Source organism: Vidua macroura, chromosome 1, assembly GCF_024509145.1.
Source record: "Vidua macroura isolate BioBank_ID:100142 chromosome 1, ASM2450914v1, whole genome shotgun sequence".
Lineage (NCBI taxonomy): Eukaryota > Metazoa > Chordata > Aves > Passeriformes > Viduidae > Vidua > Vidua macroura.
The window spans coordinates 34,304,796-34,881,511 of NC_071571.1; the positions used below are offsets into that span (position 1 = coordinate 34,304,796).

The 576,716-nt window shown below is 39.7% G+C and overlaps 3 protein-coding genes across 4 annotated transcripts; 2 read left to right on the forward strand and 1 right to left on the reverse strand.

Annotated features, from left to right (window-relative positions):
• The first annotated feature begins 4,582 nt into the window (after positions 1–4,582).
• On the forward strand, positions 4,583–255,662 carry CREB5 (cAMP responsive element binding protein 5). 2 transcript variants are annotated; one of them, XM_053989512.1, is made up of 11 exons: positions 4,583–4,642; positions 46,367–46,438; positions 49,619–49,712; positions 58,359–58,480; positions 87,230–87,402; positions 187,240–187,366; positions 189,467–189,577; positions 247,438–247,761; positions 252,894–253,121; positions 254,065–254,173; positions 255,314–255,662. In XM_053989512.1, the coding sequence occupies exons 1-11, from the start codon at positions 4,640–4,642 to the stop codon at positions 255,475–255,477; spliced, it is 1,527 nt and encodes a 508-aa protein (XP_053845487.1). In that variant the 5' UTR covers positions 4,583–4,639; the 3' UTR covers positions 255,478–255,662. The 2 variants fall into 2 exon arrangements, with proteins under 2 accessions (XP_053845487.1, XP_053845497.1); XM_053989522.1 differs by lacking the exons at positions 4,583–4,642; positions 46,367–46,438; positions 49,619–49,712; positions 58,359–58,480; positions 87,230–87,402 and adding an exon at positions 158,690–158,736.
• A 56,259-nt stretch (positions 255,663–311,921) lies between these two features.
• Positions 311,922–315,356, reverse strand: TRIL (TLR4 interactor with leucine rich repeats). The gene has a single exon (XM_053990658.1). It carries the CDS (start codon positions 315,159–315,161, stop codon positions 312,966–312,968), a length of 2,196 nt encoding a protein of 731 aa, XP_053846633.1. The 5' UTR covers positions 315,162–315,356; the 3' UTR covers positions 311,922–312,965.
• Positions 315,357–410,399: 95,043 nt separating this feature from the next.
• On the forward strand, positions 410,400–569,988 carry CHN2 (chimerin 2). The gene is made up of 13 exons (XM_053979493.1): positions 410,400–410,585; positions 477,241–477,279; positions 484,605–484,660; positions 499,952–499,983; positions 503,029–503,142; positions 504,802–505,087; positions 546,339–546,416; positions 552,553–552,637; positions 554,962–555,135; positions 556,927–557,004; positions 563,416–563,553; positions 564,421–564,526; positions 568,128–569,988. Exons 1-13 carry the CDS (start codon positions 410,537–410,539, stop codon positions 568,297–568,299), a joined length of 1,407 nt encoding a protein of 468 aa, XP_053835468.1. The 5' UTR covers positions 410,400–410,536; the 3' UTR covers positions 568,300–569,988.
• Positions 569,989–576,716: the final 6,728 nt, after the last annotated feature.

The window sequence follows — 576,716 nt, forward strand, 5'->3', positions numbered from 1 at the left end:
GGTATGTAAAATATTCAACTCTACCAGCAGTAAATACTCATTTTATGTGACAGCAATAGGGACTTGCTGAGACTGATATTTGACATACAAAACTCCTATAATTATTTTAATATCTTTACTTCCCAACAATTTTAATGATATGACAAAGATTTTAGGTGTTTGCTGAAACAGCACTACTGTCATTTACTATCAGTCAAACAAAATGTCATTCTAACTCATTTCACTTCAAATGTCTAAGTAGTTTTAATACCCATTAAACTACATAAATTGTTGTAAAGAGTGTGTTATTTTCAGGTTTTATACTTACAGACTAAAACTGACAAATATGTTAAACATTTGTTAGAACATACAATACAGAAAAGTATATAAGCTGGGATTTTGCCATAAGAAGAAAGCAGTTTTATAAAAGCCTGAGTATAAAAACAGAAAAGCGGCGTATGACTTTGTACCTTTAAATTAGTTTATGAAAAAACAGGTAGTGCCTCATGGAGTTCATTGCTCAGTACTTTTCATTACAAGTTTCTTCAATCTCTTAAAAACATTGCCAAGTTTTGAACTATTCAGTATGGAGTTTTCCGGCCCCAGGCAGGAGTATTTTGGAAAGCTGCTTCCAAAATTCAATCACTCCTGAACAATATTCCATCAAAAGGAAGTTTCCTTGCTTAATATTAACCCATATTTCACAAGCTGGTGTTTCTTGTTTGGTGTGTTTTGTTTTGGTTTTTTTTTTTTTTTTTTAAACATATAGTGCTTTTTGAGCAGGAACCTGAAGTTCTGCAGAATAATAATTTTGCTCTTCTAGGAGGTACCTTTGATTAGCCTCTAAGATTTGTTCAAATTTGTCCCCTGTATTGAGCATGTTCTCAAGTTACGGCTTGTCAGCTGAGCTGTGGTAACTGACTCTGTGTACATTCCTCATTTGCCGAGTGGAATATGCTAATTCAAACCACCTTTAGAGGAGTTCATATTAAATAGCTGTTCTTCACAGTGACAGCACACAAGCAGACATCAGCTCAACTTGAAAGCAGCAACTTTGCAGGTAGAGGAGTGTCTCTTTTACTATCAACATCCCACAGTTTAAATCGAGAAAGAACTTGGCAATTACATTTCTCAATGTCCCTTCTCTGCTCAGTGTTCTCAGGCTGAAGGCATCAACACATTTTCTTCTCTGTGAACCGATCAACCACCAGGGATTAAAGTGAACATAGAACAAAACAAAGCTGCATCTCAGTGCTCCTTTTCATATCCCCTTCAGAGATCAGAGTGGTTGCCACAGAATAGAGAGAAGGTTGGTAACAGGCAAAAGAAATACGGAAATAGAGAAGTAAAGAGCTGGAAAAGGGAGGAGAGCAAAAGAATCTGAGGGTGGCAACTGAAATAGAAATTGGGCATGGGGGAAAGCAATCATATGTGACACATATTGCAGCAGATTTCAGCCTCAGAGGAACCGTTGACATTATCCTATACTCATTCTCCCCCCCAGGACTCCAACTCATTTCAAGAGTCTTTCCTCGGGCCCTGAGACTCATATCAGGAACCCAAAGCCTCTCTGGCTCTGCTGTCAGTGAAAACCAAGGTAACCACCTGTCAAAGCATTTGTCACCACCCTCTGTGGGGCAGACACACAAAAACTGCTGCCACAAGCTGCCTGTCTCTTTAAGTGGTAGAGATCTGTCCAAATATGTATGTGGCAAGTAAAGCTATTGATCTGAAAAAAGTGGTGGTCCTGTTCATCTTGCTTTTAGGATCTTTTTTTTTTCCCATAACTGAGTCTTACTACAGAGGTTGCTAGCGGATTTGGGCCCTGTTATCCTTGACTGGCACCCGAATTCTCCATTGCCATTTACAGTTTGGTCTCATTGAGAAAACTGGTGGAAAACCTCACTGCAATCCCAGGAAAACCCATCGATCAGCCACAGCGCCAGCTGCATGCCTATGAGAAGTGTGAGTACATAAATTGTACGATGGAACCTCAATGAGAGATGCAGAGCTGTTTCCTGCACTTAAATCTTTTTGTCATGGCCTTAAAAATGGCTGTGTTTGTGTATGCTAAAACCCTTCCTATGAGACTGAAATAACTGCAATTATTAATTTAGTCATCTGTGTAGTTTATAATTCCAGGACATTTAGAGGTAAGGCACTTTGCACTCGATATGCAGTTTCCAAAGATAACACCTGACAAAACGAAGGCTTACAGTGACAGCATCATTGAGCTTTATCCTAAGGAGTTAAATGAGTTCAAAACCTATCATCAGTCACTGATAGGATTTGCTTCTATCTGCTTAAATCCTGCATAAAGTGCCAGTGAATTGTTAAAAGCTGAAGATGATAATTAGACAGCCTAATATAAACCTGTGAAATAATGGTATTATTAGGAGTAAAGTGCTGTATTATTGCCATTTGTAAAGTAGTTCCCAATTTTGGCAGCACGTGTTGTATTACTCTCTCCTCTCTTAATGGAATATCGGAGAAAAACCAAACTGAGCAAGCCATTGCAGATTCTGAGACCCTCAAAACACTGAGCTTTCCTCATGAGACTTTCCAGGCTTAGGTGCTAAAACACTGCATCGGAATTAAGTCATACCTCCTGGCATGAATCAGCTGCCAAATCCAGTTCAATCGTGTATCTTTGATACAAATCCCTCCTGGATAACTGCAGTGTGGAGTAAGGTGCCAAAGGAACCTCCAGACCCAGGTGCTAGAGGCACTGCTGAGGAGCATTAGGCTGAGAGTAAAAAAAAAACAGAAAAGGAGGCACTGAAGTAGTTACAGGGTTGAACAGTAACTTTGTCACCCGCAAGCGTCCCAGACGACGACTCAGAGACACTGCCAACTAGATGCAGAATGTTTAAATGTTCAAAAAGCAATGAGACACTCGATTCTCTCAGTTAAGATTCTTTGTGACTGAACTGTTCCAGCGCCACCGGGTTCCGCCGCGGCATCAAACCCTGCCAGGCGGACACCGGGCACACCTGAGCAGGTGGACAGCGGCGCACCCTCGCAGGGCTGCAGCTCGAGACGGAGCTTTCCCTCCCTTCTTGGGCACCGCGCTACTCCTTAAACACTTTCTAGATAAAGAAACTCAAGCAAACAAAAATACTCGAAAGAGTTCGGGGCAGCAGGACCCGAGTCCCAGCTGAGCGCGGACCTCCCCTGCGGCTGTCACTCAGCAGAGGCTCCGCGCCTGCCGGAGTTCGGCTCGCATAGGCGACCGGTTTCCCCTGGCAGCCCCCGGCCGGCCCGGCTGCGCCCCTTCCCGCCCGGGCACCGGTGCCGGAGCCCGCGGCTGCCCGGGACGCGGGGGGCGGGCCGCCGCTTCCAGGCTGACTCACCCCCGCTCCGCCCCGATCCCGCGGGGGCGGGACCGCCCAAGGCCGCGCCCCCGCCCCGCGCTCCCGGCCGCCCCCCCCGCCCGGCACGGACCGCAATGATTTAGAAGTTCAGGAATCCCACGTGACGTCACGGAGGGTGATGTAATGCTTCTCTAAATAGAACGTATTGTAACCGTCCCTCAGTCCAACGTGGTTCCTCCGGCCGCGCTGCCGGTCCCGTCCCCGCCGCGCCGGGCGGTAAGTTCCTAAAAATACGGGGCTGCCCCGGGAAGGCGCCCGGCGCGGCGCGCGGCGCACCCCGCAGCGCACCCCGCACGGAGCCGAGCGCAGCGGCGCAGCAGCGCCGGGTGCGCGGCTGGGGAAGGGGCAGCCTGCGGCTGCAGGGGCTCTTCCCTCCGCCACCGCATCTGCTCCGGAGGCGGCGGCGCCGGTCTCCGTCGCAGGCGCGGGGTCCCGCCGCTCCCGCGTCTCCGCCGTGCTCGGGGAGAGGGGCGTGAGCGACCCCGAGTCCCGCGGAGGGCAGGGCAGGGCAGAGCGGCGGGAGCGGCAGCGCACGGTCGCCGAGACGCGGGGAAGCCGGGCTCCCTGTCCACACTTCAGGGAGTTTGGGAAGTCTGCGCGCTGCTTCCCGGGACGGGATGGGATGGGATGAGATGGGATGGGATGAGATGGGGCGGCTGCCACGGAGCGCAAACAGCACCCCGCTGGTGTTGCCCCGAGCGGAGCGAGCGGGTGGGCAGCTCCCGGCGGAGCGACCGCGGAGTCCCCGCGCCCACGGCGGGCTGGACGGCTCCAGCCTCAGCGTAACCCGGCGGCACCCGGCGGTGACAGCTCGGCGGCGCGCTGCCCCGCCATCCTCTCTCCCCGCCGCCCCCAAAACTTCTGGATAAGTTTCGCGGCGGCGGCCGTGCTTCCCAATGAGCCGGGAGCAGCCGGCGGTGGCCGCGGAGCGGTGCGCGGGGTGGTGCGCGGCCGCTTTCCCCGTGAGACACCCCGGGTGCCGGGCTGCTGCCGGCCCTTACGTCATGCTGCGGGCCGGTGCGGGGCTGATGCTCCACTTCTGATGCCCTCGGGTGCGGGGAGGGGGCGAGTGTTGACAAGGTCCCTTCTCTGCAACCCTCCTCTCCCTTTACAGCCCCTCTACTCCGCTCATCATTCCCCCTGCTGCCAGCTCCACGTCCCCCTGCTACTGTCCTCTCTTACAGGGGTCTCTCTCTCCCCAGCGAAGTTTTCAGGACGATAAGAGCTGCAGGAGTGTAAGGGGAATACTTGCTAAACTCTGCCTCCTCTATTATTTATGTCCGAGCATGGTGAGTGATCCTTCATCTCCAGGGCTCAATATAAGCTTTATAATTGGAAAGAGAGAGGTAGTTTCAGAGATGGGGGTAGGAATAAAGGAAAATGAAATGTCCGTATGTTGTTTAGTTTTTCTTTTTTTCTTTTTCTAAGTCTAGACTGATATAAGAAGTGACTTAAGCAGCAAGATTAGAAGATTTCCATATATTATCAGTAAGAAACAGTGCTTAGCTAGATAAAATTGAAGCTTGAACGAAGAATAATAATTACTGTGAAGCATCTTACTTGGGCTTTTCTCGAGACTGCAGTTTTTTGGAGAAAGATTCACCCACTGGTGTGCACCAGACTTTCCTTGTCTGGCCATTTGGACAAGCAGCAATGTGTCAAAGGAGCAGTGGTGTAGGAAAACTTTCTTCTAAGATATATGCAGGGATAATCCAGAAACTTGTCTGAAAGAAAATTGAGAGGTAGAAAGTGAGAGCTGAATGCAAAACCGTAGGGTAATTTGTGGGAATTTTGCTGAAGGAGGTATGCTTCCATAAAGGTACCATTTATTTTCAGTATAAAAGTGTACAGTGGTCAAAGTCCCCGCTCAGTGTTTTGTAACTTTCATGTGGCGAATGAGGTTGTCGGTATCAAAAGCTGGAAATTCTTAATAAAAAATGGCTAAACTCCTTATTTGTGACTCCTTAATCCTAAAGGGAGCTGTACAGGTCGCAAAGCACTAGGGAAAAGTGTGATTAATGATCAGTGATTAGTGATAAGTGATTAGTGGTTTTATTCAAACTGTTACCTCTGACCAGAAGCACACATCAGAGGATTAACAGGCTCTTTAGATAAATGCTCATTAGTGGAAGGGGGAAAGCAAAGATAATAGGCGTGCACACAGGGACAACTTTCTAGGAAAATCATTCCTGTCTCTGGCATAATAAGCTCCGTTAGCAGAAAGGCTCTTTAATTTAAAAGTTGCTTTTATCTTGTAAATCAAAGATAGATGTAGAAGTTTGCTGCGCTATTATAGCCTAAATTTTCCCATATCCACTAGATGTGGATTATCTCAGTAGTGATATTTTATTAAAAAAACCCCACACCACAATTGAATCTGTAAGAAACAGAACATTCCCAAGGGCTAAAGCCCTGCATCCCGAGACATCTGCTCCCAAAGCCTGCTGCTGGCAGCTAACTAGATGGCGCAGTCCTGTTGTGTGCGAATGTACACTTCTGGGTTATGAACTTAGCAAGTAGCAGCTTGCTAGGTGTCCTTCAGCACTTACAACGAAGTTGATTCTGTGCTGGGTTAGAGGCTAGACAGTACTATGAGTTTGTAGTCACATTTTCCACTTCAGTTAATCTGGGGAGTTAAAGGCTGCTGGAAAAATGAGTCTCATTTACTGAGAGGGATGGTGAGAGAAAGAAGAAGAGAATGAGAGAGGGGCAGATAGCTACGGCCCGGGACATAACTCTTGATTGCACTGTTTTGTACTGCTTAAATGAAGTACAGTTCTGATGGCCCTAATTAACGAAGCCTGAAAGCTCTTGGGAGTTTTTCCCCCAGCTATAACTGGTAAAGTGAGTCTTTTTCTTTTTTTTTTAAATAAGTCACTAAAAAGAAGGAACAGTTAGTGTGGTGGTTAACAAAACAACTTGGACCTGACTGTGCTTTACAGATTATGGTAAGGAGCCTGTTTTTATGATAATTAACCAGTGATTATTCATTACTCTTAATTATATATGGCTTGGGAAGAAGTGGTATCTACTGCTGTTGATAGACTTGGGAGTTTCCTTTGTCCTATTAGCTTGCGTAGGATTTATGTTTGGTTTCAACTGTGGAGATCATCAAAGTTTCAAAACTTTAAAAGAAACACTTGAGTTAAACAGGAAATAGAAATAATGAACTTATGGCATGAAAAAAAATGGCTGTAGTCTCCTATTGTTACGTCTTTAATAGGAGACTCTTAGGAATAGTCAGGCTAATGTTTAAAATCAAAAAGTTTTGTACTAGCATATAAAAAAGGCAATAAGCGCTGTCTGCCAGTCGTGAATATTGGATGGCACTTTTCCAGGATTTAAAATTGCAATATTTTTAAAAGTTTACACATTTAGAACAAGCGGAAACCTTTCCCCCCTTCCAAAACACCAATTTATAGTTCAGCTTCAATTTATCACACTCCTCTTCTGCTAATTTAACCCAGGGAATGTAAGGGGAAAGAAACCATGTATATACATTTAAAGAGAAGATAGAAGCAAGATTGTACATGTAATTTTATTTATATCACCACTTAGCAGAATGACTTACACAGATAAAGAGTAATAGGTGCTTTTTAAATTTGATATTCACTTCCTCGTGCTGAGAATCTAAAATGTGCAGCAATCACATTTATCCTGTTCACTGCTGAGGAATCTTCTTTAAAAGATCGTTGCTGTGAGAGCTAGAGTTCACTCTGGAGTTGATAAGAGAGAGGTAATCTCCCAGTGCCGTCAGAAGGCAGCTCTTACGTACTAAACCTTTCAACTCTGTGTGGGCAGAATCTCTCTGAGCTCAGTAAGTCTTGCAGGATGATTTGAAACTGGGTTATTAACTTGTCTCCTTGTGGCCCCCTCTGAAAACCTGTCTCTGTGCCCCTAATCAGGGTATGAGGATCTTAAATATTAGAAGAATTCGTACAAGGTTGTTGTTGCTCTTAAAATAATTTCTTTAGTCAAGGACTTTTCCTCTACTCTTCGTCATCCCATATCTATAATTTCTGCCATTAGTTGACTTTCTTTCTGGATTTCCTATAAACCTGTCACTTTGAGGGTTTATACCTATGTTTATGTATTATTAACTTTAATTTTAATTCCAATGACCATCTTTCTTATAAACTCTTTATTATGAGAAAACTATTTCAGGACAAGATTTTGCAATATAAGAAGAACAAGATTGTTTTTACTTCAAACATTTAAAAATTATTATTAAAGACCATGTGATTTACTATTGGAACAAACTGGTTTTTTTTCTCAAGGCCCGCGAACACTGATTTTTCTTGTAACTTATTGCAGAAATACTCTACTCAGTAGACACAGTTGCTGGAAAAGCAGATGTATAAAGCAACAAGTCTTTCAGTTCTGCTTCACAGGTCTAGATGATTCTTTTGCTTTGATTCTGTTTTGGTAATCTCATGCTAATCAAATCAATAGGCAGACATATATAACTAAGCCAGCCTTTTTGGCTTAATTTTTCATGTGTAAACTTTCATTGATACAAATACATAGGAGTCTAAGTGGAAATATTTAAATTACTTTGAGAGTCTGTCAGTCCTAAGTAGTAACTTCAGGGCTGATCAGAGAGCTTGGTAGGTCACTCTGCAATACCTCAAACAATTTCTGTTGATTTGTCCTCTCTTCATGCTGCAAGCTTTTTAACCCCTGTTTCCCTCTTCTCCATCCCCACCTACCCTTATTTCTTGGTAAATTATCTCAGCAAATGATAATGCTCCAGAGCGTTTAGGGCTCTAGCCTTAAAAAAGAACTTTTAGGGCTTTTGCATTTCTCTGCCTTGAGAAATGATCAAAGTTGACCACAAATTTAAAGCAACAGTTTGGAATAAGAACTATGAAAACATGTTTTTTCCTCTTACCAAAAGTCATATTACTATGCTAATTTACAATTCTGAAGGTGTAGTATTCTCTGACACAGACAAAACAGTGATCTCAGACAATATGTTATCATGCTGTATTTTAACTTCAGCTACGTTATAGCATAAAGTACAGAAATTAACTTCTGTAGACTTGACATGTAGAAACAAAACAAAATCCTGTTATGGAAATGCTTTTTTGTTTTGGTTACATATACAATCAAATAAATTATTTAAATAGTCTCAGGTATACATAACAAGCACAACATAACATACATAAAATAATTGTTTCGGGTATGTGATGAAAGGATTTATTGAAGCACATAAGCTCTTGTGTATTTTTACATCTGTGGAGCTCTTGTGTTAGTTTTTGCACTTTTTGTTTCGCTCTTATTATGGCTCAGGTTGATGGGGCAACATTGAAACTCTAAAATAATACTTCATCTACTATTTTTCACTAAGGTGTTACTTTAGTCTGTAATTAAAATTACTGAGAGTCAGCATTTCTTTACTAGCCATTGCATGGGAAAAGCAGGTGTTATTTGCCCTTTGAGAGTTAAGAAAGGGTTGGTTGCATTGGTTTATAGATTTTTAGGTTGTGATATCAAATGCTATTTCATAAACACAAGGAGATTTTCCAAGGATTTTGCTGAAGGCTGTTGGATTTTCAAAGTAAAACATTGAAAGCTTACAACAATTTCCTTAGCTTAAAAGATGTTTTGCTTTTGGTTCTTGTTTCCGCCTTATACTTTTTTGAGAATTTGTTCAAGAAGTCGGTCCCACGCGCTACTCCAGAATAAATGCCTTGAAACACTGTCACCAGCAGTGTTTGTGTAGGTGTGTGGTTTTAATAATCTCTTCCTTTGAGACAGCTCATGTCACTGTTGTGCCGCCTTGCCATGTAAAGTGATTTTAAGGTGTGGGGTGAAGCCCTGCTTGGTCAGAAGACTCCACTTTGAGGGTGATAAAAATGGTAACGTCTTTAGAAGAAGCCAGAAGGAATGAGATTCAAATTTAATTGGGAAAAAATACTACAAATCCCCTCTTACTTTTGCCAGCGGATTCTGCTTTTCTTTAGCTCTGAATGGTTTTATTGCTCTTACTGAGGTATTGATACCTCTGCTAGCTCAGGAATTGGGCATGGTTTGATCTCACCTGGAGCTTTCTACCCCACATAAACTCAACAAATAGTTTCGACTGCCTTTTTAACCTTTGCAGGGTTTTTTCAAGCAGCTTGCTCTTCTCACAGCTTCTTTCCTTCCTAAGGGCCTTGTCTTTGTGTGCCACCACTCACGACACCATTTCAATGCAGTTGAAACGTCTCATCCCAATCTCAGTATGTTTGTGTATTTTAAGGTTTTCTGTCCAGGGATGTACTGAGCTCAAACTAGTCATCCTTAAATACACTGCCTAAAGTTAATACAGAGATATGTAATTCATTTGGCCGATGTTTTCTCATTTAGAGGAAGATGCCTTTTTTCCTGTTTACTTTGGGGGCTTGTGCCTTTAGTTACTCTCTCATTGCATGTAAGGCAGCATTGTTCATCACCACCTTTTTCTGAGCTGTTTGCAAGTACCCAGAAACTAATTTGTCTTTTCTGGGAAATCAACCTCGACCAGTGGCTCCTAGATCTAACATTTGATTTTTTTTTTCTCCTGCTGGTCTAATGTAAGGAATGCTAGCTAATATGCTCAACACAGGGGGCTCTGTAGCACAATAAACAGAATCTGAGATTGGATTTGGGATGTGTTGTATAAAGCAGCTATAACAGTAAGCAATAAATTGAGATATTAGTGTATTGTACTCCCTCTCTCTTTTTTTCCTTTTCTGTCTTTTAAATCTTTCAGTTCTGGAATGCTGAAAATACTATCTGTAGAGTAATATTCTGCCTAAGTAAATGTTCCAAGATATGGGTGATGATGTTAGTAGGTCACTTGGTCATGCACTGATGCTGCAAACCAGCTGCCAGTAATTCAGTCATGGCTAAACTAGTTTGCAATCATTCCCAGTCCAAATATGCCTCTCACTTAACTTTTCACAAAACTTTTATTCAACAGCAATGCTCTGTTACTATGGGCAGAGCTTTAAATTATGAATGGCATCAAGTTGCACCAGAAGAGGTTAAGCTTGCATATTAGGAAAAGTTCTTCACCGAAAGGGTTATCAAGCATTGGAATAGGTTACCCAGCGAAATGGTTGAGTCACCATCCCTGGAGGTAATTGTAATTACAAGATGTGTAGATGTGGCAGTTGGGGACATGGTTATGTAGCGGATTTGTCAGTGTTGGGTTAATGGCTCAACTCGGTGATCTTAAGGGACTTTTCTAACTGAAACAGTTCCATGATTCTGTAATAGTAAGTCATACCTCCATAGATACTACTGTGAATTAAAATTAGGCAATTGGTTCGGTTACATCTGCTTTTGGTTCTGGTCAAGTCAGTGAATGAGTTTATCACAATTCTTTTTTAAGTGCCCAGCAGGAAATCCAAAGGTGACCTGAGTGTGTGACGGCAAAGAGCCTGGAATTGTACTTGTCCAGAAATGGCACTGTCTGTGTTAGAAATTCGGGATTGCCAGTATCCTTATAGGAAACTTCTTTTCTCAGGATGGTTGTAAAAACTAAAAGTGGAGCAATGAAGTAAAAACAGATCATCAATTACTTTGTTCAGGACTATCTTTTACTACTTATTTTTTTACTTCATTACTGAATGAATGCTTTAGGAAGAAGAAATTTTGGTTAAGGGTTTGTGATAATTTAAATCACAACATCAACTTCATTTTTTATGACTTAAAAAAAGAGCTAATTTTGCTGGTGGTGACTTGGGCAGAGGGGGAATGGCGTTTGCATATTTCTCTTAAAGGCTGAAGAGATCAGGATCAACATCTGTAGAGACTTCCATAATTTTCTAGAATGCGCAAAATGAGGGAAAAGAAGAGATTCTGTAGTTAAAAACAAGTTAAGGAATTTTCCTTCTTTTCTTACTTCCATATCCTTAAGTGTATCAGTGTAGCAACTTTAAAGTTGTTTTATATCTGTTGTTAAATAAGGCCAGTGTAAATTTATTTTACTGGATGTGTGACAGAAATGTATTTTTAAAAGGCACTGGGAGAACAAAATGAATGAAGTAAATCTTAAACCACTTTCTATAATTCCTGTACTGCCCTTCCATTCCTCAGTGCTAGTAAAGCAGTACATGGACTCAGGAATGAAAATGCATTAAATTCGAGTAATTGATGGTTTATCACAAAAAGTAAGAGAAAGCAGTAATTTAACTATTTTGATGAGAATCTTTAAAAGACAAGCTTCTGTAAATAATTTGCTATGAAAGTAGAAAGGATCAAAGGAGCCATGGGTTTTATGACTGGGTAAGTAGAATTACATTCTTGTGGATTTAAAAAATATCATAGTAGAGCCTAATTCTCCACTCACCCTGATACAAATCTGGAGCGACCCTATAGAAATCTGTGGAGTTACCAACTGCAATAATACTCATTGAGAAGAAAATTAGATTCATGGGGTCTATTCTGAACATAGCCTATCAGTTGTGAGCTGTGCAAATCCCATTATTAAAGTAATAGCCTTACATGTCACGTTAAGGACGGCTGTTTCCCGAGATGAACATGTTTGCAGCTCTTCTCATCTTGTGGCTACTTTTTAAGGGGGCAGGGGGATATTGAGAATACTTATTTTCTGCTCAATTAATATTCTTTCCGTGCACTCTCCTTCCTCTCACGCGCTTTATATGTGGGTGCGCAGTCTGCACTCTCCATCATCTATCTGTCTGTGTCTCTTTGGCTGTGACAGTCACCACTCTGGCCTCAGGCTTGCACAACATAGATGAAAAGCCCACCAAGCTTTTCAGTTAAACATGACAGGATATAATTCTGCTCCTAAATATGATGTGCGTTTTCACGATTAATGATGCACCTGTGAATTGGAAGTAACACCTTAGACTTCAGTTACATTTTATATGTGGAGGTTTTAGGTTTTCTTTTAGTATTTGAAAAAAAAAGGCAGTAGAGGGTGAAAGAAGTGAGGAGGCAGTGTGGCTCAGCAGTTTTAATAAATTGGAGTATTTGTCTGCAGCACTGCAGAAAGCAATACCCAGGCCACTCAGCATCTTGCATAGTTCTCAAGCTGGCCTGAGAGTGAGAACGAAGTCTTTGAGAAATGGGGGAAAAATGTCATCACTGCCTGAGCTGCTCTGATTTTGTTTTTAAACAGCAATAAACAGAGAATTTTGAGTAAAGAAAAACATTGTAAAGAGTAATAAATAGACAGTGTCCAGTGTACAACCCACACTTTGCCCAGCCCTAATCATGTACATTTACTTGCTTCCAACTTTCTTCATTTGGCCCAGCATATGTGGGGTCAGCTCTGTTTCTTTTGAAATTAGTATAAATTGCTTGACTTCTCTGAAACTGTGTGGACTGAGGGTATGGCCCATGGTTGATTATTAATGGCACACAAAGGGCATCTTCTGTGTATATTCTTTTGTGAGAGGCTATAAAAAATATTTTTAGGCCCTATAACTGCTCTGATGTGCCAAGTCTCTGGATCCTTAACAATCCAGAGGTTAATTTATCAAAAAAAAAAAAAAAAAAGAAAAAAAAAAAAAAAGAAACAAATGCACAACTATTATTTCATTGCCAAACATTTTTAAAAAGCACTATTTATGTAGGCCCTATATAAGCACACATTGTTTTATGTTCCTTCTGCTGCTTTGCATTTGACTAAACCATTATTCTCGAAGTGCTGTGCTGTGCTGAGATCATCAGTGATGATGGTGTGAAAACAAACAAGTTTTAGCATGAGAAGTCACTATATAATTTGACAGGGAGGTTGTCAGCACCAAAACATCTACATTCATTTCATCTCTGGTCAAAGCAAAATAAAAATCAGATGGCTAATGGGGAAAAATCCATTCTTAGGAGGAAGGGAAGGGGATTGGATCTAATTCTGCAAAGTGCCATGGCAATCAAAAGTAGGACCAATCTCAATTTCTACTGAGGTAAATGGTTGCTTAGGGCACTCAGGGACTAGTGTTATTGGGCACCTTTTCTCCAAAGTTTAGTAAAACTGCTGAGATGAAACTTAATTCTTCATTAAATCAAACTGCCAACAAGTTCTTGGGAGTAAAGCTCTCTTTGTTAAAAATCAAGATATGCTTCAGCTCTTCAAAAGAGAGCTAAAAAAGTATGTGCTCTAATTCTGTAGCCTTCAAGGAGTCCTTCAATGTGAAGAGTTCTGCATATACCTTAATGGTACAAAAATTCTGCTTTGGAGAAAAACATTTCTGGCCTCTGTTACATTACACAAAATAGGGAATTTTATTCTTTTGAAAGTGACCTTTAATATTATCAATAATGATTTTGTATTCCCTAGTGTTAAGTTAAAAATCTTTGGGACTAATGAACACAGCTATGTATAGTCAAATGGGTGCTGTGAAAAAGAAGCTATCAGCTATGTACATGCCCCCCAACATTTTTTCTTTGTGCAAAAATTATAGTGGTCTGTTTTTAACAGGAACAGTTAAAGTCAATGGATCCCAGATGAATCAACCAACTTAATAATACCCTGAAATTTAGGAGTTCCAGATAGTTTAATTTACTGCTATGCAGTGGTTTTACACTTGAACTTCTTACTGGATTATCTAAATTGAGTGGAGCTTGTAGGATACACAAGGAAACACTAGGAAACATTGCTCCCTCTATAGCAGTCAGGAGGCTACATGTTGTATTTTCTCTCTCGTGTTGTCTGATTCTATATGAATTTTCTTGCCAAAAAGTTGCTATTCCAAAATATTGAGACAGCCTATTTCTAGGCTGTCAGTCTTCCAGTTTTCATTTCAGAGTTTTGAGTCAGTGCACCGTCAGCCAAAAGCTTTTCAGCAGGCTGAAAGCTTTTAGGCACAGAAGGAACTTAGCAGAAATATTTTCAGCATTGTAATTAATTCTAAATTAATTTATGATGAGGACAATAAAAGGCATAATGATGACGGTTTTATCAAGCTAGTCATGAAAATAGATTTGATTTTCTTTTTAAATTTGAATTTGCTATGTTGGTGTCAGATAGCTTAAATGTACTGAGGATGCCTTGCAAGTGAAGTGCCAGTTTGACATACTGGATACGCAGAGCTCCTTGTTGTGTCTCTTCTTTTGAAGAAATAGCCTTCCTTGAACAGGGAAAAATGTGGCATTGGGAGTGCTGCTGAGCCATATGGCTGTGTGACTGTGGCAGTGAGATCTACCTTATGCCTCTCCCAACTGATTAAATTGTGGCCACCAGAATTCAGGTGCTTTCAGAAAGCCCAAGCAAGATTTCAAACAAATTTCTCACTTGGCTCCAGTGCTTAGAAAATACTGGAAAGGGGAATGCCCACGTCTATATTTATAGAGAGGTATGTGCTCATTAGCATCTGGAATGCGTAGGTATTGCATGGAGAATAGATTTTGTAAAATATCAAATTTTTTTGTAGCCTGACATCACAGAATTTTAAGACAAAAACCAAGTCTGCAGTTTGGCAGCTGGTTTTTACAGACACACCCTTGTTTACACAGTAAAGGATACAAAGCAGTAAATTGTGTAGCTTATTGTTAGGTGAGAAATAGGTAAAAGCACGTTGTCCATGCCATGGAAATAACATTTTTGATAAAGGTTGGTTGTGAAAGAGGTAAATGAAAATCCAAACAGGAATATTTTTTTCAGCCTTTTGTAATTCCGTGAATATCACTTTCCTCACATACCTAGTGCTTTCCTACTAACCATCTTCAAAATATATGCTAAAAAAGCATCACCCTTTTGGTGCGTACATTAGAATACCAGTTATTTCTCCACCTAATGACTGACTCTATCTGTGCTCTCAAGTATGGTGCCTGTGAGATGGTTGGAGAAGCAGCAAGGTCCTGACAGAGCCTCTTGTCTCTTGCTAAGCCCCATATTTAGCGCAGAGGGGATTTCCTTGCCGTTGTGTAGAGAAGACAGTTGGGCCACAGGGTTTTTTTCTGCACCCCATCCAATCCTGAGTTAAATCAAGTAGCAGTTGTCAGGGGTTAAAGCTGGTGGCTTCTGAGCAGCTTCTTTGGAGGGGAGTACATCTGGCCTTTGCAGTCAGGCTTAGTGACATTTTTCGAGGGGAAAAAATACTCATCAAAGACTTTCACACAAAGAATTTTACTGAAAAGAATGGAGGCCTGAATGTATTCACAGTTAAAGATCAAATTTTCTGAGTAGCTTCAGCCAAAATAAAAGGGGAGAAAATTATGTGAAAAAGTCAAAATACTCTATTTCAACATTTTCTCAAAGTGAGGTTCATCCTCTTTGAAAATTTATTTATATTAAGGAAGACATAAGGCACTACATATTTCAGATTTTTTTTTTTGTGTGTGTGATGAATAAAGTCTTTCAGGTTGATGCAAACACTTTCATGTTTATCTGCCTTCATTTCTTTGGCTTGGGAGGCTGGGGTCTCTTTATCTTTCTTATCTGAACAATATAGTTCTGTGCATATAAGACAGGTACAAGCTCCTGGAAAGCTGTGTTGTTTGAGAACTTCAAATGGCTGGGTAGAGGCCTTTTGTTGGCCGCATCTCCCAAGTATTTCCTAAGACTTGGTCTGGTCTGATCTGACTGGAACCGGGAAGATTGCCTTCCCTGGAGGGTATTGCAAAATCAATGTAATCAACTGATGGGATCAGAAAAAGATTGGCTGAAAGAAACCAAGTCTTTGTACAGTACCTTTGCTGAGAGTAAATTTAGGAGAGGCTGTCCTCTACTAAGAATACTGTCAGAAATATCTTTTTGATTTTGATGACTTTTTTTGAATTAAATCATTGCATAGTTGTTAAAATTCAGAAATTGGAGTAAATGGAGAAATTCAGAAATTGGAGTAAATGGAGAAAGAGTCTTTTTTAGTTATGCTACTGGCTTAGGTTTTTAGGGTCTTTTAAGATGTATTGCTTCTTTATGGGAAATGTAGATTACTTAAATGGATTTCTCTTACTGGGAATTATCTGGTGGAAGTTCTGATTAATTTGAATATTCAAGGATGGATTAAAAGAGAGCTGAAGGAGCAATTAATGTTTCCTAGGTATGGCTTTTTTTTTTTTTTTTTTTTTCTTTTGAGCAGATTAGTTTCTCATTTTTTATCAGGAGACATACTAGGATTTGATGAGTTCTATGGAATTGCTTATTCTAGTTGTGTGGAATTGCTTTTCTTATATCATGTGTAGTATTTAATCTCCATATGATGGCTCTTTAACTTGTCTTTTCAAGTGTGTGTTTTGGTGGTTTGATGGTATGTAGAACATTTCCTTCCTGTACTTCAGCATTTCTAACCAAAATCTGAGTATGTTTGAAACCTTAGCTTATTCACACTTCCTAATCATAATCCCTTTGGTTTCCTTGTCAGCACCTTTGTGGTATTTCTCTGGACACCTCTATCTAATATCTCCAGAGGTTATTCTACAGAGTAACCTTTGACAAGATCTATTACTTGCTACTTACTGCTTTTAGCAAGGTGAAAAGAGGTCAGTCTCTGTAAAAGGCAGGCATTATTAGAAGACTGCTGTAGAGCCTCTTGGTGGCTTGCCCATCTCTTCTAGCAACACTGCAAATCAGTTCAGGCACCTCCTCTACAGCACAAAGAAAATTACATTTATGACTGGATACGATCATGTGTAGGTAATGCATGTCCTTGGGAAAGTGGCTCCTTTGTGCGTTACAAAGCCCCAGGCAGTTTCTTTGTCAAGGTTGTAGCACACTGATGCACCCACCGGAATCTGTGGGATTTTTGCTGTCAGCTTCAAGGGTAACAGGATTTCAGCCTGTTAGTTTTTGTATGATCAGTTTAATTGAACTTCATGGCCAATGCTAATGATGTTTGCTGCTGCAAGAGTTGAATTGATAATTTGGTTACCCCTCCTGTCAGAATTCAGGATCTTCTAAATGAAGATTGTCTATTGTTGTCTGTTTCTTTAACCAAATTAAGATGTAAAAACTACCCTTTTCTGATTTGAAAAATACAGATTTCAAAATCTTATTTTGCCAAAAGAGTAACTACAAGATCATTTTGGCTGACAATACAAAATCCTAGAAATTAGAAAAAACATATTTTATTCCAGATTAATTAAAAAGATGACAAATTGCTCAGGAGACTTTAGACAGATTTCAGAGGTGTTGAAAATACAATTTAAAATTAATGTCTAGTCAGTTTATCTGCATGCATCCTCTAAAAATGAATGAAAAATCTTCCCAGCGAACTTTGAAATATCTCAGTCTCAGGTTTTGCCATTGAAGGAGGCTGATGTTTTTAGCCTGGTTGTATCAGTTACTGATCACATGAAAAACATGTTTTTTCATGGTTTTTGTACATGTAAATTCTACAAAAGCTACTGGTATACCTTTCACATGCAAATAGTTTTAATACAGGGAAAAATGCCCTCTGTCTGAGCTTTAAATCATAAGGATTTTTCCTCTCATCTCCAAACACTGAAACCCAGGCTAACTTGTTGCTAACATGGCTTTCACCTTCTGTCCATAGTCTACCAATTAAGCACATGCAGACAGTGACTGAAACACTCTGTCTTGGAGTAGAATTTAAATTTGATTTACCTAATGGGAGCTCATTGCCACATGACTACTGTATGTGTATGGCCTGGACAGCTGGGCCTGAGCTCTTTGCAAAAATTAGGCATGATAATGGTCTGAGAATATTTAAAAGTATATAGGAAGAGCAGGGTATAAATGTGAAATGTGTATTACTTCTTTTGCTTCAAATAAGAAGATGAATAATGAAGAGAATTAATGGGTTTTTTTCAGTGTAATCATATAGAGGTTAAAATACAAACTGCCAAGACAAAACAACTTTCTGCAAGCTGAAAAAGAGGTTTCTGTGAAGTGTGGTGGTTCCTGATGTTCTGCTTCTTTTCTGCATCAGCAACCTCCCAGAAATTCATTCACTATGAATTTACCTGAAGGAGTCCTTGGCATATTCCTTTTTTTTCCAAGCCCACTCTTTATTTTTAAGCATGCAGAGAAGTGCTCGTATGCATACTTGTGTGTAATTTTAATTTTATTTTTTAATTGCATCTCCTCCTTTGGTTCAAACTCTCTAGCTGGAGATTAAATAATTAACCAAGTGAATTGGCCTTGCACTCCAGATTTACAACCAAAAGCTGTATCCTGTGGTTACAATTAAGGGCTCAGTCCTTGCAGAGACGAGCAAGTGTTTGCAGAAGGTTCCTTTGAGACTGAACCCAAGAGAATGAGACCAAGAAGTTGTAAGGCAACCGGATGCATCAACATCCAGAGCAGGAGAAGTATATACAAATCCTTACTATCAGAGAGATGGAAGAGCTTGCAGATAATTTTCTGCTCTGTTTTTGGAGTGAGAAATGTAAAGACTCTCTAGTGGGGATGTTGGAGGCAGGAGGTGGTGTAGAACTAGGGTAGGACTAGCCAACAGTGGGTGAAATCAGCTTCTTTCTCAAGGCCTTTGGATTTTGTGGAGGCTCTGAAAAAAGCCATGAAGTCATCCTCCACAGGTGGAACCCTTCCCTGCTAGAAACTGTTGACCTTTTACTGTAAATTGTCTCAACACAAATTTAGTACTTTGTGCATTTTAAGTTCCAGCCACCAAAGTAAGGTGCTGGCAGAACAGAGAGTAATTGCTGCTCTGTTTTCACTAAGATATGGTAACTCACAGTTGATGAATAACATCTGACTTATATTCTGTCTGAAAAGATTGTATATGTGCTTCTTTGTTTGTTTATTTTATTTCTCCCCCCAGACCAGCCACAAAAACCCTACTGCTCATCAGTGCAAAACCTTGCACTGACTGAAGGGGGAATTCCATGTACAATTGCCAAAAAAAAAAAAAAAAAGAAAAAGCAGATCCTGTAGTGAGGGAGAAAAAAATGGTTTCTGTTTCTTCTCATCTGCTTCCTTGCTTTCTTTTACTCAAGATTTTCAAATATTATCAATGTTAGAAACTCTGTATTCATTTTGGTTGCATTAATGCTGTAAGGCAGATTTGCATGGATTTTACAGTTTGCATCAAAGAAGAAAAAAAGTTTTGCATGATGGGCAAACTGTTGCTTAAAATCAAACTACTGCTGGTCAGTTCCCTGAACTAAGTGGTAGGTGGCACCCAGATTTGCTACAGCCCCAGAATTTGATGGCTGGGCAGTCTCTCTACTGAAGTACCAAACCTCTTATTAACTGTAAAAGACTGTAAAGCTGTAATTACAGAGAGTGTAAGTAGCTGCAGTGGAAGGTAAAGGCCAAAGAAATTAAGAGTTCAAAGAAAAGAAGGAAAAGACTCAGTGAGTCCTTGTGTGTGTGCTGACTGAGAAGATTGATTCCCTCAATGGTCAGCTTTTGTTTGTGCAGAACTTGGGAAAATTTTGAGCAATCTAAGTGCATTTTAGATTCTGATTAAGGTACCCGTGTGATGGTCAACTTTATGGCAAATCAAATTACAGCTACAGATCTGTTAACTGCGGAGAAACTCACAGCCCTCTGCCTCTCCACCTCATGCATGTACCTATGATGAGTTCAAAAAAAGGGGATTTTCTTTACAAAATATTTGCTTTCACTTGAAGTGGAAGTTGGAAATGGGAGGTCTGTTTGGCCTAGCTGGGTGCCTGCTTGTCCCCATGGGTATGGTTTTTCCAAGCGATGGCTGACAATACGCTTGGTTTGAATTAGCTGGAGCAGAAATCTGCAGGGACCTGAGGCTCTCCATCAAGCATTTGGGCTGTTAGCTCTTGCCATTCAGCTGCTTCCTGATTAGGAGAATGCATCTGTCCTCCCTTCACTGGTACCTGTTGGACAGGGGGAAGGCACATCCCTTGCCCTGCTTGTCCCTGTAACTTTCCCAGCAGGTGAGCTCCCTGCACCAGCACAAGTTGTGCCACGTATATCAGGGAATTTCCCCAACTCTAGGGTCATCAAACTTACATCTAAACATGGTGTCCTGCAATGTTCCTAACAGAAAACACCAGCTCACCTGAGCAGAAAGTCTGTTTGCAAATTTCTGGAGGTATTCAGAGGTGGCAGGATTTGTGGTAGGTGGGTGAATATTCTTTCTCTGTAAGCTGGGCCCAGTTTGGAAGATGGGATGTTGCTTTCTAGTTGACCATGCTCAAGAGCAGTGTCTTGTGGCAGCCTCCTGTGCTGTGTCTCTTAAGGCTGTTGAAAAAATCTTGGAGGAAACAGCCCCAGGTGAATTGGAAGAAGGGTGAAAGTGAGGAAATGTGATATTTTGCAATCATGATGTTCTCAGCCCCTCCCATGTCTCCAGGGTAAAGTTCATTTGCCGTAAGATAAGATAGGTTTTTTATAATGAAATAATATTTCAGAAAAACTTTGGCTTTAATTTCAAAGCAAAGGGAAAATGTAAATTCAGATCAATCAGAATGTCAGTGAAGGTGTTTTGTGTCAAAAGACATGTTCTTTCTTTGGCTGTAAACATTGTTACACTATTTACAATATAATAGTGTTGTTTATACTTCTTTTGTCCATTAGAACAAATTTACTTTCAAGATGATTAAAAGCTTTCAATTTTAAAACATTCTATTTACCTGTTTGTCTAGTGATTGTGATTTTTTTGGGAATAAATTTTTGAGGTTAGGTGATTCTGCTGTGCCAGCTGGATGAAAGACCTTGCAGTAAATCGGTGCGGTATTAAATCAGATTGCTGCTTATTTCTGCCACGGAGCTGGGATTCTGCTCTAAGATGCTTGTAATTTCTGCATTTCCAAAGGCTTGGAAAAATACTCTCATGAAAACTAAACGTAGTGGGTAATGAAGGCTAAAATTGTTTATACTAATCACATCAATTGGAAAATTATCTTCACTCAGCAACTCTTCTACCAGCAAATTAAGACAGCAAATGGTTGGTGTTGGGGATCGGCTTTACTTTCCAGCGACTTCTAGTGGCATCTTGCTCTGTATTATTCCTCAAAACAATCAATGCATCTTCTCTTCCTCTGTGAGGGCTTTTCTTCTCAGTTATACGGTTTGTGTAACAAACCATTAGTACGTATATGCTGCGATTTGTTGCAGTTTATCCAGCAGAAGTCCGAGTTTGTGGTCTGTGCTATCTGGGCTTCTGAAGAGGGACTGCAGGCAATGCACATCTGCCTGCACCTCAGTGGTGCCTCTTCACATCATTAAACATAATTTTTGGATAACTTTCATAGGTATCTTTAGATAAAAGTTTGAACACCTGGAGGAACTACGCGCGTACTTTTCTAAAGAGTAGGAAGGAAGAAAATCACAGCACTTCCAAGGGAAACACGAGCTTTTGCCAGTGTTTAATGCCGTGCAAACAACTCTTCGCACACGCAGAGATGCTCAGCTGCGGCTGGGGCAGCCGGCTCGGCATTGAACGTCGGCCGGATTGCCGGTGGCAGATTCGCGGGCCCTCTCCCTGCACCCGGTCGCCAGCAGAGGCTGCTGCCAGCCCGCGCCTGGCGCCGGGAAGGGGTGGGACTCACCGGCCCCGCCCGGGCAGCGGCTCTGGCCGCGCCGTGCCCGCGGCCGGAGACAGGGAGCTCTGGGAGGGAGGGAGGGACGGACGGACGGACGGACGGACGGACGGATGGACGGATGGATGGATGGATGGATGGATGGATGGATGGATGGATGGATGGGCGGGCGGGCAAGCTCACCCACGGGGTGAGCGCAAAAACTGAACCACGCAGTTTCAGAGGCGAATGTTTCCTGCTGTGAAAACACTCTCTTAACAAATCCCAGTGAAATGGGGCTTATAGAAGGAGCTGTTGACTTCACGTTAAGAACTCGGGGCATTTTTCTCCTATGTACATTTTCAATCCATTCAGCCTTTGCTTTCTGCAGCAATGTTTGGTTTAAAGCAGACTCTCATATGCCAGTTTGTTTCACGTGTTCAAGCATTCAGTAACCCAAGGGACTCAACATCAGATGTACATAAATCTCTCTAAAGAGCAGGGAAACTATACAGAGAACTGACTTTTTGCAAGATCAAGACTGAAAGGCAACGACTTAGTGTGTTTCTGCTATGGGGCATTAAAAACACTGTTTACGTTAGCAGGCTTCCCAAGATATTTGTGATAATATGCTACTCTTAAAAAAAACCTGAGCATGATAGGTGTCAGTGACTATTTTCTATAGACAAACGAGAGCTCTGTTGTTGTTTTTTTTGGTTTTTTTTTTTTTTTTTTTTCCCAGGAGTTCATGGAGTTTAATCAGCAAGATTTAGATCTTGGGCTTGTTCTCTCAGCATAGCAGTAAATCATTCCTAAATCTTAAGGAGATGTGCCACAAATTCTACTGATTTTCAATGTAAGCCTTCACATCCAACAGGCTTGATTTAAATATAGGTTTCTTGCCTTTTGAGAACATACCATCTGCTTAAATTGTGTTTACTGTATGGAAGAAGTCAGGATTTTCCTGGTGAATTATAGAAAAATGATAGCCTGACACTCTGTAAGTGACACCTGTTTAGGAATAATTTGTTAATAGCTACTTCGAAGCTGATTCTTGTGTTCATCAACTGAATAGGTTAAGTTAATATCACATACTAATTCACTGAATAGCTGCTCAGTCTAATGCAACAATAATAACATGTAATTACCTGCCGCGGTTACTCCGGTCTCCTTGCAGAGCTCAGCTCTGGGGAGAGAGAAACACGTGTGATAGAGAGGAGGTCATATTCTTCACTGGTGTAAAGTCATGTTATTCATTCATGTCAAGAGATTGCAGTTTGTAAATCTGCCACCCACTTACTTGATTTTGGGAGCCTTTCTCTGAAGCAGCTCTGGTAAGGTACAGTCCTGCTTCCTGCAAAGAGGGCTGCCAGACTGCAGTGCCGGTGTTTGCATAGCTGCTCTTCTGAAGCATGTAACATCTTCATTTTAGTCCACTTGCAGTCCTAACAGCTGGCCCATGTTGAAAATGATATAAAATTTTTTGTAGTGAAACAAGGGGTGTTTAATACTTTTTGTGAAGTAATTGTGCATACCTTCTTTCTATGCCTGGTTTCCACATGAAGTATTATCTGACATTATAGCAGACTATATATATATTCATTAATATACTTTTGGTAATGTTATTTACTTATGATACACATACAATTGTTAACTGTGAATGTGGAACTTCAAAGTGAAGCTGGGCATGGAAAATTGAAGATTCTCTGTTGGGTGTACACAGCTCTTACTGTTGTCAGCTAGAACTGTAAGTGCTCAGTCAGTGAGAAAAAATTGGCTTCAGATGTATGTACTGCTGCTGCAGGCTGGATTTTGGTCTATGAAAGTCTTTATATAATTGTAGTGAGGTCTTTCATTGGTGAACATTTAGCTGCTTTGCACAGTATTTTTTCACAGTGTGTACTATACACATCAGTAATACACACACTGCATAGTGATATACTTTAGTGCAAGACTTAAATTGTATTCCAGTAATGCACAGGAAAAGATATCAGTCACTTTATTACAGGAGACAGATTTGTTTACATTAAAAGAAATTGTAAGCAAATGTATACCAACAAGTATGGTATGTTCAGTACATACAGGGGAGTAACAATTGCAGTATTGGTGATTGATTTTGCACTTGCATGTGTGTCTATGTTGGTAATGAATTTGGCTACAGCAAGAAAAACTGTGAGACCTTTTGTTTTATGGCTCCTCCCTTCTATACAAAGGATACTACTGGGAAACTGGTGAGGGACCCCTGTCGAAAAAGGGCAGCAGCCACAACAGAACAAGTGGGCATTTAATGTACAATACTGTGGGTTAATTAGCATGAGTGGACACCATGTTGCAAAGAGAAGTTGTCTTTGGTGAGACAACTATTTACAGGGGTACTGCAGCTTCGGCTATCTCTAAATCCAGGTGCACATAATGCATATGCATATGAGCTGGGTGATGTCACAAGTGAGTTTGGCTTATTTTGTTTATCTGGGAGAGGCTGGGTTGTTACTCACTTGTGACTGGTGAATGGGCTTGGGAGTACACTGCTGAGATTTATCTAGTCTCTCTCAGCAACTAGATCTTTCTCAATTTGACATACTTTACATTTTCTAAATGTTTCATTAAAAAAAAAAAATTAATTTGTCTACCTTTGCCTGTTTTCACTATCCAGACTCCCCACCACCTCCACTCCCTGTGCAAGGCTGGATATTAATTGAGTACAAGCCTCACATTGCTGATGCATATCAAATCTGGAATGACGATCAAATATTCTGCCCACTTGTGTCTGGGTGTTTCTTGGGCGTCTTGGATTTCTTAGGATTTAGGCTTGAGTCCCCATGTCCAAAGCAGAAAGTTGCATTGCTTTTTTATTTCAGCTTACAAGTTTTCAGCCTCCTACTCTGCTGTGTTTAGGAATAACTGAAACTGGTTCTTACAGTCCTGAAATGCCTCTTCTTGAACATCTTCTACAGTGACAGCACGAGTCTCTTCTCATGTCTGATCCAGTTTACAGTAGGCAAGCCCTTGGTGCCTGTATTTGCTAGCCAATAGATGTGGCAATGTGCCAGACCTACTTTTATCATCTTAAACTAAGATGCCCTGAATATATCTTGATAATATTGCTTCAGCTGGTGCTAATGGATTTTGACCTCTTTGATCTGCCTTTTTTCTCAGCAATTTTGAATTGGGGTACAGTGGGTACAGCCTCTGATTTGTCTTTTTACTTTTATTTTGCTAGGATGGCTGATCTATTCTTTGCTAGTTTCTAAAGCTACAATGCTTTTTTTGCAGGGTTGGTGGATTCAGTAGCTCTCCCAAATCATAACACCCCCCTGTATTTTGACTTTTTTTTTTTTTTTTTTCTTGTTTTCTAGGTGTTCTTGTCTTTGAAACTTAACCTATGTGTTCAGCCAGAGCACTGCATGACCCACAGTGACTATTCATTCCCAGGGTATTAGATGAAGGAGTCGTGGTGTTGTATTGCATTCAAATCAGTGTCTTGCTCTGCCCCGTTGCCCAGCGGTGGGTGGTACTCCTATGAGTCATCTGCTATAAATGCCAAATGATAGCATCTTCTGCTTCATGATGTTCTTGTTGGCAGCATTGTGCATCACCAGCACTCGGTCACATTTTTCCTGTCTAATATTGCTGCTCATCACAATTGTGATCATGTTGCATCTGGCTCCACAGCCAGCTGCAATCCAGCTAGCTGTTTAATCCAGGGGCACACTTGCAGATGCAGCTGATAGTTTAGTGTAGTATTTGTACACAGGAGTCTTTTCTTAAGTTATGTGTCCTATATTCTCCTCCTAGAGTGAATTTTTCTGTTCTCAATCACTGCCCATACAACTACGTTAGTTACTCACTCACCCCCTTCCCCAGGATTACTGTGGCATTAGTATATAAAGCAGTTCTGTTTCCCACAGTTGTCCATAGTTTGTGTATTTTTTTTCTTTCAGCCTTTCCTGATGCTTTCCAGATCCTGTGCACAGGAGCAGAGTGCCAGCAATCTCAGTTAGTCTCTGTTCTGCCTTCTAAATTCTTCAAATGCGTCTCTATGTACTTAATCTTCACTAGAACTTCTCATTGTTTTGATCCTCTCCCTGTGTAATTCAGCTGCTTGTGTTGTTTGCAGGTACTTACCCTGGGTTAAATTTGTTTTCTTCTATTGATAGATCTACAAATGCTCTTGCTCTAAGTAATGGTTTTTATCTGTCTAAACTTGAAGTGGATGGCTGCATTCTTCATTCTCTAATGCAAGCATCTATTCCTTCTTCATGTCTCGTGGCATCAGGATGAATTATTTTTCTACAGTATCTTTTTATTTGAGGTTACAGAACTCATTGTAACTGATTTTTTGCCCGCAATATTCCCGGCATTCTAAACATAATCTTCTTATTCACTTTTTGTCTATTTGTTCCCTATACTATTCACTGTTAGACTGGGGGAGTGATGGGACAATGTAGTAGAACTTTTAAAAATTGGTACGAATTCAGGTTCTTCTCCTAAGACTGTGGACTGTATTTTTTGTGAAAATTTTAACTTTTTTTTGGTAGTCTGAATCCTTTCATGTTGCCAGTACTTTCTGTTTCTAAAATCTACATGAGTCTTTGTTTTTAACTTTCTGGCTATCCCACTAGACTGGTTGCTGTCATGATTTTGGCATGATGGTTACTGGTTATTGATGTTGGAGGATTCTCTTCTGAAAGTGAAACTTTTAAAAACTAAAAGCTAGCCTGCTACCTTTGTCAATGCAAAATGCTACAGAATGCCTCTTTAACTTTCTGAACTTGTGGGCAGTGTTAGTGAAGACAGTGGGCACCAAACTGTTCTTCATCTCCTGGCCTACAGCTACAGGGGGTACCAGACACACTGGTTACACCTGGCTGAGCCAGTGCAGGGATGCTGCAGGGATTTAGGGCAGGGCAGTCCAGGTCTGCCTGACCCTCAGTGAACCATGTTGATGCAAACCTGCATGTGACAGAGCTACTCAGGTGTCACTGGAATATGTTTCCTGGCACTCTGAGTCCTATGCGGGTAAATTTGATACAACACAAACTAGCCTGCATTGGTCTCATGATAATAGATCAAGCAGGAGAGCAGTGCCTGAACCACCAGTCCGATCCCAGAGCCTCACAGGCTCCATGTAACACCAGCTACTGCTTTTCTCTGTCAGGAGAACAGTTAATCTACTGAATCTGGAAAACCACCCATAGATAATCGGGAGTTGAGAGTGCTGGTGTGTGCTGAAACCTAAGAACTCAGTTGAGAGCTTTGATGAATCAGGGCACTGATGATTACCCAAGGTGCAAACCAGTGGGGAACTGGAATGAAGATTCTCGAGACTTCAGTGGGAACATGGAGGAAACAAATAAATTAACCAGATTTTAAATCTGAATTACAGAAGCAGGTGTGGCAATCCTGCAACTGTCTCACTCTAGCGGTTAGCTTGGGGACACAAAACTCTTCTTTCCTGCAAACTTGTGCTTCCTTAAATTTTTAACTTTTAAGCCTGTCTCATTCTTAATCTGTTCTAAACACAATGCTTCATAACCCATCATCTCTTGTTTTAATTTGTTCTGATACTGATGTTTTTTCTCCCTTGATGTCCCTTTGCTCATGTACCCTGTCAGTAGAGCAGTGAAAGCACCACATCTGCACCTTCTAATGTTAAAAGTTTGTGGTAGTGTTAAAATGTGGCAGATGGCCTCATGCAGCCCCTCACAGCCCATCAACAGGGAGGAGAACTAGAAAGGTAAAAGTAAAAAAACCTAATGAATTGGGATAAAGACAGTTTAATAGGAAAAGCAAAAGCTGCATACACAAAGAAAGCAAACCAGGGAATTCAGTCACCACTTCCTATGAGCAGGCAGCTGTTCAGACATCTTCAGGAGAGCAGGGCCCCATCAACCATAATGGTGACTTGGAAGACAAACGTCATCACTCAGAATGTTCCCCCCTTCCTTCTTCCTCCCCCAGCTTTATACACTGAGCATGGCATCATTTGGGATGGAATATCCCTTGGGTCAGTTGGGATCAGCTGTCCTGGTTGTGTCCCCTTGTAACTTCTTGTGCACCCTCAGCCCTGTCCTCCGCGGAGTGATGCGAGGAGCAGAAAAAGTCTTGACTGTGTCAGCACTGCTCAGCAGTAACTAAAATATCCCTGTATTATCAACACTTTACCCAGAGTAAATCCAAAGCATAGCCTGATACCAGCTACTCTGAATAAATTTAACTCTATCCCAGCCAAAACCAGTGCAAAGTTTATTTATGCTAAGCTCTTTAAAACTGAAAAGTAGTAGTTGTTGTTATTATTACAGCATTTTACTGTGAATCTCCTAAAATGTTTTAACTATTCCAAATAATTTAAAAACTTTCATTTATCCTGCCTTTGCCAAATCCTGAGACTCATTCTAGATTCAGAGCCAATAGCATTACCACTGTTAGTCATAACTTGATTGGAATGGGGATGTCTTCCATATTGGCCTACACTTCATCATGGCATCAAACTTGAAAGGTCTTTGCCCCTTTTCTGAGCATAGTTTTAAACACATTCATGCCAAAGGAGAATAAGTAATTGGCTAAAAGCAAGTGATCACCATGACTTTTTTTTTTTTTTTTTGTTTTGGTTTGATTTGGTTGGTTGGTTTGGTTTAGTCTTTTTATACACCAGAAGACAGTCGGTATTTTTTGAAATTAAAGACAAATTAAGAAAATGCAAATATTCCCTTGTGTTGGAGTGATATATTTCCGGGGAGAAACCAGGCCAGGAGTGGCTTTCAAACTTCTAAATCTGTTTTATGTGGTGTATAAGAGATTGCTGTCATCACCCAGATGCAGGAAATACCAGTGCTGGGCTTAAGGGGGACAAAGTAAACTTGACAATGGACTGAAAAGAAAAATAAACAATCGACCAACCGTTTTTATGGCTTGTTTTTTCTCTTGCTTTAACAGTAACATTCACCTTCATTTACCAGAGTTCTGTGAAACATCTGTATCAAGCCTTAAACTTGCCTGACCTTAGTTTAGGTTCAAGGTTCAATATATTCCATGTGCATGGATGATTGTACAAATCCACAAGAGCTCTGTCTCTATGCAAACCTTTTTCCCTGTCCCAGATTTGGCCTCTTTATCGCTAAATAAATCCAAGGACAACTTTCTCTCTCTGTCTTTCTTTCTCCAAAGATTGCTGCAGGGGTGCCCTTGGGGCTTGCAGGGTGTTACAGGGCTTAGGAATAGAGAGGGAAAGTTGCCTTAGAGGATGAGGTCAACCTACTGTAACAACTGCCCTGGATGGAATCTTTTATAACTTGAAAAATTGAATTTAAAAGCTTCATTTTGCTAAATCTCCCAAAACAAATGGTTCAGCATTTGTATAATTTTTACATCTGTACTTCTTCTCTCATTTGTAAAATCAGAAAAGATTTCTAAATGGCTTCGAGCAAGGCTCTGAGCTGAACAATTGCTCTCATCGTGCTGCCTAGCTATATTTCTTCTCAGGGCTTCTGTGGGTTACTTTAAAACTACTTAACAAATAGCTGCCTGTATAGGATACAAAATTTGGGTCTTAAAGAAGAACTTGATGGCAGCCAAACCATGAGGCTGGAAACAAAAATTAATTTTGAATTTGTTATAGTTCCCAGCACAAGCTATATTGATATGATTATCATTTAAATCTATTTAAAAGTAACTTCTGTATGCAATAGCATACAAGCTCAATTGATATCTCTTGCACACCTGTAATCTGAACACAGATGTACTTTGGGGAAAGAAGGATGACTTGTTTTCAGTGTCTTAGATACTCTTTGTGGTGGATTGGCCCCATAGCATGAGATGCCACGCCTTGCTCGGGGTCCTGCATCACAGTGGTTTTCCACCTGAGGAAGGTCTGCACTTACTCAGCTGGAGGGTTCTGGTGTCGTTAGGGAGGTCACCATGAGAGGGTGAAGAATTCCTTTCACATGGGATGGTGTAGGGTATTTCGTCTTGCTGATTCCAGCCACGCCCACGGCCAGGTGGTGTCACTTGGATGAAGTGAGGAGATTGGAGCCAGCCTTCTGCTCCTGTGACAGCAAAACTCGATCCAGTTGTGAAAGAAGTGACACTTCTTGAATAGTTTCTGAATGAAAGTTTCTATGACTTTCTCTTTTATCAGTACTTTATGAATATGAATAGCACTCCTCAGACAGGCAGCCAGCATTATTATTGTAGCTCAGACATTTGTGGCAACACTGGGTGTGGAAGAGTTGGTTTTTCTGACTGGCATCTGTGTGGTGCCCGAGTTAATCCTAATACAGTCTTCTTTCAAAGCTAGTAGTGAGAAACTGGCAATTCTAGCTCATGATTCCTCTCCTCTCAGTGGAGATGTCTGTATCAAGTGGATAGTATTCGTGTGCCTGTTTCTTTTTGTTGACTGTGGAGGAAGTCTGGAATGACTGACTGAGATGGAGATGCTGAGGATGTGTAAAGCCAAGATGATTATGTGCGTATCATACAAACCAGAAACCTCTCAGATGGGCATGGTGGGCATATTTCTGTCTGGAAGGGGCATATCCCCATCAGCTAATTTTGTGTTTAGCTCCACTGAAAGATGTGGCCGATTAGCTCAAGAGCATTGTTGTGCTGATATTACTTCCATGATGTGAGCTGGTTATCTCTGCCCAGCTCTGCACTGTGCTGTGTAAACAGCCACATTCCCTCAGAGTCAGCTTTGGGTATTTTGTGTGGCACAGCATTAGCCCAGGCATAACTTTTTGAGGCCACAGTAGATTTTACATACCTGTAGGCATGTTATTAAGTTGAAGGTTTTGCTCTCCAGAGGGCTTTGTTGAAGAAGCACGTAAGGGCACTGGTATTTGTTCTTATCCCCAAGTGGAAAATGCCTCCTTGCAGACTGGCAGGAGACAGCTCTTCTCCACTAATCACTTTGATGTCATGAGATGCAGGCCTTATTTATCAACACACCTCTAGGAAACTACAGATCCCTCCTGCCCTTTCATTCCCCCACAGTCAGTTCAATTTTTCCTTTAAGTAAATGAACTTTCAAAAGAACTAGGGTTTATGGAAGAGGGTTCATGGAGCTGTGATAAAGCACTTCAGGCTGTAACTTACACTTGTTTCTGAGGCTTCACTTTTATTGCTTGAAAAAATTCTCATATGATCTCATTTTAGAATTGGGTACTTCAAAGGTTGTTCAATCCATGTTCCTTCGAGGCTGCCTATGCAGCCCTATAATTTTTTCCCATGTTCTGTTCTTCTTTTTTTTTTCCCCTCCTTTCATCCTTATTAACTGGAAAACACCAAAGGGATTTTCACACACCAAAAATGAGTAGTCTTGCAATATTGTAGCCATGCTGCTTTAAAAGTTACTGTAAAATCAGTCCATGGTGAATGTGCATTTGCACGTTCATGCTCTATTACTGAGTGCCTGAACTAGTCTTGCTAACCAGACTCTGTTATGGTAGATCTGCAGGCAGAACTGTTCTGGTAAAGCCTTCAAAAGGGATTTGATTTAAATTAGAAATAATTGTTTTACCAAAAGTGCTTTATCACACAATTACAGCCTTCCATCAAAAAGCACAAGCTATACAGGCTTTGTGAGAAGGGATGAAGGCAAGAAAGGATCTTTCCCAGCATATATATGTAGTCTTTTTTTTTTTTGCTTCCTCCTCCCTGCTTCCCAAACACGGAGTCATATTCAGTAGTGAAATGAACTCGACCTCTCTTGAAATGAGGTTGGACTGTTTGTGTCCCATGTTCTCTGGTTGGAAGTTTTGATGGCCTCACTAATGTTGCTCTCTCAACTCCTGCAAAATAGATTCATTTTCAGTCACATCATGAGTGTGAACTGAAGAGCATGAAATGCAAAAAATTCCAGAATTTTCCTCTGAATTCTGTGACACAAACACCTTCTCCCAAATATTTTTTCACTGTGGTTTCAGTTTCTTTTCACTTTTCTTTTTCAGTAGGAAAATATGAGAATGAGAATGAGATTGCCAGAGAAAGACATTAAGAAAAGAAGACAGCAAGTACTTTCTTAAAAAAAAAACAACCTACTTTCCTTTAGTTTCTTGTTAGTGTTAGGGACTAAAATAACAGACATTTTTTTCTTTGCTCTGACACTTACTTGCCAAAGTGATTAATTTCAGTCCTTGTACGTAAGATTGAAATCTATAGAGAAAAATGTACAGTCTACTTAAAGAGCCAAGCATTGGTGCTGGAAGCAAGACAACCTGTGAATACTTCTCACAAACAATTGATTGAAATGAAATAAGCTTTCAATGTATTGATCTTTGTTCTTTTATGTTTGTTAGACCTCAGGTAACACTCAGTGAAATTTTTTCAGGTAAACTTCCAAGTAGAGAATGCAGCCTGTATCTCCACATATGTTCTTTGTTATTTGTGAAGTGATACCAGAAACCCTTGTATTTTAGATTGGTTAGTTAGCCCAGATGTTATTACATGAGTAGAGATATTTTGCTGCTTCTTTTTTTACCATTGTCTACATAAAGGAGATAACTTTTTAGGTCAGCCAATGAAACACGAGATGTATTAGTGTAGTATTAAAGTGCCTTGGAGATGGATCTTATTTTTTTTTAAACACTAACAACAAAAAGTTTGTAACACACTGTGTACTACAGGCAAATTAATGCTATGATGTAAAAGAAAACTGCATAAAATAAACTGTTCTATAGGTAAGTGCAAAATGAAACATCCAAGATCAGAGGCTTCTTCATTTCAGACCAAGGCAGTGCTTGAGAAAGGAGAACATGAGGGACAAGAAGGCAAGTGTAGCTCACAAATCTGCTAGAGGAGGTGGATGGTAGTGCTTGGAAGGAGATTAATGAAAATCCTGTTTATTCTTGATGCTCCCCAAATATTTTTTTATTCTCCAGAATTATGCAATGAATTGTATTATTTGGATGATTCAAACAAAATGTGCATTAAACATTCTTTTGCCTGTTTTGACACATGAGAAGATAATAGCAGCTATTTATAATTGCCACTTACTGTCTTGAAAGAAATTCTAGCAGCATTAATATTCAAAAAGCTATTTGTGGCATTGATAAATGAAAAAGCATTAGTCAGTATCTGTAGCTGTCCATAAAAATAGCGCTTTCTGTGAAGAAAACTTACCTATAAAAATGTTGGGTACAATGTCACACAAGATTATGACAACTAGAGTATATAGACTTAATGGCCTTCATATCATTAGCAAACACTAGGAAAGGCATATCCTGCAGTAATATGGCTTTCTGAGAAAACTTCTGACTCCTCAGGTGACTGATTGGAGGCAGATGATATACCGAGAGGATCTGTCAAGTGCTTAGAATCAAAGTGTCTTTCAAAAAGTGCACTACCTTTCCCAATACTGAAGCCTGCATTTGCAATCCCTTTGTTGGAGGCAGTCATTGATATTACTACCCTGTGAAATCTGCCTGTGCTGGGACCCTGCCACCTCAATTATGCCTTTATTTTCTGATTATCTTGCTTCTATAGCATAGTTACTGTGAAGTGTACATAGATCTGGGCAGCTGGTAGAAGACATCCATAGCATGTTTGCTTTACAGGCACGTAGATGGCAGTAGGCTTAGTGATTCTTTGGTTGGTTTTTTTTCTTTTTTTTTTTTTTTTTTTTTTTTTTTTTTTTTTTTTTTTTTTGTGTAATGGGTTATAGTATCTATATTACTAGGGAATGTGAATGCTTACTTTTGGATTACTTTCAAAATAAGGCCATGTTTTTCACTGTCCTGGCACAAATCTCTGTGATTTTCTGTTCTTGCAAGGAAGGGAAAAGGAATTATGTATTCATATACTTGCTACACCTTCAAAACAGCTTATATATTAAATTCTCTTTTTAGAAACTGAGGCAATTATATGTTGAAATAGCTTTTTAAGTTTTTTTTAAATTCTATTTTAAGTTCTCATACAAAGTATTCGTTAGTCATAACTCTCTGCACCCTATTTCAAAATGAGATAAATTGTATTAATTAAAAATGCAAAACGCCAGATCAGTCTATGCAGTCCATTTCCAAAATAATGATCTTGTAGTTAATCAGTACATTGTAACTATAAATATATATGTATTTATTTCCCGACTTTGCCACCAATTTTGCATGACTTGGGATAGGTCATGTAAGCTAGAATCTTCTAGATGAAACTACAGACACAATATATTTAAAACTCCTTGCAGTTAATTGTGATTGTAAGCATCTTTCAGCTCTGTTAAAAAGAATTAAAATCAGTCTTTAAAAGTGTGTTCTTTAGCCTCTTGTCTATAATTTTGGCATAATATTGCATCTTTGTATTAGAGAGACTACTGAGAGAAGAATGAACAAAATAATGTGTATGTGTCTGACTTTTCCTTATTTGCTTACTTGCAAAGATAAATATTCCCTAAAGGGATATAATTGGAAGAGGGTGTGTGCAGCAGCAGTTGAAAATGAAGCCTTTTAAAGTATTTCTGATTGGACACATAAAAACTGGAGGCACTCACTATCACTGCTTGCTCTTGAAAATCTTAGCCAAGATTTTTTCATTTTTCCCAGAAGAGCTATGGCCAGGATGGCTGAGGCTTGAAAGCTGTGTATTTACATAAGCACAAGTTACAAATCTGTGGTTTTTAGAGATGTTTAAATTTCACCACTTTACACTTGCAGTATGTTATAAGTTGCTGTGAGTAGTTCACAGGTTGTGAATGTACAGCCTACAGAGAATTGCCCCTCATGTTGCCTCCTTCTTGTTAGGAAAAGTAGTAATTTTTTTCATATGTGCCAATTTTTAAGGTTCTTCTTTGTAGTTATGGATTGGTCACTGCCAGAAATTTGTGGATACTCACTGGGGTTACTTCAGTTACACTGGAGTTACTCCTTTACTAGGAGTTATTTTATTTTGATGTGCTGCCTCCTTCACCGAGGCAATAATCCCATGGGCCAGAAAGGCTGATTTTTTAAAAGTGATACAGCAGTCTTCTGGGAAGGGTTCTGGAGACTTATATTGCTGAGGGGTACTTGCATCCCTGTAGGAGGAAAGGAAAAGCCCCTCTGCACACTCTCACCTACCCCACAGACTTGCATGTCACATGTGCACATAGACAAGCACACTCCTGGAGTGCAGAACTCTCTCTCTGCTCCTGGGAGGGTCTCCCATAGTTTGCATGTACATTTTTCAGTGAGGGGTGCTGTTTCAGCTGATTCAGGAAGGCAGACTCATCCCTGTGTCCAACCACTGGTAGCCATTCACTTTGCAGTTGCTGTATTAGTTGAGGACAGGGTGGCAGCCCATGTCAGATGTCCCCTTCTTGTCAAGTGGCAGTGGAGCAACAGCTGCATTTATGCCCCTTCTGAATCCAAAATCTCTCATTCTTTGAGGTAGGGTTAGAGGTCTGACTAGGCAGAAGTACACAGGCTGTATAACCTGTCTGGGTTTGTTACAGAGCTGTTGTTGGAGTGCTCCCAAGGGACCAGCAGCTGAGCAGCATCCCCACAAGTGCCTTGGGCTGAGCTCTCCAGTGGAGACCACCAGGAAAGCTCTGTGTCAGGCACCACAGGGGTCTCCCTGGGGGTGAGAGCCTCGGGGGGCTCATCAGGGTGTCAGGATAGGATCCATCCAGGAGCCAGCCTCCCCAGCCAGGGAAGAAGGCAGCCAGAGCAACCCCAGTGATGGGCATTGGCATGTCTCTGCCTATCCCGGAGCTCCTCTGAGATGCTGATGTTTGAGCTGCTCTTCTAGGTATGGAGAGGGAGGCAGACTTGTTTGTCTCACATGCAGCAAATGTATTTGCAGGGCATTTTTAGTGCTGGGGACTGGAAGGGCACCTCCAACCCTCAGGAATACTTCTGGAGTATTCTCACCCAAGGAGAGGAGAGAGATCACCACTTTTGTGCTCAAAGAAAGCATATATTTGTAGAAAATCCTTTGAAGACCTGTGTTGGCTTCCCATCAAAGTTAGCCCCTCTCCTGAGTCCAGACCTTTAATGGTTGAGAAGCTTGACCCAAGGGTTGCAGCCAGAGCCTAGCTGGGGGTCTGCAGGAAGGGCGGGGGGAGCAGAACAAAATGGTCTGGGCTTTTTGTTTTGTTTTGGATGACTGCCAGGCAGTCTGTGGGCCATTCTGTTCCCTTCCCAAATCAGGTACCTGGATTGCTGGGGCAGATGGTCCTCAGCCTTCTCTCTGGTGCTGGCTGTTAGGAGCTGCTGTTGGGAACTCTGCCACCAGCCTGTGTCATGGTAGGGGCAGAGGGGCTTCACTGCTGAGCCTGCCAGTCCAGGGCATTGCTTGCTGCTCCTGGTGTTTTTGGTGCTGGGCCTTGGTAGTGTCTGACTTCAGAGCCCTGGGAGCTGCTGTGCCTGCAGCATGGCACTGTTTGTTGGCGATAATGTCCTGTGACTGCTGATGGTGCCTCAGGTACTCCAGAAGACTGGGTCTAAAATACCTGCCCTGCCTTCCCCCGAAAAGCTTTCTTCAACTATTGTGAATTTTTCTTCTAGTTCATAGTTTTAACTCATTTAATAAGCTGGAAGACTCCATTCTCACAAACAACTTCCATAAAGAGGTGGTTGTAAGGTGTAAGTAGGCCACAACTTATGGGAACAACCTTTTTAGCAGGGGCTGTTGCAGTAGGACAAAGTTTAATGATCTCAAACTGAAGAAGGATCAATCTAGAGTAGGTATAAGGAAGAATTTTTTTACAATGAGGATGACTAAATACTGGAACAGGTTGCCCAGAGAGGTGGTGAATGCCCTGTCCCTGGAAATATTCAAGGTCAGGTTGGAGGGCTCTGATCTATAGTAGATGTCCCTAATTTATCGCAGGGGGTTGAACTAGATGACCTTTAGATGTACTGTTTGACTCAAAATGTTCTGTGATTCTATGAAAATTTAAACTCTTGTTTTAATGTCTGCAAGCTTCTTTGAGTGTATTTTTTTCTGAGTTATTAGTTCAAGCAAATACTTGCTTACTGCTTTATTTGTATACTGCCCTTTCAAAGTCTAAATACACTGTGCTGTATTCAATGCAATGGATGATTTGGAAGCAGCTTTTTAACCTAGTCTCAGAACTCAGACCCTCTTATTTTTATGAAGGTATTTTAACAGCAAGATTATTCCATCTTTGATTTCCTAAAAACGTACGGATAAGCCTAAATTCAAATAAAACTTACCAAAACTAGGTTGTTACACTGCTCTTAGTAAAACTAGTTATATGACTGGTGAGAGACATGTCTGAAGATGAAGTGTGTGTATTTGAGGATGTGAGCAGCTTCTCACGTACAATGTTTCAAGTGTTGCAAGTCAGCCTGCCCTTGATTTGTCAGGGCTGAAAAGAACAGTTTTCAGTTTTTAGTGTCTAAAACTCTCTAGGGCTGAGTACTGCCTGAGGGGACCTGTGGGCTGCTAGTCTTCTCAGCAGAGATTTGTTACCCCAGAGGAATTTATCTTATAGCTAGGAACAGTGAACAGTGAAGGTTTGATTCAGGATTTTTTTTTTTTTAGTCATTTTGCAGAGAGAGAGAACTTTCCCAACTAAAAAAAAAAAAAACAACAAAAAAAACCTTTAAAAATGGCAATTAAAAATTGGTGAAAGTTAATAATTAATGGCTTGTAGCTGGTTTATTAATAGCCTCATTTTTCTATGTAATGAAAATCTTAAATTGTCTTGTATGTTAACTATAAAGTGAAAAAAAAAAGAGTAAAAACTGAGATTGGTCCTAGTTTGAAATTATTTTAAACACACAGAATTGCAGAGTTTTATTCATAAAATGTTAAAGTTTGTTTGCAAAGTTCTGGTTGAGGCATTATTTTATATAATAAAATATGGAAGGAAAATTTGGGCTGGCAGAATTTTCAAAGCTCGTGTTAAAGCCCCTAACTGCTTCTGGTATGAAAGTCAGCTAAGCAGCCTTGTGTTGTTGTTTCCCCCAGGATATCTTTTATGCTTTCTGTTTTTTTTTTTTCTTCCTTCCCTTTGGAAATCCAAGTGTTTATTTGCATGCAAGTTAGGTGAATTCTTTTATCTATTTGTGTATCGTAAACCAAAGCAATTAGCATACTGCAGTTACAGTACACTTAAAAACCAAAACAACCCTACAAAAACCTTCAGTCAATATTATTCCTGGAGGGAAAACTCTTAATTAAATTGTATGCAAACTACAACAATAGGCAAAGTTGTTTGGTGTTTAATAATAACTCTTTGGGTCAGGGGGAAGAGTGAAAAAGTAAGTGTAGCAGAGAGCTTTGCATGCCATTAACCCAAGGATAGAAATGAGGTCAGCCTTTGAAGGGACAGACAACACACTTATCTGCCAGCATTGGAAAGTCCCAAAAGATTAGGTTATTTGCCAGATGTTACTGGGAGTTCATCATTGACACCCTCTGCATCATGGGCTTCATCTCTCGCCACAGTTGCAGTTGCCTTTTCTGCCCTTTGCAGGCTTCCTGGAGATCTCCAGTGCATAATGCTTGGTTTTTTTTCCTTGAAGTAGGTTTTTTTTTGTTGTTTATTTCATAGCAATAGGCATGGTGAACCATCTTAACTTGTGAAGCTGATCTGAAGACTCACTGTTTTTCTTTCATACACCCACGATAATCCTCTTGGTATGGGAACCATGGACTTGAAGCACTGTGACTGCCACAGCTCCGGGAATGGGGCTGTGTTTGTGAAGGGATTTGTAGAAGACAGACTACTCACCTCACTTAATATTGGTAACCTTTTGAAGATGAATGAAAATTGGGGCAGACTTTCTCATAGGCTAAGAATGTTCTGTTGTTTTTTATCCCTTTGCCTGAAAAATAACTAAATGCAATTCTAAGCAGACTATTCTTATATTATTAGCAACTTTATAATTAATCAAATATCAAGAGTGTAATCAAATATTAAGTGTGTAATCCACTAAAATTGGTAGTGAAGGAGAGTGGGTGCTATTAGATTCATGTCAGTAATGACTGTATGAACCTGGAATGGTGTTCTCTGCATGTATCTTCTCCTTTAAATCTTTCAAGAGTTTGGTAGTAAATATTGATTTCAGCTAATGGTGGTTTTAACTTCTTTGTGCACATGCTTTGCCCCAAGGGACTCTGTCATGTACAGGGAGAAGCCAAGACTTGCTCATAAAGAACAGAGCAAATACATTTTTCCTTTAAAATGTTAGATATGAGTGGTGGTCTGGTCTCTTGAAGCAAGATTCCTGTCACTTGTATTACTGCAGTTGTTTTGCAGTTCTGCAGAACAATTTTGAGATGGACAGTGACCTAAATAAGGACTTTATTATCACCATGTACATCTGGTTCATGATATTATATACTGTATTATCACAATGCATCTGGTAAAAGAAGTCTCAGTGTTAAAACTTTTAAAATAGTGCAGAGTGCTTTTGTAGCACATCTTTTAAAGCATTTGATGCTTTCAGTCTTGCTCTAACATAGCCCATCCTTCCCTCCCTTTCCTCCCTTTATTCCCTTTCCTCCTTTTCCTCCCTTTCCTCTTTCTTCCCTTTTCCTCCCTTCTTTTTTCTCCCTTTTGTCACTTCTTCCCCTTCCTTCCTTTCCTTCTTCTGCTTTTCCCCATTTTCCTTGTGCTTTTCCTCCTCTTCCCCTCCCCTTTTTTCCTCCATCCTCCCTTTCTTCCTTCCCTCCCTTTCAAGACCCTCATGTCTAACTTAGTCTTCTGACATGAGCACTTCAGTTAAATGTCTGATGATACAGCACAATGACAGTATTTGCTCATGTTGAGAAAAACTTGACATTCAGATGCTGTTTGACTATCCATGGACATTTGGTGTTCTCCCTAACATTTGTCAAGTCCACAGACCCAGATACTGGTTTTACTTCAGTAGGTCTGAATTAGCTGTTGAATTTCCAGCACTGGAAAGCAGAAAAATTGCATGTAGGGGAAATGGAGAAGTACTTCAGGTATTGCTTCTCTCTGTTGGTGTGCAAAATGCTGTTGTTGAACAGAGCCATTTCCTTACCTTGGTGCAGCTTGTGCTGCTGCTTGTTCAGTTAAGCAAACCCTGGTGCTGTCAGCGAGGTTCCGGTCTGGTCTCTCATGTGGTTTCAGACTTGTAACTAGGGACAGCAGGTATTAGGGTTATTCTGCAAATGCCATCAGTGGGGGACAGTTGCAGAACTACAAGCCTGGGCCATTTCCAGGTTAGGCTGACCCTGTTTGGCCAATCACAGAGTGCAAAATAACCACGTTATTCCTCAAAGTGTTTTTCCAGAGTTGAAGTAATAGCCATCTTGCCCTATAAAGATCTTATTTCTCCTATAGAATATTTCTGTGCTGAGATAACTTTCATGAACTGTTTTCAAAAAGGGCTAGGTGTTTTTTTTTTTTTTTTGGGTTTTTTTTTTTTTTTTTGTGTGTGTGTGTGTGCTTTCATTTTAAAGCCACTTTTCACCTCTTTTCTCCTATTTCCATTTTTGTCTTCTGTGGCCTGTGCTTAGTAATTCCACGGCCATTTCTTTGTAAAACAGCAAATCCATTTGCACTATAGCAAGTGAATATGTGATGGGTTTCCTATACTGAAATGGGGAGTCCAAGAAATGTAATTATTTAGACTCATGCATTTCCACTACACTTGAGAGACTGATCATCCAGTGCAGAGGACAAATTGTGCCCTCCACCAAATACTTGCATGGGTGATACACAGTGTTGAGCTCTCACACTGCTGCTATGTGGGAAGGCAGTAGGTCATCTGCTTTCTATTTTGAGTTTCTTTTTCAGAGGTATCCTTTTACTCCCCTCCTCTTCCTCAAGCCCAGTCCTCAGTGGTTTGCAGTCCTTCCACTGTCTTTTTTCCATTTCTACTGGTGTCTTCTTGCCCCCAGTCCCCTTGTGGTTCTTTCTCCCTGTGTTTACCCCCCCTCCTTAATTCCAGAGTTTTTCAACATTCATTCTTTTTCCACTTTGAAATATCTTATATTTGCCCCATATTCTTTTGGTTATCCCCAGTTATGCTCTTTTTTGAGAAGAAAGCAGCTCTGCATAAGTGGAAGAAAGTCAGGAAGCAGCTATTTGGGTTTCTTTGATAACAGAAACAGTGGGTTTTAGTGGACAAATGCTGAGTTAGGGGATCAAAAAGTTTTCTCCCTTGACTGATTTGAAGGTGAATGAATGTACCTGTAAGAGAGAGAAGGGACAAAACCTTAGGACTGCTGGGGAGCCTTCCCAGCACTGGATTTTGTTCATGCAGGCAATAAGTAAACCATGTGGCCCTTTAAAAAGAACTAGGGTGTTCAGAAGCATGAACAAAGAATATTTTTGATACTCCTTTTGCAAATGATCCTGAAGTGTGCCAGTGGCTAGTGACTTCACAGATGCCAGCCACAGGGAAAAGACTGAAGGAAGGCTGCTTGCTGTTGAGACAATTTACACATCAACTGCTTTTTGAGAGCACTCGAGTCTGCATGAAGATTTATGGGCGTCTCTTCTTTTAAAATAAATGAGTAAAGGACCAAGTTGAGTGTTTTTCCACACATAAATGTCATAAATGCAATCCCAAAAACTTCGCTGGAGTACCAGCAAGGGCTCAAGCCCCAGCTCAAATGTTCATTGTATTAAAGTCCTTCTTGGGAACTCCAGACATAAATTGCTTTCCAACATCCAGTACCATTTGGAAATGCTTTAATCCTGAAACCAGGGGGTTTCTAATGGAAATGCTGACAGACCCTTCGTTGTAGCAGCTGAAGCAGGCAGGGCTGTGATAATGAGCCTGTATGCCTGCATGTGGAAAGCGTGATGCTAGTTCAGAAAACAAGCACTTCCACTGAAAAGCTCACGCTGAGAAAAACCACCGTGCGCTGTTCCAGCACAATGCTGCTTCAAATTGGCTTTGCTCAAGCAAGTATGTATTGGGAACAACAGTGGGCATTAACCCTGCATGTATTACACTTCCAAAACCAACAAGTCTTAATAGCATTTCTAATAACGCTCTAATTATCTATAAATAGCACGGTATTGCATAGCCATGACTAGCAGTTTAAAATGCTGCATGCACTGGGGTTCTTTGCTCTTCACAAGTGCACTGTAACCAAGTCTCCTCTTGCTTTTTAAACATTGTGCCCGTGACCCTAAAAAATAGGTGATGCTTCATTTCTTGCTCATGTCTCTGCATACCACTGCTAACACTAGAGACCGTGTGCTTTGTACCTGTATTTGGAAATCTCAGTGACCTTGGTCACACCAGGCTGAAGAAACCTGTCTTGCAAGCATGAACCCAGGTGATTAATTTCAACAAACAGGTTGCTTATAAGAGTGTAATTACTCACTTGTGCAAATGGCAGGATGGGTGCACTGACCTGCATTAGACACATTGTAGTATACACCTCCCCATCAGTTCTTTTTCCTCTGTTAATCAGAGGCCTGAAAACCCTGCAACATTTAGACAGCTTGAGGTTGAAGGCTGAAATGTCACTTTTAAAAGAGGGTTAAAAAGGTCACACAGCTGCAAATAATAATAGCCCAATGAAAATCAGATTCTTACTGCAGCCCACTTCAAGAATAACATTGAAACAGGAAACAAGCCTGCTTGATGTTTTTACCAGTATGGCAGTAAGATTACTGCTGAGTTTAAAAAGGGGGAGAGAGAGACAGAAAGGAGCATACTTTCTTGGTCTTAGATGTAAGAACAGTTTTTCTGGTTCAGAAAAGATGATCCTGGGGCTCTGCAAAATCTCCTTGAGGAGCTTGAGGATATGGGGTACTTCCCTCTGGATGCTGCTGAGAGGAGATGTAGTTTGTTGCTGTGTTCTGAGAGTGGTTTTGTTTCTTCTAATGGCTATTTTTTCTTTGTTATGTTCTTGCATTCCTCGCTGTGGGCTTCAGTTTTATTAATTATAATAAAAACTTTTTAGAAGACTCATGCAAAAATCAAGCAGTAGAAAAAAAATCTTGGCTTGCTGCAGAACTTACTTGTTTCTCTACCATATGACATAGACTGGAGAAACCTTTCTCTTGTATTTTTATTTATTTCTTTTTATAATTAGGATACCCTAACTTCTCCTGAGCAAAGTGATATTTCAGGAGAATAGCAGGCTGCAACAGCATAGCAGATTTCCTCACTTACACATTCTGCCAATAAGGCTCTTTACGTGGTCACAATAGGGCAATAAATGCTGACAGATGTTGTTAACATGTCTATTAAAATTCAGCCCCCTTTTCTGCTGGATTATACACTCATGGCTATTGTTAATAATATCAGAACTAATGCTGACATATCAATAATAGTGTTCGCTTTTATTTATAATCCTTGATTGCTTCTTCAAAAAAGTCACAAAGTTGCAATAAATTAAGCTATTGATAACAGAAGCAAAAAATTCAGACTGGAGCAATTTTTTAACTTTACACTCATCATAGATTTGTCTGATATTCTTCATGTTCATTAATTGCAGTGGTTATTAGTAGTACTACAAGAGTTGCATGAGTGTAACTTGAATTTTTAAGATCCCAAAGGCTAATAAGCACCTTAATTTAAATGGAAAGGCTGCTGTGATATATATTTTTATTAGGTGAAGTGGAAATGTTGCCATTGGTTGTGCTATTTCCTTCCTTCACCTGCACACAGTGTGGAAAAAGAAGACGTGGATTGTGTGGCCCAGCAACACACGTGAGACACGTGAAGAGAAGTGTGTGCCAGAGGCTGTGTGCAGCTGTCTGAGCTGAAGGATGGGAGATGCCTGCCTGCATCCTGAGAAGGATGCCATGCAAGCTGTGCTGTGCACAGCCAGAACACCTCTGCTGCTGAAAGCCCCCAGCCTGCTGCAAACCTGGGGTGAGGCCCGGTGGTGCTGGTGCAGCCGCAGCTTTTGCAGAGCTCAGTGGGATTGAGGTGTGCAGGAGGTTCACACTCACAGCCCGGATTTTCAGCTGCTGGTTCCTGGTCAACATTCAAGCACAACACTGGAACTACTGCCATATGATAACCAAACATCAGACACTTGCAAAAAGTGTAGGCAGCAGGCAGCTTCTTCCACTCATTTACTGTCGTAAGAGAGTCAGTGGTACCACAGTCTCAACTGCAGTGATTGCACCACACGTAAACACCAATTCTGCAATTTGTCCTGAGGGCACTGTACTGCCTGGTAACACATTATATAGGTCAAGTTCTGCCAGACAGCACCTTGGAGTGAAGGTGATACAGCCACTCTGGATTATTGCTTGTTTTATGCTTAGTGTCTGCAGAGAATGATTCTCATGGAAATAAGCAGTTGCTTGTGCATTTGGGGAAAACAATTTGATGTTGAATCTGACGCCTTTTCTAGGTACTGAGAGTAAACAACAAATCCATGTTTTCTTATAGTTGATTTCCTGGAGCTGATCCCTGCACTCAGGATTCTAGTCCTCATCTAACATGTTATTTTGGTGCTTAGTCCATGCTTATCTACTAGATAACCTTGAAAATAATTTAATTTTTATAAGAGCATACACTGATGGATTCAGGGACTAAAGGTCAAACTCAGGGTGGGGAGGGAAGTCTTAGACTTGCAATACTCAATAAGAAATCAAACTCCAAATAATTCCTGGTAATGTTTTGAAATTCACTTGGACCCTTGGGACCAGAATTCTAACTATCTTGTTTTCTTTAACTGAGTCTCATCTGTTGTTTTGCTATTGAAAATGCTGTTGTCACTGTCCCCTGAGGAGGGGAAAAAGGGGTAACAGAAATTTTTGGCAGTGCTTCAGTTGCAGGAGCAATTGAGATATTAAATAAAGCCTTTCATTATCCATGCATAGCTTCTTTTTTTTCCTTTTCTTTCTGTGTAAAGGAAAAAGTTGTCTTTAGGAAAGACAACATGCCTGGGGTCACATCCCATAAATAGAGGTGGATTTAAAAATCTAACTTAGCTGGAGGTTTCGGTTTTGTTTTTTGCAGGGTTTGTTTTTCTAGTCAGTTATCTCTCTGCTGCTTGTTTCTTTCAGACAGGATAGTGTAACTCAGAGTATTTTTGTGTCTTCATCTCTGAAGAGCTTGTCTATGCACAGTCTGGAACTGAAATAACTGAAATTAGAAGTAATTTAACACCTTTAGTTATTTTAGTATACGAATATACTCTTTCATTTCTGATTATGAGTATCCTATTTCAGTTTAACATAGCTGTAAGTTAAATCAAAACAGGATATGAATAATCTTAAAGGAGTAAATTAGATACAATTTTAGTTATTTCAGTTCTAGCCTTGTGTGGATACATAAGTTATGCCTGAGTTAGGGGCTTTCTTGACACTTTATTGTATTTTTTATTGTTTGTCTCAGGCCAGATGTTGGTAGAGATGCTCATGATCAGTTGGTGCTTATCAACTTTTGGGAGTAGTGTCCTTGTGGAGGTTGAAGGGCAAATGAAAGTAGAAATCCTTCACTTCTGCATTCTGCTTCTAGGAGTCAGTGGAGTCAGGCAGAGGGGAGTTTTTTATGTCACAATTAGGAATATATACTGTCAGGCTAATGTTGTCCACCAGAATGAAGTTTAATTAAAAAGAAAATGGTATCATCCAGTGAAAATAATTGCTGCAAGTACGGGTCTGGCTGATGTACTGGTTAATAGTGAATTACACTATCAACTGTAAGCATGCTAAAGATACTCCTGAAGATAGGAAAAATTAACTGTAGCTTGAAAAAAAATCAGTGGGTTTGAGCAATTTTACCACCTGCCCCTCTGCAGACTTTTGTAGTTATAAAATCAAATGGTGCTTCTTCATCAAGATATTTCTCTTGGGTCATGAAAAAAATTACCCAAACACCACTCAGATATTTTTCTAAAAGAGGCTGTGGTGAGGCTGAGTTTTAAGGGATTTCAGGGAATGTCTAAACATAAGTCATCTGCTTTAAGATGGGTCAGCCACTACGTTGTAGCTGGTAAAAACAGTTGTTCCAACAGGCTGAAAACATTTCTGAAATAATACTCCCTAAAATTTTACTGATTCTTTTTTTTTTTTTTTTTTTTTGCTCAGGGACACTGCCTTAGTATTGACTCAAAATCAGGTGCATAACTGCTTTCTGAGGGTGAATGTTTCATCCTTTGCCTTTATTTAAGACTTGGGAGCTTTCCCCCAGGGTTTAGTTCAAGGTTACAGGACTGGAACTGCTATGTGGAAGTGCAGTTTTAGACAAAACTTCACTGCTGAAGCTCCTGAGGCTCTAGTTGACCTTTTAAAGGATGGGGATGCACTGTTACCTTGTGTGCATGGAGAGCATGTATGTAATGTATTTAAGTTATTAATATCAGACAGACAGTATGGATGCAGAACTTCAAAAAGTGGGCTCTTTCTCAGAAGTAACCTAGACGTCTGGTTTTAATGTTGTTCAGCAGGAACTGAAGGAGGAAAGGTAAAACCTTTAATTCAAGATATTTCTGAGAAGACACGGTCTTATCTAATAACAACACTGAACATATGCTATTTTCTGAGGCAGATTTATGCTGTGAAAGCTGAACATTTTTCTTTCTTAAAAATAAATTGGTGCTCAGGAAGGAGCAATAAGAATTTAGACTGTAGAGAACCTGCTGAATATTAGCACAATTAGTACTCTGAGTATGAAAACTTTGTTCTGATCTGTTTGCAGAGTTTGAAATAAAAGCACAGACTGCCATTTCTGTATGTTGCATGCATGTGTGAAGTTTAGAACGTATATATTCATAGGTTCCCTTTCTTTCCCCCTTCCCCTTTTAACATGTAGATTTATGAGGAATCAAAGATGAACTTGGAGCAGGAGAGGCCTTTTGTCTGCAGTGCCCCAGGCTGCTCACAGGTGAGTGGAGTCAGCGGTGATATTAATTGAGTCCTCAGCACTAGCTCTGGCTTGTATAATGCCTCCTGATATATTAACACATGTCTAATAATAATATGTGTGTCAGGGTTTTTTTGTGTGGTTTTTTTTTTAAGACCTGCTTCCCCTCGATTCTCTCCTTTCCCACAAGACACTCTTACAAAATATTTCAAGCAAATACAGCAGCCAGTCAAAAGAGAGCTGGTACAAGTGCTCCTCAAGCTGCTTCTGTGCCTTTTCTCATCCCAAAGCCTAATGTTTCAAGACATGTATTGCAGATTCCTTTAGGGACTATCAAGAGAGGATACGCTAGGCAGGACACATTTATTTGTCTTCTGCTGAGATGTATGATGGAATATATTATGTTGCTATTGGGAGGCCCTAACCCTCCTTGCATTTTTTTTTCTGTTTTAAATATTTAAATACAATTATATCTTATTAGCTGATTTTTATCTATTTATGTATTTATTTATTTTTAATCTTGAAGACATCTTCCTACTAAATATTTTCTGTGGAAAATGCAGCCTGTAGATAAATTTTGCCCCAGGATGTGCATTTGGGATTCCTGTCCTGTTGACTGGTGCTCTGCCATACATCTCCAAGGGCAAAACCTGACCTGTGTTTAGGTGTTTAATAAGCTTAAAAAAACCCTGAAGTGACAAGGATTTTACCTGCTGAGAATTGAACTGGGGTGTGTGTGATTTTTTCAGTGATTTTGCAGTGGTGAGGGAAGTTCCCCCACATGCAGTGATGAGGGAAGTTCCATGTGTGGCACTTCTGACCCTAATTTGTTTTAGTAACAAGAATTTGTGAGTAAAATCTTCAGACAAGGGTGTCTTTTAGGCTTTTGCCATGGGCTTCCTGTGTGCATCCTGTGTGATACAGCTTACCCATTTTCCAGAGTCCTCCTCTCTTAATTAATGAACCTTTTCCGTGTTTCAACTGTATATTGGGAGTTTTCAGCTGGCTAAGGTATTTACAGCTCTTTAGGTTCTTCTGGCGGAGGGATGGGTGACTGTTAATGAAGTGTAGGTGTTGATTTTGCCAAGAGCTGAAATAAGGAGAGGCAGAAGCCTTCAGTCCAGTTAACAGCTGGCTGAGTGGCTTTGCTGTTTCACGAAGAGTGAGTTTTTCTATGAGAGGCAGAGTGCATCTTTTGGATTATCCCTCAGGCTGAGAATATGCCACTTTATTTTTCCACATGCAGAGTTAAACTTTCACCATTCTGTCACAGAGGTAGAATAAAAGTATCTGAGTTTAATTGTGATGTTTATTTACATTTTGAAACTAAATTCCACTGAAATCAGTAGACTTGAGTGTTTTCATGTCAACTCTTAATTAGTTTCCTCAGTGGAGGAGAAGCTGATCCAGACAAGCTCTTTCAGGTTTTCAGAGAGCAAGTTTGGTTGCATGCTGTTACAATTTGGAAAGACGAACAATGTAGATGTGATGTCCATCTTAAAAAACTTTTGACTTCCCATGACCCCTGTTTGTAATAAATGAGGACTTGACATAAGTGTATAATGCAGAGCTGCTGTCCAGCTAAGTTGGCTGGGGACTGGCTTCTCTCTTGGCCCATGCAGATGTGTGCTGAGGGCTTATAAAGTCAACCTTCTGCACAAGGAAGAAAGTAGACCTAGAAAAAAGACAAAGAAGTCTGGGCTGGAGGAACAGTTTCTTTTCTGTTGCCCCATGCCCTGTTTAAGCTGGCTGACTTCATCATGAAGAAAGAGCATGGCATCCATGAAGGAAAATCCATTTTCAAGAGAAATAAATATGGGGTCTTTTTTTCCCCCTTCACGATTTTATTGAGCAAAGTCTTTCTCAGATATTCCCTTTGTTCTTAACATAAATTCCTAATGCTGCATTTCTTCCAGATGAGTAAGCAGTGAACCAGAATTTCACAGTGAGAAAAAGGTCTTTGGGATTTCTTTCTTTTTCAGTTTTTTTTTTCTTTTTTTTTCTCTCAGAGAATTCAATTCCATTTTTATACTGCTTTGTCTATGGGTTTAGAGAGATTCTCAGAAGGTGTAACATATGGCAATTATTTATGCTATAGCCAGAAGCAAAGTCACTTAGCCAAGAGTATACTGTGTTGAAAGCATTAGGTCCCTTTAGCTCTGTTGTTGTCACTGTTTTTTGTGTCCTATGTACCTGTTGCTTTGAAGAGCTGCTTTTAATTTTTTTTTTTTTCCTCAAGCCTTGGTGATACTACTTTTGGCTTTTGATAATCCTGAAATAACCCACTTGAAACTATCTCAGTAGCAAAGGTCTGTGTATGCACATTCTGGTGAAGGCAACTTCACAGAACCATTCTGCTGTTTGAGCCCAAATGTGCAAGTGCTTGAGCGTTTATTCAAGCTTGTCTCTTCTTTGTTTTGTTCAAAAGAAGTTATTTCTTCTAGAAGTCTGTAATCAGATTGTAAATCAAGCTTAGCACACTGATTAGTTTCTTACAAAAAACCATCTCTCCACCTTCTCTGCTTGACAAAGGAGAATAATTTGATTTAGTATCATAAAGGGTCATAACTAGTTGCTATAAAACTCTGCACCATTTAATTGCCACTTCAAATCAAGTCAAAGTATCAAATATTTCCAAAATTAAAGACGTGTATTGTCTGAATACTTTTGGATAGAAAAAGCTGGCTTATTTAGTTACTTTTATAGCTGTTCATCAGATATATGTTGCAGAAAGACACAAAAGCAGAAAAATCCAGTAAAGTGATTTAAGATTTGCCTCATTACTTAGCAATTGCCGTGGGCTAAGAGCATACAGAACAGCAGCTATCGCAGATGCTCAGGCACGTGGTGACTTGTGAGGCTGTGGTAGCTGGAGTGGGTGTCTGAGACCCTTAGAATCTAAAACTTGGACTGTAATTGTTTTCAAGCAGTTGCATGACACCTTATGGTTTTTCATCCCAGAGAGCACAGCAGCAACTGTGTTTCTAAATCAAGTACAGCTATTTGTTATTCATACTCACTCGTATTTTCAAATATTCTGTTTCCTGTGCCATTTGGACACATTTCTAGCTGGATAAATTTCTTTCTGTCTCTCATTTTTGAAATTCTGTCCAATGCCAAAAGTTTATTAGAGAATTAAATTCTTCTTTTTTTCTTTTTTTTTTCTCTCTTCCTCTCTCTCTTTCTGTGTTTGCCTGACAGCGTTTTCCAACAGAGGATCATCTGATGATTCACAGGCACAAACATGAAATGACTTTGAAGTTTCCTTCAATAAAAACAGATAATATGTTATCAGGTAAGAAGACATGAATTCAAGAGTCGAGATAACTATTCAGATGATGTTGAAAGCATGACTCCTATTGGAAAGCTACTGGTGAAATGACTTCAAGATTGGTTTTAAAAAGCCCCAGCTCCAATTAAATAACAAGGAGAGGTGGATTAAGCTAGAATGCATATCTTTGAACAAAAAGACAGTTGCCATTCTTGTGCCTTCATACAAGTTTGCAATGAGAGGGAAAGAAATCACTGACCCTCAGGCATGCTGGCAGCTCTATCATTGATTTCCAGTGAAATACAGGCACTTAAGTGCGTGTCACTTGGGAGCCCAGCAGTGAGAGTGTGAATGAAGTGTATTTGTACTGTTGCTGGAAGAATTGCTATTTAAACTGGACAGACTCACTGCAGCAACTGGAAGAGGCCACATTGTATGAACCACCTGTGTGGTGACTCAGGAACTGCCCACTGTAAATAGCCATAACCAGAAAGGTGAACAAGTGGGTGATATCCAGTACTCTTTCCCCATCTCTCTCTGCACCTCCCCCTTCATAAACAGGGGTTATTTGGTATTAGGTATAATTGCTATAATTACTATAATTTCTTGAGTAATATATTTCTTATGCGGTCTTTCTGTGCTCTTGTCTGTGTAACCACATATCAGTGGCTGGCTGGCCTTTAGCCAGCGTTGGGTAAAGTCAAGCTAGCCCTTCATTTTACTTCTTTCCTCTCCTATTCCCTTTCCTATTGTTTATTCTTTGGGCTATAGTAATAGACTATTTAGAATAGTATCTCTAGACCTTTTCATGTTTCAAAGTAATGGTAGAAACCCCCCCTGTGTTGCAAATGTGTGTGTGGATGTTCAGCAGTGTTTGTTATTTGTCTTTTGCAATGGGCTTCTTCAAGGTAAATTGTGCCATTTCAGATGCAAATGTATATTCATTAAAGGGACTCCAGCAGACTAACTATTTTCTGGTTAAACTGTTTCAATTTTTATGAAAATCATAATGAAGTAACAATGGTTTGCAAATATCAAGGTTTGGGGTGTTTTTTTTTTTTTTCTTTTTTTTTTTTTTTGGTTTTTTTTTTTTGTTTGTTTTTTTTTTTTTTGTTTTTTTTTGTGTTTTTTTTTTTTTTTTGTTTTTTTTTGGTTGGGACTTTGGGCACCAAGGAAAAGTTAGACAGCCTTTTTCCCAAATAGAATTTGTTTTGCTTTTCATTTTAAAATGCCACAGTGGACTAAGTTTAGAAAGAAACAGTACACAGCATTTTGAAGACTAGGTCTTGTAAAGTGCCTGAGTGCCAGCTATGCCCACAGAATCCTGTGTTTGCAAGCACAAATGAGGAAAAGCTGCTTTTGCATTTGGCTGTGTCCTTTGGCAGTGAAACTGCTCGAAGACATCTGTGCTGTGGGCACATTCACCCTGTGCAAGTGGTGGCTTTTGTTAAAAGTGCTGGCTTTCTGTTTGGCAAGACTTTTGTTCAAGTGCAGTTTCTAAGGAATCTATTCTGTCATCAGGAATCCCCTGAGCAGAGTAGCTCCATTTGTGTTTGGTAACTTCTATGATTTAGCCATCCTGCTCCTTCCAGTGAGTTGCTTTCCTAAGCAAAAAGAATGTCTGTCTTCCAGCACTACCACTGGTACTGGGCCCCCTAAACCTGCAGCTAGCCAACTGTACATACTAATGTAGAATTTCTGGCCAGAAAGACTCTGAGATTGCTTCTAAGGGATGTATTCTTTGCAGTTTATTTATGATGATCCTCTGTAGTAGTGAAAGAATAAAAAGCCACATGTGTTCCCAAAGGCTGTGGCCAATGTTCCTGACTGTAATGCCCTGGCAAATTGGTTCTGAAATTGGTTCTGCTGGTGTATTGATTCCTCTTTTTGTGCTTGTTTGCTGAATTTGTTTGGCATTTTGCAGCCCTTACTCAGGAAGCATCATAGATCATCTACTCTCTGCAGGAAGACTTTGAAAAATAGTTGTTTCATTACCCACTGAAACCCTGGGGAAATCTAAATACCTTAAAGTTTAAGATGTTTTATTCTTAGATTTCAGAATGAAAAATTAATGATACATGGGAAAAAGAGACAGACTTTTCTCTTAGACATTTGTCTTCATGTCTTCCTTATTTTTTGCATTTTTGCTTATGTGACTTCTTAAAAAAATTGTTCCTGTCATCAGTAAGTTCAAAGAATTGCAGCAGCAACTGCCCTGTAATAAGCCAGGTGCGGTGTTAGTTTTTCCCCCCTCTTTCTCCTAAGCTGCCTAGAAGTCAGATTTTCTATTTTTTTTTTTTCCAGTATGTTGTATACTATCTTTTCATTTGTTGTGTATTAACATTATTATTAACAATTAGCCATGAAAAGTAACATACTGTATGCTTTCAGGTAGACATTAGAATTATTTACTCTGTTTACAGAGGTAGCTTAATCCTCAGTCTGGGTTCACTATAATATCAGTAATACTTAACACATATTAAACATGTTTTTTATAAACTGTTCCTGGAAGTAGGCAGTGAAACTGTTGGTTTTTTTCAAGACATCTTAGAAACTAAGTAAAATATGACTTGGGAAGAAGAAACTTATTTTTTGTGTGAAATCTATGTTTGGGCCTGAAATATAAGCTTCTAAGGCAGAGGTAAAGGTATGTTATATGTGAAGTTATACCTTGTCATGTAAGTGGGGTCAGTGTCTAATAAACAATGGTGCATGACCTGATTGCAACAATTGGTGCTGGTTTATCAGGTATATCTTTCCAGGACTTTCTGAGTTATCAACTAGCTTTACTATGTTTTCTACCATTTTTTTCATGCTGGCTTAAGAAGAACAAGTTGTATTAAATTTGGTGAACCCATCCCTTGAACCAATTCAGAAACCCCAGATACCCATGTATAACAAACAGCTTTCTGTTCTCTGACTGTATGAATGGAAGGAAAATCCACTAGAGGCATTGCACTAAAATGCAAGTGATACTTCTGTTGCACAACTTGACAACACAATTCTGTCTTTTAAAATTAATGTTATGTGTTCCTCTTTGTTGAACGCATTTTATTTTTGTTTGTTAGAAAGTCTTGTTAAGAATATGGATAGAGAGTCATTGATATTTTCTATTTCCATCTTTCCAGCTAAAAAAGAGCTATTTGAGATAACACAGGATATCTTATGTAAGTTTTGCATGCTTGTTCACCATTGCAGGCAACTTTATAGTTAAATTGACTGAAATAGATATCAGCTCTTTGCTGTTGTGCAGAGTGAACAGTGTTTGCATTGCTTCGAAACTCTCCATTGCATTGTGTGACAAAGCTTTTGTCTTTAAACACCAAAATATTAATGTCTGTAGAATAGATTGCTTCCTCCAGGGAAATAATAAAAGCCCTGTGGAACTGAACTTTGGGAGCGGGGGATTATCTACATAGAAACCTTTTTTCCTTCCTCATTCTATTTAATGAAACCAAATCCTCTAGAGTTTTGGTGATAAAGCCCACTGTAGAGGTAGAAACAGTTTTCTCTAGATGGAAGAAGTGCCTGTAATAAAGGTAGTACAAAGGTATTCTTTTTCCCAAGTAATGCCCGTGCCCTTGAGGTAATTTGCATCACTCTTGATTGCCTTAATTTTTTCCTCCTTGTAGTTTACACAGAGAGGTTTTTCTAGGCATGAATTTTGAGGCATGCAAAATGATTGGGTATGAGGACTCATACTGTAGTTTGTTTTCTTGTTTGCTTCTGTGTCCCTTGCTTTATCAAAAATAAAATGAAACATTTTCTTACATTTACTGGCCAGTTTCAGAGTGACCAGAAGACTTTAAAAATTAGTTGTACCCAGTATGTGTACCACTCCAGGAAAGTCCAACCAGTTCTTTAAAGGGTACATATTTAGGCAGTAAAGTTCTTGGTAGCCCTCATCTCGGCGGGAGCAGTTTCACCACCTATGTTTGAGTGCACTTCTTCTTCTTCTCCTCTTTCTCCACCTGGTTGTTGTTGTATTATGATGTTGAGCTCCTCAGTGCTCTTGGGTGGAAATCTGTGAAATCAATGAAGACGCCTCTCTGAACTTCTCAGGACATTCTTCTGTAGCTGCTTGATGGGTAGCCCTTCAAATTTCTGTGCTAGCGCCATTACTCTGACTTTGTTATCATTGTATGAAAGTACAACAAGGGTAAGTGTATAACTTCAACAGAGCCCACAGCTGAACAAGCCAAATGTCTATTATTATTGCACATCAGACTAAACATTTTTTTTTTTGAAAGAAAAATGAAGAATCAAGTTACACACTTTAGAGCTGTGCTGTTAGGTATCTTTTAACAAATCAGAATTTAATTTTTTTTTTCTCAAAATGAAAGCTTGTTTCAAATAAACGTCCTTTGGTTCTCCAGGGCTTTTTTAAACTGGTAGCATGCTTTAAAGTTTCCTTTTGTGTTTTGAGGGATGAAACTCAGGAATTCAAAGTAATTTTAAAAAACACATTCTGGATGAATCAAGTAAGTTTCTGTATAGCAAGCTAATATTTTATTTCCTGAGCTGTTGTTTTGAAAACAATGTATTGAGACTGAGTGTCCTTTCTGAGAGTATTATTTCAATCCCCACACCCCCAAACAAACAACAACATTGCATTTCCATGCATTGCCAAATATTGTGAGTACATAATGGAACCTTTTGACTTTATTGAAGACTTCAAGTTCCCCATTGTCTTACCACATATATTTTTTTATGAGTCTGAAAAATCAGGTATCACTTCAGATATTGAGGACAGGTTTTCAAAAGTCAGCAACCAAAATATACACAGTATGTGAAATTCTGGTCTGAATATGTTTTCTGAGTGCATCTGAAATCCCTTCCTGTAAGATATAGTAGGTTAACTTAGGATCTGCACAGGTGAGATCATTTGAGCTTGCTCTGGGTTTATATATTGTCCATTTATTTTTTTGAGGCTTATTTAAACTTAGTTTCTTGCAGCCTTTCTGGTCATGACTGTGTCATCACTGATTATTCTCCTGAATAATAGGCTGAACAATATTTTCATTGCCTAGTCTGAAGCTTGACATAGTCTGTGTTTAAGCTGGTGATGAAGTTGAGATAGGAAAAAATTCCTAAGTAATTATCAGATGACAAGTTTACCTTTGAAGGGACAGATGGCTAGAGGCAGATGCCTCAAAGGACAGTAAACTAGTTCTAGAGGGTGGAACTAATTGAGAATGGAAAGATTTTTACATGTGGAACAATGGGTCTGGGTTGAGATAACTGATCAGTATCTTGGGTTAACCTAGATAATCCTGTATCCCAAGCTGCCAATACAAAATACAGTTTGTGACTAATATTAGAGTCCTGGGCTATGTGAGTAGCAGTGGGCCTGCAGAACAGCTTCCTATATAATAACGTCTGTCCTCAGCTGGAATGCTGAGAGTGGTGCTGGCTCTGTCTGAGTTCTGGTCCAGATGGGTCTGGCTCATCCAGTTGCTGAAGTGCAACAAATCAGAGCCCTGTTCTCAGTGAGTCTGTAATAGTTGTGGGCGCTGGTGATAGCAACAAAAGCTTTGTTTGTACCAACAGGGAACAATGAGGTCAGGCACAAGCTGTTGGAACTATTAATGCATTTTTAAGTGCTGAGAATTAGGAATATTTTATTAATTCTGGGAGACCTGATCTTGTAGCTTATGCTAGGGTCTCCTTTGTGATACTCCTCCCAGTTAAAACACAAAGGCTTGCCTAATCTAGGTAAAAGAATTTCTGTGGTGTTGAGAGCGATTTCTTCTACTATTTTGCCCACATCCTAAAGAAGAACTGGTGTTTAGCAGAGGCAAAATAGTTGGTTGCTCAGGAGCAAATCAAGCTCATTAGACTTGGTAGCCTTGAAATCCTGGCACCAATGAGTTCAGTGTATGTGCGGTGTAACTACTTTACTACACAAAGTCTCAACATTTTAAAGTCTGGATCTCTATCAGTTCTGCTCTCACACAGACAGAGGTTTTGTGGCCTTCTGGTTTCTGTGAATGTTGAAGGCTGAAGTATTAGAACTAGGAAGGCAGGTCTTGTTTTACATATGGCTGAGCTGACTTCCAGGCAGTCTGTGGATGAAGCTTAGGCTGGTTGGTTGATGGTGCTCCTTCCTCACTTGGGAGAAACGAGGGGCTGTCTGTTTTAACAAAAATCTTGATGTGAATTCCTGCCAGTCTGATTTCTGGAACATAGGAACTACAGTAGCAGTATGGGGAGACTGAGGTAATAAAATAAGATCACCATATCGATATATAGGTGGTGTAAACAGTGTCATTATCAGTTTTGATTTTTTGAGATATTAAAATAGTTAACTGGAAAGTTCAACTGTAGGCATCACCATTGGTTATCTTGTAGTGCAGAAGATAGATCTTCAACATGAGCAGAGAAAGGAAGCCATTGAGCCCCTTGTGAATTTGAAGTCACATTCTTGCTCTGGCTTGCTTTTTTCACTGTTAAAATGGATTTACTTCAATGGATAACTTTTTATTCCTTTTGGTTGGTACTGGGCCCAAGCAACTCTGAAGAAACACAGAATTTTTCATTCTAGTGAAAGTAGTGGCATCTACTTCTTTATGAAACCGTAGTTTCTCATTTTGGCCATGAAATTGATACCTTGCTTATTTGATATGGATATATCACTTCTAACAATAAAACATTTCCTCTGTTTTCCTCACATTCCAATACTAATGTGCCCTATGGGTCCAGGAAGGCTTAGCAGCAATTGTCTTTGATTTTCTACAAAGCAATGGTGTTGTTCACTAAAGTAGCATTTAATCCTTTTTGGAAATTAAATATATTTCTCCTGCACTTTAGTGCCATTCATTTCCAGTACGAGCTCCAGTGCAAGGGACAAAAACAACCCTGGTGTAAATCTACTGAGTTTACTGAGGTTACTTTAGAGATTTGTTTGGTGCTTCTTACTGAGGATATGGACCTGTGAGTGCTGAGTGTCCTCAGCTCCCATCGATGCCAGCACCTTGCTGACTCATCTCCTTATGCTGAGTTCTTGCAGGATTCTTAGAAAGTTTTCTTTCTCACTCTGGTAATACAGTAGTTAGCTGTGAAAGCTAATAGATAAATAAGTGCACATTCCCAAATACTTGTAGTTTGTTTCCTTTAAGCTCATAAATAGGATGCTCAAGCCAAAAGGAATGAAAAAATAATTTTAACATTAAGGACTTGCATTCTGATGTTCCATCAGAAATATAAATGCAAATGAGTGCCTTTGCCCTTGGATTACCTGAGAAAGTCAAACCTGGAGTACCATATTTGATACAGGTGGAAATTGGTTTCTCCTGGCTTTATAATGGGGGAGGCTGATCCTCTTCCTTAGTTTCTAAGTGAAAACTGCATTTTCTTTTGTGTACCTTGCTTTTGTACTGCTTAATTAGGGGCTGATGTGCATTTCCATCCTGATCATGTAAAATTCATGGTGTTAGGTAACTGTTTGCTGTAAGGGGGTAATATTAGAACTTGACCCAGCTTAGCTAGGTGCAAGAAAGCAATTTTTCCTTTGTTGAAGTGGAAAGCTTTTTCTAAGGTCAGAATTGACCTAATACGGGCAACAGGGTTCAATATGATGGAGTTTTCATTCTTTAAAGAATGAAATACAAACAATAGGTAGTAGTCAAGGACTATGCTGAAGATTATTTTTTAACAAAATGAGTCCAATCTTTCTGTAAAATCAGGTACAAAGCATCTCGAGCTGTGACAGAACCTTGGGAAGAAGGAGCCAAGGTGGAATAATTAAGAACTAGACTCAGAATGAATAGAATTGCCTCAGACCTTTGCTTTAGGGTGTCTTTGCTTCCCAAATTTGAGCTTAATTTTTCTTTCCTGAAGAAAGAAACTGAAATCACTGAAACTACAGTCTGCATGGCAATTTTGCTTGTCTGTCTTGCAGGTTTTTGAAAAAGTGTCAGAAAACCTTGTAATTTTCCTCCAGCCTGTGGCATTAAAGAGAATACTGCCCTTCTTGTATTAATTATGAGAAGGCAGAAAAATCCTATAGATTAAGGCATTGAAATTTTTTTGACTCCAAATTTAATAGTTTTGCATGTGTTATTAACACTTTCAGGTATAAAACACAAAATGATGCTTCTTCATGGCCAAAATTTCATTTTTCATAGCTTTTCTAAATGTTTAACTCTTCCTTCAAAGATTGTGTTGGAAGCAAAACTTCTTGCCATGGCTACCTTTTTTGCTAAGTATGTGTATGTTTGAGGGGGTTTTTGAGCACTTGAAGGCATTAACTAGCATGTATCGACAGCAGTTAACACGTGTGCTGTGGTCTAAATGTGCATTAAGAGATGCACTGTGTGTTGTTCTGCATGAGCCTATTTTTGGAGGTTTATAGACAGTTCTAATGACCATTTGCACACACTGAGGAAACACACTTGTGTTATGTGCCCTGGGAAAACCCACACTATTGTCTTTCTGCCCAATTGATGACTGCTGCCTGGTTTCAGATGTTGATGGCGAGCACTGGCTGCCCGCAGCATTTAGCGTCAAAATTCAGCGCTGTGTGGATTTCTTTAATGATGGTGTGGCAGGTAGGGGTGGGAAGGCAAAGAGAAGTTTGGTTAGAACCTCTCTTTTCCTGGCAGACTATTTAATTGTCTCCCTCTTCTTTTAATATTGAGCACCAATGATCATTTCTTGTCCTGTTCTCAGATCAGACTCCCACACCAACGCGCTTTCTGAAGAACTGTGAGGAAGTCGGCCTCTTCAACGACATCGACTGCTCCCTAGAGCACGAGTTCAGGAAGGCACAAGAAGAAGAGAACAACAAAAGGGTGAGTGTGAGCACACTAAGCCCTTCCTCCCCTTTTGATTCCTTGAAATGGTAAAGGAAGCATCCTTTCATCTGTGCAAAAGCAGATTGAGCTGTACTACCTAGTAGTAACCTTTTAATTAGAAACTAGGTGGCACTATAAATTGTGACATACTTTTTAAAACTATTGAAGCAGTTGACAGAAATAAAAACCCCAAACCAACAAAAAAACCCCAGTATTAAATAATAAAAAAATGGTAACTGTGTTTGCCAGGGTTTGATTCCAAGTCTCTGCTTTTAAGTAAACTATAACACAAACCACACACCTCTTGAGGGAGAGGCTTGGGAAAATTATATCATCTTTGAAGTGAGGATTGCAAACTGGCTCAAATACATTACAGGGAAATTTGGCTTACGAATGGGCATTTACTTAAGAACAAATTTTTTTTCCTTTTCTTTTTGTTTTTAATTCCTCCATAATGCAATGGGCCCTTGGATTTATTAATCATCAATACCAGCTTTATTGTGTTTCTGTATTTCTCATAAAGCATTCAAGTTGAGCTGGGAAACTTTGGCTTGAAACACCGAGTAGATAAGATAGCCCATCTTCAATTAGTATTCTTTCAGTTTATTCTAAAGTTATTCTGTCAGTATTCTGAACTTTAGGTTGAATTATATAGGCCACCTTGTATATAAGTGTACTCCTGTACCAAAGATAGTTAAGAGTGTTTTCAGGGATCCTAAAGTGTTGTAAAAATTTTCAAAGAATGGTAAAAGAGCTTAATGCACTAGAGAGGCCAGCAAGAAAAGAGGTAAAGCTGCCTGCTGAGGTGCAGAACAGGAGAGGAGGCTTGTAGAAAGAGAAGGGAGTCCAGGAGCAGCTTGGTTTTGGCTTACAAGGAAGTGAGTCTAGGTATGGTTTATTTGTGGTTCATAAGGAACAAGACTGGGACAGATAGAGGAGGAGAGGCTGTGTCATGGTATGCTGAGCAAGGAATAAGAGTGTCCAAATGTGAGAGAGTTCAAATTTTGGTCAAGTATTGGGAAAATAGCACAGACTGACCCTCACAGATTTGTGTATTGGACAAATGTTAGGAAACAGCCAAGTATTGAGATAAATGTGTCTAATTTTAGACTTGTTAAAAAATTTGTGGTTTAGGTTCTGCTGAGGGGAGTCTTAGAATAAGGGAGAACATTTCTGTACACTCCTACTTCTTTGTCCATTATAGGATTTCTAAGTTGTTCTCTGTGCCTGATGTTTATTTTACAGGAGTAGGAGAACAGGAGAAATCTACTGAGGTAGATCTGAGTGCATTTAGTCCCAGACTGCAGTGCTTGATGTTGCAGAGAGATTTCAGTTTGCAACGGATAGTTGCAAAATCTGATTAAAACCTAGACAAGGGCATCAAGTTACCTGATAATTCCAGCTGTTTAGCAGTCTCTGAAAGTCTTATTCTGCCCTCCTACCAACCCCTGCAGCTGCTATTGGTGATCTCCAGGGAGCAAATAAATGATCATGGGGGTGGGAAATTAAAAAAAAGCAAAACAAAAACAAAACAAAAACAACAAACCAAACCAAACCAAACCAAACCAAACCAAACCAAACCAAACCAAACAAAAAAAACCAAAACAAAAAAAAAAAACACCAACCAACCAAAAAACAAAACAAAACAAACAAAAAAAAAACAACCCAAAAACCCGAGGTGAAAAAAGGAAAAAAAGGAAAGGAAAAAAATGGGGCATAAGTCCCACTAGCTGGCTAACCTAACATTTGCTTTGTGTTTCCAATTAGTCTGCTGTATGTTCATTCTTACATTACTGACTGACTGTCAGATAGGAATCTGAAGCAGGCCCCAGTAGGGCTTTGCACAAATGCAAGAGACAAAGGCCAAGACAGAAGGAGACTCCTTGGGCTGCAGCTGTCCCTAAGGAAATGCTTCTAACAGCCTATCCCTGGAATATGAGTGTGATGTAGTGTTGGCCTAATGGACCTACCAACACATGGAGACTAAGGTTAACTGCATGGAAATCTTACTCACTGCACAGAAAAGTCTTCCAAAAATATTTTTGGTCATATTAATTTCTCTGGACTCTGAAAGAAACTGTTTTGTTTATTTTAGTATATCACTGCAGCTTAGCACACAGCTTGACACAGAAATCTTGTAACATAAAAACACTTTCATTTCATTGGCTTTTTTTGCTCCTTGAGAGTCATACTTTGAAGAGTCAGAGGATAAAGCTCAAGTAGCTGCATTTTTTTCTTTCTTTCTTATTTTTTTATTTTTTTTAAGTTTTCTGGGTGGGTACCTATGGATAATCTATGAGAATTTGTTGTGATGAAGCTGGTTATGCAGACTGGTGACTTTCCAAATTAGTGAAGCTCTGAGTGCATTGGTTTAGGAACACCATGTGTACCATTTTTAAAGGTATTATTGAATGGAAAGCACTTACATTAATATCCCAGCTTCTTATCCAGAAACAAATCACTTGACATCCTTCTGCCACAGTTGCTCATGTGTTAAAATGGAAGAAGTGTCTCTTTATGCCTCCCATACTTGGTATGCCTTATGGTTCTAAGATCATCTGTCAAGGACCACCTCTGACAATGTATGTGGATTAGCCTTTGCTTGGGGACTGAGGGGACTCAAGGAACAATAATGATGATGATGACCTCCAGAACCTGAACTGAGAAAAATAAAGCTATAAATGGAAGTGAGTTTTTTCTGTTGGTTTTGGCTTGTCTGCTGTTTATACCATCCTATATTAGCTGGAAGTCTCTCCTTGAGAAAGACCTGCTCCCTAAATGCAAGGGATGCCACAGATCAGCAATAAGCATATGGATAAGCATGTGAGAAAGAGGCTTTTTCCATCCTCTTGACGGCACTCTTCCCGACGCAAGCGTCTTACCTCCCAAACTCACCATCAAAATTAGCACAGGCAAAAGCATACCTATACTATATTTATACTTGGAAAATTGTAAATGTTAAAGTTCTTGGGAACTTGAGGCAGACAGCAATTGACAGCTCAGACCCAGACAGAACTTGCAACCTAACTCAACAAGGCAGGTAGTGCTGGCAGATCACATGGCCATTTTAGCCCACTGGCTGCAGGTTTTAGGCTTACCCTGCCTGGAACATTAGGTATCCAAAGCATTTGCAGTGGGTTGTAATTGCAAACACATGACCTTTGCTGCTACTGGATAGGCCCTGTTGTCACATCTTGTTTTGAACATTGAGTTGGGGCTTAGAGGATAATGTCAGAAATGGGAAGAGTCAGGGTCTGTTTCTGAATAACTTAGTGAACCCACTTCATTAAAATGCATCTAGCCTGATGTCCCTGTGTGAAATGAGAAAAAGTGGAAATAAACTGATTGTAGCAAGTAGAGTATTGCATCAAATAGCATTTACAAATAATGAGCTGAATATTTTTGACATAAGGGCATGTTTAAAATCATATTCTGCCCGTGCTAGAGTTTGGGTGCATCACTTCCTAAGACTTATCCTAAAACTTTGAAATCTTCTCACCAGTGTTCAGTGCTGGTTCAGATAATGTATAAATTATGCAAATAAGGCAGGGAAATGGCTATCCTCAATTTCAGCTTGGTTGTAATGTGTATTGTTCAGTGTCAGTTCAGGAAGCTCTTTAGTCCTCTACATGGCCTAATGTTCCTGCTCTAAGTATGCTATCCTAAGGCAGGCACCTCATTGCTAGAAAAGCGTCAGCAAATTGAAGTAGTCCAGTAAAGAAGAAGAACAAAACCAAATACAAAGCCTTTAAGGGTTAAATAATTTCAATCTGCATAAGGAATAAAAAGCCTGAGTATCCAGTTTAGTTGTGTTAAACAAGGGATGATACTAAAGTCTGATGTGTGTTTGAAGGACATATATTTGGTTTGTACCTTCTAGGATCTCCTTCTACCTTGTATATATTTCTGTGTATCAGCATAAGAAAGTAGAGAAAATGCTTTGTCTAGCTTACAGCATGTCACTATTTCATGCTGAACTCAATGACTCTCTGACCTCCAGAAGAAATTTCTTGCAAATATTTGTTGAATGTCATAGTTTGGTACTGTAGCCTATGAGTGTAGGGAAGATGATATAATTCAAAGCAAGCTGGAAATTATAGAATCTGTCTCTAAAGAAGTATAGTTTGGAGAAAAAAAAAAAACCACTTAATTTCCACATCTTGCTTAAATTTCATGCAATGTGTATCTAGCCCATAGTTTTTCCCCTCTCCTGAAAAGTAATACAGAAAAATCATAACAGATTTTGCCTGTATTTAATAATTGACATTTTAGCAGCTGAAACTAGCAGTGCAGTAAATCAACCTTAGCCAGGAAAGGGTGATATGTATGGGGTCATATGTACCCTTATATGAGAAGAAAAAATATTTATATGTTGATAAAGCACATTGTGTAAGTGTTTGGGTTTTAGAGGCCTATATTGTGATACTAATAGGCTATGGGGTAATGCTGGCAATCCACTCCCTTGGTGGAAGAACAAGGATTAAGTGTTCATTTTGGTGGTTGGTTTGGGTGATGGGTGACAAATTAGCCCCAGTTTTCCCTTGTAAGTACTCTGAAACCTCAGTAGAGTCCTGGAGAAGAGCAGTGTGCTGGTAGACATTTCAGAGGCAAGTGCTCTGAAAGGGCTGAATTTCACTTGTGAAATAATACAAGCCAACAAACTCATAAGCCTGTTCCTGGAGCACTCTTGACTCCTTGTCTGACAGTCTGTACAATGGAAGGAAAGACCTATGTCTAAATGCTTACTATTTTGATTTTTAAAAAAATTATTTTATCATAAATGCACATATATACAGTCTCCCTCCATTGTCTAAACATGATGTAAAACCATCCATATTTTTTAAATCAAAGGGCCCTCTGATTTCTTATTTTCCCACTGAGATTAAGTATCGTATATACTCAGTATGTCATAGTAGACACAAAGTAAGACTAGAAATTAGTGAGACTAGAAATTGTTTATGTTAATACAGTGCTTAAGGGCCAGAGTACCATTGTTGTATAAATTGTAATAACTTCAAGCTGTTACTTTATCAATCAGTTAAGCTGTTGTCAAGGTGATAGCTCAAAACTCTAAATTTCTAAGTCCAAAATATTACCCCACATTCCAAGGTTTCAGTATAATAGTTCCTATACTCTAAATATAATATCCGTATCTGTGAAGATATAAGCATCCTCACATAGCATTTTTTCTGGGTGATGCACTGAAGTACTGGAAAGATACACTGTAACTCTGTATCTGAGTTTTTCTGAGGGTTATTCTGGGTTTTCATATGCATTAATCGCATCAGGTTATTGATCTGCTTTTTGGGTTCATTTTTTGGCTTGCAACACCCCTTTTTTTCTTAATTAAATTAACTTTTTCAGTATTCCTATGAAGAAGGTAAAGACTCTGTCTCTTATTTTCTAAGGGAAAAAACAGAATGCAGAGGACATTGCTTTCCAGAGCTCTGTTGTAGTGTGAAACCAAGCTCTCACAGGAATCACATATGTGGAGTGAGAATTGCAGGGTATCTGGGTCCTCTCCACCATTCTGCCAAGAGAGCAGCTTTCTGTCTCATTTGGTTCCTCAATCTCTTTAGCAGCATGGCCCCAAACGATTCATAGACTCCCTCAAAGATATTTTGGTGCATTGCTCTGACTGAAACAAAGCAGGAGTAAATCAGAGAGCTACCATAAAGGATCTGGGCTCAAGTGACACGCTGAAAATTGCACAGGAAGCCTGTGGCAAAGCCTCGGATTGATTCCATATCTCCTTGGTCTCAGCATAGGGCATCCCGCAGACCATGTGTGTTAAAGATTTATCAGCTGTTGTTCAGTGTTGCTAAAGACAGGAAGAATGCTCTCCTCCTCTCTCCAGATGGGTAGGCTTGCTGGATTTTAACTTTTTAACCTTCATAGATTTCATGGTAGACATGTGGTGGTTTGTTGTATTTTGTATGATGGCAGCTCCACAGTTGGTGCTTCAGTCCCTGGCTTTATGAGTCCTGTTTTGAGCACATATCTATCTGCAGGCACTTTGTTGCCACACTGGGCTGTGTTACAAAAGGGACACTTTCTGCATGATGGCACAGGAAAGCTGTCAGGACAAAACTGTTCATGACCTTGCAGAAATATTCACAAGAATAGGCTTTAATTTAGGCTTGTTGCTGATGGTACAGCATCTTATCTTCTGCTGGCAGGCAGGACTCTCTTATCTTGAATGGACTTTTGAGTGGATTTATAGGTTTAGATCCTCATAGTCAAAGAGAAGACCTGAAAGTTTTTCCAGCAATAAGTTCCTGTGTCATGCAGAAGGGCAATTCTTGAGGGCATAAGTTTTTGATTCAGCTAAACCTTCCTAATCATCGTCCTTCCATGTTCTTCTGAATTCCAGCTGATGAATCATCCTTCAGAGCTCAGTCAGGACAATCCACTTTCTTCCTTCTTATTATTGTCTCTGTCCCAAAGAAGCTGAGTCACCCTCTTGTAATGTTTGGAGGTTTGTTATGTTTTCTGTATTTTGGCTACCCACAACAAAGGGAGGCCTATCTGATTTCATTCTAGCATTTTTTTTCACAGCAACACAGCAAAGTTGTACCTTTTGCCTTGGTCTTCCTTGGAATGTTTTTAATGGCACAGCTTCCTTGTTACCAGTTCAGATTTCAGCAGCATAGACTGGATGGCACATGAAAAAGGGATAAACCTTTCCTGTAGTGGCATTTTTATAAGTCTATCTGCTAGGTAAAGCCCCTAAATCTTGGCAGTCTCTTTAGAGCATAAGCTCTGCTATTAAACACGAGCTCTTTTCTCCCCAGAGTGGGCTGCAGTCTCTATGGTTGGGTGGGTAATAAGATACTGCTGATACACTTCAGAGCAAGGTGCACTTTTCCTTTATTTATGAAGATAGACATGCTGGTCAAGGGCTTAATCACAGCTGATAAATCATTTTAGAAAGCCTATTAGAACCATATGCTGATCCTTCGTATTAACATGGTGTATCTGTTTCGAGTCTAATAAGGCAGGGTCTCTTTCTCCTCTCCCTTCCCCCTGCCTGGTGTGCAAATTATTTATCTGTTTAAGTGATATTTCTTGCTTGGGGGCATTTCTCTCTATAAGAGGTACTGTTAATAAAGCGAGGTGAACAGAAGAAAGAAGGATTCTTTCTCTCTAGAGATCGAAGCTGAGGGTTTTTGGTCTCCTTTGCTGAGAGGGGATTGCAGAGCAATTGTCTGAAAGCTGAGGCAAGGAAACCTATTGGTTAAACACTGGGACACCATGGCATGGCCTTCACGGCAGCATAAGGTTGTCATTTTGGCCCAGGTGGTTACAATCCTGGAGCCCAAGAACTGTGAGGGTTGGGTGTGCTGACATTTCGGTTACCTCACCTTTCCCTCACTCAGAGAGGGCTGCTGCAGGAACAGATTCCACAGCCATCTAATGAGATCCACATTGGTGAAGTTATCCAGAGCCAAGTCCTATTTATCATTAATTGGTGGGTTTGCTTGCAGATCTTTCCTATTATTTTCTGATTATACCCCTACACATTTTATTATCTTGCCAAAAATTCAAATGCTAATAATTTCTTGATTTATTGTTTATTTATAACACTGTCTACTGCCTAAATAGATGTAGTTAGAAGATTTCAAAACAGCAACAGCTCTTTTGCTGACTGGGTTTCTTTCACATGTTGCACATGGCAGTCAACTATTTATAAACCTCCTTAGGGACTCCTAAACCTTTACAGTTGGGTTCCTCCCACAACTTCAGCCTCTTTTCTCCCTTGCTCCCCCAAGGCAAGTCTTGTTTTTTTGGCATAAAGACAATGATGGTGATTGTTAGGTGGAGAAAATGTCCACAAGCTATGAACTGTGGATAAGGATTTTAAATTTGTACATCAAGCAGGATAAATTGGAAGTCGGAGACATCCAGTAGAGTAAGGATATCTTCACCATGAAGTGGGAGATCCATAGCTGAGTTGCTAGTGTTCTTTAGGTTTACAAAATCTGAAACTGAAAAACTGAAGACTCATTTGTAAAGTAGTTTGTGTGCAGTGGTGTGCATGCTGTAGCATGTCCCATTTCCAGTAGTGCACAAATTTGGCTTTTAAATCTGATGTACTTCAGAGTAAAGAAAGGAATAGTGGAGAGGAGAAATAAGCCAGAACAACTGGTCACATGTGATGGCAGTTAATGAACGCCAGAGCGGGATGTATAGCCTCATACATCTCTGGGGCGGTTCCATTGACTTTAATGGAATTTAAATTTTTAACCTATTACAATTAGGCAAAGATCTGAAGGGAGAAAGGCCTTGTTCAGAGACCAGAAAAAAACCTACTGTGGTCATGATGTGATGTGAAGTATCTGGGTAGTTGTTAATGTCCCATTAATGTCCCACTAAAACAGGGCCTTTTAAAAATCATACTAGGGAGGTTAAAGTTATACATATTAACTGTTTCCTCATTTTGGTTTCTCTCTCACATGCTTCTCTACAAAAGTTGCCAAACCCACTATTATCGAATAAATATCAGCTTTTTTTCTTCCCTGAAATGTGAGTAAACTGTGTGTGCCTGGGTCTGGTCCCTGGGAAGGGAAAAGACATCGGGTTGCCATGTGAATGTACATGTCAAAGTGCAGCTCTGCCAGCCAGTCTGGGGCTGGGTGGGGATAGACACGGGGAGAATGAACTCAGTGTTACAAACCGTCTCTTTTGAATTTCTACAACCTATTAGTCACAGCAAGCTGCCCTTATTGATTTTGGTAAGAGAGGTCACTTTTAATCCTCTAAAGTGGAGAGAGCTACATGCACTCTCCATAGCATGACATTAAAATTGACACAGCTCTGCATCAATTCTATGAAAAAGCCCTAAACCTAGATGGATTATTGCCTTGCTTTTCAATGGATACAAGCTGCTAACCAGAGCATGCTAACCTAGATTAGGTGTAAAAGTTTTAAAATTCCTCGCAGGGAAAGCACAACCAAAAGAAGCTAGAAAATATAAGAACACACTAAAAGAGCTGCCCAAATAGGCCATTAGTTTTCAGATACTTATTTTCTCCATTTTAAAACATTTGAGTGTCAACACAAAAGAGTGGAGATTATCATATAAAAGAACAAACAAAAGCTGACCTTACTCTATGATTATGAAGAAAGCTTTATTCTGGCTGATACCCCTTGCTAGTTTTGTTTATGTTCTTTAGAGAACTAAATCTTTGAATACAATTAGAACTCTCCGACTTGAATCTTAAGTGTGCCTCAAAATAAACAGCAGAGGTGAACTCTCAGCAGTTTTCTTTTCATCTTTGTTATGCTTGCTCTGACCCTTTTTTCCTGCCTAATGATCCTTTTTGTCATACTATTATTAAGAGAAATCTTGATAGAAAAATATGCTTAATGTGGATAGGAAAATCATTGTGAGCCTGGAAAAGGTTTTTTCTTTCTTTCTTTCTTTGGAATTCCATAAAATGACTAGTGCCCCTTTTGACTTTATGCTATTTATTTATTTGGAAATTTGTTCTCTGAAGATTTTGCTGATTTTTTTTTCCTTGAGCCTCAGTAAATATTTACACTGTGGTGTTTAGGGAAATTTGTTGCCTTGTCATGCAAGCTTGGTGTTCTCCTTTTTCATTCATTGTAAGTATTTTTTACTGAAGGTTAGAAACTCCGTTTCTAAATAAAAGACAACTGCAAAAGAAACAGTGACAAAAACCATTAAGGTACAAGACTGAAGTCTAATCTGTGGAGCCTGTAAAAGCCACAGCAGCTTTCAGTAAATCTTGAAAGTCCTCTGTTGGTAGCTGGTTGAGAAGGTCTCTGAGCTCATTCTCAACAGAGATTAAAGTATGTGTGTGTGTCCATGAGGCCAACGTGGCTTCCCCTCCTACATTAAGAGATACTCTTCCTCCCCTTCCTCCCTCACCTGAGATATGTGTGTGGGATAGTGGTATTTCCTCCCTCTTTGTGAATTTAGCCTAAGGAAATTCAAAGCAGGCACAGAAAGGAAGCTGGCTTTTGGCTTTGTCACTGACGCTGAGACATGACACCTAGAAGAAAAGGTGAAAGATGCCCAATCTGCAGATCTGGGCAGAAGCTTTGACAGCTGATTTTTGTCCTAGCCCTACCTTTCCTTCTCCTATCAAGGAAGAAATAAAAATAAAGTACCTTGCCAGTATCTCCTTCTTTTTTGTTGGAAGAGTCCTCCCTGATGTCCTAGAGAGGAAGAAGGAGGATGAGAAAGTAGGGGTTGCTAAAGGAGGCAAGAAATAAAAGGAAGAAAAGTACCTTTCTTTTTTACTTGTATAAAAGATGTATTCCTACCCCAGATCAGACTTGGTGGGGAAAATGGAAAGGAAAATTCACACAGAAGAAGAAGGAAAATAATATTACTAAGACATGAAGAAAACTGAGGGAGGCTATCATGAGGTTGTTCAAGTGAGAGAGACAGTGAAAAATCAGCACTCAGACATTAAAAAGACAGCTCCTTGTTTTTTAAGAAGTGGGATATCAAAATATTCCTGTGATGTACTTCTTAGCAGAATTTGGGGAACAGAGATTGAGGAGTGTGAAAAGTAAAATTTGCTTTTCTCCCCACCATGCCCATCCTGTCCCTTCCACCCCCAATCCAAGGAAATGGAATTAGTTTCTCAGCTTAATATTGAAATGAGATGTCAAGGGATGTGTCTGTACAAGAAAAGAGGAGACATGAAGGTACTAAGTTGATGCTGGGTATTAGAATAGCTTTTCCCTGAAAAAGTGGAAAGGAAAGGAAAGTCTGGACACTCGTGTTTCTTCTTTCTTTATAGTCTTTTCTAAGATATTCTTTCTCTCATCATACTCCTGTCTTATGTCTGAGACCTCTTTGTATGTCCCTTGGGAAGTATGCATCTGTGTAAGGCCTATTCCTGTAATGACAAAGTAACCATGGCTCTTTCCCATTTATGCTATTTTTTTTCCCAGTACAGTAAAGTCATGCAAATGTAAATGCCAACATATATGCTTCAGGAAAACCAGGAAAACTATTACGCGTGTTACACCTCTGCACATAAGTTCTTATTTTGTGGATTATTGTGTGGTTGGAATCTTTTTCAGGTGCACCTCTTATATCCAAATTTCTTTTCTTTGCTTCATCCATCTCAGCCAGTTAAATGTGTATATAACTGATTTTCTGAAAAGGGGCCAAAGTCCATGTACTTCAATAGCTCTTAAACATATGGTTAACTTCAAGCATGTGTGCAGGGGTTTGCTGAAGAGAGATAGTTTGCTGAATCAGGACTTCCCAACACCAAGATTTTAAATTGCAAACAATCCTCTATTTTAATGTGTTTTAACTACTGCCTCCCATGGACTAACAAAAGGTAACTATTGTTAGCTGACTCCTGCAGATGAAGAAAATTGTACTTGGATAAACAGAAATTTAAGGGTAAACCAAATTTTTCTGACACCCTTCTGTGAGAACTATTTTTTTACTTCTTCCTAATAAATAATTATGTAACATGAAAGGGAATAATGATCATAATTTCATGTTATGATTAAAAACTTATTTTTCTAGGAGAGATAGAAAAGGTCCTCTACTTAAAAAAAAGAAGACATTTGTTATAGCTCTTTCTTTCTTTCTTTCTTTCTTTCTTTCTTTCTTTCTTTCTTTCTTTCTTTCTTTCTTTCTTTCTTTCTTTCTTTCTTTCTTTCTTTCTTTCTTTCTTTCTTTCTTTCTTTCTTTCTTTCTTTCTTTCTTTCTTTCTTTCTTTCTTTCTTTCTTTCTTTCTTTCTTTCTTTCTTTCTTTCTTTCTTTCTTTCTTTCTTTCTTTCTTTCTTTCTTTCTTTCTTTCTTTCTTTCTTTCTTTCTTTCTTTCTTTCTTTCTTTCTTTCTTTCTTTCTTTCTTTCTTTCTTTCTTTCTTTCTTTCTTTCTTTCTTTCTTTCTTTCTTTCTTTCTTTCTTTCTTTCTTTCTTTCTTCTTTTTCTGTATTTTCTAACTAAATGCAGTGCTATGATGATAATATATGTATGCCATCATTGACCAAATAAATATCAGCAACTATTCAGTATTCTGGATACATAAATCTATGTGATTTATAGATAAATATTTTAAAAAACAATGAAAGTGTGTATATATGTAAAAAAAAACCCAAACTAAAAAGGCCCAAACCAAATAAAAACAGACGACCCAAAACCAACCCACAACCAAATCAACCCAACCAAATCCCACCCCACAAAAAAAAAAAAAACCCAAAGAAAAAGGAAAAAACACTGCAAAAAAATGCAGTTGCCTTTGCATTCACTTATGTTCCTCTGTGTGAAGGGATAAAGGGGATAGGGTTGCCTGCCCTGTGCTGTTGTGGTTTTCTCCATCCTGGATCACAGGTAGGGTGGGGTGCAAAGTAGATTCCACAGAGCAAATGCATCTGTTGGAAGGTGCAGGCAAAGAGAAAGAGTCAGTGAGGGAAATGTTCCTTTCAAAATCCTACTTAATATGCTGTTAGTGATGGAGTGCTCAAATTGCCTTCCTGTTGACAGTTGGGTAAGGAAAAAAAGCATCTTTTGCTATTGAAGTTGATACACTTAATACATTGTTTTAAAACAAAGCGTTCCTCCCTTGTTTTTGTGTAAGGTGGTCAGACTTAAAAGAAATTGGGATTTCTTCTTTTCTTCCTACTTTTCAATATTCATTTCCTCACATTCCATCTTCAAACCAGCTAATCTGTATCCCCTTCTTGTTGAATAGCATTATCCTGAAAACAGAGCAGTGAAAAAAGCCGAGACTGCAGGACTTCTAACAATGCCAGAGGGCCCCAGGAATAGGAATGCCCTGAAAAAAATGTGCTTCCATCCAGCTGCCCTTCATATTGTTGTCTCCCTATCCAATTTACTAGAGAATTTCCCACTGGCTCTTGGCTCATTCCCAAATGAGAATGTAATCTTTTAAAGATTACACTGCATAATGGAGGGACAAGGAGCTCTTTATTAACTGGGATGGGGAGTCACTTGCTATTAGGCGAGGGAAGGGGATGTGATGTAGTAATGTTTTGTGAGCTCTGCTTTCTGCCCCTTCTTGTCTTGTCAGCAACAGGACAACAGGTTGGGAGTGGGAAACCACTGCAGCTGCAATGTAGAAAAAGAAATAATTGAATGTAGCTTATGATTATGGCAATTATTTTTATAACATGAGGGATTATGCCATAACTATTATATTGCCAACAAGATTAAATTACTAACCTAATACCACAACACATTTTCCAGGAAAATAAAAAAATAATTCTGCTTGTTCCAGAGTTGATGCATTCAAAGACTATTAATGCAGTGTGAAAGAGCTGAGCAACCAAGGAACCTGCAGTGCTGTCTGTACAGACATTGTCTGAATTGGATCCCTGTCACTTCCATGAACTCTGCCAGCTACACACCCTCACCCTTTCTGGGATGTAAAGCAATATGGTACTCTGGTAATTTTAAATGCTCCTTCTCCTGTCAAGCAGATAAGCTTCTGCCAGTAATTGTTAATAAAGAAATAATCAGAAGCTACACCTGCAGTGGAGAAATTCTTGAAACTTCACGAAGAGACCAATTTTGCTCATGTAAACCCACTAAACCGATTGGAAAGCTTAAACTTCAATGTATTTTCATACTGGGCTCTTCTTTTTACTACATATTTTGAAAATATTGCTTAATACAATGAATATCTGTGTGTAAAATAATTTTAGATCACCTCTAGTGTGAGGTCATTTTTGCTGAATATGCAAATTGCTGAAATGGAATATGCATTTTGAGGCAATTTTTTTCTGGAATATGCAGTGTGATTTTCAATAGTTTTTTAAAAATATTTTTTTCTACATGCATAACAAGGTCATAAATGAGAATTTGTCATATAGCTGGTACAGATACAGCCTCGTATAGACTGTTCATGATCGGAGTATAAGCTAACTTAATTATGCAGGAAGAGCAGTTTCCTTTTGTTCATCAGCTGGAAAATGAGTAGAAAATTTAATTTTGGAGACTTCAGAGATATATCATGTGTTGATCATTATGAGCAAATTAACTGGCTTCATGGAAAAGCCAGTTCTGATTCTGAAGAGAAATGCAGGTTAACAACATAATTCTACAAATATTTAAATTAATTTTTATTTGGTATGTGATGAATGATCAAGCAGTTGATTTCATTTTTACTGTATGTACATTTAAGTATTTTCACACCATTGTGCTTTATGAAAATACCTATTGTTACACAAAGCTATTGGATACATTTGGAAAGACTGGACATGCATTTGTAAATCAACCTTTTCTTTTTCTGGTGAAGAACTGGAGTTACGGATATCAAATAGAGGTCAAACAGGAGCAGGTTACTGTATTGTTTTGTCAGGATTAGAAACCCCTGAATGACAGCCTATACCTGATTTTATTATTTTTTTCCCTTCTTTCCTTCTGAATACGTGAACAGAAAAAGAAGCAAATACGGTTTCATGGTGGATATTTTTGTTCTGTAGCAGATACAACCAGTGCAACACACAAACTGTTTGTCTCAATGACACAAACTCCTGGCTTTTTGACCTTCCTATTCATTTGAGCTTTTAAGAGTCACCTTAGGTAAAGGATGTTCTCAGTTACCTTCTGGGACTGAGAGCTCTGGGCACTATTAAGAAGATTTTATTGTAAGTTGGTTTCACAATTTCCTTGTAATGTCTAACCAGATGAACAAGGTTATATCTCTATTTGATAACTACAAAATATTTTTTAGTCAGGTAAGGGTGTATTTCTATTCCCTTGGCTTGTATCATTTTAAGACCATTTTGTTTCTAGTGAGACATCCTGTATTAGTTTCCTCTGAGGGCTTTTTATTTTTGTCCCTGGTGCATTAGTTCCTAGCTGGTAGAAAGAGTTACACAAGAAATCAACCTGTTTTCTTACATCTCCTATGCCCAGGGCATATTAATAAGTCTTTGGTTGCTGCTTGCTTTTAGAAAGAAGGTCAGTGTGGGTTTATTGCACATCTGCCAGTAGTTTGCAAAATGCTGGATCCTTGTAGTGACCTGTGTGCCCACCAGGCAAGTGTTACCTTTCACAGACTGCCAGGAGGGAATCATAACCCATCGAAGGGGGCCCACCAGATGCCTGAGGGCCATACCTCAAGCTGTCACAGGAGTTTCACCAGTTCTTGCCATTCATTTGCTTTCCTGACCTCTTTGCATCATGTGCTTAAGCACCTTAAAATCTAGCCTGCAGCTGAGGGCTTTAACTGCAGGCGGCACTGCAACATGATCTGCTGGAAATTGTAAAGTCAGTGATACAGATTTGTGTGGACTTCTGTATGCCCCCTCAGTGTTAATAGGTAATAAAATATTAACATTTCAGTGTGATGGGGGATTTTTTTGGTGTGACCCTGTGCTTAACCGCCATCAACACACAGGTGTAAAATTTTTTCAGTTACATGAGAAGTACTTGAATACCATCTAGATACTGGTGTGTTCAGAAGGTCTGGGAGTAAAATTTGATGGTTTTCTTCATTTTGTTGGTGTTACAGCATGAACTGACTTGAATATAATTTTTTCTTTCTTTTCTACAAATATTCCAGTGGAATTATTTTCAGCGCCAAAGGGAAATTTCTGTAAGACCTTGTCATAAGCCATGTTTTTGCATTTTTCTTGTTTTCCTGCCAATCTGTAACCTCCCTGTCTTTCTAACACTTGGAAAACTTTCTGCATATTTATGTCAGTTTCTGTGTCAGCTGATGTTGAAATAGGTTTCAAAACCACAGCCAGAACCTTTATTTACCCAAATATTTAGCTTTCAGTTTAACCTGACCCTAGACTGAGCACATCTGAGTTAAAGTAGCTCAACAAATCAGCTGCTTTCTACCTCCTCTGACATGCGACTGGCTGTGTGGATACTCTTAGCTTGCCCTAAATATTATGAAGGCAGGGAAAGAAGCATGTAAAGGTCAATGCTGCGGTTTGCTTGAAGGACAGTAGTTTGTTATAAGCTGCTGTGACTCAATTGTTTTTGATACTCTGTTTATCATATCTCAGCTGAAAGAAGCTAGGGAAGCCGCTGAGCTTTCCAGCAGCTAGAAGAGGCAGGTCTCACCAGCTTTTGTTTTCATGAAGGAACATGGACTATTAACTGCTTGCATGAAGCATGCTACTTGCAATATGTCTGCAGAAGACTCATGTTTGGATCCCATCTTCAAGTAATACTGTAGGACACACTGTTACTTCTAAATTATGGGGCTTATTTTGACATTAAATCTTTTCAGCTGGATGATTTTTTTTTTTTTTTTTTTGCTTTAAAACAACAGGTATTTTTACAACACATGAGTATAACGTAGAAAGTATTCAGTTCCTTTCAATTATTTTGTTGCTGTATGTAGAGACACGGCACTAGCATCTAGCAAGCAAATACATTCCTGTGGTGTTTTCAAAAGCATATGAGAAACCATATGTTTTCATAGGAAAACAGCTGTTACCAAGCATATGCTTTCTGAGATAGAGTGACACTTATTAAAAGGGCAAAGTAGGACCACGGCTTGTCTTCTAAGTTGAATAAAGCTGGCAATAACTGTCTCTTTCAATGTACAGTGGCATTGTATGTAGATATTGCCATGTGGAGTTGTAACTGGAAGGAGGGAGACAGATTAACGTCTACAGTCTGCAGCTTGGAAGAGACAATATAAATCTCTGTCCTGCTCTGAGCTGTGAATGCCTCTGTAGGAGTTATAGTAACAGACAAATTAGCATAATGTAATTGGCTGGCAAGGTCAGCCCCTCTCCAGGAGCATTAGCAATGTTTACTGTAAGAAGAGACAGACCAAGTATTGTAGGGTAGTACATTGTGTGTCCTTTTTGAAGGAAGAATAATCATTTTGGAGTCCCTACATCACAGACTTCACCATATCTTATTAAAATGCAGGCTATCATATTTCTGCCTTAAAGCAAATAATCTAACAGAGCAACAATGTATATTCTCTACTATCACACAAATCTTTATTCTTTATGGTTTTGCTTTGAACCTCATTGAGTTTACTTTTCTCTTCTCTTTTTCCCTGTTAAAGAGTTTTTCTCTGGATGCTAGACTTCCATATGCATCCCTGCCAATACCTAATAAATCTTGTTGAGAGAATTAAAATTTCTGGTCTTATTACATGGGACACAGTTAGTGAATCCAGACAAACATCAGCTTTCTTGTTTGGGTCTTTGAAAATGAAAACTCTGAGCAAAATTCTGGGCCAGCTCTAGCAATCCAGACTCACTGGATTCAGCTTTGCAAACCTTGTCACAGCTGTAGGTGAGATATGTGAGATGATGTGTTTTGAAGGAGACCTTCCATTGAGTCACAAAGAGCTCTGGCTTTTCAGCCTTTGTTTTCAAAAATGAAAATTTGTAGAAAGCATTTGAAATGAGTTCAAGCATTCTGTTATGAAAATGTTTGAGAAATGGCTTTCAGAATATCATACAGGGATCACATTGCCTTTTTGTATATAATCAACAGGAATGGTGAAGATTGTGATATTTAATACTGTCTGTCAGGGAGTTGCCACTGTAATTTTCCTAGACGACTGGCAGAAAGGCTAAAACATACGCAGAATCACCTTCTGAGCACTATCTTACTAGAAAACCTCTTTCCTTTTGCTTAGACAGTGTGATCCAATTGATTTCTAGAGCACAGTCCATTTTGTTGTCTTCTGGTGATGAAGAAAAAATGGTAGCATTTCCTGGACCCTACAGTAGCTATTTTTTGAGTCTTGTGTATTGAAAATGTAAGTTAAATTGGTTTAAAATGAGCAGTGTTCAAGGTTGAAGGGTAATATTGTTCTTTAATGCTGATACCCCAGAGCTAGCTGCTCTTGAGAACAGGATTGTGGTGCCACTTGTGCCAGGCTGGAACTCCTGACCCTCTTCTCTGTTCTTCAACTTTCAGGTATCACATTGCTTAGGTTGTAAACATCCCACTGACAGTCACTTTCTAGGCAAAAGCTGCTGTGTGGAGGAGAGCCCTCAGAATTAACAGTTCTCCAAGTGCAGCTAGGTTGTTGCTAAGGATGCCTGCCTGCCCTGTTTCATTCATGGCTCAGCTGAAACTCCTGCCTGAATCATGTTTTGCCTCCTTGAATGAAGTTATCTATCTGGTTGGGTCACGCCAGGAGGACCAATTATACAGGAGAATGAATAATTTTTTACTTAGGAAAAGGAGCATTGTGGCTCCTCAGATGCAGTGAGAACTTCACCAAGGCATTTCAGAAGCATGTGGTACTCTAAAGGAATGGTATGTAATTTCCCCAAGATAGCTCCACACCACATTTAATTAGTGTGACTGGAAGTGTATACATCTGGATGATTGTCTGGTAGCATTATCAAATATAGTGCAGTTTCTTTGATTTTCTCTCCATTTCCTCCACTCAGAAAAGAAGCTGAACCAAACATATCCTGCTTTTACAACCGAGAATTCACCCCCTTCATCACCGCCACCACCACCATATAACCTCAGTAAGATTTTTAGCCTGACCCTTTTGAAATGGCTCACAATTTTTAGTGCCCATATTTGGATGTACAGCCAGGAATCCTTTAATTGGATACAATTTTCTGCATACGATGAGCTCCCCTTTTCTGAAGAATAGAATCTGCAATGCTGTCTGGACTTTCTGGACTTGAGTATGCAGTCATTATTTCCCTTTACTGAGTCACATGTCATATGACTTTCTCTCATGTTTACAGCTACCAAATAACTGTTCTTTTGTCTCACAATTCTTCTAATAGTATTCATCATATAACTATTTTCTGTATTGGTTGAAGTATCTTGATTATGATTTCTTGTCATTTTTGTGAGTTTGAAATGCATGCTACTCTAAAGCATGTGGAGCTCTCTTACAAAAAAAACCCTCTTCTGCTCTGTCACCGCTGTGTTACATTGCCTTCCTAGGTACATTGTGTTGTCCCTGAAAGCTATTCCCTTCTCGTCACTTCCAAGCACTGTGTACCTGTTGAAGGTCTTTGTCCTGTTTTACATGTAAGGTGGAAGAATGTGAAGTAATTTGATCAAAGTCATGCAGTAAATCTGTACCAGGGTGAGGAAAAGGATGGCTGTGCAGTTCCCAGTCTACTTGACCTGCAGAACACATTTGTTCTGTCCAAGGAGTTATATTTTTGATCTTTTCTGCTGTCCCTGGGAAGTCATATGTCCAAGTTCCATACTAGCTTGCTTACTTGTTCTTTTTCCCATTAACAATAGCTCTTCCATCTGTGTTTAAGACTAAGTCACATGTCTTCATCAGTGGATGGTCAACTCTGTTTCTTGCAGAACCACTACTGGCTTATCTTTCTTCCAAGCATCTTCATTCTCCTAGTCTTACATTTTTTTTTCCTCTTGCCTGTCTGTCACTTGCTGAAACTAAGGCAGAGGTGGAGGAGGGCTGCTTCTTCTTAACCAGACTGCTTACCAGCTTTGAGGATTCAGAGGGGACTTTCTTGTAATCTTTGTTTGTCAGTAGCCCTTGCTGTACTCAGCAGAAGTGAGCTTCCTTTAACTAGAATTGTATCTAACATTTTTGTCTTGGGTGTAGACATTCTGTTTGCCTTTCTAAACCTTACCTTTTTTAACTCTCATGGTTACAAAGATTATTAATTTTTCTCTGAATGCTACCAAATTATGTACTTAATGATATTTAAGTTCTTTCAGTTCAAGATCTAAACTAAAAAAGCTTTCCTCTCCCAAAGCATCAACCTAAAATCAGTTGAAGCAGTTGTGGATCCTGCAAAACTGTATGATTGCCTTTGTGATTACTTCCCAGGAGACCTGGTGGATGAACTTGATCCTGACTTGACTAACTGATTTGACTTGACTGGATCCTGACTTGATTAACTTGATCTCTGTATTCCTTTATGATTTTCACCAATCAAGATGATTTTCCTACCAGCTCACTTGGAAACCCACTTCACTGGTTAAACCTATGATCTCTTGTTATGTTGCAAATGGTTTGTCTGGTTCTTTTTGAGACCACCATTAACTTTCACTCCTGGACCTTTCCCAGCCTTTTGTTTGAGTGCCCATGTAGTATTAGCCTGCCTGGCCCAACACAGCTGCGCAGTGGGTTGGGAGTAACAGAATATTTAGGAGATGCATTTTATTACCAGGGTAGCAGCATTTCCACTTGACTTCTTAGCAGAAAAGTTAAACCTGCTGGTTTTCTGCTTGAAACTGCCTGAATGGAAAAATCACTGGCTGTTTTGTTGCTACCATCCTTGCTCTCTTCACCAACTGCTCTGTCTAAAAAATGTTCTGGTCATTGACTGCAGTCAACAGCCAGGGCTGTAACTCATGCATGATGCCAATAACTTATGCCAGTGAAATCAATGATAAGAATTTCAAAGAAGCTTTAAATAAAATACAACAAATTTAGATGCCAAAGTGCTGTCTCTGTGAATTTGCTATTAACAGATTATAAATGGTTTGCATAATGTTGAAAAGCCTAGAGCCTTCAGTTAGCAGTATCAAAGGCTTGTTTAAAGCAATTCCTGGAGGAGTGCCGCCCTCCCCCTCCCTCCCAGCTTTCTGTTTCACGATGGATAAAAACAAAACTCCTTACAATAAAGAAAGGAAAGCCAGGTTTTCAACTACCCTCTGACTGGCCTCCAGATCTGGCAGCTGCCTTTGGATGTCTAATTGCTTGTCCTGCAAAAGTTGACATGCACCTACTTTGAGAAGGTTCTTTGAGTACCCACTTAGTATGTGCACTCTGTCTGATTTACAGATATGAAATGATAGTGCTGGAAAAAACTCAAGCAGAGCTTATAATTCTGTTTATTTGAATTTTTATCTATTTATTTAAACTTTTCTGGTCTTCTCAATTCATAGATAAGTACTAGGTGCAAGGAAACAGTGCAAAGTAAAGGACAAGGCACTGGACTGGGAGAAAAGAGCCCTTACATTGAGTGCTGGTATTTGTCTGAACAAATCACGTTCTCTTTTTCTTCTTTCCTCTTTCCTTGTTTTGTCTCTGGACTCTGAGGCTTGTGGGCAAGTGTTCTCCATCAATGTGTCTGTATAGGTTTTACCACAATAAGGCCTTGATTTCAACTAAGGCCTTTAGGAATTACACCTAGTAAGTATCCTGGCAAATTTCTTTTCTTCTTTTTGTGTTTCTTAGCAGCACTTCTCCATTTGAAATGCATGGCAAGCTCCCTTTTTTTTACAGCGATCTAATGGGATCATAATTCTGTCCCTGAGATAACATTACAGATATAAGCCAGTTTTGCCTTAGACAAAGTTCTATGTAGAATGTATTTTCTTATAAACATGCTTTTTATAAAAAGGTTTGTTGTTTTGTGTTTATTGGTGTTCCATCTGCTCTAGAGAATACATTTGAGAAAAACTAGCTCCAGCATGGCATATAATGTTTCATTAGCAGGCATAACCTTGTTTATTTGCTTTTTAAAATTGTATTTAGAAAAGGAAATCAGTTTGCACCATTGACATGCTGCCAGGTTCCTGTTTATAAATGTCACAATAGGCAACTTAGAAGAAATGAAATAGTCAGTTTATGGCTTTTGCATAAAGAATGAGAGAACTGGGTAGAGCCAGGCAGCCATTTGTGCTCCCCCTATTTTTTTCGCCTCCCAGTTAGCAGGAGTTAATGTGGTGTTAGCAGTGCAAAACACCCTGAGTGACCCAAACTGGACTTTGCACACTTAGTGTTACTGATCTTTGGTTGAACAGAAGAAGCTCTTTGTTCTATGTTGCTTTAGTGGCTATATTGAACAAGTAATTGTGCATGAAACAAGCAACCCTGAGGAAAAATGGGAAATATCTGTAGGAAACTTCAAGACATAAGCATGCAATCTGATGTCATCTTTTCCCATAGAGAAGCTATTTCCTTTCAAACTCTGGTGAGACCAATCTTCCAAAGTTTCCTTCTCCTTTAAAATATGTTCCTTTACATCACTTTTTTTCCTTTGGTCTAGTAAATGGTTTATCATGGGTACCTCTCCTATACCATATATTACTTACTGTGTATGTAAAGAAGGCTTCATGAGTTACAAGTACAGTCTGGACAGACACGCTGTAAAGGGCATGAGAAGGGTAGTGGGGGAATAGGGGAGGCAATTGTGGAAGACAAGGGTCATCTTTCAGTATTCATTTCTACTGATAATTAGAGGGCACCACTGAATGACTGTAATTAGATCATGTCAAAAAAATTAAGATAAAAGACCAAAAATTCCAAGTATCCTGCATTTTGTTCATAGTATCAGAGGAGTAAGAGCATTTGCTTAAACCGGTTGCCAAAGTGGAGGACAGGAAGGGAGGCTTCTCTTGCCCGTGGAAGCAGTTCATGGGCATTTGCCCGAGAAGGTGCCAGGAAGGGACCGGAGGAGGTGACGGTGCTTGAGGTGCCCAAGGGGCAGAGGCACAGCAGGGGCCGCCAGAGCTTGGCCTGCAGCACCAGCAGCATTACCGAGATTTTGTGCAGGGCTGTCACCCTTCAGGCAGTGGCCTTAAGAGGATTAGTAGTGCTTAAATGGGCCCTTTGGACTTTGAGTTACAGTGGTGACTGCTAGAGCCTTGAGATGGCTTATACCTGGCTTAGCACTTCATATGTCTGTCCTGTGTCCTGTGCCACGCTGCTTAGCAGCGCCGTGTAGTTTGCTTGGGATTAGCAGATGAAGTTTGCATCACTCAGGGTATCTCAGAAAGCCTTTCTGATAACATATGAACAGATATTGAAAGAGAACAGGATAAAAAGATTATTTATGATTTTCCTTTTTTTTTTTGTTTTATTTTGTACCTCTTGAGGAGCAGCCAGCGTATCTATGTTTAAGAACAATCCATCCTAACTTAAAAAAACAAGGAAGTTTCCTTGCATGTTCCAACACAGATATTTAGGATAAAATCTCCTGCCAGCCCCAGTACATAAGTCTGATCTATTAATTAATAGTAATTGTCTAAGACCTCAAAAACTGAAGACATTTTGAAAAAAGGACAAGGGTTACTGAAGTTCATAGATACCTTTAGAAATGTTATCTTTTTTTTGCCAATAAATTCTAGTCACGGTGCTCCAATGCTGTATTTGGGTGGCAGCTAACTCTGGTCTGTGAACTGCTGGTGGTCGCAAAGCTGTGGTAAGTCATCTGCATCTGGTCTGTGGAACCATCTTGCCTTAATTACACAATTTATGATAAGAGCACAGAGTGCTCTGTGTGAAATTCAGAGGGTTGACAGAGGTCTGTGATCCAAAAAATTGGAAACCAGTGGCTGAGACTGATAAGTACAGATTCAAAGCTTTATGATTTCAATGAGAGCAATGTTTCCCTTCTTTCCCCATCTGCCTATCATTACTTGTCATTCTTGAGTAGGGAGTTTAATTTTTCTTTACATTTTTACTCCTTTGGAGATCAGGTTGATAACATTTGACTGAGCAGCCATGCCTGGGGTTCAAGAAGTCAGATATACCCATACTGCTCCTGGCCTTTCAGTCACCAGCGGATAGCTGGCTGGGTCCAGTTTAGGGGGAGACTCCGGATGGGGGCCTTGGGGGCAGGGAAGAGTCTTTCCCCATTCTGGGATATATCATGCCTGCTGTTTCTTGTAATGTGCCATTTTTATCAGGTAGCTGTTAAGTGAGCATTTGCCTTTCTTTGAAATGTTTTGAGGAATAGATCCTTTGGCATGAGTTCTGTATTTTTATGTGTCAGCCTCACTCAGTGACTTCATATCTCTTGCTAAGTAGGGGAGTTAAATGGATTTCAGTGGTCTGCAATAAGATCTTCATAATGCTTTGTCTTTATGCTTAATGTTACTACACAGCATTTTCCAGCAGTTTCTTTCTGTGTCCTTTTTTTTTCTGGTTTAGTGCTTTTCCTCATTCAAAGCTCTACAGATGTTACAGTTAAAAAAAAAAAGAGAAAACTTATTGCATTTCAGTCTCCATCAAGTTTACACTCACCTATCTATTGCATAATGGAACTTTTTTAAATCTTCATAGTAGACTTTCTTTTTTCTGTAAGCTTTCAATTGCATAGTAACATAATTCATTTTTTCTATCTGGTTTCTTCCCTAGTTCTTCATCTGTGTTTACTGGCCCTGAGTGGGGAGCAAGCTTAGTTCTGTGCTTATGGGAGTTTAGATTTTGCATGCCAGTTACAGATGAAACAGTTGTGATGGGCTGGTCTGAGGGTGTTTTCCTTCCACTGTTATGAGAAAATAAATTAATTGGTGCTGCTTCTGGGGAGACTTGCTAACTTTTGTTTTGAGATTATCTTTTTCTTCTGTCAGGAGAGAACTCATAGAGGCCCACTAATTTTGATGGAGATTGTATATGATTAAAATAATTTTGAAGCTTTCCTTTATTTACGACTTTTAATGTATCATTTTCTTTACAACATCTTCCATGTTTTTAAACCAACAAGTTCTTAGGTTGTGTAAGCAGTATGTGCAATGAGTGAATGCATCACTGGAGGCTTCCACTCCTGTGTCTTTTATATATTGTGAAATTAGGATCTCAGTAATCAGGCAAGATATGACTGTACACTTCTTAAAAATGCACATGAAGTTGCCATTTAAATATGTATTGTCTCAGAACATTTTTCCTTGTTAAAATATATTCATTGAGAGGACACGCTGTATAAATTCTGAAGTACTGTTGTATATTTGATTTCTCTCTATAATTTTTTTAAGTTGATGCTTTTTTCTTGAACTACATGAAAATATTTTAAGTAGCTGTGCAGGAAAATACGGATACATGACATTTTGCATAAAACAAAAATGTGCAAAAAGTAGTTTTGTTTGTGTTTAAATTAATTTCATTTTTTTCAGTTTTTAGTGGAAAATACCTTCTGACTTGAGAATTTATATAATAGTCTGCAAAATACCCTTATGTACAATTGGTTGTAGGTCACACCTCTATCGATCTAAAAGCTTACACAGAACAACCCTGAATAGTCTGTAGTTCATGTAAAACTGCTGTTTGCAATTCTTGGTAAGCCTCACAGTTAAAAAATAAGAGTAGGAAAATAAAAACAGACTTTGGTTCAGAAACCAAAGATCTTATCGTTTAAAACCACAAACAAACTCTGAAACTCAGAATGCTACAGTAGATCGTGAAGGATGGATCAGTTGTCTTTATCCTTTGAGTTCAGTAGATGGTGGTTGACTTGAGGTGGTGCTGTGTGAAATGGATGAGTGTTTCTCTGGAAGAACCAGGGTTTAGGGGAATTGGTGACTGTCTGGGTGTATTTTGCCTGTGTTTGTGTAGCTGTCATTTTTCTGCTGTGCTTGCCAACAGGGTGTGTGTTCTTGTGAAGTGGTGTGTAATCCTCTCCACCAGAACATGGAAGCATGACTTCAAGAAGTTTTTAGCCTTTAGAAAAAAGAAGTGTGTTGTCTATCCAAACTTAAATGGTTGCACGTGGGAGAAAAATGCTCAAATGTTTTCTTCAACGTCTGAAGCTAAAATGGGCCATGAAGTGTAACTGGGGAGAAGTTAATATGATGATGATCTGTATGCTTTCCTCTTGCATCTGGAAAGGTTGAGAATGAACACGTTGATTTAAAAGCGGTTTGTGGATATGGTTTATTGCTTTTGGGTTTATTTGTTTGACTATTAAATACTGATGGAGAGTACTGCATGAGCACATGGGTGAGGGGAGCATTTCTATAAAAGCTTTTCAGTGTTATAATCCTAGTTTCTGCTTACTTGGCAGTGACTGGAAACTTCAGTGAGGATGAAACTTAGTCCTAAAGGACATAAATTCCTCTTCATATATTGGATCTTAATTACAATTCACAAAATTAATCTTAAGAGCATGTCTTTTGTGTCTCTGCAGCTCCTGACATATGGGTGGCCTGTTCCCTGTGTGAACACTTAGGTTCAGTTTAAAAAAATAGATAATAATGATAAACTCATATACCCTCTTCTAATGCTTAAGCACAGTAGAGAAGATACCTGAGAAAACTCCAAGTGTGTGTGGGGGGGTCACACTCTCTCAGAGTATGAATGGGTCTTGGGAATGTTAAAAGCAGAGGAAGAGCTCAGTCTGTGTCATTGCTCATGTAGACTTCTCTGAGCTGGAATGCTGGGAGCTTCACACCTAGTATCAAGTAATCTTCACCACTGGCTTAAGAGCTGGAGGATAATGATAAGGGGAGTCAAAGGAGACGTTACTCATGGATGCCTGGTAGAAGAACATGAAGAACTCCTTAAAAGTAGAGCTGGAAGCAACTTAACCAAACAACAATTCAATATATGAAGTGGAGGTCTCAGTTTCAGTCAATGTTGCTGAATTTTTCCTCTTTCTATAAGGGCCCAAAGTCGAGTCTGCAAGGAGCTTGTTAATATCCCATCTAGATCCATTCAGAACCAAATGCAGAGCGAACACAGTGAAACCATTTTGGGAGTTCTGAAGACTGGCTGCATCACACATGCAATGAGCTGAACCTTGCTGTGCTGGCGGTACAGAGTCATTCTGCGTGTCATGATGCATACAGTGAGATCAGATAGGCTTAGTGTCAGATCTACCGTGCAGTACCATCCTGCCGCCTTTCAGACCATACTTATTGTCCTTAAAGTATGGACTTCCTTGAACTTCTCTGTAGATTCACAAGCATCTCACTGATGTAAATTATTCTGAGATTGCCAAATCCTTTTCTTATGAATGTTAGAGTCATGCTGAGTTTGGCATTTTGTTGGGAAACCTTAGGCTTTCACTTGGCAGCATGGTATACGCTTGCCCAACAGCAGTCCTTGCATTACTGAAAACAACAGACATCTGAAAGCATTGACAGGCTTTCACTCTGCTTTTACTTTCCATACATCACATACTCAGCCTACTTTTTGAAAAGATGTAGCTTACTGGAAATTGATAAAATTTTGAAATATTGGTGGAAGTTTATGCATTTAAGATAACAACTACAGTGTCTTATGGGCAAACAAAATTTTCCATATCCATCATAATTCATCTGTTTGTACCTTAGAGAGCTCTGTAATTATAGGAGAAAATTGAAAAAAAAGGAAAAGAGAAAGGATATACCTAATTTAGGAGCACAGGAATCTCATACTAAATCTTTAAGTTCTCTTCTACCATGGTACAACAAAGTCCAGTAAAACTCTGGGCAAGTGCCAGAGTTTCTTTTGGAGATGTTTTCGTATATCTAAGGTTATTGCATGATGGTCATGACGTTCTGTGCTATGAAATACTACAGTCAATGTCCTTGGTCTGGCTTCCTCTTGCAATTCGTGCTCCTTAAGTGAATACTTCAGTGAATAAGGAGCTTCTGGACCTGATTCATAATGTGTAAATTATTTACTGTAAGAGAAACTCAAAGCTGGGTCCTCCTCACTCCAGGTGAGGTGGTGTAACCATTCAACTGTAGGCAGCACTTCTGCCTCTTTGTGTGTTAATAAAGACTGGAACAACTCCTGTAAAAGAAACAGAGATCCCTGTGTCCACAGTGTTCTGGGAAATCACATGAAATATATGAAATTGGGAGATAAGGGGATAAAGCTAATGCCTTCAATTGGGGTCCTCTAATTATTTGCTCTCTTTTTTCTGTGAGGGGTAGTTCTTTATTTGGCTTATAATACAATCTTTCTTTAGGTCTGGGATTCAACATGTTGTATGCCTCTTCTGTTTTCCACATATGATCAGAGCTCTGAGTTTCCTTTCCTACCAGCTTTATTTACCAATATTTTGCAGTGGTTGCATATGTTTCCTAGACAAATTGACTCATAAATTGGAATTTTGAATGAAATAGAACTTTGTTTTTTAATCCTGAGTATTGCAGTGGTTAGGAAGGTGCTTTGTGTGAGTCTTAGTGGCATTGTGTGTATAAGGGGCTTTTTGTCCCCGTTTTCCTCAGCCTAGCATGAGGTGACAATGGAAAGTTTCTTTTCCTCTTGCTGCTACCAATTCACACGTTGATGCCTGATAGGAAAAATAATGCTCTCAAGGTTACTGTATTTTTCATATGTATACATTGTAGCTTATCTCTGGCTTGAGAGTTTTGTTTGTTTTTAAACGCAGGCCAAGTCAAACCCTGCGGTTTAGCAGCAGTGTGTGTTGTGTGTACAGCCATAACAGGAGAGAAGTCTTATTCCATGGCTCCTTCCTTAGCAGTATCCTGATCTCTCACTGGTTGGTTGCTCAGCGGATATGAGTTATCTGTGAACTTCTGTTTTTTTGTTTTTAAGAACTTTTTAAGAGCTCTGAGTTACCTGACGCAAAGGTTATATGTGGTGAAATACAGTGTTGTTCTAAGCCTCTGGGATATTTTTGCTCTACAAAATCTATCGAGGCCAATAGAAATGGCTGTTTCATGATGTGCTGTATACTGTTTGTTATTTTGGGGCTGTAAAACTTGATTTGCTTGTCAGTTCTAAGCAGAGGCAGTACACAGTAAACAGCCCATGCATTAAATCAAGGTGTCATGTGCTCATATCATGTTCAGTTAGGAGAAATATGTGCTAAATATCCCCATTATATATCACAAGACAGAATCGTAGAAGAGTGATTAGTCAACCTGTGGGTATTTCTACTCAACCTGTGGGTGTTTTTCCACCTGTGAAAGTAAATATTTATTTTTCATTTCTTTATTGTTGTTGGTTATAACAAGATCTATTGACTTGGGATTTACCAGGAGCCAGTAACTTTTCATGTTGTTGATACTTTCAGATTCCTAATAGAATTCCTGTAGAACAGAAAACCAAGATAAGATGTTTATCTATTTATTTATTTATTTATTTATTTATTTATTTATTTATTTTCATTTTCTTCCACCATCTCCCATTTCCCTTCTTCTCACAGAATATCTCCATGCATAACACAGTCGGAGGAGCAATGGCAGGACCTGGATCCCACCAGCTGACAAACACAAGGATGCCAAACCATGACACCAGCGTTGTGATTCAACAAGCCATGCCGTCTCCACAGTCCAGTTCTGTCATTACACAAGCACCTTCCACAAATCGGCAGATTGGGTGAGTCCATTTCCATTTTCTCATTTCTCTGGTTCTCTGGCTCCTGCCTGTAGGACCAGATGTTGTCCTTATGCTTCATGCTTCTTAAGATCCAGCTGCATGCAGGCCCAGATGTGGTTCTAGAGGTTTTTGAGGTTACAGAGGTTGCACTTGACCCTGCCAGGATGAACAAGGACCCCTGCAGCACATGTTGCAGACTGTGGGGAATAGCCAGGTTACTCCAGATATGGCACAATGGTTCAAAAAGGACAGAATGCTGTACTTAATGGAAAGTCCTGCTTTCTGCATCCAGTTTTTTTTTTTTTTTTTTTGATCTTCTTATGATCATAGTGCATGTTTTTTTCTATAATTGCTCTGGGAAGAAAGACAAAGTGTTTGTGAATCTGATCCTTTAACTTCCTTCAATGGGAATTCTGGGTTTTCTATTGGATTGAGCTATTTCCTATGACCTCTGTTTAGATGAGGAATGCTGGAAGACAGAAAGACCATCAAGATAAATAGAGTTTGGCACAGTGTGAATAGCTGCTCAATTTGTGATGATGGATCCATATTTATTACCATAAATTGACAGCATGGATGCTTATTGTATTGGCTTGAATTCCAATTGAGTGCTAATATCTGGAGAACTGTATGAATAAAACCACCCATGTTTAGTATATGTTTACACCTGGTTACTTCCAGCAAGTATGAGATCCTCATAAGTCACAATAACTTGTTTTTAACTGAACAGAAACTGCCCTGATGGCTTGAGGGTACAGTTTTTCATCACACAGCTCTGAGAATTTTGGAGCGGGGTTATACATGAAAATGTATGGATAAAAAGATGTCTTAGTGGACTAAGAAAGAAGCAGCAGTATAGATTCATTATCTGTCATTTTTAATTTGGTCACATCAATTAAGTGATATATGCAAAAGCAGTCGCTGTTCCCAGTCATTATCTAAATAATTGATGATCAACTTTCAGTCTTTTCAAAGTAAAACCATTAAGTGAAATCCTGGCATTGAAAATGGAAATTCTAGTTATTCTTGAGTTTTCTTTCAAGATTCTTGGTGTAGGCCACAGGTTCTGTATCTCCCATGTTAGCTGGGATAGCCCATGGCACTGAGCTCTGGGCTACCCAGCCAGGCACAGAACACAGATTCCATCTGCTGCCCTAGTTTTGTGCTCCTGGCCAAGCTCCTCTATTTTCCTTTTTACTACTGTTTCAGGATTTGGTTCTTAATATATAAGTCTGGTAGGATGGGTCTCGTAAAGCTATTTGATAGATGTGCCCTTTGTATATCTTGCATATGACAAAACACAGTGTTCACTGAGATTTCACATGCAATACCATTTGCCTGTGAATCCAGCAAAGTTGTTGTCTTATATATGTCCCATTCTGTTCAAAGAGAGGGGTGGCTGGGAAAGAGGGAGGGAGGAAGAAACAGCTTCTTTTTCAATTTTAGAAAGAAAAACATTAACTAATGCCATTATTTGAGTTAAGGATGATTAAGCTCCTGTTCAAATTGTGACTTAATAGGTCTAGTGGTAATTATGATCCTAATTAAAAGCATAAAAAAACCCCAAATAACTTTTAATACTCAGTGGTGAGGTGTTTTATGTAAGACTGTACTTGGCTTCCAAACAATTGTTTCTATATAATGAGAAAAAAACTGCATGTGGTTTTGCAAGACCCTGTCAGTCAGGTTTTAGGTTTGTGTTGGTTCAGGGCCATGGTGATTAGAATCTCCAAAGTTGGTGGGGTTGAGGATAAAAAGGCCTTTTCCTAGTCAGTGGTGTGTCTCATTTGGGAAACTTTGTCATGACATATCTTAATTCTTCCCTGTGACTGAATCACACAAATGTTTCCTAAGTCTGAGTCTAAAGCTGCTTTATTGGGAGGCAATTGTCAGCATTTTAGTCTCTGTGTGAGCTGGTGTGTGAATGAGACTTATGGTGTGACCTCCAGCATATTCTGTTCCCCATTCTTCCCTCTTCCTAGGAGGTTTTGTTTTTTGTTCATGGTGTGTCCTAGGAGATAATTGCCGTATTTTCAACTTCCTCTACTTGCCAAAGTATTGAGCATCCTTGTTTGCCTTCTTTTCCTTCAGTCTTTTCCCTGTAGTGTCTGTGTTACTTATTCAGAGAACATATCTTGTCATTTCCATTTATCTTCATCTTATCCTTCTAAATGTGGTAAGAATTGTATTCACGACTCATTCATGAGGAATACAAACTGGACCACGGTTCTGGTATTAAACAACTGAGAAAAAAAATCCAGATGAATTCTTCAAAGTTTGGTTGCTTTGATTTAGCCTTGCAAAGCTGAGGTTGTTTAGCTATTTAACAAGCCCAAATTCTGAGGTCCTCAAATCAGTGGGTTTTGGTTGAGTTTCCCTTTTTTAGAAATCATCTGAATTTGCCCCAAAGGGTAGATGAGTCTTTACCATGAAGAATTGTGCCAGGGAAAATGCCTTTTCATGAGCAATAAAACCAGCAGAGAGAAACTGGGTAAAACTCTCACTGAGTTCTGTAAGAGCAGGATCAAGCCCTGAAGGTTATATAGAACCATCTTGTAGCAATATTCTGATTTTTATCACAACCACAAATATTTTAGTGTCAGACTATGGCCAAGCCACCTGCAAATGTTTATGATGGCCTTGCTCCAATGAAAACAGGGAACAGCAATGAAAGTCTTCATTTAGCCCCTGTTCATAGGCTGTGCTCTAGTAACAGAGAATGGGACCCACCTGTGCCCGCACACAGATTGTTTCATGGTGAGGAGTGGGCGAGTTTGTAGCAGCTGATGTTCCCAAGGGATGTAATTTTTCCTCACTTTTGTTTCTCCTTCTCTTTCTTCTCCCTCTCACCTTCTCTCTCCCTCCCTCTCTCCCTCCATGCCTCTCTTTTTTCTTATTCCCTGCTCTGGGGGCTTGCACATAAAATGAGATATTGACACAAGGCATGGGAAAACATGACAGAATGTGCATTGTTGGGCAAGCCTGACTGGCATGATGTATATCCACACATTGTTTCAGGTATTAAGCTTCAGCTACTACTGAACAGGCACCCAGCCAGATTAATCAGATAAAAGGAAGAGTATGAAGGTTATTAACTTAAAAAATAAGACAGGGTGCAGCCCCACTTTCCTCCCACCATGTTCCTTTTATTGAGAACAAACAGCAACATTAGCATTACGGCAAGCTGGCATGTTGGTATAAAGGTCCCTGGTAGTATTTGTGTGGTGAGGCAGTCTCTAACCTCCTTGCCATCCCTCCTCCCTCCCTGCCAAGCCTTCAGCATGTGGGAGGAATGCTGGAACTAGTAACTACTTGTGCTGATGAAAAATCAGTTGAGGAACACTTAGCAGTGAAGGGTGTCTTTGGCTGATTAATAGCACATCATTTCTAGATAAGATACATGGAGGAAAAGCAGTATGGCATATGGAGGAAGGCAAGAAAAAGTGATATAAGACATGCATTTGTCAAAGGTATAGAAAAGCAGATAAGCTGAATCAGCTCAAGATATGGGACTCTGAACTAGGCTGTACAATAGCAGTGCTTGTCTTCTTTTTAAAATAACTCTATTTTTTCTGTGACTGAATATATAGCAGTGTGTGAGACAGTTCTGGGCAGACAAATTGGTGACAACACAGCATGGTGGTTGCTCTATCTGGACACGCCTTTTGCTAGGAAAGATGTGTTTTTCAGGCTATCAATTACTCTAGGTAGCTGCAACCTAATAGCATTCACAGAGAAGGTAACTTGCTTTCAAGCTAGTTTTTCAAGCTAGTAGTGGACATAACTAGTATTTATTCCAGCTTGAAACTCACTGGTACAGCTCTGCAGTTGATAAAGAACATGGGAGGATGGAGGATTGTCACAGATGCAGCAAGTTGTTAACATTGTAGTAAATGGAAAGTGAGAGTGAGTCCAGTTTCAGTGAACTCAGGCTCCAAAGTGGACATAGAACACTCACCATGTGATGTAGATTATCTGATTTTAAAGTGTTGTAGAGCATTTTAATTGAGATAAGATGGTCTTCTGGCACAGCATCAAACGGGAAAAATTGCAACCACATTTGGTGAAATGCAAGCAGGTAGGAGAAAGCAACAAAAGGAGTTTGGAAGATGCTTCTGGTGCCTTGATGTTCTGAAGAATCATGGTACCAGTGGGAAAACAGCCTTTTAGTCCCCACATGCAGCACTCATTTTAACACCTATGCATTGCCTTACTGTTCCTCTCTCTTTCCTCTCATGGCACCACGTGTGTCTCTCTGGTTCCAGTTTATCATCTTTTTATGGGTTTGAAGGCTTTTCACACAAAAGGGCAAGGGAAACGGAATAGCCAAAAAATTGATTACTCCATGCATGTAGTGGGACTAACAAAGGTTTGGTCATTTGGAAAATGAAAAAAAAAACTTCCCAGTCTTAACTGGGGAGTCTCAGATGGCAGAAGGACAGACTGTCTCTGTGGCAAGCACAGGAGTTTCACCATAGCAAAAGCTATCTGAGACTGCAACAGCTGGTTGAGTTTTCAGAGTATCCTGCTATCATCCTTTATAGCTTAAGGAAACAGAAAAGACTCCTGTAAGAGCCAATCACAGGCAGAAACCCTTCCATAGTGCAGTTAGCTCTGGAAGGCACTTGGAATAGGCGGGTGACTGAGAAAGGTCTTTGTACATCCAAGAAAAAGTCTCTCTTTAAGCTCTTAGTAAGTTGGTGGAGTGTGTGGCATCAAAGAGGCCATGGAATGATGTGCTTTTATTAAATTCAAAGACTAGTTCCCTTTCCAGGAAATCTGTGATAAAAGCCTCTGTTCCAACTCATGTATTCGAACTGAAGTACCACAGTATGTTGTGAGATGAGAAGAAATGTGCAGTGGGAGATGAAGCATCAAATGACCACTCAGTCTCTTGATCAAGTCCATTCCATAGCCTTGATTGTGCAGCATGTAAGAACATTAGTGAGATCACTGGAAGAGGAGGAAAAGGGAAGAGAGAACATATGACATTGTCATTCTGTCCAAAATTTTTTTCTGTCTTTGTAGTAAAAGTTGGGTTTTAACTCCTGTTTAATGGTCCTGCTTCTTTTCCCTCTGTGCTAAGACATGCTTTCTGTAGTCTCTTCTACCACACTGATCTTGGCCAGCCTTGAATGGAATCCCATCAAGCCAGATGTGAGCAGCAGCCACAAGTCTCTGGGAAGCTCAGGTGAATTAAGAAATTATTACAAGTGAACCCTTCCCAGGAACAAGTTGTCTCATAGCTTAGCTTAATAGAGAGGATGATGAGGGAGAAAATGAGCTGGACCCTCTCAAGCTGTTCATCCCTTTTAGCAAGCTGCTGCCCAGGTCCACACATTGACCTGCAGGCCGAACCACGCTGCTCTGTGTGTGATATTTAGAAGTTCTGTCTGCTCTCCAATATCCTCTGCTGTTGTATGTTCAGGAGTTGCTGACTCATTTTTTCCCCATAATGCTGAGTCAGGAAGAGAAAAAGCAAACAGTGCCAGTCTGTGTGTCAGGCACAGCACAAACAGGTGGTTGTTCACAACACTTCTATCCTCAAGAATATACTCCTCTGCCTTCCCAAAACTCTTCCTTGCTGTAAGGTCTAGGAATGGGCTGGAAAGAGCTGACATATATCAAGGTGACTTTCGGGGGACTGAAAGGAGGATCATTAGCCAGGTAATAAATAGCCTTTCAACCTGAAATGAAGAGAATTTAATGTGTTTTCCTGACTTGAAGTCAACTATTATCCTGAAAGTTATGCACTTGTTATACATGTTGCTTAAATTGATTAATGAACATGGTGTTTTACACTTCATACTTTCTACTTGACAGAAGTCCTAAGTTTGTTAGAAGTGTTACTTTCTCACAGCAAGAACACCAAAACCAAAAAATGTAAGGGATATTGTGGGACTCGCTGCCCACTGGCTCTGACTAGGATTGTCATTGTGTGTTATGAGAAGAAGCCAGCCCTCTCCCTCTCCTGATGGTTGTTTGAGATAGGCAGTGAAACTATGCTCAAGCCAGTTCTCATGCAAGTGATTTATAAGAAATGGATCATGATGGTTTTGTCCTGAAAAGCTTGTCCCACTCAACAACTATAGGAAAACAAGGTTAGAATAGTGTATTGCCCCCATAATTTTATCTGAACAGAAATACTGAGCTTTCATATGCATTGGCTGGCTCTCACATCAGAGAAACTCATACATAGAACTTAAATATGATATATAGAACTTGGAGAATCTAGCATTGGTTCCTTAATTTTAGTGGCTGGTATCTCTTACATACCTCCCATATATATATAATACACACTGTATAAATCTTCTTTAAAGGTGTCATCAAAATTTATGGGCAGAGCTTCTGATTTATATGACGCTTTGAACTAAAACAGATGTAAAATCATTTTTGGATGGAAGAGGATCTCAGAATTGCAGTGGGTTTGGTATGACAAATCAAGCTTTCCCTAGACCAGAAAAAGATCATTAGGGCTCTGCACAGCTGAATCACATAGCTCTGCTCTTCATCACAGGTTTGTGCTTAACATGCCCTGATGCATGATTCCAGTATGTGTTTTATCCAAGTGTCAGCCTGTTTGACAGGTAACTAAGCTGCAGTAAAACACTAACTCAAACAATACAGACTTTGTTTGGTGTAAGGCTTTTTAAAAATTTATTTTTATTTAAGCAAATAATTCACAGGTTCCAGAGAAGCAGCAAGCTTTGGGATGCTGCCTTACACCATGTCAGTTCAGAGAAGGGCTTAAAGGCTTGCTGGAGGTGGTACAATGGCTACAATGAGTAAAAAATTAAGACCTTTATGTGCAAAGAATTCTGATAAAAGGTTAGATGCACACTAAGAAGTTATGTTTGTATCTGTTTCAATAAAGGAATTAGCACTGATGTCCTTAACAGAGAATGCCTTGATTTAGCATGGTTTGTCTTGCCAGTGTCTTTTCTGAACACTTCCAAAGGACTATAAAAACATACTATAAGTTAATAAAGTGTTAACACTTTGGGTTGTTTCTTTTTCTTTTTCTTTTTTTTTTTTTTTAAGCTGGTACCTGGCTGCAAACCAATTACAATATTTCAGAGGAAAGTGCCTGAGGGAAAACACAGGAATTACAGACTTTGTGTAAAGATCCTATTTTACCACCTGTAAAAGTAGGCCTCCTTGTGAATTGATGAGTTTTCAAAATCAATAGTAGAGCATAGTTCCATTTAAGACATACATATGATTCTATTTATACTTATGGACAGGCCAAATATGCATTTGAAAAAGAAAAAGCAACCAAAAAAAACAAAACAAAAAACCCAAAACAGCAACAATTTGAATCAAAGGCATAGATAAATCTGACAACATCACCAAAAGTAGTTTTTTACAAGAAATTATGTTTGATTTAGAAGGAAAAAAAGTAATTTAAATAAATCTGTCATTTTGGAGACCCTCTAACAAAGTTCCATGTAGTAAACCATAAATTTAAATTCTCTTAGCTATATTTAGTAAAAAATTGCTGAGTTGATCAAGGAATTAATGGCTAGACAGAACCTGCAGGTAGATTGAGAGTGCAGGAAAAGTTGGGAGTTGTGGGAGTTGAGAGTTGGGAGTTGAGAGTTCCTTGGAAGAAGGAACAAATTAGAGAGTGTGTTTTAGAAACATTTGCTGCTATAAGCATCTGTGTTCTGCGAACAGAGACGTTTATTCTGAGCTCACATAAATGAAGTGGAATTTTGCCAGTAAAAGAAGGGGTTGTGTTACTCCAGTCGTAGGATCCAGGTCCTAATTGGTTTATGAAATGAAGGGGGCAATCTCTGAGCTATTACCAGCTTCCTCTGCTGCAAGTGAAGTGAATCGCAGCTGTTCTGATAGGGTCCATAAAACTTGGTGAGGTAATAAAATGTTTGCAGTGAACAATTCTCAAAATGGGTGAAATCCAAATCCCTAGCTTATTTGACAGTATTAAGAGAATTGAATGTGCTTCCTGGGGAATTCTGAATATTATGTTACTTTTATCTAGTTCCTTAACTATAAGATCCAGGCTCACCGGTGCTGTAAATGTAAGGGCTCAAAGTAGCATTCTTCTTTTTTAACCCTACAGATTGAAATGCAGTATGTACATATATACATAGGTGATACAGGAAAAAGCTGTGTTCGTTGCTCATTTTCTAATGTTTCTGGCTTGTATTTTTTACTTTATACTTTTCTGTCTCCCAATCTCTGCTCTGTTTTGGTGAGATTAAAAAAAAAAAAAAAGCATGGTTAGCATCAAATGATCCTACACAGAAATACTTGTGGTGCTCTTGGTCACATGATTTCTTTAATGAAAGCAATAGCTGTTGATATTTTAAGATTTTCTCAAGCAACTTAGCATTTTATAGACCTGGTTAGAAGTCAGATATGTCAATTCTAACTTCTTAGCAGAGCAGTAGTTCCAAACAGTTCACTTCATGGTGGTTTTGACCTAAAGATCTTTGATGTGAGTTCAAGTCCAAACTGACATTTTTGGTGTCATTATATATATTTAGGAATTCACAATTTTCATTGAAAGCCATTCAGTGTCTGTCTAGAGTTCTGTTGTTCTTCTCAGCATTGCCAGAATGAAGCATTTTTATGGAGGGCTTGGATGTCTTTAAACTTCTTTTGTTTTTTTTTTTTATTCTCTGCTTTATAGAGATGTCTGTGTTTTCCCAGGCAAAGACAGGATTTTTGCATCTTTGATAGTAAAATGACCTAAAAAGAATACAAATAGAGAACATACTGAGAAGTTTCTTAGAGTAATGAATTGGGTTTCCAGGTTGGTTAAGTGCCAGCTGGTTGGGCTTGCTGCTCATCCCTTTTCACACCTGATGCTGGGCACTTACGCAATGTAACATTGAAGCTTCCCCCTTTATATCAATCCTCATGTGACAGATGTTGCTTATCATCTCTCAGACAGGCTGTTGCGTCAGGTGTCTGGAGAGTGACCAGCCAGCATTTCAGCCACAAGGTGCTGCTTGAAGGACCTCTGATCCTTTAAGCAATTTGCTAGGAAGTACTGGCAGCAGTGGAATATCTGGCTTCCTTTTCTGACAGGTGGTTGCTCATGCCATATGTCCCCTGGCTTGTAACAGGCAGTAGGGCTGTCCCAGGTATTGTGCAGGAAGATGTGCAAGAGATGCACAGATCTGAATGGTGGTGGTCTCCTGGAGCTTCTGGGCAGAGCTGCATGCAGAAAGCTTTCCTGACATACTTGGGGCTAAAGCTTGTGTTTTCAGCAAATGTTTTTGAGCTGTTATTAGAAAATGTCGCTGGAGAGATGAACTGCTGACTTAATGTGCCTGAAAGAATCTCTCTTTGGACATGCTGGACTTCATTAATTCATTCCTGTTGTGAATTGTTGATGTAGCTTTTTTGGGCACCAGATGTAAATTAACATAAAGAAAGTGGGCAAAAGGCAGCAGTCATTTTAAAATATTCAAACAAGACAGTCTGTTAAGCTCAACAGGCTGTTGTGGACGACTGATTCTGGTTGAAGTACAACTGCAATATTTGAAGATATTAACTGTAGCTGATAACCATAGGAGACCAAATTTGAACTGATCTTGTATTAGTTTTCTCAGTTAGTGCTTGTTTCAAGTGGTTTTTGTCTGAGGTTATATGGCACAGGTAGTAAACCAAGTTCAGACTGACAATATGTAGTCTGTAGATGACAATTGGAGCCTATCAATGCATACACCAAATGGAAGAGTTGTGTGGAAAACTTTACCCTCTTTACAATTAATTGCCTTCTTATTCTGTTTTAATTTCTTCTTTGTCTGCAGTTTGTTCCAGGCCCATAGAGGAAAGAGATCTAGAGTGTTGTTGATTTTTTTCTGATCTGTAGGGAAATAAAATAGGAAGCAAAATAATATTTCTACTGTGAAGTAGCAAAGGAAGTTGAAAGAAAACAGTCAGTGAGTTCCCTTTGTGCCATACTAAATGGATGTGGAGAAAGATATGGAATCTGGGCTCCATGACAGGGAAGAAAATCCATACTTTCTTCCAAATTTTCCCCTGGCCTCTATATTGTTCTATTGTTTCAATAAGAAATCTGTAACTCAGAAGATTTATTCAAAATCTATATAAAACATAATAGGCAAAGTTCATTCCAGAAGCCATCAAGTGAAACTATACTTCTCTGTGGGGAAAGCTGGGGTCCCTTCCAGTCTGGTCTTTTTCTGTATATAGCCTGGTAGCATGGAGCTTTTTGTTGCACATTAATGCAACATCAAGGGCTGTGGGGCCCTGAGTCCTATAAAGCAAATGCTAGGAACAATATTGGACCCAAGCAGAACCCATAAATGCAGAGGGAAGCAAAACCCCATATACAAAAGAAAACAGGGTTTGAGAACAAAAGCACAAAACCACATTTCAAGCCTCAAGGGAAAAAGAAAATCAGTTTTTGTTTTGGAAGAAGCATCCTTGGAAATGTTCAATTTTCCTTATGACCAAGTTGGGAATCTGTAAGTTGTGTCCTTGAAGACAGTGTGTGCATGGATAAATGACTCCTAGCCAAAAAACCTATTCCATATTGACAAGAAAATGCCACAACTGCTGTATACATTTCCTTCTTACTCCTCCTGCTTGTCCATTAGACAAACAGGAAAGTAGAGACGCCCCTGCCATGTTTACAAGCCATGCCTTGTTATTTATATGATGGACAGAGAGCTAAGAGCTGTGTTGCCAACACTGCTTATTGGAAAAACCTGGAAATAATTAAGGGACCTCATTTGTTATTGCTCTTATGTTCACTGGTGGAAATTACTTGAGAGAACAGTTCTGCTGGTACAGAACAGTGCTTGGTAACAGAACTGTAGAAAATTGACAAAGACAAAAACAGCTTTGAGGAATGGGATGTAAAATATTATTCTAAAAAACTTTTCTACATTGGTTTTGAAAGGTTTTTTTTTTTTGTGTGTGTGTATGTTTTCCACTAGAGAAGAATGTAATTTTTTCTGAATTAGAGGATGACTTGTAATGTTTTTACTTGTTACTGATTTATTTACTTGAATGAAACTTATGAATTACAGTGGATGTTTCAGTTGAGTAACATTCAATATTGTGTTGTTATTTTATTACTGGGTCTGCTGAGTGTTCCTTTCTATGGTGTCTTCTTCCAAGAGCTATGAGCACTGTGAATATTTTTCATGTTACTTTTTCAAAATTAAGGCTGCGTATTGCAAAACCAGTTACCCAGGCAAAGGGACATTTATTGTTTCAGCACACTGCTCCTTTTCTACCTACATTTCTTCTGAGCTGTCTGCTTAATTCCAGATCTGCTCCCACAAGCTGATGCAGGTATTTGTTTGCTAGTCAGGTCACAGGATATAAGGTGAGTGTACCTGTTATACAGTGCCTTTCTTCTTGTTATTGGGATATGATGTGCTTTTCTGGTGGGAAGTGGCAGTACTGTTGTTTCACTTGAGCAGGCATATGGCAGAACACTGTGCAACAGAGATGAGTGTGGATGAGTGAACAATGAGTCATTAAGGCAAAGTAGAGTATTGTCAAAAGAAAAAAATCAACAATTCCAAATCAGCTCAAGATCAGTATCTGAAGATTTCAGGCTTTGTTGGAATTTCTGTTTGCAGTTGCTTCTCTATTATGTAGTGTGTTGGATGCATTTTCTGTCGTGACATTTGCTGTGGCAATGTGAGGCATACATCTGTTTGCATGCTTGTGCAGTTTTTCCAGGAGGTGTGATCATGTTGAGTTGCACCTATGTGTTCTTGTTCCCTTCACTTCTCTTGTTTTGCAGAGTTGCAAGGGTACACAATCTTTTACTGTAAGTTGTGACACTTCTGCGTCCAGTTCAGTGGTGGCTCTAGGGCTCAAACTTGCAGCCTAATAATGAACCAGGCTAAAGGGCTGTTACTGTCAAGAATAAAGCCATGTACTGTAACTGAGAGTAATCAGTTTGGATCGCATTCGCAGATTCTTTGTATTAGCTTTATCAGGTCAGGCCATCAGAAAGCAGATAGACAGGTAAGACCAAAAGACCTCTGAACCCAATTAAAGTTGTACCACAAAGAAATCAGATTCATGTGGTTTACATTTCAGAAAGTTACATTTGGTGGGCTGTACTTACTTTTATTCTGTAACCTAATGCAGACCATGTGAACATTTGAAACGCTTTTAACAGTTAACCAGCTCAAATAACACAGAACCAGAGCAGCAATAAAGAATGAATTAAGACTGATTGCAACTACAGCCAATTTTTTTCCTCATAAAGAAATATAAAAGGCTGATATATTTAAAAACTACCATATATATAGTAATTTTGTCTTCAGGTTTTAGCATGACAATAGCCATTCTCATATCTTTTAAAATAAATGTTTGGTTTAAAAAGCAATCGTAAACCCACAGTCTTTTTTATTTGCAATGTTTCAGGATGAGTTGGATGTGCTGTGGAACCACTGATAGTCCCATTGATGCACATAGTTTGGGAATTGGTCATATAGCTCTGAGATAATCCTGAGGAGCTAACATTTAAAATACTTGGCACAATAAGAGCATGAGCATGACAGGATAAGAAAATAGGTGTTTTATTAGTGTCCACTTTCTTAAAAACTGTAGATGTATGTGCAGTTTTTCAGTCAGAAACACTTCTTGCTTGCTGACATTAGATAGGCCTTACATGTGGAGCAAATAGAGTTTCAGCTGGTGCAGTGGGCTGTGTGTTCAGCTTTCCTTTTTTTCTAAACCAAGAGTCTGAATGAGAGTCTTGAAGCCTCCAGGAGACTAGGGCTAGAGGAGGACAGTGCTAAATGTGCCTGTGTCCTGAACCTAACTTCAGGCAAGTGATGTTGTTTTACACACAAATGGAAGAAAAGTGACTGGCTTGCTTAGCAGCAGAATCATTCAGTCAGATCTTTTCCTCGTTTTTGCTCTGTCATGATTCTTCAGGACATTGAGAGATCTTCTGGGTGTTGGGGAAAGAGATCAGGCCCACAGCTCTTGCCTATGTATTACATTCTCTCTTAAAGAAAGAAATTCCTACAGCCCCAGCTCTTTCCTAGGGTCTCCAAGACACTGAAATGCTAAGCTCGTGCCATTCTGTTTTTTGGCACCGAGCCACCTGACTATCAGCAACCGAGCCAGTTTTCAACCTCGGGAGCATGCTTGCTATCCTGGGTGGATGCAGTTCCTTTCCTTCAGCAGCTGTCCTGATGTGCCTGTGTACAACAGCTTTTCTCACTGCTCCTCGTGTGGAGCAGGTTGCTCTCCTGTCTTTTTACCCCCTTTTCCCATAAGCTTTTGGGGCTGATGTGGTAGAGAGGGCATTCAGGCATGGGGCTCTCAATTTGGCTGGATTGAAAGCTAAGGTTGTCTATCATCCAGATGCTTTTGTGGCTGCTATTCTTAATGTGGACCTTAGAAGCTGACCTTCTCTCCCTGAGCTGAGTACCTTGAAGATTTCTTGTTTTGCTTACTTTTCAGAAGCAGACAAGTAGAGAGGAAAGAGCTGGGTGGATTTTTTTTTTCTTTTTTCTTTTTTTTTTTTTTTCTTTTAAATCTTAGTTAAATATGTAGCAAACCTCTTGTTTTCTGTGAAGGAATCTTCCTTGTATCACCATTTCCAAGCAGTGAGTGATGTACTGCTCATGGAATGCAAGCTGTTTCAAAGTGTACATGTGGGAAACTGGGGCTGCCACTGCTAATTCACAGAAATGCTAGGACTGGAAAAAAATCTGCACCTCCACTCATGCACAGAGACTGTTCTACTATGCACAAACCAGAACTAGTGGGGTGAGAGGGAATACACTCCTTACTCTCTCTCATTTTTTATGTGCTGGGTTTGGCAGCCTGGCTCAAGATACATGCATGGAATTAGTAAAAGAGGGGTATGTCCTGGGAAGGTTAAATGACTGCTGTTTCTAATGCTGCCCTGTCACTCAAAAGTGAAAAAAAAAACAACAAAAAAACAAAAACAAACCAGAAGACTTTGTCAAGTTCTTTACAGAACAGAAAGTAAAGGGGGAAAACATTTGAGTTCTGATGATTAGAACAACAAATGATTCATCAAAGAGCGGACCAAATCAAGTGGATATTGGACAGAAAGCAGTGGCAGAAGTTATTAAAAGTGCTAGTCTGGACCTAGGAAAGTTCATTTAGGTTTCTTGTTCACCACTGATTCTTTTTGGCAAATTTCTTGGTCTCTCTCAGATTTAGTTCACCAATTATAAAATATGAAAATAAATACTCTCTCACTTTTCAAGAATGTTAAAATGAATTTAGGTATTACAGGAGAAGAAGGTAAATAGGTTCCTCTGATACAATGTCTTGAACATTTGATGTAATTAAGCATCAGGAATTTTACTCAGTTTATAGTTCTTTGCCACAGAAATAGAGAAGAACTATGGTATTATGTCTAAAATAATGTGCTATTAATTTCCTGGAAGCTAAAATAAATTGCTGAAGAGTGAGACAACAGAGTGAGAAAAGGGAGAATGCTTATACTAGACTTTCTCCAGGCATCATGTTAATCTAATGCCCACCTTCACCTTCACCCTTCCAGTGAAAATTACTCTATGATTCTATGTTTTGCAGAAGGGAAACTGAAATGGAAGCTAATTATATGACATATTTATTAAAAGAAACAAATGCTAATACACACAAAAAATATAACTAAATGTAATTTCCTTTAATTTTTCAAAATCAAGATAAAGCAAAACTAATAAACATTAAGATCTGCTTCAAAGGTGTTCAACATATTGAAGTGTAGGAAGGCTTTTGTTTTCTTTCTCTTTCTTCTTTTTCAATTAAAATTTGAACTTTTTCATTAATTCCATGAAAAAAAAATCCTCTTAAATCTGACTTTCACAAATCCTGTAAGCACTGATTTTGCTTTTGAGCAAGCATTATGCTTTGGTTATTTTTCCTTTTCTCATTCCAATTAATTAATTCTATTATAGTAGCCCTCAAAGACTCTAAACCAGACTCCATTATTTGCAAAATACTCAAAAAAAGTGTTATGTCAAGAGAAGTACAAGCCTGAAATCCTCTCTCTTGTCTTCCATCTCTCTATTACAGGCTTTCTTCTATCTCTTTAGAAGGTATCCATTCATTCATCATCTTTTGTGTGTGTGTTTTCCTTGTTTTCCCTAGACTAGGCTATGCAAACAGTCTTAGCGGCAGACAGACTCTGAGGAAGCTTTCCATCCTAATTTCTTTCCATTAATGAAAGTTATGAAGCACTGCCAGTGTGAATAGTGCCTATAAACAAGAAGTGAGTGAATTCAATGCACTTCCCTAACTCCTCTCCTCCACGGGCTAGTGGGACACCAGCAGATAACTATGACAACAAATGTCAGAGGCATATCCATGCAGACTATTTAAATGAAACAAAGCATTTTAGAAAAGAGGAGATTTAAGGTTCCCCATACATCCAAAGGAGCTCTTTTTGCTTCCTCCCAATGGGAAGAGCCTGCCAAATTCCAGAAGTTCCTGCATTGCCTTCAATGGACAGGGTAAGTGGAAAGGTGATTAGAGGCTGTAGAAAAGCACTGCACGTGCTCTCATGCCAGCAAATGTGAGCTTCTCACTTGGGTATGAGAATAGCAAGCTAAAAGAGTAGGAGAGGAAATCTAGTGTGCTGTACCCTGAAAATGTCCAGCTTCTATGAGCAGGGACATGCCAAAGACAAACACTGGACTGTCCAGCAGCCCATAAAAGTAACAACCTCTCTAAAATAACGTCCACCTGGTGCGCTCCTAGGCTCTTAGAACAGATTGTTCCAAGAACAATCAAGTATTTTTGTTTTTTTTTTCTAGAAAGATATGAACAGCAGATCAAGAATTATACCCTCCAAACAATTAATGCAGCCTACTGCCTAACCAGAAAACTCATTATTTCCAAAAAGTCCTATTGACAGAATGCTGCAGCAACCTTTCAGAGCTGCTCCCACATCTGATGACAACAACAATAAAACACTGTGCTATTTTTCTTACCTCATAAAGTTGTCATCTCAGCACAGCTAAACATCTGAGTTGCCACCCAGCCTGTCAACATCCTTATGTGGGGAAGGTTATCAAATAGGTCATGGAGAAGCAGCTCTCCCATTATCTAGAGTATTATCTAGAGCCCTCAGATTTCCTGGAGGCCTTTCTATCTGGTTTAAGACATGGTAATGTTACAAAGACACAGCTATTCCTTGGCCATTGCTAGTCTCTGATTTACTAGCTTCTACTAATGGATAAAGACCAAGTGCTCAATCTAATCTGACCTTTCAGGCATGCTGGCTGTCAGAGTGTGTTTGCAGCCACCCTTTCTATCTTAACAGTGTCCCTCTAGGAAAGTGCAGCAATCTCAGGAGGAAAATACAACCTCTCTGGGTTACCAGCTTTAATTCTGTGCCCTTCACAACTTCTACTGTTAAATGTGACAGACTTGGCTGCTGCTTCTTGGAACAGGAGCAAGCACTCCACTGTCCCAGTCCTCTTCTCTCAGGCCCACTTTCAAAATGTTCTGTGTTGGACAGGTAGCATTCTGTGCAGCATTTACATCAGTTTGATAACCTTCTTTAGTATCTATTTGCCATGCCAGCCTCTAGACTGCTGGCTGCCAGGATCTCCTTCCCCTGCTTTCATCAATGCTACTAAAACAAGGAGACCTCACTGGCCTCTTCTGCAGATTCGCTTTTAGTGGTTCTGTAATCAAGTTTTCTGACATTAAAATTGAGATTACATGAAATATGGATGCCTTGAAGTATTAAAAAATAAAGTGGGCAGGAACATTATCTCTAAACATCAGCTTTAGCCATTTAGAAGCAATGTATTCCCAGATTCTGGGTCTCCTTAAAGCCTTCTCTCTTTGCACAGCCAAGTGCCTGCACCTCATCAGCAAACAATGGAAAAGATTCAAGTAGCAGGATCCTGCCCAGTTCAGATTTATTTAACCCTTTGTTGCCACTATATTCTTTTCACCAGCCTTCCTCTTTATGTCTAAAACAGATGCTGAGTTTGCTGGTGCCAGAGAGTTAATCTCATTAATAGTTTCTGTGTTTATTGTCAGAGGGACTTGGTTACACTCTCTTCTCTGGGCCAGTAGGTCAGGAGATTCAAGTTCCCCACTGAAGCTTGGAGCAAATCTCAGTGCTGACTGTGCACCTTAGACTGGAAGAGGGGGAATATGCTGCGTTGGTACAGATTTTGAATTTCCAGTAAGACATTAAAGCAAGGCCTCGCCTGTTTTTTTCAAAAGTATTCCAGGTAGAAATTATTGAACCACTTCCGCAGCAGGGAATTTGACTGCACTTCACCCCTTCTACACGATGGGAAGATGTGAGTTTGTGTACCCCACACCAAGAATCAGATCTGGCTAATTTACTACATTGCCACCCAGTAGCGAAATGTCCCCTTATACCCCTTAGGAAAGATGGTGGGGAGGCAGAGTTTTAAGTGTCTGGGAGCAGAGCCTGTGCACTTGAAGTACAGGGGTCTAACACACTCACTTCAGACCAGCAGTAAGTAGCAGACATGTTGGAAGGAGGAAAAAACTATTAGTCTAAGCTCTTTCATAATATGGAGTGATGACTGAGTTTAAAAAGGTGAAAGGAAAGGAAGGGAAACAAGCTAAGGAAGATGTTTTCTTTGGGCTTTCCTTGGAACTGTCCCTTTGTCTTCACCAAATGGAAACTTCAGGAGTTCATCTCTGCCTTTCACCCACCACTCCTCTACGCTGGGAGAAAAGCAGCAAAGGGGGTAAGAATGGAAAAGTGCTTGTGCTCAAGTGTTTCCAAATGTTTCACAGCCATAAGCATTTATTGGTTCTCACCCTCCACCCTATCACCACGCCCTCCACATAAAATCAGAGACTGGGCTCCAGCATCCAGGCAAGAAGGAAGCCTTCTTCTCATTTTTAGAAACCTACATGTTCTGGTGCAATGCTTATAATGCACTCGCACTCAGCTAGGACAGCTTGCCAAAAGGCAGCGTCAGAAAGCTGCTGTAAGAAATATCTTTCAAAGATATCCCAGAGAATCAGGTCATTTGGTGTGGAAAGCAGGCAATAGTTCTTTCTGGGCTCATGGATATAGGGAACTTTAGCTTGAGTGAATTGAAGGATTAGCAAAATTATTCTCCCATTGTACCCCCTGCCTTTAATACAAACCCAGCAGTTACTTTCCACTCCACTCTGTGTGTAAAACAAGGCTGAAATATGATATTTAAATTATTCCCAAGGACACATTTGATGAAAATGAAAGTATGAGCCAGATCCTCCCATGTGCTTGTTCTTTGTCAGTCTTGAATTTTGGATCATTATACGGAGGGAGAGGACACACTAATTCCTAACATTGCTAGTGTTTCAATGACCACTGCTATCAATCATTTAGGTTCTCACTCTCTCTTAGTATTTGGATAAGTAAAATTGCCAATAGTGCAACAAAATCAAGCAAAGTCAGCCCACAGGAAAAAAAAAAAAAAAACAAAAACAACACTACAAAACAATAGGCTTGAATGTAGTCCATTGTCTATTTCTGTACAGAACAGAAATAGTAAACCAGCATGAGTGTATGAGAAGAGTCTGTGCTTAGACAGAGCTGTGGCACAGCAGATGAGGAGCTTATAAATACAGGCTGCCATCCTGCAGTACCACTTCACTGCTGGCAACTTGAGTGGCTGGTTGTCTTGCCTGGTCATTTAAACACTCTGAGTCTAAATCCAGCTTCTCTGCAGCTATTCTGTCTGCTTTATATGGATACTGCAAAGAGACTTTGTTGATATAGCCAAGAACTGAACAGACTTTAAAAACTTTCACTTATGCCATTATTTTCAGAAAGAAAAATAACTGCCACAAACTGCATTAGAAAACATGCATTTTCTTCTTGCCAATTAAGCCTGTCGCTGTTCCTTGTATTACCCATAAAGAGAACAATATTGGAATAGCTAATATGTTTTCACATGCAAGATTTCTAATAAAACAAACAAAAAAGAGAATGTAGGGGCTCTAGAAAGACACCAGAGCTATGTGCCCAAAACAGGGTACTCCTTGTCACAGAATTGCCCCCGAGTGATTTCCTCACACATCTTGCAATTTGGGGTATGGTTCATTTAATGAAGCACCAGCTTCCACATTTCTGCAACTCTAGGAGATGTTTATCTCCCATTTTCAAAACATTTCAAATTCTTACAGCTGGAGATAAATCTTGAAAACGTGAGCCAACAAGTTTATAAGAAGAGGAAAAAAAAAAAAAAACAAGTTTACTTCTTTTTAATCTTTTTGGCTGTAATCAAGGGTAAGGCACAGACATTAATAAAATTGATAATAAAGTAGGTGTTCCTTTTGCTTGACATCTGGTTTTTCATCCTGTGGGGGTATGTTGAGACATGCTTTCAAGTCATGCTTTTAAGGTTTTCTCTGTGTCCGTGAGGGCTAGTAATGTAAGTTTTCTTTTTAAATGGAGCATCAAAGTCTTCCAGAGCCAGTATTTGAAGAAAAGAAAGACGCAGTGATGCTCTCAGTAATAACACTGACATTTGAACTGAAGTGATAATAATGGAAGGCCAGAAAGGGTCTCTGATCATCCTGGCAGAACTTAATTACCTCTTTTCTCAACATCTGTTTTGGTACTATGATTACTTTCCATCTCTACTTGTGTAGCTTTTCATGTCTTTTTCTCAAGTGGCAGAACCAAGTGAACTACTATATATGAATGATAGAGAAAAATAAATTGAGTTGTTTGTCCTAACTCTGAGATTTCATAATGCCGCTCTTCAAATTTGGTCTGGACATGCAAGTGAAGTTTCTGGTTCACTTTCCTGATGGTGGCAGCCATCTCCACTATGTGAGCTGTGGCTCAGCTGCTGCCTGGATGCCTGTTTTCACCAGGAATTACTTACACATGAAGAAAATAATGGGGATTTTTGCTTGTGTTGCAAATGTGTGTGTGGGTATTTACTTTGCATTTTATAGTGGTAAGCTGCAGTTGTGGGGAGAGGGAAGTGTAAATGATGTTAGCTACTGTCAAAGCCTTCGGCACGTTCCTGGAATCCTGGCTAATGCCTGGATGGTGGTGGAAGGTAGATCACATTGGAATGGTGTGCTTGCTTTTTGTTGTTGTTGTCTACCCAATTTTCCACCCACAGGAGATGACTGGCTAGAAAGGATGGGGACTCTGCTTTAACATCTGCTCTTTCAAATAAAAAGGAAAAAAAAAAAAAAAAAAAAAAAAAAAGAAACTGGTAAATAGTCCTTGCCCTGGTGCAGGGATGGCTGGAGCACAGATGTAGCTGAGCACAGCCTGGCCCTCTGGGTAGGGAGGGACAGGTCTGGCTGACACGCTGGCACAGACAGACTGCTGGGGGACCCACGTCCAACCTCCTTGGCTGAGGGGGAGTTGACTGGGAGAATCATTAGGTCTTTGGGGAGGGAGGGAGGGAAGCAGGAACAACCTGCTAGCTAAGACATGGTAAAAGGCTTCCACCTCTCAGCTTTGGAAGTCTTAAAAAGCAAAGTCCCATGTGTGTGGCATTCACAAAGTAATGAACTAATAAAGTTAAAAAAACATTAGCTGGGACAGATATTAATTCTTCTTTTTAAATGCATGTATGTGTCAAAACTCAGATGGAGAATTTGGAGAATAACTAATGTAGATCTAATAAATACCTCACTGTTTTGAAATTATTTGGAAGTCAACTTCTTCTGCTGATACTTAGTCCCAGTGAAGCTACTGGCAAAACTTTTATTGGTTTCAGCATGGTTAAAACTTCTCTGTTATACACTACATGCTTTTTGGGGAGCAATCTGGCATAATCAAATCTACCAAGACTTTCCATTTTTGTGAGAACTGAGCACTGGCATCTGCATTTAAAAGGAAGGGCACCTAGGAAGATCATTTTGTGCTGAAAAAATTAACTTTTTCTTTGTCATGTTGGTTTAGTAGAATTATCACTATATTTTTTTTCAAACCTGTCTCCTTCTGGTCTATTCTACAGAATGTACTCTGTGAAACACAAAATAGTACCGGACACAGGATTTCTGGGCTATGTCACTGGTAGAGAGAATTGTTTATCAGTTCTGACACAGGGACATAGATATTGTCTTATATTTCTTCATCTAGTCCTAGAGAGATTTCCCCAAACCCCCTCTGCTTTTCTTCTCCATTCATGTTTGCCCTTCCTCTTTATCTGAAATCATGATGCAGATTTCTTTCAAGTGCTTTTAATGTTCTTTTTTTCTTTTGTTTTGTTTTTGTTGCTTCTTAAATGGTTGATAATTCTGAAAGTTAGTAGAGATCAGAATATGGGAATTAAGCCATGTTATCCCAAGCAGAATGAAGCTCAATTTATTGGTTTAAATTTTGGAAAATGGAAGATGAATTCTAGAAAATCTATTAAATAGCGACTTTGATAAATGCTGACAGATTTGGAAAAAAAATTAAAAATGCATTTTAAAGAACCATATTTCTTCTAAAGAATTGCTTTTTTTACTGTGGTTGGGTTTGCCACAGCTGACTTCTTCCTCTCAAATCATATTTCAGATGTACTTACTCTTTCCCTTCCGCAAAACTTGGGCCAAGGAGTGACACATGTGGTGCTTGTTGTATTATCAGGACCTCTGTCTAAAGATTGACACAAAGCCAGTATAGCACTTTGTTCTCCATGTTCACCACCACTGCCCGTTTAACACCTTTTTCTAACCACTATTTTGCCTTGAAATCGCTAACATGGACACATTGGTTTTGTTTTGTGTCTAGCTTGTCAAAATCTTGGTAAAAGCATTTTGTCATGGGCTGAAACTTGTTAGGAAAAGGGGAACAAGAGTAAAATGGTGTAAGATTTAAGTTAAAACTATTTTGAGGCTGTTGCAAATTTGTTTCACAGGGCTTTTTTCTCTTCAGACATTCCCAGAGCTAGGTCTATGTCCAAATCTGATGTGGCTGAAAAAGGCTACTTTCAGGCTGCTTCAGGACATCCAGCCAGGACACTGTAAATATTTAGGGATGTGCAAACTGCACACATTCACTGATTTTGCAGCACTACTTACCTGCTTGCAGTGAAGCCAAGCTGAAATAACTTACTGCCTCAAAGCTAACAGTATCGTACTGTTTTGCAAGAACTTACATTGTACAAATTTACTTGTCAGTAGTCTCACTGCTTGAGGTCATTCAAAACACTGAATTGAAGGATATTCTTGAAGTGTTTGACAGTGTTTTAAAGAAGTTTTTTAATTTCCCCGAAAATGAATATATTCCTAAATAACTTCTGAAAATGAATTTACTTACATTTACTGAGCCATAACACTAATCCTGCATTTATCTAATTTGATGTTCATGTAGTCACATCTACTTCCACATGAACTAACTTAATGCAGCTGAAATCACTGTGACTATAGAACTGAATTTAAATCAGTCAGCTGCTTACCTGCTGTCCTTAAGCAGAGTATCTGCAGTAAAGATGAAGAAAGAAAAATCTTCTCCCTCCTGCTGCAAGGGACCTCTCCCTGACATGTCAGTGGGACTGGTACCAGTGTCCACGATGACAGCCAGCTGCTGCAGAGCGCACTGCCTTGTTCTGGCAGTGCTTTGCTCCCTCTGTACTGCCCTTGCTCTGGTGATAGCTCAGGCAGGCTATCACTGTGCAGCATGCCTTATCTCACTCTATCAGTGCCAGCTCCATAGTGCTCTCTGACCTTTTCCAGTCCTGATGTGTGTGAGCTGATAGCAGCTTAGGACAAGCTTGTGCCAAGATTTTTTTTTTTTTTTTTTTTTTTTTCTTGTTCTGTGATGATGGACGAAACATGATGTAGCTCAGCCTTGTGCTGTGCTCCTCTGATCTGCACAGTGAATGACACTGAACATGTCAGAGTTCTGAGAGTGTTGAATTGACTTGTAAATAACACGAACCATTATTAATAGCCATTAAATACTTTCTCTTCTGCAGTTCTGTCCTCTTTGTTTATTCCCTTTTTTTCTCTGCTCAAAGCCAGAAACTGGTAAATGAGTGAAATTGCAGGTTTCTGCATCATCACTTTAGCCAATTTAAAATCCAATACTTGAATTTAACTATCTGTAAGGGCTTGGATGCCATATTTCAGTTTATGGCATCAACTGAATTTCTTTTAACCATAATCTGTCTTAAAATGAGACTTTTCTCCACTTGCCTTGCCTCTGTCAGGAGCCCAACTGTGAACTATCAGTGGTGGTTTGGTCTTCCACACCAGCTACTTCTGTTGTGCCGCACTCCACCATACCCACCAGTCCCAAGCTGGGACACATTCTCTGTGTGCCCCAGCCTGCTCTTGGGGAGTTCAAGCTCCTGGGGTGGAGCAGGGGAGCCAGGGTGGTTGCCAGTGAGGGCTGGTTATGGGCAGAGGGGGCAGACTGCTGGGAGGATGCCGCAGCCAGTAGCAGAAGAGCTCCGTCATACAGCAGGAATCTCTGCCCTGGGTGACGGACAACGCTGATTAGAAAAAGGCTAAATGTCAACATTGTTCTGAACTGGTAATTGGCAATTTTCCAAGAGCATTTTAGACATGAGACTTTGGAGATTTTCTCCTCCCAGGCTGCTCTCTCTTCTCCTCCTCCTCCTGCTTCCCCCTCTAACCACTGTAATTCATTCTGTCAAGAACTGTGTGCTGTCCCTTCAGACCTTCAGATAAATCCTCTATAGCAACAATTTTGAAAGCTGTCGTAGTGTCTCTTTCTGTCTGTCTTTCCCTTCTTGCCTTCCTCCTTACTAATTTATTTTGTGGTGAGGGGAAGGTGGCCCTGTGACCAAGGTGGGGGTGGTGCAGAGCAGAGGGGTGAAAGCCATGTTTTGACACATGTGGCTTTCCATTTTTGCAGAGGTCATTAGCACTCTTCTTAGTGAACAGAAGTTGATTACAAACACTGTGTAGCACTGATGCTTTGCCAAAACACTTGGAGAGGAGATCTGTGCTTGAGCTCCCCTTGTCCAATTTGTCTTAAAATATATTATTACCAAAAAGATTTAAAGAAAAATTTATTGCTTGCAAAGAGGGACCCAAATCCCCAGGGCAGAATAAATAAAATAAAAACATGAGAAGTGCATTTATAGTCCTCCTGAAAACAAGAGTGCAGTCTTAAAAAGGTTTCCTTAAAATGAAAAATGAATGACTGAGTCGCCAACTGCTACTAATCTAAAAGTTAGTGCTTTTGATAGTGATGACTGTGCTGCTAACTCTTCGTTAGCAAGGGTATTTAGTTGTAGAATAAGAGTGCTTTATAGAACATTTGCTCCCCTGTGGTTTAGAAATTAGCCTGTATACGGAATAACTGAGCAAAGATGGAATGTATTTTCCATTGCCCTAGTTATTCCTATGCATGTGTGTGTGTGTTGGTGTGCTTTTGCATGTGTGTGTCTGTGCACTAATAGCTTTGTGGTGATGATGGAGATCATCAAGATGATACAGAATGGAAATACTGTGTGATTTTCTGGAGTCAGCTTTTTAGGACTCCCTTTAGATGGGGAAGGCAGTGATTTCTGGAAAGCAGGTTTGCCAGCAGGCTGCACTTAAGATCCTTCTGCAGTATTTACTGCAGAAATGTACATTACTGTGATGTATTTGAATCTGGAAATAATTTTCTCCCACAAGGGAAAAAACACCTTGTCATAAAATATAGTGTATTTTACTTGTTTATTCAGTGTAATGTTTTTCTAATAAATTGTGGACTTAGCCTTGTTTTCATTTATGTTAGTAGAAGATTTTCACCCACATTCAATCTAGTAATATTGACTGTATTTAGCTCTGATGCTCAGTGTGAGATTTGTTTTCCAATGCTTATACTGGCATTTCGGAGGGTCAGGAGCCACAGCTGTTCCTCAAGCCATCAACAGCAGTGTAAGCCCCAGCAGAAAACCTGTAAACCCCTTTTCTCCTACACATAGTTCATGTGTTTTCAGCCCCTATCATACTTTGGCTGAGGACTCTATCCTCCGACCCTCCAGGGGTCTCTGGGCAGAAGGAGCCTGTACTTCAGGAAGAAGTACACTGGTATTTTCTTCCAAGTGTGGCAGAAAAGCAATGTGTGCTGGTGGGGTAAGAGCCAGGGAATTACATGGGCAGGACTTTCATTTCAGCTGCCAGATCTGCTTTTTAAGAGCAGCTGGTAATGAGGAAATGAGTATTTCAAACTGGCTAGAGTCTTGCTTGTACTCTAGAAAATGGGTCTATTTTCTTCTAACTAGGGTCTACTGAAGGGAGTATTGTTTTCCGCTCTTTCCTGGAAAAAGAGCCAGGAGAAATCCCGTTTTTCTGTATTGTTTGTTGAGCTTTCCTCTCTGCAGGTGAAGTCAGGTCTTTCCCTGTACCACAGTACACTTAACCTCATCACCTTTTAGTCAATTGGTTGCAGTGTTGAACTGATAAATTACTTGTGCTGTGGGGCAATGTCTTAATGAAATTAATAACAGTCCTTTAAGCAAAATTTGTATTTCTTTAAATTGAAAGTGCTGATAGCAGTAGGCAAACCTCCCCTTAGGACCCATGGTGTTAAAAAACCTTGGAGGCAAGAGAAGAGGGTCTCTTGGAGAGACTGTACATACAGCATCATGTCGGCAGCATGATCTGATTCCAGTTACTCCATCTCAGGACGTCCTTGGCAGAGTGACAGCCAGGCCTTATTCGTTGAAACCCTTCCCGGCGCTGCGGCTACAAGAACACCCCAAGTATTTTAAGTTAGCTACGTAGGTCCTATTCTTAACTTTTCATCTCATCAGATACTTTTCTTATTAGGACTAGAGAGCCTTCCCTCTAAGGTAATGATGATGTACATTAAACATCCGCGATCAAGTCCTAGCTTGTGTGTTTCTAATGTGTTATGACTGTGAGCCGTGCAATAGCTGTGCTCCAGCCCTGCTGGGCCATGTGACATAATGGCGTTTTTAATTTCCTCCTTCCAGTACGATTGTCTGCTCGCATGTAGGAAATTACTTTGTTTTTCGTGTTAATTGGTAGCATGACCTGTTTCAGCAATTCACCATCTCAAAGGTATGTCTGAGATCTCCAAATGACTCACTGACATAAATGCAGATGAGCTAAAGCCACTTGTGTTACAGAAGGGCCGAAAGCCAAAGCAGAGTGTCTTGCTATCCGAGATAGCCTTTTAGCCTGTAGGACCGTGAGCCTGTGGCCCACTTTGTTAATGACTGCATTGAAGTCTAGTGGCAAATGGTAGGTTGTAAGAGGCAGCCCGCAGAAGTAGTCATGTTAAATTCATGGCCTCTAGCTCACTTGATCAATTGCAAGCTGGTAGACATTTATTTAAAATTTATACCACATGAATGTCTGAGGTAATAGGTGAATACTGTAAAGGGTTTATTTAAAAGAATATTTGACCAGTAGGGTCTTTAGAGATCAAATATTTCATTTTCAAGGGTGTCCTGCGTATTTGTAGAGGAGGAGGGGGAAGTAAAGAGGGATTTGGATAATGCGAAATACCACAGAAAGCAAGATTTTCCAAGGAAAACACCAGGAAGCTTGGTATGAGCATTTAATGTATGCTGAAGTTTTTAAAAGGAAACATTAATGGTGAAACATGCCCTCAAAGGACAAGCCAGCAATAAATTTTGTGTCACAAAATTACCTGTCAGTGAGATTATGTTTAAATAACGTAGAATTGTTCCTGCTTCTTCAGGGGTTGGGAGAAACTTCACGGGAGATTGTTCAAAGTATTCAGAATTATGTGCACAAATCCCATTAACAATAATGGGATTTGTATGTTCAACCCTGCTCAAACGGCATTGAAAAATGTGGCTGTTGGTTGTTCTTCCCCAAAGCACAGACATAGCAAGGGAGCAATGAAATCCAAAATATTTTCTCTCAATATTTTTTTTTTATTATTACCTTCCAGACACAGAGTATCTGACTAGCAGCCTGTGTGTACTGCATTATAATTAAAGCCTAGAGGCAATTCTCCTTTTCCCTGGGTCAGGGGTGGGGTGGGATATAACAGCAACAGCAAAAAATCCCACCAAACAGATTTGACATGTCAGCGTTCCCATTATCTGTGTCAATGGGGAACATTATTACATAAAAGATCAGCAGGACTATGAGCATTTTGAATGAGTGGACTCCAGTAAAAGGGGTTTGGTGTCGGCTTTTTTTTTCCTCTAATGTCCTTACTTAAAAAAATCGTGGTCTTTGTTTTGATGTATTGTAGATGAGACCAGGATCTTACAAATTAAAGTATAAGGCAGAGAATGCTCCAAAGGTGGAAGACAGAGGAAAAAAGGGGAAAAAAATATACAATTAAGTCAACTATGACTGAACATGTTGCCATGGGATTTGATCTTATCCTATTTACAAGAGAAAACTTATGACTCATGGGTTCTAAATGATCGAGTCATTACTCATTTATGGAGTAAAAAAAATGGATACCTTTTATGGGATTTTTATAAATAATGATTACTTCCCCATATTTGTGAATGCTGAGCAAAGACATGCTGTAGTCATAAAGCTCTCTGCATGCGTGGCTTCTGTGCAGACTTTTTGAGAAGTATTTACTGTTAAGTGATTGTTTCTGTTTTCAAGCTTTATTCTCCGTGGGGTTCGGCTCATTGCCTGTGCTGAGTTGTAACCCTTATTTCACAAAATCACAAAGGGAAAGTAGGATAGGTTTTGCCAAAATCCAGACAGATAATACCTAAAGTGCAGTTCAGGATGGACATGTGAAAGATATCTTTTTTTAAACTATTTTATTTCCTCCTAAGCCTGGGAGAGCTCTGCAGGATTCCAGCAGTTCTTGTTGTCAGTGGTCTGTTGTGATGGTCATGATTCTGCTTACCAGGTTCTTTTGCCTAGTCAAGTTTTTTCAGCTGTTCCTGAGGAGCTTAAAAGACTTTAGCCTGCCCCTGCAGCCTTTCTGGACACTGCTGATTTGTGGGTTATCACCCTGTGGCTCTCTGGTTCAGCTTTAGTACTGTTTTCTTCTGCTCGTCTTTGTTAGGTGCAGTTAATGCTTTCTTTTATTTCTACCACTGTCCTCACTCACAGGATTATTAAAGCAGTAACCATTATGATCTGTTATTGAACTCTGTCTTTTTGCCCCAGGAGAGATCCATGCTCTTGTCATGGTGCACGTGAAGTGTTAACCTCTTGTGCTGCTAACCTTCCTGTGCGGGTTTGAAGGAGTGCACGTAACCATTAACAGGAAAGAGATATCTGCGTATCAGATTAGAATCTGATTTGGTGAGAGGGAAATCTGTTTAAGAGCTTGTGTAATGGAGACAGTCACAGAAAAACTAATCTTTTTTTTGAAATTTTGATGTATGACAGCTGGGTAGATACATCAGGAAAATGGATTTTTCAAGGGAAGCAATTGTAGTTTTAAATTTTATTGTTTGATGCACAGCCTTTGCAGTAACGTTTCTTCTTGGGTGGGCAGTAATTTTATGATGGCCACAACTGGCTTCTGACTGAGTTCAAATCTAGAATGTTCCGGATCCTAGCGATCAAATCCAGTTATAAATTTTGCACTTGAAGTTATGCATGTTTTCCTGAAGGAGAGTATGTGAAGGGGAGAGGATGTGGGAGCAGTGAATGCTACATTCAATTCTTGGGTTACAGTCTACCTATAATATCTTTCCAGTTGTGTTTGTGTATCCATTTTTTTCATATCCCTGTAAGTATCTCTCTCTGAAAATCAGACAGACTTCTACAGAAGATTCATAGATGTTAATTCTTAAAGCAGCTGGCCATGGTATTTAGATAAGCTTCCAAGGCTTTACTTGATTCTCTGGAGAAAAGAGACAATTGAAAGAGAAGCATAAAATAAGTATGCTTGTACAACAAAGACATCCCATGGATGTCTTTGAGAGATCGGAAACCCCTTCTTGAAATTCATTCCTAACACCTGTCTAGTTGTGGAGAGATGCATCTTTTAGAGATGTATTTTTTAGGTAGATTGACTCTGGATACCAGAAGAAAGTGGAATCTGCTTTCTTGTTAATTCTGTTTCTGTGTCAAACTCTGTATTTGTGAGAGATTTTGGCTTTTAATGTGCTGGGCAGTAAAATCTAGTATTTGGCTTAATGTGATTCTAGCTGGCTTATGATGTCCTAAGCGTTACAATAAATTCACACATTTTAGTGGTTGCTCCAACTCCTAGAACCAGTCAAAGAGAGTTACATGCTGCCCTTGAAATGGTAACACTGTCTCAAAAAACTTGAGAATTAGAATTTATATTTTTCCCTTTTATATATATATATATATATATATATATATATATATATATTTATACCTGTACCATTGAATTGCAATCTGTAAGGAACCCATTGAAGAAAATGGAAATTACTACTCATGGGAAAATATGTACAAAAGACAATACATTTGTAGAGAAAAAGAGAGAGGATACTTGCAGCCTATATGGAATAGCAAACGCTTTTTAGTTCTAGTTTTCTTTTATTTTCACTACCCAGTACTCAGAGACCCTTTTTATAAGTTAAAAGAAGCATTAAAACTTCACACATGCTTTAACTTGAGGATGTGGAGAGAATTCTGGATAGCTCTATTGTTCCTGTGAGCAAAGATAATAAGCTATTATCCAAGTCCTTTTTCTGCTTTGGTGTCAGACAAGGATATCAGCCAAAATGCTGGACTTATCTGGCATGTATCGGGTGCCAGTTATGAACAAAAACTTGGTTCCAGCTACCAGAGTCATATCTTAGAGCTGCTCTCAACAAGTTAGATCAAGAAAGCTGTTGGGGTTTTTAAAACATTCTGCTCTGTGCAAGTGAACTAATGTCAGTTGTGTTCTGGGTGGCTGTTGGACGTCACAGCTGTAACAACAAAAAGTCAGATTTTCTTTTTAACATCATACTTCAAAAGTTAAATCAAAAATTCTCTTGCAAAAATAACTCTGTAATAAATAGAGTATGCAACAATAAATGTACCAAGGAAGGGCAATCTGCACCTGATATAATAAAAATATTTCTCATGAAACTTCTATTCAAAGAAGTGAAGCATTTAGTTGTAATGGGTGACTTCTCTACAGAATTTTAGAATTCACTTTTGGGATGGAATTTCTGTTATATTAATGTCCCATTTACACAATTTTGGCTTCATAAAAGGCACTCAAGTATATAGGAAAAATCTGGTCTATAGAACATTTTGTGCTCTGAGAAGGATTCTTTATTGAATTTTACAGATTGCCACAGTTTTCAGGTCCTTTTCTTTTGAACTTAGAAATTTTAATCATTGTTAGAGTAAATATGGTAGGCACGTGTGGCTTTAATTTGCAGCAAAGCATTCAACACTTCCTGTTTTAGAACTGCGCTTAAACTCAGGCTAAATTTGTGCTTACGATAGCACAGAAAGATGCTGAACTATCCTGAAAACACTTGGCAGCATTCAAACTATATAAAACCAAAATCCTGCTCTGGCCTAGATAGAGGTGATTCTTCTGGCAAACTTTTTTTGTCTTGTAAATAGTTAGCATGTGGCAAAATCACTGCCTGATTGAGAAATGTACTTAGGAGGAAGGTATCTGACCTTGCACCAAGTTAGTGTTTTAAGCTGGTTTTTATCTTCTCTCTCTCTTTTGGTCCCCCACTGTGGTTTTCTAAATACTTCTATATAGCTCTTCAAGTACAGACAATAATATTATAATAATATTCCAGTATTTGAAAAACACCCTAGATTTAAACCCACAAGTCTATAATGTGAACAACCGGTGATGTTGCATGAAGCATCCAATAACCTTATTTCTTGAGAAATTAGATTTTTTCTTATAAGTGTTATATTATACTATTACATTATTTTTAGGATAATAGTATATTAACTATTGTGACACACTCTGCTGTGAACTAACTTCAGATGTTCATGTTATATGATCTGAAAAATATCTGTGTGGAGTTGGATTTTGAAAGTACACATGATTCTGCAAACTGATCCCAATGATCTACCACACTTTAATCAAGAGCCATTTCAATAATCTCCCTTTTGTGGTGTACCATAGTGTCTCCTGTTACAGAAATAAATATCATATCATGATAAACAGAGATAAGTTTTTCATTTGTTGACAGAACAAGATGTGCCTTGATAACAGAAATTACTTACCAAATGTCACAAGATGTAGTTTCGATCCATTAAACTAAAATGTTGAAGAGCTATGGCCTCATACTGGTATGAGTGGCAAAATGAAAGTGCCTGATTTCAGCACCTTGTACTGGAATGATGCCCCAGGAAGGGCGTGAAAAGGCATGAGGTTCTGCAAGCATGAACCAGGTTATACACCTGCTGCTAATCTCTTCATGTGCTTGAGATCCTGCTTGCACACATTACTACCCACTTTGAACAGGGATCGTTTAGGGAGAGGGAAATCTTTCACAGTCTAACACCAAGAAACAAAATAAAAGATGATGAGGAGCTGTGGGCTGGTGTCAGCATTGGAGAGAATGCCCCCAGTGTTTCCCATGGATCCTGCCTCATACATGCACCTCTATGGTTGTTATATCACAACTCCTGACACTGCATCACATCCGTTCATCAGTTTCTCTTCCATTCTAACTAAATCTAAAGAACTTTTGATTTATTAGCTATTATTCTTTTTTCTCATAATTGTTATAATTTTATATTATTGCTGCATTTTCATGACAGAAGAGCAAGATATTGCTCAGAGGTGTTGGTTTTTCCCTCTTCACTTAAGGATTTCTTGGTCCTTTTTCCCTCTCTTTCATGTCCCCAGGTTATTACACTGAGAAAATTTGTCTCTCCTGTCTACCAGTGATAGCCTTTAGATCAGGGTATTGTTTATTTCATAGCCTAAAAATGACTCTTACTCTTTGATCTGACTCACTGTTTTACAGTACAGTCACAGATCAGTTTGGTTTCAGATTCTCAAGGAAACAGATTCAGTTCCCACTGAATCTGATTCAGTTCCCACTGATCTATTTTTTCTGATCAAGAGATGGTACCAAACTAAAATACACTGCTGGAGGAAATATCCTTTCAACTTGGCCCTTAATATAAGGACCCTCTGAAAGTTGTTTAATAACATTTGAATGTCTGTTTCACCCTTCTGCAAACCTTTTGGGATCAGTTTAAGGAAAAAAAAAATGCAGAAATACAGTCACTCTCATGTCCTGTGAGGCATGTGAGTTATCGAGTTATCGTTTACTGCTTTTTTTTTTTTTTTTTTTTTTTTTGTTTCCTACATACATAGGTAATTTTTTTGAGGATGGAAGATTTTGCTGCTATCTGCTTTATGAATTTTCTTTTTCTAAGATTGGAGATGAGTGCGGGGGGAAAGAATCCAACCCCACATTGTCGTACAATTGTTACTCAGTGTTTGAAGTAACTGTTCAGCAGTTTTTAGTTGGTTTCCTTTGTGTTTTTTAGCTCAAAAGTGGAAGGGTTGGGAGCACTCTGGTACAATCTGTGCTCACTCAGTCCTACCAGACATAAGTGGTTAATTAATGGTTCTTTATCTATTACCTGACATTTCTTGGGTTTTTTGAAGAATGGTAAATAGAGAGTTTATATTGGCACATCATAACTTCTACCTGATATATTCCTCTTAATATTAGATTTTTCTTTTTAATTTTTTTTGTATTTTGCATTTTTAAAGAAATTATTAATGAAAAGATATTAGGCTGCATTTCAGAGTAACAATATGCTGTCTGTAAGAAAGGAGGGAGTCCTTGGACCTACATACTTCAGACCTCTAACATTCAGCCAAGCCCCATCCAGATGCTGATACGTGATTGAATGTTTCTGTCTGCTGAATCCCAGACAAGCAATGAAAATATCCTGCTGTGCAGTAGATCCACTAGGGACAAAACACATGTACACATCTAATTAAAAAAAGAAATCCACTCCAGCCCTGAATACAGACCTGTGATGTCCTCTCTATTATAGCTGAGGGTGTCATACTATTGAAGGATGTGAGGAATGCTGTAACACTGTTTATTAGTACTGCTCTTCTGTAAGGTACCTGCTTGCTTCAGATGAAGTTGTTGTATCCTAGGCTGTGTTACATACAAGTATAATGTAAGGATAACTTCCTGTATCCCTGCAGTGTTTTAATTATTATTCTCACAAGTTAATGTTAGAGTTAAAATGTTATTGTCAGTAGGTTAAGAGGGTAACAGCAAGACAATCTAATTTTACCTCTTCTTGTGGAAACCAGTGCTTCAGCCTTAACCTGTGAACACTTTTTTTAATACCAGGGACACAAGCAAGGATAAATAGCCTGAACTTGCTGCAACTGGTAAATAATTTTTTTACAGGAATGGCAGAAAAGCAACAGTTTTTTGAAGAAAGAAAGGGAAGGAAAATAAGGAAACAAAACCAGTCATGCCTTTTCATCATGAACACAAGTGCAGAACACAGTCTGATAAAGATGACTTTCTAAAGCAATTGTTTTCCTTATAAGAGAAAGGTAATAAAACATCTACAACAAATTTGCTTACAGATTTTCCTTTTAAGTGTGTGAAGGAGAGAACATGTGGATTTGCATTTTTGTATACCAACCTTTTGCAATCCCTCTGGCTATTGCAGAGATTATTCCCTTCTATTTGACTTGGTATTAAGCACCTGAATGTCTGGATTGAGGACCATGCTGGAGTCTGCCATATGCTGACAAGCAGTCGGTGAGGTGAGAATGAAGCACTTGGGCATCAGGCAACACATGCTCCACAGATAACCCAGAAGGAATTTTGGCTGAGTTAGGGTTGTCCTTAGGCTATCCCTATAGCTTACTCCCTATGCCCTTTCCAGCTAATTGTAACAGATAATGCTTCTCCAGGCTTTTAGTCTTTTTGTGTATCCCCACAAGAGAATCTAATTAATGCCTATTATAGTATTGACTCTGTGAGAAGTCATTTAAATGGGGCTATCAATCTTCTGTCCAGCTGTTACAGATCCAAGTAGAATTTGAATTGACAGCAAAGCCTGAGAGGAGCTGTTTTATCTCTTTACTGTTCTCTGATGCATCACTTTAAAAGCGTGCATGGCAATAGATGGGGTTACCAAATCTATATTTTGGGACCTGACTTCCAAAGGAGGTGAATGCCTGCATCTTTAATTGAGTTGTGCTGAAATTTCAGATGATGCCCTTGCAGATCAGACTCACTAGAATTCTTGAAACAGAATTTCAGATGTGTGGTCTGTGGACAACTACATCCAGGGATCCTTCTTGATCACCGTCGCTTCTCACATATACCAGCAGGGCTACCACAACAACCTCCTTCCCTACATGAGTAAAAATGGGAACTGAGATCCCTCAACAAGCAATTCAGCTTCCCCTTCAGATGACTAAAGCTTCCTTGATGCAAGGTTGCCAGTCATAGAGGAGAGTGACACCATCCTTCCTGCCCACACTTCATCAAGGCCTCCTCTTGCATACTGTGCTAATTTTTGAGTTACAGGGAAAAACCACAGAGGTTTAGTGGAGGTAAAGGCATTAAGCCATCAACTTGAGTAAATTTAACTCTAAAAAAGGGCAGTGGAAAGGAGATGGCCTAGGATGTGTGAAGTAACCAAGCAAAGGAAAACCCTTTAAAGTTTGAAAGAAGTTACTGCATTTACATGGTTGCCTGTATTTTGGGCTCTAGGCAGCGAGAGATTGGGATGGAGGAGAGGGAAGGGAGGAAGTTAATGAATTCTTTAAGGATTTTGTTCTTTACCTAGAATGTGGTATTTTTCAAAGGCCAAAGTTCATTTACTACCCATGTGCTACCACTTCAAGCATATAACATTTGTCTTTGTCTTTTACAGTGATCCATTTGATAAAATTTGTGATCCTTTTCTGTCTGTGTTGCACTTCAAGAGTACTTCAAGCTAATAAGCTTTGGGACTTGCTTAGGAAAAAAGACCTTTAACATCTTCAAACTGTGGACAGCTTTTGAGCTGTTGGTCGTAAATTCCTTTACTCTGGCTGTGGTCTAAAGCCTGTTGAAGTGTATGGGAGTCTTTCCACTTACTGCAATGGGCTTGAGATCTGTATCCCTCTCTATAAGCAGAGCTAAGTCTAAACCATTTAATGTTTGGAAGAAGAGAGCAACACAGATTACATTTCCTGGCTCTGGAGTTTCCTTTGTGTTGTCCTCAGGTCAAAACTTGTCTTCAAATTCTGTCTCTGCAGTGTTTATTCTCACAAAAGGAGATAAAAGTCTTTGTTCCTCTAGAAGTCCCTAGATGACTAGATTGAACAAACAGAGCAGTAGTGTTCTCACTGTTTTCCATCACCTACTAAAGAGCAGAACCTTCTCCCTCCCCCAGCGTTTCCATTTCCTCTACTTCCTGTCTTTGCAGATTGGGTAACAAATGCTGAATATTTCCTGAAGTTGACTAATGACAGGACATTGGTGTCTGCAGCTGAACAGTCTGGTTAGTGCTGGGTTGAATTCTTGACTGAAAGGAGGTGCTACAGCTGTGTTTATGGAGTCGTTGTGTCACCCCTCTGCCTCCCATATGCTTTTTACTACCCTTAGGGTATGGTATCAGCCTAGCCTAAGCATCCTGTGGGAAACAGACTTCCAATTACTTTTAATTTTATTGCACTGTCATTATTCCCTCAAAAAGATTATTATAGGCCAAGCTGAGATGCAGTGTTTATATGGTTTTTTCCACATTTTGCTCAACAAAGGCCATTAATGATTGGGGAAATTCATTATCTGCAATGAATGGTTGTATTGGGTTTGTACAGGTTTTGGAAGCAAGTCTGGCTTCTGTGAGAAGCTCTCCTAAGTCAGAGCCAATGCCTGGGTCCAAGATGGGCCCACTGCAGGCCACGTCTGAGACCATCAGTGATGGTGATAGTACCTCTGGAAAAACAGATGTAAAATGGAAAAAAAATTATTGCTCAGAAATTATTACATCCAGAGAAGATAGGAGTGACAATATGTGAGAGGAACAACTCTACACAGACACAAGGTCAGTGCAGTAGGAGGGAGAGGAAGTGTTCCAGGTGCTGGAGCTGAGGTTCCTCTGCAGTCCATGGGGAAGACCCTGGTGAGACAGGCTGTCCCTTGGCAGCTCATGGAGGTTCATGGTGGGAGTAGAGATTCACCTGCAGCCTGTGAAGGAGACCCATGCTGGAGCAGGTGGATGCTGGAAGAAGGCTGTGATCCCGTGAGAAGGCCATGCTGGAGCAGGCTCCTGGCAGGAGCTGTGGACCCATGGAGAGGGGAGTCCATGCTGGACTAGGTTTGCTAGCAAGACTTGTGACCCCATGGGGGACCCACACTGGAACAGTCTGCTCCTGAGGACAGCACCCAGATGGACAGATGGGATCCTTCACTGGAACAGTTTGTGAAGATCTGCAGCCCGTGGGAAGGACTCGCGTTGGAGAAGTCCATGGAGGAATGTCTGCCTCCATGCCTGCCCAACAGGAGGAACCCTGCGTTGGAGCAGGGGAAGAGTGTGAGGAGTCCTTCCCATGAGGAAGAAGGAGTGGCAGAGACAATGTGTGATGAACTGATTGCAGGCCCCATTCCCTAAACCACTGTGTGCCCAAGGAGGGGAGATAAAGTAATCAGGGGTAAAGTTGAGCCCAGAAAGAAGAGAGGGGTGGGGAGGAGGTGTTTTAAGCTTTGATTTTATTTCTCATTATCCTACTCTGATTTGATTGGCAATAAGTCAAATTATTTTTTCCTCGAGTCTGTTTTGCTTTTGATGGCAGCTGATGAGCAATCTCACCCTGTCCTTATTTTGACCCATGAGCCTTCTGTTATATTTTCTCTCCCCTATCCAGCTGAGGAGGGGAGGGACAGAGTGGCTTTGGTGGGCATTTGGCATTCAGCCACGGTCAATGCAGCACAATGGCCTTTAAAATTAGGAGGAAGAGAAGATAAGATCTTCCACAGGTGGAAATCACATTGGGTTTGGTTTACACAAAGTTTGGTTATGCAGTCCCGAAATTGACAATGTTTAGAACTGGGTTTTTTAGGTCTCCTAGCTGTCCTTTATACTGAGAGTATAACTGCTGAGAGGGAAAGGAATTTTATTTTATAGCTTAGGCTTTTTCTCTGAAATGGCTAGACTGTCTCTCCTTTTGTCTGGGGGATTTCTTTCTCATTATGTCATTAAAACTTCAGTTGCTCCATTTCTTTTGTGCTGACAGAAATGCACAGATCTGTGTTTCTGTATGTATCAAATTATATGGTCTTCTATGAGAAAAAAAAAAGTCAAATATCCATGTGTCCCTTGGCCTGATTAGTAATGGCATTCATGTGAGCAGAGAAAGTCCAGTGGCAAAGAAAAACAGATTATTTCCTTAACTGATATGCAATAGCTGTTGATTCCAGTGTCCTAATGTGCTACCAGATATGCTTGTTTTGGAGCTGGAAGTACCTCTTCAAAGACAGACAAAGATCAGCAAACAAAGCAGTGGGCAACACAAAAATTTAAGCTCATAAACAAGGAAGGTGAAAAATAGGATAGAAGTGGCTTGTGCAGTGATATGAGGGTTAAGATAAACAAGGAATTACAAGGAATCTTTCCCATGTGGCAGCAATGTTCACAGATCTTTGATCTAAAATCAGGTTGTTGCTTTGCATGTGAATCTAATGGATGGAATTCACATCCAGATACCTGCTGGCAAATATACCTGTGAAAAAATTTTAGAATGAGTGGGCTCATCCCCTGGCATACTACAAAAAACTATTTCTTTAACACATATGCTTACTTTGGCGCCATTGGCTTATTCTTGACTTAAATAGGATTTTAGCCTTGTTTAGTAAATGAAAGTAGAAGACATATTTGGGTTTTTACATAAGTTGAGAAAGATTGAAGTAATCTAAATTTAGGATACACATAGAACACTTGTGACTAGTTCTGGGGCATGTTTTTATGTGCTATAACCATTTGTCCTTTTTCAAATTGAATAATATCTTTGCTTTTATATAAATGTTTGTATGCTAGCTATAACAAATGTAGGGAAAACGTGCGGTTCAGTAAAAAGCCCACACACCATCAAATCCACAGCACTTTTCTTCTTTTCTTCTCCATCTTCTCCATAACTGTTATTAATTTTTTTCTTTGCTATGTTCTGATTCTCCAGTGTAGAGGCTTTCAAATGAAAGTTAACAGATGCTCTTCTACACAATCTGACTGCTCCTGAGGGGAGCTTGTTCCCACCAGACGTTTTACAACATCTGTTTGAAGCTAACTTCACGTTCCCTCTGTTCCATCTCAAACTGGAAGCCCTGACGAGAAGAGATGAGAAGGTACATGTACAGAGGCAGGGCTTTGATCCGCGATGCCACACACTGACTGACATTTCCACTTACACTGAAACATGCTGCTCTCAGTACATGGTAATAAACAGGACTCTTCAGCTGGCTAACAGAGATGGTGTTGAGACAGCAGGGAAAAAATTTCACCTTTGTTAGCAGAAAACTTTATATCTAAGCCTTGGAAATATATTGCATTGTTTATACAGTCTGGTAATATTTTTTGTTTGTTTTATTCACGTACAGCATGAAGTTTTGTGAATTTATTGATATGCCAGCACACTTTTTCTAGTGGGTTTGCTGGAGTTTGTAGGCAAAACTTCAGAATTTTTCCCTATACCAAATTTTATCACTTCAAACTTATTCTGCTGTAGTGTGTAAATGCATTTTTTTTTCTCCATTAGAGCAATGCAAACTTCTTTGTTCATATTAAACTTTTCTCATTCCAACTATTTTGTCTTTCTGTTCTTAATTAAAATTAGTTGTCTTTGAAACTATAGCATTCAATGCTGTCTCTTTAAAAAAATAGGGAAACGAAGATACACATTTTTCAGAGGGGGAAGGATATTGCAAAATTGTTTTCACAATTCTTCAATACATCTAAAAATATAACACTGCAGAAACAAAGAAATTATTTAATTGTAGGACCATAATACAAGCAGTTCTGAAATCAACTGAAAACTTTTCCACTAATACTGATGAGCATAGTTTTCTAGAGCTCTTTCTTGTTTAACGTGTTATCTTTTGAATGCTGTCCTGTGAGAATAAAGAAATTTTTTGCAGCATTTAAAAAAAATGGATAGGATATATCTAATTTTCCATTTTTGGAAACTGCATGTTTTCTTATTTTAATCTATAGCCTGAATGCCGTTTAAAAATGGTGAAAACATTAATTTAATCTGGGCATTTTAAGTAAAGGTTCTGGAGTGACCTAAAAGCTTATATATTTTGATAATTAATAGTAATTTTACCAAAAATTCTCCCTGCCCAGTGACCATCTCATCTCTCATTCTGTTCTGGCTCATCAAGCTTTCACAAGCTGTTTAATTCCTAGTCCTCTGAGACTAGAATTTAGGAATAAATTGGGTCATCTTTTGAAGTAGTGGTATTGGCCAGGTAATAATTTTAATAATATTTCATTCATCCTTCATGTATTACTATGATCTGTTCCAGTCCTTTTCCTAATAAGTCATTTTCCTGACTTACTGCTTCACTGAGTTGTGTCAGTGGCTGCTGGAAACAGGGATGTTGGAAACAGGGCCAATGATGATGCAGCAACCCTGCCATGCCCGTGACAATCACACTGCTTCCCAGACTCAGTATTTTAACTGCTTTTCTTTGAAAAATCTCTTTTAAATTGTCTCCACAAAGTTCTGGATGAATCTTTAAGGTTTCCCAGTTGCTTATGTGCTATATTGCATGCATCACGTAACAGTGACGGACTGTGTGTCTACTTGAAGATCATCACTTGGTCTCACTATGATGGACTCTGAGAGACAAAGGAAATTCAGAGAACTCTCTTACTGTGTTCTTCTGCAAACTAAATAGCTTGGACCAGTGATATCTCCCAAGATCAGTCGTACCAAATCAGTGAGCCAGGCAGGGGAAGATGTGAGAACCCGGTACAAGAGTTTCTAATATTTTAAGCTATTTGGGTTTGATTGAAGCTGTTTTTTGAAAGTACTGAGAATCTTAGCTGAAGTATCTGACAGGAGGCCAAAATTACTTTCCCGGTCTTCCAGATCTTTTGTAAATTACTGTGTCATGGCAGAGAGAAAGTGTGGTATTATCTTGAGATTCAATCTCCAAATCCACAGCTCCTTCCTTTCCTAGATGGTTGATTCCAAGAAAGATTGGAAATTTAGACAGTCTGGTCATGTCACTTCAGATTCGTGGTGGTAAATCTAGCAGCAGTGACATGGATGAATGACTTCAATAAAGAAGTACAGTGGAATAGCATCTACCACACACCTATTTGTACCATGTCATGCTCCCAAATGCTGCTTTAGTTGAACCCATAACCTTGGGGCCTTCTGCTTGTTATTAGGAACATTTGCTGTGAGCTCCTCACCACTTTCAATGGTGGTGGTGTGGTGTGGTGTGGTGTGGTATGTGAACAGGGACTATCTGAAAACAGTAACTCTTACTCTGTTCATTGACGTAAACCGGCTGCCAGTTCCTTGTGGGACTCAGGCTGATAAAAAACAGGGAAAAACTATTTTATTTGCAATGTAAGGAATTTTAGCCTGTGGAGATTTTTAGTTCAACAGCAGTAAAGGTAGGGACACCAACCAGTGAGGCTGTTAAAGGTTACATTCTCTCCCACCCTCTCTTTTTTCCCAGTCCCTTGAGTCATAATTAAAACTCCAGAAAGTGAGAAGCTGTTACTAATGCTAACATAGAGTTTGGCACAACAGAATCATGCATTTATTGACTTGTGGTTTTTATTTAATTTCATTTTTTATAGGTCAGGCTGAAATTTTACTTTACTATTTGGTTTACAAAGGGCTTTTTTTTTCTGAAACTGGAACTTTTAATTTTATTTAAGAGTTTCCCAGGTATAACAATTAGGGAAACAAACACCTTGTTCAGCAGCCTGACAATACTTATCTCCTAATAGAACAATTAGGCATTTTAATCAGATGTGACTTCTTCAGTGTTCTCAAGTTGAAAAAGCTGGAGATGATCTCTTGTGCTTTGTACTGTTTAGAATTTCTCCCAAGAAATTATCTAGATGCAGAGATGAATTGGTTACCCTTTGTATCTTTTTGAGAGCTGTTCAGATTTGAAGGAGTGGTTTCATAATAATGATATTTACATACTATCTTTCCTGGGACTGAAACAGTATACAGGGCTACTTAGGAGGCCCCTACTCAGACAAGACTTTGTGAATTGGGTGGGTGAAGTCTGAGAAAGAATTTAGGAATTTGTAATGCTACTTTCAGCCATTTTCTTAATGCTCCGAAATGTTTTGTGACTCATTTATAAGAAAGGCTCTCTGTCAATGCAGGATTCCTTTGAGTACCTGCTGGAGAGGTTTATTTGCAAGTCTTTATGACTGTTCATGTCTGAAGTTAACTACTGACAGGTCTTAGAAAGCCATTCCTCAGTAGAAGGTGATTATTTTTCTAAGACAAATGGAGGTGGAAAGCTGTTGCTCAACCATGAGACTTGTATATGAGCTTATACTTCCCATGTACAAGTATCACGGAGGCAATTTAAACTGGTCAGTGAGATTCTTGGAAAATCTCACGGTGAAGGAGAAAGAATTATTGGCACCTGTTGGATCGCCATTGCCATTTCTTAAAATACATAGCCCCTTTTAAGGTCATCTATTAAACTACTGGCCACCCTGGCCTTGCAGCCTGCTGTGAATTCACCCCAAGGTAATATGAACTAGTAGCTTAAAAAAAAAAGTCTCCCTCCTGCTGCAGATGCATTTCAGTGCTTAAGAGCCATTTGTGTTTTCTTTTTTCCCTTTCTTGGCTATGGTATTATATACCTTCGGTCTCAGAAAGCCTGGAAAGACTTGGACTGCAGTTTACTTGATGACATACTGTTCACAGTAGATCCCAGCTTTTCTCGTGTACTGAGACCACAGGGTTTAGATCAGCCATTCCCTGTTTCCTGATTTGGCATTGCTGTGCAGGATATGGCAAATTGAGGGGCAGGAGTTTTCATGGATTTACTACAAGACCCCAGACATGCAGGTGCAAAAGACAACAGTATCTCTTGAAATGCAGCTATAATCCTTGCAGAGCACTCCAGCTGCCATCCTCATTCTCACATTATTTCTTGATGCTGCCCTCCATCTTTCCAGTACAACATGAGAAATGTGAATTGTGGGGAAAGTTTGCCTTGCTCTCATTCAAAGGATAGTACATGAGGATTAAGTCTTCTCCATAGATTGTCAGTAACCAAAGGCTATTAGATCACGCTGCTTGCAGAGAACAAGATGTTGCAAATTGTGAAATCAAAGAGTACTTCCCATCTAGTTGTCTAGATAACATATCAAGTGTATCTGTTGCCATATTTAATAAGGCAGAATTGAAATTCTGCATTAAATTATGAGACTGAAGCCTAAATATAAGTGTTTTTTACCTAAGATAGGAAAAGAGATCAGAATTGCTTGATAAACTTACCTGTGCTGCTGCTGCTTGGAACCCTATTTTGTAGTGCTTATTTTCTACAAATATCCATTAATCCATTTTTAATAAGAGTGAATCTCAGACCAGGATACCAGTTTCCAGATGCATTTTTGCTATCCTGGAGAGTGTTTATTTTCATTCTGAAACAAAGTGAACTTTACTATCATAGAATATTTTAAATTAAAACAAAAAATCTCAAATTATGTATTGAGACAGTGCACTTGTTTCTAAAAACCTCAGAAGAAGCCAAATAAGTATCCATACTGATTAAACAGATTATTTGCTTTTTAAATATTTTTACCTTCTGGTACTGCTTCTAGTGTGATCTCTGGCTTCTTGATTATTGAATCCTGAGGGTAGGGTCAGAGAGTCAGATGTTCACTCTCTTGTTTTAGGTCAGGAGTTGAGAATACTTCTTTCATGGTTTGTGACCTGTAGACACCACCATAATATAAGTAATAATAAACACACTGATGTGTGCCTGGTGGAACTCCTCTGGAGCCAATGAGGTTATGCTAGGATAAGGTAAAAATTAGGCTGATTATTTGCCTTAGAGACATCCTACACTTTATGTATCTGTAAAAACTGTTAACAATTACTCTATGGGTAGCATTTACAGCTATGGTGCAGCTATATGAAGTTTTTCTTAAGGTTTTCATCTTTTTCTGTGTCAACAGTATTTAAGTATGTGCTGTCATGGAGGCTTATTAGTGCATCCCTAATATTGCTGAGCACCTTCTTATTCCGTAATGGAGCAGCATTATAAGTGGCAGTCTGCCCTTCACAGTAGCATATCCCATGCTCCCAGGACTGTCCATCTACATGCCATGACACGAGATGGCACTTGGATTGACATTCCAACACCTTTCTTGCCCACACAGCAAAGCTCCAGCACTGCCAGCTGACACTTTCTTTTCAGGCTGGAATTCAGTAGTTATAACTCAGTCTGTTTGCATGTCTCAACTTCTATTTTTAAGCACCGCTAATCCCCAGCTAAGGGCCAGCCTTCATCTGGCCTTACAAGGGTGTGTGGTGGCGAGAGAGGTGGCAAGAAGGGACTCTCCCAGACCTTGTGTGGTTGTCCTTGAGAACCAGGCACAACTGCTACCTTAAAAGCATGGGGAGACAAGATGCTCTTGCCTTGTCTCCCCATGCAGAAATGCCAGAACCTGGAGGAGCTGTGCGCCACCACATCCCATATGCCCCAGACAAGGAATGTTCCCTCTCTGAAGGACACTCTGCAAATGGCAGTGTGAACCTACTGCTCTCTTTTACTGTGAATGTTGTCTGCAGAGGGCGGCTGAGCTTTGAGGTGGTTGGACATGTATTTTTTTAAACTGTGAAGGTCCTCATTTTGTGTGCTTTCCCTCAGCTTCATAGAATTGTAGAATGGTTTGAGTTGGAAGAGATCTTAAAGATAGTGCTCTAATCCTCCTGCCATAGGCCAGGGACACTTTCTTCTAGAGCAGGTTACTCAAAGCCCTAGTCAATCTGGCCTTGAACTCTTCCAGGGATGGGGCATCCACAACTTCTCTGGATGACCTGTTCCAGTGCCTCATCATCCTTACAGAAAAGAATTTCTTCCCAGTAGCTAATCTAAACATATTCTCAGTTTAACCCATCAGCCCTTGTCTTATCAAGGTTAACAGTTGTCAGTTCACTGAAGGAAATTCGGTCTGTAGTCTGTGCACACCTATCCTTGCATTTGTTGCATGTTTTCCTAAACATCAGGAAAATAGAGATAATAGAGTGGAAGTCATGTTGCAAACTGAGCAAGCAGCCTATGTAGACTCTTCTGACTACCCAGCTGCTGTTGCATCCAAATAGACCATGGAGACTGGAAAGCTGATTTTATAGTCTTTTGAAATAACTGGCTTATTGAAGCAAGGAAGGATCAAGCCTGCTCTCTTTTTTCTTCTGGGAATGTTGAAGACCCTACAGATAGGGAATTACATGATGCTTTCCAAAAAAAAAGAGGGTTAGTACATGCTATCGCTTCTTGGCAAAGGCTCTTGTTTGTTAAGAGGCCAGCAGGAATCTAACTGCTAAAGCTTGAAGAAGATATGGTTTCAGTGTGCTTTTGCAATCAAAGTAGCTGAGAATGATTTGGTCTCTTGGAACTTTTATTCACATTCTCTTTACTTGATATCCTTTTTAGTCAGATGTTGAAATCCATTTCCTGCAATGTCTTACAAAGCCCATCTAAGTCTGGAGCAGTGTTTTTTTTTAGCTGGGCAAGTCCTTTGGCTGATCAGTTGGAAGAAGGATGGTGATTTGGAGGACATGCATAAAGAAGATCTCATCAGTAGTGATATCGAAGCCAAACTAGTGCTTGCAGGAGGTGTACAGAGAGTCTCCATGCCTCTAGGTTTAAAAGCATCTATCCACTAACATTAACCTTTTGTGACAAAGTAAGACACATTCAATTAACTTTTTCCTTCAAGTCAGAGTTTGCAATTAAAGGTTTGTTCATCCAGGCACAAGATGGACCTTTCCATCTTGTGCCTGGATCCCTGACATTAAGGACCAGCTGGGGAAGTCTATCACAATACAAACTCATCTGCCATGTGTTACACTCAAAGCCTAAGAATGAGGGGCCATACATCCTGTGCAAATTAAGCAAGTTTAATTTCTAATAGGTGTCTTTCTACTCGTGCCAAGCATGTATCTTGTGACTCACCAATTTTTCCACTACTCACACTGATGTTTAGCAGGATGGTAAAGGTTGTGGAATTTGTTGTGCACTTTTATTGATATTGTTCTGCTCTCTTTACTAACTTCATTTATGACATTTCCTTGAGTGATGGCAAACTAGTATGAAATTGTCCAAGTCTGGACCTGAATGAAATGTACTCATTGGTATCTGCCTCAAATCTGATTCAGTGGAGCACACAATGTTCTGAAAGCAGCAACTATTGAAACTTCATCTTTTAATTTTTAACAGTAGAAATAAGAAAAGGAAATAATTGGCACTCTGTGTATGGCAAAGCAATTAACAATAATTTTCTGCTTATTATTTTACTTATTTATTAGGGAAACAAAATATACTATACATTTTGTTTTGCCTGAAATTATATAGGCAGTAAAAGTTTGTGAACGAAGGAACACATTTTGCACTAATACCACAGCACTTCTATTTCATTTTATGATTTTTTTTATTTCACTTCTGAGAGTACTTCTCCTGAATTCAGGGAACAGTAGGAAACCCACCCACTGGCTAATTTTCCCTTTAAAATTTGTCTCTCTTCAAGTGGAAAAAAAAAAAGGTAGCCTGCTGACTATTTTATATATCTAATTTCTGTTTCCAAGATTGTTCATTCATATCCTGCTGAACTTTGATTTTGTTTTTAGTTTGTTGTTTTTCCTTGGGTTTTGTTTGTTTGTTTTATTGTTTGTTTGGTTTAGTTTGTTATTGTTTGTTTGGATGGGTTTTTTCCTCCATTCATTTCATAATGTATTCCTGATATTAATCTAAACTAGGAAAAAAGAGCCAAATTAGATACGTACTTAGAAATTCAATCAATAAATGTGCAAAAAAGATTAACTATATCTATAGGTGCAGAATCTCTTAAAAAAAGAGGAAGGAAAAAAGGCTAGCTTTTTTTCCTGGTCAAATAAGACAAAAACCAGACTGGAGGTGGGATTCTATGAAGAAAACCATTCTAAAAGGAAGACCTGCAAGCATTTAATTGTATGGTTAGTCTCAATGTAGTTTATATAGTGAGCCTTTATTGACGTGCCAACTTGTCTTGGTAAGGCAACTTTATATGGGTCATTTGCCTTATTACCACTTGTCTTTTAAACTCCCATGTGGAATATTTTTGATCATCTGTTATCATCCTGTTTGATGCTTATCTGAAAGCATTTCTTCTCATTTAAAAAGCCTTAGTGGAATGTGTCTGCAATCTTTTATTTCACTTCACAACTGTTTTACTGAAATGTTTGGGTTACTTTTTCAGAGCAGAGTTTTCTTTTTAGCTGTTTTCTTCATACAGTGACTGTACATTCCACTAATCACATAATCACAGCTATGCGGTTCTAGAGTAAACTTCGAGTACAGAAGAGAATAAGGATTTGAGTTTTACATTTAGTAGACATCTTTACACATCCCTTTTCTATTACTGTACTTTAGTTCGTGATTCCAACTCATTTAGTTTATCATAAGAAAAAAAAAAAAATTCTGGTTCTGCTCTTCTTACAGACACATGCATTCAAAAGACTTTGAGCCATCATGTTCCTTCCCATTATTTATGACCCGCAGAAAACATGCTTATTTAGAAAGTTATGTGACTTAGCCAACAAATGCTGTTCAGTATCCAAAAAACAAGCTGTGGAAACAAAAGAACTTTTATTTTAGAAAGAACTTATTTGATGGAATATTGTACTGGATTCCTGGAAAATTCTGATTTTTGTGTTGAATTAAAATTTTAAAAAAGTTTGCGACTGCATGTGGAATAAATGTATGTGAAAATGCACAAGTAATCTACACATGCAGTCACTTCAACCCTGTCTACTGGGCTCCATCTGTACTTGAAATTAAATGAGGAATTAGTGAGCCTGCGTGTAGCACTGCATGTGCAGTAGGAGGGGGGGTTGACCCAGTCAGTTACATGTGATGTTAATACAAGTTGGGCTGTGCATTGACCTTTTTATAGGAATAGGAGGTTTATACTTCTGACAAAGATGCATTTTAGGGTGGATTATGGCATGGTTCCTGCTGAAGTTTTTCTCTTTGCTCTTATTGTGTGTCAGGCTGCTGCCTTTTGCACCCAGGACAGCCTGGAGTGTGTAGCTGGTGCTGCTGCTTTTTCCAACCACATGTGTAAAAGTTGATGTTTTGTTGTTGGTTGAGCATCTGGCCTGGGTCATGAGGCTGAAAAGAATGGTATTATCTCCTTTTCCCCAGCTCTCTGCCCTCTGTTTGGGTCAAGTTAAGCTTAGCTTAATAGCAAAGTAGCCTTGCAGAAAAGCAGTCTGAAGGCTGCTGTGGAAAGCAAAGAAGGACACTCTCGTATTCAAACACCATAGAGGAATGGATGGTTTCATGTGTAAATTTTTGCTGTCCGCTACATCTCATGTGCAGAACTTCTCTTGTTCCCCACCCTTCTTTTTCAGTCCTTTCAATTCTTTAGTATTTTATCAAGCAAGCCTTGTGTGACTACTCTGTGGTGCAGCAGATGGTAGGCCAGCCAGCATTACCAGTTCAAAATCTGTGGTTAAGGGGAGTACTCTACCTAACTTATCTACACAGAGGCTCTGTGAAGAGAAAAAAAATATTTGAATTGGTACTTAAGATTGAGAATAAAGTGCTAAGCATAAGTCTTATGAAAAATGACGGAGGATGAGCATAATTGCTTCTCTAAGTGGTGTGGACTTCAAATGTAATCTTGCATAACCCTGCCAAAAAGCTCCTAATGCCAATACAAGGATTTGAGTTGTAGTCAATTGACATTCAGCCAGTTTTGACTCAGAGGGTAGAGTGCTACTGACTGAATTGTTAACACTGAGCAGTTCCTAGGAGGCCACTAAGCCAAAAATATAATCTTGCACAGCAATGCAGTACCTAATGAAACATGATGAAATCATAATTTCATAGGCTTTGATCTCCTCAAGGCTGATAACTGTTAAGACTTAGGTGGCCATCAGATCTGGGCTGATGAACTAGACTTTCTAGGATATGAGCTGTGATGACTGCAAGGTTTGCTTTTCCTTGCAGCTGTTCTTCAGCTATGACTGTTACCTGTTCCTATCTGGGAACATCCATTCTGTGGTTTGTGTAACTTTAAACAGACTGGCTGAGCTCCTGTCATCCCTGCAGGCTGTGCCACAGGGAGGGTGACTGAGTTGTGCCTATTGACCTCTTTACTGTGGACCTCAGGACTGTGTTGCTAACAGAGCCTGACCTACACAGCATCAGACCAACTTCGCATACTCTGTAAGTTACAGTCAGCACAGCAGAGACTTAATCCAAAACTGTGGTGAGAACTACTTGGACCAATCCCAAACCCAAAGGAATACAAGTTTGGCATCAGTGTAGCTTTTTACCTTGAAATATTTCGTTTTAAACCCAAGTTGTTTGTCACGTCTAAGGTATTCCCTTACTGTCATTTTATGACCTGGCTTTTCAGTCAGCAGTGCACGTGAAGTTCATGTTTGTGTTTTCTGTACTGACACATATTTAATATCTCTTTCTTTATAATGATTCCTTGTCATTGCCATGAAACCTGATTGGCAGCCTAGGCTTTGGAACACTAATCTTTAAATACAATTCACCAGATTAATATGTAAATGGTCGCAAATAGAGCCTCAGTACATACCTCCTACTATTTGACCCTCTGCATCTGGAGGTGTGGTTTGGACTGTGTGTCTGTCTCAAGTTACAGTGATGGTGGGATAGTTTGTTGTTATTTGAGGCTCTGAGTTTTTCCTTGAATAATTCATTTTGCAAAATTCTAGCTGATCAGTCTCTTGTGTAATAAAGTAGAACCGATCTGCCATCTTAAACTGGCTAGTTAGATGTATGGTATAGCTGTTAGTGCAGCCACATCCTCATTCACTGAAAAATTCTGAGATGTTTTCAGTGCTTTATTATGTTCCTAAATCTCTTTGTGCACACTGAACACTGAGCAGAATGATCGAGCACTAGTTATAATTCCCAGGCCGTTTATTGAGCAGGTATAATGGCCCAGCTCATGACTCATGCTTTTCAATCAGCTGCTGCTGAGACTGTTCACTCTGCACCTATCACCTCTTTAATGGATTGGCACAAAATAACATATGTGGACAAGACCAGCTGCTGAAACACTGCTGGTAGTTACTGCTGGTAGTGAAATAATAGAACGTGATGCCAGTCTTCTGACTTGCCTCCATCCATCCATCCATCCATCCATCCATCCATCCATCCATCCAGTTGTCCAACTGCATGCTTCCCTCTACTGAGCTATATTGATTATCTCATGTTCTAGGAGTCCAAAAGTAAGCCCTATTTCAGAATTCACCAGAGCATTTTACAGCCATCGGTAACAGTGGCTGCTAATTCCTATACTTTTGGAAATACTTCCAAATGTGCCCCCCTGGCAATGCCTGGCACATCATTTTTTGCTCTGCACCTAGCCCTTGTGTATCTTTAATGTATCTTTTTCACTCTTTTGTTGTCTGCTTTCTGAAAGATCACTCAGATCTCACAGCTGTGCTGGAGGGCTCTGGCAAGCACCAAAAAGAGCACGGCTGCACTGATTCACACAGAAATGGAGAGGACAGTATCAGATAGACAGCTAGATGAGGTCTAGCCCACTGGCCCACAGGCAGCTCATAGTGCTCCCAGGAGGACTTAGGCTGGGGTTCTCAGGCTCCAAGCTGATTAAAACAAGAGGTGATGTAAAGGCCACATTAAGTCTCGGTTCTGGGGCTGGGGAAGAAGCTGACAGCTGTCTTGCAACTGGAGGTAAAAGGGGCACAGATAGCAGCAACAAGTATGGGAAAATCAACTGTAGGGACTGATAGTCAAGAGCAAATTAAATTCTGGTATGCTTGTGTTTTTCTTCAGGATATACATATATTCACAAAAGAGTCATTACTTTTCTGTGTAGAGTTTGAGGGTCAAAATTATGCACCAAGTTCTGTGCTTACTGTCTCTTAAAGCAGAGCAGTTCTAGTTAACAAATTTTAAGTATAAATATTGCTAATTTACTAAACACCATGAGTGTGTAGTGTTGTAGAAAACACATGATGTAGACAGCCCCTATAATAAATAATATGTAACATATGCTGTGTCTGACACAAAACCAACAGAACTCACTGGGAATAATTAGCATACATTCTTAACATGTGGTGGTGTTTATGTATCTTACAGTTGTGATGAGCATTGTCACTGGAGATGCTTTTGAAAAAAGTAATCTGCACGGTTTGTCCTTGGGCATCATGTGAATGTATCACTTATTTCTGAGGCATAGGGTAAAAAGGAAGGCAAAAACAGGTACTGGTTTGAGAAAATACAGAGATGCTTGTAGGGAAAGCTGGATATTGATGCTGTTGGCATATCATGAAACTAGAGATAATTATCACTCTAGAAACACAGGCATGTTGTTAAAATAAATATGTTTAGGTCTTTTTGTCTTATAAACATACAGGCTGTAGGAAACTCAAATCTGAAAATTTACTGAGTATGGCATGGAGGATTTGTAATTGCATTTCTTCCTTACAGCTTTTCTCCTAAAATATCATTGCTGCATTGCAAAATGTCTGAAACAGTTACCAAAGCTCTGATCAGATTTTTAAAGCAGGTACCAAGGCCCATTGAAAATGTATGATTCAGATTTTATGCTTAGTTTAGCTCATATTACATCCTGTAAGGTGAGAAACTTTTTGAGAATTTGTAATGCTGAATCTGAGAAATGTATGAAGTTCAGAGAACTTGCAGAAAGGATTTTGATTCTATAATGCCTGGGGTGTGAAGCTATCAAATCTTATTGTCAAACCTGTGATTCTGTCTGGAAGTCTCATCAGTGACTTCAGTCAATAGCACTTACACAGAGAGTTAAGCATGTCTGAATTTGGTCTTAGATTCTTTGTTTCTGAAAAAGTTGGTGCCTAACTTACTTTCTTATGACTCCTCCAAAAAGTACAATTAAATGTTGTGATAAATAGCCAAAGACTTACCCATTTTCTCAAAGTATTCTTTCCTAACTGACTAGCCACTGTCCTTTAAATTTTCTGCTGTGAAGATTGTTTTTATAGGTAAATTCAAGATTGTGTGGCTTCAATGAGATTATTGTACAGTTTGCAGTTAAGTATGGGCTGAAGTCACTTTGCTGTAATCCTGGGTTTAACTCGTCGCCTGTATAGTCTGGGCTTAACTGCCAGAACATTGAGCAATGCACTGCATACTGTGTCATTTCTGTAATTATTTTACCTGGTCCTTTAGCTGCCTAAGTAATGGAAAAGAGGAAGAATATTGACTGCCACCTCTTTCCACTAACCTCTTGCTCCTTGGCTACTTATTCTTTATAATATGAAGTGTCTCAAGCTGCTGAAAATGACCACCACAGCTTGAATGTCTTTTGTAACAAGCAGATAAGTAGCTGCTCTGTCAGGTTGCAGGGATTTAGAAAGGTCTATAAAACACTTTTTTCTCCATTCTGCAGTTCACTAAAATCACAGTGAACTCTAGAATCATTCCACCAGTAATTAAGCGAGCTTTATAACAGCCTTTTACAAATAAATGTATTTAAAAAAACCCCACCAAAATCAAACCATCAGATGTAAAGATTACTTGCTAGTGTAATGGATTAAAAGAAAAAAGTTATTTTGGCTGATTGGGTGCAAATTTCTACTCTACTTCCATGTACTTGTATTATATTCTTCAGGTATCTAAATACTTTTAAAAATGCAGCTTAGCTTTGCATGGTTATTGTAAGATCTCTTTGACACTGAAATATGAGCAATTTTTTTTTGCTGCAAGCCCTGTAATAGGATCACTATTAGCATCACAAATGCTCCAAAGTAGCATACATGACAGGTAATAATGTACTCAAGTAATAGCTACTAGAAATTTTAGGAGAACTTATTCCAGAGAGCGTAGTTTCCTGAGCTGGATCTGAGCTGTGGTATCAGCCAGGCTGTCTCAGGAGAGTGGTGCAACCATGGGGTTTATTTCTAATGAAAAAAAAAAAAGTATTTTTCTCAGGAATAAAATCATGGCAAAAATTTCAGTGGGGAATATCTAACTTCTCATTCAACACCCAACAGTTTTGCAGTGTCAGTTTCCTGTTGGGCTAGGGAAATAAATCAGGATGTTCTTGCGGAAAGCAAACTTTTTGTTTGAAACTGTGAAAGTACAAAAGTTCTAGTTTTTTAAAGCTTCTTTCCTCTCCCCAAATTTAGTAAAATGTTTTTAACCATCCCTTACCCACACTGTTATTAGTATTGGCATGGGTTCTTCAGAGATCAGAGACAGACTCCATGGTGTCTAGTGGACAGTGAGGATGACATTCTTGTATTCCTAACTTAATATCTTTTTCTGATAACTTAGTATCTTTCCTGATACAGTACTCAGAAAACACAACAAATATCTTTGCCTAGTCTATGCATGTATGAGGCTGATTGATGTGGCTGGGATTTCTTTGAGAAGCAGATGTGAGGAATGGGAAATGCTGCTGATGAGAAATGTTGCCTGAAGGGATGGGATTTACATATTATGAGGATAAAGGAGTGGCTAAGCTGCTTCCTTAAAAGGGAAATTTACCCTAAAGTGATTTTTACAAGCTGTCATCCTGAAGGGAGTCATGCTTTATTAAGAAAATTGAACTTTAGGAGCAAGGAACGTGCAAAGTATACACCTTGGACTTTACAGAGTATTAAAGACGCTGAAACAGAGCAGAGAGACTGAATGCTGCTTTGAAGAGCCTGGGAGTTGTTGTCACTAGTCGAGCTTTTGTAGAGGCTGAAATAAATCTTTCTTCTGTGAAAATGTGGTGCTACAAATATGTTACTACAAATGTGGTTTTACAAATGTTAGTTATTTAGTTAGCCAGATTTTGAATGTAAGGAAGACCTTTCTCTTTTCCAAGTTGCACATTGACATGGCGCATGTTTGGGAGTAAGTAATTGCAGTCATCTCATGCTCTGGGTGTAACTTCACTGCAGAGTGCAGTGGGAAAGGGTGGTGCCCATTTCTTGAAAAACCAGCAAGTACAAGAATATTGGAGTTGAAAAAAATTTATGTATTTTTTTTTAACAGAGACATCATATATTGCAGTATGGAAACATAATCATTGTTTTGTCAATATACAATTGGTCTTGTACATCTGTCTTAGACATTTCATCTGTGAGCAAGCAATTTAGGCTTTTGCCCTGTTCGCTTTTGGAGAAGGAGCAGGCAGAGTTGCTCCTGTGTGTGGACTCCATCAGAGCTTGCTCAAGGGACTGTTCACACAACTGCAGGAGCACCAGGGGCGTGCATGCCTGCCTGGCTGCTTCGGAGTATGTAAAAATATGTCCACAGGAGATTCAGTCTGACTTTCTACAAAGCAGTTCCCAAAGTGCATATTCTGGTGTTCTTTCATCTTATTTTGAGGATTTTTCCCCCCCATCACTAGAAGGGTAAAGATATTCTGCAGGACAAATTGCATACATGTTGGGAGAGAGGAAATTATTCCAACAGTGCATAAACACCAGAATATTACTGAAGTAAGTTTGGGTTAATAAAAATAGCAAGAATTTGCCTTGCATCCTTCTGATTGTTATGTTGTATTAAAAACCAGCTAATTGATTTATTTTTCTGGTCAGAAAACTGACTGGACTTTATTCTTTTCTCTAGCACGGCAGCACAGGTCATATATTTCTGTTGTTATTTTTGAATTGCTACCCATTTTATGCTATGAACTTTCAAAAATGTGTTGTAAGATAAGCCATTTAGATTAAAACCACAGCAAGAATCCCACATGCCTATACATGCATATAAAATACAGTGAAAAAAAAGGAAAGCTATGAGCAAATGATAGTTGTCCCTGAAACAACAGGCAAACCAGCCAGCTGTGAAGGAAACTAACATGATGTACTAAAGCAGAAACACAATATAATGGGGAAATGCGGTTCTTTGTTCAGATCCGTTTCCTATTAACACTTATAATGTTATGCTTGTGCATGCCATCCCCTGAGGACCACTCGGTCAGCCTTAAATGAATAACAGTGGAATATGTAAAAACTGCTAGATGCATAAAACTTCTGTGCACCTCTAGTCTGCTGTGTGTATGTTTCTTTTAAAGGAAATCTGAGCTATTTATTGCATGGAAGTTGGAGTTAAAACGCTGTTGTGTTGCCAGGGGCCAGCCACTAGCAGTAATTTTAAAGGGTGAGAGCAGAGGAGATTAGGGCAATTTGAGCATGATACTTAAGGTCTGTCTGGCTATTAGTGAAGGAGAAAAGGTTTTAGCACTGAAGGAGGGGAAGAGGACTTTGTAATGCCACTCAGCTGGGCTGAGAGCAATGAGAGGGGCTTCTGTGAGGGGCACTAAGTCTGATGCTCTGTCAAAGTCTTCTGTTTCTTTGCTCTGTAGGGTAGTGAACAGATGCTAGTCAGGTGTGTGATGGAGATTCATGGGGAAGGCTGCTGTAAAACTGTTTCCTGCTTATTTGAAGCTGAAGTGGAAGATTTTAAAAGAACTGTCCATATGTCTGATCTTACATCCTCTGCCTAATTTGGGGATAGATGTCAAAGCCAAAGGAGTAAACATTTCTCATTTACAAAAATGGGTTCATTTGAGGGAGAGTGGGCATTCACACAAAAAGAAGACAATGTGGATAAATGTAGGAATACCTGTTTTATTGGCTGCTTTAGTTGCAGAACTTCCCCCAGGTATAAAGAGCTCACCATTTCAGGTATTTAAGCACCTAGCATCCATTAGAAGTTTAACACTGTATACAGTCTCACTGAAAACAATTCTGAAAGAAGCTGAATGTAACAACCTAAACTATCACTGACACAGGAGCTGACATATATATTCTGAAAAATAAGTGAGTTTGTTAACTGATACATGGGTTGCCAACCTGAGAGGATGTTCCTCTGGATGTGGACAATCTCCTAAGGCTGTTTGATGTTTTAAGGACTGTCCCACTGAGGGCTTCACCAATGCTGCTTGATCCAGAGCTGTAGTCTTCCCTGAAAGGGATCCTCTGTGATCAGCACAAGAGGATATGATACCCATGGTTTGAATGTAAACTGTTTTTAAAATGAGAGTATTTTTCTGTGTTAGCTGTCTGGCTTACTTAAAGGAATAATTGATAGCCTTCCTTCTTGGGAAAAAGTGAATTTATAATACATTCAAATAATAAAATAACATTTTGCTGTTTAGATCTATTCTAATGAGGAGAGAAATCTAGGCATTAAAAATAAAACAAGCCATTTAAAGTGTAACAAAATTGGGATCTCAGAGTCTACAAGGGCAAAAGAAGTTGCATTTTGTGTCTTGACTTGTTAACTACCTTATTTATATCACTCCCAAAAGCACAGCTTCAATGTCTGTAATTAAGCAGAATTACTCCCCTAAAACTCTCTTACCACAAGACATTCTCTCAGTGTCTCCCTGTACAATACTTCTGAACACTCATCATGTCCATTTCTCCACCCTGAGGTCTGACTAGTTGAGACTGATGAAGTCTGAGCACAGACTTTGAGGGATTTCTAATGGTATAATCAGGAGGTGGCTGTTGAGCTTCAGAATGTGTCATTTTCAGGCTTCAGTGCTTATTTTAAAACTTAAAGGGAACCACAGGATTCCTAAAAAATTAGTGAAGAGGGCCTCCCAAATACTGTTGTTGGTTGGTTTTGGGGTTTTGGTGGGTTTTTTTTTGTTGTTGCTGGGTTTTTTTGTTTTGTTTTGGTTTTTTGTTTTGTTTTTTTTTTGTTTTTTTGGGGTTTTTTTTTGGTTTTTTGTTTTTTTTTTTTTACAAAATTGACAGCGTAGTCAAGAACCTGTTAGGTAAAGTAGATAAATATAATGGAAGAGCAAAGAGTGGGAGAAGAGAGGACTTGTGTGATAACATATTCTTCCTGGATGTCATAGACCATGTGCAAATAATGAGCACACTGAACGAAAGGCAGAACCTGGTTAAGTATTGTGTCAGGAGAGCCTGTGATCTCAGGCTATTAAATACTACAGCACTCCTTCAGAGCATCATAATTCAAAAGGAAGGTGACAGTGTGGTACCCGCGAGCTGCTGCCTGACATCGGGCTGGAAGGGAGGGGGGAGCAAGATCAGAGCAGGCTTTGGGATGAAAGGAGGTTATCTCATTTTCATAAGGAAGATTGCTCGAATACCTGCTTTGACCTCTTGTGTTAGAGCATGAATTTCAATGAAGGGATAAATGGTGACATCTCACCCCTTTGCCAGTTTTTAAGGATTGAGCTGTGTTATATTAAATTGTGCTTGGAAATCTCTGGTTAATACATTTAGAGAAACAGCTCTCAGAAACATCTACCTCTCTTCCTTCCTCCTTAAAACAGTAATGAATCCAAATTGCTAATAAAATATAAGAGCTCAAAGATGTTGTACACACACCATGTTTCTGGGCTGAGTATTTTTTAATGTCAGTTTTCCCACAGCTGTTAAAATGTTACAATCATTAAGGCATCAAAACTGTCTAGCCAAGAAGAGAGACTTTTCTTTCTTTACACTCTTGAATTGTTTGACTATTTTGTTTAGAAGGACTCAATTCTTTGCTTCACTCTGGAGAAAGTAAACTTGTAATCTGTCTGTACTGTAAATCTTAGTTAAGAGCCATTCATTGAAGAATAAACTATGCTTTCTCCTGTGAGGCTATTTTTCTAACAAATAAGATTACGTGCCTGCAAACGAAGAAAGGAGATTAACAGATACATGTTGTCCTATATGCAGTTTGAAACTGTCTTCTTAAATCGTAGGAAAAACTCATTTAAAGATTATGTTTATTAAAAAGTCCTGACATTCAGGATTTATTTCTGCTTTGCCATGGATTGCCAAGCAAAACCAGGGAGGCTGCGCTGTAGTTCAGAATTAGAAAAGGACTTGTTGAAGGGATCAGGAATATTTTGAAGTGTATGTATTTATTGCAGGAAATTAGGTCCTTTTTGCATGAGCATGGGGATCAATCAGAGGACCAAGGATGTCTTCCCTTCTGCAGCTCTGGACCCCTGTACTCAGCATCCCGACCCAAGAGCATGTTTTTTCTCAGGGCCACATGCCAGCACTGCTCAGGCTGTGTTAAACCTTTCTTCTTATTACATTTTCATGCTGCCTCTTCATCTCCCTCCAGTGTGACAGCAATCAACCCACACGGCTTTCCCTACAAAATAACTTGGCAAAAGCTTTTCCCCCAAACCATCCTTATTACTGAGTAACTTTATACTTTTTTTGTCTTTGTAAAAAGAGAACAAAAAAGAATCAACAGAGCAAGGAAAGATAGTTTCAAGGTAGTTTAATCTGGACTTTAGCAATGTATTTTCTGGGAGTATGTTCATCCCTAGGTTTTTTAATGCAGGGTGAAAGAGGCCCTGTCAGCTGAAAGGGATATCAGCCAATACCAGCACCATAATTTATGCTCCAGGAGGGTGATCCAAACTGCCCTGAACTCAGCAGCTAAACTGGTACCCAACTGATGAGAAAACACCCAGGAAAAGTTGGTGTATTTCTTGAGGTCATACATAAATATTGGGGCATGTCTTCCTTTTCCCCTTTACCATGTTTTCCCTTTTTTCTTCTTCAAATAAAAAAGGATCTTACACTTCCACAAACATTAATAAATTTTCCATTGTTTGTGACATTGTTTATTGATTTAGATGTGAAACTCAGATCTTTTCAGTGACTTTTTGAGGAAAGAATGGTGGAAAACTCTGGTTACATCTATGTAAAAAAAAAAAGCCAAGTGAGCCAGATCACAAACCTAATCTTGCTTAGAAATCTTAAGAATGGGAAATTTTTGCAGTCATCCCCCTAAAACCGTGGCACAGTTTTTAAAGCCTATTTAATGTCATGTGTTTTAGGCTTTTTTTTGGTGGGGTGGAATTATTGTTTTAGAGTTAATATAAATAGGAAGAAATCTGTAATCCCAAAGCTATAAATATTTTGCTTTCATAAAAATTATGGAATCACTGAGCTATATGGCTGGAGGGGACTTGAAGTGTTCAGCCAGCACTCTGCCCAAAGTAGGATTAAGTAACATCTACATCATTTCTGACAGAAATATCTTTAATGTGTTTTTGACAACCTCCAGAAATGTAGAGCAGACATCCTATTGCTGTGCTTAACTCTATTCACTTTGAGACACGTTTTTCTTTCAGGCTAACCCAAACCCTCCCTGATGCAAAAGCAAAAATTCTTTTTATTTTTGATTCTACTTAATATAGAAATGGAAAGAGATATTATTTCTTCTGTCTGTCTTCAGCAGCCTCTTGTGTATCTGCAAATGCCATTTGTTCACCTCTGCCTTGTCTTCAATGGAACAACTAGGTTGCTCAGTCCATCCTTAGTCATCTTCTAGACTTCAGAGTATTTCTCCAGCTGTCCAAAGGCTTCTCCTTTGCCTGACCCCCCTCCCCCCTTTAGCTAGGAACAGTACCTAAAAGTGGATGTGGTACTTCCAATGGAACTTACTGAAGCAAAGGAAAGGATTCATATGCCTGGGTTCAAAAATTTGGGTAGGAAATAAAAAATTCACTTCCTATTGGTGAACACCAAGAAGTCCAGCAACACTTACAGATGGTTCCCATTTGAAACACAATGTTTGCCACTGAAAAAGCTAGAAATATTTTTTTTTCAGCTTATCCAAACCAAAGGAACTCTGCAGAGAAGATTGCTTAGCAGCAATGTCTTCTTTAACTGCAGAATCCACAGCATCACTAATAAATCATGACACTGTGACAAATGACCCATCTCAGCAGAGGATCCTGCCTGAAATCCCATTTGGTTAATGGTGTTGCACCTACCAAGGTTTCTGCTAGAGTCCTTGGTTCAGAGCTGACTCCAGGGGAAGTATGCCACCTACTGAATCACCAGCTCTGCTTCCTGAAGCACCCTGGGATTTCCTTGGAGGGCTCCCAAATGCATTTGGCCAAGACCAACCCTGTTTAGCTTATGAGAGCAGACCAGATCACAGCCTGAGGCTGTTATGGCTCCTGGCCATATTACTCATTGGGGATGTTTAGTCATGTATCCCTATGAAGGGAGACCATATTGTATTAAATGTCTCAAGTTAGTTCTGCATATATTGTTTGTAAATTGCTTTGTGAGTCTTTCTGAGTGGAAAGAGCTGCATATGTATATAATATTAAGACTTAATGGAGTGTATATAACATGTATGTATACCTGGAGGTAATTTTTATAATAACCATTCATGTATAGTTGTGTCTTTGAAAATGTAATAGAGCAGGAAGGCAGCCTCTCTTAAGTTCTGCTGTTTAAGTTCTGAATTATTCTGATTTAACTATTGAAAGTCTGGCTTTGATACTTAAATGTTGCTAAATTTCAACAACATGGTTTAAATCTAATATAAATTAATACTGGGATAAACACTGTACAGGTTGCATTAATTGGAATATAAATGTTCCACTTGACTGCAGTAAGTCCTTATTGTTATTTTATTATTAATAAATTCACAAATGGTAGATGTTTTTGCAATAACACACCTCATTTTCTCATTCTAGGCAACACACCACCCCCTCCAGTAAGTAACATACAGCAGTAGTGTCCAAGTCTCCCAATATAAGGAAGAGTTATCAGCTTAAGAGAGTGGATGCTGCTATATTGTATGAGATATTTACTCCCTCTCTCTAACTTTTGCAGGGGATAAGAGTTAGGCAAAAGAGACACTGGTAGCTGAGTGTTCTCACTATAGGGCGGACTATTACAGTTGATCGGGTTTCAGAAGCACAGATAAATCCCAACAACTACAAGCTAGCATGCTTTACACGTCTGTCCAAATTACTAAGCTTGACATTAATTTTTTTTTTTTTTGTCTCTTTTAGAGGTACTAGCCCCTAAAATATGTCTTGTCTTCTCTGATCCTGGCATTAATACCACTTATGACTTCCCTATCTGCAGTCTTTGCCTCTCTGTACCCCTGCTTTGAGTGTGTGCAGCAGGAATTCAAAATAAAAAAAGCATTAAAGAACTGCTGGCACCTTGTGGTAAATGTTTGAAAAACATTTTAGCAACAGTTTAGACTGTAAAACATGTGAATTTTATCAGTCATTAGAACTATTCTGATTAAAGAAAGGATCCATACTATTTTCTTCTATGACTCTTCAGTCCATTTTCTGCCTGCTGCCTACAACATTACCTGGCACATGCTAAAAAAAAAGCTTTTTTAAAAAGCAGTTTGCAAAGTTACAGTGGGCCTGGCTGCTTTCAAATGTTATAGTTTTGTTTGCAAGGCTACTGAGTGAGAGGCAAGACTACTGGGCCAGAGCAGATTTGTACGCAGGAAAGAAAGCTTAGCTCAATGGAAATATGTTTAGGCAGAGAAGATAACTCAGATGTTTCCTTGTGCTGGCTTTGCTTCTTATTAACTCAATGCAGAGAGGCAATATGAAAGACGTGACTTGGGTGGGATTTGAGAAAGGCAGAGCAGTGGTTTGGTGAACTAAGTTGGGAGGCTTTGCTCAGGAAGAATGAGGCTTCAAGGAGCCTTATTTCAAGGGAAGAGATGGGGTGGAAGGGAGCAGAACTGCAAAGGTCACAAATGTAGCCAAGAGTAGGCCTAGTGAGTGAGAACAGAAAGAATAAGATTGGTATCATAGACCAGGAGACCCAACAGGTTAAATCAAATATATGTGCAGAGAAGACAAAACAGAATGCTCTTATATGAAAACATTTCTTGGGAATGAGCTGAGCTGTATTTCAGACAGTATATCAGCCTGTCTCTCATCTGTGCTTGTTTCTAAATGCACTAGCATGCTGCACTTTACAGACCTTCTTCTTTCTATAAATTTTTATAGAAGCCAGGTTAGCTGAAATGAAAAATGGAGTTGTTTTTCTTAGGTGCATGATTTCAAGCTTAGCAAGAAAACTTGGGGAAAATATAATTGACCTGAACAAAACAAAACTTTGAAGGGCTTCACCAAATAAAATCTAATTTTTATCAATGCCCTTTTAAACATTTTTTAGTGGACTGCTTTCATGGCAAAGTTCAACTTTGTTCCCAGGGTTTCTGACTGAAAAACTTTTTACACTTTTTGCTATCCTTAAACAAGACAGGCAAAATAGTTTAAGGAAATATTTTTTTAAATATTCATTATCTGGTGAAGATCCAGCCTACTATATTTCAGCCTAAAAAGGGAAAGTTTTAGAGGTTTTAAAAATTAACTAGAAAAGGGAGATAGAATGAAAACGAAGATACAACTGTCAACCTAACTTTTCATGTAATTCATTCTGCATCTTTTTAAGAAGACTTATCTTTTTACATAATCACATTTATATATATATGCATAATGCTTTGCGTATGATAGTATTTATTATCTAGGTGTGTGTTTTTGATAGATATGCCCCTACATATGGGTATTATGAGCACAGGAGAGAGGCAGGCGAAATCAAAGCAGTCACAACCTAGAATTAATCCTGGTTTTGCTTTGGCTCTCAATTGACTAAATTCTTGGAGCTGCTTTTGGGTAGCTGCAGCTTGCATTTCTTTTACTGTACTTGCAAGTATCTAATATGTTTTTGTTTGAGCACTATGGAAATTCTGACCAGCTAAGGAATGAGATGCAACTGAATAGAGATCTTCTGACTTGACTCCAAAATATAGAGGACCAAGAATCTTATTAGCTGTCCTGGGTAAAAGTTAGGTGATGACTGTGAGGGCTGCCCATCTTTATGTCTCTTTAGGCTGGAGACACAGAATAGCTAACACGGACAATCAAAGCAAAATAAAAACACGAGAAAGTGAAGACATATTAACTGACCAATAAAAATAATAACATTCATGATAATCAAGCAACCAGACTGTAACTTGTGCTCTGAACCTTGCCAAATTTGGGGCTGCTGGCAAGCCACCAAGAATAGCACATCCAACAGACAAGGGCCCCTCATCCGAGAGAGCCTTGCTGCGGTCTCCAGAGAGCTTTGCCCTATGAACCGACAGCGAGAGCATCCCAGCCGGTCTGAGCAAACCGCCTGAGATCGCTGGGAAGGGAGACTCAGCTAAACTTGTGTGCTGTGTGAATTGAGATTAAATGAAGGGACTCAGTTGTTATTTAGTAAAAACTGTTTCCTAGGTTACCTTGGAGTAATTTTTACTGTGTTGGGATGATGTAATCAGCTGGTTTAACATTAAAAGAGAGTAAAATATGTGCATATAATTTTTTCTAAAAAATATATTCCTAATCACTTTCATTTTGCATCCACTTAGCTCAATATTAATTGTTTGCGTTGGCTGAGGATTTACAAACAGGCTTAGGAGTGTAATAATTTAGATTTCTACATCTGATGGCCTGAAAGTTAGAGGGAGTAAAGAGTTTTGTCAGACTCCTAGATCTTTCCTCCCACACATGCTGGCCACCAGATAAATCATGTGTATGAGTTTATAGTGGAGTCAGTGCTGGATGTTAAGCAACACCCAGAAGTGAAGTTCTTGAAATAATTTCCTGTGAAAGCAACAGTAGACAGATTTGTAATCACAGATCACGACATTAATCAAGTAAACAAACCATCCATTTTTTCCTGTGACATTACTGAAATCCCTTTTAGGAACACTGAAAATTGTACATAATGACACTGCCTAATAACAAGCATAACTGGAGCAAAATAGTACACAGTGCAGGCAGTTTCTCAGGTCTGTGGAGCACAGATGTAAAATTCCTCTCTAAAACGTGCTGAGTGCCAGCAGACATCTGAAATACTGCTTAAATATTCTAGTAGTATTAATGCAACTACTTATCTCCATTGTAATTAAAACATTTTTCCTCTTTAAATTTTTTACAAAAAGTTGCTTACTGCACTCTGTCAGCCAAGAGAAATTTCAGGCAGGGCTGAGAGTGAACCTGTAAATAAGGGTAAACTTTGTCCTGCACTGCTATTCACTCTGACGAATTCCCACTCAGTAAAAGCTGCTGACAGCTGCAGGCTGCTTGACAACTGCAGCTAATGTGAAGGAGTCTGTCCTGGGAAATAGGACAGGTAGGTTTCACTCAATGTGCTTTAAGATGAAGTTTGCTGGAGGGGAGAGAACTGTGTGGTGTTGAAAGAGGAGGCTGTTTGTGGGGCTACACAGTGTCCAGTATAGTCCTGATTTGCTCAAATGTTATGTTCTCATTAATGATGGTAGTGAAAGTATGTCAAGTCCTGCTGGTGACGCAGGCTTTGGAGACACTGGCAATACTGAGACAGACCTGGATACCATACAAAAGAAAACAGAAAAGGAAAACCAACCCAAAAAACATGGATGAGCTTTGAGTACTGAAGTAATGGCAATGGAATGAATTTCAGTATTAAAAAATGCAAGGCTGTGCCTGGGGGGACTAATAAAAATTTCTAGAAGCAGAAGAAGAAGCTGGGAGCTCATCATCTGGAAATGTCTGTGTAGGAGGAGGGCTCATGGATCAGAGTAAGTGGTCATGGAGTGGCAGTAAGCTTCTGTGATGATTTGCTCATTTCCTAAGTATTAGTACTTATAAATAACACTTATAAGGAAGGTGGCTTTCCAAAAGGGATGGGAAGTGTGAGATGGCATGATGGATTGATCTGGATCTAACTTAATACTGATGAAAGCATGCTAGCAAAGGCGGGGAAGGTTGCAGGAGGAAAACTTAGGTGATTAAGGGATACACAGAGACGGTTGACATGTTCAGCAGAAAGGGCTGGGAAAAAGGTCCTTGTAGCAGGAGTCTGGGCAGATATGAAAGAGGTACAATTACATTGGTAAAAGCCAGAGAAAATGATGTTGCAACTACTGACGTGCAGGGTGGTGAGACATATGTTCCGGTTGTGAAGCAATTACAAGAATATATAAGCCCTGAAGTGTTTTCAAGCTAAATTCAGGTTGGCATTCCACGAAGAATGATTAACACAAAAAAGCTTGAACATAAAGAATTAAGACAGTAGAAGAATTCTAAATCCTAAGAAATTAAATTCATGCTACTCGATAGGAGGAAAGAAAGATAAAGATTTGGGCACACAAGAGAGAAAGAGTAAAGGTTGAGGATTTGGGAATTCAAAACTGAGGGGACCCATCTCAGCTAAGAGGAGAAACTGACTGAAGGGCTGCTTCTCTTGCATCAAAACTATTCAGTTATAATGACAGAAATATTCACTTATGTTATGTCTTGGACTATGAGTGAACCCTGCAGGTTCGCAGATGAGTGTCATCATTGTTTTAATCTGTTTATCCTGTTTCCATAATAAATATATTTTTTCTCTTTAAACAAGTTTAAAGTTTAGTTTGTTTGCTGTTTGTTTTTCTTTAAATCGAACTGTGGATTATTTTTCTATCTGGTGCACTTTTTCCAATACAGAATTTACAGAAGTGCCTCATTTGTATGGGCTGCAGTCACTAAGGACAAGCAGGACCATTTGGGTTTGTATAGCGTCAGGAACAAGCTAGTGTTAGAGGGTATCCAAGCAGAAGACTGTGTAAATCTAGTAGAAGCAGTTTGTGTGGAATGTGTACATACTCACTGTGTACTTCAGATTACATGTGTGTTTTGTACAGATACTTTTTTATTCCAGAGTTTGGGGTTTTTTTACGCAAGATGGAAAAGCTGTATGTTTTCATTCGTAGAAACTGATGTTGAAACTAAAGCAGCATCCTGCACCACAGAATGTGAAAGTGAAGCTGCAAATTATTTCTCTTTCATTTATCATCACAGTAAAACTAGTGGTGTAACCCTGACTCTGATCCTTTCCAGTCAGTCCTGAAAGGATTTATCTGAGTGTCTACAAGAGATCTGTTTGGTTTTAATATGTTTGGAGTTAATAGATAGCCATACTTTTTTTCAGAAGAAAAGCACTGGAAGTCTAAACAAATATGTAAATCCTAAAACCATAAGTGGGTACAGATGGACCTCACTTGATTTCAGAAAGGGTCTATCAGATAATGATTCTGTGGCTGGAGAAGTTCCTATGAAGGAAACTGAAATGGATTTCCTGGTTAATTCCTATTAAAAAAAAAAAAAAAAAAAAAAGAAAAAAGGAAAAGACTTTTATTATTTCCTTAAAAAATATCTATTCATGTAATAGCTTTATATTATCAACTACAGAGTTTTAAGTCTTATGGCTGACTTGTAACACTGGAAACTTCACATCACATTATGTTTCAACGAGAGTCACTGCAAACAGAATTTTTAGGGCAGGCTGGCCCTTGGATGTGGCTGCATCTCAGTTTCTGTGCTGCAGACCTGTGTGATTTTTAAGAAACATTAAAAAAATTCTAATTTGCACAAGAATAGGTTGGTGTTTAGGTGTCAAGATTCTGGATATAAATTAATTTCAGATTCTTGGATAAAGCCAAGTTGAAAATGGTACCTCCTGGATAATGAATTTTCATCATCCTGATAGTTATTGAATGCTGTAAAGCCTGTGTGTGAGGATGAACCAGGATCAACAGAATTACTTGGCTACTTGTAATTCATGGAACTCCAAAGCTTAAGTCAGTTTGCTGTCCAAGAGTCCAGAAAAATTTCCTAGTGGACTGTTATAGCTGTTCATTTTCAAGGAGGAAATATTGCATTATTAGCTGGATTACTAACAAAAGAGGGCGTATCTTAAAAACAAGTTATCTTGTGTATGTTTTTATTAAATAGCACTATGAATTTGTCCTGCTGTAATGAGGTTGATCTGAGTCCGAGCGGTCTCCTTTTCCAGTTGGAACTGAGTTCCAGACACTTGCTTATTTAAAAAAAAGAGCTTCATTAGAACATTAATTATTGCTATTGTGCTGAAAAATAAAGAAGAGAGCTAATAAAAGTGCATGGAGATGACAGTTTAGGGGAAGAATAAAATTTGGTTCAGTGCTAAAATTTATTTTAGACCTCTACTATTTATTTTTCAGTGCTTACCATACTGTACTTCAGAGAAAATATTTTCAATTATAGCATATATGTTTACTCTTTGAATCCAAATTCTGCTATTTCAGCTTACTTTTCTGTCTGCTAGAAGTAAAATGAAAGAACATCAAAACCAGATCCTTTTTCCTGCTACAATCTTTGAGATGCAGCTATATGTGATAAAGTTTTCACTGTGTCCAAGACAAAGCCTGTAGAGTTTTAACTAAAGATTAAGATATTTGAGATCTAGGGTCAAGATATTTTGTGTAGATGTGTGGCAAAACTTCTTTGAGCAAATCTAAAAAGAGCAATGGCTCCACATTTTGACCAGCACATACTAATTATCTGTTTGAGTAATTAGAATCGCAGTGGGGGAAGAGAACCTCCTATTCATTATGCATGAATATTAAAGATTACACGATGTTTTTTGCCTAATTGCAGCTGTTTGCTTCTGTCCTTAGTCAACATCTGCCCTCTGCACTCCTGTGCCATCGGCTGGCTGGCTGCGATCTCCCGTGTTGGGGATAATTGCACCACGTGACTTTCAATGGCTGGCCTGCAAGATGCTTTGTGATCCTTCAGGGTCAAAGGTTCTACTGAAATGTAAAATGTTATTAATTATTTTGCATAAATTGCTACATTATTTGTCTTGGGTATTTGTGGTTTACAGCTACAATAAAAGAGGAGGCTGATCACACTGCATGACTCAGTGATATGTAACTGGATACAAAGCTCTTCACTTCCAGGTCAGCCACTTGCCACTTGCCACTGGCCCATGGCTGTTTGGTGAGTATAAAGTTAAGTAGGCTATTCTATTTCCTAGTAGTTGAATGTTCCCAACACAAACCCCCCATGATCCCAAGTGGCTTCAACATGCTTAAAACTGTTAGTGGGAAAGTTTTTCTTGAGATCATTCTTGAAGACTCGTTGTCAAAATATTTCGGGGAAGTCTACTAGCCATCATGCCCATTGCATATTTCTGTCTCTAAAGAAGCTGGACCCAAACTTTGGTAGTTCTTCTTCCTTAAATATTTTCAATGAAGTGTTTCTAATGGAGCAGTATGTTTGAGCATGTGTTTGAGAGTGGGAGATCTTTGTTCCAGGTTTCATGTAGACTTTGTCCAATCCAGTGCTTATGTTCTATAAATGTGGGGCAGTTCTTACAAAGGATATTTCCAGATATTTTATTTTATTACAATTTGGAGAGTTCATAGGAAAACCTTTGATATAGCTCAATGCTGAGCACTTTGATCCGAGTCTTCTTAAACAAAGAATGTCTTTTTCTGAAGAACCAAAGTGACTTGGGAACATGTACCCCATTTTCTTATGAGCAACTTGAAGAATCTACTCTTAGCACTGCTTTACTTTAGTTTCTTCTGAAATTGTGGATATTTACATTTTTATGTCCTTACTAGTGACAGCTAGCCTGCCCAGACAGCTTCCCTTGTGCAGACATTTGTGCAGACAGTCCCTCTGTCCACTACAAAAACATGGGACACCCAAGTTGAACTAAATGCTGAATACCACCACATGGGTTTGCAGTGGTCTGTAACTGAAAAGGTTCACTGGAAGCAATTTGCAAAGAAATCCTTAGGAAACCACCTGGATGGTTATTTTAAATTAAAAAAGGAAGAGATGCCACTTTAAAAAAATAATTTTTAATACTGGGTTTAAGGTTCCATACATGTGATAGTCATTAAAGCTTATTTAACCCTGAAATTATCTGGCCTCTTTAATTCCACAGGGACTGTAAGGCTCTTGGGTTAGAAATGAAAAATAATGTCAGAACGAAAATGAGACTTTCCTGAGCGCAGGATCATTATTACAGAATATTTTCTTAATCAAGCCTCTTTAAGTGCCAAGCAGTGGAGGAAAAAAATAATCAGGTTATGGTGCTTTTATCCACAGGGCCTTGGGCAACTAACTGACATAGGCAAAAGTCAGTCTCAAGGGCTGGGTGAGACACACTTACCTAAAATGCATGTAGAACCTGTGATTTGTCCATCCACAATCTCAGCTGCAGTACACCCAGTTCCTTTTTACAATACGCATTTGGGATAATCCCAGTGCACTCTGACGTTTGGGCTCTTAAAAGTCAGAGCTTTCTGGTTGTTGAGACTGGAAACTTTCAGCAGAAGCAGTGATTTTTGTCAAGTCTCAGTTACACCAAACATCTGTGGTGTGCCCCACCACCCTTTCCCCAAGGATGAAACATTCTGTAGGGAGGGTGTTGCAAGAATTCCTGAACTAGACAGCTAAGCTGGAGTCATAACTGTCCTGGCCAGGGCCCTAGTTTGAAGGAAGCTCCCATTAGAATTAAAACATCCCATAACTCTCATCACAACAGCCCTATTCTTGATGAACATGGAAATTTAAGGCTGGGGTTGGAATGGGGGGGAGAATGAAAAGACAGACAAGTAAACAGATAAAGAGGGAGCTCTTGCATGCAAGTGGAATTTCCTCTGAGCACAGGACATTCTTTATCATTAACTGGTCTGTCACAGGAAGGAAAAGGGGAAAACAGTGTTTCCTGTTAGGGGGAAGGAAAAAATCAATAGGCTTTGGAAATACCTGCCTGGAAAGAACTTTTTGTTTTCCCATCAGCAAGAACAAATAAGTTTTTAACTCCTTTGGAGTATGATGTCTGTTTTAAAACAATTTCTTGAAATAGGACTTCAACGTAAATATGTCATTTAGAAATGCAGTTCAGACTGCTTTGATCTCTCTTGTTCATTTCAGAAATGCTCTTACTCCTAGAAATATCTTGTATAAGACACCGTTTTGAAAGCAGTTTAATTCTTCTGAGTCTGTGTCAATGAACATAGTAATAATTAGAAGGGCCATTTGCCATGCACACACAGTCACTCCTGTGATATTATGGTTAAGATGCTCACAGATGGGCAAAGGTCTGCTATTGCTTCTGGTGAACAAAATTTTCTTTTGGAAAGAGAAGACTTACCAAGCAAGTCCTCAAAGCCTCAGGAGGACAATGAACTACCCTGTGGCTCCTGCATCATCTCTGGTTGCATTTTGCTTTGAATATCTACAGTGGTAGAAGTGTGGGTTTGTCAGAAGAGTGAGAAGAGGCCCAAAGACTGCAGGAATGGATGTATTATATGCTCAAGCAGCTTCATGGTAACCTGAGTTACTCAGGGTAATCCTTTTCTCTTTAGGTGGCAGCTTCCTTCTTTGCAAAGCTGGAGCAGGGGATTTAAAGTCATCCCTCAGTTGTAGGCACATTCCTGTATTTTGAGCCAGTGGTCTGTCCTGGGCCCACAACAAAGTTTACAGCAATGTCAGGGGATAACTGAATGAGCAGAAGCTATGTAATCCAGTAGCATAAATGTAAGAAGACAAAATAAAAAGAAGGAAGGAGGGAAGATGACCTCTTAGACATGCACAGAAAAAGGGGTGGAAGTTTCATTTTTTAAGTGGAGAGAAAGAAGTGGCATAAGCTTAAAACAAAACTATCAGCAAGGCTGGAATTAAAAGAGGGCTTTAGGAATGATCTAACTTTTATTTTATTACATGACAGAAGACAAAAAATCAATAGCTGGTAATTCAGACATAAATGAGTTATACAGGCCATTGACACAATGGACCAAACTTTATAACAACCACATCTGATGCTGTCAAGCCACAGGCTTCAGTGGCGCCAGTAATAATTATGGCTGATCACCTCTAATTCAGAGCTGCCTTGTTTGATAAAGGTGTCACTCTGAGTGGCTGCAGCATCAGTATCTATTGAGGATGTCATCCAGCAGGTCAGGTTGCTGTGAAGAACTGTGTTTTTTTAATTGAATTGGATAAACGCTTAGTTTTCTTCTCCTCTCATTCTGTCTGTAAAAATAATGTATATCTTAAGCAAAAAAATACTTTGAATTCAAGATCCAAATATGACAGAAGCTAATAGTGTTGATCCATAGACATCAACACTATATATATTCTAAATTATATATCAACACTATATATATTCTAAAAATAATTTGAAATTGTAAGAGTATTCTCAGGAAGAGACTTTGGTACTTTACAATAATCTCTGTTGCACTGCTGCTGTAATCAATTAAAGAACCCGCCCCAAAAAAACCCCAATGTGGTAAAATGCTGCTGGGCAATAGAAATTGATTTTCCATAAACTCACATCATCATAAGGAAGAAAAGGAAGTACACTGATATTCCTGTTTTCCTACTGTTTTCTAAATTTGAGGGGCGTAAGTGCATCTACTGAGTGCTGGAAAACTGAGTTGAGGTGGCTTTGTGAAATAATTCTTGATCTATAAAGAAAGGAGACAAATACATCTATGGTGTTTCATGTGCCATTAATACTTACATCTGCAGTTTGATGTCAAAACTATTAGTCTTTGAATTGCTCAGGGATGTTATGTGTGCTTAGACATTTTCATTTATTATTATTATGATTATGAATATTATTGTTATTACTTAGGCTTTGCATTCTTTTGTGGACCAACTGCTTGGTACTGCATTGACTACAATCAGTTGGGAGTTATGAACAGTGAGAAAGAAAGCCCTCTGTGGGGGAGGACATGAGAGGTATTTCAACCACAGCCACTGCAGCATTTAGCATCAGGAGCACTTTGATGAGGCAGAGCACTTTACACCACAATAGCTTATCCTTGCGTGAGTGAAAGTTTATTATAAGTTCCATTTAGAAACATTCTCTATGCTTAAATAAACCAGACTTATGAGAGAAACACCAGAAAGGCAATAAGAGCAGTAAAGCAGTGAGTTAGTTACTTTATTCTGTTGTGGGGAAAGAAGGTGCCGTGCACCTGTGTGTTTGGATACGGAGGAATGCAGTGCAAGAACCAGCCCCGTCGTTTTCCTTCAAAAACCTGGGGCTCAATTCCAGCTGTGCTCTGCTGAGGCAGAGAAATCCCGGTCTGAGGCATAACCTGCAAAGCAGCGCTCTCCATCTCCCAGACCTCCCATGCACCTCCGCTGCTCCCCGGCTTCTCCGCTGCCCTCCTCAACTCAGGCTCGATCTCCTTCCTCTTCCAGTGGCCGGATCTTCCCGAAGCGCGGATCGTGCGGGCGCTCGGGAGCGATGCGGGATCTCCTGGTGATCCCCAGTCAATCCTGTCAGCCCCGTGCCTGGTCCCAGGGTTTTCCTGCGCTCCGGCGGGCAGCTGCGCAGGCCCTTCACAGGCAGCACTGTTTCTTTCTCTGTTTACTCGTTTCCAATGGCAATTGCACCACTGAGTCTCAGTACGTCTGGAACTTGGCCTGGGGCTGTTTTGGTTACATTGAAGTTTTTGCTTCAGCGCTGCCAGATTTAAATGGTGACTTCACCAGTACTGAGCTAAAAAGGAGAAAAGGGGAGGAGGGAGGTAGTGCAGCGAGCGGGAGCGAGGGAGAGGGCCAGGGCATTACATCATCGCTTGGACGGGAATCAAATGGGAAGGATATGACTCACTCGGGCTAGTTAAGCTTTGGCTCAAGTTCTACATACACTCATTCCAGGGCTCTCATGTTCTGCACCTCAGCAGGGAATTCAGGCTCAGTGATGTCCATGAGGTTTGTTTTTAATTTTCTTTTCCTTTTCTGATTTCTATATAGTTTCCCCCCCTCCTCGCCTTCCTCCTCCTCCTCTCCTCCTCCCCTCCCGAGTCCCCCTTTCCCACTCTTTTCCACTTCTACAGAGTTTGTTTTCTGGTGCGTGTATCCTCAGCTCTTAGGAGCAGAAGCTGTTTTTTCGACCAAACCAAACCCAAACAAAGAGCACAGCAAACTTGAGAGAAGTTTGGTAGTTTGTTGTGGTTTGGTGTCCTCCCCCTCCATCATTATGTTGTTCCTAATCGGAGGAGACAGGGAGAGAGTTAAAATGCGGGAACCAATCGCTTGGACGGTGATGTAATGCTGGAACTGCAGGGTTGTTAAGTAATGTGAGAGGAAGGGGGTCAGGGTTGCAAAGCATTTACCTGCTGTCAAGGGGCTTTAAGTTTATTATCAATTGCAGTGACTGTAACTGGCTTCAGACTGCACTCTCTAATTATTCACAGACTCCCCTTTTTTATCTTTTATTATTAAAAGTAAAACTATATTACGGTATTTTAAAAAATGTGATATTATCACAGCTGCGAATTATTTTCCACTGGGGTTTTTTGATATTTTTTAAATGGCTTGAAACTGGATGTCTCTTTCACAAAAAGCCCAGAGTGCAAAAAGAAAAGAGAGAGGCAAAAAGGGGTGGTTCTTCGAGCGTGGCTGGTGAATTTGAAACTGTTTGAAGAAAGCAGTTCAGCCTCTGCCTAGCAGAGTGAGTAAAAGCTTCTACTGTTGGAAATCCGCTGTAGAAAATAAAGCATTTAAGGGAGGCAGTTTGCAGAGCTCATCTCAACAAGCCTCAGCTTTTCATCCCTACCACTTGTCACAGGATTCTGATCCTCAGCTTACTTCGGGCTCGTGGCTGTCTTGCCTTTGCTGGGACCGCGGAGGTCCCGACCCTGCGCAGCACATCCCCTCCTGTCACAGTTCTGCTCTCCAGAACAGCCGGGGTCTTGGGGCACCTGCCTACATGGATTTCCTTTACAGGACAGAGAAATGCGCTTGGTCTTATTAAGCCTGTCAGTCTCCCTACAGACCTTTCAGTCTTTTTCTCCACATAGCTAACAGTCTCTAGGTCTGATGTGGAGCAAGGAAAGGTACCTCTTCCCCGAGTTCACTGTGAACACTTTGCCCTTAGGGTGGGCCACAGAGTTTAACACTAAGCCCATGCTCGGGCATTGGTTGTGTTTAGGTGTGGGATGGATGTGAGCTATCAGGTGTGTGTTGGTGTCCTGAGGATACCCGTTCTGCTCGGAGGAGCTCTGCATCAGGTTTCTGCATCAAGAGCTGTCTGCTCTTAAGGTATGAATCTCAGAAGTGCCTCTATCAATGGGAATTTTTGTCTCTCAGGGAAGCACTGTATTGGTACCCACTGGAATTGCAGTGAACTACAGATTCGCTTGGTTAACTAAAGACAGCCTTAAATATGCTTTTCAGTGTTTAGTGATTTTTTTTTTTTTTTTTACTTTTTTACAACCTGTACTGGGGACTGACTGAGCAAAATAAGAAACAGTGTTGTTCTGTGGTTGGTAGCAAAACCTCCCGCTCTCTTTCTGAACAAGACAAGAGTCCGTGGCCAGCTCCTGCCTTCCCTTCCCCCAGGTAGCCCTCTGCAAAACCATCTTATGTTGACCTGTTATGTTCCTGCACTTTATTCACAGGTTTTCCCTAAGTGATTTTCAAGCTCCTCAGTCAACTGCTCAAGCACAAACAGTTGCTCACGGGCCAAACCTTTATCATTTGAGAGCCCAGCGCTAGGCCGCACCCGGGCCTGGCCCATGTTGCAGTGCAGATATACCATATGGACTGGATTGCGCAGTGCTCTGTTGAGGAGGTGTGGGTTGAGGAGGGAGCTGTGCTGCTGCAGGAGTTCCCGTAGGATTTCTGACTCATACTTTCTCCTAGAAATGTTGGGAAGTGCAGCTCCACAGACCATCAGAAAAAAAGCATAGTAGATTCTTCCCTTTGCCTGCCTGCTTTAGATGCTGGGATGGACTTGTCTTCACTCTTTCCCTTCCTGCCTTTTCTGGCTGCAGACTTCAGGAAAAGTCCATCAGTGTTGTCCTAGGATAGTGTCTAGCCACGCTGGCAAGATGCTGGGCAGACGATAACAGACTGTCACACTCCATCTTTCCTCTGCAGAAATGCATCCCTGCTATTTCTTTTATAAAAACATATGCAAAATACGTTGTGCAGCGTGGCCTGAAAGTCATAGGGTATTGGATTGCATTCCACAGGGGATCAGAGTCTCACTTGTCTGGTATCAGCTATTAACATGTCACCTGTCTGGAAGGGCAGCAAAGGAGAAGTCATGGTGCTCTGGACAGTGTGGACTGACTGATGACCCTGCCATGTACTTGAACTTTTGCAAATTACCCACCCTGCTGATTCACGCTTGGTGAAGTTTGGTCGAGTGTGTAAAGATGTAAATCCTTGCCTTTCAGAAGTGCACTGCAGCTCTAAGTTACAATTTACTGCTGCTACTTCACTGATTTCAACACAGCACCACAGGAAAAACAGTTGTAAAAACTTTCAAAATGCTGAAGTTGTGAATTCTGTATGCATACACACACAGGTGTGTATATTGGTTGTTGAAGCAACAAAACATGTAATTAATGAAGCATAACTGACCAGGTGAGAGTCAGACAGCTCTGGTTGTGCTTGACAGGTGCTTTTGAAATTCACATTCTTTTGGACAACAACAAGAAAAGGAAAGTAGCTGCCCATTTGGATTCCTCTGCTGCTAGTTGCTGGGACCCAATGTGCAGGTTTGCCAGTGGACTTGCAGCTTCATGGTCAGAGGTCAACAGCCCTGTCAGTCAAGTTCCACACATTTGAAGCTGGGTCTTTTGGCAAGAGGATTTTCTTATTGAAGGATGATATCTTTAGGGACCTAATTTTTAAACAGAAGCCAAGAGAAATATTAACAGTGCTCTGAAAATGAGCATCAGAAGATATATTCAGAAGCACATGTAACCTGTCAAACAAACCAGAGGCAAAACACACCAGAGCTTGGGAGTGATGTTTGCACTGGAGAGCCAAATGTGCGTGGTCGGCCTGTGAAGAAAGGCAATCTGCTCCTAGCAGAGCCTGGCTGGACGAGTCCCAGTAAATTTCCCCACCAAGATCTCAAGTAACATTTCCGCCTGCATTGCTGAATGTATGCATTGGCAGGTCTATAGGCTGTGTGATTTTAAGCCATAATTTGGTGCTCCTTAGCTGGTCTCTGCATGCACAAAAAAAAATTTGCTCTGTTGCTGCGGTACAAAAGCAAGAGGTAAATATCAGACAGCATGCTTTTATTTCACTGAATGCGATCCCTCTGCTCCTGAATTCCTCAGTTTTCCTAGCACAAACTTGAGACCTTCCTTTTAAACCTTTTTGGAAGACTTGGTTGATGTTTGTGAAGCCTCATGAAGTTTTCAGAGCTGGTGTCATGTGTGCTGAGATTATGGCAGGTCAGGTATTGGACAGAGGTGGTCGCAGGGCTGGCCACTCGTCAAGTTTTGGACATAGCAGGCAGGAAGACCAAGTTGTTTCCTGCACTTGGGAGAGGGTGCTGGGGCAAGGCAGCCTCCTGTGCCCTTCCCCATCTCTCTGTGCTCTCACCTTCCCACCCTTCTTTTGTTCATCCTGCACATGCCTGGGCCGTGTTCAGCCCAAACTGTTGAGATCAGCTTTGCTGAAAATTACACTTCAGATCAAAATGTGAGTTAGGTTCCTCCAATGTGAAGTGAATGCTGGGTCTGTCTCTGCAGCTACAGATAAACCAGATAGGAAGGTAATTACATCTTATTCCTATCTGACTCTCTTATTTACCATAATCTCTTTTAATCCCTTTGATACTCATCATAATAATGTTAATCTTAATGAACTCATTTGGTATTAATGCGGATGTGATTTGTAAGTTCAGAGCAGGCTTGCCATCCTTGTTTAGTGTTCATTAATATCCACTTAACTCTGTTTATGCTCTCTTTCTCCTGCAAATGGACTTGCATATCTTTGTCTTCCACCTAGATGATGTGGCAATTCCCATAGTGGAACTCTCTTTCCACACTCAGGTTTGTATTTCCTTTCTGTTCTTCCTACTTACAGATCCCAGAGCAAAGAGCTGTTGGAAACACTGCATCCATCTGCTAGTGGCTCTCTGTACCCTGTTACTTAGTCATTTCTTCCACTTAAGACTTCAAAATTGGAGGAACTCTTATCCTCTTATTTCTCATTCATGTGGCATTCCTTCTTAGATCGCTTCAGAGATATTACCTTACTATAGCCCTCGTTTTATTATCTCAGAGGGTGAACAAGTAAGAGACACAACCCCTAGTCTTGGCAAAGAGACAAATTATTTGTTGCTTACTACAGTACTATCCCCAAACTCTCTGTTTATGGGTGGGGTACCTTGCCCAAACAGTTTCCAGTGTTACCAGCCAATTTTAGTGAGTGAGGACTGCATTTGGATGTTAAGCCTGATCCAAAGCTTATTGCAGTGAACAGGAGGGCTGAGTTGATGGGCTCTGTGGAAGTATCCTCTTTTCAGTCCTTTGAGCACCCACATATTTTTTCAACATCTCTAGCTTTGGAATGTGCCGTCTTGAAAAACTACTTGTTCAGCCACAGTGATCCCAGAGACTGAAGAACCTTGGATCTCTATTAATGTGTGATTTCCTCTCTACGTGGGTGCTTGTATTTGTTTTTAAACGTGGCATGGAATTTTTGTGTTGTGATGCTTGCTCCCTCTTGACTTCCTCCAAACACATTTTTAAAGCCTGTATTGTCAAATAGCATGAATTATTTTTCAGTCCCAGTGACACACATTTTGCTTTTTAGGTCTTTTAAATCCTAACAGAGCCAGGAAAGTATAATTTACTTAACACAACACTGTTTATTCCATCCTCACTTCCATTCTTTATTTTATGGCCTGGTGTTTCCTTGTAGCATCAACTTACAGTGTTAAAATGAGTATCTCCATTGAAAACATACAACTTTTAAGTTACTGAAAGATTTCTGCACATTATAATAAAACTAGCCATTCTCTTGGTAAAAACTACTAATTGAGAGTGAGAATTGTAGTCTCTCAGATCAATACAAGATCTTTTTCTGTGGCAGTCTTTATTTTTACATCATATCTTTAATTCAAGAGCATTGCAGGATGTTTTGAAAATTGCAGCCATTAGTCAAACATATTAAAGCTCTGTATTAGTGTAAGTACAAGATGTATTAGTTTAAATAACAAGATGGAGAGTTTTACTGCAGATATCTGCAACTCTTGTGCCATGATCATAAAAAATATGGGCAATGTGCTTCAGATGAGCACTATTTTCTACAGATCAATAAATCTGTGCCCATTAGCAGAAGAAAATAATGTTTATAATAATAAAAAAGTTCATTATCACAAGCTCTGTCAAAAGTAATGTCAGTTGAATGCTTCACCACACTGGAAAAGCCCATCAGCACCACTTATTTTATATGTCAGATTTAACATGAGCTAGTTTTTTCCAAATGAAGTCTTACAAACCAGAACAGAAAAAATGTGCTAGACCAGGTTCTTCCTTGACCTCAGTTTAAGGCAACTCAATATCATGTCGAAAATTCCAGTACTGTGTTCTTTGTTATCATTTGTTTTCCAGGTCAAAATGAACTTTTCTTTCACTGCAGCTAAGGACATGAGCTCTATTTCCCTTGTAGCACAAAACTGCAGGAATTCTCATAGCTCTGAATACTGTTCAGTTTTCTGATATACTTTGCATAAGTGAGTTTCTTTAGAAAACTCGTGTAGAAATCAGATTGGCTGAAAAATCAATATAAACACTAAATTAAGTTTCATTTTACAGTTTGCCTGAATGACCAGATTCCTTGCCATTGGAATGCAGTGTTGACAAGTATCTCCTGTGGCCATTAGTATGAAGAGGGATGTGTTGCACAAAGTGCAGATTGGTACACAGATCTCTGTATGTATGGATCTATTTGTGTATGTAGGAGGGGTGTGTGTGTGAGTGTGTTTGTCCCCATCTTTGAGACTGCAAGGCAGAATTAACTTCTGCTATTCCTAAGCACTCATACCAGAAAGAATTTATCACCTGAATAAGATTTCAAGTTGCACAAATTAAGGTGGTGATATTGGTATATAAATTTGATTGATGGTTTCTTTCTTTTTGAAATTGACACTCTATTAGCACCCCTCAGCTGTCCCCCACATTTCAAGTTTTTCTTTAAGAATGAAAAATCAAATTTAAGACAAAAATTTAAGCAACAGTTAAAGGGGGACATTGCTGTGCATCAGTTAAGTGTTCAGTTTGGCTTTTTACTTGCTAATCTTGTGCAGCATGGAACTTTTCCCAGCTACTGCAATTCGGTAGATATTCTAATATTTAGTAATTAATTAAGCCATTTTTTTCATTTAGTTTAAACCATTTTGACAAGACTTTGTAGTGCCCTATAAAAATACTGCAGTACATACTTCAGGAAAAGTAAAAAACCTTACCAGCAACAGTTGTAAAAATATGCAAAAATAAGTTAATGTTACAGGAAAAAGAAAGAGTATAGAGATAGTCGGAAGAGCATGAATTTATAGAGGTCTTCTTAGAAAAGTGAAATGTAGCTGATCAAAAAGTTTCCAATGAGGCTCAGTAATTATTAAAATTTTAGCTTTTGACAATAATTTTTTCAAGAGAAATTGGGATTTTTTTTTTTTTGCTGACAAATACAGTTTTTGTTATTTAAGAAACGTCTTGAAAATGAATGTTTTTTTACTTGCAATGCACTGAAAGATGATTAAGGTTTGTAGATTTCATTTTCTGTTTGATATTCATTGTCACTGCTAAATGGTTCTGTTATTTCTGATTTGTTTCTGAGGTCAAATGCCCAGAAAATGTGACAAATGGCAAATGATAAAACAGATAATAATACTCTGGCATCTGCACATGCTACATTCCAGAATTTTAAGCTTTGGTCTCACCTGGTCTCGCTCAGAACAAGTTCTTGTCTGAAAGCACAGCCAGCTGCAACTCTAATACCTCTTTCTTTTTCCCCCCCTTAATAGACAGTTCTTTATGTCAGGGAGACTCATTTTAAAGATGCAATGCTCCAATAACAGGATGTTTTGGAGTGCAGATCAGACTGAGCTGGATGTAGGAAGGGTATATGACTTCCCCATGTAGCACTGAGCACAGGAGCACTGAATTTCAGTGGTACATCTGCACTGGCATGTTTCTTGGGCAGAGCAATTATCAAATAGGACAAACATTACATATAATAATTAACTGATTGGCTTAGAGTCAGATATTTGGGTTTGCCCAAACAATCTCCAGAGAACGTAGAAAGATCTCTGTTGTGAGGGCAATACAAAATTTCTGCACCACCAAAGTCTGGGGCAGTTTTGGATGAAATCTGCTTGGACTGTTGAATAAATCCAAACAAATGGGCACCCCAAAACTGCACACATGTTCTTGTGTGAGTCTGCAGTGACTTCCTAGAAGGTGGGTCAGTTGCAGAGAGGACAGATGGCATTATGGGTGTCTTCCCTCTGCTGAATGGAGAGAGTAGACACAGAAGCAGAGATTGGGGGAACTTGGTTTATTTACCCTGAAGAGATGGCTACCAGGTGATCTAATTGCTGCCTTTAGTTACTTACAGGGTAGTTACAGAGGAGACAGGGTCTGGCACCCTTTGCAGCGTGAAGACAGAAGACCACAGGCACAAGTTTCAGTGAGAGAAAATTCCATGAGACTTAAAGAAAGAAAGGTTCCAGCAGGAGAGCTGCTATGTGCTGCAAGGCACAGCAACTGGCTGGAATCAGTCTCTGCTACTGTAGATTTTCACACTTTGTCTAAAAAAAGGCCCCCAGCAGCCTGTTCTGATACTGCATTTAGTCCTGGCTGGAGCAGGAGGTTGGACAAGGTGACTCTCTGGGGTGCCTTCTGACGGAAACTGTTCTCTGGACCTGCACTGGGCAATGGTGGCAGCACGAGCTGTCTGTGCAGGGAGTGCAAGCAGGGAGAATTTTGATGAGTGAAAAGCAATAAGAAAAGCAAAAGCTGAGATAAGAACATAATGTCATCTAAAGCATATCCTGTGCCTGCTTGTGTCCACCTTGACTTGAAAAATAAAGAATGTATGCACTTGACGTAACACTCTAAATGTGGACTCTGAATTGCTCTGTGCTTCAAGGTGCTTCATTTCCTAACTTCCTATCACACTGTAAGTGACAGGCACTCAAGTTTTAGAAGTTTTCTGATAAATGTGCAAAGATAAAACAGTAATCGTGAAAACCAGCCATTTTTTGTCTGAAATGTTAGCCAAAATACAGCCAAATGTGTTTTCAGTTTATAAACAGCTAAAGGTATTTTTTCCCTCCTCGACTAAGCATCTGAAGTTTTTGCTTATAGTGAAGAATTGCAAGAGAATTCTAAAATCCTATATAAAAATCGATCTCTGATGTATTTCTAAATTAGTCAGCTCTTTAAAAGTACCCTTCCCCCCTCCTTTTTTATTTTTTAAGAAGTAATGGAATTAAACCATAATAAATAAAACTTTTGAGCCCCCATGGTAATTTTCAGCATGTTTTGCAAAACTAGGAGACAAACTTTGTTCATAAGCACGTGAGGGATCGTTTTGCTAATATCCCCATAAGCTCAAATGTGTGTTTTACAGGAGCTTAGCTAGCAAAAGCTGCTCCCTCTATAAAAGTAATGGCATATTAATGCCTTTTTACAATGAACTCCCTGTATACCTTATCCTGCATTCATGTTTGTCCATTAACTAATGACTATCCAGTATGCTGTCACCACTATAACATGTAAAATCATGCATGCTCAGTTATTTTATTATTGCAAAATTAAGAATTTATTATAGAATAGAACATGAAGACTGAGGATCTGTATATGACTCCTCACAGACGAAATTTTCTGCAGCGACACTGACTCAATCTTATATTTGTCTTTAGCTAAAAGACTCAGAGAAGCATGTTCAAATTTATAAAGTTCTAAAAGTGCAGTCTTAGAGTGTACAGCCCTGTTCTCACTATGACACTGGCACCTTCCTTATTGTCAAGCATTCACCTTGTTTGCAGTCTCCTTTCTTGTACTCTAGACCAGCTTTGTCCTTTTAAAGAGCTGCTCCTGACGCTTCGGTAAATGTCAAAGATGATTTTGCACTGCTGTTGGATGCAGAGCAAATCACGGAATCTGGACATGTGGTAAAAGCTTCCTGGCTGGAAGATCTCCTTGGAAAACAAAACAAGAAGTCCCATACTTTCCTGTAGAATATCGTATTTTCCCTTGAAAACAGCATTCCTACCCAGTTAATTTATTACTGAATCTAATCAGTCTTTAAGATAGCTTTGAAAAACCAGTGTTTGTTCTGTTTTTCATTAATACATAGATATTGATGTTCAGGTTTCTAACTAGCTGTTAAAATCAGTTAGGAAAAATCTAGGAAAGAAGACATAAAAGAGGAATGAGTTGGAGTATTGGGTTGTTTTTAATAGAGCAGGAAATGAAGAAAAACTGACAGATTTAAGGTTTCTTTTGTGTCATAGCTGTACATCATGCAGGTGAGCTATAACGGTAACCAGTTTTATGTGACTAACAGGCTTGTTGACTTAGTGGCTGAAATTAAAAACAGTAATTTAGTTTAAGTCAATATGATTTAATTTCTTAATTGTTCTGTCCACATAAACAACCAGGACATTCTCAGGTTTTCAAGACAATTACATTTTTAAAATAACTAGGAAAATTTCCAGATTAATATGGCATTTCAAACTGGAATGTTTAGAAATGCTAACAATTTCTGCTTTTCCAAATATTCTATTCTTCTCCACTTCCATGTTAGTTAATGTCTTAGTGAATTTAATAATTTTGGTCAACCTGAAAGTGCTGCTCTAGCTTTTGAGCTTGGCTGCAATTTTCTGCATAAATCACAGCAGTTACAGCGCAAGTGAATTCACTGTGATAGAGTATATTTAATTTGCACATACTCTGTAGATAATTGAAGTCTCTACCCTCATGTAACTTCAGGGGTTTGAGGTGATATCAGGAGCCTCTATGAAAAACTTTCTGTCATTTCTAACACAAGCATGGCACCATTGTCATGATGAATAGTAAGGGGGTTGGTGCAAAAAAGGCTTTCACAACTTATTTTTTTCCAGTATATCTTCGTCCTTGCCTGGTGCAGGTTTCAGGGCCAGCAATGCATTGTGCTATACTTTCGTCATCTCTTCCCCTGGTAAAACTAACTGCAAGTTACTGTGGCTGAAGAAATTTTGCAAGGTTTGTAAAACTGAGGAATATTAAAGGAGGGCATGTAAATTCATGTAGCTGGATGATTGCAGGATTGGAGACTAGATGTCCGTAGAAGATGATTGAAAAAAACTTGTTTTTTCACCAGTGACGGATTAGCAACAACTTTTCATTTTTAACAGCATTTCCAATCTTTCATGATTTCTGGGAAAGAGCTTCTTTTTGTGGAAACCTAGTGAGCTAGAGAGTTAAACAGAGTTAAATCTTCTCTTTGGTGCCTTTATTCCCGGGAGTTTCAGTGACTTGTTATTTTGTCTGTCTGGGGTTTTGATGATTTGAAATATCAAAGGGACCTGTAAAGATTTTCACTTTGACACAGTCCTAAGTACTGGTGATCAGTAAGGCAGGTGTGACTGGATGCCCACAATGTTCATTGCATTTGAAAATCATGGTTCTGTTTCAATGGGACATTCCTCAATTATTTTTTCTTCTTCAGGTAATAGTTGGAAGTTAATGAGGAAGCCCATAAAACTCCATTTTAAGATTGCATTCTTTTAGTCATAAAATGAAGGTCCTTTGGGTGAGACAAGATGTACTAAATATTAAACACATCGTTCAGAATGGCTATTTTTTATGTAATGGCCTTTTTTCTCAGAAAAGAGCACAAATGAAAAATATGTAATCCTCCGTCTAAGAGGAAATCCATCAAAACCTGACAAGTTTTCAGGTTTTTTGTTTTTGGTGAATAGCAAGGTTTGGCTATGGTATACTTTCAGTTGATAAACTTTTTATCCCATAATGTGGAGTTCTCATTTTGCTATTTCTCTTAGTGCTGATCCTTGATATGCTCCTTAAAAAAAAAAAAAGTCTGAGCAGTTAAACCATATGTTTATATCATAGCTCCTAATATCAAAATTTTAATTGATTTTCTCATATTAAGGGTTAGGAGGGGACTGTATCATGTTCCACTACGTCATAAAAACAAAAATATTTAAAATATGTTTCAAATAAAATGAAGGGGGAGAAGAAAAAATGCTTAACTTAGAAAAGATGTGGGATTCATTAACAAAGGAAAATACTGGCCATGGACCAATGGCAAGCAAAATGTTTTGCCAGCAGTTTGCAGTTCACAGTCATCATTGCATGTCACTCCGCCTGTTGCACCAGCCCCTCCAACCATATAGGCCTTCCTTTTAAAGAGAAACCTGTCTGGTTTGAGTTGAATAAATTAATTTGGGTTTACTTAGTTTAAAAACAAAAATATAGAGGCCCCAATTTTATTTCATTATGCCCATGGGTAAAGCAGTCCAAGGTAATTGCAACCACAGCACTGGTTGCTCTATCTTAATTAAAGAGGGTTTTTTTGCACAGAGGTTTTTGCACAACATAATAAAATAGTTTGTGGTCTGGCTAGCCTCACTATCACAAGAGTGTACTCACTTGAGAAATTGTCCAGCTTTTCCAAAAGCTGAGGCCCTTCCACTGGAGAGGAAGCATGGAGCTGCTGAGCAGAGCACAGGTAGTTTACAGTAAGGGCACCACCATAAATCATGCAGCAAACAGCCTTTCATACAGTCTCGTAGACTAAGTGGCAGGCTTGTCAGCAGCAATGAATCTGGACTTCACTAGGTCTTTAAGCAATAATGTGCTCTGCAATGTGCAACACTGGTTACACACCTGTGACCAAACCTCTTATTTTTTTGTTTTTGTTTTTGGTTTTGTTTTAGTTTTTGTTTTGTTCTTTGGTTTGTTTGTTTTTTTTTGTTTGTTTGTTTGTTTGTTTGTTTGGTTTTTTTTTTTGGTAGGGGGATGTCTCCTTTGCAATAAATATGACTTATTGCTTAGCAAATAATTTTAAAGAAAAGGCATCAAAGACATGTAAATAATGTACTTGGCATGCTAATTAAAAAAATCTCTGAACTCAACTCCCAACAAGCATGGGTGAGATGGCCTGTTATTAGAAAAGTCAAAGGAGACATGTTTGCTCATTGAATAAATCAAGTAGCGTTGTAAAAACACTGTCTCAGGGATGATTAAGGGTAAGTGTTTTTCATTACTATGTTAAGTTCTCCTTTCTGTTGTGGTGCTTTTTATATCACATCAAGCTTAGCTATTTAGTTATGCTGCTTTAAAAAGCCTCAACCCCTCACTTACTTAAATCATGACCCAGTGCATCAGTTCAGAAAGACAGCAACCCAAGGTAACTTGACTTAATGATCAAGCACCTGTCACTGGTCCTTCCTTTGTAAGCTCACTCTCTACATTTGGTAAAACTGACTTAAGTTTTTCAAATATGAGTGGGCCAGACCCCAGGGTGACTCAAGTCAGTAACATTTCACTGCTTTCAACAAATTCTCCTCCCTACCTGATGCTAGTGGTTTCTTTCAAGTTGCACAATTTTCCTTTTTTTGTAGATCTGAATACTCTGGTTTTAGGGCCACAAAAAAAAATTGTCCTGAGCCAGATCATAGTTGTGCTCCCTTGCACATTGGCAAGGGCACGGTTCACAAATATTTATGAAACTAGTAGGAAGGGTCTCAAGGTTAGCATAAGGAACATCAAAAGGGCCCTGGATGCCTTACTCAGGGAGAGACCAGCAGTGGATTTTGTTTCTTTCTGTTGAGCACATGGATTCTCCTATGGAGGGACAAGTGACTTTAGCTTCAATTGCTTGAACTGACACAGTTTCACCTGAGCCTGCATTTATGGAGAAGGAAATGCCAACGGGTTGTGCACTGTACGCCAAGGCAGGGCTCCAACCAAGGGGAGTGCAGCCCTTAGCTGCATATGGGCTGCTCTGAAGCACCACTAGCAGTGGCTGCCTGCAGGACAAGGGGAGATGCAACATGTGGTGTTTGACAAAGCTGAAGTATCTTCCAGCTTCCTTAGGCATGGCTCAGGTCATTGGCAGCACTGACTACATAGGTCTGAGCGTGTGATTATAGACAGCTGGGCTTCCTAGAGGTCTTCAAGCCTAGAATTAGCCATGTGTAAATAGGGAGAATTAGCCTAGCCCTGGACCTGAGAGACTTCCATCCTCTGCTCTTAAGTTCAGAACATGAAAATACTGGCTTGCTTTCGACTCTGTGTGGCAAAGCTGAAGCAACAACATCCAAATATGCTTCTAAGATGCAGCTGCCAAAGAAACGTTTCACAATGAACACAGAGGGGCATCCCTGTGGCAGCCTCAGTTGAGGTGCTAATGATTTCATAACCTGTTCCTTTATTATGCAAGCTACAATACCTGCTGAGACTGGTCAGCATGGGAGCGCCTGCTGCCAGGATAGGAGTCAGGGCACAATGGTGGATTGATAATGGGTTTGCATGTGGAACAGATCTGTACTGTGGGTTTTACATACGTGGCTTTGAAACTACAAGAAAACAGCCACTTTCTATTTCCATTTGCATTAGAGGCTTCTTATGAATATAGGAAATAGACATTTATTGTGACCATAACACTACTGCAAATTAAAATCAGATCCCAAGTCCTCTGTGAAAAAGCTGCTCATTATAATATGTGGAGATGTCAAAAATGATACGAAATGACACTTCACTTTAAATCCCAAGCACTATGCTTATCCATAACTTAGGGTTAAATCAAGACTGTAAATAAGACCAGGAGCTAAGCAAGGTTTACAGGGGTGGGGGATGTCCCAGTAGATGTACAGCCACAAACTGCAGAATAAACAGCTGGTTGTATGTGTCTGCCAAATACAAAGTGTCTTGCATACATACTGCTGCATTTTCTTTTCTCAAGTCGCAGATTACCTTTGTTACATATCCTACACGGACTGGGTCAAGTTTATACGAGGTGCAATGTTGTTGATTCAGATGGTTTGTTGTTATAGAGAGAGAAATAAAGGCAGATTTCTGGTCTAAAGGTACACATATTCCTAAGTGTTTAGTTTCTTGTCAAATTTTATGTACATGACATTTTAAGGACTTGTTATCTGGTAGGCTAATGCAAGGTCTAAATCCGTACTTCACAAAATACAGAGACCAGGGGAAAATAAAATACAAACATGCTGCTGATCTGCAATGTGACTTTGCCCCTATTCTTTATGCTCATCATATTTGCCTTTCCCAAAAAATAAAAAAAAAAGAACAACAGCAGAAAATGTGGAGCAGAGTGAGTAAGCCATGGCTTCCGACCCCTGGAAATCAGCCATACTCACTGCTGTGCAAATTCCTGCTGCTCTCTGAGCTGAGATCATACTGTTGGAGATGGCAAGTGTATAGAGCACAGATCTGTATCTTTCTTCCATTGCTAAATATTAACAGTAAAAAATAAATGCAGGTGATGCAACAGGCTTTGACTGGGTCTATTTATGTGACTGTTGAGATATTTTAACCAGATCAGTAAAATATTTGGCTCCCTGTGACCAAAGCAAATAGATATGATGTTAGTGCAAACTGAGTGGAGCTGCCACTTTGCTGTTTAGGTAAAGTTAATATTTTTTAACATGTTCGCCTGCAGTGTATTGACATGTCTCAGGGTACATGGGACAAACACTTATTTTATAGGAGACATCTGGAAAAGGACACATCTCCTTTCCATTATTCATCTTCTGCTTCGTCCCCTCCCTGAGCTGAGTTGTTTTCCTCTGTCCTCCCAACTGCTCCAAGCAGTGAAAAAAAAGAAAAAAACCTCACAAAACCGACTAATATTTCTTGAATGTCAGCATGCAATGATTGTCAGGCCAGCCAGCAGGACAAAAAAATTAGATTGTCAGAGGCCTTCCACTGACAGCTCCAGCCTACCCGTTCGCACAGTTTAAATCTGGAAACTCTTGATGCAAATGCTGCAGTTGATTCTGATGGCTATAGTGGCACTTCACTGAAAAGTGGTACTTTGGAGTTGGGTTTTGCAGCATTGGGAGTTGATGGGAGTTGAAACGATGCTTGTGTTTCTGGCAGGGCATTTTCCATCCTGCATGTCCACAGGAGACTCAGGCCACATCTAGAACATTGGCATTACTTCAAATGTGCAAATGCAACAAGAGAGCTACTTCTAGCTTGGTCAGCCTGGCCTTTTTGAAATATTTTACGCAAAGATTATTTCCTCCTTGCTGAATCTTTGTGTTGAAGACCGTGGGGTACAATTACTGGTAAAGTTATCCAGTACCCACAGAGTTTTAAAATTCACCTGACTCAACTTTTGTCTCTGCTGATCATAGTGCTGGTCTTTTACTTCCCCTGGCATGGCAACTTTCTAGTTAAAGCGCTGTTTCAGTAGCAGTTCTCAAAGGGAAAAAAGTGGAGGAAAAATGAAACAGTTCAAACCATGACTATTCATGGAGCATGCAAGAAAACTTATGGTTCATGTAAAGACATTAAACAAATAATTAGCAGTCTGTTAGTTCATACTGCAGACTCTTGTAATCTGGCAGGATTACCTGAGCTTTTTTAACATGACTCTCTGCTGACCATTAAGCCCTTTACTCTAAACTGGTGCAGAGGGTGTTAGTTTCAATGCAAAGTTCTGGTTTGGGAGAATGTTTCCTCTTTAAGACAGCATTTCTTTCCAAAGACAAAGATAAGATAAAAAAAAAACAAACCTCCAAAGAACAAACAAACAAAAACCCCCCCATCTCTGAAACAGTAAATCAAACACATCAGTACAAATTGGAAGGTAAAGATGTAAAATAACCTTTTTATTTTCTTAGTATGATGTAGCATGTCATTAGCAGGCATTAAGTCAGTATTCAGGTATAATTTAGGAAAATGTCTTCAGAGAGGTCATATGTTTTTATCGGTCTTATTCTGTTCTAAATGACTATATTGGCAGCACTCCTGTGAACTTCAATGGCAAGAGCATCATGCCTAAAAGAATCAATGGCAAGAGCATCATGCCACCTCTCCTTGTCTTTCTCAACTCAACAGTATGTGGTGCACAAGGCAAATAGGCTGAACAGAATAGTGGAAAGGTGCTTTGCAGATCAGCATAGGCTTCAGGGATTACATCAAGAAGAGCAAGGGTGGAGTTTGGCCAGGAGGAATTTTGTGAATATTATGGTGATCCATAATATTGGATCTGCTTCGCTTCATAAGCTAATCACCACCAGGGATTAGAACAATTTACTTGGTAGCAGTTCACAGATGTCAAAGTGGAAAATGGGGATTTTTGTTTTCTTTTGAGGCATAAGACACAGATCAGTGTCAAAGCTTGTTTTACAACTGGATGTAGTGCATGTTATATACTGTCTGTTTATGGAGTGTGCGTGCATGTGTGGGTATGAGTGAGATTCCCAGTTGGTTTAAATCCATTGTCTTTGGCAAAGCTGTGTGCTGTATACCATTGAGAATTGGCTCTCTCGCTGTTGATGTATTCATTCTATTCTTGTTTTCACAAATGATTGTGTTAACTGGGCTACAGCCCATGAGGTCTCTTTTTTTTCAGGTTTATATTTTCTCAGCAATAATTTGGTCATAAATAGGCACATTTTGAAGATCACCAGATAGACTAATGTGGAAATATTTTTAGGAGAAATGTTTTGAATATGATTTTTGAATCTTGATTGTCTCATTTTAAAGAATAGTTCAAAAGAAAACATCAAATTCCTGGTTAAAAAAACCAACTTAGAGATACCTGCCTTCTCATCTTTTCCACTTGCTTCTATTTAGAACATTTCATAACAGTATGTATCCTTTCTGCTTTAAGCTAGAGAGTAAAAATTTGCATTACTGGTCACTTAGACTTGCTGTTTTTTTATCACGTATATTGGCTGGTTTGTATGCATATTTCTTAAACCAAGATTTAAGACTTACATGTTATCTGGAATTTGATCTATAACTTGAAAGACTACTGTAGCCACAATAAGAATGAAAATAGCCTTGAACTGTTGAAAATTAAGCTCAAAGCACCCAAAGTGGTAATGACTGCAATAGTAGTTTTGTCGATATTTATAAATCAATGCAAACCAGAAACTGGATGTTTTAATTTAGTACAGTTTCAATGTAACTGATACCCTCAAGTTTAGAGCTTTAAGCTTTGTGAAGTGCAATGTTATTGCAGGGCATGCATCCAATTTTTAAAACATTATATAGATTGGAGACAGATGAGATTTTCAGAATTATTTTAGGCCTATTTTAAGTGAATGCCTGAGATGCATTTTCCAGTGGAAATTAATTGCATTGATGTGAAAACAAATGAACCCCAACCTCAAAATTAGCCGCAGGTTCCTGCTTGAACCAGTACTTAAAAGAGTGGGAGTGGGCACGGATAGTGACTGGGAATTATGATGAAAATGTGCACTTTGCTGGTAGAATAAAATAACCTTTCTTCAATGCCTGCTCTTTTTTGCTGTCTCTCTTTGCATGCATGCATGGAGAGAGAAATTTTCCCATGTATCTGTGGCTGGACATGAGTGGAGAATGGCTTTTATTTGCTATCATTGCTTCCCTTTGTGTGCTGATGGAAACCTTTGCTGGCCTGTATCATCAGCTAAGTGTCAGCAAAACCTCCCACAGCCACTACCTGTAGTGCTTCTGTTGTTGTCATGGGGCATTTCTGGAGCATACATTTCTTGGGCATTGTGCTAGGTGAATTTATTAGTAAATAGCAGCTACCATGATTTCCACCCTTCAGTGTGATTTGCCTTAGCTATGTAAAAACTGTGTTTGTGATTTCTGTTTCTTTGACTGATGCTCTCAATCAGTGGATATGTCCCAGTGAGAGGTAAGCAGAGAAGGCATTGTGAATCCTTTAAATTACAAGAGCAAACAACACTGGCTTGGAGCTGATCTCTGTTGAAGTACAGCTGCAGCAGTTCTCCATGACTTTGTTCTGTGTGCCTTGAGATTCACCTCTTCCCTGTGCTTCTCATAATTTGTACTAATATAGCTGTCAGCTGGGATTTTTGGCATGTTTAAGAGATGAAGTGTGTGCAAAGGTTCTTCCCAAGAAATGGCATATATTCATTTTGATTTTCATGAAAGTTTGAAGGGAATCAGTGAAGTGGGTTGGGGGTGGGAAGAGGGTCACTGAAAATATATAGCTATTTGGCAGCATTAAAATATTTTTACACCTGGCGATGACTTGCTGAACAGATAATTGAGAGTACACCCTCATGAATGTTCTCCTCTGCTTCCTCCCCCACTGAAACAACCAGCAGCTTTGAGACACTGAGCATATTTGGGGCTGTGACCATGGTTGGCCATAGTAACTTTCCTCTAGGCTGTAGAGAGAGGCTGGCACTGCAGGAACAATGTGCTGATGGCAGAAGTGCTTGGGAAGCAATGAGCGTTTAAAAGCACAGTTTCTCTATAGCAATCTTGTTAAAGGATAGGAGTAAGAGCTGGATTTTGGCCTGACGCTGATGTCATATATCATCTGAGAGTTTTTCAGGCTTCTAATTTTCAATTTTGCTTATTTCCTATTTTGTTTAGGAAATCATGTAGAATTATATAATGCCTTTCTTAAAGATTTCTATAGTATGTGTTACTTTTATAGTATTTTTAGTGTTGAGTGTAGACTTTAAATCTCAGTAAATAAACATACATATACATCTCACATGTATATACATCTACATACTGTCTTCATTAGTGACTGTGCTCTGCTAACCAGAGCAAAGTCTGCTTTCCATAGTGGATACAAAAGACTTGTGACTTGTCAGCAGGAGACACATTGAATCTGCCAGTGACAGATGCTGGACTGTTTTTTTTCTCATTTAGGCTGTTTTCTTTAGTCAATCTATTTTCTAGCAAAATTGTGATCAAATCTCAGCTCCATGCCCGGCCATAGCATTGGGGCTGCATGTGCTGAGAGTTGTATTGCCACATGGTCTTGAGACTCAGCAACACTTGGAGCCACTGTCTTTGTACAAGCTCTAGACTGATGAGTATGAGTGAGAAACTGATGGTTACAGTTTTATTCGTGTATTAATACGGAGCTGAAGAAAAGTGAAGATTCAGATTAATTGCCTTTTAATTAATATTATTTTATATTTAAATTGCTGGAAGCTTCCTTTGGGGTCTACTTCATCTTTTTGTTGACTACCCACAGCAGCTGTTTTTCTGTGGGGACCTAACTGAATTACCCATGACCAGAAACTGGCCTTCTCTTAACTAACAATCTTAATTTGATTAATTAATGTGGGAGCCTTTTCCCAACCTCTTTGTGCACAGCAGATTTTCTGCTCTAACTTTTACAACATTGGATGTGTGGGCCCACAGGGGCAGTGTTGAGGAAGAAAAAGTCAAGAGAGGTAAAGCCACCCAAAATATTAGTATAGCAGTGCTGTCTGCCTGCAGGCACATGAAGACATCAGCAAGCACATCTTTCTTAGACACCCAGGCAGGCAAACATCTCTGAAACACAGGGCATGAAACTGCTGCTGCAGCATCCATCATCCTGTGAAGGACAGTGAAAACATGTGTTGTCATCTTTGACATTTTAATTGAAAAGAAAGCTTACACAGATTTCGACCTTAAGCAGTATGTTTATACAAGTGTATACAGAGAAATAATCTGTCAGTTCAGTGCAGGCTCATTGCTATAGGAGTTGGTTTAGTAGCTGAACAATCCAACATTAGCTCACACACCTTGCCTTGTTCCATGCCTCAATAATTTTTAGTAGAAATACTTGCCTAGAGGCATGCAGTTATTAAAAAAGAGGCTCAGCTTGCTTAAAGTCTGGAATTATTAGCTCATGGTAACAAGCCTGCACTGGAGAAACTGTTGGTTCTTTGTTTTCATAACTTTGCTGTAATTCACCATCTTATTTTCAGAGACAAACTTCTGCATTGTTTGGGAAGTTAAAAAAAAAAAAAAAAGGAAAAAAGAAAAAGAAAAATAAATTACTTCAAAAGTATTTTTTAATATTTTTATTATAAAGAGGGTTTACAAAGCTCTTTTATCTTAGTATTTCTATTAAATCGCACTGGTCAAAATAATAACATTAAATAGAAAGACAATTTTGAGAAATTTGTTTTACCTTGTTTCCAGTATAGGAATCAGTTAGTACTGAGCAGTCAGTGAGAGCTCTCTGAAGACATCCTCAGCCTTTTAAGAGGGAGCTAACTCTTAAAAAAAGTGCTTTTTCTCCATCTTTTTTGCAACATATTATCCCTTTCAGATGCAAATTTGTGAAGGTCAAATAAAATCCATTTGCACTGCTATAATATGTGTGTGAAAGGAGTCACTTGAGTGAATGAGGGCTCCAGCACCTTTAGATAGCCCAAACGTGGCAGAAGAGTTACTTGATGTTCAGTTGTCACTTTACCCAGATGCTGGGTAGGTTTCTTTCCAGCTATTTAACCCATTGATATTTTTCTCAACAAGCCTCAGATTGTCAAATTTTCTTGATTTTGCTTGTCAGGCTGGAATCTTAAGCCCAGATTTTAAAAAGAATGGTCATGTTACAAACTGTTTTTGTAAGCCTGATCGCTGTTATTATTCCTGGTTTTAAGTCAGATGCCATTTGATGTATTTGTGTGTTATAGCTACCTATTTTTTCAATTAAAAAATGATACACCTTTATTTGTGGGGCTGCAAAATCATTTGTTTTCATGAAGAACTAAGCTTGGTTGTGTCTGAGCTGAGAGACTGTAGTGGCAGTGGAATCAGTTTGACATCATTGCTTGCTTTTATGATCAAATCATATTTATATTGCAGTTTTTTGGGTTTATCCCGCTTCTCTTTTTTCTTATTTTAATGCAAGAATGTGTTTTTATATGGGCTAGTTCTTTATAATCCTTGAAGTTGCCTTTTGCAGTGTTTCCCTGTTTTGTTTTAACTATGCCATTATCCTTCACATATCATTTGTGAGTTCCAGCTGTGTGCATAACACTGTACAGAACATAAACTTCTCCAAGGAGGTTATAGTCTAAGAAACCATTCTAGCTTTTCTTATTTTTCTTGTAATGGGTCACGCAATAAGACCCAGTGAAATATTTAGAGGGAAAGAAAGATTGAAACCAGCAGTTTTCAAGACCTGTAAGAGCCAAAAGGCAAATGTTAATGGGTTTTGTGAGGCTTCCAAGGATCTGCTGGTCCTTGTGCTGAATTTGCAGGGGTTCCTTAAACATGTGTTCAGGAAATATAGGTGGCATTAGCAGAACTGGAGTTTCTAAAGGCAAGATTTATCATTGACTAAACCTTTAAATAGACTTTGGCCCACTAAATATGTGATGGGGCTGCTGATTTGTGGGGCATTTCCGCTACAAGCTCAGGTGAAAAGTACAGAGTTCTTAACACATTTTGAAGGCATTTTTCCAGAGGATGACAGTATTTTACTGTATATATATATATATATGTGTATATATATATATGTATATATCCATTCTCTGACTGGTTCTTTTGGTTGTTTGTTTATTTGTTTTACTTATTCTTTCCCTTCATTTGGGTGTTCTGTCTTGTGTATTAGAACAAGTGGTCAAGAATACATTTCTCATGGAGTTGCTTTGTTTCCAATGAACAGCTTCTCCCCAGGTGACACTGAGGGACATTTGAATTGAGAAATAACACCTCTTTAGTTGCTTTTGACTTCTGTTCCATATCATTTCATATCTGCATGCTGCATCTTGCTTCTTTTGTAATGCTTGTTGCTGAATTCCTTCTTCCTTTGTGCCAATGTACAGCTTGTTACCTTAATTGTGCCAGCTCTTCTGAGACACTTATATGGGCTTTCCCTTCACTTCTGAATCAAGCTCCTTGTCTTTAAGACCTTTTGAAGCTTAGCCTTATCTTATCTCAGTCCTCCAGTTTCTCATTACAGTGTCAAGCATCACTTTCACTTTGCCAGTGTTTTTACCATCAGCTGGTTTCTCTTTCTCAGGCAGAAATCTCTTCTTGTCCAACACTGGGAAAATATCTAAAGGTAAAAAATATATGAAGATACATGCACACCTAATTTAAAAATCTCTACAGAAAGCATAGCTTTGTCTGGATGCTTCCCAAATCCTCTAAGTTGTGAGCCACAATTTTCCCTCCCTAGAATGTTGCCCTTCTTGTGTCTCAGTCTTAGCTACTCCCTTCCTCTTTCACACTTCCTCGGTCCTGTCGTTTCTGAGCATACCAGTTAAATAAAAAAACATACAAAGAAACAAAAACTCTAAATTGTCTCCAATTCTTTAGCATATTTATTTGCTTGTGTGTTCTATCTCCGTCTTCTACTTTTCATCTGGTTTATGTCCCTAGAATATAAACACGCTCTGTATGAATTGTCTCTTATCTGTGTTTGTACAGTGCCAGGCTCAATGGGGTCCCGGTCCCAACTGGGACCTTTGGGCACCACCACAGTATAAATGTCTGCTACTGATAATAATAATCTGCCCACATCATGCAGATGTCTGAATTATCTGAGAAATACAAACAAGGATCTTTACTAGGTTGGCAGGGAGCCATGAATTCTAGGTGCCAGTTTTCTTCTCCCCTGAATATTGTTTGACTCCCTGAAAAATCCTGGTGACACAAACCTCCCACTTCTTGGAAAGCTTGGCTCTCTGGCGGTGATGTGATTAAAACATCGTTAAACATGGCATACAGCAGGTCAGGTGAGGTCCCTTGCAACTATGCAAGGTATTCCAAGTACTGGTCTCATGCTTTGGTGTTGCTTTTCCTTGTGTTTATTTTTTCTTTCCTCCTCTGAACGACAAATGGATAAATTGAAGCTAGACACAACTACCCTACTTTGAGGGTGGGAAATAATGGATCACAAATAAGGAAAGCCCTAGTTAGACTGGTAGGTTTAAATAATAGCAGTGTGGATCGAAAACCTGCAGACAGGCAGTAAATGAGGCAGCCCTTCCAGTCAGAACACATTTCTCAGATTAAAACATCCCCTCCATGTCTTTGCCTCTGACTGAATTATTCAAATATTGAAGGCCCACGACAGCACTTGGGCCAGGTACTCTGGCTGCAGTAGCTGCTGTAAAAGCAGCTTGCAGCTGGTCTGTGGAAACATGTGCTCCAGGAAACTTACTTTCTGCAATGAAAAGTTTAATTGTGACAGTACCTGGCTGTCAATGAGACTTTCAGAGGGTAGACTGCAGCCAGCTGTGCTTATTCTCAGTATGGTAGGCTACTTGGGGGCTTAAGCCTGAAAGCCACCCAAACCACATGCATATACTGATATCTCTTGAAAAAGATCCAGGCTGCTGGCATGCAGTGATTGCTCTTCATTACATTGATCATAACGATATCATTGCTGCCTTATTCACCTCTGTCTCCCTATCGCTTCTACTCACTTTCCCTCATTTTTCCTTGACTTCCAAGCTTTTTGGGGCAGAACCTCAGCCACCTCACTATTTTAAACCAAGGCTTCTAGGCACTGTTGTAATAAATATGTAGATACATTCATGTTTATACATATATATAAAAATGATGAAAGTCTGATCAAGTGTGTTGTGTAACGGCAGTGTGGTACAGGAATCCCTCAGCTAGTGCTAAGCTGACATGGCAAATTTCCACAGCACAACCAGCCACCTGTGGGATGCTCCAGTGTGAGCTGGCTTGGTCTGAAGGCTATGGAAAGTCAAGAGATGAGTTCCTTTACTCCAGTGCAACTTGGTATACTTTTGGCTACTTTTTCCACACCAGAGCTAGCTGAAGTGGAACAAAACAGGGCTGTGATGCAGGTATTCTTGATGATCTTGCATGAATGTTATGTGCAGGGGAGTAAGGACCAGGAGAGAGGTCATGCTAAGACCCACTGACCTGGAGTGCTTTACCATAGTAGAAAACATTCTGCAGTGATACTTTAAATAGCATCACATAGCCCCAAATGGTTTGAGGTCATGAGACCTCAGCAACAAATTGTCATCTGCCCAAATTGTCCTTGAAGACTTCAAGTTAAGGGAAACCTAGTCTTTTAATAGATGAGTGTAGTGTTGAGTCATCAGGCATCATATCAGACGGAGCATTTGGTATTAATCAAGGAGGAAGACACCGAAGTATATATCCTAGATATTTGATTGCATTAGAGGAGTTATCTTTAATCATTGGGTAGAGTCATATGATGGAACATGATCGAGTCACCATGGCTTAGCAGGGTACCACCCATCTGTTTAAATGTTAATAAGAGTGACTCATAGTGCTAGCACGACCATGCAGAGGAAGAAGAGCCAGCATGGTCAGTTACAGCAGCTTGGCTAACGTGAGGTATTTTACTAAGCCACCGTAATGCTGACTATCCAGGCCACGTACACCCAAAGAGACAGATACAAATGCTGGCTGAGACCCCATCATGTTCAACAGCAGGCTTCCACTGGAACACAGTAAAAATTCCTAAATTTTGGAAAAATTTCATGGGTAGCCAGATTTTCAGTGAGGTTGAACATCTGCCAGTTCTCTATCTTACATGTCCTTTATCTGTGGGCTGTTTGCCCAACAGCCCTATTTATTTAGCAACACAGATGCCAAGGAATGAAAATCTCCCAGTCAGCAATATTGATTGACAGGCTGCAGGCAGTACATCCTCAGCATTTACAAAGGAGCAGATTCAATATGTCCACCAAAAAATAACATTTATAAACTCTCACTGACTTTCTTTGCTGCCAGAGAGAAAGCAACAACAAAAGAGATTGTGTTGTCCTTGGACGAGATGTCTTAGACAAATTCAGTATCTCAGCCTGTATGGTTCTGTGCCGTACACATTCCCTGAGCTCTGTGAGAGTGAGTGTGCAGGAGCACGTGCTAAATCCACAACCTGTATTCAGTGTAGGAGCAATGGAGGTATCCATGAGTACTGGCCAATGTCAGTTTCCCCGATATGGGAGGGGGGAATCCAGAGTGCATTATGTAGCACTTTTATCGCTGGTAGGAGCACTGCAGGCTTTTCAACAAAGAGGCTCAACCTTGAAGTGCAAGTCTTCTCTGACTGCTCTACACCTCTTTTAAAAAGCAGACTTGGAAATAGACTAGCAGGAGTGTAGTAAGAAAAAATACCTGAAGAACTGAAGATTTTTTTCCTCTAGCTAAGTGTAAAGAATGTGCTTTCCCCTAAAATGAATCAGTGTTAAAGGTAAAACTGGGGACAGCAAGGAAGATTCTTTGCCATTTTAATAAATACCAATAATTCCCCTGTGCCCGTGCCCCATATTCCCAAACTCATTAAAGCAATTTTGGAAATTTTTTTGGCTCTGGAACATATAAGCAAAACCCAAACCATGCAGTCCCTTGAGAATCACTTGCGCAAATTGTATAGGTCAGGCCAAAATAAGTTTCTGTCAAACAGCCTAACACCTAAGCTTATTAGGTAACTGGTGAATTGTACAAAGGGTCTGTATGTAAGGCACTCTCAGAATGAATAAAGGTGTGGGAGGGGCTCTTTTCACGGTGCTTGTTTTACGTTGACCCCACTGAAAACTCAAGTGGTATTTTTATTGAATGCGTGGTTCTGGTCAGTGCAGTTCCCATATATTCTGTTCCCTAGATCTAAGTTCCCACACATCTGAACTGGTGGGCAGAGTGGGCTGCAGAGTGGGCAGATGGGTGCACACCTCAGTCTCATTCCAGGCCGGGCAGGAGAGTGCACCAGTGCTTTCTCCTTTCCTGCCCACTCCTCCCATCCACTGTCTGGTACGGAACCCCATGGGGCATCCCCAGCCAGCATTGCAGCACACTCTGTTCTGCCCCTCAAATGCCCCAACATGGGGCTCCAGCCCTTCTGTCTGGCACACGAACTTCAAAGCATGAGGTAGAGAAGACCTGTTTGAGTTTGTTGTCATCTGCTCTGCAGGGCAGTAGTTCTCATGAGTATGGGCCAGTGGGAAGTGGACCATGCTTGTAGGGGTCACCACAGCCTCTAAAAACCAAACTGAGATCTCCTCCTCACATTCAACCCAATATCTCCTCACTTTTTTTTCTTTTCAAAAGAACATTGAATCTGCTTTTCACGCTATTTTGACCCTGTCCTATTGATTTGTCAAGTCCTCATGTGTGAATGAGTGCTGGTACATGGAGCAGCTGAGTTTAAGTGGACAGTAGAATGGGTCAGGGTCTGTGTACTTTGAGTGTATTTTCTGAGCTCATTTTTCCTGCACTGCATCCATTCCACTTATGCCACTTCTGCGGCACCCCAGGCTCAGCCCGTGTGCTGAGCCAACAGTTGAGCTGCATACCTCAGAAATTCAATCATGCTCCCTCACAGAACTTACTGCACTCTCTCACAGGATTACACCACACATTTGGAAAATGTTGTCTTAAGTTTTTTTAAGGTGATATGAAGATGTAAGTACATCACATTCCTCCATCAGCAGATAACAAGGGAAGAATAGGAAGAACTCCTTGTCTGTATCTGAGATACATTTGTTGTTATTTTTGGGCTTCTTTCTTCCCCTTCTGAATAAGTACTGTATGTGTCTGGGAGGATTTTTAAAACATCCTTCAAAACACAGGCTTTTTCTGTCCACAGAGAACCAAGACAAAAGGATGGGTTCAGTTGTGTGCAGCTGCTAAAAGAGGGCAGCTGAGGGCAGAAGGGTGGGAGGAGCAGAGTGTCTTAGTATAAGGGAATTGTCAGGGCAAGGATTTTGAGGTGGCATTTGTTGGGATAGAAATGTTTCTAGGGAAACGGGGTTGAAGACATGAGTGTTGAAGGATTGCAAGTCCAAGGATGGGAAATACTGGGGAGTTTAAAGAAAAGGAGATTAGATGGTTTGAAGTCTTGGCAAAAGAGAAGGAGACTTGTATGTCAGAAGAAGGTGGTTTTGCCATCAGACAGGCACCTACAGTTTGGGACCCTGGATGTGGTGTCCTCCAAACTGGATGTCTGTGAATCCCATCACTCACAGCCTTTGGGCTTTTTGCACAATATTTGATAGCTGGAAGTGACAGCTAAAGTTAGAGGACGGTTGTATGTATTCGTGGTTGCCAGTACCACATGCAATTGGAGGGGCAAAACCCCATCATTTGGTGTGACACAGCTCAGACCAAGCAGGATAGTCTTACCTCTTGCTCCTCTAGGGTTATGACTCTGCTTCCCCTGGCCAGGTCAGCCCAATTTTGAGGCTTTTATGGCTAGCTGTGGATTGATCACTGAAGCAAAGGATACTTCTACCAAGGCTTTAAATCAACTGTGATGTTTAGAGGCTCTAAACATCTTAGACTTTTGCCATGATAGCCCCTGCAGAGGCTCTTCAAACTCCCAGATTATGCACCCTCTTCTCCAGTTCGTCTCATACCTTTAGGGGCAACTCTCCTTCCCAATAAAAAATCGAAACCATGTGCTATACAGAAAAGCATCCTGTTCTTTGAGAACTTAACACACCTACTTGTACTGTCAGTGTTTGTTGAGGCACTGTATGTGAAAACTATTTTCAAGGTTTTTGAAAGCTTGAAAAGGTAGCAAATTACACTCACCTGAAACTTCAAGCAACTGACACTTTCTTCAAAACTAAAAAACCCCAAAACAACAAAAAATGCCAACATAATTCCCAAGGCCGCATTCTTAAAGGCTTTTTTCAAGTGTAGTCCCAGCATTGTTTAATCCATTAATTTTATGATTCTTCTTTGTGAGTGGGCCTGCTTTCTCACATGCAGTTTTCCCTGTGCTGTACTTAAAAATATCCTTCTAAATCTTTTGAACCCCTTTTGCCAAAATAATTCACTCTGCTTTTCTGTAGTCCATGCGTTTTGCTTTCATAAACTGCTTAATCTGAATGTAATTTTCCTAATTTTATTTCTACTTTTTTTTTTCTTTCCCATTTTTTGTGTCCTGATGGTGTGCTAAGTGATAAAATTAGTGATACTGTTTTGGAACGAAGGCTTGGTAGATTTTCACAGGAGAGATTATCAAGAGTGATTTGAAATATTCATTTTAGAGCAACTTATTTGCAGGTGATACAATTTCAAATTTAATTTAAGAGTGGTTAATTTTCTGTCATAGTCTGCAAAACTATCATCCAGATATTTTTGTTCCTGAGGGCTAAACTTACAACACTGTAGTACCAGCAGATTTTTCTGGTTTGTCTGTAGAAAATCTTTTTTGTACCATCCTTTGCTAGCCACTATGCTGTGCAGAAGTGCTCAGACTGAGACCAGCTGATAGATTTACATTCATGTTATATCAGATGAACTATGCTGGAGCTTTAACTGATAAAGAGAATAAGGAAGGTGATTCATCTTCTTCTTGAAAACTTTATGTTCCACTGATTTATGCAGGAAAGGACAAATCCTGGATTGGTTTATCTGTGCCTGCTTGTCTGGAGCTGCCTGTGCCTACCAATGGCTGGCAGAGTAAGGCTTGTTTTGGTCTTCACAGCCCATGACAGCTTTCTTTTCTTTTCCTTTCTTCTAGGCCTGTCCCAGGTTCTCTGTCTTCACTACTGCACCTACACAACCGACAAAGACAGCCTATGCCTGCCTCTATGCCTGGCACCCTGCCCAACCCTACCATGCCAGGATCTTCTGCTGTACTCATGCCTGTAAGTTTTCTTATTTGGCTTTTTTTGCAGGGTGGAAAGTTGTGTTGTGTTTGAGTCAATCTAAGCAGAGGTGAAAGTCTTCTGGGTTTTGTAAAAACCCAGTGTAATAAGGAAGCTGGACCTTCTTTGGTGCTTCACCTTAGACTAGAGTATTTCTGATTAAGTTAATGGCATGTTAATTGGTGTGAGAGTGATTAGAAGCAGTTTACATGAGACTACAATTTGTGATTCTCATACTTGTTCATGTAGATGAGATCAGTATGTCTGTATTGGAACAAAAAAAAATTCTGAATTCAGAAAAAAAACTGGAAAAGCAATGTACATAAGTTATGTCAGTGAACTCTAATTGATCCTCTTGTGTGGAAGATAACCACTTAGGAAGAAAGAAATGCAATTTACTTTTCTGGCCTGTTAACTTGCACTTATTGAGAACTAGGTAACAATTGCTGCTCATCTTTCATCATTTCTGGAGGGATAGGAATGTTTCCCATCTTATAGAAGCCAAAGGGCTGCTTTACAACTGTAATTTCAAATTTTAAATTATTTAAACCTTTTAACCTTTTCAGTAGAAGACATTGGGGTAGGTTAGGGGTGGAGAAAATTAAGGATGACATGGGGAAAAGGGGATGGAGAAAGGAGAAGTTTTTGCTACATTTCCCTGTGTTCAGTTTGCAAGACAAACCTGAGAGCAACTGACCATGGCAGGGAGAAAAGCACTGCTTGTTCTAGCTTTGCTGGATCAAGGGGAACACTCCACAGAGATGCAAAGATTCAGGTTTGGCTGCTGTTTGAGCAATCATGAATAAGTTATTAATTATTAACTTGTCAATAAGACTCTTCTGGAATATCAATCAGGAAGTTTAACAAAAAAAAAAAACAAACATAAAACATGTCATTGTGGGAAGTTTTTTTATGGCATGATTCCCAAGGAGCCTGAAATGCAACGAACATCCAGCAACAGTGTAAGTTCAGTGGCTTCAGTCTGCTGCTGGGGAGCTTTACTTGCAGACGAGCAGGTGTGCTCTGGCTGCGAGCCCTGGAGGGATGAGCGTGGAGGCGAGACAGACCCTGTCAGCACTGGCAGCTCCTCCTGCCCAACGGCACTCCTGAAAGGCCTGCAGGGGAGATGGCAGTGGGAGCTGCTCCTACTCCATGGGGAAATGAAAAGAGGGCCTTGGCAGCTTTTCTCTGCTAGGGGACAGCAAGATATTCACATTTCCCCAAAGCCCAGCACCCATTATTGCAGGCATCATGGAGGGTGGGAGACAACGCTTCACCACAGGGCACAAAAAAATAGCTCCCCTACTTGGATTGCTCAGAAGGACCAAAAAGTGTCTTTTTTGTAAGAACCAAAGATTCAGCAGACTGGCTCAAAGCAAGGTGGGATGCTTAGCTCTGTCTGGAAGCAGCACTATAACCCTTCTTTAGCAGTGTGTGGGGCTTGTCTTTTTTTGGGGAATATCTTCCAGGAAATTATTTTATAGAGGATTTACTGCCATTAGGTTTTATTTGTATCACTCCCTCCCAGCCTAGTGAGACTAGCTTGCAGAAAGGGCTCTGAACAGCCAGGAGAAGTTTTGCTTTGTTTTTTGTTATCTCAGCAGTGCATGAAAGCTTCCCTTACAAGACATGTGGAAAACTCTTCCCAGCTGAGCAGTCCAAGTGAAGGAAAAATAGCCAACTTATTTTCCATATGCTTGAGATTGTAGATTTTTATTTATGCTTTTAACAATCTAAGTTGGGCTGCACTGGGAGGGGAAGCTACAATTTTATACAGTGATGCTTTTAAAACCACTTAACTCTGAGTGTTGTTATACTGAAAGGGAGAAAATCATTACAAAAAAGTGCAAACCTGGGTGGCTGCTACATTTGTTTATTAAAAAAACCCTTTCTTTATAATTGGCTGTGAGTTTTCAGGGCCGATTCTGATGAAACACACGCCTACGTGCATACACATATGCAATTCATGACACAGATTGTTATTTTCCCAGTCATGACTTGAAGAAATAAAGCTGAGTCTATTTAAATAGAAACCGAGAGTAAATTCTTGCAAATGTCTCCAGATGTACTAAAAGCTTTTTTTAAAATTTCTTTTAAAAGATGGAGCGACAAATGTCAATGAACTCCAACATCATGGGGATGCAAGGGCCGAACCTCAATAATCCATGTGCCTCACCTCAAGTTCCCCCAATGCATTCAGAAGCCAAAATGGTAAAAAGAGAATTTTTTGAAATGACTGTATTTTCTCATATTGCTGTTGCATACCAGTTACCCAGACAGTGGGGGGGGGATGTAGCCAGACACTGCTTACTTCATTCTTAGTCATACGTTATACTCTTTTTTAATATGCTGTAGTAAATTGCCTTTGTGTCTATGAACTTTCAAGTTGTTCTTAGTCCTAACTGATCTCTTAGTGAGAGGGAACTGAAGGGTGAACTATCTGATCCATACTGTGCTAAATAGGATTTTTGGTGCAGATCCATAGAATTTAAGCAAATGGTCTGGTTGTTTCTCTAATGGTTTCTGTGTTCCATAACTTGAAAGAAAATTGTGAGTTAATAAAGAATGCAATATAAAGTGTGTGCTGCAGAGGGAGTGTACATAGTCCTTGTTTTTTCCAAATAGGAGCATGGTGTGTCAGAGAAGGATACCAAATAATATCTGTATCTATCCAAATCAATATCTGTATCCATCTCTATCTCTATCTATCTATATCTATATCTATATCTATATCTATATCTATATCTATATCTATATCTATATCTAATCTATATCTATCTATATCTATCTATCTATCTATAAATGGGATATTTTCTTTTTCTGGAATGCAACAAAGGTGTTCCCATCAAAAAGAAGTGTCAGAATTTGGACAAATGTAAATTATTTATACAAGTCAGATGTCATAACAAAAAAACAAAATTGTTTTTTAAAGTTCTTCTACATCTTAAAAGATCAAGGCTTCTCAGGCATGTGTACTGATATAGGATTAATGTGGTTAAATTAAACTAGAGGTGGACCCCTCTAGTTTTTCCCAGCTTTATATGCATTCTTGTGGAGGTATTTGGGACTGATATCCTTGGAATCAAGTAATCAGTGTAGAAACGCTTTGTCTTTTTAAGTTTCAGAACTGCCATTTGCTGCTGTCTAATGGAAATATGAAGACAGAAGTTTTTAGTTTTAACTCTGTAGGGCTTTTATCCTCTCAAGATATCTCATCATAGTGAAAAAAAGGAGTAACTTCATTGAACTTCTTTCAGTGGCATTTTGCCAAGGTAAAATTGTCATAAGTGAGAGAAAGAAATCAAGCCAACGAAGATTAAGCAACCACATATTTTTATATATTTCTACTTTGCATGACTGGTGCAGCTTTTAAAGTTGTTGTCATCCATCCTGAGGCAAAGAAAAATATCTACTTGTCTTTAGGTATGGTGCATATAAGAGACTCTGGGTTAAGAGCAACAACACATACAAGTTTATTCTACCTCTGTTTTCTTAGGTTGGGTAGGTCATGCCTTTGCCTCACTGTTGGTCTGGGTTAGGCTGTTAACCCAACCTCTGTTAACACTCTTTCTAAAACCACATTCTGTAAACATGCAGCCATTTGGCCAGAAGAAGAATGATAGCCAAAAATGCTGGCTCCCCCAGCCAAGGAAAACCTGTGGTCGAGAGTTCTCTCTGCTGTACCACACAGTGACGGTGACATGCCAAATGGCAACAGCATCTGCAGCAGAGCTTGTTAAAAACTTTTTGGAATAGGCAAGTGTTTTTTCAATGCAAGTGTAGCTGAGCCAAGCTAAATACTCCTTGGCTGAATAAATCCAAAACTGGTATCTGTTTTGGGGACTAAAGGTTCTGTAGTTTACTCTCTCCCCACACCCCCTGCCTCTTTTTTAATGGTAGTGTGAGGCTACTCAAGAATAAGATTAAATTATTGGTGCATATGGTGAGAATTCTGTGCTTTAATGACTGAAACTGTATATTAATACAAATTACCTTTTAATCTGGGTAAGCAAGTTTTGCCCCTAAATCTAATGTATGAAGGCATTTTAATGTATGAAGAAATTGCTATCAGTTCCAAAATGTGGTGTAGTGAACAAGCAGAGCCTTTAGTTCTGCCACTCTTCCAAGAGTAGAAAAAAACCTGCACACATTAACTCTTAAGAGGTATAACTCAGAGTTCCAGGACTTTTCCTATTTTCAAATGCGGGTTTGAGGTTTTTAAAACATTTTATATTTCTATATTCTAATTTTATATTTTGTTTCTGTATGAGCACACATGCAATGTAAAAAGCCTCTTCATTTAGCCACTGCTTTAAGGAATATAAATCATCTGCCTGAATACAAAGCAGGAAATATTCAGAGCAAAATTATTTCTTACATGCAAGTTCATGGACTTTAAATCAGAATAATCTGTGTTACAGGGATGTTTGTTCTTGCTATTAACTATTTTGCTTTTCCTCATACTTAAAGCATGATACTTCACATACTCTGGTGACTTAATTAAAAGTTAAAAGTGAGGGTGCTTAGTACCTTATCAGACTGTGTCCTGCATTAGGAAAGAATTTCAGATTTCCCTGGATTCTGCTTATGCTATTACTGCTGGTGCATTCAGCATTGCTTATGTTCTCTTTGACTGGCCCACCCCAAGAAGAATGGATGTGTCCAACACCAGAGTCATCTAAGATGCTTGTAGCTAGTGACTGAAGTAACCGGAGAAGTCCAGGGGACTTTGGGCCTGATTCATCAGATGCCCAAATCCACGGGAGTATAAGCACCTTTGGGAGGCCTATGTGACAGAATGCAGGACAGGCTCCTCTAAATGTGAGACCCAGATGTGAGACCAGATCCTTCTGGCCTCATGGCAGTATCTACCTGAGCAGTGCAAGCACAGTTTGGCATGCAGCAGTCATAACACTGTTTGGTGACACATGTGACTTAATTTGCCTCTGTAAAATGCATGTGAATAAATAATACCAGTAGAGATGCTGTGTGATGCTAGGTTTTTTAAAGAAAGCTGATAGATGGCAAAAGATTCACACCCTTGATTGGTTTATAGTGGGAAATGGAAATGGAGGCCAGTCTGATAGATATATACATTGTCTGATATACAAGCGGATCTACACACAAATATAGAATATGTGTGGCATTAATGTAATGTTTCTATAATAAGCAATACATATTTTAATCACCTTGTGTCACTGGCATTTATGGAAAGCCACACTCTGCCACCCAAGATACTTACTTCCTGGTTTAATTTTTTTCAGGACAACATTCCATCAAGTATTAAGGTATTGTAGATGACATCTCAGAACTGATTTAATTTATCACAGCAATCTCAGTTTCCCTCACAGTATGCCTCTCAATTAGGTTATCACCTAATGCTTTAAAACTGTCCTAGTAAATGAATGAGTGAACATCTAAATCAATACTGCTTTCTTCTTAGATTCACAGCTGAGTGGGTAAAACTCTTATGCTGCCCACCAAAAACACACATTGATTTTATATTAAAATATATTGCATTGGAAAGAGGAGGAAACATATAGCTCTTTAGTGTACATGGTAAAAATATGCAGAGTCGCACGTGCAGCATATTAACATGTGGTACAGTAGGCTGAGAGTATTGTGAAGTTGGAACTGTTGGCAGTGCATTTGCCTGAATATACTGCCTTCATACAGCTTGGTTTTGCACTTTCAGAGTACTGGAGGTTTTAGAACTCGGAAGTGCAATACTGCATGGATTACTGGAGTGAAAGATAAATAGTGTGCACTGAACCACTGGAAGCCTGTGTGACAGCAGGTCTTTTCCATGGAGCTGATGCCATTCTATCTGAATTTTGCAAGGCATTGATCTTTATCTGCAGAAATTTATGGCCTCTGAAAGAAGGTATAAAAAGCAGAGTGGCAATGAAAGAATTGAACTTAAAATTACAGTTCTCAATTTAATCTATTAGTTTTTTCTTTTACAATTTCTGTCTGCCATTTGCTCGATATGTATTTTTATAAAATTTAAATTAAATGTTATATGTGTAGCTTGGCTGTGCTTGTAATCCTGACAGAATGTGTATGGTTCTTTAGAAAAGAAAAGAAAATAAATTATTTCTGTATCAGAAGCACATAGGACTGTGGGCTGTTGTTTTTTGACTTGTAAGCATTACTGAACAGCAAAAAAATTAAAAAAAAATTTTTTTTAAAGTATCTGTCAGGTGAAAGAGTAAAAACGTAACCAGAAAAGAAAAGTAATAAATTGGTAGAGTGTATGTTCCTAATTATAATAGTAAAATAACCAAACCTCCCAATATACCTAAGAATGCCGGACAGCTTTGGCAGAGGAGGAGAGAAGTTATAGCGTCATCAGCACTAATTTTTATTCAAGTTAATCAGAGGTAAGGGTCCACATCCTGTTGATGTCTGTGTAAATCCCAGTGCAAGCATCACTCAGCTCTCCATCCCGGAAGAAAGGCCAGGCTGTCTGCAGAGACCTGGCTGCATTCTGTATGGCTCTAAGACAAGCATGTCTCGCTATCTGCAGGAACACAACGTGCCAGCCAAATGAGAAAGGCTCGGTCACAAAGGTCGAGGGCTTCCATCAGATGCAGATTATGGTCTGAGTTTGGATGGAGCCTTTTGCTGTTCCTTGTTTTACAAATAACATGTGTTTCTGTGCCTGTGATCTGTGACGGTGCAACCGGCGCAAAGCGAGAAGCAGCTGGAGGAAGCTCTCACCCCTGCCCCGCTTTGGTGCTCGGTTCAGCCATTGCAGCAGCCCTTGCATGTGGAAGCAAAAAGTGCAGCCCAAACAGCAGTGGCTGGGACAGCTGGTGGCCTTGGGAAGGACATCCCTCTGGATTCCTGCTCTGAGCCCAGGTTTGCAAGGTTTCCATGCTGATTTCAGGCAAGGGGCTGACATAGGCAGTCCAGGCAGGACCAGAGCCGCTGAAACTCTAGGTTTAGATACTTCACACTTTGTGACTGAAGATACTTTGCTGAACAAAATAAACAGTTTGAAGTCCATGCTTTCCTATCAAGCTGTCTGGGAATAGAATCACTTTAGTAGAACAGCACATAATGCTTCAGGGCCAGAAGGCTTTTCTTTGCATGGCTTCTGGACTGCTGAGAAGAGGGGAAAATGTTGCATCTCTGTAGAGTTTTCAACAGCAATTGCTCACCTTGTACTTCACAATAAAGCAATGAAAGCAGCATAAGAGAAAAAAAAAAGTGCAAAGCAACATCTTCCAAATAAAAAATAGAGTAATGATGAAATTTCCTGTATCAGTAACTGAGAAGTGTTTTCACAGAAGGGACGTTGTGTAGTTAAAACTCACAGTGCTTCTGCAACTGTTGACAAAACTAACTATTCTGAAATTGTATCTCCTGTTATATTTGTGCTTATGTTTAAAAGTCCTCAAAGCCAAACTTTCAGTGTGTTCCTGATTCGTGCTTTAAAACCTTTCCTCGGCAGTAGCTTTGCCTGCAGACAGTGTGCCTTGCTGTGGATTAAGGTATTATTGTGATAGGTGAAGATAAGCATATTGTGGTTTGTTTACTGAAACAGGACCTTGTACCCAACCTGCCTAATTTCTGGATTATGTATATATATTATACTATATAATATTAATAATATTACTATATATATTAATATATATTATATATATTATACTAGACTAGGTAGGAACTAATTCTTCTTAAGCTGTCAGTGGCTCAGTAAATTCACTAGAGAAGCAAGGCAGTTCAGTTACTTAGAGTTGCTGCAAATATGTGCGGAATATCTGATCTTGCTTCTCCCGAGTGCATATGAATTGTGTTGCTTCTTGCAGGCACAAGTTGTAACAATTCCTTGCATTTTTCTTTCTTTGTGTCACTTTATCCTGCAGTGATCTTATCAGCACTATTTCCCTAGAAGAACTTGGATTTTTATTATTTTGTTTGCCTTGATTCAGCTGGGTGTTAAAGTGACCTCTCTTTCTCCCCCACCCACCAGCCCTCACCCTGTCTCTTTCTCCGTGTTTCTCCACCACCCTCTTTCCTTAGAGGATTTACTGTCTTTGTAGATTTGTTTCTCTTTCTCCTTTTCTCCCCAGTGTCCACCCTGATTTTGTAACCATAGCAATAACTGAAATACAATCCCAGTATTTGCTTGCTGTAACTATCATCTAGCCCAACAGATGAACTGTTGGCTTTTTTGTGTCATAAGGTTTTGAAACTGAAGTCCGATACATATGTATATGTAGGGGTAATTTGTTTGGTGCCCAAATGTCCCCTACAGAAAAGGTTTTGTTTGTGTAAAGTTGTGTGTCAGTGGGTGCTGGTGCAAGTAAAAGCAACCACTACTTATGGTAGTGAAGCCAGGGAAGGAAACTGTAAAAATAAAAGCATGGTTGCATTACAGGGAAGTTCTGCTTCACACAGATACATTTCAGTCTCTTTCTTGGAATATGTACAGCTTTCATTTTCCAGGAGTTTTGCAAGATCCACAAATAATATAAATTGTTTTGAGCTTCAGGCTTTTGCACATTAAGCCCAGCATTTGATTGGGATATACTAGTGCATCTCATGACAAGTGTTGGGCTTTGGGTGGGGGAGATGGTTTTACACACTTTACCAGCCCCATATTTTAACCACTGAGGACATAAGAGCTGCAAGAAAAATCCTCATGGCAATAAATTTCTTCTTTATGGACAGGCTTAAAAAGTATTTTCTAAAAACTATGCAGTAGCTAATGAAGCAGTTTATTAATTATGGTAGTCTTCCTGTGAAATAAATAATTTCAAACTGTTGAACTGAGAGAGAAAATTGGAGTGACTCACTAGAGGCCACACAATTTGTCAGTGGAAGAGCTGAAACAAGCACAGAAGAATTTTTGGCTGCCAGTTCCAGAAAACACAAGTTCTGTCTGAGAAAAATGTATGGGTTTTTTTTTTTTTACTTAATATTAACGTTGGTAATATCAATATAATTGTTGAAATACACTGGTTTTTCATGGCTAGTGGAAGAATGGGAAGACAGAACTCCTCAAGCTTACAGGGAGTGCAGGCTCAAATTTAGGATTCAAATCTGAATGAAGGTGGTGCTTTGTGTTTGGATTTAATGCCCCTGAAATTTCCTGAACTTTACTGATGAGATTTTGGCTCAGAATGACAAAAATTAACTGATCTTCTGAGACTTCTGTCATCTGAGATGATGGAAGCCTTGTGAGATCAGCTTCCCTGGCATCGTGGCTTTCACTGAAATCTCAGGAGAGCACTTACTTTCACATAATGTCAACCATATCCAAACCAGGACTAAAGAATACCCCTGCAGAGCTCCTTCTAAGATCACAGACATATTTGAAACCCTACTACAAGCTGTGTGCAGTCCAAGGGAATGTTCACAGCATTTGTTGTTTATTCTGTCAGATATGGCCGGTGACACTTCTCAGTGCTGGGAAGGATATATGCTGTCCTCCAGATGTTCATTTATGTTTAGAGGAGGTAATTTAAAAACTGGGACAGGCTGGGTCTCCCACCCTGGAAACACTTACGCAGCAAACTGTTCTCAGCTCTGGTTTTTACTAGCAAATTGCTGGCCAGTAGAGTTTATCTGAGACTTTAGTGTATAAAATGCTATGTATAATCTTCCCAAATGTGCTCTGTAGTCAGACTGCATGGGATGCAGCATAGTTAGTTGTGTCCCCTGCACTCCATATCCCCTTTATTCTGACTGCTGCGCAGCCCACTTTATGGGATGCCCCCCAGGGGACCTGAGTTACCTTTACTCCGTTTGTTGCTCGTATGCTGAGGACTGGCTCTGGCAAGGTGGGCACATCCAAGTGACTCTGCTTTAGGTAGTTCCCTTCATTTCAAAGAACTTACGTTATGAAGAAGACAGTGAAATACTGGACATTGCTGGAATATTGCAGAGGCAGGGGGAACAAACACAGACTTTGACCAGCTGAAGGTGAACTAGCATGAAGATTTGACTAAAAAACTATCAGTTTTTTTAGGAATAGAATTCAATTTATGCAAAACCTTCATCTGCTAGTCATAGATGTCCTTTTTTTTTTCCTCCCATTTTTTATATTAAAGTCACACTGAAACCAACTCTTTTTCATATTGAAAAATGTTCCACAAATCTTACTTTAAGATAATATCAGATTCTTCATTTAGTAACAATATCAGTGGGGAAGAACTTTAATTTAGGATTGTTATCTTCATGATAAACATTTTCATTCATGAAAGCTTGGTCTTAAAATTATGTCTTAAAAACAAAAAAGAAAGAAAACTTTTGTAAAATAGAAAAGAGCAGACAAGATTTTTGCGGTTTGGTTGTTCAGTTTACTGGAAATGATTTAAAACGAAACGTCCATCTTTTCACTACAACTCATCTCCTCTCCGTTTTAATTTTCCAAAATGAGTGTTCAGAAAGGAGACAAGCCCCTTAAGCAATTTAATATAGAATATCATAATCCTCTAGTTTTATAATATGAGAGTCAAGAATTTTAGTATAGTCAAAGATTACTTTTCTAATTTAGCCCTGATCCTCAGCTGTAAACTTGGATGAGTTGACTTCAAATGAGTTGTATGTTTTTTGCATCAGCTGAGGACCTAGTTTATACTTCTGAATTTCAACATTTCCTTTAGGCGAGATTTGGCCCTTCCAGAATTTTATACTGCCAGGTAAACATTTTTTTTTTTTATTTTGGTTTTAATTTTTTTTTTGTTTAGAATTCATATTCTGTATTTTACAGAATGTTCTGCAGACTGCATACATTCTGACTACAGAGCATATGTGGGAAGGTTATTCATAGCATTTTATACACTAAATATTTAATACATATTTGCCTCTTATTCTTGCACATTGGTGTTTTGACAACTGCTCCAGAATCTCATATGAACTTTATCTGACTTCACTTTTCAACTCAGCTTCCTGTAGGTGTTCATTACATAATATTTAAGGATACATTATTTTCTCTAATCCCCTGAATAATACCAGAAGATTTTTATAATTGATTCATCATACCAGACAACCACTAGCAGTTTTGTGACAGGTATTGGTATCTGTCCCTAGTGATTCATAATGAAAAATTGCCAGATGTTTATTTGAAAGTGATGGATGATTCATGTTGTTATATTTAGGTCACATTATTCTGGAATGTTTAAATTAGACTACAAGCCACCTCTGAATATACATGTGCAAACATAGAGTACATTTTTAGTTTCCCATCTGGAAATACATATAAAGTCCAGGACTGTTTGCAAGTCATGAGAAATATTGTTATCTTTTTATTTTGGTATTTCAGTTCACACTCATACTAATATGAAAAGTTTAGTAATGGCATATCCTCAATACTGCCCTTAAATGCCAGGGTTACACATGAACTCCAATGGGATCTAGCAAATGTTTAAACTTTTATTAAAGCCCAAAGCCTAAAATAGACTTTACTAGACCTGTACAAATTATTTTAAATTATGTAAATATTTTTAATATGTCTGGCTTCTGACAGAACACCACTATACACTGAAGTATGACATTCGCCTTACTGTGCCAACTTTTTAGTTTTTTTTTTCTTCCCAAAATACCTAGCATCATTACTGGATTTGACTAGAGTCTGCTTTATGTGCTGCTTGTGGTTCAGGAGAAATATATGTGAAGAGGATGGACTGTGTTCCCCGACTGTTAACAGAGGCTCTTTAGCATGAGGTTAAGCGTGAACTTTGTTTTGGCTGCCAACAAAGCAGCCAGGAGATACCCAGGGTAGGGGTGGGGGAAGTCCTGATCTGCTTTCCATCTAATGGACGTGTGCAGCTGCTCTGCAGGCTGGTGTTGGTGTATAGTGTGTGACTATGTCAGAGAGAAAACTATTTATTTGGAGGTTTGTAACAGATACTGCTCGAACTTCATCTTCCAGGAATTTTATTAAATTAAAAAATACTGCTAAAACATTAATATATGGATGTGTACAAAATCTGGGGGTTTGAGTTCTTCATTTAAGCTAGAGGCAGTGGTAGGCGATCGTAAGAGCCAGCAGTCTGAAGAGCCCTAGGTTTATTGGTCAGATGTTTGAAGGTGCGCATGTTTGTGCACATGTCCATTTTTCTTTCCTGTGGTTACAGAGGGTTTTTTTCCTCCTCCATTACATGCAATTTTGCTATGCAAGCATAATCTTATCTAGGCCTATTTGGCTAACTTTCTCCATTTATTTATTTGCATATTACCTTATCTTCTGTTTAGAAACCGCTTTTCCTGAAATACTTTTGAATGCCGAAGAAAAATAAATGTCTGAAAATCCAAGTGTATTATCCAAAGAACACTTACTAACACTTGGGGTGGCTACCATTTGCACAAAGAAAAAGCAATTTGTTCAGCTACATGACTTTGCTGAGGCTTGTCAGTCTTCTAAATCATGTTAGTGGTGGATTAGTTTGATTGGAAACTTGATCTAAGCAATGTCTGAATTTGTTGCATACAGAGTTCCCAGAGGTAATATAGAGTTTATGTGAAAAAAAGTATATAACCACATCAGTACTGAGAACTAAAATAGAAATGAATTGCCCTTGGTGAAATTTTGGTTACTGGGATTGCTCACGGATACTGAAATCCTTCATTTCAATAGGAAATAAGAAAATAAGGTAGCTTAATCTCATTTTTAAGATTTTAGAAAGTAAAGCTTCCTTTTCTACTGCACTTAAAATTCAAGATGTGTTTATGCTAGTCTTAGTAAAACTGGTATATGTGACTCATGATGCTAGTTTACTACTACCCACAAAAATCCAAATAACATAGCTATGACTTGTAGTACCCATCCAGTATGTTCTTTCCTCCTATAGGAGTGAAGGAGGAAAGCTATCCCTAGGGCTCCTGGTCACCGCAGCCTGGGTGACGACCAGCTGGATGAAGTAGCCCTAAACTTCCTCCTGTTTTTGGTTTGTTCCCTCCATAGTGAAAAAATCATGATCATGCATTTCTCTGGAGCATGTAAGATCTCCCTGCAGGGACTTTTCAGATCTGAAGCAAAAGTGAAGCTCTCTTGAGTTGCAGATGTGAAGGAGATGATAAGGAACAAGGATTAAGTCCTGGATGTCTTTAAACAGATTCTAAAATCTGTTAAAAAAAAAAAAAAAATCTGCTGTAGATTCTGTTGAGTCTCCTGCCAGTTACAGGGCAGAAGAAACCATGATCCACGCATAGTTGGGAAATGGCATTTGCCTGAAGCCATGAGGTGCCTCCTGTCACTCTCCATCCTTTGTTTCTCAGTGGGATGTTACCATCACAAGTGATGGACCATATCCACGCTGATGGTGACAGCACTGTGCCAGGAGCCTCCTTGCAGAGGCCGAGGCAAAAGGGAAGGAGAAGTGCCCAACAGGGTCTATTCGGGCTCCAGGTGCTTCCAGTGCTGATTCTGGGCCACCATACCCAGCGAAGAGAGACAGACCACAGTCCTGGTGCTCCTGAGGTGAAGGAGCATATGTGTCATCTCTGCAGGCAGGAAAGCAGGACCCCTTCCCCCATAGTGTTTGTGAAAGACTATGAGAGCCCAGTTTTCACCAGCTGACATTTCCTGACCCTTCCCAAGCCTTGGTGTAGGGTAGGTAGGGGCTGGTGCTGGGCTTTGATTTGCAGGACAGCCAGCAGTGCATCCATGTCTCTGTGGCTGCTCCTCTTCTTTGCTGCAGAAAGCCACTCAGGACACACCTCCAAACCCCTCTCTGGTTTTATACACCCAGCAGGTAATGTTAGCATGGTATCAGTGAAAACCCTACCTGTCCACTTGAATCTCCGTGTAGTATTTGATGTATCTCCCATAATAAATTATGTACTTGGAGGAGCAATAACAATAGCTGAGATTCTTGAGACAAGAAGAGTCACATTACCAGAAGTACCAAAAAGGCTGATTAAAATTAAATCGTAGCAGACAACAGTTGTGTTACAAAGGGAGGCTCGATTACAGCCAAATCACTTTCTTTGCTAACCTCTGACTTATTTATTTCTCCTGCATGCTGCATGCTGCATACTCTTTCTGATTGTAATGAGCATTAATTGATTAGCTGGATCTATGAAGAGCTTGAGCACTCATAAGTACTATCCCAGTGGGTACACAACTAAATAGTTTATGAGGTAATTAGTATTTTAATGCCTTTTCTAATGAGCCTTTTCAGTAATGAAATCTCATGAGAACATTATTGGTTCATATATATTTCTTCAGACAAAACAAAAGGTAAGGTAATGCTATTAAGAGATTTTAAAGCTAGTTTATAAAATGGTTTTCAGTAACTTATTTTTGAATGCTTGCCTTGGTTCATTTTGCTTTATTAAAAAAAAAAAAATCTTAGTTTTTTCCCTGCTCTGCCTATTGCAGTCCTCTCTTCTGACAGAATTCTTACACTATACTGCAATTTCAAATAATTGGGATAATTTCTGAGGCTGCTACCCGATCTCCTAAGTTCAGCTGTAAGTAAATAATACCACACTGTCTGAGCGTGTTGTTTCAGATGTGTTCTCATCCTGGAAAAAAAACCAACTCTGTGCCTGGCTGCACAGTGCCTTGGATTTATGACTCTGTCAAGTTTGATAGAATGACCAACCTCCACAAAGATTTTCAATGTCAAGCTGAGCTCTATTCTGGAGGCTTGAAAGCAGCGCAGAACTTGCAACCATACAGGCAGGCTTCAGCTTTGTTGTATATACTCCATTTTACCTATGGAGAAAGTAGTAGAAAGGACAAGTCCTTTGCCTTGAATTTTATTTTTGTGGTACCTAAGAGAAGACAGCTGAATATTGCTTTTCTGGAAAGAGATTTTTCAGTGTAAGAATGACTCATTTTATCATTAGCCACAGAGATTCCTGTTCTCTGGAGATCACAAGGTCTCAGTAGCTTTTTTGTTCTTATTTCTTTTAGGCCTCACTTCTAGATGGAAAGTGCAGTCTTGTCCTGAGTGGGACTTCAACTGAAGTTTAATAGCTGATAGAAATGTGGGGAAACTGCCTGAGCCAAACACTGAAGCATCTGTGTTTTGGAAACATGTTTCATAAATTAGTTTTATATCAGTGAAGCATCTGTGTTTTGGAAACCTGTTTCGCAAATTAGTTTTACCTAATCTAGGTGATGTATGCCTTGAAATGCTTTAGAAACTTCATTTAAATTTAGGGTGTACAAATCCTATTTAATATTAGAAGCTGTAGGAATAAAACTGTAAGAAATTCCCCTATACAGCTCTCATTATGTAATGTAAGATGTAATGCGTGTAATTCATCCTTAGGGTGTCTTTAATGGTGTCAGCACAGTTTTTTGCAAAGGTTAGGTTTGGTCTAGGGACATCACCACCATAAAACCTGTCTTTCACTGGCATTTCTCTCTGTCTCCAAAGCTTTACTGAGACATGTCACTATGATATATTAGTAGCCTAGTACTTTTTGATGACTCTCAGTTAGTAGTAGTATGGGTGTTGTTTTCTTCAAATGAATATAAAAAGCCCCATTTTCAGTTAAGGCAACTCTAAAAGCCCCCTCCAGAACACAGAGAAATGGTGTCTTTGGCTTCATGTGTGTGACACTTCTTGCAGTATCATGCATTAGCAGCATTTATGAGATGAAGAACGCCCAGCACTGACCACTGCTTTCCACATTGCCTGCCATCTCCACACCCTTTTGCAACTCAAGACCCAACAGCACAGGCGAGGTTGACGCCTCCTGTGTCAGCTCCTTACAGCGCCCACAGATTGTCAGGCTCTCCGGGCTCACCCATGGTGTGCTGGAGCCCTCTTGTCAAGGCACAGCCCAGCATACTTTTAGGATGGAAGCTGAACAGCCTAATCTGTTCTCTTGGCTAAGATGAGGTAGCTTCTTGTGCCCATTTGTTCAAAATGCAGAGCGACTCAGATTTGCTTGCCTTTGTCTTCCGAGGTGAACTGCTCCTTCCAAGGCTGCTCTGGGACCCTCTGCATGGTCTGCAACCCCACAGGCTGCGACTGCACCAGTGCCCAGAGAAGCAAGTTCAAAAGAGAAGGTGCACATCAGGTTACCAGCCCAAGAGCAGAGGAAAAATATCCTCAGAGAAATATTTTGGTTTCCATTCTGGAAACTTCACAGAGGGTGTTTCTGCTCTATATTCAGAAGCTTCCTTAGGGGACAAATGATCCCTCATCTGTCTGAGGGTAGGAGCTCCTAACTGCCTGTATTTCATGGCCTTTGGACTTTGCTGAACACTAATGGAGCATAGTAAGAATTAAATTGGGGTGGTGGGAAGACCAGTTGCCAGATGTTGCTTTTGATTTGGTAATATTTCTTTTAAACTTGAAACGGGTTGCAGTTGTTTTCCTTACTTTTTCAGAGACTCTCTCTATTTGTTTGTGCTTCCTGAGTCATCACCTGTCTTTGCCAAGACTTTATTATATCTAACAAAAGGTATATTATTGATGCCCTGTGGCATGCACAAAGCCTTTCTATGAACTCCACTAGACATGTGTTCCTTCCAGATTCATTTTGCTTCCTGTCTCTGCTCCTGAGCAAGTCCCTGCTCCAGGCTCTGCTCTGACAGTTTGCAAATGCTCAGCAGGCTTTGACACCTCATCCACTTGAAAGCACAGCTTTCTCAGCTTTTGATCCATTTTGATCAGTCCTCTTACCTTTCAATAATAACACGTATGTATATACATGTAGGCACTAAAGAAGTGTCTTTATTAGAAATACTTGGAAAGAGCAAAAGAAACTTAAAAGAGAAGTTTGCCACTCTCTTCCTTTCTCCTCCTTGTATATACCATGAGGTCATGATTAATGGCTTTGGTGATGTTTGGAGGGCAGAAATCACTTGTATGTTCAATTCAGGAAGACCTCTGATTCGGCAGGGCCAGGGGAACTGGCAGCTCTGGGGCTGGAAGGACCCATGATGTCATCTCATGTGGCCACAGGGGACACAGCTATTACTTCTTTAGGCATTATTCTTAGATAGCACTAAGGTGTGCGGGGTTTTTTTGGCCTTGCAAATGCCTTAATTCTGCCCTGAGCAATGGAAAGATTCCCTGCCCTGTGGGGAGACAGTTTAGGATGGACTGAGTCTTAATGTGCAGGACACAGGGGGCTGTTGAGGGTGTGCGTGCAGGACAATCAGAGGACTCTAGACTTTGCTGATACACTTCTAGAGATGCAAAGTGAGTTCAAAGGAATGAGAACTTCTAAATGAAGTGTATTTGAAACAAAGCTACTATGAGATGGAGAAGTATACACAGTAGAGAAATATGATATCTTGACACTTATTCATGGCTTTCCTGGGATGTCTTGGACTGTACAAACTCACTGCCATTGTGTAAGTGAAACCCTAGATTCCCTGAGGCCATATTTGTTACTGAAATATAACTTCTTTTGCTTTGAAGAAAGAAAAGGAAAAAGTAACTTTATTACAGTAGTGTAACTCCTGTCAATCCCGAACATAAAGGAATTATGAAAAAGATATAATTTAAGAAATTATGGACAAACTCATAATTTTGTGACAATTTCCTTCCTTCCATTTTGAGAATATATATTTTCTATATAGAAGGAGGAGTGGAGTTGAATGGCTTCTTTTTTTTCAGCCTCTTGTTTCAGTAAAAGAAAATGCTATTCAAGATGTGTTGGATAGTCTGTCTGGTGTCATTGAGAAGCTCTGCAAGAGATATGCTATCTCTGTTTTACTTTCAATCTAAATTAATACATTCAAAAGGCATGGATAGTGTAAGCATGATATTCTCAGGAAATCTTATTTCCTTACAATCTACTAAACTTTAATTCAGAATAATTGTATTGTATTTACAGTTCAACTTAGATAATGTTTACTAATGTTTACGTATTGTGCCTGGCTAATAGATGGCAGATATATAATGAAATGAAAATACACAGAATCCAGACAATAAACATCCCAGTTCGCAGTTAGACTGTGAGTCTTTGTGCTTCTTCATATTGTGATTTCAGAATCTAATTAAGCAGATGCTCAAGTAGCTTGGGGATCCAAGCCTTAAATTGCTCTATTAAATTACTTTTCCCTATCAGCATGAGCTTAAGTGTCAAAGATAAATTTACAATAAGGAACAAATATTTAGGATGAAAAGAACAACATCAACTAAACCACCTCAAAAACGAGAAGTAAACTGTTTGCTAACAACATAAAATGCAAACTGGAAATGTGGGAAAGTACAGTACATTGTACAACAGGATTGCTTATTGTGAAGAAGATAGAGCAAAAGATATGCCTAAATGCCTGAACTGTTTTCTGGGAATATGGTATTATTTTGCATGCAGGTGTTATTTACATTACTAAGTAGGTTCATTTCCTTTCCCACTTGTCTGTCACATCCAAATATAAAAAATGTCCCAGTGCATTTGGGAGGACAGGAAACAGCTAGTGGCATATAATTTAAACTAAGTAGGAGGAATATCCTAGTTAATATGTAAATAAAGTAAAAATTGGGGATGTCTTGCATTGTAATATCTCTTTTTGAATATCACTGCTTTATTTCATTAATGGTGTTATTCCTCAGCAAAGAAAAAAGGATTTCTGGATTTGTAAATGAAGCTGAAACCATGGGGTTCGCAGTATGAGGGGCCACCCTGAGTACAATGTCTGCATTAATCTTTGCTCCTTGCACAGAAGGCTGGAGCTGCCTGCCAGAGCTAATGAATGGATTCTGACTCTGCCACGTTAGGCTATTACCAAATACAAAGGCTGGTCACACATTATAGTTTGTCTGATGGCTTCAGATATAAGCATTAGAAAAACATTTGTGCAACAGCAATAATTAGTCAGCGACAGAGGCAAGTTTTACAGAATGCTTTGGAGCACTGAGGAAAATGCGACTTTCTGTGGGAAAAAGCATGTTGCCTGTCTAGTGATTCATAAAAAGCATTAAAAGACACTTAAGTTGCATCTCTTCTAAAGGTGAGACAAAACCACAGCATTTCTGCAAAACCCTAATAGCCTCAGTCTTTACTGCAAACACTGTAGTGTTTTAAGAGCACTAATTTTGCCCGGTTTAACAACAAAAAAATCTTGTTGGGGAGTTGTTCCTGGTTTGGATAAGGGTCATGCTTGCACAGATACAGTGCTTCACTGAGTAGATTATTTTTAGCTTAAACCTTAACAGTTAAATTAGAAGAAAACTCACAACTGGCTCAGAGGAGCTCAGCAAATCACCAAGCAGCCTGGGCTGCTGAGATGCTTTCGTTCTTTAGCAATGAACTCATACCTTGGGCTTTTGTATTCTCGGGGAGAAGAAGCCATAGTTCAGAGAACTGCTAGAAACAGGATGGTTAAGTGAAGCCCAACAGTAAGCAATTCGTGTTACTGAAGCATGTCATTGAAACTTGGCACAAGCGCTAGGTGGGAGCTTGTGCTGTGGAATGGCTTTAAGTGCTTGTCATCCCACAGATACCGCTGCAAATGTTCTGTATTGTGTCTCCTTTCCTGCGCTGTCTGGGAGAGTGAGTACAAGAATAAGTCTATGCGTTTTCATTTGTTTGACTTAGAGTTTTCTGTGCTTTGGTTTCAGTAGCGTGGCTATCAGATGAATGAGGTTGAATCCGTGCCAGGAGGGATGCAAAACAGCCCATTACTTCATTGTGTGGTTGATTTGCTTGTTTGTTTTAAAAGTTTGCATGTACTGGTGAATGCGAGGGGATGATAGCATCTAATAATTGTAGTGCTGGCAGGAGCAATGCAAGTTTACCCACACAGCCTGCCAAGGTACCTCTAGTCTGGCTTGCAGCACCTTTTTTTCTCCCCAAAGGCTGTCCAGCTGCTGTAGCACAGACCCAGAGAGCAGTTTTAAAGTACTCGCAACTGGCGTATGCAGGGAGACCACCAAATTAATTTTCCTTTTTCATGTGATTAGTTTTTGACTGCTATGCTGCCGTATCTTATGCCAAGGTATTTAACAGGGGGCTCCTGCTGTGAGAGTCCTCATTTCCACTTTTGCACTGATGCAACTAAAGGGAAATGATTCCCTTCCCAAGATAATCATTCTGCAAAAGATTTTCAGAGGGACCTGCCAAGAGCAGAAAGTATGAATAGATTAACAAATGCTGGTATTCCCTGCATTGCAGAAAGATGGACTTAATCTCTGTATATTTGCAGGCTTGAGTCAGTAGTCCAGAGAAATATAAGATTGAATAATAAAAAAAAAAAAAAAAAAAAAAAATAAAGAGCTGGTAATAATTTCAGTGCATATAGTTTGCTTCAGTTCTATCATTCTAGAGTACCAAGCATGAATTACAGGTGTCACAATGAGGGCTTCCTCTGCTGCCCATATTCTCTTGGCAGGGAGTGGGGCATGGTAAGGACTTCACTGTAACAGTGACTTTTGTGATCTAGAGCAATAGAGCATGGTTGGTAATTAAATAATCAATTGTTTCTAAGGACATCCTTACCAATGCTAATTAAAATACCTGTAGTTGCTAAATTATTTCATTAGTTAAGATAAATCTCCAGATTATTTTCTGTTTACTGGGTTGCTAGGGGTACCAAATACATCAATATGTGTAGAAGTGTTCAGTGAGGCTGCCAGGTTTTTTGAAAGAGTTTTACATGCTTCAGAAGTAGACTCCAATTGGCTAAGGAGTTGGCCAAAGACTAAAAATGTGACATCATTCTTGGCAAGTCATAGGGATATTTTTGTTAACAGACACTATATAAAAAGTGTACTATACTACTTCTAAGCAAAAATCTGTGTGTAAGAAAAATGAAATATCTTCTAGTTGGGAATAATTCTTCAAAGAAATGCAATTTATTGACTAGTCCTGTGTATGAGTCTGTTAATGTGATCTATTTGTTCTCCTATATCCTTTTTCTCTTTAAATACAATTAATATGTATGACCTGAATACTTTTAAATCAATACCAGTATTTAGCAGATAAATGCAATTATTCCCTATTAATTCTTCCATCAATTCCATGTTTTGTAATAGACATACTGCAATTGTCTTCTTGAGTCCAATCACATATTTCAACTTCCAACAATTATGTTTTAACTTAATTCCAATGACTGATTAAAACCATGTGCATTCAGGTTTAGATAGATGTGCTTACCATGAGATTGCTAGACCTGCAGAAAATATGTTTTTAATAATCCATTAGTATTTAATTAGTATGCAATAACTGTCTTATTAAATCTAAATTAAAACCTTATTTGAAGCATGTAATTGAAAGTGCCACTGGGTAAAATCTAATCTCTCAGGGATGAATTTACATTGAATAACAATGCCAAAATTTTCTTTTCTGCAGTTTTTAGGGTCTTCCAAACATTTGCTTAGTCATCACGCTGGAATCTTGCAACAATCAGTTTTTCTGCAAGTGCAGCATTTAAAAAGTGTTATAGGTCAGAGTTGTCATCTTTTGAGAGTTCATCTCAATTTGAAAGATGATTCTTTGGGTGGAAGATGAGGAATTCTTAAACCTTTACCAGATGCCAAAATGTGTGTGAATGTTTCCCACTAGCCAGTGAAGAAGATAGTTTGCAATACACACCACATGCTTAGATGTCCCTCAGCATACCCTGCAAATATGAAAGGAAAGGAGGGGTTTGTGACTCTACCTCTTCATAATACAGAAGTTATTATCATGTGTTGCTGTGTATGAGGAGATCACACAACACAGCTGGGGAGAGAAAATTACAGCAAAATTAGACTATTGTGACACTGTTCTGGAACAAGGGGGATCCATAATCCATCCAGAAATGTGAATTCGTAGGTGCTACTGGTGGACCTGCTTCAGCAGGACAGCTGGAGGAGTCTGTAAATTATCAACCCAAATTGCTTGTAAAATTCTAAACATCATCAGTTTGAGATTAATAGCTATTAGAGTCCCTGTAAAGATGTGTTTAATTAACTGGCTAACAAATTTATAGCAAAAGTCGCCTCTCAGATCTGCTTTGCAGGGTCCAAGTTTGTTTCCTTTTCTTACGGTAACCCTGTCCCTCCTTGACAGTAAGTGGGAAGACTGCAAAGGCAGGAAAGGTAAGACAGAAGAGCAGTGATTTAGCAGGGAGATCACAGGAGATAATTTTTCCAAGGTATTTTGTATAGTGCTTGCCCTTTGTCAGCCTCAGTCTTCACTGGATGCTAAGGGGGGACTTCATGGACATCAAGGTCCCATTTGGGAGTTAACCATTATCTTACCTATACCATTATTATTACCTTGGTCTGGTTCTCATGAACCTGAGAGAGTTCACCCGATTGGGATTTGGTAGCAACGGATGGGGTAATTCCAGATGTTCATGGTGCTGTCTAAGGATCCAAGACTATGGTTAGGGAGGGAATAAAAGATTACCAAGGATGGAGAACATGGAGAAGGAGAAAAATATTTTGCTGATTCTGTAGACAGTGTTGGCCAGCAACACCTAAAGTGTTGACAGACCTCAGTTCCTGAGTTGTGGTGGGCAGTTCTGTCCCTTCTCAAACTGGACAGAAATTCATCTCCTCTGTTTTTTATTAACAAGTTGGGGAGGATGAAGATAAAAAAAAAATCAAAGAAGGATGTAAAGTAAGGAAACTTTCAAAGGAGAAGGAAAAAACTTGAGAACAATCTCATCTATGGACAGGAACTTGGTCTTTGAAGGAGGACAGGAATTTTCAAAGACATGTACAGTACAACCAGTGAGCTGAAAGGCTCACCAGGGAAAGTCACCAGGGCTCTTTTGAAGGGGGCCAAAAAAAATTATGTATCCAGTGATGGGAACAACCTCTAGAATTACCCAAGTCAAATTAAATGGTTCTTTTCACTTGAAATATGTTCATGCTTAGGCCACACATGAATACCTGTCATGGTGAATGCACTACAAGTGTAAATTGTCATCTGTTTATTTGAACTTAGACTCTAAGTGTTACTGGGCACCCATGAAAAACTGGAATGCCCTTACTCTGGAGCTGTGTAAAGTGTCACACTTTCTGTAGATAGCTCAATTTTGCTGCAATTTTCTCCCACCATGTGTATTGTGTGATTGCATACACATAGCAGCAAGTGATAGAAACTCTTGTAATGAAGAAATACAGTCCATGAAAAGCTCCTGAAAACCCATGGGCAGCAGAATTCAGTCACACCACCTAAGCCCATAGTAGTAATCATCCAAGTACATGAAACACAGTCAACATAAATGACTGTACCCCATGGAGCTGTTCAGAATCAACACTGCAATGGTGACATGGTGGGAGGTAGCTGAGGCTGAGGACCACTAAGCAGAGAAAATAGGGTGCAAAATGATTTAATTGCTCATCTTCATTTGAAATTGGTGGAATGTCAGGTATAGGTATGGAAACTATCTGCGTTTATTTACATAGCCTGATTTGAGGCACCTGTCTAAATCAGGAGCCAAAGCTCCTAACAGGGTTAATAGATCACTTAGGTTAAGAGCTAATTACAGCCTAATGTGAGGTTCTCTGAATGGCTCTCTAGTGGCACCAGTGGACCGCCCAGCCAGGTGGCTGATTCAGGTGGTGTAAGTAAGCACTCAGACCCTGACCTTCAGCAAGTTCAACAGTGGAGTAATTCTAAATTAATTCTAAATTAATTATTTTAATTAATTAATTCTATTAATTAATTGTTTTCATTACTATGGTTAAAAGCTGTGCAAGTGACAGAGAGAAAGACATTAACCACTTAGTGAAATGGCATGTATGTTGCTAGCAGCTTGGGGTTAAGGCTTTAGCAAGGAGGAAGTAGTATCTATAGAGCTGTGTTTACTTCAGCAACACCAGTTTACACCTGCTGAGAATCACTCAGGGTTGTTTTTCAAGAATTAGTCCTCTATCCACTCTTGATGTTTGCTTGTGCTCTATTTCCCTCTCTTGCTAGTATATTTAAGCAGGAGAGGCTGCTGTGGCATCACTTAGGACAAGGATATTAACACGGCTATTAGAGAAATTATTACATGTGGTTCATCATCTTGTTTTTCAATGTTTGCCTGTAAAATCAGTATTACTAAAAAATAAAAAGTCTCTTGCAGATTGCAAAAAGTAGAAGCATTTGACTTTCATTTCTAATCAAACAGGCTAAATATTCATGTTTATGTGCCTAAATGAAACTTTTGTATGCAGTCTTCCACTCCGTCTGCATGAATAGTAGTATTGTAACAGGGTGAGGTCACTGCAGAAGGGAAAGTGAGGTAAGAACACAGCTGAATCTACAGCCTCTGTGCTACATGGTGCACCAGCTTGTGCTTAAAGGAATACAGTGCGATTGCCCAAGCCAGAGTCACTGCAGGCACTGCCTGCAGAGCTGAATGCCTCTTGCAGGGCTATAGATGCATTCCTGGCTCTGCTGTATGGTCTGATGCACAGTGTAAGTTTCCTCTGCTTTTACAAACTGCTCTTCAGAGACCTCTTTACACATCTAATATAAGTGAAAATCCATATGGTTTATTTTATTTTAATGAAGAGTGGCCCCTTCATTAAAAAAAAAAAAAATAAACAGTTCTCAGGCCTCATTCTGCTTTGACTTATGTGGCATAAATCCTGAGCAGTCCCTTTGTAGCGTTCACTGATGTTCAGGATTTATGCCAGCATCAGGGGGAGCAGTGTTTGGCCCATCAAAGGGCTTTTCCCCTCTCATTATTTTCAAAAGAAATTTCTCAACTTCATAAAGACTGATGGCTTCCTATTGGCATCACCTGTGTCCCTAGTGGGAATTCTCATATAAAGAGAGTATGGCATCACCCAGTGTGTGCATCTGAGAACTGGGCAGTGGAAGGGTGACATAGTACAGGAGTGTTTGAAGGAGTGTGAGATTTGCTAAAGCTATGTGTTAGTTCATATTTTACCTATTCCTTGCATTAACTTAAAAGGCCATATAAACAGGTTGCCAAGGGTACACTGGCAAATCGCCGTCCCTCGCCCACCATCATAATTAGAATTCTGAGAACTTGGAAAATCCTGCCTAGTGAGCAAGCCCTTCTCGCCCTTTTTCCACAAGATTCTCCAAGCTCACAAACCTGGGTAGACTTGGAGCAGCTGCTGCTTCAAATGAGACTGTCCACCCTAGTCTCACCACCTAGCATGGGAGCCAATGGGGCTCTCTTTTCATCCCATGCTGCCTCTTGCTGCTTCAGCTTCCCAGTGTAACTCCCTGAATTTCCAACAAATTTGTCTGAAACAGAAATACCCTCTTGATTGCCTTTGCCACATGATGCAGCAATGAACCCACTAGTCTTCCCAACCCAGATTAACTGGAGCAGCCCGTTTCTATCTCATCTATCAAACTCTTCCCTCAGTCAGCTGCTGATAACCTTGGGATCAGAGCAACATGCTGTCAAATGTTTCAGAAGCAGGGCATTTGGTACTATGCTCTTGCTGCAGCAGGCTCAGTTCTGATCAAGCCAACACCAGGGTTTATTAACCAATTCTGGATCTTTTTTTACTTTTTTGTTTCACCTCACATCATGGGCAGAGGGTTGAGCCACGAGTGTTAACAAGGTAAAATTGTAAATGTTTCAGAAAGGTTTTTCAGTTCATTTGGCACCCTCATCATTGTGCAGCACAGGAAAAACAGGTAGGAGGAACTGGCGAGGCAGTCTGCGAAGCCTGGAGATTCTTTTTTCTGTGAATTTTAGACATATTTTAGTTACCTGTGCCAAAACTTTCTTGACCCTTGGTTGCCAGGCAGGACAGTGTGTGGGGGTTCTCCCTGTAGAAAAAGTAGCTCAGAGGCTCTTTTATCTTTGCTCCATGAATTCCCCATACACCAAAATAATTTCTGTTTATCCTGCCCTTGCAACATCCAACTTACTTATGAGCACTGGAGCTGAAAATGGCATCTGTCCTTGGTCAGTCCTGGTCTAAAATCTTCTCTTCGGCTTGTCTGATCCATCTGCACCACGAGAGAGAGAGAGAGAGAGAGGAAGAGAGAGAGGTATGAGCCTGGGTGATGGGGAAAGTGATAGTGGGATGTAAAATGGTATAAATATAGGGGAATAAGTGAAGCAAACTTAAAAAAACATAATTGTATAAAGACCCTGCAAAAGGAAAACGGTGTTCAGAGTACTGTGGGCAAAAAATTAGTATCTCGGTAACATTTCAAATAGCCACATTTAGTCTATGGAAGCTAGACATGCACTAGAAGCTGCTTCTAGTAAAGAAAGCACAGTAAATGTGATACAAAAGTCAATGCTTGTGCTTCTTTCCAGTTCTGTCCTTTGGTGTAACTTGCATCTGACTCTATTATAGCAAAGGAAACATTATGGGGCGGAAGCAAGGGAAACTTGCAGGGCTGCCGGAAGGAGCAGACTGTCTGCTTCCCTTCCCTCTCTTCCCTCCTCCTCCTCCCTTTGGCCACCTGTTAGCATCCCCTCACCCCCTCCCCCATCATCCTCACTCCTGCCAAAACCTCTCTTTATCTTCATGTGCATTTTGAAGCCTGGTCTTGTTATGCTTTAATTATATTTTCTGGTGGTTGTTGCTTCTTTCCCAAATGTCTCTGGCCTGTTTTTGTAAGGGCAGGAAAGGCTGAGAATCAGAAAGTGGAGGGGGAGGAATTCAGGCTTGTGCAGCCCAAGCATAAATGAGCCTTTTGCTTCCAGGTCAGTAGTTCAAATCTAGCCTACAGAAGTCAAGTTGAAAAGTGATAGCTGCTTTGGAGCCTGTGTGTAAAGCATTACTTGGTGGTCTCATTTGGGTTCAGAGCAGACAGGTGTCCAAATCCTTTCTGGCCCTAATTGGCATCTTTGCTGGCAGCTTCAGAGGCAGGGACAAAAACTGTGTGGGCACCGAGCCTGCGATGCCCTCGCCTGGGTGGTCCTCATAAGTCGGCGTCCAAGCAAGCTGGCAAGGTAGCCAGGGGGGCTCAGACTGCTGTTGTCTGTGTTGTACCTCCACTGTAAATAAACAGGGAAATTCAGCTCTGTGCTGTTCCTGCAGCTTTGATTCCACTTTTAAGAAAGTAATATTTTTTGTCTTTTCACTAATTTCTTTCTTTTCTTTATTTAACCTTTGAAGTGATAACTCATTGAAAAAACTAATGGATTAGAAATGCAGAATTAAAATTTTAGAGAGGCAGCTCAGGCAGGGAGCCATTTTGGGGTGGCTGGTGGAGATGGATAAACTGGAGTTACTGGAAGAGCCTCAGTCCAGGACATTTTAAATTACTTTTGTCTACCGAAGCATCCCAGCCATGATACCTTCCTGTTCTTGGTGTAGTCACCCTTGTGCAAGTCCAGGATCAGTGAAAGTAACTTGGAGCAGAATTTTATTTTTATGGTCTGTGATGTTTCTACACCATCTACCTATTTCTACTTATAAATAGTAGCTTCCAAAAAGATAAGGCTCTGTAGGGTTTTCACATGCATTTCTGAAAGCCTCGGGGAATCTTACTTTAAATATGTGTACTTCCATCCTTCAGCTTCCCCCTTTTTATTTTCTTTGCATTTCTGCAGACCTCTCAAGTCGTGGAAATCAGATGCATGAGGCTGTGTGATGCTGGTGTGTGATGCAGGCAGGCATGCAGGTGCAAATTTGTATGATGATGTCCTCCAAACACAGTGATGGTGGGGTGGTAGAAGCCATCAGGCTGTTGCTGAGGATTATGATGTCTTTTAGTGCTGCCTGATTGCTGCATAACCTTCCTGTCTCTCTCCTGCTTCAACACCCTGCATGGTCAGGTAGCTACTGCAGGTTAGATTTCAGGGCATGAGAGATGTGGTGGTGTCCAGATGAAATTCCCTGAGACTCTGGTGGCCCCAAACAATGGAGCAGAAGATGAGGCCAAAAGTTTTGAGTCACTTGGGAACTAGCAAGGCTCTGTCCTCACTGAGCAAAGTAGGGTGAGTTCCCCTGGCCCTGATGTACAGGTCTCTTAGCCCATGTCCAGGCAGTCAGGATAAAGTAAATAATCCCAGTGGCCTCCTGGTGCTGCGCTCATCTCAGGAGTGCTTGGAGAACTCTCACTCTTTTGTCTGCCACAGCTTCCAGAGCCCTGCTAGGGACAGAGTTGAGCAGCCTGTGGGAAGAGTCATGTAGGAGTGTTACAGAAATGGGGAGCACTAGGAAACATCTCATGTGGTACACACAGCTTTGGTGTTGTAAATCATATTCCCAAAGTGAATGTAAATTGTCACTGTTTGATTGACTTCAGCATTCTTTCATCCACTCACTCCAGGTGTTGTTCTGCCCCATGATCTTCAAACAGTAAAAATAAATTTAAAAAATGTTCCCCAACTTTGCTATACTGTTATGAAGCTCTTAAGCCAAATTCTGCCTGGCCCTCACTGAGTATGGCTACTGCTTTTAGATTGTTTAACTCTTGCAGTGGTGCTGTCCTTGCAGGATGCTGTAAAATTTGCTTTTCGTCTTAGTCCAGGTTATTGTTGCTAATTGTACATATACATGCAAGTGCCAAACTCCTGCTTAAAAAAAAAAAAAAAAACACCCAACCATATGCCAAATTCCTAGCTGCGTAGTAAAGATTGATTACATGTGTTTATGTGTAATTTAAAAATGGTTCATTCAGGAAGTGTATGGTCTTTTAAAGGCAAATTTTAAATCTTCAATTTTACCTAAGTTTATTTATATTAGGGAAATGGGCCTGGAGTACTAAGCAAACCCTCATGATATATAGGGTTCAGCCTGAGAATTCTCTGAACTGTTTTATATATTTTTATTCTATCAATATGTTCTTTCATGGCTACGAATTAGTTTTGTTAGTTGACTTACAGAAAAGAACATATAAAATCAGGAGTATGAAATTCCATAGCACTAATAGTATTAATGAAAAGCGCAAAGTCTGGAGGCAACTGTAAAAGCACTACTTCAACAAAAAAATAATTCTCATTTGAATTAGCATGATTAATTGCATAGATTTTCTTTGTCGCAGCACACTGAAATTGAAATAGTGAGGATGTTCTAAAGCTTTCAGTGAATAATTCTAGTATATGTTAGAAAAAAGGTGTATACACATTGTGTTCACATTAATAAAATAAAGCTATAAATAAAGAAAAAGACTAAACTTCAGTTCTACTTTTAGCTGATTGTTTTAACTTGAAACGGTATTAGATTTAATTGCAGAGAAAAATAAATGTGACTGTAAGTTGGCATTGCTTGCTCCTATGTCATGAAGAGGGATATTTGGATCCCCCAGCTTTTCACTATGTGCCTAATTGGTTTACAGGCTGGATGCATTCATGCAGGCTGCAGCTATTTTGCCCGGAGGGGTGAAAGAGGAATCACCTTGTTTGCTTCTTTTGCATACTATCTGTAGTATTTGCTTACTATGTGTATTGACTCTCTAGATGTCACACTGTTTGCTGATTCTGAATGTGGGCTGGTGGAGTGCTGCCTGGGGCACACAGAGGATGGTAGTGGGTGTCCTTGCACCCATGTGCAGCACCGGGTGCGGACTGTTCTCCTCTCCAGCACCGCACATCCTTGCAGTGTTCCTGACATGCCCAGGTTCCCTTAGGCCTGCAGTGTGCCCTGGGTGTTTATTATGTGGAAAAAAAAGGGAAATACTGCCAATCCACATCACTAATGCAAGTTTGTCAAATGACATCAGCAGCAGAGGAGACTTTAGTTTCTAACCACATGCAAATAGGTCCCAAACTGCTGGTTATGCCATGATGTCAGCTCTGATTTCTCACCCATTATTCGGTGGGCTTCAATGTGTACATGCCATATAAGTTCCCTCTCCTTTTCCTCTCTTCCCATGCAGAACTTCAGGGTTTGTTTTGACTTTATTTGTGAAAAACGTGTTTTAAACAACAAATGTACTTCCTTAGGAGAAGTTTATTTCAAGGACAATTTGCTACTCAAGCCTTCCTTGTCTTTGTTATCATTTTACATTAGGGTGAGCTGTTAAATACTAGAACAGTTCAGATATTTTCCCAAGGGACTCAACTAAGTGTTAGTAATCGTTCCAATGTTCTTTGTCATGAATTGGCATTAACTTTGTTAATAAAAGCTACTGCATTATTTTGGCCACGTGAAGCATGTCAGCCTGCACATATGCCAAGACACAGCAGCAAAGCAGGTCATGTCATGCAGGTTAATGTCAGGTTAGATTTTACGGCACATATGACTGCTTGAAATGGCATGGGACTCCAGACTCTGTAATTTGGGGTACTGGGACATGGAACTTGTCACTTCTGGGTGTAAAGATTGAAGTCAGCTGAGCTATGAAAAGTGTGTCTCTTGTCACCAGGCATTAGCTGTCTTGCTCAGCCTGGACGGAACTCCTCCTGAAAGCAGTAATCACTTCCTGGGCGTAATTCAGCCCTGAAACAGTGGATGGTTTGTCCTCTGCAGAAATAATCTAGATATGTGTTCTAGATTACTGAGCCCTTGTTGAGCTCTCCCTAAGAGGCAGTTCACTGCCATTTAAAAACCAGTTCCTTTTTTTCTGGTATCTTTCCCAGAGAGACAAGCAGGGCATTCTGAGCAGGGCATGCTGAGCATGGGCTACATCCCTCTGCCTGCCACTCCATAGATCTGTGCCTTAAGAGGACACTGGATTAGTTGCTCTTTCACTGAAGAAACATGAAGGATTTGGGAGTACTTCATTACTTTTGGATTTAGCCTGGATCTGTTATTTTCAGAAGAGAGCTTAGAAAAGGTGGGAAGAAGGGAAGCTTATGCAGATGTCACAAGAAGTTTAATTTGGTTTTCAACCAGAGGTCTTTGGGTCACTTCACATAGTCTGCAGACATCAGTTCAAACTGTTCTCTTATAAGGCATTCTGTAAATAGTATTTCCAACACAGGGGAGCTCAAGTCTAATTGCAAAGCTACTGAATAAATACACAATACCAGAACAGAAATCAAATTACAGGGGCTGATGTCTTTCTAACCATGCTTAGGTCAAGTAATGGAGGTAGTACAATCAAGTGAGAGCAAACCCCCCAATCACAGATGTAATTAATTAATGTCTACATTGCCAAAAAAAGGAAAGTATTTTGACAATAGTTATTTTCAGCAATTATGAATTGCTCTTTCTTACAGCCCCAAAAGGCAAAAGCAGGAATGTAACTACAATACATTGCTCTTTTTTCCCTACTTTTTCTTTTCGATCAAGTTTTAGAGCTCACATATTGAGTAACTGGGAGAGATGCCAAAACCATTCCCTTTACAAGTGATTTTAAACTATGCATGAGGTGTGTTTTTTCCTTTTGTTTCATGGAAACATCTCTGGTTTTGGCAAAAGTTTTAAGTTAGGAAAGTTGGTCTATGATTCTGCATTGCCAAGGTTTCAAGACCAGGCCTAGATGGTCCATAAAACTATTTCCTCTTAAGCAAGAGTTCCACCTTATTAAAAACAGAAACCGTGGCCATCCCATGCCTTTCCCTGATCGCTAACTCTCCCTTCTGGGGATGCACAGCTGGTGGGAGGTTCAGCAGCCCTGCATCTGCCCCATCTTTTTGCTGGAGCTCTGGGATCTCTATGAGGTTAGTGCTGAGCACTGGTTCAAGGGCAGTGGTGGGGTGGTGCAGAGGTAGAGAGGGGCGTTTGTTCCCTTGGGACCCCACTGGTGGTTTTGGGGATACTTAGGGAGCTCTTGAAGCGGTGGGCGTCTCCCGTATCTGCTGTCATGCAGTCATGATGGGGACTGTGCCAAGAGCCGTGTGCTTTTGGGGAGGGAGCTACTAAAAGAGCTGACAGGGGACAAATCCGTCATGGCCCTTCCCTTCAAATCTGCTCAGGCAGGAGCATTCATACCTCAGGCCTCCCCTAGGGGAGGAGATTCAAGGGAGAATCAAACAAGGGAGGCAAAAGTCTACAAGGAACGGGGCGTCAACCGAGTGGGATTTGGCTTCTGGCTCCAGTTGGCAGGTCTCTGAAATCATATTCTGAGAACTGACTGCAAGCCCTGGCTGGACCATCGCTTGCTCCTCAGGCCTGACAGACAGACGGCAGTGCCCTGACTCACCACCAGCTCACAGAACTCACAGGCAGCGAGCACCTGCCTCGCTGCCCCCATGCAGCTCGAATGGAGGTATGGGTTTATGAAATGGTAAAAGCTGCTTGGGTTGAGCCACCCCTCATCAGGGCAGTCAGTGCTGTATGACCCAAGTCTCTGCTGGGGGCTCGATCTCTGCTCTTGTCAATCCCAAATTCCTTATCTGTTTACATGCTCACCCACCTTTCTTTTCCCCAAACATTTTTGCAAATTTATAAGTAATTACCAGAGCTAAACAGACCTCTGCAGATTATTACTTTAACTAATTCAACGTAAACAATATGCATGAGTAAATGAAAAGGGCTTGGCTTGTATAAGAACAAGAATGGTAAAGGAGGCATGTGCATGTTTGTTTCACAAACTGCTTATGGTAGAGATACAGATAGAGGCTAACTGAAGAAAATGCAGCTAACCCAGGTAGAGAATTCAGTTTAAGAATTGCTCTTGTGTCTATTTCAGAGTTACCTGGGACAGCTTATTGGTTGCTTTTTTTGAAAGCAGCCTTCTCCTGGGTATTTATCCTGATCTGAACAGATTGACCCAGTAGTACATGGGATACAAGTTGAGGTTGCTGAGTGCATTTGTGTCTTGTATTTGAACTTCTCAGGTACACGGTAAGTCAATTGCACTCCCATTAGCATACAAAGAGACAAAATTTGGTCTTATCCTGTTTTCTCATGCTTGCAGCCTTGCTGCAATTCTTCTGGGTTTGTTCTACCCTACATAATATACAGATCATATTTGTGATATGGACTGAGGTGAAAATATCACTGCTTGCTTTATTTTGAGGAGGAGAGAGGCTGATACATATTGGACTTGATACAGACTGAAACCCAGTGATGTTTTTCCTCTCTAATTTATATGAAAGAATTTTTTTTTTAAAAATGCCCGTTACCATTTTTTTTTAACAAAAAGTGACTTTTCCCTTTTCTTTTAATTTGTCAGCTGCTGGAAAAATGTTGATCCTTACAAAAGTAGACAGAATGAATCCGACTAAACAATGATGCAGGAGGACTGTACAGATCGATGTGCTTGTGAATATGGGCAAGTTGCAACTGACCAAAGTAGTTGCCAGGTCCTCTTCCTTAGACCTCTCACTGCTTTAGACCTGGACACAGCTTCTGAATTGCTGCTTTTCAAGTGCAAATGTCCCAAGCATGATGGGATGAAAGAAGTGTCAGAAATTCAGTGGGATTTGTCACTGTCTGGAAGTGCTTATCCCTTGCATAGGCTATAAAGGATGTTTAGGTGACAGGGTTGAACAAATTTTCTTGTTGTTGATGTAAAGTAAGATAAATACTTTTTAAAATGGGTTTACTGCTGAATAAAAAGGGCCAAACTGGTACATTTTATGTCTCTGAAACCTGATTGGTAATACTGAAGATGTCTGTGCAGGTAATGCTGCCTGTCGGAGTTTAATTTACCCTGCACATTCATTTCCATTGAAGTTCCAGGTGTTTCATCTGTCTCTGAGTTCAGAAAGAGAGTGAATGCTGTACATTCATATAAAAACTCCTATCAGTTTTTTTGTTTGTTTGTTTTAAATGAATGCAGGCAAGTATATACATCCTTAAGAGTCACTGTTTCTGTTGAGAGTCTTAGTAGTACTTCTGTTATTACTTCTCAGCACCTCAGAAGGGCCATGTAAAAAAAGAAAAGATAAATATGTTTTTTAAATAATATGTTTCATGTGTTATTTCACATCATCCATTCCCATGAAGGTTGGCAGCAAAACTGAGGCTGATGTCAGTGGGAACAAAGTTAAGTCTACAATGTGGAGTTCAGACCCAGATTTCACTTCCTGTTAATATGAAAAGCAGTTTGAAGTAATAGACTATAAAGTCTTTACCTACCCTATTACCTGCTATTTTCTCTGGTACTTCTGTTGTTCTTAAAAAAATCTTTCATACTTTACCTTAGACTAATTGGAGACTGGAGATCGATAATGCTCCTGCTATTTCCACATTTCAGTTGCCACCTAGGAATTTATATCTATACTTAGGATAATGAGATTTAGTAGGGTCATTTACACTCTGTGAGCATTCTATAAATCACCATTACCCACTTGTGTATCATGTGGCTTTTACCTTTTCTATCATAGATAAATATATTATACAGTCTGTTACTATTCATATTCTCTTTATAAAATTCATCATATACTATTCATTTAGACAATGACAACAACAGGAGATAATGTGAGGTCCTGTATTAGTCATTGGAGTTCTGTTTGGGAGTTGTTAAATAAAGAAAGAACTGAAAGCATAGGTTGCCTTTCAGTGCTCTAATTATTGTTTTCAGATGTTAAAAAGGCTCTTGTACAAGCAATGGCTGTAATCACTAGCTATGACTAGAGACAGTTAAAGCAATTGTGTTGTCGAATTACATTTTAAAAATCAAATCAGTATTGTAAATTGCAGTATATGTGATCATTCCCAGGATATCTTTGATAAATATCCATTCCAACATATTCTATTATGTTATTCCTTTAAAATTCCTCTTTCTTCCTTTAAATGGAAATAATGAAAATCTCTCTCTTCCTACCCAAATTAATTCTGAAAGTCCCTTTTAGGGTCTTTATCATGTCTTTTATAACTCTGACTCTAGTAAAGCAAGTGAGTAAACACACTGATTTCATTTTATGTTTTTGTTCTGCTCGGCCTGGGCTCTAATTTCTAGCTGAACTGTACTTTACTACCATTTGCCCAGACACTGTGGCACAAAGCAGTGCTAATTTTTACTAGGGCAATGTAGACTCACAGAGGAAAACATGTTTGCTAGCAGAGGAGATGAGAAAGCACCTTCTCTCCAGTCCTGTTCTGCAGTCTTCCTTGATTTGAGCAAACTTTATAATTTCCTTCATGTTTGCAACTCTAGACAAAAGGATGGACTTGGGAGAACCAGACTGCACCAGGGGAAGTGGGGGAAGCACAATTCACCAGAGCAACTGACCACAGCTGCTTGGTCTGATCTTGTGTCCTGGACCTGTTCAGCATCCCTGTATTGCCCTTACTCACCCCCAGAATCTGCAAAACCCAGTTGGGCTGAGGAAGGAGCGCCACCCTTCACTCTATGTGTTTAGTCATATGTTGATGATCAGTGGTGGTTTGAGACAGCTCTTACTTTGCCATCTAGATTGAAAACAAATAAAGAGAAAAAACCAGGAGGAAGGACATGCACTGACAGACATTTCAGGGATCCAAAACTCCTAATTGCATTGCATTTTGACAATAGTCCTATTAAATGTGAATCATTCTGTGTATTATTCTTATTACTCATTCACCTCATATAACTTGATCCAAGCTTGCTGAAGTCTTTCCACTGACTTTACTGGAGTGGGATCACTTCCTCAGTGCCACATTAGCTGGGTGCTTCCATGTCCAGTTGTAAAGCTTTTGTTTAACATAACCTGAAACAAAAATACAGAAAACACATCCTTAATGTTAAATTAGTCCTTTTTGCCTTTTTTAGCTTCACTTTTTTTCTACCAATGCAGTAGATTGATTTGATGATAGCAAAGAAACATATCCACAGAATGATCCAATTGTTTAGATACAAGTTGTGGCAGGGGAGGTTTAGATTAGATATTAGGAAAATTTTATGATGAGTTGATAAAATTTGAAAGGGTTTTAACACATTGGAACAAACTGGTGGAGTCACCATCCCTAGAAATATTCAAAAGACATATGAATATGGCCCTTGAGCACATGGTTTAACAGTGAACATGGTGGTGCTACTACACTGATGACTAGACTTAATGATATTAAAGGTCTTTTCCAACCTTTAGGCTTCTATGATTTTATAATGAAGTACAGAAATTACTCCGATAGCATTCAGAAAGGAAATGGGTACTTTGGGTTTTTACCATGTCCTGTTTGCTTTGACCTCTGCAGTGAAAAGTCAAAAAAAGGCTCTGAGTGAACTTCCTCTGACTTTGAAATTGGCATATTGGAATAGATTTACTGGACTTACCTATTTGGAAATACTCAAAAATAGTTGTTAGGTTGAAATTATGTAAGTCTCTACACAATAAAGTTATCACACCCAAGAATGAAACTGTATAAATGAAAATTGATGTACACTTCAGCAATGCCTCTCTGAGACATCTCTGCATGTAATATGTTTCCTTGGATATGTGTCTTTCTTTTTACAAAATTGGGCCAATGAATTGTGCCCATTAAATGCTAAATTTACTAGCTGGTGGTTGCTGAATCTGGCCCTTATTAAATGTCCAGACAAGCTTGTTGTAGTTTATTTTGTAGGACGTCTGGTTAGAACATTAAATACAACAAGGAAAAATAAACTTAAAAGTAAAATGGTTCAACCCCTGCCCTACTGGGAATTTTTTTCTTTGATTGGATAGAAACAGAAACATGTCACTGTTTCCAAGTGAATTATCCCAAATTTAAAAATTGGATCAAATAATTTTTGCAAGGGTAAATCTTACCAAAAACCACTAATTTTTTTAAAAGGTGGTGGTGGTATTTTTTGTGGAGTTTTTTTTTTGTTTGTTTGTTTTTGTTTTGTTTTTTTTTTTTTTTGTGGTTCTGGTTCATGTGATTAGATTAGTTTCTACTAAAATGGGAAGATTTTGCTAGAACCAGCAACATTTGCCAGTAAAAAGATTTTTTAAATAACCTTGCGGTATCACTCAGTAAAAGTCCTGTTTCTATTCATTTTTTGCTTATTATGATTAAAGTTTTTCTTTTAACTGAGATTCTAGCTGTAATTCTTTTTAAAAGATAAATGAAAATTGTAGCTTCTAAAAAAATATTACATGTGAGTGTGCCAGCCCATGACAGGCTGTGCATCTGCTGCCGAAAAAAAAAAAAAAAAGCTGTTCCTTTAAATTTTTTTTGCCTTTTCTCATGCTCTGATGTCCTCAGCAAATTTTTAACTTATCATCAGAGTGAGCAGTGTTAGCAATGAGCTTCTGTATTTCTTAAGCAGTCTAGCAAAAATTCCCACGTTAATTATAATTACTCAAAGATTTTTAACAATCTGAGATCTGTAAAAGTCAGTATTTCCCCTTGTTACGACACAGCAACAGTGATAATATCATTATAATTCCCAAATTTAGCACTTCTCTGTATTAGACTGAAGGAGAATGGACTAAGAGGTATTTAATAGGAAGTTTATTGATAGTAGGTCTGAAATCCCTGTAATAAATTCTTTTGAGAATTCCTCAGGAATGTGTAGTTACTATAAACATCACATGCACTACTACACTCAGCAAGCTGGGATGTTTTCAATAAAGAAGCTTTGGTACACTGTGTGTTAAGATTTGCAATATTCTATCACAAAAGCTCTCAGAACAGTTGCAGGGAAGGGTTGCCTTCTCTGTCACCCTCTTTCCTTCCCAGTTTGAATTCTGAGCCTTAGGACATGTTTGGTTGTGGTTGTTTTGAAGTGGCAGGTTTTGTTAACTTACTGCTCCATCCAGTACTAAATAAACATCAGCTGTCAGGTCACCATCCTGCCAGGCTGTTCATGTCTTCCCCTTCCTAATCTTCCTGATATTTTTAGTGCTTTGCTTACAGTTGCAAATACTTTCATATGATGTTGAGCAAATTGGGTGAGATGTATCTGTTCCATGGTTTTGATTAGGAAAACCCCTCAAAATTAAAGACTCATTTCTATCAAGAAGTGGGATCCTGAGTCATGCTCTGCTGAAAATGAAATGTTTCCCATTTGGATGGAAATAAAAATGGGTGCAGCGATAACAGTGCTGGGATTTTTCCACACATCCCCTCTGCACCACTAGGATCAAAGTAGCATCCTTAGTTGGTCACTATGTGGCTCTCAGTGAAGCTCTAATTTGTTAGTGCCTCACTTCAGAAGTTGCTGGAGAAGGTAGGATGGATATGCAAATGTATAGTAATGTAATTATTATGTATCAGCATTGTCATAGTGCCTGAAGAGCCCAATAAATTGTTCGGAGAACCTGTGGGCGGATGCTGAAGTAATAGGAAATTACAGTGTCTGTGGGTGGTAGAACAGAAACCCAGAGGTAAAAATACCATAAAATGGGTGATATTAATACTGAAAGTATGAACCAGGAATGCAAACCTTTCCTAAAGCATCCCCTGAATATTTCTGTAAAGCAGTGTACCTTCACATCTTTAAAACTGGCAGGGTATCTTGCTGTTATGAACAAACTCCACAGATAACATTGCATCCCAGTGTTGTTTAGACATTGGGCAAGGAAGGCAGGGTTGGCACTGGTGTGATAGATGAGCTATGCAGCACTTATTGTCAACTGAATATTACTTTGTGGAGTCATAATTTTGTTTTGCTCTAATTACAAACATGTTAATTAGACACTAGCACAAATAGGACACTCACTCCCAGCTAGAACTCTGCCTTTAGAGAGTGACCTCTGAGCTGCACAGTAAGGTGTGCACGAATTCCCACACATTTCACAGACCACCTTCTGATGTAGACCACCAGTTGAGTAACACTGCTCCAGGACATACTGGGTTTTACCCTACAGGCATTTGGCATTTACTTTTTACACATAGGTAAGACGCCGTCTTCATTGCTCAGGTGGTGGGATGTTGCCCTTAACGTGGGTCCAAATGACTACATGAGAAGCAAAGAGATTTAGATGTGTTGTATTTCATGTCAAAGCCTTTAGTAAGCTTGAATGACCTTTTGTACTAAAATGCTTTGAGGTATACAGTTGTAGCTTCTTAGAGAATCAAACCCCCTCAATAACTTCAAACAGAAAAGGGGGATGGGTGTTTTAGATTTGCGGTCATAATTTTAAGGAGGTAGAATATGAATATGCTGGATATCTCTTTTCATGTGACCATTCTAGGTACATTCTTACATCCCTTCAGTGATTATAAGTGACCCAGGCTTCTTTTTGAAAGAAGAGAGGAAAAAGCACTTTCCACCAGTAAATTTCTGCCACCTCTCACCTACTGCGCAATGCTGGGTGACTGTTTTTTGCTAAAAGAGAAAGCCGCGTGCCAGCTGGATGTCTTCCTGCGGTAGCTAGGTTTTCCTTGGAGGTTTCCCATCTCTATACTAACTAGGCTTAACTATGCTTGGCTTATTAGCTTTTGCGAACATCCTTGCCAAGGTGGGATGACTGTAGGTAAAATGAGTGCAGCCGGGAGACAGAGGCAAATAAGTAGGAGTGATCAAAGTCTAGAGATTTGCTGGCAGACGTGCCTTCTTCCTACGCGCTCCAGCCACTGGGTCCAGTGCTTTCCCCTTCTCCTACGGATGAATCAACACATCCAAGCAAGCTGTGCCAAAGCAGGGGGTGGGCGGGAGACAGCCTTAGCACTGTACGACAGCTGTTGTTTTGCCAATATATTCAGTAGGAAATTCAGAACAAAACTTGCCTTTTGGACCATGAATCTCATTAAAGTTCACCGATGACTGGGAAAGAGCAGACTTAAAAGGTTTTTGCTCATTTAGCACTGTTACAATAGGAGAAACTACGTAGATGTTATAAAAGTTTGGTGAAGGTTTCTGCTGCCAGTGAGACCCAAGACGTTGGTAAAAAAGTGAATTTGCCAGCAAGAAACATTTATTACTGCATGGCAGAAAGTGCTTCATGTTGAAATGACAGATTTGGCAGAGATGCTGAAAGCAATTCCCTTTAATTTCTTCACTACAAGAAGTCAATGGTGGGAGCCAAAAGATGTAGAGTAGTGTTGATACTGTCTCAGAGTTTCTTTATTCTTCATCTCCGCTTCTAAATTCAGTAAAAATATGTACATGTATTTTTACATGAAAGCATTTTACATGTACACTAAAATGGATGCATGTATTTTTAATTATTTTCTTTTGTGGCAAAGGCCTTAAAAACCAAAATTAACCCAAAACATAGAAGGAAACCTTCAGCTGGCACTGCATGTAATGTTATACTGCCAACTGCCAGTTTGCTGGACAGTTAGTCTTTGATTTATACTTTCACATATGGGTTTGAGTGGGTGGCTCACAGCTTTTTGGTGCCTTATTTTCCATATTTTGTAACTTTGGTTAATGATTTCATTCACTGCAGTCCTTGTGTCCAACAGCAGAGTCCTACCTTTGATGGGCGGCATGTTTGTAACTCTTCAAGCACTGAGCTTCTCCATGGTGTTAGATCCTCCCCTTCTCCCCCCGGTTCCAGTAATGTCTTTTCCTTGCTATGCTGGAGGAGGAGGAGATCCTGTGCCAACTCTTTGAGCTCTCACTCAGCTGCTGCCTTCACAACTATAAACGTTACCAAGCGCCCCCGTTGTTTTCATTCTCCATCCATATACTCTATACTCACTTGGAAGTGAACCTTATGGAAATTCTGGGTTTGTGAAGAACCTCGCAGATATTTCCACTTGAAATGCCATGGTAGCAATAACACACTGTGCTTGCAGTTTACTGTCCACCTAGTGACCTTGTGCTGCTTTGAAGCAGCTGCAGAATAAGATGCTGAGGTGGTGGCAGCTATGCCCAAGGAACTGTGAGGGCCTGAACAGGGGTGCACAGGAGGGTTTTACAAGGGGGCAAATGAAAGGGAGTGCAATAAAAAAGGTGCACACACACATGGGTGCGTGCACAAATGCACAGTCTTGGGTGCAGCATGAAGGGAAAGACTCACTTCAGCTACTGTCAGACACATATGCAGCAATTCACCTCTGCAATCTGTGTGTGCAATCACTGACAACAAAAATTCAACAAAACATTCTCCTTCACCATCCTAAATGCCACTATGATAATTTGCAATCTCATATCCTATCTGTTGTTTAGACAACACTGTCCTGCAAAACCACATCAGAGCAATGTGAAGGTGACCTGCAAAGTGTGTATAAACTCTGTGTCACAGCACTCATATGAACAGTGGAATTTCTGAGATGCTTGCTGGCACTTTGTACTGGGCTTGTGTCAATCATCTCTATTGAAGAACCATAACCTAGCTGAAAAAGTTGGCTTTGGTGGCAGTGACACACCAAGGGGCATGCATAATTCTTTTCAGTTTGCCACACCTCTTGCATATAGGTTATAGAATTCAGAGAAATGCACGCAGGCATGGCTTTTGTGAAGTAAGCAAAATCATGCTCAAACTCTGTGTACTTTGTAAAGCCTCTTACCTAGATTGCTTATGTTATCTAGTTCATTCCTAGGGGGGTGGGGGCTGCTAGGTTTGGGTTGAGTTTTTTTCAGGGTACTTCTTTAGCACAGTATTTTGAGGATGAAATTGAAACAGAGGAAGATAAAAGGTGTTTTGTGGTTTCTTTTTAATTGGAGACTGGAGGCAAAGTGCCTCCAGATAATTTCTCAGAGAAAAGTCATTGTCTTCTCCCACTCTTGCCATTAATCTCTAAAATTATTGCACAATTTCTGTTTAATGTGCTAAGATTTCTTAATATGTTAAGACAATGTGGAAAGAAAATTTGAACAGGAGGGAGCATGTTTCTTTGAATGCATAATTTTTAAATCTTTTTCTGAAGTCTTCATCTGTCTTGCCAGGCCTTTTGCAGTTAAAAACTTCATCAAACTCAGTACAATTAAATATATATATCTTTATAATGGCAATTCATCAAAAGAACTGGAAATTGCTACAAATATTGGGAGTGATGGTCATCATATTTTGTGAAGGTACAGGTTGCTTGTGCTGTTGATGTGCTAGCCAGAACTGAAAATGGGGATTCCCATCATGTGATATTTTCAGTTCCAGAGTTTTTTATGTGTTTCAAAGGATAGTAGTGAATGTCAATGTATTCTAACGTAACATGGGCTTAAATGTAATAATATGCCTAAAAATATTGCAGTACATGTACATTTGCTGTGTTGCACAATAGCCATCATATTGTTTCCACAAACAAAAATTTGGGTTCCCTCAGTATAAATTTCTATTTTTATAATTTAGTGTGATGTTGCATTAGTGAAACCTTTTTTAATCAAGCAGAATCAACAGGCCTAAATTTGAAGTATGCTGTGAATCCATGGAGTCTTCATACAAGCTTTTTTGGATGGTTTGACTCTCACATTAGTGTGGAGTAACTCACTTGGATAGTCTCAGCAAGGACTCCCAGATTTCTGGGAAGACAGTCACCAGCAAGCTGTTGTTTCCATTCTAATTCTGCTGTCAGCCCAAGCAGCTTTTGTCAGCACATCACTTTGAAGTTTAGTAAGTCAGTGCAGGTATCTTTGTTGACATTGTGATGCTGAGCATCAATCAGAAACACCAGCTATTTGTACATGACCATGGCATTATTTGCAAAAACAGCTACTCTGGATTTTCCCCCTCCCCCAGATCACTCTCACTCCCTGGATTGTTCTATATCCAGCTCAGAAGGACATATTTATAAGACTTGTTATTCTGACTCACTGAGTTGAACAGTATTACACAACCATTTTTCTGTCAGTCATGGGATAATATTGCCAAAACCTCTCTGTGGCATTTCCTATGCATTTGCTGGTTTTGGTGAATGCTCTACTACTCAGCAAGGTGGGAAGTATTGAATGGGTATCAAAACACAGCCCCTGCTGCTACAGAGGGTTACTCAAGCAACACTGTATAATATAGATGCTCAGCAATCAACTTGAGGCATTGCAACAGTTTGAGTTGTTTTTGTTAATAGAGATCAAATTATGGGTGTAACTAGCTGGCAGTCTTCAAACAGACTTTTGCAAGCTGTTTACTCAGCTGTCCCGTGGCAACAACTGCATACGTGAAGTGAATTCTTCCAGTATCTCTCCTGTGGTATATTTAATTTATCTTATTTTGCCACAGTGTGAGAGAAACAAATCTTGAAGAAAGTAGGATTCATGTCAGATGCTGCACTGCAGACAGCCTGTGAAAATGGCTGCACAGTTTGACATCATGGGTGAAGATTTTGTTACTTCAAAATATACTCTTACTTATTTTCCAGTCATTTAAACCCTCAGAATCAAAAGGAGGAAGAGGCCAAAGAAAAATAAATCACAGTATGTCTAGTATAGATGAGTTTTATTTTTATATCAACCTGGCTAATAGTAATTATAATAATACCTTCTGGAAGCAGCTGTTGAGATTTGTCTAAGTCTAATTTAAATTTGTATATGTCTAGTTTAAGTGGACATTATTTGGTCCACCCAAGCATTTACCAATTTATGAAACACTTGTAAAATAAACCATTATTTCCTTCTGTGGGGAAATCCTGTTAGATACATGTTGCTCTCAATCATATAACTTCTTCCTTAAAATACAGTGATTTTAAGATCAGAAAAACACATTCATCTATGCCTCCATGGTTTTCAATCAGAAGAAGATAATGGAAAAAAATATCCTTTTCAAAGTATGGATTTTGAAGACTGGTGAAATTATATAGGACCTTCCTTAAAAAAAAATGAAAATACTAAATGAGTGAGGTTGACCCTTAATCACACTAAAATATTTCAGAATGCTCTTCTAACAGGAAAAATCGCTGATAAAATTGATGGGAAAGAATTGGGAAAAATTTAAACCGACTTGCAGTGTTGTTTTATATGCCATTATTGTTGCTACTATATGCCATTACATTTCCTCTTCCACCTCAAATGTAATGAGAAATAAAACAGCAGTAGTTCTTCAAGCAGCAGCAACAGAAAAGGGCTTGTGATAAGAAATAATATTATGGTCTGATTCAGAACTGTGCAGTGCTAAGCTGTCTGTAATACTGAAATACAGAGCAAACATGAAGCCCTGCTTGCTGTCCTGCGAAGCTCTGTGCAAAACAGTGTATGTGACTTGATGGATGTTGTGGTCGGAGGCATTTCTGGAGCAGGGAGGGAGGAGAGCAGGGGGAGAAGAGAGAAGGTGAGGCATTTGTAAGGAGTGAGGCCAATCGATCACTTCTGTCAGCTGCCCGGAAAATTAACTACTTTACAATTCACTGGTGTATATAATATGTCATATTCCTCAGCTCTAGATTAAAAAGGTATAGCAGTGCTGCAGCTAGGGCCGAGACTAGCTCAGTGTCTTGGGCTGGTGATCAAGTTCATTTGAGCATGTGGATCTGGTTTTGAATTTTTTAAAAATAATTCAGAAAAATTAGTGGGCTGCTTTCGACATTGTTTTTTAAAACTTGGTAATGTCTAGACTGATTTCTTACATTGCAAAACACACAGAGTGTCCTTTTCCCTGAAAATCGTTCCTTATGATTCATGGGTCCTGGACACCCAGGTCCCTTTGGACCTCGAGTACTCAAGCTATAGATTTTCATTATCATAAATATGATAAAATGTATAAACCTAAACAAAAATATCCCTGTCTGCCTTCTGAGAACTCAAACACAACCAGATGTGGTGCTAGCCGGCCGCGCTGGCATGGACTCGGATGGACTGACGTGTCCAGGTTCTCAGATGACATGGAGCAGTGTAGCTGCCTGCAGCCACCATCCAGCTGGCAGGGCAGAGCAGGGGAAGGGGGCTGCCTGTCTGCCCACCTGCCTGCCTGTCTGCTGCATTTGGTCTGCCAGCACTAGCCATGCAGAAAAAGATGAAATAAGCAGCAAAAGGCCTCCTTGCTTAGCTTTACTTGTTTTGGTGAAAAATTTCTGAATTGCTTTTTGACCACTGAATGGTTGTTTATAAACCAGGGAGAGATGAGAGACAAACAAAATGCGACCGAAAAAAAAAAAGAAAAGAAATAGCCAGCCAATCAAATCACTGTCCTGCCAGGTGATGACAGAGTTGCTTCAGACTTTCTCTTTGAAGGTGCATTGCTTTGCTGTACTGGCCAGTGAAGGAGTGAATTTTTTAGCTACTGAGTGAGCGGGGCTACCTCATGTAGAATGAGGTGAATCAGAGGGGGAAGTTGTGAGAAAGAACTTTTCTGTCAAAAAAAAAAAAAAGGGCTCCTTATTGAGTCCATCTTGGTCAGAGCTTTGGGGAAGCACAACTGCTGAGCTAAAGAAAGGATGTGAGAGAAGAGAAGTAACTTACTAAATTGTAAAGTACATCCCTATATACACCCCTGTGTTCATACCTACAACCCAATGTACATGATCTGTTTATCTGAATGTCTTTGACACATTACATGAGAAGAATTATACATTCACTGATTTGTTAGATGAGTTGTATCATTGGATTTTTGTTTGCTTGATATTGACTGCCTAAAGTAGCCACCTAGTTACAGATAAAATATATATCTACAGTTTTTCTATTTTCTGTTCCTAGATTTAAGTTACTGCCTCTAGTAAGGCACAAGAAGATTGATTCTTTTTGCATCCTGGAGACTTGCAATTCCATTGGCTAAAAGGAGAGTACTGTTGCCTGTTTTTAAGGAAGTCTGCTCTTGGACTGTGGCTCTGGCTCTGGCACTAAGGGTTTCTCTGATATTGAGGCAATCTCAGAGTTTTAGATCAGTGATCTGTAAAGTGGATGTCCCACCACATCTAGTGACACTGCCTTCATCTTCAAAGCAGTGAGAGGTACGGCAGTGTGGACCTATGCAGAGATGCCTGGCAACTTCCATGGTTGGGTCCGATGTTTACAAAATGCTTTAGGATTCCTGGAAAGCATGAAGGCTTGTTGTTCACTCACAGCAGATTGTGTCACCAATTCCCAGGCCAGTTGCCTCATAGACCTGAATTAACCAACTCAGCACTTGGATATATAAAATATTTTAAGTAGTGTGAAATTGTGCCTGCTATCAGGGCACTGATACAGCTTCCAGCAGAGCCAGACTCCATGAGTGCTGGCACGTTCCCTTCTGCCTGCTCCTATCTGAAGATGGCCACTATCTAGGTGGTGGTAATCCTCCCCTAAATTAGGCCTTTGCTAGATGGGTCTTCATTTTCCTTTGGTGTCTGCCTGATGTTTGAGTGAGCAATATGACTACATGTGAATTCATTGAAAACCCAGGCTGCTGCTGTAACTAAATAAAACCAAGGAAGGCTCAGAATTATATGGAACAGCTTTGTATTTAAATGTAATAGTTTAATTTCACATTATGCTGCTACATATACCAGATTTTCTGCAATATGGCAGCAAATGCTTGTTTCTCTTGTTTTTCTGCTGTTGGCAATGCAATACCTGTAAACTTCTGGTTTTGTCTTTGGGGTAGTTGCTTATATTTATGATGGCAAGGAGTAAAACATATTGAAACAGTCATGGTTACAATATTTATAGATTCTGAATGCATGTTAAATTAGAAGCAAAGGAGGAGCAGAATTACATTTGTTTTGTAACACTGTACAGTTAAAGGCCAGAACCACTCCTGCCAACACATCTGCAAATGCTTTAGCTCCTAGCTGAGAGTCAGAGCTACATTGCTAAACATGGGTGGATGGTATAGCAAAGCACAAGTGTCACCCATTGAATGAGGAACCCCTCAGAGAATCTGGTGAGAGTAATTAATGAATCCATTTGGAAAAGTCAGTGCCCTTCAATTAGCCTGAACGTAGCAAAGCAGATGGGATCCCATCCTCCAGGGAGAAAATTGAGAAAGATCCTAAGAAATACTGCTTTGGACTGATTTATCTGGGTAATTATAAGCCTCATTTGCACGAAGCTGTTCAATATGGCTGCAGTGAGAAAATTAAGAATTTATAAAATGTTGATAGGTGGTCTAAACTATCAGTGGTAGTGGAATCATCTGTCAAGCAGGATCTTGGTTCAGAATATTAAATTAATCATCAGCCAGGAGAAGTAAAAGGCAAACTTGGCTGTGAAACTGAGGGGCAGAGGAGATGTATTTATAGAGAACCTTTTTTTTTAGAGGCTCCTTTGAGCTTATGTGCAGTGGAAACATTCACTGCCATCCTGATTAGATATGGTGTCCTGCCTTGAAATAACCTGCAAGAGTTCAGAAGGCAGAAGAACAAGTCTAAAGAAACTTAAAGGAAAAAAAAAAATAATTCTGAGTTTTGTTAAACATCTAATGGTGCAGGAGCAAAATGAGAAGAGCAATGAAAGAGCATTTGAGAACATGTGTGGCAAGCACAAGCACGTGTGTCCTAGCCTTATCTCAAGGAGACCATTCTGTCCTTGTCAGTGGTCTTATTTTTAAGTCAAAGCATTGCAGGACTTACTTGTATGACTGGGAAGCCATATGTGCCTTTTATGTAGACACATAAAAACTGGAAGCCAGTACATCTATATTGCAACTGTGCTTATGTATGACAGAAAAAGAAGCTAGAGAAAAATAAACATTGACAAAAATTATGACAGCATTGGAATCACATAGAAATGATGGTCTGCAGGATCTAGGGCTGGAGGATTTTTTTGGCTATGGGGAAATTGCACTCCAGCACCGTGGACTTCCCACATATCTTATGTTTTTAGAAACACTTCAGCTCAGATAGCTCTAAGCAGCATTTTGCATAACAGTTTCTGAATTTGAAGCTTCTACAGTCAGAAGTCTGAGACGTTTTAACAAGTGGCAAAGAAAATTCATAGTCCTAGATAGGCACAACGAAGAAATGGCCTCACCACTCTTCCAGCCCTTGTAGCTCAGGGCATTTCTCTACCATTCCAAAACCAGTCTTTCCCCCCCCCCACACACACACATTTTCTTCTTCCTCCACAAATGTCCCTTTCTCAATGACAAGTGCTGGTGGGTAGGTGCCCACCAACAGCACACTCCTTGCCCTCTCCTACCCCTTCAAGCAGCCCTGTGCTGTATTAGTATGTTGGTTTGAACACTATCCCCACTGAAGTCAAAATTCAAACTGTATTCAACTGTTTTAATTAAGTAAAGAATTCAGTTCTGGGCAGAATGTCAGACATAACCAATACTTTTAGGGCATGGGACTGATAGCATCAAAGCTGTGAGGCTTTGACTGTAAGCCTGCTTTGGACATTCACTGGTGTGCATAATGTGTGCTGTTAGATATTTTATTTTTTTCTCTTCTTACCTCAGAAGGCTTGAGATAGTGCAGGGATGAGCACACCCGCCAGAGAGGTGAGGGCAGGGTGTTCCCACTCCGAGTCATCCTCTCAGCCCGACAGCAGGCGGTCTGAGACTGGCACAGTTTGGCCTGTGACTGCACCTTCTCACCCTCTGCTGATAAATAAGTAGGCTAATTGAATTAATAAACAGATAGCTCATTTCCCTGCCAGCTGGAGCACCATCAAAATGTGTGATAAATTATCTGTCAATGCTTTAACTGCAGAGAAAAAATGAAAAAAATAGCTGCCTCAACATTTCCTCTCCAATTCTTCTCCCACTTTTCCCCTTCCCCTGTCTACCCAAGTACCTGATTTGGATTGTCTCAACCCTCCTTGCCCGGGTCTTCTGTCCTTTGGCAGAACTCCAAAAAGAAGTAGCAGTGAGAGGTTCACTCAGTTGGCCAGGCTGCTAATGGGTTATTAAGACTGCAGGCAGAGCAGACGTTCCTGCGGCTCACTGGGAAAGAGGAACAGAGGCACATTTTTGGGGCAAGACTGCCTGGGTCTCAGCTGCCAGCGCACAGCCATCTCTCAGTTGTGACCTCCTGTGGCTCATGAGGGGCAACAAGGGTTGCAATCAAGCAGGAAGGGCTGTTGTTTAATATCTTCATCACTGTCACACACAGCGGGGTCAAGTGCACTTTCAGGTTTGCAGATGGCACAGGCTGAGTGGCACACTTGAAGCCCCTGTGGGATAGGATGCCACCCAGGGGGACTCTGGACTCACTCAAGAAGTAGGCCCATGGGAACCTCATGAGGTTCAACAAGGCCAAGTGAAGGTCATGTAACTGGGTTGGGGCAACTTTCAGTATCAATACAGGCTGGGGGATGAAGGGATTGAGAGCAGCCCTGCCAAGAAGGACTTGGGGATGTTGGTGAAAGAAAATCTGGACATGACCCGGCAATGTAAACTTGCCACAACTGTATTCTGGGCTGCATCCAAAGCAGCATGGCCAGCAGGTTGAGGGACAGGATTCTGTCCCTCTGCTCTGTTCTTATGAGACCCCCACCTGGAGCACTGCATGCACCTCTGAGTTCCTCACCACAGGGAAAGACATGAGCCTGTTGGAGTCAGTCCAAACAAAGGCCACAAAGATGATGAGGGGGCTGGAGCACCTGTCCTGTGAAGACAGGCTGAGAGAGATGTGGCTCTCCAGCCTGGAGAAGAAAAGGCTCTGGGCAGACTTAACTGTGGCGTTCCTGTACTTAAAGGGGGCCTACAAGAAAGATCAGGGCAAACTTCATAGCGGAGCCTGTTGTGACAGGCTATCTAGTAATGATTTTAAACTAAAAAAGGGTAGATTTAGACCAGATAGCAGGAAGAAGATTTGAAGAAGATTCTTTATGATAAGAATGGTGAAACACCCAGAGAAAAGGTAGATGTCCCTGCTTATTGGAGGGGGCTGAACTAGACAATCTTTGAAGGTCCCTTCCCACAGACACAGTTCTGCAGTTCTATGGTTCCATAAGGCAAGGCATCAGGAAGCCTTACATTGACTTGCTGGCGTGCCAGACAAAAGGAGGAACTTTATCATAACCTTTGATGTCACAGATGTGGGTAATAATACCTGAGACTTTTTTGTTTCGAAAGAGAGGGAAATGGTGAGACAGAAGGGGTCAGTGATTTTCATCATACAGTCAGAATGTCCCTGCCATCACCTCTCAAAGTGGTGTTCCCTTTTGGAAACATCTGTGCTCCTCAATATTCCTAAGTAAGAGGAGATGAAAAAGATTTTGCATACTCTTAAGTACGATGTAAATAACTGAACTTCCTGTGGCATTACCTTGATTTCCAACATGCTTGTGTAAATGCTTGTGTGCCTTTGCTTGGTCTGGTTTCCCATTGCCACATCTCCTCTGTAAGTTTCCCTGTAAACAAGCTGGAAAAGCTTCCTAGTCCTTCTTTTTCTAAAACAGCAAAAAATGGGAGGTGCTGCAGAGTCTGAGATGGGAATGAGATCACAGTGTTATGTTCTTGTTCAGAACATGACATTTTTTTTCTGGTGCATATGTCAAATGAATCAGACAATGGTGGTGTCAGGAAGATGTATAATGCTGTCTGCAAGGCAGGGAGAGGAGACAGGAAGATGTGTTAAACAAGACGGTATTTATGCCTTTCTCTCTCATTCTATAGAAGTACACAAGAAATATTTTAAAAAGGAAGGTAGGGTAATAGCAGGAGCAACTGGATCCCTGTTGAGCTTTTCGGAAGACTCATTTGTGCTGTGAAGGACAGTGAGCACAGACAGATAACTGGTGGGCAGGAATTGTCTCTTCCCAGGATGCTGGCAGCTGCTTTGGGTAGTTGAGGAGGTGTCTGGTTCGAGCATCACCCCATTCCCGGGTTGGTGCTCACCCGACACATGATGTTCTACCTCCCTTAGGGTGCAAGTTGCTGCATGGACCCTCCTTCTATCTGTCCCCAGACAGGCCACCTCTTCCAGGAATTTGGCCTTAGATGGTTATTTATGCCCTCTTTCCACTGGCAGGAGGAAGAGGGAAGAGTCCACAATGAAGCAGGGCAGGATACACTGTACCTCGGTGCTGGAAAGGAAATCCTGCTTCTGTGACTGCAACTGTGGGTCTAACCAGGCCCCTGATCTGTGCAAATTTGCTCTGTATCCTGTGGTACGTGGCAAGGGAGAGCCAAATCCAGCTGTCCAGAATTGAGTCAATGGCTTACCAAGCAGGCAGCATCCTTCCCTTTGCTGGGGAAGGTGGTTGTTTTGGTTTGTTCTGACACATTACTCTGAAAAGAAGCATTGCCGAAGAGTAAATATGTCACATGCAAGAGAGTGAGCTGCTAATGTATTGCATTTTACTAAGCCATTGCTTGTCAACTGAACCATGGGGAGTGTGTGAGGATGCATTCCTAGCCCTTTCAAACACAAAGTAAAACCCATTAGTGTAAATCACCAACTCCAGTAAAAAAAAAAGAATGGTTGAAGGCTTCATTCTTTTTCTCTCTTGTTTCACACTGTAACTATCCTAAAGTATATTAAAAAACCTTGTGGCACTGATAGAGTAGGCAGCTGGTGTCTGGTAGAGGTTTGAGATGTTGTTGTTCCTGGAGCTTCAAGTGGCTTTGAAATTCAATGCTTCTGACCCAAGACAGCACTATTTGAAAGCAGCTGATACATGTGAAGTGGTGAAAAACAAGGCAGCAACTTGAGCTGTCTGTGAACAAAGGGGAATGGCATTGCAGGTGGAGAACAAAAGGGGCACGGTGGAGGGCAGCAGCTTAAGGGATGGAGTCAGGGGAGCAACATGGGAAAACCTGGAAGGGCATAAGAGACCTTACCTGGGGGTGTTAATAGGACAGTACTTATCAACACCGATCTGTTCTGTGCTGAATATTAATAATATCCATTCATATACCTCTCAGCATAAATTATATTCATTTTATAACAGTGAAAATTGACACTAAACTAAACTGTTCACACTTTTTATGGTTTGTATGTACCTACTACGTGCTGTACCAGAGTGCATGTATTTAAAAAGCCACTAGACATTCTGTTTTCACAGCTAGATAATTGAAAGCTGTCTGCTGAATTAAAATGCTATTTTCATTCTTTTGGGTTAGATGAAGAAATAAAGCTTTAAAAGAATGTGGTATAGCCCATAAGTATACTCTCATTTTATATGTCCCTGTACTGTATTTTATATTCTAGTAATTTCTTCAGGAAAAAAAAATCCATGAATGCTTTAAAAATGTTTCAGGAATCACTTACCTTTAGAAACGAAGAAGAAAAATAACTTTACCTGAAACTGCATGTTAATGAGACAATTTCTAATTACCTGCAGTGAATCCTCCAGTCAGGCCAAGGGGCTAATGAACATCAATACTCTTTCACAGAGAGCCCTGGATCTCTAATGGCTGTAAGTGGTCAGGGCTTCAGTTTTACATTTCAGAGTCTCGTTGGTTTAATCTTGAAACAAAATCTACAGACCAGATCGTGTCCTCTGTGCTGTGCGTCTCTGTGTGTGTGTGTGTGTGTGTGTGTATACACCCTTGAGCACTGCACATCTGGGATGAAATCAAAGGACTTTTAAGTGCACATGTATCTGATTTCTGGCTTGCTAGTAGCCCTTTAAATGTGCTGGGCTTAATCCAGGAAAAACGAGAATTCAAAAATCACACCAGTGAAGGGAAAAAATAAAACCCCAAATTTTATATACTTGGATGGCATTTTTCTTTGAATGTGAATGACTTAATCATAATCAGCCTTAGTGAGAGGTGGGTGATGAAAGTTCAAAAATCTTCTGACAGGAAAGACTTTGAACCTGCCCTTCTTGTGTTCTTGGTGTGTGTTTTATGCTCATGAGGGGGAAAAGGATAGTCAGCAATTTGCATTGTCATCAAAAAGCTGAAGTACACACTAAGGGGTCTCAAGGCTTCAGAGTAGTATTCTGTAGAGAGAAATTTTTGCAGTACTAATCCCATGTGATCTCTGAGTACAGATTAAAATATGCAATCCTAGTGTTCCTTGCAGTGTTGGAGTGCCCTGATCTGATGATTTGCTCTATACCTGGCTTGCATAGGAAATTCCCCAGTTTCCTCTGAAATCAATTTCCACTTTTCTCATTAAATACAATCATAAATGTTTGTTATGTTCTCAGGCAAGATATATATATATATATATATATATATAGCAATGCAAACACTGTACAAACACTTTCCACTTGCATTGTCCTGGAACATGGAAACATGCCTTCAGAAACTTAATTAGAGCATTTGCTTTGCTTGCAGGCATGAGAAATACCTGAGCTTCAACCGCTCTGACAGATACTTTGCTAAAAGTGCTTTAAGTCCAATGTAAAGAAAGAATCTATGGTGCTTCAACTTGGGAATGAGCTTTAAAATGGATCTAAGAGAACAGATCACGAAGATGAGCAGTACAAACTCAAGTTCCCTTAAGCCCAGGTTTTCATAGTGTCTTCCAGGGTGTGATTAACACTAAAAGATTTTATTGCCACCTCTTTTTTCTATGTTTTCCACAGGTGACAGTGTAGCATGCATGGGAATAGCCCATAGATTAACCTGGAGGACTAAGTAAGCAAAAGACTGACTATTTGGAGAACTAGAATGGTGATTTGATATGTGCCTGCCTACTAATAGCTTGCAGCTCAGCCCCACAAAGCTGCTAGCTCACTTTCTCTTGGTGGAATGGGGGATTGATTCAGAAGGATAGAGGTGAGAAAATGCATTAATTGAGATAAAGACAGTTTAATAGGTAAAGCAAAAGTCACACAGAAGCAAAGCAAAACAAGGAATTAATTCACTTCCATGAGCAGGCAGATGTTCAGCCATCTCCAGGAGAGCAGGGCCCCATCAACTATAACAGTGACTTGGGAAGACAAACATCATCATTTCGAGCATCCCCCTCTTCCTTCTGCTTCCCCTCACTTTATATCCTGAGCAGGATATCAGACGGTATGGAACACCCCTTTGGTCAGTTGGGATCAGCTGCCCCAGCTGTGTCCCCTCTCAGCTTCCTGTGCACCCACACCAATGCTGCTGGCTGGTTGGGCAGGACAAGAAGCAGAAAAAGCCTTGACCCTGTGCAAGCCCTGCTCAGAAATAACAAAAATGTTGCAGTGGATTATCAACACTGTGTTCAGCACAAATCCAAAACACAGTCCCATACTGGCTACTGTGAAGACTTTGGGTCTGTCCCAGACAAAACCAGCAAGCAGGTAATTAATCCCCAAGTGTCCAGCATTTTGCTGTCAGAAACTGGCCTCTCCAGGGGTAGGTAGCAGCTAAGTAGCTGCTTTTTTTTGGACTCTGGCACACAGTGGGGAAATCAGTCAGAAGTTGGTTGTATTTTTTGGATCCTTCCATTGGTATTGTGTGTTGAAATTATATGACACCATTTGCCAGTAATAAATCACTTTGCTGTCTTTTGTGTGATTACATAATTAAATATCCCTTGTCGTGGATACACATAGAGGGATTGACTTAGACTTGGTGGGAATTAGGGGTTTGATTTTTTGAACTTTACATTTCCTGACTCCTGTGCAAATCAAATCCAGTTGTTTAATACTGATTTGAGAAATTATTCATGAAAGAAATAGTATATGGTGAGAAATAAACCATGCTTTCAGTGTATTTTCTGCCTTGATTATAATTTACTTGTTCATTAGAAATGCAGGTAGAATAGGAACAGAGAATTTAGTCTTTTTCTAATCCCTAAACAGGTGGTGCGTTGCACCAGGATACTGATACTTATCTCTTTTGCAAGGTGTTCTGAGATGAGCAGAAGGAAATTGCTGGGTGGAGCTGGGATGTAAACTCACTTATGTTTTCTGCTGTCCCTGGAGCCATGGCTGTTCTCAATAAAACGCCATCACCAGAAGATGGCAGTTCCGACAGAATACCCTTGGGCCACCTGGCTCTGACCTGCATTGGATTACTTAAAACTGGCAGTCATGCGGAGAGTCGTCCGTCACTAGGGCTGATGTCAGTGGGCAGCGTGGCTTCTCAGAGCTCCCCCGTGCCCCCAGCTCAGGGACACTGGAGCAGCTCTTGCAGCTGACCCGTCCTTGAGCAGTGTGGTGCCTACTAGTTTTATTGCTGCTTTGATTGTTTGCAGTTGATTCTTGCTGCTTTCTGCAGAAGTTTAATTCAGTTTACATTTGGAAATACAAGGGAGAAAATTTGTTGTTTTTATTAGAGGCTGAGCTGCACTGAAGGCTGGATGACGATCCATTGTTCATGTTGTTACAAAATTCAACTAAGTGGGGAAGCAAGTACAAAAGGAGGGGAAAGTATAATTCAGATTTGCCAAACAGCCTGAGAATAATTCGAAGATTAGCAATTGGCACTGTTTACTGGCGAGTTGTGAATTAAATGTATCCCACTTTTCTCTTTACATTAGTGTAATGTGTCACTTCAGTTCTGGATTTCATGTCCTTCTCGCACATTTTACTCCTCCTTCTGTCAATAGGCAGGACTGTGTTTTACTGCACAAGAAATGTAAGAGAAAGCATTTAATGTGGCATCAGAGACTTTCTAATTGCCAGTGTCTGAAATGTGCTCATAATATCTGCAGTCGCTTATTGAGTGGAGATGAATCGCTTCCAATTTACTTTTATGAATGCAAGTGGAACATTTGTGAAGAGTGGTTTCTGTTATTTACACTGTGAAATCCTTGTCAGCAGCCAACTGTAAAAGACCTGGGTGACATTTATGTTAAGTTCTCTTGTTGCAGTCATAGTTAAAGGAAAGGATAAAATTCAGTGTGATGCTCTGAAATGTGCTGGGTGAAGTTCTGTTCACAGCTTTAGCTGTCACTGGCTTAACTCTGTATATTCATTTTGAGTATGATGCTTAGAATTAAAAGGAAAGCTTGACTATTGCAGATGAAAAAACAATATTAGTGACACTGAAGTCAATGTTATGCTTGCCAGGAAGTTTGGCTAATCAAGATCATTACTCTGAGGTTGCTACTGAACTGCAGATGTGTGGCGATGCTTGATGTCTGTAATCCTTTCTGATTTCCAACCCCTCTCTAGACTCTTCTGTCCCCTGTGGGGAAATTATTAAACCCTTGTATTATAGAGACTAGAATCACAGTCACTAGTGCAAGAAAATATCTTTGAGATCATTATTTCATGTGCCTTCTGGGGTCTGAGATAATCTCCCGATAAGAATATACCAGACATTAACTAGATACTGCAGCTGGTCTTGTCTCTTTCTAATTTAGTGGGATTTGGGCATGCAGACCAGAAGGGAAGAGAGCTTTTTTCCTGAGTGCAGCAATGCATACTTATTTGGGACAATTCAATCCTATTTAAAACCAGCATTCCATGTCTGTCCCAACCTAAACAGCTGGGTGTTACAATAGCTTATTGTTTGATGCAAGCACAGAGGACCTGTAAAATGGAAGATTGTTGTCATTTTTCCAAAGTTGTATTTTATAGTCATATACAGATTATGGTATATAATATCTATAGCCTGTTTTAAATATTATATAAATATTATAAGTATTGATTAAATATTATAAGTATTAATATACATGTAAAACCCACAAAATTGTTTGCATTTTTAAATTTGAGAAATGTAAGCTCCAAATTTAGAGGTTGTTGGGTTTTATTTTTTTATTCTTATAACAAACTGAAAAAAATGCTGTCTGGTTTTTATTAACAATTTTTGAGAAAGAAAGGTAGGGCAAAAACCAAGCCAACTTTGAAATACATGTCACAATTGAGGAAAATTAGAAAGCAGCAAGATCTAGAATAGCAGAAGTGTTAAGGAAGGTGACACTGTTTTTCATTCAGGATCTCAAATGCTTGAAGGCTATTTTTGGCAGATTTGGGGTTTGCCCAAAGATGGTCAGTGTATAAGTTAGGATCTATGTTGACAGAAGGAAGCATCAAGCAATTAACTGCACCATGATGTCAGTCTTTAGATAGAAGAAGCACTGTGAAAACCCTCTTGTTTCCAAAAACCCCCAATACTCCAGGTACAAGGATAACTTCTTTGAGGTGTTACCTTCATATGGCATTCAGTGGGGTAACTTCAGAGTAAATGTCTCAATTAGGGCCATTGCCACAAGGAGCAGTTCCATGTTCTGTACAGGGAACACAACGCTCATACCTGTGAAGCACCAATACCCACTGTTTCCCTTTCCTCCTCAGCATCAAAGATGACAGTATATGTGCTTCTGACTTCCTGTAGGATCAAAAGGGTATTTTATTTATTCACTTGATGAGAGGCAAAGAAGGCTGTTCTTTATTAAAGGTTTCTCTTGTCTGTGTCGCTCACAGTCATTTATTGAAATGTCATGACTGAGTGGAAATCAGCTATAACTGATGTTGGCCACTATGTTACTTTGACAGAATAATAAAAATAATCAGTAAGGGCCAAAAGTCAGGAAAGGTGAGAACCTCCATCTCCCTCCATTTCCTCTTGCCTTATAAAAGGGAGAAAAAGGTTGTCCTAAAAATCAGGGGTATGAGCTTAGCAGATATTTCAGGTTTAGGTGAAAGCAGGTCTGAGTAGCAAGTCTTCTGATTCAGTCCCAGTTTGCGAACTCCCAAGTCCCTGTGGGCTCTGGTGGAGTCAGTCACACAGTTCCTGAAAAAACTGAACGGCTGCAGAATTGGATCTTGGGTTACCATTTCATTCTAGAGGGGATTTGGTGGTGTCGTCAGTCCAGTAAGCTCAATTTTTATGCCATCACATTTTATTTGACACTAAACTAAAACAGCTGCTTGCAATTAGCACACATGAAAGAAACAATAACAAAACTGCAGCCTGCCCTTTGAGCGCTACACATACTCAGTGCAAAGAATTTACCAAGTTCTGGTGATTTTCCCTCCCTCTGCTCTAACTGAAACATCGAAAATAATTGATCTCACTGAAGACCAAATGAAAAAATGTTTATCGCTCCCTGAATGTTTCTGATTGGCAGTGGTGACTGGTTATTGGAAGATTTAGGCTGCTCCAGATGTGGGCATGGACAGGACTCTCACTGCTGCGGAGCTGATCTAAGCATGAAGTTAAAGGGAGGCAATAGCTGTTGCTGCCCTGGGACAGGATGATGTAGAGAGCTGGTTTCTTACCAGGACTGGGATCCAGGGCAGCTGGCCCACCCTCCCATTTGGAACAGTGAACAAGGAGCTTGTAAAATACACAGACCAAATGGAAATGACCCCTACTGACTGAAACCAGCTGCATGTCAGACCTCTCACTGTCTCTCTTGATTTGCTATCGCAAATAAATGGATGTGGTAGAAGGGCTACAGAAAGAAAACAAAATAATTTATTCTCCTTGAAGTTGCACCACACTAGCAAGCTTCAGTTTTTACAGCTGAAAAAAAATGTTTATTCACAGATTAAGTTTTTCCCTCTTTTTTTTTTTCGCTTTGAAAATCTGCAGTTTAGAAGACATACTGTAGTTCCGTTTCAGAGGTCTTTGACAAATAGACATGGTAGACTTTGTAAGGTATTTGTCACATAAAACTGCTGGGTAATGAGAACTTGGTTGTTTCATATTTAGATTCAGAAAACAAAGTTACAACGGCTTTTGTTGGTGCTTTGTCTTAGACATGCATGGTGGCTCAGCTCCATGAAAAACATCTTAGTGAGTTTTGAAGAAACATGACACAGAGAAAGATTTGACTTATTAATGCATTTCCCCCCATATTTTTCCTAATACACTCCTGAGTAACACCAGTTATTCTAAGCATTGTGAGGAGCCGCTTGAAGTAACCATGGTAGCACTTGAATTCAGGAACAGTTAAGGACAACAGCTGCTCCAGTCCTCCATTTGATGCCCAGGATGGGTTACTGCTATTGATATTAGATTGCTCTCTGTTCTGACTTCAGAGGTAGAGAAGGAGATACTTAACTTCACTGGCACAGACACCTTAGATCTCTAATTTTGAGAAGATCATCAGGATGGGACACATGCCATGCAGTTATGGTTTGATAGACTTTTTAAAGGAAACTCCTTAAAAGATATCAGTCTAGACTTCATTCTTGCAAACTCACATACTGATGTGTTTTGCAAATATATCTTTTTTTTTTTTTTTTTAAGTCTTGGCCAGCCAACTGATCATTAGTGAAAGAAGTCATCAGATTTAGATTAATAGATCTATTAGAGTGTCTCACTAGAATGACCTTCATGAAGTCTGAAAAAGCACATGGATACAAAAACTTGAGGATGACACTTTGAAGTGAATGTTACTTCTTTTGCCTTCCACAACCTTTTATTTTTTCCTCTATTTTTCTTTTATTTTTTTCCCCTTAAGAATTTGTTTCTTTCTCACTAACAGTTGTACAAACACAATACAGTAACAGCTTTGAATATAGAAGCCTTTACCTGTGGCCTTGCAATGTTGCGATAGCCAGATGTTATTTCAATACAAAATAGACTGCAATCCCCATCTATAGGTTCTGAGAGTCCTGGCAGTCACTCTTTTTGCTTTAAAGACAGAACCAAAATGCAGTTCAGCCTGGCCATTGTTCCTCTGCTGGTATTTTTTGTCATATTGGCTTATAGGATCTTCTGACAATCATCTGTGACCCACAGATAGATATTGCTAGGGGGAAAGGCTCACCTCTGTGCCTCCTACCATTCATGTCTCTGCCTCCCACCACTGCATTTTTTTACTGGCTCTCCCATGGTGTCATCTCCTACAGATGAGTTCTCTGCTATTCATTCTATCCTCTGGTTGGATATGAGGTAGTTGTTGGGTAATTCGAATTGTGCTGGTCTGGCATCAAGTCATACATGCACCTCCTTCCTTTCTTTTTTATCTTAACATTTTCTACTAATTACTTGCATTAGTGAGAGTAAATCAATTTACTTCTTCGAAAATACAAAGAGTTAGAGAGGTGGCTGCCTGTAGATAATGCTGTATGTTGAGCAAGAAGCAGAACCGTGGATGTGAAGGAGGTTTCTATGGGTTTGGAAGAAACTCTTCTCCTAGCTGGCATCTGTGAGGCTTGGCCTTTGGCACACTCTTGTAGGAGGCCAGCAATTCCAGTAGTCCAAGGGTCAGATGACACCAGCAAGGTGTCTGTATGCCGGTACAGCTCACGGCTTTGGGATGACCCTGTAATTGTGCTGAAAGGGAACTTTTTTTACTCTGTATTTCCGCAATATCCTTTGTACATAAAGGCCCTATGCTGCAGTCCAAAATGTTTCAACCTTTCCTACTGGCCTTTAGGTGTGTTCAGGTAAAAGTGAACAAATCCCATTGATACTAAGGAAAGTTTTGCCCTGGTCATAATCCAGGGCCCAATCCAGCGATATGTGACGTACAAAACAGAGAGAGGTTAGCATGTGATAAAAGGACAACACACATTTGAACTTTTCAGCAAAGAAGGAAGATCAGGTTGAGGTCACTTATTTTCCCATCTTTATGATGAAATAACAGATTGGACACTAGTATACCAGGATTTGAAAAACAAATCAATGCAATATATTTTCCAATGAGTCTTTTAAATAATATCTGAAGTGAAAACAAGACAGGCACTTCATTGTGTCTTTATTTTAATCAGACTTTTATTTAAAAGTTGTAAGAATACAAGCTTGTTGAAGGTAACTCTCCTGAGCTGGCCAGAGAGCTATTCTTCCTCAGAAGCACAGTAGGAAATGTGTAACTTAAATTTCAAATTAGATATTTTAATCTTTAAATATTTGTAGTGGAAAACAAGATTAGAGCCCAAGAATATATTCTTTTTCAAACTGAAGTAAGATGCCTTTTAGTAAGGGAACAGCAAGAGAAAAACTAAATAAATCTCAAAACACAAGACAGGGCACCATTTCTGCAACAGCATTTCTGATTGGTCAGATCACCATGTGTGAATGTTGAATTTTCTGCCTTGTTCTGTTCCAGAGACTGAAGGCAGCACTGACTCATCATCCTGCCGCCATGTCAAATGGGAATATGAACACCATGGGCCACATGATGGAAATGATGAGCTCGCGACAGGACCAGACACCGCACCATCATATGCACTCACATCCTCATCAGCACCAGACACTGCCACCTCACCATTCATACCCACATCAGCACCAGCATCCAGCACACCATCCTCACCCTCAGCCTCATCACCAGCAGAACCATCCCCACCACCACTCCCACTCGCACCTTCATGCACACCCAGCACACCACCAGACCTCACCGCATCCACCACTGCACTCGGGCGGACAAGCACAGGTAGACCTTCATGTCCTACTGCATCTCTGAGTTTTGCTGTTGGGTGGAGTTAAAGCCTGATCTCAGTATTGTTTCTTCTTGCATGCATATCTTATTAGATACAAGCCCCTCGGGCTGCTAGTAAATATCTGCTAATGGTGATGGGGATGCTCAAACTTTATTTAGAAAATGGAGTGAAGCAACAACTTGTTTTGCTGCCTAATTTACTAGATATTTGTAATTTCTTACTTTATAAGGAGCTCCAAGGCTTTTCAGTGCTCTGAGCTCTGCAGATTGCCACATATCCTTTTATGGATGAGGTTTATTACAGAGATTGGCACATTATATATGTTGCTTAATGTGCTTGAACCTGAACTTCTCAGGCCGAGATTTAACAACCTGTGTGAGTTCTACCTGCAGAAATACATAGCAAAGTCTTTAGTGAAATGAAATGGCACTAGTATGTTTGTATGGCCAGGGGCAGTATTCAAGACTGGAGATAATAGAGGTAGTTCTAAGTTAGGATGAACTGACTTGGAAAAGATTAAATGATCCAGACCCTGTGAAGAGGACAGATACCTGCATAGTATGAGAGAAAGATAAGCTGTGAGTGCAGCCAGTAGTTGGTGCTTGTTGTGGCAGGAGAAAAAGCAGGGTGAAGCCAGTCCAAGGAGAGAGATTTAAAGAAAGAAGGCAATTTAGACTTGTATTCACGTGACAAGTCAGTGAAGGTCTCCACTAAATGAGGTGGAGAACTCAATTTTTTGGACCAGGTATATCGGCTTCAGCAATTTGGATAATTCATTATCTGAACTGAATGTTTCTTGAACTAATGAGCTAGTGAGCACAAACTTCAGCAGAGTACTTTTTAAGAAGAATTCTATTCATGTCTTCAGATTACAGGCTTCTGCATCAGGATCACACAAGAAAATAAAGCTCTGGGGGCAGTTACTGTAACATGTCAGGTCTGGAGAGCGATGTTAAGGAAGACAAACAGGCAGTGCATGGAATGTGAGGACAAAGAGGAATGCCAGCCATAAGAAGTTCGATCTGTGAAGTATTGTGTTGCTTGCAAATACCTTTCAGACAGGCTCTTAAAAAACATTGAAGAAAATGAGAGTATTTGGCTGGCATCCCAGTGTCCCACAACATTAACTATTTACTAACATCTAGCTTTATTACTGCAGAATCTGCAAGCACATGGGATTTCCCTAAAGTATTTGCTAATGTAAAATGAATTGTCAGCTTTAGAGAAACAGTCTAAGTAAGAGCAGCAGACTCCCCTGTGAGAGGATGTCCAGAGCCTTCCTAAGTTTACTTCAGTTTTTACTTTGTGAATTCAATTATTTTCTCATATGTTAATGAGTTATTTTCCTTCAGTTGTTTAAAAACTCCAATAGAAAGACATCATCTCATATCAGAGGAACCAAAAGTAACCTGATTGCTGTATTGGAGATCACTTAGAGAGTAAGGATAAAATTGGGCTTAGCCAATTGAGTACGCCATGGATGAGATGGTGGAAGTCACTGAACTTTCACTGAGGGATTAGGAGGATAAACATGTTAATGCAGTTGAGGGCATCAGATCCCATGGTATGGAGCACTGGTGTAAAACATACACAGCACCACTTTAAACACTTTAACCACTTAAAATAGGGAAAACAACTACCATGAGGAAACAAACCTCCCAGTTTTAAGGACAAGATCAGTGAGCTAATGGCCTCCTCCTCTAGGCCTCCTCCTCTAGACCACTTGAACAAGGACTTTGACTTTCTTACACAGTTAGGACAGCTTCAGCTTCTTGTGCTTTGTATTCCCTGCTAGCTAGCACCAGATACAGGCACATGGGTAGGTGGACTGACTGGCAGCCACACAGCTGTGTCAGGGTCACTCTGTGTCCAGTACTACATAGTCTCTGGAGCTGGGTCTGTGCAGTCAGATGAGTTTTGCCATGCAGAGTCTGTCGCTGGAGGCAACAGACCCCATGGGAGATCAAGGAGATCTGAACTTTGTTCATGGGTGTAAGTGTCACCAAATGGATTGGACAGAGGGTGATGGAGTAGGAATCCCAGGGTCAGTGGCTTCCCAAAGCAGCAGAGCTCTTGCTGTGCATCTGTTCCTCTGGTGCAAAGGCAATAGTGATTTCTGAACAGATGCATTGGAGGGTGGAAAAGAAGGGCTTGCTAAGTAATAACCACATAGTTATTACTTTCAAAGCTCATCCATAGTCCCCACGGTAATGGCCTCTTAGGGGATCAGATTGCTCCAGCAGACGTTAATTTTATGGTGCAATTTTCTAATTATTAACCTCCTTATTTTTCTGAGCCAGATTCTTCCATTCCAAACCACCTGACAAATGACAGCATGGCCCATGCTGCTGTAAGCTGCATACTCCCATGCCGAGACTGTTGTTATTCTGCATTGTGCCCTTCTGTAATGTTAGAATTAATTTCATGCTTTTCGGCTACCATTTTGATACACAGGAGCCCAAGGCATTATGTTTTCATAGAATGAGTGAATTGGTATTAGTTTTGTGGTAAATTGCAAAGAACAGAAGTAAATATTGGATAAAAGTAGAAATCAGCTTCTGATAGGTATCTTTCTGCAAAAGAGATATTTTACCAAGTTCTAGTTATGCTGCCTCAACTACTACAAAAATTATACTCTTATTCTGCATTGGTCCTCTAAAGATTTCTTTATATCAAACTTGGCAGAGTGATACCTCAAGCAGAGTTGGGGTTTGGATGCCATTTCATTCTCTTAGATGTCTTATGTTTGTATTCATGATGGATATGTGATTTGCATTCTCTAAGAACACCAAAATTAACCTACATTTTTATATTTAGTTCATTTTCTTTCTTATGTCCTAGGCAGGGCAATGAAATCCTGCTAGAGAATGATGCTTAGATGGTAACTAAGATATAGTCTAACATATTTCAGGGTTAAGAGCTATCAAGTAAGAGTCAGTTAATTATCCCATGTGACATTATTAGTGGAATAATGGCAGCCCTTATAATTAATATCTTCCTGAGATGGAGAGAAGATTTTGTTGTTCTGAAAATGCACTCTGACTACCCAAAGACTGCCTGGTATAGTCTGAAAACAAAATTACTCACTAGTTATTAAGGAGAAAATGACCATATGAGAGGAATTAAAAAAAAAAAATGTATAGTTACCTTTTTCTGCCTTTGTACCAGACTTCACTGAGAGGATAAAGAAACGAGAATTTTTAAAGCTGAATGGAAAAGGAGCAAAAAGGGATAAGGAAACATAAATAACAGACCTCTGAAGTCTGGAAAGGTGTTATGTGTAGGAAAATGAAAGGTCTTTGATGAGATGTTGACATTAAAAGGTCTTTCGCACTCAGACATACTGTTTAAGAGGCAACGTGCCCAGCCCTGGTGGACAGGGAGCAGCTGGAATCCCTTGGCAGCAGTCTCCTGGCAGAAGGCAGGGGATGCTGGTGAGAATGGGGGATGTGCCCACTGCAGCTGCCATGGACCTGGCACTCCAACCCTAAGTGTGGACAGCGTGTTGAAAATTTTATCAGCAAACATACGGAGTTCATGCAAGCTGAAATTTTAAAAATCAGTCAGAAAATGTGGGGTGGCTTATTTATTTTAGAAGGTTATTCTTACAAAAACTTTTTTCTGCTCTATGAGATTCCCTGACAGTGCAACATTAAGCTGGGAATAAATTTGGCTTTATGCAAAAAGCGTTATCAGATGTACAGAATAATTACACATAAAATTGCCACTGTAATTGCCACAAGTCAGCTAGGGGAGGGAGCAAACTAGATTCTAGACAGAAAGGCCACCTCAACTTCGCAAGACTCAAGACGATAGTATCATTTTAATTGAGACAGACGGAGGTGTTAGGCAAACACGTTAATTGCAGCAATTGAAATTCAGGGCTCAGTCTGACAAAGCACTGAGTACGTCCACTCCCTGGAGTCAAAAGGAAGCACCTTGGAGGTTTGGGCCTTTGCCAGAACAAGAGGATTAATTTTGAGTCAACAATTCCAGTTTCCAGACTGTTCCAGACTGTGCAGGAGTGGCAGCAGCAATGTGAGCTGAGTGTGAGCAATAGGATCCATGCACTGGGTTCCCAGACCCCAAGCAGAGGAAGAGAGAGGGTGTTTCCAGAGCCCCATAGCCTGGGTGCCACAGACAGGCAGGAAGGTAGTCCAAAAGCCTATTCCCAGGCAGCTGAACATTAAATCTGGCACTGGTTCCTGACAGGGACATGGGAATCTTCCATCTGCCCAGGAGTCAATTGGAGAGTAGTTTACATGGCACTGCCCCCACCATGCACCTTGTCTGTAATATTGTTGGCCAGTTACTCTCAGGAGCAGGATCAATACTCCCCTGCACTTTAAAAAGCATAAATACATATCTTTTTCCATAGTTTTGTAGCAGTGGACTGGATGTGGTGTTCCTATACTCTCAAAGCCAGGGATAAATTGAATAAAAACAAATATAGCATCCACAGCACAGAGGTCAAATGGAAACTGGTAAGAGGAATATCCCTTATCCACACAGTGCAGAGACATCAAAACACAGGTCAAAGCTCAATTCATCAAAACACAGGTTCAACCTAAAGTCTTTCTTTGCCCATGAGGGGCAGTGAGGTCTGCTGCCCTTGTGCAATCCCAGCCAGCTCCATGCAGGCACAAAGAACTCTGAAGCTCCCATCTCCAGAGATGGCAGAGATTGAGATAGAGATGGTGAAGCCTGGGAAATATAAATGGCTTAAAATTTTGGAGGCAACTGGGGGACAAGGGGAGAAAGAGAGGCACAGAAATTAGACCACTACAGTCCTCTGCTTTGATGAAAACAGATCCTGAGAGAAAGTGGACATTTCAGATTTGAAATAGGTGGTGGCAGATAATGCATCTAAGTGAATGCCTTTAAGAACTAACTCAAGGGAGAAAAAATATTCAGATAATCATTTTAAAAAAATGTCTTCTTCAACCATGACAATGATTTGCCAGCATCTGCTTTCAGTGACACCTGGTGCAGCTTTTGACTTGAGCCTGTTGCAGACCTTGCTGGAGAGTAGGCAGAGTGTGTGAGATTCCCCTTCCCATTTCAGCATCCCCCTCTGTAACTTCCCCCCTCGCCACCCCCTGCAAAACGTCTTCTTGCCCTGCAGGTTTCGCCGGCGGCACAGCAGATGCAGCCCACGCAGACGGTACAGCCACCACAGCCGACTGGAGGTCGCCGGAGGAGGGTGGTGGATGAAGACCCAGATGAGAGGAGGCGGAAATTTCTGGAAAGGAACCGAGCTGCTGCCACGCGCTGCAGACAGAAGAGGAAGGTCTGGGTGATGTCACTGGAAAAGAAAGCAGAAGAGCTCACCCAGACAAACATGCAGCTTCAGGTGCGAGCCACTGTCTGCGACCCTGAAGACACAGAGGGGCTCTTTGTGCTTGACTGACGGTGCCTTCGGGGCTGCCCCCGCACAGTCAGCTCCTAGTGGGAGCTCAAGCACAATCAGTCTCTTAATCAAGATGTGTGTGCTTCAATTAAAGAAATAATTACATTTTAGCAGGATAAGCCAGGAAAAAGCTGTCTTGGGATTTAGAAGCCTTCACTAGATGGAGTTGTATTTATTTTCTTTCCTTGTCACTGTTTTGTGTGGGGATTTTTTCTGAAGTGTCATTAACATGTCTGTAAAAATTTTCTTCAGAACAGTGCATATAGTTAAACCCTCATTCAAAGCCAGCAAGATAGAAGCACAAATTGATTAATCTATCAGTGAGGAAAATGAACTGGATAGATGAAAATACCATGAATATGATAATAAAAGCCTTTCTTACAGTGCTGTCTTTCTTATGGTAAGCACAGTACTTCTGCTTCATGCAGAGGTGTGCCAGTGTGCTGACAAGGGCAGGAAACCATTTGTAGAACGGCACTCCTCCAAAACATTCTCCCACAAACCTCAGAGAGGTGAGCATCACCCAGGCACTGGCTGCAGCCGAGCAGTTCTGTCACCGTGCCCCTGAGCATGGCAACATGGCCTTTGCTCCCATGGGTCTGCCCTCTGGACTCATGCAGAGAGCCCCAGTATTTCCCGAGTAGACAGAAACATTGCCTTAAGTATCTCTGATATTGTAAAGTTAGTTCATTTGTCAGACTGCCTTCAGAGGTTACAAAATGTCACTGACAAATGTTAACATAAACCCAGCACACAAGCACCTGAATGCCTTTTTTGCTCAGTTCTTTCAAAGTTATGGAGCAGGTTTTGTGTTCCTGGGTAGAAGCTTTGTGGAATAGTGTGGTTTAAGCTTTGTTGCTAACCAAAGCCTCTCTTTCCTCTCTAGAACGAGGTTTCCATGCTGAAAAATGAGGTAGCACAGCTGAAACAGTTATTGTTAACACATAAAGACTGTCCGATAACAGCTATGCAGAAAGAATCACAAGGATATCTAAGTAAGTAGCTGGTATGTTTGTGCTGTCTCCACACTCCTCACAGGAAAGCAAACCTTCCAATTCTTCCCTCCAGAACCCCTTCTTGGTCATGTTATCACTTGAACCTGTCTTCTCAAACATCATCCGAGCCATCCAATCTCCTGCCCTTATTTATCCAGCCCCGCTCAAAACCAAAAAAGCCCCGGTTTGCATCTCACACAGCAGAGCTAGTCTTCCCCACCCCTCCTTTCGGCAAGGAGATGCACACGGATGGACACTCACTCCCCTGTGGAGGATCCTGCTTGAACTCACAGCTCCAAACCTGCAAGAGTCCTCCTGGGCACGGCGCTGCCAGAACCTTAAAATAACTCTCAAAAGGAAAGTTAAAAAGGAAAACATTACAGTCCCCTCCAGCGAAAATGGTACTGTGCTCTGACAGTGGCACAGACCAGGCCTGGCGCAGGTTTTCAAGGTTTGTTAATTCTTTTTTAACTCTCATCTTTCTTTCTTTTTTTTTCCCCAAAAAATTCTCAGCTAATGGAGACATTTAATAATTTCTTTCTAGTTGACATATTTTGTGAGTGTAGTAATTTAGAGACAAATTCTCTGTTTCATTTTAGAACAGTTCAGAAGAACCTCAGGGCTTACTAGATTATGACATTGTCTTAAAATAGAGACCATTTCTGTCTCCTCTGCATCACTATGTATCTGTCTCTTTAACAGTACTCAAAGAAAAAAACTCATAATTGTATTACATGCCTATCAGCTGTTGCTTGAATTAGATTTTCTGTGCTGCAGCGCACTGCACTCTAATTTTGATTCCTGCTGGAACAAATAAAGCATTTAAGCATCCCAACTGATTTTAAAGACCTTAAGATATCAGACTTTTTATCCCAACATTAGTTTCAGTTATTAAGGTCTTGGACTTTTTTCAAGACTCAACTCCTGAAGTTAGGTTGATATCAGAGAAGCTGGCTTGAAAAAATAAAAGAAAACGAAAACAATCTTAAGACAGAGTGTTGGATAACTGTAATTATATTTTGAAATCCTGGGCCTTGTGCATGCTTCAGGTCATCAGTATTTCCAAGAGTATCGCTCAGCCTAGGTTTTTTACTCAGATGGAAAAATGAATGTGTCTCTGTGCCCTCATTCCCTTCCCAGGTCCCGAGAGCAGTCCTCCTGCAAGCCCGGTCCCAGCTTGCTCCCAGCAGCAAGTCATCCAGCACAACACTATAACGACCTCTTCCTCTGTCAGCGATGTCGTGGGAAGCTCCACTCTCACCCAGCTCGCCAGCCACAGAACAGACATCAACCCCATCCTTTAAAAGTGGTTGATCAGAAACTGCTGGGGGAGTGTGGTACCGTATCAAAGCATCCTCTCTGCTAAGGACATTTGCAACCGTAACTCAAGCCTGGAAGATTTCTCAGTTCTTGAAAGACTCTGGCTATTCATTTTTATAGTTATTAAAATGTCTTTTATACTTAGCTACATAAAAGGGAGTTACGCAATTAATATTCTATCAGCTTGAGAAATGCTTTGGTGCTTTCTCCATTTTTTTTGGTACCAGTTACTTGTTTATAAACCTGTTTCTGTACATAGTCATGTTTCCTTCTCACCAGTCTAGCCTGCAGCCTCAGAAATACAAAGTTGTGTTAAACTGCAGCTTGTTAGCCAACGTGAGGCATGAAAAGTATTAAACAGAGTCAAACATAGGGTAACTAGGAGTAATTAGGCTATAAATATAGACCAAGGGCATCTGCTGACAGCATAATAAAAAAGAGTTAGCGTTGTGCTATCAGCAGACCACGTCTTGCATTCAGAGCCTCTTTCAGAGCAGTTATATAGGATGTGGCTTCAGGACAAAATCAAGCCCAAATAGCGTGCTCTTTTGTCTAGCCCTCCCCCTTCTCCTCTCTCCCCTACCCTGGCCTTTTTCTTCTCCAGTTATTCTCACACCTTCCTTTTCCCTTCCCTTTTCATTTCCCAGCTTTTTTTTCCTTGCTTTATTTTTTTTTTTCATTCCAAGGCTTTCTCGCTTCCCTCTTTTTTCTCAAAGAATGGTAATGAACAAGAAAAACTTCAAGCCCACCTAAAAACTGTCAGCACGACTGCTGCTTTCACTAGCTCTTCACCCACAGTTGGGCTGTGCCAAGCATTTGGTTTTTAAAAAATACAAATGCTCCTGATTTAGTGTTTTTAATAAATAGGGAAAGGTGAAAACAGCGCAGCCACAGGTGAAGCAGGATGGTGAGCCAGCTGTGTTGATGCTAGCAGCCCTGTAAACTTCTGTGGTGCAGTAGAGGCATAGCAAGCAACACCTGAGAGTCACAGCAATTTTTTTGCACTGCCAGTCATTAATGTAGGAAAATCCATGTAGTATGTAATAATTCAGAAAAGTTCTGTTCCCCAACCTGGTTGCATTGTTCTAGCAACGAAAGCTAAGACCCTCAGGCTTCATGGGCTATAAATGAGAAATAAATCAGTGTAATGGTTCTGACCATTTGGAAAAATGCCATTTTTAATTCCCAGGGAAAGACCTGCTCTCTGCAGGCATTCCTTTAAACATTCACAGACTGATCCCAAGCTGGCAGACAGCAGTGTAGCTTCACTGACTTTAGTGGCACTTAACACCCGCTTACCACGAGTAAGGAATTGTTCTTTAGGACGCTAAATAATTTTTAGAAGGCACGCAGCAGCTAAAAAATGCTGCAAGAATGCCAAGTCCCACACTTGGGATAAAATACAGTCCTGCAGAGAGGGTCTGGAAAAGAGCCTTATGCTACAATTAAGGTTTTTGTTTGGACTCTGAGCCTGGCCCTCAGCACAACTGATTTGCATCCCTGAGTGGTCCCAGTGATTGATGGGAAAATCAGACAGAGATGATGCCAGTTAATTATGCTGCCTTGCTGTATACTGGGACCTGATTTTGCTCTCAAATCTGTCAGAGGCAAAACCTCCCACTGCTCGCCCAGGGAGCAGGGTCCAAGCTGGTGAAAAATGTTCAGACATTTTGAACTGCATCTTCAATAGCAAAATTCACTTTATTCCCAGAAAATCCTCTAGCCCCAAACACACTTTGTTCTGAAGCAAAACTCTCTTCCTCAAAGACTGTGTCTTTGGTCTTTGGAGAAGTCATGGGTTTTAAAAGGGTGGGTCTTCTCCATGCAGGAGGGAGACTGAAACAACTAAAGTGTGAGAAGGCTCTGTAAGGAGCAGGGCCTGTCTGGAAGGGAAAGCAAATTTCTGAGCATCATTCATTTCCAAATTAGTTCTTATCTTGGTGACTAACTTTTTATCAGTATCCTTTTCTTTAACAGCTCGCTTTCCATTTATGCAAATACATTCAAAAGAAGAAGATTTTTAATGTACAGTGTAAATCTTGACTTGATTATATAGTCTAAGAACCAAAAAAAATTATGAAAAAATACAAATGTAAAGGATTTTCTATTATATTTTAGACAAACATATACTTTTAAAATGTTTTAAATACTGAATCTATAATTTTTTTTAATCTCCAGTTGTAATAGCTAAATGGTTTTGCTTCATCATGGCTCCCAAGAGAACTTTTTTCAAATATGCAGTCGAGAAAAATGTTCCAGCTGAGTGTCCACTATGTAAAAAACCCAAATAAGCATTTCCCCCACATCTGAATTTCATCATTCACCATCAAAAAGGAAATGCCATTGCAGGGTTAATTTAAAAAACTTTACCTCTATATGGGTAGCACTTAAATACATTAAAAAAATTAAAATCAAAGTTGTTGGTAATATTAGAATACCCAGTTGAGCTACACTGCACTAGAATTACGGTTTAGCTTCATTTTATTCAGTCTCCTCAATTAAAATATTTAGCTGTTAAAATGAAAGCCTCTACATTAAAAAGAAAAAAAAGGAAAAAAATACAAAAACCTTGCCTAAGTTTTGTTAAATTCAGCAACTTGACAGTTTGACTGATGTGTATTATATATAGCTCAATTATTTCTTTTTTTAATGCTAACTAGGCAAGCCAACCACACATGTTGGCCTAAATGTGTAATTACAATGAAATGTCTCCTCTCTATACTATTGGCCTTTAGGTATAATCCTTGCTAGTGATGTGGAAATAAGTAAAGGATGAAAAGCTATTTGCTATTGCTTCTTGTAACTCTGCCGCAGGTTCACAGGCCAAGACAACATGCAGCATATTTATATCGGCTGTATCACTGGGAAAAGGACCAACCATACCAGGCACCTTATATTATTCATCAGATTTGCTTCCACATTAAAATGCTCTTATTTTCCAGGGGAGTGATCCTGCAGCCTTTCCTCAAGCTGCTGGTCCAACCAGGCACTGGAGGCTGCCTGAGCAAGGGCTGCGAAGAGGGCTGAGAAGCCCCAGCCCTCTGTCTCCAGGATGTCCCTCTGCCATGTGGTCAGTGGCAGCAGCCTCATCCTAAGCACGTCACTCTAAATGCACTTCCTGGGCTCTTTCCATCAAGGAGGAATCCTGCTTTTCCACAAACTACTTCTGAAGACTGTTGCATTTCCTCTTGCCCTGCCAGTCCAGCCTGTTGCTGGGCTCACTAGGCTCTGTGCCCTATCCCACTGCCAGCGAAGGACAACTCAGACCACTTCCATCATCCACTCTCTAGGGCACTTGCAGGATGGTGAGCCTTGGCCAGTGCCTTGTTCAGGAAGAGGTGTTACCATACCATAGACAGCATCTCGTGGGTGTGACGTTGGAAGCAGGTTGGAAATCTCAGCCATGGAGAACTGCAATACTTTGATCACAAAGAAATGATGCTGCGATCCAGCTCTGGCACTCCCAGCCCCCCTTCCCCAAGTCAATTTATGCAAGCCATATTCATAACGCTGCCTGTGGGAGACAAGTAGTTTGTGTGCTATCATGGTGTGTTTTATAAGGATAACAATGATTATGATGATTTATGGAGAATTTCATGCTGTTGGGAGTTAATTCCTGCTATGAAGCTAATACATGCTATGAAGCTAAATGTCTGCTGCCCATATTCTGAATAGTGGAAAGTCAATGGTTCAGTGCCTCAGTGCGTGTGGATTTAGCATTAATGACTCAGTCCTGTTAACTAACAAGCCAGCTGTAACTGTTGTTAAATGCCCAACTTTTAAGGATTCATATTTTTTTAAGCAACAATACTTAGTGTTGAAAACTAGCCTTTTAGTTTAGGCAAAATGTGCTTTTTAGCAGCTAATACCTTTTTTAAAAAAAAAGCGTATAGAGTGAATTTATGAAAATTCATGAGGACCAAAGCAATTTTAAAACAGGAATCTATTAATTTAGTATTCACATAGAATTTTATAAAGTATTTATTAATAAATGTTATTTTAACACATTCCATTTGAACAGTATTCTTGTACAGAATCTGTTTTTTTTTTAAGTTACAATATTAGTTTTGCAATAAACTACTCTAGGTGTGTGTGCATCTTAATCTTTCAGGGTCTCAAGCAGAAATCATCCATCTAAGATGGAACAGTTTGCTGCTGAGGTCAGTTGTATAGAAATTCCTAGAAATAAATGTTTTCCTTAAAGCAGCATCTGCTTTTTTGCTTTTTTTTTTTTTTTTTTTTTTTTTTTTTGTAACAATGAAACAAATTATAAGCCTTCAGTTGTTTCCTTTGTATTTCAAAATGTGCTTTCTCCTTTGAGAAAGCATGAATCAACGAATAACTGGAAAGCCTGTCTCTTTTTTTCTGCTTTTTTTTTACGGCTGATTTTATACATCACCACAGAAGATTTAACCCCATCCTCATTTCTTGTCTAATATCACATAGTGAGTTGCACTATACTGCCTTATCATTGCCTCTTCAGTCCTCTTATTAAGCAGTGTTCCTTAGATTTAGACCATCAAAGCTCCATTATACATCAGAGAAAATTACTAGAGGGGGAAGAAGAGAAAAAATTGATCTGTAGACATAAAATCTAAACTGTGCCTATAAAACAAAACCAGTTACAACTAATTAGCATCTTATTTCTACATTTCAATTATTTATATTCTTTTAAAATTGCACTTTAGCTCTTGTTCTCTTTCTTGCTCTCCCTTATTGAAACATTTATAAATACTCTTGTAAAAGTTTTGCACCAGATACATTTATATGCTTTCACTGGTGGCATATCTACAACTTGTCTCTCACACCTGCCCAAGTGGAGAAGCTGAGACCAGCCAGTCTGCAGTGTGACTTAGACTTTACACCCTCTTCATGACAGCATATAAATGTTTTATTATGCAATGTGTGTGATGTGAGGCGGCATCTAAGCTACATTTATAATCTCTCATCCCAAGAACCAAAGTGTCCTGTATATTGTAAGGTCAGGAGACTGGCTCTGTTGTGCATTGTGAGGCACTTTGACTGTTGTCCAACTCACAGTAGCTGCAAAGCTGCAGTGGTAACAGTGGCCATACTATGTATTAGAGTTCTGAATCAATAAAATATGTTGCCTTATAACTTGACTAGGGACAGCACCTTTAAAAAGAAAAAAAAAGAAGAGACAAAAAACTTCTAAGAACAAATAAAAGCAATAAAATCTCAAGCGATTTGAACACCAAAAAAAAAATTCAATTTTTCAACATCTGAAACCATCACCTTACTGCATAGACAAAAGAGACTGTTTACATCCATAACCTCTTTTTGGTTTTTTTTTTCCCCAGAGCTTACAGTTATCTCAGTTTTATCAGTGGCTTTACACTTAAGAGCTAAATTGCTCACCATTATTGGCTTTCCATAGCTTTCAAAATTACTTTAATCCTAAACTGCATGAGGCCAAAAATGTCAGTGTTCACACACACTCAGAGACAAGATTGAATCAATCTTTAAGTGGAAATCTGATCCTTTCCCAGGCTCTCCTTGGACTGGAATCAATAACTGCAGCTTGTTATATTTAGACCAATGTGTAATACCTGGGATTCAGGATCTCCAGTTCTACAGTTATGCAAGTTAAATGTTAGACTTGCTGAGTTTCACCTGGTGGAACTGTCAGAGCCTGCTATCTGATGCCGTAAGGGTCTTAGACCTAAATATCTTGACTGAAAATCTGCATGACAGCCTTCTGAATGAAGACTGAAAGCTCTTTCCAGCTTTGCAGAAACTGCAGCAGTGTCCTGGGGTGAGGGAGGTGGGAGAATTGATTGGGCGTTTCAAGGGAAATGCTTTTCTTGCTGGAATCTAGGAAATTTCAGAGAAATATTTTCCCCACCCCACAGAGCTGACATTGCAAGGAGTTCCCTGACAGAGATCACCTTTAGCATGCTTCCACAAGACAAACTACTTTGCACAAAAGGTGTATTTGCTCTTCTGAGTAAGAACAATTGCCACTGAGAGTTTTGCCAAGGATTTTATCATCGGGACCCAAGTGTTTCCCGGCCCATGGCCATGAGCTCTGTAACCCTCTCTCTGTAGCAGCTCTCTTCAAACACTGGGTAGCACTCATCAGTGAACATTTCTTCTTTGGACTATTGCCATTGTCCTGGTTTTAAGGAACTTTTAGCACTGCTTGGAGTAAGCCTAAACTATCGAAGTTTATATATAAATATATATATATATATAATATTAAAAAAAGGTGCTGTCACAGTAAGTTTTGGGCTTGAGGTTGTTTGTATTGTATGCAAAGGTTTTGTGTTTGTATGTCTGTTTTATTCTGTAAAGCAACCACCTTCCTTACTGGAGGGAGATACTTTTTTTTTTTTTGGTACATAAATGTAAATACTTGCTGCAGCATTTAATATGTTTAATTTTATGTTAAGCTTTTTGTTGCATTGTGAACATTATTGTTACAAATGGACAATGAGTTCATTGAGACTGTTCAACTAGGTCAGATTTTTACATCTCTTTCTAGCTAGAAGAGAGAGGATTTTTGTGCATTTGTACAAATGTTAATAATATCACTGCAATTCCAATATAATAAAGCACTCAAATACAAATAATTCCAATAGTTTGTCTGTATCTATAATCCAGACATTTTACCAAAAGTGTAATTCCTGCAATTAAACTGAGCTACTCTTCACTGATTTCCATTATGACCTGCAACCCCTCATCTCCCTCCAAACTGGAGGAGGACCACAGTACAGGGCACACTGCTGTCTGGTGGCAGGAGCAAGGTGCTGTGCAGACCTTGCGGCTCACCATTGTCCTCCGGCAGCCGAGGTGACTTGGTAAGAACAGTTTCTCTGAACTTCTTCCAAGCAGGGAGGCTGCAAAGCCTCAAACAAAAAGACTTACGTGGTGGAGCCTGACATGAGGCCTCTGCATAAGGATGAGACAAGCTGTTACTTTACTTTTCCTTGCAGCTGGAGTGTGCTTGTATCAAAATACACTCCATGCTTGTTATCCCGCCAGCCTCTCGTCTTGCCAAAAGCTGCCTGGAAATGGATTTCCTGCTGGGCTAATTAGCTCTAATTGTGATGCCCCTGTTATCTTGCCAACCTCATTTCTCACTATAAATTGGTCCAATACAGACCTTGGCACAATAATGTGCAAACTGTAATCTAAAGTTAGTCGGGATGAACCCATCTCTCCACTGGGAATTAGATTAGCTGTAGATTAATGCAACTTGATGTCTTGCTGGCAGTCCCAGAGCGAGGGCCTGACCCAAGTGGTGCAGCCTTAGTGACAAGGACCAGCCTGCCTGCAAGCGCTCTGTGCTGGTGTCACACTTGCAGGATATCAGCCCCATGCAGCGTGATCGTGCTGCTCCCTTGGGGGGCTGTGGCCCAGGCACAGCTTCTGCTGCTCTCCCCCGTGGTTTTTAAAAGGCTAAATCTGGCCAAGAGCATTCACCCTCCTAAAATGGGTAGGAAAAAGGCAGAGCCATGCCCCATGTTCCCATCCTCCCCTTGTAAAAGCTGGATGATGGAGCAGTGGGTGAAAATGGCTCCCTCTTTAAAGGGGTACAGCAGATGTTTTCCCCAAACATCAAGGTATGGCCTTAGCTGGATCCTCTTCTGAGATCATATACTCCTGCATTGCCTTTAAAGCAGGGATGTCATGCCACTGCTTAACATGTATTTATAAAGCAGGGATCTTGCTCTGGCACCAAATACTGAAAGAGGATCATCATATCTGTAAAAATAGGTGCCTCTCATGAAGACATATCACAGGATAACTTTATTGTCCACACAGTTATATTTACACCTGACAGTATGAGCTAAGCAAGATGTATTCAGGCTGAGGTAACACTGCCCTTTACAGCTGATTCATGGTTTTCCAAACCTGATCATAGTATTTGTTCCTCTTCCAAGCAGTCCACTGCTACTATTGCTCTCTCCAGGCCGCTCTGGACATCATAACAAAGTTATTATTAGCAAGAAAATGAATCAATGTGAGCACACACTCTTCTCCTTTGCATGGATTCAGCCAGAACTAGACTAATCTGAGGATACTCTGCATCAGCAAGATTGCCCCAGGTCATACTGGTCAGAGCAGTGGTCTCTCAAGAGAGACTCCTTCCCTCTGCCACACCAGCCTCTTGTGCTTTGGCTGGACTGACTTAGCTCCTTAATGTGTCCCAGCTTTTTCCTGAACCCAGGATGCAACCAACTTGCTGTAAGGGCATTCAAAACTAATGGCAATGTAGCACAGAGTTCAAGTAGGGACAATAAGCAAGCACAGAGGATACCATAGGTACCCAAGGACATTGGCAAAACCCAAGGCAGAATAACAGAGCAACAACAGCAATTTGGAGAAAGGAAACACCTCCCAAAAAAAGGCATGTGCAGATAGGGTGGTGAACCCCCATGAGCCCAGATGTAAACAGACACAAGACCTGAGAAACTGGAATTGAACTGGTGCTAGAGAAACCCTTCAGCAGGAGGATGGAAAAACATGGCAGACACGAGTGCTTTTTTGTTAAAAAAAGTTTACAAATACTGGGATAGAGGGAACACTGGACCTGCAAGGATGAAAAGCTCTTCACTATCACTCTGACTCTTAGCATAAAATAGACAAAGCATGTCTGACCTCCTTTTGGAGAATCTCCCCACATGCAGCCCTTGGGAACAGGCTCAGAAATTATGTGGTTGGTTAGGTCCCCTCATTAGCAACACTTTTTACCCACAGCTCTAGCAAAGGCTTGCAGGACAGACCTACCTCTCAGCTTTCCCTGCCCACCTGGAGTTACTTGCTAGCTGGAGGCAGGCAATGGATGTTTTCTTCTCCACAACAGCTTCTGGCTGCTGAGGGCCCACTACAGGGTACTCCAGCTCTGGGCCTACCCCCAGAATTAACCAGTTACACACACTTTCTTTACACTTTACTCACTGGCATTTGTGGGCTTACCCACAGGGAACAGGAACAAGATAAATCACAAGAATTTATTGAGAACTTTTTTCTAGGGAATCAAACAATTAATCAAGGATCAAGAAGAAGGGATCAGTGATAAACCAGGACCACCACTACCATTTAGGTCAGAGCCAACAACTCATGGTCTGGGACTATTTGCTCAATTCTTTAGTCTGCTTTGTTACTGCAATTGCCCTAACTTCTTTTTTTTTTTCTTTTGTTTCTTTTTTTTTTTTTTTTTTGCCTCTGAGTTGCTGTGCTTAAAACTCTCTTTCTGCAGCATTCTTGAGCAGTATTTTCCTCCAGCCTCTATTCTCCAGCAATATAATGCCACAGTATAAGAATGACCCAGCGAAGCTGATAAAATATTTAAGACGTGTGTTCTGATTGTGTTAGGTAAGAAAATACCACCAGCGCCTGACCATTAGTGAACCTGATCAGTCCATTCCCCCAGGAATCAGTCCATTCCCGCCAGCAGAGCAAGCCAGAGCAGTCTGAACTAGAGGCAATGAGGCAGCTGCCTTTCCCAAAAGAGAGGGAAGCTTGAAGGTGTATTTTGCAGAGATGAGGAATTTGCAACCTGAGGGTCTTGCTCTAAAAGCAAGAGATATATAGGTACATAGATAAGCAGACATATATTCTATAGATACATATAGATGATACAGATATATAGATACAGACAGCAGAGATGTGTGCCTGTGTATGTGTGTATACAGCAGGTCAGCAGGTGTTTTCACAGGGCATTGCATTCAGCTGACAGCAAGTCAACTTAAAAGAAAGAAAAATATTTGACATAACTGGCCAGTTCATGTAGGAAATTGAGTCGAGAAAAAATAAATAAAGGCAGAAATGGATTAGTTTAAATTTGGGGCCCTCTGGATTATAATGGATCCCATAGGAAGACAGGAGGCTTTGTATGGAAGGACTCTATATCCTCCTTGTACTTTCCCTTTTGTTTCACTAATCATTTTCATTCAGTGTTATATGGTGGTTGAGCCAATTACAGCTTAGAAGTTTTTCTTAGCTTCAGGAAGCTGTGCTACAAAGACAACACATAGCCATGGATAAGAAAAAGGAACTGTCCCCAGTGGAACATGGCTGTGGACTCCAGTTATGCTGGGTTGTGTAGGGTATCACAACACCAGCCGTTGTTTTGACTTGGGTTTTTGTTGTTGGTATTCTGCTGTGGCAGCTCCCGGTACTTTGATCCATATGTTAAATTGTCAGAATTAGAGTCAGGCAGTTTTCACATGCTGGATGGGAAGGATGAGGAAGGGGTAGTTTTGCTACCAGTGTTCTTCTGCAATGGTGGCTGCCTTTAGAGGCAAGGTTTTATCATTCAGATGGAGCGCAACCTGCACTGACTCCCCCTTGGGTGCCTAATTCCTGCAATCCTAAACTCATCCCCTAGAACAGCTGAGGGACCATCAGCCCTTTGTGAAGGTGCTTCTGCTACCTCCTTGTGGTAGTACTGTGTGGCATGAGGTGAAGGGCCTTGGGAGACACCCACAGCCCCACAATTCCACAGCAATACACTGTGGTAACATCCTGACCATGCTGGCAGCAAGGTTTGCAGGGCTCCCACTGCACTGACACACTTGGCACTGGCATTACAGGTGACTTCTGCCACTGCACTGCAAAAGCTGAGCTAAACCAATGCCCTGCCATTAGTCTGACTGTGCCTCAAGCCAATATGACCAACTAAAACTAGGGAAAAATGCAGTGGAAAAGCATTTATCATGTTGCCAGTGCAGATAACTGGTGTGGCAAACCATGCAGCTCACTGTGTGCAGAACCTGGCAAGGGCAGGAAGGACAGTGGGCTGGTTAGTGGGCAGGAAGTGAGCAGAGAATGGAAAGATGGCCAAAATATTTGTGAGTTGCTGTGTGGTGAAGCTGTACTCCTAGACTGTGCCCAGGGTACCAACAGAAACTCAAGTGAGATGGTGTCTCACTGCATCTTGTGGCACTAGTGGCAGTGGTTCTGCCCCATTGTTCCTGTGAGGTTTCTATACTGACCCATCACCAAGACTTTACTCAGAGTTGTCCTCCCCCTCCAAAGCCCATGAAGCCAAAAGTAGCTTTAAAACATGACCTGCTCTTTGCCTTCAAAGAGTCAGCAATACTCACTCTGAAAAGACAGGGAAACCCAAGCTACTGATTACAATGTGCTTTTAAATTCTTTTTACAGTGGATTTCCAGAGCAGAACTCACATTTTTAATTGATTAGAAAGACCTTCACACATATCTCCATGAGGGCAGTTTCCTCTGTCATGTCATGCCTCATGTCACTCCAGGAGAATTGTACAAAGATCCTTTTTAGCAGCAGCAAAAAAAGGTACCATCTTGATCTGCCTGCAAAAACATGTCTGTTTTCCTTGCAAGGCCATGCTGAGCAAAGGGAGCATGCAGGGCTGAACCCCGTCAAGGGACAGTGCCACAGGAGGAAGCATGACACCCACAACCCTGGCACTCACAGCTTGTTTCTGGGACGTGATGAGAAAGGCCTGTTTTTCCCAATTGGAAAACAAGACCCTTTGGCTTGCTGAAGCCGTAGAAGTCAGGAACACAGCAGTCCCTTTTCCAGGAAAACTCTACTTCTAATGTGGTATGGGAGCAGTAGGAACCCATCAGAGTTGCAAAGCAGAGCTCCACCACTGCTGCTGGGCTAATCTGAGCCAGCAGCTGGAAGTGAAAGCCAAGGACAGCTTTTAAATGCACACGGCAGAGAGAGGAATGAAAAATATTAATTTTAAATGGATCGACACTGGCCTTGGAACTAGGCAGGCAAACATCCAAACCTGTCAGGAGGGAGTAATGAGGGCTTCAAAATTAGATGTGATCACCTATCTGTGGCTGTACAGAGTGTTTGCTGTGTATCCCTCATACCTTAGGGAGAACCCCAGACGTGAGGTTACAAGTGGGCTGTCTGTCTATGGGCTCTTTCATCTGAAAGTTTCAAGTGCTTCTCAGGCTTTAATTTAGTGCCTTAATTACCCAGGGATTTAGGTAAATATAATTGTCTTCATTTTTCCCAGCAGTACAGAGAGAGGAATAGACTGACAGAGAAACCAGGAAGCATGAGCCCACCCCCCCCACTTTCCTACCCCCCTTTTCCTGCTCTTGCCAACAGCCCGTACATCAGGGCCCTGCCAGGAGACTGCGGGCAGGAAAAGCTTTACCTTCTGAAGGCGTATCCATGCAGTCCTCTCTAAGAACTGTAATCCTTGCCCTCAAGGAGAAATGAGCTGTTTTGCTTTCCATTTGTCTTCTTCAAAGCTCTGGCCAAGCTCATCCTCATTAGGAGGCCATTAAAACACCGATGTTCTTCACATTACGATTTCCTCTTGGATTAGATGGGAAGATTTTTATATGCTGTAAAAAGATTCTCTGGTTCTGACATCTCCTTTTTTATTTGCCCAGACCAAAAGCTTGCATGGAACAGGAATGGGAAACCATACCAGCATTCAAATAAAATGCCACAATCATCCACAGAGGCGAGGGGAAAGCCCTACAGTCTCGTTAGCCAAACTTGCACATGGTTCTAATCAAATGGGTGGGAGGGAGACATTCCCTTGGCCACGGATACCAACGATTTTTTCCTTAGGTTCCAATTCTGTAACTCTTATTCATCCGAAGATAAACGGGCTTTTCAGGCAGGGAAAGAGGGCTTTGGGACTGGGCTCTAAGGCTTTTCATGTATTCATGAAGTTGTCACTTGCCTTTTACATTCAAATTCTGATGGGTCAGACTTCCTAGACGGTGTCTTTCAACACCTAATAACTCACCCAGCAAGCTCCAGTGCTAATACAGACGTCTTCTTATCAAGCTTGAGACTGAGAGGTTTGAGGATTATTTTAAAGACACTTTTTGGATTTATACTGAATCCTTCACAGGGATTATTTATGTGGCATTTCTTTCCCATTACACAGTTGAAAACATCACCTGTTTTAGCAGGAGATTTCTGGGGTGAGAGCAGAAATATTTTGAGGAATTTGGTCATTGCCATTTGCTAATGGAAAATGTAGCAACCGAAGCAGTTTTTTTTTTTAAACCACAATAAATTTTATATTTGTTACTGCTGGATTCCCATTAAATGCATTAATTACAGGAATGTTTAATGAAACAAGTGAAAAAAAAAAATCCTCCATTATGTATAGAGCACTGTGAAAAACAAGGTATTCAGCAGCGTGTGCTCTTATATACTCTTAATAAAGGACCTTAGCATAAGGTAAAAACCCAATAAAATATGCTATAATGTGCTATGGGACCCACCATTGATTTACAATACATTTACTCCTTTAGCACTAAGCGAGTTTTGCACAATACACAGCCAGCTTTTATATATTTATATATAAGACCTGTTTTCTTCTCACAAAGATTTATTGAATTTCCCCAGAGCATATTCATTTTCTAAAAAGTTCTTTGTTTTGCTCTATATTGATTGTAATAAAGGCAACAATCTTCTTCCTGTTTGACACCCGCAATATTAAAATTACCAAAAAAAGAGAGCTGGTATCGTAATACTTTATATGGAAATATTACTCTGTAGGCTCTGTGAGGCTAAATGCAGAGTTTTGCTAATATCTGGCATTTTGCAAAACTGCAGCATGTTGGGCGAGGTCTAGAAATACATGGCAAAATTATTGTGAAGTTCCAGTTTCCAATTCTTCCAAGGAACTATAAATGAGTAATTTTAAAAATAAGTTCATACACCTCCTCTTCCCCCAAATTTAAATGACGAACATGTAAAACCCATAGCAGCAAGTTCAGTATAACTGCTGAGAAAGTTAAATTATGCATAACATAATGAACATGGGTCAAAATCCTTGAAGAAATGAAGGAGGATTCTCTGAAATGCACTTGCCAATCCTTTGCATGTCATCAAAGACTATTTTTTCAAGCACGATGTAATGTCTCATGATATAATGGAACAGTTCTTGGTGTTCCCTATTAGTCACACAGGTTATTATGGTTGGCAGAGGGTCCTCTCTGCATTCCTTCCTTAGGGGTACATTTGCTCTCCGATGCCCATTCAGTTCACTATAAAATGCAGCCCCCTGGTTTTAAAAGGGCCCCCTTCTGCCGCAGTCTCACCTGTAATAATGGGAGGGGGACGTGCAAGACGCTCGTCCTGCAAACCCGCGCCGCGGGCCCGTCCTGCGCGCTCCGCAGGGTTCGCCCCGTGTGCACAGAGCCGCGGCCCACAGCAGACCGCGTGCAGGAGGCTTCAAGAGGAAAAAGCCCCTCTGCTTGCCTTGCCCAACTGAGGAAGGTCAACTTTGCTGAGAGCAAGTGTCGCCCTGTTTACGCACACCCTTGGGCAGCCGAGCTGGGCCGAGATTCTTCTCTGCCTTCCACAAATCTTCCAGCTCCCGCACGGGCACTGCCGAAGCCGCTGCCCCGCGCTCCCAAGCCCCGGGGCCGGCGGTGAGTGTGAGCATTGCACAGCCCCGCTCTCTCACCCCCTCGCCTGCGGCCATCCCGGCCCGGCGGGCACCGGCCCCGCTCCCACACGCGCCGCGCGGGCCGGTGGCGAGGGCGAACCCGGAGAGGCCCCGAGTTCTGCACCACCTCGGGCAGCTGCGTTTGCCCGGCCCCGCCGCACGGGCTCTTCCCAGACCGGGCATCTCCCCGGGCCCGAACCCGCGCTCCCCGGGACCGGCCGCGGGCAGCTGCGGCACGGCGGGGCGGGGGGCGCTGGGCGCACCGGGACACAGAGCTGATGCGGGTCGGCACGGTACGGCTCAGCGCGGCTCGGCTCATTTCGCTGGGCTCGTGTCGGCGCGTTCCCGGTGCGGCCGTGCCCCCCTGTGGCGCGGCCGGGAAGCTCAGGCGGCCGCCGCGCTGGTCCCCGCTCAGCCCCGCCGCGGCCCCGGCTCCCCTTCGGGGGCCAGGCCGGATCGGCCCCGGGCGCGGGCCGCTGTCAGCGCCTCTGGTGCTGCTGTTTGTCTTTCCTCGCTTTTTTCTTTCCCCGGCAGCTACGGGGCAAACTGCCCCGCGAACTGATCCGACCGACAACTAACTGATCAAACCCCAGTAAAGACAAAAGTTACTACCAAAATGTCTGGAATTGTTTCCTCCCCGCGTCGGCCAGCGGTGACTGAGTGGTCACTGGGTTTCATGGGAGGAATACACACAGCAATGTGCTTTTTGCCGGAGTAGGGAACCGTTCATCACTTTGGTGGGAGACCCACAAGACACCAGGGTAGCAGCAAGGGGGACATGCTGCCCTAACCCACGGAATGGCTCTTCTTTCTCATCGTTGCTCTTTTGTCTGGGGCAGGGCATATGAGTTCAAAGGGGCTGGCTTCTCACTCTGCCTGCAAATCCCCCCAAAGAGAAAGCAATGGGGATTGCTCTGGTGGTTTCTTAATTTTCCTATTTCAGAGCAGACAATTTTCAGCAAGAAAACAAATATGAGTTTACAACTGTGAAAGTGTGAATGAAGACTTTCAGCCAAAGAGTGAAAGCAAGGGAATTAAGAGTTATTAGAAGTAGCATCCTTACTCTTTATATATAACTAGGCAATCTTCAAGGTTCCTTCCAACACTAAACATTCTATGATTCTACTAAATATATATCTCAGCTGCTTTCTCTGTGGACTATGCAGACTATTTCTGTTCTTGACTTTGACCATTTTAGAAATGACAAATTTAAAATTTGACTAGAAAATGCTCTGTTGGAGTAAAGCTCTGGAGTTTATTAAAGAGCACACACAACCACATGCTGTGAATGATGCATCTCTTTATTCAGCACAGCAAGGACAGTCTTCAGCTTTCTGAAGCTTTTCCTGTTAAAATGCTAACCCTGGAAGAACTTAAATGAATAGCACTGAGTGAGGTCTCTATGGAGGGGACAGCACAGCCTGCAGAGGGACCCTGTGCACTGGGGATAAATGCAGGGGTTTGGTAACAGGCAATGACCATTGTGGAAGGAAAGCATGAATCACAGAATCATTAAGGTTGGAAAAGACCTCCAAGATCATCAAGTCCAACCATTAACCCAGCACTGCTGTGTGACCACTAAAGTAGGTCCCAAAGTGCCACATCCACAATTCTTTTAAATACCTTCAGATATTTAAATGGTGATTCCCTAGGCAGCCTGTTCCAGTATTTGATCACTCTTTCCATGAAGAAATTTTCTTAATATCGTATCTAAACCTCCCCTGGTGCAACTGTCACTTGTTACTTGGGAGAAGAGACCAACCCCCACCTCATTGCAATCTCCTTTCAGGTAGTTGCAGAGAGCAAAAAAAGTTCTCCCTGACCCTCCTATTCTCCAGCATAAACAACTCCAGCTCATTCAGGCACTCCTCATATACTTGTGCTCCAATGCATTCACCAGCTCCAATGCTCTTCTCTGGACATTCTCCAGCATATCTTTCTTATGGTGAGGGGCCCAAAACTGAACACAGGATTCGAGGTGTGGCCTCACCAGAGCCCAGAACAGAGGGACAGTCACTGCCCTGGTCCTTCTGGCCACACTGATACAGGCCAGGATACTGTTGACCATCTGGCTCGCTCATGTTCAGCTGCCTGGCTCATGTTCAGCACCTTTTTCCTCTGGGCAGCTTTCCAGCCACTCTGCCCCAGCCTGTAGTGCTGCCTGGGGCTGATGTGACCCAAATGCAGGACCCAACATTTTACCTTGTTGAATCTCAGACCACTGGCCTTGGCCCATCAATCCAGGTTGTCCAAATCCCCCTGCAAAGCCTTCCTACCCTCATGCAGACAAACACTCCCGCCCTACCTTTCTCAGTACTCTCTAATTAGTAATCAGAGATTCATGTTAATTGGCAATAAGTAATAAAGTAAAAATTCCACAAATTGAGCCTAGTTTGCTAGGCTGAGCAGATTATGGTGGCTGACATGAATAAGGAGGCCATAACCCCTTGTAATCGATTTACATTGTAAATCTACCCTAGTACAACATACCCTGCACTCACCATTTTGGAAACTACATTATTCATCACAGAAGTTTCTCATGCATTTCCAGTGATTTGATTTGTCTTTGGACCTGTATCTTATGGGAATCTGGTAAATTATCATTTAGGTGATTAAGGCTTGAGGCATCACTGGGAAGAGCAGGAACTGAGAAGAAACCAAATCTTTTGGTCACATGGGACTTCTCAAAGAAGCCAGATAGATTTTGCATGAAAGTATTTGAAAGTTTTCAGGCCATGTGCAAAGATTTCAGTCCAAAGGAGTGCTCATGCCTTTTAGGTAAAACCACTAAAACAAGGGGGTTTAGGAACTAAGAGAAATGTCAGTTATCTGAATAAAATTCTGAGTTGCACACATCTTACAGTTAAATCATTGTAAAGTTAATAGGAAAGAAAAATGTTGTTACTATTCACCAGGAAATTTTTTTCCCATTTTGCTGTTTTTCAGCAACTCCTTTTTATTGAAGGGATCCTTAACAATACAGCACAGCCTCTTAATTCTGCTGTTTGGAATGAAAACCTGAAGAGGAAAACCCAAACAAATAAAGCAGCCCTTTGAGTCGTGCTACTGAAAGTGGGTTTTGCTGGAAACTACTTCTAAAAAACAGTCATTAGGTTAAAACCAAAACTGAAACTCTCCTTCTTCATACTGATACTCTAAAACAGTACAAAAGATACCTGTGCAAGTGCTTATTTTTATGCCTGTGCTGAACTTTTAGTATCATGGGACTATTTGTGGTAGTGCAGATAAGCCCACATGTGAGTGTTTGCAGAAGCTGAGCTTATCTCCAGCCCCTATTAACTGGATTCAGGGTGCTCGAGCAGACACACACTGCTTTCTCTCAGGAGCCATGGGGTGAATACCCTCCAAGTTTCAGATCTCATTTTCCACTCTGAAGTTAAAACTTCAAAAGTCTGCAATAAGAACCTTTGGGGATTAATGTAATTCATTCTTTCCTGTCCAAGTTTTACATTGTGGGGTTATTATGCTGCTTACCACAACTGCAAGTTCTGGGCCAGAGACAACTGTTTCAGTTTATTTTAACAGGGTGTTTACCTTATTAATGAAATAACAAAGAGGGATGATTGCATTAATTACTGCATCAAACCAGCTGCCATGGCACTCCCTTGCCAATCCTCAAATCAATTAGGTGTATCTGTCAGTTAAGTTATTGAAGGTTTTTCATTATTATTCCTTTTCCCCCCTGTTTTTCTTTTAATCCATTTTGCCACTTAATAGTCTCTTCAAGTGAAAGCTATTGTTCTTCACTGAGAGGATGAGAAGATTTAGACGGACTCCTAACATGTGCTAAGAGGTTCAAAGCTTGATTCATTGTTACTCAGACCCATCTGAAGTGATACATACCCCACAAAGTGATTTTAAAATGCTGCTTTTCTACTGATAGCAATTTAGACATGCCTTGCCCTGGTGTGATTGGTTACAGGGGTTCAAAAAAGCAGTAAACCTTGGGGGTTGTCATATCTCTATGAACGAGTGGCATTGGTGGTGTCACACTAATGTAAATCCAGCTTTAATAACATGACCAAATTAGCTACCTTTCTTGTTTTTGTGTTAAATCTAGTTTCTTAATGAAACAGTGCAATGTGCTGCATGCAGCGCAGTGAGTGTACACCTTTATCTCCCTCTTAGTAAAGTTGAAACCATCAGATAATTTAAAAAAAGCAGATGGGCAGCAGTCACAGAGCTCTAGCCAGTTTCATGAAAGGAATGGGCTGGATGAAGAGGAGAGAACTCTTGTCTCATCACTGAGGGAAAAGTGAGCAGAGACCTCTTCGTCCACATGTGAGGCACAAAGCCACAGTTCCACCAATGGTCTGGGGGGTTTGGAGACACCCACTTCACTTCCCCACAGCAGCCATTTCAGAGGAGCACACAGGGGGTTTCTTTGCTCCCAAGACTTGGAAGGGACATGTGCAATCAGGGTTTTTTTAGGAGTGGAGTTAATTTTTACATCAGAGAGAGAGAGTGCCTCTTTATAGGAAGCTGCCTGCCAAGACAGCAGCAGGCACAGCACAGCCTCCTGAATGTCTGATGGGGATAAGCAGCAAGTCTCTCAGCATTTTTAGCAGTCCCCTACAGCTGCCAGTTGCACATGTAAGGTAGAAGCATGACAACAAAGCTGGCTGCTGCTTCCCAGTTCTAATTTGATCTAAATCAGATCATGAGCAGTTAAAAAAAAAAAAAAAGGCTTGGGACTACTTTAAACTAAACCAGCTGTTTATCAATAGCCTGCAAGGCCAGGGAACAGCAATACTAGTCCTGTCATCTCCTTTCTTCAGCGTTCTGCCTGCCACCAGCTGCAGAAGCCACTGGGGTTACAGATTTTCCAACAATGGAATAAACTACACTGTGGGAAGATCCATGTCCTTTTGGTCCCATTGTTTTAACAACACAAAATGTCTCAGTGCAGCTGAGAATCTGTCTTTTCACATCTCTCCCAGCTTCTAATAGGTTTCAGCAAGAAAAGTTGCCTGTCACATTTTACTGAGAGTACATAATTGCTGTCAGAGACATCCAGACAGATTTTTTTTGGTGTGAAAAACTGTTGCACATTGGACATGTCACCTGAAGTTGTTTGAGATGGGAATAGGGGGAAATATAGGAGAGGCTTCTGCCTGTGTCATGGGGGAGATCTTCACAGCAAATTTATTATGGTGGGGGAGATAACTTTTTAGTGTTATTATTAACCTCAGCATGTCACCATAGCAGTCAATTACAAGACTGGGAATTCCTATGATATCTCTGGGCCAAATTCTGCTAGTTGATGCTCCATTTAGCTTCCATTTTCCTCAGCTGGGTCTTATGCATGCATCTAAGAGTAGCATTTGGCCCAAAAAGAGGAATTGCCACTTCTGCTACAAGCAGAAGCATTTGGTATGCCTTATGTGGGTTTTCATTCCTGCGTGGAGATGTCTGGGGAGATCAACAGGATTCCTTTGTTGCCCAGTGATTTAAGGTGTTGCATGACACCTTAATTTAAGGTTGGTTTGCATGACTTCATCTTTTACCTTCCAACACTCACAAGGCTTTACTGAGTTAACTGAAAGGAAACAGAGGCAGCAGAGGAGTGGGAGTGTGGGACCATCCTACATGGATCATTCCTGTGTACTTAAAACATTAGGGAATTCCTATGTTTAGGAAGAAGAGAGCCCACCCGCCATCGCTGCGCCCTGGTGCTTACGGCTTTATGCTGTGCAAGTAATAGAGGCTATGTTTGTGTTTAAAAGTGTCAAAGCCAAGTGTGGTAAAGAAAATACCTGGTGTGATAATAAATCACTTTAAATGTTTGCAATCTCACAAAACACAGATTGTTGAGAAATTTTGTGTTGCACTCCACATTTTCTTTCAAAGGAGTGGGAAGAGAAAAAGTTTTCAATTTGTCTTGCAGACATGTAATTTTCATATTCATGCTATGTCTTTAATTATGTCATTGAGAAGCACTCAGCAGAATTTGCCTCCCTTGCAATACCTTCAGAAATGAAAATTTTAATTCTGTTTTAGTTGTAATAATAGGAGAATTTTCATCTTCATAAAAAAAAAGGACACGTGTTCAGGCCAAGGCACTTAACCAGGACTCAGGGCATATAAAGAACAAGCTGAGTTCCAAAGCACAGGCCCTTAATGCAATAGATGCAAAGTAGCCTTTGATGCCCTGTAGCTCCAAGACACCTGCTTGAGGCTGGCAGATGTGACACAGCACATCTGCAGCCTCCAGAAAGGGAGGTGAAGGGCAGGCAGGGTGTCTAAAATGGCACTGGTTACCATTGCTTAGGCAATAGAATTTCTACACACTATTGTAATTTATTCCTGCGTAGGTTTGACATTCATCTGATTATGTATTTGATAGGAAGCACATGTTACATTGTAGTGACTCTAGGGTAGACATACATGAATGAAAGATGCACAAAAATGATGCCATAGTGTCCTTCTGTGTTACTGACAAGATGAAGATTCATTAGGAATTAATTGCAAGTGGGAAACCCAGAGAAAAGCCAGGGGTGTAAAGTGTGCTCAAAGGCATAAAGACAAATTAAGGAGAATTTTCTTCACCTATTGTTACCTTATGAAAACAGTATGTTCCAACTGACAACAGTCATTCAGCTTCTGGTTGGAGGAAAAAAACCTCACTGGACTTTTCTACAGTTAAGCATTTAGTGAAATCGTGACTCCAGAATAAGTGTCCGTAGCAGCACGTACCCAAAGTAAACAGAGTTGAAATTGGAATTGTATAGAATAACACTGTGTATGAGCTTATAACAAAATAGCAATTCTGAAAATGTTATGCTGGAGAAACTCAAGATTTATTAAACCTATGGCCTTGCAAAGAAAATAAAAATAACTTTAAACAAAATATATTGCCATAGTGCTTTAAAAGTTTCCCTCACCTTTTTCGTTTTAGTCTAGGAATTACATTTCAGCTAGAGCTTTACTGCTTTTGGAAGGTAGCAAATAGAGTACTCAATTGTACAAAATTGTGGAAATTAGGACTCCTTTGGTTGCCCAGCGTGGTACTGTTCCCCATGGGCTCATTTGAAGGAGAGCTGCCCAAAGGGCAAACTGTACCCGTGACTGGGAGCACACACATTTCTCACTCTTGCCAAGAGAAATTCCATGCACAGACCAAGGCAGTAAATTGTGCTGCATACTTACTGTAAAAATTGGTGATAAGGAGAAACATAGGACATTTTTAAGGAACTTGTGCTTTTTAAGAATGATTGATATAATCATGCATAAAGTATTGAATATTTAAATGGGCTGGGGAATCTCATCTGCTGATTACTTGATGTTAAAATATGTCATTTCAGAACTCAGAATACCCTTTCGAAAATTTTGTAACTTTCTCTCTCTCTCTGGAGTCATTAATTATACGGTTTTGAGAATCAGTCAAGGGACATACTCAGTTTCTTTCTCCACTAGGCAGAGAAATATAGTTCAAAGTACTCTACCTAGTCTCTCAGCAAATTAATAGACTGGCATATGTTCTTCCTTGGCTAACACTTTTCACCTGTGACAACTGCAGGTAATTATTTTGTCCAAGTGAAACTGATTCTGGGCATTCGCAATGAGAAAACCTTTCTTTCCAGGTTCAATAAAATTTGGTATGCATTTCACCCTTGGAACTTAGTTCTTTCATTATAAAGTTGTATGGCAGGAGGAACTGACTCTTTGCATTTGAATATTGGTTTCCAAAGAGACAGCGAGAATGGGAGCAAGAGTGCCAATGTTATTCTTTAAAGATGAGGTAAGTTACATCCTGTCCAAACTTAGAAGATAAATGAGTTTGTGACAGTTATATTTATTATGACAGGGCTGCCTGCAATGCTTAGAAAAAAAGCATCTGCACCAAGATACTTTTTTTTAGGATAAAGTTTGGTAAAAAGTTGAGTAATTCCCTTATTTCAGGTAAAACTGCCTACACATTTATCCTAAAATCTGAAAGCAAACGGAGTTCTGGCAAACCCACTATTTTAAAACTGCTGATTGTTGCCCAAATATTTACAGAAATACCCTCAGAGCAACATTGGATGAAATATTATATTTTTCAGGTAGACTTTTGTAAAAATGTGTTCTCCTTTGCAAACAAAAAACACCCTCTGACAACAACAACACAACCCCAAACCAAACAGAGCAACTCTCGCAAACAAACAAACCAAACCCAAAAACCCAAATAGAAAGCCAAGGGTTCAAAACTGGAAGCTAAGTAAGGATTTTCTGGCCACTGCAGACCATATTGGTAATGCCTGCCTTCCAGTGTCACTCTTTTCAGCCTGACACTGCCATGTGGTGCCATTCCTGATGGTGATGCCACACCTCATGTCCCAGCAGTTTCTGGGACATCTGGTTTCTGTCCTACTTCCTGAGCTGTATGGCTGTTTCAGCATCCTGCTGCAGAGTAGTTCATGTACACTCCTAGAAATGTTAGGGCTGGTGCAAGGAAGGAAGGAAACAATGGCTCTGCTGAACTTCTATTATGTCTTACACCAATAACCTTGTCTGTTCATCTGAATAATATGAGAAAAAATAAAGATTATTCTGAGGAGACAGTGTAGAAAAATCATGGTGTTCTGAGACTTGTTTATAAAGCACTTTCAAATTCTCAAATTAAATACAGTGGGTGTTGGGTTATTGCTAAAAAAATCTGAGTAACTTATTGAAGTATTCATAAGGTGAATGCAATACTTATATCATTAGTCTTTTTAAAACTTTTCACAGTTGAATTCTAAAAATCAGCAAACAATGAAATTGGTTATTGGGTGTGGTAATATCTATTTCACCACTGCAAGTTGCTTTTATTGGGCATTATTATATCAGCTAATCATTAGCAGGTCTGCCTTTAGGAAATTTTGTTTAGCAAACCAAAATTATATCCCTTTTTTATGTGAAACAGTTGACATGAAGGATTATGGATATTACATGAGGATTTGTATTTCGATAGGGGGAGCTGGAATGTGAGAGGCCTCAAAGCACAAATATTCCTGAGCCATCTGTTGTGCCAGCTACACAAAAGCCAAAGAGGGACAGGAGCTTGAGCTTGAGCTTGGGAGTGCTGCCATGAATACCAAGGGAAGAAGTATCCACAGACAGTACCCTAACAACCATAGACTTTAGGTCTGGGTGGAAAGAGGAGCATCTTAGGCAAGCTGAGGATCCAAACTGCATCCACTTTGGCTTTTGTACTCCAGTACTCCCCCACCCATATGCTAGAAAAAATTGTAATCTTAAGAGCAATGAATACTTCAAAAACCGTTAGGGGCAATACTGGAATTTGGATGCTGAGGGGTGCTCAAAAAATTCATTTGCCCCATCTCATGTTGAGACTCTCTGCTATTAGATTTTTTTTTTCCTTGAATGGCCAGCCTCTCTCTTCCCCTGGAAAAAAAAATCTAATACAGATGAAGACTAAGAAGAAATTTGAAAAAAACCCTGAGAAATAAAAAAAAGCTTTTGCCTTTCATCGAGGTAAAGAGGGATCCTAACCTACTTTCCATAACTGTCAGAAACATCAGAGCTGTTTGTTTTCTTTTTGCAATAACCAGTGGATTTTTTGCTCAGTTATTTTACAGTTCTTTAAAAGCTGGATTCTATCATAAACTTCTGGAAAACAGATATTACTTTCTTTAAAGGTCAAAAAGTACTATAGGATCCATTAAAATGCAGCAAAATAGACATGCAAAATCAATTTAAAAACATAGATGCACTTGATGAAAACTTCTGCTGCAGCAGAAATATACACTACTCACACCCCAATAAGTGGAGACATGGGAACTGGTTTTTTCAAACCCCACATTTTCCCTCACAAGACTCAAACATTTCTGAATGCCAGTGTGGTTTTCAATAAGTGTTTAACTGAGATTTAGTGTTGAATACTATTTGTGGGAAAACTACATATATTTCTCAGCCTTTCTGTGACTGACTCATACCTTCTTTATTTCTAGGCTGGCAGGTATAGCATTGATGAGGAGCTTTTCACTGTTCCTGTCATCTTTGGCTGACCCAAAAGCCAAGAAGACTAAATGCATACAGTGTTGGCAATCCATGGTTTAGCAACCTCAAACACTCTGTCCCTATCCACATACTCACCATTTGGTAAGGATACCACCACAGGTGATGAAGAGCTAATTTCTCACTTGTGTGGAGAGCCATAATTTCTTTACCAAAAAACCCACCACTTGTTTATTTTGATGTATATTTACTGTGATGTAACTGGTGCCTTGCTTCCTTTTTCACACATGCCACCATAGCCCCCTCTCTTCCCAGCACTTTATTCCCACTTGACTACCCAAACTGCATGTGGATGCAGCTCAGCTGGGCACCCAGACTTTCTGGGGTTGATATCTTGATACCAATGGCTTACAGCAGCCAACACTTGAATATTCACAAGGTCGATTCAAAAAGTTATATTTTTCTCTTCTTTATACAATTAAGGAGGCAGCAGTTCGTTGCTGCTGCCAGATGGGTTATAGTTCATCTACTCACATGGAAATCAGTAGATAAAATCATGAAAGAGAGAGACAACTTGGCTCTCATGGTGTCTACGGCAGCACCGTCACTGACTTCAGAGTGGCTGTGAAGTCACCTCATACCTTTTATATGAGCTAAGTACATTGCATGATACCTCTGCTCCTTATGGTCAATTTGTTATGTATCTTTCAAGCTGTGGAAAAAGGACTTGATTTCCCTTAATTTGGCAAGCAAAGGAGATGGGATTTTCAAAACAAATTCTTCATCGCACTTAAAAAATAAAGTAAAAAAAAAGAAATAAAAAAACTACAACAGACTTCTATTAGGAGAGTATGAAAAGTAAGATCTAATGGGTTTCCACAATTTTATTTGTAGTTAACTTAGTGTTTAGAGAAGTTAGGTGAGGTGTCTAGACAGATAATGCTCCATATGGTATCACAGAGATTGTACGAGATGTCCTCAGTTTTCACTGAACCACACTTTATTTAACCTCATTTATATAAATAACACAAATGATTTATTTGCTTTTCATCAAGAGAAAGTTAGATAAATATTACTGAAACACAACATGATCTTTTGAGCTTCTATTTACACTGCTTTCACAGCAATGCACGTCTCATAAACAGATGTTCTTCAGCACAGAGGCTTGATGCCTGAAGAAGTATTTGATCACGAAACTTCAAAGGCAAGACAGAGAACAGAAATTCAGAAACATCTTTCACATTTAAAGAAACCATTGACTAGGCTCTAATAATTGATATAATTCAGATAAAGCTTGACCAGTTGCTGACCGGATCTCACCTGCATTTCAGGATTAAGAGATTGGCTGAGATTTCACTGTAAGAAACGCCCAAGGAATCTCAAGACAAGACACTTATTATCCCAATGGTACAGCTATAAAACATAGAAACATTGTAAAAATTTAGTACTGTAAGAGTGTTGTTTATCTGAAGAGAAGCTTTTGAATATATCAAATATATACAGGATGTGTGGATATAAAATGTTTCACTGAGCTTTCTGAAAGGATATAGACCACGTCAATCCTAATGTTCAGCAAAATTCTAATTGTATCAATTACTTACTATTTATCTGAAGAGTAAAAATTAGATTCAACTGAAAATAGCTTCAAATGGTAACATATCCCCCCAAGTTCATCCAAACCCTCTCACAGTTCCTGCCTATGTGTGGTGTCATAGGATTAATGAAATTTTCTACATTTCAAAGAGCATTCCCAAACAATTGCCTCCTTTTTAGAATTACCTTAATCTCAGTGAACTCCATTCATGAAAGTCACATGTTGTGAAATCAAATTTCCAAAACTGAAAGTGCCACACTTGTAGAAAGTGAAAACCAAACACTTTATTTGGTGTCCCAAGCATTTGTGTGGTTCCTGTGAAAAGAAGCCAGACCTTCCCAAGCACACACATGTCATGTGCAACTGACATTTTGGAGACTGCTGAAGAATGTAAATTCATTTATTGCAAAGGGCACAATTACATTTTTATGATGCTTCAGGAGATACTTATACTGTTCCTTACCTGACTGTCCCTCTGTAGGGGTTCAATTCATAAGAATCCTTTATTGGCCTTGCTGAGTTTTTAGGGAAAGCCAAAGGATAAATTTATTGAGAGACCATTATTAAAATAAAAGCTTTGTTTACTAAATAGAAGCAGGCATTTCAAAGAGGCTTCTGATTCTGAGTGCACCATGCTGGCCTACTTTTTAAAAATGCTCAGCACCTGCAGTTCCCCCTGCAAGGGAGGTTGGAGAATGAGACATTCAACACTTCAATTAGTGTACTGAAAGCACAAAAGCTTTAATTAACATAAGATCCAATGCAGTGATTTATGCAGATTAACCTTATTTACAAAGTTGAGCTCTAACAGGTGTTTTGCTGTCCTCCCTCCAAATTTAACAGTGTTTTAATTTTCCACTTAGGCAATCAAACTCAAACAGAAACTTAGCTGAATAAGAACATGGATCTGCTTTTGCCATTCTCACATCACAAAGATCATTAAATCACAGAAGACTGGACATCATCATAACAAGAAAGAATGCCTTACAAAAGGGGAAAAGAATTATGAACAATCCTGCATGTGTAAGAATGCCTTTCAAGGGAGACAGAATACAAACCCTTGCAGTCCTCGCAGTAAAGCTTCATGTATTGTACCTCCACTCATGGACTGTCAGCATTATGCCTTGCCAATTCATAATTAACATCTGCCATAGCCAAAGAACCCAGTGCCAGATGCAAACTGCTAAGGTCCATTTCAACTGTGGCACCACAAGTGCAGAAAATAATTTTCCACTGAGAGGGAGAAAGTTTCAGAACATGCTCTACAGAATGATTCACTTAGAAGTCATGCATGGCATTATTTAGCTTATTTTTTTCCTGTAGCTATCTGAAAAGCAGGGATATGGAGTCAGCTGGTGAGAAAACTCCAGACTCTCATGCTTGTGTCAACCATCACATCAGTGGCCTGCCTATATCTTCACCTGACACCTTAAATCAGACAGGTTGTTTTGCCTATGTCTTACTCAGAGGAAAGACTTCAACTCCATATGGCCTATTTGGTTGTTCATGAAGAATTTTGTTAGGATCATCTGCAAAACTTTTTAGATGGTGATGTATAAACCCAAGAATCAGATGTAAGAAAATAACCTGGAGATCTCTGGTCAAAAAGATCCTCATATCCATTAAATTAGGAGGTGAATTTAAGGGTGACAAGAACCAGCACCTCCTCCAAAATTGAAATTCACTGTGGTATCTGCAAGCAAAGCTGTGTGTGTGCATACAAAATTAACACTGTCTGTGAAAATAAATAGCCTTGGCAGCAACACTCCAGAGCTAAAGCATAATTGGCCTGCATTTTACTCCCCTTTTTTTTTCCTTGTAATTTCTTTGTGCTGTGTTTCTTTGTGTAAAGAAACCCTCATTCGAGGGATTTATAGCCTTTCAGGGAGGAAATTAAAGATTCAGTGTCTCTCCGTCACTCACAAAAAGCAAGATTCAATTTTTAAAATATTGTTGTTATTTGTGACTGCAGTTTATCTGCGTATCTGCAGACAATATTAGCTGTTCTTGCATGAGAATTTGAAATATAGCAACTAGTGAGTGTGATGGGATGGAGTTAAAAAAGGAAGCCCTTTCTTTTCCCTCCAGGGCATATTAGAGCATGGTGTTCACTGAACATCATGGAGACAGCCCATATTTGTACCTTCCCCCTCACACTTGTGTGGATCAGCCTGATGAAAGATCCAGATTTAGGTTCATAACATTCCTTGCCATACTCCTCTGAACACTTGATAAAAATAAAACTCAGGCAACTGATTATGGATAATTCAACCCCCCCACCCCCAGACATTAAATTGAAACTTCAAAAAAGCGTATTCTAAAGGGGCCTTAAAGAGCAGGATGAGAGGTTATTCATTGCCTCCTGTGAACTGGACTGCGTTAAGTGCCTGGTCCTCCAATAGATCTGATCCTGCAAGAGGGGGAAGGCCTGGGTCCCACAATGGGCTCAGTGTGGCAGCCCCCCCCAGCCTACACAGAATCCCATTGACAGCATTCAAACAATCTCACCCACTGATGGGTGTTTAAAGGTCTACACTGGCCATGAGGTTTTTTTTCCAAGAATAGCTATGGTTATTCATCCAAAGTGGCCCAGAAAGCCTGGAGAAAGCTCACTTATTTTTGTTGAACATGATGCGCACTAACATGAGCTCACAAGGGTTAGCTGCAGACTTGAGGAAGGAAGATCTTCAGTATAGGTTTGTTCTATGTGTTTAGATCCATTTTCTTGGAAAACTTTGAGAATTAGTCCTGTCTCTGAAGATTGCAGCAAATGGAAACAATGAGAAGTGCTAAAGCTAAATCGACCCCTGGGTAAATGACATAATCCTCCCTAGTGCCAAAACATTGTCTGAGGAATTCCACAGTTTTATACTAACCTGCTGTAATTCTTTTAGGTGTCCCTTAGCTCTCATACCACTCCCCCAGGCACATGAGACCTGGCTATTTTACTGGACTCAAGTGCTGGGACTGCACAGAGAGCAAAACAGAATTTCATAGGGAAAAGGAGCAGGTATGTTATGAAAAAAAAAAAAAAAAGAGACAAATTTTCCAATATAAATAGCCTACAGATTGTCACTGTCTCTTTCCTGTAAAAGCTTCATGCAAAAAAAAAGATAGCTGGTCTTCTGACCTTGTTCACCATGGCTAAATTTAATTCCTAGTTCATATTGCTTCATCATTCTGGGACAGTCATCCAATATTTCACCAATGCACCTTTCACTTCTCATTTGAAAAACCTAATTAGCAGAAGAAACTTTCTTTGGTTTAAATTTAACTAGCCTTGAATCTACTTGATGCAGACTTAGGCTTTCAAAATAATACACCTCTTTGGGCATATATATCTGCTTCATACAGCAACATCCCAAAATGCCACAGTGATAAGATTTCTAATAGCAGATTTAACTTAGGAGTTAAATCCAAAAGCAGTTTTCCTGGAGACACTCTGAAAAAGACCCAAGAAAGATCTTGAAGTACCTTTCCCTAGCCAAGAGGCAAAGGGAAATCATTGGTTCTTCTGAAGAAGCCATACACAGAGCAGTCAAAATATCTTCCATAAAATACCAGTTTTGTGGCTTGAAGAAGTATGCAAAAGGCTTTAGTGGTTGAAGCAATGAAGTTATGTTTAAGGAATATTATGATCATCTGAATAATTTCGCAGAAAATAGGGAAGAAAGCGCCCTGATACCTCATGAATATATTTGAGTTCATTAAATAAACCAGTAAGCCCATTAGGAAGCTAAACTGCCACAGAGCAAGAGGAAAGGTTTTTCCAGAGAGCAGGAAGAAATACTGGTTTCTCTGTTGGAGAACATCAAATTCTCTGGTAGAGTCTGGTTCTGGAAGCCACACTATTCAAAAAATTCCTAAAACTGTAGAAAGACAGGTGGTAATGAAGCAACAAAATTGTTGAGGGTTGTAAGAATAAAGGACAGCTGGGAAGAGCTGAACAAACATCAGAAGACAGTAACTGGGTAAAGAGATTGCAAGATGAAATCTACAAGGAATAGAGACAGGAAAACTGGCCATCAGTTGCATATTATGTACATGATGGAGACTTCTAACAATTCACAGCTACTCAGGAAAAAGATTTTGAAGTTAAAAATGTGTATGAATATGTATCACTTAGGAAAGGCAGATCATATTACAAAAAGAAGGAAAAAAAAAGGGAAAGAATAAAAAGGAGAATGCTCCTCTGCTGCAGACATGAAATGGATATCACTGTGCAGTTCTAATTCTACTCCACTTGAGATGTTACAGAGGACCTAAAAGAGGTGTGGTAAAGGCAAAAAAGGTGATCTGGGCTAAGGTGCAACTGTCACCTCAGTAATGATTAGGGAGGCAGATTCTCCAGACCTGATTGCAGGGTGGTATGCTACAGGCTAATGAAATCATTAGTGACAAGAATAAGGTAAATAGGGAAAGAAAGATTGTTTATTGCCTTCTAATCCAAGAACTAAAAAGCCGTCTGAAGGTAAAAGCAAGCAGCAAGTTCAGATAATCAAGGGGAAATGCTTTTTCATTTATCATATTCTAAGCCATAGGACTGTGCTATGCCTAAAAATACCTATGTCATTTTGGAGTTCAAATTTGTGGAGATAAGTCTACAGCACCACCTTGGGATCAGGCAATCCCTGAGCATGAGCAGCTGCAGCTGGAAGAGCCTGTCAGGGAAGCATCACTACATGTTTTCCTCTCCTAAAACTCTCCCCCAGGCATTTATTGTTGACCAGTATCAGACACTAATAGATTTGGCTTCTATATGTGAATTGAAACAAAAAAAGAGCCTTGTGAGCTAGAGCTACAGGAGAGCTGGGACTTAATGCTACGAGCCAGCATTTTGGAACACCAGTGAAAAAAGCAGACATTTGAACAGTAAATAAAAGAATGCATTAGTCATGGAACAGAGGCCAAAGAGAAGTTCCTAATCTCTTTTGTAACATGAGCTTGAGGAGGCATTCAATCAAAATTAAGTGTTGACAAAACTCCAAGCTGGCTGAGGAAAACACCTTTCCGCATGATGTGCAAATAGGCTTCAGCATTCAGCTGTCAAGGCCATGAACTTAGCAAGAGTCAAAAATGAACCAAATATTCATGTGGATAAATCACTGTTAATGATGATAACTTTGGATGGAACATGGAAATCCACACTTCTGAGGTTAAGCCTATCCTTCGAGTTTAACTCTAATGAGGGAGGCAAGTCATCCAAAGCGTGCTGATGCAGGATTCTCACACCTTCCCTTCTCATCAGGCAGGACACAAACACCTGTAGTTCCTTGGGCCAAATCACAAGCTCTACAATGGGAACAATTCTGTACCTTTTTATAAAAAGGGTTTGCACCAGTTGTATTTTCCAAACTGATTTATTATGTGCTTTGTCCTGCTTTTAATAAAAATTAGTAAAAATATTTATGGTGTCTTTATGTCTTTTCTGTTCTTTGGGGAATCTAAGAGTGGGAGAAGTGTGGAGGCTCCAAGCATATTGTCTGTGACCATTTGCCTGGGCCAGGAATTTGATTTACTGGTTACACCACCACATTCTTGATAATAGTCATAATAACCAAACTGTGAGAAAGGGATGGAAGTGTTCAGCCATATCAAAAAGGAAATCACAGAAAAAAACAAGGTCGAAGTGATAAAGCATGGAGCTATTACCCAGTGTCTACAGAGCAAGTACACTTATGGTACTCATAGAAGGAACTTTAATGATAGCAGAAAACAGCACCAAACAAATCCATCCAGTTAACAAAGATCACACTTAAAATAATACCTAGAAAATACTAAATAGCCTATTGAGTCTGTCACATATAAGCACTAGCCTGGATTATGATTCCTGGGCAGTCAATAAACCCTCCAACAAAGTTTTGTCAGGCTGGGAATGATGCAAATTATTTTCAAGCACAGCTGACTGGTTATTTAACCACAAACCATTTGTTTTCATAAAGCTGAAGTCAGTCTAAATCCAGAAATGTTTTCAGGTTAGAAATTAAAACAAAATTGATCTCTCCAGAAAGCAGTGCATGAAAAGACTTTTCTGTCTCAGCACCACTGTATCATTCTGTGACATGAACTGATAAAGGAGGCAAAATAAATCCTATTAATATATTTGCATGTATAAACAATGGAAAAACTGAATTCAATAAACCTGAAAAACACAGTAATAAAAAACGTTTTCATATTTTAAAGTGTTCCAACAACCACAGTTACTGGTAAAAACAGACATAATTCACACCTTTGTTTTTTTTTTCCCACACACGTGAAACACTTAAAGCTACTAATTTAGTCAATGGTGTGACCTGTTGACCCAAAGCTATCATATTTCATTATCCTCAAATTGGAGACAGTCTGATTCCATGGCAGGAGACACCTGCATCACCCCCAACAACACTATCCAGCCAAGGGTTATGCTGGGAGCATGAATAAGCAGATATGGGTAAAGAAAGGAGGATATGGGTAGCTCAGGCAGGACACAGCAAAAGCAGGGAGTTGGAGATTTCCTAGGAAGGACTATGGAAAGACACTTAAGGAGTAGTAAACTTCAGTTCTGGTCTTTGTTCCCCGCTCTTTCCCAAGTTATCACATTTGTTAACTTCGTAAAGGTGGCAGGAGGCTTCACTAACATCTGTGAAGTACTTTAAAACTACGTGATGTTATTAAATGTGCATTGTACATGCCAAAAGTAAATCCTGCAACTCTGGCTTGCCCAAATGGTTCAGATAAAGCCAATGGGAACAATAATATATGAGTGAGCAGGGAAAAAATTTGCCTAAGGAATAACATGGAGCAAACTCCAAGGCATTTATTGAGAGAAGAAGGGAGAATGTGTATTTTATTCATTTTATGACAACTATTGCACAAAGGTGCCCTCGCTTACCCCCAAGGGGTTGTACCCTTTCCAGCAATAATGGTCTGTGCCACTTGCATCAGCCATTTTAGTCTCAAGATCTGTTCCTGTCAAAGTTAAAAGAAATTTCACAGGTCCTCCCAGGGCAGGCTCCCCAGCCTGGCTGCCATTGACATTTTGTGCAATTAATCTTAGTTCTATCACTGAAGTGAGGAACTGGGTAACCTTCTCTGCACATAGTTATCAAAATAAGCATTTATAAATGAATATACAAAGGACTTATTTAAAAGCAACACAAAGAGGACTTGAGAGGGTGCTGGACTTTATGACCCCAGTACACAGCTAAAGAGGATGGACAAAGGAGTGGGAGGAGATATGAAAGAGTTAAAGATTTGTAAGGGGAGAGTTTTAAGAAGTTATTTGGCATAGGAATTAACATGAAAGGGAGACCCAAAAAATTCCTTTTCTTGGATGAAAACCTGCCTTGTGTATGTTTAAGGAAGGCTTGTGATTCGATATTTGCCTTAACCCATCCTGCTGCAGTCAGAGATGTTTCTCTCTCGACCCTCTTCATGCTGCTGGTCCGCACCACCTCTCTCATGGCAAGGTGGCTCAGTGGAATTGATCCACCTGAAAGCCCTCATCTTTTCTGTTTTACTCATCAGCCAGTCCAGTTTTCAGACCCATCTGCCTCCACAGATGTTGGTGGCACAAGTTGTTGCTGGCAAGGAAGGAGCTAAACCACAAACAAGGAAGGGACAGGAGGGGGAAGACCAATCTACAGGTGAACTGATTTAGTAGGAATTTCAAGAGAGATCCTTTCCCACTCAAAAAAATGCAACAAACCAAGAGTAAAATGATGAAACTTCACAACCTCACTAACTTGCTGGCCTCAATAGCAATTTACAACACAGTTTGCAAAGGTATATATTGCTCCCAAAAGAGCAGCATACAAAATATGCAGAGACTGCCATGTTCCCACATACCTAGCTCCCACCTTTTTAGAGCCTGAACAGGATAACTCCACCTGGATATATACTACAGTAGTAGAACCAAAAACCCTACAAGAATAACAAGAAAGTAGGTTTTAAGCAAGTGTCTTACTAAATGTCTGTTTAACCTTGTTCTGGTGGGAATACATGAAACCTTTGTGAACACTTTGTTCAGCACTGGTGAGAGTCCTCTGTAAAGCTTCAAGCTCCCCTGTGGTCAGCTGCAGAAATATCAGTGTAAGCTCTGACAGGAGCATCTCTTAACTACTGCACAAAAGCAGAAATACATCAGCAAAACCAAAGGAGATTATTGCCAGCCTCAGTGGATTCAATACATTTCAGTACATTGAAAGAACAAGTTAAAGTTAATTGCATTAATTGCAAATAATCCTATAATATTATCTCCCACATCTAACTTCATTTATTATGTCCTATATTAAAAAAAAGTTGTTTATGAATATCTTCTATCACAGTATAGTAGATGAACCTCTCCTTCTCCTCTAGTTTGTTTTTTGTTACTGTTTTGATTTGTTTGTCTTTAATTTGCCAAACTAGAAAGCTGATGCCTAGCACCAGGAACCATGTTAAAATATTGTAGGACCAGACCTGCTGTTGAAATTTGGACTAAAGCCTAATGAAAACCACAGGGTCTTCAGAACCCTACATGTCTGCACACATCTCTAGTGACAGGCTGGGGGCATGAGTAAATTCTTACATTAAAAGAAAAGAAAAAAATAATTAGAAAGTTATTAAAAGTTATGGACTGAAAAACCTTATTATATAATTTAAATAATCACCCACCCTAAATTCTCTGGCACTCTCCAGGCTCTACCACTTTAGTCCAAGTCTGAAATTGTTTAGATTGCAATGAAGACCTTGTTGAAATTAAATAATTTTAATTGGCTGGTTTTGTATGTGACTAGAAAGCCTTCAGACTCCTCCCAATGAAAATACAAAGGGGGAAAAAAATCACTCTAAGTGATTTTCTAAGTTAAGTATTTTTTGCTGCCAATGGTACATTTCCTTTTTACTTGAGCTTTGTTTCTGGTTTAATTTTCACAGTTCACACAGAACTACTAATCATATAATGAACATACTAGGTTGAAGGTGGGTTTTTTATACTTTTGCTGCTAGGTTTTTAGTTTTATAAAAATCACCTGCTGTATTCAAGATCTTATTTTCATAGTCTGTATAGAAATCAAATAATTCTATTTTAATACATTTTTGCTCTGGCAGAGATAAAACAGGTTCAGACTTGAAGGCTTTATATAAACATAATATAGAATTGGGCTTTGCAATTAACAGAATAATGCAGTTCATGATAATATGGCAACTACAACATATGATCAATTATATCTGTTTTCATTCTTGCACCATTTAACAATCATTTTCTCCATTCCTTGTAACGCCATGGAAAAAATATTAAGAGGGGTTTACAGTACTTGAACATTCTTTGAAACCTTGCTAAGGCCTTCCACACATTAAATGATATTTTCATTTCCCATTTACAAAGAAGCTGTGATCACTGACAACATTGCAGATTTTTTGAAGATACATAGATCTTGTGAGTAACCAAAGACGTGAAGTTTTGCAGAAGAATTTGACAAAACCAGAGTAGGACAGCTTGAAACACCCCAAGCACAAGCAATTTATTTTCATCTGAAGGAGGTAATGCTACATACTTCTATGACCCTCTACTGCTTTTTTGTTTCCAACCCCGGGAAGGACATGGGAATCTCATGAAGTTAAAGAAGGCCAAGTGCAAAGTCCTGAACTTGGATCAGGGCAATTCCCAGTATCAACACAGTCTGGGAGATGAAGGAATTGAGATCAGCCCCACTGAGAAGGACCTGGGGGCACTGGTGGATGAAAAAGTGTCCATAAGTTGGCATGTGCACTCATCACAAGAGGATCCTGGGCTACATCCAAAGCAATGTGGCCAGCAGGTCAAGGGAGGTGATTCTGTCCCTCTACTCCACTGTCATGAGATCCCACCTGGAGTGCTGCCTCCAGCTCTGGGGTCCTCAGCACAAGAAAGACACAGACCTGTTGGAATGGGTCGAGAGGAGGGTGATTAGAGGATGACTAGAGGGATGTTTCATGTCTCCTGTGAAGACCGTATGAGAGAATGGGGATTGTTCCAACTGGAGAAGAAAAGGGGAAATTATTATAGCCTTTCATTAGTTAAAGGGGGCTTGTGAGTAAAATGGGGACAATCTTTGTAGTAGGGCCTGTTGCGATAGGACAAAGAGTAAGGGCTTTAAAGTAAAAAAAAGGGTTGATTTAGTTCAGATATAAGGAAGAAGCTTTTGAGAATGAGGGCAGTAAAATACCGGAACAGGTTGCCCAGAGAGGTGGTAGATGTGGAAATATTTAAGGTCAGGTTAAACAGGGCTCTGAGCTACTTGATCTAGTTAAAGATGTCCCTCTCCTTGAAGGGAGGTTGGATTAGCTGACCTTCAAACCCACCCTTTTCTTACGATTCTATGATTTCACAGCAATGGATAAAAAGAGATACTGCCCAGCAAAAGAGATACTGCCTTCGTTTCTCCGCGGCCCAGCAAACCAGGGCGTTTGGCGGGACGGAAGCGCCCCCCCCCGTGCGGCTGCAGTGGGCGCCGTGGCCGCTGGGTGGCGCTGGGTGCCCGCGGGAGCGCTGCGCAGCCCGCGCGTCGCGCACCCTCCGCGCGGCTTTGGCGGGAGCCGCGGGTCACGGCCGGCGCAGCTCCTGCCGGGGGCCCGGGATAGGAGTGCGCGAACGCTCTCGTCCCCTCCGTGACAGCTCTGGTCCGCTCGAGAGGGCAGTGTGGCACCGCACTGGTACCGCTGCTTTCGTGTGTGCTTGGTGGTTGAGCACGGCTGGCTCCATCCTCTTCCAGGTCAAAAAAGGAAGTTTATCTAGACGCAAATACCATCTGGAATACCATGAGTGGAGATGGTCTTATAGGCAATAACTGAAATATATCATAATGTAGACACATATGCTTTTAATTTTTATTTTTTTTTTTTGCAACTTCAATTTCTTCACGTATATAATCAGCATTGCTTCTTAATCCCAAAGAAACTATTTTCTTTTAGTAACTACCAATCTTAATGAGACCTTAAAATAACCGTAACCTTCAGTTATTTTAACCACTGCTGAGTCTGGAAAGCAGACAGTGTCAGTGTTAGAATCACAAGCAGAAACACTGAGTAAACTATGCTGAGCCCCAGTGGGGTCAATAGGGCTCCACAGGTATTTTCAGCTTGCAGAAATCTTATAACTAGTGAGAGATGAGCTGGAAAAACACAGCTCCTATCTCAAACACAGCTGAATCCTGGGACCAGAAATTACCAAAATCATCTTTCTACTTCTAAACTGAAGAAATATCTTATAAAATGATTGGAGAAAGCTAAACATAAAAGTAATGTACCTCCTTTCAGGCCTTCTTAAACAGGCCAATGAGTCTTAGTACAGCTTGCTCGCTTTTACCAAAATTACTTTAAAATCTTAGCACACTGAGGACATTTTTCTCAAAATCATATAATATTCTTTCACACTTCTGGAGCAGTAAGCAATTCTATAAGATTGACCACACTGTGGCTCAAGTGAGGGCTGCTGGTTTTTTTCTGCCAGAAGCAACACACTGGGGTGAAAAAAGTGAACTATATGAGGGAGATGCTGGATTAGCAGCCAGTGAACTGTTGTAATGATCCATTGCAGCAGCTCTGTGGCCTTGCTATCTTGAGCCATTAATCACCAAAGTTTCATCATCCTCTCTAGCACAGGTCAGTCAGCTGATGCTTAAAACACCATATAATCATACTGTGCAGGCATGTGCTTCAGGGCTGAATTTTGGGATTATGGTTGAAGATAATCCATTCAGGCTTTGGAAGCCTTTGTGCTTTTTTTTTTTTTTTTTTTTTTTTTTTTCCCACTGCAGAATGCATTTATTTGACTGCAAACCAAGCCAGAAGAAGCACAGAAACTCTATGACCATCTCACTGATTTTGGCTTCCTCTCCATCTCTGGACATTGAGACTGTGAGCTACACTTAAGTAAAGCTGAGTATTTGAAATCCAAATTGTCTCACACAGCCCCTGTCTGCAATTCAAGAATGATCCTAAAACTTATTTTCAGTTTTCCACTCCAAAGTCGGCAGCAGGACTTTTCCTCTTGAGATCCTATTAGAGCTGGAATTGGTGGGGTTGCAGCAAATATACTTCAAATGCATTTATGTGATTTAGTTTCTGTGCAATTCCCCCCCTACCATGCACTCTCTGCAAAAAGGGCTGTAATTAGTGCTACTCAGTGCACTGTGGATATCTTTATTTAATTAGTGTTGTTAAATTACATGGCAAAAAAGCAAGTCCTCCTCTCCTTTCATGTCCATGAAGGTTCCCACAGACAGCAGAACCAGAATCTTCCTGGGAAGCAAAGTTTTTTGACACCAGGCAGGAACTGCATATTCCTTGACATACTACATGTGGGCTTGACAGACTCTGTGTGTGACTGGAGACAGAAGCAAAGGCCTGAGGAGGGCAAACTTCAGTTCCTAGAGTCAGTTCATACACTGCTGATTTCTTTCAGCCCTGTTTCTGGATCACTACTGTCTTGAACAAGGATTACTTTTTGCCCTATTTCTACATTTATTTCCAAATACTAAGTTTGGACAAGGTACAGAGGAGTCATTGTTGAGTGTCCAATTTGTACAACAGGAGACCTACTATTCAAAACAATGAGTAGAAGTAACTTTTGGGCACATTTTAAGATTCCATGATCTTAAAATATGATCTCTCACTAATGTATCCTGCTTTCAGAAAAATGCAGATTCCAGTACTTCATCAACGTTACCAGCTTGCTTGATACCCAAATAAAATAACTTTCTTGCAAGCATTTGACCACTGAAGCTGAATTTTTTATTACTGTTGTTTCCTTTACATCAAACTGACTTTCTCTAAGAGCAATATATCTTTCCCTGATTTAGAAGTACCACTCCATCCCATAAGAGTAGTTTTATTCTGCAACAAAATTGTACAGTGCAAGGAAATGAGAGGGGGGGTCTTCTCCATCTGGCAGATGATCCTTAGAAGTAGAAAAGAAGATGTGCAGGCTTATGCTATTAAACTTTTTGAGTTCAAATGGGATCCAGCTGTTTGGGATCCACAGCATTCTTGCAGTTTAACTGTTCGCAGTATGTATACTTTCAATCCCTTTATTTTTGTTTTCTTTAATTGTTGGGGCCTGAGATCATAAACGCCTCAGCCTTTCAAACGTGAAGTGCAGCTCTTGGTAATTTGTTCTAATCAACTGCAGTAAGAAATGTCTGCTCCATAACCTTGAATGCTTTTTCTCTCCCTTGACAACAGAATAGACTTCTTACAAAAAATAAACATCTGGTTTGAGTTGAACATCAAATTGCAGTTGCTTTAAGTGCCAACTATTAAATTACCTCAAATGTTTTATGTTTGAACATGATTTTTCAAGACAGCTAAATTTTTTAACTGTAGCACAAATGTGCATTTAAAATTGCTTTAGAAGGTTAAATCCCTTGAACATAGGGAGGTTGTTTTTTTTTTTTTTTTTAATCATGTGTAGTTTGGTCACTCTTCTTGCTGTCCATTTACAGAAATTATTATTGACATAAATTATTATTACAGGTTTTTTTACTATCAAATATGCCTCATCAGATGGTAACAGGAAGAAAAGCTTTGTCTAGAACTCAGATACTTAATTCTAAACTCTGGAACATAGGGAGGTACTGTCAAGACTGTCCAGAACTTACTAAGTCAAGCCAAAAACTCCTATGGACCAAGATTACAGTCTGTATTTTCATCAGGAAGCTAAGCATTAAAACTCATATATAAGACTTCACTCATCTGAAAAAAGTCAACCCTCTTTCCTTATCTAACATGATTTTCTAGAGATGAGTTTTACAGTCTCATTTGCATGACAGAATTTCAAATTTACAGCTTTACATAAATGTTGCTATTTTCCTGAAACTACCCCATTCTTGATCCACCACATTTTTGCAGGAGAGATTTTTCTTTTTTTTTCCCACTAAGTAGGTTTCCAATTCTCTCAGAGGGATTTTTTAAGATAGAGAACAGTACAATTTGAACTATTGAAAGCAAATTAAAATGAACAGCAAATTTGCCATTTTGCTAATGCTTGCAATTTCTCTATGACTGGAATTGACAGTGTTGCTGAGCGTTTTTTATGATGTTTCAGGGAGAGGGAAAAAAAATGTTTTATTCATTGTGAGAGGGCTCTAAAAGGGCACCAGGGAAGCGTAAATGAAAACCATTTTCATATTCCCTTCAGTATTTCTGTAAAACCCTTTTCCAAACCAAAACATAGTAACTACAAGTGCTGCCCAATAATAGCATTGTTTACTTCTTCCCTGATCAAAGTAAAACCACAAGGAGAATTAACAGGAAAAAAGATTTAAATTAAAGCACAGATGACTGCAGCTGCACAAATTACTGGCAATTACTCTGGTGACTTCTAAATTGGCTGTGACCCAGTGTCAGTGGTTGTCTGTGCTTGTGCTTTCACCAAAGGTGATTGTAATTGTTGTGATGATAGTTACTCCAAGGAGAAATTAGTAATTACGAAGGTGGGACCACCTGATTAAAGTTTCCATATTATTTAGATGGCTATTCATAATACTGACTGACTTTATCTAGAATATTTGAATTCTGTAACACAGCTCAACTCTCAGATTCACTGAGGAACACACTGAAACTTTTATCATAATAAGAATCTGCTGATTGTTTCAGGTACTGCATGGGAAAAACAGTGACTGTTTGTGGACTGTAGATAGGAAGAATGACTTAATTTACCAACTGTTTTTTGCTGAAAGTGATCTGAACAGGTTCAAGGGACACAGGCCCAAGTGATCTTTGAAATCCATCGTAGACAAAAAAGAGCACAATTTCATTCTGAAAAGCATCTAAACCAAACCTGACTAACCAATCCTACAATAGTAGGATTGTCTAGCAATAGCTAGACATTCACAGTGCCTGGAAAATGGATGTACTTGATTTTCTTTTTCTGAACGTCATCAGCAGATATATTCTTGTGTATGTGATAAGGGAAAAAATCACTACACTAGTCTTCAACTAGCAGTTCTTCTTGTAGCTTGATGAAAATGGCTTCAGTTACTACTTAAATAATACAAATGGATAAGGATGAAAATTAAGTCACAAAATCACAAGAGGTGAAGAGGTGAAATTGGAAGAGACCTCTGAGGTTATGTGGTCCAACGCTCTTCTCAAGCAGGGACACATAGAGCCAGTTGCCCAGGACTGTATCTAGATGGCTTTGAAGTCAATTTCTCACTAATTCTGTTCTCTAAATCCTCTAGTCTGATGAAGTTATTTCAGCTTATGTTACTTATTAGCAAAACTTGCTAATAGAAAATTGCTGATAGAAAACATGATAAAAAACTCTTTGGTTTCCTTCAGTACACTGAAAGAGGTGACTAGAGGAAAACTGGATCAGGAAGTAACATGAAAATTGTTGCCAGAGAAACAACAAAACTTACAAGAAAAAATATTAAATAAGGATTTAAGTCCTGGAGGCAATGCCCTTTCTCATCAGAAGTGCCATAGGGCTATTAGGTGAAGAAGAAGCATTCAGGACTGTAGTGACTAGCATGGAGTACTCGAACAGGAATGCAGTCAATACTGTTTGCACTTACATATCCTGTCAAATAGATATGTTCCCAAACACCTAAGACAGTTTTTTAGAAAAGCTGTTTATTACTTTCCTTCTGCTTTTTTCCCCCAAAATTCACCTGGTTAATGTTAACAGTAAAAAAACAAGAAGAACCAATAACCTTCACCTAGTTTTCAGCTGAGATATGTTACTGGTTTTGAAAACTGCTGAAGAAAGCCCCAGCTTCCTCAAGAAGCTTGCTTTCAACCTAATGCATGAGACTGGATAAGCCCAAAGGATCTGAGGTGGGTTACCCTGTTTAAATGTTCTCCTGTAGAAATAATTTGTGGAAATCTATTTCAGTTTAACTTATGACATAATAATGGAATAGCAATCAATATCAGAGCAGGATTATTTCATTACTTTACCACCCAAGAGTCTCTAGTCAGTCTTTAAACCAAACACCATCTACTGAACTTCATATGCCTCCAGCAACAGGGAGGGTGAAACCTAAGGAAGCTGTTTTTCTGTGATTGTGAAAGTGGTTAGAGACTGAAAATTACTAATTTCAGAATAAATATACTTCCAAATTTTATGAAGGAGACATAAATTCATTCGCCAATTCTAGTAAGGATATTTGAACAAAGAAGAAAAATAAATAACTGTGCTTTTGTGTTGGGAAAGGGAATCAAAGTAAAACAGGAAGAAAAGGGTCAAAGAAAACTAGCTGCCTTAGAAATGTTCCACTGTTTTCTGGAGAAACCATGTACAGTGATAAAAGGCCTTGAGTCATGGAAGTTGGAGACTACTAGGGCAACTCAAGCAGAGAATACATGTGCCAAGGTTTTTTGTGTCATTCAGTTTTGTATATACATTATCAAATTAATTACTTGGCTTGTTTATAATCTTAATACATCAACTCTGTAATTACATGTGACAGCATCAAAATTCTGAAGAGGTAAATTGTGCATCCCCAAGGATGAACTTGTGAGGAAACATGCTGAACTAAGACTTTCAAAGGGATTGAAATTAGTTGATTTTTAAGCTTCACATCTCTTTTGAAGGAAGGAGAAGGGAAGCTGTGCTCAGGAGAGGGGTCAAAGTTACCATGAGAAAATCTGTCAAAAGAGATGCTGGGAATCTTCACAACATCCACTTTTTTCCTGCAATATAACATAAAAGGTTAATGAACACTCAGCCAGAAAGAACACTGTAAGGGCTCTAACAGATGTGTGGAACAATGTCAGTAAGAAGGAGTTAAGAGAAAAAATGGAAGGAAAAAAGGGTGAACATAAAAAGAGAAGGAAAGAGAAAGAAGCGGGAAAAGCCAAAAACTATACAAAGCCAAAAGAGCATAAGGGTTGCATTTTAAGAAATATATGCATGTTTTTGCTCCCTTCTCTCTATCTCTAGTTTCATAAATTCAGCCACTATTTTGGACATCCAGTACAGTGTTCTCCTTCAGTCAGCGTCTCTGGCCCTACAGAGGCTGGAGGGGGTTTGGCTCTTACCAAGCTCTGACTCTGAGTAGAAAAGAATGGAAATTCAAGGAGGAGAGTTACATGAAGAAAATCTGCACAGTGCCAGCAGTGAGTAGCCTGACTGTTTAAATGGATGATTAAACAACTGTGTGCCTTGCGCTCTTCTAAGCCTGAGCCTGCCACATGCTCCAGGGGTATGCACCACTGCCAGTCAAACTCTCTGTCTAGGAAACTCCTTCTCCTGAGGCCAAATCTTCCCCCAAGAGCTTTTCCATCTGTAGGGAGTGCTGGACTCCTGGACGGTCGGGATGGATGGAGATATACAGTTTATTGTAAAGGGTGTGGGTGTGGGGCCCTGCTTGGAGCTGCCAGCCACAGCTCATGGCAGGCCCCAAGGAGTGGGGGCAGGGAGAGATAGGGAGAGAGAGAGAAAGAGATAGCGGGGGCAGGAGAGGATGCCAAGAGAGGGTTCCAAGATAGCGTCGGGTCCCCCGGGCACACCTTATCAGGGGCTTCAAAGTGGGCACGGAACAAGACTTGGGCCAATGGGATTACAGATACCTGATGCTTCAAGGGAGGGTTACAGGTGTGGATGAACCATACATTTTGGGGGGTGAGAAAGAACATTCCATTGACCTTTGCACCTGTCTGTAGGTAGAGGGCATTGTTTAATCAAAGGGGGGATTGCCTTCAACTGGCTGTACTATTGTTTTCTAGTTGTTTAGTGAGAAATGTTTGATATCTCAAAACTTGTTCTCATCTCAATCTCGCTTATAGTTTCTGTATTTTCCAAATCTTTTGCCAGGCAATCATATTTATAAGGCTTTCCTATTTCATCTTCCCCAGCATCCACCCATCTGGGCAAGTCAGCTGCAGAAGGGAATTTCTCCACACCCTGCACATTGCAGTGAGAACTCATGTGAAAGCAGAGGAAGAAGATCACATTCATACTAGAACACCACCTACAGGACTCAATTACCTTCTTGGTTTGTGGCTGAAATAATAATTGAGTTTAATTCTATGTACTTGCCCACATATCATCATGTCTCTTATCAGTAGAAGAGAACTCCATGACAGTATACCTTCACTTGTTAAAAATGATCCTATAGTTATCCTATAGTGTTGTAGCGTGTTTTGTTTAAAGTTCATGTCTGCCCCCTGTTTTCCTCCTTAATCCCCTCCTCTCCCGAGCTGCCAATCTTCCCAAGGTCCTCCCTACCCCCCTCCATTCCAAGTTGTCAGTCCTCCCTTTCCCCACCCCTTTCTCCAGAATGTTCCTTGTCAATCCTCCCTATCCCTACCCTTTCTTCCAGAGTGTTCCCTGTCTATTTTGTCATACTCGACACCTATTTGTTACTTTGTGTTATTCCACTCCCCTACTTCTCCTGATAGGTTTATAGTCGTTTAGTCCCACCTTAGACCACTCCCCAGCTTTACCCTCATTGGTTAATGTTCCTGTACCCCGCCTCCTGAGTTACTATATAAAACTTCTGTTCACCCCCCCGCCCCCCGAGTCTTGTCTTGGGGCTCCATCTTGTCCATCCCATAAATACACTCTTGTTTCCCCCAAGACCCGTGTCTTCGTTATCTGTCCCTGCGCCGAACCTGCCGATAGCTGGGATTGCAGAACTCGCAGGGGGACAGTCGCGCCCCTGCACTTGCTGCCCAGCACGCCCCACGCGATGGCGCGCTGCGACACTATAGCACCTAGGCAACAGCATCATCACTTTGATGGGAGCTTACACATAGACCTCATGCAGCAATGCAAGTTTCCCATGACTTTCAGCAGCTTAAAAGATACTGCTTTTATTTCCAAGAAATGTGATATTTGCCATTACTTCTAATTTGACAGCATCAACCCACAGCTGCAAGTCTCATGCCAAGAGCCTGGGAAAGTGAGTGTGACATATGGCAACCTGTTCAGGCAGAAAGAGAGAAGCAGAAATGCTGTATGGCAGAGATGGAACTTGGCTGTGGAACCTCTCCTTCCAGCTGCTCCAGAGTCAGGACAAGTCTGGGATCCTATTTAAACTGCCTTTAGACCTGCTTACTGCTATGATACTTTGCTGCCAGAAGCATCAACCTACAGTGTGTATGGACCCTATTTTTTCAAGAGAATTCTGTCCTCAGTGGACTCTGACTGCTCAGTGCACAGATGGGCAAGGGGGGTTATGGGGTGGTGAGAGAGTTGAAACACTCATATTCCTTTCTTCTAAAAAAGCCCAAGCGAACAGGAAGATCTGTCTCCTGTCTGTTAGAGATGGAAGAATGAAACAATTCAGCTGGCCAAAACAACCCTATGAGCACTTTTGGCCTTGAATTTTCATAACCTGGTCAAAGGTTCTGCATGCTGCTACCCTCTTTTCCTCACCAAGCCCTTGTTTGGCCATCATTCTTGTGGTTGCTGAAGTTTTATCTCCAGGCAAAATCTCCCTTTTCTTGTTTTCCCATCCTTGCCTACTGGCTACACAACTGGTCTGGAAGCTGCAGTTGGTCTTCTGGGCTTCTTGCCCACATACGGCTGTGGTGGAAATCTCAATGTCCTCATGCCTTCCCACTCTTCTTGCAGCTGCTCCCCTCTGGAAGCAGGAGGAAGGGTGTCCATGGCATCCCATCCACTTAGGAGAAGCCTGCAGATGTTAAGCCTTTGCACACATGGAAGGACTCAGATCTGAGTGTACTTGGACAGAAGGCAACAGCACAGAGCGAGGCACCATGGAGGCAGGCTACAACAGGTAGAGAATTACCTGTGTTATGGAACAACCAGCTTGAGCAAACCAAACCAAGCAATCCCTGCTGCACAGAAGGTCTAAGATTTAACCTCCTTAAGTGAGTCCTTAGTGTTCTAAGGACTACTGCATAACAATGCAAATCACTGTAATAGGTAAACATTTGCATTCATCCTCCCTTCTCTGAGGACTGCCTTATCTGTTCACCTTTTAGAGTGGGATGTCCTTTGATCAGAGATCTATAATTTGCATAGTAGAGCTCACTATCCCTAGCGTTTGTGCATTGTCAGATGGAAATAAACAACCCAGCTACTTTGCCAACAAGCAGCAAGCAGCAGCAATGTATATTATCAGCAGTGTTATTACCCAGCATGTTCTGGATGGACAGATGGAGGGGATGAGCATCCACCAGCAAACAGCACTGTCATTTTAACAGCATTCAGGTTTGTGCCAGCTTAACCTTACTGGGAAACTACAATTTGTTTCCCTCCCCCAGCTTTGTTTAGCATACCAACAAACAAGGGAGTCACAGAATAACTGAGGCGCAGGGAACTTTGAAATCCACACAGTGTTTTAAAGAAATAAGTGAAAAAAAATTTAAACCCAGTATGTTTACATGCAACAAGAACGCTGATACCAAAACTGCAGTCCACTGGGATGTTCACCCCCTAAGAAATAGCTTTTGAAATAAACCCATTTTTCATAATGTTTTCTAGTTCTTTGTTTCTCTCCATCCCCTCCAGTCTTATTGCTGCTTGAGAAAGCCCTTGTCAGGACAATTTAGACAGTCATCAAGAGGTGCCAAATTACAGGGACCTCAGGTTTTTCACAGTTAGTTGTTCTTTCCACTGCCGGACTCTTCTAAAGCAAACAAGATTGAATTAATATGTTTTTACTGTATCTGTTCCTCTGCTCTGCTGTTTCCCATGGCCTAGCAAAGGAAGTGTGATTGCCAAGTGTTTTCTCATTTTGTTTAATCTGATACAAAAGGTCACCTCAAGTATCCTTTTGGTATTTGCTCCAGAGCTGAATGTAAGTGGTGGCAGCCCCAAGAAGAATTCATGTTGCTAAACTTCAGAAATATTTGGGTTTTTAGATACAAACAGATGTTTCCTTTTGGTAGCTTGATTTTCCGTGTGATATTCCAAGAAGCGTAACGGGTGTAGCTGAATCACAGATGAACATTTTCTGGAAATCAATTAATTTCACACACTGCTTCACCAGTTATGAGAGTATAGCTTCACAGTTACATGAAAGAGATAAACAATTGATTTGTTTAATCAGATTCCTATTTAAATAGACAACCAATTATTCTTAATATCCACAGCTAAATTTTGCAGCAGAAGCAGGAAAATAGAAAAATTGGCTCAAGTTCAGGTCTGATGTAGATCCACCGAAATTAGCAAAAACTGGGCTGCTTTGGGGTCAGTTGTGCTTTACCAGTTTGGCACAATGTATTTGCGCCAATAAAACAAATAATTCTAGGAACAACTATTTAATCTGGAGGATTTGTAAGCAACTGTTGGTTTATGCTCTAAGCCTGTAGTTTAAATTTGCTTTTAATATATAATAAACATAGTTTCAGTTATATCCAATGCTGTTCTCCAGAACAATCCCTTTTGCAAAGTGATATATAACTTCATATAATTTTAAATGGATGGTTAATAAAATCTTTCTGGATATATGAGAGGGCTTCTGTCCCCTCAGGAAAATACCTGCCATTCTGACCTTTTCAGATGCAAAGTATGTGCTCTTTGGAAGTTTGTATTTATGGGTCAGACATAATGACTTTACATGGAAAAGATGAGTCAGGAAAACTCCATTTACTTTTTCAGAAGAGTAAATTGACCATTTGAGGACACTAAAAGGGCAGAGGAATTATGAAACTGAGGTTGTTTAAAATGTTTCAGCATTGCAGTTAAGCAGATAAAGCATCAACTCTAACCCTTGACTTGAAAACACAGAGGTCATGACTCAGTTTTGGCAGCTCTGCTGTAATGACCCAGTTGCCATAATCCTGATGTTTAAAAACCTGAAAAGGCAGAGAAGGAGGGGACATGGACGAGGCCTATTATACAGCAGAGAAAAATCCCAAACCAAAACCCAAGAAGCAAATCAACTTCCAAAGGCTTCTGAGAAATGCAGGCTGATGTCAGCAGTGCACAGAGGGGTGGCATGGGAGAGAAGGAGAGCACTGCGGGGGAGACCAGCAAGAGTAGCTGCCTAAAATTAAATGAGTGTCTTAGAGAATTATGCCAGATTCAGAATTCCTCTTTATAATGTATTAATTACTCTTGTTTTGAATGTTCAGATTCCTGAACAAAAATTAATTTCTGACTGTTCTTGTCTGATTTTGATCACTTTCAGTCCAAAGGGCACTGTCTGAAAAACCGGAGCTACACAAGCTCTTTGAAGTGAAAACACACACAGGTGACAAAAGCTCTACCACTGGCCTGTATGTCAGGATTTAATCTGTCTGTCAAGAAACTTAAGAAACTAGTTTCAACCAAAACGAAAAGATCACAGACTTAGAACAGGAGAGGTCCAACAGCTTTTCCCTCTCAGGAGGGGAAGCAGTTGTTCTGAAGAATCAGACCAAATAGATCACATAGATCACTGGGGCTGTCTGCCTGCATTATTGTCAGCTGAATGATAAAGCTTTAGGCAAGAAACATGTTTCCTAAATCCATAATTTCTCTTTCCTTGTACTTTTTTGATACTGCATAAAACCGATACCCAATATTTTTACTTGCCACACTGCAGAAAAATGCAACCTGACTGGCTACAGAAGAACCTGGTCAAAACACAATATAAGAGGTACAAAACGTGACACCTCATTACAGACCACAAAGAGAAACAAAAAGCAGCTAATAGTGATATAAAGGGAGGATAACAGGCAGGATAACAGCAGGGACACAGTGGGAGATACAGGGAGTATAACACGTGAATTTGGACAGCTATCCATGTAATGACCATAATGTTGAACCTGGATGTCTCTCGAAATCTGTATTTTTCATATTCTGTAAGGCAACATTTTCTAAGCACCTCCAGCTTCTCAGACACATTGGATGCTCAGCCTCCTTAAACACATAATCCAGTCATTCTTACTGTATTACTCCAAAAGCCTCTAGCCAGGCGGAGAAGCAAAATAAAATAGGGAAGAGGACAAAGAACATTTCAGGGGAAAAACCCAACAGTATAGTAACTTGTAAGTCCTAAAGTATAAAATCAGTTCTAGTGATGTTTTTCACGTGCTTAGATTTTTTAGTGTTCCAAATTTAAACAGCCAAATGATTATTCTAGTGCATACATGTTTGAGTCCTGCCACTACTCTCACTTCTGGTAGACTTTGGCAAATGTAGTATATGGCAAAGCTCTAATCCATCATGGTTTTTACCATGAGGGTGTGTGGGGGTGTGTGTGGGAAACAAAAATCAAAACAAACAATTCTGATTATTAGAGTTTGACTGTATTTGGAAGGTTGGAAAAATTGTCAATTCTCCTGTTTCATAAGCAACTGCATACCTCAAGGCCTAGGAGGTCGTAAATTATGATTTTCTACCACAGTATAAGTGAAAAGGCTAAAAATAAAAACTTATAAGTGAAAATGGCAGAGATTTACAGGTACAGCTGTGCTAATTGGAATGGTGGGTGATTTTAGCAGGCTGGATAAAAGCATATGATCAGACTGAAATTCAGGTATGCCTCAGGTGCCTTTGCAAGTGTCAATAAAAACAAATTAATCCAACATCTAAGTAGATCAGTATCACTGCAAGCTAACAGTTTGGAATTCATTAGTATTTTCTGCCTGTGACTTATTATAAATACTTCTGAATAAAATATATGAGAGACTATTTGAAGATGCACCCAATTATATACCACAGACACCTCAAAGAGCAGTTAGCACCTTCAGCAAACTGACAGTTACTTCAGCCTGCGCTGACTTAAGTTTAAAGAGGAAAACTAAGGAGACTTCATCTTCAAAAATGTCAGGTTTTTGATGTTCACTTTAGTGTGAATACTATTTATAACTCTCCAGTTACCAAATCAGCTTAGGTCTATACATATGTCATAGAATAAAGTTCTTAGCCATTCTGGTGACAAAGACGCTGAGCCAGAATCTCTTTTCCGTTTGAGCGACAGAAATGGAAGGAAGGGCTGCACCTCTACAGTCTCACGTTCTTAGGGATATCCTAGCAGGAAAACCAAAAGGCTCTGTACTTTATGCATCACAATAGTATCAGTGGGATCCCAGTGAACCATTCCAATCACAAATCATTCCTTAACAAAATAACTTCCATTTAAGCAGGATTTATTGAAAATTCAATACTCCTTCCTTTTCTTACTAAGAACAGACTGCATTTTGGCTGTTATCTGTAGGCTGTAAATGGCTGTTATCTCTTATTTCAAAACAGATAAAACAAACCAAAACAAACTCCCATTATACAGAATTTAAAAATGAGATAGGAAAAAAAATAAACATCTGCTGGCCTGAACACCCCAATTTTCTTGAAAAAAACCCCATATGCCAAGAAGTGAGATGCCAAGAGAAGGTAGTGCTACACTCAGGTGGAAGGCACAAGCAGAACTGTACAGCAAGTATCCCAGCACCTTCACCAGCTTACAAGAACTACTGGTAAGTTCCAGATTTTTGGCTTATTTGCTACTTCATCCATTTTCATACTGAACTCAGTGAGTATAGATGGCTCTGAGTTATTTCTGCCACCCTTGCATTAAAAGTTACAACAGAGTTTTATACTGCCAATACCTAATATAGGAGGGATGCTGGGAGAAAGAAAAACCAAAGGTTTTGACAAAATGTTTTAAATAATATGGTTTTAGGTAACAAGAGGAAGAGGAGAAATTTGATTTGGGGAAAATTAATTTGGGTCCTTATGGGAATGTCTTTAAATTTCCAAGTTAACAACTTACAGCAATGCTCATGAAAGATTCTCCCTCTTTGGTAATTTTCAGCTGAGACAGACATTTCCATGTCAGGTAACACTAAAGTTCATCTCTCCAATTTGATCAGATCTGAGAAGTTATACATTTCTTTTTAAGATGAATGTCTTGGAGCACAGTCCTCCAATACAATTAATTCCATCACCACAGACCTATCACTGATGGGTACCTACATTAAGAGCCTTGAAGTCTTTTCACTCTCATGGAGTGAAAACAGAAGGATTAAGCTGTTGCTGAAAAGAAAAGGCAAGCTAGAACATCTGCTGTATGTACTGAGCAACACTGCAAACTGTCTCATAAGTCTAACATATGTTCCCTGTCTTGCAGCATGCTTGTTCAAGATTAGATCGTGACATAGTAATGGCAAATAAACCATGTTATCCTTCAGTTATAAACAACTTTTTTTTTTTCTGAAACCATTCTTTTCCTGAGAGTGTATCTCTACAGTGAAATGTTTTTTGACCTTTTATGTGACTGCTATCACTACCGCATATTCTCCCTACTTCAAATTGTTTTACAGAAATCAGATAGATAGAGGCTGCTACAGTGCGGAGCAACTTTAAAATTTTAACTTCAATATTTCAATATTTAGCAAGATAAGGAAAATAAATGGTAATATCATAGATATGTCAATGGTACAATGACAGATGAGAGGCTAAAGATTGCACTAAAATATGGATTTGGACATATCAAAAAAGGTCTTTCTTACTGTCAGGATGAAGTACAGCAGTGTAACAATGAATCACAGATACAATTTCAGTGAACTTTTCTGGATCCAGATAGGATACGCGTGTATCTCCATGTAATATAATTTGTTAACGAATGCCGATCTTGGCTCTTATGGGCAAGGAATTAAATAAGAACACCATATAACTATTTACAGCATTCCTACCTTCTTCATATACCAGCGAAAGAATATTCCTTTCTTGACTTAAAACTGACATTCAGGTTTATTTCAAAGACAACATATCCCTGAACTATTTGTCCATTAGGAGATAAATCAGTCTCTCAATGAGAAAACTTGTCTCATTAGCTTTCTGTATATGATTCCTATCTATCATATTTATCCAGGCCTTCTTCAGCCATTCAAATTACTTCTAAATATTTACTACAAGTAAACAAACATACACTGAACTAATGACAATGAAACAAATTGCACATATGAGAAGCCGAGTGAACCAGGAAAATGCTGGCTAACAGGATTTTTGCCAAGGACTTCACAAAAAGCTTATCTGCTCTATTTCCTTGAATTCTTGTCTTATAGTCAAGTTTTTGGGGTTTTTTCCTAGTCTCACATGGTGAAGCATAATGAACTAGACTAGCCCAGATTGATGTATCAGGTGCTACATTACAGCAAGGCATTTGCCATCACTAGAAGGCACAGCTGTGACTCTGCATGAATGTTTTGTTGGGCATTCATTCTCACAATATTCTAAAAAATAAACCACTCACTTCACAACCTCTGAGCACTTGCTACATTACAAAGTGCCATGCATATGGTGACTGACAGATTGCTTTAATGTTTGTTCAGATTGTCTCTTGGTACAGGTTCCATGTGGGTGGATCTCAGAAGTGCAATAAAGTATTTTGAAATTCTAAATATACACAAAATTGAAATATTTGGAGGAAAAAAATGTGATTAGAGATTATGTTTGTCTGGACGTTAAAAAAAACACCTCAGTCAAGTAAAGAACAGGATTATGCCTATATCTGAAGTCAAGAAACACCACAATTTATTAGCTGAAGACTGCTTTACTTGGCAACAGCTTCAATTGCTCAAATGCAATTTGCAATGAAAAATCAGGCTATACTTTGGTGAGAATAAATACTTTTAACAGTACGCCAACTTTCTTTTTCACACTCAATAGCTTCTGAGATCTATTTATGCAGGGGTCTTCCCATTTCTGGGCAACAAACAGTTTATTTTTACAACATAGAATTATTAAACCTAGATTATCAAACTATAAATAAATGTGCTTTTAAAAATCCAACAACAAAGGAGATGTGTGTCACAGCATAAAAACTCATAAAGTCATTTTAAAGTGTCAGATTCCTCTTTGTTTGTAAATATCTCTATTATATTTGAAACAGTTTTCTTCCAACTATTTATTCATACTGTATTATTCATTCTAATTCTTATGGTCTTATTTGTAAAAACAAATGAGATATCAATTTATTTAAAAGGACTTATCAAGGAGCATCTCTATAAATAAAGTCATGTACAATGATACTAAGATAAATATTTGTGTTTAAACACAATTGACTATTTTTCTACAGGAATTTAATTTCTATGGGAATTAAAGTATGCACTTTAGAAAACTCAACTTTTTATGGAGAAAAACACAACAGCAGTGTTTGGACAGGCTGCCAAAACGATGCTATATTTAGCATGGAGCAAAAAGGACAAAACCAACATCCAGCACACACTGTTTCCTAATCCTTATTTCTCATTTATACTTAGAAAATATCAGATTATAGATTCAACATTTATAAAACAACTTGTCTCAAAGGAGTTGCCCACATGAAAAAATCAAGTACATCCCTATGCATGCATAATTTTTCTGATTTAATAATTAATTTTAAAAATATTTTTTAAACCAAAGCTTGGCTCATGGACCTTACACAACATATGTACACCCTTGGTGGCCAGAGAAACATAAATCAGTGGGAGTAGCCAGACTTTTGGAAATCAAGCAGTATTTCTCTTGTTCGGTGGTGGAGTTTTCTACAAATAAGTATACTGTCATGGAAACAAATGATTTTTGTAGACTCATCCCCTACAGTCAGAATGTTGGTTTACTAGTTAAATAAATATCCTGATGAGTAGACAAATAAATATCCTGGAGCAGACTTTTTTTTTTTCCTCCCAAATCCTCATTTTTCAAATCTCTTCCAGGAAGGAGCAGAAAGGAGAAGGCACAAGAGACGTGCATACTTTACCCAGTCCCTTCCTCTAAGGGTTCAAATGTTGATGATATTTTAAAATGTGGCACTTGTAGTACCTTGTGAAAAGTAAACAGCACGGCATAAAGGAATCAATGTTTTTATAAATTTAACTGTGCTAACTCAGGCTCTGATAGTCAAGCAGTGCTTTTTGACAAGAGGCATTCATCCACATGTGGACATTCACTGACACCATTGTACCTCTGTTCTCTCCAGATTGTTTCTCTCTAGCCCCATGCTGTAAACTCAGTATTTCTAGCATATTAAAGAGAAATTCTAAGCATTTTCAATTCTGCTGATCATTAATAATTTCCAGTAAAGTTATATCACCTACAGAGGATTTTTCTCTAATGTGAATAGCCTAGATTTTCTTAGACTGTGGCCAAGCTGAATTTCAAGACTGAGATTGTTTAAGCAGCTTCCCATCTTTGACTGTTTTTTCCTGCCTCTGAACTACACACCCAGTACTTGTGTGAGTTCAGCAGAATCAAAGAAACTGAGCTGGATGAAAAATAGGGGAGAGGGGAGGTGCTAGGAAAGGTTATTTTCCAGAAGGATCAGTTTAACAGTTCACCTTCTAGCTGCACAACCATCCATGCCAGCTGGATGAAGTGAAGTCAGGAATTGAAGAGAGGGAGCAGGAGGTGACAGAGGCTGCCAAATCAGATAGTGCTGAGACTAGGGAAGCCCTGGTACCTCTTGAAGACCGCCCAGCAGCAGCCCACTTAATTTGATGGGGCAGTATTTTGGTGATTTTCAATCTTTGATATATGCCATGTTCAGTAATTGCTCAGAAGAACAGTACTCAGTTCACTCTTCCCTGAGCTGCATGGATTCCATGAGAGGACAGGGCAGTAAAACTCTATTTCTGCTAGAAGGATAAACATATTGAGCACAACTTGAGGGCAGATTCATCCATTTAGAAAGGGCTGTTTTTGCAGTCATTCTTTAGAAAGGAGCTTACTTTAAAAAAGACCCAGATACATATAAATACTACTGGTAAAAACAGAGCCATGATATATTTACATTTTTCAGTCATTCAAGGTCACTGACATTTTTTTCCTCAACCACCTGATAGTACAGTTCCCTCCCTGCAAAGATGCTGCAAGTAATATCTGCAGACAAAGCCTGTAAGTCTTCCTAGAATTACAGAAGTTGTGGCTTTTAAAAAGTCAACAGCTTCATTCTGTTAACTCTTTTTGTTGTTGCTGTTGTGCAGATCTATGTATCTACTTCTCCCAGGCTGGAACAAAAAAGCCAGTTCCATTTCATTCTAGCATTTCTCCAGATGTTTGCAAAAATTCAAATAGAAGCAGTGAATTTTTAATCAGAACAACATGCATATGCTGAACAAGACACACTGGTATCATTAGCCTGATAATACTGAAAAACCTTCAGAACTGTAACTTCCCATGAGCATAAACTATTGGTATGATCCCAAACACTCATTTTTTCTTAATTTTCCTCATAAAGGATCAATAGTTCACTGATGTAACAGCACCTTATTGGCCTATCTTGAGACAGTGGTCTACCTGTTTCAGAACTGCCTGTTTTAGTTATTTTTCTGTTTGCACTCTCCAAACATATTAAAAACAAAATAGGAAACATTATGTATGTTGTTTCATGTCAAAAGATATGAAAAGAATTATGAGACATTGCCGACAGTCCTCATGCTCATAAAATGAAGAAGTTACAGCTAATCTATGACTGAAGAAGGATGCATGATGAGATACAAGGTAAGAGACAAATTTTCTTTCAGCAAATGGATTTATTGACAATTGACTATGACCATGTACAGCATCTATGCATCTCCCATTGGAAGAATATCCAGTGATAGAGCTAACGTTAGTGTGATACACAGCTTTACTCAATAATCCCACTGCATTTCTAACAACAAACAGTGGTGTACTCCACAATCATAAATGGCCAAAAGCATCCAGGTGTCAAAAAGAACACCAATTTTAAATTCTTAACAAAAAATGAAACTTGATACTGCATTCCCTCAATTTTAATTCCATTTAACATGGTGTCTATTGCAGTGAATTTTAATCTGTACACTGATAACAGAGTTTGGCCCCTGATATTCATGAAAACTACAGCCTGTCAAAATGAAATTCCAAAGGATTTCTTGCTACTGACCCAAGAAACAAGACTTCGATTTTTTCTTTCTTCTTGGAAAAGACAAAGATTAAGGCAAATGATTGCTACACTCTCTCCCTCAGAACATAAAGTCTTTTCTCTCTATTCAGTCACTGAACTCCAACCAAAGGTACCAGTTACTATGGTATCTTTTGTAAACACTTGTTCATCTGAAAAAATGAAAAGAAAAAAAAAAAAAGAGAGAGAAAATCTCCAAACTGCTTACTTGCAATTATGGTAACAAACAACTTGTAGTCACGAACACCTCGGGTCAGCAATGAATGCATGATACTGAGACAAATGTCCCCATAGAACACTAACACTTCCTTCAAGCCATTCAGTTCCACAAGAGTTCATCTGAGGATGCACATTAAATTCAAAGGAACAGAAGTTTTATTAATGGTCTCAACAATTTACCAAACTCCATCTAAAATATTTGCATTTAAAGTGCAATCCTGATTTGGACCTCTTTAACTAGCTCATTTCTAGACCACACAGAGGGAATTATTAATGTAAACTAAACCACCGTATTTTGTAATAACAGAACCACATTCTGTAAATATTTAGGAAAAAGTCTGAGAAGTAGATAGCAACTGACCATAAAATGATTAGCATTGCTCTGAAACCAAAAGCAAAATCCTAATTAAAAAAAAACCCACAACAACCAACAAACCAAAACAACAAACATTATATACTACTGCATAAGGGTTTAACTCTAGCATTACTCACCCAGCTACACAAAACACATAATCTAGATTAATACACAAAATGTTTTATTTCACAGTGAGGTACATAAAGCTTCTAACTTTAGTAGGCTAAGGCTGGGAGAGAATTGCCTGTTAGGAAAAAGATTGTTTCACATTCCTGAAATATTCTCACCTATTATTGTTTCTGAAGTAAGGCACCAATGATTCTTTATCCATCAATAGTTCACCTCTGCACCCACCCATTTAGAAAAAAAGGTGGATTATGTGAGGGTCAGTGATCTGCTGACCATCATGGACCCAGACAACTACAGCACACATTAATGTGTACAAGTACCAAGCAGTATTTATTCAAGAACAATTTTAAAATAGCTCATTTGTAAACATTCTACAAAAATCTGTTAGTTTTTTCTTAGTGGTGTCAGCAATATATTCCTGTAGAACTAACCAGCTGCATTATTGTTTCTCGTTTACAGAAAAGATTAAAAGCACATTAATTGTGCACATTAAATTGCCTCACATTCGGTTTGAGTTGAAACGGCACAGCCTTCAAACTATTCAGCAAACACCCCTACATTTCCAGCCCTCCAGACAACTCCCTGGTTGCAAACAGTTCAATGAAAAGATGACCCTCGATCCAAATTTTTGATTAGGAAGGGCTGGTGCCTTGGAAAGACCTGTTCAAAGCTCCTCACACAGGGCCAGGCCGCTCACTGGAATTTGTTCCCAACCTGCAGTCGGAGGAAGCCACCTGTAAAATAGCACACTTAAATTAACAGCTCTGAGTTTCCTTAAGGGAGGCGCTGGCTGCTGTTGGCAGTAGCTCCTGCCGTTTGCTCCTCATGGTTACCGCCTGTCAGGGCTTTTCCTTGGGTTAGTGACCGTTCCTGACAAAACGGTGAGGAGCCGGCAGAAGTAACCCCGTCCCACAGACAGACTCAGCCCCGGCCCGCAATAAGGGCGGCTGAACGCAGCCACGGAGCCGCACCATCCCCTCGGAGGCCGCGACCCCTGGGCCCGCACCATCCCCTCGCAGAGCGGCGTCCGCCTTCCCCCGCCGCGCTGCCGCGGCTGCGGGGCCCCGGCGGGCTCAGTCGGTGAAGCGCTGCAGCAGGTGCTCATCGCCGTGCCGGCCGCTGCCGCTGTCCATGAAGCGCTCACAGGGGAACTCGATGAGGTCGGCCTCGCTGAGGGCGCAGGCGGCGGCGCCGCGGGGTGGCCGGTGGGACTGGAAGCCCGAGAAGTCGGCGGAGACTCCAGTGCCCATGGAGCGGAGCGGGCGGCGTGTGGAGTAGAGCTGCCGCACGTGGACCGGGGCCGCCTTCCGACGCCGACGGCCCAGCACCTTCTTGCGCAGCAGGCGGGCGGCCCAGGCGGCCAGAGCCGCCAGCAGCAGCAGCGCGTTCACCGCCAGCAGCACCAGCGTGAGCAGCTGCTGGTCGGGGCCGCGGGGCCCGCCCGCCGCCGCCGCGGTGCCGCCCTCGGGCAGGGTGACCAGCCCCGCGCAGTGGTCCCGCGGCGCCACCGGGCACACGCGGCCGCCCAGGACGCCCTCGACGCAGACGAGGTAGGGGGTGTCCGGGCGGAGCTCCCGCAGCGTGGCCGCCGGCTCCCCGCGCTCCGGCAGGTACACGAAGCGCTGGAACTTGACGGCGGCGCCGAAGCGGTCGAAGAGGAGGCGGAATCGCGCCGGGCCCAGCAGGCGGGGGCTGCGGTGCGGCCGCACGGCCCAGCGCACCGTCACCCAGCTGGAGCCCACCGCCTCCACCGACAGGTTGTGCAGGAACAGCTTGTTGAAGTCGCACGGGTCGGACACCAGCGGCGGGAACCCTGCGGCACCGGCCCGTCGGGGCCACGCTGCTGCACTGGGCAGCGGTGCCGGCGTGGGGCTGGCGGCTATGGGCACCCCCATCATCAGGCGGGCGGTGGAGGCGGCCGGCGGTGACCCTGGGGGCAGCCCCGCTGCACTGTTGTTGCCACCAAGTCCCTCGGGGGATGGCGGGGAGGGAGAGGCACCATCGGGGCAGGGGCCGCCGTCCTGCGGCAGCGACAGCTGGGCATCCTGCACGTAGTCGAGGTACTTGCCGGCCAGGGCGGGTGGCAGGTGGCACTGCACGAAGACGGTGAGCAGGCGGCCCTGGGAGTGCCAGGCCGCCAGCCAGCGCTTGAGGCCGCGAAGGCGGCAGTCGCAGCTCCAGGTATTCCCTTCCAGCTCCAGGCGGTAGAGGGCCAGGCTGGAGGCGAAGAGCTCCCCGGGGAGTGTGGCCAGTGCGTTGTCCCGCAGGCTGAGCTCGCGCAAGCGGCCGAGGCGGCCGAAGGCGGCCGGGTGCAGGGCGGTCAGTGCATTGCGGCTCAGATCCAGTGCCTCCAGGCTGTCCAGCGGCTCCAGTAGTGTTGCAGGTAGGTGGCTCAGCAGGTTCCCCTCCAGGCGCAGCTCCTTCAGCGAGCCCAGCCCCCTGAAAGCATCCGGGGCCAGGTGAGACAGTCGGTTGCCGCTGAGTGAGAGCTTTGCCAAGCCGGGCAGGTGCTGGAAGAGCCCGCCTGTCAGCTGCCGCAGGCTGTTGCTGGCCAGCAGCAGGGTGTGAAGGGAGCGCAGCGGCCCAAAGATGTCTGGGTGGCGAAGGGAGCTCTGCTGGTTCCCTGAGAGGTCGAGGAAGCGCAACTTGGCCAGGCCAGTGAAGGCACCCCGACTCAGCCAGCGGATGCGGTTGGACTCCAGGTGCAGATAGAGTAAGTTTGGCAGCCCTGAGAAAGTGGAATCGCCCAGCGAGCCCAGCTCATTGCCATCCAGTCGCAGCTTGACAAGGCTGTCGAGGCCAGAGAAGGAGGCAGCGCTGAGACGGCCGATCTCGTTGGCGTTCACGTAGAGGATGCGCAGCTTGGCCAGGGTGCTGAGCGTGCCAGGGGCCAGCGCTGGCAGCAGGTTGTTGCCCAAGTAAAGCTCCTCCAGCCGCTCCAGGCGCTCAAAGGCCTTGGGGTGCAGCGAGCGGATCCGGTTGTACTGCAGGTCCAGGCGCTGGAGCCCTGCCAGGCGGTGGAAGTCGAAGGCGGAGATGTTGGCGATGAAGTTGCCCCCGAGGCTGTAGGTGAGGATATCCTGCGGCTCGGCAGTCTTGGGCACGGAGCGCAGGCCCCGGTTGGTGCAGAGGAGGTGCTGGTGCTGCTGGCAGTCGCATGGCTCGGGGCAGATGGGCTCGGCCGCGGGCAGCAGCAGGAGGATGAGGGGGACGGAGCCCCAGAGCACCCGCGGCAGCACCATCAGGCGGACCCGGCGCGGCGGCCCCATCCCGGGACGAGCCGTGGGCTGCTTCCCCCGCTGGCTTTGTGTCTCTCCGGCATCCCCTCCGCCTCCTCCGCGGCTGCTAATGGGCCCCTCGTCTGCTCCGCGCCGGGCTGAGCTCCGCACCGGGCAGGCAGGCGCGGCGGCGGCGGCTGCAGGTCGCTGTGCCCGGCACCATGGGCTCGCCCGGGCCGGCCGGGAGCGCTGCCGGGGCCGCCGCCCGGGCTCTGCCGCCCCTCGCGGCCCACGGGCTGCGGGACGGCGGTGGCGGAGCCGGCGCTGCCGCGGGGGGCGGGCGCGCTGCGGAGCGGAGCGGCTGCTCCGCCGGCTCTCCCAGGGGCGGAGGGGACGGGCGGGGAGGGGACGGCAGGGGGGCGGCGGGCGGAGCGGGGAGCGGGAGAAAGACGAGCTCCGAAAGTTGCCGAGAAAACTCAGCGGAAATTCGTACTTCCCACACTGTGCCCTGGGGGACCGGAGGATCGGATGGAGCGGGGGAGAGGGAGGACGGCGCGGCGGGGGGGCGGGGGGAGGAAGCCCGCGGCCGGTCCTGGCTCGGCTCAGCCCCGGCAGAGAGCAGGGGCGCAGAGTGGGAAAGTAGGAATTGGAACCGGCTGTGGCTGCCTCCCAGCCACATGGGTTGCAGATAGAGCTGCTCATCGGGGAGGGGGAAGGGAACAGCAGTAAACTAGACGTCGTCTGCCCGCCCCATCTCTCTTTTTTTTTTTTTTTCCTTTGTATTTAGAAACCTGCCAAAAGCAATAGTTACGGTTTACCACGCATTGAGGACTTTTCTTTGTGTTGAGCAAACGGCAATCAGAGGACTAAGCCTCCTGTAGTATATAAGGGAATTAATTCTCATTCTTTGCACCATCCTGCCCGGTAGGTTCCCGAGAATGCTGCCAGTGAGGATGCAATTGAACATGGCTCCAGTTCCATGAGGGGCTCGTCAGAACTATCCAGATGCTCTTCAGAAATTCCCGTTTTAAAGATTCTTCTTGCTCAACGACACACAAATTCAGAGCAAAAGGAAGGTGTTGGAAAGCATACTGAAATGGGTACCCATCCTATAAATGACTTGCTTTTCCCTTGGGCATTTTTTGTTTTTCTGAGACTAGTAAATAAGTGCCTAAGGGCAGAAGGAAATGCCTAAATAATTAGGTATATAAGATATCCAAGGATGATGAAGGAAAGAAGGTAATGACCAGACTACCATGTTGCAAATGTAATAAATATGTTGGAAAATGATTACACAAGAAGTTGTATGCAGCTGTACACACTTAGAATACATTTCTGCACTAAAGCTGTGTACAAGCCCTCCTTCCTTCTCTTACCAAAAGGCAGAATTTAGATAGCTTTTGTAGGAGCTTTGTTTTAGTGGCCATATCAACATGAGCAGGGAGCATGAGTGGTACTTTGTGGTGAGGCCTTTTGTCTGCTTTCACATTACTTTGATCTAACTCTGATTTGGTCCTGAAGAAACCTTGCTATCGTACAGGCCTGTTCTTAGCTTACCTTATTTTGAATTTGTGTCCTAAATTGTTGATGTTTTCTGAATGTGGACTCAAGAGGCTTGTTTACTTCACGAATTAATTAGAAATTTTCTGTTTAAATTATTTGTAACTACTGTATTTTGAACATGCTTGATTAGTAACATCATGCTTGATTTTTTTTCCGGAAATCGGTCTGAATAAGATTCACAAAAAGAACATTTTGCTAGCCTTTTAAAATAATTTTTCCAGGTTACTCAGAAACCTGTCCAGCATTTATTCATTATTTGAATGACCATGGGTTAAGAATTCAGACATTTTATCTCAGTTTCTTCCTTATTGACTATTTTTTCACTTTTCAGCTTTTTCTTTTCAATACATCACATAATGTCAAATATTCAGGGAAAAAGTAGATCTATGTTTTTCTCCTGCAAAGATTCCATATTTCTTTCCTCATTTATGAAGTCCCCATGGTTCAGGGAAAGGCATCCTGGCTCTGAAAGTTTTCTTTAATTCTGAGCAAAAACTGACTAATGACACATTTGCTTAACTGGGGTGTACTTTAAATAGTGGAATTTTAGAAAACCATTAAACCATTCTGTGAACTTATGGTATGCTTATTTTCTGTTCCTTTGGGTTATTCTTTTGAAACATGGTTAAGCTTATAAGGGCAATTTATTAACTACCCTTCCTGTAGAAGCACCATAGATCTTTTTCTAGTCATATGTCATTGCAAATACTAAACGTTTAAATGAGATTTTGTCTTATGTATTGCTTTTGATTTATGTCTGCTGAAACTTAGCCATTATGATTATTTTCACTGTGTTTGGGGAATTATAAGTGGCGGGGATTTAAAAAAATGAACTAGTGATTCTTAGGAAGACAATTCATCACACACTTCTTCTCACACTGAAAATATTGTATACCAGAAACAAAATAAACAATTTCAATGGATTTTTTTTCCTGTTTTTTGAAATTAATTCAAATAGGAAGTTTAATATTCAAAATACATTAGAAACACAGTTGTTGAGATAAAAGATGCCACATTTGTTTTCCTACTTTGGAAGAGGAACTTCCCCATTGCTGTAGTTCTTGTTTCCTTATCCAAATATGCAATAAAATTTTAATGCATGATTGAGGAGAAGTAGTAATCTTTTTATACCCCAACCTACAAAAGTATAAATCCACCTATGAAAAAAATGGGTAGAGGGAGAATTAGAAGTAACCTATTCTTAAAAGCTTTAAAGGTTATCTTAAAACATACCTCCATGGTTAAGATTTGAAGTCTGAGGACTTTGAAGGGCCAAGAAAAAATAGTGAGATCAGAAATACCATCTTTCCACTGAGACATATCTATTCCTATGATAATTATGAGGAAACTGACCTTAAATAAGGTATTGTTTTATAGCTAAATGGTGCCCATATGTTTGTTATAACTAATACCTCTGATTTTCTTTTTTTTTGTTTGTTTGGTTTTTTTTTCCCAAGGGATATTTTTAGGCACTGGTGAGAGGACTGGTGATTGAAAGTGGACACACTTGTAGGCAGAATGCAAAATGGAGTGAAATAAGCAGCATGCTCAATGTAGCCTATCCTAGCATACACTGACTGTGGCAATGTCCACATGAGAAACTTCCATTACATAAAATTAATATTTCTTAACTCTGGAATAAGAGAACTGGTGCTGAACTGGTAAGTTTAAGGGCTGGTATCTGATAGATTTATGTAGTTACCAGGAATGGTAACTAATTATCTGTAGCTAAATCTTGAAAGAGGAGTATTTTGTCTGGTCTATACAATTTTTCTGCCCACTGCACATCACAAATGTTTTCATCTGAACTTTTAAAAAATGTTTCTAGAAGTGTCAGCTTTGAACTTTCTCACCAAACTAACTGGCTTCATAGAAACTTTATTCAACCTCAGGGTCAGAATTTCTCTTTAAATGAATAAAAGTTTCTGTAAGTTGATATAGCAGCATGTTTAGTTGGTTACAATATAAGAACTTAATTTGAAGTTATTTGACTTACACTGTCTTAGGAAATTGTTATATACAACGTTACTCCATGGGTCATGCCAAGTTCCCCTGAAGTAAGAACAAAGGAAAATGAAGATTACACACCATTCCTGTTCTCTAGCTGATGAAATGTCACTGTATGAATCTATACTTTTACAGTTATTTTTGCTTTTCAAAGAGATAAAAATCTTGAGGAGCATTGTGAAGTAGTAACAAAACTGGATCATACACCATCTTTTTTAGTGGCTCCTACAGCCCATGGATTAAAGCATCTTTTAAGTGGTCACCAGTTTTTTGAAATTGAATATGCCAGTGGAATATATATATATATATATATATGTGTGATGCAAATACTATTGTGTATGAAAAATAGGAGAATTCTAGTGGCAAAAGCGCTGGTTTTTTTTCTTCAGAATTGCACAAATAATTCACTTATATTGTGTAATTTAGGTTGGTTGTGCTTACTATAAATAATTAAAATTTTAAATAAACATTATCCTGATACCATGGTTTGTGTGTAATGAAATGTCACTAGTTGCTTCCAGTTCTTCAGGAATAAAGCATGCCTCTCAGGGCAGCAGTTAATATTGCATGCCTGTTCAGCTCCACAGGATGAAAACTACCAGATGTTTTATAGATATCTGCTCCTATCATCCATAGAAGTCTGTGGCCTACATAACTGTGGTGCAAATATCTTCGATCTTTTCAGAATAAACATCTGAGTAAGGTATTTGTAGTTTTTTGACATATGATACCAGTCTAGACATGCATGTACCATTGTGTGCGTGCTTTGTCAAGCAATCAAACCCCACTGGATTTCGTATAGTGTAGGATTTGCCTCTTTGACTTCCTTTGGGCAGGCGGTTCCAGGACTTTGCATTGGATACAGCAATTGCTTCCTTTGTGCATATATTAGTTTACCTGCCAAATAATTCCAAATTTGTTTTTTTGAAGTTTCCCTGCCTGAACTGTGTGAAACCAGTTGTAGCTATATCCTCAGGTACACTGTATTCACATGTTCTGTCTGCAAGTGAAAATAAGCTAGCTCAATCTATACACTTAAATGCAAATCAAGCAGTGGATGATGTTTCCACAGTATCAGTGTTTCGTAACAATAAATGGAGAGTTAGGTGTCTGTGTACTTCTGTGCAGTGATGTCTGCCAGTATGTATCACTGACAGAGGTGAGATTCACTGAATCATACTTTCAAAAGTCTAAGTGATTATTTAGCTGACATATTTGGCTTTATCCAACACTTCTTTCCTGAGGGAGAAACTCCTTAATGGAAGTACATACTTTTTGCATGGTTCAGCATCTGTCATGGTAAGAAAGGGAGAACCCTACTTTTGTCACGATAAGAGTAGTGTAATTTATGTAAAACAAATGCATATGTAGCTTATGCAGGGCCAGTTAGCTATTGCAGTGTCTGCAATTCTTTCACATGATTCTATCCATTTTTATATCCAATCTTTGCAGTACTGTTAGACCAGTTTTTCCATAATGGGGTAACAAATCAGGCAAGTGTTCTTGCAAACATTTTCTTCTTCTCTTTCTCCATAAAAGGGTATGTGTGCATATAGCAATCTTTATCATAATATACCCTTGACATGTTTTTAGTGTGATAGATGCTCTATTCTGTTCCTGTCATCCCATAATTTGGAGAGTCTGTAGCAGAAAAAAACCTAAATAGAATGCCACTTCGACCAGTACGTCTATTACTAATTGGTAAAACATGTTCTGATAGATATGCAGAAAAATAGAAAACATTCACTGTTTGATGTAATTTTCCTCCATCAGGTTAGAAGGGAATGCTCAGTGCCTCTTAGTCCAGCCTTCCAACTAGATCTGGTTGTTCAGGGCTCTGACAATTCTCCAAGGGTGGAGAATCATGATGTCTCCCATTAGCTAGGTGAAGACAGCAGAGCTCTCTTACAGCTAAACAAATCCTTTTATTTAAGTCACTCCTCATACTCTGGGGAGCTTCAGCCTCATGACTATTTGTGGGCCTCCACTGTACTTTCTTCTGTAGATCAATGCTGTTGTTCTTGTACTGGGGCAACCAAAAATCCCAAGGCCACTAAGATGATTAAGAGACTGGAATGACTGGAACATCTATTGTATGAGGACAGGCTGAGAATGCTGGAAGTTTAGCCTAGAGAAGAGAGGGTTCAGGGGGATCTCATCAAGGTATGGTAACACTTGAAGGTAGGGTGCAGAGGGGGTGGAGCCAGCTGCTTTTTGGTAGTGCTCAGTGACAGGACCAGAGACAGTGAGCTTAAACTGGAGGCTCTGTACGAACATCAAGAGCCACTTCTGCACTGTGAGAGTGATGGAGCACTGGCATGGGCTTCCCCAGGGATCTGTGGAGTCTCTATCCTTGGAGATATTCAGAAGTCAAATGCACTGTTCAATGACTTTGCATTTGCCTTTGATCAGTTTCAAGAGCATTCCATTGTCTCTTTTCTCCAGTCACTTGATCCCTCTGGAGATCACCCTTGCCTTCCAGCCTCTTGGGTACTCCCTCATGCCTTATCATCCATGATGCTGCAGAATATGCACTCTCTCCCATTCTGCTGCTTGTTAATACGGATGTGAAAGAGAATTAAATGATGTTAAAGAGTGGATAAAGACCCACTTTTGATATCTGAGGAATGACAATAGTAACTGGCTGCCAGTTAGACTTAGTATTACTGATCAGAACACAATTTGTATGAGAATCCAACTGATTTTCCATCTACTTTATCCATTTATTTAGCCTGTGTCTCACCAATGTTGCTATAGTGATATTACAGGACACTATTGATGGCTTTGCTAAAATCAAGGTAAATATCATATATTACTCATCCTTTGCCCACTCACCCTCAGTGACATTATCACCAAAGGCATTTAGGTTGGTTAGACCCATTTTATCCTCAATGAATCCACACTGGGTGTTTTCAATCACCTTTTGGTCCTTTATGTGCAGAAATGACATCTCAGAAGGCTTACTCCAGAACCCTGCTAGGACCAGAGGCAAGGCTGAGTGGCACGTGGTAGCCTGGTTCCTCATTGCTCTCCTTGAAGATGGCCTTTTTCCAGTCATTGGGACCTCCCACAATTCCCATAACCTTTTGAAGACCGTGGAGAGCAGCTTTGCAATGCAATCAGCCAACCAAGACAGTTGATGGGCCTGTCTAGGTCCATGAATTTGTATATACACAATTAGCTTAGTGGTTTCTGATTTCTGTGGGTTCTGATCATTGTTGCGGGCAATGCTTTACTCCTACAGACTCTGCTACTGACATGAAGGAGCAGGGACACCTAAGAAAAGCTTTGCCAATGCAAACAGAAGCACAAATGCATTTAATACCTCAGACTTTTCCATTTCATTTATCACTAGATCCACTGCCCTGTCAAGCAGTGGTCTCAGCACTTTACCTCTTCTTTAGGTTTTTTGTTTGTTTGTTTGTTTGTTTGTGGTTTTTTTTTTTTTTCTTTTGGGGTTTTTTGGGGTTTTTGTTTGTTTGTTTTTGTTTGGTTGTGGTTTTTTTTGTTTGTTTGTGTTTTTTTTTTTTTTTTTTGCTGCTGGTACTGAAATCTTCCTTAGGTTTTGTTTTCATATCTCTAGGTAGTTTTGGCTTCTGCTGAGCCTTGGCTCTCATACCTTCCTGCTCAGACAGTGTCTCTCTCAATTCAAGTAGTCTGTTGCATTGTCCATCTCCTGTGGTCTTCTGCCATACTTGTTTTCCTGAGTGTCAGGAAGGACCATTCTTGTGCTTTGATAGTGTTGCCCTTGAAAATCATCTAGCTGTTCTTGGCCCTGTTGTCCTTCATGGCAGTATTCCATGTGTCCTGCCATACAGATCCCTGAATGAGGCAAGTTCTGCCTTCTTGAAGGTCAGGATAGTAATTTTAAAAATATATCTTGTTCACTTGACTCAGGATTTTAAACCTCACAATGTTGTAGTCACTGCAGATAAGGTTTCCCTCAACATTCACAACCTCAACTGGTTCTTGTTTCTTCATAGAAGCAGCTGCAACAGAGCACCTACTTAGCTTGTCGGTTGCCTGTATAAAAAAATTGTCATCAGTATGTTCTCCCCACTTAAATAGTTTTAAACAATTGGAAACTATGTACTAGACCCTGAACTGGAGTGATTCAGACTACCTTTGACATTATTAGACCCATGTGCTTGTATGTTTTCATAAATAAATACCTGACCTCAAGTCCTAGATGGTTTTAAAAAAACCATTTAAGTACGACAAAGTTTTGGTTAGAAAGACTGACTGGGTCATCAGTTTTAGTCATGTGCTGTCAAAGTGTGTCATATGAGTTCGTTCACATCCTTTTGAGAAATTATTTCAGCGTTTTTTGCTCCTTTTGCTTATACTGGAAGAATGAGAACATTCTGGTTCTAGTAGGCAACCTTCCAATTTCTGATACAACTTCTTCCTATTTAGTATGCATTTCTTCCTGAGGGTCTAAATTACCCTTTAATTTAAAAAAAACCTTTACTTATCTTTGGCATTTATTGTTCTGATATTTATGGAGACCCTAGTCCTGTCTCTTCAGGCTGTTTTGCTGTGATAAATAGTCCAAGCTGGTTTAAGCTGCCATAGAGAGATAGGCTCTTGATTCTCTTGATTCCCAGATGCCAATCTATCTCATCTCTTTTTTAATTACCCTTTATTGGATATGAGTGATAGAAATCTACACCAACTCCAGATGAAATCTGTTTAATGCCTGAAGAGAGTTTCATATGCTTAAAATTATGCTCACTTTGAAATCACTTAAGGCCATTTCATTCAACCCCCTTCACTAACTTGTACATTTTTGTCATATATAAACAGTGAAAACTCTAGATTTAATTGAAAAATGGCTAAGAATTTGTAACTTTTTCCTAATACCACATTTTTTTCTATATTTGGTGGTATGTGGTACCAAGAATCATAGTTTTTAATGAATATGGGCAGTAAGGTAGTGCTATATAACCCTTTCATCTTAAGCACTGAGCATTTATATATAAACTGACTTGTAGACATATGTGTGTTTAGTGGGGGAAACATAAACACTTTGCCTTAACACTGTAGACAACAAGCCTTTGAAGTGGACACAAACATATTTTTTAATCCTGTATTGAGAGTTGTTCTGTGCAGCCACTTAATTTGTGTAAGTACCTCAATAAAGTGTTTGTAGAGTTTTTCAAAACATTTCTAATTAAACTGAGGGGACCTAGAAAATTGAAGTGGATGCAAAAGCATTGTGGACCTTATATTATTTTATTTTTATAAATATTTGCATTTTGATTACACAGTACTTAATACCACATGGTGAAATGTGATATTGGATCAAAGCCCTTGTTCACGCTGTAGCTGAGATTTGTTTAAAATGGCTGATTTATTTGCAGTATTCCATGATACTCCATACTGTTTAGTTACATGTTATTTTAGCTGAACATGTTCCAGTAAGCTCCAAATAAGAGTATATGATATTGGCTGAAATTGTGGACAAAAGAAAGGCTTGCTATAACATGTAGTTTAATGTATAGAACTGGTGATGAAAGAGCTGTAAGAACACCTAATATAAATAAGAAGGTACCCTGATATTCTCAGGGTCTGGGAACACATAGACGAGATGATAATATTCTAAAGTGGGACTAAATATGGCTGGAAGACTTAAAACTGATCTGTGTTGGTAGTTGCTTTATAACTTGTCAGATTTATCAGCTTTGGTTCTTAAAGGATTTATTCTCTGCTGTACATTATTGTCTGTCATTAAAATCTGGATGAAGGAACAGAAAGAGCTTATTTAATTTACTGGCAATTCTGCACAGAGGAAGAGCTGCAGATATTGGAGGGTACAGTCAGAGATGACAATTAATTAAACAATTAAATAATCTAAGGAAAAAAAGTAAGTCATAGCCCCCAATAAGAATGTGGTGAATAGAGAATGTAGGCAGGGAGAGTAGTAAGGATGATGAGTGTTACAGCAGTTTTGGTAGTAGGAGAGGATACATGGGCTGATTTAATGTGCATGTCTGTAGTTTTCACCACTGTAAGTAAGAAATCTTATCTTAAAAACATGCTGACAAGACACGAATTACTTTTATTTTTTGGGTGGTTAACTGAGAGCTCAATAATTTCTGAATGTCTAAATTAAGAGTCTCATCACCTGGTTTATAGTCATTATTTACATAGTATTTAAATATTTAGTATTTAGCTTCTGCTAACTGAACTTGCACCTTTACTTTAGAGGTCACTCCTTTTGAAAATCAGGCTTTCCAGATGTTTCAAATTATACAGCCATCAAATAAAGGACTCTAAATTTGTGGGGGTTGTGGGTTGATCTGTGATATAGACAAAGATAGAAACAGCTACTCCATGAAAGCATGTAAGTATTTGGACTCCAAAAATCCTTTTTCTCCGTAACCTTTCCAGTCCGTGTCTCCTGTATAATTTGACTTTCATGTCCTGCTCACAGCAACCTCTTCAAGGCTTTGAATTTCCATGCCGTTAAGCCAAGATCCCTGCTTCATTCATAAAGAACTATGCAATACTTAATATCAGAATATATGGAAATATATATGTGCATAAATTCTGACAAGGTTTAAAGGCTTGGTTTCTAAATTCTGAAATTTCTTAAGATGTTTAAATTTTAAAATTATAGAATACTTTAATGTGATTTATTGTTAAATGACGTTCTTAACATTTGAAGTGCTCTGTAGTTCCTGGAGTACTCTAATTCTCTTCATACATTATGAAATAAAAGATCTAAATAACTGAGTAACCCTTTTTGTTTTCCATACCAGATTGTGGAGAACAGTGCTGGTTTTTTTCCAGGTTTCGCATGATAATTGATGATCCAGTTTGAAATTCACAATCTTCTGTGAAGTCTGAAGTTGCTTGGAGAGTGGATTTGGGTTATATTCTAAAGTGTGGGTTTTCTTTGATTAAAACTCTTACATATTTCTCACCTAGCACACAGGATTTACAATATTAATTTCTATAGTAATATATAATATAGTTTTTATCTCTGTAGCCTTGTACAATATGAATAATGTTGAAGAGTCTTGATAGGGCTTCTGCCTAGTCTTGTTCAATTAACCATTGTAAAATTGTCCAAAAAAACCCCCCTATTTCAGATTAATGCTGAGTATTTAGATAGCTACACCAGCATTGTTCTAGCAGTGTTATTTTAGCTCACTTGTATTTTTTTTCCACCTCCCCACCGCCGTTTGTTTTACATCATGGATAGGGGTTTTGCACAAAATTAGGAAAATAACCCTGTACCAAAATTAACATCCTGAAAGTAATAAAACTTAATAGAAACCACATTTGTGATGGACTGCTTGTTAACTGTAATCTGGAGGATCACTGCAAACATATTATGTAACAGATATCTCATTCTCAATCTATGCAGATTGAGAAACTTGGCTTCAGAGGCAGAGGAAGAGAATAGAGGCAGAAAGGAGAACTAAGACTTAAGGGGAGAATCTGGTAGATTTATATTTTTATTATATTTTCAGGTTACTTGTTGAGGAATTCCATCATTCTGCTCTGTTGTTTCTTACTGTAAATTGATTATTTGATTGTCTTTGATATTTCATAAATACTTTTATATTGCGGTGGCTTATTAATAGCTCACCTACTATTGATTGTACAGGCCATGTGAGAGAAGAAAGTAAACAGTAGTGCCACCAGGGAACTTGTGTAACACAACCCAGTGCTGTCCAGTCTAAATGGGTGGAGACTGGTCTTTAGAAAAACACTTATTTACCTAGAATCTCAAATGAAACAATAGACTTGAGCCTGTAGTATGACATACTACTGTGCTTGCTGTACTTTCCCCTACATTTCTTAGGGGAAGGTGCACTAAGTACAGCATATTTGATTTTTAATGATTTTTCTGCCTCAGTGACTTCTCTTTTAAGCTGAATATACACTACATTTTGGGCCAGACCTTCAGTTGGCATTATTTGCCATACCATTACAGGCTTTTCCTTACATGAGTTAAAATGCTGGTACATCAGCATGCAACATTTTTACTCAATCCCTCCTGTAAATATTTAAAAATGTTCAATAACCTGGAGAGATTGAGTTATGTATGAGGCCAAATTACAATAAAAATGAAATATATTCAACAAAATTCGTATTTTTTTCCCCAATGGTAATATCAGGTAGTATTACCATGTTCAAGCGTTGAAATGTAGTAAGAAAGGCAGAGAAAAATCGCAGCTTTTCAGTTATAACTTCTATTATGTTAATTCTGTAGAATAAAAGTGTATCTGAAGTAAAATAATTAATTTAGAATTCCTGGGGACTTCATCCTGTATAATAGCCATGATACAAGAGGTTTAACATTCAGCAGGAATTACAGTGAAAGCATGTACTAAATATATACACTATATGTAGGGATAGAATTGTTGAAGCACACTATTAAAGTTGGTAATAAAAGACTAAGCAGCTTTAAACCACTGTAAAGTAAAAAAAACTTGTCTGATTTCTTGCATCACTTCAAAAATTTAAGGAGGGAGGACTTTCTCCTTTCTTCTTCAGTGTTCCTGTGTTAAGAACAGCTTTGTGTTTTGGAGTTCTCCCCTCCACCTTGCTTTCTGGAGTCACCTTTACTTGAAAAATCTTGGTTTACATCAGGTATTATGAAAAAATTATTTACTACTGATAAGGCACTGGAGGCTGATGAGGCACTGGAACAAGTGGCCCAGAGAGGCTGTGGATTCCCCATCCATGGAAATGTTCAAGGCCAGGTTGGATGGGGCTCTGAGCAACCTGGTCTAGTGTAAAGTGTCCCTGCTCATGGCATTGGGGATGGAACTGGATGATCCTTAAGGTCCCATTCCAACCCAAACCATTTTATGATTCTATGAAGTAAATAAAACCTTCCTCCATGGGCTGTTACTTTTTATTTTCATACTTGAAATATCATGTGAAATATAATTTGTGTGTAGAAGAAGTGTTACACTTCTGGGAGATGATTATTCTCTTTTCCTGCTAATAATGAACAGTGTAATTTTCTATTAGGTCATAAGAAACTGTGAATATCATAGATATTGGAAATTTATTTATATAAGAAATTTGAAAGTTAAAATTACTAAACCCAAACCAAAAGGATAATTTTATTTATAGCTTAGGAAATAAATATCTGAAGCAGAAGGAATGTAAGAATTTCCATCATTTGCCACTTGGCTATTAAGCCTGTGAACTTTTATGTCACATGAGAGACTCTTTCATGTCACATGAGAGAATCTTTCAAACTTCCCCACCTCAATGAAAATTCTTTTCTTTTTCCATTTCAGAGTTGTCAAGTCCACTAGTAGAATAAACACAAAGTAGGATGCTTGGACTCCTTCAGCTTTAAGCATCTCATATAGGCAAAGTTTGTGGTGGTGAAGTCAGTTTGTCCCCTGACTTAGTAAAAAGTGAGTCTCTGGTCATGCTCCTATTTAAAAGGCCTGGTTCTGGCATCAGAAAAATAGTTGCTAGGCTAAAGAATAAAATAGATATTCTTCTACAGCTATGTCTGTATTTAAAATGCATGTACTGTAAGAAGTGGAATAAAAATATGTCCAATATCAATGGACATACATACAATAATGACCAGGTTTCTGGAGGAAAAAAAGGCAAGAAACAAGATTATAATTGTGTGCAAACAACTTTAGGTCATTATTTCAATTGAAATAGGTTATTTAAAAATGTACTTGGATAAGAAAATGTGCAAAATATGGGACTGAATATTTCTCCTGTTGGCTTATCTAACTTTAGCTGTCCTCACACATGGCAGTGATGCCACTATATAAGAAGAGAATGGTTTCTGAGGCCAAGCCAAGGCTATGTGTACAGTGTTGTGAAATAAGGTTGTTGCTCTAATACCAACTCATATGTCAGTAGGAAATAGAAGAGAATTCATTCTGTCAAAATACTGTACTAACAACCAAAAACTAAAAAACATTTGCAGAGGAATATGCAGAATAGTGTATTATCCTACTGTAGCTATGAAGATTTCCTCTTGTTCAGTAAATTTTCTCTTTCAATGTTTTTTCTTCTTTTTCTTTTTTCTCCCCCTTTTTAAACATATGTCAGATATTCTTGTTTTTTACACTCTTCTGAATTATTTCCTTTGATTTAGATATAAATATGTATTTTCTGTAAATTAAACTTGCTTCGACAATAGAGGAAGATTAATAAGCTCTTTATGTGTCACTACTGGCCCTTCACTGTGCAGCCTGCTCAGCTATTTCTGTTGGCACTCAGCAGAGCTGGAGTTTTGCCTAGAGTAGCACAATCATTTTATGTGCTGGAGAAACAGCTAGTCACCACCTCAGCTATATGATACTCTGCCTACTGCTATGCAGGGACACAGTTGCAGTATTTGCGATAGTGCCCTCATCTCTAAAGCTCTGTGATGTCCACACTTTATAACTTTTTTTCAGAACAGTTCTCTGTTTTCCTAGTTTTTATGTGTTTTGATGGTTTCATTCAGCTTCTTACTCTCAGCCAGTGCCTGACTTGACTACTTGTTTAGAGTTGTCATGCCAACTCCCAAGATTGAAAACTGAAGTAGGGAGAGTATTTATCCTGATTTTTCTCTCTCTTTTTTTTTTTTTTTTTTGTGTGTGTGTGTGAAGTACTCACTTCACAGTGACCAAGCTGCATGAACTGAATGCGTAAGTATAGTAAACAGCTCTGTGCCATTGGTCTGACACTTAAACTTCTAAATATCTGTTTCTGTTTTGTGAAGACTTTGAACACCCCTTCCTTTATCCTTGCTGCCTGTCTGCATGCTGAAAATCAGGAAACCTATAAAAAATCAATGATGTGAGGAAGGAATTTTATAGACAAGTTGTCACATTTTTATGTAAACTGAGCTGCAAATATATATCAAATACCCTACATAGAAGTATATCTTTAAAAAATCCATCAGTCTGTTCAATCTTTTTGAAAATTAGATAGTACTCAAATTGATGCACTTTTCATGCCAAGTCAAGCAATATTTATGTGTATCAGCTTTCCAAATAAACAAGTGAAAAATACAAAAGAGGTACGGGAAATCAAAAATGCAAACTCTTAAGTTCTTATATTGAAGTCATCTGCAATCATTATGCTTGTTAGAAATGCATGTAACAAAGACATAGTTCAGTGAAAAAACCTGTTCTCCAAAATAAACAGTAGTTTTAATAGGTTTACTGTAACTGACAGATACATTCAAGGGTGAATTGCATTGGAAAATATAATGTGTTTAAAGGAAATTGCTTTAAAAAGGAAGAAACATGGAAATTTCATTTCTGGTAATATTGCTCTGTGGAGATAGCTGTGGAGGTAGGTTTGCTCTAGTTTTCACAGGAACCACTGTATGGCTTGTGAACCATTGCATCTAATATGTCTTGTGCTTTTCTTAAGTTAAAAAATGTGTCCTTTTAACTTAGGAAATAAATTGAAGGAATAAATTGAATAAATCTTTTATTTGAAATTGAGCTTTCCAGGCTGCAAACTGTTACTGAGAACAAGCTTTTATTTTGTATGAAGAGCTTTAGAGAATCAAATAAACTAGCTCAGCCTTTTCACAATTCTTTAATAGTAAAGTTTGCTTTAACTGAGCTTGTTCTAAAGTGGAAGGCTTTTATATCTCCTTAAAAAAAACCAAGAAACCTCAGTTATCTAAAGAAGCTCTAACTTAGTAGACATCTGGGTTCCAGAGCTGTATTAAACATTACCTATACTTTGACAACCTTGCAATAATCTCAAATAATTTAACTCCAAATACAGGAGACTGCAGTTTATCTTGTCTTGCTCTGGTCCTTTATACAGACAGAGGAGGAAAGGTAATCGCATTGGTCGAGAACTTCAGGCCTTAGTGGTTGTGGATAACTGCAATAGATGTTAAATCTAAAAGGATATAGAGACTATTTGTACCTCTACAGAAGCCTGTAAAAAAGGCCAAGTTACAAACTGCCATAGGAAGAAATATGAAGCATTGAAAATGTCTTGGGATCCTGTGGTAACACAATCTTTGACCAATAGTTTCTGCATGATCTTTAGAAGTGTGTATATGGTGTATATGTAGATGCTAAAGCAAGAAATCCCTGACAGGATTTATCCTTCTTCTCCCAGTTCTGATGCCTTAAGTGGGGATATGAACTGTCCTTGAGAGGCTTTAATATTTTGAGGAGCGCTAGCAGAGCCCAGCTTGTTTATTTCATCTTATGCTTTCCATCCTAATACTTGCTCTTGATGAGATGGGTATAAACTACATAAAAACAGATGATCAAGCAGCAAGATGACCAAGAAAGATTGTTTACATTCTACATCTGCCAAGAGGAAATAAACTCTAGTCTTCTATTCTAGGAATGCAGCTTGAAAAAAACCCTTACTTTCACATCATCTCCTTTGGTACATCCTTTATACTGAATTTTATGCATCTTTTCCTATCTAGATTTATTGTGAGAAGATCCTGGGATGGGATGAGACAGAGGCAATTAGAAGAGCTAATCAGCTGGAATGCTGAGAACCATTGCTTTGGAGGCCTCTCATCCACGCGGCACCGTCAAATGCACTTTGCTCAGCAAAGGACAACTTGTTTGTTTTGGCCATGCCTCATGTGAGCAGAGATAGTGAAGAGCCAGGGAATCTAACTGGATAAAGAACATCTGCAAATAGTGTTCTCTTAATGTGTATTCTATCCAAAAAAGCCTTTATGCTTTGTCTCAACTCTGGTCTTAGCCACACAGGCAGGTTCATTCAGAATTAGCTTTGGTTTCCTGTAAATAAAAGGGGTCAAGAGTCTATTTCATGCTAACCCACAGTAACAGTGTAAACTGTTTATAAAAAAAAAAAAAAAAAAAAAAAAAAAAAAGAAATATTGTTTGATATATGCAATTCCATTATGTTCCATAATGGAACTAATTTAAAAAATTGTAGATTTAGAATTTTAATTAAGTTTTTCGTTGTTTGAATCTTGCCTATATTTCTGTGGTTTTTTTTTTTTTAGTGTAAGAAGATGGATTAATTTGGCAATCTATCAAGAGAGTATAAGAAATAAATTGCCTGCTGCCCCATGTGACATAGAGGCTAAAAAGTTAAATATAAAATTTTGAAGACTATGCTAGGTGAATTTAGAGAGGTAATGGGGTCATATTGCTGCAGAAGGAGCTATTTTTTACCAGTTCTATGAATTAAGTTACAGTCTAGGACAAAATAATTTGCCTTTCAGTTTGATAATCTTTTTTCTCAAGCAGAAGCATCTTTTTAATTATTTACTGTCATGGTCCTAATATATTAATAATCATGAATAGCTGGTTATTACAGTTGTATAATTTCTTCATTCTGAATGAGTTTTCAATCTGTACTCTGGTGTATGGTGGGATAAGCACAATCTTTAAGTTGTTTCCAGAGAGCAAAATATATATTATTTTAAGAACATAGAGTTGGAAAAAATTTCCTTCTGGGACAAACTCACATTTAATTCAGTTGCTTGAAAGTACAAGCTGAGTTTCCTGTCCTGTAGACATGCTTTGCATGGAATTGATAGCTGATATCATGTCCAAGGAGATATTGCTGTAATACCTTTTATGAATCTTCTGTCTCATGGATTCAACTCGTGATAGAGATTTTGTTCTCTGCAGCCTTTTTCTAAGTGAAGAGAAAAAATAAATTCATCACAGAATGACCTATGGTATTTTGTATTTATGGTAGTCTTCAACAAGGTAAGCAATAAGTTAACAGCCAGTATTTCACAGTCTAACAACTGCAAACATTTGTATCTATATGTCCCTTTATGTGAATTTGCATTGTTTGGTAAATTAAGATAATATTAAATTAAGACTATAATCCTTATGTATTTTACTGCAAACTATTTTCCTCTCAAAGCTATTTAACATGACTACCATTGTTGCAAATTTAATTTTACAAATCAAAGAGTTTTGGTATGAATTATTACTTGCACAATACACCACAATAAACCAACCAATTAAGCTTTCCTAATTGACTTTCTGCACTGACTGTTGTTGGGTTAATTCAAACATTTTTTCTTCTCTTTTTTGTTGCTTACATATTTTATGTAATGGATTTTTATGATTTGGCTTACAGTTTTTTGATTCTTTTTTTTTTTTTTTTTCTTTCTCATCAGAGGTTCTTTGATCTTCTACTTAACTGTTTCTGTTAAACTGATCAGGAAAGAACATGCATGGTCTGGCCTGGCTCTTAACTGCTGTTAGTGAGACCAGGGTACCATGTTTCTACATTATGGAGAATATATTAGAAGACAGTGAGATTTCAAATATATTTTCATCTTTATGTGTAGTGCATTTTATCCCCTCTGTTTTTCAATACTGACATTATATTTAAATAACAAAAGGTCTTTTTTCTCCATGACTATTATGCATCAGACCAACTTGTCAGCAGTTTGGACACTGGGGATAAAAAAATCTTAAACTTGAAGAGATTTAGCTCTTCATACATATATCACTGGTCTAATCTATGAAAATTTCATTTTATAACAACATGTGAGGTAAAAAACATTTTCTGATTACTCATATAACTTCAATATTTTAAGGAGGGAGGACTTCCTCCTTTCTTCTTCAGTGTTACTTACCTTTGTGGTTTTGGGTTCTCCTCTCCACCTTTCATTCATGAGACACCTTTACTTGAAAAATCTTGGTTTAGATTAGGTTTTAGGAAAAAATTCTTTACTGTGAGGGTGATGAGGCACTGGAACAGATTGCCCAGAGAAGCTGTGGATGCTCCATCCCTGGAAGTGTTCAAGGCCAGGTTGGATGGGGCTTGGAGCAACCTTGTCTAGTGGCAAGTGTCCCTGCAGGGGTTGGAGCTACATGATCTTTAAGGTCCCTTACATTCTTTTCCTAAAACTCAGCTGTATTCAGAGGACAGTGAATTAGTGTCATTTTAATCACTGCTCTAAAGTGAGCTCAACAAATTTTCCAGAACCTGCAGCAACCTGGATTTGGAAGCCTATGTCCTCTGCCTATCTAGGACTACAGAGAGGGAATCTACAAACCACTGCCCACTAACCCTGATTTATGTTGCCTCTCTCCAGCTGCAGGGATTGCAGCTCACAAGTTTTTATGAGCCCAAATTGTAGTGCTACACCCTCTCTGAAATTTATTTTTCAGCCTAAAATCTCACATGAATGTCACAATTAAGTACAGTCAGCTGGCTGTAGTAACTCTAAATACACCTTGATGGACCCATCTTTAGTAATTCAAACTCTCCCATCCATCCAATCCTTTCCTACAATTTCTTTGTTTAGGAGAATAGTCAAATCTTTCACTGCATTTGGGAAGTGTTGGTAAGTAATTCAGTGCTTCTTCACCTTACACAGAGACACTCCTTCAGTGTTAATCAGAGGTAGAATCCCTCTGATTCAATAGGTTACTCTTCCTCCTGAGCTGCTTTTTAAGGTGTAGTAGTGAATATGTCTTTTACAGCCTACTGAATTACAGAGCAAATTTTTCTTATCTCCAAAACACCATATAGTACAAAAAAAGAGTTGAAGTTTCTGAATTTCTTTGATTGGCTAGTAGAGGATTTTGAAATGGCAATTAGGAAAATGGTTTCAAGTGCCTTTAAACAATATAAAGATTGAGATTCTCTCTTTTTAATAGTAATATATTCTATGCATCCAGTTTGCTTTTGAGAATATGATATTAGTGACTTTTGAAATTTTTTCATATTGTTGATACATTTTTTAAAAACCTACACTTTACCATCTAGATAATTGCAAATAATTACTCCTATAACATTCGCTCTATTAAAAATTTTTAATAGATTAATCCTGTCAAAAATTGAGTACAGATAACTCAGTGTATATTAGGTTGCATACAGCTTCAGCACAACTAAATACTTCAAGTACCCAATGACATCTGAATGATTCTTCTAACTATATATAAGGTCTGTTTAATGAATCTTTACTGTTTAAAGAAAAGTGAAGCCCACTCAAGTAAAATAAAAGGAAATCTGACTTTTATTACAGAATGACAGCTTTTTTTAACCTCTCTGCTATGTTTTTTTCTAACAACATATATGTTAAACCCTGTATTTTTTATGTTTTCTTGTATTTTGGCACAAAATACTCTAAACCAGAGTATTACTTTCAACTCAAAGATTACCTTTAAAAACCAAATTACTTCTATCCAACACATTTTACCTGTGAATTATTTTCTGAGAAGTAAATTTCTGTATCTGACTTTCTAACGTATGAGATCCTCTTTTCTGGATACACGTTTAAAATGTTTAATTATTCCCATGAGAAGATTAGTAGATTTATTAAAAAAAAACTCTATGTTCCATGATTTCTGACATTCACACAAGACAAGAAGAAAATGCAGGAGGAGAATCACTGTTGCATTACCCTGTCTCATGTTGACACTGAGTATGAAAACCTGGGCTCCAGAGGGCGAGAGAAAGTTCAGACTTCATGCGAAATCAGTTTTGGGCCTCGCTCCCAGGATTTGCCAGCCATGCCAATTTCTATAGGACATAAACTCTAAGATAATGCTAACGGAAAGCAAGCCACAGCCACCACACTCATTTTCCTTTGGCAGGGGGATCAGTTTAAATCCCCAGAGCAGTCAGTGCTGTATCCTTCCAGACAGCACTCTCTCCCCTAATCCAATCAGCACCATGACCAGAAGCTGCTAACCACGCTGTGGATTTCCAGATTTCTGCCCTAATTGGCGGTCTGCAGGAACTTAAGGCACGAGACAATGGCTGGCGCAGTCAGGTGGGTGAACATCTGCAGCTCCCCTACTCCAGGCTCTGCTGCAAAGCACCGCTGGGAGGGGCTGCCCCAGCAGAGCCCAGTGCAGTTGGCATGCTCCTGGGAAACAAAACAATGTTAGGGGTGGGATGTGGTGTCCTTGTCACATTAGTTGTGACCCAAGCTCCCTCTTTGACCTCTGTGTTGTGAGTAGGAAAGGCATTGGCTTTAGGATGTAACCCTGCGTAATTGTACCAGAAACAGTGTGGCAAGCAGGACTAGGGAAGAGATTGTGCCCCTGTACTCCGCACTGGTGAGGCTGCACCTCAAATCCTGTGTTCAGTTTTGGGCCCCTCAGTAGAAGAAAGACAATTATGTGCTGGAGTGTGTCCAGTGGAGGGAAACAGAGCTGGGGAAAGCCCTGGAGCACAAATCTTGTGAGGAGTGGCCAAGGGAACTGGGGTTGTTAGGCTGGAGAGAAGGATCAGGAGGGACCTTATCACTCTCTACAAGTATCTGAAAGGAGGTTGTAGTGAGGTGCAGGTTGATCCCTTCTCCCAGGTAACAAGTGACAGAACAGGAGAGAATTCTTGGCCTTGAATTGTGCCAGGGGAGGTTTATATTGGATATTAGTAAAAATTTCATAATGAAGAGGGTGCTCAGGCACTGGAATAGGCTCACCAGAGAAGTGGTGGACCACTTAAATGCCTGGAGGTATTTAAAAGGTACGTAGATGTGGCACTTAGTGACACAGTTCAGAGGTAGACCTGGCACTGCTAGGCTATCATTTGGACTCAATGATCCCAAAGGTCATTTCCAACCTAAATGATTCTACGATTGTGGATTTAAACAAGCCAGGAATTTAAGTAAGACAAACAAACATCAAGTTGGTTGAATAATATCACTGAGGTATATCTTTGTAGTTTTACTCCTTTTATGTACAATCCAAATCAAAATAATCCTGACTAAAATTGTCCGGTCTCTGTTTTAGGTTGTATTAAGGCTTGCAGGAGAGATTGCATGATCCCTTACATATGGCAAACCATCTGTGTCAGAGGTAACTGCAGACAGAAGTTGTGGCTCTCACTGTGTGTCAGGTTTACCAGATGTAGGGACAGACAGCAGGTTTACCACGGTCAGCCTCTCTGTGAAGGAATGTACAGCAGCTGGCTGACCTGGTGCCCTGGTGTATCCCACAGGTCAGTGACATGCTGTGCAGGGCAATGTTTCTTTCTGGATTATATTTACCTTCTGCTCACTTTAAGCCACATTTTGCTCTTTTGTAGATAACACACTTTAAAAGGAAACTGAGGCTTCTTTTTTTGTTAACGTAATGTACCTTTTCCAATAGCTGAAATAAGTGCATCCAGCTATGTTTTTCATATAAATTTCTCTATCCTTTCCTTCCCACCAATACTTCTGACAACTATTATCTCCTGGATGAACCTTTACAATAGCTGTGATCAACACTACTCTGGTGAAAAGTGGCCAGGTCTCCACAACATACCTCCTGCAGAGATGCCAAGGTCATGATGGACATAAATGGTGCTACTTACTGTGCTCAGCTATGGACAGAATCCAAACAAATGTCTCTGGTGGCTTGCTGTCAGGAAGGCTTTGGAAAGTCCTTGAGGCACTTCTGCAGCACTGCACATGAAAGGGCTGAAAGGAAAGGTTTTCTCTGTGCTAGAGTTTTCCAACACAGAGTGGCATTGTTTCATATCTTAGATGAACACCAAACAATGTCCGACAAGTGATGACTTCTGAAGTTTAACCTAATTTGTTAAGTGGGTAAGCCTATTGTTTAGAATAAATACTAAAACAATCAGTGGAAGTAGCCAGTCTCCCTAAAGGATATTATTAGAGAATGAATGAATTATTAAAGAGAGTATGTTTGTTCTGGATCCCACTAAAACCAAGCTCTCACTGACATCCTTCCTTTTATCCAAAAAAAGTCATTGCTTAAGGGCAAGTCAAAGATTTAGAGTAAAGACTGCAGATATTTTAAATAAAAAAAAAAAAAAATCAAACTTGTGGATGTAATTAGCAACATCTGCAAAGAGAAAGTTTATTTCCATGATGCAGAAATAAAGATTTATTTTTGCCAAAATGCTGCTATTTCTTTGTATTTCTTTCCTCCTTTCTTTGTTAGCTAGCTCTGTGCTATGGTTCCTTGTGGTTTGTCTGGGATATCGAGAAGCATGTTCAATTAAGCCAATGAGAGGAGTACTGCAAAACAGATGTGGACAGACCCCAGCATAATGGGGCGAGCAAACTGCTGGAAGCACAGAGCAGAAAAGGCCAAGTTTGTTCTTGTTTTCTGATCTCTGGCATGGGACTGGAAGTTGGCTGATAGTAGGTGTTTTGAACAGCCCTGTGGCTTTGTGGTAATGCAGTGCAGTATCATTTGGGAGAGCAGCTGGATTCCTGATGTGGAATTATTGTTTCCTGGCTGAGATGTGCTGTGGAAGCAACGAGCTCTGCTCCAAAACTTGAAGGGCAACCTGCCTTGCATGGGTAAAGCTGGAGAGTAAATTGGTAAGAGACAGCTTCACTCCTCATGCAGATGGTTGGCAACTGCAGGAAACAGAGACTCAATTTGTGGTGAAATGCAACCAAGAGCTGAGGGATGAATGCAGATCAGGAGCTTCAGATTGATTTTGGAATAGCTCTAAGTTAGCAGAATTATTGTCTTGGCTTACAGTCTCATCTCCATTTCCCAGTAGCTGTAAAAAATCAGCCTGGAATATGAAATTAATAAATACCAATATTATATAATTCATGTGTTAAGAAGTTTGCAACCAGATTTTGTGCAGTTCTTTCTGCACAAAACTCTTTCTCCAGGCAGCAACTGAAAGAACAAGAGGACACAGTCTTAAGCTGGGAAATATAGGTTGGATATTCAGAAAACGTTTTTTATGGAAAAAGTGATAAAGTACTGGAATTGTCTGCCTGGGGAGGTGGTGGAGTCCATCCCTGGATGTGTTTAAAAAAAGATTGGTTATGGCACTCAATTCCATGGTTTAGCTGAGGTGTTAGGGCATGGGTTAGACTCAATGATCTTGAAGGTCTTCTCCAACCTGCTGATTCTGGGATTCTGTAAACATTATTTACATATTGAAACTATGAAAACTTAGTATTCTTAAAGCTGCATAAGCATTCCAAAGATATATTCAAGTTTTCTTCTATTAAAAATTTATTTTAAGTATGCATTTCTCTAAAGCATATACCCTGAATCCAGTACAATGTCTTCAGAGTAATAAAAACATTGAGAATTTCATGCGAGCCCACTCACATATCCAGCAGGAAACAGCATCCTGACCTGTCAAACATCATTTTACAATTGAAGCCAATTGTATTGTTTAAAATAGAAGGCCAGTTTTTTAGAAGGCCAAACGAGTGTGCTTCCTTTGTTGGCACTCACTCTACATTAGCACTGGAAAAAGTGTTATTTACTGTCCTTTGCTCCTCTACTTTTTGCAAGAGTTAATGCAATGGAAGAGGATCCTGCTTCCCCTAAGGAAGAGCATGCAAGACAGATTCACTCTTCTCTCCACAGCACACCCCAGAGGAGTCACCACTGAGTTGAAATCAATGCTTGCACAGGCGATGTCTATTTTGTGTCAGCTATGAACACCAGGCAATAAAGACCTTTTTATTTTCTGCCACTTCTACGAAACTGAAAATTGTGCTATTAAAACCCCTTTTTTTCCTCTGCCAGCACAAATGAAAGTGTCTCCCCAGCCATTTTTCATACACCATGGGCTTGTGCCTGCCCAGTTTGACCCTCACCAGCCAGAATGAATGTAGTTCTTCTTTCTGCACATACCACTGGCAGTTCATTCCATGTTTGGAACAGGCTACATAAGCTGTGCATTGTGGCTGCCCTTGGGTTGGATGTAATGGTGCTATCAGCTGCATCACTCCTGGTCTTGTTCCAAAGCAGAGAAGTCCCTGGCGATTCAGCAGCTAGCTGGGGGAATTTGGAGCTCCAAAACACAGCTGAGGTCACCAAGAGTTTGTTCGAAGTTAGTTAAAACCATCGTCTTTAAATAAATGCAGCTACAGTCTTGGAGGGGGAGGTGAGAGAAGTTGCTTGCTCGCTCTATCAAGAAGTCCCCCTCAATGAACTAGACTTGCAGGGATCCTACTTTTTCTCACTTTTACCATTCGGAACTTGATAATTTATTAATAAAATATTGTTTTACTGTAATGCCTATGAAGTGCCTAAGGAGGACTACAGTTTTCTTGCATTAAAGAACAACAGGTGTAGGCATTTATTTGGAGTCCAAGGCAGATCTTGAGACTTAATTTGTAGTCCAGTCTAAGTGATTCATAGCAGATCACTTCCATTCACCATGACAGTATGGTGGCAAGATAATTGATCCCATCTTGTTTCAGGATATTTTCAACATTTACTGCATTTTTGTTTCCCTCAACCAGAAACTACAGAAGAAGGCATTAGCTTTTTTATTTTTGGTACATATGAGTAACCTAATTAATTAAGCTGTATCTGTGCCAGTAGCAGCAGTGAGATATTCATATCTACTTCATTGGGTGAAAGAAGGAGAAAGAAATGGACAGGGAAACAATGTTAATTTTTATATTTTCATTCAATAAAGGTAAAAGTTAAACTTCTTAGGGTAAACCATGAAAGCATTCTTTTTACTCGGACTATTTTTGGAAGCCTTGACTGCTGCTGAAGTCCTGGAAGCACAGTAGGCAGTCCAAGATGAAACTCTTTTACCACATGTGGGCCTGCAGGCATTAAATCCCAATTTCATGAGCAACAGTTCAGGTGGAAAGCCACAAATCATTTGGCATATTAGCTTGTTCAGTGGCTGGACAAGAAGTGTTTATTTAACACATTAGGGTTACAAAGGCTGTGAAAATAAGCAGAGTCACAATAAAAAATTTAAACATTCATTTTGACAGAATGACAACTATGACAACCATGACAACCATGAAAGATATTCTAAAATCTAAATCTAAGTTGTATGGTCAGCAAGAATAAACTACTGTTCTGTTACTTCCTAATTTAGTGAATTGTTTCCTATTTAAAATCACTGCTAACTTGAGAATGCAGAAAATGGGTTGATTTCTATTGTATTTGATTACCCAAACAAAATCCTAGTGTAGTTAAGCTTTGAATTCAGCCTGTGGTACACATGATTAAATTTTTTGGGTAGTAGAACTGCAAAATGAACATACACTGAGGATTATATCTGAGGAAAAAAGGGAGGATCTAAGGATTACAAAGTGTGTACCTACTCATCTATCAGGCTTGCACACACGTATAGTTAGCAAGAACTAGCATTAAATACCCAGAGGGTCTGTGCTGCCTCTGTGCTATACTCAAAATGTCCACCAAGTTTTCTTTTCAAAGACCTGTGCCTAAGCAGTGAATGAGAATCCAAGTGCATGCTTCACAGAGCAGGCATCTGCATTTTTAATTTAACAAAGACAGCAATAAAATCAAGGTTTTCTTCCTGAAAAAGAGCTGGTCCAGGAATAATTAGCCCAAATCTATTTAGCAGCTTGCAGATTGTCTAATATAATGTAATGCAACGGGACAAACCAGAACTATCTGATTAGGATTTGTCAGTTTGCTACCTGTATTTTGTCTTTAAAAGACCTTGCTTAGAAAGTTGCCAGGCATTTGTTTTTATTTATTCAATTGTTTGGTTAAAATTCTGCACTACCTCCTCTGATTTCATTACATTTAGCTTAACATTTAGGCTTTTAAAATTATGTTGCCAATAATAAGGTTTGATGGGCTTTTGCATCATTGAAATTAATCTATACTTTCTTAGGCAAAAGGGTTTGAATTTGTTTAGGGAATTTTGGGTTTGGAATTTTGGTTTGTTGCAAGACCAATATATCTAGACAGATTATCTAGATTCTAGTTTGGGTTGATAAACAGTATTTGGAAGAATAATTGAAACCCATTTTCAAAATGTTTTTTCAAAATTTTCAATTCCATTTTCATTTTCAAAAGCCCATTTTTTCAAAATGTATCAGCCTAATTAATTTAATTCCTAAAATATGCTTTAATTTGACTTTATCTCAAATACTTTGATGTTCCAGTATGTCTACCTTTGCAATATGCCATTGTTCAATGCAAGTTTTTTCTTATTTTACTGAGTTATCCACATGTGACAATTTTGCAAGTATTTTCCATCTCTGTCATGTATTCGCACAAAGGCTGAATACTGCACAAGTTTATTTTTCCACCCTCTGCTCCCTCTTCCACCTGAAAGTGTTAAGGCGCAGAGACAAACAGGAAGAGAAACAAGAGGCAGTGTCCACGTAATGGCTGAGCAAAGCAGGTCTCCTCAGTCTGCAAGGGTACATTTGAAATAAAATATGTATACAGTAAATCATGAGAGGTACAAAGAGGGTGGATAGCAATTGCTTGTTCTCTGTTTCCAGTGTAGGCACTACAGAGTAACTAGTAAAGCTAATAAGAAGTGAAGTTAAAAAAAAAAGGAGGCACTTCTTCATCTAACTGACAGGTAGGCTATGAATCTCTGTCTCACAGTTCTGTGAATGCTTGAAATGGATAGGGAGCCAAAGGGAGACTGCAGGGATTGCCAGACATCACGACTGATGGAGCGATCAGTGGCTGCAGATTGGGACTGCCATTGCTCAGCTCCCACATCTTTCCTAGAAATCTGCTTCTGGCCAGTGTCAAAGAAAAAACTCTGGATTAGCCTGTCCTTTAGTCATCAGGTATAGTAAGATTCATATTATTGCCAGTACTAGTGACTTAAAACATGGTTGTAGTATATCCTTAAATCTTCATGTTTTCCATTTCTTCCAACCTCATCTATACTGGAAGATTGTACCAGGTAAAACATATTGTAAAATTAACCAGTGCAAACTATAGAAACATGCTTACAATTAACTGTGTTGAGCCTGACTTCTCTCAAACCAGTTTAAGTTTGTAATATTCAAAAACCAAGTTTGCACCGCATTAAGGACCAAAACTTAACTGTACCCAATTTCTTGGAGTCATGTTTCTTTGCTCTTAATTTATGGCTTTTTTCTTAAAGACAACAGTTCTTCCCTTCTCCTTAACACACTGTGCATAGATAATAAGCATCTATCACACTGTAGTTCATTTTAAATTTAAGAGCCAAAGGGTTTGGCAGAAAAAGTTTTCATTTTTGTCAACACAAGCACACGCTTCTGTTTTATGTAACTAATGCTGAAATGAAAGTCCACAGCAAGTATAGCCCATTTTTTTATTTCCACACACTTACCATTTGTAAAGTCTCCAAAGATTCAAGTTTCATGGAGAATGTTTTTTTTTGTTACTGCTCAACAATTGTATTTGATCTTTGAGCAGTGAGAAGACCAGGTATCTGCCAACATTTTAAAATCAGCTATACAAAAAAATGAAAAGGCCTGCATTCAGAATTAAACACCACTTAATTATTGCAAACACCTGTAAGTCTCCTTTTTTCCCTTTCTGCATGTTATGAAATGTTACAATCTCTTCTCAACATATATGTAGAGGCTGTATAGTCTGTGTGTGGATATATCACTAGGCTCAGACTTCTAAGACCCAGATTCTACCATGGACTTTGTTACAGGCACAAGGGAAAATCCATCTCATCTTCTTGAACAAACTTTTCACCAGAAAAGTGTAATGACAAGAGAGAGCCAGATAAATGGTATTTATTTATGATTATATGCATTATTATATGGAAAGAATGAATTGCACCCTTTAATTTTCCAGTAGTTTCTGACAAGGCTTTCAATTAAATATTTTTTCTTGTCTTTTCATCCACAATTTGCTCATTCTGGTTTAAATTGGATTCACCTTCCAGGTTGCTGTGTACTTTGAGAGTACCAGTTAAATTAACTGTGTATAGCTTGTACTCTCTGTGGTAGATTAAACTCCAGAAAGGCTTAGTTATGTTTCACTATACACAGCAATAGGAGATGGTCGGGCAGGCTACATAGTTCAACTAATCCTCCAGCTGCTGACCCACAGCAAATCCATGGCCCTTCTGTGCATCAGAAGAATCACTGTTGTTACAGTGGAGAGCCTTGGACAGAGCTGTGACAGAGATCCAGTGACCTTGCAGGCTGCCTGGGGGCAGTTCAGCCCCGTGAGGACAGAGGTTCTGGAGCACAGAAGAAAATCCCTGTTTCTGTGCTGCAGTACAATGTTCTCCTAGCGCGTGAGCAGGGGCAGGAACACCCCCTGCCATGGAGAGAGGGTGTATGACAGGGCAGCTGCTCCATGTGCTCCAGGCAGTGAACTGCTTAACAACCCTTTCCTGATGGAGAGGATTTCTCCTCAACAAAATATTCAGAAGGCATTTCTGTGACTTCCCAGAGGCAAGGAACTGACCAGCCAAGAGGTGCAGTGTCCCTGGGTGGTAAATTGAATAGGAGAAGAAGACTCTGTGAGTTGAGGATAGAGAGGGCAAAAGGGGGAGCAGACATACATGGTAAGACTGCAGGGGCTTATGGACCTATTCTCAAAAGACATTACTTCAATTTGCACAATAAAAAATGTTGGCACAGACTAAATTCAACCCAAACCACTTACAAATCCATAGGATGTCTGTGCTCTCCGGAGGCACTATTTTATGCCTCTCTGAATTGGATCCTGAAGGTCACAGGCAAAATTATTCTTGGCTTTAGCTATAAGATCAGTATGTGCTCTGGCTCTTTTCTTCTTAACCATTTCTGTGTAAGCGGAATGGAGTCTAATCAAGTTTCTTTTTTTAACAGGTTTTAATTTTCTTGTTACAACCAAGAAAGAACTACAGATACTGTAAAGCATATTGTAGCAAGTACTTTCTTTCAGAGTACTGAAAGAAGAAAATATACTGCTCTGAGGTGTTATTTAAGAAAATAGATGTGTTTTCTTCCACTCTGACAAACTTGAACTCACCCCTATCACACCCCTGCATATATTTTGGTGTTTTTTTTTTTTTTTTTAAATAGGTCACTAAAGAGCTCAGAGAAGTTATCTGTTGTGATATGAATCTCCATCTGTTGCCAGCCCCCTTTGAGAGCTTGTCTTTCGTATTACAAGACATTTAGTAGAGTATTTTGCCAGCTTTTTAGAATGACCATAAGAGGCCTCAGACTCTCAATTTTCATAGCTATATTCCAAAATTAGAGTGTTCTCACAAATTGGCAAATTTCCAATTTCCAAAACAAAGTATAGCAAAATCCAGCACTGTTTTAGCACTTGTCCCCAACATCCAATTTTAAGCACCTCTGCTGGTGTTCTCCAGCTACTCACAAGAGTTACCTGGACTATGGGAAAGAAATTACTTACCGTTGGAACTGTAATCCAGTTACCAGAAAATTTAACAAGGGCAACAAAAAGGTCATATTTAAGAAGAAAAACATCACAGGAGCCTTATGAATGTGCTTTAAACTAGTACAGAACACAGATTGTTTTGATACCTGTTCTTTCCATTGTTTATTCTGAAATAATTTTTCTGAAGATGCAGTGAAGATTTTAAAGAAATTAGTGTGGATCTCCTTATTAAGTACTTTTTCAACAGGGGACCAAGCTCTTGTTTTAATTTTGAACAAGAGGATAGCCCTTGTCAGGAACCGTCTTGAGCCTTCAAAGCTGACACAAAAGGAGCCAAGCCAAATGGAGCCGTGCAGAGGCGGATGTAGCCCAGCAGAGCAGTCTGAAGGGGCGGCACTGCATGGAATTGAACCAGCAGAATGGAGCAGAGCAGCCTAAAGCAGTGGCACTGCCAGTGAGGATGAGCCAGCTTTTTTGAGGGTTCATCCTTCATTGTTTTTCTTGGCTTGGCCTCAAGGACAGGAAACCCTGGCTGCAGGAGGGTGCGCCATCTTGTCCTAGTGCGGGGAGGCCATGTGGCGCTGGGAGCAGGAACATCATCCTGCCATCTTGTCTTGGAAACAGCCCTGCGTCACTGCTGAGCCACAGGAACATCCATCCACCATCTTGTCTTTGTCTCTGGAATAACCACTGTCATTGCCGAGACACGGGAAAGTCCCCCTGCCATCTTGTCTTTGTCTCAGTGGCCATGCAGAGCTAAGTCAAGGTGGTGATGCCTTTTGTGTGTAAAACACCTGCTCTTTTTGTATACTTTTGTTATTAGTATTGCTGCTGTCACTGTGTGTTTCTTATTCCATTGCTGTTTGCTTTCAGTAAATTGTTATCTCAGCCCACAGTCTCTCCTTTGTCCCTCCCTCACCAGAGGGGAACAGGGGGAAGAGGAGTGGCTAACTTGGAGTTTAATTCCCAGCTGCTGTTAAACCATCACAGCAGTCTACACCCATCCTCCAGGTCAATAATGATGCTGAACAGTATTGGACCCAGCAGGGACATTACCAGTTCTTGCTTGATTACTTTGTCACTTTTGGAAGCAGCTAAAATTTTCAAAGGTAAAAATTACTCTGCCCACATACTTTGCCCTCCTCCTTCTTCACCAGGGTTTCTGCAGGCCATTGGTTACCAACCCTGCTCTTTTTGCTGAGAACACAATTACTAGCTAATGATCACTGGCACATTCATAGACTGTGGTAGACCCAAATTTTCATCCCAAATACCTAAAAATCCAGATTCTACGTGGCACGTTTGACTCCAACATTCTCCATAGACTCCTGACAACCTCCAGAATAGAACAGAAAGCTCACATTTTGAGACATCTCAGTGGCAGCATTTTATCTAGTTATTAATTTTGCTGTACAGTGTATGTGCATTTCATATTTCAATGACAAAGGAGGAATTCACAAAGCTTCACTTCAATGAGAATGTGCGTCAGTGATAGGGAGGTTTGGGGGGCCACTCAGAGCAGGAGCTTAACTTTAGACACTCTAAATTATAGCTCTGAAGGAACCCTTTTCTTTCCAGTGCCTGTAAAGGAAGTGCAGAAAGATTAGCCTCAATCAACACTCCTCTAAATGTCAATGCAAAAGATTGCATATGATGGCAGTTAGGAAATCAGATAGTTTAATGCAGCCATTAATTAAACACAAACATTAAGGCAGTCTCACCATACATTTTCATAATGCAACTGAACTAGAATGAACCAGTGTTTGAAAAGATTTTTGTAATTAATTGCATCTGTAGAAGCAACGAAATACTAAGTGTCTGAAAAATTACTCCTTGATGCCCCTAGTACATTTAAGTGAGCAAAAATGCACCCTGTCTTTTCATAAGTGCACTTACAGTACAAAAAGAAATGGTTTCAAGAACTGCCATTCAAAACACGGTATATAACCATTGCAGCATATAAATAAAGCAGAATGAAAACTTTGTTAAAATGTTTGTGCACACTGTAAGATTTAATGTTTCCTTAAAAACACCATTTACAAAAGTGGTTGATATACTAAAAAGTGCACTTAACCTTTGGACAGTATGTCTGAGCATTTCCTGGTATAGGTTCATGGTAGCAGCATAAGGAACCATAAATCTGTGGAGGATACCACAGTAAATGTGGGAATTGATGCTCCTGGACTCCATCATGGGTGGACTCCATCAGGTTAGGGGGAAACAGACAAAATGTTTTTGGCCAGGGAGCAAGAGTAAAGAAAAAAGGCATCCCGTTGAAAACACATATTGCTTTAGAAGAAATATATTATCAATAGTCAACAAAACAATACATTGGGTAAAATTAATTTCTAGATTCCAGGCTGAAGTAGTATTTACATTTTGTATCAATAAGGAGCCAGCAGCAATTTTGTAGGATTTAAACCAACAAAAAGACCTTTTTGTGTGCAAAATATAAAGGTCTTTCCTCTAGGAGCTACTAAAAATCACAAGGTAGGTACAAAGGTTTTTCTGAAAAGTCTCATCCCAACCAGATGAAAGAATACTTGCAATGTTCATGTGTGTGAGGGATGTTGAGAGATCTGTACTCCTCATAACACTGAGAGAATTTTCTGCGGTTGAAATATTTACCAGCACAGACACCATTAAATTCCTCTTTTACACCACACTATGGATGCAAACACTGAGAATTACTATATGCCCAGGATTATGCATTTTAACATTGATAATCTCCTGTAAAGTATTTCTGAAATGTTAACAAGCACTCAGATTACATTCACTGTTAGCATTAATTTCTTCTCTTATTTGCTACTGCTAAATGTTTTTTATTAAAGTGTGTATGTCTTTATCTAGAAAATGCAATAAGATGCATTTGAATGTCATGTAAATATGGAACTGCAATACAATTCAGGTAGAAATCATAGTATTTCTCCATCATTTTTTCCATGAGTAATTGTTGGAATAGCACCTCATTAGACACAGAAGAATGAAATGCTACTTTAATGTTTTTTACTAAAAAGAACAAGATCTCTAGCATTAAAAGAATACAATATGGAAAGATGAGGTCTTATGCATTCCCGTGTATATAAAACATTTTCTCATTAACACTATTTTATTGAGAAGCCATCAGAAACTTATTAAGTGCACTATCAGTTTCCTAGAATTTCCTTTATTATCAGTCTATATACTTTTCTCTCTATGTCTCTGTCTCACTTTTCTCCTCCTAAGGCTCTAGGATCTCTTAGTGGTAATTATTAATATGTTATCAGTATTTTGGCCCCTGGCATATAAATGTGTATTAGATATGCAGGTACTGAGCCATACAAACAGCATTAATTTTTAGGGGAGGAATTTCAGGGGACATATTTGTGGCAGCTGAGCTATGGTAGATTCGGTGTTATGTCTGGGCTCTGAGCCAGCCTTAGAATCCTTCCTGTACTACCAATGATCCAGGGCACGCAGTCACTGATGGGGGTGGCAGCTCGAGGCTGTGTAACAAAGCTGAGATCCAAGGAAAGCCAAATATATGGAAGGCAGCTCTGAGGCAGCTTGGCAGCAAGTCAGATTCTAAGTAGTAATGCTTGTATGAAATATATTCTGCCTTCCATGCTTAATAGTAATAAAGTTTGATTGAAGTCATGTTCAAATTGCACTCTATCTGTTGCCAGGTACTTAATATTAAGCAGTTTGGGGAGTTTTGCTATCTGAAGCAAAAGGGATTTAGATTTATTTCAGACTTTCACAGTAGAAACTCATTCAAAGGCCTGGAGCCATTGAGTCAGAAAAAAAAAAAATAGAAAAAGGCTACTGGAGATCTGATCATCTTCCTTTTGGCAGAAAAACTCACAATTCTTTTGCATGCTTTTCAAAATTTCTCTGCCGTAAGAGGAGTTACCCTTTGCTGCAGCACCAGGAAATCCCCATTTTGCTTTGAAACTGCTGCAGGGTCAAATATGAGGTATTATTTCTTTCTGCAAGCACAGAGCTCATAACTCTTGTGATGATGAACTCCCATCTCCCTCCCCCCTCCCTCTTTTACTGAGACACTTCCTTCCCCAGATTAAGTTTGGTGCAAATAAGAAACTCAAGAGAAGCAAAAGAAAAGAACCACAAGTTACATACTGTTTTTCCTTTGTTTTTTAGAAAGCCTCCTGCTCCTGTGGCAATCCAATTATATTTGAAGCCTGGCTCATGACTTTTGAATACTCTCTGGCACATCAGATATCCTTGGGGACCCAGAGCAGGCTCTGATCTTCCATAAAACCTGTATTAGGTTAATACATAATTCACCATTTAGAAGACAGATAGAGGGACAGCCTTGCCAACACAAATTCTTCGTTTACTTTTAGGTGATAGGCAATACAGAGCCTGTATTTGAACTCTGATTAAAGATTTTATTAGCTCAACATTTCATATCACTAGCTAACAGCGCACATACAAGTATGTGTGGCATTTATTTGGATTTGCATTTGCTTGGGTGGTTTTACCTATAATGCAGCCATAGACACTTACAGGATAAGAATTGTCAATAAAGTAATCTGTATACTGAGGAGATAAATCCCTACCTGGAGCGTAAACAAAGAATTTAAAATTCAGAACCACTGGCATAAAAGGGTTTGAAATGTGCCTACAGGGTAAGTGTCCTTTTAAAGCTGAGAGCAGATAGCAAGAGGAAATTAGGAGGCATCCTTCCACACTGAGCTGTGGCCTGGGAAAGCAGGTGACTTAGCCAAAGTGTGCAAATATGTTCCTTCTTCCTGAGCACCCTTAGCTACACCCTTGCAGTAACACCTGAGGGTTGTTTCAGGCTCTCTGCTTGATGTGGAGAAAATGTTACTCTTCCATCCCACCACCTTCTGTGTTTTTAAACTATTTTCATTGTTATATCTTGGTGTATTCCTAGGAAATGATAATATTTTGCAGACAAACCGGTAGGCCTTTCCCAATGATCCAGTGATCCCAGTCTCCAAGGTTTTGTGATTTCCTGAGTGGGGAAGTACCAGAGCAGCAACCTCAGCTCCTTCTGCAGACTGATCCCAGTTGACTGCAATGCATCTGCATTTTGACCACTTTTCTGTTCACTGACTGAACCAAGTCAAGGGTCAGGATGGCAGTGAAACATCTGCAAAGAAGAGAGCATATTTCTTCCTTCTGCTGCTGGAAATTCTGGCTAATTTTGGAATGCTTTTGGCTACAGCAACATAACAGTTCCAGCTTTGTGCTATTTTGTGCCTCCTGTGTTTTTTCCTTGCAGCAGGGGAAGTGGGAGGAGAGGAAAAGGATTTTCCCTGGTGCAATTGTTTGTGTCAGGTAAACTCTCCATAAATCTCTTCTTGAGGAATTCAGTTCATTAAAGCCCAATTAGACACCAATGGCTTGATTTACCTCATTAAGGCTAATTTAAATTAGCAGAAATAGCAAATTGTTATTAGGGATTTATAGCTAGAGTTTTAGTGGACTGATGACAGACAAAGCAAAGGCTTTACTTTTCACTCACTTGTGTTTTTGAGCATAAATACACATTGAAAGAACACTGACTAAACCTGGAGTCAAACTGAACTTGCAACAAGGAAGACATTACCAAATAATGTAATTAATCTTTAATTCTTTTGGGCGTGTGTGGTGTTTAGATTTTACTGGGGGAGGGGGTTGTTCAATTGGGGTGGTTTTTTTTTGGTTTTTTTTTTTTTGGTTTGGTTTTTTTTTGGTTTCAATTTTTGTTGGTGTTGTTGCTTGTATTTGTTTGAAATATTACCACAATTTTCTTTGAGATATAATAAGTGAAAAGACTTTAAAAAATGAAAATAGTCTGGATGAGTTTTTCCTCTCTCATAAAACTTGTAGTAAATGAACTAGCATTTGCATATGTTGCATCTGCCAGCATTGCAAGAGCAGGTTTATTCAGTTTTGGAAACAATTATATATGCAAGAGTCTGTGCAGCACACATTATGGAGAATGGTATGGACACTATAATATACTTGCCATTTCAAGAACTTTCAAAGTATTCTGAGTAAAAAATGACCCAGGAACAAATCCAGCTCTTTCAGAGGCCTGGATCTATGTGAAAAGGAACTTTGGTTCTTTTCTTTACCAAGCTGAAAATCACTGTCCCAGAAATGGCTGCTTGAGTACAGCAGGAAGGCATCTACACACATTTATGTGAATCTATAATTCTTTTAATTTGGGTTCATAAAGTCATCTTGTGTTCCCAGATGCCTGTAAGCAATCCAAAAGTTTGATATCTGACTTCTACTGCTCATCCAGTCTCCCTCTCAGGTTAACAAATATGCAAGAAGACTTTTACAAGTCCCTTACAAGAGTTATGTGGTTGTCTTGTCTTTATTGCCAGATTGCATGCCACACTACTGTGTGTGCTGGGGATGCATTGCTTTAAAAAGGCAGAAGTTAGGTTAGATTGTGGGTTTTTTTCAGCTTACAATCAACTGTTATATGGTACAATATTTCAGAGGGATTACTAGAGGTAAAATTTCAAAATTTTTAGTAGTCATTGGTATTGGTTTTGCATGGCCAGGTTTTGGTACTGAGGTTGCACAGGGGTGGCTTCTGTAAGGAGTTGCCAGAAGCTTCCTCAGTGTTCAGCAGAGCCAATGCCAGCTGAGTCCAGGACAGAGAGGCTGCTGGCCAAGGCTGGGCCAACCAGAAATGGTGGGAAAACCTCTGTGATAGCAGATTTAAGAAGAAGAAAAATGTTATTGTGCAGATGTAATTGCATCCAGAGAAGAGCAGGGTGAGAATACGTGAGTGGAGCAGCTCTGCAGACACTGCAGTGGTGGAGAAGGAGGGGAGTAGGTGTTCCTGGTGCTGGAGCTGGTGCAGCCCATGGTGCAGATTATGCTGAGGCAGCTGCAGCCCAGGGAGGTCATTGGGAGTGCAGAGATCCACCTGTAGACTGTGGAGGAGATCCTGTTGGATCGGGTGGAGTGGGTGGATGCCAGGCAGGAGACTATGAACCTGTGGGAAACCCATGCTGGAGCTGGGTCCTGGCAGGGACCTACAGATCCATGGAGAGAGGAGCCCAAACTGGAGCAGGTTTCCTGATAGGACTTGTGATCCTATGGGGGACCCATGCTGGAGCAGCCTGTGCCTAAAGAACTGCACCCCCAGGAAGAGTGATCCATGTTGGAGCAGTTTGTGGAGAACTGTTGCCTGTGGGACTCATGTTGGAGGAGTTCAGGAAGAACTGTCTCCTGTGGGAGGGACCCCATGCTGGAGCACGGGGAAATCTCCTTTCCCTGAGCAGCAGCAGGAACAATGGGTGATGAACTGACCATAATCTCCATTCCCTGTCTCTCTGTACTGCTGAGGGGGATGAGGTAGAGCTGGGGCCAGGTGATTTAAAGGTCTTATTTTACTTCTCATTATCCTGCTCTGATTCTGTTAGAGTTAAATTCAATTAAGATCTCTAATTCAAGTCTGCTTTGCATGTGATGGTATTCAGTGAGTGATTTCTCCCTGTCCTTATCTCAACTCATGAGCTCTTTCTTACATTTTCTCTCCCCTGTCCAGCTGTGGAGCGAAGTGTTAAGAAGCTTTGGTGGGTGTCTGGCATCCAGTCAGAGTCAACCCACTATCAGACACCACGCTCCTTTCAAAAGCTGTACTAAACTACAACATGGGTATAAATTCTGTGTGTGTGTTTGTACATACTTGTACCTATAATACCCCATTTGAAAAACAAAGGCTGTAATAGTACATCCTCTGACGTATGCAAAAGGTCTTCCCTATGAAGAGCCAATCTCAGGAATTATTTCCACCCAAGATACATCTAAGGTTGCATGTGCTTAAGATAAAAGTACTCAGATACATCACATTTGTGTTTTTTCAACATAAGACTCCTAAAGGAGGAGGGACAAGTTGCACAAATCAAGTAGTTGAACTTTTGAACTCAAATGTTGTAACTGAAGTTGGTAATAAAGTTTTAGATATAGCAGAAAAATGGTAAGTCTGGATCACAGTTTTCTCTTGTAATGAAGATATTGCAAAGATGTTCTCTATCAAGAATAGTTTCTGCGTAAAACCTCAGTTCTCTGCAATTAAACGCTCACGCTACCGACTGGGAGCTCATCAAAGTCATTGAACCATGTCAGACAAATCAAAAAAGGTAGGTATGCATTCAGCAGTCAAGAACAAATAAAAACATTGTAACAAAAATATTTATTCATCCCAAATGGAACGTTATTTCTGATATTCTGAAGAGCTAAAGCATTAATAGTAGGAGAAGATAAAATATAACTGCTTCCTCAAGGTCACCAAAAGTTCTGTTGAAGGCTTATAGTTGTGCCTTAGTAACAGAGATAAATCATAACCTCCTACTTTTGGAAATTCATCTTCAAAATACCCACAGCAGTCACAGCTCTCTGTTCCCATTGCTCTCTCTGACCCATCTCAGAGTGCTTGAATGGAAAAGGGATGCTGAGAAAAGACTGTGTCCCAGATCTGGAAGCTTCTTTGTACTTTTTTAATCTCCCTTCTCTGATTTTCCTAACAGTCATTGCTAAAAAATGCCTATCTCTTCTGTGCCACAGATTATTACACTTTTGAAAGCAGTGTTAAAATCTAATTGTTACATCTGGTAAAGTTTTCTCTGGTGATGTTCATGGGAGAAATTTGGAGATCATTTTACACAGAAACCCAGAAAACTGTGATTGCAATTTAAGTCACGTGAAGCCAGTACTCTCAATTAAACTGAATTTTCACTTCTCCCCCTGGAAGACTTAGTATGTGAAAATCTGCAGGGGAATTTTTTTTCAGGAGCTGTGCAGAACAGCCTTTCTCCATCACTGCCTGGACTGTGAATGAGCCTACATTTACCCCAAAGTTAAAATCAACTATTAAACTCTATTAATCAACTCTATTAATCAACTATGAAATGTATTTAACAGTGTGGTCTGATGAGCAGCTGAGCTGGTCTAAGAGTCTGCTGTTGGCAGAAGGCAGTACCTTCACCTTGTTGTCCCCTCTCTTCCCACATTTCACCCCCAGGCTCGTCCCCTCTTCAGAGCTGCAGCACCCCTGCAAAGCAGCCACAGTCTGAGCAAGAAGGGAAAGCAGAAGGTGAACGACTGCCTCAACATAACACAGTAAACTGGTAGAAAAGAGCAGACCAAAATTCTGATCTCTCAAATGCCAGCCCCCCTTAACAAGTCTGCTCTGTGCCTTGTCTAAACAGTCCCAGATAGGTCAGCATGGGAAAACAGGAAAAGGTAAAGTAAGCAGAAGGCTTCTCTTTCCCTCCTTCAGGAAAACAAAGTGGTCAAATCAAAGGAACTGATTTTCTGCTTATATTTAGAGGAAGGCATTGACATATAGAGATCATGTTTCAGTTTGAAAAGTGATACCAAATAATACCCGGTTTATGCAAGTCATAGGGGAGTTTAGTAGCTCCATTTTTATCCTGATTTTGGAAGCGATGGGACTCCTGCAGCTGTGGTGTCCATCTGGATCTCCCCACCATACCCAACCACTTTTCAGGCCACTGGCCAGCTTCAACTCAATGTCCATGAAAAGCCATTTCTAAACAGAGGAGAAAGAAACACAGATTATTAGTCTATGAAAAACAAGGCTGCAGTCTGTGGTTATTCAGGAGGCAGAGGAGAGAAATCATGGTACTATGGGAGATTTAGGAGACACAAGCAATTTAATGATACTGCAGCAAGGAGTAAATTGAGCTCAGACTATGTCACAGGAAATAATACCATAGGCATCCAGATTTGTTAATTCTATTCTTTCTTTCATGGCTGTAAAAGTATCTTTGTGGAGGTTTTGAAACAGCATCAAGTGTTTGAATCTTTCTGTTCAAAATCTTGTCTTCTGTGTGATCTGTTGCTTTCAAAGAGGCAGTAGGAGATCATATGTTTATGTCTTTTGTGGATGGAGATCCTACACAGAAATAACTGATCAATGCATTTATTTAATTTTGAGTCTTGCATGTGCAGTTTTCCAAACCAAAAAATAAATGCACCTACTCACAACAACATCTGTATTTATTTTGGCCTTTTCAAAGTGAAGTTCTACAACTTTCTACCAGTGTTTCTAATTGCTAAAGTAAATGCAACATTATATCCAAAATTTGACATGAGACACTGTAGTGCCTTTCCTAATTAGGAAGAGATGCTTCTGCTAATTTTTTTTCCATGAATCGGAGGCAATCAAATAACATTCCTGAGCAATGGGACAAGTTCAGAAGAAAGCGTATGGTCATAGGCAGTTGCACATCCTGTATTTTGTCCTTTGGAAATTAATGAGCAAGGTATCCTTAAAACAGCGTTAACATTTTTGAGTTCGTTCAGAAATAGTGCTGACAAACATTCCTTCATGATTCAAGTCCAGAAAAGTTCAATTAAAGAAAGTTAATTGATTAAGTCAATGTTGTAAATTTTATTAAGTGAAGAAAAAGTTTGATGCCTGAAAGATCAGTGAAACCCCATGGGACCTCAGTCTGCCACTCTGGCTAGAGGGACTTCAGGGTTTAAACAAACCTGCCCATAGGAGACAATTCTCCTTGTTGTCCAACAGCTGCATTGTAACAAATTGAGGCATTTCAGCAAGATCAAGCAGTTTCACTTTTGGGAAGAGTGACAGAATGCTTTGGTATATAAAACAGGCTGCATGATGGAGATCCCACCTTAGTGTTCAACTGTCCTGTACCATGCAGACCAGCCAACAATGAAAAAAGAAAGAGGTCTGAGAGAAGATATTTGGCCTCCAGTACTTGATAAATTAGTGTGATATATTAGCTGATAATGTGATGAACTGAAAAGTCAGAGCTGAACATTTGTATTTCTGTGCAGAGGTATGCAGAGGCAGAATGCCTGAGCATCAATCAACAGAAGAAGAGGAAAAGGCTCCAAGATGGCTCTTGACCAAACAGACATGCAAAGGCCTTGCAAGCTTTCCTGGGGAGCTTGGAACACTGCCTCATGTATTCCAGATGTAACCTACAAGACTCATTTGTTCTGATTATGGCTAGATAGGGATTCTTCATACAAAGGTCTCAAATGGTAAGTGACTAGTGCTTAAAAAGAGCCATCACACAAGCACTGTTCCCATCAGTGAGCAGGAGATCCAGGATCAAGCTTCACAAACTTTTACTTTCTTCTGGCTCCATAAAGCATGAGAACATGACCCCAAGAATGGCACAAGACAACTCTGCTTGGTCACCATATCAGTTTAGCAGCAGCTCCTCACCATTTTTCTCTGTAATTTACCCAGTACTAACTTCTCCAGCTCTTGGTTTTTTAATCTATGAAATGAAGAGACTCTATACTCAGGTTCTGCAAGACCTGGTTTGTTAGTATTTATGAATTTGCTCTGGTGTGGAAAATGTACATCTCATGAGACTGTATCGGGGCAACAGACCTTCTGAACACGAAAAACTGTACCAAGATCCTCTTGGGATAAGTAATAATTATTATCCACGGTCCAGTATTTAGCATTAGAAGATTGATGGGTGATCTTACAGAACTGCATTGCCACTTTCTGCACATAAAAGTGTAGTTTTGTGAAAATTAAATTGAAAATTAAATGCATGCTGTATGACAGCCTAGAGAAATGTTCTTGTGTTTGGTAGATTTTTAGATTAACTGCATTTTTTTTTAACTTTATGAGGTTTTTTCCCCCTTCAGGATTGATTGTTATCACTTTCAAAAACATAGAGTGTCTGAGAAAACAGTCCATAGGTAAGTGCAATATAAATAACAGAATCAATCAAGGCAAAAAAGTATAACAAAATCTAGTAAAACCAGCAGCAATAGCTAGGGTGTTAACATCCTCCCTCACAACATCAGCTTCTAATTAAAAATCACACCATGACAATATATCTCAAACAGGAGACTTTACAAACCGAATTTGTTTTCCAAATTCATTTGAAAAGACTCTTAAATCTTGCATATCAAGGTGGAATAATTATGATGAAAGAGTTAAAAAAAGCAGAAGCTTCATTCAAAAAGGCAAGAATTTTCAATTTATTTCAGTGATCTAAATGCTAATTATAGTGGAATTATTCCCACTGCTACAGAAATTCTTAAACTTGCAAAACATATATACTACTTACAGGTCTTTTTCTAAAAAATAAAAGAAGACTTCTGTCAAGTGAAACAGGCAGTTTTGGGAGAATAAGTAAAAAGCTGTATTTGTCTCATGATCATATAAGCATATCTGAAAGTGATTCGTTTCTTTTAACTGCAAAATAAAAGTCAATGTTTCAAGATAAGATGATGCTAAGGTTGGTGCATGCCATCTCCATCTTCAAAAGCCTATCCTGGAGGAAAAAAAAGAACTCTATCACAACTCGGACTCATGGATTGCTTCTGAAAGTAGTCACCTGAAATTATGAATGATTCTAAGCTATGAATTTTGCTTTAATTCATCCTAATAGAAAATACCAAGAAGGAGGGTGCTGGTGGATGAAAGGCTGGACATGACCCAACAATACCCTCACAGTCCAAGAAGTCAGATGTATCCTGGGCTGCATCCAAAGCAGTGTGGTCAGCAGATTCAGAGTGGTGATTCTGCCCCTCTACTCCCCTCTCATGAGACCCCACCTGGAGCACTGCATCCATCACAGAAAGGACATGGACCTGTTGGAACAAGTCCAGAGAAGAGCTACAAAGATGAATAGTGGGCTGGAGCATCTCTCCTAAGATGAAAGGCTGGGAAAATTGGGATTGTTTGGCCTGCAGAGAGAAGAGACGGCTTTGGGGTGTCCTAACTGTGGCCCTACAGTACCTGAAGTGGGCCTATAAGAAAGATGGAGAGAGATTGTTTACAAGAGCCAATAGTGATAAGACAAGGGGAATGACTTTTGATTGAAGATGGTAGGGCTAGATTGGATATTAAAAAGAAATTCTTTACTGTGAAGGTGGTGAGACACTGCAACAGGCTGCCCAGAGAAGCTTTGAGTGCCCCATCCATGGAAGTGCTCAAGAAAAGGTTGGATGGATCGCTGAGTAACCAGATTGAGTGAGAGGTGTCCCTATCCATGGCAAGTGGGGTGGAATTAGGTGATCTTTAGGGTCCCTTCCAACTGTAAACCTTCTATGATTAAACTAGATGTTACTTATATTTTCAGTACAAGGATGTATTCAAGCATTCTTTTTCGGTTGAACATTGGCAGCAGAACTTTTTGGATACAGAAATATTTTTTAAGCTATCTAATGAAATGTGTGTGTGTGGGATATTATTTATAGCAAATGACCACTCAAATATTTTTTCTTGTGATTTTGCTTATGAATAACTGCTTGATAGAGACTTGGCTTTTCCAGCAAATCATGTGATGACAACAATGTGATAGATAATTTATAGATAATTCTGTAGAGAGGTGCTCATGGGAAGGAACAGAAGGAGCAAAAGAAGTACAATGAATAATAAATGAAAAAGAAATAACTTTCATACAGTATCTTGCACTAAAAAAAATATAATTTCCTCTGCATTTCCAGCCTCTTCTGGGAATAAGCATTTATGCCTTGAACAACTGAACTAAAAGATTGAATAACTAGGGTACACTTTTTAGTGTTTTGAACAAGTTAAACCTCTACATTCCATTGCTTTCTGTACAAGAAGTGACTAAAATAAGGGAAATCAGTTGGATTTTAGGATTTCAGTGTGCTAATTAGGCTGAGAACCATTAGGACCTGGATACTAGGGTGAAGCTGCAATTAGCTGAGATTTAATGAGCTGTGTAATGATAAGTGACAGGGCTATGTAACTTTACAGCCATAATTTCCTGATTAGATGAATTCTTTAAACACTGCAATCCTATGTCCTACCCCACGGCATGTTGACCCTTCTAGCTGGCCAGAAGAGAAACAAAGTTTTGCCTGCAAAGTTTTTAGGACCTACTCAGTGTTTTAGCAACAGGAAATTCCTATAGTTTCAGGGCAATTTCTCACTCTGATCAGAGCAAACATCGTTTTCCCTGCTAATCTAAACATTTTTTTCTGCTCCTTTTAATCTAGTTTATGTGGCTAGGAGTGTTTTTCTGATGACAAGAGGATCCTCTGAAGGAGCCACGGTCGGATAGGATATCAAGGGCATCCAGTATCCGCAGCCACATCAAACACAGTTTGGGTGATGAAGAGGATGCACAAAGAAAGCCTATAATAAAACACCTCATAAAAGAGGACCAGAAATGCAACCCTAGAAAGAAAGCAAATCCCAGCTTTAGAAGAATTCTGTTTGTAACATTCATGAACATCAAGATAAACCATGGGTCTGAGAATCAAGAGACTTGTAACCATTAATTGCTTCTGACTGTCTACAACTTTACATTCTTGCTACCAATGGGGGAATATTACAGATAAACATGGGGAATATTACAGATAAAAATTATATGAAGATGACAAAGTCCTCAGATTCCCTATAGGAGACACTAACATATTTCTCATGCTTTCAAAACTCAATAAAGGCAAGATTTTCTTTTAAATCTTAAAGTTACTAGGATGGAAAAACTGTTACCTGTGCCATACCTGTGTAATCATTTATATTTTTTTCCTTCATTCCTATGCCTCCTTCAGCACAGAGCACATATTGGCCATGCCTAACAAGCGCTCAGTGGATTGGGCCTTAATTTTACCACATTTTTTTCCACCACCATTCTCTGTTCTGTCCTTCCACTTTAACAGAATTTATAGTGATCAAGACTGAGAGATAATGCAATGAAAGAACACCCAGAAAGGTTCAAGACTGAGTTCCCACTCATGTTTGAGCATGGTACAGAAATTCTGCATAGGCCATAGAGACATTGAACTGCTGGAATCTGGCAGAAAGCCCATCAACATGGTTGCATCCTTGGAAAACATACACAAACCATACATACACACAATTCATGGCAGTACTTGGCACTTCAAAAATATCTTTTGAAAGTGGGTGGCAAGAGAAGGAGTAATGAAGGAAACAGATTAAACATGGTGTTCCCCAAATGCCACATCTGCTATCTGCTGTCATGTATTTGTTATGGTGGGTGTATAAAGCCAGCAGTATGACACTGAGTGCTTATCAAAAATCCCAAGAAGATAATAACTCTTGTGATATGTAGTTCAGAGCTTCTGGGGCTGTGAAATGTGTGGTGGCAGGGAATTCCTCAGCAGTGTTACCAGCTGTGATATCCCTCTGCCTTTCTCCACTGCCTGCCTCTCTTTGCTTCTTCAGTGGCTTGACATACAGTATAATTATATTTTTCTGGGGCTGACAGCCAAATAGACTTTTTTACTTTGCTTTTTTGTCTTACCTTGCTCCTCAAGCCAATGCCCAGCCTGGCTGACAAGTAGTCACACTCATGCAGCAGAGAAGGCTCAGCTGCTGTGACAAGGGAGTAGAGTACATTAAGCCAATTTTGCTACAAGAGTAATGTGTAATGAGATTGTGTGAGAACCACGACCTTATCTAGATGCAAAAGGAGTCAAATACAATTGTAACTCAGTTAACATCCTTAGGAAATAATTGCCAAATACCTTTTGTGCTGGAAAGCTGGCTTAGCCCTGGACAAATATTACCATGCTTCATTTACACTATCACCAACACCTACAGCTATTCAAAATTGCCACACAGTCTCCACTATTTAAATAATTAGGCAAGGAGGAACATGATTAAGCAAGATAAATTGTGTATTTAAAGACTGTGAGTTCTTTGCTGTGGAATTCTCCTGCAATCAACTTCTTCCTGATTTATCCTACCTGCTGGGACAGGAGGTGGGGAGGCTGCAGGCAGGTCTCAGGACACAGCTCTCTTGTGCCAGCCTTTTTCTGGGACATGCCTCTCACTCTTTTTTTATCTGCAATAGGCAAAGGCAAGTAGGAGCAGTGGAGAAGGACATGGATTTAGTTGCAGTCTTAGGGGCCATGATGAAGAACAACATCCAGTACTGGGAAGAGTCTCTGGGAGAAAGGCAGAGCCGTGATCCATCTCTCTTTGGAGATCTCCAACCCAGGACAGACTCTGTAAAGGGGAATCTCCTTTTCAGCAGCACTGTGGATTGTACTGAGGGAGGGCAAGAGTGGGAACAGGAAGCAACAAAAGGTCGAAACATTTGGTTACTACTACCTTTGACCCTGGCATGGCTAGCTGCCTGCTCCTTTTGCAATTTTGTGGGGAGGCTGCATCTTCATTAAAATCAGAGTTAACAGATTGCTGCTGGCCTTGGTTCTCTTTATTTCCTTGTGCATCTTGCTTGCACACATCTCAGGTTCTGCAAAAAAGGCTTTCACAGATGGGTGGATAATATCCAACTATGACAAAAGCTTTCAACATTCATCTAATGTTCCAAATGAGTAACTCAGTGTGGAACACAAAGACCATAGAATGAAGTGCCAATAGTGATTATATCCAATCTTTCCCAAATAACTGCCACAACATGTACAATTATGCCTTGCCAAGTAACCTGAGAGTGAAAAGTGATGTACCATCAATCTTCGGGAGGTAAGCAGAAGAGTCACACAATTCACACTAGAGTGCCACAGACCAGCAAATCATCACATGTTCCTCACAGAATTTGGATTTTGTGCCCCTCTTACATACTGGTGGCATAGCAGAATAATTGGTGAGTGGATAATAGGAGTTTGCTATGTTAATGTAATTTTATGAAACCTGTTTCTCAGCCAGTCATGGGAATTTGAAGAATAACATAAACCATTCACCTTTTTTCTTTTTCCAATTAAAATAGCAGCAGCCAAACACTTAATGCAAGAAGATTAAATGTATGTGAATGATTTCCTGAGGTCCTTTTCTCATTTCACAATGAACAATGCAGCCAAAGTTGTGGGAGAGCCTGGAAAAATGGCCAATTTGCTCATGTGCCATACTTTAATCACTGCCTAAACCTGTTGGAATAATATTTCCTTGAAAGTGGCAGTATAAAGCATATTCTAGAAAAGCTTGATAAAAATCTGTAAGCAATGCAATTAAATACTTCAACACCTGTAAGAGAGAAACGTACCAAATTATTTTTTGCTTTAAAGTCAGCTTGATACAATAGTATGTCCAAGTAACAGAGAAAAAACTCACAACCTAATTTCCCAACCATAGCACAGAAAAAAAAATACACCAGTGAAAAAAATTCAATTTTTGCTCAAGGAGCAAAAATGTTTTCATAAGATTTTGCACATTTTATCTTCAGTAAAATAATAGGAATTAGTTAAAATCCCTTCTGAAACATTCTGGAATATAACATGATTTGAGAGGAGGAAGCAGCAAGAGTTTTTGATCCCTCCAGAGGACGAAGTCTAATATAGTCATCTGTTTTAAAAGGATTTCCAGACAGACATTCCTCTAATGCAGCAACTGTCTCATAACTGTCATTTATCAAAAAGATAAACTGGTGGAAATCGTCTATCCCTGTTCCAGCATGAGCAGTGCATGATGAAGAGTAAGTCATCGTTTGGAAACAATCACCTTCCTTCTGTTCCCTCCAGTTTCATCCAGCAATTCCAGTAGTCCTCTTAAAATAAGATTTATATCAGAAAATGGTTTCCCAGGAACTCTTTAGCTTAGTAATGCTATTGCATATAGTAAAGAACTACATATATTGATAATCCCCCACCAACATGATCTTTGGCATCTAATTTTCAAAACCAGCTTCTGGCAACTAATCACAAAAGCAGCTTTCATAATAAATCCACCTGCTTTAGCTGCCACAGTGAATACACTGCTATGATCAGGCCAACATGGAGCTTGAATACCCAGCTAGTGTCTTGGATTGATGGCATTTTCCACCTATGTACTACAAGGCAATGCAAAAGTTGTTAAACTGTGTAGTTCTGTATCTATTTCATTTTCCTTGAAGTTTAATCTTAGTCTGGATTTCCTGAGGTTGTAATGCTTATTCTTGTGATAATAATCTTAAATGACTGATTTATACACAAACTCAATTGCAGCTTAATACTGACTTCCTTCAGGGTTTGGTGACTTTTTGGGTGGTTTTCTATTGTTTTGTTTTGTTTTTGTGGAGATTTTTTTGTTTGTTGTTTTTTTAATGAATGAATTTATGTGTATAATTGAAATTTAAAAAGTTAAAGGAGAAAAATGTTGGTACAATAGTTGTTTGAGATTACGTACCATGAGAACACATTTGCTCCTGCAAAGTAGTGAAATGGACTCTCTATCTCCTTCTGCTCTTTGATGATTTAGAGCTGCAAGAAGCAGTGTGTACCCAGCCAGGGGAGCTGGGGTGATTTCCAGCATGGCCTGGCCAGGTGGGGAAAAGCATTAAGGCTCAAGGGCCTTGGAAATTGTGAAGGCAACAAATTTGAGAAGCTGCAGGAGCCTCAGTGGTAAATTTTGGTCAAAGAGATGGCTAAGAAATTGCAAGGAGTTGTAGCAAACAAAAATTGCAGTGAGGGATAAAATTGCCAACTCTGGGGCATTCAGAAGAGTGAATAAAGTGACTGTGTCTGGAAGAGAGATATTTCCTTCCTTCCTTCCTTCCTTCCTTCCTTCCTTCCTTCCTTCCTTCCTTCCTTCCTTCCTTCCTTCCTTCCTTCCTTCCTTCCTTCCTTCCTTCCTTCCTTCCTTCCTTCCTTCCTTCCTTCCTTCCTTCCTTCCTTCCTTCCTTCCTTCCTTCCTTCCTTCCTTCCTTCCTTCCTTCCTTCCTTCCTTCCTTCCTTCCTTCCTTCCTTCCTTCCTTCCTTCCTTCCTTCCTTCCTTCCTTCCTTCCTTCCTTCCTTCCTTCCTTCCTTCCTTCCTTCCTTCCTTCCTTCCTTCCTTCCTTCCTTCCTTCCTTCCTTCCTTCCTTCCTTCCTTCCTTCCTTCCTTCCTTCCTTCCTTCCTTCCTTCCTTCCTTCCTTCCTTCCTTCCTTCCTTCCTTCCTTCCTTCCTTCCTTCCTTCCTTCCTTCCTTCCTTCCTTCCTTCCTTCCTTCCTTCCTTCCTTCCTTCCTTCCTTCCTTCCTTCCTTCCTTCCTTCCTTCCTTCCTTCCTTCCTTCCTTCCTTCCTTCCTTCCTTCCTTCCTTCCTTCCTTCCTTCCTTCCTTCCTTCCTTCCTTCCTTCCTTCCTTCCTTCCTTCCTTCCTTCCTTCCTTCCTTCCTTCCTTCCTTCCTTCCTTCCTTCCTTCCTTCCTTCCTTCCTTCCTTCCTTCCTTCCTTCCTTCCTTCCTTCCTCTGATTTTTAACAAAAGGAGATGTTTAAAGGTCTATGTTGCTATTCATAGCAAAGACACTTTTAGTAAAAAAAACATTACTTTTCATCAAAGAGGTTTATTTATTCTTATTTAAGCTTTATGCCAAGTAATTATTAAATCTAGTAATATTCTAAATTTTGCTCTTTACATTTGGAGTAAGTGTGTGATGTCATTTGTACTTAACAAAAGTCTTGAAAGCAAAATTTTACTCATACACGAGGAAGTGACTCATCTAAACAGGAGAGAAAAGTGACTGAATTATTTCTTAGTGAAAATTTTTCTTGGAGAGAAAGGAACTCACACCAAGCAACCATAAAACATGACAAGGGCTGGAAAATAATTCAGACATGTAGAAAACTTAAGCACATTGCACAGGGCTTGAGCTAATTGTAATAACTAAGTTTAAACTCCTTCTGGCTTTTGAATGAGCTTGAACCAGTTGCTTTTGTTTGGATTTGCATTCTGCACAGATAAGCTGAGTGATACCTGCCCCAGCATGTGTTCAGTCAGGATCTGTGTGCTTGTTCAGTCCTCACTTTCAGCTTGCAGCATGCAAGATACATTCTATGACAGGAATTGTGCTCCATTATGGAGGACAAAAACATGTATCACTCATCAGCACAGAAGTTGTGCAGCTAAGAAGCTTTGTAATTAAGAACCCTCACAATTGCATCCCATAATTTATTCATAGTATCAATTACAGAATTCCTGGTAGAGGAAGTCAAACTAATTATATTTTTTAAAATTTAAATTAGTTTCTTCTGTTCAATTAAGGGAAGCCAGAAACTCTTCAGGGTACCCTTACTGCCAGTGGCAAAGTGTAATAGCTTTGCAGTAAGACAGTCAGCTGGAGCAGCTGCTGAAGAACACTCTGAAAAACAAAAAAGCACCAGTAAACTACATTAGCCAGCTTCATATTGGAGAGTGTTGGCCCAGCCTGCAGAGTACTTGAGTGCTACTGGCTTTATACATGGTTGTAATTCTGCAACTTTAAAAAATAGACACAATGAGCAATATATTCAAGAGCTCTAGTCTGCCTTTCAGGGTGATTTATTCATCTCTGACCAGATGAATAAATGCAGATGGTTGCTCGTAAGGTGTGTGTTAGGAACACGCTCATTCTAGACCCAAATCTCCTGTGTCCTCCTCATCACCTAACGATGGGCAGAGAACAATTTCCCAGGGCAGGGGATAGTTTTGGTGCATAGTTTTGGTCCTGCAATCCAAGAGTGCAGCTGAGTTGTGTGTTTATGTCATCCTAATGTGATGTGGATCCTGTCACACCTTCCGCACTGGCACTGATGGTTCAGGGGCTGAACTCAGCAGAGCTCCCCCCTTACACCCTGGGCTGCATCACTGCCTCCCCCATGCTCATTTCACTGGGTCAAGGACATCACTGCAGCTCTTTTGTGGAGTTGGAGGGAGAAGGGAATCATAAATTTTCACATAAAATGAAAGATGCTTTATTTATATTAGATCCTCTAAAAAACCCACACTTGCTTGCAAGGAGAGTGATACAACAAGCAGCATTTCTGAGAATGCTGTGGGCATTTTCTGACATACTTTCACATACCAAATAAAAAAGCTCTGGGCATGCACTTCATCTGCAGCTGCTTATGCCCTGATAACAGAACAGAGGGCCCCAGGACCCATCACAGCAGTTATTACAGGACATTCCTTCACATATCCCACACAGTGAGTTACAGCAAGCTGTATTATTCATCCAGCTGCATTTTTAGGTGCATTAGTGGTCGCTTGACTACAAATAATCTGGTCAGAGTTCAGATGCTTGGTGGAGTTTTTTTTATTCCCCACTTTCCTCCTAAGAGCTAGGATATCTCGCTCAAAAACCTCTGCCCTGCAACTTCCATCTACTGACTGGAACAAGGGGAGTGTGTGTATTTCTTTCAGGAAAAAAATTCCAGAAAAAAATTATATATTACCAAGTAGTTTATGGTATTTTCTAATTACAAACACAGAAGGTTACCAGACCAAGCAAAACCAACACCTTATCTTGGATCCATTCCTCGTGATGCAACAGTAACTTCTGGGTAAAAACTCCTCAGTGTCTGGATCAGTGATCTGTGCATGGCTAGGATATGGGATATAGGCAGTATGTAGCCAGCAGGGAAACTAATTTCTGCACAGAAAAAAGACCAGACGCTATGTGGTTAGAAGTTCTTGTATGCATTAATGCAGCTAACAAGGCTTTATTGTCTTCATCATATTTTCAGTTACAAACTATGCAACTACAGTCCAGTTGTGCAAAGTGTGGTTTCTCACATGGGTGAAGTAATTCAGTCTGGGAGCAATGAAAAGTTTCCAAAATCACTCTACTCTTCAGGCTCCTGTTCTAAGGGAAAGTTTCTGTGAACAGAATAAAAAGTACCTCAAACAACGCAATCAGCGCCTATTTCCAACATCACAATTATCACACAAATAAAGAGAAACCTCTCTCTCCTGATTTTTGAAATCTCTGTTAGCACTTCAAAATTCTACATAGTTTGATGCATTTCATACTATTTTTTGTCAGAATAGAGAAAACAGCAAAGTAACCCAAATACCTCTCATGACCCAAAGAATTACATGCTTTCTAACAGAAGAGAAGCTGTAAGATTTTCTTTGCAAAATAGTCATGCTTCAGTTACCACATCTGCAATCCCCCTTTCTCCCAAGAGAAAATGCCACAGGGAAGCAAAGGTGATACACGTTGTCTTTCCTCCCACTCTGTGAGAAAGGGAGTGAGTAGCTATTTAAATTGACATTTTTTGCATGCCAGGCAATGAATTGAAGCTAATTGTATCAAACCCACTCCCAGCAGTATTTTAGGGTATTCTCAGTCATTTGAACTCCATGCTCACAAGGTCTTTGCTTCTGGACTATACCATGGAATGCAAAAATGGAGTTTATACAAAAGGGCTGAATAATTTGAACTATAAATTAAAATGTTAGTCTTCTAAATATCTCTTTCTAGCAAAATATCCAAATTTTGATGTGAATTTGTATATTCCATCAGTAATTTATATAATAACCAGCTATTAGCCCATGTCATATATCTAAGCTCCTTTCAGATGCAACACTTACAACTACGAGTCTTTTAAGAATTGTTTTTCCCCTTTCTGGGAAAACAGATGGCTAAGAAATTGCAGAGTTGTAGCAAACAAAAATTGCAGTGACGGCTAAAATTGCCAACTCTGGGGCATTCAGAAGAGTGAATAAAGTGACTGAGGCTGGAAGAAAGATATTTCCTTTTGGATAATTCCACAGAGTGCTAACATCTTCTGACAGACCTAAATAAACCAGTAATTAACAAGAGATACCTGTAATATCACTTTCAAGCTAAGAAGTCTCTAAAAAAGCAGATTTGTATGGAGGCCCAAATATGCAGTTATGACATATTCTTATAAAAATTTTTGGCTCATTATTGTGAAAATTCAGAATGATTCTGTCTCTAGAAGGGATTACACCAGTTATGTAATGTAACATAATCAGATATGTAATCAGATACTTCATTTCAGCCTCTAATTTCATATCCAAATGTCAAAAAACCATGAGCAGCAGTTTTCAATGGTTTGACTTCATGCACCAAGATCAGACCATAATCCCTATCATTTATGCTGGCCATAGCAATTCTGAGTGAGTCCACTGCAATCCTCAAATAACCCCTACTGTAAGGGGAAATGCCTTCACAGAAATTGAAGTGGAGGAAATGCAATAAATCTGTTCCTGATGAAAAGGAATTCCTCCCCAGACAGAGACTAAGCTCTAGTAAAAAAAGTGATTTGGTTTGGATAAAAAAAACTATCAATAAACTCATTGATGTATCAAAATGTATTTTCTAGACTATCAGTCTCTGATTGTCTAAGCTTATACATAAATGAGTGTGTAAGTCAAATATTATGTGTTTGAGTAGCCTCTTTGAAATCAGTGCAGCTCCTCCTCCTCTTGGATCAACATACACTGAAATGCATGACCACATGGCAAGAATAAAACAAATTTTACACTAGCTGCATTTAGACTGTTTCTTAGTGCTGGTATAAGAATAAGAGATCTATTTACATTAAAACATTTTTTTTTTCTTGCACACCAACCAGGTGGCACAGCAAGATCATTTGTTTGAATCATACTGAGGGCTTGCCTGGCAATAAAAGACATTATAGAAGTTAATACATTCTTTAATATTCTGAGAGAGGGAAGGAAGATGGTTTGTATTATTATATAGCCAACCTGATAATATCTGGAGAAACAATCACTGTAAACCAAGATGGATAGCAATATTTAAAATATAAAAAATTTTCTTCTACATGTTGTTTTCTGTGTCACATTCTGGTAAGTTTAATTTTCAATCTCCTTCCAAGTATTAGTATTAAATGACTGTTTACATTTTTTATATCAAATCCACACTGAGAGAAGAGAACACTTTCATATTACTAGTTCAATAATATGGCACAAAATGTTCCCTCACACCTGGATGGAATTGAATTATTTTTTAATTTAAGCAGTTTCATATTTGCAGCCTAACTCTAGTATAAGGAGGAGTCAAAGGTTATCTATTCTCTGTGGAAGTTAACTTAGGACTATTTACACAGCGTAGGACAGGCCTGTTAAGATTTGTAATTTACTCACAGTCATCAAACACTCCTTTCTGTCTTTCATTTTCTGTAGTGGACTAAGATCTGCACTTAACCTCAGAGGAAATTCAGTCTGAACTGAATTATTCTGCTCTACCATGAATAATAGAGTTTCCCTTTCTTCCCCATTCTCCCCCTGCACCTCCATTCCCCACTTCCTTAACACTAGATTCTGTGTGGTTTAGTTTCTAGGTGCCATTCAATTTGAAATATTTAGATGTCTATGAATTCATGACATTTTTAAGCCTGCATTCAACAATACTTGAATTTGTGCCCAGTTCAAGGTGTTCTCAGAGAAGCTTTCCAGTTTGGATTTTAGATCAAAAGACTTGAAACTAATGTTTTTCAAAGGGATCTCTGCTTTGTTTCCAGCCTTAAAAATAGGGAAGGCTTATACATGCTTATGAGTCAAAAGTCCCTGCAGAGCTGAAGTGGACTATATTTACCTGTGTTATCATTGCAGTAAGAAATACTCATTTGAAGAAAAATTCCACCATTGCAGGTACAATGCAAATAAACAGAGTGAAAAATTGGCTTTTTCAGCTATTTTACAGCTTCAAGAATAGGTTTATAGATAGTTTCAAATATTATTTAACAATTGTACTATAAGAAAATTTCAGCTGTGTTGAGTGTTAGCTAATTATCACAAAACTTCTCATTCAAAGCAATGGTATTGCAATTTATTTTCCCCCACAGCAACAAATAAGTGTTGAATTATTATTTGTGTCCAGCTTCTACCATAAAAAAGCAGTCCTTGAGTTTGAACTTGTCTTATAAAATGGCCTGGCATAAATTGCTGTGAAGTCTTTTACCTTGTTTAGATTTAGTCTTGGTGATTAGCAGTAATTTAAGGTGAGTGATAGCACAATTTATTTCACTGCTTTAACACAGACCTTATCAGGTACATTAAACCTCTTCTAAAATTGCTCTGGTTTTCACCTTGGTTCCCCATTTCCCCCAGGCCTCCCATTTCTACACACCAAAGCTTGTGGTCACATGAAAAAGCATTGAATTTAGTTTAGAATTGATCTGGAACACCTTGTATTGCTCTATGACATTTCTGTCAAAAGTTTGTCCTTTAAGATGGAACAGTAGGCTCAGAAAAAATAGATTAATGATACCTTCACATTCACACTGAACTTCTGAACAAATATCCCTTTTATAGCATACTGTGATAGCTTTTATTACTCACACCAGTGTAATATGTGAAAGAATCTTGTGAATACACTACATCAGAGACAAAAAAGCTTCCTTTTAAGGATTCCCACATTACTTCATTTCTACTGAGACAAGGATTAATGGATCAGATAGTGTAAATCAGCTTTGTGGTCTTTTTTTTTTGTCTTTTTTTTTTTTTTTTTTTAATTGCAAGATTATGAAAGCCACCTTTAAACATTTGTTTTCTTTCTATTTGACACCCTGTTGTTCAAAACATTTTTTTTCCATGTGTATTGGGACATTAAGAGAAAGAAAGAGCAGCCCTGCAGAAAGGGATCTGGAGGTACTGGTCAGCAATGGGCTCAGCAGGAATCAGCAGCGTGCCCTGGCAGCCCATCCTGGGGGAAGCTATTCCAATGGCACGAGTCTGAAACACAGAGAGGAAAGGTTGTTGGGAAAGGTAAAATCCTTTATTTGGTAAATTTGGAATTGGCTTCTGAAAATAAAGATACAAACGAAAAAAACTGTACGCCTTTGGAGAATGTCCCCTGTCACACTTCTAGAGCTGGATATACCAAAATTTAGTCCCCAGACAGGAGCCAAACTTTGTTTTAAGCCATACAAATATCTCCTCACTGGAGGTGAACAATGGCGGATACAATTTTTGAAGAAATTACAAGCTGCCTATATGTGGACAAAGGTGTACCGGTGTTTATCTGACCTTGCTTCCTACAGTGTCTGAACAATGAATTTTCTTTCAAGAATTTGTCCTTGTAGCATTCCTATGAGATGAAACACACACGTTTGCCTACTTTACAGGGGGACACGAGCACCTGGGGCCTCATGGCCTCAATGCAGGCCTTTAAAGGCATCGAGGTAATTAGAAACAGCCAGCATTGGGCCTAAGAGGGAATTTGTGCCAGGTGAATCTATGCTTTGCCTACCTGAGAGATTTTACAAGTTTTGAGAAATGGGAATATTACAGCAGTTTATTATTTGCACATATGCAGCCGTATCAGCAAAATGTGTGCTTTATGGGAGGGATTTCCCCAAAACCAAACAAGACACATCAATACATGCTGTCAGAAGCCACTAGGTCATATGCAATTTTACCAGGCTATTTTCTTCACCTGCTAACTGAGTGGCAGAGATATATCACCATCTCATATTCCCTGACACAGCTGTCCCAGAGTTATGGACAGGCTGCTCCAGGGCTGGCTGTGTAGTGGGACAATGGCCTGCCTTGGCTGCTGGGAGGGCTGGCACTGTGCTGCTGGCCAGGAGAAAGGAATTTTGATAGCAGGTGCCTAGTTTTCTGAAATCTTACTCTGAGCACAGCCTTCATGTTTTGGCCCAGATCAAGCATGAAGTTTCCAAAGACTTGGAGGCAGGTGTCCCGCTTTCAGCGCTCATGCCAATCAAAACGTTTCACTGTCGTGGATATATTTCACGCTCCAGCCTTATCAAACTGGCTAATTGTTCCTTTGCAAAATGAGCAGTGTACTGCCAGACCTCTTGGAAAGCTAAAAATAATGCTGCCTTTTTTTTTCTCTTCTAATGTAGCATTTGTCTTCATTTATTGCTGCCTTTTGCTGATGTTAATGAGCAACAGATTTCTGTGTATTAAATGTGTAGTAGCCCAGATACAAGAGAGGAGCAACAGTTATAAATATGATGAGAAAATACATATTGGAAAGCAAAGTTACACATTAGACATACAAATTATAGGATTATGATAGTAGATCTTGCTGTAATTTATTTGCAGTATATTCCTTTGTGCTTAGAAAATGTTTGTGCCATGAGCTCTAACAGCTATGACCTGGTATCCATCACAGACCTCAATGCTTCTTCAAGATCTCTGCTCAGCAGTGCCTTAAAACAGAGCCACTGCTTTTGAATGTGAAACTCAAAATGCATGTGGTCAAGCCCACATCAGCTCTCCCTAGACTGCATATCTTCTGATTTCCATGGGATAAGTCAAACCTTCAGGGCTCACAGAGCCTTAGTTAAAGAAATTAAAACAGCTCTTGAAAGACAGGATTGTATAAACAGATTCTGAAGGGGCTCTGTTTGAAATTAGGCCAAAGCAAACACTGAGGCCAGCTCTTCCTTTCCCTTTGGTTGCGTCTCCGCCCTCGGCGCCGCTGCAAGGGACACCTTTTCCAGACGGCTCCTGACCTCCCTCACGCCCCTTTCTGACCCCCAGCCTCTCAGATGGTTTTAATTGCAGAAGGCCAACTCAACGTCCTTCAGCACGTACTTCAGTGGCATCTCTCAGTTTCTTCTCCTGGATATTTTTAAAGGCATGCTCAGCCAGCTGCTGGTTGTGCCTCTCCACCTCTTGTCCCACAAGTCTGTCACTGAGGGGACTCTGCAACCTACATCTTTCAGATAGACATGCAAAATCCAGTACAGGTTCCTGGAGAAGGGATATTTTACTTCTAAAAATAATTTTCATTTGCTTTTGGTAACTAACAAAGACATGAATGTGTTAGAACACATTTTATATAAGTCAACAAAACAGAGAATCAGTTTGGTGATGTCTGAATTTTTTGACAGCTGCTAGAGGTATAAATCTATCAGAAAATAATTTGCAAAATGGCTTTTATCAAAGTAGGATTAATGAGTCTACTTAATTGCAAAGAGAATAGAGATAGAAAGAAAAGGTAAAGTTCATGCCACCCACATCCATAAGCAATTTCTTTGAAATTGATCATAATCTGGAAGGCAGAATTATAGATGTGAATTTAGCACCAGATAGTAGGTGCAGATTTCCCATCCTATGACTGGAGGATTGGAGGGAGTACTAGGGTGATTGAGTCAATGAGATTTTTTAAAATGAGATCACATGGTCTGTTTTGTGTTAGAGTTGAAAGATTTTTCTCTTAGACTGCCTCACAATATTTTTAAATTCAGCTTTCATAAGGTAACCATAGATTTTTGGTCTTTTTTGATTCTGTTTTCTTGCAGCATTTGCCTAATCTATTCCTAATGAGCAAAAATTATACTTAATGGCATAACCAAAGGGATTCGAGGTTCTATGGGCAAAACTGTCTAATCATCTAGAGTTTTTGAATATCTCATTATGTACAATAGAAATTGAGCAGTACACATAGAAACCCAATCCTTTAAAAGTATTTTTTTCAGAATTATTTTAGTCATTATCGAGGAACACAGAAGCATGACATGCCAGCTTTGTTTTCAAGCTCCTAAGTCCCCATGCACAACATTATGTCTATTTAACCAGTATCTAAAATGGTTATGTCTGCAAAGAAAAAGGCCAATGTCTGAGCAGAACAACAGGTGCAGAGCACCTGGAACAGCAGCATTCAGACCAATGAACTGCCCTATTCATCCCAATGAGCCCAAGGTGTAATGTTATGATACAACTGAGCCACTCTGTGCAAACTGCTCACAAACAGGCCTTGCTCTCCTCCTCCACCATTTCCCTTGAGCCAGCTCAGGCATTGGCTTGAGAACAGAGTAAAGCAGATCAGAATAATCACACAGAATAAAAGGGTTTTTTCCTAACATATATCTATGCCCTGAAAGAGGGAAGGAAGAAAGAAAATACTTTTTTCCATGAACTGAGAGGATGAGGAGAAATGGCTTTGAAATCTGTGACTTGCAAATGTCACAGATCTGGCAAGTTATTCCTCTCCTCAGGTGGTGTTCAGCATGTGATTAAAACCCTTCTATTTACCTTGTTAAAGACCCTTGAGCAAGCTCTGATGGTGCTGACATGTCTGCGCTGCACTGCGACAGGTCATTAGCCACAGCAGCATTGTGCTACTGCGCAAGCAGCCAGGGATGGAAGAGAAGAGGGATTCAGCCACCAGCAGGACCCCACTGACACAACACCTCACTTGGGACTTTGGGCTGGCATGGAGGTCACTATGTTTTGAGAATGACATATTGTACACTGCAGCTCCCTGAGGAGCTTAAACCTGTAACCTCCTCCTTCTCCTCAGCTGATGCCCACCACTCTCCTGGGAGAACACCTGTGCTCATTTCCCATATTCACCCAGTCAGGAGGTGCCTGATCTTGGGGATCAGATGGGACTGACTGGGCTAGATGTCTCTTTTTGCCATCATTTTACAGGCTTAAGCCCATGAGAATTTCCTTATGTATGTGGCGGGGCGGGGGGGGTGGTGATTCATGGCATAACTATGCCAGCAAAACTTTCTCAACTGGCCTGGCCTGTTTACCTTTCAATGTGGTAGCCTACTTTGCCATTATTTAGGAGGCTGATTGACTGTCTCTCTTTGCTTAACAGCCAGGCCAGCAGTCCCTGGACCAGAGTCCTATGAGAATAGGGTGTGCACAACTTCCAGGCATGTAATTTCAGAGTCTTAGACGAGCAGCAAATGGTAGAGGTCCACTCTTTTCCTCCTAATGTACCCTTTGGGCTCTCTGGTAGGAAAGTTTTGCTTTAAGTTATAATCAAAATCAATGACCCATCAAATAATAGAGCAAAACTTACTTGTCTCTTGTTGCATCCATTTCATACAGTGACTTTGCCATGGTGCCTTCAGGAAATCAAATGCTGAATGAGAAGCAGCTGGCACAAACTGAATATGGCAGGAATACAGTAATTCTGGTCAAGCTGGATAAAGAGAAATGCTTCAAAAAGTATGTGGTACATAAACATTACCTTTGCTTGCCTCTATCTCTGCTCATGCCAGTGTACAGGTTCTAAATCATGCTGATCTCATCAAGTTAGAAAACCCTTGGAGGACTAGCAAAATATACCTTTGACTTTCCTTTTAAGAAAAGATCTGATACCAAACTGCTTCATTGTTCTGCATGCTTGAAAAGTGCGGGCTGTGGTGAAGAGTCTCATTCTGGCAGGAAAATGCAGCCTACCTGTGCTGGCGGCTGCAGATGTCCCTGCTTGTTCAGCTATCTCTTTGTCTTCCCAACATTGCTGGTCAAATTTCAAAATTTAATCCTCACATTTCACCAGCACCTCCAAATCCACCTATTCGATTTCCAAGATTAATTATACAAGGCCAAAAGAAAGCATTTTTCTTATCAAAAGGGGTTTAGCTCTCACAAGCAGAGACCGTGGAATAAAGTCTTAGTAGTTAAAATGGATTTAATCTACCCTTAAAGTATTCAAAGTATTCTTTATCATTTCTTCTAGGACAAAGATTTTCCTTTTTTTTTTTTTTTTACTGTGTGCATATTTTCATTACCATAACTCCACTTTTTCCCAAGGCAGGAAGAGATGAAATTTCCTGAAGCACAAACAAACAAGAAAAAAAAAAAAAAAAAAAAGCAGCACATAATATCCTCAAGGTAAAGTAAAAACCAGTGAAACAGGGCTTATTTACTCTCATAAATCTGAAGAAAGGCATAGGTTCAATGCCATAAAAATCCAGGTAACCTATAATATTTCCTATAAGCAAAATAAATTAAGGTGTCATATTTTGTTCTGGAGGTGGACAGTGCATTACAGGAACATGAGACCAGGCTTCTGTTTCAGGAAATGGGAGACCAATTTTCCTCTAATGTGTATATGAGTTACACTGGTAGGTAATCAGAATGGCAGCATACTCTGAGTCCTTTACAAAGAGTAGAGTCTGTTTTACCGCTTTTCAAAAATAAGCAGCATTACTACTTTATATGTATTTTCTGACCTACGCTGTATGGATTAACCAATTTCTGTGCAAACAGGCTGAGTTATTTTCCAAAAAGGCAAAGCATAATGAAAGGAACCTGTCCCAGGCATTAGTGTTAGACGCTAACCCATGCTAACATTTTTAAACAAAACAAACCATTGTCTGAGTGTTTTTGTGCTTTCTGTTGCTCGTTACTACTGAAGCAGTGGCTTTCCTAATGAAGAAATCAAACTGGAATCTGACACTTCAGAGTCCGAGTAGCTACAGAGAACAAAACTCTAATGAAAACAATATTCTGGGACCAGAGTTTCACATGTGGTAGCAGTTACTCTCACGGCCCCTCCTCTCCCAGCACTGCCTATCTGCATAATCATAGGCTGCAGAGCAAGTTCAAAGGGTTTTTCTGCAGAGGAACCCCACACTGCTTCGGCTGCAGCACAGCACATCCCTGCATGGATGGCCAGCAGTTTAGAGCTGGAGGCTCTTGGCTGGCTTGTGTCCTACAGAGCAGCAAGGCTCGGCTGGTGTACACTGAAAGATAGACCAACTCTCTTCTGTCCACTTGGTCACCTAATTATTTTGTCAAGCCTGTATTAAATACTCCAACTAACTCAAGAATTCTCTGAGTCCCAGATTGCTTGTCCTGCTTTTGCAGGTGTTGTTATTGCTTGGCTGCCACGGGCAGGACCCTGGGCTGAGCCGTCTGTAGATCTGGTATGATACAAGTATTACTATATTTGCATGCAGCTCTATTTAGAGCAAGAATTAACACTTGGCTCTAATCTCATAAATTATACTTTGCCATTAGCTTCAGGTGGTACAGGATTTCACCTCAGTCTTTTAAAATCAAACTGTCTCCTTATATATATTCTGTATGTATATATATATACTGTCTATTTATATATATATACTATAGACCAGTAAGTTAAATAAAGGAGTAGGTAAGCCATATCTTTTAAAAATCACTTCTGACCCCCTCAAAAAAATTAATTCTGGCCCAAACTACTCCACAAAAGAAGCAGGACCCTCAGATGTTTGACTGGAGAGTTAAGTGAAGCAGATTTAATAGTTACCACGCTGTTTCTTCTAGAAGTCCCTAAAGTCCATTGTGCCGTTACTAAAAAACCGATGCCTTGTGCTCCCTCAGCTGGTTCATTCGTGAATGTTTCCCAGAGCTGTGCTGTTACTGATGCCTGAATTTCCCGCAGCTCGCCAATGTCTTTACATTTGCAAAGATATTTGTCTCTACAAGAAAAAAAAAAAAAATTGCTTACAGCACCGATAACAGCACGGTGTGGAGAAGCAAAATGACCCACTGTTAGGGCACTGCCTATGATCTTGAGTTGTCTGACAGGGGTATCGAAAGATAACAAATGAAAGCAAACATCCCTCTCACGTCCACACACTTAATTAGACTTTACCCTGACAAAACCCTATTCTTTAGATGAACAACGTTAACCCATAATTCTGTGCTCTCGTGCATCACTTCACATGGTATTGTAATTAATTCAGGAAAATAGTGCTTTCTACTATGGAATTCCCTGAAGTTTTTTGGGGTGTTTTTTTGTTTTTTTGTTTTTTTTCTTACTGCTATTCTCAATGCATTTTCATTATTTAGACACTGGCCTCTCAGTGAAAAGCACGCAGGACTGACCACAAGCTCTCAAATATGCAGCCTGTGGAATCCATTCACTGCAGCAACCCAGCAGAAGCTGAAATAGAAAAGTAGCAAACTTCTCATCCACTCAGCTGTGCTTTGTTTGAGGTTTTCCTTGGGATACCAGGAAATTCCATTTTGTCTCTGTACCTTTTTATTACCAAGCAAAATTATTTACCATTATCTTTTATTCAGTTATTTCCTATACTTATTTTTATCTCTTTGCCTTCCCTTCTAGGCAAATCTAATTGAAATTTGGTAGGCCTACTTTCTCTTATTAAGTTACTGTAAAAATAAAACACAGCTTCAGTATGTTTAATGAAAATATGCAATTAAGTGTCAGCAAAGGAAATTTAATAATTCTGTTTAATTTACACCTTTGAGTAGATTAAAGCATTATATGCTTCCAGTGTAAGTGGAGATTTCCTTTAGATGCCAAGAAGAAAACAAAGAAAAAGTAGGGCTTTGAGGAACTAAATTCACCAGTAAGCATGTCTTACATTTTTTGTGTTTCTTTATGAATAGCCATATATATATGACAGGTGTCTTTCATGAAAAGTTGTGTTGGATTGTTTGGATGGTTTTTAGTATGGTCCTGGTATTTGCTTTTACTGAACAACTAAGTTGAAGTAAGGTCATAGGAATCTAGCTATTATTTTGTCATGCAAAACTGTCACTAAATAGGGCTTCTTACAAGAGTAGCTTGTACCTGTAGCACCAACTTGGGAAAAGTAAGCATCTTTCTTTTTTTTTTTTCCTCCACATCTGAGATGCAGGTAATATTCTACAGAAATAACAATTTCTGTAAGCAATTTGGTACAGAATCTACTTAGAAATCAGATTAAGAAAATTTTGCTGGTGCATTTGAAATCAGAGAAATGTAGCTATTTGCCAGAGACCCCTATGGAGACTGATTCCTGATTCTACTTAATTCCAAAGTTGTCTTTATATTCATGAACAAAGAATTGCACAGTCTTCAGAAAGGACTCAGATTCTTTTTCAGAGTTTCTTGCAAGGATAAGGCCAATTTGGCACAGGAGAATAATAAAACGTCAAAGTGAATTGAGTGCAAGTTGACAAAGGAGACAAAGTAGCAGCCCTGGCAAATGAAGAATGTATTTTTCCCTGGGTATGTCAAGGCAGTGGGGATACCAGATTGTGGTCAGATGGTCTTTAACTTTTGCTTGAAGGTCCTTAAGGATATTCAGCACAAAATATCAGCTTCCAGACAGCCCTGAAATGTGAACCAAGGTGATGCTCAGGGTCCAAATCATGGTGGTTCATGGGGTGAAGGCCACAAAAAGAGCTGGCCTGCAGCTTTTCACCTACATTTCTGAAGCACTTTTAAGGTCAGATGGTTAGATAAAATATTTGTACACCTCTGGATCATCCTTGCAGATAGCCACATCACATTCTCTAATCAGAGAAAGGAAAACCAGCAAAAGTGTCATAGAATACTACTTTCCTATGGAGTGAATGATGGAAAATAAAAGCCTTTTAACCAATAGAAAAAAAATTTGCAGTAAATTATTTGAAAACATAGTGTCTAGCAGCACCTTCTAGAGAGCTGCCACATAACTCCAGGACTCAGTTACAGATGAATTTGCTAATTACCAAATACAGTGGGGGCCTAGCTTTACAAATTCATGTTTCACGATCAAGGCTTGCTTAACAGCAGAAACTGTTGTATGTTCTACTAAAATGAGAATCCAGGGGAAATCCAATAGTACTGTAAAAGCTCCAACAACATTTTCATGGACTTATTGTAATAATGCATCCCATAAAATAACTAAGATGTTAAAGGATCTATTCCAGGCAAGTGTCTAATCTTAAAATATAAATCCACTGTGTAACAGAACAGTAAAGCAGGTTTAATCTAAAATTTAACTCTAATAAATTTGGGGAAGTTGGTTAATAATTTGTCACATACTCTTTAAAAGCAATGGTAGCATCTCCTGATAGACTGCTGCTCTGAAATAATTTTCTGAAAGAACTGGGGAGGAATGTGCATAAATGCACATTGAAAGATGTGTGTGACTACTCTCTCTGTAAGGTATACAGAGAATTTAGATCCACCTTTTTGTCAGGTGATCTGCTAATCTGGTTACAAAGCTGAAATTTGCCAATAGAGACCTAAAGAACCAGACTCCAATGCAGAGAATGACATTGTACTTGAAATGCTTCATATTCACCTAAGACAAGGAATACAGGATTTACAACTGAAAAAATCTTCCATCCATCTTTACCATATGAGGATCCTAAATTTTCCCTTTCATCATTCTGTTCACTGGTATCTGTCAAAGAGTAAAGCAATGAAGATTTATTTCTTGAGCTCCCAAATAGTTATAAAGTAAGACAGTTTCCAGGGACTGGGGGCTGTTTTATCTGAAGTGATTTCTCCAGTCACACAGAAATAATTTTTCAGGTAACACAGAAATCACTGGGAAAAAATAGATAAATGTACTTGGATCATAAATAAAAATACAAATCAGGCATGTATAGGAAATGTTCTCCCAATTCAAGCAACACATTAAAAGCACATTTACTTGAAATACATAACAGAGTTTCATATAGTTGTGGTTGTATGGATTGGTAGTCTTATGATTAGAAAACTCATTTTGCTGTGTTTATGGCACTTGAAAAGATATAACTGTCTCATTACTTGGTGTTGAAAATATAACTCCAGCCTGAGCAGTCATCTCATCCAGAATTCACATAGTTTGTGGGAAATGCATCCAATACTAGTTGGACACAGTTCACAACATTTCTAAACTGACCTTTGGAGACAGCAATTTTTTTTTTTTTCAATGAGCTGATATTTAGAATTTCCTGGCTCATTTGAAGGAAATCTGCCTGGTGCGTATGTAAGCATTAAAGCTGAACTAAGTTCTGTTTTCTTAATTCTGTAGCCAGTGAATAGGTAGCACTGAGTCTCAGTGGAAATGGGATATGACAGTTTTCATCTGGTGAAGTTATAAACAGTATTGTTGAAGGAAACAGATCTCTCCTTTCAAGAAGACAGAGAGAGGGAAATGCAGCTGGCTTTGGCTTAAACCCTGTCCATAAAGAGGGCTGTTTTCTCTGAAGTGCTGCATGCACCCCCCGGTTACAAGCATGCAGTAAACATGTTTAAGGTTGGAGAAAAGTTTGTTAGTCCACAAGGCAACCATCAGCAACAACTGAGTATTTAAGTAAAGGGATGGAGGGTATAAAAATGGCCCACCAGCCCTTAATTTCCTGTAGCTAGGCATGCATTTCTGGAAATTTTAAACTTGCTTTTACTTAATTCTCAGTTCTAGGGAAGGGGACTGCATTAGAGAGGGGGGAAGATGCCTGAAAAAAAAATGTGAAACCTATGAAAAGACAGCTGAAATCAGTTTTCTGCACTAGCCTTTGATTAGCTGTTCCCCAGCTCTAAACCCCTGAAGCTAAAGGAACTAAAAAAACCCAGCCATAAACAATGAACGCTTTGAATTAGCTTCTCTTCATATGTCATGCAAGAGGAGAGGAGTGACGTGCCCGCAGTGAATAGCCACAGAGAAGGTCAGCCAGAATCTGCAACTAAATCCAAGGGTTGAAACTAACAGCTAAAAGCATCTTTGGGACAATTAAGGAAAGCTGCATAAAAGTCAAGACATCTGTTAATTAAGCAAGTAAAACACTTGTTAATGCAGGGGAACAGCCACAGTGTAAACCCACCTGAACATACGGTGGTGGTGGCAGCGGCTCTGAACTCTGTCCCTGTCCCTGTGCTGCCCAACACTCCTGCCCCATTTCCTTCAATGTTCAGCCTCTCCCAAGATGAGCCTTCCTGCTCAGGGATGTGAGGAGACAACAGATCTAGAGGAAAGTAAATATATCTAATACAGGAAATTCAATCCATCCGCTAGGAGATTTTGCTCCTCAAAACACCAGTAAAGCCTCAAAACACCAGGAGACTATCTGATTCAACTAGGAATGAAAAAAGACCAAAAAGATCTGACCAGTTGATATTATCCTATCCATTCTGAAGAATCCATTAACATTGAAATCATTGTCTTCTTCTGACAATATTCAATATTCTTCTCCTGACAGATACTCAAACAGGCCTGTAAATATCCAAGTGGACTTTTCACTTAGTGTGTTTATTTAAACGAAAAGATCCTGGCAGAGACTTGCAAGAGAGACAGTGGAGGCTTCTTTTTTAAAGAAAAAAAGGAAACATCTACACCATGATAGTAGAAGAAGAGTTTCAAGACATAAACCAGACAAATCTTAGGAAAAATGAATTTGTTTTATTCCCACTTGTTCATGGGAACTGGGTATTATGGTTGAATTTTTATAAGGATGAATTACGAGGCAAGTGATTTTTCTTTTACCATTTTGAATCATTACTTCCCCATTATTTTTCCCTGAAGTTTTTTATTTCTGATTTTACTTCAGTTAATAATTTATGTTATGGGTATTACAGACAATTTGGTGCCCCAGAGAGATTTCTTAACACCAGTGATTATCACTAAAAGCACTAACTTCTACAGGGCCCCTTTTAACATAAATTTCTTTAAACTATAAAGGAGAAAAGTATGAAATTAAGAGATTTTAGAAGTTGCCCAGGAGATGTTAGCAGTATCAAATTCTGGGAGTGCAGAGGGCAAGTGTTTAGAAAACAGCAATAATATAACCTAGGAAGCAGTATTTACCTGTACAAAAACCTTCCCACAACATCTTCATTCACTACACATTCTGTAACATTAGCATAACTAAAGCTAATCCCAAACTAACAACAGAGAAAAATCTAGGGCCCATGAAAAAGAAAAGCCCACTCCTAGCTCTTCATCACTAAACCAGCTTGTAGAGGTTTGCTCATTTTTCCTTTTACCATCTAGAAACTAACATCATGTTGCTTCTTGGTATTAAAATGAATAAATTATACTTAGGGCCTCTAAACTTTATGGAGAAAAGATTCTCTTGCATTTTTTCTCTTATGGCATTCTACATAAGCCCAAGAAGATGGAAATCCGTGTTCAAATTTATCAACCCCTTTTTAAAAATCAGAAAGAAAACCCCAAAGTGCTTTGGATTTTCTGTCTGCTCCTTAGCCATTATGCTCTCACCACATTCCAGAAACAAGGAGTATTCCATAGGCTGCAGACTTGCATACACCAGGATGAATTTTTTTTTTTAAATATAATTTCTCAAGCAAGAACGATAATGTATGTAAAAGTGAAGTTGCTCATTTAGCCTAAGAGGTGCTCAGAAAATGTTTAGATGGCTATAAATAATGTGCACTTTCATAGATCATAGAATCATCAAAGAATCATAGAATGGCTTGGGTTGGAAGGGACCTTAAAGATCCTCTTGTTCCCATAGGCAGGGACACCTCCCACTGGATCAGGTTGCTCAGAGCCCCATCCAACCTGGCCTCGAACACTTCCAGGGATGGGGCATCCAAAGCTTCTCTGGGCAACCTGTGCCAGTGCCTCAACACCCTCACAGCAAAGAATTCTTTCCTAATATCTAATCTAAACCTGCCCTCTTTCATTTTAAATCCATTCACCCTTGTCCTGTCACTACATGCCCTTGTGAAAAGTCCAACAAATTGCAAAAGCCTTTTATGCAGCTGTCCTTCTCCCTGTGCAGGCACAGGGTTCAGAAATTTGTCTCCAAAGGTTTCTTTGTTTCTTAAGAGCCTGTTGCTAAAGGGATGTTGGCAAGTATAGACCATTTACCTTCAGGTATGAAGAAGGAAATAAGTGTTCGTGCTTACAAGGTTGTCAATGGAAAACCTGGATGTACAAGGAAACTTGTTTATTCACTGATAACAGATTTTTTCTGTCAGCCCTGACACTTTGAATGATGGAATTTTTCTATTAAAAAAACCAAATAAACAAACTACTACAGAACTATATAGTAGATGTCTCCCTATTTTCTTTTACACGTGCTGCTGATTTCAGTGCCACATGTAAGAAATAACTATAATGCCAGTGTTATAAAATTAATATGACCATGGAAAATGTGCACAAGAGACACAGTAGCTACTGTATTTTCCCAGTATGTTCTGCATTATCAGTGTTGAAGCAGTTACAAATCCTGGTTTCAGTTACCCATTTCAGCCACATTAAGTTCATATTTTTCCATCCAGAGTTTTGGCCTAGGACAATTTAGAGAAGAGTGTTTTCTGTTTTAGTTTTTCAATGATTTTCAAGAGTTACCTTAAAACATCCTGGTGATCTTCCCTTTAAACAGCTTCTATGTTTCTGGCTTTGAAACTGTACTTTGGCAGGATGATTACTCTGTCCATGATACAGGAGAGGAAATAAAGCTGATCTGGAGAGCAGTGATGATGAGAGAAGATAGGATGGTGGATGGGGAATGGAAAAAGAATGCAGAGGTGGTTGGCATGAGGATGGTGGAAGTGGTTGTTATCCATTCTGGAAAATCAAAGGCTGGATATCAAAGTGTCTCAGAATGGAGAACATTAAAACTGGAGGAGAAACTGCAGGAGGAAAAGTTTGGGAAGGAGGTAGCAAGGGGGAAGGGGCAAGGAACAGAAAAGGAATGATGCTCTGGGGAAAGGTGAAGGTGGCAGAACAAAACACATGTGAGCAGCTGAGGAGTCCAGAGAGCAGGCTGATATGGGACTGGGAGCACTAGGGAGAAAATTTAGATGGCAGGCCTGGAAGGATTGGCTGGGTAAGAAAAATTATACTGGAAGCTGGAAAAAATGGGGAAAAAGATACAGAGCAAGGGGAGACAGAGGCTCAGCAGAGAAACATATGGGCAGAAAAAGATAAAGCAGGAGGTAGGACCTGGGGCTGGAAAGAAATCTCAGAAGAACCTATGCTTCACTGGAGAAATAATAAATAGCTGCCTTGTCCCAGAAAGTTTTTTTCAAGTGAGGAGTTCAAAAGATAGAAGTCTCAGATTAAGGCTGCCTGTGTAACCCCAGCTCAATCTTATTTGGGATATTTTTATCACAGCTCTCACTCAGATTAGCAACTGCTTGCTTTTCATGGCACTTCATCATTACAATTAAATCAAATTATTAGCCTTGCGTAACGAGAAAACTCAAAGCAGATAATGTTGGTGAAAGCATTTTTTCAAAGTGTAAAAGTAGCAGAGAAACAGGGATAAGAAAAATTGCAAAAGAAAATGCTACAGCATACTCTGGATAAGTGGAAGTCATTAATAACCTCATGCTTTTTTGAAAATTATATATAATGTAATATAATAACTAGGAAACAAATTGTATCAAACAGCAAATAAACAAGCAGCACACTGGGAGGCAGGAAGAAGCTTAATTGAAGTACATCTATTGAAGTGCAAAATGTAACTCTTCTATATGTTGGATGTAGGAAAAACAAGATATTGCAGAGCTAGGAAAGTTAAAGAGGCTACAGAAAAGTACAGACAAAATATTTAAGAGCAGTTTGAATGTTTCAGATTTCTACCAATAGCCTATATATTGGGATCCTCAGGATTCAGGCCTACCATACAGTCTGAATCAAAAATCCAGTCAGGAAATCCCAATATGAAATAGAAAGGCCAGAAGTTATGGGGAGTATGAACAATGAACATTCAGGAGAAGAAGGTGTATTTTAAATTTTCTACTATTGTTCCCAGTAAAGTTCACTGTGCTTGTACTCACAGGGCAGCAAAGAAATGTGGATGCTACCAACAGTGATATTTGTTCTTATAAATGCAACAAAACCCTTCAACTAGGATTGGTAACAGCCCGGATAATAATGCTGTAAGCCAGCCTATTCCAATATAAAGAAAACAGAGGAATTTCTGAAATAGTCTGCCCTATTTCTCAGAAACTTTTGAAACCTTCTAAATCCTATTGTCAGTGACTGAAGTTCTCTTTCCCATGACATTGTCTCAAAGACTCTGCTGATAGCAAGAGTTTGGAGAATGAATGGTCTTTAAAAATGGTCTTTAAAACCCAGTCTTCCCTTATCAAGAGGCCAGGAAAAAAAAAAAACACAAAACAAAACAAAACAAAACAAACCAGGTAAAACAAACCAGAAAATATGTAGTGAAATGTTATCCTCTCTTTTAATCAAGTGGGGTTTTTTTCCACCTTTTCTGATTTAATGGAAAAATACTCCATTTAAGGATCGCTGTTGTTAGAGAGTTACAGTCAGAAAACAATGTTCAGCGTCCATTGAATTCTTTTGATGCCCCCTGCAGGCCATGTTGGATAGGAAGCCTGAATCCTCCTTGGAGAAATCCTGGAGGTAGTATCAAAATACCTCTTTTATTAAGGAATACAGCTGCTACCAGTTTAGCTTGCCTCATGAACTTACTGACACGAAGTCCTTCCTGTTCCAACACGCACAAGCAAAATGTAAAACAGTTCTAGATTCCTTCCTGCTGACCTAATTAGGCAGAGTAACGAAGGCTGGCGGAGCAGCGCCGCACAGAGATGTGCAAGGCCAAATATGGGGGTAAAACTGGAGACGCCTGTGGTACGTGAGACTTGCAGGAGTCTGCCCCATCCCTGTGGGGGACGTGCAACTTGGCTGTTTTCTGTCCCAAAGATACCAATCTCTTGTCAAGTGCTTTCACCTCCCGGTGATAGTGACTTCTAAAGATTAATAAACTTAGGGAATTAGTCAATAGCACAGTGTACGTCGAGTCAGTCACCTTCAAGAAGCTGAGGGCTTCCCATTAGGGTGGCTTCTCCATACTAAACACCCTCCAAGACTTCACGGTACCTGCCTGAGAGTCTTGCTAGGCATTCTTCTCCAACTTGGTGCAGGTTCAGGGTCCTCAGGGACAAACGGGATAAAATTGCACTATCTGGTTATTTTTCATTACTTTCCTTTTTAACCTTGGAGACTACACATTTTATTCGTTTCTCATAAGGGATCTGTTTTGCTAGCAGTTTGGATGAAATATGCAACTTCAATACTCAGGAGGAGAGAAAAACTGTAATCACACATCATTAAATGAATCACCCCACTAGTCCAGCAGCATGTAATAGGATATGGTGTGCTATGGAAACCTGCTTTAAAAAGTTAAAATGACATTTTCTTTAAAAATCAGGATCAATCACACTTTTTTTTTTTTTTTTTTTTTTTTTTTGGAGGAAAGATACATAAGGTGTGGAAGGCATGAGACAAATATGGTGGGATAATTCTCACATAAAAATATTAAGGGTATAGATTAAAGAAGAAATAGAAGACAGAAATTTCTAAAGGATGTTTGTCAGATAAATACTGAGAATAGATAATTAGCAATGGGAAATTAGTACAAAAAAAATGTAAGGTTCTCATAACCTTTTGTTCCTGCTGTCATCTGTTTTTCAGGGGGAAAAAAAAGCCCTCTGAGGCAGGTAGTCGAAGTTTGATGGACATACACAAGCTGATCTGGGATCATTCTAGACTTCTTAAATCAACCTACAGCAGTTTGGAGCCAACATGCAGCCAGTGAGAATGATATGAGTAGGAAAGAAAGGACACAAGGTGCAAGCAAGCCTCTCCAGAGGAATCGCTGCTATTTTCTGGTTTTCGTTAAACAGATGTTAACTCCAAGCTATTCTGTGTGCTTGTTTGATAGCTAGTGTCTAAGGTATAGTGCTTTTCTTCTGAAATGTCATCTTCCTATTGTGAACAGTGAAATAACTGCTATGCTGAGGTTTTGGGGGTGGGTTGTTTGTTTTGTAGGGTTTATCTCTGCCAGCCTCTTGCAGGATAACTCTGCCTTGGCAGAGAAGCACTCAGAAGAGATTGCTGTTTCAAGTCTTGCTCAGTTCAGGGAAACCAGAATAATTTTTCACTTTTATTCCTTGGAGGTGACCAACCAAATTTAATTTCCTTCCCAAAGAATGAGAGGAAATGAAAACAAGTGTTTAAAAGGAGTGGAGTATATCCTTAAAACATTTGTGAGAGAGTCAGTTTTTGTTAAAGCACACACACACACACACACACAAACACACACACACATAGACAGTTATTGGATAAAGCTTTAAAGGAATCACCTATTTGACGCATATACTGAAAATTAAATGTATTTACAATTTAAAGCACTTCTTTAGTCACAACATTATTCACCTTAAGACTTGCTCTGATTTATTCTGCTAACGGAGGTGGCTGTGCTGATTCAGACCATAAAATAAGTGGCTGGGTGAGGAAAAGCCCTGGCTTAGGCAGACAGTAGTGGGTAGTTGTTCAGCTGGACAGGGTGTCAATGGGAAGACACTGGCCATTAATTTTAGTGGATATGTCATTGCAAGGCATAAACTGATGGCCAGAGATTTTTTACACACAATGAATGGAAAAAGAAGAATAAGAAGGGGATAGGCCAACATTGTGTATCCTATTCCCTCAGCAAATATTACCATCTGGGGATCCACAATTCCAGAAGCTGATCTTTTCTTTACAGGCTGCTAAAGCAATGGGGAATAGGGGATATCCACACCATCAACACCTTAATTTAGGGTAAATGCCACAAAGACTTTGGTTCCCATTCCCATCTGTGGGATGCTCAGCCCACGGTGCAGTGAAAATTGTATAGTGGGCCCTTAGGGCAGTGAAGAGGGAAAGTCATTAAACTTACTAATAATCTTGTTTCTTCTGGCATCAGGCATTTCATTTGAACTGGTTTTTTAGGATCCTGACTTCTGCTAGTTATTTAGAAGTAATTTGGAAAATGTAAGCTCTTTTTAATTTGTTGTGAGAGAGAATAAAACCAAAAACCTATTTGGTTAATACAAATTATAAATCACGATTTTGTTTTCCAAATTTTCAGAAAATTTTCAGAGCAGAGTCTCATAATTCCAAGAATCTCATTAAAAATTAGTTATTTAACAGTGCATTAAGTAATATTTTAAGCCCCAGCACAGTTAATGAACTCTGCTGTTGCTGTATGAGCAGTACATTAGGCTATGTTATTGCAGTCTCATTTAATCTCTTGCTTTGATTCTTAAACTCTTGCAGCTTCAGAAATTGGCAGTGATGGGGAGCTCCAGATCCCTAGTGAAGGTTAGGCAAGGAGTCTATAAAATAGTGTTAACTGTGCTACCATTTTCAAAAGAAAGGGTAAGCAAGAGCAGCTGCTCTGGGTGTCCTCTGGGTGGCTTGCAGTCCTTTATCTCTCTGAACAAAGACTTCTGCTGACTCCTAAGGTTCCACGTATGCTTAGCAAAGCCAGGAGAGCTGTTGTTTTAGACACTGTCATTTAATCATCCAAGGTAGGAAAATGCATCACAGATTTGAGACAAGAATCTGTGCTGTGCTTACTTTGCTCTGCTTAATGGGCTATCATGTCATTTCTATTTTATCTCCATCTCAAGATGGTATGAGGAATCCTCTAGGCACCCTTTATCTAATACCTCCTGCAGAACAAATTGCTTTCACTTCTTTAAGTTGTTCTCACTTTCACAGTGATACAGCAGAGAAAAAGAAAGTTTCCGATGATTTACAGCAAGAAGTAGATAATATGCCCTCCTGGCAACACTGAAGGAGAAGCAGAAAATTTTCATAAACATATTTCTAAAAGGAAGATCAGAAACAGCACATTGCAATTTCAAAAAAGCCTCTGCTACAGACTTTGCATTTATGTCCACAACCTCTTGCAATTTGGGATTGTTCAGCTCTCAGGTAGAGATCTAAGGCTGTTTTTCCATGATAACACAAGCTAATTCTGAATTTTGAAAACAGCATTTCTAAGAGGTTTTATGTGTTGATATCACAGTTCCCAAAAATGGGAAATGAGAAGTAAAAAAAAAGCAAAGACTAGGAAGGGTGGAGCAGCTGGAAAGTTCCTGCTGGAGAAGGACCCTGGGGGTGCTTGTTGGCAGCACTTGAACGTGAGTTACTGAGTGCCCAGGTGGCCAAGAAGGTCAATGGCATTCTGGTTTGTGTCAGAAACAGTGTGGCCAGCAGCACCTGGGCAGTGATTGTCCCTGTGTACTCGGCACTGGTGAGGCTGCATCGCAATTCCTGTGTTCAGTTTTGGGCCCCTCATGAGAAGAAAGACATCGAGGGGCTGGAGTGTGTCTGGAGAAGGGCAATGGAGCTGGGGAAGGGTCAGGAGCACAAGCCTTATGGGGAGCAGCAGAGGGAACTGGGGGTGTTAAGCTGGAGAGAAGAAGGCTCAGGGGGGATCTTCTCACTCTCTACAGCCACTTGAAAGGAGGTTGTGGCAAGGTGGGGCTCAGTCCTTTCTCCCAGGTAACAAGTGACAGGACAACAGAAAATGGCCTCAAGTTGCATTGGGGGAGCTTCAGATTGGACATTAGGAAAAACTACTTCATAGAATGGGTTGTGTAGCATTGGAACAGGCTGCCCAGGGAAGCAGTGGCATCACCATACCTGGAGGTATTTAAAAGATGTGTAGATAGAGCACTTTGGGACATGGTTTACTGGTGGACTTGGCAGTGCTGGGTTAATGGTTGGACTCAATGATCGTAAAGATCTTTTCCAACCTAAATGATTCTTGGATTCGATTACTCAAGCTATTTAGGTCAGAGGTATTTTTCTTCTGTGTATACAGTGCCCTATAAAGAACTGCTCAGGAGCTTGAGACTGTGGGAAGAATACTGAAGGAACATTTTAGCTAGATAAAATCTCCAGGAAAAGTCTCATGGACTTGGTAACAATAACATTTTTCAAATGCATGTTGGTTTCAAATGAATATTTGCATAGTACAGCAAAATAGTGTCATTTTGACACTATTGAAGTAAAGGGGAAAAGCCGTAATTCTAAACATAGTTTCATCTAAATGTGAGATAGGTACTTCCAGCAAATGAAAGAAAACATATATTTTATGGAGTTTGGCTTCAGATGTTATTCCAACAAAAAATAGATAGTAAAACTTCCTTGAGGTCTTCTGGCATGAGATTTTGCAAATGAAAAAAAGGCAGGATTTTTATAAGTTCATTTATATTTCTATAAGGATTAAAATACACCAATATAACAAGTGGATGTCAGGCCCTCTAGAATGTTCAGCATTTTAAAATAAAACAATATAATAAAAGGGTATCAGGCCCAGTAGAAGGTTCAGCATTTTCACAGCTGAGGGTTTGGGAAAAGGTAGTCCACAGATGGATGTAGTTCCACAACACCACATGCTCATATCTGGCAGTAAAAACTAAAACCTGCTGTTCATTTGAAGACAGGATCTGCGGCGAGGTACAGCTGTTGAGCTACAACACTGAAAAATAAGCCAGGTAACCAACAGCACAAGTTTGCACCCACATCCTAAACATGTCCATTCAAGGCTTTAATTGCATTTATAACAGACCAGAAAATATGCTACAGGAGGGCTGGAACAAAAAACAGCTTCTGTGACTAAGAGAAAACAGACATGTGTGTGCTAATTCAAACAGCCAAGAAAATTGTGTGAGGTTGGAAAAGATGGGAGGAAAGGTAGCAATAGCCTGAAAATATTAATATGGCTCTGTGAATAAATGATAGTTTTCTGGAGATTGTCTGAGTCCTAGGGAGAAAGGCAAGGAAAATGTATTTTTGGTTGCTGAAATGAAAATCTGAAATAACTATTCGGTGAGCAAGGTCACTTGGTGGTTTTGGACACAGGATAGTCCATTCAGCCTCAACCCTTTTGGAACTGAGTCAAGAGAAACAATCTAAAGAAAGGGTTGGAGTCAGAAAGTTGCTTGGGCTGTTTAAATGACTCATTAGCTAGAACTCTCAGCCAGCAGAAGAGATTGCTAGATTTTATTGATTCTCCCACTTTCAGAGGCTGAAACTAGTATCTCTTGCTCCCCAGGAGAGATCTGTTCTGATTTTCCTGTCTCTATGAAAGGTCTGCAGCAGGCAGCTCCATGTTCTAAAATAGTTTACCAGGCAGAATTTGAGTGAGAAAACAGAAGTTAAAGTGCTCTCTCTCAAGTCCATGGAGCAGAGAGACATCCCAAGGAAAACAAAGAAATAGAAAAACTTCTATACTCATCTGTAACTCCAATTTACTGAAAATCTTCACAAATTTACAAAATATTGTAGATGGAGGCTCATTCATACAAAGGCTGAACTATATTACAAGCAAAGTTGTTTCCTTCATGTTGCTCTTTATAGATTATGCTACAGGCCTGAACAGGTCAGACAAGGGCCTTGGTTAATCAGTGGATTAATTTGAGTTCAGCAATTACATTGGAAGAGAGATGTTCTGTGTTTCATAAGCTATTGCAGTATTCATTTGGACAGTAAAGGCTGTATCAGAAATAAGCTGGTGGTTACACCTACAGATATTTCTCAGTCATAAAAGGTGTGTAAGCTTATATGGTTCCCTTGATCTTCCTTTCCATTTTTGCCTTAAGAAAACATTGCAGGAAAAAGCAGTTTAATTGCAACATCCCTAGAATCTGAGAAAAAGCTGCAGTTTGCTCCTGTATCTGGATTAGTGGAAGTGATTCATTTGATGATACTATCTGTTCAGTAAGCATTGTTCACTCCCTGATTTCTTTACAAGGCAGGAATCAGCGCTCCATTCACCAGGTACAAAACATTACAATTTAACTTGTGAGCATATTCTGATTTCCTGACATCACTGCTCCACAGACTTCTCTGAAAAGTTACTTCATGCAAATCAGCCCTGTCCTTTACCACTGGCTTAACGCTGATTGCACAGGCAATGGGAAGAAAACACTTAAGAGCAAATCCTTGTGCTAGCGCTTCTTACAGCACATCAGCAAGAAAGCAAGGCTGGGAATCAGTTTCCTGGAATTTCAGACACACATGAAACCTTAAAGAAATACCCACTTTCTCACTAAGGTTCTCAGACAAATTAAGCTGACCCACTGTTCTTGCAAAAGCCTGCTTCTGAAAATTACTGCCTATTTGAAAATTAACTGATATTAAAGGAATTTGACAGCAATAGCAACCTGCTGTGTCCCTCTTGACCACAGTCCAAAGATATACCCTCTGGTTAGTGTGATCAGTAAGATATTATTATCTCACAGCTATACTGCAGAACCATTAGTCTACATTGTTGCCTCTCTCCTGGAGTAGCTGCAGTTGATATGGATGAATACTATCAGTTACTATCAGTTATTATGATCTCATAACAAAATCATACATGGAAGGGCAGGTGTTGGGATTTTTTTAACCCAATCACTTACTTCCACATTATTGTAGAATGATGAAGTCACAATTTTCTTGCAAAAATAGGTGCTAAAATTCCTAGGAAATTAATCTCTTTTCAGATGCTGAAGGAAGTGCAAGTGTGCAATGGTTTTTCTTCTGATAAATCCATGTAAAATCACACTGTATGATGGAGTCAAGTATTTAGTATTCTAGGCCAGACTCCTCAAATCAGAGCAGCTACTTGCTACTCTGCTGCCTGGGTAATCTATTAAGGAGTCTTAATCTGACAAATGAAGGACAACGACATTTCAGTAATGGGCTTCCTATTTGCTTGGGAAGCCTGCAAAGGGGCTCTGAGCACTGTTACTCTCCTCACAGCGCAGAGGAGGGCACGGAGCTCTCCCTCCCGGGGCTCACTGCAGCTGGGTGTGCAGGACAAGAGCAGCAGCTCTGGCAGAGCTGCGCTTCCCGTGAGCTGCAGCGCGTGCTGGGAGCAGCGTGCTGCATCGCTCGGATGCACACCAGCATCCAGCTATGGCTCTTCCCTCTGGCTTGGCTCCCAGAAACACCAAACTGGCAGCGTGACTTTCTTAGACTAGCAAGGCTAAAATTCATATATCCTGCTGATTTAGGGCGCTAGTCATTCTGCCAGGACCTTTGCCAACCCTCAGGCATTCTCCTGCATGATTTTCCCCAAGGCTGACTTTTAGACTGTGCGTATGTTGGTCCAGTACTTATTTTTGTTCTCCTAAACATTTTTAAAATTCCTCCCGAGCTCAGCATGGTGATACCTGATGAAAAGCAGGTAGTTAGGAGGCTATTTAAAGGCCCCTTGCCCAGCTGGTCTGTGCTGCTATAATTCTTCAGCAAGTAAAGGAGATGGATCAGAAAATAACGCAAGATAAATAATGCAAACACTTTTGCAGCAATATGAGAAGCATATTGGTTCTACTCACACAAAATCAATCAATCTTTAGCAAACAGACTACCCATCACTGTGAAGTTTTTCAAGGGATTTCAAGAAGGGAACAGTTAGCAGGAAGGCTCCAGTCCTGAAAACACAAATTAGAGATTAGACAACCAGGGTGACCCAGGGCCACTTTTGATATAAAATACCAGTAAGCCACTTCTTGAATATTCTTGATTTAATCCTCATCCTGCAGTGTTTCAGTCATCACTCTGCATCTTCCTGGATGCAACAATCTGAAAAGCCTGGGATGCTTTTTTTTCATGGTGCTTGCTTTTTTGGAGGCTGGGGTGGATGGGAGGCTTTTATATCCACACCTGTGGAAGGACTAGCTGAAAACACAGGAGCACACAGAGGAATGAATGAATGCACCAAACCAGAAATCAGGTGCAGCACCTTGTTGGATCAACACAAGTTATACAGCTCCTTCCTTTTAATCCATTTGACCCCTGCTGCAACCTTTTGACTTAAAAGAAGAGTTGAAGCAAGGTGTTTCTGCTGAAGATGTTAATTTTTTATAAAGTTAAGTCCCTAATGCAGAGTTAGGGAAACAAGTGGAATTCACATCAAAATGGGAGCCTTTGATTCAGCTCCCTGCCTAAAGATAAGCTTTCTGACATGGGTAAAATGTGTGTCTGTCAGCTAGCTATTTTTCCAGCGTGGTGTTCATGTGTTGCCTGTATTTTAACCATATGGTGAGCACATAATTCCTTCAGAAAAGGGAGAGACAGCGGCAAGCGCAGCAGAGATTTGCGCAGTTTACATTACGGCTTTACACCCAACTGTGAGGTCGCAGCACTGCGCCCTGGAGCAGCGTTTGGCAGCAACCACCAGCACGTCAGAGCAGACCAGACACAACCCTTGCACTCACAGGGACCACATTTCTTCCTCTCTTGGCAATTGACACAGATTTCTGAGAGCACAAACATGAGGAAAATAACCCTGAGCAGACTGTCTGTGGGAGGTGCCATCAAGACTCTTGGAAGTGCTACCACAGTGCACCACGATGTCCCAGTCTGGTTCAATCACTGTTTTCACAACATAGCAGGAGCAAGACACAGGAAATTGTGTGAAAGGAGTAACAGCAAGGAGAAAACACTGAAACCTTCTCTAACACCGGTTAGGGAAAACTAACACAAATAAAAGCTGGCAGGCTGCAACCAGCAGGGTGGAAGATCTGCTTTCAGAAAACAGGCAGGAAAGGTGTGAGGGAACATAACTTCCTTCTTTAATTGTTGGTTCTCCTACCTTGGCACAAAAAGAAAGCACAGAGATTTTATCCTCTGACTGACTCCAGGTCACTTGAACAAAACACTTCCTTTAATTTTAAGCACAACTGCTAAACAAAAATTTTCTACTCCTGTAAGAGGTGATGGTAGGTAAACTTTCTCCTTGTCAGCTCTGAGGTGTTCTCAGAGGAATGTATCAGTTAGTGTGGCTGGGAATGATGCAATCTCAGTCTCCTTTTGGCAATGGATATTTCTGTCCTCCTTTGATAATTTCATTTAAAGCTTTGCATGAGGCAGAATGGTCAGTCACCTACTGTCATCCATGTTTCCCCATTCTCTTCCACTGTTGCAGCTTAGAATGTTTAACAGGTTAAGCCAGATCAGGTATAAAGGAAGGTGGATCTAAAATCCTTCACTGTGGTTTGTCATTACTTAAGGCAATTTTTGGTTTTGGCAGTGTCATCATTAAGCCAACAGAAATTTGACCCCATTTCATTTAAAGCAGTGAAGATTTTTTATAAGGTCCATTGAGATGACTAAAGTAATAATATCCAGGATTCCACATTTCAGAGTGCAGATGAGTATCACAGAAGAATCAATTAAGTGATTTCTGGAAAAAAAAAATTGAGTAATTCCTATCACCATCAAATAACATGGAAGTGCTCTAAAGTTTCACTGGGTACCAAGTTACAGTTTTGAAAAAATGATAAAATTCCTCTAGCAGAGGTCTTCCAGATGAGTGCAAACCAAAATATTGTTGAGATAGCAGGGAATAGACATTGGGCATGGACTCTATGCACAAGCCTTTGTATTTTCAAAGCTTTATACTTAAAGTTGGTTATTTTCACTGTTGGTTTTGTGATTATACAAAGGGGATAGGAAGACAACCCTGAGTGATATATTTCTTGAGCACTTCAGCAAAGGTGATGAGTGTAAGAATTTGACATCCAAAACTGTTCTAACTTTACAGCAAATTTCAAGACAAGGACAAGCCACAACACTGATGTCAAAGTTATTTCTCAGGAAGTAAATAAAAGCAAAGAAGTTGGTTTAAGGAACTTGAGATTTTCTGTATCTTTTATGTACAAGTAACCAACTCACTGAGGAGTCCTTGGTTTTTCATATGAATGACAGACTATCAACTTTTAAAATGAAAGTTTTGTCAAGAGTGGATGTGACACTGTGAAAAATGGGAAGGCATGCTGCATTGCCATCAGTTCACAGCTCTGACATAAATGCTATTTTATTCACTTCCATCCACAGCCCTAAATACTACAAAGGATACAGCTTACAGAAACTAAATTTCTATACAATTAAATCCACAACTTTGGAATTTGATACTGTACTCAAAACCAATTTATTTCATTTGTTTTTCTGGGCAAAAGCAGAGTGTGAAATTTCATCATACATGTTTGTTCCTGCAAAATTACTACTATAATTAAAGAAGGATTTTGTGGTTAAGATGTAACTAAAAGACAGCAGTGACAGAGGCTGTGTACAGCTGCTCTACAGCTTACGGAGTTTCTGGTTTGAGTGCGCAGAATTAGGATAATTTAGTCATAACATAAAGTAGACAGGACAATGTGTATTAAAATCCACCTGCAGAAATAATTCATAACTGTGCATTATACCAAATTCAAACTCAGAGCAAGTAGCCATATTTTATTTTTTGGAAAATGCATTTTGCACAATTTAATGAATACTAAAAGCATCAAAAAGTTCAAGGCACCACACTGGGACTTGATCTAGGAGGTGTTTTGTTTCTTTCCCATAGTGTAAACTAGAGAAGTTTATAGTATCATTGATAGATAACTAATACATTTAAATTGTAGAACCGTCATATTTCAATATATTCTTAATAATCAGAAGGCAAATATCAGCATTGAACACATTCCACTGCACTTAACACAATGAACTGGGTTTTAAGTGAACAGAATTGTAAATCCAAGCATACCTAGTGGACAGAAAGTATAGATTAACCTCAGTTCAAGGAGGGAAAAAAGTGATAATTCTTTCCTCCATAATATGTTTTTCATGTAGGTCTCATATTTTAACAGCTTTAACCAGAGTAATTCCATGTTACTCGCATGTACATCAATTGTAGTGAATCAAGGCTTGCAAATTAGAATTTTATTAGGCATAGCAAGGTTAACAAGCAATCTTTCAGTATAATACTTCAGTGTCATTTACTCTTCCATTTTATCTGACAGAGGCTCTTGATACCCTCGTGAAAGACAGAAATTATTCAGCCTTAGTGGTAACTATCAACACATGTGGCCGATTGGTCTTGATCGAAGAAGCCACACAACTGCACAGCTTTGCATCCCCATCAGAAACCCAAAAGCTTTAAGCAATTAAATTATTGTATCTTTCTGCAGCAAAATCTCCTGACTAGTTTGAAACTAAAGTTGTAATAACCAAAAATTTCCTCCCTTGAAGACAACTGATGATATTTGCTCTTATGTGTTAATCTGTTTGGAAAAAAAAAAAAAAAAAGTCTGCATTTAAAAGTGCATTGACTGCTGCTTGTACGGGCTGGAGCTACATGTGTGGTATTTGTTATCAGCTTGTGAAACATATCCAATATGATAGTGAGAGTTCCAGAGAAAATAACTAAGCAATAATTAAATCAATATGCTTTCAATATGCCAATACAGTTGTGTATTTCTAGAACATAGATCCTAGAGCCTTTGACTCTAGGAGCAAAGCTCTAAATCTCTACTTTGAGCTTGCACCCTCTTTTCTTTACTTGAGAAGTCGTTCTGGACAGTGGAGGCTCTTTAACAGGAAAGAGCCCACTGTTATTTTAGAACTGCTCACTTTCTACAAAGTAGCAGGATTTCTTTCTGAAATATGTTTTGAGACTTTGACCTTAATGGAGACACTCCATGCCAACAACAATTTAACTGGTGTGTTGGCTTCCAGACTGGTTCCAATATATCTTTATGGTAAATTCAGTTGCACAATGTTTTTTGTCAGGACAGACTAAGAGGCAATGTGCTTCCCTTGAGTTTGTAATAGATTTGCATTCTGGGATTTATTTGAAAAGCTTATTCAAACGTAACTTTGGTTGGAAATATTTGTTTGGCTTCTATTTTATTTTAAATGCTAAAAATGCTACAATTTTTCTCTTAAGGGAAGCTTAAGATTCACTAATTCATTCTTTCATTACAGTGGTATGAAGAAAACCAACAGGGAGATGGGACTCCAGTGACAGTGTGACTATGACTGAAGTGGAGAGAAGGAAGTACCTTCTCTCATCACACATACCCAGGCCTAGGAATTTTTTGACCCAGGGAGCTTCAGAAGACCTAGAGAGTACCTGAGAAAGTCCATAGCATTTTCTATTTCAATAGTATTGAACTGACCAAGACTGTTTACTTTGCTCAGCTCCAAATGTCTCAGCCACTGCAGGTTCCTGTTTCAATGTATATGGCACATACTCCTAAAAAAACCCAATTTAAATAGGTTAAGATTATTCTCAAGCATTAAAAAGGTTCAAATAGAGCAAATAAGACTGTATGTAACATATCTTCCCTGTGTGATTACTGAGGCCATCACAGGGCACTTGCCTCAAAGAAAATGAAGTAAAGAGAATAGATTGGACAAGTAAAACAAATTCATTCTAATCAAGTGGAGTAAAACTTGTAAATCAGATCTTATTCTCTGATCTTTGTAATTTGAGCTTAATAAGATGGGAGATTTAGAAGAACATCCAATTATTTGAAACTCTGGCTTCATCTTCTGATGGGATTCAGTTGCAGCAGAGCAGAATCAGCTTCTCTCTCTAAAACAGATACCGATTACCTGAATGGCAGCTGAATGGCTCTTTGGGATCCGCAGGTGACACTGACAAAATCCTGACTTACTAAAATGGAACTTAAGTCACTGAGACATCTAGATGCCTAAATTTAGGTGTCCTCATATTATGGATCCTACTCATTCCAGGGGGACTTGGATGGTCCATAGCAACCCTTCTTGAGTCACAATTTCACAAACTAAAGCATCCAAGGACCTAGAAGGTATATCAAACCCCAACTAAGCCTGAAAGACATTCAGAAATCAAATCAAGGAGTAAAAATAAATATCACAAACTGTAGTTCTCACTTTCCACCATATTTTGACATATTCTTACAATTAGAAAGAAAAACCAAGACAAAATCTAAAAAGTCAGTGCAACTAAACATCAAAAAATTGCATCTTGTTTCAAGGTCATAAAGATATTCTGTGGCATAGTGAGTTTATAATATAAAGCAAAATCCCAAAGTTTAGGAGAGATAACTATAGTTCTCAGGAAAAAATCAAAGTATAAATGGTTCACAAATTGCAGTGAAAAAACTACTGTCCACATTACTAAACACTAAAATAAATCATACTGGAAAAATAATGCTGATTCTAGATTTCAATTAATCTATTTCTTATACAATTTGTTCTCTGCTAATTTGATCATCAATTTTTATCTGTTAATACTGGCCTGATTGCTGAATCAAGTAACTTCAATGAATCCTGTTTCTTGACTCTGTCGATGGCATTGGTACAAGCTCTTTTGACTTCTTCACTTTTCTTAACTTTTAGGCTTTAAGCTGAGTTCACACAGGTTTTACTCACACAGTAGAATTCTGTCAAATTATTTTCCAAGATTGTATCTACAGCAAGAGGTTCATAATACTACAGGATCCCTCAGTCTCTCAAGTTACAGACATCCCTTCACCTCACACCACTTCTGGAACAGTTAGGCAGGCATTACTGACATGCTGTTCTATTCCTCTTCCATTTGCAGCTGCATCCCCACTGCTCTCCCAGGAAGTTATAAAACTTAATCATTCTCTGCTAGTCAGAGATGCATAGGGGATGCAGCTCCTTAGAAACAGGTCCAATTTTTTTGATGTCATCATCCCTCAGGGATGGCTCAGCATTTACGACTGAGTTGAATGTTAATGATCAGCATTCCATGTTATAAAAATGGCGAAAGGTCTATGGAATAGTCTCTATAGCTACTTCTTGGATGCAATGTCAAGGATAAATATTAACAGGTCTTCTATAAATATAATAATTTGCCCTGCAAAAAAAACACTTCAAAGAGTATAAAATCCTTAGCAGCATCTTACATATACTAAATCAGGCACAATAATGATTCCCTGTATAATGACAGTATTAAATTGTGTCTCAAATTCGTGTCAGTGAAAATTCATTTAGTGTTTTTTACTTACAGGCACCACAGGAAAATTAGTTGAGACAGTCCCGCCACTGGCTGTGACAGAAACATTTGTCTTCCAATGTCTGTAAATAAGAAAAAAGGAAATAAGAATTGATTGATAAAAATTTGAATGGAAAAGAGGTTAGCCATTTATTTGGTATGAAGAAACTACTACCACAAATCTAGTCTGAATAATGCACCATACTGGGAGAGAAAGGTTTCCAGACAGCCCAAGGATGAAATCAATAGCCACAAAACTCAAGTTCTAACTGAAGCTTTTGACAACTACTTCCTGATTCTAAAAGGAGTAGTATAAAGTATTTTTTAAGAGGCAAAATATTGTAAGATTCAACTAGCAACTCTCTATTGCTCTATGCTCTCTATTTCCAATACCCTGAGAACAACAGTATGTGAGTTAATTTTAACATGTGGAAAAAACATTTAATTTTATCAGAAGGAAACAATGAAGAATCTAATTTATTCTCCACATGTGTGCATAACCCCCATTGATATTAATAAGAGTTAAGCAGCCTATGGAGAGGAAAATAGGGCTCCAGATGCAGCAAAATGTTTTAAGAAAATTATGTGCAGCTTTCTAATGACCACAAAAATTATTTCTTTTTCTATATCAGTGTAGAGAGAAAAATTACTTCATATCCAGCCAGTCATAAAATGTTTCTGGCTTTCCTGAGGCTATGTGTGTGTGAGCAGTGGTACGTGCACAGACACACAGAGACACGGACACACACACAGAAATGTGAATATGGATGGTGTCTCATGGACACACAAGCACATCCTTCTCAGTTGTTGCCTTTTTCCAACTAGGGTGATCCATGGCACAGTCTTGTTTGAAATTCCATTGCTTTTGCTTAATTAATTACTTATGTTTTAAGTCAGTGTTTAAAGTGCTGTCAGAGGTGGCCAACAGGGCCAGTAAAAGCTGGTGAAAAACCTTTGCCTTATGCTACATTTGACTAATTCTACAAATTTTGGTGAGTGTGGAGGGTTAATCTTGATTAACCATGGGCAAATTTCCTCAGTTTCCCATTGGCACTCCTGAAGTGGGATGCGTTTTTACTTAATCCTTAACATTTGTACCAGCCACTTCCATTTTCTTTTCAGGATGAACTGTGATATAAGAGGTTGGTCTTTAGCAAGTCATTCAATCTAATTCATTCTTCTGAGGCATTTCCTTCTGAAGACATAAAAATACTTTGCTGTTTCTATGGTAGAGCTCTTTCTCTTAATTTTCTGAACTTTGTGAGAACACAGTGATCCTTATGCACTTGTCCAAATCAACCACTGCTAAAGGAACCTCCGAAGACCCTGAAAGGGTTGTCCTTTTATTGGTGTTCACAGCAGAATTTTAACTGAATGTCATTCAGCTTTCTTTTCACAGCATTCCCTGGGGAACTGCCTGGGCCTTGAAGTCCTGCACTGCATGTTCTCTGTAGCCAAAAACTTGCAAACCTGAACTAAATAATCCTCAACACTTTTACAGTCCCTATTCAGCCCAGCTAAGCTTATGACATGTATATGTTATTTGCATACAAACACTTATTTATGACTCTTTTGCATAGTTTTCATCCATTTTTATCTTTAATTTATGGTGCAATTTTAGAATCATATCATTTGAAGCGCTTGCCTCTGATAAAATTCCTTAAAATTTGCATTTCACATAATGTTTTTGCATGCTTCAAAATGTCAGAATAATAATGAGAGCAGGACTTCCAAGGTTTTGTTTCCTTCTTACATCTATGGAATGAAAGACAGGTTGGGTATAGGCACCTCTGTTTACTTTCCTTTTCAATCATAGACAATAGCATCTTCAGTCACTGATAAAAGCTCATTTGTACTCTGAATGTTTTCCTGTCCACTTAAGCTGATTTTATATAACATGCGAAATGACTATTCAATATTCAGTTAATTATGCACCAAATGGAATAAGCCAAAGAATTAGCTTAATCAAGCATTCTTTTTTCCTTAGGAAAAAAAAAAAAAAACAAACAAACCAATCCAACCAGAAAAAAAACCAAAACCAGATAAGAGCTATGACAGGTATCGCAGATAGGCTCCTGGCTTGACTCTCAGGAGACATTCTTCCCCTTCCTGGTGGGTCTGTTTACCTCTGATGGTGGTTTTAAACTGGAGATTTCATTTTGCCTTAATTTACTTTGTCAGCTTTTTCCATTTTTCCATTGCCAGGCTTAGATAGCTTCTTAGCAAATTACTACTTATGTTACAGGCTATATATATAATTTATGGTATATTTATTTTTACAAGATTTTCATTTAAAGGTTTCCTCAATTGTGCTTTTATCTTTGTAGGTAGAGCCCATATAAAAATATATATATTTATAACAAACTACTTATGGAATAGAAATATTCTTTACTACTTCTTCATCAAAATGTTTTTTTCAGCTGAGCTTTTATCTTTGAAGTCCAAATACACCCTATCCAACCACCCACCTCAGATCACAAGTAACAGGATTAGAAATACAGAAATTCTGCACTGGGACCAAGACCTGGCCTTCCCTTCAAAGTCAGGGTTGTCACATACTTAAATGGACCTTAAATCTCCTTAATTTTAGGAAATTAAAAGGGGCTAACAGCTGAAATTGTTATAGTTCCTATCCCTATTGCTCACTGTTTCTACTCATCTATAGTCCTCTATAGCCTGCATACAAGACGACTTTACCTGGTTCTAAATGAAAGACAAACCTGATCCTCTGCTCCTTAGATATATTTGGTGTGGATGCTTAAAACTACACCAAAATATCTCAGGCAGAAGATAAATGATTGAGAAATGTTAACTAAAGAAGCAAGGTAATCCAGAAGCCATACCTTAAAATGAAGTTGAACTTACGAAAATCTAGGCTCTGCCAGGATAATGATTCAATACCTAAATCTGCAGAACATGTTGGATATTTACACTTTTCTCAAACCCCTTAGAGCTCAAAATCCCATTTCTAACCTTCTTCATGACTGAGAAATTATAAGAAGAGATTTGTTGGTATACCTGTGGCTTCCTTGTGACTGCCCTTGGTGGAATGGTACTAAGCAGGGTGCATGGGGGTTTTATTGCTTGAAAGGATGTATTTTCATTTATAAATGCAACAAAAACTCTCAGTTTTTGACTAGGATCATTTGTCTCTCCTGGTTTGTTTCCTCCTCCCTCTACTGCATAAAAATACATATTGACACTACCTTGTGGCATTGCAATTTTTACTGTGGTGCATTATACTTTTCAAAGCACAGTAATTTTTATGATATGTGGTAGCTTAAAGGGAAAAGCAGTATCCAGCAGGGAAATGAAGGGTGAAACACTGGTCTCTTTGAAGTCAGTGAGAAAAACTATTACTGCCTTCAGTATGGGCAAGGTTTCAGTCCAAGCATTCAGGGAGAAACATGGAGCTGTGTATTGATTTTACCTCTTAGGCAAAACTGTAGAGAAGAGAAAAGAAATGCATTCATCTGGAATCTAGGATGGTTAATGTCAGTAGGCCTTTAGGAAATTGTGTTACATAGATGAATGGTATGTTGGTCCAATCAAACATCCAAAATCTCTACATTTGACCTCTGAGTCTCTAAACAAAGAATAAAGAACCCAACTGCAAAACCCATCATAGCAAGGTTTTTGTTTACATATGTAAAAGAGAGCATCCAAATCTGAACATATTGAAGAATAAAACAGTTAAGTTTGAGGCTTCCCCAGCCTATATTAATAAATTGCAAAGTATACCAAATACTTTTAGACAGTGTTTTGTGAAGGAGCAGTAAACATTTATAAATAAAACCCATATTAATATGGGAATTCTCCCCTAGTAGCTGCCCCTATCTCATTTAAGATATTTGTAGCTAATTAAGGGAATATGGTATCACAGTTAAACAAGGGTTTATTGAGATAAATAATTCATGAACATCTGAAGTAAATAACTTCTAAATAGACACTTTGACTAATTTATTTTTGACAAATAAATGAGCAAAGCTTTGTTTTTGCAATAGTCTGATGAACTGAAATTTTCAGTTCTGTAGCTGAAATAGAACATATTTTGGAAAACTGCTGGTTTAATTTCTAAAAGTTCATAACACACAACTTAGGTAACAAAACATACAGTTCTACCACTATTTGTGAATGTAGAGTATCTGAATACATTTTTGCATTGAACAGTTCTCAGATCCATCAGCCAAAATTTGTCAGTACCAAGAAATAGTGAGAATGCTGAAATAGCAAATAGCAAATAAATTCATTAATTAAATCTTGGTAGGTTTGCATAAAATTCACATACAAGGAGGAGATGACAGGAGAGTTAAATTCGCTCTGTTCTGAACCCCACTCTTTCCTGCTTCTTAATGAAAGAGTAAATCTGAGGCTTTGATATCACTGCTTTGTCATGGTAATTGGGAAGCTGTGAATTCAACATGATGACTTTACTGCAGGTTGAAGAAAGAAGAGATGTTGAACTATAAGAAAAATAATTTATTTAAATGTCAGTCTAGATAAAAGGCCAAAGGTTAATAAAAGCTATGCATTGTACATCATGGAGTTTCTTTTTAAGTGTGATGTACTTGAAACAATTCTATACGAAAATCTCATTTTATGCCCATTAGGCCCGTATTTCTTACTGAGTTTGTTAATACATAGTAACATGAGAATTAGACTACTCAGAAAAGGATACTGCTTATTGTTGTTAAGTTCATCAAAATTGTTTCTATTCTTGCTTCTTTCACCTCTTCACCTAGTCCAAATTATGTGGTAATGCAATTGCATACAATAATTATAAGGAGAAGTGGAAAGTAGCTCTTATACAAACATGACCTTCACAGTAAATACGATGCATTCTGTTCAGAGAAAGGCAGTACAGAAACATGGACAAAAGTCTGCTTTTCCTATATGTGTAGGACTTGTTTGTACTAGTTGCCTGGACCAGCAAAGGGTCCAGAATTATTAGTGTTTATGGTTCAGTGAAAAAATTAGACATATGGTTAAAAATTTAGTAGCTTGTGTTCCACCTCTGGAAAAATTTAAATGAAACACTGTCATGTTCCAAAGTAAGAACATTACTATACCACAAATAGTAAGGACTTTTAAATTGTGTTCTCTAAGGAAAAATATTTGAAACTTGCTGATTGTTATAAAGAAATTAAAAACATACTGAGGTTCAATTTCACCTGAACTGATTCTGTACAATTTATGTTTTTATAATAAAGTCTTATGGCACTTACATAGTTGACAGGTAATTTCAAAACCTTTATCAGTTTCCAATTACAGCTTAGAGCTCCACAATAAAAAACTTTGAAATCAACATAACAAGGAAATTCTCTACGCCAGCAAACTCCCTATCAGGTTTAATTAAAATAGGATGTATGAGACAGGAAGAAAGAGGAAAGGACAAGTAGGATGGATGTTCATAAATTAGTCATAGCAGCAGCTTTAGCACTCACAAATGATGACCAGCCCATTTGCTGTATGTGGTTTGTTTTTTTTTTTTTTTTTTTTGTTTTTTTTTTTTTTTTTTTTTTTTTTGTTTTTTTTTTTTTTTTAGAGCTAATAAAATTCAATAGGTGCTTCTAGTTTGTTCACCAGTTAAAGGTGCAGAGCTAAAAACTGCACCAGGCATTAGGGGTCTCAAGGCTTCCTCTTTGGAGTATGAGGAAAAAAGTGAGAAAACACAGAGAGTCTTGAACTACACCACCACCTGCTGTTGCAATCATTATGACTCACATAATTTATTCATACCCAAGTACATTGTGCATCTGCTATTTATTGATATTTTGGTTTATTTTTCTTATTATGGCTTCTACTTATATTGAATAAAGTTTCCAAGTACTGTGGATAGTATATAAATATGTATTATATATTGCTTATAAAGGCCTTTCCTTTTCACAGCATCAAAGAATGAAAAATGCATTTCCTCCCTTTCCAGCTAAGCAATATAAACATCAAAGGAAGGATTAGCATTTTAGTCTTTGCACTCTAAATCTTTGTGTCATATGTCTTGCTGTCTCACACAGAACATTTATATTTCTATACCTATTACATAATAGGAGCAGTGGGCCAAACATCTTTACTTTCCTCTTATTTGCATAATTAATTAAATTCCAACATTTTTGCCAAGCTATCTGCACTCACACTGAAATAACAACTGCCACTTCTCATGCTGAAATGAATTCATTACCTAGGATTCAAACTGCTGTTCTCCCTGCCAGGTGAAAGTTTACAGCACACAGTCAGCCCCTGCTCCTCTGCTATAATATCCCAGCCGTCAGATATTGCGGATTATGGCAGATTCCATAAACATAATCCCAGATACTGTGACTGCAAAACCAGAAGGGCCTTGAGGATTGTGCTGCAGCCACCTACAGGGGCTTGGCTGCCAGAAAGCAACACAAACCTTGGCTGTCATACAGCATGGAGAGGGCTTGAGGCTGAGGATACTCAAGATGTGCCAATTTCAAGCTAGATTCTTTAAGGAGGGGTCTCATTAAATGTCCCTGTATAATGGAGACTTCAACAGCTTAAAGATAGCAATATAAATGAGTGTCTGCCTTGGATTAATTTATTTCAGATGAAGTAATCCAGGCTGATACAGAGATTCATGTTACTGCAGGCCCTATCTAGTGACCCCCCCTTTTTTTTTTCCTCATCTATACTTGTGTTTTAAATCTCTTTTTCTGCAGAAGGAAGCATTCTGCCAAGTCAGTAAAATGAAAGAAATTCTATGCAGAGGTCTTTGCCTTCACTGTGAAAGTGCCTACTATGTCTAAAGTTGAATGAGAGGAAACCAGCATATTAAATATGTGGATACCTAGCTGTACAATAAGCCATTTGGTCAATAGGGAAAAATCTGGCTTCTTGAAGGAAAGCAGTACAGCTCTGTTTGCTTCCCTTTATTTGTTATTTTTAGGTTTTCAATCTGCTGTACAGAAGGGTGACTTTCTGCTTGCTTTTATCACATGGGAACATGAACAACTATTTGTCAGCTAGGATTTGTCTTCACAAAGTCACTGCAAGTTAGCTATGGTAGTGATGACTATGCAGAAGGCAGGTGGTCTTTCTCATCTGCAGAGCCTTTTTTTGAAATAAAGACACAAACCAGTACATACCAGTTGGCTGGGGAACCAAGGCCACTCCAGAGGTCACACCACAGCACAAAAGCAGCACAGACATGTCCTCAGCTGTCAAAGTCACTATGTTTTGCACTGATGACTCTCCAAATGCAGGTTCTCACCCTGCTTATGCTTACAATTTTACCAAAATAAATTCTTCCACCAGAGTTTGCATGACAATGAAATTATGCATGCACCTACACAGCCACAGGTTTCAAAATACACACTGAAAGAAAGTTACTTTCAAATGTAGTTTTACTTATTTTTGTGTTTGGTTCAATAGTTCTTGGCCTGCAAGACTTATTATTTGCTGTAATTCCATGGTGTTCACTCATTTTTGTTTATTGGAGAACAAAATATGTGTGAGCTCTAGCTTGAATAGGAGTTTCACCATGCCAAAATATAAGAGTACATAATTAGGCTACAGGAATAATCTAATATATTGAAAGTTTGGAGAAACATTTTAGGTATTTTCTGTGATTTTTTTTTTTTAGAATCAAGCAGCAACGGGTTTGGGTTTCTTTAATATTCCAGCTATTTCTTTGAGCTTCCCATATCTATTAGGTTTTGGAATACAATGGCCTCTTCCAGAGTATGTCAAATGTTATTTTAAATTGCACATTGTAGGCTGAGTATTAGCTTTAGGCAGGCACTCACTTCTTTGGAATGTTGCTATAGACTGAGGACTGGCTTGTTAAAACTTTGTTCTTCAACAAACTCTTTAATATCTTAATATAAATAAATAAATAAAATTTAAAAAATAAAGAACAGCTAAAGCCTCAAAAAACACTCAAACCGTGTCAGTAAAAACTACATTGAACCAATCTAGAAGCAAGGAAATCTTCAAGGAATCTTCCCCAGGAATAAAAACCAGAAAAGCTTTAAGATCTTTCTCATGCTTAATGCAAAGTATACAATTTGGTATTTTTCCTTTGCAACTCATTGTTAATGTAAAATGCAGTGTTCTATGGTCATAATACATAAGGAAATGTGATTTTTTCTGAGTTCCTCAAAACTTTTGGAAGCTGTGACTTCTTATCAATGTGCAGATATCATGGATGCAGGCACTAAACTTAGTTCTATAGGGAAAATAAAGTGGAAGATTTCAGAGTTATATCAGAGGTATATGAAGCATACGCTTATGGAAAGCCCAGGAATTGTTTACATCAGAGTTTACTATTTAAAGTTTATTCTTGATACTAAGTATTTATATCATTAGTAACAGATATATCTGGGCTCTGCCAAATTAGACTAGGGCAGAATCTGTTTACAGCTTCTGTAGAATAGAACAGAGATTTGATTGCATTGTCTTTACTTTGCACTTTTTGCACATAACAAGGCTACTTTTGTGTCATTTAAATTTGCTTCCCCTTTGATGTAGTAATTTCCCCTCTAGTTTAATGGCTTTTATGTTTTTTGCTTGTAACAAGAAAAAGGCCATCCTGTCTTGAAATGTGAGTTTCTTTTAATCTACAGTACATTTCACTTAACTTTATTAATTTACCTTTCAGTGTTGTAATAACTGAGATTGCACAACTTCATACCTGCTGTTACCACAAAAATTACCAACGGTTGTCAGTTGATAATTTCAAAGATACACACTCTCATAACCAGATATGTTCATACTCACTGGTTTTGGATAGAAAAGACTCCATTTTCAATGACTGGGATATCTGAAGTAATCATTCTCTGAAGAAATTGCTCTCTTGATTTATCCAGATATATATATGGGTAAGATAATATATGGGAGATATAGATATATATATATATATATATATATGGGAAAGATAATTTAAAATTAGTTAAGGGAATTCTTTTCTGTCTGCTAAGTCTTAGCAGAATGAGGGGGTTTTCTCTCTTTCAGGTTATTTGCCTCTGTCCCTGCAGGTTCTGACAGTGTTGTTACCACCATATTTCACCAATCATACAAGACACAATTCCAAGAGTTGCTGGACAGACATGAGGGCAAGAGAGTGCTAAATTATGGAGGGGAAAGTGAAGACATAGCAGACTAGGAGGAAGCAAACACTGGAAAGAGATATAGCAGAAGGAGCAGAAAAAATGACCACATAGGATACAACCAAATCCCATTTGATTATTTGAAACATCACACACACTGCAAGTAACAACTTACTAGGACAGTCTTGCTGTTCAGTGTATTATTGCAGTATTTTCCCAGGTATCAGCCTGGTTTTATGACCTGCCTTTCTCATTTTGCCCTTAACATCCAGTCTTCAAAATGTGTGACACAAAATATTTGGCCAAAGACCAAAAAGCAGTGACACACCTGTCCCGGTTTTAGGTTCGTACGTGACAATTTACAGATTAATGGGAGTTAGTGCTAAGGCCTGGTTTAAAGCTACTTCCTTCTCACACGGAGCGAGCCGTCGTTACAAAATAAAACCTGGAGAAGCCAGCTGGCCTCGGCCGCGTTGCCAGCGCTGCCGCAGGACCCCCGCGGGGGAAGAGGGATCCGGCGCCCGGCAGCCGCGACGGCGGGGACCGCTGCCACTGCCGCCTCTGCCGCTAGAGGGGACTCGGGACCTGTTTTCCCGAGGAAAAAACGGGAACCGGCTGCAGGTTCTAGGAAGCCCGGGCTGCATTTTGGCTCCGCGGGGAAAGGGAAGCGGTTGGGCGCGGGTTACAGAGAGGGCAGGCGCTTTGCACGCTGGTTTGGGACGCGGAGAAGCTGGGTGGGTAAGCCTTAGATTGCCAAAGAAACTTTAATGCGCTTCCTCGCTCCCAAAGTAAGTTTGTGTTAGAGACTCCCTGTTACGAAACATGGAAGGCTTTCATAAATCAGCGTCATGGCAAATAGGTTTTAAGCTTCTTACAGATCCCGTGACAGCAAGACTGTGTGCCATGCCACTCGGGCGCCCACCTTCCTTTAGCCTTTCCACCCACGTTTTATAAAGTGAGATGGAAGCTTTGGCTGGCAATAAAACATTGGAAAAGGGAACGAGAAGGACAGACAACAGGCGGAAACCTCCAAGTGATGCTTTCTCAGCTCTTCTTCTTTCCCACTTGCACACTAAGACACAGGGCTGCGAACCCAGATGGTCGGCCAGACCCTCCATGCCCCCTTTGGATGCTGGCAGCCGCCCCCCATGTGCCCCCAGAGCCCTCGGGCCGGGAGCGTTGCGGGGGGAGGTGGGAGGGAGAACCCAAACTGTGTCCAGGCCGGGGCCCCGCACTCGCTGTGCACCTGGCAGGGCAAAACCTCGTGCTGGTGTCGGCCTGTTTTTGGGGTTTTTTTTAATAAGAAAAACGGATGTCAGAAGAGAGGGAAAAAAATGAAGAGGAGAAAAGGCGAAGGTGGGAGCCTGCCCGGAGCGAGGGAGAACCCCGCGGGAGCGGAGGGAAGCCCGCGGGGGCAGGAGACTGACAAAGGGCAGCGAGGGGCGCAGCCCTGCCCCAGCCGCAGCGGCGCGGCAGCGAGTTCCGCGGCGGGCGGGGGTCGGCGGAGCGCAGCCCAGCGCGGAGCCCACGCCGAGAGAGCGCCTGCCGAAGCGCTCAACAGGCGCTGCCGCCCCGCCGGGACGGGGCCGGCACACGGCAGGAATCACGCTCGCTGCCAGCCCCGTGCCAGGCGGCGGCGGCGGCAGGGAAGGGGTTTGGCCGCCGCTCGGCGGGGCTGCCGCGCCGCCGGGGCTCGCCCGAGCGGGACCCACCCTGCCCGCTCAGCCGGGGCCGGCAGCCCGGCCGGCAGCGCCGCCGCTTCCTTTGTGTGCGTGAGGGGAGCTGCGGCGGGTCCCCCCGGCGGGCTGTCAGCGCTGCCCGCGAGGAGGCGGGGAAGGGAAGGGACGGGAAGGGAAGGGAGGAGGCGAGGGAAGGCGCTGGCAGGGCGGCTCTCGCGTCCCTGTCACAAGGTAAGCCCTGCTCCCCAGGGCGGAGAGAGGCGCTGGAAGCGCCGCGGGGCCCTTTGCCTGACCTGCCGAGCGGCTTCGCCCAGCCCCGGAGAGCGGCCGGCAGCGCCTCGGCGGGTCGCCGCCGCCTCCTGCTCCCCGGCGGCGCGGGGAGCCGAGCGCGGGCTGCGGCGGCGGCTCGGCGCGGCGCGGCTCCGGCACTTTGCGATGGGCTGGCGGCAGCGGCGGCCGGATAGCAGCGGGAGCCGACGCGGGGCTCGCAGCTAAGGGGCGAGGAGGAGGGACCATGGCCGCATCCAGTAACTCCAGTTTGTCCGGCTCGTCGGTTTCCTCCGGTAAGTTTCTCCAGCGAACGCCGCATTTCTCCTCTCCCTCCATTTTAGCAGGGAGCTACCTGTCTGCAGAGCGCCTCGCCGTCCCGCTCGCCCCAACCGCGCGGCAGGCGCTCCCCCAGCCCCGGGCGGGCGCTCCGCCGGAGCGGCGATGCCCCTGCCCGGGGTCGGCTGTCCCTCCGAAGGGAAGGGAAGGGCACCGAAGGGGGAAGCCGGGACGGGGAAAGCGCGGCGGGGCCCGGTTCGCCTCCCCGCCGCCCTGCCGTGCCTTTGTGTGGGGTGAGGGAGAGGGGAGCCCCTCGCCCGGCTCCCTCGCCTGGGGAGCAGCATCCCTCCTGGCTCGGGAAAGGGCGCGCCCACGGCCCCCGCGGCCGACGCTGTACCGGGAGCTCCCGCCGCGGGGCTTGGGGTGAGGAGGGCATTCAAAGACCGACGCGCATCCTCCACCGTGGTCCTCGCGGTACAGGACTGGCCCCGTATCACGCGTCGGCGCGTCGTGGTGCTCTGGGGCGGGCGGGGGTTACCAGGCGTGCCACTTGGTGGGTGTTTTGGCACACCTCGCGTTTTCAGTACTTCTGAAACTGGGACTGGGAACAATTAAATTCCCGATCCAGATTAAAAATGCTCCAGGTGACGGACTGCCCCAGGGTTTCGGGCGCGGATGTGAGGCGCTTGTGCCTGCTCTGGGTTTTGGGGATGCTGGGTGGGAGGCGGTGCGGTGCAGCGCTCTGCTCCGCTCACGGTGTGGGGCTGGCTGCGCTGCAGACCCGCAGGAGGGCAGAAAAGTTAGGGCGCGTTTTTAACCCAGACAGCCTGAAATTGAAAGCAGTGATACAAGAGTACCACTGCCTGCTGCTTAGCTCACGAACAGTTAGTGTAATATTTAAGTTATGAGAAATTGGCTGAGAGTAACATCCTGGCATTTCAGTGCGCTGAACGAGTAAATAGAAGCATGAACAACTTAGGGGTTCAAGACACTTGTGACTCAGTGTTTTATTTGAGGCGCCAGACTGAGATTTTTAAGAGCATTTCTTAAACATAGCAATATGTGCTGTGAACAGCAGACAAGCTCCTCTGACTATCAATACAACTCTAGCAAAATATAAATAAATGCAAAGGCCAATTTTTTTAAAAGACAATGTATGTAACTTACACAAAATATTCTATGCCACTGTTCCAGTGTTCAACACTTACAAACAGATCCGAAGAAGGAACTAGGTCCTAAAAACATTTTTTTTAACAATTTTAACAAAAAAACACACAAAGATTGCAAGCCCTTGTTGCCTTGACTTGAAAGCACCTGAGAGAAGTAGACATGAGAAATTCTGCCTTGCATTCACATTCACAATGCAAGAGTTGCAAGACCAAAAAGAAAATAAGAAGAACCCAGCCAACTTTATGGCATATTAGTGAAGGTAGTCATCTGGGCAATGTGGTTTTATTTTATGCATCATTTGTATATTTTTACATCTAAGTTATGTGATAAAACAAGAAATAACTTTAAAAGCCCAGACTGGAACCTGTGACTCTCTTCCTTGGTGCTTTAACCATTAAGCTGCTAAAGCGTGTCCCCAGCTTGGAGAAAGTGTGTAGCTCCCTTGCTCCATGAATCTCATGGTCTTTCTTGCATATTACTCCAGTGTCTATAGAAGGATACTGAATGCATACCTCTGAATCCCCTCTGGCTTTACTAAATCTGGGCTTCAGGATCCTTCTTGTGAATTGAGAGATGTGCGTCCCCTGCAGAGTTGGTTCAAATGTCTGAAATGCAAGGAAGAGTGGGAGTTCAAGTACATTCTTGGTGTGAGCAGTTGATGTCGTCCAGCTCCAGGTGGCCTCCTGCTCATCAGGTAAATCTAGCGCCAAAAATAACATCCAGCCAGGGAGCTGAGATCTAGGCTTTAGCTGTACATCATTAAAAGATGCACATCAGGAGTTGACACATGACTGTACCCTGCTTTGTATCGAGCCCTTAGCTATGGCCTACAACGGTTTGTGGTTTGTCTTTTGTTTTGTATTTTTGCAAGCGTGAGCACAGCTGAGCCTTGGCCCATGCCTGGGGCTCTTAGGTGCCACAGTAGTACAACTAATAAATACTGTCAAGTACTCTATAAAGCAACTGAGTGACCTTGACTTTTATAACTTGTGACCTTGGAATGGTTTTTGGTTTTGTTCCAGTTTATTCAATCTATATTTCTTCTATGCATATACTAACCAGCAGTTAAATTTGCTGCAGCATGATAAAGTTGCCAATATTAGCAGACACACCATATCTGACTGTGTGCAGCTGTATTCTGGCTGTCTGTGGTTTACATTCTCAGAACTCAGCAAGTCTTACAGCATTTTGTTTACATGGTCTAAACAAACAGTCTTGCCTTAAAATTTAGTTTGGTAGAATTTATATGTATGCTTAACATGCCGATATCAAGATTTCCAAATAGCGTATTTCTATTCCACAGAAGATGGGAGGCTATGCTACCACAGTACATTCTACTAATAGAAAAAGGAAGTGAATTTTGAGGTTGATAGTAGAATACCACACTGCAGAACTCAGCTCTACCACTACTTACTAATGATGCCAAAGCTCAAGAATGTGTTACAAGTGACCATTTGTGATGTAGCGTTTCTGCTTCAATTCCTGCCAATTCATGTCAATGACAAAGTTAAACAGTTCAAATATATTTATTGTGAGAAAGCTGCCCAAGAATTTTTTGGTGTGGATATTCTGCTTGCCCACTTATATTTCTGTAAATGTACCAGTGGGATTTGTAGTCTTGAACTTGAGTCTACATTAAAGGTCAGAATCCAGTTCTGTTCTGGAGTGGTTATTTATAAGCACTACCTGCCCAGTGTCATGGCAGGGTGGTGAGCTGTAGCTGTTATACAGATGGAGAGCTAACATGCATGGAGAGCTATGACTTCAACTATCCACTGATGGTAAAGCAAACGTTCATACTTAGGAGGCTGTTGCTCCTTTGATTTCACAGCTAGAGGACCAGTCCCTCCTTCTTAGCTTGTGTCTGTGGTCTGTGTGCTCATCTCAAGAGCCACTGTGAGGCTGCTAATTATAGGTTCAATAATATTAGGTTCTTGTTACAGGCCCCATTTGACAGAAGCCTATGAAGGACTTTTTTCAGTAAGCTGGCATTCACTAGTAACAAAATCTACAGGAGAGCCATGGCTATTTGTATTGTATTTCTTCATATATCATGTCTTCAAGTTCTCTGCTTTCGGTAACAGAACTTAACCTGCCCTGAACTACCAGCTGCTGTGTTTAAAGTGGGTGAGGGAGAAAGAAGGGTAATATTCTTGGGGAAGAAGGGGGCTTGGTAAGCAATTACATTAAGTATTCTTTTTTGGACCTTAGATAAATCTGCACATAGTATAAAAAGCTGATATTATAATTGCTTCCACTGGGAATTCCACTTTACTTTCCTGTAATCTCTTCTTTAACACATACCCAGGTGATCTATTAGTTGTATTCATTGCAAACCCCTAAATTTTGCTCTTCTCCCTAAATGAAGTGCTGATTTAACTGCAAGCAGCATCTTTTCTCTCTCTCCTATCCTCTGAAGAAAACTGTGCATGTTTTTATGCTTTCCTTCATGCTGCAGTCTCCTTAAAATAGACATTCCCTTGCCAGTGCCCATCTTAGTATTGACCCTTATTCTCACTCATTATAATCTTTCTTTTTAAAAACTTCTTTGCTGTTACTGAAACTTCTCAGCTTTTTCCTGGCAAACAGTCCACCTCTCCCACTTTGTCGCTAGCTGCCTCCAGTTTCCTCCACCCAGTAGCCAAATACTGATTATACAGGACTGATGAACTTGAGACTTGACTTTCTGGAATGTAAATAGAAGCTTGAGTGAAGAGACCTTTGTGGCTGTGCCTGCTTTGCTTCTCAAAGAAGCAAGAAATGCAGCGTGCTTCCCACCTAGGCTCAGTGCGGTGGTATTTCCAGGCACTGTACTTCTTTGTGCAGTTGTGCCATCCAGAGTTAGCTCAGTGTGGTCATAAATGCCAGCTGGCTTTTAAAGCTGCCATTCTGCTTGAGAAGTCTTGTGCCAGATACCCTCCCTGTGGCAGGTGGATAGGTTAGATAGCTTGGGCTGTCTGTCAGGTAAGGGTCCACACTGAAGGTAAATGCAAATACAAGCCTGATAAATTATAACATGCAACCAGGCTGCCTCAGGCAACAGGACTCAAACTGTGCCAAAACCTTTGCATGAGCCTGAGCCTGTGCTGTGAGAGTGGTAACGCTGCAAGAATTCAGGTGAGAACTCAAGGCAAATATGTAAATGTAGGTGCCAGTGTACCCAGTATTTTGTTTCTTCTTTGAGCTCCAAAGACAAGTTTGCAGGTGCTAGGCTGAAGGGATAGCTCAGCACCTTTCTGCTTCCCATCTGAATTGGTGCTTCTTGTGCTGTAAGCATTTTGAGTAATACCTGTTGGTAGAGCGGGTGATGGAGTTAAAATATATAGGCAAGCTTTCTGCTACAGGCTGAGAAGGGCTTGTGTGTTTTGGCAGATCATTTTTACTTTTCAGCTGGGTCCACTGCTCTAAGGAAAGATAGCTGCTTCTCCCCCCAGTCCCCTCTTTTTGCAAATTCAAATACTGTATAGAAGACTGTTACAAAGTAAAGTCACCGATTATTGATGGTATTTTTTTAATTGAAAATGAAATATTTTTCTGTCTCAAAGATCAGAGGAAAATGCCTTTAAGTGTCATTTAAGAACTGATCTTTATTAATTAATAATTAATTTTATAGTCCATAAACTAATACTTGCAATAAATTGAAAGGCAGCAAATTGTTGAGTTTTTTTAAATAAATGAGCATGAGTTGTTTAAAGAAAGTAAAGTTCTCAGATGTGGGTTTTTACACACCCTCTGCTTTTTGAGAAGGATTAAAAAATGCTTATCAAGGGAAGAAGAAAAGTCTTTGGTTGTTCTAGTGACTTAACAAGGTCAAAATAAAATATTAAAGGCTCATGACTCTCTGGGGGTCATGAAGGTGCTATGATGTGAAATAGGCAGATATATTATAAAAATGAAAGTCAACATGGACCGATTTTAATTAAGATGCAAGCAAGTGGGAAGAAATGAAATTACTATTGTACAGAGATTCAGAGAGATTCTAATTGGGAAAAAGATTACTAAATGAAAATAGATGTTTATTCTTAATTATTTAATAGAAATAGTGTTGTGAAACTGGCACATGAAAGCTATTGAAATCATGCTGTCATTATGTTGATAAGGTGCTGCTTTTGATTTTTAAAAGGGCAATAATGTTTTTTTTTTAAATTTCTGTTCCTCATGCCAAGCTTCTGCTGGCCAGGGTGTTCTTGCTCTGAATTAAAGCTGAAGTCTTTTGTATCTGATGATTACAAAGAACTCACCATTCTTATTAAAAATAATAAAATTCAAAAGGGAAAAATGCCATGGTACTCCATTCTGATGTAGTGATTGATTCAGCAGTTAGTTACTGACCATGTAGGCTGTGGTTATTGAGAATAAAATAGCCTGGAAACTGGTATCATGCATGTCTGCTTCACAATTTAGCTTATAAGCACTCATGCACTGTAAAACAAAAGTCTTGCTCTTCTTAGGGATCTGCCTGTCTCACAGACATATGTGGAGGATCAGGTGAACAGTCTTTCATGCTGTCATGCTGATGACCTTTTTGGACATCCGTTCCATTGGAGTTCTTGCCTCCTGTCTGATGGTTCTAAGGAAGCTTACATATGCCAAATGCTGAGTGAGTGTAGGCAGGAATATTTTTACATTGGTGAATGTTATAATGAGGTCTCTTGTATCCCCATGCCCATAATGTTTTATATATCTGAAATCATAATGATTTGGCTACTGTGGTACATAGGTAAGTCTTAAACTTGGGGTTTTAGACAAAAAAATAAAACCTTTTTTCGAAGTTGATTTGTTTATACACATACCTTTGGCTGAAGGGCAGCACTGGCTGGATTGGCCTCGCTTACAGCATTGAATGCTGGCAGAAGCTGTTCCCATGCTGGGGAGCCAGTCTGTTGTCACTAGTTCTTCTCTTCTACCAAAGGAAGAGATACTGAGGTGATTAAGTATTTGGAGAACTCTGTGTTAGGGAATGGCACATTTATATTGCATGAAAAAGCTTTTGTTGCAGGGAAATGTAGCAGGATTTGTACAAGAAGCTTTAAATTTGTAATTCTATATATATCACATTTTTTACAGGTGTAGTCACAGTTTGTCTAAGAATTATACAGTGTCTAGTATAAATGTATAATTTTAAGTGCTATGAATAATGACCCATTCTTGCTGTCTTTTTCTGACCTTTGATTATGAGAATGTAAATTTGAATGTTGCATTTGGAGGTGGTTATTACCAACTATGAATCATGCAGAATTCAGCAATAATTGTTTCATCACCCTGTTTTACTCAGCAATAGTCCAAATCCCAGGGCTGGAGGGTGAGTGTATCCCTGCAGAAGGGAACTAATGTTGCAATAGTGCTCTCATAACATTAACACACTTCAAAGTTTGCCAATGAAACTTGACAGTGCAGGCTGATGTATTTGGTAAGGTAAGGAGAGGTTAAATGGTTTTTAAAATTCATAAGAATACACAAGTATCACATGCTTGCTTCTGGTGTTATTGATCAAGGTCATCACAAAAGAATCAGTTCAGTAAATAAGATATCTGTTTTGAGGATATCTTTATCAGGCAGTCCAATTCCACAGAAACAAGGTGTTTCCAGTGTGGTGCTATTACTGACAGTGTAGAAAGTACTAGGTGAGGACTTTCTTATCATCAGTAAATCGTGTGTCACCTGCTGTGACCTGTGTGTCAAGTCACATTTCTCAGTTTCTTCTCACAAGCTTGTCATGTAGCTATTCCTCTCCTTCCTTCTCTTCTTGTTGGCTGCTTAAAGATGACTTCTAGCTTTTAGATGAAGTGGAGTATTTGTGATGTTACACTTTTTATTTCATCATGGAACAAAAATGGATGTTAGAAGAGATGGAGACCTCAGTTTGTAAATGCAGCTCAGTTGTTGAGCAGGTGTTTAATTGCTAAAAATTTGTCTTATCTTGACAGATCAATTGGTTCAATGTTTGGCTTTGTGTCTGGCAAGGAAGAAAAATGGCAAGTACATGTCATGTAAAGGCATACAGGGCACAGCCATTGCAAAGGCAGGCAGAAGTTCCCTGGAGAAGTAGTTCTTTTCCAGCAGTGTGCTGCGTGCCAGAGGATGTGTGCTGTGGTCAAAAGCAAAAGAAGCTTAAGAGCTCTTTCAGCATTAAGTTTGCCCTCAAAAGTCATGGATATTTGCTGTCATATTTTTCTGCTGTCTGAAGCTGCACTGATTCCACCTTAATTCCCCAATAAACTAAATCAGATTGCCCCAAAGGAAAGAGGAAAGGATGGGGGGATCATAAGAGACCCAGACTCTCAATTTTGTGAGACACACATAAAATTCTTAATTTTCAGCTTCTCCAAGGCATTGATATGGTTGCTGTTAAAGACAGTTGAGTGGCACTTTTTGTGTGCCTGAACCCTACCTTTCTGTGCATGTAGCACCTGTAATATTTTGGGACATTCTGCAGCACTGTGGCTGCAAAGACAGTGCCAGCCCTTGTGTGTCCCATTTTCAAGCAGTTACAGTGTGGGTAAGCATGTACAACTTAATAGCAAACCATATCCTCTCCTGGCCAGGTGTTGAGGGTTAAGCACTGCCTAGAACAGAGACATAACTGTGGAGCTCTTTGTCATGGAAAATTAGGGATGCTGGTGGCTGACCTGGGTTGTTAGCACATTTAGATAACTTTGCAGGAGAAAGATCCATCTACTGCTGTTAAGCACAATGATACCAACCCTGCCTGAAGTCCCTGAGCTGTATGTAAGCTGGGAAGCTGGTGAAATATGTACACTATAAAGCTGCTGTATTCTTTAACACTTCCTTATGTATTCACTGATAGTCACTGTGGGAGATAATCTACTGCTCTGACCTGTCGTTGCTGTTCTTATCTACAGAGTTACTGCTGCTGAGTCAGCACACCTTTACTTCTAGGTCCTGAGTTCTAAAGCCAAGGGCTCCTAAAAGAGAGGAAAAACTGGGGGCGAGTTTAAATTACGGAATGCTGATGTTATGTTTTGCAGGTTAGAAACAAAACCAAAACCTGCACCTGTGTTACAAGGAAACCTGATAGGAAAATCTTATTAATCATGTGCTGTATTGAAAAGTATATAAATTTGTCTCAAGCTCCCTTTCTTCTTTTGATTGAAAGGCTTTTTCCCTCTTCTTCTTTGCCTTGTGAATACATGAACCAGCTGGATTTATGATCCAGCTACAGCTGGATCACATTTCATTCTTTCTGATTCCAGTATTAAGGCTAGCAATTAATGAACTTTCAAGAGCTAGAACAGAATTTTTCATATAAGGTTCCTCAAAGCTCCAAGATTTAGGGCTTTACAAAAAAACTGAATGTCGCAATCAAATTTTTGTAATTCACAGAAGTGTAATAAAGCTAAATAAATTATTTGTAGAAGATTTGGTTTGTTGATGAAAAACCCTTTATTGAAGACAAGGTGTTAAGTCCTGACCCTTCAAGCTGCTTGGTCCCTTCTGTTCCCAGTTCATCAAGTTAGTAAATCAGCAGCTACTGGATGGGGTAGCTGCTTTTCTGAGTATTTTTATGCAGTTTCCACTAAAGTAGCATCTGCTGTTATGATGGGACAAATTATTATAAGCTATGTGGTAAAACTCCCCTCATCCAAGTACATAACTTATTAAATATTCAATTTATTTATATTATATATATGTATGTATAACATGTCAGTTCATTGGTGATGAATTTCCAAGGATTATGTACAAGACTTAAATTATATGTAATTTCTATAAATACCTGCTTCTTGAGGGAGCATACTCTCCATAACTCCTGATCTTCTGCCAGGCAAACCAAGATGATGGACAGCTTTTAGCATCATGATGTGATAGCTCTCTATTTGTTTTATATTGCAATCTGAAGCATGTGGTTAGAATGTTTCATGTTGACAAATGTATTTACTGAGAGAATATTGAACCCTTTGATGTCTTAACAAAAAATGGATAGACAAATTTCAATTCTAAGCTTCCTCATGCTCCTTCATCTCTAATGTACTGGTGTATGTTGGAAATTTTGCTCAAGTTTAGAGATAACTATAAATAATGAAATAGAGCTGACTGTCATGGATGAAATTTAAGGCTGGAAGATATATTAAGCCATGGAAAAAGCGATTGACAGGTGTGCTTTTTTCTCCTGTTCCATTATGACACTAAAACCAGCATTAAATACGCAAGCCATTGAGAAATAAAGTTAGCTGGAGGGTGGAGGTAAGTAGATGTTATACTGGTGAGTATTCACAAAGTTATGTAGACAAAAAAAAAAAATTAGATGTTTTTATTTTGGTTGTACAGAAAGAAGAATCAGGATCCTGAGCTCTCTTTACAAAGCAGGTTGCTGTATCAGCCCATGTTATTCACCAGGGTGGTAATGTATGGTTTTTTAATGTAGAATTGCTGGTGATTTTGGTACTAGATGAGTGCACCTAAGCATGGGAGAGAGAAAGCCTGATACAAAATATTGAATGCTGGCTTCAGGCCTTACCTGGTGTTTCTGAGCGAGCGCTCAGATGAGCTCTAAAGCATAGCATCAGTCCCTGGCCACAAAAGCTTAGGTTGTAGCCCCTTTTGCTCCAACTGAACCAAGAGATGACTGTCAAAGTGAAGAATTATCCTGTGCTGTGGTAGCATTTGAGGTACACGTGTGATGCAATAGCATTCCTATGACAGGAAGTTTCAGGTTTTTATGGAACTCTCCAAGACCTGCATTTCTATCCACATGGTGCCTGGACTGACCACTGTGGTGGCTTTCCCTATAGCACTTTGAGTGATTTCTCCTGAAATTTGAAGAAGTTTTGTGAATACATGTGGTTTTCTGGGCTTGTTTTTGGGTAGCATGGCTGGCTAGTGCTTTTGCACACTGCTAAACAGTTGTTTTATTTACTTTCAGAATTGATGGATTGGTTCCTTCAGTAAGCTCCAAGAAAGAAAACCCATGAAACTCTCCTCCCAAATCCATTAAATTGCCTTATACTATTGATTTTTAAAATATGCCTGAAGAAATGAAGTATAAGTGCAAAACCAGAGTTAAGTGTATTATTTTTAATGATTAATGTAACAGTAAATCTTTAAGCACTGGCAACTTAAGAAATCAACACATAGTGTGTGATTTCCTCTAGTACTACAAAATATGGCAAATATGTACAAGTTATATATGGGCTTGTTTGCACATGAAAGCTATTTTGAAAAAAGATTGTAAGAGCTATACTGAAAAAAAATATTTTCAGACATGAAAATATTATGGAATAGTTATTCTGGAACAGCTACTCCTGAACATTGTTCAGTTATGTTATTGTAGTGTTGATCATTGACTTAAAAGGTGTAGAAATACAGCATTAATTATACTTACTTGTTGAGTAACACTAAGCTTCTCATCTTTCATTTTCCATTCTGCTGGATATATTCTTGGAAGCTCATTGCTCCTTTTTTCAGAAACAGAATGCATTCCTGGCATAGAAATTTAAAACCAAACCTACCACTTTCAAGGATTTTTTTCTCCTTTTATTTAGTTTTGTGTTGTTTAGCCCAGGAGCTGATCACATATGGTTTAACTATAAAAGGATGAAACAAAGATAAAGATGATTAATTTCAGAGTAAAAGCTTGCTAAACAAAACACTAATTATTAGTTAGAAGTGTTCATAGGCATGTGAGAGGTGCAGTCAGAGATGGAGGTCTACTTTGCTGAATGTTGTTGAACAGGATATTATAATTACTACTGTATCATTTATGCTGACAATACATTTATATAGAAATCACATGAAAAAGCCACAGAGAAATTGGTAACTCTATAAATATAGAATAAATGCCTGTTGGGAGAACAAAAATCTTGTAGTTTGAAAAATGCTGGGAGCATGAGGGTAGTGTGTGTAAACTACAGTCAAAATGGTGAAGAACTGGCACACTTTTGCTAATGACATGTATCAAAATGTGTGTGTGTGTTTAAGAAATTGAAAGGAACAAGAATGTTTATGAAAATAGCAGAAATTTGCTCCCTGCCCCGCCATGAGCTATTTCTCCTCGAATTCTGTTAACTGAGAAGAAGAAGGCACATTTTCTCTAAAGAGTCACTGCAGAGAACTTTGGCTTGTGGGAAACCTTTTCTGTCTTGTGTTTGTTTTAGATCCTTTGATCTCTTTTGGTTTGATGAGTGTGTGTCATCACTTGGTATTACAATTGCTTTCTCTTGCTCAGATGTGACAGTAATAAATACATTCACTGAAAAGTGTAATTTAAAATTTATGTTATTCACAGTTATTGGCAAGTACTGTAGCTTAAGTGATGAAAATGAGGGAGAGTCTGGTTCAGGTTGATTTTTAAAAAAAATAATTTATTTGACTTATCAATATGCATAATAAGCTTATGAAAATAGACTTTTCAAAAATTAAGTAAGAAAAAACTAGATATAAAATGATTGTAAGTGTAATTGAGTAGTGTAATTTACTTTCACTTTACAGGAAAAGGCTTTCAGCTCCACCTCTTAAGCAGCTTTAGAAAATGGCACTCTCACTCCTGGCAGTAGTGTATTGATTGAAAGTGTCCAAAGCATCTAGAAAGCATAAGTGTACATAAATTTGTTTGAAAGGGATATGTTTTATAAAAGGAAAACTCCACCACTGTCTAGGGTTTGGAAGAAGTATATTAACTTCAAAAGTACTGGAAATACTATAATATATAATTAAAAGTTTGGTAACAGCAGGATTTCTTTAAAAACTCTTTTTTTCATCACCCTGCAAATACTTAACTAATCTTCACAGCACCTGTTTCACAACTGGGAAGAAATTAGGCAGAAAAATGCAACCACTCAGCTACTATCATGAATAAAATTAAAGTCTAAATAGAAAAAAAAATAGAAGATTCATCAGGAAACATTCTTTGTTCATCAGCAAATGAATTGCAGTCCCTCCTCAGACCTCATTGGGAACTTGACCTCATATAAAGGATGTATTTTTTCCCCCATTCATATAGTTTACCTTATTTTGGTTTTGCATAATAGTGTGTCCTGATTTGTCTTATATATTTTTGGTTCTTTTTAGTAAATCACTTTATGACATGTTTTGTGTCAGTAAAGTTTAGACAGTTTTCTTTTTGTTTACTGCTCCTTTCTCATATGTACTGTCTGCCCCCAGATGTAAAGCTTTTCTATGTTTAGGCTTGGGGTCCGGTAGACTTATGCTTAAAACAGTTACGTAACTGCAAGAGATGTCAATCACATGGACAGTGTTATCCTGGATTTATGTTCTAACAGTTACTTAGTCTGATGCTGACTTTCCACATCCCTGATGATCAGACTGTGCCAGAGAAAAGATTTCAGAACAGATTTATTCACTGCTACGTACTTAAAGAAGTTGGTGCTGCTCATTTCTGGGGCTGTGGAGCACCATTTGGAATAGCAGCTGCTGAGGTAACGATTTGGACATGTCCCCTACCATCCTTGAAAGGAGAAACATCGTGGGCGCACAAAACCTTTCCAAAATATCAACGACATGCAAGCCTGAAAGCATTTGCATATTTTAGTTTAACAGATTTTTTTCCTCACCATGAATATGTTTGTCTTGCTTGCAGATATTGAGTCTGTTTGTGCGATGTCAGGCAGGAATGACTTTAGGACTTCTTGTATATCTAGAGCGCCCATAAGTTCAAGAGCAAGGGCATTTTCTTTCTGATTACCTGCCAGATTGTGACAAACTTAAAGAAATATGATCTTATGGGTAAGACTTAGTAGTCAGCTCAGTTTATTGTATCCTGTGATTTATTGGAGCCTGCAGTCCATGTAATGGGAGATGCCAGCTCTCATTTGAGGGAACTCTAGGAAAGAATGAGAAACTCACCTTCAGGCCTGGACCAAATTTCTGAAATGCTGAGAAAAAAAGAGCTTTGTAGTGACGTTATTACTTGAAACCAAACCAAATTTTAAGCCAGCCTGTCTTCATCCTATTGCTCCTCCAAAAACAGGCAGACCTCCACCCTTCTGTCTAGTAAACACACCGGTGTTTATAATCTGTAATCCTAAGGGACCGGACCTTGGGGACAATCAGCTGGGTCCTTCCATTGGAGAGTCTGCCTGTAAGTGTTCTATGAGAAGTTCTAGTAGTTGACCTGTCAGAGCAGTTCAGTTCCTGGCAATGCAAAAGGGAATCAAACCAGATCCGCTACTAAATGTCCCAGTCTGTAGTGCTACTGTGGGGTTTATATTGTCAGGGGTTTATTTCCTTTGGACGGGCTTAGTAAGAGCAATATAAAAATTGACCTTACAGTGAAACAAGTATGAGGAGACTACATCTAACCCTTTGCAGAACTTTGTCAAAATGTCTTACTCATAGTGGTCCTTGCTCTCTCTTCCTTTGGAAATAGAATAGTAAGAGAAGGTAGGTGAGCCAAAAAAGTATGAAGGGGGACAAACAAAATTCCTGTAAGATGTCTTTGTCTCCATTCTGTTTTCCCTGTGCTGGGTCCCTTTGCAGAATATTAGGGTGTGCTGGGCAGCTGACTGTAGCACAGCAGCCAGAACAGCCACTAGAGCTTGTTTGTGTAGGAAGGGCTGCAGCAGTGGCCACAGGTTCAGCTGCAGCTCCATGTCCTCCTTCCACCTGGGCCCACCAGCCAGTGCTGCATAAGGATAGGAAAAATGCGTGGGGTAAACTCCTGCAGGATATTCCTTTGGCACCCAGAAATCTCTGGCTTGGGAACTTCCTGAGACAGAAAGCTAGGTTCTGAAGTTTAATATATATTTTTTATTCTTGTATTTGATGTCATGAATTTGGAAAGTTGTTACATGTAGACCCATGTAAACTTTGAACATCCTGTGAGAAAGAGCTCTAGACTTTGAATGTGTTATGCAAAAAGATGCCTTTTTCAGTTGCTTTTGAACTTGTATGGCTAATTTTATTTCATACACTGTACTGCCTTTATTTCAATAAACAGTAAAAAATAATTTTTATACACGTGTGAAATCTGAAGCAGCATAAAGCCCTTTATCATTATGCCACTGTCAACTCTTTTCCAGCCTGAAGAGTCAGAGGGTACTTGACCAATCCTTGTTTGGAATAGCCTACCTGTCTGGTCATCTACATTTATTACTCTTTTCCTGTCCTCAGGTAATCTTATAAAAATGGACCAGAAATTAAAACAGTCATCATACGATGAACACATTTCATATTTATTCCACTGAAGTTAGAATGTGTTCTCGGTTCCTTAGTATTTGCTTTCCTTTTTCATGTATGGTGTTTTCATGCTTTTATGAGATTTGTGTTGACTTGCCTAATATAACATCTTACCATGTGTCTGCCAGTACTATTCTTTTCAATGGTTTCTATCAGTTTGAGACTACCTGGGTTTTTTTGGGCTTTATCTTGGGGCCCTTTATAAAATGGTCACAGTGTAAGCCATTTTGTAGTCCTTCGATTCTGAGGTAGTTTTAAAAGAGGCAGTTACTCAGAGTGGTGTTTCATCCATGAGTTCCTTAAGAATGCTTTCACAGTATCTTCTGATCTGTGTAAATTGTTATTGTTCATACATTCTTTCTGTAGCCTTTTCCACTGAAATCTCCATTTAAAATGGACAATCCAACCAGTACCTCATAAAGAAATGTTCTAACATGTCTAACATTCTCTTGGTTCTGGGTTCTCTGTATACAGAGCTCAAAATACTTATTTTCTGCTCTAAGTGCTGCTTTTATCCCTTGATCATCTATTGGCCAGACTGACAGGTTTTTCATTCAGATGTGAAAAAGGGGTTGTGGTTAGTTCTTGTGTCATCTCACAGTCATTTCACAAGCTGTCTTTTGACTTACCCGATTGTGGTTTAAGTTTGCTTTCATTTTGGGTTGATTTTTTAAAAATAATTTAGCCAACAATAGGTCATGAGTCTTCCTGCTCCCTTCATTTGGACATGACTCCAGCTTTCAGAAGGACGTTTGTTGTTTTCTTACAGCCTCTTGTACACTGTTGTTCAGCTACATTGGCTTGCTTTACCACTTTCCCAAATCTTTTTCTGCTATGTGGCAAGTACTTGCCTTCAGCCTCCAGCATGGTATCCCTGTTTACCATATTACCTGGGAAGGTTTAATTCTCTTAGCTTCCCCATTTAGCTAGTTTCCTTTTAGCAATATTTAATGTATCCTTCAGGGTGACTTAAAAATCAGATTTTGAAGGTTTTATCAGTCCTGTCAAAATTTCCTGGTATGTGTATCAACACTACCTACAGTTACAAACCCATTAAAAAAGTCCAGACTGTAAGAACTGAGTGTGACTGTGTAAGCCTGTGTGTCTGTTCATCATAGATAGGGAGCAGATAATTGTTCTTGACAAGAGGAATAATTCTAAGTGTAGAATCTAGGCAGTCAAAGCTGGGTTTTGTTTGTTTTTGTCAGGCTCTAAACCAGCAGAAACTGTCTCTTCAGATGTGATGCTGCCAGCTCCAGCACCTGTGGCTGCCTGAGGGTCAGCCAAGCTGCCTTTTACCCAGAGTCTGGGAAGGGAGATCTCAATTTTGACATACTGCGGCTTGGAATTTGGATGGAGATGGTTTAGCAAGCCTCTTGTACAATTAGACAGGCAGTTTTTGGAACCAAAGTGGGAAAACTTTATTCCAGGAAGAATCTGGAGCACTCCCCTAAAATTGCATGTCTTTGTCACATCTGACTGTGATAAATCCAGCGGAGGAGTCAGTAAGTGTTAGTGAAGAGCCTTAATATGTGTGGACTGATGCAGTCTACACAAGTTTAGTAAAGTCCTGACACTTAGCTGTGGTATTGTTTTTGATGAGAAAGCTTTTTAGAGAGTTGGAAGTGTAGGGGTAATTGGATTGCACCATAAGACAACACTGACACTGCAGCTTGAAGGGAAAAGAAACTGAGAGGGATTAGTGATTTGCAAATATTTTAAAAGAAGGTAAAATAATTTCAAAGATGAAACAGTGAACAGGCATTCTTCTTTAAACTAGAATGAGTCAGTTTGTTTAAATATAATAGTAGACTACAGAAACATATACATGCACTCAGAAGCTGTCACATTAACCAGCCATTAATCTTGACCTGACCTGTTCCAGGCAAGAAGCGCTTGCTCTGTAAACTTTCTTCTTTAAACTTCAAATGTGAGCTCTCTTTATGATAATATAATATTTTCCATGCTGACTTTCTGAACCTTCCTCCATGTGTTTGAAATTTACAGCACTGAGCTTTATCTGAAAGCAAATTTATTTTTAGACCTTGCAAGAGAATAGTTCAGCTGTGTGAGTAATGTGCAGAGACTGAGCAGCCTGGAAATATTCCTCTCTGAGAAGCACCTCTTGACTGGTCACAGCAGCTTTCAGTTTCCCCATGGCACAAAGAGGTATAGGGTTTCAGGTTGCTTATTTGTAGTTTATTAATCCTTTTTTTATATGACTGTAAGGGGTGGGGCTCTATGTTAATTAAGGAAAAGTGGACACTGAAATGTGTTCCTATGAATGGCTAGGGAGGTCTGTTCCAGAAGCAGCAGAAATAACACCCCAGAGGCTTCCATGTAACTGGGATGATGTGTCCTCACCTCTCCCTTTCCTGAGGCATCTCCTTGGGGAATATGTTCCTCCTGAATGCACCTGCCATGCTCTGTATAGCTCCCCTCCATCTTAGCCCTTGCTCCCAATTTTCACCTTGATTATGGCAATCCTTTACACCTTGCTCAGAGTAATCCCTAGCACTGGAGAAGACGTGTGGAGTGGGGTCGCAGTGTGAAGATGCAGGAGGCAGCTTGAGCAGGCTGAACATCTTGATGGTGCCAGAGAGAGGTGGTGTCCCAGCCTGCTGCCTGCTCCTGGTCCCTGCTCTTCCTGCTGCCATGCATTTGTGGCGCTGGCACTCCTCTTGTCCTTCTGGGAGCTGGCAGCTGGCACTGCTTGAGAGGCAGGGCCAACAGTGAAAAGCAGAAATCTCATTATGGCCTTTGCTTAGCAATGGTCTCCTCTCCTTAAATATGCTTTTTCTTTCTCTTCATGCACTTTACATGGCACATTGTTAATTTCTAACAGCTTTGCTTGCAGAGGCTTTCCAAAATGTCCAGGTCTTTCACTTCAGTTCTTCATCTTGCCCCCCACCCTTCCTCCCCTCATTCAGAGCTGTAAAACCTTTTGGTGCCTGTATCACTCCTTTCATGTAACAAACAATATTACCTATCAATTGTACATGGATTTTGCTAACTCTTTAGTATCTGAGCCATTTTTAGGTTTTAATAGAGCATCTTTGGATACTTTTTTGAATTTCAGCATGGCTGACCATATTGGGGACTTTCTGAGGAAAAAAAAGAAAAACAACAATATTATGTATTAAAAACAAAGCAAAAATGGTGCTAAGGAGTGTCTCCTACCAAGTTATGACAAACCATAAAATTGCAAAGTTGAGAGTCTAGGTGCACTTTTTCATGGGCTACTGTCAGCATCAATATCAAAATGTAATTATCAACCATATAATGTAATGTTACTTTGCAAAACATTAAATCACACAGTCTGTGCTTAGAATATTACCCCATCTCTGAAACATGCTGTGTTTTATTAGGTGGATGAGCTGGAACTCAAGAGAGCTATTTAAATGAAATGTGCTTATTAAATAGTGGTGGCAATAGTCCTATAGCACCAAAGGATTAAAAAAAAAAAAAAAAAAAGAAAAGTAGGGAAAAGTGAAGTCATGCATGAACATTTTAGAGTCCTGCTTTGCTGTCTGCATGAAAAGACTTGTTTTTTATTTGTTTTCTTTGGATACAGTCTTTTTTCCATAATTTTTTTCCTTGTTCCTTTGAAACAGTAGATTAGAAACTATGATTTTCTGTGACCTATTGTATTAACTTGAGCTACACTCAAAAAAAACTTTTCTGCCTGGAGAAATAGTGCCAATTTTCAGGTTCAATATTTCATACTACCTGGGTGATAAAAATATTGTGAATTTCTGTGCAGCTGACAGTTTGTCTTTCCAATTCAATAAAGCTGTTACTAGAAACAGGTTAAGTATTAATCATTGCAGCATTGCTTTCTTTTTTTTAACCCAAACTGTCTCTTGAGCAGCTTTAGATAAATAACATTTACTGGGTGTATATTTTACCATGAGACTTTTTTCAGCTGCAGCTTTTAAATACTGAATGAATAACTTCTTTCATATATGAAATATTTTGCAACTGAGACTTAGATTACTTTAAGAGCAGAGAGATTATCAGACTGTGTCATTTTAGGAAACAGATTCCTCTAACTTGAACACATTCTGCAAACTTTTTTTTAACCTGTCAGTAATTTGATCAGTTTAAGTTTTCAGATGCATGATGGTCCTAAGTGACATGATAGTAAAATAAAGAACATAAAATCTTTATTCACATGAAACACTTTGGTCCCTTTGAATCTTGAGAAACAACACATTATAAATCAAATAGCTATGTAGGGAATTTCAGAGATGACACAGATATTACTTTAAACTCTGGGAAAAAAATAGTTGGAAAAACATAAAAACTTTAAAATCTTTTCAACAAGGAGTAAATGCCACTTACACTTATGCCTCTAAAATATCTTTGGTGGAGTAGAAATGCTTTGGAGAACAGTAAAGTGGAATTGGCTCCATAGTTCAGAATATTAGATCCCTGCAAACGCTCAATAACAGATAATGAGGATATGTGAGAAATTCAACCAGGAGTGTAAAGAGAGGCTCATTCTTGCAATGAGCTCCATATGGCTACACATTTCTGCTTTGCAGAACATCACTTCTATCAGCAGGTCCCCACACAGTACATGGATCAGCTGTGTAGAGCTGATTGCATCATCAAAATGAAGTGACAGTATGTGTCAGTTGGTCAGCTAAGGGTTGTGTGATATTCTTGCTCATGGAGATAACGCCTGTGATTATTTTGTTTCCATTAGCTGATTCAATTGTGTGTTTCATCCAGTTATTCTTACAGTGTTTGTTTATTGTCTGGGATAACACATGCCTAGGCTTTGGTTTGGAATGGAACTGTTTAGTCCTAACAGCAATTTCTGGGGAGTTTCTAGTGGACAACTCGGGGAGTGGGAACTAAAATAAGGAATTCTGTGAATAGTTGAGCATCTTAGCTCTCTTTATCCCGAGTGCTCTGAGCTACCCACTACCATCGCACCGGACCCCAGTTAGATGCTGTGTGACACCCCAGCTGTAATGCTTCAGGCATTGTCCCTATCTGCCTTCCCCTCACATCTGCTCTTATTTCCCCTCTATCCATTTCCCTGCCACCCTCCCCGATTTCTTCCACCTCCTCCACTTCTTGAAGTACCCTCTGTATTTTTGGGCTTGGTTGGTCAAAAGTCACCCTGTCCTTTTGTTAGTCTCCAGCTGTACTTGCATTTACTGGTCAGGAAACTTGTGCAACATCAGGGGCTGTCTGTCTCCAGAATGGCATCCCCAGTGGGGTTCTGCCCTCTAACAATGTCAGTGGTGTTTAAGTGTTTGAGTTTTCCCTATCTTTTGAGTCTCACAGCCACATAAACCTACAGGAACATTATGTCTTTTAAGATTTTTCACACTCTTAGTTTAAATACTAATTGCAGTAAGGTTTGTTACCCATGGGAAAAACAGGGGCTGTCATTTTGGAACTAAGTCGAAACTCAACTTTCTAGAAATGTGAAAGCTGATTTGCTGTGTCTATATGAGTGACCGGATGTGATCCCTTTCAGTCTGATGAGTTACATACAGGGGAAAAATGTATATGTTAGACTTTGAAGTATGCCTGTGAATGAAACAATATCAGTAATAATAAACTTTATGATTAATTAAAACACTGATAAACTTCAACTTCCTGTTACTCCAAGTCAGAATTTTTCCCTTTCATCTTGAAACTTATGTTAACAATAATAGGTAATTATATTTTTAGACAGATCTAAATTAAAGTATCCATAATTCAAAATAACTTTCAGTTATATTTCTTTGAGAAGGGGTTTGTTGTTAAATCCATCCATTTATTTCCACAAGAATGCCAATTTTGGGGCCAGGTGAGACACTACCAGCTGGTTTGATTGATGATGCCAATACCTTATGTTCGTGGAAAACTTTTAATCAGTCAGGGAATTAAGGGTCTTCACTGCCTCAAATACACTGAAAGAAGAATTTGGGAGTTAAGTGCTGCCACAGCCTTCCAGCACAGAGCAAGGTCAATGGGTCAGTGGTGGAAGTTAGAAAGCATCTGCTGCAAAGGAGTTTGTAAGGGAAGGAACTGCAAGAACTCCAGAGGGGAGCTTAGCACTGAGAGTGAAGCCATTGCCTCTGCTGGTGTAAAATTAGTCATGAATCAAACAATCCACTGTGCTGCTTTATGGACTTTCTCTCAAAGGCGACACTGCAGGAAACACATGGAGTTTGCACAGGAGATCAGCCCAGTGCAAATCCAAAGGACAACGTTATCATCACCTTCAAACTGAAGATGCAGGTTTGGCGCTTCTCACTCCAGATGTTTCATGAACAGCTGTGATTATCATCAAAGTCTATCACACAGTAGCTTTATTTTAAGACTTGAAAATGCATGGGCTTAAACAGCAGAGGTAGAATCTGCTACATTTTTCTGTCTAGACATGCTTTTAGCTGCAGCATCTTGAAGTAACAAAACAAAAATTTGTAAAAATTGAAATACAGTAGATAGCATCTTGGATGTCAGGATGGGGAGGGACTGCATAACCATTTGTTCATGACAGGGACACATGCAAATGGAACTCAGTGGCTTATGCTAATGTGTGAGCTGATGCCTTCTTCCCCCACAGCAAAGCTGTGTTTTTACTTCTTGGTTGAATGATTAATACTGTTACTGAAGTTCCTAGTTATTATTTTTACATACATTTCTAAGCTCTTTCTTAATTCTTTGCAAATACATTTGAAGCATGAAGACTTATTTATAAAATATTAGCCTTTGACCATTTTAAGATTCACATTCAATAAGAATACCATTCAATTTCCAAGCTAAAAAGGATACAAAGGGATGATGGCTTTACTGAACTTTAAAATTTATTTGCACTCCATTGCAGTGACTGCTGCAATGTAAGTAGAGGTAGTCCTCTACTTAAATTTTTCCTGCTTGCAAATGTTAAGAGTAGCATATCTGTCAAGCACAGGTTCAAACTGAGGTTCAGACTGGTAGTAAGAATTACTTTCAGTCTTAAGGAGAACTTCTGTAATGAAACAGGATTTCCACAAATTTTGGGTGAGACACTCTTGACACTTTAGCACTGGAGATGTTAGGATCAAAGTGTGAACGGACAGCAGAGAGATTAATCCTTTTAATGGAGGAAAGATGACTGTCTCTTTTCCTAAGGAACAAGTACTAGGACAAGAGGAAACTTGGCCTGAAGTTGCAGCAGAGGAGGTTTAAATTCTGTGTTAGGAAAAGTTTATTCAGTGAAAGGGTTGTCAAGCCTTGGAACAGGCTGTCTAAGGAAGTGGTGGAGTCACCAACCCTTGGAGCTGTTTAAACCTGTGTGGATGTGGAACTTCAGGGTATGTTTTAGTGGTCACTTTGGCATTGCTGGGTTAATGGTTGGACTTTTACCTTAGAGGTCTTTTCCAAGCTAAACACTTCTGTGATTCCATGTCATATATTCCAGAGAAGTGTTATTTATTAAAAAAAAACCCAAACATATACATTAAGATTTTTCCTTCCTTTCCCCTCCCCCTAGTTTCTGTAAAGAACTCTGGAAGTTTTCACTAACAACTTCTGTCTTCTTAGCTAACATATGGAGAAGCCATGATGTTGGCATGAAGTTATCTCCCAGTTACAGTGCCAGCAGTGTTATTTTGCAGCATTGTTTAGCATAGGAAACTGCTTTGCCTTTTGTCTGTAATTTCAGTTTTTTTGAATGTTTTTAGATTCATAATGTTAATATTGACAGCTTCTTTTGCATTTTGAAATGTCTGATAAAAAGGATAATGGTAGCAGGAAATATTTTTTGTTGATCTTGTATTTCTTTTTTAATTCCCTTTCCATTATGTGTCTTTAATGAGTTCTCTGGGGCAGATATTGAATAATAGCTGTTTTAGGAAGAATTGCAACATAGAAATGCCAACTTTTTACATCTGAAAACCTTCTATTAGTGCTAACATTAAGATCCATCTTAGCTGTGTAACAGTGAACCGGGTGCTTCTCTGTTAACACAGAAAGCAAAACTGTCAGTACAGGTCAAATCCTGACTCTTTGCTCACAGCAGCAATAGGCAAGGCAGAAGAAGGGAGTGGGATTTTCCACATCCCCATTTGTATCTTGACCTATGGACTGAGTAGTTATGATCTGTGAAGTAACTAAGAATAAAGGCTTCGAAATCCTTTTAAATAATGACAGCCAACATTTTTGATAGCAAATTGTAGATAAAAATCCTGGCGCTGTTGAAGTCAGCATTAAAACTCCCACTGGCTTGAGCAGGGCCAGGATTTCACATGCAGCGTTGGAGGTACTGTCGGGACATTGATTGATTCTCTGTTGCCATGTCCAAGAGATAGGTAGGTGGGTAGGTATCATTGCCTTTGATTTGCAGAGCAAAATAGCTTCACTGAGAGTCAGTTAGTGCTAGGACAGGAATTTGGGGTTCCTTGACCTCAGCAGGCAGTTCAAGCCTGACTATCCTTTACAGAATGCTTTTGCATGATATCCCCATGTGTCATGTTGATACTCCATTCCTTGACCTTGTTTTTACTTGCCCATCTTTTTACTTACCATTTCATTTATCGTGTGCTTCTCTAGCATTTCTTTTCCCCCTACTTAATTTACAGTGGTTCTATTTCTGGCCATTAGATTTCCTCTCCTCCTTTTATGGTTATAACAGAGCACACTTGTAAATCATCCTTTGGACTGCATGCACTGGCTGCCTTCTTGCTGCAAAACACAAGCAACTCTACCCTGTCCCTATTATGCACTGACATGTATTACCATTGTTCCAAAAGTACTGCTTCCTTAGTATTTTTTAATGGCCTTCTTAATATTTTTAAATGTCCTTTTAAACTCTACTGGCCTTCAGTCTCTTTTCGTGAACTTAATAGATGCATTCTAAAATGTGTAAATATTTGTTGAAGTATTTGGAAGCAATCTGTACAAGCTTAATTTTTATATTACTTTCAGTTGCAGACTATTCAGTTAGGTGATGTGAAATTCATTTATCTGTCCTGGTTATATATTGTATTCTACACAAAAACTTAAATTACATTCTTAACAAAGACATCATGTGAACAATAGTGGACATGCCTGCTGTATCCAACATCTTATGCTGTACTTCTGGGAACAAATAATGTGCTATCTTTTTAAATTTCCTATTCATTTCTCCAGTCCATTCCTTGTTGTATTTGTTCTCAGTTCAATGCTGGCTTCTTTCCTCTATCAAATGAGATCTTTTGGAGTACCTTGGCATGTATTGTGATTTAATAGTCATTAACTGGGTTTTCTCTATGGACAAAGAAAGGCTGGCACAGGCAGAACTCCCTGGGTCCCTCCCTCCTTTCTCTTCTCCCCTGGAGCCTTGAGCTCCAGCTTTTTAACAGCTGGGGTCTTGCCTGTGTTCCCTGGTATTTGACATGAGGGTTCATCACTTAGTAAAAGACAGCACTCATTTCTTTTAAGAGTTGCATTCAATGATATTGTACCAGCGTCAGATGGCTTGGGCTAAGTGAGCTAAATCTGAGTTTGAACACAAATTTTATGTGGTTGATAGTCCTTATCATTTTGTTTTTCACTTCTACTGCACAGTCATGCTGAAATTTGCAAGTTTAATTCCATATAACAAAATGTTGAAATGTGGCAGCTTGGTAAGTGAATTGCCACTTGCTTTCTGCTAAGCATTATAATCAGTTTTGGCTCCAAACTGAAACCTTGTTCTCAAGTACTCCAACATTTTGATCTGGGAAAAATCCAAAATCCACAGAGTATTTGTCTCCTGATTCTGGTTGAGAAGGCATCAGGTTTTGCCAAGAGCAGTGATTTTTACCACATCTCAGTGTAAAAGGGAATGGTGTCTTTGAAACAAATAATTCTGTGAGATTTCTACTAATTTGATGTAACTAATTTTTGGAGTTACTGCCTTTCCTCTCAACTTGGATTGGTCTTGCTGCCAAAGCAGTTGCTTGATCCATGTCTAAACTCTGGTGTAAAAATCCCTAGAGTCTGTACCCAAACTAATGCTTCTCAGTGTATCTTTGCCTGGGTTATCACTTCTCTATTAATCTATTTCCATAGTGGAGGGGAGGGAAGGATAGAGGAGGAACCACCATCCGTGTGAGCAGTTTCATTCATTATGTGCTCAGTAATGCATTCTGTGACTATAGCAGGGTATTCATTTTAAATGGTATTATTGCTGTTCATAGAGGCATAGCTGAAATGCTGGCTTGAGCATTAGATCATGTATATTTAAATGCTACCAGTTGTAAAAAATGGTAAGCACTTAATAGCTGTGTAATTTATTACTGAAATGACCCGTGAATTTGCACTATTTTCTTGTGTGTTAGAAAAATTCATAGGTTGCTTCAACTCAAAAATAGGAATATACCTGAATATGCCTAGGGGAATGCCAGTCTTGTATTTTTTCAGAATTTTTGGAAATCCATCCAGATAGATACAAATTCTAATATTTAATGATTCTTCATGTCCCTGAAATATTGACTGAAATGTAACAGAAGATGATAGCAGGGTTCATTCAAAAATCTTTGAGTATTCATTGACATCTAAGCGTGCTTGATTCTGTGAGTAATTACTGAAATACAACTGTACTTGCTTTTTATGGAGGAATTCAGTATTACTGGAAAACCATTTACATCAGTGCTCACTCTTCCTGCATTGTGCCTGCATTGTGAACAGGCCAGATGGTGCTTTGCTGCATGTGAGCACAGCAATAATTGCAGTTCTCAAAGTGAATGACTACATTTTGCAGCATGACACCAATTTTAGATGAAAATGAGTCTTGGTGTATTGACAGACACAAGCAGAGTGAAGCCATGGCCCACAGAGGGGGAGTGGACTTGCTTTCTGGTTATTCCTTCCCATTATTCTTTACATTTAACAAATGTCTATGTAAAATAGGACCATTTGAAGAAATGTTTGGGTGGGGTGAAGTTTCAGGAATTATTCTTCTTCCCAAGACTGTATGTTTTAGGATCCTGACAAATTTCTTACAATATCATTTAAAGGTATTAAGGGTAATAGATGCTAGTGTGTATTTTGAAAAGAAACTTTTGATTGGTAGAACTGGAGAATATTTTGCTGCCAGTTACCTGTTATTTCCTAGTTGAGAACATCTTTTTCGTAACTCTATACCAACTTGTTTTCCATCTTCAAATAATTTGATCAACTTTAGTGTTAAGTGCATTTTTGCTCCCTTATTCTGCCCAAAGTCTCATCACTAATCTTCTGGTCTGCTCAGAAATTAGTAAGCACCCATCACTGCCTCCCTTTCCTGCTTTTCTCTTTTCCCTTTATCCCACTTGCCAGGATGCTTTTTCTCCTCTCTCTGTTCTGTTTGAAATCACAGTGTTCAGCTACCTGGGCCCTCTGCCTCCACTGTTCTCTTTTGAGTTCTCAGACTTGCATTTTTGGATGGGAGGGAAGGAGATGTTGAAGGCAAGTTGTCAGCTTCACAAGGTCTTAATAGGAGAGAAGGATGAGGAGCTGGGGAGGAGAGGGGGGGCAGGGGTGGGAGAAGGTTGCTAAGGATTAGGTTTCCATCTGCCAGTCTCTCATCTGTCCTTACCCTGGCCCTGAGCTGCCAGTGCTCCCCTCCTTTTCTGCTGTAGAAGAGAGGGAAGAAAGCATAGTCTTTTGTTTGTTTAAAGGCATAAAAGAAAGAGGGAATTAAGCTTATTAGTCCTTCCTTATTAGTCACCATTGAGTGTAGAGAGTCAGCTTGAGTAAATGCAGGCTTGCAAAATGATGTAAAATCATTCAATAGCAGCACTTAAGGGGAAGCTGAAAGTATTTTATCCTGCAAATTTGAAAAATACTGAAAGAAGATGGTTTTACGTCAGAGTATAAAAATCAAAATCTGACGTATCACCAGTTGCTTCCTTCCCTCTTACTTTTGATTGTCAAAATAATCTAAATACTTATAAGGCAAGAATTTTAATTCATACTTGGGTTGGCTGTGCAGTACATGCTACAGACTTGGATTGTTTACTGCTGTATGAATTCTAAGACTAAATTAGTTACTTTAAATGAGTGCTCTGAGGAAATGTATATAAATACTTATATCTGAAGAACATGAAAATTTTCAAATAGTTGTGTTTAGTAGGATATTGTTCTATTTGCTAGACAAGCTTCTGTTTTCCTGCTTTTGGCTTTATCTTTGATCAATGCTGTGCTAGAAAATAGACCAAATTCTGTTATCTGCTCTAATAAGAACTGTTTTCTTGATTTGAATCATGGAAAGCCAAGTCCTGTTGACAAATCACTGAGTTTACCATAATTAGAAATTGTCTAGGTGCTGAGAGTAGTTAGTTAACTTAATCTTTATGATACAGAATGTCTAAATGCAGGATGTAAGTAATTTGCTAGGATATTCTGAATATGCCAAAAGGCAGCATTTGACAGTGAAATAGTACAAATTTTCAGAAAAATGCAAAAAAAAAAAAAAAAGGCATCAGTAGCCTAAATATTCCCAGGTAAGCTACTGATGCCTTTTACTGCTGCTGCTGTGTTGGAGACTGCAGCAACTAGTAGCCAGAGTGCAAACTGAAGATATTAACAGGGAAAATTATCTTGGGAATGCAGTAATTAGTGCATTCTTAGCACATTTGCATGTTTGATGAACACAAGAAGCATAGCAACCAGGATGATGTATTACCAGGTGCTTAATGCTATGCCTCTTTGCCCTCTGTGCATGTGTGTGTGGGAATCCAATTTGCATCAAAATTTCCCTTAGCTTGGGATGGCAGTGGCAGGTGGAGGTGGTCTCATGCAAGTAGGACATGTAGAAAAGGGAAATGGGCACTAAAATTTCATAAGGCAGCACTACTGTTTTCCTCTTCCTCTCAAAGATTTCATACAAATGAGGTAGTTGCTCCTGACATTCTTTGAAATTATGAACATGAGTGTGGGTCATTAGTATGTCTCCATGAAGTTTATTGTATTTTTACATTATTTGCATGCTCTTGAAGGAACCAGTTTCGGTGAAGACAGTTTCTCACAGGGCTTTAAGACAATAAAAGAAAACAGGCAATTGTTGACAGTACTTGAACAACACCTTCATTGATATGTTTCATTTTTAGTATCCTTTTATCTACATGTCTAAAATTAAATTAGGTCTCCATTACTAAAATTAGAAGAGTCATTGGATTAGAAGTGGTTTCTTTCTGATCCTTAACTGAATGAAAGGAGCTTCTTTCGATAAAACCATAATAGAATTAAATACTCCACATCTCATGTCCCGAAACCTTATGGATGGAGTATTAAGTTTATTATATCCATCAGACTAAAAACACCCTAAAAGGTGGGAGAGAATTCTCTGAACAGGGAAATAAGGTTTATGTAAGAGAGATTAGTGATTCATCCCCAGTATTACTCTATCACATACTGGATTTTTGTTCAAGATAGGATTTCTACCTTGCATAAACAGAACTCCCATTGTATTCAACACAAGTTTTGCTTGTTTGAGGCAACATGCTTGTCATAAACTTCATTGGATTACACTGGTGCTTAATACAAAGCTTGTGCATAAGTATTTTTACTAATTGGGATCATAGTACTCAACTTCATTGAGCTCTGGCATATGACTTGAGGATTAAATCTACTTCTTGGCACTATTACTCAATATATGTATTTTGTATGATTAAGTATTTGTGTGTTTCCAAAATGCTTTCTTTTCTACTCCAGAAATCATCCATAGCTGAACTTCAACCTGCTTCTTTTGTGCTGGAGTTTCTGGCTTAGATGCATTGAGTGAATCTTCAGGAGAAATGGTATAGGGGAGGAACAGCAATCCCAAGAAGCATCTATGCCTTTAACAAGGGTCAGCTCAAGGATTGAACAGAAATATAATAAAAAAAGGATCCAAACTTCATATTTCTCAATGAGATACATCCTGTTTGCTGGCCAGCAATTATTTGAGTATTAAAGGCCAACATCATCCTTCCTGGGACCACAAAAAATGTCTATATTTCTTCATTATTTAAAAGTAGGAATATAAAACACCTTCAGAGCAGTTTAGCAGAGCTTGTCCTTAGGAAGGTGTGAATCCTTCAAGGTTTTTGGGGACTGTGGATTCATCTGGTGTGAAATGGACTCTAGACAAGGCCTTTTCTCCTGCTGCCAAGAAGCCCTGGCAGATGACACTGCATGATGGGTGATTGAAAAGTGACATTTTTTTAGCATTTTGACTCAAAGTCTAATCTATGCCAGTCCCATACTCTGAGGTTATTGGGTCAGCTGGGGTGGTGCAGCAGAGTATAGGATGGGAAGGTATGTTCAAGAGGAGCCTGAGTTCTGTCCATTTTTTTGCAAATAGAGTACTGCCATGGAGTGCCATGTTTCATTTCAAAACTCTTCATCCAATCTTGTCAAAGAGCAAGGGCTCAAGTTAAGAGGACTACATTTTTGTGGAGATAAGCTTATTATGTGTCAAATTTTGCATGTACCCTAACAATCAAAAACTCAAAGTAAAGAACATAAAAAGCTGTTCTGTTGACGCCATTTCAGTTGTTGAATGTTTTTTGGGGTGTGAAATTTACATGTTTTTGAATTTATCTGTTAACTTGTCTTTGAGATATATGAGCATAATCAGCATTTCGGCATAGGAGGGAAAGCTAGTGTTTAAATGTCTTTAATTGTGTCATTCTCCATGAAGAAATTTTCCAACTGTTCTGGGATTATTTTAGCGTGATGCAATGTATTCTGCAATGTGAGCAAGTCTCTTTCATGTCTAGTATGTCACTTCTATAAACAGAACTGTAGAGGAATATCTCTGAAAATTTCTAAGGTGATACTTGCAGTTTTCATGACCTTTTATTAGTGCCTGTTCAAGCTGAGGTACCTTCTAACTGAGCAGTTCCTGAGCTTACTGCTTTAGTCTCTTTTCCTACCTTCCAGCTTTGAAGTGAAGATTCCAGATGCAAGTTACATTGCTTTTCTGGAGTTGAGACATCCATTGAAACCCTGTTGCTGAGAGTTGGGATCCCACCTGGTCTTGTGGGCCCACTTTCTGGTCTGATATTTTGTACAGTAGTGTTAAGGCTTGGCTGGCCTTGCTGTAAACTGTTGTGCCATGCTGTTGTGTTTGTGGTGACACAACTGGTGACAGATGTGAGATTTATCCATCCAGCAGGAGAAGCTCCAGGCCTGCATGAAGAAGGCAACTTGTTGTCATTCAGAGAAACAACAGGCATACTAGGGATAATGAGAATCTCAAAGGAAAGGTTCATTGGGGGGTGCTGCCTGTGAAATGGTGAAAGAAGACCAGAAGAAAGCAAGGAATGGGATATCTGAAATGAAAGCCTCATCTGCAGCAGGATAAATGAACTATCATCTGTAGATCTGGAGCAAGTGGGGCTCTAAAAGTCATGCTTCACAGTTTATATAAAGAATTTATTCAGAAGGGTTGGTAAGAATATACTTGTGGTGGAAAATGTGTTTAACATGAAAAGCAGGCAGACCTAAACATAAAGCAAGGAAGTGTAGCACACAGGTTATGTAGGTGAAGTGTAGTCGTCAAATGAGTCTGTCTAATTCTAATTTTACATTTGGTTTTAAGGAATAAGGTAGATTATCACTTAAATCTTAGGCAAATGGCTGCTTAGAGAAAGGGAACTTGTTCCTATTGTTTCTTTTTAGGTTGGAAGGGGCTTGGAGTGGCAAAGGCTAGTCAAGTTCACAGAGGGGCAGGATGTAACTGGAAACATTTCCTTGTGCACAGTGAAGCACTGATCTGAAGAGGAAGTGCTTGAAGGGTGGATAAATGCCTGTGGGTATATTTAGCCAAAACCTCTGTGACAAAGGGCAGCAGGGACTGGAAGGATTGCCAGGACTTTGGTGTGCAGCAGAGGTAGTGGAGGAGCCTGGAACAGGCAGCACCCAACCTTCTGTCCAGGCTGGGTGCTGACAGCAGGGTCTGACCTCACAGAGTTTCTCTTAAGCACCTGGTATAATTTCAACATCAGTACAAATTAATAGCTTAAAGAGTACTATTTTTTCACATATATTTCAGTGAAGGCTGTAAAAACCTTTAACAAAACAGCATTTTACCTAATTTGCAGAATCTGTGAGGTATGTGAGCAATGCGCCTGCTTCACTGTTTACTGGGGGAAACTAACGTTTTGATGTTGTGCTCAATTTTTCGAAGGAAAGGAATGTTGAAACTGCAGGAGAAATTAAAAATCCAAATTCAGTTTTGTTAATTCAGGTGTGTAAATAGGTCATTCCAAGACAAAGGGATTGAAAAAGCCTGTGAACTAAAATCTCAGTTTACAAGTATAATGTTCTGTTTATTTTATATGAAATACATGTTATTAAAAACCTGACTTGGGCATTTTTTATTTGAGAGAGAAAAAGCCAAGTCTTAACTTCTTTGAAAATGCAGTATTTTCTGGAATGCTTGGTTCAGCATATATGAAACTATGTTTTGAGAAATTTATTCCACTTAACTCCATTAAAAGAAACCTGAGCATCTGGCAGTGTAATAGTAAAGACTGGAGTGTGTTTCTCTTCAAAATACAGCTGAATGCAATCTTCCCCCGATAGTTCTGATGAGTATGCGATAGCTATATCAGCTATTTCTATGTTACTTGTTTTGACAGATTAACATTTTGATGGGAATTTTTCATGGAATTAATCTTTCTGTAAACATGTACTTAATAAATTAGAAGTTGACTAACAGACAGTGATGACTAAATTATAATGTCGGAAATATTAATATGACAAGAATTCCTGTATCTTAAGAGTGATTTCAGTTTCTGGTCTGTTTGCATATGTTCCTGTTAGCAGCAAGCCAGTCAGGGAACAAACAATCCATCCCCTTGGTATATTTTTGCAAGTTTCCAAAATAATGTCAAGTAAAAAACTGCACACTTTTGTTTTCTAAAAGCAGTTTTGCCCTTACATAGGAAAAAAAGATTGGACAAAAATCTCATTTAATGTAATTGATATAGCACTTTTTTTGAAAAAAAGAAAAAGTTACATCCATCAATACTTCTGCTATTTCTTGTATTTGGGTCTTCAGTCTTACTGTCTTTTCAGTATCATTTTCCATTTTTTCTCCTCCTAGAGTACCAAGAACATACAGATCCTGAAGACAGTATTTGGCATATAAAAATTCAGGTAGTGATTAAAAAATTAGGGAGTTATATGTTGGACAAGGCTTTTTTCCTCTTAAAATCCACAGTTGGATTAGCAGAAAAGGTGCTGCCATTTGGGCAATGTATATACTAGTTTCTGAACAGTTGAAGTTTACTCCTTTTTCCTCCTTGATGTGTCTTCTCAACTGATGAGTAATAATAAATCACTTTTAAGCCAGGGCACAGGGGGCTATGGCATGGAAGAAAATGCAAGGATGACAGGCTCATTTAGTGCCTTAGCACACAAAGACGTTGGGCATGTTGCCATTACTCGTCTTGCGTTTGGAGTTCAGTTCAAAGAGATGCTTGTCAATGCATCTCCAAAAGGATGCGTCATTTCCATAACCATGATGGTGGTGACTGCACGCTCGGTAGAAGCTGTGAAGAAACTGAAACTTCCTCCTTGTTCTTGTTTTGACATGGGATATATGGTTTATACAAACTAGGTTATAAGGTAATCAAGTTAATGAGTAATTTTCCATTGTTTTCTGTGTAGAAGAAAGTTGAAAGCACACTTTTCAAAACACCAAGCTTTGCCCAGACTTCGTCTGCTACATTACCAAAGAGAGAACATGCCCTGATTTGTTGAGTGGATCACCCTCATCCAAATGGACTTTCTGGGGCCACAGCTGGTCAGAATACCCTGACGAAATGGGGATGCTGAGGAAGCCCTTGCAGATGGCACAGTCCCTGTCACGTCTGTCCACTATCCTTCCTGCTCTCCTGTTAAAGAAAGGCAGTGTCTACAAACTCATTGAACAATGGTTCTGAGTAAGCCTCAACTGGGTGGCATTTCCAGAGAGGTTCTAGAAAAAATTCAGAAATGTACGTAAATGCATTGTCAGAGAGAAAAAACCAAACCCCAGAAAATGAATTTTATCCTGCATACCCAAAGTGTTCTACCTTCTTTTCTGTCCTGCCAGCCAGAATGAGGTGTTCTGGTCATCCTGCAGGAGGATGTCAAATGCCTTTTTCTATTGTGTTAAGTGGCAGGATGGGGTGATGCCATCAGAAAACTTTTAGTACATTCTCTTCAGAAACAAAACACAACTTCAGTTTCTCAGAGGAAACATTCCTTGTCAAACAAGAAATAGATTGAAGAGGAGAAACCCTGATTAAATCCTTGCTGTGTTTTTTTAAAGGACATTTTAAAAGGTCTGATTCAGCAGCTTCTCAATGGACATAACACTTACCTGAAATTTAGCTGTGGGGCCCTAGGTATTGCCATGGGTGAGCAAGCCTGTATATGTACCTTACTTGACCCGTGTACCATAGATTATACTTGAACAATTTTATTCTACTTCAGAAAAAAAAAAAAAACTTCTAAAATGAAGTAATCTTTCTAATCCTTTTTCAAATATATGAAGTGAACTCTGTTAAAATCAAGATCTTTTTAGAGAAAACTGCATGTTTATGAAGTCTTTCTTCCAAAGTATTTGAAGATCAGATCAAATACCGTCATCTAGTCTTTGTATTTAATACTTTGTATATATTCCTTGTATCTGAGTTTATTTGTTATGACATCAACGTTTTACTACCTACCACTGAGCCCACAAACATCTGTAACTTCCCTAACAAAATTAATTTTTTCTATTAATGAGAGACTTTTTTTTCCCTGTAGAAACACATAATCAAAAATTGATTATGCCAAACCAAACAAAAATTTCCATGAGCTTGAATCTGAAGAATTCCCAGTACAGACAATAGAAATGAAGTGCAGCTAGATCAGTGTGACTCCTGTTCATAGTTATTTCTACAAGTAACAGGAACTAGGCTATGCTAATAAGAAAGTCAGCCTTTGAAGTACAAAGAGTATGCAAATGCGTTAGCCAAAATTTGGAGTTTGGAATGCAATTAATTGAGCAGAAGAAATACTGAGGGTGCAGAAAAGTTACAGAACTATATCCCACTTTCCAGGTGGAATTCACTGAATTTTGTGAAGTTTTTCATCATGTCCCAGTTTTTTTTTTCATTCTTCTGATTGTAATTTCAGGTGATAAGTGATACTGTAAACTGTAGCAGTTTGTGGATACCTGTTTTATAACTTGATGTTTATGCATTCTTCCTGCTGTTTATGCAACTAAGGAACTTGTGCATTTACCTTTGCATTACTTGGATCTAAGAAGCACAGCATTTTTGGGAATGCTCAAACTTAGGTAATTTTTTTCCTTAAATTCTCTTAGCTCCTTTCCAGCAGCAGCATTGAGCCAATATACTCACCAGCTCTAAGGGGAATTTAAGAGAAGAAGTCGGTCCAGACCTAGGGGTATGGAAAGGTGAAAGGTGAACATATGAATTTGAACTTTAGGAAAATGAAAAAAATTACTCATGGATATAACTGTTTGTAGAAGAAAAAGCCAATAGGGAGAGTACAGAAAAGGGAGAAAATAGGTGGGCAAGAAGAGAAATTTTGAACACTTGGATACTAGAAGAAAAGAGTAAATTAATTGATAGAAGAAACTTATCATATGTAGGAAGTTGGTGTGTATTTTCAAAGCATACCAAGCCCATCCTGGATTTTTATATGTAGAGGTCTTCAGCATCTTACTTTGCCTTTAAAATCTACAAGTACTTTAAGTGAAAGTTTTATTTGTCTCCTTGTGCCCAGTCACGATTTTTTACAGAACACGCTGCAAGAGAGAGTTGCAGTGGCCCTGCTCTCATGCATAATGAAAGTTGATGAGTGAAAGTGAATACTCAGTAATGTGGGATGGAGTTCATTGTTCACTGTCAGGAAGACAAGAGGAATTACTCTGGAAAAACAATATTTTTAATATGCAAATACACTAATTGTATGTTCACATGAGCAGCTGTTGGAGCACTAGGCTGTGTACATGCAAAATCTTAAGGGTTGGGGTTGAAGTAGCACTATCAGAGGGGTACCAGATTGAGTCAGAGTTGGTGCTTGGAAGCTGAATTACCTCTTTGGATTCCTTTAGTGCATTGACCCATACAGCACTGGTAGAATTTAGTGACAGATTTTGAAGGTAGCACCTGACTGCAGTGAAGGGAATAACTGGGAAACTATGTCTTTCATGCATTAGTCATCTTTGTTTTGCAAGACTGTTGATAAGAAAAATGCTGGTGTTTTGGTTTATGTTCTGAAGTTTCTTATAACACAGATGGAATTGAAAAAGAAATTAAAAAAAAAAATAGAAAATAGCATCTTATCCAAGTGAAAAAATGTTTGCTTTTTCTTTCTTGGTAATAAAAGAAAGCTTCCAAATAAAATTTGAAAGCATGGATTAGAATGTGTGCCCCATGTATATGTCTCCTATTTGTTTAGGAAGACAATGTAGTCGTAATAGTACATAGTACAGTAGTAATTGTCCAATGCAAATTACAGATTAAATTCTGAAGGGAAAATCTTCCACAATGACAAGAATCTTCAGAAACATATTCAGTTTACTGAAATTTAATTATCTGATGAAAATCTTTTCTACATTCAGAGGAGCCAAGGGTTCAAAATTCATAATTTTTATGAATACTTCAGCAAGTAAAGAAATTCTATAAAACTAGAAATCTCATGTATTAGAAAAGCATAAACTTTTTGTGATATTGATGACCCTCACAAAATATTAGAATCCAGGATAAATACCTTTGTTTGTGTTGTTAAAAGTCTGCCTTGAATTCTCTGTAGTGGCACACTTCTGAAAGGCATTTCCTATCTCTGATTGTTGATTAGCACGGGTCACAGAAGTAGCTGGTGAAGCCCGACAGGAAATGATCATGTGCAGCCCTGCACGCTTTCACTACCCTCTTAAACTGTTCATATCCTGTTTTGTAAATGGGTAATGATTAAATGTTTCACAGAAAAACATAACTTGGAAGGTGTGGTATTCTAGCTTTGTTTATAAATATTTTTATATGCGTGTCTCTTTTCTTGACTAACCATGTTTATAGTCTGATGTTTTATTGCCATACTGCCCATAATGTTCAAGCTGAAGAAAATTTTGTTAATATTGAAGTTGATTATACTAGGCTCATTCCTTAAGGCATTTGTCTGAACTTATGGAATAAATACATTTAACATAAAAGTCACTTTCCACAGCATGGAAATGAATGTCACTGTATAAAACATTCAGGTCTTCTTTCATTAAAAGGAAGACAGAGTCTAACACACCCACTTCTAACAGGTTGTCTAAAGACAATCTTCAGAAAGGACCTTTCTGTTTTGAAATGCAACACTCCTTGTCTCTGAAACTCTGTCTGCATTATACCTTTTGCTATTTCCCAGTATGACCCACCACTCTGTCAATTATGTTCAAAAAGCTGGAGGCACTTCCTGTCTCTTCCCTTGTCCAAGCCGTGTTCATACAGTGCTACTTCTTCACATCTCTAGGGTTTTCTCCTAGAACAAGACAAAATTTGTTCTTCAAATCTCACCACCTCTTGTGTGGATTGCTGATCCGTTCAGCAGGTTAGCAATGTTGTCTGTAGGTATAACTAGATCATATGAGGGAAGAATGAATAAACATAATGATTTTTGAAGTGTCATGGGTCTCCATGGATGGACCATCCTAACAACTTGTTTTGGACTTCTGTCCTAACAACTTGTTTTGGACTTCTGTCCTCTAACAGTATTTAAACTTGCTATTGGATAAATGTCCTCAGAAATCACTGGGGTTTTTTTCATACGTGAAGTTACCTAGTTACATCAAGCCCAACTAACATCCTTCTCAAGAGTAAATTTGCCAAGAAATGATAAGTCCAAAACCTAAATACCATCCATGTGAACTAGACTGCTTGACTTTGCCAGCAGCTCACTAACCTCATTCTAATTCTGAGGATGCCAATGATGACTGCAGCTTTCCACAGACCTTCAGTGTTTTCTCTCAGTGGAGATCTGATTCGATGTTTTATGTACTTGGTCTGTAGTAAGATCTGTGCAGAATGGTTTGATGTTAATGCAAGCTTAAAATGACAATTTTGAACTTTTTTAAAATAATTTGGAATTAATTGTATATTTCATACTGTACAAGTTGCTTTAAATATAGTTCATATATACTGTTGTATTTAGAAATTGAGCAGAAAGAAATCAGTGGTTTCCCATCTCTGAGCAGAAGCCTCAGCTTAATCGAGCATTCCAGATTCAATAACCTAACTCAGAACTGTTTGGCATGGCTTCATCCTGTGCTCAGGGGTGATTTACTGAGGGACCTGCTTACTATTTTTGGGTAGTATGAGAAGCCACAACAGTACAACTACCATGGGTCTCTTGCACAAGATGCCAAGATCATGACAAATCCCCAAGCACTCCTAAGTAATTTTCTTTATTGGATATGAGAAATGGAAATAAATGCTTCATTCGTGGTTTAAAATTTAAAATCTGTGTAATCTATATTATAATATGCTGAAACTAGGTCATTCTAATTCTGGTTTATCCCTTCGTATGGTGTTAAATGGAGAGATGAAGTTTTTTCTTTCCCATCCTCTTTGCAATGCAGTCAAGACAACACTTTTTGTAATAGATTGACTTCAATCCCATGTCCACGCTATCACTTACTTTTAAGTCTATAATTTGTTATAATGTGTATTATAAGGAAGCAAAAAATGACTAGATGACTTTGAGAAATCAGATGTGTAAAGTATTGTGAAATAACCAACCCAGAGCTATTAATTGCTATATATATAAAATACTTCTTAAATTCTTTTGCTTATGTTACACATGAGAATTTTTAATAGGAGGTATGATTCTGAAAGCCATGGAGCATATCAACAATGAAACAATTGTTTTAAGAGACACTGTAAGGCTGATAATCCCAAATTTTACCCGCATATTTTTTGTTTACTTTATGGGCTTGATGCTAGTCTAGACTTGCCACTAATGCTGCTAGCTTCAAAGCTGCTTTGGTGCAAGAGGAGCCTCCCTCTGCCTTTTTTACCTCCGGCAGTGTGGTTGTTTGAAGCTGTTCTTTGTTTTCAGTCTGCACATCATAACGTTAGTCTGCATATAACACAGGCATTCGGGTTCTTTCAACTCTGTGTAGCAATAAGATTTATGAGAATGTTGTTGGGGTTGTAGTCAGAATGTTCATTGATAATGTAAAAGCGTGTTGTTACCTTTGCTGTACCTTTCAAATCACCTCACTGCAAGACTGTGTCCCCAGTAATTCAAAATGTCTGAAATACAAGCTTGAAGAGAATCAAAACTGAGCAGAGAATACATTTTGAAGACTGTAAGTATACTTTGGTGGTGTGGAGCATACCAGGTAAGGCAGTTGGAAGGCCTGCAGGGACTCTGTTGCATGAGTATCCAGAATAACTAAGCAATTGAACTTTTAGGGTTATGGGCATGCAATAGAGAACCTCAGTGCTAAGCACTGAATAGATATGTGGAGGTTTTCAATTGAGATGAAAATGTGACATAAAACAGTGGCTTCAGTAACAACTGATGATTAATCTATGCAAATTTTAGGTGAGCAGCTTAGTACTCCAAGAACACCTGGTTGAAAGTGTCTAAAGATGAAAAGTTAGGACTCAGAATCTCTTCAAAACAGGGCCAATGCCCCAGCTAACCTCAGATTTGCACTGCCACATTCTTAGTATTTGAGAAGTATGAGCAGTTGGCATTATGTCGATGCTGATAGGAGCACAGACCTTGCAGAATTTTTAATATTTGATACCTTTTTTGATATCTTGATACCTTGATACATGTTTAATACTTGATACCTAAACACAAGTATTTACATGTATTTTGCTTAGTAAACACTCATTCTTTATAACACAGACTATTTGGTAAAAGATTTGCATGTTGTTCTTCCTTTTATTTGGTTCCAAAGTTTAAGACAGTCTTAAATGTCTTTTAGTATCTGATTCAGATACTGTTCTCTAATAGGATGTTGGATCTTATAGGATATGCTGTTCTCTTATAGGATGTTGGCTTTGTATCCAAGTGTGATAAGATCATTTGCTCTTAGTAATCAGGTATAGGCTAGAGAGTATCATGTAAGTTTATATGTATTTACCCTATCTTCATTGCCCAAACAAAAATGAATAAATAGTAAGAAAGGAACCTGGCAGTTTCTACCTCTGAGTAACATGGCTGGCAGGTTAATTGCAGGCTTAGGCATGAATATGCAAAGGTGGAGATGATTCACAATTGCAGGAATAAAAGGACAATGAATGGAGTCTTTGGCTAGATGTACAGTTATGCCTGGCACCAGAGAGGATGAATATAATACTTCCTCAATTAGGCAATCATCATGATCAAGAACAAGTTCTTCCATGAGCAGAACTGCAATGAAACGTGGTTTACTGTGGGTTCGTAACATTCTCCTCCTCACCTTGTGCTTCTCTTCAGTATCTGCAGCTGCAGTTTCTTTGGTCTTCAGTGCTCCCTTACTTCAGAGCAGTCCCCTGTACTCTATTCCCTATCATATTTCCTCCTCCTCTCATGCTCCCTTGACTGCCAGCTATGCAGTTACACTTTGCTCTTAAATTTAACAAACCAAACTCTTAAATCCCTTTTGTGGCCTTCCCCACATTGGTAAGTCACCAATTGTAACCCTTGTTTTTGAGAATGCAGGCAATACAATATGAGTCTTAATACACCATTTAGATGGGAAAGAAAAATTTGAGATGTTTGAAGTATAAAATTTTATTGGATTGTCAGAAGCTTTGAAAAATCTCTACTCCTTAAGATGCAGAGAAGCCCTTGACTAACTCCTAGTTAAGTCTTACCAGCAAAGGAGTAAAGTGAAGAGTTATTCTTTCTATTAGTTGTGTATTTGTTGATGTGCTTTTAAGTTTTGCCACTTCTTTGGTAACTTATTTGCAATGCTACATAATGGATTAGGAAAGTTTTTTAATATACCTGTGTTGGATAATATGAATGGTGCACTCTGTTTGGTTTTATGACCACAAGGATTTGCAAAATGCTCATTTGCAAGGTTACAGAATACTAAGATGAATCTGGACAGTCTTCCCACACAATGTGCTTTTAGCTGCAGTAAAACTTCACAGTTAATCTGTTATGAAAGTTGTGGCACTGGCAGTTTTTGCTGTTGTTTCAGTGCACCACAGTTGCAGTTCTCTTTCTCCCTGGTTTTGCTTTATGTTCTGTGACAGTTGAATCACTTCGTGAGTGTTGATGAGCTCTGCTTTTTTTTGTGGCTTTTCAAAATGCCTGAATGATGAAAAAAGCTGGAATGAAACAAGATTGGCTCTACTTGTGCTTCCTTGCTGATTTTCTGCAGATTTATTTCAGTGTAATTTCAATGTGAAACAGATGATTGTGTGGTGATCCAAAAGGTTTGAAAAGTAATATGGCATTTACCAGAAAGTACTTATGAGGAATAAAGACTGAATTGGGTATGTGGCTCTTTGGGTTGTAGAGGAATGAAGCTTTGATCAATAATCTTGAAGTACACAAAATTGTTGCTGATGACTTTAGTGGATGTATATGTTGAGGACAAGGCAGTTGTGCAGAATTGCATGCTTATCTGAACCAACCCCAAAAAAGCCTCTAAAGCAGTTCCTGCTTTAAAGGATGATCTCTGATTGACTGTGTCAGACTGGGGCTACAGTGTCCCAGCGAATGGGTATTTTTTTGAAGACTGATAGTGAAAACACAACTCAAGAGAGTCTCTTACAAAATGAGCTTATAAACTTTGGGAAGATGTAAGTGGGGCAGTAACTATCAGGAATAGACTGATGACTTCCAGTATGCATGTCACTGGTACAGCTGGTTCTAGAGTACTGAGTCAGTCCTCATCTCCTTCAAAAAGGAAGTTGTAAAATGTAACAGCAAACAAGAGGCACACCAGAGACAGGGTCTGAGTAATGAATGAGTCTTTTACAATAAATGTAAAAAAGACTTATTTATATCAGGCTTATTTTGTCATAAAAGAATTTGAGGAAGAGCTAGATTACAGAGTACAAATTCCTTCACAGAGGAGATATGGAGTGCTAAAGGCTTTTTAATTCAGTAGAAAATGAATCATAGTCATAAACAGAAACAGGATAAAGTCAAAGTAGAAATTAGGTACTCGATTAAATGTGAGAAACGATGAATGAGTGAGAAGATGGTGGCAATGTCTATCCCTTGATTTCTTCCAGTCAAAACTGAACACGTCTCAAAAAGGTGCATTTCCATAAAATAGTATGAAAAGTAAGAATAGGTCATTATGTAGTCTCAGGCCTGGTGAAACTTAATAAAATGACCAGATCACATTGGCTGAAGACAGTACTGTAGCAGCTTATCCACAAGAAGCCTATATGCAATTACAGTTACAGTGCTGGTTCTGTACACGGACCTATTGGAGTGCTAAAGTAATGCAATGGTTAGACTCATGATGAGAATTAGTCACGAACTTGTCTCAGTCTTACATTTTATGTTTGTCTTTTAAAGCTCTTATCATCTCACAACACTTTTATTTGTAAAGCAGCATTTCTAATTAGTACACACATGATTCTGAAAACGGTGGTAGGCAAACATTGCTGAAAAGCCAACAGAGGAAGAGTTAAAGTACAGTTTTATTTGCAATTCCCAATAATTATTTGCTTTTCTTAAATTGAATGAATGGCAGTGGCCATGTGGATACAGAGCAAAGTGTGTGATGCTATTTTTCTAAATGTTTATGGCTTTAGGATTATCTCAGGATTGGAGAAAGGAAAGCAGGAGGGAGATAGGCTTTTCCAAAGAGTTAGACAAAAATGTTTCAAATTTTAGGGTTAAATGGCTACAAAAATTATACTGATTATTGTTAGATCAACTGAAAGAACTTTTTAAAATGTCAGTCTTTATTCTGAATTCAGTTTTTTTAAAAGAGGCTTTCAGGAAAGATTATAGGAATTTGACGTGTAACATTTACTGCACTAATTTTAGGAATGAGAAGGATGCTTTGGTAGCAGTGCAGTAGCCATAGTGATTTTTTTTTTGATTTTTTTTTTTAAATTATTATTATGAGGGGTTTTCTTGCTTAGCTATATGGCCTTTTCATTTCTTTAAAAGTAGCTGCAGGGAAAGGTCAATTGAGGGAGTACAGCTGATGCCTCCTGGGAGGGGGACATAGCTTGAAGTACAAAATACCTGATCATTAGCACCCTCCCCAGAAGGATCTGAGTGCTGTAATTAAATGCGGTGCTATATTTTTGTAATCAGCTTTAGTTTTGGTAAGTGCTAAATACCCTCAATTTTAACCATACTCCAGTCTGAAAATGACCAGTTGCAATTCATGGTCTTACACATTCTGTACCTTGTCAAACTTTTAATGGTACCTACTCTGTGTCTTGACCTCTGCCCTTGCACACTGATCTCTACAAAAAGGACTAGAAGACAGTTATATCTAATAAGAAGGACATAGCAAAAAATGTTAGATGGATCTGGAAGAAGAAAGCTGTCAGTAATACATGGTATTTGATTCCAAATGATGTGCAGTGGTCTAGTTTTTTATTTTCTGTATTTTTTTTCTTACTCCAAAGTTGTACTATGTTATGTGCCAAGCGAAGCAGCTTGTAACTTTTCTTATTTTTGCCATCCTAGTAATTTAAAGCTAAGTTTGGGTCATGAATTAGAATAATCTTCTATTTTCTTCCCTATCATTAGCGGGGCTTTGAGTGCTGAATGGCTTTTAGGAGGATTACGCATTTTCTTTTACTTTCCTCTCTGGCCTGTAGAATAAGCTACAGGGTGGTGAATTTTATTTCACTGAAGCATTCCTCTTGGAAAATAAAATGAAAACTGTGCCACAAATCCAGCACGAAGCATCCAGTCTGGGGAAAGGCCAAAGTTTCACTTCGTGGGTTCTGATGGGTTGTGTGACAGTTCCACTTTCTAGAGCCATCTATGTGAGTGTAGCCTGACCTTCTGCAGACCTGGGAATGGAGAGGAGAGCATCTTCAACAAATGAGTAGCACATGAGAGGAAAAAGTAAAACTTAATTACTGTCATTATTCATTTGATAAAAAAAGTTCTGATCTCAGACTTGGTGTTGGTAATTGCCATTTACTGTCACCCTTTTCCATTTTCTTTGTGAAGCATGTGCCCACTAAAAATGAGCAAATGTTCCTCATGAAGGGAACTCCTTAAACTCAGGATTTAGAAACTAAAACAGTTATTTCCTGTCTCTCTGTCAAGAGAAATCATTTTAATTATTTACAATTCTGTTCCCATTTCCTACCTTTGTTTTAGATATGGTTGAAAGAATTCTTAGGTGAAATAAATACAGATGCAGATAATTTTTAAGCAGAGCTACAGAACAGCCAACAACTAATTTATAAAAGGCAGATAGTGGGTCTGATAGGGTAGAAAGACTTCTTAGGTTAAATAAGTACAGATACGGATAATTTTTAAGTAGCTGCACAACAACCAATATCTAATTTATAAAATACAGATAGTGGGTCTGAGCTGCTGGAGGTATTTGGGGGTCTTCTTTACTTCAGATATGTTCAGTTTCTTTGGCATTTTTTAGAGGTCTTAATGTTAATAAGAAGTTTGATGCACAACAACAGCAAAATAGATAGCAAAATTTTATAATGTGGATTGGAAATTGATTTTCCAGTGGTGATTTCACATAAATTAAAACTCTTGAGGAGCAAATTTTGCACTCCTCTGAAATCAGTTTGAAACTGATCCTTTGAGGTCTTTTCTCTATCAGCATTCTCTTAATTCACATGTGGAACAGCATTTCATTTTTAAAGAATTGAAAGTGCAGCCTTGCTCTGAGCAACATAGATAAAGTTGTGCATATGCATATATGTGTTCTGCATCTCCTTTATGCATGAACATGTTCAGGATCTCTTCATAACCTTGGATGATAAATTCTTGGCTTCAGAATCACATTTCCAAGAGGCTGAAAAATTTCGTTAAACAACATTTTTATCTAGTCTTTATCTTCTGTCTTTTCTTTCAGCACACAGTCGCATAAGCATATTCTGTGCTGTAGAGGTAGAGATGAAAATCCTCTCAAAACTTCCCCCATTATGGACCACTTGTCAGAGTGTTCTGAAATGGCTTCTTCCCCATGGAAGAAGTGGAGAGATGTAGCTCCCTTGCTGGGAGAAGGGAGTGAAAGAGGGGTTTATTCCATCCATCTTGCACAGAACTCAAATATATCTGGAAGCTTCTCTTTGGGCTAGTACTTAAAGTAGCCTAAATTACTAGCTGAGACCTAGATGCACAACTTCTAGGTAGCTAGGTTGAGACAAACACTTACAAGTATTTTGTTGTGCTCATTCTGTCCAGACATAGCCTTTGGACAGTCTGAGGCCTGACAGAGGAACCAAACCAGTCTGGTCACCAGCTTACCAGTAACTAGAGGGTTTATGTCCAGGTGTCTCAATGCACAGGTGTATCTAAAGTGTGGTAGAAAGTAGATCAGATTAACCTGCTTTAAATAAGTATAAATGACATGCCAGTCTGACCCATCATTTCAATGGCAGATTCAGGCAAAAGGTAGTGTTGGTTTTATCATCTTTGGAAAGAATATACCAAACACGGTATCAGTGTGTTGTCTGTAATTAATTCTTTGTGACTTTTGACAGGGTTTCAGCCACTGGTTTATTTCTGCCAGTGTCACACCATCAGAAGCTTCTAGCTAAAATTTTGACAGTTTTTACCTCTTTATCTACTGTCATGACACCATTTGCTAGCTTTGCTCTCTGTATACTTACATGCATTGGGTCTTGACTAATCAGCTAATTGGATTGTGTTAACCAGCTTTTAAACTGCTTTAATTGGAGACCTTTGGCTGAGATGTTGGAACAGGGTCAGCATGGTTGGAATTTCTGCTTGGATGTAGTGTAATAAATTTTAAACTCCAGATGTAATGAGTTTCACTGTTTGAAAAGTGTAATGTATGTCGTCAGTGAGCTGGACCTGCCTGTTTGGTTGGAAATCAGAAAAAAAGAGGACAAGACACAAAACTTCTTGCTGTTTGTAGAGCCACTGTGGGTAGGTAAGGAAGCTGTAGAGTTCCTGGTGTACAGAGAGCAATCCTGGCAGAAGTTAAGAAGTATACAGCTACTTACATAGCAGCTATTGCCAACTCTGAAGCATGTTGCAGCTTTTTTTTCCAGCCCATCCTCAATTTCTTATCGTGGCTATAGTGCTGCAAGTAACTATTTTCTCAGATCTTCCCACAGATACACTTATTTAAGATGTTTCCCGACCTCGTTCCATCCAAAACAAGCTTGGTTAATTTATGCAGCCTGGAAAACATGTCTGTGTTTAACCCTACATGATGGACTTACGTGGGCTGAGGCATCTCAGATTGGACTTGACAATCTTGGTGAATTTTTTCAACCTTAATTATTCCATAATTCTATGGTCTGGCAGGAGGGCGGTGTGAGGGAGCTGGGCAATAATCTTTTCATTAAATCATAAAGTTGGAAGTCTTGAATCTGTCGTGGTTTGACATGGAAGTGAATTTTTTCCAGGAAGTTGGGTCAAACCAATCAGTGGTCAGGTTTGGATATTGGCACCTGGAGTGACCACTGAAAGTATGGACACACCTCTGAGAACACAGGGGGTTAAAAGCAAGAACTCCCAGGAGAACTCTCTCTTTTGGTTCCGGTCGTCAGAGAGTGCAGACTCCCCCCCTGCCCAGCCTTAGGCTGGGTGGGGGAGGGGAAGCCACGCGGCCTTGCCCAGGTAGGCCGAGGGGCTGAGGGTCTGGAACCAAGCCAGCTCCTGTGGACGGAAGGGTAGAGAGAAGCGGAGATGCCTTTGTCCCCCCCCCCAAGAGGGAAAGAGACAGAGAGCCTGGCGGCACCTGGAAATCTGCCGGCAGAGGAGAAGGAGAAGGGGGGGGAATGCCCAGCGTGGGAAGTGGAACACCGGACTGAGATATCAGCCGTTCAGGGAGTCTGAACTTTTAACCCTTTCCAGGAAATGAGGGCTTTTTAAAAGTATTACTCCTCTTTGATTTGTAGTGGAAGAGAGATAGTCCGGGAACTGAGATGTTAGAAGAAGAAATGTTTAGGTAGGAAGAGATGATGAAGTAGCTTTGGCTGGACTTTTCTTGTTAGCCATAGACTGAACCAAACTCTCCTGCAATAGAGACTGCATTTTAGGGGGATGCAGTGGTGACCCAAGGAGACCTGTTTCAGCTTCGAGCAGCACAAGAATGGCAAGAAACGAAGAAAGCTGAAGAGGGAATGGTGATACCCTCTGTCTTCGGGAAGAAGATGAGTCCTGTTTTTGGACCCCTCGGCCCCAGGGGAAAATGGGGGGGACTGTAGTCCCAGGAGGAGAAACTGAACTGTTATATCTTTGGGTCCGTGGCAAAGCATCCTTAAAGGAGCCCTATGAGCAGTCTGTCCATGCACGGTGGTGAGAGCACTGTGACATGGAATGGAGAGTGTCACACTGGCAGATTTTTTCCGGGCGGTTGCCATGTGTGACAGGGAAACACAGGGGGGCAGCTGTGTTTCCTGGGGGTCTGTGGTACAAGAGAGACTTCTCTCTCCTTGATAGTTTGAGTATAGATTACCTAAAGGGTGGTGATTTGATCAAGAATCCCGGGTGATGTTTCATGGCTGGGTGTTTTTAGAATTGGGAGGAGGAGGGGTGGTTTAAAAGGTCTTCATCCTGGATTTAGTTTATATGTTTTCTGTATTAGTAGTAGTTCAATAAAGTTTTTTTCCTTTGTTATTAAGCTTGGGCCTGCTCTGCTCTGTTCCTGATAACATCTCACAGCATTTATTTAGAAAAGGTGCATTTTCATGGGGACACTGGCATTGCGCCAGTGTCCAACCATGACAGAATCCAAACTATTTCCAGCACTATCTCTGATGAACCTGGTCTTTGTCCAGCTTAGTCTTGAAAACCTCCAAGAGTCAATGTTGCACCATCCCACTGCTGCCTAGAATTTTGTTAATCACATTTGTCAGATCTGAAGCATCCAAGCTGCAGTTTGTGATATTTACCACTTGTTGTATTTCTGCTACTACCAAAGTGAATTTGGGTCTGTCAGCACTCCAGAAGCTCTTTAAATAGCAGCTCATTGTAGGCTGCTATTAGATTGCCTCTTGACCTTCCCTTTGCCACACTAACAAAGCCCAGCTCTCTTAACCTTTCACTGTGGGTCACATGCCTTCTGTGTGGTGTTTGTATTATTTGTGAAGAAGGCACACTGTTGGTTCCTATTTATTTGGAGTGCATCATGACCTTCAGGTCATTTCAGCAGGGCTGCTACACAAGCAGTCGATTTCCAGGCTTCAGTGATGTATGGATTTAGTCTGCTCAGAAACCAAACTTCACACTTGTAGTTGAACATGATGAAGTTTCTGTTGTCCCAGTCCTCAGTTTAAGGAGTATTGGGACCTCATTGGATTCTCAGCTGAATCTCTTAGGGAGAGATTGAGCTAAAAAGTAATTTATGATTGTCCACAAAGTTGCTGTTTTATCACTCAAGTAGTTGATGAAGATAGTGAACAATATCATCCTGCTACTGGTATTGCAGTACACTGCTGATTAACAGAGCAGTTGTAAAGTCCCTTCAGGACTGTCAGTCCAACCAACCAGTTTTCAACAGACCTAGGAATCTGTTCTAGCCCTTACTTCCTCAACTCTCACCTAAGTATAGGAGAGTCACAATATCAAAATGTGTAATAAGCAGAGATATATTGTATCCCCCTCTCTCCTCCTCCCCAGAGCAGGTTATTTTTGTTACAGAAATCAGTCAGCTCCATGAAGCATGGTCTGCCTGTGTTGAGTCTTTTCGTTTGCCTTCTTGTCCTTCATGTGTCTGGAAGTAAACTCCCAGGAATATGTTCCTGCCTGTACATGGACTGAGATGAGGCTGACCAACCTGTTGTTCTCTTGGTCGTCCTTCATGCTTTTCTTAAAATAGGCATATCAGTCTTTTTCCAACTCTGGGAACTGACTCTTTTTGTGTGTGTTTTCTCATACATAATGGCCACATAATCACATCAGCCAACTCTTTTGGCACCTCTGGATGAATCCCCTTCAGTCTCAGGTGTTTGAATAAATACACTGGATTTTGCTAATGAGTCCCTAACCAGTTACTTACAAACTGTCAACTGCCCAAACTTTCTAAAATTGTAGTGGTCCATGCAGGGGTCTGGAACCAAGTTTTTCCATACTGTGATTCTGCTCCAATAATCTCTGGGCCTACGTTTCCTCTGAACTTCCTTTTGCTGCTGGCACTGCTTGCAGAAGCCCTTCTTGTTTCCCTTTGCCTAGCTGGCTGATTCAGCTGTAGCTGGCCTTTGACCTTCCTGGTGTTAACCCCTAGTGACCAAGCAATGTGTTTATCCTCCTTCTCTGGTGTCTTTTTAACTACCAGAACTGCTTGTTGGAGAGGATGTGTGCCTGCACCTTGGGTGTTCATTAAAGCGCCAGGAAGCTGTGAGTGCGCAGACGGTGTTCCCGTCACTCTCCCTCCAGGGCAGAGGAGTGCCTGCTAAAGATACCATCTTAATATTTACATCATTTCAGTCACTTGCTTTTGTACACATGTAACAGGTCATGAGAAACTATTACTTTCCATATCCCTGATGGCTATTTGCAATATGACTAATTTATCTCAGCAGGGACTCTATTATAAATATGTATTATATTGGGATAGTGCTGTAAATGACCATGTTGTTCAGAGAAATTGCTCTGGTTCAACATAATACTTTTCCAGTTACACTACAGTGCTACCATTTTTTAGTTCAGTGCAGCTAAAGTGTTATAAAATTGAAATATAGCAAGTGAACCTGTCTATTTTTTACTTCAGAGCCCACATAATAGTACAATTCTGATACAATCTGTATTTTAAAGTTAAGGTAAAGCAATGCATACATTAAACGTTGGTCATGGTTTTTCTGTATGGATACTGATGTATGCCATGGAATTGTTTATGTCTGAAGCACTTCAGAGTGAGTGGGTGTGATGGAGCTCTGATGGTGACATGTGGGAAGAAATCTCCTTCAGTTTGGTTGTCCTGCCCTGGCATTCTTTGGAAATAGTGTGTCGGCTGAGACAGGCAGTTAGTCTTGCCTTAGTATTGCCACCTCTTTGTTCTCATGACTTTTGCATCTTGATACTTTTAAGTTTCTCTTATACATATTTAGTTTGAGTGAATGTGTTTTCTACTGTGTTTTATTGGTAACTACAACTTGTCAATAGGATGGATAGATAAATAATGTTGTGAAAGCTTTTCAAGTCAAACTTTGAATGGATGTGTTTTGTAATGCATTAATGACAGCACTATTTCACATCCTCTATTTCACTAATTGTATTTCTTATTCAAGCTGAAATGGCTTATTCCTGGGCTCTTTTCTAGTATCAAAGTAACAAAAGAGAAGTTGACTTTGACCTTAATTAAGTTTACTCAATGAGACATCAGTGTGCAAGGTCTGCTGCACAATTGTGCTTCAGAATTATGTTTCTTTTAAGAAGACATCTCAAAGGTCACAAGAGACACTTCTCAAAAGATTTTCAATAACAGCTTGCTTGCAAATTCCAAATCAGTAAATGAATAATGAATAGAATTGGAATTGGATATATAACAATAAGTTTTAGAAGTGGATAAGGTAGCACATGTGTTTGAACAAAAAAAAAAACGTGCACTACTTGAAATCTGAAAAGACACCTGAGCTGTACAGCTGTTTGAGATTTAGCTTTTTTCCCTGGATAATTCTGTCTGTCCCATCATACTTAGATGATTTTTTTGGTGGGGTGGGGGGGTGTCTTTTTTGTTTGCTGGTAACTTTTGTCTCAGTACTTCAGTTACTTCCTGCACCTATCTGTTTCTTTGTGGAGTTAGGGAGTACTTTGTTATTCATGAGGAACTAAATCAGTCATCACTTTCTCATGTCATCTTGCGTTGCATCAGCTTCCTTTTTCAGATGAAATGGATGGGTGTAACTCCTTATGGGGTTTAGCAGTGCTCTTTGCTGTCTTGGTTTTGGATGGTGATTAGGCAATATTAGCTTAAGCATTTAAACACTGCAGTTAATTTATGTTTACCCATGCCAGTGCAAGGCTTGGAGTTTAAGTACTGTTGAGGTAAATGGGCATTTTTACTGCAGTAATGTTGTACCATTATCCCTACATAATTGCAAAGATTTGCATTTTCAGTGGAAGTGGGTAAGGATTAAGAACACAAGCAGGAGAGAGGTAGGCTGCAGAGATATAACTGAGAACGCAATTTGTCCTGCCAGCATCCTATAATTGCTAATGATGCCTTAGAAGAAATAAAAGAACTTGGGTCTCTGCAATATTGCCAATCAGTTTGTTTACTAGGGAGTCGATGGAATATTTTATAAGGTATGAGAGCTGACAGGTAGCAAAAAATACCTTATAATTTCAAGTTTACTTTTCAGTCTGGAGCTGCATTCAGGTTTGAGTAGAATTGAAATTCTGTTGAAACAGAAAAATGAGATTTTCTTTGGTGCATTGTACGGTCTGCTCCACTCTGATTTAGTTCCCTGATGTCATAAGAGTCTGCTACCTAAGTTATTACATTAATATTCATTGGGTAGATCAGCATTGCACTGCTGGAGCCAATAAATTTTGGTTTAGTTTAAAATCAGAGATGATATTTTATACGTTATGTTAGCATACAATTTTTATTAGCATAACAGACTGGGAAAGAGTGATGCATTGCAGTAAAAAGCCAAGTATTTCAAGTTAATTGCTGTTCTATTAAGTGGTGGTTTCAGCTTAAAAGAGTGTAGAGAAATGTTTGGCTAATGAAAAGAGTACTCAGAGTGATAATAATTGTTTGATGTAGTGAGGCTGCTGGCTGAAAATACTCACCTCAGCAGTCAGAACTGAAGGCCCTCAGAAGGAGGTGCTGAGATGGGACCAGTCCAGCACGAAGAAGCACCTATGAGATGAGCCCAAAAGGCAGCAGTGCCCACCAAGGCCCATTGTGGTACTAAAAATAAATAAATTAAAAAAAGAGCTGTCAAGATAAGTATTCAGCAGCAGGTTTGTCTAACCTGACCTGTTCTTTTTGTCCGGAACAAGATGGACAAGAGAGTCAAAGCCACATTAAAGCACTTGGTTAGAGGGTAGCTGGTAGATGCAGGTGTGACCCAGCAGATTCTTCTGCACCATGGAGTGCTGGTGCATTGCCAGCCCACACAGACAGGCATGTTCTCTCACAGGACCACATTGAGGGCAGGGAATCAAGGCAGGTGGTTGTCCTAGCTGCTTTCCTTCTCTTCTGCTCACCCTCCTGCTGTGGTTTGGGCAGGTGTAGAGCCATCATTTCTTGGAACGTGCCACCAGTCATTGGCAACTCCTTGCCAGTTCCCCTCAGTTTACATACTGAGCATGATACTCTGTGGTGGGAACATCCCTTTGGCCAGTTTTGGACATCAGTATATTATTAACATTAATTCTCATCCTAAATCCAAAACAGCACTGTACAAGCTATGATGGAGGAAAGCCAACTCTATCCCAGCTCAAGCTCCTTCTTGATTTCCTTCCACACCCACACCCTGAGGTTCTTACTTCCTCTACCATGACACGGTTGCAGATAAAACTGGAGTGGAGGAAGGGAATCCAGCTTTTGCTGACTAATATGGAGATCTCTGTTCAGGAACGTTGAATGAAAGCTCCTGAGACACATTTTTATTCATAATACAACAACAGTTTCCTTCCCTGTGCTCCTCTTCAGTGATGCTCTCAACAGCTGCTATGGATTTCTCTGCACAGATTTCAGCACTGCAGCACCACAGGGTTATTTTTGTCATTTTAGAAATATCCAATCCGCTGAACTTTGCATTGAAGATTGGACTTGTTTACTTGAGTATCCCTCTCTTTCTGTTTTTCTGCTGTAGAGAGCTGCTTGTTTTTGAAATGTGTCCTGTTATTTGAGGCAGCAGATGTATTTATGGCTCATTTTGTGATGATGTCTAAAGGCCAGATTTGAACAGGGATTCTGCTGCTGTGGATAAGGTGGCTCCTTTCCCAGGAAAGCTCAGAGAGGAAGTTTTTCTCTCTCTTATAGCAATGGAGCATTACACAGGGAGCATTTGGAAGAGTTAGAAATTAAATTCAGTGTCTGAAGATTGAGTTCTGTCCTTTAATTGCAAACAATTTACAGTTGTTAGATGTCAGGGTGTTCCCTCCTATTACATCCCTGAACTGTGTTGCTGGTTTGTCTTTTGTCTAGCTGGACCCATGAAACTCTGAATAAAAAATTGAAAAATCATAAAATTTATTTTGGAAGTCAGTGCAAAGAGGGAAGAAAACTTAGTGATTCTTATATTATGAAAAATCCAGTGAAACTGTAAGGGATCAAAAGAGCTGTAGTGAGCATGTGAGGGGGATGTAGTACACTGATCATTTGTGTAAAAATAAAGACCAAATAATAAAAAGTAGATATGGTAGAGAAATCTACATCTATGTATGCTGGTAAATGTATATGAGCATATTCAGAAAAAAGAAAGTTGGACTTCAATAAACTTTTTTATCTACATTAGGATATAATCATTGGAAACACATCCATTTCAAAATTTGATTGTACAGCACTGGTGTTTGGTCAGGTGTACTATCTTTTATTTTGGTTCTAGGTAAGGATTCAGCTTTCTGTTCTAAAATAAGGTTATCTTGCCTATATTTAAGGGTGAAGGAATTGGACTTAAATGGATTTGAGTCAAAATGTGTTTGATACTGCTTCTATTTTGGAATCTTGGTAGATTATTAGGTTAGATTTTAAAGAGGTTTTTAATAATTGTTTGGGATTTTTTTCCATCAGATTGGACACTTCTTTCAGTGATTGGCAGAATCTGTATTTGTCCAGTGTATGGTTTGATGAATAGACTTCTGTAGTTCCATAGGTGCTTTTAATCTTTACTGTTTTAGCAGTGCATGCAAATTCTGTCATAGGAGAGTACTTCTCTAGACCTGGACATGCAAAGATCAAGTGCCCTTTCAGTGGCAAGAGTCCTGGACTGTAAGGGGTAATGAGAGTGGCATGCTCTGGTTAGCATTATATAGTGCATGAATAAAATTATTATAATTGGTAAAGGTAAGTAGAATATATTGCAGTCACTGGTACTGAGCTTACCAAAAGAACATGAGAACCATCTGCAGTTTAACACCATGACCACTGGGATTTCTGAGCTCACAATGCTTATATATAACTCTGGACAGCTTTTTGGCTGAAATAAATCACTCTCACCCTACTGAAATCAATGGAGCAGTTGTAAGTTTTATAAATCAAAGTTTGGCAATCTCAGATATAAATTTTTTTATTGAATTGAGACATCATGGAGGTCTCAATTGTAGACTACATTCATTTTTTACCTCTTAGGAGGTGTTTCTTCAGTACTAATTATGCTACTTTATTTCCACCTAAGTTCACTTATTGATAAATTTTAAGCTAATATATATTTTGTGGCCCATTTTACATAAACCGTGCAAGGATTTGTTACCTATTGTCCAGAAGACAATAAATACAATAAATGAGATGCAGAATAAATAGTGCATGAATATAGTGCATCAGTCTAGGATATGCAAAAAATAACACTTCTGTAGAACAGCAGGAGCAGTCAGGGCTCAGCTCTGAAATCCTTGTTGGAACCAGTACAAAAAGATACTTGTACTTTGAAGGGCATTGCAACCTAAAGTTGAAGCTGTTTTAAGAGAAATCATAAGAGCTGCAAAGACTTTCTTCAAAGATGGTATCAAATGATTTTGGCACCTAATCAGTTGTTTCTCTCGTTGTTATAAAAACACTGAAGCATGTTCAAGTGAGTGTTTTGAGAATAGCATTTGTACCAGGCTCTCCTGCTGTATTAGAAGCGCCTGCAATGCATTTCTTGGGGATGTGTGATTTGCAGCTGATGATCATGAAGAACCACCTCATGTTAATATTCTTCCACCACTTTTGTGCACAACCACTGAGTTGCTTGATGGAAGCTCACATTTCACATCTCTTCCTATCCAAGGGTTATGTCATCGTAAATTGCCTGCGGCAGAACTTGGCATTCTCCTGGATTTCACTGTCTAATGGCACCAATCGGGTGCCTCATGGACCTCATCAGATATACATGACTGCTCTCAAATCTGGCCTCCTCATGCCGCCAGGGACTGAGTCTTGGACTCTAATGAGTGAGAAGCTGGGAGGAAATGTGGTTCTTCTAGACAATAAATTAGGTTCAGAAAAGAAGCGTTTATCAATTGAAAATGTTTACCATTTGGGGTCCCTGGACCACACTTTGCACAGCAGCATTGTAAGTAAATTGACTGGCATCACATGAAATGATGCACTGAAATCAAACTGCTGAGCAATAGGCTATAGGCTATGTCTTTGAAAATACAATGAAGTCAGCTACTGTTCTCTGTTGCACCTTAAGCAGGGAAGGATATGCCCAGGGTGAGCTGCAGTTCACTTTAGAATAATTCACTCTTCAGTAGAGATAGGTTATTATAAAACCTTGATCCAAAATAATTCTTTTATTTATGTGATGTGTCACTTCTATAAAAATGTAACATAAATGTATTGAGATTGTTTTTCCTTGTGCTCTCAGAAGAAACTAAATCTCCACCATTTTTCTTAACATTTATAAGCAAACCTCTCTCATGTAATAATAAATCAGCTTATCCTAAGTTATTTCTAGTGTATTTATGTGATGCTCTGTGCTGCTTAATTTATTTTTTTACCGACATCTTCTTCTGTTTTCTAGTTATTTTTTCATTACATTCAGATGAAACTACTCTCTTAATAGTTAGGGGAGGATGCTGTGACTGGTACTTATGGCTGACATGGATAGCACTCTTGTTACCCTATTCCTTTTCCATCTCTTTTCCTTTTATCTGTTGGATGCTTGCCACATACAATAATCACAAGCACTTTTAGGTCAGCGACTGCTGTGTTTTATTTTTAAACTGTACTTGTTAGCAGTTGGACGTAACACCAAACCTGATTTTGGGTTCCAAATGCTGCCATAATGGGAATATTTAATGATAATAAAATGCTTTGCTTCTCTTTCATTTAGAGTTCCACCTAATCTGACTAAGCAATCAGCAGTTAGTAGGCAGATCTAAATGAAATATTATTACTCTATAAAGCTGTTTAAATTTGAATGACCTTTTATTTAAGATGCATAAGCATTTTTGCAACATTTGCACTGTTAAGCAAAGTATATGTTATAAAAGAAGCATTTATTGCTTGCTTGTAAAAATAAAACACAATACTGGTAAGTTAGCTGGAAGCTCATAGATATCCTAAAAAGATGACAAGGTAAGATAAGCAGTAGAGCTAAGCCAAAATTGCTCTGGAGGTCTTTCTGAATAGCTGTCAGTTTTATGTTCTCCTAGCACAATAATGGGCACTCCCAGGAGGTGGGAGTCTCGTGGGATAATTATTCTTCTGTGGTTTAGACTGGTTTTTCTATGCCTTTTCCACAGATTGGTAAGACTGCCTTATAATTATTCTCCTCTTTCACTAGATTTTTCTAATGTAGAAATTAATAGAATTAAATTTGTATACATGCACTGTGCTTACATTACCTAGCCTATTAATGAATTTCAAGCTATATTGAATGCTATCAGATGGCAATAGTAAGTGGTCTGGTTAGCTTTTATCTTGCAAATTGGATTTAAGTCTCACTGCCCTTGCCTCTTGAGATGTTTTTCTTTTTAATATTCAGGTCTATTTTCTGCTGTCATAAGCAGGCATATTTACTCTCTCAGATTGGTATACCTTTAACTATCCTTGAAAATAATAAGAACAAGAAATAGAAGTTTAAACTAAATGTGTATTTTAGAGCTGTTGAATATTTTTATATTCAATGCACAAAGCTGACACAGTTGCTCACTACCTCCCTTGTAAGCATCAAGAAATGTTGATGAAATTAAGCAAAAATCTGGCAAAACCTCAGCTTCCTTTGGGGTGAGTTGTTGGGCAACACACTGTCTGAGTCATTAGTTACAACTGATGTTGCCAATAAATTCATAGACAACCAGCAACCTTATCCTCTGGGCTCTCAAGGAAATCTGTATTTTGGGAGGTTTTGCTACTAGAATGATCTGACAAGCTCTGACAGGCTTTCCTGTATGATATAACAAACATTCAGGAAAAGCAGGAAAAACTTTTTAGAAAAAGATACACATGTATTGGTGTATTTCCAAGATGAAATACCCATCCTAGCTCTGCTGATGTTGGACATGAGTGAATTAGCTCATCTTTTTACCCAGCTTTCGTGTCTCCCAGGATGAGAGCACAACTGCAGAGCGGTGGTTGCTACTAAGACTTGCAGTTCTTGCTCAGCACCAGCCCTTCCCCTTAGCTTAAAAAAATGGCATCATTTTGCCAGAACCTTCCAAAGGAAAGGCTTGAATTTTTTTTTTTTTTTTTTTTTTTTTTTTTTTTTTTTTTTTTTTTTTTGTTCTCCATCTGTGCTCCAGAGAACATTAGTCAGTTTTGAGTCTCTGAGCATGTAGACACACGTTTGTCCTTTGGGAGTAATGAAATGCTCGAACATGAACCTTGCTTGGATGAAGATCAGTGTGTTATCAGAAGAACAAAGCTCTCCTTGGTTTCATTCCTGCAAAGCAAATGATGGAAAGCATCTTTTTTGTGTCCATAGGTACTGATCTGCCAGAGTACTGGTACCTCCATGTGAGCCCTGGGAGCTTGGGCACAAGGACAAAGCAGCTTCTGTATTTCTGCCTTGCATTTGGCCAGGTTTCATCATCGAGGCTGTGGTTGTGCTATGGCATTTAAAGAATTCTGACTCATTTGCTGTTTAAAGGGAAGATTGCACTGGATCATATAGATCAGCTGCTGATTTTGGCCCACTGAAAATAAAATTGAGAATATTTGATGTCTAAACTTTACCATTCAGGGTATAAATCACAGTAGAAAGTGTACTGGCTTAATGGTATTGTATCGAATATTGTTTATTATTTACCTGCTGGAAACTTACAGCAAATACATTTGCAAAACTTTTGATGACTATTGCTTCTTTTCCCTGAGCTTTTGCAATGAAATGTATCAAATACTATTGTGCCAAAACCATAACCTTATTCATAATTAATTGTCCTTACACAAAGTGTTTCAGGGGGATGAGTTAGAGGGTTTGTTCAAAATTGTGGCAAGTGGCTGTATCTTTAAAAATAAAAGGATAGAAGAGGGTATTTTTTTCCTCACTGACTGAATTTATGATAGAAGATATGATGGATGTGCTTTTAAGCACTAGCTTTACCATCTTTTGAGACTTTCTGTAAGATAAGTGGTGTAAGAAACAAATTTTATTTAGGGGTAAAGAACAATTCCAGAAAAGTTATGAGGAAAAATTGCTCTTTCTCCTTCCCCTGTAATTTATTTATGTAAAAATAACCAGCCTATCTCCGATTACACAGAAACAAAATCCATTTTTATATGGATTTATATGGAATTTTATATGGAATTACTACTTCCACTCTATTTGATCTACTTTTAGCATGTAAAGAAATTTCATGTGTTCTAAGACACTTAAATACGGTATTCTTGTGCTATCTGCATCTTTACGATTTGCAAAGTAGGAAACTGGGGTATTATCCAGGCTGCAGTTGCATCTTCCTTTATACGTTGTGGGTGGCTAAATTCTGTCCTCTCACTCAATGCCACTGGAGACACTCATACAATTGTCCTATGAGCACCAGTTTGGAACTGTTTTAATTTGACAATGAAAATGCTAGAGAGACTGGGGTTGGCCTCATCAGACATGCTGTTGGCCAAAGTTTCTCTGGGGAAAATGCTGCCAACATTGCAGGTTGCAAAGAGGAATTGTCTCACCTATGCCCAGGCATCAGGACATTTTGCACAGTCTTGTTGGTTAGTTTGTGGAGGACCTAAGTGTATTTTAAATTTTATAGGGTTTCATACAAGGTATTTTGTAAATATAGGATACTGAAAGAACTCATTATCAACTGTTAAAGTGCCAGGCTGTAGTAAAAAGCTCTTGGAAGAATTATAGACTTCCACAAGGCAATTAAAATTCCTCCTAAGTAAGGAAACAATACATAAACCATATTCTTCTGAGGGCAAATACTCCATTATAGTATTTTAAGCACTGGTAGTAATCATTTTATGGCTAATAATGCAGAGAAGAAGGTGTAGTTATATAGGTCTTCCGAAGATTCTTGTCAGTGTAAACATACTATCATGGAACTGAATTTTAAGAAGGTCAACATTTCTCCGGTATTTAGATCCAAAGTAGTAAGAGCAGGAGCAGCTGTAGTGGGAGATCAGTTAAATAGTGGATGATGATAGAATAGAACACACCTGTGAAGTGTTTGTCCAACTGCACAACATACTTGATGAGAAGGTGAGTGTCTCAGTAATAGCTGGCCTTAATCCAATCTATTTTCTTAGAAAAGTTGAAGATTCAGAGACAAACTTCACATAAAATAATAATTTAACTGGCCTTGAAGGTAGTTGATACACTTACATAAAACTGCCCACCAAAGAATGTGATTAATAGTGTCACATTTTTCTAACAGGGGAGGTATATAGGTACAGTGCTGCTTCTTATCCTAGGAGTCCCATTTATTCCAAGTTTTATCCAGGAGCTGTGGGAATGATAAATATGCTTTGCAGGTGGGTGGTGTTTTTCCTGTTTTTCATGTTTTAATGTAGAGACACAAATACTGCAGCAATACTACAGGACCTGAAAAACAAGCTGAAGTAAAATCTAATTATTTGCTAAGATTTTATTCTTCTGCAGACCATTATGCCTGCTCTGAATGACAGGATAGTTCTCATCTCTGATTTCCAAGGCTTGAAGGTTTCTTTAGGCCACAGAGTTCATGAAGGTCCCTGGGATATGCCTAGCCCCTGTGGATTTCCATTTCATTCTGAGTATGCAGTTTCAGTCTTTTCAGTAAGAAATGTTTATATTTTTGTATCCAGGGAGGGGCAAATGCAGGGCTACTTGGGGCAGATGGGGATGATCTGTAAAAGCAAATGAACAGCTACCACAGTCAGCTGCAGGACTACTAGGACCACCTCACATCCTTGAACAGATGAACACTTGTGCCCATACTTAGAGGGATGATAAAATTACTCATGTCAAAAATAACAGAGTTACCAAAAGCAATGTTTTTGACTTTGCTAAAGGTTAATAAATTTTCAGGGAATGTGCTGGTTCTTTTGATAAGCCAGATAAAGGGGTATCATGTCAATGTATGAGTGAATTTCTAGAACTGGGAATGTTCTGGCAGCAATTCAACATAAATGTTCTAATTTAAATACTTCATGGTGACCATTTTAATGCCATTTTTCAGCATTATTGTAGTTATTATAACTTGTAGCTATATTATAACTTGTAGTTATTTCTGTTATATGCTCTTTCCTACCATGCCTGAACTGCTTTGCTGAGTCCAGGGATCACTGGCGGGAAGGTTGTGGGGAGGTGGGTTTTAGGATGCAGTAAGTAAATGACTGGAAGTGCATTGCCATGTCCTGTACAGTGATAAAATTACTGCATCAGACCTATGCTCAGATATGCTAGCTGATTATCTGGTTTTGATTTTCAGCCAGGAACTAACTGGTCATTAGTTAGAAGCTAAAGTACATCTGTGCAAGATAGGAGGTCTGCTAATGTGATGTGATTTAACTTATGTCATGTGCTTATTCCTAAAAATATGTGGAATCTCTCAGGCAGAGCTCTGATGGTACCATTCTAATGCCTTGGTGCCTCTGGTTTATAGGTGAAAAACATGAAAAGGTGAAAATAACTGTGTTAGATTTTAATTGCACTGGCCTTAGTGTTAAATCAGAGAATGGTAACAATCATTTGGGTGTAATTTTTAGGGAACAGATTAAATTTAATGGCAGCTAATAATGACAACAGATTTTTTGACAATGACAGATGCAGATATTTTTGATGATTTTTCATTGTCTGCCTTTCTAGTTTTTAGACATGAATCTTTAATAATCTGTATAAGGAAATTCTTCATTATTGCTCTGGGAAAAAAACCTTTCAGAACACTTAGATTATGGAGGTTCTTAAATGCCATCCAAGGGCAATAGATTCAGTGTGATTCAGCATTTAAAAGGACCTACCTAAGATTAGGTAGTGTGATTACTCCTCTGCACTCTTAAATCTTGCATATTTCCCAGGAAATATTTAAAGCATTGGGAACATTTTTATCAGCTTGCTTAGATCCCTGACAGCTTATTGGATTTGCACCCTGGAAGAACTTGTTTAATTCTATTTCTTGGGCCCTAAAAAGACTAGACTCCTAAAGAGAGTTTGAAAATTAGGACTGTACAGATACCCTTCCCTTTTTCACTTCTTCTATTCCTATTGAGAATTCTTATTATTCTTTCTCAACTTCCAAATATAAAATTATATTTTCAATTCTTTTAATTATATTTAAATCTGTGCAGAATAGAGAGGCAGATTTTTTAATTAATGGGATATTGCTCCAATCTGATGGTCATAGCTGGCTCAACACTACTCACCAGCTACAGAAGAGCCATGGCTCCTTTTAATTTTGTTATACAAGTTTAGCTGTGGATTTAAAACATTCAAATGTCCTGTGATCTGTTGGAGTACATCTCTAATAACTCACTTACTTCAAACTCATATTTTATTTGATACTTGGAAACTCTTCTAAATTATCAGGTTTACCTATTTGCATGATCTTTCACCTGCATTTTAGTAAAACAGACACGTGCATTAAACAAAAGTAACCAGGGACTGACCACCTGTCTGTGAGTGGAAAGATACAGTTTTGAAATCTGAAGCAAAAGCAGGAGAGAACACAATTTGGAATGACCCTGATTCATAGAACTGGCTAAATGATCTGCCTTCAGAGCAGTGGCTTCTAATAGCAAGTTTGTGGTAGGCAAAAGGAAAAGATACAAAATAGCTGTCAATTTATATTGTGTTTATTAACACCTTACTGTTTCGGTCTAATTGCTGTGTGAGAGAGAACTCCACCCCTTTTCTGAGCTTTTTTTGACATTTAAATTACACACTATTGCTGATTTTTATTTTTTTTTAGGAGAGAACAGCACAGTGGGAAGCTCCCATCATCTGAATTAATACACCAATTATGAACTGTGTTGCAAGTAAACAGTTTGATCATTTCTGTACCTTATGCTGAAAGCTAAAGTGCCTCATTAAGACAAGAACTGAAATCTCATTCCATGTTTTAGCTGTCCATGTACTTGTGGTGAGAAAGTTCAGTGATAAAGCTGGCAACTGCTCACTCCTCCATGGGCAACTATTTGTTCTGAATGAAACATTAAACAGAGTTTTTGACATCTGAAATATTTCAACAGTTCCATTGCTAATTATTAATTGCAAGAGAGTTAATTTTCCTCTTCACAGTAGCAGTGACTTTTCAGGCTTTAGAGTGGGGGACTTATTAGACAGTATGATCATTTGCAACTTTGAAAATGAGAATATTCTTTCTTAGAGTGGTCAGATGTGCCTGTAAGGGTAGTTACGATATGTAATAGAAGTCATCATGATATCCAAAGTATATGCCAAATAGGTGCCATCGAACATAGATAAAAATGCCAATTTAAAGTAGTTTGCAAAGTGACATAGTTGTGTATGTGTATATATTAATTGTTGAGAGGGCAAAATAAATTAAACCAGCCCTTCATTAGGACAATATTAGCCAGTAGGAGATCAGATAAGAAAGAAATGAACTGCTGTAATTGGTATTTTTCTAATCACAGAGTGGAAGGCAAAGAATGGATCTATGTTTTATGTGTCAGAAAAGAACTGGTGCCCCCTAAAGAAGCCCCCTTACTACTCTTTGACTTTAGTCTCCATCCACCAGTGTATGGCAAGAACCACACACCTGGGAGAGCTGCTTGGCAGAAAAGGATGTGGGGGTTCCGGTGGACCCCAATTTCAAAATGAGCCAGCAATGTATCCTTCCCTTGAAGGTGGCTGGTGGGATCCTGGGCTGCAATTAGGAGCATCATTGCCAGCAGGTCAAAAGAGAGGTGATTCTCCCCCTCTGCTTAGTGCTGATGAGGCCACAGCTGGATTGCTGTGTCCAGTGCTGGGTTCCCCAGTGTAAGAGAGCTGTGGACAGGCTGGAGAGATCCTTATAAAGGGCCGCAAAGGTGTTGCAAGGCTGGAGGATCTCTCCTATCAGGAAAGGCTGAGCGAGATGGGACTGTTCAACCTGCAGAAGAGAAGGCTCAGGGGAATTTTATCAAAGTGTACAAATATCTGAAGAGAGGGTGCAAAGAGAACCCTCTCTTTTCAGTGGTGTCCAGTGACATTACCAGTGGCGATGGGCACAAAAATGAAACACAGGAGGCTCTGTCAGAACATCAGGAAACACCTCTTCACTGTGAGGGTGAACAAACACTGGCAGAGGTTGCCCAGTGGGGTTGTGGTGTCTCCATCCTTGGAGATACTCAGGAGCTGTCTGGACATGGTTATAGGTGGCCATGCTCGAGAAGGAGGTTTGGATCACGTCCCCTCCACAGATACCTTCCAACCCTAACCATTCTGTGGGTCTGTGATGGCCATCCACATTATAGTAAATTGAATAATAAAATTCTGTCTGTACCAAGAAAAATATTAAAAAAAAAACATGCCCATAAAGAGTGCAAACACTGTTTATCTTTCACAGAAGCTTTTACTTAGCAGTCTTCTATTCTATATATAATTACCTATATAAAAATAAGAAAAATGTATTTAATAATATATGCTAACAATGTTTTGGAAACAAAGCAATAAATATGAGAGTGTACGTGGTAAACCTGTGAAAAACTCTTTAAAGGAAATATACAAAGGGCATTAAAACACTCATAATTATTAGTCTTAGTCCTAAAATAACAATAGAAGATTAAAAAAATTAGTAACTAGACTTGTTCATCCGGTGAATCATTTATCTGCACACTGCCAGTAAACCAGTGGCTTCCAGATTGGCTTTTCCTCACACACAAGTGTCTTTCCTTGCACATGCAGGTCATAGTCTTAAAATTAGTTGTTACTGGAAAGGAAGTCCAAAATTCAGACAATGGTGGCAGAGAATCCAGGCTGAGGCAGTTCTTCCAAGGTGAACTGCAAAATATTTTTTTATAATCCTTTGGTAAGGACAAAGGCAAAAAAAGAAAATCTTTACTCTTTTTTCATAGAGACTATAAGAAATCTGCAAATAATGACAGTTCCCCTTTGGTAGCTGTCCTGCTGCTAGTCTGCTTAACTCTTTACTGTCATGGGAATCACTAATACTTTTTAGAACTGGGCATGACATATAGCTACAGTATGGATATTTGTTACTGTTTTCCTTATGCTTAGAAATACCACTTATAAGTCATAAATATTTGATTCATGTGGCGTGATTTGTGGGCTTTCCTGTAAAACAGAGTTTATGTTTTTCAGTGCATTACCAGACATGATAGTCAGAGAATCACTTTGAACTTAGTTTCTTATTAGAGCTTTAGCCAAATCAGACCTGGTGCTGGTAGCACAAGCCCACATGTTGGCATTGCATCATCATTTTCACAAAGTACAAGGAAGTAGTAAAAAGCAATTCTGTCATTCCTCTGTCTTTCACAACTACATCCAGAAAGGTGTCACTTTGGTACAGGGCCAGGCCCAGTGAAGAGCAAGGGTTGAAGTCCATGGATGACTTTACTTACTATATACTTAAGATCAATTCTCAGAAATTGCTTAAGAATGGCTCTGAGTAATGTATTAACCCTTTGCTGCCCACTATTGGCAGTAATAGTGTATTCTGTCTTCATGTTTCTTTAAAAAAAAATCTTACGTAGTTTTACTTTTTATCTGTCTGCTTAAAGCTTTGCCAGCTTTTCAGTCCTCCCTTTACTGTAGTCTTTCTACACTTACTCAGCTTTAAGTGTTCCATCAGCTTTAGGAAAGTATTTTTTCCTAAGATCCTTTTCATCCTCTCTGCTCTGTGAAAAGTAAAGCAAATACAGTGAAGAAATAACTTTTTTTTCCTTAGTCCCATTTTCCAGTTCCAAGTATCATTTTTGGTTTGACAATTTTCTCCAATAACTTATTTTGTCAATTTTGCATTATGAGAAACCTTCTCGTAGCTGTAATATTCCTCAAGAGTCAGCATTCTGCATTCCTTCTGCCCTACTGTTTAGCATACAACTGACTGCTAGTACTTTTTTGGGTTTAATAAATATTCACTTTCCTAGCCAGTATGTTTCAAAGCTTTTGGTTAACAGTATTGCCTGTAATATTATTTGTGGAAGTCTCTCATGCTTTTTTTTGCCAGTTCTAGTCTTTGCAGTAAGTACTTCAAGGTTTTCTGGTTTTGCCAAGGTGATTTATGAGATTTTGAGAAGACTTAAAAAATTTTAAAAATACCTTAACTGGACATTCTGTAATTCTTTTACAGGGAGTCTTTCTTATGCTGACATTCATAAAAGTATGTCACAGATGGCATTGGGATATTTTGTTGGGTTTTTCACAGCTGTTACTCATCTTGTGATCTGAGTTTCTCCTTTGACAACTGCTTTCAACCTTAGCCGGCACATTTTCTGAATCTAGACAAGAAGTCACTGTAGAAAATATGAACCTTTCAAGAAAAGAGCAATAGGAAAGACCCTGTCTTATCACCTCAGAGTACCTCAGTGAACCCCTTCCCCCATGCTGCCAGTCACAGTTTTGATAGTCATTACGATCAAAGTTCATATGAGGGATATCATTTCATGAGACATCAGTGCAGGGCATTTGTCATTTGTGCCAAGTCTGATTGATTGATTGATTGATTGACTGACTGATTGACTGATTGATTGATTTTTGCTAAGTGGCTCAAAACTGAGGTCTGTTGCCCTTGCTGAGACCATTACCATGTGGAGAACTGAAAACACAAGCTGTGTGTAGAGGTGACTTGTAGTAACTGAGCCAACCACCCAAACTTGTATTGTTAATTTCTGTGAGCCAGAATTGCTGTTCAGAGTCTCGTGATGGAGAGTGGAACACAATTTAATGAGTAAAGCTGCTGTGTAATACAAAAGAAAAACAAAATACAGAAGAACAAAAATTTCAAAAAGGTCAAATAGTAGTTATCAAATCTGCTCAGGCAGGATATGCCTCTTTTGACCTCTGATTTAAGAATGGTTGAAGTTCATTCTAATCTAGTCAACCAGGATCGAAGTCCTAAGACTAGCATACAAGGATGAGAGTTTTTTAAACAGGGGTTCAGCAGCTTCCTGCCACAAAGGAAGAAAGATATTTCTATCTGGGTTCCATTAGACCTCTCCCCGATCCTCAACCATGACCCTTGTCTCCAAGTGTATTTAAACTAATTATTCTTTATTTTCCTACAAATGGATGCCATCAAATAGCTTGACAATAAACTCTATTTGTACTATCACTATGGCATTTTGTTCCCTGTGATTTAGGGACATGCTTTCAGCTGAAGGGATCCTCAGAGGATGTGGCAGTACCTCACCAGTAATGGTGAATGTGGCACTGGTGACACGTGGGTTTCCTCTGTGTGCTGTCTTTTAGAATTATTTTAGCTATTGAGGAATGGTTCTGTCCATGCTTTCTGGGGCTGACAGATTCATAACTGTGACAAATCAAATGCAATCATTGGGAGTTTTGTACTATGATTTATCTCCTGGGTGATTCTCCATTTTGGTTGCAGTGTTTCCTCACTATCAGTCTGTCTCCAGCTAATGAAGCACTTTATGTACATCAGTTTTCACTGTTGAATTTACTGTTGCATTTTTAATTAATTTGGAAGACTAAAGCAACAACTGATACTTGTTGGGTTTTCATTGTTTCTACCCTATTGCTTCCTTATCTGAAGTCACAGGTATAGATAATAAGATATTTGTATTATCTCAGTGTTTCTTCTATTGGAAAACTATAGTGAGTGAAGAAGGAAATTAAGAAATTCTCTTGCAGTAACACAGAAGTATTGACAGAAAAATTTAATACACAATATTATGGTGTTGTGGTAAACTATATGTGAATAGTTTATGTGTGTATGGGGGGGAAAAGAGTGACATAATACTATTAGAATTTGAGAAGAGAAAAGATTATTTTTTTTATGAATAAATTTCATTCGTCTCATGAATAGCCTCATACAATTTAAAATAAGTCTTCTGCATAATGAACTCACCAGCTAATTACTCTTGGATTGCCACAGCACAGTATAATTCTGTTAGTCTGGGAGCATTTTGAACTTTGCCTAAGTTGAGAGGTGAATTCAGTAGAAACTGAAACTGAATGGGTTTCCCAGTTGATAGATCTATAAATTGTTGCAGGGTGCTGTTCCAGGCAGTAACTGTGATTGTTGCTGGATTTATCCTCTTCTAAAACAATAGAGTTAAAAGTGGCAGATGGTAGTTAGTGATTAAAAATTCCTAGTAAACAGGCTTTTGCAGGGATATATTTAAAGTAGTTGTGTATATGTAAATAGACAAGAAGCATGAGCTATGCAACTATAATTGAATTGTATTAGCATAACTTAAGTAGAAGTTTAGTAAATAACAAATACCTTAATTAACCTGCACAGTTTTGGCAAGTTAATGACATACCCATGGTAAATGACTTTAAAGTTTTTGGCAGCATGACAGTTCAGAGCCAAACTAGTATCCAGTACCCCACCCTTTATCACTGGTGTTGCTCCTTCTGCTCCAGCTAGGCTCCTGCTCGGATTTCTGTAGGTTATAGCAATTGGCTTTCTTGCAGAGAGCTGGAAACCTCCCCGTGGAGTGGTCGCTAAGAAAAAAACACGAACTCTTTCTGCCCATTTAGTCCATAATGTTAGAATAATGTAACCTGTTTGTAATGGCAGGTTTTGCAGTCTTTCCTTTTTCTATCTTTTTCATATTGTTTTTGTTGATTCAGCTTCTGGAAAAGATGCCAATTACATATGGGTTCAAGAAGTGTAGTTGACTTTCATTGAAACTGTCAGGTCTGTGCATCCGAGTCCAACCTGAGCTGTGCATCTTTTTAGCCCCAGCATGTGTTATTCATTGATGCTCATTTTCAAATCTTACTAGTGGGGTTAGAAACCACATTGAAAACTGGTAGTGATTTATCTGTTTATCATACCAGGTAAAGCAAATAAATAATGTAGTTACTAGCCCAGTTAATTATTTTAAAAATACTGGTGAGTAGTGCAAATCGGTAAAAAATTAATTTCTTTTACAGTTGAATAATTTGGGAAAAGCACATTGGATCCACAAGTGGTTGAAATTTGTATTCTTCTCTCACAGAGCAAACTGCACTGTAAATAGGCTATCATCTCTCTTGGGAAAGAAATGTGAATTTTGCTGACAAGAAGAGGTCTCTCAGCAGAAAAATGCACACTGACAGTTTGACCCAGTGGCCAAATGACTGATTTCTTTCTCCCTTTTTGTTTCTATTTTAGATGCTGAAGAATACCAGCCTCCAATATGGAAATCATACTGTGAGTATACAAGCAATTTGAGTAATCTTAGTGCCTTACCAAGGTGTCAGTCACTGTTAGGTATTTTCTCCTTTTTTGTTTGAAAGGAAGACATAAATTTACTAGATGCTTGTACAAATTACTGTATGGGACAGCAGCAAAACCTGAACTTTTATGGATTTCAATGGAACAAGGGCAGCAGGATTATGTGTGCCAGATTCCCTCCATTGCCTTACAAGTGTGCAGCTCCTGGGTTTCATGGTTTCTCTGCTGAGATTTTCAGGAAAGATTTCAGAGGTAGAGGTTAATGCTTTGTATGTTTACTAAAAGTCAGGCTTGAGAATACTTGTCGTTTTATATGGGTCACCAAATCACTTTAAGATAATAATATTTTTGATCCTTAGCAATAGAAGCTGATTTTTGAAGTGGTGGTTTAGAAGTTGGAGACAGCATTATCAGCTCTTTGAACCTTCCTGTCTGCCTTTAGAAAAATCATTTACATAAAGTGCAGTGCAGAAGTGCATATTTTATGCTCTTTTGCTTTGTTCCAAATGTATTTTCTAAAAGAGTAGCACAGATCTAAGACAAAATATTGGCTTTTAAATCCCTTATTATGGATAGCCTTTAAATTTGATCTTTTTATTTTAAACCCTTCCTGGAACTTTAATAAGAATATAGCTTTGGGTATAGAGAGTTGTTTTATTACTTTTGTTTTCAGATACAGAGCTATCCTAAGCAAAAGTTCTCTCTTTTATTGTGGCAAATTCAGTACAATGCCACTACCAAAATGCAACTACAAAAACACAATGATCACAGTACTACATGAATGTACATGTGTAATTTTAAAAACTAGAATAAACTTGTTGACTTCACTTATATGCACATTAAACTGTCTTGCTGACTTCAAAGACATCACCTCTGTGTTACCTGAGAATGACATTCTGCCTCAGAGTGGACTGGGATTTTTTCAACCAAAATTTGAATATGCCATTAAATTACAGACTTGCTTCTCAGAACACCGTTTTCTAGATACTTTGTTGTTGTTGTTGTAATGTTTTGAACAGGTAAGAGAAACCTCTTAAAAAGTCAGCAAGAGTGTTGGACCATTCCAGCATTCTTTGCTGAGTACTTGAAAAGAAGCAGACAGTTGTGAGATTTTTTTAAAAAGAGGAACCTGGCTTACTCAAAATCAATGAAAAAGCTCCCATTGACTCTGAGAAGACCAGCATTTCAAATGACAGATACTTCCTTTTTAGCAGTAAGTTTTCATTAAAAAGTCAGGAAATAAGAACATACCTTTACTTACCTGCTCTTAGTTACCCTAGTTGTGCAGCAGACAGATCACTACATGCAATGATAAAGTTTGGTTACTTTTATCTGATAGTTTATAAGTAGTCCAAGGAAACATTTTTTTAAATGGAAAAAAAATAAACCCAATGCAACCAGAATGGATGAATAGTCTATGAATATATAATTTCCTATTCTACTATATGTAGGATGCCAATATTGTGGTAATGACAAAACCATGGCCTCAGTGTCTAAACTCCAGTTTAGAGTGACCTTGGAAAAAGATGCACAGCTCCAAAAGGCAGAAAATAGTTTAAGCATAGAAAGATTTACTCCTGAGACTGCTTAGGCACAGATACACATTTTTCTTTGCAATGATAGGTAATGTATGCTTCTTTACTCAGCAAGAATTCTGATCTGATAAATTAATTATAGAGATTATGTCCACCAATAGTGTTTGTCTATGATTCAATCTGCTGTCCTATCTCATGACAGTTTTAACTTATATATATATTTCATGCTTAGCACTTTGAGTTTACTGCCTATTTAAAAATTATTTTCAATGTATTTTCCCGAGTAATTTTTAAAGTTCGCTAACATACTAGTAAGATATTTTGCATACAGTTTTGATTTCTTATTTTAAGTCCTGGATAAATTTAGGTGACTATGTTGCCTTTTACTGACATCAAGATCAAGGCTTCAATTCTAGCTTCTAAACAAAAGCAGATTTTCCTGTTTATTCCAACAAAGTATTCAAATAAACAGTGTTGCACATGTCCATGGACAAATACTAATCAAAGTGCAATAGTTTTCAGATCTCAAGCCTTACTGTTTTGACATAATGTAAAAATTTGATCCAGCTATATTTGGAAAACATTAACACTTCTAATGCAGAAGATCCTCACTTTCTTATGAGGCACTGTTAGAATTTCACATAGCTTTCACAGGTCACAAAGTTTTTCAGACTTTTTCTGATATCCCCAGGACACAGACAATAAAAGAAATGACAAGAATTATTTTATATTAACAGGAAGGAACCTGGGAAAAAGTTTGGAAAGTTTCTAGCAGCCAGCAGTCTCTAGGCAGTGGGTTTGATTGCATTTTTACCTGAGAAGCAGATCAACAAATAACAGATTTCTTACATTGTTCCAATAACAGATTTCTTTTTGTAGTCTGCCATATGTTGGAAGTATTATAGAAAATGGTATTTGCCATTTTACCATCACTGAGGTAGTAAATAAAGGAAGATAAGAATCACAGAATGTGGGCTGGCAGGGCTTCTGGGGTGAGCTGATCCAGCTTCCCACTCAAAGCATGACTATTGTTGGCTCTAGAGCAGAGCAGCCATGGCTTTACATAACTGAATCCTGAAAAGCTGCAAGGGTAGAGTCTCTGCCACCTTTGTGAGTAACCTGCTCCAGTACTGCACTGTCCTCTTACAGGACCTGCTTACCTTACCTGCTTCTCGGGAGGAGCAGGCAATTTGTTTGACTGAAAGAGCATCGTTATTGCTGGTTGCCAGCCGCAGCATGTATGTGCTTGAATTTTGAAGAGATGTAAAACCACTCTTTTCCTCTTTTTACCCCTGTTGAGATTGGCATGTGCTGAGTCAGTCATGTGTCAATGCCACTTCAATGTTTGTTTGCATTATTCAAGATGAGTGTGTTGGTGGGAAGCAAAGTGGCAAGGCACAGAGCATCAGCTGATGCCATGCTTCAGCTCCTCACGAAGTTTCCCTGCCTTCTGTCCTTCATCAAATAATAGGCACAGTGTCCGAGACTCATTTTTGTTCAAAAATAAGTCTTTGTTTCAGCCAAGCACTTAGGTTCCTAATTAAGCTTGTGAGTAATCCTGCAGAAATAGGACAGCTCATATTGTTCAAGCTTAGCACATGGATAAAAAATGCCTGACTGAGATGAGGCTGAGGAGGTAAAACTGAGGAACTCTGCAAAACATTCTGAGACAGAAGGCGGTATGTTTCCTTGCTGCTTTATAAAATAGGAATTTTTCCTCTCCGCTGGAGCATCACTGAACACTCATCATAGGTGAGTTAAAGGGAAAGCTTGAGGTCCTGACACACTGCAGAATGAAAAAAAAAAAAAAAAAAGTATGAAGAAATGGGTGATAGTCCTTCTTCCCTGGCAGAAAAGGAGTAAGTGCTGATTTTTGCATGTGACCCCTTTGTTTCTTAGGCAGATTGGATTTTGGAATTAGACAGTTCTTCCTAAAACATACTGTAGAATTTCCCTATTTCATCCCCTGAGACAAGACTCGTGCTCTAACAGGAACAAAAGACAGAAAGATATTTTCTAACCAGCTACTTTACATCTCAAAGAAATGTTCCTCAAGTAATGCAATAATAAATTTAAGTTTTGTTAATGCTGTAAGTTCCAATGTGACTATGATACTATGAATGCTGGCAAGGTATCTGAAGTATGAACCTGATAAAGGTGTTCAAGGGTCAAATAGAAGCTACTGCATTTTTCTGTTGCAGTGCTGAATTTTTGCCTAATATTTAATGTGTATTATTACAGTGCATTCCATTTGCATCTGATGCTGAACAAAAAACACTCCCAGTCTGATGCAGTTCTCTGAGAGCAGTAATAATACATTTTCTTTTTGCATGCAATTGACTTTTTATAAGGTTAATTTTCTCAGGGCTAAAATAATAATGCATCATTATGTTCGAGTGTCATCTTTTCTATGATCGCAGTGGGTTTGTCTGTAACCTGCCTGTCAGTTCTAAATGCTGGAATTGACTGGGTCAGATGTCAATCACTGCTTGCCACTGCATTAAATAAGTGTGGTTTTTCTATTATTTCACTTAACCATGGTTTTATACCTTGAATTCTGTTTTAAGATTTTCAGAAATGGGAAAATGAGGCAGAAAGGCAAGGATTGTTTGCCATTTGAGCAAGTAGGTGAAGGATGTGTGCCTTCTGAATCTCTGACCATTCCCTGGACTGTGCTGGGGTCTCAGCAATGTCAGCCTCAGTGCGAGTGCCCAGCACTTTGGAAAAAGTGTATAATGAGATCAGGCAGAGCTGCAGGATGTTCAGCACTTCTGAAAATGAGGTCACTTAATGAGGTGTCTGTGCTCATTGCAACTTAGCTGTAGGGCACATTTTTCTCAAGTCACCTTAGCCATAATACTGCACTGTATTCATAGCCCATTAGCAGGCTTTCTCATAGCAATCATTTGAAGCAGAAACAGCAGAGACCTTTCTAAAGGAAAACACAGCTTTTGGTAGGGTCACACTGGCTTTGCTCCTTAATGCCTTAGTCTGGGAGACACTGCCTTCCTTGTTTTCCACTTAACTGAACTGCCACTGTTGTTTTACCTTTTCCACCCTTGCCTTGCTGTGTGTCCTTACTGGGAATCCTTGGCAGCTGTGTTTCTGTCTGTCTGACCCTTCTCTGTTGTTTGTTTCCCACTGAGCTGCTCGATGTCCCTTACCACAGTGCCACTGGTGGTTTTCAGTCCTGTCTCTGCTCCCAATCTCTCTTCTCTCCCTCTATCTAATGGCTCTCTATCTCCCTCCAATTGTTTCACTGGTTTGTCTTTCTGTCAGTTTAATGACTATCAATTTAAAGCTAATATGGCCAAATCTGAATTTTTTGTCCTTCAAAGGAAACCATTTCCCATTTGCGGCATTTTCAATCTTGATCATGCTTGGGCCATTTCTCATCCATTATATTAGCATATAATTTGTAATTACTTATTTGTATAATTATAATCTTACTATGTTTTCTTCTGCTATATTTCTAAATCAGATATGTTTCTCAGTTCATATTATTGCACAGATTAATTCCCCACCTCTCTCTGAGAATGACAGCAACCTTTTCCACTCTATTCAAAATACAGTTGTTAAGATGATTTGTCTTTCTTGCACTCATCATGAATCCTTGCACTGATTTATCCCACTACATCCTATAAACATCGAGTTTTTTTGTGTTTGCTTTCAGGTCTTTCATGTCTGTATCTGCCCTTTCCTGTTAATCATTCCTTTGTTTGTTTTGTGAAATGCTGACTCTTCTCGCCATCATTGCTTCTTTGGTGTTGTCAGCCTCAGAGACCCTCTTGGTCATGTTAGAGAGCTCTTCGCTTTTTTATTTCTCAAAAATGTAGCATATCACAAGATAGGCTTCCTGTGTGTTCTTCAGACATACTTGTTTTGCATCACTCTTATCAAAGCTGTCTTAGAAACTCCACTAGCTTAATTTGCTGTGTCAGTCTATGTTTAAAAGATTTGATTATTGAAAAATGGAATTTTTATGAAGTATGATTTTTCAGTTAAAATTCAAATTAATTAATTGGGGAAATAGATCATTTACTTTAAATGAGAAGCAGTCATATTCTTGCCATATTTTGAATCCTTAGAGTTCCTTCTCTCCACTGGAAATGAGGGGAAGGAAAAGATTGTTATTTTCCTCTTGGATATGTTTAGTATTAAGCATCATTAACTTGCTCAATCAGTGGTTATGCTCATTTCAGACATTTAGAAGTTAATTCTAAAATCATGATATTGGGCTCCAGAATAATTAGAGGTTTGAAAACCAATCTGTAGTTTTTGAACAAAATTTTCATGCATTGTTTGACACTTTATTCAGATAAACAAGTAGTTTGATCACAAAAGAGTAGAAGTCTTTGAATCTTAGTCACGTAATTACAAGAGGCAAGAAAGACCATATTTATCATGGAGTTATCAAAATATTATCAAATTATCATAAATCTTGTGCAAAAGTAGCAGGAGATCTGACAGTATTGAATGTTGTAGAGTAAATCCAAAACCTTAGTAGAAATGTAGAGCTGGATTACATCCAGCAATAAAATTGGTAGGGAATATAAGAAATTATGAGCTGTCTTTCTGAGCCTCTCCAAGGAACCAGGGATGAAGGTTGGATTGGTTAAAGAAGTTATGGATTTTTCCACTTTGACGTGAGCAGAAAGCAGGAGCCCCCAAAGCTTTCACGTCCCACTGGGTTTGTGTGACAAACTTGGGTGCAAGCTGAGGATTTCCCCACTTTACAGATTTCCTTGCTCCTAGCCCCATTTAAAGAGAAGGTGCAGAAGGTTGAGAAAAGGTACTGAGGGCTACCACCCTCAATTCACTTTCTGCAATAGGGCTTCTGTGTTTTACAAACCTAGAGACATTTCTATTCCTCCCATAATCTACCGCCTTTCAGGGCATAATTCTGAGCTTCACTAGCATTGTGAATGAACGTGTCCTGGAAACTCAGTCTTTTAAAACAATTCACGGACACGACATGATCTTTCCAAATACAAGAAGGTCAGCATACAGAAGGCCTTTCTCAAGGGAGGCAATCCAAACCTCTGGGATTTTTACTGGAGTTACGGAGAGACAGTCTGTCTGTGCTGGAATTGATTACTGTCATTGCATGTCAGCTTCTTCTCACGACTCTGGAGTGGAAGGGAGGGAGAGGATCTCATTAAATACATGCAGTGAAGAGTCTGGGGGCCAGGCAGCAAGTACCCCTAGCCTCAGGTCTCTCTCCTGCAGTCCTCAGAAGATTTGCAAAATTGATCCAGGGCCATTTGAATAGGGCATAATTGCTCTGAAAGGAATGTTTGCTTGTTCTTCAGTAATTGCCAGCATATCTTGAAATAAATTATGAGATTGTGATGAGCCCATTTGAAGATATTGAACTTTTTTCTTGGCCTATTCAAAAAACTGCTGGTGTTACTGGTAAGCAATCTATTCTTGGGTTGTTACAGCATGGTATATGCAAAAGTGGGATTTTATCCTGAGACACACCTAGTAAGTCTATCTTGCTAGTCTTCCCTGGTATAGAAATGTAAAAACCAGTACAAAAGGATAATACTTCTAACAGTTAAAGCATCGATCACTTCAGTTAGTTTGCTGGTCAACAACCGATTTTCATATACATGATTTAGACACACTGAAATACTTCATTTTGCTGTCATCGTCTTTACATTTGCACTTTTCTCTGCAGCCCCTGGCTAAAAAGACTCATCTGAATAAAAGTTTGTGTACGTTACCATCTTCTAATGATCTGTACATTTTTGTGTTTGACAGTGTATCAATTGCAACAAGAGGCACCACGTCCCAAGAGAATCATCTGTCCTCGGGAGGTCAGTACTTTTGCTCTACCTTGTTATAGCTGATGAATTGTCAGCAGCATATGATCACCTAAACATCTTTTGTACAGTCGGTGGGTGTTACTTGCATTAGCTTTTCTATGCCATTATTTTATATAATCATTTCCCTTAAGGTTGATTAATTAAAGCTGGATAATATTTGCTAATTAGGAATGGTAGCCTCATTCTACCACTAGAAGCACCTTCATTAGACAAGTACTTACCCATCATTGTTTAGTGTGCTTTTCTGTGTACTACCTAAAGTTTTGAGTTTCCTTGTCATGAAGGTGTATTTTTCTTCCTGCATCTGCATAATAACATCTGTGTGATACGTTTCAACATGGTACACATAGCTTCAATTTGTTGAATGTTTCCTGCCAAGTATTATGTTCAAGTTAAAAAACGAAATGATAGCCAGAGAGCTCTGTTCTCTCACAGAGACTTTGAAGATTACAGAATATTCAGAAATCTGCAGGTCTGGCTGAGTCATCTTGTCCCCTTGTTTTCTTCTTCTGTATTTATTTCTCCATTTCTACTTGCTTTAGTATGTCAGTTCATCACCCTTCATGGCATAATAGTACTGGAAAACATGTAGATGTCTCTGCTGAATCAAAAAAACTGCAATAGTTTTATCTCATATAAGGCCAGGGACAAATTTTGTGCAAATAGACATGCAATACTAGCAGTAGAAATACTAAACACGTGAAGTGACTGCACAGGGTGTAAAAGATGATGTGCAGGAAGATAGAAAGTGCAGCTCATCAGTGTGATGTTCAGCTCTACTCCCAAGCATCATCCTGAGCTCTGTCCTGCTTCCCACACTGTGTGCCCATGGAAGCAGTGTCCTAGCACCTCTCAGAACTTACATACTTTCTCAAAACACTTCTGTTTGAGGCAGGAGGTTTGTTAGCAAAGCACAGGTACTTGCCTGGGTTTGTCAAGAAAATCCATTGCAAACCCAGGAATTGAGTACAGTTTACCTGAGTCCACCCAGAGCCTTAACTAAAAGAGGAGAAAAATGCTCTGCATTTTTCTCTCAAGTGCCCTCTACTAGTTGCAGGGCAGGGAGAGTAGGCTCTTGGCCTCAGTCTTCAAGTCCTGTCAGTTTGGGATGGTCCCAAGACATATACACAGGATGCTAAGAAGGACAAGCAAAACTCAAGAGTGGGCGAACCCTTGTGTCATCCTTTCTCCCTGTCAGAGACGAGGCTTGGGAAGAAGCCCTCTGGGACTTCAGTGCACATGTGCTGACAGGTTTTATCAAGATCTTCCTCTCTGAAATCCTCATGCAAACCAAAGGACAGTTAGGCCTCTGTGGCTGGTATTCTTTAAAGAGAAGGACAGTCTGGTTTTTACTGAATTAATATCACATAACAGATATCAAACTAGTCATGGTGTAGTTAAAAATATAAAGTTTTTAAGGAACAAAATTAAGGTAAATAATTCATTTTCTTCCAGCACAGCCTTAGAGGAGTTTCTTTCTTTTCTTGATATAATAGTGTATCTATTTTAACCTATTTCATATTGAGACTACTTTGAGGAAGGACTTGTCTTTAGAAAAGCTGATTAATAAGCACTGAATGCTTAGAAAACCATATCTACAATATGAACTCATCTTTGTGGGAAAACAAGTTAATCTGTAAAAGTTTAATCCAAAATATATTATGCTAACTCAAATTTAAGCATTTTCTATTTTGCCTCCATGAGAGAAAATTTGAATCAAGGTAAAATTGTCAAAGTAGTGTAGCAATTGTATTCTTGTTCTAGAAAAACGATTATCCACACAAGAGACGTGAATATGCAGCTGTGAACTCCTTACCAGTGTGCTGTATCCAACTTATGTCTTTGAACTCAAGACCATGTTAGGTACAAGACCATGTTATAACCTCTTTACCTGATGTTTAAAGACCATACATATTTAGTGCCTATTCAGGTCACCTCCAAAGATTTTCAGAAAGAAGCTAAGGTCTTATTACTTAAATAAATACATAATTGGCATAGCAGGACATAACAAAATAAGCAAAAGATGTCTGTTTCACATAGTCTGGGTTTGGTTCTAACTAATGAACCATTTTCAGTTGCTCACTTCATAGACTGCAGAGTCCTGTTTTGAGTTGTTTGGAATTTTGTCTTAAGTTAGTTAAACAGCTGAAAATACAGAGACTTTGTTTAGGGGCTGGTATATAAAGCAGTATGAATTCCCACAAATATGATCTTTGGTTCTTGTTACTTGGATTTTGAATCTTTGTGTAGCTCAGTTGTACGTGTGTTCACAGCCTGATTGCCTGAAACACAGATTCTCTGACCCAAGAGCCAAAAATCCACTATGACACTGCTGATGTGCATTATTTTTGCATATAGCTGGGAAGGTGGGGCAGATGGGATGTCCTGATACTTAGAAGATGTAAACATACACAAATATGTGGTTCATATTATCAGTTTATATTATAAGGTAGAACTACACAGTGGTTTTATAGAGCATCACAGATTATTTTAGAGAGGAAATTCAGGACTCTGTTCCTCTGGCACCTATTACCTTTTTCTTAGCATGCAGTCTGTAAGGTGGATGTTTTGGGGTTGTTTTTCTCAATTCTAGTTTGATTTAACTGTCATCTGATGACTTTACAGGCTTGCTTCACTAAAGATGGTGTTTTATTAATACTGAGTTTGCTAGTTAGGTAGAAAGATCTCAAAATCTAATTTTGTGTTGTTTATTAATTAATAATAATTAATTGGAAATTACTATTTTTAGTTATTTAGTACACAACTAAATTATGCTTATCCAGTATCTGGAAGAAGGTGTCAGCAGGATGTGTGTCTCTCCATGTGCATATCATAGGAAGTGGACTTTGCTGAGGGTGTTCCCATGTGTAATTTAGTATTCAAACTAATTCAAACAAATCTAAAAATTGCAAATAATTTGAAATACTTCATGCTTGTGGGAAGATGTCTTTCATAATTGGCAAATTCTACACTGTTTGCAAGGAAATTGAAGCATCTGCTGCAAACCAAATCTGTAACAATACATAAACAAGGATAGGTTGTTTGTTTTTTTTCTTTCACCATTTAGCATTTTCATCATTCTCTGTCTTTTCCATTGTCATCTTTCACATTCTCCACATTCATTTGCTCTTCCATTACTTCTCTCCACTACTTTGCTCCATAGTCACAGGGGTTCCAGCCTCAGATCTCTGCAGTTCTACTAACTAATTTATGCAGATTTCTTGATAAACTGTACTGCGGAGACAGAAATCACCTCTCCTGATATGTAAACCACCAGACTAAAAGCTGGGACTGTAAATAAAACATGAACATTTTTATATTTGTGTCTTTGAGCTTTGCTATCATGATTTGCCTTTTCTTCTTTTGGTTGCATAAATATCTTGTCAGCAAAAGCAATGGGAATCATATTGAATGAACCACTCAGGCTTCAGGTATCCAACGTCTTTTAATTAATCACCACTGGCAGCCAACTAGTGTGAATACCCTACCTTCCCAATAACATTGGATTTCTGCCAATATCCTCATTTGTAACCATATTCCTTCCAGCAGTGTTTTAATGATTTAGCTTTTAAATAGAAAAAGTTTCATTTAAAAGCACTGTTCAGGTGGAGGAGTGGCTTTTAAATATTGAGTGGTGTGGTGATAAGCACCAAAGAATCCCATCCATGTTGCGAGGAAGTCATATTATAAGGTGTCTTTTAGGGTTTATTCTACAGAAATGCTTATGAAAAAAATACATTCTCAGAAAATAACTCAAGCTTCTTTGTTTTATTCAAAAGGAACATGCCAATGATTCTTAATTTTAAGAAGTATTTCAGGAGTAGATTATTCAAAGTTAAAATATCTTTTTAAGAAATGGAGTCTTTAACAAAGTAAAAGAATTAAGGAAGGAGGGTGGCATTACTTTGGACGATTTTTGGTTAAACAATGGGCACATTCAAAGTTTTTTTCAAAGAGGGAATGAGTCTTACTCATGGGTTCTTGGGTTATTTGTGTAGAAGTATTCATACCTGTGAATGGTATTCCCATTTTTTCCCCAAGAAGTCCTTAATTGCTGATAGCAATTTTTGAGGCTGATGAATTTGTCTGCATTAGACCTTCCACATTCCTAACAGTGCCTTGGCCAAGCCAGTGTCAGCAACACTGAGAAACTTGTCTAAATTTCCCTAGTGTAGACAAAGCCTTAGAGCCCTAACTTATATTATTGTGTAGAAAAATGTCAGTTAATTGCCTTCCTTGTCATTCTGAATTCCAAATAGGTTGTGTCAGAAGTGAGAGATTATTGTTCCTGCCTTTACAGCATAAAAATTATGGTTTCTTGACTAAAAACAAAATATGATAACAAAAGGGAGACTGTTCTCTGAAAAAAAAAATCCCTTTTTCTTTTTGCTAAAGTCATTGTAAGAGATTAAAATAATGATGGCATATTAGAGTGTACTGCTGAGAGTCTTTAACCATCCAGAGGGTCAGAAATTGTTCTGACCCTCTGGGTATCCATTACCTAGATTTATCAAAACAAGTGTACAGATAGTGGCATTTCATGGAGCATAACTGTTTAAATGTTCACTAGCAGGTCTCTAAAGCTGTTGCCATCTTGTGCATTACCAGCTGCAAATATACAGGGTTATTGAACTTCTCCAAAACTGAACTTGCAAATTACTTTTTGTTCAGTTCTCCCCAAAGTTTCTTCTGAAGCATGGGATTCAAGCTGAGAACAATGCAATTAGAAGAGTATAATTTAAACAACTGCAATATTAAAAATACTGGTATTTGTATCAGCCCTTCTTTCAGATACAACAATGCTTTATATTTGTACATTAGGAAAAGCTTGTGATTAAGCAAGCTTGAGCAAGGTTGTTAAAATTCAGCCGTAGTAAGATATTTGAATACTTTATCTGACTGGATAGTAAGTATTTAATCCTTGCAATAAGTCTTCCATGAATTCTCTTATTCTGCCCACTTATTGACCTTTACAAGCGGAATATTTCCTCTTTGCCTCTGCCTTCATCTTTCTAAGAACAATTTCTCTGCTGTGGTAAAGTACTAGAGAGCTGTAATAGGGCATTGAAATTGGCCATAAAATTGGTGGTAAATAATGGGAGAAAATGGGAATTTTCATGGCACTTGTTCAAATCACTCTATTGCAAGAAGTCAGACACCGCCATGAGGTGTCTTTTACTGTCAGTCCTGAGAGCTTATCTAAGATAATTCAGAATATTATATTATCTTTCTCTTAGAAAGAAATCTCAGAACACACACAGTGACACACCAAGAGACCCCATTAGCCAGCAATTAAGTGAAAATGAGCAGCATAGTGCTGAAAACTGTTTGTGTTAATGAAAATGTTTGTACATAAGACTTAATGGAGCCTATATTTTCAAATTCTTATAATATTGCTGGTGCTTTAATTGTGTGTTTATAATCCTCTTTATGAAAGAAACAAAGAGGACACAGCAGTAGTCTGTAGGCAAATGAAGCTAAAGAGCAATTTTGAATAGACATTGACAAAAGGAGAAAAGTTCTTCAGCTGAAACCCATAGCAAGGAAGTTGGAAGCCTGGCTGCACTGGTGGTGGCTGAGAATAGTTGAAGGCCAGGAAGGGTGTTCAGTTTAACTGGTGCAGAGGGCCTGTGGAATGTCAAAATATATTGTATCCAGCATCCTTCTGAACTGTCTATCTGCAGGTTTTTCTACATAAATTTAAATTGTGGGTTTAAAATTTTACAGAAAAACGTTATTTTTCCATAGTATCTCCACAGTGAATTTTACCCCACAGAATGCCTATGGTTTGCAGCTGAAGGGAAAGAAAGAAGGGGGCTGGAATATTGCTTGCCCAAAATTCCCTTGTACTCATAATATCAGAGAAATTTGGTGGTGCTTTCTTTGAAGGCATTTTAGTGACTGACAGGAGATCTCATCTCTCCTAGAGTCCATGAGCAGTCTCTCTCTGCTGCAGTAGTGAGGTAGTGGAGCACTCAGATGAAGCCACATCATTCTCATTTTAACAGTCCATTGACTACTGAACAGAGAAGAAAGCTTCCTTATTATTCTGCAGGCATGATAGTAAATATTTCATTTAAGTAGTTACAGCTAAACAAAACTATAAGAGGTTTATCTGTTTCACTTGTCTTTCCTCAGTTTTGATTTACTAATGGTCTAGGTTATGATTTGCAAATTAGACTAGTGCTCATCTTCATCAGAGGAATAAAGTATGAACTGGTGCATTCATTGATCACTGTGAAATGGAAAAGTTAAAACCATCCTTTTGGAAGACATGATGGCAAGCTCTGACTTGTTTGATGAGCACAAACTGTAGGTAGCTGTCTTTATGGACTGATGAACGTGCTAATTATCCCTCTGGGTTTGCTTGAAATCTTTGCAAAGTTTCACGCTCCCTTCCATCACTCCTTGGAAGTGCATGATGTGTGTGTGTGTGTCTGTGTTTGTGATTTTTGCTATTCTCTGAGATTTTTATTTCCTTTTACATATCCTTGTTACATATCACTCTTTTAAGCTGGTTCTTTTTATTTAGACATGGTGTTGAATATAAGAAGTTTTCAAGCCAAAATAAATGAAAGCCTCTTTCATATCTCAACTAGATAAAGTTTATCAGTAAGCCTACGTGTAGGTGAAAAAGCTATGTGCTTGTACAGGTTTACATACCTGTTCCAATTCAGGCCAGTATTCCTTGTGCCTGTAGAAGGGAATCTTGCTGTCTCTGCTCTCTGACTTTATGTCTGGTATCTTCTTTCAAGTTTCAAAATGAGGAACTGTCCTGGTTTAACCCCAGCCAGCAGCCAAGCCCCACACACCTGCTCAGTCACTGCCCCACCAGTGGGACTGGGGAGAGAATCAGAATAATAAAAAGTAGAAAGCTCATGGGTTCAGATAAAGACAATTTAATAGGGAAAGCAGAAGCTGCACACACAAGCAAAGCAAAACAAGGAATTAATTTATCACTTCCCATGGGCAGGCAGGTGTTCAGCCATCCTCAGGAGAGCAGGGCTTCATCAGGTGTAACAGCTACTTGGGAAGACAAACACCATCACCCCAAATATTCCCTCCTACCTCCTTCTTCCTCCCACTTTATATACTGAGCATGATGTCACATGGTCTGGAATATCCTTTTGGTCACTTGGGATCATTTGTCCCAGCTGTGTTTCCTCCCAGTTTCCCACGCGCCCCAGCCCCTCACGAGCATGGCAGTATGAAAAGCAGAAAAGGCCTTGGCTCTTTGTAAACTCTGCTCAGCAGTAAAAAAAATTCTCTGTGTTATCAACTGCATTTTCATCACAAATCTAAAACATGGCCTTATACCCGCCACTGTGAAGAAAATTAACTCTACCCCAGTCAAAACCAGGAACTCAGAGTGTTGAGCAACTGATGAATTCGTATTTCCTAATATGAATAAATATAGAAACTCTGCACATCTCTCTGTCTTCCTTCCTATACTTCCTGTATATAGCTAAAGACAAGAATGATCAGATCAGTCAGTTACACACATCTTTTTGGAACTGTGGACTGTTGTGGCATGCATCACAGGAATGACCTGAGTGCTTCTCAGTTGTTACAGAAGGATCCAGAGCATTGACGTGGCTTACTGCATTTAAGTGCTGCTGCTGGGGATATTTTTCTTCCCATTTAAATGACTCAACAGATCATTCTTGAAAAAAAAAGAGTATAGTTTAAATGCCATATTCAAATTTTTCATCCTGCATTCAGGGTAACATCAATATTCCTTTTACATTTAATGATGCCCTTACTGAGTGAATGGAAGCTGTACAACAAAATAGATGATTCCTGCTTTTGCTCTTGAAATTGTTTGAACCTGACCCTGTGTCCCCTGACTGTTTAGCAGCAGCCTTCCTGATTAAGATTTATTTCATTTTATTTTAGCTCATGTTCAGGGGACCATTATTTTCCTTACTGCATGGGAAAATATTTGGATTTTCTTTTCCTATTCAATCTTGATCTTTTCTGTTAGAGCTGAGTATATATAGAAATATTTTATAGTTTAGTGGCAATAGAAATGTCCATTTTGGGAAAGATTTTTGTTACCTTCTGGAGTTTATAGTGTTTTGTCTGGTGTATTGATTATTGGCTGCTGGTCAGCTTGTTCAAGGTCATAGAAGGGAAAAAAACCTGAGTTAAAAATAGCCTCAGAAAAGATGGCTTAAAGCATCTCTTTTGAAAATTTGGTACAAGCAAGTAAGCAAACAAATGGTTTAAATTATTTGAACATAATTTGCCTTTAAAAATGGTAGAAATAACCTTGACTGAGTGGAAATCAACCTGCAATAAGTGCTACAGCAACAGTCACATCTGCAGAGCTTCCTGTGTTTCTTTGCTATGTGTTATCCTTCTGCAAAAGAGTCGTTATGCATTTTGCCTTCTCTGTAGGTTGCAGCATGCCATCAGAGCAGAGATGTGCAGCTTTGAACAGCAGTTAATAAAAGCATTCTTTGTGCTCTTCACTCTTGTCTTGTATTATTTTACATTCTTTCTAGTGATGAAGAACACTCCTACCTTCTCCCTGGCACTGTAAATTTTTCCACAGAATTATTTTGTTAGAAGATACCAAACACAGCTTGGCACTTCATTATGATGATGATGGATTTAAACTGGCTTCTGTTATTTAGTTAAGTGGTGACAAGTTTATCACTTGAAGGCTTGGCTTTCTCCTCCAGAACAGTTCTCTTGGTGCCTTGCCTTCTCAGTGCTGCCTTCTGTCCTGAGAGCCCCATAGATGTGGGCAGAGTATTACTGTTGTTTTATGTGATTTTTACAGCCTATTCAAGTCTGCTCCTTGCTTCTTCCTATCTCCTGAGAACAGTGCAGGCAGAGATGAGGAGTAGGCTGGACTGTGCTATCTTAAGGCCAGAAGAAACTCAAGATGTTGTTATCCCTGGGTCAAGAAGATATGTTTGTATTTTCATTTCTTAAAGCCTTGAAAAAGGCTTCATGAGGATTTCTTGACTGCCGCTGCTTATTTAGTTAGTGTTTAATTATTATTTACATTTTTCTTAGCTCTATCTTCTTTTTTAGCAGTTTAAGGCTATTTCTTCTTGTCACATCTAGTCAACGCACAGACAACAAATTTATTTCCTCTGGAAAGCAGCCTTCTTTGTATCTTTCTGCAGCAGCCCTTTTCTCTCTTCTGTTCTTTAGGCCAGTCTTTATTCATGTCTTTTCATGGTTGCTAAATTCCTGCTCACACCCTTTGTTTGCTCCAGTCCTTCTTGAGAGGTGCTGCTGAACCCACAGTCAGTATTCCATCTAGAGACTTTCTGAGTGGACATCACAAGAAGAGGATTATTCTAAGGTTGTCTTGTCAGCTACATTCTTGGGTTAGTACCTCAGTGTGACATTCTGGTTTGGTTTTTGCTACAGACAGCATCCAGTGATTTAAGTTCATTTATTAATCTGTAACGATGTGATCATTATGATCGTGAAAATTATCTGATCCTTTTCTGCAGAGATCTGTCTAGTCATTGACCCTCTGGTGTTTTGAATGGATTTGACATCTTGCTCCCAGCTACTTTCCTGGAGGCACTGTAATCCCTTGCTGTCTTGTGGCTAAATGTGCATCCTTGAAGTGGCCATAACGCTGGCGTCTCCGTGGCTCTGTGACTGACTGATAAAAGGAGATGCACACTTTGAAACCATGCGTGTCACCTTTCTCTCTGCACAGCTTCTGGCACATGGGCAGTGCGGGTGGAATGTGTCCTGGGGACTTGGGCATTGCTGGTTTCTTTCTGAGGAATGCCTTTGCTCCTCCCTCACCACACAATCAAAGTACTCAAAGAAACATTCAGGAAGTTACACGTGACATTGACTGAAAACCTTAAGGGAGAAAACCATCTTTTCATTATGTAGGGCCACTGTTAAGTTCCACAACTGGCCTGTCCTTGGCTGGAGACTGGAGATGTTGTGTTGCTGCTATTCCTACTGACAAAATTAGCAACAGACTTCGTGGTGTGAAACATTTTGCAAAACCAAGAGTTGTTTCTCTTTGAAAACACTGGTGCCAGAGAGTCTGATAAGGTAATAAAGGAAAAAATGGTTAAAAAGGTAAAAGAAAGATAAATATTTCCCTTCCAAAAGAACGTTTTCTCAAATTGCTTAAGAATCATTGGTGTGAAATAATTTGTCCTATTTGGAGAGAATTTTAGACATGCTAATTGATCTAAGTAGAATTTTTCCTTTAAAAAATGTGGAGGAAAAAAAAAAGGTTTTATAGGAGTGATGAAATACAGCATAGTTTTCCTTCATTCCATTTAATAGGGGTTTGCAATTTCCCTTAATCCGTTTTGGTTGTTGATTGTAGGTATAAAGTTTGCAGTGGGCTTATGATAAATCTGCCAAAAGCTGAACAATACAGACAATAAACTCCTTTTCTTTACAGTCTGTTTTTTACTGGGCTTGTCTTGAAAGCTTCTCTTCCAACCCTTCTATTTCTCTTTATGTCAAACTGAGCTGAAAAACATATTTATATCCAGTCAACAAGAGTTGCTGAAAAATAATTAGTATTGTTCCAAACAGAAAATATATCAGATTAAACTTCCTTTGGGAAAATGCCTCACTGCCTGCGCTGAGTAAACACACCAACATTATTAAATGGTGGATCTTGTTTCCCTGTTCTTTCTGTATTTAGAAGAACAGAGAACCAGGTGCAGCTACCCACCTATTGTTTCTTTCTGAAACAATATTTATATTCTCATCATGGATGTATTAAGGTAGTGGCTGAAATGGGCCACAGTACACAATATTATACTGTGCTGGCCCTTCTGACTTAGAGAATTGCTGTCCTAGGGGGATTTCTAAACTTTCATTCCAGCATTTCTAGATTTCAGCTCTGGCCACTGGATAAGGAAATATGTCTTGTGCAATGAAGCTGAAGAGAAATTAAATTTTTCTGTAATTAGGGTTATTTTATTTCTGTGGTTGTATTTATGCAGAAAGAATTCTTCAGGGTATCTTGAAATCTTCAGTACAGTGTGGCTCGGATGTCAATGTTTGCAATGAAAATCTGTCACGTTAGGAGATGCTCACCTCCTGCCTGCATGATTCCCAGTAGTTTTGTGATGAGTTATCTTGCAGAGTGGTGTGGGATTTTAATACAATGATCTGTACATTAGTGGGAATATGTCATGCTAGGGCTAAACCATCCTAGCCAGAACAGGAGCCACAAATCCCAGTACATTGAAATTTAGTAAACTTTGAAATTATGTAAACATAATATATTGAATTAGCTCAGAGAGCTAGTTCATTTTAAGAAGGCTTATTTTCTTCTCAGTGTTGACATCAAATCCAAGTACAACCTTGAAGGATATGCTGTAACATTGTAAAAAAATGATGTAAAACTAGACTGTGAACAAGTAAGGGTTTTTTGGGGGGTGGAGAGAGGCAATCAGGTTTGACAGGCTGGCAGTCAAGGCTGGAGTATGCAGAATATCTCAAACACGAGCTTCCTTTGTAGAGTGCCAGGAGAGCTGAGCAGGGTTTCATTTCTCTTTGAGCATGCATCAAGATTAGATGTCATTGAATGTTGCTGGCTTTGTAATATTACTGGATTAGTAATGATTTAGGTTGTTTTACCATACATCTTATTTCCTGATCAATGTGACATGAGTTTTAAACAATTTTGGCATTCACTGGTGTTTCACAATTTATACAACTATGAATTTCATTAGTGATTTTCAGCATATTCCCCATGGCTTCTGGAACAACAGCCAGAAACGCCTGCTTTGGAAGAACATTTTTGGTTTGAAATTGGCAATAATGCCTTTTTTTAAGCCAAAAAATTATCATCTCACATTTGAATTGAAAGCTGCCACATACTTTTAGTGGAGAGGGAGAAACCATGTAATTTGTCTTCTGTATGGGGGAAGTAAAAGCAAGCTGTGATGCTCTTCAAGGCAAAATATGTTTTCACTAGTGAAAAGCTGTAATTTGCCTTATGTAATTTTCCTCATTTTTGTACTTTGTTTTTGTCTGTTAGCGTAAGGATCCATAAATGATTCGAACCCTCTTGATCTCTCCCCTTGTTCCTTGTCTAGGGAGTTAAGCAGTAGAGCCAACTGGTTGCTTAGGAAAGGTGGCTCTTTTTTCACCTTTTTTCAGCAAGGAGATTGTGAGGGCTACACTGAAAGTGACGTAAGTGTTCTTCATGAGCATTATCTATGCAAAAAAACCCGTAAGTTGTCTGTTCTCAGAATAGAGCTGATTGATCTGGGCTCCTACCACCAGGAAATAGTCACTTCCCTACCTGTGGATTTTCTGCTCTTTCTGCTGCTGTGAGTTCTTTCAGGTGGATCTGCTTGACTTTGTGTGTGCAAGCCCATTTATAACAGGAAAGGAAAAGCTAATCCCAACTGAATTTCAGTCACCTTTGCCTTCTGGAATATATAGAATTTCCCTTGAAGTTTTTACAGAGTCTGCAGTCGGCACAAAACAGACCTACTGGCTCCTTTGATATTTTTAAGCCTCTGCTTCATCAATTGTGCAGGCTTTTGGTTTATTTCCAAGTTCAGTCCAACATTCTGGTTTTGATGTAGAGACCCTGATGTTATTTTTGATCTTTTATCTTGCTTTAACTTTGTTTCCTTGTATTTGTTCCTAGCCATAAATTTGGTTAGGACAGAAATTATTATTTCAGGGCAAAGGTTGCAGTAAGCACAAGAGGGGATTTTTAGATTCTGAGGCACCAAGACGGTCTGACAGATCAGGAGCTTCATTTCAGGAAATACTACAGTGTCTCTCCTGTCTAAAGCCAAATACTGAAGTTATGGTGATTTTAGACATGTGAATGATAAAAGATGTTGGAGTGAAGATTTCTGTTCTGTGGAATGGGAGTGGAATGGGAGGAAGAAGAGAGAAGTAGAGAGACTTTGTGTGGATTCTCAGTAGAGCAAATCTTTTATCTCATGAACAGCAGGGAAAGTGGAAATCACATTATCCAGTGGTTCTGTCAGTTGCTAGTCAAATGATAAAAATTTCACAGAAAAGTTTGTATTTTTGTATAAGTAGTGTGAGGAGGATGAAAAAAATGTGCCTCTCTTTGTTCAAGAAATTATTTCCAGATTGCTTTTATTTGTTATATATATATTGTTACATATATATACGTATATGTGGGAACCCATAAGCTAATTTTGAAGGAGTGTCCGAGTAACTCTTTCATTTTTGTAAGGTAGATTGAGAGTGTTGGGGTTTATTCTGTATATAAATGCAATCAATGTAAATCAGTATTTTTAAATAGAGGCAGATTCTGACTAGTAAATGAAAGTCATGCTTTACTTCATTTGTCTAAGTGTTTTATTTGGCAGTTTTCAGTGTATTGAGTAGCTTTTGTTTCCATGAAACAGAAGATTGCATGTGGTGGTTTTCTTATGTAACCCAGGTTCTGATACCCAATTTTTAATTGAGTTGCCAGCTAAATCTGTGCTTTCAAGGGTTATTAAAGTCTATAAGGATGACAGGAAGGCTGCACAGTTCCAAGATAATAAAGTCATATAGTGCTGTTGAAGATGAACATATGAACAACCTCCTTTCAGAGGTAATACATCCTTTGTTGATATTTTTTTTTTACTTAAAAATAGAAAGTTAAATTGAATTAATGCACATTCTTCTCTAAGTTCCCGTATATGCACATAGAAACACAGCACCTGCACTTGGCAATTCCTTTGATTTTGCTCTCTCTTCAGATCTGTATATTCTTTTCTCTCTTATTCCTGCTCCTCAAAGCTCAGAAATGTTTGTATCAAGGTATTATTGCTGGGAAGGAGTTCCAAGGGTATGATACTGCTATTGTTAGTGTCATGCTAGAAGAGAAATGCCGAGCTGGGAAAGAAGCACAGTAAGGACTTGATTGAACTCCCATAGGGCTTCCATTGAAGATTCTCATTATCTTGTACAGACTTTTGTTCATCTTGTGCTGTGTTGTAGCACTAGTGACTGCAGGGCAGAAAGTCAGCTGCTTCCCTTCAGTGCTTGGTGTGTAGAATCAAAAATGTGACAGTTATGCATTTGCTATTCAGAAGAAGAAAAAAAAAAGTAAAAAGAAAAGCTTTGCCAATTTAAAGTATTTTATGAGCAAAGTAATAAGAATTCATGAAAACAAGAACAAGAGCACTTGTTTCCAGTCAAAGAAATGGAGGGAAAATCACTAAATGGGTTTTATGTTAAAGAATGAAGCAGTCTTGAAACTGTAATTTCTCATACATGTGTTAGCATGTATGAAGCAGTGATTCCACCAATACAGACATCTTCATGGAGATAGGCAGAGCTCAGATAATCTTCTTCCATAATTTGGAGACTTTATATGTATCTTAGAGGATGTTCTGTCTCTCCTACTGATGAAAGCACAGCCTAAAGCTGCACCCCGGCGAGATGACACTGTCGGTCTGCTCTGTAGCTGACGAGGGAGCGGCTCCTGGGTGCGGATGCGTTCGTGATGCCCGGCCGTCCGTGATCCCTGGCCGGGCCGCGCTAACTGGGGCGCCCGCGGGAGCGGCCCCGTGCCAAGGCTGGGCGGGCGGCGCCCCCTGCCGGCCGCGCCGCGGGAGCCGCCGGGAAGGGACGCGCGCCGGGAACGGCACCGGGAGCCGGGACTCGCCGTGCCGCGCCTGCCCAGAACTCGCGGGTGATAACCTGGCATCCCTGAGATTTGGTTCAAAGATCTCTGAAACGATTGGCAGTCTTCCCGGCGACTTCCAGTGTACTTTGGGTCAGGCCCATAAAAGCTTGAGACTTCACGGAATTTAGGATTAGGTCTAAATGCATAAAATCCTGGGTTTTTCCAAGGATATTAAACATTTTGGTTTGGGTCAGTTGCCATATAAAGGCAAAAAAATTTATATAAAGGGTATTTAAATGTCTATATTATATATAATATATATATGTTATGCATATGTAATATAGATAAAGGCTATACAAATGCATACAAAGGGCATATAACAAAAATACGTTATAAATACTAGATTGGCAAAACTGCAGTAAAATATTCTTTATCTGTTTGGTCAGATTTCATACAGTTATGTGTGATTCTATTTTTTGACCACTGATAAATGTTTTCCCTCCCAGAAATATATCAATAAAACCATCTCTTCTGTTTTCATTTTTCTGTTTTTCTGTGTAATGTTCCAGTCACAGTTTTGAGTCTACAGAACATTGTAGTTTAGATGGGTGCAGTAATCCTCCTTATTAAATCAAGAGTAATTTATTTTTATGTAGTTTATTTAGAATTATATTTTTAATACTTTTTTTCTTTCTTACAAAATTTAGGTGGAGAACAGACCAAAGTATTATGGAAGAGAGTAAGTGTTTTTCTCTTTTAAGTGTCTGTTGGGTATATCCAGAAGTTGTTACTTTAGAACTAAAAAAAAAAAAAAAAAATCAAGGCACAATGGAGGTCTAATAAAATATTTTATTTTACCTTTTGCTTTAACTGAGAGCCAAATACAATGAAAGCCTAATAATATAGCTGTGTTACAGTCCATTGCTGCTGGTCACAATCCTTGAATTATGCTGTTGTGTGAACCTGCATGTTTATTTTACTTCTCTCAGGAGAGTTTTGAGCAAAAAAATGTTGTCTGGGGTATTCCTTCCTTTTATTTTAGTTATTGTTTAAACCTGCTAGTGGTTCTGCTCTGGCCTGGGAATGGGAGAAGCAGCTTGTCTCTCTCACTGCCTTTTTGTGTGTGTTCCTATGTTTTCACCACCCTACTGAGTTGTGGAAGTATGCGTACAGTGCTGCTTGCATGCTGTTCTCCCTGCTAAAGTTACAAATACCCGAAGAAGAGACATCTTTTTCTTTGAAGGAAAATACCAAACCTCCAGAGTGTAATTTCTTTGGGCTCAGCAGTCTCTTTGCAAATAAATAACTAGGAAGGGGCTGTGCATTAGCACTGGGCAGGTGAAGGTGAAAGGCACAGCCACTGCAGCAGCCACCCAGCCTTGGCATTTGGCCTTTACTGGAGTTATATGCTGAGACCCCAGCCCTTGTCACTAGCTGAATTACTTAGATCCCATGTTCTATTTTTCATTGCATCCCAGACACACCATATATGTTAAATGATCCTTTTCTGCCACCAGAAACATCAAGAACCAGGTGCTTTGCCCCTAATTACTGAAGTTTCATTTTTTAAATATTATCTTTGCCAATGAGGAATTCAGATCTAGCCACTAGAGTACACTGAGCTGAAGACAGCGGCTAGTTGAGTAACACGTCACACTTCCTACAGCAGGACTTGTAAAACCATTGCTGCAGTCTCTTACCCAGGAACGTGCCTGAGTTTTTGGGGCAGCAGGGCTGACAAAAACTGTAAGATGTCATCTTAATGAACCTGTCCAGGCAAGATCACCTTTGTTACTATCATTCAGAAAGGAGATTTCCGAAGTACCGAGGTAGTCCTATAAAAGCAGCTGACTCAGTACTCAGAAGTACTTGGAAAGAGAAAAAGGAATTTCTAGGGAAAGAAACTGAAAAAGCCATCATTATATTACTGTATAAATCTGTGATGTGGCTGCATTTTAAGTAGTGAACATATTTCTGGTCCCTCTCTACCCTTTACTCCTCCATCCTTGTCTCAAAGGTTATGGGAGAAGAGAAAGATACTGCGAGGGGCAACAATGGTGGAGTGAAGGGCTGCATCTCCTGCCATGGGAGAACAGGTCACCTCAGCAGTGCCCAGAAAGGGTCATGCACAGTGCCTTTTTCAAGTTCATTGCCAGAGGCAGCTGCAGAGGCCAAAAGCACCGAGATCTAAAAGGGTTTACAAGTGAGATTCTCAAATACGTGAAGGGTAAGGTCACAAGTGATTGTGTCTAAAGCAGTGATGGATAGGCAGGGATGAGAAGTGAAATATGTCACTGCTTTCTGCACTCTTTCTGTGAGCATTACTTGTTGGCTGCTGTCAGAAGCAGGCATTAGTTCAGTGGATCTTGTACCATGTACAAGCTCTTTCCATGCTATTACAAAAATGTACTAAAAATATCCATAAGAAAATCCAGATTACCCAGTGTTTACCACCTGTGGTTAAAGAAATTTCACAGGTGCCCCAAGTATCACATTCAAGTGATTTGTTAAATTGATCATAGAAATTTTGTCCTGATATCTAACCTAATGTCTGCTGTATTTTGTGGGGAATAGCTCATGCTATTTTTGACTAAAATTACAAATTGCCCTGAGTTTATTGGTTAAAGTCATGTTTCAGTTAGATCATTTAGAAGATGTTTGTCCTCCACCTGTACAGAGAGAAAAGATTAATCAATTCACATTACCTTTAACATAAAGTCACGCTGGAAAGGTCATCTAAACCTAGTATTTTCAACATGTATTAGTTGTGAAAAGACAACTTAAAGAGAATGAAACAATTGCATTTACATCCAACGTGTTTTTCTTCTCTTTCACTACCGAGCCAGAGGCAGTGTTAGGAATGTGCCACTTCATATGTATTGTCAGAAAAGAGAAAATGCTAAAGGCCAGTACTTTTATGTGCCTTTTTTTAGACAGCAGCAAAAATAGAAATTTTCAAAACCTCTGAAGAGACCCTCAGAGACTTATCAGCTAGCAAAATGTGCGTAGGAGTTAAGACTCAAACTGCTGTCAAGACTGAATTTGTACTTACGGAGAGATCGCTGCTAAATATTGGTTTTCATAAGGTTAATTGTGCATCCTAGGCCCTCTTTCTTTCTTAAAATAGCAATGACAAAAGAATCAGAGAAGTATTGCTTTTTTCCAGCACTGAATGAGGAGTTCCTTGACATGAAGAAAACAATGTTTTTCTCAAGACTTCTCTGTACCTTCTTCTACTTTAATATATGCAGAATAGAATTTTGAATAATTGTTTCCATTTTTGTCTCTGTTTTCCTTACAAATTTGAGGAAGCATTACAATAATAAAATGAAGCAAATTGATTATCAGAAGACCTGATTTTAATTAAATATTTATGTATATAAATACCTACCTTTAAATAACTACATATTAAAATGCAATAATTCAATTTTTTTTAAATGCCTTTTTGCCTAGTTTTCAATTCTGTTGTAAGGCCACTAAAAAGAAACAAGGAGGAGGGGCATAGACTGGTAAAAGAGAAAAGTTGTGAAAAGACTGGGCACTTGCAGAAAATAATCTTGGGGTGCAGCTGAGTTTATCCTGACTGAAAGTGCATTTCCAGTGTAATTTTTGTGTCTATGCTGAACTTGTCCAGGCCAGGTGACCATCCTGCTCTTTGGATGCTACCCTGATGACGTAGACCACAGTGCTTGAGAGTACTGAAGTTTTCAAATGTTTTCTGGGGTGGAGAAGGGTATTTTTCTGGTTGGATTATTCTGTAAGTCACTGAAATATTTCCCCTTAGGTTTCACGGGATCATTTCTCGGGAGCAAGCAGATGAAATACTTGCTGGTGTAGAAGGAGCATATATTCTTAGAGAAAGCCAGCGGCAACCCGGCTGCTACACCCTTGCTCTCAGGTAAATGCTGGTTTAATAGAGGCTTATAGTTCCAATGTGAATGTGCTTCATGGAGGGGATTATGTTGGTCCCTTTTGAGTTACCTCCACCGTTACCTAACACACTGTGATACCAGAGTGCTTTTACACCCTCTTCTCAGCAGTTTGACCATCACAGTGCTGCAGCAACTCAGTCTCTCCTTCAGCACCTGGCTAGGAAGTCCTTTTTCAAAACCAGTGCCCATTTTCAGGTTTGTTTTTTTTTTACCTAGAGTTAAGTTTTGTAAAGATAGATCTTCTTCAAGTCTCTATAAAAGATGTGAGTGAATACAGAACAGGAACACATCCCAGTAGAGGACACAGCCAAGTTGTCCTTGGAGCTCAGTGTTGTGTACAAACATCAATAACTATCTGTGATAATAGCCCCAAATAAAGCTGGAAAATCATGACATCCAGAAAGCTGAAAACTGGCAGTTTTCTTCCCCAGTAGGAGCTCAAGTTTTTTGTAGAAATACGTTGTGAATCATGGGATGCTGCTGCTCAAAGTAAGTCTGCTATTCAACTGAACAAAAAATGCAGTGGGAACCCATGCTCCAAACTCACTGCCTGTCATAGGTGCCTTTCCTGGCTTAGCTGTGTCATTCAAAACCTGCCCATTCAGGTCTTAAAGACACTGTGTATTAGCAAGAGAAGGAAGAGAACAAGATACCCAGTTGGGTTTTGATGAAACAAACTCCTTGGCAATATTTTGCAATTTTTATAGCATTATTACTCCTGTGAGATATAAACAAACTAAAAGTCTGAATTTTTACCCTTCTGCTAGTAAGACACGAAGAAAAATCCTTTGAGGAGTTAGCCCAAGTAGCTGTGATACAGTGATGAAATCATGCTTAGAATTTGTATTGATGTGCAGATGGTAAAGCTGGAAAAGCTGGTGAGTCACGCCAACTAAAAAGTGGTGCAAATTAAAATGAATTTGTGTCAGCTGAAAAAGAACAAACACCGTTTTTTAGGGTTTTGGAGGAGATTTTAAAATGAAGAATAAAAAAAATAAAAAAGGATAAGAATTATGGCAAAATGCCTATTGTTTTGATGAAACATCATGTTTTCTAAATCCATCTGGATAATTATTTGTAGAATCATAAACTGAATTTAATTATAAATTGGGATTTTATATGAAAAATGTGGGTGAAAAATAAAAGGCTTAAACCATGTGGTTTGAAGTCCCAACAAAATGCAGACATGCAGTTTTGATGCAATGCATTTAACACAATAGCATATCTTTGAATGCTTTAATCAATGATGAGATTCCAACCTCAGTGTCACAAACTGAATGTGCTACTACGGTACTTGGATTATTAAAACACTTAAAAAATCCCAGTAGATTACACCTGCTGTAAATAGGGCTAGAGTCTTCCCACATAACTTTGGATATTTAATTGGGCCCTGAATTAGGAGCTTGGTCTCCCTGGCTTCCTGACAGAGCCTGATTCAGACCCTTAGGATTTTGATTACTTGGTAGATGTCCATCTCTTTATTAACTGTAAATATGCCCATATGTGGTTAAGCAGCCATTTTCTGTACCTCAAAAATGCTTCATGATGGAAGAGCCATCAGCAGAGTCTGAGTTCTTTCTCTCTCTCTCTCTTCTCTCCCTCTGCTTTTTTTGTGGTGTTTGCAGATTTGGTAATCAGACCTTAAACTACAGGTTGTTCTACGATGGGAAGCACTTTGTTGGGGAGAAGAGATTTGAATCAATCCATGATCTGGTTACAGATGGCTTGATAACATTGTACATAGAAACAAAGGCTTCTGAGTATATTTCCAAAATGACAACAAACCCCATATATGAGCACATTGGATATGCCACTTTGCTTAGAGAAAAAGTATCCCGGAGGCTGAGCAGAACAAAAAATGAATCAAGAAAAGCAAGTGTAACAAGTGAAGAAAATACTCCAGTTGAAAAGGTAAGTACAGTCTTTCTATCAAACCTGAGAAGAAAAAGTTTTGTCAGAAAACCCGTTTCTATTTTCCTGTACTTTAATAAGTGTTGCTATCCCACTGCAAAGTTTACATCTTGTTAATATGACCTTGGCTCCCAACTAATATTTGACTGGAGCTTATGATGAAAACTTTCTAGTAAGTACCAAATGTAAATGTTTTCTCTATGTAAATATATGGGTATATATAATTTACCTTAGGAGCTGCATCTAAATTGGTCACGGGTTATATTTGTCCATGTATATACTCAAGCATTTTCCACAGCAGGGCTATGAATCCAGTTCCCACTGACCCTTCACCACAGCTCAAGTTTGTTATCTTTCTGTACATGGTTCAAAGCTCCTCTTCTCTGACAAGCCTTTGGTGGATGGGTCTCAAACTGGGATATTGTGTGTTTTCTTTCCTTCTCATGGATCTGAAATTGGGATGTTGTCTGTTTGCCTCCATTTCTTCTTGCTCTTCTTGTTTGAAGAGGGCTTTGCTTGATCTCCTTCTCTTATGCACTCGTATTCCAGAGCATTGTATGGACTAGGACTTACATGATGATAAACTGAGAATTTTGTGCAGTTAGCAGCCATCTGAAGATGTAAAATTAGAAATTATTTTACATATGAGAAACAGCCTTGTAAGCAGTGACATGTGGATATTTTCATCTCCCAGGTGGTATGGCAGCAAGAGCTGTCAAACAAAACTTTGTTTTTAAGTCTGGTCCTTGAGCTGAATTGACTTAGTGACATTTGTTAAGCATACTTCTGCAGAGTGACTGTTGATTTTAGTGTTCAGTGTGCTGGCCAGCTAGTTGGGAACTGGAGCCAGTTTTTATTTGGAAAGCAGGGAGTGAATTTCCTGTCATATAGTCATGGCGAGTATGAAAGAGATCAGCTTTTTTATATGTATCCTCATGTCTCTAGGGCATTTCTAGCAGGATTATCTGTTAGGTTTACATATCTGCATTGGCTGATTATTTACTGGTTTGGATTTCTCAATAATAATAATTGCTTGAGTAACTGACCTGACATATAAACCTATTCATCCTCTATAACAAACAAATTCCATTGACAATGACATTTTTTAGGGAAGGCATACTGATGCAGTATGCCTTTGGAGAAGAGCAAAACAACAAGTCCTCCATTCATGTTTTATTTCAAAATAAATCCACTGGTGATGGTAGTTTTTGGTTCAATTGAATGGTGTTGTAATATCCAAGAGGAGTAAATGCCATTGAGACATCTAGTGCTTGTTCAGTTGATTCCTGTGATTGGACAGTGGGTGATTTTGAATGCTGCAACAGGCATAGAAAAGGAAATGTTTACTGTATTTGAGGCACAATAAGAAGTAGACATAGTGCACTGTGACAGATTTTGGTGTAGGCGTTTCTGTGTAAGGAAGGGGAACGGTCCAGAGGGTGTACTGGAGCTGGATCATTACTGGGATGATTGTAAATATTACTGCATGCATGTAGTGTAATAAAGGAATCATGGCAATTGAAAACCATGCTACATTCTCTAGGAAATCAGAAAAATTTGATCTGTACAAGGAAAAATACAGTTTAAAAACTGTGTTTAATTTTACTTACAGTTTTTGCAGTTGAGGAGCAAGACTTCTGTTATTCTCAAAGTGCTCTCAAAGGCATCAAAGGCTTCAGAATACTTGCTCTAGTACCAAATATTCCATAACAGATTATGTTTTCTGTTGTGTTTGCTGTTGGATGCCATCCTTCAGGTTGGGCAGCTTTAAGTAGGCATTGCAAAAACCCTTTTAGTCCGACAGAAGGCAGACCATCGCTGAAGGGACCCCTGGCCTCTCTCCTTCACCACTACCTTTTTACTGATGTATGGTTTTGTGCAGCTATACAATAGGTGACACTAGCAAACAACTCCAGATTAAAACTGACTCAGCCCAGAGAAAAAATAAGTGAATTTTCTGCTACATCTGCTACCTGATCCACTTCATATGAGTAGAAATGCAGCACAAGACTCTTCCCTGAGAACAGCTCAAAAAACTGTTATATTGGCTTAATGTGAGAGAAGTGCTGCATTCTTCATTCCAAGTACCTGTGCTTGAAAATGTTTGGAGTTGATGTAATGCACTAGCAATAGTGAAAACACACCTCTGAACCTAATCAATGATTATGTTAGGTCTTCTTTTGTATTGCTGCTGAATGAAATTTAAGTGTTTAGAGGGTTATTTGTCTCTGAGGTGATTCTAATGTGAAAGGCAGGTTCTTGGCCTACAAGGACTTGTGCTCATCTAGATTTCTGTATGTGCAGGCAGGAGCAGCCTGCAAGGCTGGGCTCTGTGGCTGTGCTGTCATGTAAAAATAGCTGGCTTCAGCTAAGCAACTACACTGTTGGCAACCCCCTCTGCCTTCCTCCCACAGAGGGGAAAAGCAGAAGGAGGAATAGCAGCTGTTTCTAACATATTTTACTTGCCAGGAGGAGTAGGAGCAATCACAGCTATAAGAGGAGTGGGGCTAAATAGGCAAGGGGATCTGCTCAGGCTGAAGACCTGGTGTAGCAGCTGAAGCCTTGATATTGATGATTAGGACTCCCAGTGGGCTTCTCTACCAGTAATAATAGTTTTCCATCATCTCATGCAAATCCGTGTGAAAAAAAAAAAAAAAGGATTACATCAACTAAAATATTAGCAACTAAAAAAAAAAGCTCACAAAAGTCTGTATGATGATGCCTACCATGGCTGCTTTTGATTCAAATGCTCCTGGGGGAAGTCATGAGATGTTTGGTAGCAGAGACTAAGTGGTCATCTTCCATTTTATTACTCACAGTAGCCTCAGATAAAGTATGGACTGGGCATTGGAATAAACTGGTGAATTATCAAGCATTTTTCAGTACTAACAAATGGGGATAAAACAGGATAAAGGGAATTTAATGTTTGTTTGTATATAAACTTTAGAAGTCTTCTAAAATAGAAGAATATTTTAGGAAAGTGGTAGTTCAGTCAGAGTTCTATCAGACGTTTTGCTTGAGGCTGATGTGTCTTGTACATTTTAAACAAAGGCCATGATTTGCCCACAAATCACAACCTTCACTTACTTCAGTAACTCCAGTAAATTTCAGAACCCTAGAAATAAGATAATGAATATTCAGCATGACGTTTTTCTGCAAAGTAAATTCTTTGCTGATTGTGTGAAAAATCATTCATGTTTTTTACCTCTGGCCAGCTGAACAGGCAAAATGTTGAAAAATAAGATTATTGGGCTGTTTTATTTGAAAATGCTGCCTAGAGTGTTTTGAATGATCCAGAAATGATGGGGGGAAACCATACATGCAGGACAGAAACTTGCATTATTTCTCAAGAGGAAGATGAGAATTCAGTGCTCTAAGGTTAAGCAGCAGTACTCTTCTAAGAAATTAGGCTCTTTACAAGTGAGATTTTGTTTCATACTGAAACTAATTCCAGAGTGTGAAAGTGCAGCTGAAGGCATTCATCTCCTCGGTGGGTTTGTTAACACCGTCCAGGGAGTCTGTTCATTCTGTCACCTCCCACGGTGCCAGCGGGGGTTATTCAGTGTCACTCCAGTGCCACCGCTTCCCTTCCGTGGGGTGGGTTGGCAGAGGGGGGCCACCAACGCACAGGCTGGCAGGAGGAGCCAGCACTCGGATGAGATGCCTTGCTACTGCCTGGGGTACTTGTCTATTCCCATAATGATAATTTCTTTGAGGTTGTAATTAGTGGAGTCATGCCCATTCCAGAAGGGCATGTGATAATTGGGCTGGATTAAGCTGTTGTTGTTCGTGCTTTTTTTATGCAACATTTTTTTATATCAGGCCTAAGAAAACATTCATGCTCTAAGATACTTAATGCTGGTGTTTCATCCAAAAGTTATTCCTCTCTGATTTTGAAGAGATGCTTGATTTGTAGACACAAAATCCAAATTTTAGCCTGAATAGTTTAACAGATCTTTAATCTGAAAGGAACTACAATGATTTTTAGGAATTAGCATATTATGAAGTCTGAGAGGCTGTAGATTTCCTTGGCAGAAAATACCACACAAGTAATAGACAGATAACAAAACTATTCCTATTAAGGCAAAGGTGACAGAAAAGGAAATGATTTGGGGCAACAGCATGCTGCAGATTCTTTCTTAGCAGGGTAGGCAATTGTTGTTTCAACAAGACCCAGGTTCAACAAGGATTTTGGATAGAGTATTTTGTGCAAAGAAAATTTGATGATCACATGTTGTCTGTTTGGAGTTGTGATTTAGCTTGGGAAAGTTGTGGTCACCTGCTTTATGTTTGCTCTGCTTATGGAATGCTGTACTTGGGGCAAATGAACACATACTAGAGAATTTAGGGCAGATAAGTACCTGGTACTGGTGCAGCCTGTAATTAATTACCAGTAGTTCAAGTTAATGGTGAATGTAGGAGAAGTGTAACCTGCTGTAAGCAATTAATCTTCACATATAGGAGTGAAAAAAATTGCAGTAATCTGTCAGTAAAATATGTAGTTCTGAAAAATTGATTGCTATTGCGTTTTCCTGCAAATGCTGCCCTTACTGAGTCAGCAGTCTTTGTGCCACAGACAGCAGAAAATAATACCCCATTCTAATCCTACCTTAGCAAGTGTAATTTGGAAAATATATTTGAAGAATTAAAATGTTGGAAATAAATACAAGCTGTAGTTTCATGAATGCTCTGATCAGGTAAAAGCTGTCCCAGTTGCTGATGGAAAAGCCATCCTGGTCCCCTGCTCTTGCACCTTGAATCCCATTTCTGTGACCTGCCCTGTGTAACTACTGCAACTGGGTGAGACCTGGATGCTGTGACACAGTGCCCTGTGTCAGACAAAGGCTGTGCCCCACAACTTGTTTCTTTGCTATGCTGGTCTGATGAGAAGAGCAGGCTGGAGTTAAAGAAAACCCTTGGCAGCATTCAAGCTTAAAGTGTTTGCAAAAAGAATGATCTTAATCTATCTGAAAGAGGACAAACTGTTGTAAGTCAGTAAAGATTAAGGAAGGCTTTTTCCAGTGCCAGGTCTCTGCTTACTTGGGTCCTGGCAAAGCTCCCATCAACTTCTCTCCTGTTCGGATCTGGCTCAGTCGGTTCAAACATACCGGTTGTACATGAAATATGAGTTTGCCTGGAGCCTGGGCTGGAGTGCTTGTTCTGCTCCCTGGCTGCAAGTACATGCCAGACGCAGCATGAGGCATTTAGCAGCGATGGTCTGTACAGGGCAGCGCAGAGTTTGAGCTAAACCAAGAGTGAGCTGTTCGCACTTAACAGCAGGACAGTGCAGAAAACTCTGTGTTGCTCTTTGGCATGGCAACCCCTCTATATCTGTTTTGGTGGAACTCATCACTAGACATTGAAGTGCAAATGACAGAGCCCACAGTTAATATTGAAGCTAGAACTAAAAAGCTGAAATTATTAGCATATTATGAAGTCTGGGAGGCTGTAGATTTCCTTGGCAGAAAAATACCACACAAGTAATAGACAGATAACAAAACTATTCCTATTAAGGCAAAGGTGACAGAAAAGGAAGAATAACTTTGCTAGAAGTTGATATTACTGTTCTCATTAGTCATGCTGCTCACACACAGTTTCCCATAGAAGAAAATGCAAGACTTCCAGGAAGGACTATTTTCCAACATCCCTTAACTGGAGATGTAATCTGGTTATGGAACTAAATTTTTAAGGGCACTGCTGTTTTCCTTACATCAAATTGTACAAGAGGCAGTCAATTTTAAGACAACCTATGATTTGGTTCAATTTTTGTAGGTATTTGACATTTTTCAATTGTTATTCACACCACGTTCCTTTCTCAAGGCTTTTTAGCCTCATCTTACAACTCCATTTTTGTCTCTTCATTGAATTTTCTACAGGTACTGCTATTAGCCAACAATAAAAAATCTTTTCACTCTTTCATTTATTCATTATTCTTCCCATTCTGCAGCTCCTCTAAACCTCTAATGATCCTATTACAGGTTGCTAGATAGTGTTTAATTCTCTGCTGGGATGTCTATCCAGATGTTGAGCATTTACTTCCACAGGAGGGCTGCAGGGTACTGTGCTGCCCCAGCAGCAGATCCTGGGGTTAAGAAGGTAGTGAGCAGAAACATCTGTTCCTGCAGGCTCTGGGCTGGAAAGGCACTGATAATTTGATGTGGTGTATTTTACATTGCCTTAAACTCCCTTCTTCTTGCATCGTGCTTGGTCAGAAAAAATTAAAATGCTCAGTTCTACATGGATGTCAACAACCCACCATTGTCTTTTATTAGGGGTTACAGTCACACTCCTGTATGCGTGGCCACAGAATTCACAAGGGACTTCTCCCTGGCAGAACTGATTTTTCCCAGAAGATGCTCAGACACCACACTGATAAAGAGCAACATAAATCCTGTACACAAAGGTGGCCTTTATCTGCAGGGTTAAGTAATACATGCAGTGATAAAAGGTGTGTGGCATTTTTGCTGCTAGAAGCAACAAACTAATACATCAAAATGACTTTGTGAGTAATGAATTCCTTTCATCAGTCACTCAGGCTTGTCCTGCAAGAGTAGTATTCTACACACAGGTTACCACACGTACGTACTTAATTGTAGCATGCCTTGACATGAGTACTTAACTACATAGCTGACTCTCTTTAAATAACTGTTAGCAATTCAGGAGTGATTCCATACAGAATACTCTTTGGTATTATAGCACGGCAAGGAGGAGTTTATATCAATACAGTAGGTCTACCAGCATATATATATCTACTAGCATATATATATTTTAATAATTTTTTATTTCAAATGACAAACAGCATCATACCAAAAATATATTCAGCTGATAATTTTCTTTTGCCCTTCAGTGTTGGCATTCTTTTCTATTTTCCAGCTGTGTCTCTGCAGCTTTTTGTTTATTTAGTGTATCAAAAATATAAAATACACACTATCTAAGAAATAAAAATAAGAAAGCTACCAAAGTGAAATTGTGGAAAGTGTCTGTTTCAATTCCTTCCCTCTGGCTGTCTATGTTGAGAAAATGGAGAGTGCTTTGTAGTTGACTGTGGCACTCCTAACTATTTAGCCTGATTAAAAAAAGGATTTTTAAAAGGAATAACTCTTATCAATTATAACAGTCCTGGAAATTGAGGGAACTGAGAGAAAGAGAGGTTCCATAGCAAAGTATTTGCTTACATTGCTTCCCTGAACTGTCAACATCTCTCTAGGTTCCTGGTTTATGTTATTACTGTCAGCTTAGAATTCATGACTTTTGCCTTAAGCAGAATAAGTGATATGATTATGCCTGAAGAGAGCTTGTAAGTTGGAGACAATACTGATTTACACAAATGACATGATGCCATGGGTATAATCTGATCCATATGCTACTGAACTAAGGGGAAGTCCCGCAAGGATTTCACTGAGTCTTGGAGCAGTTCAGGGCATTGCTAAGCATATGAAGCAAAGGTAAATATCTAGTTTCTTACCACCATAGTGTTTTCCAATCCAGTGTTTTTGAAAGACAGCCAAATGGAAGCAATGTGAACATGACAACTAGGTTGAAATTTTGTCAGATAAAAATTTCAGTTTAGTACTAAAAATTATTCAGTACACCAGAAGTGCTTATAGTACTCCTAAGGCAAATGCCACTTGTCTCTTCAAGTACAATACTGTGTATCTGCAGGTAGGCTCTACCAAATTCATAAATTAATCCTTTTCTCTTGGGTACATTCCTCTTATGATCTTATTAATAATTCTACTAAAGCTAAATGTTTGTTGCATAAAAACCATAGTTAGTTTGATGTACTAAAAATAAAAGCTTATATAAGGGTATATTATCTTGGCTTTTATACTCTTTACACAGTTTGATGGCATTCAATTCATATAAACAAACTTCCGCAGGGATTGGGATGGAGCCTTCAGCACAAACATTTCATTTGTCTAGCCACTGGAAAATGAAAAGGCATTTTTTAAGTAAAAATCTATACTTGATTATCTGGTAGGAATAGGCACTAAAATTTTACAAGCACCTTTAAACTGCCACGTTTTGATATTGGAAGACAGGTGTTAACTTCTTAAATATAAGAGACAGATTAATTTCTGGTAGTGGAGGATTCGGAATCAGTGTCAAAAAGAGAGTATTTAAGCTATGAGTAGTATTTTTCCTTTATATTTTGATTAGAAAATAGGTATTTTAAGTGATGTGCATGTCTAGGTCATACATTGGCTTGGCTAATTATATAACCTGTCCTGTGTTCATGCTGAATACGAAAAGAAATGATAGGACTGAAATACAGTGATAATAAGCATTGCAGGTTAGCTATTAAGGGAGAAAAGAAAGAATAATGAAATGCTGGGCTAGAGTGCCTGAGGGGGTGACAAAATCTCCCTCATCAGAAGGCATAGAAACATATTAGAAAACATCTGGCAGAAATGGCACAGATAGCATGGATACCTGAGGCAGACAGGAAAAAAACATCTCACAGTACCTTCTAGTCCTATTTCTTTGTGTTTTTCTGTGTCTGAAAATATATTATTTAGGCTCTGCTTCATCTTGGCCAGATGAAGACAATGTACTAAAGTAGCTAAGGACCAGTTATTTGATTCCTCTCCCTGGGACAAGGGGACATTCAACCTTCAGTTCAGAATTGCCATTGCACTAGTGAGGCACTAACTGCAGCCACAATCCTGGTATCCAAGGCTTTTTCATCTGATCTCTCACCACAGAGAGACAGGTTAGCAGCCTCCATCCACATCCTGCAGCTGGGATACCAGGAATCCAGGTGCAGGTATCTCCCTGGTCACCTTTAGTCTGGGTTAGCCACAGAAAGTTGGGCACAGTCTCAGTTAACAGAGCTTGATGGCTCTGCCAGGCAGGGGAAAGCAGCAGCCTGGGCAGGAGGACAGCTGGTAGTGGCCGCAGTGAGGCACGTGCTGCTGACTGTTCTCAGCTGTGGTTGGACTACAAAGTTCGGGAACCAGTTATAAAAACTGCTCATATTTGGAAAAGAGGACGCTGTGGAGTGTCAAGTACAAATGGTAACAGTGGGCTCTTCCTTTTAATGCATTCTCAGCCCTGGAGATCAGTGGGACTGTGCACAGTCGTCAGCATGATTATAAAGAAGGAATGCTGCCAGTTAGACTTGATTGCCTTTTTGATAGATTTACAAAAGTACTGAGTGAAAAGAATGCAGCAGATGCAGAATAATTGGATTTTTAGGAAAGTAGTACAATATCCTATGAAGCTGCACTCTTGACATTAATTCAAATTTGGTTGGCTCATGAACATGGTTACACAGACCAAAAATAGGTAGAGGAATTTCAAGCAAAGAATAGAGATAGACAGCAACTTGATGAGCTGGAGGGAAGTGGCTGATGAAGTACTGCAGGAACAGGAGTGTGATTTAAGATTTTTATTGATCTGGAAAAAGTGCAAGCAAGGCATTACCAAAAACTCAGGACAGTTTGTGCTATGATGTCACTCAGTACAGGGATTTAATCCCTAGGAACATAATGAGCATCCATGACAGAAGCATCAAGAGAATCTCAATTAGGATTTTTAAGAAGAGAATTTGATGGTATTTAAGTGCATAGAAAGAAGCCAAGCAACATATGGGCAGTAGCTCTTCTTTGGAGAGGTTTGTTTGCATTTAAGCCAGGTCTTTCAGCAGGGGCTGGAGGTGACAAAGGAGGAGATCTCCTTGGCTTCAAGAGAAATTGTCTTCACTGCTTTTGAAGATGTTATACTTTCAAAACATCTTTCCCTGATTTTCTGCTGGCTCCATCCATCAAACCAGTACCTATCGCTTTGGTGACGCATGCACTTTTGGCAAGCTGTAAGCTAGAAATAGTGCTTCACCTTCCCAGGTGAATAATTCTGCCCAGAACCTTTAGGCAGGGAGATGTGGGAAGTCCGTGCCAGGTGCCATTTGGCAGGTGGTACAAGGCAGCTTTTCTGAAGTCTGCCAGGCTTGTTTGGGACCTTGACAGCAGAGATGACCCTCTGAGGTCCCTTTTCAGTGCCTTCTGCATTGCTATCGGGAGCAAAACAGAAGTTGAGACAGGGCTTTTTGTGGGGGAGGGAGGGGGAAAATCTGGAGAAAGCATTTCCAGATAACTCTGCCTAGACTCTATACAACCTAGACTTGCAGGGAACAACTTGGGAGGAATCAATCAAGATGATTTATGAATGAAATTGTCACAATTAAACACTAGGTGGCATGTTTACTTAAGAGTTTCTGGGGACTGAATTAGGGTATCTTACGCTGCTGACACCCATTTGTGCTTGTGCAATGAGTGGTTTCATGGGAACATGACCACCCGATGCCTTTTTTTGACAACAAGCATTAATCTTGTTCTTAAAAAACGTGGCACAACAACACCATTGCTTACTTCAGCCTTAGTCTTTAGCTTCTCAAAGTCACTTTCGTTTTAAAACGGATTGTGAAATGCAGTGCTGTAAGGAATAGGTGTGTACATGGAGATGGTCCTGCAGAGGGGTCTAGTCTTATGGAAAGGACTTATGTAAATGTGACAGGGGTTAATATGCAAAGACATCATATGATTTACTTGCTTTACTTATCTGAAAAGCTAATGTGGGAATATATAACATGTTTAAAAATTCAAATGAAGAACATATTTATTTTTATGTGAACAAAAAGCACAGCTTTTTATTTCAGAGCTGGGATTTTAAAGTAATGGCATCCAATGATTAGGGCTAAATACTTACTGGCAGAAAAATATGTTTTTATTCTGCATGTCTGTGTGAAATGTTTTATGCCAGCCAGGCTGCAGTTTTAACGTATGCTGTTGCTTCTGTATTCGTGAAAGAATAAATGCAGCTGTCTTCTGTTGTGTGAAAAAAAGCCTTTTCACACAGTTCATCCATGAGAAAAGCCAGGGCCACAGTCATCACCAGGGCAGAGCACTTAGCCTCTACCAAAAAATACTGTTCAGTATGTCTGCTCTAAGTTGACAAACAGATCCTTTGGACTAACTGCAGATACTGTGAGGATAAACTTTGTCATGCAGGAGAAATTCTTATTGCTGATTGCACAGGTTTTTGCAGCTCCCCCTGGAAGGGAGTTGTAGGTGCCCCACCCGCCAAAATTCTGGGATGAATCCTATTGTCTGTCAGTCTGCTCTGCCATAAATCACGTATGAGTTGACAGAACTGATTTTAGCTGTAGAGTGTGAGCTCATACAAACAAGGTTGGCCGTATAAAAAGGGAGCTAAATATGTAGAGGTGTGCTCATTATGCCAGTGCTGAGGAGTGTGGAAAATAGATTTTGCCACAGGAACAAGAGTATGGGGATAGATCCTCTCCTTGCTTAACCTTAGGTGTGCCCCAGACATGCCTGGTGTTGGAATTAGGTGATCTTTAAGTCCCCTTCAACCCAAGCCATTCTATGATTCTGTGATTCTATGATTTTAACATCTTGCATTAGGACATCAAAACTGTGTCCAAAGCATCTTTGCTCTGGCATCAAGAGAGTCTTTGTGGTTTGTACCACAAAGACAAATTTATGCCTGTTTCCATTTTCTGGAGTTCTGGTGCCCATATTTTGAAAGGAGTTTTATGTCTGTATTTTTGCAGGCCTCAGGGAAATACTAATAGAGCAGCATGTAGTTTGGACAGTGAGCAGCTGTCCTGCATGTCCGTGGCTGGATCCCTGATTGCTGCCAGGCTGAATTCATAGAACTGTGTTTTATAACCTAAGTACATAGAGAGACACCTGGGAAACTGTTTCAAATAAATTAATTCTATTTCTTTATATATTTTAGGAAGTAGAGGAAAAATATTTTTCCTTTATTTCTCTCTTGTCCTTCCTTTAATTTGATCAATCCAATCAGTGGACTTTCTTAAATCCATCTGGTCTATAATGTACTGCCGAAATTGAAGCCAAGTGAATTTGCAGACAGAGCTTAAGGCACTTCCAGAATGGCTGAAATTGAAGTATACTGCCAGAGATTGGACTAAAGAGAGTATTTTCAATGATACTATTCACCTGATTTGGTTCCTCATAGACCTCAAAGTACTAGGAATTAAGAGAAAAGTCTGGATTGTGGTTTCTTTGTGGGCTGGCAGAATCCCAGCTGAACAGAGTGAAGTCATCATGTGATATAACTCGCTTTTTATGAGATGTTGCATTCAATGCAAGATTCCTATAACTTCCACATGATACTTTGTAGGGAATTTTTCCATGTGTGGTTTTTTAATGAGCTCTCAATTCCATGTCTTGTTTCCTTCTCCACATGCGAGCAGTATACAAGCTCTGTATCATCCACCTATAGACACAGAATTTCATGAGCAAATACAAAACTTTTTCTGATTTCCTTTGTTCTATTTCTAGCTAAATTTGATGTTGCAAATGTTAAAAAAAAAAAAAAAAAAAAGAAAAAGAAAAAGGTAGGCTAGGATACCTGTAGCATTTTCTTTCTTTGTAGGTCACAGTGTATGCTTTCAAACAAAGGTGTGATACTGAAATGAGAGCAAGCCTGAGTAGCCCCAGGTTGAGGCACATTGCTGTCCCATTAGAGCTGCCCAGGACTAGAAATGTGGACCAAAGTGTTGTGATGCACATCTCCAGGGCCCAGTGCCCTGGGGCTGTGCTGAGCCAGCCTCCTGAGCAAGCACAGCCTGAGCTGTCTATGGAGTAATAAATATTCGTATCTTCTCAGACTCAGAAGACCCCTCTTTGGTGCTAGCAAATGGAGATGGGGAGCTTGATTCTTCTGCAAGTTGTATTTGAGGTAAAAGACTGCTAATAAAAAGACAGTAGCTGAAATGTTAATACTTTTCCAGTTTATAGCCTATTTTCCTTTTAAAACACAAGTACAAGTACCTGAATAAGGGTAAGAATCAGGACACTAATAACAAAGAGGAGATTAAAAATTTCAGCCATCAGCAGCCTTTCTGACCGTATGTAAATTGCCTTAACAACTGTGGAGGTTTGCACTCCAACACCACCACCTACTTTTATCTTGTCAGGTGCTGCTAAGAATAATTTACTATTTTGAATAGTTGTGTGTTTAGAGATGTGCACAAGAATGCAGAAAAAGTCCTTGAATATTTAATATTACAATGAACAAATGAAAAAAGTTATTTCAGTTTTTGATAGCACTTCCAATCTAATATAACATTATCAGAGCCAATTGAGAAAAAATGTATTCCTATAAATTATTTATATTTTTTCCTTCTGTAAAAATTTAGCAGATAAATTTGTGCATAGAAAATAAGTCTTGATATTCTCAGCTTCATATGACTTTAATAAATACAAGTTCTGCATCATCCTCAAGGAAAAAACTATACAGTAGAATTCAGTAACAGTATAACTGAGTATTTATTGCAACAGGGAAGATGTATTTTTCACAAGGCTTAAAAAAAGAGCCAGGGGAGTGAGGGGGATGTGGGAGGAATTGTTTGTATCCCTGAAAAAGAGAAATTGGCAAATAGGAAACATTTCTATAATAGCTCATGTAGGACCCCAGAGCATTTTGGATTAGCCATGCACCACAGGTAATACTAGTTTATCTTTTTATTATTGTTGTTCCGCTCACAATTCACTGTATTCCAATATGCTATCCATGGCCTTTTGGGGCATAATTACATTTTTCACTTGATCTGTAATTTAGTAGCAGGAACAAGAAGACAAAAGGTTATTTGGAATCAGACCTGACAGCCAGGAGGCTGAAGCGCTGACATTAGTTTGCATCTGACAGGTCTATGCCTCATGTTTTGTCTATGCGTGTGTTTGTGATATATTTAAAAAGCAAGAAACTCAGTAAAAAGAATTCTCAGCCCACATACAGGTGCAGGCAAAATGCACAGTAACGAGCATTGAACTGTCTGTTTTATTTTCAGCAGGATGTATTTTTGGGGGGTACTGGAGGTTTTGGCTTGCTTTTTCTGAGCCTGGTGAAAGTAACTGTCACACAGAGCATCAGAGGATGCTTTTCTCCTTCCATTATCAGTGCACTTTGAACTGAGTCCATATTACTGAGCTGGTTGTCTGCCTTGCCATTTTTACACAGCCCAATTAGTCCATTGGTGGACCTCTGTACTGAAAACCTATTGTGTTGTTGTGATTGGCATTTGCTAGCCAAATAATGGGAAGTTCTTCACTATCTGCTCTTCACCTCTGTACGTAGCCATTAATTAATGTCTGTATCTCAGCAGTTGGTGAAATCCCTCCTCATGGCTTCCATGAAGACCTTATCTCCACTGCTATTGCACAAGACAATTTGCATGTGAACACTTTCTTCAATTCACAGAAAGGAAAGCAGGAAAGCAAAGATGCACAAACAGTGGCTTTAGGACAGAAGTGCAGATCTGTCTTGTTCAAGAGTGATGTGTCAGTGGCTATGGTAATGTGGGTTGTTTTGTAAATATGGTCTTTTGATGGTTTATTTGGAATAGTAATATTGATGCACAAAGTACTTTTGTGTACTTAACAGCTCACAGAAGTCCGCAGGTAGAGGAGGGTGTGTGGTGCGGGGGATGTTAAGGAGGCACACATGTGCCAGTGGAACTGTCACTAAAGGTCAGGGTTGTACCCAATCATGTCTCCATGACAAGCCAAGACCACACCTATTTTGGCATTGTAGTCAGGGCCAGCGAGGTGTTGCTGCCAAAGACTGTGATAAATCCCAAAGAAAAGTACAACCTCCAGCAGATTTAATTAACGTCTCTTTATTGATCTCAGTGGCAAACAGAAAAGACAGCTATTGTGAAGAAACTACAGAGCCATGAGAGACAGAAACAATAGCAGAAATGGCATAAAGGCCTTGGAAAAAATTGTTTGTTCTCAGTCATCAGCCTTTTTCCTTGAATGTTCTTCTGTGGCACAATGCCAAAGTCAAAACATTTTGCCTTAATTATACTTTTATAGATTTCTTGATAGTTCAGACTTCTGGACCTAAAAGGTGCAGAATTTTTAATACATCTCTGTAGGTAAGCATAAAACAAATACAGAAGAGATAGTGCTATAGATTTCGTCAGTTTTAGTTGCCAAAGCTTGAATTTCCACATTCCTCTGACTTTAATAAATCTTCCCTGAGATGGGTAGACAAGCATGTGATTTGCATCTAAACATAGCAGCACAGGGATGTAGTGAGCCTTTGGCTGCAGACAGTGAGATTGGAGCAAAGGTTTGAATGTAGCAGCTTTTGGCTCTTAGTTCATCCATTGGTTCAACAGGTCCCACTACCTCTGTTTTTCAACTCTGAGTAAAATTTCACATTGTGTGCTTAGGAGAGACCTAGTAAATAGAGTGTTCTTTTTCCAGTGAAACATATTGCAGTTTCCACATCTATAACTTTGCTGAAGCCTCATGGGTGAATCTCTGGTAATGGTGCTTTGGGCTTTACCTTCCTTAGCTTTGGGCCCTTCTGTTCAGTCTAATTACTTGCTTTTACAGGGCTTTACTTTTTTCTTCTCAAAATCAAGCTTGAGAACTTTTGGTGGTGTAATAAAGGAGTCCAGGGAACTTGTTTTGACACATGAGACTGTCCAAGCCAGAAGCTGGGGAGAGTGATTTTGAAATACAGTCTGTAAAAAAGTTAAAACCATGGATGTGGTTAGATTCCACATCTTTTGAAGGAGACACTTCAAAACAAGGAGCTATTGTTGAAGCTAAAGATGTGGTCTGTATATGTCCCACGGCAATAATCAATTTTTTCTCTATTTTGTATTTTGTTTAAAATACAACTGCTGTGCTGTCACTTCGGAAGAAATTCTGCTGCTCTGTTCAGAGAGATAGGCAATAAAATTGAACATTGTCTTCCAATACTGCAGTCACCTCAGGCTATGCTTCAGCCTCTTCCACCAAGAAAGAGGGACAGGAGAGGCAGTGACTGGTAACTGCACTGTCTGCACTCCTGAGCTGATGGGCAACAGGAATATGAAACCACTGGGTTTTTGGAAAGCCCCATGTACCAGCTGCTACAAAGAGTCACCATCAGTTTGCCCCAGGATACGAGACATTGAGTTACGGCCATTGCCACCCTTCAGTGAAGGGGAAACTCCAGCAGTAGGCCACTACTGATAGTTAGAAGAAGAAATTCAGGTGTCTGGACCTTGGGAAAAGGCAGCACCAAGCTCTGATGCTCTGATGTCCCATCCTTTGTCTCTCTGTGGGATGACCAAACATGGCAAATATCGTAGCTATGTTGTGGTGTCTAGCCTAATCCCAGAGAAGGAAGAGTGTGTAGCACCAGACTTTATTTATACCTCTTCCCACTGGATATTTTCAAATCTTTCCCATTGTTTGGATACTAGCCTGAAGGGCAGGAGATCAGCCTCAGTCCCTCTTTAGCAACATGAATATCTTAAAAGGGGTGAAATGACAAATAATTCCGGCATAATGAGGCTTGAGGTTTATCCAGATTCTGTTGCAAAGAGAAACACGTGATAAGAAATATGACTTCCTGTTGCTGCTACTAAGGAACAGAGAGTTAATAATTTCCTCTGACAAGTGACATCACTTCCAGAGAAGCAGTGAGAAAAAAGCAAACATCAAAAATAAGAAATAAGTATCTGTCTGGGCAGATCTTAGTGTCTGGTGACTTCCCTTTTTGTTTAAACAACATATACACATTTCTAAACAAACTCTCAAGGATCAAACACAGGAATTTTGAGAGATACACAGAAATTGCCTTCTCATCTGTCTTTAGTCTTAAGTGACATTGAAAGCACAGCAACAAGTGGAAAGAAGTCTTCAAAATTCAGAACAAAATGGCCACGTATTACAGACATATATATAAGATATAATATATAATAAAGGGTTGGATCCAGCTAAGCTACAGTATTTATTTTTAGGAGCAACCCTTTAAAATACCCAGGGATTGTGATAAATGTTGGGCTTACCATTATTTAAAGGAAACTGGATGGAAGAAGATTATCAAGAAATGAAACTAATTCTTTTTGGCCCCAAATGGATACCATAATTGTTATGTAGATGTTGAATATTACTAATATATGAATATGAAAATAATGTAAAGTAAAAGCAGTTCCAGATTAAGAAACTGATCTGGTTCTTCAACACCTTGTATCAGCTTGAGACTGATGTAAGATCTGCCTGCCAAAAACAGGCATTGAAGAATCGGAGCATTATTTTTGTGGAATACACACTTTTTTTTTTTTTTAACACTAAATTTTAAGGAATTCTATGTCCATAATAATTCTTTTTCTAGAAAAACAACACCGTTTTTTAGTCTTTTTTTAGTGTGTGCTCATGTAGACAAATAAGGGAAAAGCGTTGGTGCTGTTGTTGTTGTCCTTTTTTTAACTTCCTCAAGGTCATCCAGGCTGGTTGTGGGAAACCCTCAACCATACTCCCACATATTGGGAAGTATTTTCATATCTGACATTGTGTGTGGCAATCTCAGCTTTTTCCTTATTAACTAAAGAAATTATGTACATCACAGTGTGTTGGTCATATCAGGATTAATCAGAGCAACATCAGGTCAGTCTCTATAAGGCTGCTCAAGCCCTTGCTGACTTGTTTCAGAAGTCAAAGTGAGAATGGGGGCTCTCCTGAGACTCTAGGGAGAAGGATGCCCAGGAAAAGTGTATGAAAGTCTTTTTAACCCAGTAGATGACTTGGTCTCCCTCCCTGAAGCAGGTGCTTATCAGGAGGCATGCTCTTTTATGTGTAGCTTTTTTGGATGAGGAGCATGGAAGGGAGAAGAGAAAGACCAGTAACAGCAGGGGAATCCAGACTGGAAAAAAGGCAATTCAGAGCTGCTCCATGAAAAAAACCTAAATACACCTGTTCTTTGGGGGCTGTAAAGATCAGACTGACTGAGAAGACAGCCTGCTTTGTGTTTCTCCTCAGCCTTCTGCATTCCATGCCAGCAAGCCTGTATGTTGAGCCTCAACATTTTAGGTCTCAGATTGGGATTCGGCCTGCAAAGTTCTCAGGTGTTGCTCTGAGTAATCTTGGAGGAAATGACAACTTTCACCCCAGTCAGCTGTGATAAAGTGTACCAAAGGTTGCAAATTCAATTGCTGTATAAAATTGTCTCTCAGAAGCATCCCCCAGCAGGAATTTTGCCTTAACACTCTAAGAATTTAAGGAGAGAGATCTTGGTAAAAATGTCATATGAGAAAGCAGCAGACTTGTCTCCAACCTGATGCACTGAAACATCACCCCCCGCTTACTTTGTGGTTTTTCCTTCAATCATTTTTATTTCCTTTATTTAAGCTATCATCCTAAAAACCACTTTATGCCACCCTTAGTTTTCCTCATTATTTCCCCTCTTGCCTTCCCAGGACAAGAAAAAGTCTTTCTTTTGGCTTTTTCCCACTTTATGCTTCAGAAACCCCAACACAGATACCCTGGTTTCTGCCTATGGAGCACCGGCACAACAAAGGAAAACTGTCACCTTCTGCCGCAGCACAGAAGATGAAAGAAGAACCAGCAGCAAAGGGGTTAAAGGGAGTCCCATAGCAAAGATATGCAATGCCTTGAAATTTTAAGCACTAAAATCTATTAACACAAAAAAGAATAAATCTCTGCAATTCCAGATATTTCTGGTTGACACAAAACACTTGGAGCCAATTATTAAAGGCTTTTTTTATTGTGAGCATTGGCATAGGTGATGCCTGGCTTCCCTGTTCATTTGTGCTCTATCTTTCAGCACGCTGTACTCCCACTTCAGCAAGCTCAGCCATCCCTCTAGACCTTTCACACATCCATTCCTCACCTCCATTCCTCCTTCCTCTACCCTCTTCTCCCCTTATTTACTTTTCATTTCATCACCTGCAGAGGCAGAAGGCATTGCTGCCAGGCTGGTGAGGAGAGAGCACAGCAGCTCAGACCACATCTCTCACCTCAATCAAGCTATCAAGTTTCATGATACTCAGACTGTTGCTCCATCAATTTCGGCTAAAATCAGTCAGTTGCTTCAAAAGATAGGGCAAGTGGCAAATGAGATTGACATACACTGCAATCACATTTCTAAGGCAGCCTGGCTAATTTGAAGCTGATTTTATTTTTAATAATATTTTAAGCTCCATAGATACAGTTTCCAGGCATATTTTTTACCTTCCTGAAAGTATAAGATACACCTCTGCCTTTTGTTCTACCCTATCTTTGTAAACATTCTTCTGTCCACAAAATACATGGCTGCAGGGGCTCCACTGGTTTCAGCCAGTGCCACACAACCCGCTTCTGGGTGTTTGTGACTTACCAACTTACTATATTTCACAGACTGGTTTCAGGTAGCTTAAAAAAAAAAAAAATCTGAATTTTACTTTTCCCTGAATACCACAGGTGTAGCTGACCACAATTTTCACTGCTTGATAGCTGCTGGAATGAAATGTGTCTGTAGGGGAGTTGGGCACTTCACCAGAAGTCTGAGACCTGCTAATTTGAAATTGTGAGGAGGGTGAGTCTTCCTCTCCAAAAAGTGGCTGGTGTTTTCACATGGGGTGGGTAAAAAAAAAAGAGGTTTACTTGAGCTGTTTTTCATACAGTTGAGTAGCATGTGGCTCCCAGACTCCTCTCTTTTCAAGTGGACTGAAGGGAAGAGAACATTGCTTCTGCCTTTCACTCCTGGGAATAGCAGCTTTGGAAGAGACAAAGAGCCCTTATCTTTACCTACAGTGGATAAAATTGAGGGAATCTCTTTCCTTTTCCTCATCTATCAGAGATCTCAGAGAAATTTCTCATTTTTACTTCCTTCCCTCAAAATGAGGGCTCAGGCTGAAAGGGGCATCATGGAGTTAGGTCCCTAGCTTAAGAACATACACTGCCTCCTTGCAGTATTGGTGAGAAGGGCCTTTAGAGTGGGTCTTGTTGTTGTAACTGAGTAGACACCAGAATCATTCAGGACAATCTGTTCTGAACCAGTTTGCAAACTCCCAATTCCCCAAATTATGCTTGAAGTTACGTGCACTCAGTGATACAGAAAAAATACAAAACAAAAAAATAGGCATCAAATGGCATCCTCTAGGTTTGGTTTGTTTTAAATCTGTGAATAGGCTACTTCTAAAACTTGTTCTCCATTTTTCTGATTGCCCTGATTCCAAGTGTGATCAGAAATTGAGCTTCCTTCTCTTTTTCAGTGGGGCTGTTCTCCAGGTGAGTTACTATCTTGGTTGTGCAGAGCGATAAATGTGTGATTTTCTCCATTTGAAAAAGACCCAAAAACAGTATTCTGCTCGCCTCAGCCATTTGGCTGGGAGATTTCCACATATGTGTCAAGCTGGATTTTCTTCTCTGACTGCTGAAAGCTACTCAGATGAGGTTGAGGGAAAGTACAAGCTTTTGACAGTGCACAGAAGATTCCAGCTTATGTAGTTCACTGGGAATTTTTCTACACAGCATTTTTCTGTTGAAAAATGACAACTCTTTGTGGTGGAGGCTCAGCTCCAACAAATTGCTCACTTTAACAGATAGAGCCTGAAGCAGCCTGAGGTTGGCCAACACACAACACTCTCCCTTTTAGGACTTAAAAATTCTGGGTCCATAGTCTCATAATTGCCCTGTTGTCAGCAAAAAATTGTGAAAATTCATTGATTCATTATGCTCTTCCCATGATTGACCAATCCACAAAGTTATTACCTACTCTTTGCTGAGCTGTGCTGGCTCATACTGCAGATTTCTGCCCTTTCTGTCTGCCCTTTCTTTTTTAAGCTTTGGTCCAGTCTGGGCAATTAACGATGCTGGAGTCATGGGGGTACACTCTCAGCCTGAGAAAGGGAATCACATTATTGCAGGAGTCCAAAGAAATTAGATTAAAGAGCCAATATTAAAAGAGCTTTGAAGGCACAAAATTAAGATAAGAAATACCTGACAGAGGGTCACCAATACAACCTCAGCTGTACATTTACATGAAGGGGGAAGTTTTAGTTACAGGATCTTTTCTTTCGTGTGGGTTTCCTGCCTCATTCAGTGCACTGGAGAACCTTTGCTCCACTAAAGGAGCATAGTTATATGGTTAAACGTGCTGCTTTCCCTGGGTTCAGTTCAAGCAATTTAAAAACAAGAAGATTTTCAAACTTTGCTTTCCCCTGAAAGCCACAGCTCTAGCTGACTACTATTTCAATTGTTTCCACCTTTTTATGATTATTAAGCCATGGCTGTGAGTGAGTGGGTGGCTGTGGGCAAGCAGCTTTGCCCAGCTATTTACGGAAGTGAAAGGCATGTGATATAAAAATGAAAAAAGAAGTCTACTGCAGTGATGAAATTGGTTGAAAGTTGCACAATAGGCTGGATTGCATCCCTGCCCAGAGCCTTCATTTTGTGTTGGCAAGTAGTTCAAACATGTTAAGAGGCTAATGAGGCTACTTCTGCTACTGAGTGCACAAATTAGATTCTGCAGAGGTATTGAGTAAGTGCAGGTGAAACTAATGGGATCTGTTATCTAAATATAGAAAATAATATAGCCTATTAAATTTTATTTAAAAAATGCAAGCTGCAACCACAATTAGGCACCAAAAATGAGAAAATATTAATACAACGAGTCAGCCTCTTGTCAGTGAACCAGGAATAATACCAGCTTTCTGATGAAAACTATTGTGCACAGCATCCAGACTCCACAGCTTCCCAATTCCCTGATGAGCCAGGAGGGAAGGGAGGATCATTAACATTCTGGATTCTGAAGAGTTTGAGAGGAATGTGCATGATGTGAACTAGCTTGGAGAAAAATAGTCTTTGCTCATGTAAACACAGACAGCATCATAAGACTTCAAGGGTCAGAGCTCAGCTTGAATTAAGACAGAACTCTCTTATTTAATATTTAGCATTGGGAGGATGAAAGAAGTATTGCCCTAGAAAAATCAGTTTTAAAATTCTGCTGGATGCTGGGATTTCACTTTAGAAATAAATAGGGATGTTCTTTCCTTTGCTTTGCTCTTCAAAGATTTACATACGTGACAATGAGTAATCAGCTGTTTGCTGAGTGCAAGTAAGTGTGATGGAAAAATAGCCACTGGTTTGTTCCATGAAGTCATGGGAAGAAACAAACAAAACAAATGACACAGAGAATGTTTGATGATTTTTTAAGAGCATAATATGGCTTATTAAAGCATTTTTAGCACTAAGGGTAACAACCATCTTCATGGTTGTTAGAAGCAAATTTTTTTGTGAGAATACAGTAATAAAGAAAGAATCAGCTTTTTCAGAACATGCTCTGGAGGGTTTTTCCCTAGACCATGCTCACTGTGACCCTCAGTTTGTCACTTGCTTCCCATCACCCAGAAGCGTCTGCTCGTCTCATAGATATCCTGAGGAATACTGTTATTAGTTTCTTATTAATATATTTTTTTCTTTAGTAGCACTGATGTGTACTAGGCACTTTATGTACAAATGAGGAAGTGAGTTACTTTTCCTAGAAATTTGTCATCAATTGGGATTTGCCTGAAGTAGGGTAAAATGAATCTTTCTGGGCTGTATCTATTTATCTATTACGTAACAATTTATCTTTCGTGCCCAGCTGCAACCAGACTTGTTTTACAAAACCCAAAATCATAGTAGGTGATCCCAGTAGAGTCTAAACATGTCCTACAGCTGGAATGGTATTTTCAGGGAGATAAAAAAACAACCAACCAACCAACCAAACACCAAAATTCAAAAAAATATGATGTTGGCAGGTCAGTTTTGCTTGGTACTCTTCCTTGCTATTCACTCTCCAAAATCCAGCCCATCTCAGAAACCCGTCCAAGCAGAAGTTTCTGTAGCCTGCCAAGTTTAAATGTTGGAAGGAAATGGGAGAAGCAAAGTTCCCAATGCTGATGGAGAACTACTGGGTAGAAGTGAATCCCAGAGAGCCCAGTGCAGATGCTGGGTGCTCTGGGCATCTTGTCCTCACCAAGAAGAGAAGGCTGGCAGCTACAGCCTGGCATGCAGAGCCCCAGGTGGGTGCTCCAGGTTTGCTCCTGAGCAAATGGCTTGGAGGTTCTTGCACCCTGGAGGTGATAAAGCAGGGAAGAGTCTTGCAAAGTCTACATGAGAGAAAAAAATCTACATCCCCATTGGTGTTTTAAATTATGTAAGGCACTGCTTTTCCTGATGGCTTAGAGGGGATACTAGCTCTAATAAATTCTGCTAATTGCTGGTACCATTTTAGGGAAAGATGATTTATCTTCCTTGGGTAGAGAGTTTAGGTTCTTACCAAACACATTCGCTGACACAGCTGCTGGAGATTCCTGTTTTAGTTGGATGTTTCCTTGCACAATCTTTTTTTAAACACTAACATTTCAATGGTATGCAGGAAGAATAGGTGACATGTTTTGCTAATAAAAAGTTTTCTTTTGATTTGACTATGAACTTAGATCCATGTGAAGAAAATGTGGTGAGTCTTTCTAAATGCTGTACTTTTTCCCTGCACATCCACTACTATAAAATACAGTTGTGTGGGACTGTAATATCCAAAATTGTGTATCCAAAAGTCTAAATATTTGCGTATTTCTGATGAAACATCCTGATTATTATATTTTACCCGTCCACAGTTTAGCACAATAACGTCTAGTTTGGAGACAGACTGTGGGTATACAAGGGCAGTATTTACTGTGCATGGCTCCGGTTAATATGCCAAGTCTTTCTTTTGTCTTTAATACATTTTTCAAATATGGACAACTAATTAAATTTAGAGATATTTCTGTACTGATATGCATATTATATGCATATATAGTATGTGTGTAGCATTTCAAAAGATATGTACATATGCAGACATACTAAAGACAAATAGTTAATGTTACATTACATGCATACAATAGATTCATAAATATAAAATACTTTCACTGTTCTTTGGTTTCCATGCAGATTTATGGTCTGTCAAATGGATTAAAGCCTATGGCTGCTGCATAGTCAAGTAGGCAGCTGCTCAATATTTATTTTTATCTTCTCTGCTGAAAAAGTAGGCCCACTGCTCATTAAATTAGTCCTGGTTCTTCCAGTAAGCACTATCTCCTTCAGCAGGAGTACAGGTTAGAGATATTTGGAAGTTTTCCAGCAATACTTAGGGGATTTTTTTCTTTTTCTTTTTTTTTTTTTTTTCAGAAAAGATATATTTGAGCCTGAAATATTTCAGTCAAAAGGTTTCTCAGAGAAAAAAAAAAAACAAAACAACTTTACTGAGTCCAAGTGACCATATGTATCACACCTCCACCCTCAGCATTCACACCTCACTACTTGTTGGATTTGTTTGGGTGTCCTGAGCCTCAGTTTAATCTGCCTGATAGATGGGCTAATTATGTTGAAAGCTAATGATCCCTGGGCCTTAGGCAGTCTGCCATTAAGCTGAGAACCCAAACCACAGTCTGGCTGGCAGATCTTCCCCAGGCATAGCAGACCTGAAACTGGGCCATTTTTTGCCAGAAAACTCATTCCATCAAAAGCCCACCACTTCCCCTGGAGTTTAAAATTTTGGAAGAAATACAAGAAATTTCACAGAAAACAAACCCCATGCTTTTCAGCCAAATCTAATCCACTCACAGTAAGATAAATCATGTTAATCCACAACACCTTTATATTAGTATTTGCCTTTTCCTATTATGTTCATGGAATGACAGACTCTGTGAGTACATACATACATATATATATATATATATATATATATATATATATGTGTGTGTGTGTGTGTATATATATAGATACACACACACCAAATTAGAGAAAATATGTTGTCTGTAAGTAGGTAAGATTTCTGTTGTGCCCAGAAGGGCAGAGGGGGAATTCTTCAGATAGTTCTTAGCTTTCGTATTTCTTGGCTCCTAAATGTTTTAGTTTGCAATCTATTTATAAAGTTAGAAAGTTATTTTAAAGATGTATTTTAATGGAAAATCTAAGAGAGGCTCATTTTGAACTAAACTACTTGTGATTTTTCAGTAGATTTTCTAAAAATAGTTTTGTTTTGTATGCAATGTGGACTTCAGAGTTTTACAATAGCAGGGTTCTTGGGCAGATTGGGGTTTGTCAGGAATTACAAAATGCAGTATCAGGTTATAAAATAATCTACATCCCATGATAATACTCAGGCAGAACTCTAGATTATTATAAAGATTGAATACATTGACTGGCCATTGTTGTACACATTTCTCTCTTGAACTTGTGCTGTTTTATTCCCTGAAGAAATAAGGGCTCTGGTTATTCTGGACACAAGAGGGACAGCAAGGAGAACAACCTTTGAATTAAAATGGGATTTCTACTTCTGTCCTCTTCTTCATTTGCATTTTAGTCAGGAATTCAGCACTTAAGCAGAGATGGGAACTTTATTACTTGGGGTATTACATATAGTGCACTTTTAAAATACTCTAGTAATTCACTATTAGGTCCTTGATCTCATATTTGAAAATTCTTCAGCCTTCAGTCTCTTGTGGTTATGTTTCATTTCATGTTTTTTTCTTGTGTGAAAAAGAAATGTGCTTGTTCCAAAGGTGGGGCAGTTCTCTAGAGTGTAAGCTCTGCAGGGCAGGGAACGTCTCTGACTCCATGTTTGTACCACATCGCTGTTGCCTTGACCTGGTCAGAGGCTTGAGCTTCTGTGCACTGTTGCAATGCAAATAATAAACACTACTGAAAAGTAAAGAGTCTGTCCAGTCAATTGGAGTCTCACCCAAGTATGAACTGAGGGAAATTGGGTGTCAGAGTCAATGCTCTCCATTGTAGGTAGTTTTAACACGTAGTGGCAATTTAAAATAGTACTGAGTTTTATAAATTTGCCATGCAGCTACTTGGTAATTTGCAGGCTTTAGAAGATTTGCTGTTGGTAAATATGATGACACTTCTTGTTAACAATAAATAGTGAGACTGTACGGATTTACCAAAGGAGAACAAAGGAGAATTCTTACTCTGAGATCCTGCCTAAAGGGCTTCTGTAAGTACAAATCTCTGTAAATTGCAGTATTGCTAAAGCTTACAGCTAGGTACTTCTGTAAATGCACAGAGTCTAATCACTCCATTTACTGCATGAATTATCATAAAGGTGACTGTAGATGGCCTTTCTTTTTTTTAGATCTTAAAAAAATAAGTTTCTCTAGGCGATGACTTGATGTTTAGTAGTGATTCCAGACATCTTAACAAATAAAAATGGAACTTTACAAGCTGAATTAGCTCAGAAAGTATTTTTCTCATTTGGTGCTTCATGCAGTTATGGGACCAGAGTCATCTCAGCTGAATGGGAACAGGAAATCATGGGAATATTGATGTCGTGTATAGCAGGTGTAAAACTGCATTGAAAATAATGGCCCAAATGTGTTCAGTTGGATGGATGGCCCTTTTCTAATCTTAGAAAGGCAATTACACAAGGGCAGGAAGCAGAAGGTGAAAAATACACAAAGTAGAAGTCTGTCAAAATGACAGGGCACAGATCACTGTTTAGAGCTGGTGCCGAACTGCAGAAGAGTCTTGACTGAGCATTCACTGAATTCTTCTTCCTTTCAAGTGGAACATTTTATTGTACCAAAGTAAGAAAGAAAAGAGCTGCTGTTGTAAGTTGTCTTTGACATTGTAGTTTTGAAGGAATGTTTTAGACACTATTCTGTCTGCTCAGGACAGCTTTCTGATTGCACAGATGATGATTTTCAGATATGGAAAATTCTGCCAGAATTGCCACTGTTCTTCTTCAGTTGTAGGTTAAACTTCTATGACATCGGTCTGTGTGAAACCGAGGAGCTAATCTCCTTATCCCTGACTGATCTCCAAGGTTCTTCTGATCTCATTTGGTGCTTAGTACTATGGTTTTAAGAAGTGATGCTTCCCCATCCTCGTCCCTTTCCTCTGCAGTCTGCCAAATCCTAGTACCTGGTCCTTATTGGCTGGGTGTAGAGAGCTGATACCTGGATGGTTCCTAACTCTTCCCCTTATCAATAAATATGTATGTTTTTCACACTGCTGAACCCATCATTGCTCACACTGTCAGTGCAAACAGTTGTTTATAATTGCTTTTTAGTGGCTTTTTTGTTAGCTGAGAGCAACCACTTGTTTATTTTCAGGTGTTGCTTCTTTGTCCTGGGAGCTCCCTGGGATAGACATTTCCCCTTGTTTCCATCCTGCCAGAGGCCAGGCAGCTGTGGCACTTCGGAGGTGCAGGGCTTTATCTCACCCACAAATGATTGATTTGCATCTTGCAGATGGAGGCAGCAATGTGGAAGTCAGCAGCAGTGCAAGTTCTAGATAACTTGTAGCTGAATCTGGGTGATGCGGTGAAGCCACCTGGAAGTCCCTTGAGGGTCACAGCTCCTTCAAGTCCCAAGGCTTGTCTGTGGCATGTTACTAGAGCCTGCAGCTGAGGTATTGCTGCACCCTCTGCTCCTCTTCAGCACTTCTAGGCAGTGGTATCTAGTAAGGGCACTCATTTGTCTACCTTGCAACTTCTTGGCAATTGCAGCAGTTTCCTCTAGAAACATTAATTGGCACCACAGTCTGCCCCATTGCTGCTACCAGCTGCTGGTGCCTAAAAACCAAGCCAGAAACCGGTGTTGGAGCAAGAGCCTCTACGGTGGCTCATGCATTGCAGAGCAAGTGGTATACACGTGTTGTAAGGCACCTGTTGGTTTGCAAACAAATATAGCATGTTAAGGCTTAAAAGGCTTAAACTTATAAAGTTTGAGGTGATTTGTGAATTGTTGCCTGTAGAGGTAATCTTTGTCTTCCCAACATTTTGCCACTGCTGGAATTAATGAAGAAGATTAGTAAGAAAGCAGAAGAAAAGCCCAGCTGGAAGGAAATCATTCTACATATCAGGAAAGTATCCAGGTTTGATGCCCTACAAGTACCATGCAGCACTGATGGCTGTGAAACTGGGATGCAAATGAAACATTGAGCAGAGGGAAAACGGATGCAACTGGCTTGCTACCCATGCCAGTCTGTTTTTACTAGAACCCATGTTGGCAAGGAACAAAAAATTGCTATAATTTAAGGCAAAACAAGGGCAGCAGGCAATCATAGTGATGTTGATAGAAGATGGCAGGTCATTTAATGAAATCTCCCTGTATTACAGCAATAGTAAAGCAACCTTGTTAAAACTTCTGAAAGTTTAAATGGCTTAAAAATGAAGTGAAAATGCATTTAAGTGAGGAATTAACTTAGTTTGCTTGAATGAACAATAAAGTGCTCAGCTTATTTTTCAAATGTAGAACCAATGAGCTATTATTCTGAATGTAGAAATAAAAAAAAAATAGGAAATTTATGTCATATAAATGGAGGCAATTAGTGTGCTGTGAAAACATACTACCCAAGAGGACATGCATGGAGCTATGGTTTTGTCTCAGTGAAGTGAAGTCTGATTTCAGTTTTCTTGTGGCAAGTTTCTTCTGGTTTTTGTAAACTCTAGGTTTAAAATGCTGCATTGTCTGGTACTGGCTGAGTAAATTCTTTGTTAATGCTTCTATATTAAGTGTGTCTGGCCCCTCCACAGGGACTGAAGTGCAGTACTTTGCAAACAGCTGAGAGCCTTTCCAAGGTGTTCCTTCAGGAGCACTTCTCATCCCTCAGCCTTCACAGAGGCATGGCTGTGGTGTGGCCCCGTACCTTGCTGGCTGGCTGAAGTCTGTTCTTCCATTGGAAATCCCCAGAGAACAAAAATGAAAGCAGAAGATGGCCATGATTCACATCAGCCTTCTAGGACATGAGTCTTTTGTTACTGCTTTCTTCAACTAGGAGAATGAGATTATTTTCTGCTTGAAATTATAAAGTGTTTAGATATGTGCCTTTTGTTTTAATAGCAGAAAAGGCATTCTCAGCAGCATTGAGGCTGTCACAGCAGATTAAAAGAGCCCAGGGGAACGACTGATTAACAAAAAGGAAATTAATGTAAAGCCCTTGTATCTCTGTATCGAGCTCATACAGGGGAATACAACTTGCTTAGCAGTCATCATTAGAAGTTCACCTTTGAAACTAGCATTTTATCAAAGTATGTAGTGGAGGACTGTAATGAGTAATTTCTGCTCTTTTGTTTTTACTTCTGTCAGATTTGCAATAAAAGTAAAGCTCGGCTTTTCATGACCGAGCACTGAGAAGGCAGGATAAAGGCAGAAAAATATTTAAGTTCGATTGACTGAAACTGCTCCAACTACTTTTACTGTTATATAAACTGTTTTTAGCAAAACATTTCAAACCGGAAACAGACAATTGGTTTTTAAAATACTTTAAATCAAAGTGTTTCCACATTAAAAAAAAAAAAATGTAATTTGGCTCTTGGTCAGAACTTCCCTGTGCAAAGTCCCTGGTCTGATGAGTCACATGTTCTGCAACAAAAACTGTTTCCTTGAAAAATTCACCCCCGGGTTCAAGAATGCTGGCTGATAAGATGTTCTACTCTTCAGATTAGCAAATAAAACATGATAGTACTTTATGAAGCAAATGAATCATCACTCTTCTTAATAACCTCTGGTCTACCTCTGTGGTTTGTTGATATCTGTATACTCTGAATTAATGATAGTGAAAGGTGTGTAACATACTGTTGGTTCGAGGCCTTCCACTCTATGGTGGTGTTGCCATCAGCATTGCTGAGACAGTAAAACTCAGAGTGTGTTTGGATGGGAGCTGTTACATCTCTTGTCTAATCAGCATCATGGTTTTCTGCGCTCCTATCTGCTGGCCACTGCTGTGCGAACATACTGAAAGCCACAGCTTTGCTCCAGGAGTCTCCCAGACAGAGCTGGTTTGTACGGCTGTGCCCGAGGGAATAACCTGAACCTTACTCTGGGTGGTTACACGCAAGGAAAGGCTCTGCTTGGTTCTTTGGGCAGAACCACAAACAGACAGTGACATCTCCCACAGATGCTGATCAGCACCTAGGAGCAAAACCATCCTCAGGCCTGAGCCTGATTCTGGGGCTGAAGCAGGAGCTGTGCCAGGGTACTGTCAGGTGATGGGTCCCAGCCCCAGCTCAGGCTACATGGAGGAGTACATCTCTGATGTTCCCAGATACTCAAGGAGAGAAGAAATTGCTTGCTTTCTTTCCTTTCAGGGAAAAACAAAAACAAAAACAAAAACAAAAAAAAAAAAACAAAAAAAAAAAAAAAAAAAAAAAAAAAAAAAAACAAAAAAAAACCACCTGGAAGGAGCTTTTTATTCTTTATGTTCTTTGTGTAATGGCTTCACCTTCACATGGCAGCATTCCAGCACAAGTAGTGCCTGCCAGTAGCATAAAGAGGGTGGTAGCAGCTAACATGGCCACTTTGACAAGTGTCTTAATGAAACATCTGTTGCAAAGCAAAAATTTCTGCTCTGGAGAAAAACTTTGGTGCAGATGATACCAAGTACCACACATAGAGTGAGGCCAAATTCCCATCTCCCAAGTAATGAAGTAATGTGCTTAAGATAATAAATAAATTCAGATAAATACCTTTTGTTTGTGATAATCACAAAAAGAAGAATTTGGTGATTTCATACATCTGGAGCTGAATTCAAGGCAGAAAAGTGACAACAAAGCTCACTACTTCCAGAACTAACACTTTGTGCTTTTTTTGTTGTTTTTTCTGTTCAATTGACTTTAATGGGTCTGTGAGATACAGATTAAATCTTTTAGCTACAACGTGTTATAGCAGGACTGGACCTAATGGTGAAAATAATTTACTCTGTATTATGTTTCCCCAGGTACATTTTATGAACTGCTTATCACAAGTGAAACAGAATAAATAAGCTTTAAACCAAGTTGCTGCAGTTGAACTACAGCCATGGATAGAAGTAGAGTACAGTGTCAGTCTTGCTTTCAGAAGTGCTGCTGCTGATAGGATAGTATATATTCAGATTAACTAAAAACTGTTAAAGAATACCAGAGTGTTGACAACTGTATATTTTTTAAAAAATGTCTTTTAGTCTGCAAAATGCAAACTTTTTCCATGTCTGAGGGCCAGGTCAACTGGAGTGTTAGGCCATGCCACTGGTAGCCCCACAGGTCCCATGAATTAAATCGCAGGCTGAAGAGTGATGTCATTCCCTCAGGTTTTTTTAATCTCCTTTTTGTGCTGAGAGCAGCCATCTGTCCCTCTCCAGACAATGATGGAAGCAGCTGTGCACGATGTGCCATCAGGAACAAAAGCCTCTGCTTCATACTAGAGGGCAGTGGGCTGCAGGTCAAAGGGGGTTATAAGACTATCAGGGTCAAATGACACCTGTACAGAAAAATAAAACTAGGATTATACAGCCTTTGTGTGTTCATTCACTAGCAGAGAAGTGGGGTCAGCCTTTGTCTGAGTGTTTCTCTTGTGGCCATGGGAATGCCTATGTGTTTTCGAGGATAGCTGTGTGACTGCTCTCCCATGGAGTAATGGAGTAACAAAGCCAGCTTCAAGCAGAGGGCAAAGCAAACATGACACAAAACAATTATTTTGAAGGGAAAATAAAACAGCTTGAATACATTCTGGTACTTTATGCAAGTTCAAAGAGTGTGATTTCAAGTGGTTTGCATGTCCTATAACATACTCTTCTAAAAGCACAGTGAAGCGTGCTTTTCATGTGCAGTCTGTGGCACACAGGAGTTCACTTGCTGCTTTGTGAGAAAAGGGAAGCTGAACGAGGGCCAAGGTGCTCAAAACCTCATCTGTGAGAAGAGGAACTTGGTTATGCTTAAAGCGGCTTTTTCTTCAAGGTGAGCTGGAGGAGGGTACATATCCCATAGCATGAAATTGCCCATTCTTGCAGATGCCTTTCTACTTTGCCATACATGGTGCCAGTCCTGTCCCAACTCTTCTGTGCTGGGTCCTTTTCAGAACAGAAACTGATAAAAGTGTAAGCTATAGGAAACCTTCTTATATAACAAGGAGAAGTGTAATATTTTCCTGGGGTAAAGTCCAAGCATATCATGAAATAGGTAAGTGAACCTGCCTGAGTTCAGAGCCTTCTGTCTTTTCTTTAACCCCACACCACTTTCTTCTGCATGAATTCCTTCCCTGTTTCACACACATTTTGAAGCCAGAGATATACCAGGGACCATGCAGCCTACCACTTCTTTTGGGATGACAGCTGGAACGTGACACTGTCTGTCACTACCAGGGTTAATGACATTCCTTACAGGTGATGGCACAGAAGCACATATTTCACAAACAGTTAAGCTGTAGACACTATATGCTCCTGTCTCAGGGGAACATGTCCTGGGACATTCATGGATGTACAAGTGAGCTCAGACGAGCTGTCAGACAGCCATGGCTGGGCCATCACCAAGAACAGTGATCTCCAAGCCACAGTTTCACTTATGCATGTGGACAATGGTTCCCTATTGCCCTCTTTGTTTTTTTTTTGCAATGCAATTGATAAAGGATACTGAAATAAAAGTTCACAGTCATAAAGCACAGCATTTTTATAAAACTAGCATTTCTCTCTTTTTTTTCTGGTTAAGGGCTGTTGGTTCAGGCTTGTTAAAAAGTATTCTTTCAGCCTGAAAACGTGTTGTGTTCTTATTTGCTAATTGCCTACTTTGTTTTCTAAATGGCATGAATAAGTCCTTTCACCTTACATTGTCTACTGAGTTTGTGCTTTTTTAATGGGAAAAGTCACAAGATGCTGCAGTAAAAGGGGACAGAAATATTACTAATGATGGAAAACACATGACTACATTTCTAGGTCATTGTACTGTGTAGTTTATCTGAAGGTGCCATGACTGCTAAGCAGCAATGTAATTCAATCATGTGAATTAAGTCTGAGACTGAAGCTTTAGAGTTCCTTCACACCACCAAGAAACTGCCAAAACTAGAGAAAAATGCTGTTTGCCACTTGATGCTGATGTTGGCACTGTCCCCCCCCACAAATTGCTTATCATTCCCATCTCCCTGTGAGTGTTAAATGAACAGAGCATCACACCACTGAGAATCCATTCCTCAACTGTTACTGTCCAGGAAGAATTTTTCAGATTGCCAGTTTTTTAGACAATATGATCACCAGTTCATGAATCACTGGTTCACAAATTATTTGTTCCCTTTCAGGCCGCATAAATCTCTATTTAACCCACAATAAAGTCTCTTGTTTTAAGCTGTCTTAAGCTAGGGCAAAACTTGGGGCACTGCTGTTGGTTCCTGGGACTGCCACAGCATACTTTACATTTTGTCAGCCCCGTCAGCATCGCTTTACAGCTCCTCCAGAGATCTGCTGGCTTTGTCGAGCGGTTAGTGGCTCCAGACATAAATACCATTGCTGTCCGACTGTTGTTTCTGGGAAACTTTCATGAAGCCTGTTTTTCCCCACATTGTATCATAATCCCAGGAGAGGCAGATTTTTTTTCTTCTCTATATGAACGGGCACTCTGACTGCAGTCTGTAAGTTTCAGTCCAGAGCATGTGCTGAAAGGCTGAGTTGATCATGCTCCAGGACAATTTTACGGTCACTAACATATAGTATCAGAAGTCAAAATGAGAAACAGAAGAACTTTCTAGCTTCTGTTTTTTGTATTGTGTTTATTTTTGTTGTGTTAGGTTTCACTGTGTATGCAGAAGATACACAGTTATTGTGTTTCTTTGGGATAACGCCTGCCTGTAGGGTGTAGTAGTGCTTGGGACAGAGAAATGAGAATTATACCAAAAGTGAGGGTGTAAGTGTTTGTGTAGGGTGTCGTGTGTACATTTGGGAGTACAACGAGGGATAAGGTCAAACGTACAAGCCTTGTGCCCACTGTACAACATAGTATCTGTATAGCGCTAGGACTTATTGAAAAGCTGATATTACACAGATTTAATGCAGTCTCACAAAACATGGTCCTCAGTCTAACCCTGTGTTTGAGCATGACATCCAACTAGCTCCATTAAGCAGCTGTGGTTAAGGACAACCCCACATGAGCAAGCCTAGAAGCCCCAAGGGCAGGTCCACTATTGCCAGTGGCTTCTCCAGACTTTTGTCATCTTTTCCTTTTCCACTTATCACATCCTTTCAAGGGCACTGCACTGCATTCACAGGAGTCATATTTCTCAGAACTGACATTCTTGTCTCCCTGCCTCTGCCCAGACAGGGAAGTAAGAGCATTAACTTCTCCACTTCTTTGTGGTAGTCCAGTGGGTTTGGCTCTGGTTCAAGCTCTGCAGTCTCCTTGCAGGGCAATGATGGTTTTAATCAATGGCAAGCTGGCTTTCCTAAACAAAGTACTGTTTCTTTGGAAAGCAAGAGCTTCATGGTGAAAATGTAGAAATACGAGCAGGTTGTATAGGTGTATAGCTCACTGAGCCAGCATCCACTGGGGATCTGGGTAAAAAACTATAATGTTTAGGTTATTTTTTTAAATCCCTGTCTCTTGACTAATAGTCCCATATATTGTAGACAGCATGAGTCACTTCCTTCTTAACTCATTGAGGCAATTGTATGTCATATTAAGCTCATTATGTTGTTAGGCTATTTCCTCTGTGGCTGAGATGTCAAAATACTGGCTACCTACATAGTCAGTGTGAGAAATCTCTATTAATATAGACTCTTCCTTCTATAGTTGCAATTCTTGAAAAAGTTCATTCAATGAGACCAGATAAACCTATAAAGTTGCATGCAGCTGTGTAACAAATGATGTAGTAAGATGAATATTCCATGTTTCCAGAGCATGAGTCTTAGCCAGTCTGAAGTATGGGGAGTATTGATAACCAAAACAAAGTGCAGTTGTTAATCTATAATTACTTATAGATATGGTTGAGGCTGATAGAATGAATTATTCCTTACTTAATTTATTCTGAAATTGAATAGCTAACAGAAGAATGGATACAGAAAATAGTACAGAGAGATATTGATTTTACCTAGTTTTGAATATCTTATAGTAAAGCTTCCGATTCTACCAGAGCCATTGAGTTTTCCTGTATGATCCATAAATGACCTGCAAGAAGGCAATTCAAGCTCATCCATTTTAGACTTGACCTCTTATACAAAAGGATGAATCACTGTCTGGAGGTTTCTGTTTTTCTCCTTTGTTTATAAAACAAGGACATGTTACTGTTTTAGATTAGACACCTGCTATCCATCCATCCGTACATACATATATACATACATACATCCTCTTCTTAAATGTCTATTTGTTAGAAAAATACTGTGTTAGTTCTGTTGTCAAAAAAAAAAATACCATCATCATTGACAAAATAACAGGATCACTGCCAATATTTTGCAAATATCAGGATAAATATCATGCTTTAATTTTCATTTGCCTATGGGCCAGATGTTATCATGGATACACATTGATCTATACTACCTGTGATAACAGTACTGATTGACAGACACTTCAGGCAGGAAAATTCAGTCAGTTACATGTGTTGTATCCCCAGAGGGAACAAGAGGTATTCAGAAATCAATCCAGTGCAATTTCCCTGAGCAATTCCTCTTTGCAGATGAAGCAGCTCCTGGCAGCCCTGTGGGGGCTGGTGTTCTGTGGGGACCTGGTGTTTCTCCTGCAGCAGCAGCAGTGGCCATGGTGTGCAGTTCTGCTCTCATCTGCCCCACTTAGTCCTCATGCCTCTTCTCTCTCGTCCCTATGCTACTCTTTTGGTCATGAATATTAAGCACAGAGGAAAGGATCATGAACTTGGCCAGGAAAATGTCATTAATAACCTTGACAAGTATGGAGATGGATTGGGAAGGATAAAGGAGAGAGTGGGAGGAAAGGAAGTTGAGACAATAAATAGGCTAGACCTGCTGTTACCATGTTAATCCCTACAGGGTTATTTGAGGGAATTGCTGTAGTAGTTCATACTGTGCCTAGATCCTTTCCTCATTTCTGCACTACTTCCATGATACTGACATTGTATTTGTAACACAAGGCCTATTTATTGTAGTTGACGAAAATAAGAAATCAAAATACTATTTCAGACATATTGAATAAAAAGGTAGATAGGAAATACACAAATTAATGCATTAAGTGGTAGAATTGCCTGACAACATAGAATCTTTTAATCCACTCACTATTTTTTAATTGAAGATGACTATGTAATTGCATACCATTTAATATGATCTCCAGTTGTTTTTCCAAAATAGACAACAGTTTATTATATTTATACACCATAAGAGGCTTACAGCAACTATTATTTTTAATAATAGTCTCACTAGTGCCTTCCTGATTATACACTATTTCACCTTTGGCTGTTGTATTGTTTGGTTCACTACATTGTTTTGAGAAAAATAATCATGATGAATACAGAAAAATCTGTTTGAGGAGGATTTAGAACGGAGATCTGGCGTTTAAGGGAGATTATATTTCCATTTGCTGCAGGTAAATTATATTTTTATCTGTGGAGGAATGGACTGAATACATACATGGTCAGAAATCAGTGCATAAAAATGACAGCTGGTTGCTGAGATGCTAATAAATAATCAATCACATCAATTTAGGAGAAGTGTAAATATTACAATTTTAATAACTTTAACATTAGAGCATGTACTTCGGAAGTCTTCCTAAATAAACAGTTTCTTTTGCTGTGGATTATCTGCAAAAGATAGGTGTGAATGGTGGTGATGGAAGTGCAACCAGGCTCTTCAGAACAGGAGATAAGTCTGCTGTCTAAATATTTATGTTGTTGACAGCTGCTCAGTCATAGTTTTCAGAGGTACAGGTGGTTATCAAAAAAAAAAAAAAGATTAAATTCCAAGTAGTAAAAAGCAAAACTATAGATAAATATTAACCCTTACAAAAACACCTGTGGGGTTTTTTTGTTTTTGTTGTTTTTGTTTTTTTTTTTTTATTTAACAGTGTCCATTTTACTCAATGACAATTCGCCTTGAAAGGAAGTTTCTGCTGGAAACAAGAGACTGTTGGGTTGGGGTGGGGAAGAGGCAAACCAGAGAGCAGCAGCAGCCCAGTAGCTCTGCAATCCAATTTCTCCCTAGCCCCTGGCCACATGTTGTGGATCTTCCAGGCCCTGCTCACCTCTGCAACCTCTGTTCACCTAATTGACACTGGAAGCCTTCCTGTGGAAAAGAGGGCTTCTTAGGAAAGTGGGTTTTGTGAGATCAGGTTGGCAAACACCACTCCTCACGCATTGTGCTTGGCTTTGTGTTCAGCATGTTTTCTGCTTGGATCTTGTTTCCTCCCACTGTTTCAGCAGCACAGAAGGCTTTTAATGGCAGCTCACATTGCCATGGCAGTGGGAGGCATGGACTGGTGGGATTGTGGTATGGCAAAGGCCTTTGGCTGACTGGCCTCCAGCACCATTTCCCCTCTGTGCCCTGTGTCTTGCTAAGACATGGTTTCTTTGACATGTTCTGAGTGCATGGTGGGAAGAGCTCCGTGGGAGAAAACTAGGAAAAACCCAATAGCTGCAAGATTCCTGCTCCATGTGTCATCTCCACCACGTGTTTGCGATTGAGCAAACATAATCTGTCTGGCAGATAACCCAGTGTGCCGTGCCTGCAAGGAAACAGGCCTCTCTTTGACCTATGACTGTTTCTATGTGCAGAGTTAAGTGTATTTAGTTAGAGATCAGTCATGGATTTGTCACAGTTCCTCATCATGGAGAAATCTACGTTTCACTTGTGGTGTCATCCGAAGAGACATGCCCGTGCTCTTCCTTTCCCCCCACCACAGCTGTATCTTTCTGCAGGCAGAGCAGCAAGCCAAGGATGTGCTGCCTGATCTCCCCTCCCTGCCAGCCACAGTCAAGCATGGTGGCAGCTCAGGGAGAGGAGCCACCACTCCCACAGTGTCTCTTCCCACCACGTTGGAGCTGGCACAGACAAGCAGGGCAGCAGGCAGAGTTCCCCCACCGCTTGCTTCCAGCAAGTCCTCTGTGCTGCCCACACGACTGCAAAAGAAATTATACCACATGTACAAAACCAAAAGCTTTTCATACTTCAATTTGTTCTTTCCTGTGCTCGAGGCCTTTGTTAGCAAACAAGACGCCAGTATTTGGGAGGAGAGACAATGGTGTGGTTCAGCTCATGCTGTGGAGGCACGCTGGAAATGGTGCAACAGCTGAGTTGTTGCCCTCTTCCTCCCTGCTCCGCCCCTTAACTTTATTATTCTGGTTCAGTGACATTTATTTGTCTCTAAATGACCAATTTCCTATACAGCACATTTGTTTTACAAAGAGACTAGTAAACTAAAACTGTATGTTAGGCAGAAATTCTGTGGTCTGAAAACACAGATAACCCACATTCGCCTTCCAGCCTTCCCTGGCTTCACATTCAATGACAACCAGCAATAACATTCTTAGCCACTGGCCTTCTCCTCTTTAGCTGCAGGCTAACTCACTAAGTTGATAAAGATATGCTCTTTGAATGAGTTGACACCATGTGCAGCCAATTTTGTATTAGGAGCAAGAAAGCAGATAAAAGAAGAGCACTGGGTTGAGCCTGTGGTATCAGGAACTGATTGCAGCTGAGAATTTGTCATTGCTGAAGTTTGCATTGTATTTAGAGAAGGAAATGGTTGTATGTGTGGTCCAGCTTGTCTGAGGTTTGCAGCACCATGTAGACACCAAACCTGTCAGGGCTTTGGTTAAGCTCCTTAAGAGGACACAGTCACTGCTGGCCTTCTGTGCATGTCCTGTGTCTGCAACAAATCCCTCTGAACAACTGTCTAAACAGGGCCCAAGCAAGGCAGATACCCAAGGGATCAATAAAATTTCATATATGATTAACAGTAAATACTGTTCTGCCTTAATCATATGAACCGGTTTGGCTGAGTTTTCCTCCCTCAAGTCTATTAAGTTTAATGCTTCTGTGCAAACACTCAGAGTTTCCATTAAATATGTCTGTATGTCTGATCCCAGGATGACACTCTGATATTCCAAAAATAGTTTATTAAATTGAAATTCCAAGGTGTATCATCATAAGCCTGTCACTTGAGTATCAAATCTGCTGTGTTATGTAAAAAATATTGGTTATATAATGGGATTTTTATCAGTCTAGTGACATAAACGCAAATATTAGAGCATTATTAGGAAACCGACCTCTCTCTGACTTTGGATGTGTTATGCTGGAAGTTAGAGAAAAAGTAGCTTATGTATATGTGGGGGATTTAGATGCTGTAGTTTCAGAGGTGTTTGACAACCCAGAGCTAGTTTGGGCGTTTTCTTTCTGATAAATATAAATACATTTTAAATGGCATTGAGGAAAGAAACTGAAATATGATAAGAACTTTGAGCAACTCCACGGTTTCCTTTGTGATGGCCCAAACTGATGCCATTGCTGCTGGCAAAAAGCAGTACTTTTTACCTCTTGAAACACACGGAGAAAGAGCTGGGCAGCTATAATCTGCCTTATCTGCTGGCAGGCAGATAAAGGTCCCGAGCTAGCAGAAACTGGGATTCACTACAAGAGGACATATGGAAGAGCAGCAGGGATTTCCTGCAGGCAGAGCAATGTTCATGCATGCATCCACAGCCAGTTGTCACCAGTGGTCAGATAACAGTGCCAAGCCCTGGGGAAAGGCTGAATGGGTAGCAACTGCTCAGAGAGCAGACAGTTTGTGTGGAAGTCCTCTCTTCTGGGGAGCAGAAGCTTTGAAGTATGGAAGCGTGTAAAAAGTGCTGTCATGAGTTACCTGAAAAAGAAAGGACTAAATGTTCTATACATAGAAGTTAAGTGCATGGTTTTATGAGGGAGAGGCTCATTTTGCAGGTTGCACAACTTCTTGAAAACCCTAAGTAGGGTACTCTCTGAAATTGCACAGCCTGATGTTACTGACGGACAACCACCTGTCCCCATGGGCTTTCAAATCAGCAGAGCATCACTTTTACTAAGCACAGGCAGTCTGTGTGGTGGAGGGGTTAGTAAGTGAATTAGATGAACCTTCTGACTTTTCAACCTGAGATAAAAGCAGACTGAAAAAAATAGATGCAAGGTCAACTTCACAAGTTAATATAAGTGAATTAAATACTTCAGTTTCACATATTTTCTGGGTTAGCTGAAGTGGCAGACTGTAAAAGGCTGATGTGCTCTTTAGTGTCTCCAGTTCAAATAGGCAGTTTTCCCAGTAGCACTGACAACTCCCCACTCTGCTCTATCCCAGCACTTTGAGCATTAGGCACACCTTTAGACTTAAATCTCATAGTGCTCTGCTGAGCAGGTAATTCCTATCCTCCTCTTGTGGATGCGGAATTGGAATACATAGCAAAGGAGTAGAAGAGGGGAGATGAAGGGAAGGAAACCGGTGGAGAGGGGGCACTGAATGTGCTTCTCAGTGAATGCTCAGTATCAGACATCTGTGTCCTGGGACACAGAACTACCTGCCTGTAAAAAAGTGGATGACGTGTCCAAAGTAACACTGAAAGCTGTTACTGGTCAGGGTCCCCATGCCTCCTGTCCCTGGGCTTTAAGTAGAAAACAGTTCTCCTCAAAATCTATCGATGCAGGTAACCAGAGCAAAGGACAGCCACTCTTGCCACCTTGAAGACCCTGTTCTGCAAACAGGGCTGTGCATATGGGCCTCCTGCATCCATGTGAAGCTCCTCTGCTGCCTTCACTGGAGTGCTGCACGAGGCTCCAGGGCTTCCAAGCCATCTGGTCCCAGCTGGGCTTTCAGTTTACCCTGGCAATGAGCTACCTCAGTGCTACCAAGTGCACACTGACAAAATGCTTAGTTTAAACCATGGCATAAAAGTGCTGTTAATGCTTGGAGTACTGCTGGATTTTTTCCCTTGTAGAGGATAGGAAAAAAAAAAAAAAAAAAAAAAAAAGGAGAAATATTTTTTGCCCTGTAAGATTAAACAATCATCATGGTTTTAAGGGCTTAATCTGCTAGTATGCAGACTGCTGGCTGATAAGTCTCCAAGTCTGAGTGCAATTGGATGCAGCATCGGATTCGGTTGTGTGGGCTTTCCAGGGGCTTTTTGTTTGTTTGTTCACTTTTTAACCTACTGCAGAGTTGAAGAGATCTGTCCCTCGAAATGCCTTTGGGGGTGAAGCTGTAAAGCTGTGTGCCCCCCAGCCGGTATTTCGGCAGCACCTATCTGGAGACCCCCACTGGGGGAGCACAGTGGGGGAGGCTGCTCAGTGTATGAATTCGTGCTATTGTTCGAGGCACACATCTGCCTCAAGAAACTGCACGGCACAGGCCGTTACTTATTCAGATGCAGAAGCTCCTTCCGTCCCACAAGACGGCCCATTCAAGTCACATGCCAGAGGTCTCAGCAGAATGGGCTGCAGCTGCTTCAAATCTGCTGTCTAACATCAGAAGCAGTTGGACAAACTGTACCGTGCTGACTACAGTCAGGCTCCCCGGCGCCAAGGAAGACAGGGAAAAGATTTGGGATCCCAGCGCTATGTTCTCAGAGGACCTGTGGCTGGAAAATGAGAAAAACTGTGCTGTTGTTCACAAGTCAAAGCGAGGAAGGAAGCGCCAAGAACTCCTGGCCGTGGCCCTGGGGGTGAAGGTGGGAGTCAAGGGGGCACTTTTGTGGCAACCTCTGAAACTCTTTGCCTATTCACAGATCACCTCCCTGGTCAGAAGAGCAGCCTTAACTCAGAACGACAACCATTTCAACTATGAAAAAGCACATAATTTTAAGGTAAGCACAGCTTGCTATTATTTTCAGCTGAAAATTCCTGTTGAGATGCCTGACATTTTATTTTTTGTTGTGATGAGGTTTGCATGCACCTATTTATACTAGCTCTAAGAAAAGCATTGAAAAATTAATTTTTCTTTCTACTTTAAGTCCCATTAACTGATTTCTTAGTATGCTGTTATATAGGCTCTGAATCCAAATAATGCTTTTCCTGCTAACTGTAGTACTTGACTGGCAATTTAACTCTTTTTCACAGATCCAGTTTTCTTTTTTATTCAGAAACAAAGTACTTCATATTTATTGTCTTCATCTTAAGTGTATCTACTTTTAAATAAGAAAAAGGCCCCTTTTCAAAATCCAGCTATTATCAGAAGCTAGTAGGATTTTACCAGCAAACATTTTGCACCATTTCTGATTTCAGAAGTTGAGAGAGCTCGTATGCTCCTAACAATAAAGCAAAGCACAGTGGTGGGTATTGTCTCCCAGCTTTTGTTCCCCCACCATATGCTAAGGAAATGTTCTCAGAGTCCCACTGAGCTATAGGATCTGAGCTTGTGTTTGCTTGACAAACTAAAACAAATCACTGGTCAAACACAGGGACGTTTAAAGGGATCATCTCTCTGCTGTCTATACGTAAAATCAGATTCTGAGGGATTCTTTTCCCAAGTGCTGTCTCTGGCAGACTGCAGCAGGGAAGTGACTCAGCTTTGGAAACAGACCTTCCAGGCAGCTTGTATTAAAATGTTTTGCCAAAAGGACTGTGCTGGTTTCAGAGCATGCCAGCCAGTTACCATAGATAATGCTGTCAAATTGTATTTTGATGCTTATCGGGATAAGCATCAAGAATAAGAGGCAGTAACAAGACAAGAAAGGAACATATCTCAGGTTTGAAACATAAGTTTAGTTAATGCTCCTTGAGGATGCTGATCTCGGTCACTGTCAGAATAGCTCAACTCATTAGCAGAACAAGAATTTTCTGATGTTCATCTAGGGCCTGTCAATAAAGAAGAAGCAGCGATCAAAATAATTTCACTTAGCAAAAAGTTTCACTTCTTATTTTTCTACATATTCTGCTGTGCAGACATTGCTAGCCTTTGCAGTGCTTCTGCTGTCATTGGCAAATCAATAATTTAATATTAGTGAACAAAGTAAATAATGGCATCCCTTTTCTCATTCCCCTTCCTTGACCCAGTCTACGGGAAAGTCGATATTTATCTCTCTGATCAGCACTGAAGGAAATAGGGGAAACAGTCTGTGTTTTCTTGCTTGATTAAGCCAACTTTCATTCTTTCTGGGTTTTGTCCTCATTATCATTTTAATATCAAAACTATTTTAGTTTAACTAGAAAATATTTTCTCATGACTGAGACGTCTTTCCACTCTGACCCATGCATTCTTTCCTCTTCAAAATTTCCCCTGTTTTGGCTTTGATTTATAATTGGACCTGTGCCCAGTTAACTTTGCGATTGCACAATCTAGCTGTTGTACAGTTTCTGTTCCTTTCTCTTTCAAAAGACTCATAGTTTAACTGGAAACCCACATGATTAAAATAGATATGTATTCAAAGACTTGAGAGCAGAAAATAATTGTTCTATCCTAGTAAAGGCAATAACAGACCCTAGGGAACAAACATTTTTAAAATAATTGTCCAGAAAGGTCAATCAAAAGTGTTACATTTGCTTAATGGACAAATATGTTCACTATGAAAATACAGTTACTTTTCCAAAGGAATATATTAGAACATGTCCAGTTGTTGAACAAAAAATGTGGATAGTATACTCAGAACAGAACATTTAAATTTAAAACATGGCTCAAGGCTAATATCTTTAATATATTCCATATTCATTACATAAAAGGGTTAAGAAATCATTTAAAAAAGAACGAATGGCTTTATGGGTCTGGGGGCAAGATGCTTGATGGCTTTTGACAGCACTCAGGCTATGATGATATGGAGTTTATCTGAAGGACCATGCTATTTTGAAGACATTCAAAAAGTTGTCTTCCCTTTTTTTAGGTGAATACTGATGTGCATTATATAATTCATCTCACTTTCTAGGGATGAAGGTTATGTGTCACAGTGTCCCTCATAATCTTGTCATAGGCAATTCTTCATGAACCAACAGACACTCTTTAGCTTTTGTCCTTTAACCATGAAGAATCTAAAAAATGAAGTGCACATTTCTAGCAAAGCTGATGGGATTTTTGTATGTCTTATACCAAAGATCTTACTGCAAGAGAAAAGGAACAAAAGGAAGAAATAGGCTCAAGGCACAAGTTCAGAGCAAGGACGGCTCTTCCTCCATCCTTGCCAAGCTAATACAAAAATTAAAAAGCAGCACTGAAGTTTGGAGCATGAGGGCACCAGGTTTATGCTCTGCTGAGCATCCATACTTTCTCATTCACCCTCTCTTCCAAATTTCAAGACACTCAACGCAAGTAGACAAAAAAAGATTTAGTATCCAGGCTGATTTGTTAAGCTGTGTTCGTCTTGAGCACACCACGCAGTCACATGAATTTAGGTTTGGAGCTGGCGTCTGTCTGGCGGGACAGCTTTGCCTAAGCCAGTGTAGACATACCATAACTCAGGAAAGAGAATAAATCTCCAAAGCCCTGTTTAGAAAAACACAGAAGTATTTCTCTAGCTAAGTGGGTGTCAGCCTAACTGGATCCCAAAGTCCTCTAGCGTCTTATTCCTGTTCGGATTCAGCAGTCTCTTTCAGATGTGCTTTACCTGCCAGCTTCAGTGGAGTCCCAGCTGGTGGTGAGGTCAACCTCATGCCTGAGGGCAGCAGCATGGAGGTTGAGGATGCTCCACACTTTTTGTTCTAGGCTGGGAATTCATGAGAGGGCTTCTGTGCTGCTTTAAGTGAGCAAATACGGCTGAATAATGTGCATTTACCACAATACTGTGCCTGTTTGCCACCATAGCATGGGCAAATCCCATTTGCAGGCGGGCTAGTGGAGTAAAGGCAGCTGATTACAGACAAGTCAGAAGATCTGCTGGAAGAGAGGGGTCTCCAGGATAAATTTCCCCTTGTGTTAAGCACTGCAAATAATACTGCTTCTGAGAGACAAAGGGTTTGTGGGAAGCATTTTTTACAGACATTGCGAAGATTATGTGCATTCATTTAAACAAAAATAACAGCAGAGTCAGCTTTTCTTCCCTTCAAATGGCTCAGGTTCAGCAGGACTCCACAAAAGAGTCTAAATGTGTCTGTATGCAGGCAAAAGTCTGAAAAAAACTTATTTTCTTGGAAAGCAAATAGAAAAGTCTTCAGACCCAGTCACATAAAACCAAAATTCTCTCAGAAACAACACTGTATAATGTCAATTAAAAAAAAATTCAATTCAAGACAATTGTTTTTGTTCATTTCTGCAGTATTGCTCGCAGCATTATTTTGGTTTGCCACTGTACTGGCATTCCTTAACTTTGGTCTGAGTTTTCCCCTCTGTGGAGATGACTCAGACACAAGCTGGAAGTGAATAAGGTAGCACCTGCAGGGGGAATGCTGCCATTTGAAAGCAAGGGGACCAGGGGGCGAAGGGGAAAGAGAACAGAAAGGCAACAAGAAGAGACATGCAGGGTAGTGTTGTGTGAGATTGTCCAGCAGAGAAGAGACATTGAATGTAAGAGAATTTTCATTGGAAGAGGATGAAAGACTGAACAAGATAAGTACAGTGTATAGTCTGAAACATCAGGGGGTTGGCTTATTTTAAGAAATAGTTCCCTGTAAATTCTTTTTAAAAGTTTGAATTATGTGTCAACTGTAGCTCAGATAGCTAAGTCTATGCTGTTCATACACAGAGAGGTCTACTGAGACTTCAGGATGGGGTAGGAACCAGCAATAAATAGTTCCAGATCATAGTTCCAAAAAATCTATGCCCAGTCTGTTTGTAATGAATGTGGTTACAAAGGATGGGGCAAAAACTAAAATTCCATCTCAAAAAGCTGTGACTTGCTATTACCTCTCCCTGTTTGAAACAGAGATGAGGCCAGTCTTGCAGGGAGAATTCCCATTTTACCACTTACCATTCAAAAATATTGTGTCCCTAAGAATAGGCTTCCTCCGTCATTTCTTTAAAATCAATGACAAGCCATAAGAGACTTAGTTCAAAACTGCATCTTAAGGGAATTTTTGCACCTTCATCTAGAAACTTTTGAAGTTCTCTCTTTTTTCAGTTAGGTTCCCTGTTTCAACTTGGCCAGAAACCACAAGACTAGCTTTTCACAGAGTATTTCAGCTGGAGGCTTGCCATTTGAGCTAAAATGCGATCCGTGAAAAATTGAAGTGAATGAATAAAGAGAACTCAACCTCTGAGGGCCACCAAGCTGAATGGAACAAGGGAAGGATGCGCTGTCAGCACTTCTCAATTGGAGCCTTCAGTCAGCATTGATGACTTTCCAATTAATGGCAGGAAAGATCAAGGAATAATCAGCTGCCATTTTCAAAATAAGCCTCAGCCAGATCAGTTGAAATAAGCTTTATGTAAAGTGAGCAAGTAGGCCCCAAATAGCCTAGCAACTGCAATGGACTTTATTTGTGAAATGGTGCATTTTTAAAAGTCCTGGCTGAGCTCTTACAACCCCTTCTCACAAGGTTAGCTTTTGTAAACTGCTGCAAAGCAGAAGACACAGCTAGTTATCTTCTCACAGCAGATGATTTTCACCCACAATTAAGTGCAGGTGCAGACCTACTAATTATGTGGCTTTCAGTCTATAAATGATAAAGATTCAGGCATAATTAGTTTTATCTGTATTTTTGTATCCACTGAAGGTCACATAGTGCATGTGACTGAAACTCAGGTCATCAGCTGTTACATACAGCCATTTACCCCCGCAAAAAGCCGTGTCTGAAATTCATGCTACCCACTCTGCAAAATGAAATGAAATGAAATGGGAAAGAAGTATGGGGCTATATCTATTAATATATCTATCTCAAACAGTATTGCAAAGTCTTGTTTCACAGAGACATGTGTTTTTCTGAGAGGTAAAATACCATGTCAAAACAAGTTCAGAATTCCAGTTTTGATCTTTCACTGTCAAAAGGGAGGAAGAATTACTATTGCTTTAAGTTTATTAACACAATTATTTAACTGTGAGTAGTTGGTCAGGAGCCATTTACAGTCAGGCTCACATTTTTTTCTCAAAGTCAGGAAGAGAAGTCTGTACTAAAATCACAATACTTCATCTTTCTGGACTCAAGAGTACAGGCTTGTGTCAGTGTGATCCTGCAGACAAATGAGGCAAAAACATTAGCATGCAAAATGCTTGGCCTAAAACTTTACAGTTTATCTGGAAAAGGCCAGTGACTGTTTTTTCACTCTATGAAAAGCAAAGAGCAGCTTTTCCCATCCCAGGGGTGGAAGTGGCCTTTCAGCCATCCACCCGATGGGTAAACAAGAGCAGAGAGAAGGAAAGGATGCATTAGCAGCCAGAGTGTGCATGATTTATGTTTTGTTAAGCTCAATTAAGTCTTGGCCAGAACTAGCTCCTACCATGCCCATTCACAGGGGCATAGACCTCCCTATTTACTCTTCATTTCAATGAAAAATAAATGCTTACTTTACCAGAATACACATCTTAAATAAAAAGATCTTCTGCTGTAGCCTTTGGAAAAGCAGTGGCGGAAGCAGCAGTGGTGTGCAAAATGTGGCTGGGGAGATGTAGGCTCTGTCAGCACACAAATCATTTTATTCTTCTTCATTTACTTGTGTGTGGACTGTAGCAAAATGAAGTTTGATCTGCTGAAAAAGACTCTATTGACATCTTTTCTCCATGTGAGTTCAAATTACTGGGGAAGAGTGCTTTCATCTACAGTTATTTGGATTATTAGTTTTACTTTTTTTCTCCCCTCTGCTATAGCTAGAATGTCAGGAGGCAAAAATTATTTATTTTCAGTGTCATCCACAGCCTGGTTCTCTGCTATGTTAAGCCTATTGAAAGATAAACTTCAAGATCAAAGCAAATTTATGTTCCCATGGTTTATTTCATCTAGACGTTGGAAGGATGTGGGCACTATGTGCTAAAGATTTACTCCTACCGAGTCTTCTGTTGTTTATCCATTTCAATTGCTCCATCTGTCAGACCATCTGCCTTCCAGTGACCCCATTTCTTTCCCCCACCCCCATTTCTATTACAGGTCCACACATTTCGAGGTCCGCACTGGTGTGAGTACTGCGCCAACTTCATGTGGGGTCTCATCGCTCAGGGAGTGAGGTGTTCAGGTAGTGCTTCAACATTTTCTGTCATTCTTTTGAAACACTCAGACATCTGTCCCACCCCAGCCTGCACTCCCTGCAGGAGTGGAGGGCTGGGATTTCTTTAAAGAACAAAGCAGGAAATCCTCCCATAGAAGTTAGAGCATTTTCATTTGCCTCGTCAGCTGGTTCAGAAATGAAGCCATCAACCCTTGGTGCTGAGTTACATCCTCTACTAGTAGCTTGATCCTGCCTGTGCCTGTGCCTGCTGTATACATTCAAACTTCTTCTTTATGATTAAGTTATCCCTGATGTTTTTATGTCTTAAGACGCAAGCAGTGGAAATGGCAAAGCCAGCCAGCAACGAGGCTTCATAACTCCTTTTTTTGCTACCAATCGCTGGGAAGTGCCCTTGTCTGCAAAAAAGACTGCCACCTGTTTCCCATAAAAATACCATGCATTGCTGCAAGCCTGCAGTATCCCACCTCAAGATAAAAACAAAAAACATGACCTTCATTTTCCAAGAGGGATTAGTTTTCTGGTGCCTGTATTGGCATTTTAATAGTGCCTTAATTATTTTAAATTTGTTTGTTCTTTTGTGGAAAAAAGTTACCGAGCAAAAATGCAATAATCATCACATCATGTGCCTTTGGATTCAGCAAGTGTATTAGTATTTGGTGCATTACAAATGGATTTTCATAACTTCTTTCTCCAGATCTGAAATCACTTCAAAAAATTGTTTGTCTTACCTCTTCCTGCCCTGACCTCCAGGCATTCCTGATTTCAGACTGGCACCAAACACTTCCAGCCCTGACATCTGCCTTTCACAGACAGAGGACGTGGTTGTTACCTAAAATAGATCACAGTTTGAAGGATCAAAGTAGCTTTCACAAATGCACAGTTTTAATAAGTGCAGTCTCAGCTACTGCTACCTCTTGTCTGTCTATAGGTGAATACTGGTAACAGTAAAGAATATGAGAAGGAGATTAAAAAAGAGGAATAGTAGTTTGCTTTTCAAGCTATTTGATCTTAAACACAAGTGTGCAAAACCTGACGTCACTAATGCACAGCACTGTATTTATTCACATACATAAAATATTAAACTTATGAAAAGGCAAATTTATTTAGTAGGAAACATAATACTCTCCCTCATAAAATTACCAGCATTTAACTCTAACTACACAGATGCATTTAAATTTAACTTCACATGCCTGGAGAACAGCACTGAACACAATGCAGGCAGGATCCTATTTGCCGCTTCTCACATTTGTTTAGATTTCACAGATAATGAATTATGCATTAATAACTGTATGGAGAAATGCACAAAAACCTACCCAATTCCATTAAATGTTTAGGTGTGCTTATGATTTTGCTTGATTAATAATTTATAGAGTATAATGCTGAAACATGCTGCAACTTATACTCCTGTTTACATGTTTAATAGCTTAATGTTAAATTAACTCAAAGGGTTATCAGTGATGAGCATGACTGGGAAGGAATCAGAGTTATATAAGATAATGCAACTCACAGTGGTGGTGTTTGCTTTACTGAAGCTTATAAATTCATTTGGCTAAATACTTGAATCTATTAGAAAAATTCAATTTGTGGAGGTGAAGCAGTGATGGTTTAACAGAAATCCACCTGTTCAACTGAGGGCAGTATTTGGCTCTGGAGTAAGACAGCAAGAACTATTTGAAAAATGAATCACTTTTTTACATCGTGCCTTTCACAGCATTTTATGTGCCTAAGCTGACCTACAGGCTAAGCCACAGGGGACACTTAGTCACCAGTGAAGTGATGAGCCAGGGATGGGGAGTCTGCTGATGTGGCAGAGCGAGCCAAAATGTGACACTGCAGGAATGTGGAAGGGAGAGTGAGGCATGCTGGCTCAGAGCACTGTCCCAGTTGGAGTGCTCAGGTGAATCTTAGGATCAGTGCTAAGCCACAGGACAGCCAGCAACAGTCACTACTGTGCCAATTTTAATTATGGCTAATCTAAAATACCCACAAGTTAAGTCTCACGTGTTTAAATGCAAAACCTTGAGCTATGTGTCCAGTAATGAACTGATCCAGACTGCACCAGCAGTCTCCTTCAGCTCAGAGGAGTGTAAGGGACATCTGGAGTTTTTAAAGCTTTTTGACAACCCTGCTAGAGTTTACTTGTCCCACTATGGGATTTTTGCACATTTTCATGCTCATCCTTCTCATCTCCACACTATTCTATCTTTCCTGACTGATGGGGAAATTGTGCCTCTTGCTTGATGTGGACCAGGGAAATAAAGTGTTGGACAAGACCTATCAGCATTCGTATTAATTAATGAATGAGTTAACATGGCTAACTCTGCTTGCAGACTGCGGGTTGAACGTACACAAGCAGTGCTCCAAATACGTGCCCAACGACTGCCAGCCAGACCTCAAGAGGATAAAGCGAGTCTACTGCTGCGACCTCACCACGCTGGTGAAGGCCCACAACACCCAGCGGCCCATGGTGGTGGATTCCTGCATTCGGGAGATCGAAGCAAGAGGTTTGTGTGCTTGGGAGAGCAGCAGACACAGCGAAATGAGGATTACTTGAATTACATGCTAAGCTAGAACCCGTGCTGTGCTTGTGCACACTGAGGACTGGATGAGAAAATGGGTTTTTAAGCGTAGGTGATACATTGCTTTGCATTAGCTAGTAAAATTAAATCATGGCATTCCTTAATGCAATTCACTGAAATTCTTTCTGAAAGCATGTCAAAACATGTATTACATTACACTTCTGAAAGGGGTGAACTTTGAAGTGAACTTCTAAGTTCATGTTTATGTATCTTTTTTCATTACTTTATTTTAACATACCTAGGGACACATCTCATTTCAGAGCAATCAGTTTAAATCAAATCAATTTTTAATAACCTTTATGGACATTGTGGGGAGGAGAGCACGAGTGACTGGAAGTGACTCGGACAAGTGAGGCCAGGAGCTATGGTGTTTTGTGGCAGGACATATCTCATGATGCTTGGTGACTGACTGATGGATCCTGTGGCACGGGCAGCATGTCACAGCCAAAACTCAAGCTTGTGACAGGTTTTTGGTAAACGGATGCATGCCAGATTGAAGGAAAAACATATCCCCTTCAATAATCATGTATCCCCCTGTAATATTCATGTATTTTTCTTTTGGATAGCAAATGTGCATGTTGTGCTGCCCAATAAGGCAAATTTTCCTGTTAGTCACAGCTTCAGCACAGGAATCTAATAATGTTGAATTCATGGCATCCCAGTAATCTGCATAGCAACACACTGATGCTAGCCATAGGGATTTCAAACCCACGCATCATCTACTGAATTGACTCAAAGACTTACTAGTAAATCCCCTGCACTGCTCTGTAAAGCTCTAGCAGGATTATATCATCATTGCAGGGACAAATGGAAAGAATAGTATGGACTAAGACAGAAGAGCTTTACTCTGATGATATAGCAGGAAGCTACATTGCATTTGAGATCTAATCACTTACTTGTACATTTATTGATTGAGATAAAATCTGCTGCCTGCTCTCTGTTTTTTCAACATCTTTATATTTCTTTCCTTAATTGTCATAGAGCTATGAAAGATTCTGATTTTGTTCTTAAGAAGACAAAGAATATTGTAACTTATAAGTAGGTTAGCACAGTGCATAGTTACAATAAGGGATTTGGGGATTGAAATTAATAATGTATGTGTAACTTGGTTTGCTCTGCTGAGCTGCCCTGCATTTCATGTTGGTGTGGAGCAACGGGGCAAGAGTTGTGCAAGTGAGCAGATCTCTTGTGGTGAAAGAACTGTAGAAGGGATGTACTGATGTGGGGAAGAACTGTATCCATCACATCTATCAGCTGTGTATAAGTAAAAACTGAACAGCAAAACAGGAACAAATCGTGCTCATAGAGAAAGGCAGTCTTTTACTTGCATTGCTATTTATCATTCGGCAACTGGTAAAAGGAACGGAGACCTCTAAAGCTTTATTAATTATAGCCAAATCCAGGAAAATCTCCTACATAAAATGAATAAATCGTAATAACATCACATGCCTCACCATTAGCAAATTGCAGTATTTTTCTCTAACATAATCAAATCAACCATGTACCTAATAAAATCAGAAAGTATAAATTCTAAAATGCTTTAATCCTTTAAAAAAATTTTTTGACATCATCTTGATCTTTCCTTAACTGCTCCAGTTTCCCATTACAAATAGCATTTTGCATTGCTTAGTAGGTCTGCTGTTCTTGCTTTATTGTTCTTAAGCCTAAATATCTGTTGGTTACTGAAGCTAAGTTAACAAGAACTTTTTGTTTCAGGTTTAAAGTCCGAGGGCCTCTATAGAGTTTCAGGCTTCACTGAGCACATTGAAGATGTGAAAATGGCCTTTGATCGAGGTACACCATTTTTTAATCTTGTACAGTTTTAATCTAAGCTTTCAGTTCTAGGACATTTCAGATCTTTCAGGGTTTATATATGCACCATGGTAATGAAACTGACATATATGCATATAACCTGTCTTTTCTGAGTTTAAAGTGAACTGTAGTCCTTTTCATAAGGAGAAATTATATTTCATAGTTGGAAGGAATAATTAAACGTGAAGTATTAGTGTTTAAGTGGGGTACTGGACAATTGCTCAATCTAGCAGCACAGCCTAGGTCCTAATTCAAGTGTGAGCATAGATGGTACCAGGGGAAAGTCGTTAGTCCTGTCTTTAATAGACTCAGCACTTTACAATACAATAATCTGTTTATGAGTTTAAGGACCAGGAATTCCAACTGGGAAGTCCTTCTGCATGTAGCCTTGTAGAAAGCACTGCACCACTGTGCACGTGATTGCATCTGAACAACAGATGAGAGGGGCATTGAGGAGATCAGTTGTACAGCATATTGAAAAACTAACAGTTAAAACACTGCCTGATTACCATCCTCATAGCCCTTCTGAATCGATTGAGCTGATTATGTTGGTTCTGGTTGTGCACAGAGTCTTTGCACACAGGACTAACTTTAAGTGTGTATTTAAGTGAGCAACAGGGTAGGGCCTCCATTAATAGAAAATACCTTTGCGAGTATATTTGAGAAGTTACATAAATATTCTTCGAATTTCCCATAAATAGTGGTTTCCTTCCTACTTAATTTTTTCAGGTATTTCCTCTGCCATGGTAGGGAATAGGGTCAGACACAGCCCTGTGATCACAAGTCCATGGGTATGAGGCAGGTCCAGGTCAAGCCAGAGAGTCAGCTTGTGGGTCAGGGTAGTGACCAGAAGGGTGGATGGCCCCACACCAGCATGGTGCAGCTGCAGACAGCTGTGATGTCACTCAGGCAGGGACTGAGGGCCCAGGGGGCCCATGGGCAGGAGATGTGGGGGCTCCAGGGGAGGCTACAAAGGCCAGCAAATTCTGTGGATGACACATCTTACACTTGCTGTGCCTGCACATTTCTTGTTTGGAGGCAGTTTGTTATGCAGACAGCTCCATACAGAAAGTCCAGCTAGGAATTTCCAAACTGGCTGTTTTCATCCTGAAATGTCCTTTAAAAAATAATACATATTTTAAAATATGTTGGATGCTGTGAACATATGCATACACACACATAGGTCAGCCATTCTTTGGGCCAGAGAGATGCACAGTGATATGACTGCTATCATGGCAAGGTAGTGTTCCAGATGTGCCACATGCAGCAATGATCCTGGGAGGCTCACAGTCCTCATAGGTGCCATTCTGCTCCCTGCAGGTAGATCTGGCCTGGCAAACTCTTTTTTTCTGTGTGTTAATTTTCGTTTAACTGTAACAACCTGGATGAAACCCAGGAGAGGAACAGGTTTTAGATGGAAGAGTTGGGAGAAAGCAGATTTAAATTTATGTCTGAGCATGACTTCAACACTGCTGCAGCTGTAGTTCCTTTGCAAATGCTTTGAACCACTGGAGCCACTTCAGTTTATTGCCTATTTATTAAGTATACTCCTGGCATAATTGATGGCAATACACACTTGGCAATACACACTTTCTTCCCACAGCAAGGAAGAAAGTGTGATTTAAAAAGGCAGCAGCACCTAGAAACAGGAAGTGACTAGCAGCATTGGATTTCCAAAGGGAAAAAAAGCATGGCTAAACATGAAAGCAGAGAAAGAAAGAACAGAATTTGCATACATAGGCTGTGGGGAAGGCCACTGGACAGGAATAGACCAAAATCTGTGTCTTCATTTTTTTAAAACTTTCATGAGGGGAAAAGGCTAAGAAAGGAAAGAGTGTTGCCATTAATAAAAAGGCATGAATTAAAGCAGTAGAATAAAAAACATAATCCTGTTACGAACTAGAGAACTAGGGTATTGCAGGGACCAGAAGCTGACAACTTTCAACACTTTCCTGTGTTGAAAATGTTTTCTCCCTGAACTGGGGTGGAAAAGCAGGAAGAGTTGAGAGTTTTACAGGAAATTATTTAAAGAAAAACAAAATAGGGTTTTTTTTTGTTCTGTCTTGTGGGCTGTGCAGCTTGAAGGTGGTTGTCACCTGGCAGAAGTTTGAATTGGCAAGACACTTCCAACCTGAGAGCTCAGGGCTTGCTTCCCTGTCAGATCCTTACAGAGACAGGGATGCCACCCTCTCTTTTGCATCCCAGCCCCATAGGTAGGAACACACTGCTTTTCTGTTGCCCTCTTAACTCTTCTAGTACTAGAAGCCAGAGCAGCATAGAGTGAATGATCCCAAGAATGAGGATTATCCCAGTTCTCTGTCCCAGGTGAAAGAGCTGAGAAAGAAAGGATCTGACTGCCAGGTGGAAGGTCTTGTCTTCAACACCACTTGGAATTTTTCTGTTCAAATTTAATTTTCTGTCCAAAAAGTGAAGTTTGTGAGGGTTTTACAGAATTTGTATTTCCACATTCACTAAAGGAAAGAAACTAAAAAAAAAAAAAAAAAAGTAAATTACAGGAAAATTAAAATTACAGGAAATTAACTTTTTTGGGGGGGGCAGATAGTCAAAGGAGCTGCTGAGAGCAGGGGTATGAACCAGAGAAGAGAACTCTTTAATCTAATTGATAGTCTTGGCACACTACTGGAGGATGTACACTGGCCAGGAATAAATTTCATTTAACAATTTAAGGACCATTTTTTAACCATCTGAAAACAAGGCTTTCAAACAACCTTCTATAAGAGCAGGGATAAAACCCATTAGCTAGTTTTATAAATGGAAGTTGTAGGGTTTACAAGAAGGTGCCTGCAGTGGCAGAACACTGCACTTCAGCATTCTAGAGGTCCCTCCTTGCCCTTAGTTTCTGAGTCAGTCCCCAGGCACCTGGATAAATTCCAGGACACTTTCACATGTCCAGAAATACAGCATTGAGTAAAAGGGTTTGAAAACAGACAGGCAAGGAGTCCTCCCATTTTAATGCGCAGGATGCATCCTTCAAATAATGCCATCAAGTGTTCTGGTTCCAAGTTCCTCATCAAGCCACAGGGGCCAGAAGACAGCAGGATACAGGAGGATGAGACATGGGAGCTGACTTGGCCGTGGGGGACCTCTCCTGCTGATCTCATGTGCAGCTGAAGGGGTGCAATGAAGAGCAGCCAGCTCTCCCTCTGACTAATTCTGCCTTGACAAAGAGGCAGTCACTTGGTGCTTCCAAAGAATCACAGCAAGAACAGAAAAAAGTTACCATCTCTGGAAGAGAATAGCATCCCACATAATATTACTTGGGCCAAATGTAGCTGTTATAGTTGGTTTTAAAAAAGGGTGAAGTTGGTCCTCATCTGATTTAAACTGCCTTCCAAAGCCCAAGCAGTGTAAATACCCCTACTGTAAATTAGCATTAGGTTCTCTGAGGCATTGACAATGTTCCATTTTAGTGATTTTTGTAATGAGAAGGAGGGGAATAATGTGGATTTATTTAATCTAGTGAATGTTGGTGCTGTAGAATGACAGTTGCTCTCTGTCAGCATTGTTGAGCTGTGGCGTTGTGGCATCCAGAGAACACCCATTGTGCATTTTATCCACAGAGCTGCCATTGTCACCACCGCATTCTGTCCCCCCACTTGTTTGTACAACTGGCTGGTACAATACACTGGCTAAAAATATTATGCTGTTAAATATTACATGAGCACTTAGAGGCATCCTGAATCATACTCTTTTGCCAGTGTAGCTGAAAACCTGTCAAATGCCAAATCCAAGAAAAAACTAAAGAAGCATGCTAGCGTGGTAAAGGTTGTGCAATGGAAAAAAACACTTAGGAGAAAGGAACTTAAATAAAACCTAATTCAGTATTCAGAGGGCATTGGTGAGGTTTTAAGAATGTAATACTTATTCTATTTCATTCTGTAATGAACTATTGATAATTTCTATGGCATCCGAAATCATCTGAAACCTTTAAGGAAAAGAATAAAAACTTTATTTTTCTTGAGATATTCAGATTTCAACATAATACAACAAAATACATTGAGAGTCAAACTAACAAAGAGAGAGAAATTATGGGGTTTGGGTAGAATTAGGTTTGTAAAGCTGAAATTTACTATGTGTTTGTAATCCAAAATATAAAAAAAACCCCTATATTAACATATGGATGCTGCAATTTTACTGAAAATGCCAACTACAATCTGAAAAAGTTCCTGTATTGAAGAGTGAAAAAATTATTGTGGTAATGCAGAAGGTACCATGTAAACCACATGTAATTCATATATGCATACACACACCAGTCCCTACATATCTGCTGCAAAAATGTGCAGATATTACAACAGGTGTATTGCTGGGTTCACTTTAAAATAAACTTCAGTGCATTTCCAATGGATGTGTATTTGTTTCTGAAGAGAAGAGTAAAATCTTTGACTCAGGAATTCATAATTTTTCCTACAGTAAGCACATATGCAAATAAGAGTTATGTTTGAAATACATTGTATTTTGAAGTACCTCAAGCTGAAGTGCCCCTTTAAGGAAGCTTGCTGGGCTGCTTTGTAAAGTACTAAATAAATAACACTTCCATTTAGTATACTGGTGACCTGGATAATAGATGTAAGCTTGTGCTTTGCTGTATCTGTTCTGATGCAGCTGCTGGCCCTTGGAGGTATCTGTTTTCAGTGGAGAGTTTTGAGTGCACAGTGTCCATCAATTAAATAGAGCTCTCCACACGAAGCTTTACAAGACTAATGCCACCGTTCCTGGAATGTGTGGATTAAACAAAAGATTGGGGCAGTGCAAACATCCTCCTAGGGCTTATTGATGCTGTATTAAATTAAATGCTGATGGATGTATTCAGACTGCTCAGCTGCATCAAGAAAGGCTGTTTGTTTTAAACACTTAAGCATATAATCTCCTCTTGATGAGAACATGTAGTGCTATTAGTCTTAATGAGAATTATGTGCATACATTGGACAGGATGTATCCCTGAAAGATTAATGCCATAGGTTTGTATAAAATGTCTGCAATCAATATAAACTCTTTTACTGTGCTGTGAAAGCCTTTATCTCCATCTTGGTATCAAGCACCCCCACTCATCTGTCTGTATCAGGGCATGTCCACAAGCACTGTCACTGTGAGACAAGCAAGGCAATGGCTTTACAACATGTCAGCACTTTGCTGGTAACAGCCCAAGCTTGTGCCTGCATCTCCTGGCAGACACAGCAAACCCCTCTCGGCTGCACAAGCAGGCAGAACCTTGCGTCACTCCACTCACCATGTGGTCCTCACCTGCCCCACCTGTCCTGAGGGAAGCCTGAGGTAAAGCTGGGGGTTAAATCCAGCCAGCCACACCCTGTACTTGACCATCTTTCTACTGGAAGACTGCCAAGATAGAGAGGTCCCAGGAAGGGAGGAAAGCAGAATTTCTTGATATGGAGAAAAAATGTGGGTCATGAGGGTACTAGGTAGTACAGAACAGAGGTAGTCATTTGAACTTGAAAAATTATAGTGCTCCTACTTTGCTGCTACTTTTTGTAATTTCACTCTTTGCAAGCCAGGACTTCGCAGCAACACCTGTAAACTTTAAGTTCATGTGTTTAAAAGTGCTCTTTCATAGAGTTCTGACTAACTGTTATATTGCGACACACAAAATGTATGCCTTTTTAGATGCATAATTCATCTGTTTATCATTTTATTCATTACAAGTATCCATATTAATTTAAAAAACCCATGATGCACATTTCAGAATAATTGTATAGCTAAATTCCTTAGCATGACTATTTGAATTCAGATCTTTGCAATAAATAAATAAGTCAAATATTAAGATAGTAGAAGATAGCATAAAATAAGACAGCTTTCTTTTCAGCTAATCACTATAGTTATGTTGGTACAAGATATCTAAGATTTGGATGTTTCTTGATTTTTCCTACTGGTCTCCTGAGGGTGACTGGAAATTTATGTTATTTCTCCATGCCTGTCTTTCCCCAAGTGCAGATAAAAATATGATTCATATTCCTATGCACAGATCTGCAGATGGAAAATATGATGTCAGAACAAATTATTAATAGCTTAGTTTCAGTGAATAAATGGGCTAAATGCAAGAAATATGTTATTAACATGTTTTTTTCATCCAACATTAAAACAGTATGTTTGAGGTGATACTCTGCAGATATGGATACTGTAATCACCAGCCCCTCCAAAAGATGTGAGCAAATAAATTGTTTACTAAAACATAAAGAAACTACCATTCCTCATTGATATACTGTAAACTTGGTAGCAATATATTCTCATTTAAGCCTTCCGAGCACTTTCAGGTTGATTTTCTTTTCAGGTTGCACACAATAAATCTGACTTAGAAGACTAGCCTTGCTTCCCTCAAAATTAGGGTGGTTTTAAACAGATTTCTTCCTCCTTTTCTAGATGGTGACAAGGCTGATATTTCTGCCAGTATTTATCCAGACATAAACATCATTGCTGGAGCACTGAAGCTCTATTTCAGAGACTTACCAATTCCTGTGATCACCTATGACACCTATTCCAAGTTCATAGAGGCAGCAAGTAAGTAGTGCTTAGCATTTGTACCAACCTTTATTTACATTTCCCATCCGTAAAGCTGTCCATGTTAAAGGAAAGGACAGAAAAAAACTGGAAGGATGGGTGCTGTCTTCATTCCTTCTCTGCCATGTCCTTTATTCACATGAAGCTTTTGCCTGATTGTTCATCAGATGGGATGTCACTCAGGTTAAAAAAAAATAAAAGCAAATGAATGGTATCAAAATAAGCGACTAGTATCAGAAAGTGTGGTTTCAGTGTCTTTTTGTATGTCAAGATAAAAAAATAGTGTAAATCCTGCTAAATCTAAAAAAATTTTAGAGAGATTGCCAAACAGTTCTAAATGAGCACTGATGCTCAGTATATGTAGGTATCATTCATACCTACATATTTAAATACATTGAGAAACCTTGAAGTAATTCCATGCCATTTCAATCTCTAGCTAAACCTACATATTCAAGCATAGTGTCCTAAAGTCATATATCTACACTCCCATCTAGTTTTGAGGGCTAATGAAAATACTCTTTTGTAATATTTTAAATAGGCAGTTCTGGGCAGAAGAGCACGGGCACTGGGCATGAAGCACTTAACAAAGCTCGGGCTGTAGACAGAGCTACAGACTATGGACTATGGAGATAACTCCTGGGAGGTCTTTGTTGCTGATTTCTTTTAAAAACCCTTTTTTTTTTTTTTTTTTTTTTTGAGGATGTAGAAATTGCTGACAAGTGTCACATTTATGAGCACAATATTTATCCCTGCAAGCACAGTCAATGGCTTGTAAATGATTCCATAATAATAAGTTATCTTCCTGATTTATTGCTGTGTACACATGGAAAGCCCTATTAACATTAATCCTGTTTGGTGTTTTTACAGAAATCTCCAATCCTGATGAACGACTAGAAGCAATACATGAAGTGTTGATGTTACTCCCTGCTGCTCACTACGAGACACTTAGATACCTAATGATTCATCTCAAAAAGTGAGTTAATTGACATGCAGGGTAATTCTTGAAGAGCTTAACAATTTTCTGCTTTGAAAGAGAAATATTACAGAAAATCCTAATAAAGCTTCCATTAGCACTGCCTCTAAACCAATAATGTTACAGATAAGCAGACAAGCTGTTTGTATAAGTGCATATAAGCTGTCCACTTATGTAGCAGAGATCCTTTTACTGGCATATTATTTCAAACCTTTCAAGAGTTAATTGACATTTGTCACCCCTCTCTAAGGCAGATAATATCTGAAAAATACCCAGTGGTGGGTACTCCAGAGATGTACTGCTGTGAAGCAGCACTAGCCCATGTTTTGCTTCTGCCTCCCCTTACCTCCTGTTATGTCTTCTTGAACAACAGCCCTAAAAGGAAAGAGCTATCTCATGAGTTGTTTCCTCACATCACAGGAAGCCAAGAACCAAGCAGGGCCTATTTTTATATGCCTAGTAAAAGTAATACAGGTCCCAGTTATATCTCTCCTGGTTTTAAACAAGTTCTGCCTCATTTGCTTTCCAAAGCTTCTTTAGGCATACATAAGACATCCATGAGAGGCTTCATAAGGCATACAGAATTTTCAAAAGTGCCTAAATTTAATTTTTAAGGTACTTAGGAGTACTTCCAAGTTTTCCAAGTTTTCAGCTAGGTACCTAGAAAAATTAAGGACTGCTCCAGAGAGGGTCCATCACTTCCATTAATTTCAAGCAAAACTGTTTTTCAAAACCATGCTAACTCTACTTTGGTGCTTTGGGTATTTACATGCCTCAAGAGGTCTTCTTTGTCAGTTTTTAAACTGAAGCTGAGTACAGACTGGTGCTGTCATCTCAAAGCAGGCCTTCATTTATGGCTATATTGCCCAAGTTATTCCTTGTTAAACTTTGCTACTTGGAAACAACAGGAAAGGGGATAAAGGAGGAAAAAAGCTACTGACCTTTTATTCAGAAAATCACTGATCTCTTCTTAGTTGTCCCACTACTTGCAACACAGCCATAAATGTGGAGTACTTCTTGGGTTTCATCTGCACTATTCTGCACTATTAATGCCAACCTAAAAAGGCCTCAATTCACATAAAGCTGCATCAGAGAACTCTTGTGAAGTGCATTTCATGCTCTACCAGGTTCTCATTATGCAGAGACTTTTCCTCATTTTGAATCAGCTCAGGTCATTACAATTGAGTAATTTTTCCCCTTGATGGAACATTACCTGGGCATGCAGGAGCTTCTTTGGACTCTGCAGAAATGAGATGTGCAAATACCCACCCTTGTCAGTATGTATGCATGGACAACTGATGGTGACTCACATTAGCTTTTAAGAAGGCCTGTGGAGGCTATAGAAAAGTGACCTGCACATAGAATCAGTACTTTCATATCCTGGCAGCAAATTTTTAATATACATGTATGGACATATCTTCCTGCTTCTCATTAACTGCAGTCCAGGCTTTGGTTCAGCTGTTGAGCTGAACTACTGATGAGGCAGAAAGAGTCTGAAGTGCTGATTAGGCTTCCTCTCTCAAATATCTACAAGTCACGCAATGAGTTTTCTCTCCATTCCCAAATTGTAGCTTTTGGTGTCTGCATGGAAATGAAGTGTACATCAGTTCCTATGGAGAATCTGTTGGAGAGATTTGAATGTGAAAGGAAAGAATCATTAAGGTTCAGACTGTGCTGTTGTGTAAATTAAACACAGAGTTCCAATTTCAACCCCCTAGGACTCTTGCTGCATGGATAAAACATGCACCAGTATAAGGGAGTCTATGTAAGGACTGCAGGGTCACAGCATCTACACCACCGCTGTTTCTCAGTTGAAAAGAAACTCCAGAGTTGTTAAAAGCACAGGAAAATCAGCAGAGGACAACATCAGCAACAAAAAAAAATGAGTTTGTTGGTCAATTAATTACCTTCCTGATAACTTTTTGCTCAAAACTGAAGGAAATGCAATAGCATGAGCAGTCCCCCATGTGGTGAAATACATCCAACTCAATCCACACTGACACTGCAGTCAAGCTCTGAATCTTCTCAGTGTTCACCCCAGCTGTGCAGCAAGCCCCACACTCCTGAACAGAGGTGCTAGTAAGATCTGTGTAGCTTTGCACAGCTGTTGAACATCTGTGCTGCATACATGCACAGAGGAAAAGCAGAGTGTCAGACATACAATTGCTTCAGCTTCGAGGTGAAGAGGTGGCTTCAGCTTCACAGCCTTGGTTTGTATTTGCTCCTTGCAAAGCACATCTATCATATGTGCTAGAAGATGAGGATGTATCTGTGAGTAGGGGTACTAATGGATTTCTGTCCTGAAAGCAAAGAGGAACAGCATTTTTCTGTGACAGAGCCATTCTTTGCAGAGCGACAATAGCAGAAGCACAACCAAGTCATACGAGTGCCTTGCAAACAAGGGAAGTCCAGAGTACTTCTGGTTTCAGCCACTTTGTGCCCCTGTGACAGCATGAGTAAATCCAGCTGGGAATTGCCATGGCTAGGGAAGGCCTCAGCTGTTGCCAGGAGAGCTGTCTCCAAAACTAGATGTGCTTCACCCTGGCAGAGTAGTTGTATGAAGGAGATGTGAAACCTTATCCAGGCTGTACTTCTCACAGGAAATGTCTGGTCCATGACTGATCAAGGACCATGATGGATCAAGGGACTGTGGCTGTCCAACACTACAGTGCAAGAGTGCTCTCAGGACTGAACTCAATATGCCACTCAAATAGGACAACACTGATGTGATCCAGCACTGCTACCTGGAGGGAAACCTTGAGAACACTTGCATTTTCCAGGAGGCCTGATTTTCCATACAGGGCTGACTTCTCTGCAGCTTGGCCAATCCTTAGTGACCTTTCTTTGCTTCAGCCACAAGCAGTCCATCTATTCTTGCATTTACATTATAGGACCTATGTCAGCAAACAAAACAACCTGGGCTCTTCCCTGAAATGCCTCTGCTCTCTGTCAAGGATAGATGGCATTTATAGCAGCCCAGTTCAAGCAAGCCACCTTTCCAGGCAGGTGCAGGATTCAGCCTACTCCTGAAGTGTAACAACGAGTTGGAATCACTCAGCTCCTGGTTGGCCTAAGGCAGCCAGCAAGGCAGAAAATCCATGTGAAGGGGTGGGTTCCTGCAGGCTGGAATCATGTCTGGGAGCCTTGGTAGTCTAAGGAAAATCTGTGCCTGTATTTGTGGAGCACACCCTCACTCCCTGTGTGATACACACCAAGCCCAACCTGCCAGAGAGTTACTCTAGCATAGAGGACTGCTCCATACATCACTATTTAAATCATGATTATGCTTTTAAAAAAGCAATTGCCACTAATTCTTACACCCTAACAGACAGTCACATGGAAAAATGACTGAAGAGGCCCATGAGAGGTGTTTAAAGGCAGTAAAAATTGCAGTCCCACCGCAGCTGCATTGTACTTCTGAAAAAGTAACAATATGGAACTGTAAAACAGTTACTGTATCGAGAAAAATGAAAAATGTCTACATACCAGTGCTTGATGTGAAGCAAGACTACAGACAGAGATGCAGATATTCTTTTTTTTCTGGAAAGCAAGCAACTAATTACTTTCTTTCTTTTTTTTTTTTTTTTTTTTATTATTTTAGGGTTACCTTGCATGAAAAGGAGAATTTTATGAATGCTGAAAACCTGGGAATAGTGTTTGGACCTACTTTAATGAGACCTCCAGAGGACAGTACCCTTGCTACACTGAACGACATGCGGTACCAGAAGTTAATTGTGCAGATTTTAATAGAAAATGAAGATGTTCTCTTCTAGTCAGAGAGGCATATCTTCAAAGCCATTTGTTTTAAGATAATTAGTCTGAAGTACAAACAACATTTCTTTCAATTTTTTTAAACAGAAAGGAAGAGTTCCTTGACTGCACTTCAATTTCTGCAAAGTTGCAGATGGATGCCAAAATGTTTAGGGAAAGCCTATGTCTCATAGACATATGCCTCTTTGTAGAAGGGAAAAAGAAGGTCAGAAAAAATCCTCTTACCTTGTATCTTTTGCCTTGCCTCAGATGTATATTTGTTTTGAGAAGTTTCAAACAATTTTATTGTTAACTTATTAAGAAACACAAAACATATTTTAATATGGCTAGAGAAGCAAAAAGGTACTTAATCAGTGTTACTTGTATATGCCTATACCTTTCCTTCTTCATGAGACGTAATTATATATGTCAATTGTGAAACAGAACCTATATTATAAAGATATTTTTACTTTACCTAGCTGAAAGAATGGCATTTTATTTTAGCAAACTATAAATCAATGCGGTGCATTGATTATTTTCACGTAATTATTTCCTGCATTTTTGCTATGATATATTGAAAACAATTGCCACTAATGCAGTATTATCCTGACATACCTCTTCCATTGCAAGTGTTTTAAAGGTGAATACCTTTCTTGGGCATATTTCAGCTTTCCTTAGGTTTCTTTGCATTTAGGCACTAGCATCCTAGGACTGTACACATCTAGCTATTTGCTATTTCCCAAAACATATAACATATTCTCTCTTTTTTTTTTTTTTTTCTCCCATGTAAAATAAGGTCTTGAGAATTTTTTTTAAGTCCTGGTGGTAGTATCAGTTTCACATGCCAGATTTTTCTTGGATTACAGTAATATATAAGTTACGTGATGCTGGGACACTGGATATTTTCTGGCCTTGTTGAAAGTCAGCACTTTTTTGGGTGAATGATGAAGGATTTGGTTTTTCTGTAAAAATTGACTTATGTTTTGTCATGTTTCTCTATTTATAAATGTACAGTAAATCTGCTAAAATTGTAGGTATTTATCTTGAATGTGTTTCCTGATGGTTTGTTAGAAAAAAAAAAAAAAAAGAAAGACAAAATGTGTAGGACATGTGGGAGCTGGTAAATTTAATTATTACCAAATTTTAATATTTTTCTCCCCTCACAAACATTGACCTACAGAGTTTGTAGTCTAACTGCAACTTATTCCTAATGTTAAAACTGTTTCTTAGCATGAAGTGTTTCTGCAAGCATAGAAAATCAACATACTTCACTACCAAACTCAATTTTCAGTACAAAAAAAATTCTAATACTCCCTCATCTTGATCATTTGTATCACATGCTTGGTAACTCAGTGATGCAGTTTCCTGAATTATTTCAGGGAGCACATGTTTCTATTCAAATTGAAAAATATGTGTAACTATGATAATGAAGAGAGGTAGAGGGTATGACTGTAAATTTGTCGTCTTCTAGAGAAATAACTAAGGGCTAGATAAATTAACCCAGATTGCAGAGCAAGCGCTAAATAGTCTGAGTTCCCAATACTTCCATAGAGCCTCCTGCCTTGTACAGGACTATTTGTTGTAGGTTATGTACTACTTAATACTGTCATAAAAATGATCTGGAAATGGTTTTATTTTGTGAAGTGAAATATGCTTTGTAATTTATGATAGTGTAAATGGAAGGAAAAATCCCATTAAATGTGTTAAAAGAGTTTTGGTGTCTGTCACTGACTACATGGCAAGCTGCCAAACAAAAATCAATTACTAATTACCATTGTGACATTGCTGGAAACTTTCCCGCTCAAAAATTTAGAACAGTTTTACTGCATGTTGCAGTTTCAGATTGGCACCAGGTTGCCCATGCTACCACAGCCAAGCACATGCACACGTTTATTTTCAGAGACCACCCTGAACCACCTCTTTGCAAAACTTCAAGCAAGCAATGAATCCCAACATCAATCTAATCAATATCCAAGAATCAATGCCATCAGAGTGTTTTTCCACACTCTTGAACACATACATTTGACTAACAATGGTTTTCTTTATTTTTTTCTGGTCAGTTCCATTATGAGTTGTTTTTTTAAGGTAGAACACATGCATCTTTAGCTTGTCTCACCATCTGGAATCTCCAACACATGTCCCATCTTAAGGACTTAATGAGCGTACAAGGCAGTGTGCCTGGAAGCACCCATGCTTAGTGTCTGGAGAGCAGTTTCTAATCTGTTGGACAAAGGGATGAATATGATTCTGCATCTTAAAACACAAATATCTACAAAATTGTTCACATTTCACTTGGCTAACTGATCAACCAATGCCCGGCATTCCTCTGTGCATACTGAGCATGGAGGTAAGGCCCCTGTCCCCTCCACACCTCATTAGTGCCACCTTGTGCTGTGCCTGCTTCATCTCCTGTCAGACTTGCTGTGGCCATCACTGCTGCACCTGGGGTTGAGTAGCCCAGCTGAGGTCAGACCATTTCAGGTTCACCATTTGAGGAAGTAAAAAGGCAGCAGACTTTTGTTGTATTGTGTTTTTATATCTCTGTAACAGTTCTGTAATGGTTTGCCCCTTGAGTAGGCATGGGGGCAGACTTCCCTCTGCAAAACTGACTGCTGAGACAATAGAAGAATCATGTTTACTTTTAATGGAAACCCATAATCCAGTACACAGGGGAAAAAATGGGTCTGACTGGTTTAAACTAAATCCTTCCTTTTGCTTCAAAGCATTCAGCAAGGGCATGATGACTTATCTCACATGAGGCACTAGCAGCAAGTAGTAAGAGTCCTCTGAAAGATGCTCCAGGAGGCTGTGTGTGAAGTTACCCATGTAACTTCCCGGCTAGGTCATTTCATCTCATGTAGAAGACAGTTCTGTACCATTGGGGGCAGGTGAGACACCAGTGTCTGACTGCAGTGGATCCTGCCTGCAGCCAGGTGTTCAGCAGAAAACTTGTTCCCCTCCAGGTATTGGAGAAGGCCTTTGGTGAAGCAGCAAGTCCCCTCCTGCAGCCACCCACTCCCAATTCCCATCTGCCATTCAACTATCCCCATGTTCTGGGTGCCATTCTGTACACCCTCATAGCAGCTGGGGGGAGACAACTTGCCTTCCATAAAGCAGAAGTGTCTTAGCCACGATCAGTGAAACATTACATCAAAGTTATGTTAATGGTTTGTAAGGTGGTAGCTTTCCAGAGTGCCATGGAACAATTGAAATCTCTTCTTTATACTCATCTTTGTGAGACTCTGCTGTCAGGTTTAAGTATTTGGAACCCACTGGGGAAGTGAGCAAAGGAATTGTTCTCTGACACCACCATGCTGGAGACAAGGCAGCATGCTCTATGTCTGACTCCAAAGCACACACATCCTGAGAGGGAATGGGAACACGGACAGGGAACAGTCAAAGGGTTTCCTCAAAAGAGACACCAACTCAGGGCTCCTCCACCCAGACACCAATTGCTGAGACAATTATCTCTCTCCTACTGTCAAATACTATTGGAATTGGACAAGGGATGTAGAAGTTACTGAGGAAGAAGAGTCTGTGGGGGAAAGAAAGAGAAAAAAAGCGCATAGTGAGGAAAACTTTTTTTAACATGAAGTTACAAAGTACAAAGAAGACAGACCCTTGTTCTGAACTCTCTGCTTTGCAAGCTGAGGTAAGTTTAAGCTGCAAAGCACAAAGGTGGGTGAATTGGAACCACATTCATTTTATTTCTAAAGAAGAGGTAAGACTACACTTTTCCTCACATATAACTTTCTCAAACCTCACACAACATTTGAGTCTTATTGACAGAGACAGTGCTACAGGGGCACTTAGCCTAAGACTCTGGGAAGGAATGTATCAGGTTTGGGGTTTCTTCTGAAACAAGGTTTTTGACAGACCTGGACTGTGTATTACTGGGAAATTCAGTACACGGGAGGGAGAAGGGATTGCAGATGTGGTTAAACTCTGAGCTTAGTGAGACCTTGGAGAGATGCTGAAAATACCTGGAGTAATAAATAGCTGGACTGAATCACAGAATCACAGAATCATAGAATAGTTTGAGTTGGATGGGACCTTTAAAGGCTATCTAGTCCAACTGCTCTGCAACCTCCCTGCAGGAGCCTGTCTGACCATCTTCTTATCTCTCTTATTGACAAGTACAGAGTGAAGTTCTGCAGAAAAGAGAGGAAAAATATTGCAGTGCCAATAAACCCCCTACCCATAACCAGGGACCAAAAGCACAAAAACTCTTTGAGTAGGGAGGTAGTTCACAAACACTTAGGCAAGAAGAATGCCATCCAGCTGGATCTTCAAAGCAGAATTACACTGTTATCCCTACAGCTATCTAAACGGAATGAAGAGACTATAGGGCTAATAGAGATAAGGGTGAGAGCATCAATACGCTTTATGTTCTTTAGCTGTAGAGATTAATTCCTTGATTAAAGAAAACAGTTAAGATTCAGAAATCTGAACCTTAGGGAACTAAGATTATTGCTGAGTGCTCTAGGGCCTGCAAATTCAGGACATCAGTGGATCTTATATGGGGCCATACTTTACATTATCTTTCTCCAAAGGCATGGTGTTCTGAATATAATTATGCTGATGCTACAGGTAGTGCCAGGACTGGGAATTCAAAGCCTGAAGGACATGGATTATTGCAAGATGTTTTAAGGACTGCAGTTAGGAAGAAAGCTTGTGTCAGAGGGGTCAAGTGCTTTGTAGGCTACAGTAGAAATGAACAGCTAAGTAGAGAAACTGTCAGGGTTCAGTTGGCAGCAGATTTGGGAATGGCACAAATCAAGGTTGCCACTGGAAGCTGCTTTCATTGCAGAGCCTGACAAGGTGCAGTCAAAATATTCTCTCTTTTCTTGAAAGTATGAGCCATTTGCTACCACTAAAAGGACTGTTATAATGAGGAGCAGAGTTAGATCTTGAAGAGCGTAAATTGCTGTCAGCCATATTTGAAGATACCTTAATTTCTGTTCTACTGTAGGGCACAAATGATAATCAATGTACATAAAAATCCATATTAATTACCACATGCTGCTGCCTAAGAACTTCAGGAGACTGGGCTCCATAGGTATCATAACATCCATAGGTAACACTTAGGGTTAAGTTAGTAATCCAAATAATGAAGAACCAGACTTGTCACTGCAAGTTGCACAGCCCTCAGTATTGGGAATAGGAATGATGTTATAGGGATGATGTCAATAAGGAGCTGTTGTTCATGGTGGGGTTTTGGTTGTTTCAGACGTGAGTGTCACAGTTACAATTAAAGTCGGAATTAGGGACAGACCTTGGAAATCTAAAGCCTTAATGACTGAGTGGTTCCCAAAGTTGTGAAAACTGCATCATGTTGGTATCACTAATGATCAGCTCTGTCTTTCCATACAGTGCATGGATTCTCTGGTTAAGAATAGGGATATTGGATGAACAGACTTTTTTGCAAGGCCTTCAGAACTAGGAAGGGTACTGGTGTCAATAGTCACCATATATATCCATATTTTTCTGATTTCCTGAAGGAATAGGACCTTGGTTTTATCTTCAGATACTGTAAGGGTGAAAGAGAAGACACATTTTAAGAGTTTGGGACTCAAAGAATCAGACTGCTGCTGGACATAAAAATGTAAGAATAGGGCTGGTATCAGAGGCTGGCTGGGAACTGAAAATTTGAGGAGCTGTGTTTACAGTCTGTTTTGATGAAGTTTTGGGCCTTGTAGTGTTTTAGGTAAAGTTTCAGAACCTGTTGAGTTCTGAGATAGATTTATTCCTGCAGCTGAACTTCCCATCAAATGAGAATGAGCACTAGCACTAAGCTAACACCTTGCTACAGGACTAGTTCCCTTCACAGAGCTACCTTCACAGGGCCCATAAAAATAAGGATGTTGTCTGCCCTAGTGTTGGAGGTAAGATCAGAAAACTTAAAACTACATCTGTGTCAGCCAATAAAATGGAGTCAAGGCAATCATGCCCTATTCATGTTATATTGTACTTAAATGAGGTCCTCTCGGTGTCACCTGTGGCCTTTAAGACTCATTTTTTGTCTAGAGGCACTGACTCAAAAATTGTGCAAGGGCTGTGTTTCAGCCCACCCAACTGCTGCTTTCATACCCAGAGGCTATGGTGCAATGCATGTCCTAGACTGTTATATGAGGAGTGGTTGGGAACTGAAGTGTTGGAGGGTGCAAAGCCTGTTGCAATAAAGTTAGGGAGGGTGACAAACTTGTATAGTTTCATCCATTCTGCTTAAGGGGAATAATCCTTTGCTCCCATTGCCTTGAAACCATGCCTGACCAGTGGACATACAGACAGAGGCCCAAATTTTAAATTATGCCAGGGAGTCACCACTAATAGGCTAAATATACCAGGTGCAGGGTTAAAACACATGCCCTGGTAATATATATTAATATATATATATGGGGGGGTTGTTTGTTTGTTTGTTTGTTTGGGTTTTTTTGGTTGGTTTTTTTTTTTTTTTTTTTGGCAGGACAGACATAGACTGCTAATGAATGCTTGCAGTTCCACAGTCTTGAGCAGCAGCCTGGTGTCAACAGGAAAAATGTTCTTGCCCATCATAAAATGGTTGGAGTCCTCCCTGTAATTATTATGGTAAAGCTAAGATTTGAGATGCTGCTAGCACATGGAAATCTAAATCTACAAAAAGTTTAGTTACTGCTGGCTTCTTCTGAATTGGTAGCTTGACACAGATGGGAGACAGTTGTTTGTGTGATCTTTTCCTTTGCACAGAGGTCCACTGGTTTAAATTAATGTAATATTTAGGCTCTGAGACTTAAGAGTTCTAATAACTGGTTTTAATGCTGAATTTTAAAGGGCCAACTTGTGCCAGCAGGTATCAGTGTTGCATTTTTTTTCTATGAGCCAATTGCTGAGTTGTATATCAGGGCAGCATTAAGAGTTTAATTGAAGCTTGAAGATACAAACATTGAATATTGCCGGGAATACGGACCTTAGCAGAGCTCTGTTCTCTTTAGGTGCCAGTGCCATGCTCTTTTCAGTTGGTGTGAACACTTCCTTGGCCTTGATATTGGCATTTGAGAAACCCAAGTTTCAAACATCCAGTATATTTGCTGGATGATCTGGGGTTTCAGGGTAAATGAGAGTTCTGATAGCGATATTCACTAGTGCATGTTATGCTTCTGAGGGTCTCCTTGGTATAATTGTAACTGCACTTAATATCAGAGCTTTGGAAACCAAAAGGTTCCATGGTATTGGGAAGGCTGATGTCTGCAGTGGACAGTGCCTCTTTTGTCCTGCCGGTAGAGATGGGTCCCCTCAACACAATGAGATAAGGGTGTGGTTTGGCAATCCAAGCTTTCCAGAGCCCAGTTTCAACACAAGCACAGTAGAGTCTGCAAAGTTTGGAAAAAGGACAGTGGGAACTGCAAGAAGCACTATTTTTTTTTCTCATTCACTGCAGTAACAGTGAGGGGTTGTAAATAAGATTAGTTTGAGGACTGACATTAAAATCAGTCTTTGAGAACCTAAGTCCTGAAAGTCCCAGTTATTTCCGAATTTTGGAGAGCCTGCAGAATTATGAAGAAACTTACATCAATATGGTCTAACTGTACACAAAAGGAGCATGTTATAATGCAAAAAAAGGCCCTACCATTTTATTTTGCAGTCTACTGGGGCATCTGCTAGAATCCTGTACATCCACCCTAGCTGGGACTACAAAACCCCACTGCTTTTTTATCCCAGCCTCCTGCAAAGACAGGACAGAATTTAACTGCAGCAGTCTTATTAAATGAATGTGCTATCCAACTTCCATGCATTTAAATAGGCAATATGTTATTTACTTTTCTGTTTAAATAAACACTGTAAATATATGTATACTGAAAGAATGCAACAAGTACTGTTGCAGCAAGAAAGGGAGAGAGCATACATTTTCACTGTCAGAGTTGTTTTGGTATAAACACTAACCTTAGTGACAATCTTGTGGAACAGCATGTTGTGACTTTCAAAAGCAGAGCAGGTTCTGCTGTCCTCCTGCACCAACACAGACTCATGCAGGCAACATCCTCCCACTCCCACATCTCTTACAAAGCTTCCCAACCTGCCTCTTTCTTTTCAGTAGACTCTGCTGTCAGTACACTGGAAAACTGTCAGTACACTTTGCTGTCAGTCAAAAAGGAAAAATCTCTCATTCTAGGACTCATTGAAATAGGTTTAACTGAAAATAGAAACCCACTGATTTGATGTAAGTTTGGCATTTTGTGAGCTAAGAGGTCAGCTGTATGGTAATCACAATAAAATAAATACTAAATGTTTTGTATAAGCCTATTCGCAGAGTGAAAGCTACAGAAGACAACCAGCAATGTTTTTGTGAAAAGAGCATTTAAAAATAAAAACTATCTTTATTTCTACAAAAATTCCCTTTTTCCCAGGCACTTTCCTGGGCCACAAGATGGGGAGAGATGCTGTTGTTCTCTTTCTCTACAGA

Coding starts and splice junctions, on each gene's coding strand:
- CREB5 (XM_053989512.1), top strand. Junction 46,439..49,618: donor GTGCCCCAGGCTGCTCACAG/GTGAGTGGAGTC, acceptor TTTGCCTGACAG/CGTTTTCCAACAGAGGATCA. Junction 254,174..255,313: donor AGAATCACAAGGATATCTAA/GTAAGTAGCTGG, acceptor TTCCCTTCCCAG/GTCCCGAGAGCAGTCCTCCT.
- TRIL (XM_053990658.1), bottom strand. CDS start 315,161: ATGGGGCCGCCGCGCCGGGTCCGCCTGATGGTGCTGCCGCGGGTGCTC.
- CHN2 (XM_053979493.1), top strand. CDS start 410,537: ATGGCCGCATCCAGTAACTCCAGTTTGTCCGGCTCGTCGGTTTCCTCC. Junction 505,088..546,338: donor AAAATACTCCAGTTGAAAAG/GTAAGTACAGTC, acceptor GCCTATTCACAG/ATCACCTCCCTGGTCAGAAG. Junction 563,554..564,420: donor CAAGTTCATAGAGGCAGCAA/GTAAGTAGTGCT, acceptor GTGTTTTTACAG/AAATCTCCAATCCTGATGAA.